Source organism: Ambystoma mexicanum, chromosome 1q (genome assembly GCF_040938575.1).
Source record: "Ambystoma mexicanum isolate Mex_15411 chromosome 1q, UKY_AmexF1_1, whole genome shotgun sequence".
Taxonomy (NCBI): domain Eukaryota; kingdom Metazoa; phylum Chordata; class Amphibia; order Caudata; family Ambystomatidae; genus Ambystoma; species Ambystoma mexicanum.
This window is the reverse complement of record NC_090922.1, coordinates 188,223,687-188,711,084: the sequence shown is the minus strand read 5'-3', so window position 1 is coordinate 188,711,084 and position 487,398 is coordinate 188,223,687. Positions and strand designations below refer to the sequence as shown.

Below are 487,398 nucleotides of genomic sequence, written 5' to 3'. Positions count from 1 at the left end.
ATCTTTGCACTACTGTCTGGATCTGGAAGAGGCAGCCTAACCGTGCTTTGGGTTAAACATGCACATTTCAGGAGCCTGCAGATTTATTTTTTATTCCTGTGCGGCTGGCAGTAAATTACAGAGGCTGCCTGGAATGTTCAAGTTGAATGTGAATGAGGAGGCAGAGCAAACTTGCTCTGTGGATTCCCACTGCCCTCCACCCCGCCCCACATCCAGCTGACTCTGGCAACATATAAAGTATTCATGCCTGGCACTCAAACCTGCGGGACTGTGTGCATAGTACCCGGTATCGTGTTACTCGATGCTGCAGTCCCCCCCCCCCTGTCTGTCTCGTGGCGGCCTGCAGCAGGGCACCCAAAGGGACCTTTCTGGACTGTGCAAGCATGCAAACCTGAGGTTCGTGGATTAATGAACTTTTTTTGCAGCATGCACGTGGGCTATGGGACTGGAGTAAGGGAGGCATGGCATCTGGCGTTGACTTGGGTGATGCATAGAGTAAAATGCCAATGTTGCTGCTGTAGTAGACGATTCTGCTCCTATAAGCACACGAGTGGGCTGACATGCAAGAATGGTGGGCACAGGCTCGATGCACATTGTAGGAATTGATGGGTGTGTTTTCCTTAATACATTCACACATCCACTGTTGTACAGAAGCTGGAGTAGAGGGGGCACGTTCATACTTTTTGGCAGCCACTGGGCTTTGCTTACTCCTGGCACCAGTTCTTCTCTTCACAAAACGGCTCTGTTGCCTACCTTTTTAAAATGGCAGCGAGGACGCAGCGCCAACCAGCAGAGATTTCTGACATGCTGTGCTTGTTATTCATATCTTGACACATTTCCAGTAGTAATCTACTATTCGGTTACTATTCGGCTACGCCCGAATAGTTTGGTCAACTATTCGGTATTCGGCCGAATAGTGAATTTACTATTCGGTAAACCCCTAGTCTCAACCAGAGTCTTTTGCTCACCATCCTTTCACAGGAGAGAAATTTCCACTACATATCAGTCTTTGTCCTGCATAAGGGCAGTCCAGCACCGAAATGCATGGCAATTCTCTTCTGAAGAAGAGTACCAACAGCAACCCCATACACGTGTTTTGTGCTAAATCATACATCAGTGAGGGAAACTTCCCACTAACAGGTGAGACTCTTGACACGCAGGGCTTCTCTGGGCTGTTGACACAGTTCCCTATACAAAAGAAATTGACATCAAAATAGGAGGAAAAGTGGTGCATGCACTTTTGTTGTATTCTGAGAGTTCCCCTATAAATCTATTGGGGCGAGACCTTTTGAGTAAACTGAACATGACTGTTTCTTTCACAGATGTAGGGATAGTGTGCGCTTCTCCGGGCATGTGTGTTATAAGAGCAATGGTAATAATACATGCGAGCGGAGGAGGGGCGGTGGTTCGTAGTATCCCTTTGGTCAGTGCTTCTCGAAGCAGTACCCCAAATTGGCAAGGCCTGTTGGTGGGTGCTGTCTGATTTCGTTTTCCGACCTATGGTGTCCCCAGAACTGGCAGCATGAACAATATTGTCCTTAGATTTGATGGGTCTGGTGGTGTCAGCAAAATGGAGTGTTGTAATTGGGACTGACTCAGGTGGATGCGAGTGGCGCACAGTGTTGTTTATTGACCCTACAATGCCTCTCAAAGAAGTGACAGATGCAGACTTGTTTGAAGACAGACCAGATGATGGTGAGATTGTTTTAGCAATTTCTATTCCTACTGATATCGTGGTGCAGTACCGAAAAGTGCAATTTCCCCTGATGGCTCTAGTAGCCCCACCCCCTTCTCAGAAACAGACTTCGAGCTGGTCCATGAGAGGCTCTGGACAATGAATGCCCAAGATGTTGGGCACTTGCAGGGAGTGACTACAGTTCGAATAACTCTGAAACCAGGTGCTGTGTTGCCCCGAGTAAGACAGTACCCCTTGTCGAGGGAGGCTGAGGAAGGGATATGGGACACTATTGTGGCCTTACTAAATCAGGGGATAATGGTACCATCTACTTAGCCATGCAACACAGCGATATACCTGATAAAGAAGGCAAAAGGAGGGAGTTGGAGAATGATTCCCGATTTGCATCCTCTTAATGACATCGAATAGGCAGAATTTCCATTGGTCCCAAACCCTGCAACAATACTTTGCAGAGAGCTGACTCACTTTACTTTGGTGAATCTCAAAGATGCCTTCTTTTCTGTTCCTCTAAACCCAGATACACAGTACCTCACTGCATTTACACATGGGGGGGATGCGCTTTGAACACATAAAATTGCCTCTGGGGTAGTAGTGAGAGTCACCCAGCATTTTCAACAGAATACTACATGCTGATTTAGGCAATATTCATCTGCCTAGCGCCATCATTCAATATGTTGATGACTTACTAGTGTGCAGTGTCAGCAAGCACCAGTTCAGGTAGGACTCCATAACACTCCTGCAACTTCTAGCATGCAAGGGAAGGTTGACAAGGCAAAATTTCAGTATTGCCTCCAGGAGGTGCTCTATTTGGGTCAGTTAATTTCTGTCAATGGTAAAAATAATTCCTGATTCCGCAGCCTCTGTGTGTGCCACCTCACAGCTCAAAACAATAAAGGAACTGCAAAAATTCCTGGGACTTTGCAATTATTGCAGGGCATGGATACTTGATTATGCAGCATACAAGAGACCACTGTTGCAGGACCTCAAGGGCGACAGCAAAATAACATGCACAGAAGAGATGTGTGCCAATTTCAGTGATCTCAAGGAGATCATTTCAACTGCACCAGTGTTAGCAACCCCAGACTACACGCAAGAGTTCTACCTATTCTCCCATTCTAATGGGCAACTGATGACTGTGGTTCTGTCGCAGAAAAGCTCCATGGGCCACAAGCCATTGATCTATTACATTGGTGTTTGAGATTCAATGATACAGGGTCAATTTGCCTTTGAGCAAGCACTTGCTGCAGCAGTGTTCACCATTGAGAAAAGCTCACCTATCGTTATGGGGTGCCTCGTAACGTTGTATTCTGAGCATGCAGTGTTTGCCATATTAGAACATTCTAAATCCACACTGACCACACACCGAGCGTCAGCATACAAGATCATTCTATCCAGTCCAAACATTCACATTGTATGATGTAAAACTGTTAACCCTGCCACTTTGCTATCTAAAATGTGTTCTGACGATGACTTGGCCAACCATGAATGTGTCACTTATGAGGGTGGGGAAGATGATATCCCTAAAGCACATGACAAACCACTTGAAGGGGGGGGGGTCCTCTTCGTTGATGGGTCCGCAACAATTGACCATGACACAGGCTTATGAGACACCCAGGCGGCAGTGGTCCGCCTAATAGATGGGGAATTCGAGACACTTGTGCAGAAGAGATTACCAATGCATGTCCCGGCTCGAGCAGCGGAGCTCTAGCGCTTAGCAAAGCACTACAAGCATCCCAAGGGTGTCAAGTGACCATTTACTCTGACTCAGCATATGTTGACACCACAGTACACACAGGTATTGTACGATGGAAGAGAAGGGGATTCAGGAGGGTGGACCGATCCACCGTGCAACAAGCTGCATTACTGAACAAGCTGATCTATGTACTCTACCAGCCATCGGTAGTGGTGGTCGTAAAATGCCCCACTCACACTAATAGCACAGACAAGTTCTCTCTCGGTAATGCAGATGCGACAGCGAAAACCGCATCATACCTCCCAGTGCCACAAGTGGTGGATTATCCCATTCTGACACCGAAAACAGAACAGTTGCCTACCTCATACAATGCCCTACCAATTGCATAATTGATCGAGCTACAGGGAGGGGCACCGCAGGAGGAAAAAGAGCTTTGGGTGAAAACTGGGTGTAAGCAGTCTCTAACAGATTTCTTAGAGACAGGAAATATCAGGGAAAGTGGTGATGCCCCATGAGGTATTACTAGTAACCTTCGACCAGTTACACCATCCATCACACGTTTCCAAACAGCACATCGTAGCAGACATTCAGGAAGAATGGTTCATCCCCAATCTACAAGAGAAATTGGCGCACTACGGGCTAAACGTACAGCACAGGCCTCACACTAAGGACTATCAGAGGCACCCTGCCCCACCCTACTAAGCCGTTCAGCAAACTACACATTGATTATGCAGACATGGGTGAAAGGTGTAATGGATCTCGTTACCTTATTGTGGTTGTTTGTCCCTTTTCATGATGGGTGGAGGCAGGGCCTTGTGCATATCCTGTTGGTTTTATTTGTTTATTTGTATGGTGCTGGCAGCCCATAGGCATCGGGGTGCAACATAAAGACAAGGAACAAACGTGGAGTTACATATCAGACAGGACACTTGGCACGCCAAGCAACAAGGAGGGAACAGGTGAGCCTTAGTAGAAGTTCCATGGTTACATTCATTTAAACATATGGGTTTTCAGACTCTTTCTGAACAATAAATGTTTAGGCTCAAGTCTAAGGTTTAATGGTAGACTGTTCCAGGTGAGGGCTGCACGAATTTGAAAGGCTTGACCTAAGAGGTTTGTTTTCTTGTGTGGTCTGACCACCATCTGTCCCAAATTTTCTGATGTAAGCGTCCATGCTGGTATATATCGGACAATCTTTGATTTTAGATATGCCGGTGCTTTTCCATACAGGCATTTGTGGACTAGTGTCATAGATTTAAAGAGGACTCTGTCTTCTACTTTGAGCCATTGTAGCTCCCTCCTAGCTTCAATGATGTGCTCAGTCCTAGATTTCTGTTTAATAATTCTCACTGCGCTATTCTGAATGAGTTAGTATCTGGCCAGCGATTGTTTACTGGCCCCAAGCAGGAGTGCATTGCCATAGTCCAGGCGTGATAGCATGATTGCTCTTGCAATGGTAGTGCAGTTGGCTTCATTGAGGAGGGGTTTAATTGCTCTCAGGAGTCTAAGATAATATGAGCAATTTTTGCTCACATGACGCCTGCACATCTGAGTTGACTGATGCCTCTAGAGTCATGCGCAGGGTCTTTTCGTCTTGCGTAGAGTCAAGCAGAGAGCCTTGCTCACTGCTTGGATCTGTGAATCTTTCCATCCACAGTTCTATGATGTTGTATAGATCTGACACTGATTTGCTGTCTTTAGTGTAATCCCCACTCAGCTCTATTACTAGCTGCATATCATCAATGTGATTTGTGAAATAGATCTTAATTTTGTCCAGGACTTCACATAGAAATCATAAGTACAGATTGAAAAGGAGCGGAAATAGACTTGTTCCTTCTGGAACTCCACAGAAGATATTGGACTCCTGGGAGAATTTGTCTCCCCAGTGTACTCTGGATTTTCAATCGGCGAGAAAAGATACTAGTCAGCCAATTGCCTCCTTGGAGCGTTTGGCTACTTTTTCAAGTGCCTGTTGGCGTAGTTTGTGATCTAGAAGATCAAAAGCTGCACTGCAGTAGAGTAGAATAAGTAATCCGGTCTTGCTTTTTTCAATGATGCCCAACATATGCGACTGCAGGTAGAGCATAGCCGTCTCCGTGCTATGTGCAGCACGAAACACTGATTGCTGACGATCAAGGATCTCATTGGCCTCTACAAATGCTTGAAATTGCGCTGTAGCGACCTTGTCCATTATTTTAAGGGTAAAATTACAATTCGTAATAGGTCTGAGGTTCCCTGGTTCTCGTTGGTTGAGGTTAGGCTTCTTTACCAGCGGGGTGACTGTCACCTTTACGATACATGCGCTGCCACATTTTTAGTGCACGAAGTGTTCCCTCAATGGGGTCTGTGCAATGTATTGAGGTCAGATAACAGCACACATTTTTTAAAAGGCCTCTTCAAAGAGATTTCAACATTACTGGGCTTCGGGCGTCGGATGTGCACCATTTAACACACCCAGGCCAACACGGTTGTAGAAAGTATAAACCGCCTGCTTAAATGCAAGCTGTCGAAACTGTGAACCACCTTTTAAAAGATCTGGGTCGACTGTCTCCCACTCGCATTATTCAGTTTGTGCACACATCACTGTAAAGACCACCACTGTGTACTAAAACCTGACCCAAAACTTTGGGCAGCAATTTTTCAGAGCAAATTTGATCACATTCTTGACACCATCAAAATTCCAACATCTTGGTGTAATGCCATAATAATTCCTGTTTATAAGAAGGGTGACCCCCATGATCCATCCAATTATTGCCCCATCGCCCTGATGGATGCAGCTGCTAAGGTCTTTGCTATTTTAATTCCTAAACATCTTGAATCCTTCATTTTTGCCCATGATATTTATTCTAAATATCAGGTGGGCTTTCGCAAAGCTATGGGCACTTCTTTGAATGCCTCTATTATTGCACACACATTGACTAAATCCAAAACTGCAAACTCTGGACCCATCTACATGGCTGCTTTAGACATGTCTTCAGCTTTTGATTGCGTAGTTTGAGAAATGTTATGGGGAAAAATGCTTCTGTTGGGCTTTCCTCGTACCTTGGTGCATCTTTTTGCAATGTTACACACAAAAACAACATTTCAATTACGCATCAACCAAGAGGGGGCTCTAACATCTCCTATCCCCATGGCCACAGGGGAAAATCAAAGGTGTAACCTTGCATCTACATTGTTTAACTTATACATCTGTGACCTTGACAAACTTTGGAACAATTAATCTATGTACGCAGTCAAACCCAGCAGGTTTCACTTGCACTGGATGGGCTTTGCTGATGACATTATTTTTTTCGATAGGACGCCATATGGTCTGCAGAACAAACTAAATCTCTTTTCCATCTATGCCACGAAACATAATGTTCAAGCTAATCTAGTCAAGTCAAAAATTATCATCTTCACTAATAGAAAAAAAATCAAAACATCTTTTCGGAAGCTCTGAGGTGTTATATTGCAGCGTGTGGACTCCCTGCGTTAACTGGGGTATACCCTTACAGACAGTAATTCTATAAAATCCTGGCTAGCCACACTTAATTCCAGGACCAGACCTTTCCTTTCTCAAATGAGGATCAGCCTTAAAAAAAAGTGCAATTTTTCCCTAACACCTGTCATTGATTTCTATTTGATGAAAGTTGAACCTATTTTATTATCTGGTTTGGACCCCTGCTTATTGAACTTAGATTCTATTCTCAACAGAATCCAAGGGAGGCTTTGGAAACAAACCCTTGGTTTGGCCCTAGCGGTTCCAAATTCAATTATACGCCATGAACTAGGGCTAACATCATTATCATGTAGGCTCAAATGGAGTAAGCATTCCAATCATGCAAAAATGTTAGTTCCCCCTCGCAATTCTTTATATCAAGATCTTACAACCTTCCTTCTCTTGTGAATTTTGAAACTGAAATTAAGCTTATCCCATTTTCCATCAGTGCCACCATTTAAGATCTTGCACTAGGTTTACCCAGTGTTAAAAAAAATAAAAAAAATCTGAATCTGATTGGATCACTACTATCGAGACTAATAGTAGTTATAAAACATATGTGGAATATGCTTCCTTTCGCAGAAATAGAGCCTCGAGATCTGCCTATGTATGTACATTTCCATGCGAAAAAGCACAGAGAATCTATCTACTTTTTAAATAAAATTAATTTCCCACACAGGAACGTATTCATCATTGGTCCAAACAAACTAGTGCATCAAAATACGGCAAATACCGATTTTATTTTAGCACCAGTGAGCAGGAAACTCTAAAACATCTGGTGTTACACTGCTCCCACTTCGGACAAGACAGAGTAAATTAATTTGGCATTTACTGCCCAAAACCAAATTCTCTCTCGAGACAGTCTATTTGGGCTGCATGTTTGTGTGGTGATAATACTTCATTGTTGGTAGCATATCATTGGATCTGAATACTATTGTACTGTCCTGACAATTATGTACAACTAGACTTGGCAGATGGTTCCATCTTATAATCTTTTAATTCTTTAATTTAGATGATTTCTTTTTATGCAAAAAAGCTGCTACTATTTTTTTGTTATTTTGATTTGTACTTGATGTATTGCATTAACAAAAATATATATACTTAATTTTAATGCCAACTGTTTCTTTTAAGACCCCTTGGCACATGTTATGTTTATTATATGTACTTCTGTTCTTTTTCTTATGTAATTTTGATATGATGTGTTGTAACACATTTGTAAAGGTTTTTTTGTTGTTGCTTAAACCAAACAAATAAAAAAAATTGAAATAAAAAAAAAGACCACCATTTATCACGCCACTAAGTGGTCACGGGATGCTGCATGCCAATGCCGCTCTCGCCTGTCAGGCAATCGTCAGATGCTCATAAAGCACCATCCATTTTAGGGGAGGAATTTAGCAGCTACCTGTCCTTCCTAGCAAAGGCAATACAATTTGTGTCCCAACAGAATGCGCCTCCCCGGACAGACAAAGCAACTGACACTGCAGAAGACAAGCCTGCAACGTCAGCCCCTCTGCAGCTCTTCGCTGGTGATCTCAGTTATGTCAGGAATGTTATTCACTGATGGAATCAGCCCAGGTATAAGGGTCCGTTTCGGGTTGTTTACGCCACTTCCCTTACTGGTAAGGTGAAAGAGTTACGCTACTGGGTGCACCTCTCTGATGTCCGAAAGGCACATATGCCCCAACCCGTACCAACAGATTGAACTAACCCTTGCCCCAATATCAAACTTCTGCCTAATGTGAAAAAAAGGGGGATTCAGGATCTAAATGTGACCAAAAAATGTTACACACACAACACTGTGGCCACAGACAGCAATGTTGATAATGAAATGAGAAGTGACAGCCCCATTTGTGATACTTTCGATCTCACCCAGTCCCTTGAAAATGTATATAGCATGAGTTTAACACGAAAGAAACGGCAACTTAGAAAATATAGAATGATAAGTACAATGGACTAGGCTTGGATACAACAGAAGATGTACATCATCCAGAATTCTCAAATAGCTGGTACAAAGATTCGCAAAACTAACATGGGTTGAAGCAATGGAAAAGCCTGTAACATTGCAGCAGCATGAAGCTCATGAACTATCGGATCGCACATGCGAACTGAAGCTGGCATACAAGAAGATGACTGGTTTGATAGACTTTTCGGTTGGGCATCATCTTGGATGTGGTCGATCATAAAGATGCTAGTGCCCATTATTGTGTTCGTATTGGTCCTTTTTTGAACGTGCACATTGGGAATATGATGTTGTGCCAAAGCAGTACCTAGCAGTGCCATGATGATGGTTTCAATTGAGGTTTCTAATGCACCTTGTGGTACAAAAGACAGTGCTGTCCAAACAGATGGCCCAAACAAGCCATACATGGTGCCGATAATTACAGCCTCCCGGTGCTATCACTACACCTCCACTGGACCCCAAGCATTATACTGAGCATTGGGTTGGTTTAGCAGGGGATGGGGGATGTATGACATGTACCCCTGAGGAGTATGCCCAATCTGGTCAGAGTTTGCATCATGTATGTAGAGCATGGGTTCCAAAGAAGGGGCCACCACCTTACGTAGAGCCTGAAAGGCAGGAGGTGGATTACTGGCGAGGGACACATAAGAATGGACTAATTGGGGAGTTTGTTAATGTAGAATTAATGAACAGGGGGAATGTTGGGAAGGGGACACAATCTTCCCACACCCCCAAGCACTTTAGGATAAGGCAAAGACCATCACAGATACTGTAACAGACCAGGGAATGGGGGGGTGCCCTTAGGGCTACGGCACAATTATATTATTGCATGTTTTGTAGGTGTAGTGCACATGCGGGAATAGCAGCCATCGTAGATATTAGCAGCCATATTGTGACACAAAGCTTAAACGTAGCGCAACAGTCAGCACTCCAGGCCTAGGCCCGGTACATGAGCAAGGGAATAGGTTGTATCCTACACACCGATGAGAAAGGGCAGAGCTGCACAGCCCAATTAAACCCTTCATTGTCCTAAAATGTTGCCAACCTTTGCGCCCTGGGAAGAATGTCCCCTACAAGGCCACCGGAGGAGGATTGAGTGTCTGTGAATGGTGCAATCCCATGAGAAGGAGGGCACGGGCCTCCAGCCCCCACCAGTCCCAATCATAGGTTATATCATCTCATTGCCCTGGCATTAGGACCCCTGAATTCCAACCTACCAGGTAACCACAGACCACTGACCATATACCTGTTGGATCCCCGATCAGAAAGCAGGGCACTCCTGCCTTCACACCTAGGTCATGTGATTTGTGCTGTGAGTTGCAGGGAGGGATGGAATTATATCCTAGAACGAGGGTGGGAGACCTTGGAGAAATGCCAGCCTGTCTGAGAGCAAGTGAAGCGTGCAAGTTAATATGACCTCAGCTTTCCCTCTGTGCCCATGACTGTTCGTACCAGGTGCAATTTTACATAGAAATAGATGTCTTTCTTAGTTAGCAATATAATTGTTATTTGGCCTCCTGCTGAGCAATGATGACTGCAACATCGCCCAAGTGATATGATATGGCATTTATAACACGCCTATACAAAAGTGTTTAAAGAAGAAGTGGAAGAAGATGGGCGGACGGGGCTGGGACCAATGGTCTGGCATCCCCTATGAAGCAGGTGAACTATGTGCAGGTGTCTCACCAACCAGCAGTTCAGGTTTCTACTATATGTAATTACGTCACTGATGATGCTATGTATCTTTATAATGTACTGCTCATGCAGATTGTGCCAGAACATTCCATGGCAGCAGAGTTCTTTGTTGGTGCTTTATCCTTTTGTGTGGAAATAAAACTTGTTATCCTTGCAAAAGGTGCATCTGGCCTTTTCCCTAGTGGGTTGTATTCTTTCTGGTGTGAGCGTCTGAGGGGCTTTCCTACACTTTCTCCCAACGTTGTTCTCCCTTCTGACTCCCTCTGGTCTTCTCACTCTCCTTTCTCTTCCTATCTTCTTCTCCCCTTTCCCGCCATCCTATCTCTCAGTCCCTCTCTCCTACTCTGTCCTTTTGGTCTTCACACCCATTCTCTCCCCTTTCTCCTACCCCCTCTCCTTACCTTTCACTGCACCACTCTCCTCATCTCTCACTATGTCCCTCTCCTTAACTTTGAGTACACCCCTCTCCTGCCCTCTCTCCACACCCCTCTTCTCCCCTCACTACAACCCTCTTCTCCCCATTGTCACCAGACCCCGCCTCTCTCTAGTACTAACACCCTTAGTCTCATACCCTATTCGGTGATATGGTGCCCTGCTCACCCTTCCAGGCATATAGTGCCCTGCTCAATTTGCTAACACACTCACTATTCTCACTCCCCTTCACTTCTCTCTTGCACCCTTCTCCCTGCTCCTCTCTCCTGCTATCCTTACTCTCTTCCAGGACCCACTCCTGCTCACTCCACCTACTACCTTCTCTCCCCTAATCCTATCTCCCCCCTTCCCTTACTTCTACCCTAACCTTCACAAAAGTTCTTTCACTCACTGCTACACTCTCTCAAACGGGTACCACTCGCTCTCACAAAGAAGGTGTCTGTGTCTCTCCTGTGCCCCTGCAGTCGCACCACACTCTGTTTGTTTTCTGTTGCCCCATCATTCACCTGGGATCCGTCTGGAGTTGTCAGGTCAGGTGTTGGGTGTCTCATTTATGTTCGACATGGACATTCCCACTACAGTCCCTGGCTGTGCTTGATTCTGGTCCCATGGCTCCAGTCCAGGTTTTCTTGGGTGTTCCCAGGTGCCTCATGTGAGGTGAGAAGAGGGGCGTAGTGAGCGGTGAGGAGAGTGATGCAGTGAAAGGTAAGGTGAGTAGTAGGAGAACGGCCATAGGTGAAGGGGAGAAAGAGAATGTGTGTGTGAAGACCTGAGGGGCAGAAGATGAGAGAGAGACAGACAGGAGAATGGTAACGGGAGAAGAAGAAAAGAACACTGGCCAGAAAAAGTGATGGGATGTGTTTTGTGACAGAGGGTAACACCAGTATCAACAGCCATGGCACGTGAAGGGTCTCAGGCCCCATCACATGGGGTGCTGTGTTCACTCACTGCCCCCTCTGACAGATAAAAGCAGACCTTCTTACCCACTCACCTTGTCTACTGCTGGAACTCCGTACCTGCATCCCAGAAAGGTCTGCTGCTCAAGGAAGGACAAAAGTTCTGCACCAACATATGTTGAATCTTTACTTAATGTTTTTCCTCCTTCCTCCTTCCTGGGTCTCCTCTTCTTCAGCAAGGCTCTTTTGTGGGTCTCACTCGACCATGACTGTAAAGGATCCGATTGTGAAACATTACCTCTCCAGATGACCAGAAGGAACCCTCTGTGGTGTCACTTTCCCATGATCCAGTGGTGACAACTATATTAAAGCTCCTGCTCAAGGGCTTCATCGTCCTGAAGATCCTGACTGTGCATGAATCGCCGAACCCAGAAGCGGGAGCCCCTTCTCGCAAGGACTCCAAAAACTCTCTGTGCTGAACCGACCAGAGAATCTTCATCCCGGGATATCAGGCAAGCAGACTAGTTCCAACTCCCCAGACTGGGAAGCTCCAGGGGCCTGTGCTTTCTTTGTTCCTGCAACAGCACCGTCAAACCTGGCTCACAGTCCTTCTTCCTTGGCTGGCTCCTCTTTGGTGTGAATTCTTCAACTTCTCTTCAATATTACTTCTTCATTATGGCCACTCCAAGCCAACCCCATCCTCGGAAGCTGGATTTGCTACCCAAGGATGACTTGGGAATCCAACATAGACCATTTGAGCCAACCACAGCCGAACCGCCTTTCAATTCCTCTGACTCAGTCTCTCTTCCTGGTGATCACAAAATCATGAAAAATCATCCTTCACAGCGGGCTTGCAGTGTGTCTTGCACTAGTGGGGCATGGCTGGTGATCGCCAAACATGCACAGTGACTGCCTCTGGAAACAACCGATTGCTGCAGAACTCCCTCATGATATTGCTCTCCTGGCTTGCCAGCGGTGCTGGCGAATCTTTACTTAATGTTTTTCCTCCTTCCTCCTTCCTGGGTCTCCTCTTCTTCAGCAAGGCTCTTTTGTGGGTCTCACTCGACCATGACTGTAAGTACTGCACTTTGACCTTGATGACACTTTTGCAGACTATAACTCTCTGCCACCAAAGACTGCACCGACTGTTCACATTACACTTCTTCCTTGGGCCCTCCTGAAAACTGCCGACCAAGATGGGAAAGCCTAGCTTACTTGCTACTAGATTTTTCTTTCTAGGAAAGACTCTTATTGAACTCTAAGGAACTCTTCTTGAAACTGTTTCTACTTAACTGGTCCATTAGGCATTTTTTTTTTATTTTACAAAGTTTACTTGTTTAGCGTGTTTTCTCTTTGCCCATTCTTATATAAAGATTATATTTTCATAGAAAATATAGTGTGTGGATATTCTCTCTTTGGGTATAAATAGAAAATGTGTACGGGACCTGTTAACTACCCAACTCTATCTCATGAGATGTAGGTCTAAACTGCTCTGGCATGACTGCCACTTGGAAGAGCCAGGTGAGCTTGAGGGAGCACAAGCAGTACCTGAGTCAGGAAGGTACTCATAAAGACCCTTACCACAGGGCTTCAGTAAAATCTCCCTAACAAGGGGTGCATAGCAGTGTGGATACTAGTTTCAGGAAACAAGAAACGCACAGTAGTGACTACATGTGAGAGACTTGGATACAAGGTATTACAAAAAGATATTCACATACGTTGAAAGTACTACCGTACAAAATGGGAGTCTTACTGTTGTGCCCGAACAAGCTCAAAGTTAAAACAAAAATAACTAAAAGAATGGTGTGTTGAAATGGGGCTTAGTTCAACTGGCATACAATCTGAGCTAGTAGAGGCCATTCCTCAATTCCCAAGACCAGTTCCCGGCAGAGGTGGAGGAATCCTCTTACTCTATCTATTCCCTTGCTCCCCAATCTCTGTTCCCCAGCCACGTCAGGGAGGAGTACCTCAAACAGCAGCAACTGGATTTGGATTACAAGAGAACCCAATGGAACAAGGCCTAGAAGAACAGGGATATCAAGTGGAAGAAATTTGAGTTGGATCACTTGAAGCTCAAGGTGGCCAGAGAACAGAAGGAAAGAGAAAGACTAGAACGGGAAACAGAAAATCATGGAGTTGGAGCTTCAGGCAATAAAGGCCACCAAAAGCACCCTTATCATCCACAGAGGTGATGGTAACATGGGAAACCCTTCTCTCTGAATTCTCAAGGTTTTTTTCTTAATGAAAACAAGGAGGTGAATGATGTCTTGTTGTGGTTGACGTTCTTTGAGAGAGTGTGTAGGGTGACTTGTTTGACTGATTCTGAGCAAGCCCAATGACTGATGGGCACACTACCTCAGAGTGCTTTAGCAGCACTGTTGGAGCTGGATGACACAGAGCAAGAGCGTTATGAATGTATGAAGATCAGATTCATTATGACATTTGGTAAGTTAAGACTCTCTCTCAATACCTTGAGACGTATTGCAAGTAGCAAAAGATAGTGTAGCCTGTTCCACTTGGTGATTGCTTCCCTTAAGGATTTGGATGATTCAATAAGAGGGTGCAAGGTGGACGCGCTTGATGTTGAAGGCATTTAATAATGCTTGAGTATATGTTTAATGCCTGTTCCCCAGTGCTATGCCCAGTGGTTGAAGTGTACCAAAAGAAGTAGTGGAACTATGTTCCATGCTGGCCTGCTCCAGCTCAGTATAAACCCCATCACCACACCCTTCCCAAGCGCAATCCAAACCCCCAAACCAGTCTGCTGTTTAAGGGAATGTTCAGTTTAGTGCACTGAATTGCACATTTCAATTTCTTCCTACACTTTTATTTAAAAACTTGGAACACCCTCCCGAAAGAAATACGCAATACGAAGGATCACCAAAAATTCAGAAAACGACTTAAAACCTGGCTTTTCACCTCAAAATCAGACGGGAACGACTAAGAATGACAAAGACACCACTGGAAACAGAACACACTGCAGCAAGCATACATGGAAGGAAGAAGCTAGGGAGGTACACTTGACAAGACCCACTCCTGAACAATAACCCCACTCTAGACATCACCCCAGGGACGAGCACTATAGCTGCATTACCTAATTAACTGGCACCCCAGGAGGCCCTAAAGCGGCTTCCTTGAGATGTGTGGGGGGGATCCCTGCACCAATGGGATGTGGGAGGCAAGGGTAGGTACACCCTTGGCAAGCTAAGAGAAAACCCTTCAACCATACCCATCTCCACCCAGGGAAGGGGGAGGCCTTCACCGCCTCATGACCGTAGACCGCTAGACAGTTAGAGAGGAAATCCACCACCATGCGCAGAACCCGGCCAATAAACAATTACAAATGCCCAGCACGTGTAGAGACGTTGAACACAGAAGTCTGAACCAACGAGGTAAGAAAAGCCCATTTTAACCGAAACCTAAAACCTCAAGTTCCACATGCACCTCTTAAACACTAAATACACGCAACGGACACAAGTGGATCCAGGCCTCAAACCTTACTACCCTGCTTGAGTATTATGGGACCTGCTCATAATTATGGTACAAAAGGAGGTCCCTTGAGTGACTCGGGGGCATGACCTGGGCACAATATGGCAAGATCAATTGCCTGGATATATTCAATCACAGTTCACAATGTTCAGTAGTGTGTAACTGTTTACTAATAAAGAAATATTAAAACAAAAATCGAATACAAATGGTGGCAATTCAATTGTTACAGCACAAAAGAAATTGATATTTCATTCCAAGAAACAAACTTGACCTATTGACACAATTTACACTACTTGTGCACATTTTGTATGTTTAGCAAATTTGATAAGCACATTTGAGTGCACAGAGATAACATAACATGGTAACATTCACAACTGAAGAATTCATAATAACAGATATCTCAGTGGGGAAGAGCTCTAGGCTGAGACAAGGTGGTATGGCTCAGCGTATCTCCTCCTATTTGCTACTTGCTTCGACGCGTTTTGGGCAAATATTCCTTTCATCAGGTAAGTGATATCTGTGGTTCTATTTGTCTTCTTTGGATTGGAAAGATAGTGTGTAAGTAACGATATGTCGATTGAATTCCTAGACGTACCCATCTACTCCAAGTCAGGAAAACTGCAAACCACAGTATATACCAAACCTACAGACAGGAACAGTCTGCTGGATGCAACAAGCTTTCACCCCAAAAGAACTATTGAAAGCATTCCACTCGGCCAAATTCTCAGATGCAGATGCATCATCTCCGATGACCAAGATTATTCCAGGAAAGCTGAACTACTCAATGAGAAATTCCAGAAATTAGGCTACAACTCTGACTCGGTATGAACATGTGCAGAAAAGATCAAAAATATCACAAGAACAGAGGCTCTACAACCCAAAGAGCGCTCAATCAACAGTGATCTAGTTTATGGCACCACATATTCACAACAAAGTGTCCAGATCAAGAAAATCATTAGAAAGAATTGGAGAACCGTATCACTTGATCTGACCCTAGCTAGATTGTTCCCTAATCCTCTATTTGCCCACAGCAAAAGGAAATCCTTACGGGATTACCTCATCAAAGCAGAGTTTGCGACCAAAAAAATGAAAAAAGATTTCAAAGGCACTTTACCTTGCAACAACTGCAATAACTGTCATAATGTGACTAAAATGCAATTCTGTTACACATCCCCACAAAGGCTACAACATTGCCCTTCACCATACACCCCTTTCTTTTTCAGATCCGCCAGAGTGCTAGTGGACCACTACGGTGGTGAAAGTGCGCAGCACAAATAATCTTTAACATTAAAATTAACATACCTCGACATGCGACACAAAGAATGTAATTTATGGCATTAAATACCCCTGCATACTGCATTACATAGGAATGACCACCAGGAAAGCTAAAACGTTCTGGGTAGAGCATACATTTAACATCAGACAGGCATCTGAAAGATGACTAGTGGCGCAGCACTTTAATCAGTCACTATACACCATCGAAAAAAATAAAGTTCCTTAATTCTTGAACATGTATGCCTACCCAGAAGTAGGGTGACCAGACGTCCGGGTTTTCCCGGGACAGTCCGGGGAAATCACCTGACGTCCCGGGGTCCCGGGAGTTTTTTTAGTTTATAAACCCTGTCTGGGGTTTTGACTACGGACCTTTTTTTGACGGGACCCAATTTCGAAATCCCAAAATCGGATCCCGGCGCAACTCTTCCTGTGCGAATGGGGGCATGAAATTCTTTTCATGGCCCCATTTCCTCCCCCTTTCCCTCCCTGGCGCTCTCCTCCAATGAGAGGATTGTGCATTTTAGCACACCCCTCCCGACCTCCCGCAACAGGCCAGCGACATAGAAGTTGGACTAAAGTTATATGTGCATTTACTTTAGTCCTACTTCTATTTCAATGGCCCGTCCGGGTTTTATTTGTTGAAAATCTGGTCACCCTACCCAGAAGGGGTGGCAATTTAAACAGACTAATGCAGCAAAGAGAGATCCACTGGATCGATCGGCTAGACTCGATGTCCCCATGAGGGATGAATTTAGATTGGGACTTAAATTGCTTTCTGTAATCCCACAACTAATTTGTAACTCAGAGCGCCGTCTTCTGAAAGTATGCGTGGCGCTGATAAGCAGGCCCATTTCTTGGCCCGGGGGCGAGGCGGGCAACTGCCCGAGGCGCAATTGCCCGGGGGAGCAATTGCCTCGGTCCCTGCCACTGGCTGAAGGGCTTCACATGTCTGGGTTTGTGGCGGCGATTGCTGAGGGCAGAGAGTTCGGCAGCGCTGTAGCAGGTGCTGGCGCTGCCTCTTCTGGCTGTAATGTCACGTAGTACATATCTACTACGTGACATAACGGAAGTCAGAGCAGCCTCCCAGCCCACCCCCTTCCTTGACTTTCGGGCCACTTGGGGTGGGGGCATAAAAAGGCACCTTTCGTGATGGCTGCCCACCTTTGCTGCTGGCTGTATCCTGTGCTGAGACGGCAGAAACATTTCTTTGCAGCTCTGATTTGTTTGTGTGCATGGTGCACTGCTTCATCAAAAAGAAGTTAGGTGCCATGTTTATTTTATTATGCTTTGTTCTTCTAAGTCCTTGATCCCTTAGTTTCTGTTTTCCCTGTTGGAGCCGTACTATGCATGATTGCTCTTGTGTGCGTGTACTGAGTGTGTGTTTGTGTGTCAGTGTGAAAGTATGAGATTGTGTGTTTTCACTGGTCCCCTTTTCCCACTGTGTGCCTCCACTGTGTCCCCTTGTCCCAATGTGTGCCCCCACTGTGTCCCAATGTGTGCCCCCACTGGTCCTCTGCCCCACTGGTCCCCTTTTCACACTGTGTGCCCCCACTGGTCCATGTTTCCCAATTGATTGATTGATATTTTATTTCTATAGCGCTCGTACACAAGTGCCCCCACTGGTCCACTGGTCCCCATGTCCCAATGTGTGCCCTCACTGGTCCCCATGTCCCAATGTGTGCCCCCACTGGTCCTTGTGTCCCACTGTGTCTCAATGTGTGCCCCCACTGGTCCCCGTGTCCCACTCTTGAGCCCCCACTGGTCCCCGTGTCCCAATGTGTGCCCCCACTGGTCCCCTGCCCCCACTGGTCCCTGTGTCCCACTGTTGTGCCCCCACTGGTCCCCATGTCCCAATGTGTGCCCCCACTGGTCCCCGTGTCCCACTGTGTCCCAATGTGTGCTCCCACTGGTCCCCATGTCCCAATGTGTGCCCCCACTGGTTCCCGTGTCCCACTGTGTCCCAATGTGTGCCCCCACTGGTCTCCGTGTCCCACTGTTGGACTCTTGGTCTTACAAATCTTCTCTGAGGATAGAACATGGTAGGCATATCCGACTGTCCTATTGTAGAGGTTAGTTCTACAAAGTTATTGAATCATGATGAATTAAAAAGTCAGTTTAATTCTAGTGTGGCTACATTCAAAAGCAGCGTTAACGAACTTGGTTCAATTCTAGTGTGGCTAAATTCAAAAGCAGTGGGTTTAATCCTAGTGTGGCTAATTTCAAAAGCAGCGTTAACCAATTCAGTTCAATTCTGGTGTGGCTAAATTAAAAAGCAAGGTTAACCAACTCAGTGCATTTCTAGTGCGGCTAAATTCAAAAGCAGTGTTATCCAACTCGGTTCAATTTTAGTGTGGCTGCATTCAAAAGCAGCTGGTTGCAATCCAAGTGTAGCTAAATTAAAAGCAGCGTTAACTAACTCAGTTCAATTCTAGTGTGGCTAAATTCAAAAGCCGCAGGTTGCAATCCTAGTATGGTTGAATTCAGGAGAAGCCTTAAACAATTTATACAGCAGAAAAACGCAAATGTGGTCCAACCCACGCAGAAGCATTATTCAAAATGGGGTGCACTACTTTTGGGACACACTGGTGGGTGAAATGCAAAACAAAAGTGGTGAGATTTAAAGTAACAAGGCCCTTGATGGAACACCTTCGGAAGCACTATGCAGCTGTGGTAAAATTCATTTCATTAGCAGTGTTATATTGAGTTTGGGAGTGGTGCGCGGTGGGAGTGGGGCGCGAGGGTGGGGGGCGCATTCCTAGTGTTTGCCCTGGGCACCAAATGGGCTAGAAACTGCCCTGCTGATAAGTCATGTGGCTTTTTTCTCGTAAGCGCCATAGCTTGACCGGTGCTTCTAATAATGAGACTCGGCGGGTGCCATTTTAGGAGTGTCATGCTTATTGGAACAACGTGTTGCTGCTGGATCTCTTTCCATCCGCGTTCATTTTTCGATGTATTACTGTAGTCATAAGGAGTTTATTATGCCGTGTCAGGGGTTCATTAAATTATGTGGGCACTTTGTTATTTAAATTGTTCCAAACGTAACCTGTCGGAGACTCGGAGTACTGGTTACAGTTGGATCTTATCAGTCAGGTTGAACTAGTTCCGACAGCCGTGCGAGACGTCGGGAACAACATCAACAATCTTAAATTGATACATATGATGAACGCTAGATTAAACATCCAGGTAGAACGTGTGATAGTAGTACATGGCAGCCGTGATGTATGTTCACTTAAAGCGTTCATCTGCTGATTTAATGCAATGTGAAAGGCCGCCCAACGCCGTGCATAAAACACACGCCATCTCCCGCGAGCCAGAGGAAAAAAGGACATCCAATACCTGAAATTAGGGTTCGCCTACATAAGACAAAAAGGTAAATGCCATCCCCTTTCTTGTCAACAAGTAGTTTTCACACAAAGAGGAAAGAGATAAATCAGTCTCCCTTCCTGCCTGCTTAGAATTTCAACATCACAGTTAACCTGATGGCCTCATGGAATGACGCTATTGAAAATTCAGTTATGCCCACCCAAGAAAATTGAAGGTTGGTGACCTAGGGTACAGCTCAGTTTGCAACAACACCCACAATGGAGATCAGTTTTTAATATATATTCTTCAATGTTGATTTTTCGTGTAGAGTCCTGGTTGTATGGCAACAAGTGATGGGAGAAGCCTGTAGCATTCCTATTTTCTAATACTTTTTTGTGTCCTGAAGACGGATTCAAGGGTGCACGGAAAAAGGAATAGATCTATCCACACATATGTGTGCTTATGTTGATCCAGAAACACAATACTGTGTTGACACCTAATAGAGAGTGCTATCCATGACTGCCACTGCTAATAGTCCTCTCACGTGTGCTACTAACAACACCTGAAACAAAACTGTTCTTGAGTAGCATAGACAGGTGATACCGCAATTTGTCTTTGTAATGGTTTGTAAAATGTGTCAAAATTGTTACTGACCCCCTGGCTCTGCTTAGCAATGTCTAGTAGTCCCACACTGAACTGATTATCAGTGCCCACGTCCATTGTGTATAAGAGTGGGGAAGCCTTCCGTGGAATTTGTTGTATTCTCAATACAATGTCCCTGCAACTGTCCTATTGGAGAAAGACATGTAATGTGTTGTAATGTAATTTGTCATTTATATAGCGCCTTTTCCTATTAGTATGACCTCAAAGTGCTGTATGTGAATGCCCTCGGAGGACCGAAGTCCAAGGTATGGGAAATTTGTCAGAGGAGTTTAGAATGTGAATGTGCATTTTAGCCAACACGAAGGTAGGTAGGAGTGGCCATGTTCCTGCAAGCTTCGCAAGTCGAGCTGGCATGTGAATGGGTGCTGTGAGGTAGTCTGGAGAGTATGCGAGTGCAGGAGACTCATTATATGTCCAGCTAGACCAAATTATTGTCATGGGGATAGCTGCATTCTTATGGCTGAGGTTTTGTGCGATGTGTCTTAAAGTAGTGTATGATAGCAGATGCGTACGGGTGGGTGGGTGTGCCTTCAGCTATCTTCCATAAGCACGAAATGTGATACGTACCCATGTGTCCTGGCTGGTTTCTCGGTATCTTATATGTTGTGAAAGTTCTGTCCTGTGATCTGCTGGAGTTTATTCTCTCTGTCACTCAGTTCATTTCATGGCAGGTTCATTGCTGCCCCGGCATAGCTGAGATATGCATCAGGAGTAGACCAGGGCTAGCCTGGGCACAGTTTCAACATCCTACCATGTATCAGGGTGCGACCAGCCCCAGCAGGGGTGCAGAAATGTACCCTACCACACATCAGTGGGCAGACCAGTTTGGGGGTTAGGGTTCAATTTAGCCATATTAACATACATTCAAGCGGTGTGGGGGCAGCCGGGAACACTTGCTCAGCAGTATTCCACTGTCAGAGACTGGCATACAAGCTTCCCCTGGAAGAGCCAGTAAACCGGCCCACCTCCATTATGTTAGCAGACACTACAAGCTAACCATGCTCTTCAAGGCTGCACGCAGGCACTACAAACTGACCAGGCTCTTCTATGCTGCAAGCAGGCACTACAAGCTCGCCAGTCTCTTCTATGGTGCAAGCAGGCACCACAAGCTCACCATGCTCTTCAAGGCTGCACGCAGGCACAACATGTTCACCATGCTCTTCTAGGCTGCTAGCAGGCACTACAAACTGACCAGGCTCTTCTAGGCTGCCAGCAAGCACTACAAGCTCACCAGTCCTCTAGGATGCTAGTAGGCACTAAAAGCTCACCAGTCTCTTCTATTGTTCAAGCAGGCACTGCAATCCCACCAGTCTCTTCTAGGGTGCAAGTAGGCACTAAAGCTCAACAGGCTCTTTTAGGGTGCTAGTAGGCAGTTACAATTCTAGTGTGGCTAAATTCAAAATCAGCGTGTTACAATTGTAGTGTGACTAAATTCAAAAGCAGCGTTAACCAATGTAGTTGAATTCTTGTGTTGCTACATTCAAAAGTAGTGTTAACCAACTCAGTTCAATTCTAGTGTGGCTATGTTCAAAAGCAGTGGGTTGCAATCCTAGTGTGGCTAAATTCAAAAGCAGCGTCATCTAAGTCAGTTTAATTCTAGTGTGGCTACATTCAAAAGCAGCATTATCCAAGTCAGTTGCTAAATTCAAAAGCAGCGTTAACGAACTTGGTTCGATTCTAGTGTGGCTAAATTCAAAAGCAGTGGGTTTAATCCTAGTGTGGCTAAATTCAAAAGCAGCGTTAACCAATTCAGTTCAATTCTGGTGTGGCTAAATTAAAAAGCACGGTTAACCAACTCAGTGCAATTCTAGTGCGGCTAAACTCAAAAGCAGTGTTATCCAACTCAGTACAATTTTAGTGTGGCTGCATTCAAAAGCAGCTGGTTGCAATCCAAGTATAGCTAAATTAAAAGCAACGTTAACCAATTCAGTTCAATTCTAGTGTGGCTTAATTCAAAAGCAGCAGGTTGCAATCCTAGTATGGCTGAATTCAGGAGAAGCCTTAAACAATTTATACAGCAGAAAAATGCAAATGTGGTCCAACCCACGCAGAAGCATTATTCAAAATGGGGTGCACTACTTTTGGGACATACTGGTGGGTGAAATGCAAAACAAAAGTGGTGAGATTTAAAGTAACAAGGCCCTTGTTGGAACACCTTCGGAAGCACTATGCAGCTGTGGTAAAATACAGTGGTGTTAAGATTCAATGAAGATGTCCCTTGCCTCGAAGTAGATGTAGATGGATAGCGAGGTGTCTGGCTGGGCTAGGGGTGACAGGCAAACAGGGATGGTTGGTACCTTGAGGAAGCCTGTTCTCTTCGCCGGCTGCCCGGGCAATGCTTAAGCTGTGCTTAAGAAATGGAGAGTGGGAGGAAGGAGGAAAAGAGCCGAAACAAACAAAGGACTATACCACAAAGGCAGTGCCCTCTAGAAGCAATCCAGCACAAAATACAGATTGGAAATCACATGAAAACACTGACAAATCCCTCCAAAAAGACACCAAACAGGCTGTAAATTGCTGACCAGGTGCTCGCTGTACAGGATGGCTATGTATTACTATCAGGAAGGCAGGCGAAAGCGGTAAGAAAGGACTAAAAAAAACAGAGCACAGGAACTAGACCACAAAGGCAGTGCCCTTTAGAAGCAATCCAACACAAAAGACGGACTGAAATCACACTAAAACAGATAAATCCCTTCAAAAGAACACAAAACAGGCTATAAACTCCTTACCAGGGGCTTGCCGTACAGGATGGCTATGGATTGCTATCAGGAAGGGGGAATCAGTAAGAAAGGACTCCAAATTCCACATGGGTGAACTTGTCATTGTGGACCCAGTTTCCCCCATTGCTACTACTTTGGTCATAGGATCATACACACAAGAGAGACAAGCTGACGAGCCTGTCCCTACACCACAACAGCATCAGTTCTCTAATATATTGCAGAGGCTAAGGTGAAAAGGAGAAACAGGTGGTCTTCACTTTGAAGAGCCAGTGCCTGATCCAGCGCATACAACAGGATTTATTCCGCCAGAGACAGACCCAGAGGACCCTGTTGTGGCAAGACTAATTGACCTTGGAAATCACCCAGAAATATAAATAATTTGAGCAGAAAGGGGTCGCACCAGGCAAGAAATATGCCTGGGTCAGCAAGAGTGTCCTACTCTACAAGACCTGAGAAAAACAGGCTGATTGCCAGCCTAACTAGGCTACCCCAGGGAAACACAAAATCTTCTGAGAGTGTTGGCTCTTTTACAGTGAGCCTGTTGAGCCTGATCACGGTGCCCACGAGAGGTTTGTGATGCCCAAGGCATACTGGCCTTCCTACTCAAGTTATCCCATAAGAATCCTCTGCCTAGATACCGTGAGGTGTTGAAAAAACATTGAAAGGTTGACACTTCATTTCTATTTGGCCAATATGGGGATTGAAATAGAGGTCTACTCTAAAATGTGTCACACCCGTTAAACTCCAGGCAAGGTCTGTTGCAAGTGCCAAGGGCCTTTTGCTCACTTCTAGTAGTTCGAGTACCCTTTGAGAGGGTGGGAATCGACGTAGTCTGTCCCCTACACTCTCTTCTACTTCCTCAGGAAGAAGATTTATTCTGGTTGTGGTAGACTATGACACCAGGTATTGTGGGCCTTTGCCTGCAAGAACTGTCATTGCTTTAGCAGTGGTCAGGGCTCTCCTGGGTTTTTTGACCAGGGTAGGATTCGCCAAAACGGTTGTCTCTAGCAGGGGATTAAACTTTGTCTAGGTACATGCTAGGTACATGCACGTTATGTGGCAGAAAAGTGTGGTACACTACAAATATTACACTGCTGATCATCCCCAGTCCAATGGTTTAGTTGAGAGATACAACAAAACCTTGTAGAGCATGATGGGTGTTCTACTAGAGCAACTGTAGAGGAAGTAGGATCCCCTCGTACCATGCTTTCTCTTTTCTGACCGATAGGTACTTAATGTGTTAGCTGGTTTCCGCCCCTTGGAATTGATTTTTCGGCCACCTTGTGTAGGGTCCCTTAGCGCCAGTCAAAGAAGGCTGGGATGCCTCACCCAGTCAAGACTTGCATGTGGTCAGACTTGGACTGGCCTATAGGGAAGTAGGCCCATGACCAAACCAAAAATGCAAAATGCTGGTGTGTGCTAGTTTTTTGGGTCAAACTGGGGCACTTTTTTTGGTCAATGTGGGCCAGTTTGATGATTACTTCATTATGCGCCTAATCGTTTTGACCAGTGTTGCTGAATAAATATGATTTAAAATGCACAAGTTGCATCACATTTTATCAACAGAAATCCCTGTTGGTTACTATTCAAACAGTGTCACAAAAGGAATGAATAGCCATTTGCCACTGTGGGACACTTTTTCATTGGTGCCCGAGACAATTTTATGGCCCAGTCCAACCCTGCATGTGGTGCACTATGTTCTGGGTTTCAGGAGAAGAAGGGCCAGGATGCTGGATGAAGCAAAGAAAAACCTGAAATAAGATTAGGCTCTGATGAATCATTGGTTCGATCTACAATAAAGAAAAGCAGTTCTTGTTATGATATCTACCAATCCTAGAACTTTGGAGGACATGCAGGGGCCCCCTACAAAATTGTTTTGCAACTTGCAAAAGTAAACTACCTGATTGATTTGGGGTTTCCCCAAAGAGGATTGCAGAGTCTTCCACAACAACAGATTAAAGCTATACGTCCGCAGAGAAGACATGGCTGCTTTATGTTTGGCATGTGACCATGAGGAACACAATAATGAGCCTCTCCCAGACATTCTCCAAAGCAATGCCAAAAGATGGCTGAGTGAAAGGAGTTACTCCATCTCAACAGTTTACTCCTCAGCAGCAGAAAGATTGTAGGGCTTTGCTCCAAACATTCTCCCTATTCTCACTGGAACAAGATCTTGCATCTGTGCTTCAACTTGATATAGACAGTGGGAATAATGTTGCTGTCGAAAACAGGAGCTATTGGATGCATGACAAAGTCAGACACCACATCAGACAGGGGTCGCCACAATGTTGGACTTTCTGGTAACTGAAGAAGAAACTAAAGAGTCATGGTCTATATGGACTGCAGAGTTCTCAATGCAGTCACAAAGATTGACTCAGAGACTTTATACAGAACTGATGATCTGGTAAAAAAGCTAGGTGCTGCCAATTTTGTTAGCGCCTTTCAGTTCACTTCAGGATACTGGCACATATGCTTACCAGACCATGCCAAAGAGAAAACAGAATGTTCTTCACCAGAATGAATGCTTGACACCTCCTGTGCAGACAGATAACACCTGGTGCAGAGGAGAATGTCTGATGGCACCTCCCTATCTCTGCAAGGAATGCCCCCTTAAATTGGATACATGTTGCATAGCTGCATGGAAATCCATCAATCTTTTGAGAACTGGGGAACCCCAAGACAAGGGGCGAGTGACATTGCTCTGTGGGAGATTTTGAAGACCGTTGTTAATAGCCCTCGCCATAATCTGACAATGGATATGGGCAACATTCACGTTTCTGGTTTCTGGGCTGACAAATCATGTCCTTGTTTTCGATGGATTAGCTCCTGCATAGAGTTTTCCAATTAAGTTGGCCAGATGTCTGTAACTTGGAGGGGCACAGAGATACTGCAAATATGAGGTTGCAGTGCTACTGAATTAACATCTTACCCATCTCCAACTCACAGCTTCCTTCCATTCACTGTCATCATGCTTCTCTTAATCTTCCTGCTGTTGAGGAGATGAGGAGAAGGTGCATCCAGCCTTGTGAGATCCTTTGGGGAATCCACACTCCACCTTGTATCATGCCAGCTCCTCATCCCATCCACCATGAAGAACCTTTTGCTGGGTTCCATCATCATTTGGAAACTGAAAGTATGGAGCCAGCTCAACACCAGGCCAGAGGGGCGAGCGTTGTGTGGATTCACTTCTGGGTGAACGAACCAGGGATTCTGACCACTGCCCCAATCGCCTGACACACGTCATTTATTCCCTTGACAGGTGTTTAATCCTAGCAGGACCCAACGCGTACAGCACATGAGCATGTTAGAGTGAGGTATGAGGCACTCAACCTTCCAAGCAACATACTAAGGTAAAGTGATCAGCTGGGGTTTCCATTTCTCTGGCAGCCTTTGTCTCTGAAGCTAAAGTTCATGCCTATCCTAAGCCTTAACACTCTGCTTGTAGTAATGAGGAAAGTCTCTAAACTGCTACCTCTTCTCATATGCCAGTTACCAGGTTCTTGCAGCACACAGTACTATTTAAAAGAGGGAGAGAAATACAGAGAGAAAAAGATTGACAGTGGCAAAGTGAAAAAGAGGAATGGCATCTGTCTTCATAGGCCCGTGGTAACGGTGTGGGAAGTAGACCAGCCTGTTTCCCTTGTTAGGACTTTTCATGCTCTCTGTAAGGAAGGCATGGTATCAAAAGTAAGACAGACACAAGTGACCACAGATCAAGGGTGTTTATTTAACTTCAAAAGGGTTTATAAAACGCCTATCTAATCCTAAATCTACAGATGGGAGCAAGCTACGACCAATAGGAATAATATTAACGCAGTCCTAGTGGTGTCTTGTCAAAATAAAAGTGCCTACACTAATACACCTATTGCCAATCCTTACCTCTAAATACAAATAGTCTCGGAAACAGTGTTACGAAAAAGAAAGAAGTGTTCACAGAATGATATGTCAGGATGTTCAGGCCGTTGGCCTCCCTTCCCCAAGTTTTTAGCACGGGACAAGGCAGTACACTCAAGCTTAGCACAGTCTCTGGCTTTCCTAGCACAAGGATACAGTTCAATCATTAGCATTAGGGCCTTCCGTGCCCAAGTCTCTTTACCTCTCAAAGTCTCTTCCTTCAGAGGGCCTGACAAAAACAAACAATATGTTATTTTCGTTTTAGGATTTCACAAATACTTAATTTCTCAAGCGTTTCACTATTCAGCTTGGATTAACCTCAGCTGGGCTCAGATCCCCTTTACACAATGCTCGTAGGATGTTCATGCATCCAATTTCTTGGGTGATTTACGGCTCACCCCATATGCCCCTCAGTCGGGCTCAGATCCTCTTTAACACAATGTTCAATTAGTCTCCCTCCACCAGGCTCGGACCAATTCCACTTTAACATTTTAACACAAACTTGAATTAACCAAAAGCTCTCTGCTGATCTCCCTCCGCCGGGCTCGGACCAACTTCATCTACTTTGTCATCAACTTTATTTATGTTTTTAACATTAAAGACACTTGTGCACAGGATTTAGCTTGACCCACTGCAGGACCACTTCAATTCATTATTCTTTCACTATTCTTTGTCACTCTTTCAGTTGTATACCTTGTATACCTTACAGAGACTTTCATATGAGCATGCACGCTGTGCTGGACCACTCTGTCTAAAATATTGTATCTTGGCTTCAAAGTTCAGTCACTCATTTGTTGTTCAATTTTATTTGCGTTGATGATCACATACGCTTCATACAATGTTTGCTTCAGCTTTCACTCACAATGTTGCTGCTTGCAACCTTAGCTTCAACACAGACCGTCTGGTATCAGTCTCCACAACTCACCAGCTTCACTGGCGCTGCTTTGTTGTAGGAGCCAAGGATGCGGGAGAGCCTATGGTACCTCCGACACACAATGCAGGATTCTTCAGCCTTGTTTCCTGGTCTCACGTTTTCTACTCTCGAAGGTTCATGAAAGTAACAGTTCCTCATTGAAAAGGTCAAAGGCACTTCCCTCCTTGTGATCCCCTTCGGTTTTGCTGTCTTTTGCCTTGTATTAAACTGCCATCTTGGAACTGCTACTTCCTTGTGTGCTTTGCCTTGCTCAGAGTGTACTCTTGTGTTCCGCCTTTTATCTGTGTGGGGAAGTGTAATGGGAGTCAGATGTATGTAATGGTCAGTAATTGCCTGACCCTGCATGACCATTGTATTGGGACAAGTCAGCTGTACGGCTCGGGTGTTGGGCCGTTTTCTCTCATAGCAAGCTGTTCATGAGAAAGTGTTTGTGCTGGAAAAGGTGGTCGGGGGGTTGAGTTTATAAGTATCCTACCTGGTAGGATGGGGGAAAGGTATTACAGGGAAGGGGATACCGCGTCTCACCATCCCACTTCCCAAAGACCCCTCACCCAGATCCTCCCACACTGGTCCACCCCCACAAACTGGATCCAAAAACAATGGCTGTGTCCTGGACACCTGGATGACAGATCCCCGGTGGCTAGCGGGTGAAACACCTTCTGGTTTCTCACATTTCCAATAGCTTCTAATGTTTTGTTGTGGATTGTAATGCCCTTATGTAATACTGGGCAATGCTGTGCCTTCCAGATGTGGCTTGAATGTTTGCAGCCCTCATGAACCTGCTGGCCATTCGACTTTCTACCTCATACTATACTGTTCCTATGTGCCCTACTCTTGAGTCTCCCCACTGGGATTTAATCCAAAGTGTCCTACTGTAGTTTTTCTCCTGTATGTCGCACTGTAATTCTGCCCCTCTGGGGTTTTCTTCCTGGTGTCTGTTGTGACTTTGTTCCCTGGTGCACAATGCAATTAGGGCCCTAGCGTGTTTTGCTCTCTGACGCCCAAATTAATTCACATGACTAACTTCGAGATATCACACCTCGACCTTGAAGCATGCAGAGTTGTTTGTTCCATGGAACTATCCCAGGACTCTGCCCTATCTAGAACCCCTACGCTGAACTCCCCTCAGGAGCTATTCTGGCACACTATGAATTCAGTACCCACTGCTGCAAGCGCTCTATGTTTTCCACTCTGCCATGCGTTCCCCTATTCTCATAAAGGACCAGCCACTGTGCACTGTCCACTGCTAGAGATACCAGCCCACTCCAAATTGCCTCAATAATACAGTTTCTCACAACTACCATATCGGAAGAGCACCACTACCTAGACATTGCTATGGATTCGGAAAATGTCTCTTGTTTACCCTATCACCCTTTCACTGTATTATCAATTCTCTCTATCACCACAGTTTACCAGTATCTACCAGTTTCTACCACCATTGTATTTGTAACAGATTGGCTTGGAACAATAGTTGTTTTTTTGGAGGACTCGCGCCCATGTCCATAAGGCAGGACTGAAAAATTATGTCTTGCAGGAATTGGAGCCATGGTCTTTGAACCCATGTGATGGTATAAACTTGTTGTGTCCGGTATGAACTAGAGATCGCTCAGAGAGCATGAATGAAGACATGATGGGATGGGTATGTATGCCCCTCAGCGGAACACATTTCAGGAGGACACATCATGTGGTAACCTGAAGTTGATATCAAAGAAGGACTAGATCTAAATTAAAGGATGTATTATGTTAACAAGAGGTGGGATATTCCTGCCGGAATGCCTAAAGAGAGTGTCTAGAATGTTCTTAGGTTTTGAGTCTGTCGGCTGACTAGTGACCTATAAAGGTTAGAGGAATGGGGGGCAGAATAGGTGAGAGCGGTAAGCTCACGACAGATGTAGGATAATGTGTTCTTGACTTGCAAGACAAACAATAAAGCTGTCTCTTCTTGTCATCACCCGAAACTAATGTGTGAGCCTGGTTTCTCTAAAATTGCAATGGCCACAATGGATGTATCTTACGATTTGCACATTATGCCCTCCACTAACCTCCCCACAATAACCTTCTCATCCTCTATGCTCAAACACATTACACACATATCAACTAAGCCACTTGAACAAGGCAATTGAATAACCCCAACATACTTAACAAAACAAAACGCTACACTGCTACACTCAATGTACATATCACAGTACTGCTCAATGCAACCTAGCACCAGTCGCATGCAAGGATGGGCGCAGGGCATCCTGTGGACATAGGTGCCTCTGTGCATTCGACACAGGACACATAGAAACATACCTGCATGCAGAGTTCAGGGTACTTCTGCTCTGCAAGCAGAAACAAAACAGCAAAGCTAACTTGCATTGTCACTTTCTCCCTATTAACCTAACCCACTCACCTCTACTTCAGATCTGCCAGAGCACTTGGAGGGAATGCAAATGGCAGCGGTGCATGATGTAAATGCCAATAACATAACATAACAGCTAACCCCTATTTCCTTGCAGAGACACTGGTAAGAAGACCCCAATGCAAGATCACTTGACATTATATTGTATCACCTCACATAATAATCACCATTCTCTCTCCTTGCCTTTCTTCATCCATAAATAAATATAAATTCAAGCCAGACTCCAAGGTCCCCTATCTTTACTCAGGCAGGACCTCTCTCCATGCTCTCCCTTCCACTTGATCACGCCATCAGACTTGCCTTTGTACAGTTCAACACAGCACTGGTTATCCCATTTGAGCTTCAATATTCAGCTGGCTCTCCATCCCAAAGCCCCCTCACCCATTGAACTCCCCAGCCCCACAGCAGCTCCCTCCCCTGCTCTTTTTGTTCCACACACACACATTCACTCTCTGCTTGGCACCACCACTGATCTAGAGTCTTCTAAATCTTCTCATTGTGTTGATTTCATATCCCGCCTCCATTCACATCATCACAAGCCGTCAATCAGCCTCTGGCCCATGGGTGCCCCCATAATCTTTGCTTTATGGCATCCTCATTTTCTGATGATGACTGCCTCCTCGTTATTCTTTAAAATTGCAATAAATATGAGACCTCTATCCATTTTGTTTATTTTTTTTTTATTTTAACTAGACAATTTTACAAAAATGAGACGATTCTTGCTTGGTTATGTTACATGTACGACTTCTTGGTTTTGTAATTAAGGGTTTTTGTTGAGGGCTTTTTCTTCTAAATCAAGGCTCTTCTTTCTCTGGTAGATTTGTTTGAATTTCGGCTGTGCGAAAATAAAGTACAGCCGAAATGTTCGAACACATCTACCACTCGTTACCATTGTAGCGAGGGGAGCTAGGGTGTCCCCCACACCCTTGTTCGTTACAATAGCTTCGGGGATTGTGGAGGTGTCCTCCGCTAAGTCAAAATAAAGTTTAAAAAAACAAACAAATGCAAAGGACCCATCGGCCCCGGTTCCCATGCACGTAAGTGAAGGGAACCAGTATGATAGAGGGATAGAGTAGTCGGCGGCACACAGCGAAGTGTGCTGCCAAAAGGTAGGCAGAGGTGTGGGGGGATGCGGGTTACCAGAAATGCTTGGGGGAGTGAACACCAAATGTCATTTTCGTTCAAATGACTTCCATGTTTTTCTCCCTCCTAACATTTCTCATTCAGTTAAATCAAGAACATTCCCTCCACACCACCCTCTTTTCACTATATCACTTGTTTGCTATGTGTCTTGCTGAGGTGACACACATCCTTGACTCATACAACCCAACATGTTCTCATATTGATCTTGCACCAGGTACTTGCTCTCACCTCTGTTCACTTTTCAACCCTTCTATTTCAGCTGGCATGTTCCCAGCCTGCTATAAAGTGGCCATAGACATACCCATCATGAAGAAAACTACTGTTTACACTAACACTCCCTTTCCCATTGCTCTATCTCCCTTCAGCTTCACCGCTCCAAAATCCATGAATGAGTTATTGTCAACCGCTTTGTTAACTGCTGGGTGATTACTGCTCTAGGTGACCCCTCTCCAGTCTGCCTTCCCAGACAGACACTCAAATGAGACATCTTTCACTCATGTTTCAAAGTGTCTCTCAACTACTCCCACCTTTCACCTCTCCTCTATCCCCTTTCTACTCTATCTCAATGCCGCCCTCTACACTATGGCTGAACCCTGCGTCCATCAAACTCTTTCCTTCTTGCCTTCATGGACTCCATACTGAAATAGGTGACATCACATCTCTCCAACCACTCCTTCATTTCTTGGAACTATAAAACCTCCTCTCCCCACACCTCCGCAACTAGCACCCCATAAAGATCCGTCCTCCTTCAACTTTGGTCTGTGCACCTCCTGCCTTGGTGAACTGATCTCATCCTTCAACTTTGCTGATGATACCGAAATCTTCTTTTCCTTTCCCATCTTCACCTCTGACATTTTTGAGAGTATCACCAGCTGTCTTCGCCATCTGACATTGGCTGTAACTACATTGTTTGATGCTAAACACATCCAAGACTAGTGTCATCTTTCTCAGGCCAGCAATTAGCCCCACTCTCCCATTCTCTAATGCCTTTCCTCCTGACCTCTTCACGCAATCAGCCAAGGCTCACAATCTTGGTTTCCTCTTTGAGAGTGATCTATTTTACGTCCCCACTGCCAAAGCCACTGTGGAAAGGATAAACATTTTAAATACCTGGAAGATCCTCCTGCACCTCACCCGCCATGCTGACAAAACTCTGACCTCCACCCTGGTTCTTAATAGACTAGACTACTTCCCTATCCAACTCATAGGTCTCCCTCTGTACTCTTTCGCCCTATCCCCCAAACAAAATCCACACCTTTGCCACATTCACCCACTTCAGACTACCATGATCTTCTCACACATGTGATAATGTTCCCTCTGGCCTCCGGATGTCAGCAGGGAGGTCAGAGGCGTACTGAGCACGCTGCGTGCAGTGAAATGCAGAGCGCTGATAAAAACAAAACTATACACAGTCAGCTCTTACTCTGCTCTGCCCGTTTCTTGTCATCACTGCTTTTATCCATTTCCTCTATCCTACGTCATGTGAGGCGGGCTCCCCCTCATTTACGTTACCTGGGCACGCGCAGACACCACATTCCTCCCAAACTTGTTTCTGTAGAATAAAGTCTGTCAAGTCACTTATGGCTGTCCATGAGTCTTTCTTGGACAGGACGGGTCTTGTCCTCTCTGGTTCTCTTTTGGTACACTCCATGCAGGACATACCCTTGCAGTCGGGAAGATGGGCGAGGATTCTTTCTTGGTCTCTTTCTTCTCTGTTTTCGCTTGTTTCTTCGTCGAAGTGAGGTGGTGTTGAGACCTCATTCTACACAGGCATGTTGTCATCCCTCTCGAGGTGTTACTCGGCTGGATTTGGAGGCTCAGTTCCTTCTTGTGCTTGTGGGGGTTGTTCTTTCCAAAGTGTTGGTGGTACCTTGCGGAATTGGGAAATGTTGCGTGCTACTACTTCCTGCCCTCGGGTGGCTGTTGCCAAGCTGTGGTCAGAGTTGAGCACTGTCCAGGGGTGCGACTCGTATGGCAAAATAATTTTCTTTGGTGGTGTCCAGTTCCTCACTAACACAGTGTTGCCAACCTGAAGCTCTCAGTGCTGTGCTCGACGAGCGTGGCTCTCCTTTTCATTCCGTTTCTCACGTGCAACTTCGATGAGTGGTGTGTTGGGCTCAGGGGCTACCCAGTTCGGGTGTAGTGGCAGCTCCACTTGAATGGGTACCCCAAACATCAGTGCAGCCGGACTGACATGTGTGGGGACTCTGCCTGTGCGATCTGAGAAATCGATACATCGCTGGGAGCCATGGTTTTTGTTGGTCTTTTGCAATCCTTATGGTCTTATTCAGTGACCCTATGAATCTTTTGGTGTCTCCGTTCGCTTGTGGCCAACATGGGGTAATCTTCTGATGGTATATGCTGAGGCTTTTCAAAAACTGCTGTAGCTTGCAGCTGGTAAAAGGGGCCCATTGTCGCTCTTAATTTTCCATGGTATCCCATGTCTGGAAAACACCTTTTCCAGAGCTATTACGACTGACACGGCGTCTGTGGACTTGATGTGTTCAAGCTCCGACTACCTGCTGAACTCGTCTATTAGGCCGAATAGGTAGCCTTCTCCGGCAAAGGTACAGAAGTCTATGCTAACTAACTCCCATCTTGTGTTGCTTCTGGGCACATATGCAATAGGTTCTGGCACCATTTGTCTCCTTGATGATTGTAACACCTCACCGGTCTCAACCAGCTTCAATTCCCTGTTTTGTATTTTTGGCATTCACACTCGGGACTTGAGATACGCTTGAGTCTTTATGATGCCCTGATGTTACTCGTGTGTCAACCGCAGGGCCCTTTCTTCTAGCTCCTCCGGTAGGACAATTCAGTGTCCCTTTAGCACAACCCCTTCTTCCAACATGGCCCGTTCATGTCTGATGCCGAACAAGGCCTGTAGTTTCTTTTGTGCTGCCGTAGTGCGATGGGCTACTGCCGACAAGACTGTTTCCAGTCTCCAGGCTGTATGATGTGTTTTGTGTACTGGAGACAGACATCTGCTTTGGGGTCTTTGGCTATTTCCGGTAGTGTCATTGCCTTGGGACAGGCACAGGCTACCATGTGGCACACTTGTTCCTCCATTTCTTTGGCATGTTCTTTCTCTTAAGGGATAGCAGGTGGTGGGTGGCAGTACATATAATATGCAGGGTTGTCTGTCCCCTCTCGATATATTACCTCAATGTTGAACGGTTGTAATTGCATCATCCACTTCGCTAAGCGTGCTGGAGGGTGTGGGGCTGAGCCTTTGAAGATTGATATTAGAGGTTTATGGTCTGCAAATATCTCTGCCGGTTGGTCTAGCAGGTACACCTGGAAGCAGGGGCACTCCCACAGAATGGCTAGTGCTTTCTTTTCTATGTGCACATATTTTGGTTCAGTCTTAGGGAGCACTCAGCTGGCAAAAGTGACTGGGAATAAAATGCCCTCCTGGTCGATTTGTGTCAACACAGCCCCTAGTCCCATGGGGCTTGCATCAACCAACAGTTCAGTGGCACAGTTGTTGTTGAAAATCACCATCCTGGTGGTGCTTGATAGGGAGTCCTTGTACTGCTGGAACTCTTGCTGGTGTTGTTCGGACCATTCCCACAGCGTTTCCTTCTGTGTAAGCTTCCTTAAGGGGGCCACGATGGTGGCTATGTCTGGGATGAATCTGGCACAGTATGTAGCCAATCCCATGAAGCTTCTGATCTCTGATGTCAACGTCGGGGCTTTGGCTTCCTTGATGTCAGTCACCTTGGCGGGGTCTGGCGATACTCCTTCTGCTTTGAAAACATAGCCAAAGAAGTTCAGTTTGCTCTTGCTGAATTTACACTTCTATGCATGTAAGGCGAGGTCAGACTCCTCTAAGCATTTTAGGACTGCCGCTAGTCGGTCGTGGTGTTCTTCTTTGGTTGCCCCATACACTAGGATGACGTCGCTGATGTTTGTGGTGCCTGTCAGGCATTCAGTACTTTCCAGATTTCGTTTTGGAAGACCTCAGCGGCTGAGGATATCCCAAAGTTCAGTCTTCGGTTTTGCCTGAGGCCCAGGTGAGATGAAAATGTTGTGATGTAGCGTGATTCTCGTGCCAGGCATATTTCATGATAGCCTGAGCGTAAGTCTAGCTTGTTGAAGATCTTCGCCCCTGTCAGATCGGAAACATCCAAAAAGCCAGAATGGGAGATTTGGCCTTATTTCGGCTGTTCAAAAATTCCGAACAGTCAAAAAGGTCAACCAAATCCCCCATTCGGTCCTAAGGGCTGCGAAGGCGTGTGCGCGCACCTTAGTTCACTATATTGAGAACAGGGCTTGTGGGGGTGTTCCTCTGCAGCCGATCCGAAAAAGTAAAAAAGAAAAGACAAAAAAGGAAAGGACCCCGTGGCACTGGTGAAAGGGAAAAGGCGTCGCAGGCACACATCGAGTCGGCTGCACACAGCAAAGTGTGCCGCCACAAGGTAAGTAGGGGGTGGGGTGGGGATGCGGGCCAAGTCGAAAATGTTCAGGATTTTCAGAAAAATTTACTTCTGTCTTTTCTCCCTCTGAAAAATTATCTTCGGTCTTTTCTCCGGCAAACATTTCTGTCACTGGCTTCTAACCCCAATCCGTCAGATCCACTATCAACTCATCGATTGCTGGGGTCACGTGTCATTTATGTCTGATAGCTACGTTGGGTAGCTGCAGGTCAATGCAGATCCTGACTGCGTTTGGTTGACATGGTTTTTGGGATACAACCATGGGTGATCCCCATGGCATCGATCCTGATGTCTTTTCCATTATTCCTTTGGTTCTCTGAATTTTCTAGTGCTTTTTCTACCAATTCGTGCGGCTGAAAAAGGACTCGGCAGTGTCTTACAGCTTTTGGTTCATTGTTGGATCAATGTGTAGTTTGACCGTTCTCCCTCAAAGACATCCTATGCCTTGGAACATCTTGTTGTGTTCTACTAGAAGGTTGTTGATGTCAGGTGTGTTGACATTGAATGTGAATTGTAGCAGCCTCAGCTTTTCAGCTGTACGACAGCTCAGAATTGTTTCCAACCCTGCGTCCACTACACAGATTCTGGCTGGGAATGTTGTACCATTGTGGGTTAGGTCTGAGCGGAATTAACCTGTCACTGGTAGTGGCTTTTTGCACCCGTATGCGAATGGCTGCACCTTCTTGTCTTGGAGTCGAGGCAGAGGTCCAATTTTCTTGAATCTCATTAGGGGCATGACATTCACTGTTGCCCTGGTATCGATCACAACTTTGGTTGGAGTCCCGTCAGCTAGGATGATGCGAGAGGGTCGTCTGGACTCCTTCCCTCCGGGTACCTTTTTCCATGGTTTGACGCCAGATATCATGTTAACATGTTCTACTTTTTTACTTTTTTATTCAATTGGACACATTGTCGCCTTTCTGGTGATGCTTCTTCTTCTGAGGCGTCATCAGTGTCACTGCTGCTGGGTGACCTTCTTGCGGTGGCGACGGTCCTCGCCTTGCCCCTCTCTTTATGTGTGGGTTTGGTGCCTCTAGTTGTTCGCTTCCCTTTTGAGGGGGTGCATTAGCCAATGGCAGCAAAATGATTCAGTCTCTTACACTTGCGGCAGGTGACCCCCTAACGCCAGGCAAGGTTTTCCTCAATGCCAGGGTCCTCCGCACCACTTGCACGAGTCCTGGCGTCTGTCTGAATGTCAGATTGGCGGGTCGTTTCCTATCTGGTCTCCCTCAGACTGCTGCTATTTCCTCCTCCCTTTGGAGATTGTCAAGTAGGAGCCGTTGTATGGCAGCTTCGATGACTGAAACCTGGTCATCAGTGCATTTTCATAGTCCGCCCATGGCTAGGATGCAATCTAGGGGAATGTTCTTTTCCAAGAGCACTGCCCTGTGACGTTTATCCGAGGAGATTCCATTGACAATCTGTGGGTGGACAGCGAACTCTTCATCTGGGAATTCATATCTCTGAAAGAAGAGACTTTGAAAGGCAAAGTCCTGTGCTGAAAACGTGGGGAAGGGAGGCCAATGCCCTGAACATCCTGACGTATCATTTTGTGAACACTTTTTTTGTAACATTGTTTCCCACACTAAATGTATTTAGAGGTACGGATTAGCAATAGGTTTATTAGTGTAGGCCCTTTTATTTTGACAAGACATCACTAGGACTGCATTATTATCTGATGGTTTTAGATTGCTCCCCTCTGTAGATTTAGGATTAGATGGGCGTTTATCAAACCCTTTTTGACGTTCAATAAACATCCTTGAACTGTGGTCACTTGTGTCTGTCTTACTGTTGATACCATGCCTTCCTTACATGTGGTGTCAGGTGTGGGATGTGATTCAATTGATAAAAATTGAGAATCCATGCTGATAATCTGTACCACCAGAAGGTGAAAAAAGAATTGTTGAACTCTTTGACTCTGACCGTGTATCCACTCTTAAAGAGCTTTTGCTCTCTCAGTTGCACATCCCAGCTGGCCAACAAGATGTGTTTTTTAAAACCCAGTTGTTATTAGATACACTCACACTCTCCCATTATAACATCCAACAGTGGGATCGAATAATATTAAAAACACGGCCAGCCCATACCTTCATTAGACCGATTACCCTAAATCCCTCTTGTCCCAAACTTTTTTTTTGGTATCAGTCCCTGGCCCATCAGTGTTGGAGACTAATCTAAGTCCTTCCCTTCGGCGGAATCAGACTCAGAAGGGTCAGACGACTTTGAAACTATATCCAAAGGAGTCGAGACCTGCTTCTTTTCTGATTCAGAAAAAACTACCAAAGAAACCCTTACCCCACAGGAGAAAATGGCCGACCTAGCCACTGTCATGGCCCTGTTTGCTACCTATCAAATTCAGGCTGAAGCTAGGCTTCATGAAAACCTGACGAAATTGTTTGAGTTACAAGCACGACCCTTGCTATTGCAAGGGATACTTCAACCATACCTTGAGTGCAAAAATCTAGCGAACTTCTTTCTGAATTTTGAACGATTAGCCGAGCAATTGCGGTGGGAAGAAAATCTAAACAAATGTTATTTAGGACCCATGTTGAAAGGTGAGCTACAGACCGCCTCCCAGATACTTAATCTTTTATATCCATAAAAGAAGGGCTATTGAAAAGAGTAGGCCAAACCTGTAACTTCTATCAGCAAAAATGGAGGGCCATTAGATTAAATCCTGGAGAAACCCCCTTGAAATGGGCGAACAAATTAAAAATACAATCGCTCTTTGGATAAATAATAAAACAATTGAAGAATTGGTAGAAATTATTACTTTAGAACAATTCACCAATTCTTTACCCCCCCTTTTTTTTTTTTACAAAAACAGTATTACAACTAAATCAGGCATGGCCATTGAAACTGCCCAAAAGCACTTGGATGCAGCCAGACACTTCCGCTCGGAACACTGAGGTGAGGAACGAAATATTACAAAACTACTCACCGACCCCAACCCCAGGTAGCAGATAAGGGAGGAGGGTCATATAAAATCAAGGAATGGACACCAAAGAAAAGGATGGAAGTTCAAAGACATGACCGTAGAAGTAGGGAAGAAAGTAAAAAGGAGGAACCTAAAGGAAGCAGACCAACCCCCCATCTGCTTTTCATGTAGATAAACGGGTCACTTGGCCAGAGACTGTGCGTAAAATGTAAAAGAAGAACGTATGGAAATAGGCTGTCTAAACGGGTAAGAATGGGAAGAACCTGAATAAGATCTAAAAACCTTCAGTATATGAACGCTACCCTAGTTAGAGTAACCTGTGTACACAGGGATAATAAAATATACCCCAAGATACTCGTGTACATTAACATCAGGGGCAAGTCATGTCTGATATCAGCCATCATTGCTGGGCTCCCCGAAGAAATCATTGTGGGATGGGATTTCTCTACATTCTCCACTCTTTTACAGGAATCCCCACCTTCCTGTAGGGAATTTTCACACCCAAGACTGTTGTAAAAGGGGGGGGAGTAGAGTTCCTAAATATCCCGCACACCCTTACCTTTCCTTTCACGCCACCAAACTTCTTATCACTTCTCTGATTTTCTCTCGTATTGATTATTGCTCTACCCTTCTACTTGGTCTTCCTGCCTCTTACTTGGCCCCACTCCATTCTGTCTTAAACTCAAATATTTGTCTGCTCTTTTCTCTCCCTCTTCGTTCCTCTATTTCTACCTCTCTCTCTCTACTCTCCATGGCTCTCCCTCCCTTTGGATCGCGCCTTGTCTATCGCTCCCTTTCTATCGTTTTTCAAGTGCACCCATGGTCTTGCCCTTCTCTAACATTCCTCACTTATATTGCTTTATTCTTCCAGTCATACATTCAGCTCTCAGAACTGTTTTCTGCTTTCTGTTCCCAAACCCCTTTGTGCCAGCCTCGTTTCCGTTCCTTCGTCCTACTCGCCCCTAAGCACTGGAACTCTCTTCCCCTCTCATTGCCTGTTCCTCTTCCTCTCTACATATTTTTCAGTCTAACCACAGATCTCATCTCTTATCTGCTCTTTCCAATAACTGAGCTACATTTTTTCACTACTTCTGTTTATTACTTAGAATGTAGTGCTTCCCTTGATTGTACTATTTTATTTTTAAAGTGTTCAGCACTTTGGCAAAAGCGCTTTATATATCAGATAAAATACAAATACGTTTCCTTTGCTGAAATCTGTGACCTGGCATGTGACAAAGTTGAATGGATTGGGGATATGCTAAACTGGCGTTTTACATTTTTTAACACAGCAGTATGTGGTATATGCAGAATTTATTTAAAACTGTATAACACATTTCTCCTCAGATTATTTTTGCACAAAAGAAACAAATAAACTACCCTTGCTGAAATCCTGGATGCAGAGTCACCATTCAACAAAAGGCAAATGTTGTACAATTTCCAGGCAGAGTGAGAAACCCATTTTTGTTTCTGCCAGCATTAAAAAAAAAGAGTTAAAAGAAAATGTGCATCTCTAATCCATGGGGTTTAAATTACAGTGGGAAAAAAAGAGTAAAGTTGAGAAGCACTTTGCAAAAATACACAATCATTTTTCTAAAGAAAGCTGTCTGGATCCTAAACAGTAGGTAAACTAAATGCTACAATGCAAATAGTGTGCCAGAGGAATCCATCAAAGTTGCTATTTGATGGAAAATAAATGTACTTTTGCAGATGGTGGAGTAGTAAAGGGTGCAGTGACTTCTGCTTAGCCTGTTGTAAGAGATTTTAAAAACTGTCCTGAATTTATGTTTTACACGTCAGGAGTGCAGTTGGGTGCAATCACTATGGCAAGGAGAGTATCTGCACTACCAGCCGATGTGCTTGCCAATCTGCCTTTTTCAGTCAAACCTTTGATCCGTCTGACAACACATGAGTGCTGTTGCTTTTTCAAACTAGACACCATGGATAGCATGCAGTGTCAGCGTCTCATTGAATGTCTTCATTGGTTTCCTACATTCTGCTGACAATTCTTAGGAGTTGGCTACTAATAAAAAAGAATTAAATAAATATGTTTTTGGTTTTTTTATATAAAGAAGAAATGAACCACCCAAATAAATCTCGGTGCAGATACTCATACTCGTAGCTTCCACCTATTGGCCCTTAACTACAAGTAGCTCTTGCTAACTTAAAGGTTGCAGACCCTTGCTCTAATTCAAAACAACACTTTAGTTAAACACAAAGTGCATAATTAATTCTACCATTTTGGATGAGTGCTGAGGTCTCACTATCATATGAAGCATGTAATGTAATGCTACCTGCGATGATCATCATAACTATATTGAAAACGTTCTATGAAACTTATCACGTTCGAAGAATACATTCAAAGGAAATGCCGTGAATTCCAGCAATCATCCGTCCAAAAAGAGAAGATACTTTTCAATTTATGAATCCAATAAACGTCTTTTTGTCGAAGTCTTTTTCTATATCCCTCCTCGTTGGTGTTTCATGAAATGTCTTGCCACAGGTCATTTGGCGTTGCTGTTTCGTAGGCCTCTTTTTGTATTCACCAATTCTGTCCTTGATAATCTAATAGTTTCTCCCACATACATTTTGCCACGCGTGCATTTTAGCAATACACTGCACATTTATTTATACACTGCAAACTGCAGGAAAGGATGGTATGATGTATCTCCTAATAACATTATTGCAATGTATGCGATTTAAACATGAACATGTGCCCAGTTTAGGGGCCTTTAAGTGGGTTTGATTGCCCCTTGTACGTTTCTTTGCCTTTTATAAGTAATTTTGGGAAACTGCAAATAGACTTTTTGTAAATCTGGTGAGGGATTGGCCAATATGTTCTTGTTTGATAAGCTTTTTGGCAACAGGCCCAAATGTTGTGTTAAATACTAGTTCTGTTGTAGAATTCAGACGTTGAGGTAATTTGTCCAAGCTGGTGGTTGGCCACAGGGTGGGGCAGCTTGAGCATATGGGCTTGGTATATGATGACAGCCAGCACTGGGTGGCTTTTGCAGTTGCACTTGTGAGATGATGGCACCTGCACATGTGAGGCTGCATCTTACATGTTATGTTAATAAACATTTGGGCTGTGTATGTCGCCAATGTAGTTACTATAACTTGCACCCGAGGAACTGAATGCCTTTACTGGGGCATTTGAGGCTGTGCTTGGCATATGAAGGCAGGAACAGGAAATGTGATGTTGTACGTTAAATATGGTGACTACTGTCATGCTACTGAAGCATTAACTAGCCTTGTGTGACATTTCCGGGGCATCTGAGTCTGCACTTGATATGAGGGAGATCATCTGAATTTGTCATGCTCTACCTTACATATTATGATATCGAGCATGTGATTATTTAGTGGACATTAGATGGTTGAAGGCTACATTTTGAAGTATTGTGGCTGCACCTGAGAATGTGGGTGGACCTGTGTTAAGCATATGATTAATACGCCTGAAATGTAATGATATAACTGTAATAACATATTTATTTATTGTTTATTTACTTATTGTGCATTTGCATGGCACTTAAACAGCAAATAAATTGCGTTTCAAAGCACCACAGGGCAACAGGGAGGGAACTTGGGAATGAAAAGCAATTAAAACAATGAATGATAGAGGCGGGCTTACTAGGCCTTGTGAGCATTCAGAACGTGCAAGTGCAGAGAGAGGAGAGGGGAAGAGAGAGTGGGGGTTAAGGGCTACATGTGCCCAGAGGGAAGTACTCGGGAGTGAGCAGCAGTAAGTGCCAAGTGGAGGAAGTGCTGGGGAGTGGTCAGCAGCTAATAAATAAGTGCAAGCCTGTGGTGGCAAAGGCATGTGGGTGCCAAGACAAGTGCTAGGAAGGGGCGGAGGCTGAAGGTGATTGGGTGTGGGAGGTGTGGGAAACCAAAGGGTCCCTCACTTGCTAGTCCCCGGGAATCTCTCTCCCAGGTGGCCAGGGCATGGCCATCACCTTTGGATCCTGACCCTGTGAGTGCACCGGTGTGGGAGGAACACCTGGGTGAGGGTTCTTACTCCGTGCTGTCCAACGTGGGGAGGAAAGCTGACTCAGCCATCTTGATCCTTTTTGTCATAATACTGACTTTCCTTTGCATACACATTCCCCTCTACACACATTTTGTATAATAGATAGGGCAGGCATTAGGTTTTTTGGTATAGGCCATTATGATTTGACATAGACTGACGAGGACTATGTTTTCGTTATTATTTGATGGTAGAGACTACTCCCATCATAGCTATAGGGCAAAGAAGGAGTTTTTCCGAGCCCAAAAAATGGAATAAAGGTTTTGAAAAGTTTTGCTCTTGTGTCAGTGTCATACTTTTGATACCATGCAGAGGCCAGGGCCCAAAAGGACACGTAAGGGCCCTGGTCCCTAATCTCAGCAACTGTGGTATTAGCAGAGGCGAGAGGAAGGGATGGAGGAGGTGAAAAGGAAAGTGTTAAGGAGCTTCTGGAATTTGAGGCGATCTGGCTCAAGACTAAGAGGAATGGGGTGCTATTCCATTGGGAGCCTGCTGAGGGAAGAGAACGGCCACCAGCTCTCTGTTTAGCAAAGCTCTTGACACACAGAGAGTTGGTGCCAGAGGAATGTGAAGATCTGGAGGGAGAGTATTTAGTAATAGCAAGTTCTGGATACCGTGGTCCCCAGCCCCAGACAGTCTTATGGATGATGCAGAGGGATTTGAATTTGATCCTTGCAGCAACTGGGAACCAGTGGAGAGTTTTTAGGGCTGGAGAGATGCGGTCCCTGGGCTTGAGGCCAAGGATAAGTCTTGCTGCCCTATTCTGGTTTAGCTGGAGGGGTCATAGCGAAGAGAAGGGTAGATTTAGGAAAAGACTATTGCAGTGGTCTAGCTGACAGAGAATCATAGCGCTAGAGACATTGAGCTTTTGGGGGAATGAGAGGAAAAGGATAATTCCTTTGAGGAGGTGGAGTTGAAAGTGGGCCTTCTTGGCAAGGCCCTGAATGTGAGGGAGGAAGGAAAGAGAGGCTTCAGATGAAGGAGAGGGGTAGAGCCAATTGAGGATGACCAAAGTGAGGGGTAGAAAGAGGGATTGGAAGTCCCAATAGGAAGGATCTCAGTCTTGCTGGCATTGAGGCTGAGATCAGTGGAAGTGCACCAGGACTGGATGGCAGATAGGCAGTCAGGAAGGATGGAAGAAGTAAGGAGAGGGTTAAGAGGGAAGTTTGAAGAAGAGCTGTGTGTCATCTGCGTAACACTGAAAGTTGGGTGAGAAGGTGAAAATGAGGTGTGCCAGTGGAACAAGGTAAGTGTTAAAGAGCCAGGGAGAGAGGTTGGAACCCTGGGGGACACCACAGGTGGAGAAAGAGGTAGAGGAAGAGAAAGAGCCCTGTATAACCAGGGACGGATTGTCACTGAGGAAAGAGTTCAGTCAGTTTAGTGCCCACCCCGAGATACCCAGGGTATCATGGAGCCGTTTTATGAGGATGGAGTGGTTGACCGTATCAAAAGCAGAGGAGAGATCAAGTAGAATGAGGACAGCTGGAGAGGTGGAATCTAGAGATGCAAGGAGTTCCTCACAGGTGTTTAGAAGAGCAGTTTCCGTGCCTCTGGATGCTCAGAATCCAGATTGATGGTCGTGGAGGCAAACAACAAGTTCAGTGTGCTGAGTAAGTTGGGTGAAGGCCAGCTTCTCCGGGAGTTTCATGAGGAAGGGGGTGATAGAAATGGGGGTGGGGGGTATTTGGCTGGACATGTGGCGTCTGCTGAAGATTTTTTCAGGAGGGGGCACACAAGGGAGTGCTTGAGGGAGGAGGGAAAAGATCCAGTAGCAAAAGAGTGGTTGCAGAAATCAGCAAGTCCAGGGGCCAGAGAGACAATGGTGTCCTTAATGGTTCTGGAGGAGCAGGGGGATGACTGTTTGGAGGAGACCTTAATGGAGCAGACCACTCTGATGACATCATAAGGTGTGACATGGGAGAAGGAAGAGAGAAAGGTAGAGGGAGGATGGAAGACCATAGGAGGCAAGTGGGTAGTGGGGGGGGAGGGGGAGAGGGACGCAAGGGTGCTCAGGATGTCCTGAATTTTTGTAGTAAAGTGTGTAGCCAATGCATTGCAGAGGGCCTGGGACGGAAGAGGTGAGCAGGAGACTGCTGAAGGGTAGGCTAGTTCCCTTCAGATTTTAAAGAGTTCAGCCATGTTGTTCGATGTGCCAGAGACATAGGCATGGATGTGGGCCTTTTTCTTGTCATGGATGGAGAGTCTGTATTGCTTTTGGAGCAGGCGACAGGCCAGTTTGTCAGAGGGTTAGCCTAAGGTCTGCCAATTCTGTTCCGCAGCTCTGCACTTGCGTTTCAAGGCTGCAAGTTCAGAGTCATACCAGGTGTTCCGCTTGGAGGCCGTTTTTAGGCGGATCCTCATGACTGGGGCAAGAATGTCCAGAGTGTTAGTGATGGCAAGATGGAGGTTGCTGAGAGCAGAGTCAGAGGCAGAGTCTGCAGTGAAGGGGAAGTGGGGGATGAAGGTCTATGCAAAGGCAGCAGATGACACTAGTTTCATCAGACAGATGTTCGTGAACGAGGTTGGCAGGGCTAGAGGAGGTGCAGTCAGAGGGCCGAGTGGACCCAGGTGAGAGGAGAGTATAGAGTGGTCTGACCAGGAGAGAGGGGTGATCAGTGGGGAGGAGAGTGAAAGATCAGAGTGGATGAAGGCATCAAGAGTGTGTCCAGTTCAGTGAGTCGGACCAGAAGGGGGAATGGAGAGGGAAAGCAAGGTGCAAAGGTCACGGAATAGAGTGGATGCTGTGATTGAGGAGTCCAGATTGATGTTGAAATCACCTATGAGAAGGAGTTTAGAGATGGTTGTGAGGAGAGAGGAGGAGAAATCAGCCCGTTCAGAGATGAACAAGGTGGTAGACCCAGGTGGCCTGTAGATAGTGGCCATGGTCAGAGAGGAGGTGGGAGAGATGACCAGCTTGCAAACCAGGCTCTGGAAGGAAGAGTAAGGCTAGTTGGGTATGAGAAAGGAAGGGACCCACTCAGGGAAAATCAGAGCAACCCCACCACCAGCACGGTTAGGGCGAGACTTGGAGATGATCTTATAGCCATTGGGGAGAAGGGAGTCAAAAGCAGTGACTGGGCTGCCATTGAACCACATCTCGGTAGAGCAAAGATATCGTGGTCAATGTCTTCAAGAAGGAAGGCAGATGTCAGCAGAGTGATGGCTAAATGGGCATTAAGTGTGGCTAGAGGTTTTAAAGGTTTAATGAACTAAGATAGTGCCAGTGTGATCAACATTAATGATACACCTGGATGATGCGAAACCCTCCAAGAGGACTTCCCGTTTGGTGCCACCATTAATGGGAGAGGATGTGAGAGGAGAGAGGGTAAAGATGAGATGAGCAGTCCATAGAGCTGGGGAGGGGACAGAGAAGAAGATATCAGTAAAGACCTGTCTGGAAGTTGCACTGACATATGTGTCTGTGATGGGAAGGCCAGGGTTAGTGGTGAGGATGTATTTTTATGCTTTTTTTCTTCCAGACCTCATGAGAGAGGGAGGATAGGTGATAGTGTAGCCGATAGAGAAGATAGGGGAGATGGTGAGGGCCAAAGGGGCTGCAGAGGATAGTTGAAGGAAAGAGAAGTGACTGTACAGCGCAGTCCTAGTCAAACTCACTGGCGGCTTAGTAGTTGCAAAAGGACACAAAATGCAATGCAAAATGGGGTACAAGGATGTTAAAAAAACACACACCAGGATTCGATTTTCAAAAAATGGACGCAAAATAGGGTGCGAGGATGTTAAAAAACAGACACCAGGATTCGAATTTCCAAAAAGGGACACAGAATGCAGTGATAGAAGGAGTAGATTAGGTAAGGCAAGGAAGGCAGAGTGATATAGGCGCATCTTGATTCAAAGTTGTTAGTGGAGGAGGCAGGGACAATATTCAGTCATCACTCACTGGTAAATCTGCAGAGTGCGCAGAGTTGCACAGGCTCAAGTTCATGGGGTGGCAGGCTGTACACCGGGAGGCTGATCCATACGTTGATAAGGGGGGAAAAGATTGGGGGCTCTCCTAGGCCCTGACAGGCACAGACAGGGCCTTAGATGAAGGGCCATTGGTGCTGGGGGCCGGCCTAGTTACCTGCCGGCTTCCAGTTGGCAGTTAATAGTGCATTGGGGTCAATCAGAGAGAAAGCGACATGGGGGTCATGGTAACTCTTGGAGGCACTCTGGTGCTGATGAAGAGGGTGGCCATGTTGGTGTTTGAAATCACTGCCCTGCACCGTAATGCTGCACGCTCTCTGCAGCCCTTCAGGCAGCCAGTGGCCGTGCAACGCGGCTTATGTGAAAAATGTACACAATGCCAACTGCTGAATGAGTGGTGCATAAATGCCTGCCCCCCAAGCCGAGGGTGCTAAGAAGTTGGGGAGAGGTCTGCACTGCAACCACAGTGTTCGCCGATGTGAAGAAGAAAGGAAATAAGCAATATTTTCCAGTCTGTGGCTATAGTGGCATAGGAAGGTGGTGCTCTTCCCTATCATAAGAACCTATCCATGGCCTATAAAGGCAGCACCTTATTTTAAACAAGATTGGTAATTAAAATAGTATGTCTAGTTTAGTAACTATTTGTTAGTTGGTCAGTCATAAGGTTACAGAGGCATTGCTAGAGTGGTGGTGGGGGGTGGGGCTATAGCCCCAGGTCTTTTGGTTGTATCCCTGCATTGAAGCTCAGGGACTACTACCAAAAGGCTAGTTAGCCCTGAGTCCCGACAGCCCAGACATTAGCATAGCCCAGGATATTTTCCAGTCCCAGCAACGACCCTACGTTTTTTGTTTGCATCTGCAACATCACTTCCTGTGATCTTCATCAGGGATAAAGGTCATGGGATGCCGCTTCATATGAAGAAAAGACTTCAGGTGATGTCATCAGGTGTCTGATGTCACTTCCGCTAACCCTGGAATTTTGGTGAAGTGGAATCTCTGCATAAGGAAACCACAGATGGGCTTCACGCATCAAAGCGCCACACCTTTATGACTCAAAGAGAGAAATTGGTGGGCGCTGAGAAAATCCACATGAACACGATTTGGGTGGACAGTCTCTGCAACTGCTTAATTCAGAAAGAGGCTGTAATTGTAAGATACCATTGCATGGTACTGTATGGAATGAAATGGAAAAAAACGAGGAAACAGCTGATGAAATTGTAAAAGATTAACAAAGAGTGAGAGTAGCCCTCGAAAATATAAATGAGTATCTATGCAATATCATCTCTAAAAAGCAGAGGCGTTTAAGTTCCAAATTTCAAAGCACAGAATAAATAAAACAGCAGTGCAAGCAATAACAAGAAAATTCAGAAATCACAACAAGACCTGCTTCTCACTATTTAATTAATGTGCATATGCACAAGCTGCTCCTCCACCCATCGGGTAGATTTGTGCACGTTTGTGCTGCCTAAAGTGTTGCCTCTTCCGGGCCCGCCATTTAGTGGCATTATTGACAAGACGCGATCCGCGTAAGTAAACCTAATACCATCAATGAATTTGCAATGTTGTTTTGAAAACTACATTCCCCAGCAGCCTCGTTTAGGGTGAGCATGCCCAGACGGTGTGTTGTCAGTTCCCTTTCTGGTCAGATGTTTGCAGCGTGACTGGGGTTGATGGCTCAGCATAGGAAGCACCTGACAGCAACTGACAACCCCAGACAAAAAGAGCACGACTATGGCGACTGTACCTGCACCAGAAACATCCCTCCGCTACCGGGATAGGGTCGCTATCGTCACCGGGGGCACTAAGGGCATCGGCGAAGCCATCGTCAGGCTATTTGGTGAGAAACGGGAGGTTTCTGTGCCTTTTACAACATTTTAACTTTAACTTTTATGAATCAAAGATATTTTCCCAGAAGATTTAATAACACGTCGAAACCGCAAGATAGTATGGCAGTCTTTAAAAGCGAGCTCGGTGGACAAATGTAGCTTGTTGTAGCTACCAGCAAGGTAGATCGGTTTGATAATGCACCTGTTGCAGAAAATTGACTTTTGCAGAAATCAGTAAGCAACATCAACTTGCCGATCACAAGTTCACATCTCAGCGGGGCAGCTCCTGTTCTTCAACCTTCCGAGGTCGACAAAATCAGCAGAGTGATTTGGTTTCTGTGGCTGCGTCTTTATATAAAAGTTCAGATTTAACCTACACTAAACGCAGGGAAGGGAATGGGGTTAGCTTTTAATTGATCAAGTCAAAGAAGTTTATTTTCTTGTAATAGTTAAAAATATTTATGTTTTTAAATGCATATATATAATGTATACATCAATTTTGTGACTAATGTTAACCAGTTAAAACCCGGAGTAATGATGGAACTGGAACACGAGGGAAGTGTTCTGAATCAAAGCTTGCATTTTCTGGTTCTGTTCCATTGTGGAGGGAGTCAAAAAAGCCCCACTGCTAGGTTTTCCATCAGCGCCAGACCCCACACAGCATACACTCAGAAATCGAGACAAAGAAATAAGGAGTCAGGCGCCAAAGAAAGACACTACAACTTTGTTTGGGATTTTGAAAAGGCTGCAGCTACAATTTATATATGTTGTGGTGGGGTAGGACCTTGCCCAGGTTAAGGCCTACCCACAGTCAATAAAGCACTCAGAGACAGTGGGCCTCATTACGGGTCCGGCGGTAACCGTGCCGGTGCTACTGGCAGGTTGCCGCTGGACCCGTAATGATTTACCTGCGTCTGACTTCCGAGAACACCGCGGGATTACAACCCCGGCGGTCCGGGAAGTCAGGCGCCGGCAAATCGTTAGTCCTTATTCCCATCGGAATGGGGCCCATGGAAGCACTAGCACGGTTGTTAACGGTGCCTGTGCTTCCGTGGCGGCTTGTCTACCGTGGCCGCTGTGCCCGGCAGGGTCAGTCCTGTCAGGCACAGTGGCTCCGGCAGCCAAACCTGTAATGTAACGGTTCGGAAACAGCGGTGCTGGTAAGCTTACCGGCACCGCTGTTTCCGGATAGGCACACTTATAATGAGGCCCAGTGTTACTGTGTCAAAGGGTCCCCGTGCTTGCTATCCGTGCAGCATGGGAGGCTTCCTTTTATTCCCTTCTGCCTCGTGACGTACTCTGCCAGGGACGCTTAAAGGGGCATGCACCACACTCCTCCTTTTTCATAAGTAACTTTGGTCCACAACAGGTGGTAGCCAGTAGTCCACAACAAGAACTCATTTATGATGAAAAACTGCATTCTAAATGACAACATGCGTCCCTCATGGGAGATTAACTTCAAAGTCTTTCAGGTTCTCTGGCTGCCCGCAGTGTTCTCTTGCAGGGTAGTGCCTTTCGCGCCCCAAGCCTTGATATGCTAGGCCATCTTCATCGCCGCTCGACATTGGTTCCTCTTTGTCAGATCTTTCACTTTTAAATCCTGGCCATCACTGGGAATCCATTCTCCGAGGACTGGACATCCATCCTTTCATCACTTTCTTCCCTTGTCGACCTCTCCATTCTTTGGCAGAAGCTGGTATTTCTTGTTACTGTGGCTTGACCATCTGAGGCAGTGACCATTGTTCCTTTTGTGTCCACCAGTTCCATCGAGGTAGGCTCATGGGGCAGGTACATTTTGCCTTTCGGGTGTCTGGTGTGTACAAGCACCTTGTCTCCTACTTCTAGATGTTGTTCTTGCAATCCCCTCATGATGTTTTCCTTCTCATTTGCTTTTCTTCTTCGTTTGAGCAGCAGCTCTTCATCAATTTATTCCAGGACTGTGGCTTGAATGGTCCGGTAACAGTACCCCTTGGGCATCGCTGGAAGAGGGCCTAAGCAGGTGGTACCCCGGTCGAGCAGTGCAGAGTGCAATATTCTGATAAAAACTGGTATGGGGCTCGTCGTTCGCATTCACCCTGTCCATGTGCAATGCAGAATACTTTGTTGAGGGTCCTCATCATTTTTTCTGTCTCAGCATTCGGTCTGGGCCATATTGGCAGTATCTTTTGGTTCTGTTTTCCCAGGCCTTGGAGATACTCTGAGAACCCTCTGCTCTGCAATGGCGGGCCATTGTCTGTGCAGATTTCATCAGGGAGCCCGTGGGTGGCAAACGCCTTTTCTAGAACTTGTACTACATCTTCAAGTGAGGTGGACCCTTCAAATTCCACTTTTGGATATCTCAACCATTGGTTTACTAGGACTATGAAGTGGGTATCTCGGCAAGTGGATCCAAAGTCCATGTGAACTGTTCCCCAGGGGATGAGGCTCCGGGCCATGGATTCTATGTAGGGTTCTCTCTGGTGGGGCAGTGCTGCTTGACACCACACACGAGTGTGTATGAATTCTTCCACTTTGTCCTCGAGACCTGGGAACCAGACCTTCATTCGGTGTCCGGCCTTGGTTTTGGCCACTCCTTGATGTCCTCTTTGTGCTAATTCCAGCACTCATGGCACTAGACTAGAGGGGTTCACAATCCTTGGCCCTCTCAGGACCAATCCATTGTCCATGAATGTTAGTTCGCTCTCTACACACCACATTTGCTCAAGCACTCTCTTTGCGTCCTGTGTGCGTATGTTTCCATTCCCCTCGTGTTCTGGCTGACTGTAACAGCCGTAAACACTTGTCGTTTTCTGATGCTTCCTGTATTTCCTGTAGAGACATTGATACGGGCGTTGCCGCCAACGTCAAGGTGTGCAGAAATTCCTCTGTCCCTTTCTCATCATTGTCTTCTTCTCGGTCCTTTGACTCTACAGGGTGCTGGAACAGGTAGTCTGCAGCGTTGGCATTCCCTGGGCAGTACACAAGGTCATGGTCATATTCCTATAAGGCGAGTAGCCACCTCTCGATCCTCGCTGCGGGTTTGGAAGATGAGCCAATCATGATCGGGAGAAGGTGCTGATGCTGGTTTATTACTGTCACCGATTTGCCATATACATAGAGGCGTAAATGTGTGCAGCCCCAGAGTACAGCTAACGCTTCACGCTCTATATGTAAGTATCTCTGTTCTATAGACGAGAGGGCTCTACTCACAAATGCGACAGCACTGACATTCCTTCACTCATCAGGCTGTGTAAGCACAGCCCCAAGATCAAATGGGCTGGCATACACAATGATTTCTGCCTTTCTATTCAGGTCAAAGAATGCCATGGCATCCTTTGCTGTGAGCGCATTCTTGATCTCCTCTAAGGTGCTTTGTTTCAGGGCGGTCTATTTCCAATTGCAGTCTTTTCTGGTGAGATTGCAAAATGGCTCAGACAGGGTGGCCAGGTTACATATGAATCGCCCGCAGTACGTGACCATACCAAGAAAGCTGCGTACCTCCGAAGCATTAGAAGGGGGTCCAACTGCCTGGATGTCTTTTACCTTTGTAGGATCGGGGGAAATTCCATTCTCTTGAAACACGAAGCCAAAGAATTTGCCCTTTTCTTGTAAGAACACGCATTTCCCCTCATACAGTGTAAGACCTAGCTGTTGGATATGTCCCAGTACCTTCCCCAGCCTTTCCTAATGTTCTTGATCTGAGCTGGAGTATACCAAGATGTCATCACTTATTTTGATCCCCCCCTTCAGCCCTGCCAGTGCACCGAGGATTGTGTTTTGAAACACCTCTGTGGCTGAAGAAATGCCAACATTGAGACACTTATATCTATACAGCCTGCGATGTGTGGTAAACATGGCGATGTAGTGGGAAAGCAGGGCCCAACACCAACTGGTGATAGCCTGATCTTAAGTCCAGCGTGGAGAAGAACTTAACACCTTATAGGTCTGCTAGAATGTCATTGAGCGTTGGGGTGATGTGCTGTTCCCTTTTAACGGCTCTATTTGGGAGGCACATATCCACACATATGTAAATGGAGTCTGGTTGTCTAGGTTTGCTGGCAATTACGATCGGGGAGATCCATGGAGTCGGTCCTTCTACCTCCTCAGTTATGTCCATGTTGATTAGGTTCTCAAGTTCTTTAATCTACTATTGCCCTTAGATGGAATGGCACTCACCTGTGCTTTAATGCTGTTGGTTGTACAGTTGGATCAATGTGTAGGCGAACTGGGTCAACTGTGAATTTTCCTATGCCTGTGAATACCTGTGCATGTTTGGTCAGTAGGGATTGAATGCCCTGAAATATACCTCAAATGCAAAGTCCACGATGTGTAGAACCTCTGCAGCGATGCACCCAAGTAATGTGACTTTGCTCACTTTGGTGACGAAGAATCGCTCCCTGATGGCGGTGTTCTCATGTCGAACGTGTGCAATGAAGACTCCTTCCCGCGGCAGTGGCCCCTTCGCCCCAAACGTATATATCCGTACCTGTGTCTCTTTTAGGGGTGGGGCATTCATCAGTCCGTGGTAATGTTCTTCTGCCGTGACGCTTACTGACGCCCCAGGGTCAATCAGCACAGGAATCTGAGAATTGCAGACGTGGATTGTACATTTTGGCTGGCATCATTTTGAGGCTCTTAGCTCAGATACGCTAGAGATGAACACGCCTCCTTCATCTGTCTCCTCCTCTGTGGGCTGCTCATCGTTCAGAGGGTGTCTGTTCCACTACTGCCACCTTTCATATTTGCCTCTGAGATGACTGTCTTGATCCCGCTTGTCGTTGCAAGTGTGTCGACGGTGCTGGTGCACGGCATACTCTGGCAAAATGGTTTGTTATGCCACATCTCCTGCATGTGTGACCTTTCGCCGGGCAATCGATGGAATGGGGCAGGTCATAGCGAGAGTTGGGGCACTGTGTTATTTCATTTTCATGCCCCTCGCTCTTGTTCCACAGAATACGTCTGTCTGTCTTGCGGAACTGTTGTCAACGTACAGCACAGGCTTCTTCCAGCTTAACCGACTTCATGGCGGCACACATCGAATCCGCTCTGACATCTGCCAATTCGTGGGAGCACACAAGTTCTAGGATTTAGATTAATGTAATGGCTGGTTCTTGCAGTATTTGCCACCTTAGCTTGAACATCCTTGGCTTAGTTGCTGACGCATTTCGTGTTCCTCATCTGGCGATGCACATGCCGTAGCCATCCGTCGCAGTCTGCAATGATAGGCGTTGAGGGATTCCCCATTTCTCTGCAAAGTGTTCGTCATAAGGGACCTCTTATAGTCAAGATTTGCCATGGGTGCAAAATATTCTTCTAGTGCAGTTTTGGCTGCATTAAATGTCCTGTCGACAGGTCGTAGAGTCTCGAAAATGTTGCAGATGGTAGGGCCAGCTGAATAGAGCATGACCGATTTCTTCGTATCATCATTGTCTGCCCCGTCCCAGCTAGTAACATACCAAGGCGGACCATTTGGGGCCTAGGGCTGATGGGGCTCCGGAGACGTCAAATTCTTGTAGGGGTCTGAGATACACTTGTGGGCATTGCACCCTGGCACCCACAGGGGTGCCTCCAGCATCGCCTGCCATCTTTGGTGTTTAAGTGCGATCGCACGGGAAAAAGCTCTTATTGGCTTGGTTGTGTTACCAGTCTCGTTCTACTACACACACCTGGGCCTCGGACGGCAGGGTGCACAAGCACTCTATGCAAGAGCTGCAACCCTTGTGTATTGAATGTGTATTCGATTTGTCTTTGGTTAGTGTCCTAGTGTGGGTCACCATTTGAAACTTGTCACCTTGCAACCAGGTGAAGGTCGCCCAAGCACTCCTGGTGGGAGCTGCGATGTTTGTAGGTTTCCATGTTGTTTTCATAGTATTAATGGAATTATTCCAATCAGAATGTGCCCCTAAATGCGTGGGCAGCTGCTGCTTATGAGTGCCTTTCTGGCGTGCATTGGATGTGGGGGCAGCTAAGATTGGGTATTGTACTTTCACATATCCAATGGAGAGAAAAAAGTTGTTTTTCTCTCTCCCCATGCACTGAGCCTGTGGGTCGCGTGGGAGGTTTGGGTGAGTAGATGTGCGATATCACACTGCCGGGGGCCCTGGGATGGTGAGGGCCGGGTGCTTGTGAGGGCCTGGCTGGTACTTACAGTTATCGTGCAGCCGTCGCTGAGCACCGATAGAGGGGCTCCAACGGCGAATGGCACGCGGTATGGGTGAATGCAATCGGTCCCCGAAGGAGCAACAGCGGGTTCACAGCCACATGGAGTTGATCCAACGCACCAACCGCCTCCTCGCAAATGTGGTGGGGTAGGACCTCGCCCAGGTTGAGGCCTAACCACCCTCCAAAAAAGCACATGGAGACAGTGTTACTGTGTGAACAGGTCCGCGTGCTTCTATCCGCGCAGCATGGTAGATTTTCTTTTTATTCCCTTCGGCCTTGTGACCTACTGCGTCACGGTTGCTTAAAGGGGCATACACCACATAGGCCAGAAATAGTCACTGTAAATCCCCTTTATGAAGCTGATCCCACAATAAATAACATCGCTAGTGCTATTCCATTCCCAGCCTGGCAAACCCATGCATGCAATCCCTCCCACACTAATGCCCAGACACTCAGAAGAGCACACACACTCACTGCGATACTAACATAAACATGCATATATATATATATATATATATATATATATATATATATATATATACACTCTCTCTCTCTCTCTCTCTCTCTCTCTCTCTCTCTCTCTCTCTCTCTCTCTCTCTCCCTCTCTCTCCCTCTCCCCCTCTCTCCCTCTCCCTCTCCCTCTCCCTCTCCATGAATTACATTCAACACGCGCACATACAGTACAAATGCAACTTATTACCTTTTCTTCCTGTTTCCAGTCCTGCCAGGCAGGAACAAACTCTGACAGCACTAATGGGCCCTGGAAGGATCTGAACACATGGGACACTCCAGCAAGTTGGTTGTTTAGCATACTGCGGATAACAACCTGCACGCCACGTGAACACCAGTCACTGAGGAGCTGTCTGAGAGTGGGTTTGGAGGTAACCTGCCCCACTGGCTCCTCCATTGCATACAAATGCAATGTATTGACCAGAACCCATAAACACAGCACAGGTTCTGTTATCGCTCCAAACTGGTTTGTTCATATTTTTTTCCCAGAATGAGCTACCGTCTGTTCTGGTGTGCTGTGGTGCTGAGATTGCTGGAATATGCACGCAGCATCTGCATAGTGTCAAAAAGGTATTCAGTAATACTCCCAAAATACAGGGTCGGACTGGGAACAAGAAAAAGTGGCCCACCCCTCGCCTCATGACCCTTGACCTCTGATGACATCACCAGAAGTGATGTCATTTGACCCCACCCCAAAGTGACATCGCGGGATGTGATGAAACACGACCTTTCACCCCTGGACGAAACAGGAAGCGCCATCAAATAGCATTGTTCCTAAGTACACTACGAAAAATAAGTTATGATTTCACTAATGTGATATACATTTTATACAAGAATGGATCACAAGAATGGATCACCATATGTATCATTAATATCTGTGTGTATAGATCCATATTGTCAAATTACTGTGAAGCCAAGCAGACGTCCAAGGCCAAATGATAATATGTTATTGTATAGGACTTACGCTTAAGCTCTTTTTTATAGAACAAATATGCATACAATATCACCCAACCTCTGTTGGTACTCATTTATTGACCTAAGAAGGATGAAAGGCTGAGATGGCCTTGCTGGGATTCAAACCTTCAGATCACACACACATCGCAGCAGTGAGCGCTCAACCCACAGAGCTATCATATCAGCTATAGTAAAATTAGTAATTATTCTGTAGTGGATACCATTTAACTGGTAACTGAGATTTAACAGCAGACCAGTTAAGTTCATCTGCAGGTCTGGTGCAAAGTTGGCCGCATGTCAAGCTTGCATGCATCTACTTTCAGGCTTCAGAGGTTGGCAAAATAGGGAAATCGGCGCACTCACAGAACATACCATACTCTGAGCACTTGTTACCTCATACATGCAAACAAACATCATGAACAGCATCTCAGGGAGATGGGAAAGATAGACACGCTACAACAAAGCATTAATTGTGGCACAATGAAGTCAATGACCACTTGATGTGCTATGGTCAAATATTTCTACACTGTACAGAAGCTTTTAGACACAAGGATTTTGTCAAGTGACCGAGGACACCGAGATGGAATGTCTTCTGATAATCGTAACAGAGACAACGGCAGGAAAAAAAACATGCTATCACTGCAACTTGCGAAAGGCAAAATACATAGTCCGAAGTGGTTGCTTAGTCTACTCTAAAATTGGTTGTTTATCACTAATACCACTAATACATATTTATCACAAATACAACAGCACATCCTCTCCAGGGGGCACTGTGCCCCTTGGAGTGGTGGCACGGTGACAGCTGGCGGTGGCAGCCCCGGCCCCTCAACTTTGAATGCTGCAGCAGCATGTGAATGATGCATGTATCATAATTTATGACGCACACATCATGCATGTAATCAATCATCAAAGCAATGTAACATGTGTTACCTTGCTTTGATGAATTATGCCGTTGCAGGTGTTTTTTGGAGAAAAAAAAGTGAAATGTTTTCCCAAATGTTTCTTTTTTTCCAAATCGGCCCAGGAATGGCCAGAAACCGTCCCCGACTCCCCAGGGACGATTTTGGCCGGGCCAAAATGCAGAGGGGCCAATCCGACCCTGCCAAAAGAATGAATATCCCTGTCCTCATTGCGACGCAAATATCTTCAATAATCTCCAGATACTCTTCATATCTCCATATCGTACACTCCACACAAAAATAATGTACAACCCCTGCCCTGTTCAAACCCTTGCCCACACATATGCTCGGTCTGGGGGTTAGAGTAGGACAGTACCCAGTCACAGAAAAGATGGGGAGTGTTTCATGGGAGCAACTGACAGTCCCATTGTTGTCCGTTTTGTGAATAGTTTTTGCAATTCTGGGTATTTCCTTTGCTTTTGCATACCTGCCACTATTACACGGACATGCCATTTTGTTTGCTTTTATTTCTGATTATCTTCAACAGAAAAGCAGAGGTCACATCTGTACCAGCGTTGGAACCATTGCAGTTATTTTTATTATTATTTTTTTTTTATTTTGGTAACACGCTTTATGAAGCAGTGCCACTTCGGAGGACAGAGTTGGGGATAGCGAGGCGGGCAGCTTGGGAACGATTGTATAGGGTGAGACTGTTTCTGCTATGAAGGAACTTAGGCTATCCAAAATACAATCAATGAATGTTCTTCCTGAAACAAGCAATCCGATTCGAGTCTGAGCTAGAGGAGTAAGGAATTTCAAAGGGGAGAGTCTTGATGGTGGAGAGATTCACCTCCCCAGGCATTTGTATGTTGGCTGCAGAGACCACATATAATACTAGAGGAGGAAGGCCATATATGCTAACAAACATCAATGTTAACTATAACAAAGGAAAACCTCTTTATTACAAAAACACGAATTCCCAACATTGTTAAACAAGCATTGGCAACGCCAACAGTTTGGGCTTTGCCGTCCTCGTCACGTGACTTACACGTAACGTTCGATGGTGCATACCTCCTATGTGCAGCTCAAAGAGTTACCATGTGGAGGAGTTTTGAGCAGACGGAGGCAGCAATGGGTGGGGATAGCCATAGGAATTAGCATGGGTAGGGGCAGGGAATGGGAGCGATTCAATAACTGAACATATGTGTATCCCTCCTCAAATGTCATCTCCATTATAAAGCATTACAGACACTCATTCAAAGCCCATATCTGAAGCTCTTTTCTTAAAGCTCTTATTTCACTGACAATAGTTTTGGCTTAAAGGTAGCGCTTTCAACGCCACCTAATAGCCCAAACGAAAAATAAAGGATGCATGTTCTGTATGTCCCATACCGTCTCATGAACATAATTAGTACTTCCAAGCGAAAAGTGTCTGCTGTACAGCCCACCACCCACACTGTGATTAAGTTGCTTGAGACGACTGGCTTCAGGAAATCTATGCAGGCTGTAAAATTCAGAAGTATACCTAATGTCTCCCTGAAGAAATCAACAGCTTTTATTTAAAACTAATGAACTCATTACATTGTAATTACATAGACTGTGCTATGCTTCCACTATTGACATTAACTTGAACGTTTTTTTCCCATTAATTTAGAGCAGATTTGCATTTGTGGCCTGTTTATTTTTTTTACACTGCTGATTTCACCTGGGGAAAAAAGAACCTAAATGGTCAGTCTGGCACAAATAATAAGATTTATGAAGGTCAGAGTATTGCGTTCAGATCTTCGTACGTTTTGTTAAAAAATGATAGTTTGGCAGCGTGTTTTTTTAGGAAGCTAAGCTACTTCCCTGTAATCACACATCTCGGACAAGATATGTAAATTGCAAGAGTGTTACTCAGCTAACTTCTAGAATATACATTGTGGTTAAACTGATAGGATTTAATAAGATGTTTGCTGGCGAAGCAACCGTTCAAAAGCATGGCATTATCTTGGTTGTCAGTATCTATGGCAGTAATTTTTGGACATGACGCCACTTTAAATATGCATATATTAGAAACCTCAATCATGGGCTGTAGCGAACTTCAATTCACAAAGTAGACAACTTTTATTTTTTTATTTATTGTGATTTTGTTTTAAAGTAAACTTTTCACAACCATTAAAATAATCAATGCAATGAAAAAAAGTAAAAATGCCAAGGAAAGAAAAAAGAAAAACAAAATTATATATAGGATAAAAAAGAAAGAAATACCTATTAAGAACAATTGCATACATCATGAACATCCTATAAATTACAGTTCAGGAAAAAATCGCTCCTCTGGTCTTTATTAATACAAAGATCTCCTGAAGAAATCTACACAATGCTAACATCATCTAAATGTTTTCTCCCCACATAAGGAAAGACCAAAACATGTCCCGCTGGAGTCTTATCCTTAAAAAAATTTGCGGTGTCGTTAATCAAAGTTGGACAAGCAGTAACCAAGTGTGTCAGTGTCTCTGGCATTTCCAGAGCTCCACATAAGCGACAATCACGCATTGGTTGTTTGTGGGTTTTACATGATCCTGTACGTTCCAGCGTGGGCATCTGGTTTAGGCAAAAGCAAAGGTACATATTCTGCATTTTGTTACAGGGACAACGTTGTAAGTACTTAGGTAATTCATCCTTTTTTAAAAGGAATTTCGCGTATTCTCTATGAGAGCTATACGTACTTAATTGGTCCATAGTTTCTGACCAGTCCTGTCTAAAGAATTTCTGCTTAGCACTGGCAGAACGTGATACCAGTTCATCACTTGAGTCAATCCGGTCTAAGAGATTTGTCATTTTGATCTTTAAGGCATCAGTGGTCGCTACCGATCCATCCCCCATGATTTTCTTCAGTTCAACATAAAATTTAACGGGGGGAAATTATCTTTGCATAGCAAGACAGCTGTCTTCACAAAAATCTTGCCTGCAAAGTAATTTGCCCCAATTCATGTCTAAGGATGGAATTAGGAACAGCCGAGGACAGACCAAAAATTTGCTTCCATATCTGTCCCTGTATCTTGTGAAGAAAAAGGCCTATGTTCATGTCGGACATATCCAACCCATACAGCAGGATCGGTTAGATGTTGGCCAAGTAGAATTGTATTAATGGTAAAATGGTACATTTACATAACTGGCCATAACGCCTCTTCAACTGGGAAACTAGAAGCTGGGCCTTACCGCTTACAGATTGTTTCCATCCGGTCATCGAATTGGTATTTGTCAGATTGTAGCCCAAGTATCTCATAGAAGACATGCTATCGATCTTTTGTTCGCCAATTTCTCAGTACATGTCCTGGTCCTTTTCCTAGTAGTAAAAATTATGATTTTATTTTTCTCCCTGTTGACCAATAAGTTATTAGCACAAGCATAATGAAAGAACAAGGTGAGCCTTCGCTGAAAAGACCAATGGCCGGCTTATCAAAGAAGACCAGGTCATCGGCAAAGGCAAGCCAGTGTAACTTCTAATTATCTGGGTTTGCCAGAAAAATGTTTCTGTTCTTCCAGAGAAGGTTGATGTCACTAACATAAGCATTGAAAAGATTTGGGGCCAAGACACCCCTTTTTAAATCCCACCGATGTAGTGAAGGGATTTAGACAAGAAAATCTTCCCTCTCCTTCAGCTTCCTGGTCGTACCAGAGTTCATACACGTTATCAGCTGAACTAGTTTAAGGGGCACATGGAGATGCTATAACTTATTCCATAGGGTAGATCTCTCAACCCGGTCAAAAGCACTAGTTAGCTCAATAGATGCCATATATAGAGATTCGTTTGAACCCTTCCTTACAGAGGCTTGCAAGTGCGCCAAGATGGTTGCATTCAGTGCCGTCCCCATTTGCTGTCTAAAACCCACTTGGAATGGAGAAATTGCACCTGATTTAGAGAAAATGGTGTTAAGATCTAATAACAGAAGTGAGCAAAATGTTTTGCTCTCCACATCCAGTAAAGCTATAGTCCTATAATGTGCTGGTTTACTTTGATTGCTTATATCAGAGGAGGTATGGAATAACATGCATCCTATATATGTTGGTAAACAAAGCCTTTAAAAGAGGAAGCCATAAATCCGGAGCTCTTTTGATGGTAACGGGGGCGGGGCCATCCGGCCCAGGTGCCCTGGAGGCCTTAGCTCTTGCTGTTGCCCAAAGAATATCCTCCTCTTCCCACGGGCAATCCCCTTGAGCTATATCCCCTGTTGACGCGCGATCTCCCAGAGTAACCCCTCTGGATAAGAATATTTATATGTAAGATTCTCCAACCAGGTCTCTTCTATAACAGGACATACCATTTTGGGCCTCACATTGGCAAATTTATTGTTGGTCTTGGCTCAAAAACCTGCTGTATCATTACCCATTAAACGCTTCAAGATAATCTGATTTTCCCTGCAACCATAGTGTACCTTTAAGAAATGGTTACCCTGCAAATATATAAACTGAGCTGCACATGGTGTCGCTGAGCTGGTGTAGTTGAAGGTCTGTCCCTGGCTGAGCAGCACGGAGGTTACAACTTCAGTTTGTTAAAAACGCATGACTATCTGCGCTTGTTAATAAGATAAATCTCAGGTTAGACAAATCCAAATGTTCGCGTGTATACGTGAGTCATTCATGGGAAAGCAAAATATCACTCCACCCGTGAATCCTACCTGCCAAAAAATGAAGATCCAATCGGGGGTATACGGAGGGGCAGAAATACGCAGGAAACAGGCCCACACTCAGTGAAGCATCCATTTAGGTTGTGCTTCTGAGAGGTTGGTAGGGCTGGAGCGTACAGTAAGTAGGTCTCCTGCTATGAAAGGAATTCTGTCCCAGCGGTGGAGGCGCTTCAGAGGCTCAGGTCTGTTAGTAAACACCTCAGTGCATATAGGAGCCATTTTCCCACTCCTTGCAGCTGTGTTGCCTAGGTGCAACTGACCAGGGATATGTGGAGACTTCTGAATTAGGAAGGATTCTTTGAGCAGCAATTGGAGTGCATAGGAGGGGTGTGGGCTACTTGACACAGTAAAATAAAACTTATCTCTGCTTCTGAAAAGTTACAGCGGGGCTGCCATGTTCCAAAGGATCATGACACTAATGCTCTTGCTATATGAAAATGGACGGTTTTATTCTACATATGCAATTCCTTCAGTAGAAACGTGTGTTTGCTTTCAGTCAGAAGTATATACTTTTTCATTCTATGCCATACAGGATTCAGTCAGTAAACGTTTGTTTTGTTTTTTCAGAACAAGTTTTATCCACATAAGTATTTAAATATGCAGAATTGTTTTCATTATTTAATATAATATTTTCAAGGCAAATTATATTTTCAGTAGTGATAACAACACTTAGATTATGATCAAATAGTGTCCTTTATTAGTATGTTTTCATTCTATAACATAGAGTTTTTCAGTCTGATATCGCGTATTCACCATGCAATATTATTTGTTTCCTTATATTATATACACATTTCCTCCTATGATATATGCAATTTACTAAGAGATATATATGCTTCATTGTATCATGTATACTTTTGAGCATTTTATGTTTTTTTTTTTGTAACAGAAATATAGGTTGAAAATGCTGAAGTATTTATTTATTTGTATTTGTAAAGCGCTCGCACGAGCAGCCCGCAGGCATCGAAGCGCTGTTGCAAAGATTGTCTTATATATGAACATATTTAGCTTAGTTACGCAAATATAAATAGCTCTTGGTTATATTGAGCTTGAAAAACAGTGTTGCCTTAGTTGCAAGTGGAAACATTGGTACAGGAGAATGCAATAGCTGGTAGTTAGAGAGAGCATCAGTCAGGCACGCTGATGGATGGCTCAGGTGAACAGCAGGGTTTTTATTAGTTTCCTGAATGCTACGTGAGATACAGTGTTCCTGGCGTGTGGAGGGAGGGCATTCCAGTGTGTTACTGCCAGAACTGGAAAGCTGTATCCTCTTGCTCACGCTCTCCTGGATTTATATCCTGTGAGCATAGGCTGTTCTGGTGGGTCTCGTGGGTTCTTGCTTAACAACCCTTTGCACCAAGTATTGGGGTGCCTGGTTGTGGAAGAATTTGTGTGTTATGGCCAGGGCTTTGAAGGCTACCCTCTCTTTGATGGGGAGCCAATGGACTTGTTTTCTTGTGTCGGAGATGTGTTCCCTTTTGGAGATGCCCGTGGCTGCCCTAAGGGCGTTAGTTTAGAGAGGTTTTTATTGGAAGTTTCTAGGAAGAGGGCATTACAATAGTCTAATCTTGATCTGATTATTGCTCTTGCAATGGTAAGGCAGTTAGGCTTTGAGAGGTATGGTCTTAGAGCATTGATGAGTTTGGAATGATATGCCGAAGTTGAGGCAATGGCATTGACCTGCCTGTTCATTGAGAGGTCCGAGTCGAGGTAGACTCTCAGGGTTTTTACAGTTTGCAGTACTGGGATGGAAGAGTGGTCAATAGGTCCCTAAAGGCTCCTCACACAAAAACACACACACACACACACACACACACACACACACACGACCGTGAACTGGATTAATATGAACATGTCCACAATTATGGAAAACGCATGTGTCGCATCTATTCTATCATGCGCACAGATAATATATAGTTCATCGCCAAAACGTACTCGAGCATTATTATCTGGTTTACTTTGGTGTGCGCAGAAAAGAAGAAAAACACACCAACACGTACTTATCTGGAATACAGGTGCTGAGTTATTCACCATCAGATATAAGCACTGGGACAACATCCTGAATTGAGTCTAATTCAAAAGCACACGACCACACGGGAATACAGAGGACAGAAACATTCAATTGCGGATATGGGACACGCATGTGCAGATTCAGACCAGTGTGATTACACAAACAAAACTCGATATTCGGGCATGCACAGGGTTTGTGGAAACCATGCTAACAAATACAAATATGGCGTATTGAAAATGTAACATCCTATTCAGAAAACCTACCAACTGAGATGACCTACTGAAATCCGGAACTATGACACCTACTCTGGACTTTGCACAGCTAAAAATAGGGGCAATTAGCCGAAAAGAATATTTTGAACAAGGTATAAAGTTTATCACTTATAAAAAGTGCACTCTGAATATCTTTTCATCCATACAAATGTGTGCAATTTGGGCTATGAAAACGATTACATTAAGCCTAGAAACAGTCAAAAAGACCCCCAATCACTCCCGTGATTGGGAGTCTTTTTACTATGTCTGCTTAATGTAATAGTAATTTGCACTCATGCTCCTACCCTGTAGTCAGCATGGCATCCCTACTGACACTTGATGTTCTCTATTTAGAACTTTAAACGTGGTGTAGATGGATAAGTAATAACTCAATGGATGGGATACCAATGGGCATACTGTGAAATGGGTGTCTTGTGAGTGGGTCATTCTGTCTTGCTCTTGTGCATTTGGCTTTTAAGGAACAATACTAGGCCTGACAAAGGTGTTCCTGTCACCTTGTGTGGCGCAAATGATCTCCCCGCAGTATGGAGGAAGGAGGAGTATGGACTAGGAGCGCATATCAAGTATCCTGTGCTTTGACTTTGATTAGGAATTCTAGGCTGTCAAATGTGTAATCCTCAAAAGTACAGCTATAATGAAGTACATAGTTTTGCTGTGCTAAACCTTTAACAAATAGAGCGTAAACCCTCAGTGGTTTAGTCATTGCAGCGTTCTTGCATGTGTTTCTAACTTTTTGTGGTGTCTCTTCCAACTCATTGTGCATTTTTCCAAGTGGATCCTCATTGGGGGAAGGTTGTTCATTATATAATTATGCAAGTTCTTAACCCAATCTCCGTGGTTTCTCATTACTCTGTGATTTCCTCATAGTCCTTGGCTCCAATACCCTCAAACCAACCCAACTGGACCTTACCCTTTGCACCCCACATGAGCTGGTCCCCCACTTTGGAAAGTCCTTAACGTGCTTGGTGGGCTTCTAAAGACTCTGGTTTCACATGCCCGTTCCTCTGGCATTCCACCTTTTCTGGACACCACAGGCATGTTTGTAATTTTGTATGGACAAACACATTATCTATGCTTCATTAATAACAGGTGGCCGTAGCAACGTTCTGTTCTCCCAGATAGAACAAAATGTTCACTATTGATTTCTTAAATTCATAATGCCGATGAGCAACGCTACACATTTTTCAACTCCTTACATATCTTCTGCTTCTTTTCTGTGGGGTTCTCATCGCACCTCTAATCCAGGGGTCTGCTCTCCCTGCTTAAAGGGTTCATAAGCATGAAGCATTTCATGTGGGTTTCTAACCTATGGTGGGTTCTATTCTATACCTCCTAGGGGTTTCCTCAATCAAGCTTTCCTGTGTGCTTCTCAGCTTTCTTGGCTTCTCCCTCTTGTGCTCTCACCTCGTCCTTGACCTTCTCTCTCCAGTACCCCAGAGTCGCCTCATTCAGATCCTGGCGTCTGAACTCAGGTAAGCTTTTACTAACTTTGGAATACTCTTACCTATCTGCTGAGGTTCATTGGACTTTTGGTTCTGATGTTCTTTCTTCAGTCCCCCAGTTTTTGTTTAGCCCTATTTAGGAATTGGAACCCGCCCACCTGTGCTGCCTTGTCAATGAGAATGGCCCCTTTTTGCTCTGTCCCGCCACCTTCGTTCTAAATGTTGCTCCCTTTCTGGTGATATAAACTTGGGTTTTGTGCTGTGATACAGTGGCATCTTTGCAGGAGAAAATCTCATTAAACACAATGCAGTAATGTCACCAAGGGACACTCCACACGTGTGTATTCATTCTGCACAGCACGTTTCCTCAAGGGTCCTGCGTCACCAAGAACAGAAGTCTTATATTCTGCAATATAATGATTCTCTGAGGATCTTTCTGGCCTGTGTCCTTCCCCACCCTTGCCAAGTGAATGTTGATTTCAGGGGTCAACATTTCAAGTAGCTATCTACATGCCAGTCATAAAAAAACACTAGCCACCTCAATTGTATACATACACACAGCCCACAGTTTCTTACTTGCCAAGAGTCAATTATCACTTGCCATCGGCTTGTGGAAAGTTCAGATTTTGCACCTTGTTATGTTTGTTTGTTTTGTAGTGGACCCAATTACAAAATGAATTGCTTCTTGGCACTCGGAATTCAAAATGTGGAGCAATGGTTACAGTGCCCCTTGGTTGTCCTGCCTGTCAAACATAGTATTGAATGCTACAGAGCTTCTGTTGAATATCACAATATGGTGCTGAGGCAGTAGTTGCACTTTATGGAATAAGTGCCGATACAAGACGGGGTGGAAAAGGGCAAGGAGATGGCGCATCAGCAGAATGGAGAAGGTGATAGGAGCGTGGGTTGTAGTGCTTACCCTTGAATGATGCAGGGAGTTCGGCAACAGTGGCAGGGGCAGAAGGTTGAGATGAGCTCTCTTGAAGTGGGGTTCAGAAAAAGGTGATATTGAGCGAGCCCCAGAATTACATGAGAAATAGACTGGTCCTCAGTGAGAATTGCTAGGTGTTCCAGAGTTATGGGTTGTAGGCATAAAAACAAAACCCTTTTTCTTCCCTGCTTTTGCATTTGAAGGCTTGCCACTTCTAGGAGTCTGGCATCATAATATCAGAGTGGTTGGGAAAGGGAGTATCAAGGGATTTTGTTCTGCAGGTAAGGTGTGTAGGGTTGTAACACTGATGCTATTGAAAACCAGACAGAGAATTCTGAATATTAGTCGCGGACCCACTTGTAGCCAGGGGAGACGCTTTGGTTGCTCCAGACCTCAAAATCATTTGAGCATCCACCACCAAATCAGTTAGGTGGTCAGCAGATCCTTCTTGCAGGTAAAAGTTTTCAAAACAATCCTTCCGTCTCTTCCTGTTCATGCCAGAGGAGAGCCACCCTGCATGTTCACTAATGCCCAGTCAATTTGTGCCTGGACTACAGAGAAACTCCATACCGGGTTTGACATTTACAATCTCCAAGACCTCCAGAAATCCCAGAATGCTGCGGACTGATCTTAGCACTTATTGAATCTGCTATCGGTATTCACTAGGGAAGGGGTCTGAAACATTTGGATTTCCAGATGTTTTTTGGGAATTTACCTCCCCTGATCCATCACCATTGGCTCTGCTGGCTAGGGATAATGGGAGTTGAAGTCTAAAACTTCTGCAGGGCCACATAATGAGCAACCATGCAGGCTCAAACTATTCTCTTTCTCCCCGAATTGTGCCCACAACCCCTGTAGTAGAATCGTACAATGTCATCATCAGTTTATCATTGCCACCCACCTCCGACACCTTCACCGCATTGCAGCCTAAATGTTGCCCTGGTCTTAATCTGTCCACAAAAAAGAAGTGATAACCAAATTCTTCACTCTGGTGTGTGGTTCGTAATGGACCCTAAAGGAGTCAATTTACTGCACATAACACAAAGCTTTCCCACACCCACTCTCCCAGCAAGAAAATAACCTTACTGGGGGTAGAAGAGGGTATTTGGTCATCACATTAGCATGGATTCTCAGGGAGAAAGTTTGAACTCATTAATCATGTTGGGAATGGAACTAAACATGGTATCCACAAGTGACTTGTGAGGCACTTGGACGGGTGAGTAAGGGACGGGTTTGCTCCAGTAGAACCCTGCCACATTTACATTGCTTCCATTCGCTCCTAGCACAATGTTGGCCTACGCTGTCCACTCACCTGTTAGTCTATGTGTTGAACTCTAAAGGACCGAGGAGGCAGAGAATGACACTGGGAAGTATAACAAAGTTAGCCTAGTTGTAAATCTTAGAACCATTGCGAGAGCGACCAGGGTATTGCGCTTGGAGGACTCGTGGAGGTGGTCCCTGTCTCGCATGAACTTTGAGCGCAGGTAATGTATTGCACTTAGATGGATTTTGGGGGTAGGCAGTGTAATGCACTTGGATGGATTTTGGGGGTGTGCAATGTGTTGCACTTAGGTGGATTTTGAGGGTGGGCAATGTGTTGCACTTAGATGGATTTTGGGGGCTTGGCAATGCGTTGTTCTTTTGGGGGTAACCATTGTATTGCACTTAGATGGATTTTGGCGGCGGGCAATTTATTTCACTTGGATGGATTTTGGGGGTAGGCAATGTACTGCACTTAGATTTATTTTGGGGATGGGCAATGTGTTGAACCCCATCATTAGAGAGGTGTTCATTGGTCGTGCTCTTAAATTTTTTATAGGTGTAAGTGTAGCCAAGGTTTTTTCCTCTGTGAATATCCATTAAGGTAGCAAACATGTTACACTTAGAAGACTTCGGCGGGTGGCCATTGTGCTGCACTCGGAATAATTCAGGAGGGCAACCTAGGTGCTGCTTTCAGAAGATTTGGGTGAGGGCAGTCATTGCATTGCACAGCGTGTAGACTTTGCACCAGAAGCTCTCCTGTGATAGCCAATGTAGAGCACTTGGAAGGGTTGTGCAGTTGACCAGGGTGCTGCCCTTTAGTCGAGTCCATGAGGGCGACCAAGTTATGGATTCCAGGGGATTGTAGAATGTGTTCCACTACAGGGAATGCAGGTGTTGGCAGAATGCTGCCTTTACGATTAAGTGGGGTCTTGAATGTAGCCACTTAATGATAGCATGAAGCATGCAGAATATATCCACCCTAATTTATCAAGTCACATGGCTTAGAATTGTGCCGAATGTACTAATTTTAGCTTTTCATTTGATTATAACCAATGCATTTTTCCTCTCACATTCTGCGCTTTTAGAATTAGCCAACGTCGTGGCCACACTCCCGCACGCACCTGCTTTCACGTACAACTCGAATGACACTTTGCACAACACATCTGCCTTAAGAATGTAACTACTTTTCATGACAATAATTGGAAATGTAGCTACGCACATAACTGACTATCCTTTCACCCCCCTATCTTAATCTTATTTCAATAGTGTACATCTCCCCACCCATACACATGCCAGTTAGGCATGGGTGGCTAGCAGGGACTCGCCCAAGCCCCCATAACCTTTAATAGCGATTATGCACACGCTCCTACTTGCACCTCCTAACTTTCCCATACTTTGGACTTCGGTGCCACCTTTCAACCTACAGCGCGTTGGGAGCATACCCATGTTGAAAGGCGCTATACAAATGCAAAATGAAATGAAACTAAATGAAGGAGAGAAAATGGCAAGTGAGCTCACAGGCATGCAACTGCTTACGTTTGTCGGGCTGTTTAGTGATAAACTTTTAACCGCCTGGTGGTGTCCACTTAGTACAGCACCCTGTTGCTTCCCTGCTTGGTTGGTGCTTTACAAATGTCATACATACATAAATGCATACATACATACATGCATGCATACAATTGAGAAGGTGCTCCTACAGAAATCTCCTCTTACACTCTGTTCCTGCTCATCAACAAGTTCAGGCAGTGCCGCGACAAAGCTGAGGTTGTGTTGTGATGACGTGCATCAAGGGAGGCGCGATTGGCAGGGCCTTGCAAGTGGACGCAGAGGGTGACGTACACGGGAAGAGGAGTTGCACAGGGTAGCAGAGTTACTTGCATGAGACACAATCATTCTAAACCCAAGCCACACTCCATGTGGAGGGCATATCTCTATTCGGGGAGTGCTGTGTCTCACTTTCCTTACTCTGCTTGACCGTCGAACACGACAGTTAATCGGTTTTGTAAAACACCATACAATCACACTCACTGTGTGTCTCTCACAGGGATAAACATGAAAAAGAGCTTAATGTGGGCACTAGTAGGTCGGGGAGGATGCTTTTGAGGCAACATGCTTCTCTTGGAAGCAGTACAAGGCCAAGCAGTACAGGTTTCAAACATGGTCCCATGCTTAGAGTCTGGACTCTGGCATGAAACACGATATAAAAGCCCCATTTTTAATGTGACTCATTAGTAAGCAAAGGCATTGCAAACAATTACAAGTTTTGAAATGTAGATTTATTTACAAAGTTCATAATGTGAAACACATCAAAAGAAAGGAAATGTAAATGTTAACACAATCATAGAAACATAGTAAATTGCTTTATTACCGGAGTTAAAATAGAGCAAAGATCTGCAACCTTTGGCACGTCACATGGTTTGGACTATAAGTCCGCTTAGACTTAGCCTGCATTATCAATGGTGAGGGATCATGGAAGTCGTAGTCCAAAGGTCTGGAGATCCCTGCAGTAGATCCTGGGCTCATCATTCAGCAAGGACTGAAATAGTCCAAAAGGTTTGGTTTTGTTTTAAGTAGGTCAATTGGTCAAACCAAACCTTTTGCTAAAGTTTTTTCTCCTTCCTTCCTTTCTCCCTCTGCTTAATATTGGCTGCCAATGCAATGATAAATTCTTTTTGTACCAAAATGGACATGTATCCTTCAATTTTAAACATGCCACCTCACCCCAACACCACTCACTGTACACTAATGGAATAATGTATGTCACAATTAGGTCACAATTGCTCACCTCACATGGTTTTGAATACGTATCAGTCTTGATAAAGACCCACGGGTCGAAACACGCGTCGGCTGACAAAAGGGGATGTCAGAGCCCCAGATGTACTATATGTATACCAACAAATTGAAGACAAACCTACCGCTTGCACAAATAAAAATGAGATTGTATCACAAAAACCAGTGTGAAAGATTAATCTCTTTAAAGTACAAAATCAAGATAGCCAGGAGAACACCCCCCGCCTTCTACTCAACAATTGGGGTTTTGGCTAAACCTCAAACAACTCCTGTGATCTTGCGACTCATGAATTCCACCCCAATGCACGAGGAACAATAGAGCTCAGCAAGGTTGATTCCAAATTCTAGAGCCAACCACATTTTTTTATTTTTTTTTAGTTATTCCAATGGATGCCCTGAAATTCCCGGTTATAGCTTAATTGCGATCCATGGACAAATACAGGAAAGAGCTAAATCACTAGTGCTAACCTCCTCAGGTGCATACCGAGTCCATCTCCTGTGAAGGCATCATGAAGTAAGACACAGACAACAAATTCAATTTTCTAAGTAAATGTTTTATTTTACTTCAATGTCCCGATGGAGTAAGGCCTAACTTGCTCTATGCTAAGGTGGGATTTCCCTACCTAAAAAAAACTAAGGTTACTCTGTGGGCCTCATTACAAGGGTGGCGCTCCCGTAATGAAGGGTGCCGGTACGGGACCGGCACCCTTCATTACGGGAGCACCTATTACGTGGTTCCCTTTGCGGGGCCCGGAACAGACGTCTGGTGAAACCAGACGTCCTTTCCGGGTCCCGCGAGGGGAAGAGGGAGCTAATAACGGGCCATTCGTAATGTGCCCGTTATTACCTCCCTCCCCATTCCCATTGAGCCCTATGGGGGCTCAAATGGGAATGGGGATGGGTTCCTGCAAGGAGAAATTACCGGGTCCTCAAATGTCGGAATGACCCGGTAATTCCTCATTGCAGGAACCCGGTATTGGAGCCCGGTATGGAGGCAGCCATGGCGCTAATAGCACCATGGCTACCTCCATACTCGTAATGAGGCCCTGTGACTGTAATTTCAACTGTGTCCAAACCCTATAATTGCCCTCACAACTAAATAGATACAATGTGTAGGGATGTCAGCAGCAAAAGAAATAGTGTTGAAAACAAAGTTCTGAGCTTCTTCCAGCTCCTGGCTTATTATCAGCTTCCCCTTACCCAAGTTCTGAACAGTTCCAAACAGGCCTCCGGGTTCCCTTCCCAAAGAGTTCAACACAGTTCACAACGTCCTGGGGTTCCCTTCCCCAAGAAGTCAGCTCTTCCAGCGTCAAAACAACAATCAGTTCAAATCACTTGGCTTTCAAAACAGTTCCAATTCAATTGCTTAATCATCCAGGCTTTTCAATAGTTCACAAAGATTGCTCTCTTTCTGTATTTCTCATTCCCAAGTAAGGTGGCAAAAAACAAGCTTCTTTTACATTTGCTTTCCTTGGCTCTTTTCAAGTGTGGTCACTTGGTCTAGGCGCAGTTGTCAAACCACATAGTCCACCCATTACGGGTCTGTGAAAACATCATGAAGCAAGACACAGACACAGACAACAGACTTAAAGTCCAAACAAAAGATATTTATTAACTTAAATGTCAGAATGATTGAAGGCCTAAGTTGCCCTATGCTAAGGTTGAATTTCCCTTCCTCAACAAAACAAAGGAAAGTCTGAGTCAAAGGTTGAACGTAATAGTCTGTTTGTGTCCAAAACCTATTCTTGCCCTCACAACTAGAACAAGCAAATGTGTACGGACGTCAAAGTCAAAATAAACACTGTTCAACATAAAGATCGGAGCTTCTTCCAGCTCACAGCTTCCTCTCAACTCTCCTGCCCCAAGTAGAAGAAAGTTCCCTGAAAATTAGCCTTGAAGTTTAACTTTCTCCTGTTCAAAGCAATATGTTTCAGAGTCACTCTTGGGGTTCCCTTCTCCAAGTTTCAAATACCACAATCCAAACAAAAGGGGGTCCTGATACTCCAATCCCAACACAACACATATAAACTTGCCACGCCTCAGGGTTCCCTTCCCCAAGCCTTCAGTGTCTCACCAGGTTCCTTGGCACTTGCTCCTGTGCACAAATTACCTATACTTGCTTTTCTTTATTGCTTTCGGAATTAAGGGTGTGCTCTTTGGACTCCTCTGGTTTCTCCTAAGCCATCTAGTGACTCTGCCACCATGTATCATAGGCACCTTTTCGATTGATAGCCTTGTCACGCTTTATTCACTCCTTAAGGTTCACTGTTTATGCTTTTATTATTGTGTAACAATCATTCAATGTTATTTCATTGCAGTTCAAAGTTTAATGCATTTTGTTGCTTAATCGTATTCAGCTTCAGGATTTGAGTTTGTTTGTTGTGCAACATGCATTCACTATTCAGCGTTTCACTGTTTCGCTTGAATGTTAAATGTCCCTTTTAGTTAGGTATTCAATACGCATTCACTTCTGATTTCATTTGTTGTGCAACATGCCTTATATTCAGCTTCATTCCATATTCAGAGTTTTACTGGTCACTTCAATGTTAAATTTTCTTTTTAGTTCAGTATTCAATATGATTTCATTTCAGAGTTCATTTGTTGTGTAACATACATTCAGCATTTTACTGGTCTGTTTTAATGTCAAACTTCCCTTGGTAGTAAATGTGTGTTGCTTTTTAGTACTTTTATTCCTTTGTTGAAGACTTTCGAAAACATTCCTTTAATGTTCGCAACCACTTCAACAAACTTAATTAGTTAACATGCTTGTTCCTTTAACAAGTCACGGCACCGGATATATGTGATTTGACCATGGCAGAATTGTTCGCTGCGGAATTGACCGTGGTCAATTTTGCCTCAAATACAATTTTGCTGCGGCCAAATCTGGCAAAACATTGGCCGTTCAGACCCCCAATACATCCCCACCCTCCCCCAGTTACTTTTCGCTTCTCTGCTTGCTTCTGACCGTGCAGTGCCAGTTCCATCCCTCTTATGTGGGACGGATCCAGCGCAGCAGGGTCCGCTTTTATTTTATTTATTTTTTCCCCTGTCCCCCGCCTCCAGTCCTCAGGAAGCGTGGGACACCCACACTACCCTCAAGGCAATCACTACTGAACATGGGGAGCGGGGTACACCCCCACAATTCCTGCTCCCCATGTTCGGTATTGATTGCCAAATTTGTTCAAATTAAATCGATCAAATGGTACTGACCGAATTCCGCCAGATTTCCCATGCAATCAATTTAATTCGAACAAATTGGGCAATACCACTGCACCACTCAGCTACATTGTACCAGTTTAGGTCCTCATTGACAATAGCGGTTCACTTCATGAGACTCCCGGTTGCAGTAACATAGGGTTTCTCACTCTGAAAAACTCACCAGCTCACTTTGAAGTCTTCTACTGTATCGCACAGGCCATAAAGTTGGCTCCTTATTTCCAGGCGGTTTTTCCCTGCCCCTGCGACACTCTCGCACTCTTGCTGTGCCACGGAAGAATGAGCAGTCCTTTAAATGGAAGGAAGGACGACCCCTCATCTGTTCTCCTTCCTTTGCCTAACCTCTGCACCACAGAGCTCCTGCTCAGAGTTCACACTCCCCGAGATCCTCAGCTGCTTTGGTCCTTGGTCTGCTTCTATGGCTGCAGCATGACTTGTCACGGCTCCCATCAGCGTCTCGCCTCTCTCTCCTCTCCTTCCTGCACACACCCCTTTTATACACCTGAGTTGTGTAAAGGGGATGCTGGTGTGAGTCCTTTCCATTCATTGCTGGCCTATAGTTGGGCTTCTTAGCAAGACATGCCCAGTCTTTGCAATGGTACTCCTCTGAGTCCCTCTTCCTCTTCTCAGTACCAAAGTGGTGCATGTTGGTGTGCATAACTCCTAGTCCCCTCTTCCTTGTACCAGTACTGTCAAGGGTCATGTGTGGAAAAAGAGGGGGGCTGGTTTATAATAGCCCATAGAGGTCTGGGGAGGGTTAGGTTTGTCATCAATGGGAAAAAGGGGATACCATGTCTCCCCCAAGGGTTCTCCACTCCCAATCCTCAAGGACCCTCCACCCAGGTAATCCTCCTCCGCTTCTCTGCCCCCAGGGTCAGGATCTAAGAACAATGGCCTTTCCCTGTCCACCTGCACAGAGGATCCATGAGGAGTAACAATGAGAATACCGTTGGGTTTCTTACAGTTCACGCAATCGATAACCCTTGGCACGTTGTTATGCTTCTGTATTCTTCATTTATTTGCCAGCACACGGTTACTCTCTCTGAACCTGTGTCTTTGACCAACCATTATTTCAGAGTCTCCTTGGCATTCTATTGGCTTTGTCACAACGTGTATCTCACACAACTCATTCCATGGTGTTCTCCGTTTTCCACCACCTTGCTCTCATGCTGTATTCAAATATGCTCAGCACATCTTTCTGTTAGTTCCGCATTCATTAATGCTTGTTACACTCTCAGAAGTACTTATAATACTTTGCAGCTCGTTCTCTATTCAGCAATGCGTGTTGCACTCTCAGAAGTACTTATAACACTTTGCAGCTTGTTGTCGTAAATCTCCCCCCGTCTCACCTGTGATCGGGATCTCCCTTGTTCGGCTGCAGGACTCTTCCTGTGGATGGTTCGGGTCTTGAATAGGCTCGCCCGAGCCTTGTCAGGTTGCAGGACGCGTTCAGAATTCCGGGAAGTTCGTGGTTCCAGGTTATCCAGGATTAGCGATGAACGAGTAAGTAGGGGGGAAATCCAGGAACAGGATAAAAGGCAAGGAAGGAAGTAAGAGGATCAAAGGAAACCAATGTAGAGAGAAGCACACGTCGGGTCACTACCGAAGATAGCGTTGAGACGCGCGGACCCGCAGGGGTGTGACCAATTTATAGTACGTGCCACGACGTGAAAGCTAGTGCGTAGCACGGAGCTTGGTACGGCCATGTTTTGAGGAACAAGGAGTACAAGCCCTTTGTGACAATGACCATGAGGTCCAGAAGGGGCAATTTCGCCGGGTCATGACAGCATGCCCCCTCCGAAGACTGGTTCCTCCAGGCTTGCCTGGGTGAATAAGATGGAATCTTCTGAGCAAACAAGGGGTCTTTAAATTAGAAACTGGTTCCCATGTTCTCTCGCTAGGGGGGTAGCCTTTCCACTCGACCAGATATTGTAGTCGACCCCTCCTATACCTGGAATCACATATCCTGGACACCTCATATTCCAACTGGTCGTCCACAACAACAGGTGTGGGTTTGAAGGGTTTTCGAGTAGAACTAACGTAGGGTTTCAACAGGGAAGTATGGAAGACTGGATGTATCTTCTTCCAGGAATCCGGGAGCTTAAGTCGGAAGGAGACAGGATTGATGATCTCCTTTATAGAAAATGGACCATAATAGAGAGGAGCTAATTTGTTTGGTCGTAGATGTCGAGGTAACATTTTCGAGGCTAACCAGACTTGATCGCCAACTGAGTCCGCATATCTTTTGGTTCGAGTCTGTGCCGGTTTTAACTGATCCTTTGCCTCTCTTTGTAAGTCGATCAGCTTCTGAATCCAAGAGTCAAGGGTAGGTACCGGAGTAGATTCTGGAAGAACTGATGGTAAAACAGACAGGTGATAACCTTGACTGCAATAGAAAGCGCTGATCTGGAGAGCTGAATAATCTGAGTTATTGTAGGAGAATTCGGCTAAAGGTATAAGGAGAGACCAATCGTCTTGAACCTTGGTGGCAAAACAACGAAGATATTGTTACAGGGTTTGATTTACTCGTTCCGTTGCCCCATTGGTTTGTGGATGATAGCCTGAAGAAAGGGCACGTTGGATTCCTAGAACACGACAGAGATGTTTCCAGAATTGTGAAATATACTGAGGTCCCCGATCCGAAATAATCTTGGAAGGAAGGCCATGAAGACGAAAAATATGTTCCAGGAAAATTCCAGCAAGTTCTGAGGAAGATGGTAGTTTATACAATGGTGTAAAATGAGCTAGATGAGTGAACAAGTCAATGGTTACCATGATGGTTGTATATCCTCGGGAAGGTGGTAATTCAACAATGAAGTCAGTGGCAATAACTTCCCAGGGTCTGGTTGGCAACGTAGGTTGTAGAAGCAGACCCGCCGGACTCTGATTATCGTATTTGTTCTGACTACAAATAGCACATGTCTTGATGTATTGAACTACACTGGACTTCATCCCTGGCCACCAGAACTGTCTTTGTATAAGACGGAAGGTGTTGGTTACTCCTCGATGGCCGGAGTGAAGAGTATCATGGCATAGATTCATTACCTTCTGTTGAAGTTCTTTTGTCGGAATGACCACTGAATTGTTCTTGAATAAATATCCTTCCTTGATTGTCAGACGCCAGGGACTTTTCTTCGATATGTCCTTCCAGAGTTCAGATAATTGAGTCTTTGCTCTGATTTCTTCCAGGAGATTGATCGCTTGAGCTACAAAGATTGTGGGTGGAAACATTTTAGGATAGATCTTATCCTCCAAGGGAACGTAGTCGGGACGCCGAGAAAGGGCATCGGCAATCAAGTTTTGCGATCCAGGAACATGTGAAATTTGAAATTGATATTGAGCAAAGAAGTAGGCCCATCGAGCTTGTCTACTGTTCCTGCACTCCATGGATTGTAGGACCTGAAGATTTCGATGATCAGTACGGACTTGAACTGGATATTTAGCACCCAGGAGTAAATGTCTCCATTCAGTGAAGGCATGACGAATAGCCAATAACTCCTTCTCCAGAACTGAGTAGTGTGTCTCGCTGGTGGTCAGGGTCCGTGAGAGATAAGCAATGGGATGTTCCAACTTATCATCGGATTCTTGTTTTAAAACTGCTCCTATGGCGTAATTGGAGGCATGAGTTTCCACTAGAAAAGGACGATTTATGTCAGGTTGGGCCAGGATGGGGGCCTGAGTGAATTCTTCTTTCAAGCGTTGGAATGCCTTGTCTTGTGGTATAGACCAGTTAAATGGAACATCTTTCTTCAGGAGATTAACAATGGGTTGAACAATCTCGGAAAAGGTGGGAATGAATTTCCGGTAGAAGTTGGCAAGCCCCAGGAAGGATTGTATTTGCTTAACAGATGTTGGGGCGGGCCAAGCCAGTATGGCCTTCACCTTTGAAGGGTCCATACTAATTCCTTCTGAACTAAGGACAAATCCCAGATAGTGAACTGATGTAACATGAAACAAACATTTTTCTGGTTTGGCTAAGAGTTGATTTTCACGGAGACGTTGAAGTACTGCTTTTACATGTTCTTCATGTTTCAAGGAGTCCTTGGAGAAGATCAATATGTCATCCAAGTAGACGATAACATTGAGAAATAACATGTCAGAGAACACCCTATCCATAAAATGCTGGAAGACTGCGGGAGCATTAGTCAGACCAAAGGGCATGACTAGGTATTCAAAGTGACCAAAGGGTGTTCTAAAGGCTGTTTTCCATTTGTCTCCTTCCCGGATACGGATCAAATGGTAAGCACCTCGGAGATCCACTTTCGTGAATATCACTGCACCTCTCACAGCTTCAAGGATATCCGAGATCAGGGGTAGTGGGTATCTGTCTTTCAGGGTGTATTGATTTAGGCCCCGATAGTACAGGCAAGGTCTAAGCTCTTTGGTATCCTTTTTTGGAACGAAGAACAATGAAGCACCAGCTGGTGATTTTGAAGGTTTTATGGTGCCGTTCTCAAGATTAGTGTCTAGGTATTCCCGGAGGGCTCTCTTTTCGGGTTCTGAAAGGATAAACATCCTGCCAAAGGGAATCACTGCTGAGGGTTCAGTATCTATGGCACAGTCTTCGGGTCTATGTGGAGGTAAGGCTTGAACAATGGCAGTAGAGAATACATCAGCATACCCTTGATAGATCTCTGGAACTTGTACAATATTGGAAACCATGAGTGGTGTCTCTGGATACCTTGGTAGACTTATAGGAGCTGTGACTGAGGTATCCAGGTTTAAACAATGGTTCATACAGAACTCCGAGCCCAGGAATAAGGATCCAGCCGTCCAGTTAATATATGGATTGTGCCTTTGTAACCAGGGCATGCCCAGAACCAAGGGGTAATGGGCTGATTTTATAATGCCAAACACAATTCTTTCTTGATGATGATTTATGGAAAGATGGATCTCCCTTGTTTGCAGATTTATTGGTCCTGAGGAAAGAGGTCTTCCGTCAATTGCTTCCACTGGCTGTGAAAAACGTCTTACTTCATATTGAATGTTATGACTTCTGACCCAATCTTGATCAATGAAGACTCCCATTGCTCCGCAATCCACCAAGGCCAGTATGGGGTAGACCTTGTCCTTGTATGGCGATAAAAAGGCCTGTAATATCACCAATTTGTTTTGTCCAGGAGAGTTCAAGGATGGAATTGATGTGGAGCAAACCTCGCTCTCCCGAAACCTTACTCCATTTAGGATCGGGAGCTGGCGTTTCCCGAGCGTCGGGGAGGAGCCAGAGGACACTCTTTAACTAGATGTTTATCTGAGGCAGAATACATGCATAAGCCTGTGTGTATCCTTCTTAACCTTTCCTGCGGGGAAATTGGTCCACGAAAGGCTCCAAGTTGCATGGGTTCAGAATCAGTGCTCGGATTCTTGGCAGATTCTGTCCGTGTAGTATTCTCTGGGGAGTTTCTTTGAATTGAGACTTTATTCTTTTTCTTTTTCGGCCTTTCTTTCTTGGATTCTGAAGTCTATTTGCATAGACAAGTCCAGGAGGGCCTGGAATGAACTAGGACGTGCCACCCTGGCTAACTCGTCCTTAATCTCTTCATTTAGACCTCTGCGAAACAAGGTAAAACTGGCTTCCAGGGGCCAGTCCGCCTCTTTGGCTAGCTGTTTGAATCTGGTAACATAGGTCAACATATCTTGGGATCCTTGTTGGAAGTCAAGTAACTTCTCTTGAGCACCGTGGACCAGCTCTGGACGTTCGAACATGGTCTTGAGTTCCGCGATGAACCCTTCATAATCATCCAGGAGAGCATCCCCTGAATTGAGTAAGGGAGTGGCCCATGTAAGGGCATTACCGGAAAGATGCGATATTATGAAGCCCACCTTAGCCCTAGGAGTTGAGAAATAGTAGGGCTTGAAGGTAAAATGTACCAAACAAGAATCCAGGAGTCCACGTAAGGTATTTGTTGAACCGTCGTATTTATCAACCACTCCTCCCAATAATACGCTGTCCTTGTTCGCAGAGTCACGTGACAAGACAAGTTGTCTTAGCGCCGCATTCTCGGCTTTTAAATTCTGCATCTCTGTGGAAAGTTCTTGCATTCCGCGCATCAGGTCCTGAATAGCATTCTCCATGGTAGAATCCGTATTGATCGTTTGGCGTCTCAAACTGTCGTAAATCTCCCCCCGTCTCACCTGTGATCGGGATCTCCCTTGTTCGGCCGCAGGACTCTTCCTGGGGATGGTTCGGGTCTTGAATAGGCTCGCCCGAGCCTCGTCAGGTTGCAGGACGCGTTCAGAGTTCCGGGAAGTTTCTGGTTCCAGGGTATCCAGGATTAGCGATGAACGAGTAAGTAGGGGGGAAATCCAGGAACAGGATAAAAGGCAAGGAAGGAAGTAAGAGGATCAAAGGAAACCAATGTAGAGAGAAGCACACGTCGGGACACTACCGAAGATAGCGTTGAGACGCGCTGACCCGCAGAGGCGTGACTAATTTATAGTACGTGCCACGACGTGAAAGCTAGTGCGTAGCACGGAGCTTGATACGGCCATGTTGGGAGGAACAAGGAGTACAAGCCCTTCGTGACAATGACCATGAGGTCCAGAAGGGGCAATTTCGCTGGGTCATGACACTTGTTCGGTATTCAAGAACCCTTACTTTGGTCTTCCATAGCCAGTATAATAGTTTTCAGTTCATTCAGCATACATAGGTGCCTGTTTCCAGCCCCCAGAGTACCTCAGTCTGAGTGTTCCCTTCTTTACACTCATTGGTATGCTGCCGCTCCTCCGGGTGTCTCGATTCTGCTTCTCTGCTTCTTTTTGCTCTGCCTTTTCCTCGCGGGAGCCACAGCGAGCAGCGCTGGTCCTCCTCAAATCTTGCTGCACGTACCTCCACTCTTCCTCAGCGGAAGCTACCATTTGGCTTGCAGCGATCGGGAGACTTCAGTGTGCCACATCTCCTGCTGTGGACATCAGTCAAGAGGGACAGCAGTCTTCTCGACCCTCTCACGGCTTGCTTTGGCCCCGGCATCTCTTTTGCACTCCCCCTCAGCACAGCTTCCCTTCAGCCTGTTCCTCTACAGCCTGCTCTGCGTATGCACACTGCATCCTTCTCTCCAGGGCGTTTCTCTCTCTCTGCTGGGCATCACCCATTTTATACACCTGAGATTTGTTAAATGGATGTATGTGAAAGTCCTTCACTTCAGTTGCCTGCCCATAGTTGAGCCTATTACCTGGACATGCCTGGCTATTACAATGGAACTCCTCCACAGCCCTCTTACTCGTCTCAGTACCAAAGTGGTGTGAATGAATGGAAGTGTGGTAAACACCCAGTTGTTTTTTCCTTGTTTTGGTAGTGATCGGATATTTCGCTGTTTTAACAAGATGAGGCTTGTGTGTGCATATCCGGCCCAAATGAGGAGGTGCCCGCCTAGTTGATCTCTTCCTCCTCCCAGCATAACAATGACATTTCTGATGGTCAGTTTGAAAGGAAGAAAGGGGGAAGGATTGACAGTAGCCTACAAAGGCTGTTTGGACCGAAGGTTCATTGTGAAAATTGAATGGGGAAACCATGTCTCACCCAAGGACGTCCTCTTCCCCACTCCCCAAGTCTCCTCCACCCAGATGATCCTCATTTGAATATCCACCTCCAGGTGCAGGATCCAAGAGTGATGTCCTTTCCCTGACCACCTGAGCAGAGGATGCTGGGGGAAAATAAGTGAAGACATCCTCAGGTTCCTCACACTCTGTATAGTAGCAGTGAAGCATGTGAGTTCTTGGTGAGCGGCTCCTTTAAGAAGGATCCTGCCCTTTGCTAGATAGATCATGAGGAGCCATGGGACAGCAGAAAAACAGCTGACGGACCGGGAAAGGAAGTTAAAAATCAGACCCATGGCACGTAATAAATGGATGAAGCTAATCCGGCTGTGGCGATTGTCACGATTTATTGGGCAGTCACTTTCAACTCAGGGAGTACCTTTCCCCACAAGCCAGGTGCTGCACAACAAAGCGCTTTGCAGATTCAACTTCAGTGAGGCCTCCGATCTATATAGTACCATTCGGCAAATACCCTCTTTACGACCAATGCGCTAGGAAGCAGCCTGTGTATAGTAAGACTATATATTTATTTATGTTTTTGCAAAGAATAATAGAAGAGTCACCAGCATTAGCCCCAACACTGTGGCACTACACAATATCACAATTTCAAATTACTTGCACCAATCGACTGACATATTTCTAATGGACTTTCAGTTACTACAACACACAGGTAAAATGTAGAGATGGGCAGTCATCACTTTACATCAGATTTCTTGCACTTGAACCCACAAAAACATGTACAACACACAGTGATTGCTTAGTTTGTTACCACACTCTTTTCTCCCAGCAATCCCCACCCTCCATGCATCAGGCAGATAGGACCCCTTTCCAGCAAAGGCAAGGTACAGTGAGTGGGAATACAGTAGGAACAAATCATTTTGGCTTTTTATTAGAAAGGCAGGGTTTGGGAAATAAACCCAATGGGAAAATCGTTTTGGCTTTTTATTGGAAAGGCAGGGTTTTAGGGTTATTTCTTTTTGGGTTTAAGGACACCTCCTTCTGTACAGAAGCCAGGGGCCTCAGAAAAATAGTCACCCGCATACTTATTGTCTATACCGGCTCCAACACACTGGGCATGAATTGTATTAGTTTCGAACTCTAACAACACTCATCCCATGATTTTTCTATATGGGAGTTAATTGATTTAACTTTAATTAAATGCACAAAGGGTCTACACAGTTTCACATCCTCCCCCACAATTTAATGGTAAGGATTAAGGCAGGCAGTTCCCGATACAATTCAATTTAAATGGAGAGGGTGGTTTTCTATGGGGGAATTAATTTGAGGTAAATTTAATAAAATATGCCAAGGGTCTACCCAGTTCCATCCACCTACCTGCTATGCAAGATGGAGATTAAGGCTGGCAGATTCCCCCCCATACTTTTGTTGGCATTTGGATTAATCATTTTACATGGGAGGCCTCAGTTATGTGGTGTCCAGGGAAACAGCAGGGCTCCTCTGAGGGTAGCACAGATCTGGTCAAAGGCTTTGGACAAGGATAGTCCACAGAACCCAGTCCTTCTCTGACTCCTCAAGTGGCAGGCCCAGTTAGCTTCTAGATTTCCCAGTCTCTGTCTCCCATGCATGGGTTAAGGCCTTCCAGGTAAACAGCTTTTATCCTGACAAGGTTTACCCTGATGGCCTTGGTAGCTCTCATTGACTCTCTGCTAGTTGTTCGGTGCAAGAGTCCAGAAGTAGACTACCTTGAGGAATAGAGTGGAAAAGTCAAAAGTCCCCCTCAGATTGAAAACTGATTGCTTATAGTGCTGGTGACACTCACATATTATCATAATTCCCACGATATGGATTGGCCAGCTCTCTCCCTCACCCTCCGACATTATGCCCACTGCCTGCTGATAGGACAAAGAGTTGGGAGGTGTGGTTGATGTAGGTTGATGGAGGAGAAAGATTCATCATCCCAAAATGACAGGTGGGTTTACCTTTTCAGTGTTCCTAAAAATTTCACAACATGGCAGCTACCTTAATTTTTCAGATAACTGCGGGCACATAGATATGTTTGAGTTCTATATTTTATGGCGAGTCGGAAGATACTAATCTTATTTCGGCACGTGCTTCCTGGGAGGAGCTATCATCTTTTGCGATTCGCTACTGCGCCACACTAGTGAAAAATCTGGCACTTCAAGATACGAACATTAATTTCCCACTCTATCACCTCACCAACTTTCCATTTCCTCAGAATTATGAGAAGGCCGGCATCATCATTTTCTTCATAACTCAAAGTGTATACATCACACAGAATTCATATTTGCGTGGTATCAACGGGCTTCTTATCCCCTTTTTAATATGAGTCTGGGGTGAGCTCGCTGTGACACACAATTCTCTTTTTATTAAGTAAAATGTAATCATATGTTAATCAGCCAAGGCTTCACATGTGCCCCTCAGTTTCAAAATAGCCCCCACCTATCCTTAAGTTTCTTTGCACTTCTGTCACATGACCAGGACATCTGCCTGGCCCATATTATTCACCCTCCCCTCCTTGGCTTCAAAAGACCCTCTACGGGGCAAATTGACATTTAATGGGGAGGTTGGATCATATTGGTATTTTCTACTTGCAACGTTATCTACAGTCTCCACAATTCTGATCTAATTATCTGTAATTCTTAGCATTTAAACTGAAAACCAGGCCTGCTTTTCCTGGTGGGCTTAGCTCAACGGTCTTGAGGTCAAAGTTTCAGAGGCGCAGACCTTTCAGTTCAGTGGGTAAAACAAGCTACATACATAATTCTAACAGAATAACATTTTAAATTCAAAAGATGTGTTCAACATGACCTTTTGCATCGCATCTGGTCCTGCTGTTTATAACTACAGTACAATATTTGAACAGATATAAGTTCACTTTTTGGTATTATTCACACATAGACCACAGTTACATAAGGAACAAGTGTTCAATTTTACACAAAACGAAATAGGCATTTCCATTTAAAGGTTGTCATTTTATATGATGAAAATAAGTATTTTTATTATGAACAAATGCAAAAGGCTTGGCTTCACTTTGGATTTCTGGATCACCGTCTTGTGCTGTATAGAAGTCATTGGCCCTCATTACAACTCTGGCGGTAGCCATGCCATTAAAAACAGCACGGCTGCCGCCGGAGTTGCATTTTTCCCAGCACCAGTGAATGGGAAAGAACCGGGCCATGCTGAGTTCAGTGGACCCGGTAATTGCCCATTTTTGGGTGCCGGCATCAAGGGCCACCATCCCCATTCAGCTCCGTAGGGCTGAATGGGGATGGGACTTCGGATGCACCGGCACCATTCAGAATGGTGCCGGTGCATCCGACGTGCTCTACTCGCGGGTGCCGTTACAACCGCCAGGAAAAACCTGGTGGGTGAAGCGGTTCCCACGAGCAGAGCCTGTAGTATGGCGGTCCGTGAAGTACGGTACCGGCATGCTTACCGGGACCGCACTTCCCAGACCGCAATGCTCGTAATGAGGGCCAATGTCGCATGCTGCTATCTGTCTCTTTAAGTTGAAATTGTAACTTTTCATATTTTAGGAAAAAAACTGCATCTCCAGCCACACATGTCTTATTTTTCCATTCACCGGGCACATTCAGTAATGTTAAGCTCTCAGGCAAATTTTTCTTCGCTTGAGTGCCTGTCCATTGTAACACAGTGGAAGGATGCTCATTTCTTTAATTTCACTAGTCCTTATGTCGGAAATCACTGTTTTGTACTGGCTTTTATATTTCAATGGGACTCTACATTAGCCAGCTTCACTCTCACAATAGGGGCCTGGAATGCCCTCCCAGTCTCTGTCACTCTGGGGCTGTATTTTCACCCCACACCATGGTAAGAAAAATGCCACCCAGAGGTATAAATGTGATCCTCCTGTTTCTGCCACAGCGAAATCTGTCATCCAATGGCCCCAGATGGAAGCTTTGGCTAATGCCGTTTAAAAGCTAAATAAAGGCCACCTAAGAGACAGACTCGGCAAGAAACTGGTCATTAATATTATTGATGGCAGTGGATGAAGTACAACACATCTTCCTCACACTTAACAACACGAGAGACGAAGATGACTTTGAGGCTGCGACAACTGAATTGAATGGATCTTTCTCTAAGCAAACCCGTGATGATTATGAGAGATTCATCGTGAGACAGGCCTCACAAAAGGTGAGAGTCCATAGACACATTCCATACATGCTTACTAGAACTTGTGAGCACGTATACCACCACAAATTCCGATGTAGAGGTGCAAGCCCAAATAATACAAGGGTGCCAATCAAACAAGTTAAGGCGACTGATACTGCGAGAACCAGTGCCGTTGTTGGCAAACATGACTAAATTGGGCCGAGCTCATGAACTGTTGAATGCCCATGCTAGGCACATGGAAATGGCACTGGGGAGGGGGAAGCCGTCATGCAAGAACAGACGTAGAGCAGGTTGCTTCTTGCAAGACAGCATGATCAGAGGGAGCAGGCAGGAGAGAAAAGAGAGGTCCATGTGATCGCTCTGGGGGAAGATTCCCTTATGAAGAAGTGTACCCGGTGCAACAGCAAATAAGCTCAAGGGGAAGAAGAGGAGTAGGGCCCCGAGCCATAGGTTAGAACTATCAAACGACCGTCAGAAGACGATAAGTCTGACACTGAAGAAGTACATCTGAAAACGATGAAAAATGTGAAATTCAAAAGATTAAAAAATCAAACATGTCAGGTGGAAATTATGGGCCTGAAAGCCAAAGCACAAATCTATATCGGCGTGTCTGTGAGTATGATATCTCAGCAACAGTTCAAGCAGCTGAAACCCCACACAAAACTGAAACCAACGAAAGCTAAGATATATGCCTGTGGCGGTGTGACACCAATACCTTTTGAAGGGTACATTTCGAGGTAATTTAGTCATGAACAGCACCTGATATGTGTCAAAATGTTTGTAACAGAAACTGAAAAAGTAACCCTAATCAGTTTTGATACGGCTGAAGTGGTGGGTATTAATAACGTTTTCGAGCAGTGTTAAGTTGTGTAAACTGGAAAGCATGTTAGAAAAATGTGAACCACTGTTCGAAGGGGTCATGTGCCTAAAAGTGAAGATTGTGAAACTCCACATTGTTAGATCAGTGCAACTGGTTGCTCTGCAAAAAAACAGGATACCCTTACACATCAGGTTGAGGTGGAATTAAAATGCATACAAGAACCAAGCAACGTTGAGAGGGTGAAGGGGCCAGCACTGGGGCTCTTCCACATTGTCGGCCACGAGAAAGGTGAACAAACCCAGCGAAGTTCGCATTTGTGTAGACATTCGGCTGCTGTACCGCTTGGTCAAGCGGGAAAGGCATATCAGGCGGACTGTGGATGATGTCATTGCGGACCTCAGTAAAGCACAATGGTTTTCAAAAATGTACCTGAAGCCTGGATATCAACTAACTTTGCTCTAACTAACTACATTCAGCACACATTTGGGCCTGGGAGATACAAAAGGCTCAGTTTCGGAATCTCCTCACTGGCAGATGTTTTCCAGTATGCTGTTAGAGATGTGGTAAGCGATCCCCCTGGGACTCTAAACATTAGTGATGTCATATAGATAGATCCTCAAAATGAGAACCAACCTCATGAACGGCTGAGGGCATTGTTACAGAGGGGACAGGAGAGTGACTTCACACCAAATAAGAATAAATGCACGTTTTTCCAAGACAAGATTGAGTTTTTTAACATATTTTTTCACCAAGGGAGTATGTGCAGATCCAAAGAAAGGGAAAAATATACAAATTGCTAATGCTCCCGGCAGTGTACATGAAATGTGTAGCTTTCTGGGAATGATCCCATACTGTGGCAGGTCTGTGCCCAACCTGGCCACGCTCACAGCACCACTATGAAAGCTTCTGAAGTGACTCGGAATGAGCATAGGGTAAGCAGCAGCAACTGGTCTTCCAGGACAAAAAAGAGGCTTTATCTGTGAGCACCACAGTGGAATATTTGGACCCTCCTAAGATCTCCAAGCTGTTGGTGGATGTGATCTCGCACAGAATAGGACCCTTGCTCATCCAAAAGCAGAAACAGCCAAGAAACCCCATTGCCTAGGTGCGCCAGGTATTAACCCCAATGGAACAAAGGTATTCTCATATTAAAAAGGAGGCGTTCGCCATATTATGGGGGTGTTGTCATTTCCATCCTTTCGTAATAATAATATATCCTAAGCTACTTCTGCCCATGTTCACAGGGACAGCACCCCATTCACACACCTAAAAATGGGCCATGCAGCTTCAATTATACTAATAAACCACTGGTACACAGACGCAAAAAAATAACCAAACCCGCTGACTAAGTATTCTTCCATCCACAGGATGCAACAGCAGAAGAGACAATAGCCAAGAGCACAGAAGCATATGTAGAACTCCTGATAGATGGAGCTAAACCTGTGCATCTGTCACTGGACAAAATTAAAGGGGCCACAGAGGCAGACTCCATTTTGCAGGAAGCAATACAGTCTCATCACTCAGTCCGGCGGAAGAATATTTTGGCTGAAAACCATCAATGACGCGCCCGAGACAAAACTGAATTACAGGCTCTTATGGATGTGCTCCAAGAACTGCCCATAATACCGGAGGGACTGGTGCTATGGGATTCTTGGCAAATCATATCACAATCCTTGTGAGAAAGGGTGGTATGACTGCCCCATGTGGACAAAGCTCTGGTTAAAGAGGAAGTCCAAGAATTTGTGAATGCCAAAGAACTTGGACAGAAGATAATCCTGCTCCCATACAGACAGCATTGTTGAGTACAGTTCCCTGGGAAGGAGTGAATGCTGTTATTTACATGTTACTCAGGGGGGGGGGGCACCTGCTAGTACTAAAGCAACATATTTATTTATTTATTTATTTATTTATGTACAGGAGGAACAATGCTCTTTTGATCACAAGAACATACAATAGATAGGAAATCAGATTTGACAGGAAGCAGTGAGCTTCTTACAATGGAGTGAGTTTAAGAGACATTCTGACCAGGTTATGGAGGGGACTAAATGTAACGACCAGGGACAATACATACGTGGACATATATATATCAAGGACAATCAACATTGGACATTTTTAAATGCAGGTTGGCGGTACAGCCAGCTTTGCTTGGGATGTAATCATGATGGTTGAAGTGCTAAAGTGGTTCAGTACTCCAAGTATCTGACAGTACAATTGGTGCCTGCACTCTGCACCAATGCCGTAATTTTAAAATTGGAAAAAATACTGTGCAAGCACTACAGAGAACATTGAGGACAGACAAAGTCCTCTGTTTCATGGGTGGGAATGGCAGACACACTGAGAAAACTGGGGAATGAGCCACTAAAAGATAACTCCCTGCTACCTTCAAGGCAACGAGAGGTAGAAAGATTCATGCAAACACTCAAACATCCTGCAAATGTCTAACCACCGTAATAGTCATCTTGAGCATGCACTTTCTCAATTCTTATGAGAATGCAGGCAAACTTTGCACTTTTCCAGTGGTATGGATGTTGTGGAGAATCCTGCGGATCCCCCACTAAAACCCTGCCTAAAGTCTCCTCCCAGGTGGCCACGAGAGGGCAGACGCTTCCTGATCCCATTTCTGGGGTAGGTGTACTGTGGGAGCATCAGCGGGGTGGGGACAATGCCCAGGGCAGTGGGGTGATTTCACAGGGTGAGACATAGTATGTCTTTTTGGAGAGGGATACTCTTGCCACTGGGTTAAAGGAGGAATTGGCCTATTGTCATTTTGATATATTTAGACCTCCTACTAAAGATGGAGCGGTAAACTCCCAGGGTGTAATCCAACAAAGTGTTGTATCCAAAGAACAGGTATTTTGTACCCCTAAACTCCCATATACTCCCCAATTACAAAAGTATACCAAAATGAATGAGGGAAATGTGACCTTTTCTATCCCATCTGCCTCTTAAAAGGTTAAACCCTACAATCCCTCTTCTAAAAACTTCAAGGGAGATGAAATCACTGTTAAAAATAGTAAAGGGCAAAGAAACCCGAATATCCTTAAAATGGACTACATGCCCCAGAATCCCTCAGGGACTGTGATGAAGAGAGGTATGAAGAGGCATGTATAGGTACAGAACATGGGGGCAGGCCTAACAGCCTTTGGCAGGGTCAGGAAATTAGTACTAAAGGCCTGCACCTGAAGCCAATTTACCCACCTTAGTGGCATTAAAGGCTGCAGAAGGAAGGAACAGTATAAATAAGCTGGAGCAGGAGATGGAAGGTCGGCAGCAGTAGCAAAAGAATAAGCAGAGCACGAGGTTGGCAGTTCACTAGGAAGTGTGACCACAGAAGGGACGCCATAGCAAAGGAAGAGCAGATTCCACCTGCAGGCTCTGAGTTGGTCCTGGGCTCACAAACCCTGTTTAGCCGTGGCTGCATTGGAAGAGACTGGGAGAAGCTGGCAGTCTTCCAAGGTGCGCCTAATTGCTGTGAATGCAGAGCTGAAGTTGTGTGTTTACCCGAGGCACGTGTGCAGAAGCAAGCTGAGGGAATCTGGAGAAAAGAAGGCTCTCCCATGTCGATGCTGGATCTGAGACACCTGTACTGCAGAGGGGTGTGGGTTCCAAGAGAGCCTGTAGCAGTTGTAGCAAAAGCAAGAAAGACGGGAAGTGGAAGCCGCCCACAACCGCTGTGACTTTGGAGCCGGTGAGTGAAGCTCTATACTCCAAATCACATAAAACTCCTTGCCGGTAACTGTAACCAGCTGAATTCACACTTGCATGCAAGTTAAAGTGATTGAAGTTGTTTGCAGTCGTAGGAAGTCTTTTACAATAGATAACATACAGATTCTTGTCTCCCTGTTGGTCAAAACACTAGGAGTTTACCTTGATACCACCCACTCCATGTCATGTCAAGTCAGCGCTATCGCCTCCTCAGCTGCATACTATACCAAATATCAACACAGCCAAACCATCTTTATCTACCGAAAACTGCCTCTCCATCGCCAGAGCCATAATAGGCACCAGACTGGACTACTGCAACATGCTCTTTGCTGGCACTACATCAAAAAACCTAAGTAAACTTCAAAACATATAAAATAACGCACTTCGAGCTGCTCGCAACATTCCCAAGAGACAACAAATATCTGCCGCCAGAAGCGAAGCACACTGGCTCCCCATCAAGGAACGCGCCCTAAATGGGCGTAGGAGACACATAAAATCTGGGGGGGACAGGGGACACCTTGGGGACTTTGCTTTCTTTATTTATTTATTGTGTTTTAGTCAAAAAACTCGACTTTTCACAACATTAAAATTAAAATAGCTGTACATATTAAATTGCAAATATCAACACTGTATAAAACAAGAGAAAAGAAGAAAAGAAAACAGAATAAAATGAAAGGATGCAGCAGCAAAGAACATGTCTTTATATGTTGCATTTCTGGATTTTTCATCTGACTATGAGCTCATGGTAAGAGAGAGGAAATAACAATTACTTCCAGTGGGCCACAGCATGGCACCAGCTCGTTAAGAGGCAGATCACCTGTAAGTGGATTCCTGCCAAATAAAGGAGTTGCAGCCTTTTCTACCAACTGCAAGTTGCTACTTTTTTTGTGTGGGCCTCCGGGGAGTGCTGGGTACAGCAAACAAGGAGGATGAGCGATCGCTTCCCACCCCCTTATAAGCACTCCCCAGGTCAGCGGCCTGATGCGTCGGACCCGGGGGATGCCTCGTAAGTGGGGTGTATGTGGACCCAGGGGGGTGGCCAAAGGGGCAGCCCGCTATGTGGGCTGCCCCTCTAGCGCTCCTGTGAGGGCCGGGCCAGCCTCTCACGATGAATCTGGTCCCTCTTATTCCATCTCATGCTGGCTTTAGAGCCTAGCCTTTCTTTGCCTTTGTTATTCTGAATGCAGAGCTGGACTCTGTTCCTTTCTCGTTTAAAATTTGCTGCAAAGCCTGATCTATTTGATTCTCTCATATGTTACTGGGACGGCAGAGCATGGGTCCTCTGCCCTGTTACACTATTCAAGGAGCCCCTCTGGCCATTCTTTGCCTCTCCCTTGTCTCACTGCTTACATGCTTAATACATACCTCCTTGCTTGAACACTCAACATATTCTCCCTAACACAGCAATGGCAGCTGCAGTCTGTCTTAACTGCTATTTCTTCCGTGTCTTGAATTGGCCTCTTATATCCGCTTTACTGTCTGCCGGGGAAAGGCATTTGCCAGTCACTGCCATAATGGTTCTACCTGGCCATAAGAGGGCAACAGCTAGCCAATATTGGAAGAACATGGGCATATTATGCCAGAGGCTGGCAACTGTCTTCCTAATGCCTACACAAGAGACACAATTCTTGCCTTTGTTTCTAACAGTAATTCAGTGGATGAAGAAACGCGAGAACACACATATTGCTTATAATTGAAGGGGATGATGTCACACTTGGTTAAGACATTTTGATCACACCAGGAGCTAATTTCCAGCTGCAATTAAGCGATTACCTTTTAGACTTCTGGCTATAAATAATGTTAGTATCACCTGGAAAGTACAGAGGTTGCTCAACAGGGTTCCTGGAGGACGAGGGGTACCCTACTCGTGGGCATGGATGATTGGAGGGAATTCTTGCCCTAGTTTGGAGCCTGGCCCTTACAGCCATGATGGGGGGAGGGGCCTATTACTTTTGGTTGTACGTACCCGTTGAGGGTGGGCAGACATTTCCTCCTGCTTTAGCCTACTAACAGCACTGCTTTGCAACTTTATCACACATACCTGTCAGATGGCATGTAACTCAATGCTACTAATGTTATCAGCCTCGGAAGTCTGGAATCCTTTGCCACATCAACTAGGGTACAAGGCTTGCCACCTGAGACTTACCCATGTCTGAGTCGGCATCTGTCGCCCTGTGGGGAAGACGCACACAGAAAGAGCAGGGTACGGTGCCCTTGTGGGATTTTCACACTTCTTCCTCGGGGTGGGCACAATTCACTCTGCAGAGAAAGTGGCACATTCTGGGCAACATTCTCCCACTTTGACAATGTCACCCAAAGAGCTAAATTGGCCATTTGAAATATCACTGTCGAATTATTATTGTGCAATCCACACTGATGTGTTTAAGCACCTATTTAATGTGAGATGGTAATTAAGGGCATTTGCCAACACACTCAAGAAGCACAGGACACCCTCTTACCAGCGACATGACATGCTCACTCATTCTGATCACGTGTTGGCATTTATCTGGGGTCAGGTTAAATGTATTTATGTATTTATTACAGGTGTAGCATCACGCAAAACCCACAAGCATCAAGGCGCAAAGTAAACTGCATGGAGTGGACCACTTCCATTGGCACAAGTTTGTACTTTTCCGCCACAAAATTGAAGATTTAGCATAAAATACAGGTGAAATCACATTGCTTTCCCACTCTGGATGAGTGTAAATACCTCGCACAATTAGCAATTGCTGGCGGAATTGACAATGGCTTCCTCTGGACTCCGCCTGCTTTTACCAGGTTTCATTTCCAAGGAGATCCCAGAGGAATCCCTTTCCTTATTTCCAGCATGAGAATCCATGCTGGCAGTAAGGCTGCATTTGTCTGGTGGAGTGGGAAATACAGGGGGTCCTGGTGTGTCCACTCGGCTCCCGAACTCCACCCAAAAAATGCACGAAAATCCGGCCAATTAGAAAAAGCGACAGTAATAGTGTTTTCCACTCCATTTGACCTGGAAAATGCTGTGGTGCATCGGAAGCTGAATGCATTCACTCCACATATTATCCCCCTGGAAGATTAAGGCAGGTGCTGAACACAGGTGTTACATATTCCTGTGCACAATCTGCATTTGGAGCATTAATTCACTGAGCTACCTTACAAATGTTATCTGTTCTGGGGCTTTACCGTCTTAACCCCTTAACTGCCATGGGTATTTCTGCCAAGGCCTTTTTTGGTGATTTCGGCATGTCGCCATTCAATCCCTTGTAACTTTTTTGTTACATAAGATATCTTGGCCAAATTTTGCCCCTTTTTTCCCCCAAATGTAGCCGGTTGTAACGTTTCGGACTTTGCCGGGGATTGTGGGTAATAAATTCTGGGGCAATTCGCGCAAGTCAGACCTCTGTGGATTCCCACGGGTGTCCTCTTTTTGGAAATGCATGGGGTTCCCTGTTTTCCTTGGTGGCTTCGACACCATAGGCCCAAATCTGTATGTTGTCCACATGAGCAAAATCTGCTCTGCCGAAAGGCTTGGGGTTATGAGTGGGTTAGCCTTTTCCCTTTGCACCCACTGCCCAGGTAGGTGCACCCACACATGTGAGGTACCATTTTCGTTGGGACACCTGTGGGAATGCAGGATGGTAGGACATGTGTAGTTGGCGGCGTGTTTCGGTGGGTGTCCAGAGTGAAATGTCTGAAAATTGTGTTTTTTTCCACCAAATTTTAGAGACATTTGCCTCTGCCCACCCACCGAAACATGCCGCCAACAACAGATGTCCTACCTTCCTGCGTTCCCACAGGTGTCCCAACGAAAACGGTACCTCATATGTATGGGTGCACCTATCTGGGCACAAAGGGAAAAGGCTAACCCACTGATAACCCCAATCTAGCAATCTGCCCCCAGGGAGGGCTACATGAGATGCCCCCTATCCATTTGGGGTGGGGGGAGATGGCCACCCCCTTTCCACTAATAACATCCATGGTGGTTCAGTGGCCACTCCACACCCACCCAAAACAAGTTATAATTTGTTTTATTTTTGTTTTTCCCGTTTCCTAGGGGCAGATCGGCACATGTGTGTGGCCATCTGCCCCCGGGGGGGCAAAACATACTGCCCCAGCCTTGGGGGCCAGATCTGCCAATATTTGCAGTGGCCTCTCCCCCCACCCCAAATGGATGGGTGGCATCTCATGCACCCCTTCCTAGGGGCAGAAATCTGCCCCCAGGGAGGGCTACATAAGGTGCCCCCATCCACTCAGGGTGGGGGGAGAGGACCACCTCCCTTTCAAACACAAAAAATCCTGGTGGTCTAGTGGGTCCCCCCGGTCCCTCCACCCCCACCCAAAACAAGATATTATATATTTTTTGTATTGCCCCTTCCCTAGGGGCGGATGGGCACATGTGTGTGGCCATCTGCCCCCGGGGGGGGGGCAAAACATACTGCCCCAGGCTTGGGGGGTGGCTCTGCCAATATTTGCAGTGGCCTCTCCCCCCACCCCAAATGGATGGGGGGCATCTCATGTACCACTTCCTAGGGGCAGAAATCTGCCCCCAGGGAGGGCTACATAAGATGCCCCCCATCCACTTAGGTTGGGGGGAGACGGCCCTCTTTCAAACACAAAAAAATCCTGGTGGTCTAGTAGGCCCCACCGGGCCCCCCACCTCAACCCAAAACAAGTTATAAAAATGTTTTTTTTTGTTTTTCCCCTTCTCTAGGGGAAAATGGGCACATGTGTGTGGCCATCTGCCCCCGGGGGGGTCAAAACGTACTGCCCCAATCTTGGGGGTGATTCTGACAATATTTACAGTGGCCTCTCCCCCACACCCCAAATGGATGGGGGGCATCTCATGTACCCCTTCCAAGGGGCAGAAATCTACATAAGGTGCCCCATCCACTTAGGGTGGGGGTAGAGGGCCACCCCCTTGCAAAAATCTCTGGTGGCTAGTGGCCCCACCTGCACCCACCCACACCCAAAACTACATTTAAAAAAATATATATATTTTTTTGTTTGCCCCCTTCCTTGGGGGCAGATGATCACCCATCTGCCCCCAGGGTATTGCCCCCATGCTTTGGGGGTCGGGGGGAGAGGGCTGCTTACATAGTAAGCAGCCCCTCCCCCCACTTCAAAAACAGGTCCCTGTACGACACACTAAACATATCCTGGTGGGGATAAATGACATTACATCCCCCCACTTACAATTGTGGGGGGGTTTTCCCCCCTGTCCCTCCCATGTCCTATGCCAATGGCGCCCTATTCAAAACTGTCGCCATCACCCACAAGTGCATCTTACACACAGCACCCCTACCTCTCCTCTAAAGTAGTGAGAATGAACAGGCTCTTCCAGACCCACGGGAACACCATATTCCCACTGACTCTTAATCCCCATGGTCAAACGAGCCAAAGCAGGGGGTGCCAGATTCGCTTCCATTGCTGCCAGACAAGGGAACTCCCTGCCACTCACCCCATGTCATGTACTACTGTAACTGCTTCTTGTACCTCTGTACCTCTATAACCAACCCACCTTCCGTGGCTTATATCTTCAATACTTCTGTATGTACTAAGTAGCCTACTTACCTCTGTAACTGCGCCATGGTGCCTGCTGGCTGTTTGTGTGCTATACAAATAAAATAAAATAATAGATAACAAAAGGAATTGTATCACGTGCCTATTCAGCATCAGCGAAAGTGCTCGCTTCTTTCTATTCCCATTGCTGCATGAAAATCCTTACCGGAAAGGTCGCATGTCTCCTATTAAGAGGAGAACGTTGTCGGTAATGGTTTAAGAAGTAGCTGCTGACTTTCCCAAAATGTTGCAAGAATATTTCACATCAAAGAAAGGTAGCGTATAAGACACTGTTTCTCGATCCACGTTAAAGCAAAAGGCTGCCTGAAATAAAATGGAACGCAAGTTTGTACGTTGGAGTTCATCATCCAAGATAGATTGCGTGTACCTACATTCATTTCTGAAGTGAAACCTGGCTCTTGTTACATTCAGAACAAATACTTAATAGCTGTAGAAGTTGCTGAAGTCCTGAGAAGAACAATCATTACCCAAGCCAGTAGACAGATCCTTTCTAACGTGAAACCAGCCCATTTAAGATTTGAACACCGAGGTTTTGAAGTTGTTGAAGCCATTATAAACTCAGAGTCCTCTGATGCCAGGGTGACCAGGTTATCCAGGGCTGGATGATTGACAGCACAGCTTTGTGGTAACTACTGGAGACCAGAAGGTGTACATAAAGCTGAGGAAGGGAGCTGGATGCTTGGTAAAAAGAAGTCATCAACAATATGTGAAGCTGAGACTGTTGAAGCTGAGAGATAGAAGCAGTCTAGAAGACAAGACAGATTTGTGTGCTAGCTTTAAGACAGACAGAAAAGGCAAAGAGGCTGCCCTTTCTTATGGTACAGGAATGAAGAGTTCCTTGCCTAGAGGTCGAAGAGTCTTGTCTATGTTGCCTAATATATATTCAAAGTATCAAGTTGCAGAAGCAGTAGAATTGTGGTTGTCTATAATTTTGTCAGAACATTTTTATTTGAATCTAGTTGAAGCAGTAGTAGACTGTGAGGCAAAGGAGCCTGCTTTCACCGGATCATTTGCAGAAGGGAGTTGCCAAGGAGAAAGCAACCCCCTTGGAAGAAGCATCCTGACAAATTGTATTCAAGATGCTGCAGAGGTTGCAAAAGAAGAGTTGTTGCTATAGCAGAAGTGGTATTTATTTTGGTTTGAACACTATACATTCTATCCTGGAAGGTGATTAGCCAGGATTACCATTGGTGCTGTTTTCTTTGTGGAACTTGGAAAGGGAATCTTTTCAACAACCGAAGAAGGAACTGTTACCAGTGGATTTTTGTTTGAGTGAACTTTTGTTTCTTTGGAACTTTTCAAGAACTGATTTAAGACTTCATTTTCCTTGGGGAAAAATTGGCTTTAGATATTCCTAGAGGGCGGGAGGGACATGATCTTCCCAGGACAAGCAGAAGTCATCAAAGACATTGGTTATTTGGTAATCTTTAATTTATGTTGTTTATGCTTTGTTTTGATTGTTCTGTTTAGAGTGAGGGCCAGTTGTGTGTATGCTAGGAGATTTCCCCTTAGATCCTAGACTAGGTAGGGAATCCCCAGGCAGAGTAGGCTTTGTAAGATTTTATTTGCATTTTTCTTTTGAAATAAAATGTCAAAAACTGAGAAAACTACAAAATGTGTCCACCTTGCATTACTGTCCCCTCACAATGTTCACCAATTCACATTCTTGGAGGTCCCCCTGTTGCCAGTACCATTCCAGGGCACCCCTGTTGGAGACCTTCAGTGCTCACAATGTCAGAAGTGGAACACTGGTGAGTGCAACATAATGAGCATGAGAGCAAAGCACACATGCAGATAGCAGACTGGGCCGTAATCAAATCCTGGTATCCCGGGGGAAATTTCCACACCCCTTTTTATGCAGCACCTTGTCGGGTGATAGCCTGCAACTGCACCATGGTAACCTTGCTACAAAGACAGGCCCCCCAATAACACTAAACATTTCACGGTTCAAAAGATTACATGGGCCTCCTGGCCAAGCCGAGGATGATACTGGACAGGACATACCCGAAGGTGATGATGATGTGAGTACTTGTGTGTCAGCGTCGGAACCCCCTCCGGTTCCCTGAGCATCAATTAAGGTCCAGCGACAGAACCTCTACCAGTAGTGATTTGTGGTATTCCTTATGGGGTAAACACCCAGCCTCCACTGTGGATACATGTGAGACTTGAGCAGTGTGTGACATATTTTCCCTTCTGGGATCCTGTTTTCTTTGTTATTGGGAGGATTGTGATGTTAGGATGAGTGGTCCCTTTAAGAAGGATCCCGCTCTCTGTTGGGCATATCATTACACTGCATACGTGCGCATATGCACAGCACTCAATAAAAGGAAGTCCCCATGTATGGGCTGTGCATTCCGGATCTGATTTCTGATCGCAAGAGTCGTCTCAGAGCTGCGCACCTTGCGAACTGTTCGTGCAGTGATCCCCAAATCCTAATGGTGTTGCTCCGAGCCTTGAGTGAGCCAACATAACAAAGAGCAGGGGCGCCACAAAACCTAAATTTTGGGGCAGGGTTGAGGGGGCTAACTGGTGATGGGATGGGCCACTTCAGAACCTGGGCGGGGCAAACTTGGAGGCTGTGCCACCTCTGTTCAATCCCAAAGGTTGTCTAGCGTGGGGCCCAAGTAAGTGCTATATGCCAGTGAGAATGACCAAGTGATTGGATTGAAAGATAACATACACATTTAGTTGTTTTGATCATTTTTATAGCTAAAGCACAGGCATCTGATCAGGCATCACCCTTTAAGCAAAAGCAATCACCAGAGGACCGGGCGGTAGTACAGTGTGCCACAAATCCAACTTCTACATGAGATACAAACCATACATTTCTGTTCATTTTACAATTATATGCCAGTGCAAAAACATTTTCATGCTGGCTCTGCCCATACATTTCCTTTCTGGCTGCACCAAAATATGCCAATATACCATATATGAACATAATCATGTTTGCTTTGGCCATAATGCCAGTAATGATACTATAAAAAACCTGGCCATACGGACTCGACTAATCTATGGCAGTATCCCCGCACAAGGACATACTTCTGGTGTCTTTGCCATTAAAAATGCCATATCACAATAAGAAAACATGTTCTAAGTGGCTGCACAATATAGGCCAGTCTAGATACTTAATAACACTTATCATGCTTACTTTACAAGAGATGCCCAGTAGAAAATGACAAGCCACAGAAAGAAATGGCTAGACTGACTGCACCAAAATGGCAGTCTAGCCACGTAATAACACGTCATGCGTACTTTATTATAGATTCCCAGTAAAAAAAAGTCAAGCTGTAGTAATAAACGACTAGACTGGCTGCACCAAATAGCTATTCTAGCCACATAACACATATCACACTTACTTTATCAAGGAGGCTCACTAAAATGGCACCTTTAGCAAAATCCCACCGTTCCCCACCTGTCACACACAGCATTATGCGCTGCAAGGCACAGGCGTTGTTCTATTTTCAGTGCCGCTGAATGATATGGTGTTCAGTGAATGTCCCAGTCCACCAAAGTGATCAGTGTCAAGCACTTTCTGACAGATAATAAGATGTCAACAATTTGATGCCATTAGTGTTATAATTGTGGTTGTCTGGGTGGTCACTAGCTAGCAATACTAGGTTAAATCAGTGAAGAAAGGGGCCAAAGCTCAGATTTAGAATTATAATTAATTAATCTTTTATAAGGTGCTTAATAATGGAGAGCAATTTCTAAGCACGAGACCGGGATTCGAACCTGTGTTGTTAAGCATTGTCTTGCTTCCAAGACAAACGTGTTGCCCTTGAGTTATCATCCCAGCCAGCATGCAATCCTACATCTAGGTTTATACGTTTTTTAAGACAATGGGATTGATTGGGGCCTGTGTTTTTTTTCCTGACCTTACCAATTGTAAGGGCCAGTTAAAGGACAAGGGTTCATCGGACCCAGAGGAAGCAAAAGATGGTGCAGGGAGGATAAAGAGGAGAGCTAATATAGTGTTGAGTATAAAAATACAGGGCCGAATGAAAACGCGGACTGAACTATGGCTACTTCGGATGTAAGCAGGCGTCAGCATTTATAATGCAGAGAAGGATCAAACTCTCAGATGTGTGCATTCTCTAATGCTAACTCCTGCATGTGGAAACCAAATGCAGAATACTACACATCTCATCATGAGGGCCCTGTTGTTTACTTTTTTTACACTGCCATGTCTTGAATACCAGTTCTCAAAACAGGGACCAACTTTACCCTATGACGCGAAGCAGTTATGAGGTCCAGGAATGTGTCGCCCTGCATCTTCCGTTACTTGTGGTAACGGTATCACACGGACCTGTCGAAATTGTTAAAACTCTTTATGGCTCACAAACTTTTAATTATAAAAACGAACACGCTGCGATGCTTACTTTCCTCCATAATAAGGGGAGACTATATGGCACTTGATGTAGAAGGGCTGCAATTTCCTATACGACGACTGTTCAAAACCAAAACAAGTTTTTATTCAAACATTATGGCACAGGCAGATTTATTAGAATGAACTGGATTGAAACATGTTTAACTTTTAATTCCAATTTCCATTTTGTTCAGTCGGAACCTCTTTCCCAAAGCCAACTTGCTTTAGAAGTAGGTGCCATTGCAGGCAAGTGCTTATTAGTGAAGGACCTGGATCTATTTACTAATAATCCCGGTTTTCTGGGTTGCATCGGATGGTAATGGCCTGGTGCACGAGTTAATGAGGGTCCCTGGGCCGTTAATGTGGTGTGTTGCTTTAAGATGCACACGTGACGGAGTGATGTAACTCTCAGAGCCCGGACGGAGAAAAGCTTGTACTGAGTAGTCTGTGGGGACGGGGGGCTTGCGGTGCACCAGGCCCTATGGGGCACACATTCCACATTGGCGACGAGGAGGTGCAGCTGTCGCATGGACGCCATGCGGCGGTGAATCCGAGCAGAGGCTCGTGCTGGCACCGTCACCGGCCGAGGAGTCGACTTGTGCGTCATGGTGAAGGCATCTCGTTCTACACGCTGGTGGAGAATGAGGCTCCCTAGTGGAGTGCTTGTGCGCCTTCCCGTTCAATTTTTGGTGCATCCACAGAGGCAGAGAACGTTTTTTCTCTTCTTCTCGGTTTTTCTTTTCCCCAATAAAAAACAAAGGTGGAGGATAGCCAAAGGTACCGGAACTTAGTTTTTCTTGCCCTTCACAACACTTTCTGACAAACATAACAGTGCAGATCAGAGGAAGGAGGAGGGAGTTTTCCCATTTGTGTTTCTCTTTTCTCTTCTGTGCATTCAATTTTTCAATCAGGTCGACTTCAGGTGGCTAGCTGTAAGGGGACACATGAGCCTTTTTGGGTTGCAGCCCCTCTCATAAAGGGGGTGCTTGTGCACCCACGTGTGAAGCTGGGTTGCGGCCTGTGTCAAAAGTAGAGGCCTACACACCAAACGCCCATCTCTGTTCACCGGAACTGTCAGCATGCAGGCAAATCAAGGAGGTGGGGCTGCTGGTGGTGTCGCCCAGGTGGGAGCGCCATGCCAGCAAGGTTTATTAGCCCCAATGCTGGAGTTTCATGTCTCAGAGGCACCGTCCAGTTTTGGACCGAGTTGGAATTTGTGGATCGACCGCTGTGGGATGTTTTTTAGGGGCACAGGGGAGACGGACGGACAACGGACGATGAAAGCAAAGTGGCGACCCTCATTTATGTGGCTGGTCCTGTAGTCTGTCAGATCTTCAAAACATTACAACCTATAGATGAGTATTACACTGCGGCAAAGAATATGCTGAGGGAGCATTCCATGCCACTTGCAAACATGGATTATGAGAGATTTGTGATGTGCAGTGCTAAGCAGAAGGACGATGAATCCCTCGACACGCTTCGTGGCCGGCTCAGACGCCTTTCGGGAACATGTACATGGGACGATGCGGAAGACATTATCCGCAACCAATTAATCCAATGGTGCGTGCCTGGAAAGTTACGTTTTCAAGAGCTATGAGAGTGGGCCTGACATTGGCCTGAATCCTTGAACTCGGAAGATTGTATGAGGTGGCAGGAACACGTGCCTCCAAGATGGACCCTGCAATAGGCATGATCAAGATCAATGAGGTATGCACAGTGGGACGAGGCCAAAGGTTGAGAGGGGCCCGACGGGCCATAGCACCGTCAAGAGAGAGAGGCGCAAAATCACCTCAGTCATGCCTCAAGTCTGGATATGACCTTCTGCACCCATCGGAGTGTCCGGGCATGTGGAAGGTGTGGGAATATTGACCACTATGCACAAATGTGTCGTGCACCGCTCCCAGTGGAAGGCCACAGAGGTCCTGTCAAGGCAGGATTTTTCAGACAGCAGCGCCCGCCGAATGTGGCCCTCGTAGACCAGGAAGAGGAGGGAATAAGTCAGGAGGTAGAAATGGTGGACGATGAGGAGAACATGTTCTTCATTTCCAGCATGAGTGTGTTGAGATGAAGGCCAGGAGGCAGCCAAAGTGCATGGTACGATTTGATGGTTCACTGGTTCCAGTCTTGGTGGACACAGGTGCTTCCGTCAATGTCATTGCAAAAATTCACTATGATGCTATGAGGGATTCCCCGGTGCTGAAGCACCCAAGGGCATGTATTTTCGCATACGGAGGAGATCACCAATCCCACTGATCGGTGCTTTTGTCTCCCAGGTGGACCATGGCTCCAGTACGATCAAGGCCAGGTTTTTTGTCACAGACATTAGTGGCAACACCCTGTTGAGTTGTGCCACAGCTGAGGCTCTTGGGATAGTGAGTTTCGCTTACAGTGTGTACGTCGAGGATGTACAGGCGATACTTGAGAAATGTGCAGATGTGTTCATCAGAATTGGACGGCTGGTGGGTGAACCAATTAGACTACATGTAGACAAAGCTATTCACCCAGTTGCCCTGAAACACCGGAGAGTTCCGTTTAACCTGAGAGAGCTTGTTGATAAGGAACTGGAGAATCTCATCAATCTTGACATCATTGAGAAGGTGGAAGGGCCAACGCCCTGGATGTCACCTATTGTCATTGCGAGGAAGCCTAACAACCAGACTCGGTCAGAATCTGTGTGGACATGAGTCTGCCGAACAAGGCAATAAAGAGGGAGAGGCATCTAACTCCCACAATTGACGACATCATCGCTGAGTTGCAAGGTGCCATGTTCTTCTCAAAGCTTGATCTAAGGGCCGGGTACCACCAGGTCGTGCTGCACCCCGAGTCCCGTGAAAAACCACCTTTAAGACTCACCAAGGGTTGTACAGATACAAGTGCTTCAACTTCAGTGTGTCTTCGGCTGCAGAGGTTTTTCAAAATATCACTAGGGGTTCTTTAGCTGACTTGGAGGGCATCATTGACATTAGCAATGACATTCTAGCGTTTGCAGGGTCGGAGGTTGAACACATGGCAAGGCTAGTCAAGACACTTGAACGCATCCAGTCACTAGGCCTCACGCTCCATAAAGAGAAATGCACATTTCTCAAGACAAGTATTGAATTCTTTGGCTTTGTGTTTAAGGAAGGAGGAGTGTTGGCTGATCCCCGAAAGGTAAAGGACATCGTGGATGCCAGGCCCCCGGAGACAGTTACAGAGGTACGTAGTTTCCTGGGGATGGTAATGTACTGCAGGAGATTCATTAGGAATCTAGCCACGTGGTCTGAGCCACTAAGGAGCCTGACGAGGAAAGATATTGTCTGGCAGTGGGGCCCACTGGAACAGGCTGCATTTGATGATGTGAAAATGGTCCTCGCGGCGGACGGCACAATGGCAGTCTTCAACTGATCCCTTCCATCGGAGATCGTGGTGGATGCTGCAAGTCCATTTGTCCTCGGGGCAGTCCTGACAAAGGTTTATGCCAAGGATGAGGTGAGGCCCATGGTGTTAGCCAACCGTGTCCTCTCCGATATGGAGCAAAGGTACTCTCAAATTGGGTGCAAGGCATTGGCAGTGCTCTGGGGGTGTAGGCATTTCCACCTGTATCTGCTGGGAAGGTCTGTTGCGGTGGTGACAGACCACAAGCCCCTGTTACCGTTCATGGCAGGTTAGACATCCAAGCCCCCAGCCAGGATTGAGCAGTGGATGTTGACCCTCCTGTAATATGGGGTCTCACTGGTGTACCGACCTGGTGTCAACAATGCAGCTGACTGCTTGTCGAGACATCCGCAGAAGGAGGTTGGTGGGGAGAACACAGCGGATGAAGCGGAGGAGCATGTGCAAGTGATCATTGAGTCTGCCACTCCAAACTCCATGCCCATTCAGGAGTTGGAAAAGGCGTCGTAGGAAGATGAGTGTTTTGACCACCTCCGAGGGGCCCTCCAAAAAGGGGAATGGGAGACCATACTGGAAGGCCTCAGCAAAAGAACCCAGGAGGCCCGTACTACATTGGAGCAGTTGTGGAGAGTACAGGATGAACTGGTTTTCGCAGAGTCGGGTCTGCTGTTAAGACGGGCCTGAATGGTGGTAACTGCAAGTAAGATGCAGCAGGTGATTGCGTTGGCCCATCAGGGACATCAATGGATGGCCAAAACAAAAGCCTGCCTGAGATTGAAAGTCTGGTTTCCAGATCTAGAAAAGAAGGTGGAGGAGTTAGTAACCGGCTGCATATGGTGTGAGGCATCTGCCCCGGCCCAAAGAGAGCCCACGATGAAGTCCATGCCCCGAGGTACACAGCCATGGGCGAAAGTACATGTGGACACACACCTTTTGGTTTGTTTGTTTGTTTGTTTATTAATTTGACAATATGCACCAAGCTCTTGGGCAGCTGGGCGCAGCAGTACAACGATTCTCAAAGCTTAGTTACATTGCCTGTCGCAGGCTTGTGCATACATGTGGATACAGTGTGTAGTACAGTAAGTGAAACAGTACAGACATTTGTCATATGTGGATACAAGTGATTACAATATGAATATTGTAGATGACGCAGTATAAACATTACCATTCGTGGAGCATGGAGAGATATAGTTAGATAGATACAAGAAGCCGGTCTGGCTTAACATTGCGTAAGTTAGTGAGTAGCTACGGCTGTAGTTATGGACAGGCAGGGCCGATGTGTGAGTTGCAGTAGTATTGTCAGGTTCAGTGGTTGTCAGGGTGCAGTAGTTAAGGGTCATTAGCCATTTGAGAGCATTAGTTCTGAATCTGACGTAAGGGAAGGGGCGTCTAAGGTCTGTTGGGAGTGTATTCCATGCTTGTGCAGCTTTGACAGGGAAGCTGGTTCCTCCAGCTGTGGTAAGTTTAAATCTAGGGACATCGAGCAAGAATTTGTTGACAGATCTCAAAGGTCGGATTGTGGATTTCCTGGTGATTTTTTCCGATAGGTAAGGAGGTGCTAAGTTGTTGAGACAATTGGATGTAATAGATATGGTTTTAAGGAGGATTCTGTCCTTTACTTTTAGCCAATGGGCCTCTTTCCGTAATTTAGAGATATGCTCTCTGTGTGGGATGTTCAACGCTGCTCTTAAGGCGTTGTTTTGCAATCTTTGGAGTTTGTCAGTGACATACTTGTTAGCTCCCGAATACAGGGCGTTGCAATTGTTGATCAATGGACAAGGTTCCCAGAAGGACAGTTCCTGGAATCTGTGGTGTATGACAATATGGCGGCGGCACTGGAAAAGGTATTTGCAACTCATTGTCTTTCCCTTAAGTGGTGTGCTCTGACAACGGGCTGCCATTTCAAGGGGAGAGTTTCGGCCAGCTCATGAAGGAGTATGGGAACCACCATTGGATGATAATGCTGATCTGGCCGAGAGCAAACAGCAAAGTGGAACACTTCATGAGGACCCTCAATAAGGTGTTCCGCATTACCCATGGCCCAGGGCAATGTCTCAAAAGGGCTCTCTATCAGTTCCTAAGGGAGTATCGGCAATCCCCGTCCCTACTGTTCAGCCTGGGTTGCGCCAGAGGAGGCCATGTTCAGGAGATGCCCGACAGGTCTGCTGCCAGACACCGGGGACTGAGACTGAGGATGACAGAGTGGCTGAGGAAAGAAGAGCCAGGAATGAAGGTGAGAATAACCGAAGAGGGCTCGAGCCACATCAGCTGGTGCTGGAAGATGAGGTGATAGTGAGACCCAGGCACCCACAGGGGAAGTTGTTGCTTCTGTATGAACCCAAACCCATGTACGTGGTGGCAGTAAAGGGATCAATGGTAACCACATCCTACAGAAATGCCACAGTCACAAAAAATGCAAGCTTCTTCAAGAGGGTCAGGGAGAGCAGGCAGCCAAGCATGTCTCCCAGAGGAGGTTGTGCCAAAGTCTGACGTAGGTGGAGGGACTGACCGTTGTCATATCTCCCTGGAGCAGGGGGAAGCAGGTGAGGAGAGGCTGAGCTGCAATGGGGCCGGCGGTATACACAACATGCTGTGAGGGGGAGACGTGCCCGTCTGAAATACTTGTGCTGAACACATGAAGTAGGCACTGGATGTTGCTCAGCGTGATTCAGTGTGCTGTGTTATTAATTTCCAATGTTATATGGTGGTAGAGTTCTTTACTGTTTTGTTGTTATGAAAATGGAGGAGTGTGGTGTGTTGCTTTAAGATGCACACGCAATGGAGTGACGTGTGCTAATAAACGGGGCGTTCCCGCCATGCGGCAGAGCACACACGTAGCCCGGACAGAAAAACAGCTTGTCCTGATTCTCTGTGGGGCCGGGGCGGCTTGCGGTGCGCTATGGCCCTACGGGGCACATTCCACAGTTATCGGCCAGGAAATGCATTGGCCGGTACACACCAGGGAACCAGTGATTATTGCCATTGCACCTCGGGTTTACGTCCCGAGGTGCTGATAGCAAATCATTTGTTTGAAACAAGGGGTTCTGGCAAGCACACAAACGGTTGTTTCAAACAAATACTCAGCAAATTGGCTGCCCTGGATATGGACATCGGTGCTCCTTGCAGAGCCCCCTTCTTCCATTTTCATAGTCCCCCAGAAGCATGTGAGGAGGGATTTGGAGGTGTCATAAAACTGTCAGATAAGTGGAATCCTGGGGGGAGCAGATGGGAAGTGGTAGGGAGTGCGAAGGAAGTTGGCAGATAGGTGCGAACTATAGCGAGCTTGCCCAGAAAGATGGCTTGGACGTTGAGATTCAACCCGTGTTCTGAGCCACCTGATTGGCTTCTGCACCCACCCTGGCTGCTAACTAGGTTTACATCGGCGGCAAAGAACGCCCTCCTCATAAGGTATCTTTATTGCAAAGCATAAGGACCACCCAAGGTGGCATATTCAGTATACACGAGGAAGTATAAAATAAGAGATATTTTAGAACTGTTGAGGCCTTGACATGTTTTTCATCAGTCTCTGTCACTGGGCTTTGCGTTTGAACCCACAGAAACTTTCAAAAATGGTAAAATAAATTGTTCTGGTTGCTCAGTGTGAGTGCCCAGGAAAGTAAACTTTCTAAAAATCGGAGGTTTGGCTTGATTGGGCAGAATCAGTTTTCATACGCGATGATCAATATCGATATACACCATTTCGTAGAACACATGTGCACAGCAAGCCCGAGCAAGCTTTGTTTCACTATCCTTTTTATTGTCTCACAGTTTGGGCGTTAGAGGACTGTAATGCTAAATGAATGTATGTGGTTACCCCTCATGAATGAAGATAATAATTCCCCCCCCCCAATCTTTTTTGCAGTGCGGCATGGAGCTAAGGTCGTCTTCTGCGCCAAGGGTAAGTGCCTTTTCCCGTTGCCTCCTTGTTACTCTTCTGTCTCCAGAACCTTCTTTGACTAGTCACTCTGGATATCCAGAAACGTGTCTACTTTTAGCAGTTTTTTCCTACATGAACCCTCTCCATATTCAAACATCTCCATTGCTCCCATTTGGGACAGTTCACTCTTCAGATAGTTTTCTTTTTTATATTGAATATAATTCTAAAGTTGTACATTTATCTTTTTGATATAGCTCAGACTGTTTATTAGCTATGTCAATTTTACCCATGAATGAAATGACCTGCAGAGATGTGAAAGGCTGGTGCAAGCGTCTTCCTCTTCCACAGTGTCTGCTGACTCCGCTGATGTATTTCTGAACTGTCTGATGGGCAGCTGGGGAAGACAGGCTTTCTTCTTCCTCTTTTCCACTATCACGCTATCAATCTTAAGAGGACTTTTATGTGTTTACACTCTCTCAAATAAATGCATCTTAATGGCTTTATGTATTTAAAAAGTCTCTCAAATAAGGTCATGTGCCTTGGATGATGTCTCAGTTAGAGAGAAAGCTGGGATATAGATGTGAACACTCCCGTGCTGCGCTCGATATTTGGTCTAATACTCTGGATATGTCTCTGTAAGGTCACAGGTGGGTAGAGGAGAACCCACACCTCTATTAGAGAAATCGTGGATAGTCCTGGTTACCTTGCAATTATTGTTTATTATTGGTTCTCATACATAAAGAGATTCTCACGGTGAGTGCAGTATTTTCAGTGAAATTATTTATATGTTATAGTGTAGACACATGGTCTGTTGGTGGTCAGCCGACACGTGTTTCGACCCTGAGTGGTCCTTATCAAGGCAGGATTGAGTGTTGGTGGGGCAGGGGATGCTGCCCCAGGATGTATCTCATAGGAGATGAGTATAGATATGTCTCCCCCAGACTTGGGTCTGTCATTGTCCAAAGCTGATGCTCTGAGCCATGGTGATCATGGACACACCACGGCTCAGAGCATCGCTAGGAGTAACAGCCGAAGTAAATCTCTTATATGTGATGTTAAGATGGATTTCTAAGATCTGGCCTGGTGGGCAGATTTTAGGAGGTCACCCTAGTTATAATGACCAGGACGCTCTGAGAGGCTAGCCAAACCCCAATCAAGTTAGGGTGCAGAGCAGTCGAGGCTTAGTCTCAGTAGAGTGTAAGTGGTGTTCCGGGCCCTCAATGAGTCCACACAGTATGGCACACAATAATTCAAATTTGACATCCAAGTATAAAAATAAAGTTATTTATTATAGGCATTATGAACACTCTATAAAATGAATCTAACAGGTGGTGTTATCGCACATCACTCTGAAACAAATATACACTGTAACCTTAGGTTAAAATATCCATCAGAAAATGTAATCGGCAACGCAGGTAAGTATTTTAGATGCAGTAAATGATGGGGTCCAGATTAGAAGACAAAATCCTAGCTTAAGAAGTCCAAACCATAAGTTGAAGGAGGCCTTGCACCCACAAGCCACAGTGTTTCTCACCAGAATGGTTTCTCTGTAGGAAAGATTCAACAAGCATGTGTTGATGATATTTTTTAAGTTCTTGTGTTTACTTTGTCACCTCAGACTGTGATTTTCCCATATGATTTAGTGGCTCGTCTGGGGGTCGCTGTGGGCTTGATCTTCCGTCATTTGTTCCAGTGACAGGTGCCCAGGAGTTGCCGGTTCGAGGATTGTTTTCGTTGAATTGAAATGCAAGATGCAACCCTTTTTGAAGAAGAAATGTAGAATCTACTGATGCAGACCCCTTCAGAACACTTCACAGATTGGAGGAAGGCGAGTCCCCGCGTCGTTCTCCAGACACAGGCGAGAATGGGCGTAGTTCCAGTTGCGGCCGCAGCAGCTGCTCCAGGACAAATTCCCTTGATAGTGAAAAGCTGTAATCTGGGGAGAAGGCTACTTCTAGCACAAACTGTCAAAATGTTGGGCTTCCATTTGGAATGGCAACGGTTCTGGAGGGGTAGCCCACGAGAGAGCTAGATTGTCCACGGGGCAGTCCAGTGGTACTTCCGAATGCTCTGAAGGGCTGGATACTCGAAAAGGCATTGACACTAGTTGGTACCACTAGTAGAAGGGCTGAGATCAGGCAGAGAAGCAGGGCTTCATTGAGCTGGCTACTGGAAAAGATGATGGGGCACTTCAGGAGCCATCTTCGGATCTTCAGCAGGATGCTCTTTTTCGAGGGATTCTTGGCTCCAACGTAGATGTGAAAAAAGATGTGAAAAAATGGCTGCAGTGGTCCTCCTTTTTTTCAGAGGCTGAGTTCAAGTTCAAGCCCACCAATAGTAAGGATCTGCACCATTCAAACTGCTAGTAGTTGTCCAGGCAGGGACAACTACTAGTTTCGCAGTCACCCCAGAAGCAGACTGCCTGGCATGAAGGATGTGAACTGGAACTAGACACTTTGTCTGTGGCACTCTTCCTTGGCCCCACACACAAACAAGCTGCCGCTTTGCCAGGCTAGTCCTTGGCCTTATAGGGACTTTCCTGACTTTAAAGGCCAGGAAGAAGGCCTAACTGCGATATGGTTGAAGAACAAGCAAACAATCTTGTGGCACAGGAATTTTAAGGCACTCGCCACGTTTAGTAGCCAAACGCGGTAAACACGAATGTACACACCAAAGATAATGTCAAAATTTAACTGATGTCACCAGCTTGTCTTTAGGCATATATAAAAGTAACCAAAAATCCTCTGTGTAAAAAGAGAGGGCGATTCAAATGTATCCCTGTTGCACTGCAATGTAAGATGCTGTGTGCAATGTTAAAAATGCAAGAATTCAAAAGGAAAACATAGGGGGTCACTCCGAGTTTGGAGGCTGCCATGGTGCTATTAGCACCATGGCTGCCTACAAACTCTGGTCCGGGTCCGAGTAGGCGGAATGGGGACTTACCGGGACATTCTGACCTATGCGGACCCGGTAAGTCCCCATGCCGAATACCATTCCCCATTCCCATTCGAGCCCCCATAGGGCTCAATGGGAATGGGAAAGGCGCTAATAATGGGCCTGCAAATAGCGGGCCCGTTATTTGCTCCCTGGTCCCCTAACGGGACCCGCTAAGGACGTCTGGTCTGACCAGATGTTTTCAGCGGGTCCTGCCAGGGAACCTCGGAATTGGGCGGTAAGGGGTTACCTGCACGGGCATCCTTACCGGTGCCGGTAACCCCTTACCGCCCACCTCGGAATGACCCCCATAGTTTATCTGGTCCTGATTGTCCGAAGGGCAGATCAGTTTCCCCATAACATGTAAACAAAAGGCAATAGGAGTGTAGCGGAAGGCTTCACTTCCTCTCACAAATTCGTGAGCACAAAGTATGGGGTTCCATATGAAACTATGAATGGAAAGTTGCAAAAAGAAACACTTTCCTAACAGGTGAGTACCACAGTGTAGAGAGACAACACAGTAATTAGCAGGATAGGGATACTCACAGCTGCAGCAGGAAGACAAAAGCCAAAATAACTCAAAAGTACTTCAGCAGGAAAGAGATATAAACAGGAAACTGGAAGCCAGTCCTCTTCTGAAAGTGAAGGAAGCAGCTGAGAAATCACAGGATGCTGACAAGGGGCTGGACGGGGGACTGCAAAAGGGCACCCCTAATGGGTAAACTCTGCCTTACCTTCCAACCTTAACTGTACACCCAGGGACAGAGTCCTCTAAGTGAGTTGTTTGATAAAGATACAGAAACGGTACCCTAACCTGGGCAAGGCCACATACTGTGGGTTACTTTCAGGTAACGTTTCCTTTCAGCAGTGCAGCTGCATTCCCTTGTCCAGAGAAAGCACCAGCCTCAGTTACACAAGTGTGAAATATGCAGAGCACTGACATGGCAGAGGCAGTAGGTACATTATTATTTTAATTAATAAAATGTACTCAAAGCCTTGTGCTCTGTATCTGTGAGCTCAGGTCTTTGCCTATTTTCCTCCTAGAGAGTCCTGGCCACACCGCTCTTAGGTCTACCTGCGAGTAACCAAGGGTTTTTCTTTCTAATCACATGCAACGCATTACTAGACTGTTCAGAAATTGTGCTGCCATCTGCATGTGCTGTGCGAAGTAAAGTCTCATGGCTGCACATTTCACATTCAAAGCCCTCAAGAGATACTTTTATTTGCAGAGCCTTTATCCAGTTGTCCCTCCAAACCAATCCTGTCTGTCCCTTCCTCTGAACTGCACTGAACAAGCTCTTGGTTGTGCATGGGGCTGGAGAAGCCATCTGTAAAAGTGAACTGTCCTGTCAGAAAGCCCACCCTCCCTAGGTGTAGATGCCACAGCTGTGCTGCTGCGGTCACTGTTAGAAAACATATCTCTAGAAGTAACTTTTTCTCCATAGTCCATTGTTAGGACAGTTTTTCTTCAGTCCAACTAAGGGCTTAGTAAAACCATTCAACTGAGACAGTACAAGACTCCACTCTTAGTATAAGGCCGTACCATCCTGAGTATATGGTAGCCTAGACAGAGCAGCTAGGCTTATCTTAGTAGGGAGAGAGGGTGGTAGAATCAGTACAAAGACATTGTAATACACATATGGTCCAAAGAAACACTGACACACTATGTCAAATATGTAAAAATAAATGGTTTATTTAAATACAAGTAGGCCCAGATAGATCTTTGGGGGAATAAGTACTATCACAGATCATATAAACACATCATAAAAAACACAACACTATGCTTGAAGGTACACAGACCAAACCATAGGACCTTATTTAGAATACCTAACAGTAGTTCTAGGAAAGTTAAACCAATAGTTACTTTTTGATTACTTTCAGTAATACAAGGGTAGTAGATCCTAGCAGTTGTACTGTGATGCTCAGCAAGAAATCCCTTAATAAACCAACTGGACAATATACTTTTCTGAATAGTCGAACACTTTTTCCAGGAATAGTAAAAACCTAGAACTCTGATTCAGGATAACACAGTTATGGAGCTTGGGGTGCAATATAAAATTGCACTTACTTTTCAGCTCAGTGGAACACAGTCTAAGATCAGTGAGAACCTTTAACACTAATTGAGGATTGCACCATGCATACTAAGCTTAGCTACACCTAAAGAACACTTTTCGAGAATTGCACACAGCTATTCTAGGCAGGTAAAACTTATATACTTTTAAAAGGAGCTATCGGCAACTTAGAGTAAGTATAACCTAAGGCAGACTTGTTCTGTACAGGCTAACAGCAATTCAGGGGAAGCAATTGGGGTCACTCATACATTTATATTCTAACAGGATAGTACAGTGGAACCAACAGCATTACCTTTGGGAAGAGGGGGACCCAATTCACAGGTGAGTAAATTAACCTTCGATTTACTTTCTCTCAGAATGGCGAGACAGTTTCTAAGGAAAGTAAGACTTTGAGTACTTTTATTCAGAATGGCACACAGCTATTCCAGGTAGGTAAAACCTATATATACTTTTCAGAATGGCAGAACATATCTAAGGAAAGTAATAACTTTACATAAACTTTTACAAGTGGCAGAACACTTTCAAGGTAAGTGAGAACTTGTGTAACTGTTCACTCTCAGAGCAACATTTACCAACTAACCCTTTTACAAGTAAGTAAGCTTTTCAACACTTTTTTTTACTTTTCAAGGCAGACCCCTTTAAGTATCCAGCCCTTCCCAATTCTATTACATGAGGTCTCTCAGATGCAGGTGCACGTGCCACATGAAAAACTTGTGTATAGGCGCATTAGAAATGCCACATCATATCATATCATGCAGAAGAGGTACTCTAGTGGTCTAGGAGCCAGCTGTAGGCAGGGTGAGATAGGGCTCAGTTGCAGGCGAAGTCAGAGCTCCCGAGGAAGACTGTTCAAACAAGTAAGTATTCTACTTTCAAAGTTAATTGAGGATCCAGGGACTTCAGAGAAGACACCCTATGGGGATTCCAGCAGTGGGGCTGGGTGAACTGGGCGAGATACCTCCAAATCAAAGAAAACACTCCGAAACTACACAGGAATCACAAGAGACTTAAGGTAAGTAAATACCCAAGCCACCACAGTACCTCAGCCCAGAAGAAGAGTTTGAGGCAGGAGGACTTCAGGATCTGTAGCCAATAACCCAGGCGCTGCATTCCTGGTCAAGAGGACAGAAGACAGGACCCTGGATGGGCTTTTTCAGCAGACAACCACACAGAAGGCTTCAGGCAAGGGTTTCTTCATGGCTTGATGCTGCTCTTTGGATTTGGTGTTGTTTCAACAACACAGAAGAAGACACAATATCGCAAGTCGGATTCTCATCATTTGCAAGTGCCAGCACTCTGGTGAGGGGACTTTTCAGACTCTCTGGAGGTCCAGCAGGATGCCCACAAAGTTTCAGCAACTGAAACAATGTATATTTATAGTGCGCAGAGCGTGAACAAAGAGGAGGCCCAGCGTAGTACTGGTCTCACTCCTTTAATGTTAACTGAGGCTTCTGGCCTCGAACGCCACTTCCCCAACTCGCCCCCACCCTAGCCCCGCCTCTAACATAACGAGGCTGAAGGTCACAATGTGACAAACGGGTTAGCAAAAGTAGGGTGGCATTACTCAAGTTAGGGTGGCTTGTGCTGTTGGAGTGTGTTCTAATTCGTAGTCAAAGACACTTTTGTTTTTTTTGTGATAAAACACTTATTGACGAACATTCAGGATGTAAAGATGCCCTTATGCGCAAACCTTTCGGCCCACATGATTACTGACATCTACAAAGCACACATTCCTTGCTTTGATAAATCCAGCCTCCATTGTTTTGGTTTCGCAAAAAATATCTATATTTGTTCGTGTCCGCCACCATACTATGTGAATCACTGAGACCTTTAATCAGTCAATGCTGGGGGTCAATTTATGGGATGAAGGGCGAGGACAGTTAATTAGGTGACGATACTGACAATTGATGATCCGATGAGAATAATATTGCACATTTTGAAATACCAGCGCATACCAGGGGAAATGGTTGCAGAGCTCTTTGATAGCCAGGTGTTACATTTACCAATCATTACCCACAATCCTGTGGTACAACCTGAGAAGGATAAAGGAAGGAGTCTGTCTGGCAAGGTTCAAACCCTGGTCCTTCCTTACCAGACACACGCTGCGCTCAAAGAAGTGGGCTATCCATCCATTCATAAGGAATGATAGGAGGTATGGTGTATGGTGGGGGGTTCACGTGATTTATCCAGTGCTGTATTGAGTTGCTTTTTCCCTTCAGAATACTTGGAGTAGGCATCCCACATTAGCTAACCAGTGCATGCACATGATAAATGACTGCTGGATTTCCGCGTGATGCCTCACTTCCTTTCACCTCTGTGCAATTGCCCCTTTCCTTGCAGAGGAAGCAGCCGGGGACCTGGAGGCAGAGCTGAGTCTGTCATTCCCAGGAAACAGCGTCTACGTCCGGTGCGACGTCACCAGTGAGGAAGATATAAAGGTGGGTGCTGTGAGCTGGTCTGCACACTTACAGTTGATGGTACAAATCCCCAGTGCAAGGCCATGGACGTAGTTTTAAGGGGGCGGGGGAGCAACAGTGTTTGTCTCCCCCCCCCCCCCCGAACTTTCGTGGCACACCATTTTGTCCCCTTGATCTGGCAGTGGCCCCTTAATTTAAGACACCCCTCCCCTACCACCAACATTTTCATTGAAGTTACTCCACTGGCAAGACCTTTCGGTTTAGGGAAGGCCAGGTAAATGATCAGTTGAATCAATGCCTTGTCTTGGCACCTGACGTTAGTTGTAGTTTTCTTTTTAACACAACAGTGCTGAATCCAGAATGGTGATTAGGACACCACGAGCCATTGGTATAAGCTCAAGTCTCTGAAACTCTGTGAGGGGGTGGGACTTCTTTGTAAGCAAGACCCCAATGTTCACCTTGCATGGTGTTAGGGGTTCGCGCTGCCAGGCTATATCTGTAAATCCCTTCAATCTTCCGTTCTGTGATTGTAAAGCTCTCCGTTCACCATTTCCACGGCTTCTTGGTGCTGCTCCATCTTGTGCAAAGGAAGGGAGGCAAGAGCCTTCTCGGGGCAGTTTATAGAGGCCTGGAAACCCCTCCGCCAGCCGTTCCCCAACCCTGTCCTTATTTCATGGGCCATGACTGTGAGGATCACAGCGCTCAAGAGTGTCACAGAATTTGGGTGTTGCATAATAAAACATAAATGCCTTTTGCACTGGCGCGCATATTATCAGAAAGAGGAAACTGGGGTGAAAGTTAGGACTAGGTACTGGTAGTCTTCAGTGTGCACCCCCTCGCCCTTATCAAGAGACAAATAGGGATGAGAAGACGGGTAACCAAACCAACCCAAAAGCATTGTGTCCACTCAATGTATTGATGCAAGAGCCATTTGAGTCTCTTACAGACATTTTGTTTTTTTTAAAATGTATGTACCAAACAGCAGCGGCTGTTGCCCCCGTACTTCAAGAGCTAACATTAAAAAAATGGCATAAAAACATTTGACTTTCCTAGGTGGTACCAGGCGCAATCTTCTTATGATCGAGGAGAAGCTAAGCTCTTGCGGGAATTAGGGGAGCTGCTTCATCACTCCTGGGCTTGCGCTGTATTAAAACAATTCCAGAAAGACTTTGGGGAATTAATGCAGAGGGCAAGGGAAAGGACTTTGCCTGGGATCCAGGCCTTGTCTTGTCTTGTTTGGCATATCAGTGGAGGAAAATTGATAACAACCTTACTTATTACAGCCAAATTGGTGATAGGGCCATTTTGGGGTACGAAAGAGGGGTACCTAAGAGTGGTATTTTGGCTTAGTAAAGTCGAGCAGGTCATGACCATGGTAAGACTCGCAACCGAAGTCCAGGGTTTGTCCTCGAACATTATTTACATTTGGCAACCCGTACTAGATTTTTGGGCTTTGGAAAATATGGCGCTCACATAGCCAGCCTGCCTTAGAGCTTTGTAAGTGTTTAACAATGAAATGAAAGTCTCTAGAGCCCCCAAGGGCACTGTGCTAGCTGTAGGTGGGGCTTGGAACAGTGACTGATCTTGGTTTGAAACCCATCAGTTGAGAGTCCTTACTTGGTGCCACAAGCTTCCTCTCCTTGTTGCTTCTTACTGCAGTCTGTGATCTGACCAGGAGAGCAGCACAGGTTTGGTGGCCTTTGGGCACAGTTTGGGGGAGGGTTTTATTTCTTGGAAACGTTTTGAAGCAATTTGAAGAGATCTTTTATGTTGCATGTGCTGCTGTCTAGCTGATTTAAAGCACAATGAAAACGTATTTGCCAAAATAAAATAGGTTACTTTAAATAAATCCATAACGGGGGACCCGAATAACATATTACAGGGTCAGACTGGGACAACAAATAGATCCAGGTAACCCAAAAAAGTGTCCCATATTTGTACATTTCAATTCCTCACTTTCTGTAAAAAAAAAAAAATGAAATAAATAACAACGACATTTGGGTACATCCTGGTGGAGCATTTTGAGTACATACATTTCTGTAAAATAGTAATTTTTTAAGCACTCTCAACTAGTAATATTGCTAAAAACTGCAAGTGGTGCAGTTCTGTAAATCATTAAATGGACGCACATTGGCTGGTTGACCCAGTGTTTTGGACATTATAATAATTGGTTATTTATAACGCGCTTAATACCGAAGAGGTTTCTAAGCGTGGACCCGGGATTAGAACCTGTGTTGCTCTGAGTCGTCTTGCTTTCAAGACGAGCGCAGGAGCACATTGCATGGAATGCTCCTGTTAATTTCTCCTAAAGGAGAAATTAAGTTCTGAGGTTACAAAGCCAACTTTTTATGTATTCAGAATGTAAACCGATTAAGTAACGCCTAGAAACACTTGTGTACAGGCTCGTTATAAATGACTTATCATATCATATCAAGTGAATGTATTCACTGGAAAAGATTTTGCATGTGTTTTGGTTCCAAACAGTAGCTGGACGAAATTCGGGCCACATTGAGCTATTCGGTCAGTTTGTGGGCAGTTCTGCAGAGGAATGCTTAGCCAACTATTTTCAGAGCTCTCAAGTTTCCCCATGGACACGTGCGAAAAGACCTTCATGTCCTGTTTGTGCTTGGAATTCTGAGGCCTCTAATTTTCTTAAATTTCAAATAGATAAGAAAAATACTACAAGTCCCAAATCCGAAGGGGAAAAAACAGGCCTGGAAGGCATGGCCTTCTCATGCATGGCCACGGGAAACTTGAGAGCTCTGTAGTGTGTATTCTACTGAATTGTTGTTTTCTTTTCTAACTTATGTTGCAAACTTGCTAAACACACTCCAGAAAATGTACATAGTGTTATTCAGCTATTTGGTTTCCATTCTTTTTTCCTGTCATTATTTTTTTTTATAATAAGACATTATAGACATAAAATAGGTTGTTACCACCCACAGAGTTACGTTAGTAAAATACCCAATTCGGATATTGGTTATATTTTTTATCCAAATCAGCATTACACAAATTCCTGCTTTAACCATTCAGCTTTGACTAATTAGTCATATAGTTTCATCCACAGCTGACATCTGTGAAATTTAGTAGTGACCAGATAACAATTAAAAGCTGAAATTCAGTAAACTTCCCTTGACTAGGATTGGGTGAAATACCCACCCACAGGTCTGTGGAAGCAAATGGCAGAATGGCCCATACTAATCTTTCGGAAAGTCATGCTTCCACGAAAGACCCAGAAACAAAGTATTATGCGGCACAAACTGGAATCCTCATGGAACACCATACCTAAAGAAAACTGGAACTAGCCTTCACATAAGCCCAAAGGAGAAGGCGCAGTCCTGTGAGAAAATAATCATGTGATCTTAGTAACCAATCACTGCGCAAATACACATGGAACATCTTAAGCCCCTAACACTTGTCCTCTTCTTTGATGTAAAGATACTCTGATTGTAGTTACTTTCATTTTCTTCACACCTAACGATGCACTTGAAACTGAGGGAACCTACTGTGGGCTCCCTGTTATCAATAGCCCGTCTTTGTCTTGTTCCTTGAAAAGGAACATGCAGAAACTCCCTTCAACGTTCAGGTGGGCAACTGTCACACGGTTTGTTTGAGGCGAAAAAAGGAATGACTCATGGTCTCCTGTGAACATGCTAGTGCCAATCTTGCACCATCTTCAGGGCTATGTGTTCACAAATCACATCAATATAATATACCAATTTTTCAAAATATATCACAATGAATATACATACCAGTATTGTAATTCCCAATTGACAATAAGGATATCTAACTAATGGTTCCCATTATGACTTGATCATTCAGTGAGAACTGTCTGTCCATGTGCAAGATGCTTCAGCACACAGTTCCAGAACTTTCAGCATGAACTTCAGCTTCACATTGCACCAACTTTTGTAAGACTCAGTGGCAGTTAACCCATGCCTGCCCCCTCTCCCCTTTTCTTTCATAACACTGTAGATTACAAAGGAGACATATTACCTCACCTCTGTGTCTGTAATAGAATCATTACTTTACCAAATGTTAATATAAAAATCTGCATTCCATGGCAAGACCGGAGGCTCATATTACGCCTGTTCAAACCTCACTACTAACGCAGTCACCTGGTCGATCGGTTTCAAGATCTTAAATACTGATTCCCTTTGTCAATGTGTAGACTTAAATAGAAATTTAACCTAGCACCTGAGGCAAATGCTTTCAAAGCCCTTGCCCCTCTCACTGAGTGAGCAATGAAGATCTGCTTGTCTATTTCTGCTTGTTCCATAGTTCACCTGACCCACTTTGCTAATGTAGCGTATATGAAACTGCCTTAGTGGTTTGGGAAGCCCTATCAACAGTTGTGGTTCCTCGGCTCGACCTAATGCTGATCAACAGCACCTCACAAGCTTTGGGGGCATCTGACGACCCAAAGCTTTGGTTGATCAGGAAAGGCCATGGCGATCCCTTCCTTTGTACACTTGGAAATGTGAAAGATGACACATTCTGCAGATGTGAAAGATGACCTCTCCTTGAGAAAAACTCTTGCTTGTTTAATCCAGGGCCTTTACCTCTGATACCATTTTATAAGATATAAGACAAGGGTGCACAGTCAGTTTGGCTGGCAAGACCTTTCTGGACAGAAGATCATTATCGGGCCAGTGCATAAATAGCCAAAGGACTTTGTTCGGTTCTATGTAATTATTTCGCTTTTAGCAGGTCGCCTTACAAAATGCAAAAAGCTAAAATATACCCTTGCCCTCCCACCCCAACCCTCTCTGCCCAGATGACTTCTAAATCTGGGGTTTCCATTGTAACGCTCACCTGACTCCCAGGGGGGCGCTGGCCTGGTTCGCGCTGCTGTGACCTCGTCTAAGGTGATGCGCAGGGTTCGGAAGACGGACTGGACCGGGCCCCAGATCTGGCTTGTCTGACTCGCAGAAGTATCCTTCTGTAGGTGAGAATAGGGGGTTAACTGTCTGCAGGGTAATGCAATCGGCCTCCCACTTACCCCTCTCACCCTCCTCAAAACCCTTCTGTGCTTTCCCGTAGCGTCTCACCTTAGGGTCTGGAAGGACGAGCTCTCCATCCTGCTTCTGATGCAGGGGTGCGTTGGTATCCAGTTACGTCACTGGATTTTCGGATGGGTGGGAACCAAACTTGCTTGGCTTCCAGGTAAGTTTTTCTATAAGTGGTTCCCCTTGTGTCCATGCATTAATGTTCTAATGCTAGTGTCTTTTTCCCCATAGGGGCCGGGGTACGGAATGCCGGGGAACAGGGACCGACCCGAGGTGAGCGGTGAAATCCTTGTGGAAATCAGGTAAGTCTTTAATGAGTGTTTTGGTAATGTCTTTTCATTCACTCATTAACGCTGATGTCTTTTTCCCCTTAGGGGCCGGCGTCCGAAAATGCCTGGATGCGGCGCGGACCCGAAATTAAAAGGGAATGACCCAACAGGTAAGTCTTGACATGGAGTTTTAGCTTCCCTTTTCCCTTCTTTCTCTCACCTTTGTTCTTGTCTTTTTCTCCCTAGGCGCGGGGGCGCGACTGCGAATCCGGATGGTCGCTGCTGAACATGGAGGCGCCCTGAAAAGGTGAGTAGAATGCGGCGCTGGAGCGATCGATGCGATGTGCTTTTAAAAATAAATGTCTTCCTTTTCAGGATTGTCGGCGAAATGTCTCTGGGATGCAGATTTAGCAGGTGAGGCCTTTTCCTTCTTCTGTTCTCTTGTTCCCTTCCTTTGCAGGTGATTCAGGATGCTGGCAGGTGTGGCTGAAGTCAAGATGCAGGAGCAGACACGGTGAGCGTCCAGCTGCTAGATGCAGAACAACGGGAAGCACGTGTGGCTGATCGGGTGTGGTTTAAATAGCCTTGTAAAAAGTTCCTAGAATGTGTCCTTCCTCCAATCAGGTATGTATCCTTCCCCGACCACGCCCGGGTGGTAAATGAGTCCCACAGGTAAAGTAGTTCCTTTCAGGCCTCAAGGAGGCCGGTGTTCTGCAGCATGGTTTGCATCAGGTAAGTGCACCCAAACACTTTCATAATGAGCCTGGCGCCTATGGCGCCAGGACTGATGTTTTCTATGAGCCTGGCGCCATAGGCGCCAGGACGCTGTCCAAAGGGCCCCTATAAGGGGTTGCTGGGACCTTCCCCGGGGACTTGATGCCCGCTTTCGGGGACGCAGGGCCTGAGCCGGCTCCCCGGGAGCGGGCATCGTGACAGCACTCCCCCCCAAGGCCCCTCCCAAGGTTGTTCCCTCCGGGGGTTTTGGTTTGTTTGGGAAGAGTCGGTGGAATTTCCTGACTAATCGAGGTGCATGCACATGGTCACTGGGTTCCCACGACCTCTCCTGAGGTCCGTACCCCTTCCAATCAATTAGGTAGAAAAGCTTTGACCTAAACATTTTTGAATCTAAAATGTTATTCACTTCGAATTCGGGTTCCCCATCTATTTGAATAGGTTCTGGAGGTTTGAGTAGTCAGGTTCCGGGGACCACTGGTTTCAGAAGTGACACATGAAAAACAGGGTGAATTTGCATATTAGCTGGTAAATCAAGTTTAACCGCTACTGGGTTAATTATTGCCGTAATAGAATAAGGTCCCAGATATTTTGGGTTAAAAGTTTGAGGCCCTTTGAGCGGTAAATGTCTGGTAGCTAACCACACTTGATCCCCAATCTGATACGGAGGTGCTTCACTCTGATGTAGGTCAGCATTCTCCTTGTATTTTCTCTTGGCTTGTTGTAAATGCGTGGTTGCCTCTTTGAAGGCTCGGGTAATGGTAGAATGCAGATGTTCTACTGCGGGCACTCCGAGGTTCTGAGGTGAGTCGAGGTTTGAGGTTCGAGGGTGATGTCCAAACAAGGTATAAAAAGGACTATGGCAGTTCCAGAGTGTACCGAATTATTATATGCGTATTCGGCTATCCAAAGAATGTCTTTCCAGTTGCTTTCAGATTGCTGTAACATACACCGTAAGTACTGCTCAAGGGTCTGATTTGTCCTCTCGGTCTGACCATCAGTCTGAGGGTGGTGACTGGTCGATAATCTTACGTCGATTTGTGCCATTTGACAACATTTGCGCCAGAAGTGGGAAATGAATTGGCTTCCCCGGTCAGAGATTAGTATACATGGGAATCCATGTAGCCGAACAATATTTTCGAGGAATTCTTTGGCTAGGACAGAAGCTGAAGGTAAACCTTTCAAAGGAATGAAGTGGGCCATTTTGGAAAACAAATCCACAATTACCAGAATGGTATTGTATCCCGAACAAGGAGGCAAGTCCATAATAAAATCCATTGAAAGGGTGTGCCAGGGTGCTGGCGGTATGTCTAGAGGTTGAAGGAGACCGGCTGGTTTTTTCTTTTGACCTTTATTTTGGGCGCAAACACCACAGGACATCACAAAAGATTTAACATCTTTTCGCCAAGAGGGCCACCAGAATTGTCGTTTCACCTTTTCCATTGTCTTGGCAATACCGGGGTGTCCCTCTATTAATGTATCATGATAACCTGAAATAACTAGTTCGTGTAAATCCTTGTGCGGCAGGAATAAGCGTCCTTGGTAATAAGGTAAACCATTATCTATGGTAAAGTCTGATCCCTTTTGTATCCAATCCTGTAGGACTGTAGGGTCCAGGTGTTGTTTCACTCTGACTTGAATGACTTGAAGCCTCTGTAACGAAGTCATGCCTAGAATTCTCTGTTCGGGAATTATTGGTACTGGTTCTGAGTTTGTATCAGATTCTCCCATTCCAATTCGGGATAAGGCGTCTTCTTTGCCGTTCTTGCAGCCAGGTCGATAGGTAATCACGAAATCAAATTCAGCGAAAAACAAAGCCCATCGGAGCTGCCGTGATGACTGAGCCTTGGCGGTTTTCAAATACTGTAAATTCCGGTGATCAGTGATCACCGTGATGATATGTCGAGCGCCAAGCAGGTAATGCCGCCAGGCTTTAAAAGCGGACTTTATAGCTAACAGTTCTTTGTCAGTGATTGCGTAATTAATCTCTGGTGCCGAGAATTTTCTGGACCAAAATGCTACGGGATGCAGTTGGTTGGTTTCAGGATCTCTTTGAGACAGAACTGCTCCCATGGCTAGGCTGGATGCGTCAGTTTCGACGACATACGGGAGATCTGGACGTGGGTGTTTCAATATAGGTGCGGAGGTAAACTTAGCTTTTAAATCCTGGAAGGCCTGCTCTGCTTCTTCAGACCATTCAAAACGTTTATTTTTCCTCAAGAGTGCAGTAATGGGTTGTACTATGCGTGAAAATTCCGGGATAAACCTGCGATAGAAATTGGCAAAGCCGAGCATGCTTTGAACCCCTTTTACAGAGCTAGGTGATGGCCATTTGAGGATGGCATCCACTTTTCTTGAGTCCATTCGGACTCCTTTGGGTGTCAGGATGAAACCGAGAAACTCAACTTCTTTGGTATGGAAAACACATTTCTCCAGTTTAGCAAATAGTTTGTGTTGGCGCAGTTTTTCCAGAACTGCCCTAACGTGTTTTCTGTGATCAGATTCCGAAGAGGAGTACACTAGAATGTCATCAATATAGACGACAACACAAACATCGATGAGTTCCCGAAGGACATCATTCATGAAGAATTGGAAGGCAGCAGGCGCATTGCACAACCCGAAAGGCATTACCTGGTATTCGAATAATCCATATTTTGTACGGAAGGTTGTTTTCCATTCGTCGCCTTCTTTTACTCGCACCAGATGATATGCCCCCCGGAGATCTAACTTGGTGTATATGCAAGCGTCCTTCACCTGGTCAAGGAGTTCAGGAATCAGAGGCAGAGGATAACGGTTTTTAACCGTTATCTGGTTCAATGCGCGGTAATCGATACAAGTTCTAAGGTCGCCTTCTTTTTTAGGCACGAAGAACAAAGCCGAGGATGCCGGGGACTTTGACGGGCGAATAAAACCATTGGCGAGGTATTGATCCAAATATTGTCTCAAATGCAGGTTCTCAGGTTCGGTAAGGGCATAAATCCTGCTACAAGGGGGTTGTGCACCGGGCACCAGATCGATTTGGCAATCATACGATCGGTGAGGAGGTAACGTGTTGGCCTGTTCCTTTTGGAAGACGTCCTGAAAGTCCTGGTATTCCGGAGGTAATTGCATGGAGGCAGAGGTTACAGATGCTAGATTAATCTTCAGGTTTTCTGGGTAGCATGTTTGTGCACAATCCGGGAAGGTTATTCTCTTAGCTCGCCAATCAATTCGAGGATTATGTGTCTCTAACCAAGGAATTCCAAGAATAACTTGAAACTGTGGAGCCTTGATTACATCAAACACAACTGCCTCCCGATGGCCGTCAGGACCAATAAGAGTCACCCCAGTAGTGGAATGTGTTACCGGTCCAGAGACAATTTCAGTTCCATCGACTGTGGTGATGACATCTTTGCTGGTTTTAGGACAGAGAGGGAGGTTAATCCTATAGGCCAATTCACGATCCACATAGTTTCCTATAGCCACACTATCGATGTATGCCTTTATTGCATGCAACCGCGCTTTTCTGGATCTACGAGAACCATTGGCACAATGAAATGCGAGGTCTGAGAGTTAGTTTTCAAGCTCGGCAAGCGGACCCCTATGCTTGTCGGGCTGAGTCGTTTCCCGAAACAGAGTCTTCATGGTTTTTATCAGCGGCTCCTACCGCTTTTCGGGGCGGTTTTGCCAGGCAATCTCGTAGAAAGTATCCAGAGTTCCCACAATAAAGACATAATTTTAACTGCCGCCTCCTTTCACGTTCCTTTTGAGTTAAGGGTTCTTTAACCCCTCCAATTTGCATAGGCTCAGAGACATCAACTCCCTTGGGGTTAGCGTGGGTCTTGACCAACACCCGGGTCTCAAACCTGGACCGATCTGTTTTTCTGTTTTGAAGTCTGTGATCCAATTGGACCACTAAGTCTATATATTCTGTGCATTCTTGGGGCGGATTTACAACTTGGGCCAAGACATCTTTAAGTTCTCCGCGTAGACCTCGATAAAATAATGTGACTCTTTTATCCTCTGGCCATCCCGTTTCCACAATTAGTCTATTAAAGGTTGCAATATAGGATAGGAGGTCCTGATTGCCCTGTCGCAGGGATAGAAGTTCGTCATCCAGAGCTTGCCCCTGAGAGTGTTGAGCAAATAACCTTTCCATGCTTGCTTGAAATCCTTGAAAATCACGGAGAATCGGGTTATCTTGTGTAACCAGTGGAACTGACCAATCGGCAGCGCAGCCGCTGAGATATGACAATACAAAGGCTACTTTGGTCTGATCATTAGGGAAGGCCCCAGGTCTGCATAGGAAGTGCAAACGACACTGATTCATGAATACGGCGAATCGTTTGGGGTCCCCAGCAAAGCGTTCAGGTGGGGCCAGCGGCATGTTTCCAGGTAGATTAATCTGCACAGGGTTACTGGGAACCGCAGGAGCGGGGTTCCCTCCGGAACAGGGTAGAGGAGTTTGTCCAGCTTGACCTTGCAAAAGCTGTCTGGCCGTCATTAGTTCTTTCCTTTGATATTATGAATTCCCTCTTGAGGGCATTAGTCTCTTGACGAGCGGCATGTACTTCGGCCCGTAATGCCCCCCAGTAATTGGGCCAACTGATCAGTCTCAGAAGTTTCCATAGCGCCTGGGTGGGAATTTGTAGGAAGGCTTCGCGTTCTGTAACGCTCACCTGACTCCCACGGGGGCGCTGGCCTGGTTCGCGCTGCTGTGACCTCGTCTAAGGTGATGCGCAGGGCTCGGAAGACGGACTGGACCGGGCCCCAGATCTGGCTTGTCTGACTCGCAGAGGTATCCTTCTGTAGGTGAGAATAGGGGGTTAACTGTCTGCGGGGTAATGCAATCGGCCTCCAACTTACCCCTCTCACCCTCCTCAAAACCCTTCTGTGCTTCCCCGTAGCGTCTCACCTTAGGGTCTGGAAGGACGAGCTCTCCATCCTGCTTCTGATGCAGGGGTGCGTTGGTATCCAGTTACATCACTGGATTTTCGGATGGGTGAGAACCAAACTTGCTTGGCTTCCAGGTAAGTTTTTCTATAAGTGGTTCCCCTTGTGTCCATGCATTAATGTTCTAATGCTAGTGTCTTTTTCCCCATAGGGGCCGGGGTACGGAATGCCGGGGAACAGGCATCGACCCGAGGTGAGCGGTGAAATCCTTGTGGAAATCAGGTAAGTCTTTAATGAGTGTTTTGGTAATGTCTTTTCATTCACTCATTAACGCTGATGTCTTTTTCCCCTTAGGGGCCGGGGTCCGAAAATGCCTGGATGCGGCGCGGACCCGAAATGAAAAGGGAATGACCCAACAGGTAAGTCTTGACATGGAGTTTTAGCTTCCCTTTTCCCTTCTTTCTCTCACCTTTGTTCTTGTCTTTTTCTCCCTAGGCGCGGGGGCGCGACTGCGAATCCGGATGGTCGCTGCTGAACATGGAGGCGCCCTGAAAAGGTGAGTAGAATGCGGCGCTGCAGCGATCGATGCGATGTGCTTTTAAAAATAAATGTCTTCCTTTTCAGGATTGTCGGCGAAATGTCTCTGGGATGCAGATTTAGCAGGTGAGGCCTTTTCCTTCTTCTGTTCTCTTGTTCCCTTCCTTTGCAGGTGATTCAGGATGCTGGTAGGTGTGGCAGAAGTCAAGATGCAGGAGCAGACACAGTGAGTGTCCAGCTGCTAGATGCAGAACAACGCGAAGCACGTGTGGCTGATCGGGTGTGGTTTAAATAGCCTTGGAAGAAGTTCCTAGAATGTGTCCTTCCTCCAATCAGGTATGTATCCTTCCCCGACCACGCCCGGGTGGTAAATGAGTCCCACAGGTAAAGTAGTTCCTTTCAGGCCTCAAGGAGGCCGGAGTTCTGCAGCATGGTCTGCATCAGGTAAGTGCACCCAAACACTTTCATAATGAGCCTGGCGCCTATGGCGCCAGGACTGACGTTTTCTATGAGCCTGGCGCCATAGGCGCCAGGACGCTGTCCAAAGGGCCCCTATAAGGGGTTGCTGGGACCTTCCCCGGGGACTTGATGCCCGCTTTCGGGGACGCAGGGCCTGAGCCGGCTCCCCGGGAGCGGGCATCGTGACATCCATCCCCTGAAATCTCCTTCCTCACCCGCCGCCGACTCCCTCCCCAACCCTGACATCCCGTTCCCAAAAACACAGACACGCACCACGTAACACATAAACACACGCAGACACACACAGCAACACTTACCTGTTCTCCCGTGCTTGTCAGCCCCTGCGCGCACTCGTGTGCGGAAAGGGGCATGACAGTTCAATTTAGAAAGACCGCTCTGTGCGCTAACCGAGCAGTCTTTCTAAATCGATCTTCTTTGAATTCGGGCTAGTGAAAACTATCTCTTCACTTAGTACCCTTTGTTCATATCCAAAGAAATTACTGTTTCATAACTGAAGGCTTTTACTAGCCGGATGACTTTCAGCAAAGTATTCATGAGGGGATGTTCACCTTCTGGTGCGTCATTTACTGTCACTTTTGTACTCAACTTCCAACTATGCTATCATTATCCCTATGATAGAAAAAACCCTTATCTTGGCCTCTCTTTTCATGATACTTTCCATCCTATCTGTTATCTTCCTTTTCTCTCAAATTTTCTTGATCAGGTGGTCTATGCCCAAGATTCAACTTAACTGGATCACCACTCGTTCCTTCCTCTCCATCAGTCTGGCTTGCATCGATTTAATTCCACAGAAATTGCCTTATTGTACATCACCAACTCATGCTAAACTCTCATCAAATCTTGACCTTCTTTGTCTTTCTGCAGTTTTTGATAATGTTGCTCACCCTAATCTTCTTTCTACTATTTCATCTTTAGGGCTTGTACTAAAATGGTTTCGTTTGTGTCTAATAGGTTGGAGTTACAGTCGCTATTGCCCCTCCGTTGGGGAGCGTACACGACCAGCTATGTACTCCGCTCGACAAGAGGGGGATTACTAGTCACACCTTGGGAACTGGGGGAGATTGGGGATGTGGAGAGTCAACAGGGAGAGGCTTCACCCGGCCCGAGGAAGGACCCAGAGTGGCTGGAAAATGCAGGCGGTACACAGTGGGTTCTCGACAGCTTTTCCAGCTACCTGATTGGCACAGCGCCCTTCCTCTGGTACAAATCTGTATTCTTGGCCAGTCACTTACCTTCGACTTGCACACTTTAATGCGGGGTACCCCAAAGCTCTGTTCCCTTAGACGTTCCTCTCTCTTTACACCATTCCTTTTTCATGTATCATTTCTTCTTTCAAACTTTCTTGCCAATTCTATGCTGATGTTGCTCAAATCTTTTTTCAGTCTCTTCTTTTTCTTATTCTCTTCATTCTACTCTCTGCTTTTGTTCTTGGCATTCTGTTTGGATGACTTCTCACTGTCTTCATCTTATCTCCTCCACAACTGAGATGCTATGTTTTGTTGCGTCCTCTATCCCTCCCCCTTTGCCTCCTCCGTCTCTTTCCTTTCCACCCTCTCTGCTTTTCTTTTTCTCTTTTATACGCTATCTTGCCATTATTTTTTATCCTATACTTTCTAATACTGCTCGCTCCTGGCATTTCCATCTGCATAATATATGCAAAGCTCATCATCTTCTCTCCATCAATACTGCTAAGCTTCTAATTTCTCTAATATTTTCTTATGTTTATTAACGTTCTGCGCTCCTGATCAGTCTTCCCACTTATCAGTTGGCTCTCTTTGTCCAATCTATAAATCACTGTATGCGTTCTCTTTGGAGTTTCTCCTCATGATTCTATAAATTCTTTCCTGGCTCCCCTGTGACACGCGTCTTCTTTTTCTCCTTCTTTGCATTGTGTTAAAGTGCCTCCACGGGCTCTCCCCTCCCTAGCTCTGTTCTCTTGTCGCCTTCTAAAGGCCTTCACGTTCTCTTTTTTTCCAAGTGAACGTTCTTCTAGTTGTCCGTAATCCTTCCCTTGCTCAGTCCCACTTTTGCTAGGCTTTCTCTTCTGGCTCCAACGCCCAGGAACCTCTTGCTTCCTACTTAGTTCCTGACTATCATTTTAAATTTTTCAGCCACCCAGGCTATTATTGAAGTCTATGTAAAAAGGACGAGTATGCTCGTCCTTGGGACTTAAAGGGTTAAACAACACTTTCGATCTTCTTCTTTGTTATCATTTTTAAGATTATTGTAACTACTGACATAATTTATTGTATTGTTGATTATCCACAGCTGTTGATTATGTTTGCCAAAGGCGCTCTATAAATTCAATTAAAAACTTGTATGTGCCCTGCTGAATTGCTGACGGATATATTCACTGTTTTGTATGATCTGCCTTCTTCAGCCAGTTTGGAGGGGAAGTTGGCTATTTCCATCACATCTGATATAATGGAATCTCAATTCCTCACCACCAGCTACTCAGCTGTTCCAAGCTCCCTTGTCTGCCTTAGCTGTGCCTTAAATCCATGAGATGTGGAGGAATCCACTAGAACCTTCAAATTCCTGGCTTTCCCAAACAATGCCAGAAACCATCCATGCGTTTCTGGTCAAGCACCCATCCAGCACCATCGGGTGAAGATTTCCAGCTGGATCTTGCAAACTGTGGTGAATCTGTGGCAGGAGGATAGGAGGCCTGGGAAGATCTCTAGGAGACTTGACAAACAAGCTTGCGTAGTCCATAATGGTGTGATCCTGACCAACCGGACCATCTGCCCCCTGACAATCCAGTGTATACATAATCATTAGAAATTTGGGTGAGACGCGTACTCTTTCCTTACTGCCCAGTGTTGAAAAAAGGGATCCAGTACTATAGCTACCGGATCCAGCCTCCACCTGAAGAAACTCTCCAGTTGATATTTGAGTCGAGGATGGAAGTTTTTTTTCTATTCAGCCTTTGCGCTTAAGTTTTGCAGCATCCCCACAGTTTTCTAATTAATGCAATTAATTTAAGGTACACATTTGTTAGTGTCTAAACATAGGTTGCACACACTTTATTTCATATATTTTTCATTCACGTATTCCACACAAATTAAATCACTTTGTGCTTATTTGATTTTTGTTTCACATGTATCACTATTACATAAATTCATTCACTACGTGTAATTATTTGTGACATAAGTTGTGACTTTTCTGGTGATTGGTGCGAAAATCCTTGGTTTATATAAAAATAACATTTGTGCCAACATTTCTCTGCACGTGCTGCTGTTTAGCCCTTACTTGGGCTTTCTCAAGGCACATTCTTTACTTATGTTGTGTGTCAATCTTGTGTTTACAAAAAACTTCAATCCTCTGTAACAGGCAAACCGACTGGTGAATATCGGTCCCTATTGAACCATGCAGCCACTGACCCCCAATTGATGTGGACAGGTCAGTTATAAAAAGTACCCAACTAAGCAAACCAGGGGTTGAGCACACAGACTGATATTACTCACCCAAAGCACAAAGATATTTGAGTCGAGGCAAAAACGATTTGCCAAACCCAGGAGATACTATCCTTGCACTGAAAGGGTGCTCTCTAGAGAGCAGGGCCACAAATCGTTGGCCAATTCCGCGAGAGTCTGGGATCTCATGCCTCCAAGGTGATTGAGATATTGTCCATCCTGAGCAGCACACAACATTTCAACACTTGCAGCATCATGGCCTTGATCGCAAAAGAGCCTGCTAACAGTTCCAGGCACTGTGTGTGAAACCTCAGTTCTTCTGGAGTCTGCATATTGCCTGTTATCAGGGAACCGCGCCGGGCTCCCTAGCCCATCCTGCAGCATCTTGACTATTATCACATGCAGGAGGTACCTAAATGTCACTCTCCTGTTTCAGTGTCCATATGATCCAGCCACTGATGCATCTCTGTCCTTATGTCACTGGATATTAGCGCAGACTGATCCTATCCCAGTCCTCTGTGCAAATGCTGAACCTGCAGCCTCTGCAGCATATGATAATGAAGAGTTCCTGGAAATTATTGAATGGAAGTTGCCAACAAGCTCACTCTCCTTGCTAGATTCCTGAGACATGTGCACTCCTTCAATATGATCGAAGTGACCTGTCTGCAAATCGTTTGCATCTTCTGCATTGGCAGACTAAGGGTTGCTGCCACTGTATGTACGCATAAGCTCAGAAACTCCATCTTCTGGGATGGTCCCAGCTCCAACTTTTCGCAGTTTATTCGGAAGCCTAGGCTCTGCAGAAACTCCATCACAGTACGGACTTGCGAGATCAGTAGGCATTTGTCCTGGAACATGAGAATCATGATGCCAGATACACAAGTTTCCTTTTGGCCTGTTTCCAAAGCTTGGCTACGACTTGTTTTGTGAAGCAACAGTGCCAAAGGAAAGGCTTCTGCACTTCCATCTTAGACCGGCCAAGGTAAACCTCAGGAAACGTCTGTCAGGGGGGAAAGATAGGGGCGGGTAGGTATGCATCCTTGAGGTCTAGTCAGGCTAGCCAGTTCCTTGTCTCGAACAGGTCTCTCAGGAGGTCCATACCATCTATTTTGAAGTGTCTGTATGCAATATATTTATTGAGACATTTCAAGTTCAACACTGGTCTCAATTTGTCTCTTCTTCTGACGAGGAACACATTGCAGAGGAAGCCATTCCACCCGGAATGAGCGGTCACTTTTGTGTCCTTTCTCGCTAGCTCTTGGGGGTCTTCATCCACAATCTGCACTAATCTTCTGAAAAATGATACTGAGGTGAAAGCTGCTGTTGTATTGGGTTCTGCAAACAATTCTAGCCATAACCGATGCACGGTCCATACCACCTATGCATCTCCTGTAATGTTGGTCCTAACAGCTAAGCATAGGTCTTACATCCTACCCAATGCAAGCTGTGCATCTGCCGTGCTCACCTGTTGGGCCTGGTATCTGCTTCTGTCTTCCTCTCCACCCCCTTTTTCTAGCACCACTTCCACGGAAAGGAAGGAAGGGTGCCCCTTGATTCCTGTAGAAGCCTCTGCAGCCTTCTTGGAAGCTTAGTTGATAAAGGTCATGGCTGGACAAGGAGCCTTGACCTCACCCAACCTTGTTGAATGCTTTATGGATGAAGACCCTCTTCATTGACTTCTGAGCTTTATCTATAGATGTATAAATACGTATCAACACATTTGCCATATCCTTCATGAAGGATTCTCCTAAAATGAAAAACACCTGTGATATTCTGTTTTATTTGTGTTTAAAACCTGTGCTCATGTTCCTATATCGTTTTTTTCACTGGTCGACCCGAGGACCTGGTTAAATCTTAGGGCCATCTGGCTGTCCTGGAAGGCACTCATCCTCAGATCAAAATATTCAGAATCTGACATTATAACAGAAGTAGTGGTGTTAATGCAGGGGTCGGCTGTCTGGATGACAGAAGTGCTATGGCGAGCTCTGGGGCTGGACTTAGGCCCCTACTTGGCCATTCATGGCAGTCTGAACTTCCTGGTTTATTTTGCAACCGATATTGTGGATTTAATTCTTCTTAGTTCAATCTTATTAACTGAATTCTGAGGAGATAAATAGCCCTTCCAATTACACCAGGCCTAGGAACTATGGTGCTGCATGAGCGCCCTCTGGTGGTCTGCTACTGTAACATACTGCTCAAAATAGGGATGAAGGAGGAGGGAGGACCTGTGCTGGTGGAGTAGTGTTATGCCTCTGTCACATCACTATTTTGTCTCAAGACTACTCCTACTCCCTTGGGTTTATTGCAAGTTTATTTTTTTCTGGTTTGTCACTTTTCTTGATACTTTGAGGGTGAGTTTGATTAGCATAATGCAAGCCTCCGGTTTTACCACATAATCTGCCATCAACTTCCATGGCATGAAATTTAGTGGGGAGGTGTGTGGGGACATCACGTGACGTGCGGGAGCGTGTTCTCGCGAGATCTCGAGAGAACGGGATCTCGCGAGCCCACGCTCCACGGGACAACGCTACCGCCAAGGTTGGCGCACCTGCAGCAGAGCTGGTCACGGAACTGCGCTGCTCCTGATCAGGAGCCAACAAGATCAGGCCCTGCAGAGCTTGGGATCACAGCTTCTAGGGCGTAAGTCCACAGCCACAGGAGGCTACATGGGGGCCCTAGAAGCTCTCAGCGTGCCGTCGTTGTGCACACCCTTCCCACAGTGAGTTAGGTGGGAAGCACTGAGAGTGAACTAAGCTGAACTGTGAGTAAATGCCTGCCCTCAGTTAAGGAAACCTAGGTTTCCACGTTTGTCTTACAATAAAGACATTTAGAACCCAAGTACAGCATCCTGTCATTTGTAAGGCCACAACATAATTGGCGACGAGGATATCTAAAGACCCACGGCCCACCATGCAAGGCGCCACACCGCCCCCTGCGTTTCTACCTTCGCCAGGGACCCCAGCAATTCCATGGACGCAGTGGGAGCCCCTCTTCTTCACCTATCTGGAGGCGGTGGCCGGCGCGCGATACGCCCCCATCAGGAAGAGAGCAATGCTGTTAAATGCATTGGGCGTTGAAGGTCAGCGCATTTTTGCCGGCTTGAAAGCAATACCTGTGGCCGACGACAACGAAGACGACGTCTACAAGGAAGCGACTCGTCGCATTGAGAAGAGGTTCACTAATAAGGAGAACGTGGTACTGCACATGTTAAGGTTCTACACCCGCAAACAGGAAGGGAACGAACCCGTGGACGACTACATCACCAGGATGAGGGAGCTGGCTGCTTTTTGCGCTTTTGGCGAAAACGCAGAACAAGTTATCTGCGACATGCTCGTCGTTCACACCAACTCTAGAAAAGTCGAGGACAAGTTCATCCAAGAGAAGGAGGTCACCCTTGACAAGGCCATCCAAATTGCCAGGGCGGAAGAAGAAACCTTCAGCAGACGCAAAGAGGCGGGATGTCACCTGCCCGTGCCGGAACTTGCGGCGTTACAATGGAGAGGGCGCAGAGACAAGCATCCCCGCGAGAGCCCCAGAGACAAAGGCCCCAGGCAGAAGGAAGTGCCGAAATGCTATAGATGCACCAGCACCAAGCACATGGTGAATGATCGCGACTGCCCCGCCAGGAATAAGGAGTGCTCCAAGTGCAGACGCATTGGTCACGTGGCCCCGGCATGTACGTGGCGGGAGAAAACCATTTCCCGCGTCAAGGGCGACTGTGCTTCAAGCGATGATGACGAACTACGGGACAGACCCATGGTCATCATGGTCAACGCCTCCCATGCCAGGAGGGAAAAGCCCCACTGCACCATTAAGGTGGACGGGATGGAAACACGTGTCATGGCAGATTCGGGATCTGACCTCACTATCCTTCCCATCGACACGTACAAGGAGATGATGGGACAAGCACAAGTAGGAATCAGGTCGACCAAACAATCACCGACGGTGTTTGGAGGTGGAACTGTCGCCCTCCTAGGCTACATCAGAGCCCGGATCGACTTCAAAGGAAGGTCTACCACCACCAAAGTGTACTTCTCATCCAAAGGCCCAGCCGTGCTGGGATGGGACGATCCACACAAACTCAGCATAAAACTAGATTCCAGCACTCCGGAACAGGTACTCATGGTCTCCTCAGGAGCAGCGCAAAATATCAAGGAGAATTTCCCGAGCTTGTTTTCCGAGAAACCTGGGAAAGTGAAAAACTTTGTCCACAAGATTCGCCTGAAACCCAACGCGGTCCCCGTGAAACACAAAGTCAGGGCGGTGCCTGCCACGGCGAGACCCGCGCTAGATGCCCACCTTCGGAAGATGGTCGGAGAAGGAACCATCGAGACTGTGGAATCCTCAGAGTGGCTGAGTCCAGTGGTGTTGATCAAAAAGAAATTCAGCAATGACCTCAGGATATGCATCGACCTGAGGAGCCTGAATCTAGAGGTAGTCACGGATAGCTTCCCGCTCCCCAGCATTAATGAAATTGTCCTCATAATGAAAGAGGCGGCAATCTTCTCGAAGCTGGACAGGCGTGACGCCTATCACCAGATTCCCCTACATAAATCTTCACGCCCCCTGACAGCGTTCATCACTCCTTTCGGCACCTTTCAATATACCCGCATGCCTTTTGGGTTGTCGTCGGCAGCGTCCGCATTCCAGAGGATGATGAATTCGCTACTCAAAGGACTCGCAAATGTCTCATTTTTCCAGGATGACATCCTTGTGTATGCCAAGGACAACGAGACCCATGACAAAGCACTCAGGGCAGTCCTGAGCAAGCTTCAAGAGGAGGGCATTCATCTACGCCACGAAAAATGCATTTTTGGAGTGAGCAAGGTAGAATACCTTGGGTACTGCATCTCATGTGAAGGGGTCAGCCCCAAGAAGAACCTCATGGAGGCCATAACAGATGCCCCGGCCCGGATGTCCAGTGAGGAACTACGCTCATTCCTGGGCTTAGCCGAATACTATGCTAAATTCGTCCCGAGATTCTCCGAGACCACGTCCCCCATGAGGGAGCTCCTGAAGAAAGGGGCAGCCTACTCCTGGGACCCAGAGCAACATGAAGCTTTCGAGGAAATCAAAAGGAGAATTGTAAACGCACCATGCCTCAAACCGTTCAACCCCGAATGGGACACCTGGATTAATACGGACGCCAGCGCATACGGGCTAGGGGCCACCCTGACCCAGAAAAAGGGTGACACTGAAAATATCGTGGCGTTTGCATCGAAAGCCCTATCATCGTCAGAGAAAAATTACTCCACCGTTGAAAAAGAAATGTTGGCATGTGCCTGGGCTGTCGACTACTTCAGATCTTATGTTTGGGGCACGAAATTCAGGCTGGTCACTAACCATAAACCCCTCATCCACATGTTGAGCTCGGGCGGCACTAGGACTGCCAGCCTGAGGCTGGCCAGGATCGCCGCCAAGCTTCAGGAATATACATATGAGATAGCCCATGTTGCGGGTTGGAGGAACGCACAAGCGGACTGTATGTCCAGGCTCCTGAACCAGAGCGCCCCTGGTACCACATTCTTGGAAGATGAATGTGTCATAGCCTCCATCAGCGACTTGAGGAACGACGAGTACATGGACCTGAGTCAGCACCACTGGCAGGAGGAGTTCGAGCAGGACGATGCCCTACGGCGCGTAGCAGCTTGGGTCCGTGACGGGTGGCCCGATGAAAGAGCGATCCCTGATGGCCTTCGCCCCAACTGGAAGGTGAACGAGGAAATCACCACCATGAACGGCCTCATTCTCAGAGGCGATCAAGTCATTCCGCCCAGCGGAATTCGCAAAGTGATACTGTGCAGAGCACACTCGGGCCATCTGGGATGCAACATGACCAGACGGAGGATACGCGAAGCATACTGGTGGCCAGGCATGGACCAGGACATACGACAAATGGTCGAAAGATGCCATGAATGCACTAACGGTGACAAGTGCCTAACAGTGAGGCAAGCCTCCATGCTGCCCACCGAAGTCCCCAAAGGAGTATGGCGCAAGCTAGGTTGCACTTCATTGGGCCCCTAGACAGCATGCCCCCGGAACACAAATACGGGATAGTCACGGTCGACTATTTCTCCAAATGGGTCGAAGTCGATTTCACTTCAGACATCACCACAAGCACAGTCATCGAAGCTCTCACTGCCATATTCCAGCGGTAAGGCCTCCCAGAAGAAATTGTCACGGACAACGGAGTCCAGCTGGTCTCTCGAGAAATGGAGACATTTCTCAAACTCCACAACATTCAACAGCGGAGAGCAAGTCTCTACCACCCACAAGCCAATGGCCTGGTTGAGCGGGCAAACTGTTTCATCAAAGGGGCGCTACAACTGACACATGCCTCGGGCCTAGACGTGTACAAGACAGTCAAGGAAGTTGTAGCAGCCCACCGCATCACCCCCAACGCCGTCACCGGTGTTTCACCATTCCATCTGCTGAGGGGGAGAAGGGCAGCATCCACACTGGTACCACCTTGGCTCCATCAAGTGAGGGCTGACGAAGACGTGGACATAGATGACATGGTCTTTCGCATGCAGCGCAACAAAGAAGCCATGAAGGCTCAAGGGGACTTGCGTCGAGACACCCACCACACAGCAGTTAGCAAAGGCGACCTGGTAAAGATACGCCTTCCCCACAAAGACACTGCGACTGGCTCCAGGTACAGCAGCCCCATAGAAGTCCTGGAGAAAGGGTCAAACCACATCTGCACCAGTGACGGAAGGAAATGGAATTTAGAAAGGGTGGCCATGTACCGCAGGAAAGGATCCATCGGACAGCCACAATGGGAAGCAAAAGAAAATCAAGACTGCCAGGAGACATCCGAAAACCCTCGCCTCTCAGAAAGTGATGCCTCCGAGTCACACTACGGCAACGAGTCATCAAGCCCCAACTCTCCTAATCCACCCAGGGAGTCACAGCAAAGAGCAAGACAAGGAGAACCCGAATCACCCGCAACCCCCGAAGAGTATTCCAGCAGTCCTGCCCCATGTCCAGACCTAAGCAGACCCCAGAGAGAGAGAAGAAAACCCAGCAAGTTTGCAGACTTTGTCATGGAATGACTTTCCATCCTTTTCCCAGCAAAGGAGGTGTGTGGGGACATCACGTGACGTACGGGAGCGTGTTCTCGCGAGATCTCGAGAGAACGGGATCTTGAGAGCCCACGCTCCACGGGACAACGCTCCCGCCAAGGTTGGCGCACCGGCAGCAGAGCTGGTCCCAGAACAGCGCTGCTCCTGATCAGGAGCCAACAAGCTCAGGCCCTGCAGAGCTTGGGACCACAGCTTCTAGGGCGTACGTCCACAACCACAGGAGGCTACATGGGGGCCCTAGAAGCTCTCAGCGTGCCGTCATTGTGCACACCCTTCCCACAGTGAGTTAGCTGGGAAGCACTGAGAGTGAACTAAGCTGAACTGTGAGTAAATGCCTGCCCTCAGTTAAGGCAACCTAGGTGTCCACATTTGTCTTACAATAAAGACATTTAGAACCCAAGTACAGCATCCCGTCGTTTGTAAGGCCACAACAAGGTGCCACACGTCACTTTGAATGGTCATAATCCACCTAATCGGAGATGAAGGGGGCTGGCATTGTTCGCAACATTTCGGTCATTGAGGAGGCTGGAATGTTCTGCACTATTCAGTTTGACCGAAATGCCCTTTACCCAAGCCAATTAGAGGTCGGAACTGTTTGATTATCTGCAATCGTGCAGGAGTAAGAGGTTGGCGAAATCAGAGAATTCTTCTCTGCTGTCAGAATTCTTCGGGGTGGGGTGGGGGGTAATTTGCCAATCATGCTTTTGCCTTTTAAATTTCTCCTATTCCTGACAGGCAAATTACTTCCCTTACTTTTTCTTTGTTACCCTACAATTCGAATTAGTACGTGGGACGTGCGTGTCAACCAATGATTTTACGCTCCACTTGATTTAGAACTGCTGATTCTGCCCAGCAAACACCAACCGTATCTATTCCATTTGATAGACTCGAATGCAGTCCTGGTTCAAAGTTTGCATTCTGTGGCCTGTATTCTCGCAGATTGCCACCCAGAAACCCAGGACTCGAAGTCCCAGAGTACCAAGTTAAAACCAAGACTGGACTCTCGTCCCTCGAAAGAAATTGATAATTCTGGCATGTATGCGCGGTTTTAAACCTGAGGCTCCTGCTGTGCTTCCGGTCCTTTTAAAAACAAATATCCTGCACTTTGTGCTTCTTTGCATGGGAGCTGTTTCAATGGAAATAGAAAGGAGCCACTTCAGTTTCAAAGGAGCTCCCTTTGATTTTCCAACGAAGTCATGTTGACGTGGATCTATCATTGTGGGGAACATGTTAGCACTCTAAGGAGCGAATCTTCCACAGGGGTGTAACGTTAATGGAAGGTGTAAAACCCTTGAGTAAGGCTTGTATGCATTCCACTGAAGTCACGCCCCATTTTCAATCATTTGTATGGCAGAGAGGAGGGGTCGAACACAACAAACTTGTGTTTCCGCCGCCTTCCTTCCTCTCCGCCATACAAATGCTCCAACATTTGCGCCGACATGCATTCATTTATTTATTTCATTTGTCGATAGCACCCAGATCTGGAGGTATCACATCGCTAGTACATAATGGTTTCAGAGATCTAATACAATCAGAGCATGGTCATGGAACTAATATTTGCAGCTTTTATGCATATTTGTTAAATAGTAAGGTTTTAGGTTGCCGCCTTTGGCCCTGCATATTTGCACTCTGCCGTGCAAATGACCAGAATTTGGTAGCTGGAACGTGGCTACATCTCTCTGCAATCGTACCAGGCCGTCAAATTATGAAATGATTTAAAACAAGCTCCCAAGTTTGTTGCGTTTGCAGTGCGTACTTGATTCCTAGAATGAAAACCAATCACTGGAAATCCATCCCATGCAGGTGTTTTTAATTCTTTAACCCACACATGCTGTCCATACTGGCTTTGCTTTTAGCAGGTTGGAAAGAGTTTTCCGAAGCAAGCACTTAATTTGTTGGGCTTTGCAGACCACAATGGTTATGATATGGTATGATATGATAAGCTATTTGTAACGCGCCTATGCACAAGTGTTTCAAGGTGCGACGAGGCAAGGAAGGGAGGACAGAGACAACGATCTTACTAGGCCAAGTGACATTGAGATTGCGCAAGTGCATTGGAGGGGGGAGGGGAAAAGTGCCAGGGGAAAGGGTGGGGGGCAGTGCTGTACATGGGATCAAAACAATAACAAGAAGTGTGGCCAGCAGGTGGCAGGTGCAAGGGTAAGTGCAGACAGCAGGTGTCCAAAAGTGCAGGTAGGGGGACTGTAGGGTTACAGATACAGATCCAAGTGCAAGGATTGCCGGGAGGCAGTGCGGGCGTGCAACTGGGCGTGTAGGGACCTTTGCCTGAAATCAAAGGGTTTCCAGGTGACCAGTGTAGTATCAGACTGGAAATCAGCAGGGGAGAGGAAGAGAGAAGGCAGAAGCAAAGAGGGAAGGTCTTGAGGTGCTTCCGGAACCAGAGATGGTTCTCCTTGAGTTTCAGGGAGGCAGGGAGGCTGTTCCAGAGGGAGGCCCCAGCCGAAGAATGAGATATACCACCAACTTGTGCTTGGAGAAGTGCATGACCCTGAGGGAGTGGAGGTGGAGGAGCGAAGAGCTCGAGTAGGAAGGTATTTACGAAGAGAGAGTTGGAGGTATTCAGGACCCAGGCCCCAGAAGGCCTTGTGGAAAATGCAGAGGGTCTTGAACTTAATCCTTGCAGCCACTGGGACCCAATGCAGAGATTTCAGTGCTGGAGAGATACGATCCCTGGGCTTGAGACCAATGACAAGTCCCGCAGTCCTGTTCTGGATGAGTTGCAGAGGGCGGAGAGTAGAAGCAGGCAGATTTCCAAAGAGGCTGTTGCAGTAGTCTAGCCTAGGGAGAACCAGAGCTCTAGAGACAGTGAGGTTCTGGGGGAAGGAGAGGAAAGGAAGAATACCTCTGAGGAGGTGCCGTTGATAGTTTGACTTCTTAGAGACGTCAGAGATGTGAGGAGAAATGGAGAGTGTGGAGTCGAAGATGACCCCGAGGTTCTTCACCTCACATGTGGGAGCAGAAAAATGGCAAAGGGAGGCCGGCCAGAGAGTGAGAGGAGATAAGGGTGCAAGTGTGCCGATGTGGAGAATCTCCGTCTTATTGGCATTAAGGCACAGATCGTTGGTGGCACACCACTCCTGGATAGCAGACAGTCAGAGATTAGAGAAGGAGAAGGTGGCAGAGGGGAGCCTGAAAATGAGCTGAGTGTCATCCGCATAGCACTGAAAGTTGGAGCAGAGAGCGGCAATGCGGTGGGCGAGAGGTGCCAGGTATTGGTTGAACAGCCAGAGAGAGAGGTTAGACCACTCGGAACCCCACAGGTAGAGAGTGAGATAGAGGAAAGGAAGGAACCAAGTTGGACCTGGAAGGGTCGATCAGAGAGGAACGAGGTCTGCCAGGCCAGGGCCTGATCAGTGATACCCAGGTCATCACAGAGACGATTGAGAAGGATGGCATTGTTGACCATGTCAAAGGCAGAAGAGAGATTGAGTAAGATGAGGACAGAGGGAAGGTTAGAATCAAGGTTATAGAGCGGGTCTTCACAGATGTTCAGGAGAGCAGTTTCCGTGCTTCTGGCTGCTCTGAAGCCAGACTGATGGTCATGGAGACAACCAACAGATTCAGTGTGAAGATTAAGCTGGGAGATGGCCAGCATTCCAGGAGTTTTCCCAGGAAAGGAGTAATGGAGATCGGGCGATAGTTAGCCGGGCAGGAGGGGGCGGCTGAGGGTTTCTTGAGAACAGGGTGCACAAGAGAGTGCTTCAGGGGGGAAGGGAAGGTTCCAGTGGCAAAGGAGTGGTTACAGAAGTCAGCCAGGGCAGGAACGAGGGTGTCAATGTGGTCCTTGATGGTTTTGGAAGAACAGGGAAGAACCTGTTTTGACAAGACTTTCATAGATCGGGCTTGTCTAGAAACCTCATCAGCAGAGAACAGAGGAAAGGAAGAGAAAGAGGGAGGAGATGTGGCCAGAGGGGGTGGAGGGGCGGAGGTAGAGGAGAGAGCAGAGGGAGGATGAGGAGACGACGAGAGGGTGGACAGGATGTCCTGGGTTTTAGTGATGAAATGAGAAGCCAGGGCCTCGCAGAGGGCCTGGGAGGGGACAGAAGAGGTAGAGACTGCAGCAGGATTGGCCAGTTCCTTGCAGATTTTAAAGAGTTTGGCCGAGTTGTTAGATGCTGCAGAGACGAGAGCTTGCATGTGGTCTCTCTTCTTAGTGCGGACAGAGAGCCCATATTGCCTTTGGAGCAGGCGGCAGGCCAGTTCGTCAAAGGATGTGCAGGAAGCTAGCCATTTCCTCTCAGCCACCCTGGACTTGCATTTAAGGTTGACGAGGTCAAAGTCATACCAGGAGTTGCACTTGGCTTTGGGTTTCAAGCAGATCCTCATGACAGGGGCAAGAACAATAAAGAGTATCAGAGATAGAAAAGTGGAGCATGGAAAGGGCTGTTTCAGGATGTGAGCTAGCCAGAGGAGGAGGAGGGGGAGAGCAAGTGGCAGCGAAAGCCTCTACTGCCACATGCCTCATTGGTCGGATTACAGAGACGGTAGGTGGCAGTGCTGGAGTTGGCTTGGCCTGAGGGGTAGAGAGAGAGAGATGGGAGGAAAGGAGAAAGTGATCACTCCAGGAGAGAGGAGTGGTGAGGGGGATATAGAGGGGGAGGTCCGAGGAGATCATAACATCCAGAGTGTGCCCTGCAGAGTGAGTCGGGCCAGAGGGGAGAATAGAAAGAGAGAGAGTTGCAGATGTCGTGAAAGAGTCCAGAGGAGGGGCAGGAAGCATCCAGGTGAATGTTCAAGTCTCCAAGAAGGAGAAGTTGAGTGATCGAGGCCAGGAGGGAGGAGGAGAGGTCCTCCTACTCAGAGAGGAAGGAGGTGATCTGACCAGGTGGCCAATAGATAGTAGCCACAGTAAGAGAGTGGCCAGGAGAGAGAGAGAGAGAGAGAGCCTGCAGACAAGGCATTCGAAAGAGGAGTAGGCCTGCATAGGAATGACAGAGTCAGGAATCCCCTCCGGTTCTTCTTCTTTCTGCCTCACAAAGCCATGCTAAATAAATGATCTGCTTTAAGGCTTTCTTTAATGCCCAAAGAGCATGTGAAGGACAAGGAGCAGAATTCCTCCAAAACATAATCTCACTCTACCAACCAATGCAAAGATCGTAAGAACCACATTCTTTTAGAAAGCACAAGACTTTGCAGAGAAAGACATCACCCTAAAGGACCAACTGAAATTCAGAAAGTCTAAAAACCTGTCTCTTCAATGATTAACAGAACAAATGTTTAACTTTCACCGATCAAGCAGTGAAAAAGGCACTTTTCAATAGTATGACTTTCATTTGCAGGCACAAATTAAGGGAACCCAATACTGGTCCCCGACCTGCATAGAACATATTGAGCTGCACTCCACAAATGAAACCTACTAGAAGACATCTCATTACATCAAGGCACTGCCCAAACTCTTAATAAAACACGTTCCAAGTCTCCCAGAATATGAGAACCACAACACAGGACATATTCACGCACCCACCACTAAAGCCATACACCTTTCACCATTACACAATTTACAGCAGGATCAATAATTTGAAAGCCCTATGTAAATTCAAAGAACACTCCCCACCTTTTGACTAACGTGCAATTTCACTCCAGCTTACTCACCGCACACAAACACAAACTAGTCACTTGCACATGGCTTTAAAGAAAAAAGAGAGATCGTCACCCCAGACTTCAAACATCACAAATGTACACCTCTAACTACAACTGACATATTCAGCCCCCGGTTAACACATGCCCACTCTAGGTCAGGGGCACCACTCTGGACACAAAGCCTTCGATGCATCCTACACTTCACACCGGAAAAGCTTACAAGCATGTAGAGCGGGCAACCTCTGATCTGCATCCTCAACACAAAGCACTGCATTCTTGCTTTTCCCTCTCCCCACAACAAACCAAACCCACCCACTCTTCCATACCTGCCAGAGCGCCTGGAGACCATGCAACTGGTAGTGATACAAATCCTAATATTGTGTCTTTCTTCCCTCTTCTGATCCACAGAGACTCATTGAGGTCACACTGGAGCGATATGGGCAGATCGACTGCCTTGTGAACAATGCCGGCTGGCGTAAGTACTGCCTATAAAATATACATAAGAAGTGGCGTTATGGTAATCCTTGCTTGAGAAAGATGTTTAAAATTCAGTGGAAAAACGTTACTTAAAGGGATGCAATGGTTAACCCTCTGTTAAAGAAACCTTACAAATTCAGTAAGAAGTTCATTGAAATGAGATTATGATTACAACGCAAAAAAGAAAATCGCAAAAATTCACCAGTTATGGTTATCAAAGCAGCCATAACTTGCACCCGACCAGGCACTGCTCATGACACGCTTGAAAATAATTCTTATGCTACTTCGCTTTTGTCTCTTAAAAATAAACCTAGGCAAAAGAGTTCTTGGGCCCTGTAGTATATCCATAGCTGTTTCTTTCCTTATGCCTTGTGGGAACTGTGGTCATGTGTATACCTTCTGTGATTTGTGTATGTAATGTTTTGAACATTGCATAGTGGGGGTGAGTTATGGTTGCTTTGCTAATCATAACTTGCTAATAGAATTGACTTTTAGCTATTGTATTGCAACAATGACATACCTTTAACTAAAGTTAAACTCAGACATCCACAGATCCCAATATTGTCATGGTGTGCAAAGGCCATGGCTAGTCTACGCAGGAACACTCAGTGCCCATGAGCTATGACCTGTTGCCATGACCAGTGGATACTGCCCCTAGGCCACATAGCCACTGAGCCGGGGGCATGGCCTTCGGCAATCTTAGTGTAGGATCCGTGGGTCTGTGTCCAAGGTTCGGTTGCCTGAGGCCCATGCATCGAGATTGGAGTCTAACGATCACATACCATAAAGCCATGTTTCTTCACCTATCCCATATCATATTTCGTATTTCCGAACCCTTCCCCCTTCCTTGCATAGGAACATACTCTGCATATCTACTAAAGCCATTTTTCTTATCCTTTTTGAACATGGGGCTCGTAAATGTTCTGTTGAATCTGCAGACTTTATTTCAAATAACATTGTACAGACAGCCAGATTCCACCGATCTGCAGAACCTCATAATCCTCCTACGGGTTGTAGTATGTCCCACAGTGTTATTATATGCCCCATACCATTATTACAAAGCTTGGAATCTGCTAACCAATGCATGTGTTTCATGGACCAAGATGACTTGTCTCTACACAATGGGCCTCATTCTGGGTTTGGAGCTAACCATGGAATAATTAGCTCCATGGTTGCCTCCGAAACCGTCCCAAATCCGGCATGGTGAATGGAGTAATTACCGGTCCATTCCAGGGTTGGAGGGACCGGTAATTCCCCATTCACCTTTTGCCCTTCCCCATTCCCATTTCTGCCCCATAGGACTCAATGGGAATGGGGAAGGAGGTAATTACGGCACCGTAAATTACGGTACCGTAATTACCTCCGAAGTACCTTTGCGGGTCCCGTACTTTACTCCTGCTAAAAGCAGGAGGTAAGGAAGGACCCGCATAGGTAGCTCGGAATACGGAGGTAAGGGATTACCGGCATCGGCACCCTTACCAGTGCCGGTAATTCCTTACCTCCATCCTCGGAATGACCCCCAATCTTTCTTTAACCTTTCAATTTCTGCATTAGGGCCATCCAAAACCGTGCATCAGTCTGTGAATTTGAATCAACCAATCAAACACAGCATTTGGTTCAGAAGATTAGGAATAGGTTCCAAAATATTGCAACATTTTCTGGCCCATTTAGGCAGTGTATTGGGGTTCCTTTTAACCAGCTCACTGTGTCCCAGCTCCCTAGTCGTGGATTGTCACATGAAGCATGCCCATGCAGATAATACAAGGAAGTTCCCTGAAGCTGTCATGGAAACCTATGCAACAGAAACATGTTTTGTTTAACAATGGTGTTAATAAGATTCATTTAGAGGGAAGCTCTGCACAAACTGCTTGGATCAGTACATTACCAGGCTTATCCCAATCGGAGCATGTATTGCCAAAAGAAGCACTGTATAACACCACATCAGCAGAAAAACATATGTATGCATAAGCAAATTCATATGTCGTGTTGAACGTAATTTGGCTGAGTACTGCGCTCCCCAACCTAGTATTTCGTAATCAATCTAATTATGTTGTATAGCTGTAACTGAATTTCTGCCTGTTCATTAGATCACAAGCAACCCACTAAGCAGAAGTTGTGCAAAAAACTGCCAACTTAAGTATTGCTTGTCTGGCGCCAATTTTCATGGCCATCCCTTTATCAGGACTGTAATGATTGGTCGATATGTTGGGTCAATTGTGGTGAATTTCTTGCGGACAATAAAGAAGGACATTTCTTCTGAGGCCAACATTTCTATGGTGCTGACAAATGGACAGCGCAATCTGAATAATTTTGTTGAATCTGAATGTGTGCAGCTGAATTTGGTTCAATCCTGTATCACCCTGATGATGGTGTTCTTCTAACACTCAACCAAGCAGTAGTGTTCCCATCTGTGTTGCCCCTACTGAGCCTATCCCTTTAATGGATGCCTCCATTTATGTTGTGCAGTGTTATTCTGATGCTCGCTGCTTTAACACTATGGGCGTCTTTTACAGTTTGGCAGTATTACTGAAGATCCCTCATAGTATTCAGTCTGAAATTTGGGAACAATCTTCCCGCAACCCTGAAAATAAAATATACTCTCAAGAGGTTCAAAGGAACATCTGGCTCCATGAGCTGAAGATCTAACTCAGATAGGCCCACATACATTAACAAAATAAACTTGCCTCTCCCCATACCTGACCCTGCCATACTTATATTTAATGATTAGCACTTCCACCCCACGGCCTCTCTGAACCATTGCCTGCAAACCTAGAATGTGCCTGCCTTTGGCCAGAGGAAATTTATCTGACTTGTCCCTCCATCTTCCTTTTCATGTTTGTTGTGATATGAATAACCTGCAAGCAACAGCATTTCTGTAACCAATCGTGCCTTAGCAAAAGCATCAACCACACTGTGTAACCCAACTGTCAGCTCATCTTTCTGATACCGCCTGTAACTAACCAAATTACTTCATCCCTTACTTCCTATTCCTTGTATATAGGTCACATCTTTGTATTGAACTCAATGTCCTTTTTTGTTTTTACCAGGTGCTTTGAAGTGTCACTCCTGCAAGTTAGTGCATTATAAAACTCATAAATAAATAACGTTGAGGAAACATAAAGGAGGATGCTGGAAGCTGTCTGGAGTTGTTTAACCGAAGTTGTGAGGAGGGGGTTCAGGGAGTTGTGAGTAGGGTGGTGGAAAGAACATCATAGAAGACATTGGCAACAGGTGAGAGTAGAGAGCTGCAAGGTGTTGTGAGCAGGAGAGCTAGGTGGAGGTCTGTTGGAATGTCAGTTGGAAGGCGGGGAGAATTACAATTAGGGAGGTGGTAGGAAGTCAAGAGAAATAAATCTTAGTGATTGGAGATGGAACCAAGGAGGTACAAGAGGAGGAACAAGAGAGTGCAGAATAGAATAGAAAGAGGCTCAGCTAGGAGCAAGACCATTGCAAATAATCAAGGAGGAAAACCAGCTCAGGCTTTCAGGGAACAGAGATTGGACCCCGGGACATGCTTCTCATTCCCTGTGGGAATGTCTGTAGTTTTGCCTCACCTTAATGAGTCCCAGGTTCAGTCCCCTGCGAAGCCTACCATGCAGGTGCATGAGGGCCTGGGACAGACCTCCTGAAACATTGGTGATGAGGAGAAGATGAACAGAATGGAAAGAACCATGAGTGACTGTAAACTTATTACTCTTAGTGAAGGGAGACTTGATAAAGATTTACTTAACTAAGAACTATTGAGCCCAAATACAAGCCATCCTATTGTCAGTGGACCTTGTTTCATGTTGCTTATCATCATTCATTTGACCCTAGTTAAATCATATTTTATCAATATCTCGCCATGCCTGCCTGTTCTTGATTCTACTTGGCTTTGTGGCAATGAACGCAAACATTCCTCAACTGAATTTGAATGTTATGATATGATATGGCATTTATAATGCACCTATACACAAGTGTTTAAGGCGCAAAGAGGCAAGGGAGGGGGAACAGAGGGAAGACGGAGACAACGATCTTACTAGGCCAGGTGACATTGTGATCGTGCAAGTGGAGGGGAGGGAGAAAGGGAAAGTGCGGGGGAAGGGAAGACTCCAGTGGCGAAGGAGTGGTTGCAGAAGTCTGCCAAAGCAGGAGCCATGGTGTCAATGTGGTCCTTGATGGTTTTAGAGGAACAGGGGAGAACCTGTTTTGAAGAGACTTTCATAGATTGGACTTGTCTAGAAACCTTGTCTGGGGAGAACAGGGGAAAGGCATTGAAGGGGGGAGGAGGGGTGGCCACAAAAGGGCCAGAGGAGGAGCGGGAGTAGAGATAGGAGGAGGAGTGGAAGAGAGAGGATAGGATGTCCTGAGTTTTACAGATGAAAGGAGAAGCCAGGGCCGTGCAGAGGGCTTGGGAGGGGACAGGAGAGGTAGAGACTGCAGCAGGATTGGCCAGCTCCTTGCAGAGTTCGGCCGAGTTGTTGGATTCTGCAGAGATGCGGGCTTGGATGAGGGCTCTCTTCTTGGTGCCGACAGAGAACCGGTATTGCCTTTGGAGCAGGCGGCAGGCCAGTTTGTCAAAGGATGTACAGGAAGCACACCATTTCCTCTCAGCCACCCTGCACTTGCGTTTAAGGGTAACGAGGTGTGAGTCGTACCAGGAGTTGCACTTGGCTTTGGGCTACAAGCGGATCCGCATGACAGGGGCAAGATCATCAAAAGTATCAGATATAGCAGAGTGGAGCATAGAAAGGGCTCTGTCAGGGTGTGAGTCAACCGAAGGAGGACGGGGGTGAGAAAGTGGCGTTGAAAGCCTCAACTGACATGCACTTCATAGGTCGACTAACCGAGAAGGTAGGTGGCAGTGCTGGAGTTGGCTTGGCCTGAGGGCTGGAGAGAGTGAGCTGGGAGGAAAGGAGAAAGTGATCACTCCAGGAGAGAGGAGTGGTCAGAGGGACAGAAAGGGGAAGGTCTGTAGAGATCAGAACATCCAGAGTGTGCCCTGCAGACTGAGTCGGGCCAGTGGGGAGGATAGAGGGTGAGAGAGGGTTGCAGAGGTTGCAAAAGAATCCAGTGGAAGGACAGGAAGCATCAAGGTGGATGTTAAAGTCTCCAAGAAGGAGGAGTTGAGTGGACGAGACCAGGAGGGAAGAGGAGAGGTCCTCCCACTCAGAGAGGAAGGAGGTGAGCTGAACAGGTGGCAGCTAAATGGTAGCCACAGTAAGGGAATGTCTAGGAGAGAGAGAGAGTCTGCAGATAAGGCATTCGAAAGAGGAGTAGTCCTGCATAGGAATGACAGAGGCAGGAATCCACTCAGGGAAGGTCAGGGCTACACCCCCTCTGGAATGACTCAATGCAACTCTTGAGATACTTTCTATATGTTTGCATCTCACCTCACTTGATAGCACTTTCCAAAACATTCAAAAAGTGCAGGGAGGGCAACCGCTCCAAAGTAAATAAAAATGATTTTATTATGCTCACTTTTATGTAAGACACCACTGGAGCATGACTACCTTCTCCCTAGTCTTTTTGCACGAAAAGAACACCATTAACAGTATGACCCTCCACAGGGGATGGCAGTGGTATCCAATGGCGGACCAACCTTTTAAAGGGTAGATCTGGCTCCAAAAGTCCAATACAAAAACCAAGTGAAGCAACTAAGGGGAGCCAATCACATCCCCACACCTACAGGAGTTGACCCTCATAGAAATCCCAACCACAAGGGAAAGGCCACAAGGCTATATAAGCTCAGAATCCTAGTAATGCTCTGTCAGAGCTGGCGATGTTTGTTTGAACAAAGTTGGAGAGCAAGGCATGCATTTGGCCGAAGAGTGGAAGCAAGAGGTAGATTGAGGTAACGGGTAGATAAGTCTGCAGCAGGTTGGTTGGAGAGCTCAGGATTGTAATTTGAGATTTCTCAGGTCAGATTATCTAAACATTGCCCTAATGCAAAAAATGGAGTAAATCAACTTGGAACCAATTTTGATGCTTGCAAATTGGGCATGGACCAAACAGGTTTTGCCTCAATCCATATTATGTTAAAAAGTTTTTGCTCAGCAAACATTAAGCAGACTGTTGTTTTAGCTACGTCTGTTGTGTAACATAAAATAGAAACATATTAAACACATTTTGTTTTATATTACACAGCAGAAATGGAACAAAAACAGTCAGATTCATTTTTGCCAAAGTTCAATTGTTTAGGTAATACGGATTGGAACAAAATTGGTTTGCTACTTTCTGTATTACCTAAGTAGCAAAATTAGTGATAAATGCATTTGCTCAATTGTTAGCGCTGGTGCAATTGTTGATAATGTAGCCCTAAAAGAAGGTTGGTTGGAGACATTGGGAAGAGGTTGGGTTTGAAACATCAGTAGGAGGTCGGCTTGAGAGACCATGTAGAGGAAGGTTTAGAAACATCAGGAGGAAGTTGGCTTAAGAGTCCAGGAGAAGGTTGCTTGGAAACATGAGGCTGGCTTTGACTACCAGGAGGAGGCTGGGGGAGAACCTCGGGAGAAAGTACAAGATACTATTGAGGCTATAGCTACCAGGATTAGGAAGTTGCAAGAGAGAACACTTGGCCCAGTGTATGGGGCTAGAGGTGTGTCACTGAGCTGAAAGGGTCAAACCCATGTTGGAGGAGGAACAGGCATATGGTGTGGTATTCATATGAAGTGTGATGGTACAGGATTTGAGAGGTTTTATTGCTTGAGAGGACAAATAATCCAACCCCAATTTATTGTGAGACAGGTTGAAAGACATGTTGTTTGTATTGCTGGTCAATTGCTTCTTTAAAATGCTATTTGTCAATGTTTTGTAAATATTTTGTTCCTGCTTTGTCCATATATCATAATCTTGGAAAATTGTTTGGCTTCACTTCAATCATTCAGTAACAGTGGTTTCAAATCTGACAGCTGTAAGTCGTTAAAATACATTTCCTTTAAGAAACTGTGCCTCTGCTGCCTGCCAATGCGCACTTCACTATTGCTTCTGCTAATTGCTTGCTCTTGTTTCTCTTCAGATCCTCCAGAGCAGACCATTGATGACACAAGTGCAGAGGACTTCCGCAACCTTTTGAACCTGAACCTCATTGGCTACTTCCTGGCTGCCAAAGTATGCAAGTATATTTTTGCAGAGCACAAGTCTTTTGGTAGAATAGCTGCAATGTGAGGAGAGTGATGAGGAGGTTTGTCTGTGAGCATGTTACAGTGGCTGCCACCTTGTAATGGATTTATCTACTAATTTGCATGAGCAAGTTGGCAGAGAACTTGGCAGGATGGTTTCTCTCGGCCTAGTGTTGCGGGGTGCGAGACACTAACCCACAGCAAGGCATGATGGATTCCTGCAAGCTTTCCTTTGCTAACCTAGTGGAAGCGATGTCTGAGCAGTGCAGGCCAACTCTTCGAAGGAAAACAGCGAGGTTCCAGATAAAACATAACACAAATTACATTCAATAAGGCACATAAGATGTTATGAATAACGCTACTTTTTCTTTTGTGAAGACAAGTGAAATGTTATGCAGGTTACAGGTCAGTAAACTATTTGGAAAGAGTCTTTCCATGTTTCAAGGTTGTCACCTTATCAGTTAGGGTAACCATCGATCTCAGAAGTTTTTCTGGTCCATTGTGGGTTTTGCTGTATTTGCCTGACTGGAGTTAGATCCTCAACCAAATTCTAATTGGCTGAGCAGGATACTTGTCTCAATGTTGCAGTACACCCCCATTGTTAACTATAAGCCCAAAGTTAAAGATAGGGCACAATCCTGATTGGCAGTCAGGCCAACAATATTTGTGACCGCTGGCTCTGTATGAAAACTTTCTAACTTTGCAAAGTCTGAGGTAATTTGTGGCAGCACGGTCTCCATTTAGGCAGTAATTGTTCAAATGGGCACTAGAAGCTTCTGCAGGCAATCGGGTCACTGAAGACAAACTGGAGAGGGTGCAACCCATATAAAATGACAACCTGCTGAAGCTAGGCTATGGGGCATCTATGCTGTTTGCCACTGGCATAGTTCCAGTACCTGGAAGATATAGTCAGTGGCCAGTAGTTTCGCTAATTTAATGAACAGTGGTCATGTATAGTGCAAAATATGCCATTTTGGTCTCCTCTTGTCGCATGGTTTTGATAAAAAAGGTGAATGATAGAGCATGTTAGTGGAAGGAGGGAGAGAGGCGGGTACAAATCCTGATATGTTGATAGGTGGAGGCCGGAAAAACCTGTTTTCTGTGTGGGGTATGGTTCGAAATGATTCTTGGTGAGGAAACTTTAGGTGTAAGTACATTTAGAGGGGTGCCTCGGGTGCTGGTAAAGTGGTTGTCGCACTGCCATCGATGGTCTGTCAAAAGGGTGGGTGGTCTGAAATAGATCACGTGCATGTTTAGTGAAAAAGTCAAAGTGGTTCATATTTATGTAGTGTAAGATGTGCCTGGCTCCACTGGAGTTACTGTGAGGTGGAGAGGGGTACTACCAGGAGATCAGCTGCTGTGTTTGTGTGTGTTTGTGTGAAGTGAGGATATCAATCAAGCCAAGGGGTCCTGCCTTTGTATTACATCTTAGAACAATACTTCACTCTCAAGTAGGATCAGGAGTTGGGTAAGTAGAAAACACACTACTTTATGTATAGTAGTTACAAGAATACAGTTACTCTCCAGTTTAGTTGTATCAAAGATGAGACACGCGCCATCCTTAGGCATCACACCTCAGCTTCAAATGACAGCAATGGAATCATGCATGCATCACACACATCCAACATTCTCTGACCCATCACTCATCCACATTTGCCAGCATTCTACTACCCTGCATGAAGGACCAATGAGATAACACAACACTGACTGATCCACAAATAGAACTTAAGCCCATACACCACACACCTCCCTTCCTACTTTAATATACTTCAAATACTCAGGAGCAGAAAAGCAACCCTCACATTTATAAGAGAGAGATCCTCAAAGATCACAGAAAACACTAGATAAGTGTTGTAAGGGAGACATAGTATCACAAGTATGACACTGACACAAGAGTTACAAGTTGCAAAACTGTGATAATTAGCAGAATTGGCATCAAACATTAATATGTACTTCAGAATGCACTAACCTGGCTCTGAGGCAGCAGTTCGAAGAAATGGAGAATCCTCCTAGTCACCCTATTCTTCCTTAATGCAGAATAGCCTGGGAGGGATAGGGTTCCCAGGAAAACTCTCTGGGGAAGAAAACCCTGGAGTCCTTGTTCTTGCTGGTTCTAAGCCCTTCTGTATGCTGGATTAAGTAGGTGGGCATCTTGGGGTAGTTACTACGGGCCTTTGTCTCAAAGGCACTGCAATACACAAAAGGGGAGAGTTAACAGAGGTTCTTTCACTGGGAACTAAGGAAAATGTCTGAGCAGAGAACGTATGAGTTACCCTTCGTAATGCTATGCTTGAATGAAAGGCAGATGTCACTGACACGTTAGTGTATCCGTCCAGGAAGGAAGAGCGGTCAGGAAGGCTTTCAGCCTGTAGTTCTGAGCAGGCTGTAGGTAAAAGGGGAGAAGGTAAGTGAATGGCAGAGTAAAGGGAGGAGGAAGGAACATCGACATGAAACCTACCGGGACGTGTTCTCTGTGGGTGTGCGGTATGCTCTGCTGGCGTGTGAGTGAAGGGGAGACTGCTGACCCCTGTGTGTGAAAGAAAGGTTGAAGAGCAATGCAGGAAAGAATGCTGTGTTAAAATGGGGCTAAACACTATGAGAGCATAGGGAATGCTTGTAGTGTTGCAAATACTTTGTGGCGCCATGTTGGAGGAACTCCAGCAGACAGAGCCAATCTGTTTCCATCTGTCCCACACGGACCATCTGCGTCTATGAGTCATGACAAAAACCTTTATTATCTTTTTGGGATTTGGAGAAACTCCTACTCGGCCCTATAGCTAAGATGGGAGTAGTCCCCTACCATCAAATAATAAAGAAAATACAGTCCTAGTCAGGTTATGTTAAATCAAAATGACCTATACCAACAAACCTAATGCCTGCCCTATCTCTTATACAAAAAGTGTGTAAAGGGGAATATGTATGCAAAGGAAAGTCAGTGTCATACTATAAAGAATCAATGTTGCTGAGTCAGCTCTCCTTCCCACGTTGGACAGCACGGATTAAGGTGCTGTCAGACGCCTGCCCCCCTGGCGCTTGTGGAACACATGGATGGCTTGCTGCCATTAGAGTACTCCATCACGTTTTCTTCCGTGCTCACGGTGCTGGTCTAGTTGTTTCTGTCTCTCTTTGTTTTCTTACTTAGCCACGCCTCTCTCTTACAACGTTGCATTGCAACCCTTTCACTTTCGCCTTTGGGTCTACACGCTCTTTTCCTCTCGCAATTCCTTGTGTCGCTTTCTGTATCTAAGCCCTTCTTGCTGTGATCCTTCTCTCGTCCTTTCGGACGGTTTGTATTTCTACTTTGCTTTTTCTTTCCGTCTCGGTTTCCACGCTGCGGTAGCTCCGTACCTCGGCTTTAACTTGCTGCCAAAGCGCAGCTTTCCTTTTTTTCACAGGTGCCATCCCGTTTCCTTTCCTTTGCCTCTTCCCTACCTTCAACTGACTTTTTCTTACCTGTTGTCTTTAACCCGCCTTTTTCCTTTTCTCTTCTCTGCTTCAGTCCTTTCTTCTGTCTGCCCCTTCACGGTCTCTTCCGTCCTTTTCCACCATCAGCCTTGCAGCCATTGCTCTGTTTACCTGCCTTGGGCTGCCCCTTGTATTGAACTCTATTAGGAAGGTGCTCCTCATTCCTGCTCTCCGTATTCCAGGACTCCATCCTTCCTGTCCTCCACTTACGTTTTTCACCCAAGAAACCACCAGATACCTTTGACGAACCTTTCCATCAAAGCGCCTCATTTGGACTGCATACATTGAGAGTTTTTTTTTAGGCCTTTTTGGCTTTTTCCTCTCTTACTGGCGTTCTTGGGAGGGGGTCCCCTACTCACCTTCACTAAAAAGGCAACAGGGTGGCTTCCACTCGAGGACGGCCATATCTCTTTTCCGTAAGAAACAAAAAGATAAACAGAAGAAGGGAAGACGACAGTACACTTCATCTAAAGGCACAGGTGAGTAGGAGGAGGAGGAGGGTGTACTCGAACTAAGGGAAGACTCAGAAGCAATAGCCAAACTTGACAGGCGCCCCTGTAAACAGGATGACACACTCTGGCTCAGGTTATCAAAACAAAGGCAGTGCAAAACGTGGATCGAGGCCCGCTTGGCCTTCCATGTTAAAGTCACTTATTCCAGCTTTCAAAAGTTCTTTCACAGCTCAACAAAAGTTCATGCAGGTCTCCCTCAGTCGGGCTTGGACCTCTCAAAGCAAAAAGTTTGACGTACGTCTCCCCTGGTCGGGCTCGGACCTTTCAACCAAAGGTACCTGATTCAACGTACATCTCCCTCAGCCGGGCTTGGACCTCGCAATCACAGCACTTGAAGGGGTTGCCTTCCCCAAGCTTTTATTCACATTCGTTAGGGGGTTCCCTTCCCCTAACCTATCACACTTCTGGTCTCCCTCAGTCAGGCTTGGACCTTTCATGGATGTCGAAGACTTTCGAATGTGTGAGGCTTTTACTATAGACCTCTGCAGGACCACCTCGACTTTCTCTTAAACTCTTGTGTTATTTGCCCCAGTGTCTCTTGGTCTTGGTAATTCATTATCATAATCACAAATGTTCATAGAAATCTTTCTTTTGGAGTAGTTCGTTCACTTGCTGCTGTATAACAAGATATCACATATTTCGCGGAGACTTTCGAGTGGGCTATTTCCTGTTGCCATACCACTCTGCTACTCTGTATCACTGGCTTCACAGTTATCGGTTATTTAAAGTTAACCACAGGTCTGCCTTCCTTAGCGTCCCATCAGCACGCGTGCATCCTTCAATCGTGAGATATACTGTTGCTAATTCAATCTTTCCTTTACACACACCGGCCTTTCATAACGTTAGCTAACTCACTGGCTTAGTGCATTCCTTTCTTGTCTTCACGGTTTTAATTCACGAGTCAAGGTTAATACCACAGGCTTGGCCTCGCCTCCCCAACTCTGTCGTTCACCCAGGAGGGTCACTGGTGTCCTTAAAACACAATGTAGTCTTCTTGTCTGGGATCTGGCCTTCTCCGTGTATCTTTCATGGCTCTTTGGAGGCTACAGCCTCCTGCAGGGATCTCATGGGTTTCCCTACCCTTTTCTCTCGTCCCTCAATCAGTTGTTCTGCTTCAGTGTGTTTGCCTTTGCCCCAGAAGATCTGCTCCTTCTCGCGTTCCTGACATGCATCGGTATTCCCTATGGAAGAATTGCAAATTACACAAATAATTCCTTTCTTCCCCCCTTCTAACATGGTAGCCCACAGGTCTAGTCTTTCTATTTAATTTCACCAGTCTAGTTGTTTTAAAGATGGCCGCCGTGTCTTCTCCCTTAAATATGCTCCTTGCTCCGCAGACCTTGCGTTACTTCAAAGTTGATTAAATGCTACACTGCTGAGTAAGTGCTTTCTACCTTCCTTCCTCTTCCTTCCCACCTTCCCTGTGACTTTCTCTCTCTGCCTTCTTTCACAGCCAGCTGAATATAGCATAGTTGTCTCCCGACACACATGCCAATGCATGCATAATTCTCGTTCCAATGCTCTTTCCTTTTCACGGCCTGTATGAACGTTATAGTAAGTGAGACATGCCGCTTGTTTAACAATATGCAACATTAACATTGGCCCGGCGCTGAGCTGAATCAACACTTTTCCTGTGCCACTTGTCTAACTCGTGTCAACATTAACATAGCAGTCAGGCACTATCAGCCTTCTTCATTCCAGGAGTACTTTACCTGCATACGCAACTCGTTCATCACCTGGTTTACTCCTCAACTCCTGCCTCTAATACACAACACGTTCATCTCCTTCCACTTTGCGCAACACATGCACCATTATTCGAGTTATAGTGTGCTGTGTATATTCCTATGGTAAGCAAGCCACAATGATATTCCTTCCTTTTACTAGTCAAGACCTATATACAATACTGATTCCCATTACCTCTGTTTTCAAGCATACGCATTTATTAAAACTCCTTTTTCTTTCTCTTTCTATCTATGTGGGTGCTGTGCTGGGAACAGATATGTCGTAGGAGACCTAATTCTTCCTGCAATGCGCTGAAAGGCAATCAAACCTCCACTGGAACCTTCTACCTTCCGTCACTGGACAGCAATCTTCTCATTCCCCACGGGGTTTCTTCCCCAGGAGGGTTTACCCAGCCTTACCCTTGTTCCTGTCTCCCCCTCTCAGGACCAAGGGTAGGGTCAGGAAGGCTCCCCATCATTTCTCAAATACCTTCAACAGGTAAGGGTTCCATGAACCAATCTCCATAATGTTCTACTAGTTGTAAGACAAGCATAAAGTCATAACAGTTCCATCTTGCTCAGAGTGTGTCTCTTTGTTCCGCCTTTTATCCATGTGGGGAGAGCTAATAGGTATCAGATGTATGTGATTAAAGTTACATGCCTGACTTTGCCTGACCCGATTAGTGGGACATGTCCAATGAGATATGTGTAACTTCTTTACTCTCAGTTGCCCTCTTCTTCAGCCCAGTGTTTGGGCAGAAGGGGGAGGGGGGTTGGGACATTGGAGAATCCTGTAAAATAGGATGGGTAATGGGTACGGGAAAGGGGGGCATACCGTGTCTCACCATAGGTTGCCTTACCCTCACTCCCCAAAGACCCCTTACCCAGGAGATCCTCCCACACTGGTCCACCCCCAGGGTCTGGATCCAAAGGCAATAGCTGTGCCCTGGCCACCTGAGAGAGAGATCTCTGGGGCCTAGCAGGTCAGACACCCTTTGGGTTCTCACAGTGTCCTAATGGCACACACCTCGGGTACCTTGCAAGGGCAGATGTCCGCAACATGTCCTGTGTGGCTCCAGCAGACAAAGCTCACAATAATCAGCAACCACAACAGATGTGAGCAGCACCAAAAAGCAGAAATAGTGTTCATACTTAACTCCAGGTGGGGTATGACAAACCTGCCCCTAAGCTTGGTTGGTTTGACGAATTGCGGGATTCTGTCACTTGTCCACAGGGGGGAACTTTTCCCTGTGAGGCTAGGGAGGGGTGCCCGATCCGCAATAACCTCCCTAAGGTTAGAGGTAAGCAGGATCTCACCGGTAGAGAGATCCCTCCATTGACAAGGGCTTCCATTCTGATGAGGAACTCTCTAAGCCACATAATATCCCACCTACAACTACCTCTACTGAAAGAAAATATGAAGAACAAATTAGGAATTGTTCTGGACACTCAAATCCTTTAATTGAGCCGATGAAGAAGAACTTGTACTATACTGAAATGGCGAAACTCATGGGAAACAGAGTATGAAGCAGAAAGAAAGTAAGGAGCTTGATGTTACACTGGAATAGTCCCAACTCAGCGTAAAAGAGAGAAACCCAGTGAGTTTCAAGACACCTTGCTGAGGAGTGCTGCACAAACTCAGTACATGATATCCCGGTAGGATATTTAGGAACTCTACCCCCCTTTTTTTACAACACCAACACTTTCTCACTTTCTCTTTGCAGTCCTATATACGCTAAAGATCGACTGACTGAGTTTGGAGACGGAAAGAGCTTCAATCACCTTAATTAATTCTGAGACATGTAGGGTAAATGAGCTGCAAGGATGGGCTATGACAGTCTTCTTCTCCTGTAACATTGCGGGTGCTATGGTTACGTTTTAGAGTCCTAATATTGGGCCTCATTACGAGGACGGTGGTATCCAGCCATAACACCGAATTTGCTGCATTATATCCAGGTGCCACTGGAACATTACAAGTCCCGGCGACCCAGGATATCAGGCAGCAGATTCGGGAAGTCCCATTCCCGTGGAGTCATATACGGGAATGGGTTCACGGAAGCACCAGCACCGTTGCCAAAGGTGCCGGTGGTTTTGGCACAACTCTCCTTTCCTGGGCCTTTGCACACGGCAGATCAGACCTGCCGGGCGCAGAGGCCCTGGAAAACAGAGTTGTAGTCAGCCGGTATGGAAAGGGTGCCGGTGCGTTGCTACCGGCACCCTTATTTCCGTACCGACAGACTTGTAATGAGGCCCATTGTGTCCTATTTAAAACAGTATGATGTCGTTCTATTGCAGGAAACATAGGCTGTAGATAGTCTATTTTAAGATGGGTTTGTGACCATCTTTACCCCCTCTAGCAAGAATCGCAGAGGGTGGATCTAATGATTTTTGTTAAGGTCGTGTTGGATTGTAGAATACAAATACTGGATACAAATTTAAACTGTCTTAAATTAATGAGTCTAACCCCGAACAAGGATTTCACCTTTTTAATTTTTAACCTCATAAATCAGATCAAAGTAGGTCGTTATCTGTTAAGAGGTATGTGGAGGACAAATGGAGTCATGTTATGGACTCTAATACTGCTGTCCTGCATGGGGGTGATTTCAATTTAAAGATGCGGAATGGGCTCCCATAGAAGATAAGGTACTGGGGATCCCGAATCCACAGATGCAGGACACCCGTACCTGTGCCAATGGGGCTCTCTTTTAATTGAATGGGGCATGAGGTCTGTAAATGGAAGAATGCAGCCATACATTCCCGGGGCAGTAACTTTTAGAAATCATGTGGGCTCTTCGACCATAGACTATTTTTGCATCACTGTCAGGCACTGGCATCTGATTAAATATTTTAAGGTGTTGGATGACCCCTCCAGTGATCATTTCCCTATTTGTTTGCGCATGTTTTGACCAATATCGAATATGTTTAATCTACTCGATCAAACTGAACTTAATCCCCTCTGTAAAAGAAGGATTAAATGGGCCAAGATTAATAATCCTAGAATTAATTTTGAGATCATAGGCCCACATTTGTCATTCATTTTGTCCATTCTCAAGGAAGGAATTGCTCCTTCGATTATGGCACATTGGTTCACAGAACCTAACCTTCCGAGCATTTTCAAACGTGATGTGGTGGGCAAGGTTCCTCGACCCAGAGACTGGTTTGATAAAGAATGTAAATTGGCCAAGAAGGTCCTTTTCTCAGGGTTAAAAGCGGGTGGACCCTTGAGATTAGAAATCATTCATGCAAGGGAAAAATAGAAGACAGCAATTGAAAAAAGGAAGCTGGAACTAGACCATCTGGCCTTGGAGGCACTTGTAGACGCAGCTGACAGCAGGACTCCAAAATGTTTTGGGAGTTTGCAGCTAGGGGCCCGACTCATAAAAGATCTCTGAAGGGAACCGAGAGGACGGTGGAAGGTAGGGCCTGGGTCAAACATTATGAAAACCTCTATCGAGGGCCCATAGAGGCAATTGATATCTTTGCATAAGAAACTGTTTTACAGTTTTCTCTGGAGGAGGTCACTCTCGCAAATTTCTAACGGAGGATAGCACAGGGCAACGTGCTTGTCTTGGAAGCAAGATCACGCAGAGCAATAGAGGTTTAAATCACGGATCCGTGCTTATAAACCGAACGCAGGGATGGTATTAGGCGCGTTATTAAAAAAATTAAATCAATAAACAGGCCCTTAATCGAGCCTCTCTGCAGACCTTTTTCAAGATCTTGTTTAAGTGTGGGCCCCACTAGTATCAGTCTGCTTTAATGCAATTGTGAAGTCTGCTGAGATACCTGCTTCGTGGAAAGATGCTTTCATATTTTCAAAAATGGAAATCTGCCTAGTCCTCTTTCCTATAGGCCCATTTCCTTACTGGACACTTCCTTTAAAATCTATGGAAGATTAGTGCTGGCACACTTGGAGGATTAGATTGTAAACGATTCGATACTTACCGACATTCAGCTGCGTTTCAAATCGGCAGTGGGCACTGATGATCAAATATTGAACTAGTATCTGCTAAAGGCCCACTCCCTGTACATTAAAAAGGAGCCTATATATTTGGCTTTCATGGACCTGAGCACCTCATTTGATAAAGTTAATCGGGGCAAATTGTGGAGGGTGCTCAGGTTCATGGATTGTTCGGCAAACATATTATCAGCGTTTCAACCTTTACATAGTGATAATAGGGTGTGTGTGCTCTATGGAGAGAGAGCCCAGTGCATGCCAAATTTTGATGGAACACAGTGAGTATACCAAGGATGTGTACTAGCCCTGGCTCTCTTCACCATGTATACCAGTAGTCTTGAGAAAGCGCCTGTAGAATCCAAAGCAGACTTCCCTAGACTAGGCAGTAGAGCCTTTTCCTGTTTTGACAAACACAGACAGAACACTGTCTTAATTGCCCGAACTCCCAAAGCTCTTCAAAAGCTGATGAGTCTAGAGTGCACGTTTTTGACGATCTAGGTATGCAGCTCTCTTCTTCTATGTCTGGTAAAGCACATATGTGACAAAGTATCGACATGCGCTAGTCCCTAGGGGGTGTTTCACCATTTATTTTCCAGGGCCAGCCGTTGCATAGGATCCTTCCGGTCTATACTTTGCATACTAAGGCGATGATAAATTACGGTGCCACGCGATGGGGCCACATAAATATCTCAGAACTTCAAGTACTTGAAAATATGTTTTTCTTTTTAAAGTTATTGGGTCTTCCTGGTTCTGCTGCAAACGTTGCAGTTCATGCTGAGTTAGGAATTTGCTTTTTGAAAGACCAATGGTGTCTCGCCCCCCCCCCCTTTCTCATTTGTAACGTATTTGGGACAATCCAAGGGCATACATTACACACTTCTTAATCACAGAGACCATAACAAGTACCAAGGACAAGTATGCCTGTCCTTTTTGTGCAGACTTTCATAACAGCCTGGTTAAAGAAAGATTTTTTTTTTTGAGGATTCCATGGTTTCATCATGTCAATCTAATTTGTCAAAAATGGATGCTTAGCACTTTTTGCACCGAGCATTTTGTTTTTTAATAACTGAACTTAACTTTTTTATGGGAAAAATTACATTGTATTTTACAGAATAGCATGAGCACAAGGAATTGATTTTGAATGCTAATCGGAAACATGCCATCAACCCCCATGTTGGCTCTTTACAATTGTACTTAACCCTACGTCATAATTCATTTGATCGCTGGTTGATCGCTAGAGTGGTTTTTTTTCGATTGTTTGAGGCTGAATGCTAACACTGCTAGGTGGTATGATTCCTCTGGAACTTATTGCGCCCTTTGTACAATGCAGACCGCGAAGATCTGTTACATTTTTTTTTTCTGCGCAGCTTATCTTTACATTCCAAATAGGACAGTCTTACCACTATTAAGACAATACCCTTTTTTCCAATGTCGCCTGGCTTTATATTTTTGTCTGATGACTGATTCCTGTTATGTTGTTTGGTCCTTTTTGGCATTTTAAAGGGTGCGATTAGAGCTAGGAAAATATTTGTAAGTCATTTGAATTAAGGTTTAACTTGGCTTACTGCTTTTTATTCTATGCGTTGTTTTAGTCAGTTTTGATGCGCCTATTGTGATGTTTTATCTTTATTCTGTAATGTTGATGGATTCTTTCATCCGAATAAACAATGTTGTTGATGATGATGAACAAGAGTTTATGGAAAGATTGAGAGTCATTGTTGGAACACTCATGCTCGTCCTGTTTAAGACAAAGTAACAAGTGTAAAGGAGAAGAGTGAGGATCATTACTGGAACTTGCATACTCGGCCCAGTCAAGAGATAATATTCAGAGTGAAACAAGCATGAGAGAACCAATATGGGAATGTGCAGTCTAGTCCCAAACAATATAAAAAGTGGACCTTAAATACAGAGAAAAGCTTAAATCTGAATACAGAGAAAGGATTAGAGTGATCTTTTGAGGAGGAAAGGGCAAGGATAAATAAATCAAAGCAACAACAGTATATAAAGAAGAGAACGAGTGGTGAAGGACAAAATAAGATTGAAACTTGGAGGAACCCAATATCAGAACGTTCTCATTTAATCAAAGAAGTTGCTTTGACGTATTTAAAATTATCCTGCTGAACTAATACTGGTGGAAAAAACTGCTCACAGGAGAAGCGAGTTGTTCTCCTGTGACTTTTTCGTTGTTCTAATAGTGGTAGCGTTAGAATAGGTTTGTTTGGACAGTGACGGATCTTCCTTTTGGACACACTGACAAGCACCTTACTTTTGTTGGGTAGGGAATACCTGTAGAATAGTGAAAGTTAGGAGTTTTCACTTTTCTTTTAATGAATATCACAGGGTGAGATTTAAGATCAGCGTCTGTGTCCTCCTTCTGACCCAACACATTGGTCTCCCGAGTAATGGCAAAAACAAGCTTATAATACCCAGCTCACACACCAGCTGCAAATGAAACACCAGAAACCAGATAAAGTAGAAGAGAAAGAATGCAGTGAACCAGGCGCTCAAAAGGTTCTCCATCAAAACACACACCCCATGTGTCACGGTCTCAAGGGCACATACTCACATTGATGGCCACCAACCTCAACCAAACACCTGATGCTTCCACACATGCAAACTGACAAATGTAACCCACTAAGTGTTATCAAATCGAGTACTAGCAAGGAAAAGTATCCACTCACTCAAACAATCAGAACAGCAGATTTGCTCTCAAATCAATGGGCATTCACAACACAAAAGCATCATGAGTGCTCAGCACATACCTAAGGTCAGTATTCCAAAACAACACACACAAAGCACCGGGACTTACTCATGGACTCATCAACATATACTCGCAAAACTAGATTTGCATGAACATTTGCAGAACAGATCATTAAAACCTCTCTCACAGGGCACAGCTCTTAGTATTGCTATGGAAATCTGCTAATGCAGCTAATTACTTTGTACTCTTAGGGAAATGGGCAATCAACGCTGCAACTTTTCCATAACATGTATAAGTTCCCCCAGAGCAGTTTCTTAAACATCAACACACACCTTACCTGAGGATGGATGGGATGGTTTTTAGGGGGCAGTTGGTGTCTGTTATACTCTCCAACACAGCATGGTGAGGGCTACTTGCAAAAGACCAACTCATGGTCTGTGTTATAGCTTTTAAAAGTACTTTCGTCTAAGGCAGGCTCAGGAGTCAGATACGTAGAAAATGCATTGCTTTATTCACAATAGTTACAGGAATCCAGTTACTCTTCAGTTTAATTGTATCACAGGGGGCACACCCACTGATCCGCTCTAGCTCAGTCTCAACATACATGCATGGAATCATACGCACACCACACCCATCCAACGTTCTATGAGCTGCCATTCATCCGCATTCACCGACATTCTATCATACATGGACGGCCAATGAGATAACACAGCATACCATATCCACACATAAAACTCAAGACCCGATACCAGACTGCTCTTATTTCTTTACTCTGGTGATAATGGGGGTGGGCGTGTGATAGTTCAGGTGTGTTCCACTTCTTCTTCCGAAGCCAAAGACATGATCATGGAAGTGTCTTGCTGTCCCCAATTCGTAGTGGAAGGTGTTTGGAAAATGCTGTTGCGCTAGAAGAGAGGACTTAAAGTTTAGTGTCTGTTGTAGAGGGCGCCTGGATGAAACTGACCCGATTAGGACGAGCCTCCGGAGCACGTTTATATTTTTCTGGTTGTCCTTGGACCAGCCTTGGCTGGTCCTCTAGTGATGTTCTTGTGTCCCGTGTTGCTGTTGCGGGCCTGTGCGTGGATATGTTCAGCCTTACGAGTCATTGTCATTATGCTCAATGGAAGGTCCTGGAGTCTTATGTCTATTGTAGAGGATGCATGTGAGAGACAGACCTGATTAGGTCCAAACACCAGAGTGCACATATTTGCACCATTTTCAACCAGGTTTTTATGTATTTCCCAAAGCCAATTGGTTTTTCAAGGGCCAGAGTCACCTGCATAAGGAGTTCCTTGGGTTGGTTGCCAAGACTGAGATCAAGGATCACCTTTGACAGTTCAGTTCCTGTAGAAGTGTGGCACTGTTACTAGAGCCATTTTGCTGGATTTGTGTGTGTTGACAGGCAGATATTAGGTTAACTTCACTGTGGTTACTGGACCCCTGATATGTAAGGCACAGTAGGCCATACACATTGAGCCATTGAGGTGTTCATAGTGCCTGGCTGGTACATTCTGATCTTTCCAGTCTCACAGCTCTGTTTTGGATTCTTTATTGCCAGAAGGTTGTATAGAAGACCCCGGTAAAGATAGTTGGTGCAATCAAATTGTTATGGATCTAGTGCCATAACCGCTAGGGTCCTGTGTGGGAGCATCAGGCATGGCATGATGTGTTTAAGAGATGTTTGATCCAAAAATAAAAACAGCTTCTGACTATTGCTTTAACTTGTGTTTTGAGGTTGAGAGATGTTCCATGAGAAAACCAATGCTAGTGTCTATAATGGCAATGGACAGGTTCCCATTTTTTCCAGACAAAAAATATGTGTTGGGTGTTTAAGGATCGAAATAAAGAATTCAGCAGCAGGAGCAAAAAGCAGCTCATGGCTATCAGGAACCACCTAGTCAGCAGGCGCTACTTCTGGAGAAATTAAGCTGTATCACACAGCTTGCCACAAATTTAACTTCCACACTGGTTACCTTCATATCTCTATCTGCAAGTCTTTTTGTGAGGATTACGTTCCTGGTGATGTGGAAAGCTACAGAGATATACAGGAGCATGGTGTGCTTGCTATATACTTTTTTACATTTTTTTATTGGTTAAAAACAACCTTTAACAACTACATAACATACAAAACTCCAAAAAGGAAATGGGTACATACAACAAAAAATAAAATAGTGAAAAAGAAAACGAGAGAAGAAAAGAGGAGAAAAACAAAAAAAACACTAAAAAGAAAGACATTGCACCAAACCAACAATTTATCTTTCCGTTTGCAAGTTAAATTACAAATCATTTGTGTTTTGAGATACTTTATGTTTGTGCAGATCTTAAATCTGTATGATTTATTTTGCTGATGTGAGTGGATTGAGTCGTTGAGTATTTGAGGACCCACCATGCTTTGTTATGAGGAGGACGAGCTATTGGGTACTGAGTTGGCCCGGCAGCTACCCGATGCAGTTGAGCACTGTCAGACGCATGCCAGAGACCACACCATGAGAACTATTGGTATTAAGGCGAAACCCCATCCACAGTTATTCAATGGAGGGCTGACGAACGGAGGAAGACCTGAGGACTGTGTGCTTCCAGTCAAAGCTTAAAAGAGAACTTGGGGCAGGAAGGATAGAATGTCATCTGCATGAAAAGGACCCTGAGTGAGGTGGGAGAATTACTAATTGAACCTAGGTGAACCATAGGCCATGGAGAGGTCTATGCTAATAGAATGTTTTGAACCATAGGATGTGGATCGCCCATGAGAATAAAGTGTTGTGAACTAGAGGAGGTTGCGAGGCCTACACGCATTGAGTGCTTTGATCCAGAGACTATGTTAAAGCCCATAAGAAATAAGAATGAGAGCATTCTTTTTGTAGCATAGGGTTAGCCAAGAGGCTAAAGGACTTGTTAAGAATAGGTTTCAACGTTTCTTTTGGCTACCCCCTTTGATGAATAAACCAAAGCCTTTCAGGAGGGGCAGGGACTTGAAAACCTAGATTAAGATTTTACGTTGCAAGTAGTCACCAGTCTAAGGTGCAGAGGGCCACTTTGTTTTTACCATCCTTGACACTATTCTACGGTCATACCTTATTATTTTTAGATAATTTTCCTAGCTCCAGTGGGGGTTTATCCAATCCAACCTTAAAAATATGTATGCCTAATAAAAGCCTGCTAAGGCCACCTCTCAACTTCCATTGATTCATTGCTCAGCCTTCCTACAGCTGCCACCCTTTCGCTAGGACTGCCACAGTCAAGCTTTCACAGGCTCCTTCCTGGGCTTTCACTTGAGGTAGATTCCTTAAGAAATCAAGACACCATTTAGGTATCTGTCCAGATCTGGTCCTGGCTCTTAAGACCTTGCCTTACCACAGCAGGAAAAAGGCATGATGGTATGTGTCAACATCCAGGTTTCATTTATTCAGAGGGAGCAAAGCTTTTCTCTGTTGCTCAGTCCTGGATTGGAACACAGTGGCTGCCACTAGAGCCCTCCCAGGCACTGTAGGCTGTTCCCCCCTGTACTACTCTGAATGTGTGTGGCCTGCCACAGGCTAGTGGAGCACACACTACTAACCGCCTGAGGTTAGGCACACAGACAACAAGAGTCCTTGGGCATACCATGAAAGGCTTTTGGCCTCTGGATGGGACATCTTAGAATAACCACTCAGATGAAGCCTTCCATTTGGACGTATCAGAGACAAAGGATGATAAACCAGCCATGAAAAAGCAACAAAACCTGGTGCCTCTTACCAGTGGTACAGTTAAGGTTTTTCAACCTCACACATGGCTTATTCAGATTAGTAACATAGGGGCTAATCGCCTACACCACTGTTTCCATGTTCTGATCAGCGAAACATTCCCAAAAATGCATTGCCATTCCTACGACTACTCCCATTCTGGTGCTTATCGTTAAGGTCCAGTCCTTGCAGGCTGAGTAACTTGGAATGTTCTACCTTAATGGTTGTAAGCCACCTTAAAGTTGTAGGGTCAGTTTGGTGGTGAGGTTAGCTCCTGTGCCAGGTAGGGTCTGAAAAGCCTTACAACCCAAACGTCACATACAACTCTTTTTCAACAGTGAACTCACTCTGCTGTCTTCCTTTAGGTGGGATGTTCTCTTCCTTTGTCCAATGTAACACGTGGAGCATTCAATAAGAGAATGTCCACCCAAACATTTTACTAATACTGCTTTATCTTCTGTGAAGGTAAGTAAAATGTGCGGGTTACAGGAAAGCAAACTATTCGAGAAAGTGTTTTCAGTGTTCCAAGCATGTGACACATCCATTAAGGATCACGTGCAATGGTCATTAGTAACCGGACATTTCAGGAGTTAGTTTTACATAGGAATAATTGGTAGAGATGGAGCAGCTTCTGAATGGCTGAGTGTAGTATTCAGTCTCTGCTGGGAAGACTAGCTATGAGCTTGTGCAGGGTTCCCATACACATGAGCACACCACGTAACATGGTGTGCGAGCGGTATGGAACACAGATGGCGAGTTGAACAGAAACAGAATTGCAGAGCTAGAGTACGGTGGGGCTCATATCCACTCCTCCTTATGTCTCTTACCCAAGTATTTAGTTATAAATAAAACCCTCCTTTAACCCATTATCAGTGCTCGCCCATCTGTACATACTACAAAGTGGCAACGAGGATTTCGCTTTGAGCCCCACGCATCCGCTTAACTAACCGTGGTGACTGAGTTGCTGTTTCAATGCCGCTCCGCTATGCTCCCACAAGCAGCGGCCATCGAACTCGGGTATTTCATCCGACGTGATATTGCGCAGTGGCATAAGATATTCAATGATACAAAGAGCCAGTCACTTCACAGCGATTACGATTCCGGCCTCCCCATACTGACTGAATCTCGCACATGCACGTAAGTTGATCGCTCTGTTGTGTTTCAGCCGACTAAGTCACTGTTTACAATTAAAGGGGAAACATTCAATTATATACAACTGCGCATGCGCACAACCATCAAGGGAAAGGAGTGCCTAATCTTGAAGGCATTGATGTTGTAAGTCACGGTTTACGATTAAAGGGGAAACATTCAATTATATACAACTGCGCATGCGCGCGACCATCAAGGGAAAGGAGTGCCTAATCTTGAAGGCATTGATGTTGTAGCAACGTTCTGCAAACTATCCACTATTGCTGCTGCAAGACAGGTCTAACCTGCTTTGTCTTGACTAATCACATAAGGAATCAGCACAATATTGGCGCAACATTGTAATCACAACCACATTTATTTCCAATAAAGGAAAATAAACAGTATATATGTTCTATGATATATTTGTCCTCAGCAACATGTCTTTCTGCAGTGTACCTCTACCCATGTTTTTCCTACCTGAAGTTGGTGAACCTGCAATACCGTGGAGGAGATGGATCAGATTGTTCGAGCATTATGCTGGTGTTGTCTGTGGCCAGAATTGCAGTGTGGAGAAAAGAAAATCATTATTGTTACACTGTCTAGGCCCAGCCGGCCGGGAGAAGTTTGCAGACTTGCTGGAACTCCCTGCTAATGAGGACATTGACTCCCTGCTAATGAGGACATTGACCTAAATGAATATGAACGCATCGTCAAGAAGATAAGCAAACATTATGAAAAAAAGCTCAGTACCATTCTAGAACGGTACAAATTTGGAAAAAGAGTGCATGAGGAAGGAGAAAGTGTGGAGCAATACTTAACGAGTTTAAGGAAATTGGCGAGAACGTGTAACTTTAATAAGCAACTCGACGAACGACTGGGGGACCAGTTCATGCTAGAGTGCAGCAGTGCCAAAGTGAGGGAGAAATTGTGGTCTGAGGATGATCCACCATTAGATACCGCCCTACGAGTAGCAAAGGAGGTAGAGAGTTGGAAAGTAGAGTTAAAACAATTGAAGTCAAATCTGACATTATCAAACCAATTGCTGCACCATTGAATGCAACCAATATAAATGAATTAATTGCTCAACTGAGTGGCACGTTAACGAAACAAAGAATATCTGGGAGAATACGCAGGCCATCGTGGAGCGAAAATAAGAAGAACAGAGCATCTTTTAGGGGACAAACTGTAAGCAACCCAAGAAGGAGAAGTCCAGACAGGCAGAGGAGCAGCCCAAGGAGAAGAAACCAGGGCAGGTGTTTTAGGTGTGATGGTGTTAACCATTGGGCAGATGACCCGGATTGTCCTGCTTTGAAAATAATCTGTAGTAAATGCAAAGGAAAGGGGCATTATTACAGGTGCTGCAGAATCCGAAATACATCCACAAACTGGATAGGAGATGGCAATCACAGTGAAGAGGAAGGTCAAGAATGTGTTTTCATGATAGTAGATGATGAGAATGAAGACGAAATAGAGAGTCCCAAGGCAACAGTGTGCATAGATGGAATAGACATGCATATGATGATAGATTCAGGCGCCAAATATATCCTCATACCGCAAAACCTGTGGGACAAAGGCAAGCATGAGTATTTACAGAAAGCTCATATCAACCCCAGAGCATATGGAGGAGTAAAGATTGACATAGTTGGTTAGTTTTGGTGTGAAAACAGAAATAAAATATCGAGGCTGAGTACCCCAAAAGGAAATACACCGAACACGGGTTACAAAGGAACATACAAAGTACTTTATTCTCTACTGAATTCAATTACAAAAACAGTGCAAAGTCAGATAGCTATCGGCCCTCAGTACAACACAACAAACTCCAGTGAGAGACGCTGTACATTAGAATGCATTCGCTTTTTATACATTTTGTGGGCACCATGTCCAGCCTCACTTCGGGTTAATATTCTAATGTATACATCACCAATTCTAGGGTTCGTGCCGAGTCTCAAATAACCGCATATAACTGGTTTGTCTTTAATACATGTAACAACAAGCATATACATTAACTGTGTATTCTAAAGTTTCGCATGCAGGCCTTTTTAAACATAAATACAATGTATAAGACAGATGTTCTTCGTTCAGTATGTAAACACATTATCTCAATACATGCTTGTGGATTAGTTTCATCGCACGAGTGATCCCTTTACACATAGGTCAACGAAGGACGAGGTCTCAGTTCATGACCTCAACAAGTGGCTTGCAGGCAGATTACACATTAGCTATGTACAGAGGTCAAGACGGCCATGTTGTATTTTGCAATGACATCGTCCACCATTTTAGCTCACAGGGTGACTTTTCCACAACAAATCCTAAAATGGCGGTTTGACCTAAAATGGCCGCTTACATAGATTAAAGGTCAGGACCTTGCAACACAGATTTCTCTTGCAAGCGACTTTCGAGCAGCTTGGCATAGGCCAATATTAAATATATTTTTACAATAGGAGGCACAATATACTTTCTATTCCGACAAACCCTCCTTTTGGCCTATGCCAAGTGCTAAAACTACTTTGGGTCTCCTTGCAAATAACTCCATGCATCATTATCCAAGTACCCTGAATCACTATCTGAAATATCTATTGCCATTAGGTCTTTTGCTAAAATATCCTTTAACACATATTCTTTGGAAGTCTTATCTGAGGCATACACCTTATGTCCTATCGAATCTATCGCTTGTGCGCAACATCCCCCTAGCATCGAACACATACCAGGCAGACACTGAATACAGCAACAAAGAAACAACAGAATTCCCAAAATAATTAATAAGACCGAAAGTACCTTCCAAACCCAAGATCGCAAGAAGTCCCAGAACAAAGCGGCAAGATCCCAATTTCCCTCGGCAACATGCACTTCGGAACTAAGGACGTGCAGATTCTGTATTGCCTTGAAGATAGTTGGGGAGGAATCCGGTACGAAAACACAGCAAGCGGACCCCACTAATTTACATACTCCACCACGTTCAGCCAGAATTACATCTAATGCCATCCGGTTCTGGAGTGCTACTAATCTTATTGCTTTCTGCTCTAATGTCATGTTGTAGAGTATATCCGTGGTTCGGTTGATGGTTCTCTCCAGTATTCTCGCTAGTCTCCTGATATCTTCTGAATTCGGTATCTGCCCCCAAAATGGCACAACTGATTTAGCTATATCTCCCAATACTTGTGCTGGGGTGTCACCATTCTCGTCCCGCCGTGGCCGACCCTTTGAAATTTCTATAGTACTTGCTATGAACACCCCAGGTAACAGATCCCTAAATAACAAGTTCCCTGCCAATCTCTGGGCAACCATGGAAACGCTACATTACCGCAAACGAAATAGACAGGTTCGCCTACATACAAAGGTCTGTCTTCCCCAGTTAAATTTGCAACGTTGGCAGAATCTTTAAAATCTCCGATTGACCGAGTGCCATTCCTCTGTATGCAGAAAGAAACTGAATCAGGGCTATGGTTAACAGTGTAGTAAGGAGGCATGGCATCCTTATTGCCTATCGGAGCCATTTTAAAGGAAATCAAAGATTGGAAAGGACGAGACAGTTTATCAGAAGGCCTAATAGAAGCAACATTCGGTTTACTCCTATTTGCAAAAAGGGAGCATCCCAGGGGGGGGAGTCAAAACACGTTTCTCAAAACTATTCAAATTGGTGCCATCAAAGTTCCCTGAGACGCTATCATTCCATCTGCCAAAGAACAGTGCTCTAAGAGAAGCATAGCAGGCAGTTGTCAACGGTAAAGGATGAATATACCAACCTAGCCCCTTATCCCCGTGTTGCGGTAAATGCGAACAGACCCAGCAATTGGATTTATTAAAAATGGCATGTGTAGCATTCATGATAAGTAGTAGTGTGTTATTATGGTACCTTTGTCTGTGTTGGGAATCCCGAGGGGATAAAATGTGCAAATGTACAAAGGGAGTAGGAACAATGGGTGCATTTTCAGTAGGCAACAAAAGTTCTAAGGAATGAGTTTCCTCAAGGTACCATAATCCTAAGGCAGCGACTATAAGAAACCTAAATATCATTACAAAAATACAGCAATACGTTTTCGGGGCCCAGGCATTTTGTCCATTGTCCCGGTTGGTCACCCCCTTATTTACAAGTCCAATACGAGTGGCGGTGGTAGCAGGCATTGCAGTCTTCAGATGGAAACCCCAATGTTCGTTGCTGGCGACCCCCCGGTCGAGCGATTTCTTAGTCCTTCCACAACCCTAGCCAACAGAATCCCCTTTCTCAAATTTGGGCAAAAGCAAGCCCTCAATGACTCTTTTCCTTCCTTGAATGCACAGCCAAACCGTGCCGTATGTCTATCAGATGCACAGCAGAACTGTGCCGTATGTCTATTTTCTCGAACGTAAGTGGAACCTGGCTGTTCCTGGTACTGATTAACTGGAAACAATGTGTCGTCACTTCCCGTTGGAAGCAACGCGTCAGAGGCGAGTGAGGAGGCTGAATTTGAAACAGCCGTTTCCGGGTGCAAAATTTGCGCAGAGTGTAGAGACAAAATGGCAGCTTCCCCAAGCCTCCTGGGCTTGGAGATATTCTCCGACACACTCTCAGTGCTGTTTACTGCTTTGGGATCATCAGTTGCAGTATCAGCGAGGGGTTCTGCTTCTTCTGTAGCATGTGGCACAGGGTGAGGAAGTTTCTTGTTTGTTTGTTTATTTATTTATATTGCACACCGGACCCTGAGGTAGCAGGGCGCATATGATAAGAGGGCTTACAGCTTGGTTACAGAAGTTACAAGTTTGCAGAACATGGTAAAACACTTTTCTTGACTCCACAGGGTCATGGTACATGAACAAACGGTATGCAGATGCCAAGATATCGTATAGCTGACATTTACATACTAGCAAATCTCTAACAGGAACGATACAAGCGGTCGGTACGTGGGCAGAATGCGGGTCACATAACATTTTCAGTGAGCCATTTTATTGTATTTTTTCTGAATTTGTTGAAAGTTTGGTCAGATCTAAGTGCGTGGGGTAGGGAATTCCACAATTGAGCTGCCCTAACTGGGATGCTGGACCCTCCAATAGTGGTCAGTTTGAATCTAGGCACAAGAAGGCAGTTGGGGCTAGCTATTCTTGTTGGTCTAATGGAGTTTTTTCTAGTAAATCGTTCTGTTAGGTAGCGGGGGGCTGCTTTGTTTAAGCATTTGTGGATGAGGGAGGCAGATTTGAGGTTGATTTTCTCTTGGGTAGAGAGCCATTTATGCTCCCGTCTTATTTCAGAAATATGTGTTCTTCTGGGAATATTTAGGGCCGCTGTAAGTGCATTGTTTTGGAGCACCTGTATTCTGTTGATGATTTGTTTGGTTGCCCCTATGTAAAGGGAGTTACAATAATCTAACTTTGATAGGAAAAGGGCTCTGGATAAAATTAGGTAGCTGTCATCTGATAGGAATTGTTTCCCGGCTTGTATTAATTTACAAGTATAGGCCGTGGAAGAGGCCAGTGAATTTACCTGTTTGGTAAGGGATAAGGTCGAGTCGAGATAGAAACCTAAGGTTTTTACTTCTCTGGCGACCTTGATAATGTTCCCATCGATGGTAAATGCTGAGTAGTTTGGGTTGAGTTTAGAGATGCGAGCTGCGGTGCACAGGATGATGAGCTCCGTTTTGTCATCGTTCAGGCATAGGCCGTGGTTGGCCATCCATGCCTGAACGATGCTATAGACTGTGTTCACCAAAGCCAGATCTTCCCCATAATCCCCGGTAAGAGGTAGGAGAATCTGGGTATCGTCTGCGTAAACAATGTGTGACGCGTGGATCCAGTTCTTTCGCCCAGCTACCTGCACCGCTGTCTGGGTGACCAACAGGACCTGGAATGGCCCACGCCAGCAAGGCGCGAGGCAGGAGGTGCGCTCAAATGATCTGACGAGCACCCAGCTCGCCGGTCCTATGCCGTGGCCCGGGCCCTCGTATCGCACAGGTAAGGTCTCTCGTACCTGGTGGTAAATCAAATACAGGTTTTTAGTCAATTGGCTACAATAATCTGAAAGTAGTACATTTTCAACATTCTTCAAATTTCGACATTTTAGAAGATTCCAGATATTGGCAGGTCTCCCCATTACCACCTCAAATGGAGAGAGCCCAGTCTTAGTTTGAGGGGTTGTACGCATGGCTAGTAACACGATCGGTAAGGCGTCCGGCCATTTTGATTTGGTGCCGGCACACGTCTTAGCGAGCTTGTTCTTGATGATACCGTTGTGTCTTTCTACTAGTCCGGCGCTCTGAGGATGTCTGGCCGAATGGAACCGTTTGTCAATTCGTAACGCTGTACATATCTGTAGGATTACAGCGGCGACAAAATGTGGACCATTGTCCGACCAGATAACTCTCGGCAAACCGAACCAGGGAAAGTACTCCTTTAACATGGTTTTCGCAGTGGTCATGGCTGTAGCATCTTTAACAGGGAAAGCCTCAACCCACTTACTAAAGGCACAAATGACCACAAGGACATATTTTAGATTGTTGCATCGTTCCATTTCAATAAAATCAAAGTGGATTACTTCGAATGGGACAGAGGGTGGCCCAAAACTTCCCCTTGGGGTTGCTGTCCCCTTTCCCACATTATGTTGTAGGCAAATCATACAGTTCTGGACGTAATGCTGAGCAATTTTTGAAATTTTGACGTTTACCCAAACTTTTTCTAACATTTTCGTCATCTGCTGGGCACACACAAGCGTAGGACCGTGTGCCATTACAACCATCATCATCACATAAGCATCACGAAGTAGCCATTTTCCATCAACCGTGTCCACCCAACACCCTGTTACGCTCACCCGGTTCCCACAGGGGTGTCGAGCGGAACTGGACAGCCACGGTCTCCACCAACGTGATGCGTAGTGCAGAGATGACTGACTGGACTGGCCCACCTAGCTTCATCTGCTTGACCCGTAGAAGTAGTCTCCTAAAGGCGGAGAAAGGGAATTAGCCACCCGTGTATTTGAGTAATAGCCCCCTCACTGCGTCCCCATTTATCACCTCTGATATTCCCGTTCACAAAGCTCACCTTATAGTTTTGAATGATGAGTTCTCCATTCTGCGAGGAACGCAGGGGCACGTTGATGGCCAGTTACTTCACTGGCTTGAGGATATTGGAAGAGTTCTAGACAAATCTTGGCTCCAAACCTCCTGTTGAAGGACCGTAAGTATATAGTTCTTAAGAGTTCAAAAATGTCTGAATAATCACTCTTGTCCAATTCCTTTGTTTATCTTGCAGCTTAGACCCAAAAGAAGACAGTCTTGTGGCAGCTGAAAGTGTTCAGGTAAGAGTCTGTGTTATTCCACACTGTCCGTTAAATGATGCCAAGGTTTAACTCGCTGCTTTCTCTTTTCTTACAGGTGCGGCGTAAGAAGATTTGGCGTTCTGGTGAATAATACCTCCGGCGGTAAAATCAGGTAAGTATATGGTGGCAAGAGATTTTCCCTGTTTGTTCCCTCGGCTCACCTCGTTATTTTCTTGTCCCCCTTAGGTGCTGGAATGCTGCAACATAATGATGGAGACTGCGCCGGATCGTAGAGATGCTGCGAGGAACGGTGAGTATGGCCCGGCGCTGCTGCTGCCGATGCGACGTGTTTAAAATAAAGTCTGTTTCTGGTTCAAAGGTGCAATGAATCCGGAATCAGGTAAGAAACCCAATAATGTTCTTGTTCTAACCTTTCTTCTTATTTCCCTTCTTTCTAGGCGCTCGCTCTGGACTCGTGGCGGGCGTGGCAAGAGGCTGAATGCTGACTGCAGGCACGGTGAGCGTAACACTGCAGGATGCAGAATAACGCAAAGCGTGTGCTGCTCTTCGGGCGTGGTTTAAATAGCCCCCAAAGTAGTCCCAGGTAAGTATTCCTCCACAACCACATTTGAGTAACAAATTAGTTCCTAGGTAAAGTAGTCCCTCCAAGCCTCACATGGGCTTGGATCTCTTGCAGCATGGTCTGCATCAGGTAAGTTTTAACATATGAGCCTGGCACTTATGGCACCAGGAATGATGCCCCATATGAGCCTGGCGCCATAGACGCCAGGACTGTACCCATATAGCTGGGCTTTCTCTGGGTAACATGATGCCTGCTTCTGGGGTTGATGGACTTGGTCTGGGTGCCCGGGGGTAGGCATCGTGACAGCACTCCCCCCCAAAGGCCCCTCCTAAAGTCGTTCTTCCCCTTGGTCTTGGTTTGTCTGGGAAATTCCAGTGGAATCTTTTCACTAACCGAGGTGCATGAGCGTGGTCACTAGGTTCCCATGACCTTTCTTGTGGTCCATAACCTTTCCAGTCGATTAAATAAAAAAGGTTTGACTTAACCATTTTGGAGTCCAGGATACTTTTAACTTCAAATTCGGGTTCCCCGTCTATAAGGATGGGGTCAGGGGTCTTGGTTAGTCTTGTTCCAGGTTGTACTGGCTTCAGAAGTGACACATGGAAGACAGGGTGAATTTGCATATTAGCATGTAATTCCAATTTGAGGGCCACCGGGTTGATAATGGCCTTAATAGAGTAAGGTCCCAAATATTTAGGGTTAAAGGTCTGCGTTCCCTTTAGAGGTATGTGTTTTGTGGCCAACCAAACTTGATCCCCAATCTGGTATTGTGGAGCATCACTTCTATGCTGATCAGCATTTTTCTTGTATTTTTCTTTCGCTTGTTTCAAATGTTCAGTTGCTTCCTTAAAGGCTTGTGTAATAGTAGCATGCAGATGGTTCACTGCGGGCATTTCTAAGTGTTGAGGTGAGTCAAGTTCTGAGGTTCGAGGATGGTGCCCGTATATGGTATAAAAGGGGCTTTGTCCAGTTCCAGAATGTACAGAGTTATGGAATGCGTATTCGGCAATCCATAGAATGTCCTTCCAATTAACTTCAGTCTGGTGTATCATACAACACAGGTACTGTTCAAGAGTCTGGTTGGTCCTCTCCGTTTGACCATCGGTCTGGGGGTGGTGACTGGTTGATAAACTCACGTTGATTTGTGCCAATTGACAACATTTCTTACAAAAATGTGAAATGAATTGACTACCTCGGTCAGAGACCAATACGGAAGGAAATCCGTGTATTCGAACAATGTTTTCGAGGAACTCCTTGGCCAGAATTGAAGCAGAAGGTAATCCCTTTAAATAAATAAAGTGGGCCATCTTGGAAAAAAGATCCACAATAACTAGAATGGTGTTAAATCCTTTACATAGAGGTAGATCTGTAATAAAGTCTAACGATAAGGTGTGCCATGGTGTAGGCGGAATATCCAAAGGTTGTAAAAGTCCAGCTGGTTTTTTCTTCTGACTTTTGTTTTGGGCGCAAATGCCACAGGACATTACAAATGACCTTACATCTTTTCGCCAGGTGGGCCACCAGAATTGTCTCTTAATTTTAGCTTCGGTCTTTGCGATACCTGAGTGCCCTTCCATCAGGGTGTCATGATAATTGGAGATGACTAGTTCTTGTAGTTCCTTCTGTGGCAGAAATAGTCGCCCTTGATAATAAGGTAGGTCAGTGATGACCGAGTAGTCCGGGCCTTTCTTTACCCAGTCCTGCAGGGCTGTTGGATCGAAGAGTTGGTGGATCTTTACCTGAATATCCTCTAGTGTCTGTAAAGTAGTTATGCCAAGAATTCTTTGTTCTGAAATTATAGGTACCGGTTCTGGGGTCACATATGCTTCTCCCATCCCTATTCGGGATAAGTGCCTTGCCATTTTTACAGCCTGGTCGATAAGTGATCCCAAAATCAAACTCGGCAAAGAACAATGCCCATCGAATTTGGCGTGACGATTGGGCCTTGGCTGTTTTTAAATACTGCAAGTTCCGGTGATCGGTGATTACAGTAATGGTATGCCTGGCACCGAGAACATGGTGCCGCCAAGCCTTGAAGGCGGATTTGATGGCTAATAACTCTTTATCGGTAACTGCATAGTTTAACTCGGGTGCTGAGAACTTTCTAGACCAAAATGCTACTGGGTGAAGTTGACCAGCTTCCGGATCCTTCTGGGACAGGACAGCTCCCATGGCTAAACTGGATGCATCAGTTTCAACTATGTATGGAAGTTCAGGGCGTGAATGCTTTAATACAGGTGCAGACGTGAATTTCGCTTTCAACTCTTGGAAGGCATTTTCAGCTTCTTCGGTCCACAAGAAGCGTTTGTTTTTTCGCAAGAGTGCTGTGATAGGGTGTACAACATGTGAGAAATCCGGAATGAATCTGCGGTAGGAATTAGAAAATCCGAGCATGCTTTGTACTCCTTTAACTGAACTGGGTGATGGCCACTTGAGAATTGCATCCACCTTTCGAGAGTCCATTCAGACTCCTTTTGGAGTTAGGATAAATCCAAGGAATTGAACTCCGTAGCATGAAAAACGCATTTTTCTAATTTTGCATATAACTTGTGCTGGCATAGTTTCTCAAGGACTGCATGATCGTGCTTCACATGGTCTGATTCTGAAGAGGAGTACACTAGAATATCGTCTATGTATACGACAACACAGACATCAATGAGTTCACGAAGGACATCGTTCATAAAATACTGGAAGGCTGTTGGTGCATTGCACAACCCGAAAGGCATCACCCGGTATTCGAATAACCCGTACTTAGTGTCGAAAAGCAGTCTTCCATTCGTCGCCTTTCTTTACACGTACCAGATGATATGCCCCTCGGAGATCTAATTTAGTGTAGATGCAAGCATTCTTTACTTGGTCTAGTAATTTGGGGATCAAAGGCAATGGGTATCAGTTCTTAACCGTGATCTGATTCAATGCGCGGTAGTCTATGCACTGCAGAGAGGTAGATTCATCCTAGAAGCCAATTCGTGGTCCACATAGTTTCCTATGGCCCTGCTATCAATGTATGCCCTTACTGTGTGCATACGTGATGGCTGCCTTGGATCTATAAGGACCATTGGTATGATGAAGTGCGAGGTCTGAGTATCCTTCTTCAAGCTCGGCAAGCGGACCTCTACGCTTGTCGGGCGTGGCTGTTTCCCGAGTCAGACTCCATATGGCTTTTATCAGCAACTCCTACCACTTTCTTGGGTGGTTTTACAGGGCAAGCCGTAGAAAAAGTCCCGAAGTTCCACAGTATAGACACAATTGCATTTGCCGTCTCCTTTCTCTTTCCTTCTGAGTCAAGGGTCCTTTAACCCTTCCGATTTGCATAGGTTCTGAGGCATCTGTTCCTTTGGGGGTTGCATTGGGTTTAACCAACACCCGGTTCTCGAACTTGGCTCGTCAGCCTTTCTGTTCTGAAGTCTGTGATCTAACTAGACCACTAAGTCTATATATTCAGCACAGTCTTGTGGTGGGTCCACAACTTGAGCCAAAACATCGTTGAGTTCTCCTCGAAGTCCTCGATGAAATAACGTAATCCGTTTTACCTCGGGCCATCCAGTTTCCACCACCAACCTATTGAAGGTTGCGATGTAGGTTAGAAGGTCCTGGTTACCCTGTCGTAGGGACAAAAGTTCATTATCCAGGGCCTGTCCTTGGGAGTGCCGGGCAAATAGTCTTTCCATGCTCATTTGAAAACCCTGAAAATCCCGAAGAATAGGGTCATCCTGATTGACTAGTGGGATTGACCAATCCGCTGCACTGCCGCTGAGATATGATAATACAAAGGCTACTTTGGCTTGGTCATTTGGAAAGGCTCCAGGTCTTCATAAAAAGTGCAAGCGGCATTGGTTCATAAACACGGAAAACTTTTTCGGGTCCCCAGCAAAACGTTCCGGCGGAGCTAAAGAAATGCTCCCTGGTAGAACCACTTGCACAGGATTGCTCTATGAAACAGAAGTTGAATTCCCCCTGAGTCCAGGTAATGGTGTTTGCCCAGCTTGGTTTTGCAGTAATTGTCTAGCAAGATCATCAGTGCATTCCTTAGAAACAATCAGCACTCTCCTGAGGGTATTAGTTTCTTGGCGAGCGGCATGTACTTCAGCCCTAAATTCCCCTAATAATTGGGCCAGTTGGTCAGTTTCTGAGGTCTCCATGACACCCGGGTGAGGATTTGTAGGAAGGCTTTGCGTTCTGTTACGCTCACCTGGTTCCCACAGGGGTGTCGAGCGGAACTGGACAGCCACGGTCTCCACCAATGTGATGCGTAGTGCAGAGATGACTGACTGGACTGGCCCACCAAGCTTCGTCTGCTTTACCCGTAGAAGTAGTCTCCTAAAGGCGAGGAAAGGGAATTAGCCACCCGTGGATTTGAGTAATAGCCCCCTCACTGCGTCCCCATTTATCACCTCTGATATTCCCATTCACAAAGCTCACCTTATAGTTTTGAATGATGAGTTCTCCATCCTGCGAGGAACGCAGGGGCGCGTTGATGGCCAGTTACTTCACTGGCTTGAGGATATTGGAAGAATTCTAGACAAATCTTGGCTCCAAACCTCCTGGCGAAGGACCTTAAGTATATAGTTTTTAAGAGTTAAAAAATATCTGAATAATCACTCTTGTCCAATTCCTTTTTTTATCTTGCAGCTTAGACCCAAAAGAAGATAGTCTTGTGGCAGCTGAAAGCGTTCAGGTAAGAGTCTGTGCTATTCCACACTGTCCGTTAAATGATGCCAAGGTTTAACTCGCTGCTTTCTCTTTTCTTACAGGTGCGACGTAAGAAGATTTGGCATGCTGTTGAATAATACCTCTGGCGGTAAAATCAGGTAAGTATATGGTGGCAAGAGATTGTCCTTGTTTGTTCCCTCAGCTCACCTTATTTTCTTGTCCCCCTTAGGTGCTGGAATGCGGCAACATAATGATGGAGACTGCGCCGGATCATAGAAATGCTGCGAGGAATGGTGAGTATGGCGCGGAGCTGCTGCTGGCGATGCAACGTGTTTAAAATAGTCTGTTTCTGGTTCAAAGGTGCGATGAATCCGGAATCAGGTAAGAAACCCAATAATGTTCTTGTTCTAACCTTTCTTCCTCTTTCCCTTCTTTCTAGGCGCTCTGGACTCGAGGCAGGCGTGGCAAGAGGCTGGATGCTGACTGCAGGCACTGTGAGCGTTACGCTGCAGGATGCAGAATAACACGAAGCATGTGCTGCTCTTCGGGCGTGGTTTAAATAGCCTCCAAAGTAGTCCCAGGTAAGTATTCCTCCACAACCACACCCGAGTAACAAAATAGTTCCTAGGTAAAATAGTCCCTCCAAGCCCCACATGGGCTTGGATCTCTTGCAGCATGGTCTGCATCAGGTAAGTTTTAACATATGAGCCTGGCCCCTATGGTGCCAGGACTGATGCCCCATTTGAGCCTGACGCCATAGACGCCAGGACTGTACCCATATAGCCCCTAACAGGGGTTGCTGGGCTTTCTCTGGGTAACATGATGCCTGCTTCCGGGGTTGATGGACTTGGTCTGGATGCCCGGGGGTGACACACATCCATCATCATCAAGTTTTCCCAAGCCCTCAGCCCACCTCTTGGATTCTTCTAATGTGGCATCGGCTTGGATATCCCGTACAGACCCAACGCCCTCATCCATTACATAGGCATTTTCAGTCTCCCTTGAAACATATAGCTCCGTAAAGAGATCAGTGGCAGTTTCTCTAGCTATTTGATCAGCTAAAACATTCCCTTTTCCAATATTATCTACAATCTTTCGATGTGATGCACATTTCATAACTGCTAACTGAGAGTAGTTACACTATTAGGGAGCCATGTTGAATCTTGGTGCCATGCGAGGTTAGGAACCCTCTTTCCGACCAAAGTCTCCCAAAGTTGTGAACCACCCCAAAGGCATACTGACTGCCAGTATATATATTTAATACAAGCCCTTCGGAAAGTTCACAAGCTCGGGTTAATGCTATATTCTCTGTGGCCTGCGCAGAATTATGCGTAATTCTCTTAGTTTCCACAACCGTGCTCAATGTAGTGATTGCATAAGCGGCTGTGGATGTACCATCCGGATGTTTAAAGCAGGAGCCGTCTCAAAACAGCTCTCCTTGCGGATTATCCAAAGGGGTATCTTTCAAATCAATCCTGCCCTTTGTTTCTTGTTCGGTCGTAGTATCTTGCGGAAAAGGTAGGAGTTCAGCCGGATTAAGGACACAACACCTCCTAATTTGAAGGTGAGGGGCAAACAAGATCAATTCATATCTCGTCAACCGTGCGAAAGTGAGGTGTTGCGTTTGAGTTCGGTTCAATAGAACATCTATAGAGTGAGGCACCATCAGAGTCACATCATGGCCTAGGACCATTCCCTCACTCTGTTTTACAGACACGGCAGCAGCAGTGACAGCGCGCAAACATCTTGGCAAAGCGCATGCTACAGGATCAAGGGCGGAGGAATAGTAACCGCACGGCCTATTCTTCCCTCCATGCTCCTGCGTTAATACAGCCAAAGCGCATCCATCACATTCATGCACAAACAATACAAAGGCCTTTTCATAGTTTGGTGTGCCCAAAATTGGTGCAGAGCATAATGCAGTCTTAAGCAAGTCAAACGATTGCTGGTGTTCCGAGGTCCATGGCAACGGCGAAGAAATGCCCTTCTTCGTCAAGGCCAGCATCGATGTTATCACTAGTGAAAAATTTGGGATCCACAACGTACAGTAAGAAGCCATACTTATCAAGGCCCTAACTTCCTTCTGCGTATTTGGGACAGACATACCAGAAATGTGTTTTATTCTTTCAGGTGTCAATCTGCTTCCCTCCTTTGACAGGAGATAGCCTAAATAGGCGACCTCCTGACAGCAATATTGAAATGTTTTAAGCAAAGCTTTGTGACCATGCTTAGCTAGATGAATAAGTAATAACACAGTGTCCTCCTTACAGGCACTCTGAGTCAGTAGCCAGAAGCAAATCGTCAACATACTGAAGCAAAGTACAGGTAGAGGGTAATTCAAGGGTATCAAGTTGTTCTTTCAAAGCCCTACTATAAATACTAGGACTCTCTGTGTACCCTTGAGGTGCACGAGTAAATGTAAACGAGCGTCCCCCTAAGGTGAACGCGAACAAATATCTACTATCCTTGTGTATAGGAATACTAAAGAACGCATTCTTTAAGTCCACAACACTAAAGTAAGTAGCTGTAGCTGGAATCATGGTTAGGATTGTTGTCACATCAGGCACAATTGGAAATTGCGGTGCCACAACTTTATTAATGGCACGTAAATTAATTATAAAACGGAATGGGATTACATTATCGCCTTTCTTGCACACGGATAAAATCGGACTATTACACAAACTTCCTGAAATGTCTTCAATCACACCGCGATGCACAAAATCGGAAACAATAAATTTCAAAGCTTGCTCGCCCTCAACCGAATTCTTATACTGGGGAATGCGTGGCAGCTAAATTCCATGTTTCAAAACTATCTTAACAGGCTCAATCTGTAAAACACCAACATCATTGTCGTCGACAGCCCACAAGCTCTCTGGTACATCAATGAATTCTGGAGGCAAATGTCTAGTCAAAAATTGCGAGGCAGAAGATTGCTCTGGTGAAATTGTCAAGCACACTCCATCAGAAGAACAATAAATCACTGCATTTAATTCTTTTAACAAATTCAACCCCAGCAAGTTCTCCCCGCAATCCGAGGTCAACAGAAAAGGACACTGGTCCGTAAAAGGACCCAAAGAAATAGGTACCGGCATAGAAACCGGACAAACAACTGGTGTACCGGAAAACCCTACAGAAACATTGGTTTGCCCTGACAGTGGAATGTTTGGAACCCGTGAATGATCAATGGAACACTTCTGTGCTCCAGTGTCTATCAAAAACGGATGTTTCCTATTTCCCACCATCATTTCAACGTAGGGACCTTTCTGATTGACGGGAATAGGTGTAGGTTCCAAACCCTGCTTCGGGCAATCCTAACGAAACAGAATATTATCAAAAGGAAGCTCTTCAGATAAATATGCAGCGGAAGGATGATCAAATATATTCCTAGTGTCCACACTCGGAGTCTGATTGTCCTGTGAAAAAGGTTGTTGAGGGTCCTGTGTAAACTGACCTCTACCAGGTCCCCCTACGCCCGGGCGAAATCTGGATCTCCTACCCACATTACCAAATGTATTATTCGACCTCTGTTGAAGGACGGGGCATTGTGCTCGCCAATGACCCTCTCCACGACAATAAGCACATTGATTAATATTCAAGAACCCAAGGGCACATTCCCCTGCGGGACATACTGACCTCTAATCTGAGTGTTACCCCCTCTGGGGCCCCTAACAATTTGCTGCAATAGCACCTTAGTTTTTAAATCGCCTTTCCATTTTTCAATCCTATCTTTTTCATTATTGACACGGTTCTCATAGTACTGAGCCATGTGCAGTACTCCTGATTGTGATTTCGCCTGCCAAGCGCTCTCAGAAGACATAATCTGTGACTGGATGTCAGGCAGTAATCCACATACAAATTTGTCCACAAATAATCTTTTCCCAGACTCTGTGCCTAAGTCTTGTCCACTGAAATCTGAGAATACATGTTAGAACCGATTAAAGTACTCGGTAGCACCTTCAGACTTTCCTTGGACACAGGCCGTAAGCTTGTCCCAAATAATTCTTTTTTCGGGAATTATGGTTTTTAATTTAGCAATGATTCTATCAGGCAGAGTTAATATCACCTGTTGTGGTCTTTCGCCAGCTGGCCTTTCCCCATCGAGTCTAGTTATATTCGTCCACGTATCTCCCAACCCGGGTACATCGTCAACAGTTCTAACTTGTTTCCATAAATCTACGGGCAGGAGTACAGGAAACAACAAATCAATGTCGCCTAAGGTGAACACTGAGGATTGCAAAACAGATTCCATCTCTTTATAGAACCCTGTCGGAATTTTCCTAATATCAGGAATAGACTGTCTAATGGTGTTCACTTCCTGTCGTGAAAACGGGACGTGAACAAACTGTGATACATAATGTGCGGGAATGTTCACAGCGACTATACCCTGTACAGCATCGGCCGAAACCTCAACCTTCGGGACACATGTCAGAGGAACCTCTCTCATAGGCAACTGAGATGTAGGCAACTCCGAACGCTTACTAAGCAACAGAGCCAAGTCGAGCACTAAAGCAGTCGACGTGTCAAGTGAAAAAGCTCTCTTATAAATGTTCAATAACTATGTGGGACAACTAACCTTCCTTTTTACACATTCATCCTGCAGGTACTCTACCATTATCTGTATCACTTTCCTCTGCATTACAAATTCGCTTTTACTCCGATATCGGTTTTACGACACGGAAGGAACCGTTTCTGTACATACATATTTTCCTCTTTATCATCCTCATTCTGTATCCTTTCTAACTCCTTTCTATACCCACATAACCTCTCGACATGCTCATTTACCTTCTCCACAGTGTCTCTGGAAAGTGCTAAAGTATTCAGATCTCTTAACCCTTGCGGAACATCCGCATTATTTAATCTTCCCCACATCATACATAACTGAATCCCTAAACCTTCAATAAAAACATTTTTCTCAGGAAAATGATCCGTATTAAAAAGTGTGGAAAAAACGCTAGCTTGATCATCCTTCTCCATACAATGCTTAGACCATGCAATTAACTCACGTTTCTTTTCCGGTGGTACAGTACTGCGAGTGACAACCTTTGACCCTGCACCACGATCGATTACAAGCGGCTCAGGACCACTTGGAAGAGAGGGAGCAGGCAAATTCGATGGAGGTACTGTAACTGGTGCGATAAAAAGAGGCAGAGGAGCAGGTGGAGGGACAAAAACCAGAAGAGTAGGAACTACAGGTTGAGTAGGAAGAGCAGGAATAACAGCAGGAAGAGGTACAGCAGCGGGAAGAGGAACATACGGAGGTGGCGCAGAGGCACCAGGCCTTCGTTCATTTAATATTTTATCAATAAACTCATCAGAAACATGAAGATCTTTGGACGGATAGATTTTCTGAATACCAAGTGAGAAAGCCCTTTCCATATTTTTAGCCGACTGTTTATCCTGGTCATATAACAACGCTTTTTCTGCATTAGTTTTATGACAGCGCGCATGTTTCTCTCTACTCTTAAGCTGTTGTAACGCTTCTTTTTTCCAATTCTGCAAAACATCAAATGCTGCAGGTTTAGCCTTTTTCTTTAGCAAGACTGACTCCAAATATTCAATGCAAGGGATCTCAAAACTACCATTGATTGGCCACTGAAGTTCGGAGGCATGTCTGGTTTGTCTGTGCCAAATATCATTAAATACTATACTTCCAATGTCATGCTTACAGTACATAGTACATGCTGGCGACCCCTCCTGTGGTGCCGGACGGCTAAATTCCAATGATTGTCTATCACTGCGGAATAATGCCCTAAAGCAGGTAGACAATTTCCCAGGTATATCTCAAATTCTTGGTGTTACCTGGTCAATAATTGTGTCTGCAGATACAATGCACCAAAATTCAAATTGTCTGGGTTGAATTAAGAATCGGGTCACGACTCACCTGACCAAACCTAAGGAGGACCGATCGGTACTTCTAAGAATCTTTCCTAACTAATCTTACCTCGTGTATGGTGATTTCGGCAAACCTGCCCGCCTCGATAAGTGGACCCTCGTCAAGATGCCGTCTCAGACCACAGGCTAATCGTCCAGGGATCGGGTCGTGCAGCGCTGGTGAGGTGTTGCGTCTCATCCAGGGGCCCCTTTCTTTTTGTCACACCGTTCGATCCCGGTCCGATAGCGTGCGTCAACCTTCAACAATCCGGCATCAACCTTGAGGGTCCCTATTCGGGCGCCAACTGTGAAAACAGAAATAAAACATCGAGACTGAGTACTCCAAAAGGAAATACACCGAACACGGGTTACAAAGGAACATACAAAGTACTTTATTCTCTACTGAATTCAATTACAAAAACAGTGAAAAGTCAGATAGCTATCGGCCCTCAGTACAACACAACGAACTCCAGCGTGGCTCAGTGTGTTCAGTGAGAGACGCTGTACATTAGAATGCATTCGCTTTTTATACATTTTGTGGGCACTATGACCAGCCCCACTTCGGGTTAATATTCTACTTCATACATCACCAATTCTAGGGTTCGTGCCGAGTCTCAAATAACTGCATATACCTGGTTTGTCTTTAATACATGTAACAACAAGCGTATGCATTAACTGTGTATTCTAAAGTTCTGCATGCAAGCCTTTTTAAACATAAATACAATGTAGTAAGACAGATGTTCTTCGTTCAGTATGTAAACACATTATCTCAATACATGCTCGTGGATTAGTTTCATCCCACGAGTGATCCCTTTACACATAGGTCAACGAAGGACGAGGTCTCAGTTCATGACCTCAACAAGTGGCCTGCAGGCAGATTACACATTAACTATGTACAGAGGTCAAGACGGCCATGTTGTGTTTTGCAATGACATCGTCCACCATTTTAGCTCACAGGGTGACTTTTCCACAACAAATCCTATAATGGCAGTTTGACCTAAAATGGCGGCTTACATAGATTAAAGGTCAGGACCTTCCAACACAGATTTCTCTTGCAAGCGACTTTAGAGCAGCTTGGCGTAGGCCAATATTAAATATATTTTTACAATAGGAGGCACAATATACTTTCTATTCCGACATTGGAGCACACTAAAATTCAAGGACAGAAAGGCAAATGGGAAAGTATATGTCACAAATGCAGGAAGGACACCTCTACTAAGTTGGACACATCAGAGCAAACTCAAGGTGAAGTTAGACCCTAATGCCAGTGAGTCCGTGTTGTCAGTGGAGGATGATGGAATACATTTAAGCGAGATGAATAAAGTGATGAGAGAAGTATTTCGAGAAGAAATCGGATGCCTCTGTGGTTTCGTTCATGAGATCAAAATGAAGTCCGTTCATGTTTGTCACAATCACACTTTGTAAGGGAAGAGAGTTTGACACTCCCTCCAGAACCACAGAAGCCGAATGAATCGACCCCTCCCACTGTGGTTGGCACAGGACACCACATGGCAGCCAATGGGGGGAAGAGGGATTAGGGAGAGGTTGTGGATGGGGTGGGGGAATTAGGAACATCGAAAATAGGGTAAGGAAACACCTAGTTTGGATGGGACTTGGGAAGCACAGGATAAAACCTACACTAGAGAAACCTATCAGGCATTTCCATTAACTTAATACCTGCGTGCCTCAACACCCACACACACACGCCTGATTTGAAAACCTCCTCATAAACCTGTCTCCTGTTCCTTCATGGTTAGACACACTTGGATACTTGTACAACCTTAACATTGACACATGGATAACATATTAGCATAAGTGAGATGAAACAAACAAATGGGAAGTTTCCCAACATGGTAAGAAGCACACATGGCCTCTTAGGCAAGCTTAAGCAAAATGTAACAGAACACAAAACATATTCAATAGCAGAAGCTAGTTAGCAGTACTATATCAGCCCATAAACACTTGTGACTCTCCCACACATAACTTCCAGATACGAGGATTCAGTGTCCTCTTCGTGCTAACTGCCACTTTGCAGTAGCCCTTTTAAAGTTCATGTGTTACTCCTGGCCAAAAGTCCCAAACAAGCACATAAACCATAGACGTAATTAAATGCCCCCTGGCAGCCTCATAAGGGCTTTCTGGTTTTATGACTCAGACCGTAGCAAACCAGACTTCATTCCAGCCCCACCCATACTTATCTTAAGTCCGGGAGCCCCACGGGACTACCCGGACGGAGAATGTGCTGCCAAATGGAGGACGCGGTGAAGTTTCTGTCTTCCTGTTCCAAAGTCAGCTCTGTCCCCAGTCTGTCAGCATAATAGTGCTGGAAACACACCAAGAACTGCTTCTTCATTTGACCGTAAGAACGCTGAACTCCCAAAATAAGCCGCACCTGCATAATGCTGTTGCCGACTAATAAGCTGTCCCTAATCACAGGCAGCTGGCAACGCGCGCGATGCAGGACTACAGATGCACGCGAAGGCTGCTCGAAAATGTAGTCTTTGCTTCCCGCAGCTCCCAAGGCACTTTATCATGCGAAATGCAACACCCCACGTCTGCCCCAACCTCCATTCCTGACAATGTTCCTATAGCACAGAAATTACGGGGGATTCCTCTATCGATGAGAGATGAGGTAACGAAAGAAATAAAGACCTTGGAGGATCAAAGGATCATAGAGAGCATTGATGCCAGTGAATGGGTTTCGCCACTGGTTGTACTTAGAAAAAAGTCTGGTAAGCTCATAATATGTGTAGACATGCGAGAGTTGAATAAATGTGTAGTTCTGGACAGACACCCGCTTCCAAACATTCAAGAAATTGTCTCCACGATAGATCCATCGAGATTTTTTCTACGTTAGATTTAACATCAGCATACCATCAGGTAAAACTGCACAATAATTCCAGAAAACTAATGGCGTTTATTACACCTGATGGACTATATCAATATAAAACAATGCCTTTCGGATTAGTATCTGCCGCGTCTGTGTTTCTGAAAATCATGCACAGACTTTTTGAAGGAGACCAAGGCATTATATTTATTGATTCAATTTATTTTATTTATTTCATTTGTTACACCCCCAGACCCTGGGGTATCACAGTGTGGTTACAGACATCTTAGTAATTAGGCTTACAATAGAGCAGTATAAAATGCTTCCAGGATGACATTTTGATATATGCAGATGAGCAGAAATTACATAATGAGAGTTTGTGGTATGTCTGCAGGAAATTGTATTAGGCGGGAATGACTTTAAGCAAGGACAAGTGCAACATAAACAGTTCAGAGATTGAATATCTTGGCCACACAATTTCAGCGAAAGGCATACAACCCAAGAAACAGTTGGCTAATGCCATAAAGTGTATGCATAGACCAAATTCCAAAGAAGAGGTTCGAACTTTCATTGGAATGGCAGAATATTATTCAAAATGTATACGTGATTTTGCATTCCACACCGTTCCGCTGCGTGAACTTCTTAAGAGGAAAAGCTTTGAGTGAAGCAAAGAGTGCGAAGAAGAATTTGAGTTCATCAAGTCTGCGTTGGCCAAGGCCCCAGCATAATTTTTTTTTAGGAGTGATAGAAGAACTGTCATTACCAGGGATGCCAGCAATCTGGGCCTTGGAGCAGTAGTTACTCAGGAAGTTGATGGGAAAGAAGTTTTAATTGCCTTTGCGTCAAGATTGCTGAAGGGAGCTGAGAAATCATATGCTGCCATAGAAAAGGGGACTCTAGCCATTAAATGGGCAGCAGAGAAATGTAGAAGTTTCATCTGGGGTGTAGATGTGGAGTTTCGCACAGATCACAAACCACTAGTTCACATTATCATGAACAAAGGGTTGGATAAAGTCTCGAATCGAATTAGAAGATGGGTAATACTGTTGCAAGAATTCAATTGTACAGTACGGTATGTACCAGGAGTCAAAAATACTGCTGCTGATTGTTTGTCCCATCTTACCAGTGTTTCTGAAGAGGATGATGGCAATGAAAATAAATCAGAAGTGGTTCTAAGTGTAGAAGCAGCAGCCATACCACAAAGCGAATGGGAGGAAACGGAGGCACAAGATTTTTCGATGGCACGACTAAAACAACTTATTGGGAATCAGTGACCTTTGAAGAAGGTGACGTTTGAAGAATTTTGTCTCATGGACTACTGGAAGGTTGCAGACGAACTTAATGTGCAAAAAGGCATGACCATGAGAGGTAACAGAATAATTCCACCAGCCGGAGTACATCAGAGATTGATTGATCTCGGTCATGAAGGTCACCAAGGGATAGTGAAGACAAAGCAGAGGATACGGAATGACTTTTGGTGGCCAGGATGTGACCTTCAAATTGAGAGTTCGACTTGTAAATGTATATTTTGCAACAAGAGTGATAAAGTGTGCATGAGTACACAGAAATTCCTGGAAAGCCATGGGATGATTTAGGTATGGATGTTTTGGGCCCAATATGCAGCAATGGGAAACAACAGTTCTGTTTGGTTGTAATTGATTTATTAACCAGGTGGGTAGAGGTACTGATTAGGCCTTGCATTACTGCAAAGACTGTTACTGATTTTATTTCTGAGATTTGTGAAAGGGAAGGTTTTCCAAAGAGTATTATGACTGATAATGGCACTCAGTTTTGCTCCAGAGAAATGGAAAATTTCTGTATGAAAAATTCCATCGAGCATAAAAGGAGTGCCATTTATCACCCTCAGATAAATGGGGTAGTTGAGCGTTTTAATAAAATACTCAAAGAAGCTATTCGATGGGCATGGTCAAATGGGTTGGATTGGGAGAAAGCGGTGAGAGAAAACATTGTTGCACACCGTTTCACTCCACACTGTTCAATGGGTTCATCTCCATTTGAGTTGAGCAGAGGACGGAAAGTGAACACCAAATTGGTACCGTCTTGGATGGGGAAAGAAACCAATGTGGAGAATAATTTTGGGTTTGTGGTTGAGAACATTAGGAACACCCAGTTAAATAACAAGTCTGCCCATGACAGGTTGTTATCTGAAGGGGGCAAGGATATAACTCTGACAGTGGGGGAGTTGGTGAGAATTAAACTTCCACCTGCTCTAAGAAATGGACCATGTAAGTGCTCCAAACCTGTCTGAGTAGTTGAAGTGTTTAAGTATGCAGTTAGGGTAGAAGATGGACGGGTCTGGAATATGGAGAGAGTGTGTGTGGTGAAGACTGTTAGTGGAAAGCATGGTGATGGTGACAAAGATGCTGTTGAGGGGATGAGTGCATGTGATGTTAATGATGAAGGATGTGTGAGGTTAGTGGTGAAAAAGAGAGGAAAGGAAGTGTTGAAGTTTTCCTTGCCAAGTGTTACCACATGAGAGATAGGTGGGCAAACCCTCTTTTTTATAAGGGGGCTTGACTCGAGAGGGTAACAAGTACAATGGAACAGAAAATGAGTCAAAGCTACCCTAACCAAAGGCGTGACATAGGGTCACCGGGTTTGCAGTGGAGCTGGAAGGCTGCTAGCTCAATAGACAAAAAACCCCTGAAGAGGTAAAAGTAACAAAAGCAGGGTTTTTTATTTTACACTAACAAAGAAACAAAAACAATTTTTACAAACTGCGCCGTGGCGCTGAAGGTATGCATGATGAGCACATTAGAGTATGCATATTTGTGGGTTAGTAAGCAGAGTGAAAAACAGAGTTTTCTACATGTATTGTTTTAAATGATAAAACATTTAGCATTGTCCACGTTCTGCGCCAGTCAAGATGGGGAAGAGTTAGTCGCAGACCCCGGTACATGGAAGATTCTGTGTATAGACTGAGAGTTGTTGTTTGTGATAGTATTATCGCAAAGGAGGGAAGATGTGTAGTATTCAGTCCCTGGTGGGAAGACTGGCTGTGAGCTCGTGCAGGGTTCCCATACGCGTGAGCACACCACGTAACATGGTGTGCGAGCGTTATGGAACTCAGACGGCGAGTTGAACAGAAACAGAACTGCAGAGCTGGAGTCTGGTGGGGCTCACATCCACTCCTCCTTATGTTTCTTACCCAAGTATTTAGTTCTAAATAAAACCCTCCTTTAACCCATTATACGTGCTCGCCTATCTGTACATACTACACTGAGCAAGACACAATTGTGATGCTGTGATACACGCATGTTATTTATTGCTCCAACGTTAACGAGATGGTTTAATGCTACAGGCTTGTGTTTGTAGGCAAGCTAACACAGTTGGTTATGACTATTAGTTGTGGAAACTTTCTTTTTTTTGCAAAGTCACATCTGCTTTGGCCGACGTAGTCGAGTAGTGGCGACTCCTGTAGCAACAAACACATTCTGCCAGCAAGCAGGGGGACTGAAGACCCACTGCAGGACTAGCTGACTCAGAGAACTGTTATGATCCAAAGGTTTTATTCTGTAGGCATTTCAGATTGTCGGGCTTGTCAGGAGATTGGCGTATTGTGCCCCCACCCAGGGTATCCATGAATGGAGAAGCGAACAGGATGGGAAAGTGATATGATATGATGAGATATGATAATATATGATATGATATGATATGATATGATAGTTTATTTATATAGCGCCTATACACAATGTGTTTCAAAGCGCTTCAAGGTAAGGAAGGGAACAAGGGAAAATACAATGACATTCTTACAGGCCATGAGCAGCAAGGATGTGAAATTAACTATCGTACTCGACCTGACGACATTTCAGATAGTGCAAGAGCTAAGACATAGATAAGGAATAGAGGGGGAGAGTGGGAAGGAAATGGAAACAGACAGACGTCTACCGTACTAGGCCTAACAACATTTCTGGTAGAGCCGGAGAAAAACGAAAGGTGAGGGAGAGGGGTGAACAAAGGTAGGGGAGTAACAAAACAAGCGACCATCATACTATGCCTGACGACATTTCAGATAGTGCTGGAGGGGGAGTGGGGAAGAAAAAACCAGTAAGGGGAGGGAGGAGGAGACATACGAGGTTGCTATCATTCTAGGTCCAGGGACAATTCTGATAGAGTAAGTGCATAGAAGAAAGTAAGGGGAGGAGATGGAAAAAGGGAGAAGGGAAAGGAGGAGAGAACAGAGAGTTAGCAGTAAAAAGAGTGGCGAAGCAAGAGGGGAGAGTGAATACAATTGCAGAAATCACTAGTAACACATAATGTTGCAAGCCAGGATACAAGATGAAGATGGGAACAGCATGATTCAGGGCCACCATGAGTACAAGATGCAAAGGAAGTCCAGCATGAGAGTTGAGAAAGGGTGACGCACCGTGAATGAATGAAGTCCATAAAAGTCAAATCCAGCATTGGCCACAAGACGGAGATGGTGAAACCAGAATTTATCAGGACAGATTCCTGCAGAAGTAGGCTTGAGGTGGGTGAGTGGGGAGCAGGCTAGAAGAATCAAGAAAACAGGCAACACCTGTGTGCGAGAAAGTGCATGAAATGCAACAGATGTACAAATAGGGAGATTTGGAAAAGGAATGTTTTGTGATAGCTTGGGTGTGTCTGGATCTATTACAATGGAACAAAGAATGGGATTGCAGGACGGTATGTGTTAATCATGCCTGGAATCAAAAGGATAGTCTATGTGAAGCAGTTTAGAGGAATAATAGAAAGTTAATAAAACAGTGTGTTTGGCTGCGTGATGGGCTTGGGATATGCTCCAACCGCACAGTTAAATCATGGTGGCGTTTTGACCCAGGATTACTGTTGAATGATTCCACAGGGCAAACTCCCAAAGAGTAATTTGGGATTGACAAGCCATGGACCAGATGTATAGAATGTGAAATAAATGTGAATGTTTTGGGAGGAAACAACTAGTATTACGGGCTTCTATCGATAGGTGGACACATTCTGGAAAATGTTCTAAGCCTGGCACTCAGAAAGAGAGGCCATTCTTTTATATTCTGATAATATATTGTCCGGGAGTACAGTCGGTGCACAGCTCAGGGTTCCTGTGCAGGGTGCTGTATGTGTTACATGTTTGTTGCCGTAAGGCTATGACACGCTAGTTGGTTGTACAGTTCTTGATGCCACAGTAAGGCCACTTCACATGATGGAGGATCAGAAACAACTGCTGAGGCTATGGTATGGTGCTGCATGTGTTTGCCTCTGTTACCGGGGATATATAGTTGGTGCGCGTGGGTTGCAGTTCCGGAAACACTCAAGAGTCCTAGGAGTCCCAATGATACTTTCAAGGTTCCTGGTAGTTTCTTGGCTTTCCCTTCTGTAACCCGCCCAACCTCTCCTTGCCACATCACATGGAATGTGAGGATGATATTGCAGAGTTGTCCCCAGTTACAGATACACAGTAGATCATACAGAAAGTAGCATGTCAGACACAGCAGAAGTGGCACAGGATATTTAAAGTACATTTTAAACCCCAACAGGATTTGAATCTTGCATGAATCGTCTGTTTTTTAATATGCTATCTTGAGATGAATTTGAAGATCAGCACTTACTCTTGTCCAGTCCATTAGTGCTTACAAAACACCCAGCTGTGTAACCCTGGACATCCTGAGATGATGCAGATAGCCGGACATGGCAGAAGAGCACGCATTTTTGTTAGTTTTTTAATGTATGTGCCTGGGTGTTTTATATGGGCAGAGATCCACATAGTAGTGCAGGTGTACACACAGTATTGAGCACTGTTCAGAGCATCCAATCCAAATGGCAGTAGACAAGTCAGTGATTGCCAGGGTTTCACTCGCATCATCTCTGATGCCACCCAGCACCCATTGCTGGGAAACACCTAGTTGCTGATATCTTCCTATTTGCAATATTCTTGATTTGCTGTTTGGATGGCATTCATTATTCTCATTTACAAATTGGGCATTTTCTGGTAAGGAATATCTGGTGGTCGAGTGAAGGGACCGACGTGGATCTGGAACAGTAAATAGCCTTAGCCTAAGGTTGATAGGACTTTTTGCGCACTGAGAATGCCAAATAGCACCAATACATCGCGGCCACCCTTGATTAGTATTAAGGTTGTGCTAATCAAGGTTACATGATTTAAATAATCTGGAAATTCAGTGATTGATTGATTGTTTATTTATTATGCTCTTAAACACAAGTGTTTCAAAGCAGAACCATGCAAGGGAGGGGACGACATAGGGAAAGACAGACAAACAATCTTACTAGGCATGGTACATTCAGATTTTGAAGGTGAACATAAAGGGCAGTGCGTGGTGAGGGGGGTAGTTGGGACCAAGTGCACCCAGTCCCATCAGAACATTGGTTAAGTGCAGAGAAATACCACTGTCATGGGTCGTAACCGAAGTGCAGTATTGCTGCGGCAAGTGCAAGGCCCAGAGGCCAGTACAGGAGACTGGTGAGGAGTGCTCGGGACCTGTGAGGCTCTGGAGGTACACCATGCAGCCATTCAGTGAACTGAGCAGAAGTAGAAGGGAGAGTGCAAGAGAGCCGAAAGAGGTTGTTAGCAGGGGAGAGGGAGAGGGAAGGAGGAGGAGGTGAAGAGGAAGGTCTCGAGGGATATCCAGAACTTAAGGAGATCCGGTTCAAGACGGAGAGAGGCAGGGAGGCTGTTCCTGTCATGCCTGCGCCATGGGCGCACACATTGGCAACCATCATGGACTATTTGTTATTCATTTATCTTCAGAATACTCTTGGAACAACCCCTTTTCACACTTTGGTCCTTAATTCCCATTTGCGTGACTTTGGTGCTTTCTTATTTAACTCAACTAACTACATGTACCACAATGCACCTTGCTACAGCTATCAATTTCTGGCCATTCCCATTCGTCAGCATTGGAACCACAATCCCCAGAAGCCCTAGGGATCAGGGCTGCTTCCACCATCTCAGGACCAGAGAGGGAGGAGTCAGATTGTATTCAGGTGTGCTGCTCCAGGTGCTGCCAATTAGCCTGCCTCAGTACAGGGCAGGGCGGTATTTAAGCAGCTGCCTGCAGGGGCTCAGTCTCTTGCATCAAGAGTCTCCCAGCCCCTTTTTTGCCTTGAGCCACGATTTGTATGCTGTTCCTGCTTTTGATCCAGTGCCCTTTCTGGGCTCCCTGCCTTGCAGCCTGCTTCACTCCGCTGCCTACAGCCCTTGTCCTCTGGGCTCCCTGCCTTGCAGCCTGCTTCCCTCCGCTGCCTACATCCCTTGTCCTCTGGGCTCCCTGCCTTGCAGCCTGCTTCACTCCGCTGCCTACAGCCCTTGTCCTCCTGGCTCCCTGCCTTGCAGCCTGCTTCCCTCTGCTGCCTACAGCCCTTGTCCTCTGGGCTCCCTGCCTTGCAGTCTGCTTCCCTCCACTGCCTACAGCCCTTCTCCTCTGGGCTCCCTGCCTTGCAGCCTGCTTCACTCCGCTGCCTACAGCCCTTGTCCTCTGGTCTCCCTGTCTTGCAGCCCTGCTCCTTTGGGCTCGATCCTTGCTGCCCTGCTCTTCTGAACTATGTCTGCCGCCTACTACCTCTCTCTGCCCTGTTCCTCTGAGCTCCCTCCCTTGCAGCCTATTACAGTCCTCTACAGTCCACAACAGTTTACCTGCACCTTGTGCCATCCGTTACTGCAGCCCTGCTTCCCTGTTTGCAGCCCCCCTGTTTCCTGGCTGCTTCTCCCTTGCTCTCTTCCTTGTTTGCTACCCCCTGTTCTAGATCCCTGTCCTTCTCTTCCTTGAGTCCTCTGTCCTTCGCTTAGGTTACCCATTTCAGTTAAACTGCCTTTCTTTCATTTCCTTCTGCTAGATTGCTCATTGACTTCCTTTTCCCTGGATATTTCTCTTCTTGTCTTCTCTTATGTCTTATGTAGATCCCTTTGTACAGAGTATGACTGTTGGTTTCCGGCAGGCAACCTCTGCCCCTTCCCTTGTCCCGTTTTCAGTGTAACAGACACCCACAGCTGTTGTTCCCAGCTATGAGCATACAGCGTGGGCCTCTGTAATAGCAATCTGTGCAGAAGGCTGGAGTTTCCTAAGGTCCGTGGAACACTCTTTCCCATTTCTGCATACACCCCGAGAGGGAATCCAGTTTGTTTGTACCTTTGTATTTCCTGCTACAGTTGCCTACTCTTCTTTCTTGTTGAGCTTCCTACTGTGTGTGTGCTTATTTGTCACCTTACATCAGCACAGCCACCCAAACTCTATCTGTGGCCCTGTGCCACTCTTGACAGAGTGCTATACCTGACAGTTCCAGTGGGAGGCACCTGCAGTGGATAGGGATATCCCACCAAGTCTCTGCTTGGCGAAGCGGCTCACCCGCAGAGAGTTGGAGGAAGACGAGCGGAGGGCTCGGGACGGTGAGTATTTATTAAGAGAACGTTGCAGATAGAAAGGGCCCAGGCCCCAGAAAGCCTTGTGGACAATGCAAAGGGTCTTGAACGTAATCCTTGCAGCCACGGGGAGCCAGTTAAGGGATTTCAGCACCAGAGAGATGCAGTCCCTGGGCTGAGGCCACGGATAAGTCTTGCGGTTCAGTTCTGGATGAGTTGAAGAGGGCGGAGGGTAGAAGAGGGAAGATTGGTGAAAGAGGCTGTTGCAGTAGTCCAGCCTAGAGCAGACACAGGCTCTGGAGACGGTTAGCCTCTGGGGGAAGGTGAGAAAATGTAGAATACCTCTGAGAAGGTGCAGCTGGTAGTGGGACTTTTTTGAGATGTCCACGATATGAGACGAGAAGGAGAGAGTGGATTCTAAGATGACCTGTGGATGTTTTGCCTCGCTGGTAGTTGAAGGTGCAGGGCCAAGGAAGGCTGGCTAGGGAGTACGAGGGAAGGCAGGAGCAGGGGTCCCGATGGATCAATCTTGCTGGCATTGAGGCAGAGGTCGTTTGCAGTACACCACAACTGAACTGCGAACAAACAGTCAGGTGTGAGTGGGAGAGAGGAGGAGGCCGAGGGTACCTTGAAGGAGGGTTGGGTGTCATCTGTGTAACACTGAAAGTTGGAGGTGAAGGTGGCTATCATACGGGCCGGTGGGGGGGCATATAGCCATGGAAAACCCAGGGGGATAGGTTAGATCCCTGAGGGACACCACGCGTAGAGAGAGAGAGAGTGATAGGGGAGAGTAAGGACCCCAATTCCGCCTGGGATGGGCGGTCGGGAGAAAGGAGGTTATGAGATATGATAGGTTATTTATAACGCGCTTTATACCCAGAGGTTTCTAAGCACGGACCCGGGATCGAGCCTTTGCTGCTCTGTGTCGTCTTGCTTCCAAGGCGAGCACGTTGCCCTTGACCTATCCTCCCGAGACAAGAGGGGAGTAAGAGGGAAGGCAGGAGCAGGGGTTAGCCATGCAAGGGCCTGATCAATGACGCCCAGCCAGGGTATCATGGAGACGTGCAATCAGTGTTGTGGTGCACTGTATCGAAGGTAGAGTAGAGGTCGAGTAGAATGAGGACAGAGGGAGAGTTAGAATCAAGAATTGAGAGCAGATCTTCACGGGTGTTCAGAAGAGCAGTTTCCATGCCTCTGGCTGCTCTAAAGCCAGACTGGTGGTCATGGAAGCAGACAACAGATTCAGTATGGAGGGTAAGCTGAGAAATAGCCACCTTCTCAAGGAGTTTGTCCAGGAAAGGAGTGAAAGAGATCGGGCGATAGATTGCCGGAATGGAAGGGTCAGCAGAAGGTTTTTTGAGGAGAGGGTGCACAAAGGAGTGCTTAAGAGCACTGAGGAAAATACGAGTGGCGAAGGAGAGGTTGCAGTGGTCGGCCAAGGCTAGAGCAAGAGAGTCAAGGTTGTCCTTGATGGTTTTGGAGGGACAAGGGTCCACTTGTATGGAGGAGGCTTTCATAGACCGGATTTGTCTAGTGACCGCCTCAGGTGTAACAGGGGAGAGGGAAGAGCCAAGAAGGGGAGGGGTGGGGGAGGCCAAGGGTGGTACAAGAGATGTTGGTGCATGGGGTGGTGAGGAAGAGAGAGGGGATAGGATATCCTGTGTTTTTTAGGTGAAATGTGCTCCCAGGGCTGAGCAAAAGGCCTGGGTGGGTGCAAAGGTGCACAAGGCTGTGATTGGGTTGGCAAGTTCCTTGCAGACTTTGAAAAGTCTGGCTGTGTTGTTGGATGCAGCAGAGTTGCAGCCTTGAATAAAGACTCTTTTCTTGGATCGGATGCAGAGTCTATACTGCCTTTGTAGGAGGCGGCAGGCCAATTTGTCAGAGGGTGTGCCCGAAGAATCCCATTTCCATTCAGCTGCCCTACATTTGCGTTTAAGGGCAGCCAGTTCGGAGTCGTGCCAAGAGTTGCACTTTTTGTTAGGCTTCAGTCGAACACTCATGACAGGGGCAAGAATATCAAGAGTGTTGAAAACAGAGAGGTTAAAGTTAGAGAGGGCTGTGTCAGGCTGGGAATCAGCCACAGGAGTTGAAGAAGCAGAGTAAGTGGAGACAAAGGCAGCTACTGACACCCTTTTCATGGGTCGAGTGACATTGTAGATGGGAGGCAGTGCCCGACTTATCGATGCAAGCGGGAAGAGAGCCTCAAATGAGAAGAGAGGAGGGAGTGATCAGTCCAGGAGTGAGGAGTAGTGAGAGGGATAGATAGAGGGATGTCAGTAGAGATGAGAGCATCCAGGGTGTGGCTAGCAATGTGCATTGGGCCGGAGGGTAAGATGGACAGACAGAGAGAGTCGCAAAGATTGCGGAAGGGTCCTCAGAAATCAGGTGCGTGGAGATGGATGTTGAGATCGCCCAGTAGGATTAGTTGGGAAGAGGAGGAGAGGAGGTAAGTTCTCACATTCTGAAAGGAAGAGGGAGGGCTGACCAGGTGGCCGATAGGTGGCCACCAGGAGTGAAGAGCTAGGAGAGAGGGAGAGCCTGCAGACCAGGCACTCAAATGATGAGTAGGCCTTAGTGGGAATGATAGACACAGGTATCCACTCAGGGAAGATCATTGCTTCTCCCCCCACCTGGTCTGTTTGGGCTAGTCAGAGAGAGTATCTTGTAGCCTTCACAGAGAAGTGTATCAAAACTTGTGACTGTGCTATCCTTGAACCAGGTTTCAGTGAGGACAAGAACATCAAGATCCAGGAGTTCAAGGAGGTTGCAGATGTCAGAGGAGTGTTTGACAGCTGTGAAAGACTTACGGGGGGAGCAGGGGACAGTGTTCCCCCCCATAAGTGGTGAGAGTGCCTGAGGGACAGAGGTAGAAGGGGGCAGAAGGGTCAAGGGGGCCTGTGGGAGAGGGGCCATAGGGGGGCAAGATACAGTGTTAGTGAGTGGCAGGTTTACCAAAGAGGAGGAGGCTGGCGAGGTTGTCACTATGTGGGGTGATGGCAGGAGGGCTGTGACGAGGAAATAAGGGTGGTTAGGCAAGGGAGCAAGGGTGAGCACAGCTGGTAAGGGCTCCAGGGATGCCGAAAGTGCTGATGTAGAAGGAGAAGGCAGGTTGATAAGGCGGAGGAGGAGCCTAGCAAAGAGTAGAAGGTTGAGTTGAGGACCCTGTACCATGATGGTACCATTGCAGGAGACATTAATGATGACCCTGAGGTGGGGAGGAGGGCAAGGAGAACCTCCCAGCTGGTGCCACCATTAATGGGTGAGGAAGAGACCGTAGAGATAAGAGGATCATATGGAGAGTCCATAGGTCGGGTGAGGGAACAAAAAAGAGGATGTCGGTGAGTCTCTCTGGCAGAGGCAGTGACATAGGTGTCTGCAATAGGAAGGCGTGGGTTAGAGCCTAATATGTCTTTCTTGAGTTTCTTCCTGCTGGACCTAGTAAGGGGTGAAGGATAAGTGATAGAGAAGCAGTTAGAGAAAATAAGAGAGATAGAGAGCACCATAGTAAACTGGTGAGAGTGAGGTACACTTAACCAGGCTGAGGCAACAGGGGCGCAGGGAGAGAGCTGGATATGGGAGCAGGTAAAAGAGAATAACACAATATGAGATGCCGAGGGTGAGGGAACAGTTAGTAGACTAGACAGAGCCAGAGAGGCTGGGCATTGTCAGTGCATTTTCATGAACAGCAGGTTGTGCACACAGTTAGGTTCAATTTAAAACCACAGCCAGGTAATCAGAATGTGCACACCGCTAAATTCAACTCTAGGCAGTAGCAGGACAGTCAGGGTGTGCACACAGCATAAAATGAATCTAAACAGCAGAAAGATCTAGGATGAGCACACGGCTAAATTCAACTTTAGGCAGTAGCAGGACAATCAGGGTGTGCACACGGCTGCAAAACGATTTTCACTTTTCCTTTTGGGCAACAGGTATATAAGCCGGATAGTACAGGATGTAGCAGTGTAGATAAAAAACAGGCGTAAAAGGGAGTAAAAGATTTGTGCTTTGGAGCAAGGGAGAAGAAAGTGTCTTCTGAGGATAGTTAATTGGGATAGTCATGAGAGGCTCGAAGTCGGAGGGTGATGACAGGCAGCATGTGAAAGGTCACACTTACGTGATTGCTGCGTGGGGGAGACCACATAGCCCGAGAGCAGCAGGATAGGGTTCCCAGAGGCCAAGGTCATGATGAAGGTTGGTAGGAGTGGTGAGCCCCAAACGCCTAGCCAGGATCGAGCAGGAACAGACAGGGCCTTACTTTGAGGGTCTTGATAGTGGGGGCCGACTAACGCCTGCTGGTGCCTCCTGGTTGGTGTAATAGGCCACGGTCTGCCCAATCAGGGGAAGGCAGCAGGCACCACGGCAACAAGCACAACACACTGCAGTGGCCATCTTCCACATAGCAATGATTTGTAGCAGTAGAAAACCCACCCACACACAGCCACACTTAGAAGTCCGGCGGAATCAATTCAGGTTAACGTGCAAATGCTGCAAACATTAGAATGCAGAAGATCAAAAGCTTCCACAGCCCATCAGGGCTTACCTTCTTATGTGCGATGTAGAGCGCTGCTCCCCAGCTGCCAGGATGATGTGGGGGGTGAGAGGTGGGTGATAGCAGTACCCAGAGCTGGCGACCAGCCTTCTCTGCTGATGAGGAGGTACAGGAACATACAGGGCCTTACTGTGAGGGCCTTCATAGTGGGGGCTGGCTAACACCTGTGGTTGCCTCCTTGTTGGTGAATGGCCACGGTCTGTCCAATCAGAGGAAGGCAACAAGCACAATGCATGCTGTGGGGATGGCCATTTTAAAAGTACTTTTCAATTTGATTTTCTTTTTCTTTTTTCTTCCACATAGCAATGATTTGTAGCAGTAGAAAACCCACCCACACACAGCCACACTTAGCGAATATTAGAATGAAGAAGACCAAAAGCTTCCAAAGCCCATCAGGGCTTACCTTCTTATGCGAGATGTAGAACGCTGCTCCCCAGCTTCCAGGATGGTGGTGGGCGGGGGGTGATAGCAGCACCCAGAGCTGACGACCACCTTAAGAGAATCATGTCCGCTTTCCTATGGCCATGACGCATCCATTCATGACGAATGCATACGCCCTCACTGACAGTGGTGTCATGGATTTTTGGTTTTGAAGGCAGCATTTAATGCTTGTCTATATGTTTTGATGACTTATGGATGATGTGTGCTTATGTGGACGTGGGAGTCTTAGGACTGCCAAATAGATATGGGGATCATGGGTATATTGAATTTTTAAATCTATGTTTGCTGCTTTTATAGATGTTGGATTCTCATATGGGTGTTTGTTGGCATATGGATATTGGGTGTTCCCATGATTGTTGGGTACTCTCATGGCGATTTGGAGCATTTATGCATGCAAAGTCTTCATATCCTCGGTTCTGCTGTTTGCCTTTTTTTCTCTCCTGGCACAGTGCCCATATTCATCCGCTTATATGGTGTCTCTTCCAGTATGCCTTGCCCCACTTGCGGAAGACTAAAGGGAATGTCGTTAACATCTCCAGCCTTGTGGGACTCATCGGCCAAAACAATGCCATTCCATATGTTGCCACCAAGGTAGGGGGAGAGATTGGCACGAAAATGGGATGTATACTTTCCTGCATTTTGTCTTTCTTTTTTTAAAGTTACTTTTGTAAACAAAAGGACAAGTCATATTCACAATAGTATTTTCCTCAAATATTCTTAAAATGTTTTCATTGATTTTAATGTTTAATTTTAGCCATTCCAAACTCAATAATATGTTGTCTTTTTCCATTGATAATCACAGGGAGTTTTAATCTGAGCCAGTCACATTTACACTGTGCTTTTTGATGTATGCTTTCTATATGGAATGGTTATAGGCTTTCACCCCACCCTTAACCCATTTAGGATGGTATGGTTCTTGTACTTTCCATGTTCTGAAAATAGAATGTCTTGCAAAAGTAGTTATTATAAAGGCAAAAACATTTTTGCCTGAAATCACAAACCCTAAAAGCATAAGAGAGATGACAAACCTTAAGAAAGCTGCGAGAATGCGTACACTAATGACACGTAGCTGTAACGGGTACCAGAGTTCCATCTTTTTTCTTAGCTCGAAGGTTGAAACAAATTTGTGTGTAAATAACAAAACTGACAGGGTTAAAGAAGATTCAAAGTTTCTTTAAACAGTGACGTACTAAAAGCATTCACTCAATTGATTGATGATGAACATGGAATTGAAATGCAGTGTTCACACAATTTTGGATCGTCCATTTTATACAATCTTCTAGTAGGGGGTGTGTACCAATCAGGTTGTGATTGAGCTGACCAAAGGAATGGTGTGGGTGATAGGCATCCAGAGTAAGAAGAGGATTCAGGAACTTGTGTAGCAGACCCCAACATCACAAGCATAAAGTATAGTCATACATATTGTCACAAGGCCCAGTGGGATACACCACAAGCCAGACACAACTGTATTGTCTTGACGGTTCTTTAGTAGGGGTATCTTACAGAGGTAAATCAAATTAACTCTCTTAGGTTCAAGAATGTGCACAAAATAACTCAACCTGTGTCAGGATAGTAGTTCACTAGGAAGTGGTCAGATTTTGGGGTTAACTCATCTGCAAGTCTCTCTCGGGGAGGTTCAGAAGTGTTCAAAGGGAAAGTTCTTCGGTTTTTGTTAAGCCTGTCTCCTGGCTCCTTCCGGGTTACTTAACGTAATGAAGCAGATGCAGTAAATGGGTGCAGGTTCAGCAACCAAACATAAAGAACTCCAAACAAAAGCATCTCATGATTTCTCTCTCTGTCCCCGTCAGTCTCAGGTTTCCAGCAAAGTCCTTGCCTCTTTTATTCATGGCTTTCTTGGTGATGTTCTTGTGCAGCTGGGGGAAGCCTCCTCCTTCTCAGTATCAAGTATGAAATGGAACATGATGGTAGTTCTATAGTGGGAGCAAGAAAAGGGGGTTTGAGCAGGCACCGCTATGTTTGTTTACACTTCGTATAACTGTTTGTTTATTTAAACATGCGGTTAATGGCGTCACCAAGTGAACCAGTATACACTATACTGGGGTAAAGGAAAAACTGTAGTAATGTCTGATGAGAAAAAACTTCCATCAGACCTTGGGTCGACAATTGTAGTGAAAACTACTGATAAATGTTGAGTTTATATCATGAAGATAAACAAATCATAAATAGCTGTATGATTAGGATACCATCCAGAAAAAGATATCCCATACAGCTCCTTTTGTCAGTGACTTTTTTAATTAGCAAAATTCGTTCATTTAGGAGAAGCAGAAAGAATATGCCAATGCATTTCGGACCCACACTTGGTCCTTCATCAGGGCGAATTCTATAGTACAAAAAAGAAACATAAGCAAGAAAGATAAACAATGTAAAGTACTCACACAAACCCATCGTGTTGAAATCAAGATGTTCCCGTACTAAATAGAGTAAATCGGGATAGTTATTAAATACCTGCAGATGTATCCGTCCTTGCACTGTTCATCAGTGATATTTTCATTATCATAAAACAAAATAGCGCCTTTGCCTCTAGAGTTGATATGTATCCAGCAGTATCATGTTAATTACCGCATAAAGTCTCACAGAGACTAATCAAAAGGAACTTCCCGTCTGTAAAACATTAAAACAGAGCCATGTAGGCAAAATAATTTGCTAGCTGCCCAGCTTAGATTTGTGTAAGTTATAATATTTCATTTCACATCATTACAGTTGAAATGCACATATCGCGCATACCTGATCGTGCGTGTTGGTGTATGCAAAACTCGTATGGGAATGTGTGCTACTATTCCTGTTTCATGTGCTGCCTATATGAAGCCATCCACCGCTCCGTTACATTTTCAATCCAACAGTCCTATCTGAAAAAGCATACAATTCGTGTGATACTTAATTATCTGCATATGAGGCTAGCTACACGGAAATATGATCTAGTTCGTGTTCTTCTTACCTCATAGAGTGTTATGCTTTCCTTTGTTGTAATTGATAACAGCGGTTATCATTCTCAGTGGGGCTTTTCCAACGGATTTTATCGACTCAAATACGTATGTAACTGTTCCCTGTACGAGACCAGGGCATTTTTGTACCCGCCTGCCGGATATAGAAAACTCAGTTTCAGTAATGACGCCCGATTCCTTGCTGTGAGTGACAATGTGAACATAATTATACATATAACGACGACGTACCTCAAGTCACTATAATAGTTTAAAGAGTGCAACTCGCCGCAGTCTTTATTCAGCCGTGGACTGTTGAGGGTGAGCACGAACGTTGCCATGGAAACTTTCTTGTACTAGACGCTACATGATCACGTAACCTTACGTTTGTGTCGCTGGTTGTCATAGTGACAAGACTCCATTAGTGTGCTGACATTACGTTTGTGATACCGGTTGCCGTAGCGGCAAGCCTCCATTAGTGTACGGCGGTTCTCTCTTTCTAAAAGCACTAAACCTGTGTCAATGTGTGCTCAAGCACTAGAAAGCATTCACGCAAGTTAAACTAACTCCGTTAACGGATACACCCTTGCATCCAAAAAAATATCTAGGACAATAAATTGAAGAGACTAAAGAGATACAGGCCGGTTTGTGGCCAATGAAAAGCTTAATCCAATAGTTAAAAAAAGTGAAAGCACCGGACATTAGTCTCACTGCTACATGAGATTAGATGATGATCAAAATATTACTGAGGAGATGCCAACCGTCATGATGTGTGTATGCAATATCTGTGTAGTTGTAAATGCCACCGACTTGCTGTCGGCCCAAGAGTGACTTGTTCAAAAAAGATCAAATAAGCAGATAATCGACATCTTACACACCCTACATTATCAGCTTATATGGGTAGTATATCTCAACCATTATTATCTGTGTAGTTGTAAATGCCACCGACTTGCTGTCGGCCCAAGAGTGTCTTGTTCAAAAAAGATAAAATAAACAGATAATTGACATCTTACACGCCCTACATTATCACCTTATACGGGTAGTATAACTCAACCATCATTGTTTAAATGCAAAGTGACTATGTTTAACAGATTATCAGCAATGTAAATTCAGTGCTGATCCATAAGTAGGCACAGTGACTTGTTTTTTTTTTGGAATATCAACCATCTGTGTCCTGCGCTAAAAGCAACGTGGCTGCTGGTCAGTGGAGTAACGGAGTGAATTTCCCCCTACTCCGGTAAGTACAAGAAGGTTTTGGGGCTCAGAGAGACCCACACTCCACTTGAGGTTGAGCGCCACAAAGGTAAATGACAGACACACACAAGTGTCGCCGAAACACGTGTCTCATATAGGGCACTTACCTTATTCAAATACACCTCACAAAAATTGCAACAAACTTGTGTGTTTGTCATTTACCTTTGTGGCGCTCAACCTCAAGTGGAGTGTGGGTCTCTCTGAGCCCCAAAACCTTCTCATCCATAAGTAACTAGATCACACAAAAGAGCATTAGGTAGTATACATCTTACCAGTGCTTCATTGTTCACTCTTACAGGAGCAATAATATATCAACATGCTGATGTCGCTCTCATGTCTCTACTCCACTCATGGCATTTAATCTGGCATGACTCCAGCCAGCAGAACTACATTGTGAACATACTTACTGCAATAATAGCATTTGTAGTTGGACCATCATGTTAACTGGGACAAAGCAAAACGAATTAATAATGTCTTTCATATGAAGCAATGCAGATTCAATTCTTCATTCAACCCCCGAGGCGAAAGCCGTGTCCAGTCTTTCCAATGTGCTTCACGTTGTTCTAATCTTTTTTTTTTTTTGAAAATATTTTTATTTTATTTTGAAGTCAAACACACTACAACTGTTTCAAAGCATAGCATAGTTCAACACATTTTCATTAGAACTCCCCAACTCTCCCCCCCCCCCTTAAACTAGAGCCTGTTCTCACGTGTCATTTACAGGAGCATCATTGGGTAGCACAGTACTTGGACAGTCATCATCCGGGTCCTCTGTACCGTTGTTACCCTGATGAGAGTTTGCCATAGAGGCCACCAATTGCCGCCAGGCCAGCAAGGGCCCTACTTCCTCCTCGCCCCCCCACCCAGTGACCGCTTCAAACCAGACTACAGATTCAGCTTCCGCCCACCTCAAGAGGTCCGCCCACCATAGCTCCACCCTAGGTCTGTGGGCTGCCTTCCAGCCCATGGCAATCCTGCGCTTGGCCAAAACACAAGCCAGGTCCTTCATCTTGCTTATGTGTTTTGAATGTCGGGGTCTAGGAAAAAGCCCAAGCATGCATGACCAGGCCGATTCCACATCCAGCACCACCCCCCCACCAGCCAGCTTCGTCTTAACCTCGTCCCAAAATCTGTGCACTTCCGGGCAAGCCCAGAACATGTGTAGCAGTCCCGCATTCACCTCCCCACACCTGGGGTATAGCTGCGTAGCTGGTCCGCCAAACTTTGCAATCTTCCTGGGAGTTAAATAAGCCCTGTGGGTATCATACAATTGAAGCTGTTGGAATCTCGCGTTCCGGGACACCTTTTTATGGTACCTCTGGGCCCATTCCCATTGCCCGTCTGTCATGGGTCCTCCCACCTCTTCCTCCCAATCTTGTCTCAATTGAAGCAACTCTTTCCCTGCCCTTACTCGCAGGAGCTCGTATATCCTCGATATTTCGTGCCCGCCCTCCGATACATCATACATAGTTTCCAGGGAGGCGTCAGGGTCTTCCGCTAGCACTGTCTCGGGCCATCTTTCTCTAGTCTTTTTCACAAGCCTAGTGTAGGTTATATATTGGCCACCATGTAGCCCTGTCTCTTCCTGCAACCTCTGAAAGTCCAATGCCTCCCCTTCCTGCCATATGTCCCCAAGAGTGGCCAGGCCTACCTGTTCCCAGTATCTACGGACCGATTCAAGTAGTTGAGAGTCGCTCCCGCACAGCGCTGCCAAAGGGGCCTGCTGGGAGTACGGCTCCGAATCCCCCCCCAATCTTCCATGTCCTGTGCCAGATCTCCCAGCCCAGCCTCAGTAGCCGCCCCCTGCCCACCAGTTTGTCTCTGCACAACCACACCACTTCCATCAGAAAGTATGGGGCTGAGTCTCCACGCAGAAGCCTAGCTTCTGCCGAGTCTTCAGCCGAAAGCCACCTAGCCAGGTACTGCAGCTGCCCCGCCAGGCAGCTGCAGTACCTGGCTCAAAATTAGGCAGGCCTATCCCACCCCTGTCACATGGGTTCTGGAGCTTCCACAGAGCAACCCTATTCCTAGAGCTGCCCCACACGAAACCCCTACACACGCTGTGAAGTTTCGCGAATAGGCTCCTAGGTATAAAAAACGGGACATTCAAGAAAAAGTGCAAGAGTCTAGGCAGGACCACCATCTTGAGCAAGGCCGCCCTCCCCATCATGGTCAGGGGCAATCTAGACCAAAATACCATGCTGTTCTTGATTCCCTCTATTGCCTTTTCCGTGTTATGCTTGTGTTCTGCCACGACCTTGTGGTAAATATTTATTCCCAAATACCTAAACGTCACGGGCTGCCATGGTATTGGCAGGACGGGCAGCCTCTGTACCGGGACATTCCTGTATCTGCCCAAAGGAAACAAACTAGACTTTCTATGGTTCACCGATATGCCCGAAAGGGTGGCGTACCGTTCTATTACCTCCAGCACATACTGCAGGTTTTCTTCTGGATAACGCAAATAAAGGACCATATCATCCGCATATAGTGATATCAGGTGCCCTCCACTGACAGTGCTTATGCCCACCTCCCCATATTGTTGTCGCAGGCATATTGCCAGCGGCTCTAATGCCAGTATATATAGCATGGGTGACCAGGGGCATCCCTGTCGGGTCCCCCTGCAAAGTTGCCATGTATCTGAGATTGTGGACCCTGTCTTGACTCTCGCCATCGGGGTGCTGTAAAACAACTGGACCCATCTGAGGTATCCAGGTCCCACTCCGTACCCCTTCAGGGCCGCTTTCAGCCAGGGCCATCGTACCGAGTCGAAGGCCTTGACCGCGTCTAATGACACTATAGCCAACTTGCCCGTGTCATCCTCAGTTTAGTCAATGAAATGGTGTAGCCTCCTGTGGTTATCGGTGATGTTCCTGCCTGGAACATATTCCGTCTGATCTGGGTGTATCAGTTTCCCAATCACCTTCTTCAGTCTGTTGGCCAGCACAGCCGTAAGTATTTTGCTGTCCTGGTTAAGCATGGACAACGGTCTGTAAGACCCGCACTCCACGGCTGTCTTGCCTGGTTTCAGGAGTGGGATGATCACAGCCTTGCGGAGGGGCAATGGGAGTTCCCCCTGCTCATAGGCCTTGTTGAAAGGGGCAAGCAGTGGCTGAAGCAACTCTTGCTTGTATGTTTTGTAGAACTCACTAGGCAGCCCATCCGAACCAGGCGCCTTGCAAGTGGGCAAATTCTGAATCACTACCTCCAGCTCATCTGAGGTGATGGGTGCGTCTAACTCCGCGCGTTCTAGGTCATCCAGGGTGGGCAGTTCTATGTCCTCCAATGTGTCCAGTATGTCTTGACACATATCCTCCCCTGTGTCCTCATACAAGTGTCTATAAAACTTAAGGAACTCCTCATTTACCTCTTTCTGAGTGTTGCATATGCAACCTCTCTCATCCTTGATTTCACTGATCACCGAGCGGGGGGGTCTCACTCTTATACAGCCAGGCCAGCAGTCTGCCCGGCTTGTCGCCCCCTGCGTGTATCCTCTCCGTATATTTCCTGTAATTGAGTCTGCATAGCCTATCCCAGAGTGCGCTGCAGGACAACTGTAGCTCCTTTACTTTGGTTCTGTTATCAAGAGCGGTGCTCTCGCAACGCGTGAGATCTTCTTGCTCCCTTTCCGCCTCTTGAAGTTCCCTTTCAATACCCCCCTGTAGCCCCTTAGCTTGGGAAATGGCTACCCCGCGCACCACCACCTTAAACGCTTCCCACAGTGTGCCCACAGAGCTGACGCTTCCCGTGTTTATATCAAAGTATTCTTCGATGGCATCCCTCAGGCCCTCCCGAAACCCCTCGTCCTGCAGAGCCTCGGTCCTGAGTCTCCATGTAGGGATCCGCGGTCTCGGGGGCTGGTGTCTCCAGTCCACCACCAAGGGCGAGTGGTCAGATAGTACTCGGGCCTTGTATTCCGCTCCCTCTATGTCTCTCACTATCTCGGCTGTCAAAAACATGTAGTCCAACCTTGTGTGCAAGTAATGTGGTGCCGCGAAGTGTGAATACTGCCTATCCATTGGATGCAGCCTTCTCCACGCATCCTCTAGGCCTAGGTCTTTCAGCAAGGTACCCAGCGCTTTGGCCGCCGGTGCCGTTTTCCCTACCCTGTCCTTGGACCTGTCCATTCTGGGATTCACGGTACAGTTAAAGTCCCCCCCCACACTACCGTGACCCCTGCAAGGGGGCCAAGTTTACTGTAGAGGGTCCTAAACTAAGCCGCTGTGTCGTTATTGGGGGCATACAAATTTATTGTATGCACTTCCCTGTTTTCCAGGAGGCACCATTCTACCTTCCGGTCCACCGTAGAATCAAGCACCCGAAACGGCACATGAGGCACCACCCAAGTAATGACCCCTCTGGCGTACGCCGAGTACGCCGCCCCCACAACGTTGCCCTTCCATTTTCTCCTGACCACCTCCAGCCTTTCCCTAGTAAGGTGGGTCTCCTGCAGCAGGGCTATGTCTACACACATCCTCTTTAAGTACAGCATCACTTTATTACGTTTCAGGTAGCTGTTAAGGCCCCGTACATTCCAGGTCACAATTCTGAGATTACCCGATGCCATCTGGTCGGACTATTCCCATCCCTTCCCATAATGCTCCCCGTGCTGGTTCGTTTCCTGGCTCTCTCCCTTCTATTCACAAACAACACCCCCTGACCCCCCAAACTTCACACCACTGCACACAACTCCCCCCCAACCCTCTCCCCGCCAACCCCCAACAATAGCCCAGCTCCATCCCTGGATCTCAGGCCTACCCACTTCTGGACCTGTCTCGTATCCGAGGACAAGGACCCCGCAGGGTGTCACCTATCTAACAGTGACCTAACTAAGTGTACTACTATTGGGTACAGAGGGTGCTCCCCAGGAGCTCCCAGTCATCTATTTAGGAGAAGTGCATTCAACAGGACCCGCCGGCAGATACCACGACTTCCTCCCCACAAGCACAATATCGTACTATATTCCAGTCCCAATGTCGTAACTATGGCCTCACGGGTGCCTCTGCAGTGTGCTACTTATCTCCAGCCGCTTTTGTCTGGGCATCCGATTCCTGAGGTCGACCCTGCATATCCAGCCACTCCATCGCTTCGGTCGGCGTCTCAAAGAAGAGGGATCTATTCTTATAAAACACCTTTAACCTAGCGGGGTAGAGCAACATGTAGCAATGGCCTGCTTCTCTAAGCCTCCTTTTCACAGTTCCAAAGTTCATTCGACTCCGCTGTACGAGCAGCGTATAGTCCGGATACGCCATTATTTTCGCTGACCCCCTTTCTATCGTTTCTCCTTTTCGGAAAAATTCGAGGATCTTTTCACGGTCATGATAGTTCAAGATCTTCGCGACCAACGGCCGCGGGGGGGCTCCTGGGGCTGGTCCCCCGATCAGGGCCCTATGCGCCCTTTCAACCGCGAACCCCTGGGTCAGCTCCCCACCTGTAATCTCCTGCAAGAGCATGGTTTCAACGTATTCCGTGGGGTTCGATCCTTCCATTCCCTCCGGGACACCCACTATGCGAATGTTGTTGCGCCTGGCGCACCCCTCTGCCTGCTCTGCTCTGTCCACCAGATTGCCCACTCGTTGCACGAGGGCATGAAGCTCCTTAGCATGTGCATTGCACGCCTCGGTGGTCGGGGCCAACTCCTTCTCCAGTTCCTCAGTGCGCTCCGCGATCGTTCGCACGTCCTGACGCAACAGGTCCACCTCTTCTCGGACCGCTCTGATCTTAAGGTCTAGGCCCTCCTGCAGCTCTTTCATGTCCAGGCCCAACTTCGTCTCCCAAGCCACCTTCAAGTCAGCAATCACTGGCAGCACCTCCTGGATAGTACCCGGTGGGTCCGTCGCCGCCTCAGGGGCTTCTTTGCTCTTGCCCCCTTCCGCGCCCGGGGGCGACCTAGCGTAGGCCTCCATCGTGGGCTGCTTGATCCGGGGTCGCACCATCTTGGAGGACATCCTGCTGTGTCGGTTGGGCACACGTGCCCAGCTGTGTTTCCGGCGCCGCGACCCCTTCACAGCAAGGCTCCGCTAAACTCGGGTTCGCTCTGCTGGCACGCCACGAACCAGGGCCTCCTCAGTGGGAGCCCGCACTTATGTTCTTGCCACCGGCCAGAGACGCATGCGACGTGTCCCTCTGGTTGGGCTCGCCCCCGCTCCGGCCGGCTTTGTCTTCCTCAGCTCCACGGACCATTTATGGCCCTTTGTCCACGGGCGGCCCTCTTGGGTGCTGCCCTTCCACTGCGCGACCGCCACCTTCTTCGAAGTCTAGTTCTGTGGATATGCAGTCTCGCTGGCAGGGAGGGCACTCACCATGTGCCCCCCACTTTCATGCACCCTTGGATGCACCGTGGGCTCGAAAGTCCGCCGAAAACCATCACTTCTTCCCAGGATCAAAATCGGATCATCGGGAGCTCCTCCAAGGAGCGTCCTCTCACGTAGCCATCAAGCCACGCCCCCCCACGTTGTTCTAATCTTTTAGTAGCGCTGGTTCTGATATTCGCCATTTGTACTACTTCAAGGATTTGGAATCGCATTTCTGCAATCTGATGTTTGGCTTGATTGAAATGTCTGGCAACTGGTGAGTGTTGATTGTTAGTCCTGACATTCGATTTGTGTTCATTCCATCTCACACGTGCTTTTCTGCCAATCTGTCCGATTTAGAGTAGACCACATGGGCACTTGATACAATATATAACACCTTCTGACATGCAAGTAGAGTAGTCCTTGATTTTTATCTTCTCTCCAGTTCTGGGGTGTGTAACTGTGTTCCATTTTATGATATTATTGCAGTTGCTGCACGACATACATGGAAAAGTGCCATGTTTTTTTTACATGAATTTCTTGTTCATTTTGGGTTTAGTTTTAACCAACAGGTCCCTCAAGTTGCTGCTCAGTTGATTGGCAAAAACTGGTCTTTCTTGAAAGAAATTCTGAAATGTATCATCACTAGTCAACATCGGCCAGTGTTTAAGAATTATCTTTTTGATTTTGGATGACTGCACACTATATTTACTGACAAAGACCAGTGGATTCTCTTTGCTGTTTGATTCTTCGTCTTTAATAAATGGATTCTTTCTTGTGTGTCAGCCTTTTCAACGGCACGGAGAAGTTCTTCTTCTTTAAAACCTCTTGCTTTAAACTTGTTGAGCAGTTCTATAGTGGGGTCACACTAAAGCACGCCTTAACCTAAGGCTCAGAGCCTCAGAAAGCCAAGGGACCACCCTAATTTCTTTACATGGTCCTCTCTAGGCCTCCCACCACCTCCCTCTCCTGGGACCTCCTTCTTTATCCTCCCAATCCAAATTCCCTATTCCTCTCTTCCCTCCTTGCTGTTCCACCATAAGCCCATACCTAGAAGTGTCTTTCCGAAAGTCTAACCCTAATCCTTCTTCTGTTCTCACTCCTGATGTACCTTCTTGTTGTTCTACCGCATGCTTGTTCTTCCACTCACCTAACTCACAAGCCCCGTAAATGTGGAATATGTAGTTCCCTTATTCTCCTTCTTTCCAACTCTTTACCTAGCTCTTCTCTTTGCCTCTTCCTCACCTCTCCTTTTCACCATCTCCACCTCAAATACCTCTCTCATAGACCACTCAAGTGCCTTTTTCTTCGCTACCTCTTGCTTGGCTCTTGCCACCATCTTCCTCGCTTCTTATCACCTCCTCCTCGACTTCTGTCTCTTCTCTGGGGATCCTCTCATCCCTTCCCCCTAAACATCTCTTGCCACCTTCTCCTTGACTTCTCTCACCACCTTCTCTGTGACTCCTCTTGTCCCCTTTTCATTAGCCTCTCTTACCGCTCCCTTCTTAACTCTTCCCCCTGCTTAAATCCTTTTATTTCCTCTAGCGTTGTCTACATTTAGTGCCAAGTTTGCTACTCATCCTCTATCGCTCCTTGACCTCCTGGGTTACTCGCTCCCCAGGCTCATGCGTCTTTCCCTTCCACAGTTTCCTACGTCTCTTTCCCCAACCTACAGGGCCTTTCATTCCCCAGTCCAGCAGGTCTGTCTTTCCCTAGTAGCCTGGGTCTTGCTCTCCTCAATAACCTGGATATAACTCTTGCTACACCTGTGTCTCCTTTCCAACCTCATTCCTTACCCTAACCTACTGGGTCCTTCAATTCCCAGGCTCCTGCCTCCTGCTCCTTAGGCTCTCATCTCCAGATGTCCCTAAATTAACTTTCTCCAAATTCTAACACTTTTCCTCCAAAAGCCCCACCTTTCCTAGGACACCGTCTCTGCCTTACAGCATCCACCTTGCCTACGGGGGCTCAAGTGTGTAGGTTTGGTGTGACAAATTTATGATTGGTGGTGCTCTGTGCCTGCGTGGGTCCTTCCCTGCTTGTCACACCCAAAACTTGCCCCTAATGAGGGGTCTACCAGCATTAGAATCCTTTGATGTGTTTGAGTCCATGCTAACTCCTTAGCATAGGCAATTCTCATGGCCCAGGGTTGCTCTTGGCCATGCCACATACTTGTCTGTGGACCGAATCATCTTTACATCAGTCGCTTATCTTAGAGTGAGAGTTTGTGCGAATGTGATTGATAGGTTCTTTAATTGTGAGGAGGATTGCACACTCCTTGCTGGTTCTCAGTTACTCATTTTAACTGACGTGCACAGGTGTCCCACCACGAGTGTGGGCTCACTGATGCCTGCTCTTTCTCTACTTGCTCGCTGCAGTTTGGTGACAGGCTCTACAATGGTTAATTGAGATGGGTTTGATGTCCCCACTCTCGTACCTGCCTTCTCCTCTCTTCTCCCTATCCTTTCTCACACTTCTATCCCTTCTGTGCCACCTCAAATTGTGTTCTACCTCTCCTCCCTGCCCCACATTTCTCTTATCATTTCTCCACTCTCTCTTACCACCCACTATCTCCCTGTCCATTTTTCCTCTATCCTCGATCCTCTCCTCCCTTGACGCATATCAGCACACTGCTTAAATGTAGGTGGGGCGCCTGCGGGTCTAGACTCTTCTCCAACAGCAACCAAACAAACGCACACATTGCCCCAGCAAACTCAGGCTAGTAAGAGACCAGGAATGCCTGATTGGCTCCAAACCTGACAAGCACCAGCCCCATTACAAATCAGGACTGGAAGGATCTGTGGGGGGCTGGTAGGTTCCCATCCTCCTTCCAGGGCTGTCCTCTCTAATAAACACCATAACTGGGACCTATGCTAGGTTGCGCTCAACTCACTGATAACTCAGAGATACGCCACAACATACAGGCACAAACTAGGTAGCCCCCATCCCTGGAAAATGCTCACATACATTATCGCACTTCTTTGAAAAGATGGGAATCCAACAGAAGTGGCAGCCCCATGGCTGACGCTACCAGACAGGGATCACACAGATGCACACACCTAAACTAAGAGGGACTGGAAGGTGATGGTTCCGGACTCCTTTGAATTATCATCAACTCCCCTCACTCCAGGTAGACTGTTTGTGTTATAATATCATGGGAATATATGCTTCCGTGCTCTGTAAAAGTGGGAGTTGGGTTTATCTAGTGGAGACAGGAAAATGTATGATAGTTTTGCTGTTGTTCAAAAGTACTGAGGTATTGTGTGTGGGTCTGTTCTAGGTGATTTGTGTTTAAAGTACTTGAGGTACCTGTATCCAGAGGCGCCCCTAGCACTAGAATACAATGGTTGGGACTGTGAATCTATAAGTTGGTTGGAGTGCTGTAGTGTGCTTATGTTTAATGCATGTTGGCAATGGGTATTCAAATTGCTCTGTGTGTGTCGGGCTGGGATTTAATGGGTATGCTTCTGTTTTGGAATGTCGAAATTGAGCGTGGTAGTTTGGGAAATTATCTGTGTATGTCTTAATGGGCATATATAGAATCCATCTGATGCCAACATCCTGGTAGTCGTGCACCTCTGGTAGGGCCATTGTGTGTACACGTATTTAGTAATCAAAAAATAGTCCATAGGTGCCCCTCTGCGACCTATTGACCTGTTCAGATGGGAAATATCCATTTGCATATTAGTCTTTGTCCCGCCCATATGGGCAGTCCAGCACCGAAATGCTATGGCAATTTCCTTCTGAACAAGAGTAACAACAGCAACCCCATACACGTGTTTCACCCTAGTTGGGCCTCATCAGTGAGGTGGTGCTGTGCCTCTCTGAGCACAGTGAGCAAGGGGTCCACGTCTGGGTGACCCTAGGAAACCTAGGGTGACTAAACCTAAGTCCCTTATACAATCAAAAAATAGTCCATAGGCGCCCCTCTGCTAGAACGAACACGGCCCATTGACCTGTTCTTTGGGAAGTTACCCACTCGAGAGTCTGCAGCCACACTGCAACTCACTGTACCTTTCAAGTATTTAGTAACACTGGGGTGAGCTGGTATCGCTGACCATGGGTAGCGTTCAGTGTCTAGTGTTGAATCAGAGGGGGAAAACCTCTAATATCAGGAAGCAGTAACTACCCGGTGAAGGTGTAGTGAGATGTCAGAGGGTGATACATTGGAGTAGCCAGTGGTGGGAAAATCGCAGCAGAAGAGATAACGGCTGCAAACATCCAGGAGTAGACGGCAGTGGGGGGCATTTGAGGGAGCCTTCTATGGGCAAATGGGGACGACATCTAAGGCGGACAACAATGGTATTAATTGCCGGCAGAGTAAGGCAGTAGTGGTCCTAACCTCAGATTAGTCAGCAAAGGAAATGTGAACAGTATAATGTGGAAAATCTCCCATGGTAGTTTGAGCTTGAAGCAAGCCATGGGCATCTACAAGATGGCTTAAAGTGGGCACCTAAGAATGAGGCAGCACCGTAGCACCTCCAACTAAACTACAGAGATATTGGGGGTCATTACGAGGTAGGCGGTAAGGGCTTAACAGTGCCGGTAAAGGTGCCGGAGCTGTCAACCCCTTACCGCCCCATTACGAGTCTGCTTGCGAGACCCGCTAGCAGACGAGGATGCTAACAACGGGCCTGTTATTAACGGGCCCGTTGTTAGCATCATCCCCATTCCCATTGAGCCCCATGGGGGCTCAATGGGGATGTAGCGGGTCCGGGTTCCTTGAATGAGGCATTACCGGGCCCTCCAAGGTTGGAATGGCCAAGTAATTCCTCATTCAAGGAACCTGGACCTGGTTCCCGGTAAGGGGGTAGCCATACCGCTAATAGCGGCATGGTTACCTCCTACCTCGTAATGACCCCCATTGTCTTTGGACCTCTTTTGGTCCCTGGGTCAAGTAGAGTGGGTTATCACCTGGGTCTACCTACTGTAGTGGTTTTTCTAAGGACATACCTCTTGTAACCAGCCCCCAGCTTGTCGCTGTGGCAAGCATCTATTAAAGTGTTGCTGTGATGATGATGCCATAGCTTGCAGTCCAGCTGGCGGAAACACGGTGTGGAGTGTGGTCCATTGAGGGTTCTTTGTTCTGTTAACCATAGTCATTTGACTGGAAATGTTCGAGGGAGAAAGAAAAAACCATTTGAACAAAAATGACTTGGTTTTCACTCCGCTGACACCCTACTGCCCCAAGCCCCTTACTTACCATCATATTCTTTAGTTCTCTGTGCTCAGAATACACAAGAACACACCTACGTGTGCCATAAGTGTGCTGAATGTGGGTGAATCAGTGCCCCCACAGACTGTCCCACATCAAGATCTGCACACTCACTCACACTTCCATCCTAGCCAGACTGGGAAGACATTAGAGGTGGTTTCACAGGCTACCTTGCATCACAAGGGAGAGCTCCTACCAGAAGACTGAGATGGGATCAACAAACAACTTAAATCATATTAAAAGACAAGAACAGTCTATTAGATTGGAAATAACTAAGGATACATGGTTAGGAGGCAATAAACAGAAAGTTACGAGGCAACATGAGTTAGTCTGTAAGATATGTAGTCCTAAACCTGTCCCTACCCTTTGGGGTTCCACCTTCATGCAGTTTAAAAAAGAGGCACTCGTAATCCTAGGGGGATTGGGTGTTCCCGCATTTCTTTCTTGTCCTTGGCATCAGGATGCTTCTTGTTTGCTTCTTGGCTTAGGTTCCCTGGCCTTTACACCACCAAAGCGTTTCATCGTCAAGACATATGCTTGCACTTTAGACTCATATGGATTCCCTCAAGGATTCTCTTAGGCCTGGGATTGTTGGACATAACCCGTGGCCCTGCAGGGTGGACATTTATGATCTCTCCTCTCCGGCATCTGAGAACCTTTCATAGCTACTTGGTCATGCAATACTTTTGTTCCTTGCTGCTGCCCTCCTTTTGAGTTTCTGCATTGTTCCGCTCTTCTTCCATTTCTGAATGATTCCCTACACCTCAGCATCATGTCACACTCTCCATCCTAAACCCTTCACCAGTGTCTCCTCCACCTTAATTCCCTACCCCATTTTTATCTCCTTCTTGCCTCCTGTTCTTGTCACCTTCTCCTCAAGCCCTGACCTATCCTGTTTATGTTTATGTAGTGCTGGAGACAAGGCCCACAGGCAGGGGAGCACTAACAAGACAAACCACAAATAACACAGATCAGTAATCCTAATCGTTAAGAGGAAGCAGGCTGCAAGGAGAAAGTCAGTGGAACAGATCTGTCTTTAGAACACGTCTTCTACAGTCTCATTCCATCTCTTCCACCTCTGCTCTTCCAACTCCTTCTTTCTCCTTATCCTTCCCGTGCAAATCTTTCTTTCTACCCCTCTTCTCTTCTTCAGCTCCTTGTCTCCACCCCTCCTCCCATCGCTCAGCGACACTCAGTTGGTGGTGACACCCAGTACCCACAGGCTCTCCAGCATCTTTCCCCAGTTTTAGGCATGGGACTTTATCACACTCCCCATGTTTAACAATGCACACCCTTGTCTTTTGATAAAATCTCCTGATTTCTCAATGAGGCTGACTAGCCTAGCCAATTACATGTCAGGCTTAAGTGACAGTTGAATCTGTACATGCCCCATTCTTTCCGAAGAACACTAGCCTTTTGGTCAATAAAGCAATTTACATGTAGACCAGTCTACTCTGTCAACACAGCACCTCGTGGGCTTACTTGACACTGGCATGCTGACCCATATCAGGCCTGCTGCTTGGCATCACGTGCACATTTCGGGAGCCCAGAATCTCTGTATCATCTTTCTTTGGAATCTATAGTCTTCAAGGTTCAGGTAGGTGAGATGTTCTGCTGGGTGACTGAGGGGCAGGTTCTGTTGGGTTTCTGGGCAGCAGCTACTGATGTTGGTCTAAGCCAGAGGCTGGGGCGTCTAAGAGGCAACTTGTGGTATCTGAGTGACACGTTTAAGTGGCGTGACAGATTTGAATAGGTGTCTGAATAGGAAGATGACATTTGAGCAACAGTTTTGATTCTATGTGACAAGATCTTGTTCTTCCTGGGTGACCACTGCCAGTGGGTGGGTGGCAGATTTGGGTTGATGACTGGGCAAATGTTTTGTTGGGTCTATTTGGTGACAGGTTTGGTTATGTCTCTGAGCCACAGCGTTCTTGTCGGTTTGAGTGGCAGATCCATGTGTTTGTTTGGGTTGGTTCCTGGACTGTAGATTCAGTAGGGTGTTTTGTGTCAGAATCTGGTGGGTGTCTTCTAGTGTAAGCGTTTGCAAGCAGAGCAATGCCTTTGAATGCATGCATTGAGGGAAATGAATCTCAGTTGGGATATCAATTTCTTGCATTGTCTATGTCTGGTAAATCTTTTCCTGCTCTGAGGCATTGACTGAGGACGTTTCCTCTGTCAGCACCTGTAGTACTATGAACAAAGTGCACAATGATTAACCCAAAAACAGGAACCATACGTGTTAAGTAGGGACGCACTTTGAGAGAGGGTAGAAGGATCTGACAGGGACGCAAGGAGACAGCAAAACGCGCTTTTATCCCTCATACACCCCATTATTTGCAGGTAGATCTGTCCTGCTCCCTCTCTTGCTTTCTCTCCCTCTGGCTCGCTCGATTTCCAAGTAATACATTTCATGTGGAATCCAGCTAGAAAGAGAGAGTTTCAAGGAGAGCTGCTTAGATCAGTGGGTACAAACACAACCATTTCCCTTTGTAGTCTTTTCTGGGACACATTAGTGTTTGAGTGAGGAGCCCTCTCCATTTCAGGGTGCCAGAGCAGCTGACGTAGGAGAGCCCGGGAATGAGATAGTCTCAGGGTCCCCAAAGCCAATCGAGCTGCTGAGTTTTGCAGGATCTGCAGATGGTTGACCAAAAGAGATGGTTGGCCCAAGTAGTTCCCATTGCAATAATCCAAAGACTCCATGATGGAGGAGTTCACTACCTTGGCAGGCAATTCAGGAGGAAGAAAAGGCAAAATCCTCTTCAGGACCTTCAGCTTAACAAAACCATTGTGACAGACGGAAGAATTTGAGCTTCCCAATAGCCACATGGGAGAAGTTTAACCTCCAGGCTCTTGACTGATTCAGCTTGAGTAAGACAAGGCTCTAGAGAGGCTGGCCAATAGTCATTGCTACAATTTGACTTAGAATTGAGAGAACCCACAAGAAGAATCTCTGGTTTGTTCCCATTCAGCTTTAACCAGTTCCTCGTCATCCACTCACAATAGAGGACAAACCGTTTTGTAGTTTGGAGGGAGGATCAGTCATGGGAGAATTAAGATGTAAGAGAACCTGTGTATCCTCTGCATAGGTATATAAATGCACTCCATGTTCCGCTATCAAATCGGCTAATGGTTGCAGATGCAGGTTAAAGAGAAGGGGGAAAAGAACAGAACCCTTGGGAACACCACAAGTCCATGCCACCGGAGCAGATTTGAACGGAGGAAGAGACACCATTTGATAGCGGTCAGATAGCAAAGAAGCTAATCACATGAACGGGCACTCAGAGATACCAGCTTTTTCCAAATAACACAGTAGAGCCCCATGGTCTAGAGTATCAAAGGCTGCGGAGAGGTCAAGGAGAAGCAAAACTCCCACCTGGCCGAGGTCTTGAATCAGTGCAAGATCATCCAAAATGAAGATCATGTATGACTCTAAAATGGAATTGGAAAGGATGAAGAAGGTTGTGGTATTCAAGAAAATTTGAAAGCTGCTAAGTAACAATAGCCTCCATCAATTTCCTAAAAATCGGCAAGAGAGGAATAGGGCGATAGTTCACTACCAAAGAAGTGTTCAGATGAGACTTTTTCAAAAGTGGAGAGACTACTGCGTGCTTAAGGATAGGAATCTCACCAGTAGTTAAAGAATGGTGAAGTGCTGCTGTGAACAGAGGGATCGCATCAGCAGAAGGAGCATGAATAACATGGAGAGGCATTGGGTGCATAGGGGCTGCTAATCTGAGCTTGGATAGAGAAGCAATGTCTACTTGAATTTCCCACAAGAGGGGACTGCACAATTTGCCAGAATTTAGATGACCGGGGATACTAGTCTGGATAGACTGTCGAATAGCCTGAATCTTTTCAGTGAAAAAGGTGCTAATGTCATCACATCAGGCTTGAGTGTATAGCCTCAACATCATTACAGGAAGTGATCTTTGAACCAGATATGGTTTAGAAAGCAAGCATTCAAAATATGAGTTAGCATATTGAAGTTATAATTTCTGCAGTTTTCCATTACTTTGTTGTGGCTTTTTTTGAACCAGTTGTTAAAGCAAAATGTATGAAGTTGTTTTCATTGGACAATTGGAGCATATGCAAAATGAACATAAATATAGCATCTTACATTTTGAGTACTTGTTAAAATGGGGCAAATTGCACTTCTTTCAAGGTATTTCTACCAGCAATACTATCGTAACACTTCAAAATATTTTCCAAAGGGAAAGGCTGGTTTCATTCATGTATTGCAAATAGTGGGGTGTAGCGTGCATCAAATGGCATGGTAGACTGTGTTCTGTGAGGGGTCCGAAAAGTGAGGCGGACAACTTTTGGATGATTTATCACATTTTGCCATTTTATTAAATTATAGGTTTAATCAAACGCCTCACTATCCTTACACTGATGAGGATTTCCCTGCCTAACAAAACTAAAGGAAAACACTAACACAGGATACCTGGCCCTCAAACTTAAACATAAAATACACAAAAGATATATGGCAATTCACAGTGACATCAATAATGATATTAACAGTCTATCTTGGTAACCTGGGTGAACTCCCCCTTGCCCAAGTTTCAAGTTAACGTCAGTTCCAATGTTCAACAAAAATAAACAAGGAAATCCAAATTGGTAATAAAGTCTTAGTTCAGTTCTTGGTTCCTTCAATGTGTCAAAAGAAAAGTTTATTAACCAAAGTTCAAGCAGTAGAAAAATGTCTCTTCTTGCTTGAATAATGACTTACCACTTCATTCAATAGCATCAGTGTTATTTCCGCCCAAGATGGTTTGCCACAATTCATACAGGTCAAAGACAAACAAACAGTTCTTTGTTATGCTCTGAACAGACACAATCTCTGGAAAGGTAAATGAAATGGAGCTTCCAATAAGGGTAATAATGACAACGTCTGTCTTTGTCAGGATGAGTTCGCAGCATTTCTACTTCAACCTCAACTACTCCTTTATTAGGTTAACTTCGGCAAGATTTCACCATGTGGGTTTACTCGCTTGTCCTATAGTGTTCCATGTTCAACTGTGCTCATGAAGTTTTAAATCCACTGAAAACCAAAATATTACCACAGTTTCAACAGTCTGCTTTTTTGTGACTTTGAACAACTTTGTATGTAAGACAAGATTCACTTTAGTGCACTTCAACACCTTCAAGTAAGCAAGGCGCTCTTCCTCTGAATAGCCTCTGTGTTCCTCTTGTTCTCTTGTGTACTCCTCCCTTTCAGCCTATCTACACCTGACACACTCTCCTGGTCCCCTTCTTATTCCTCCTCCCGCATGCTGATCCTGCTTAGGGCCGGCCTGTTACCACTGGTACCATCCCAGGTTGTATGACTATTCCCTTCACCTCTCCCCTCTCTATTTCTGCTGCTACCTCCTTTACATTAATTCAGAGTTCAACTCCTGCTGGTACCACCACCTCCTCTTTATCGCGGTGACCTCCTGATCTAACTGCAACATCCACTATTCCTCCTTCACCTGCTGATGTTGCCTCCTCTTCTATTATGCTTCCACCTTCATGTACCTCCTCCTTCTCTATGCCAAATGCAACTGCCTTAATGCTGTTCTCAGCACCTATTACCAGCTGTTGTTACCACCTCCTCCTGAGTACTGCCTTAACTACCTGTTGTCAACACCACCTCTTTAATACTGCTTTTACTGCCTGTTATTTCTACCTCCTGCAGAAATCTACGTGTTGTACCACCTTCTCGAATATACCATCTGTACCTCCTCTTGTCACCACCTCCCTGATAACGACTTTACCACCTATTGTTAATACTGTGAGGAATCGGGAATGAAACTCAGACACAAGTTAGTCATGTTTTTGGTTTGAGACTTTTATGAAAATAAAAGGGTTTGGAAAAGGCATCTCTGACCCTGCTCTAAGAGGTATTTTCCTATCTAAAACCAAACCTAAGGATCTGTCTGTATCAGGATGTCAACATAAAAACTGTCCTTGTGTCCAAAAGTTCTATTCTGACCTTCACACTATAAACTAAACTATAAGGTGAAAAGGGAAATGTCTTTAATCGTAAGTGCTTGGAAAAAAAGTTCATAAACGAAGAATAAATTGTTCCAACTTAAAAGTTCTCCGAGGATAAAGAGTCCTTGTTCAAAGGGTGACTTCCTTCCTCTGGATTTTTCTTCAAAAGGTCCTTGTTCCAGAGGACGATTCCTTTCCCGTGAATATTTGTTTAACACAAAAGTTCCTTAAGCACAAGCGATCCTTGTTCCAGAGGATGATCTTGTTCGCCTGGATTTCTTCTTCTACACAAAGGTTCCTCAGGAATACAGGGTCCACAAGTTCAATATAATACACACAGCTGTTTGGGTTTATAAGTCTCTGTCTTTCAGTATTCCTAGTATCTCTTCCTACCAGTAAGTCCTCCTTATCTTTCTATGAACACAGTTCTGATATTTCTTCTCAGGACGTCTGTTAGCCACACTCTTATAATCGCTTGGTATACTCGCCTGGCAGGATTTCTCATACTCCCGCACTTGTAATTGCCTGGTATACTTTCCTGCCAGAACATCTTGTTTTCCTATACTTGTAATTGCCTGGTATACTTTCCTGCCAGGACTTCTTGTATTCGCACACACACTTGTGATTGCCAGGAATTCTTGTATTCATGTACTTGTAATTGCTTGGTAAACTCTTCTGCCAAGCCTTCCTGTATTCACACACACCTGTGATTGTTTGGTAAACTCTCCTGCCAGTGCTTCTTGTATTCATGTACTTGTAATTGCCTGGTATAATATCCTGCCCGAGCTTTTTGCATTCACACACTTGTAATTACCCAGTGCACTCTCCTGCCAGGGCTTCTTATAGTGACAAAATGTTTCTCTCCACTTCCAAAGTTGCACGTTCCCTTTGTTGTTTAATATATCCTCTTGATCTATTATATGATTGAGTTTCCCCATCTATTTTCATTCCATACATTCACATACTGATAGGGGTCTTGTTTGCCATTCACTTTCTTGCTTCATAATTAGTCTCTTTATTTCTCACTTTCATTCTGTTTACTATTATTCTTGTTTGGTGTGCCCACCGATATGACTCGGGGTAGCCACTATCCTTGGGCTGACTCAAAAGCTCCTGCTGGCGTTCAGACCCGTTTGCAGTCAACCGGAAAAGGTGCACTGCCTTCTTTCCTCACGTGACTGCTTTCTCTTTGTTCTGTTTTCTCTCGAAGGTTCGTTTCAGCATGCCTGCCCCACTTAAGGCTCTGGTTGGTAAGGCACTGCTTTCCATGGTCAGCAAATGACCAGGAGTCTTCCCCTGGCATTTCCCCAGCATATCCTGACCTTGCAGCATCTCCCTTCTTCCTGGATGGTGAGCCGCGCGGCTCCACCACATCGGTCTGTGCTTCTCTGAATCGCGAACCTTCTGGAGAGGTGAAACGCTTTCTTCAAAACAGCAGCAGCCTCTACCACTTTGCTGCCCTTCTTTACATTTCCCGGGCACAGGTGATTTCGGAAAACAACTAGCCTGCTCATTGGGCCTGTTGCTTCTTCTACTCTGCAGTGCTCTTTCCCTCTTGCTCGTCCCAGTATTCGGGTGATTCTGGGAAAATAAGTCCATTGTTGATGGTTGATTAAAAAGGCTTGGATGATCAGTTTCAATTGTTTCAAATAGTAAATCGGTTCTAAATGATGTACATTTGAGGGAGTCTTGTTATTTCCACAAAGTAGACAAGAGTTGGAAGTTTGATCGATATGATTTTGGGAAAGGTTTTCCTTATTCTTCCTAGGGGGAGGTGTAGACGTATGGCAATAGGCCATGAAGGTGTTGGGTATGCGAGGATTGTCTTCAAGGGCAAATGGGGGATAGCATGTCTCATCCAATGAAGCCATGACATCTCCCCGGAGGTTGTCTCCTCCCATGTGATCCTCCGTCGTATAGCTGCCCCGAGGGTTAGGATCAGGAAGCGACTGCCGTCCCCAGGCCACATGGGAGGTCACCTCTGTGAGATCTATGATGACTCCATTGGATTCATCACACTATCTTCTACTGAACACATCTTGTACCACCTATTGTTACCTCCTCCATTATACTACCTCTGCTGTCTACGGTTACCACTTCCTCAGATATACCCCCTTTACCTCTTAGTGTCATAACCTCTTAAAATATATCACTATTACCTGCTATTGTTACCACCTCCTCCAAAACACCACCTTTACCTCCTGATGTTACCTCCTCCAATATACCACCTTCCCCCTCCAAGCCCTCACTTACCAGTTTCTTCCCAGGCTATTCCTCAGTCTTCCTAAGCTTGACACCCTCCGATTGTCTCTGTTCCCTAACCACTTCCATACTCCACCCTCCTGCTCCAACAACCCACACAAACGGGAGTATCTGGGGTTTATAGGGCGTTGTTGCCTCCACCTGGGTTAGGCTCTTTGTCAGTGTCTACACGTGTGTGTTCTGGTATTGGGGCATGGCTGGAATTGGTTTCTGCTCTTGGTTTCCTCTAGGCCTGTTGTTTCCTTATTTTTGGTTTCTTGGCCGTCGCAACCATTGCCATCCCTCTATTGGTGCTTAGGACTGCCCCAGAATAATACAGCCCCCTGCTTTCCCAGTCTGTTCATCTGCAATGTCTTGTATTTGTTTGATAGTGATACCTGCTGTCAGAGAATTGTGCACCGCCTACATTGTTTCCCTTGCGGATATTCTAGGCCTTGGAAATGTTTACTAAGCCTTTAAAGTACCTTTCTTTCTAGCGCAGGAGATTTTACACATGCACCAGATTCTATACCTTCCCACAGTTTTGAAACAGCCTTCCTTTCCAATGCGAGGTGTTCAAATTAACAGTAGCAAGAGCCTTAAGAGTTTTTAGGAGAGAACTCGGCTTGTGACTAGCAACGCATGCGTGGTTTCTCCCTCTAGGTGCCTGTTTGTCTAAACGGGCTTTCGGATATGCTCAATAGTGAGGGACTCCAAAGCAGTCCTGTCTGTTAACTATCCCTTGCCGCATGAATGGGACCAAGGAAGGAAAGTTGCCAGGCGTCCCCTTATGTCACCCCTGGGCCCATCATCCGCTGTTCCCCTGAGTCACCCCCTTGACTGTCCCCAGAACAAGGCTGGTGACTTTGTTACACATACTATTTACTATTGCTCAATTCCACTGGTCCATATGCTCCTCCTGCTAGGGGGACCCGTAGTCTGATCTGAGGTTCACATAAGCATAGACTTAGCTCCCATCGGTCCATTTAGAGAATGATTGCCAACATTTTGAGGTTTGCAATACATTTCTGAAATTGACCACCATAGCACACCCGATAATGTGCTCCACATACCTAAAGGGTTGGCTTGAGCACATCTGGAGTCCATCTTACATCCAACAGCTGACTTTACTTCCAGCTTTATTAGTGTCAGAAATTTTGCCTTTGCGCGTAATCTCACTTACTGTTCAAAAGCTATCAGAAATGGTCCTACTCTGAGGAACCCGACCGTTCTTGTGCATTTCGTGTATCAGTCGGAACCTTTGAACTTCTCTTCCTCTCGCCTGTTCCCTTTCCTTTCTCCTCTTTCATTGCCAAAAAAGCACTGGTTTCCTATGGTGTGGCCCAATACATCACTTTTGGACAAGCTTCGGCATTGTTAGTCCTCAATGGTGGTGATGGGTGCATTATAGAAGTAGTGATTAAGCATTATTTCTACTTTTATGATAAGTCTTTAAACACAAATGCTGTTCTTTTTAAATATTTAGGTCATTTGAATTCAGATAATTTTGCTTTTGTTTATCCATTTTCAAGATAACTGCTTAGATGAAGAAAAGAGGCTGTTCACCCTAGAAGAAAGTGCACATTTAATGTGGTAGGTCTGCATTTTTGGTGGCTGAGATCACCCATCCATCAACAAAGGCTACTCGCACACCTCTTTGGCAACTAGCTCTTCCCTAAAGAATTCTGGCAGAGGATAACTGCGGTTACTCTGCAGACATGTTCTACATATGTGTGTATTTCTGGGAGGGCTTACAAGTCATTCTTTCATGTTATAGAATGTGTAAAGCTGCTTCAATTCATAATGGAAGGGAGTCCTTTCTATTTCCCGGAAGGCATGTATTCTTCTGGGAATGTTCTGTCTGCTTTCCAGCTGTCTCTTCCGTTTCCTTTAAAAGTATGCTGATGGGTAGCTCTTTTGGAAATGAATTACCTTATCAAGAGCTGAACGAAATGCAAAGGACTCTGCTTGCTCTTTAAAAGTCTCAAGCATTCTTTTAAACATTCATGTTTTGTCACATAATGCACCCAACCAAGTTTGATTCCTACCAATCGTTTATTCTTTTATTGAATTGTCTTTCCAGGGTGCCATCACTTCCATGACCAAAGCTATGGCAGTGGACGAGAGCAAGTATGGCGTCCGGGTGAATGGGTATGCTTTCTACTGGTCACGCGCTCGTGAACACATCACGAGTACACTTGCACATTCTCTGTGTTTCTGCCCCATGAGTTGCAGGGCCATGGGCCTACTTTTTGTTAAGATGTGCACTCCCGCAGGCACGCTATGCAACCCAATCCTGGGTTTGAGGCAGACAGGCAGTGTGGCTCCACCACCTAATATTTTTGTAATTGTGTTTTCTATTTCTATTGTATTTATATATACATTGAGTGTAGCATGCTTGTTGTGAGTCATTGTTCCGTCCACGTCCCAATGACGTGTGGCAGCAAGATCACTTATGTTAAATGATATTTGTGTTGAGCGCATCCTCCAGCAATATGGCCTGCAGTTTTGTGCGCTTGCCTGTGTGCACTGAAGGCCAGAGCCTACAAGCGCGCATGCAAGAGTCTGTGTGTGTGGACCGTGTCCTAACTAAATGGTTGTAGATGTGCGTGAGCGTTACTGCGTGCAGGGGATGGTGTGATTTTGGATATCAGGAGAAAGATTGATCGGTGTGTGCGTGGGGGGATGAATCTGGAGTTGGCGTGGGTCCCAAGTCACAGCGGCATTTTGGGTAATGAGTTGGTGGATCGGGCGGCGGGTGAGGGTATGAGAAGGGAAGCGGTTGATGTGAGGTTGCCTTTGAGTGTGGACGAGGTGAAGGCTGTGATGGTGAGACGGGTCATGGATGAGTTGCAGGAGAGGTGGGTGAGTGGGGTGAAGGGCAGGTGGATGTTTGGTGTTTGTGGGAAAGTGTCGAAGAAGGTAGATGCGGGAAGTCTGGAATGGAGAAGGGGGGAGGAGGTGATGCTGAATCGATTGAGAATAGGGCATGTGGGGCTGAAAGATTGTTTGTTCCGAGTGGGGAAGCGAGAGTCGAGGGACTGTGCGGTTTGTGGGGTGCCTGAGACAGTGGGACATTTTCTACTTGATGTGAGAGACATGTTGCAGAAAGAGAATTGATGAGAGTTCGGATGTCTGCGGCTGGGTGTGGCTGAGTTGAGTGGGAAGGCTTTTTTGGGAGGTGACGGAGTGAGAGGCAGTAGGAGGGGCAGTGTGTTGTTGGATTTTGTGAGGCAGACGGGGAGGTGGGAGGAACTGTGAGTTTATGTAAGTTAAATAATGATTGATGGGTTAGGTGCACATCATCCATTAGGATGGGGAAGCGCCTGCGTGGGTCCACCCACGCTTTCGATAATTTAAAGAAAAGAAAGAAAGATCATGGCGCTGCATTCTTTTAGCTGCAGAGAATGGTACAGGTGTATAGTTGTTAGGTGTCTGAGAGATTATGCTGGCTGATTTTTTTAAATGTAGTTTTAATTTTTAAGGATCAGCAAACACTGTACAGGCATGTACAATATAACAACATGACAAAATCAAGGCTAAAAAAAAAAGCCCATTTACAATCGGCCCACAGGGTAATATTAAAAATACAGGCCGGTCGCAAACGCAAACAGATCTAGGGCCTGAAAAACAGAACTCACAAATGTATATATTTTTTAAATTAGAAAGATTCAGTCTTGTCCCCAACATAAGGGGACGAGATTTACAAATCGAGAATGCTTCTCTGTCGAAGTAGGAGTCGGTAATGCCTTTTTAAATTTAGGAACGTTCAGCTTTAGCTGAAACCTTTGTACCTGCAAGAGAGTATACGCCTTGCAGACAGATCACTGGGACAGCCTGCGGGAATCGCCTGGCAAGCTTTGTCACATTGAACCCAAGAAGCAAGACAGGTGCGACTCCTGTAACTCGGAAGTGAAGTGGGTCCCCTGTATGACCTTGAGACCAGTCTATCAGCAGTATGAAGCACTGACCTCAAAAAAGCATGGTCGGATTTTGATAAATGAACCAAAAACAAGTTACCTGTATCCAGCTGGGAACCATCTAAAGCTTGGACTAAGGAACATAAATCAGCCGAGAGGGAACATCTCGGATTAAAACAAATAGGTCAACTAAAAGGTAGAAGACCAGACACGTTTCAGTCCATGGGTGTGTGTGTGGACAGATGGGAATCTCCCGAAACAAAGTAATTGCATTGAGGAAGAAATACGGGGAGGGATACAATTGGTTGCCAACGCATGCACCCAGAAATTATCGGGAAGCGCAGAAGACGCATTAAAAACAAGCCAGGCCTTCAATATATTTAATTTCTAAAAATGTCAGCCATCCAACGTTAAATGCTTGAAGCGACAGCTTCCACTTGCAGATGCCATTAACCTCGGGTACCTGCATGTGCTACTGAGCGTCCTCAGCTAACCATCTTCCCGGATCTCGCTGCTTCTGGCTAGAGCGTCCAGCAGCTGTATAGCAATCGTAAGCCAAACCGTGATTAGCGCAAACCTTGCTTTCCTCCAGCAACGACACAGCATGGCTGCATCAGACCCAAACTTCATTTGTGTGTCTATCGTGCAAGACACACAAGCTTATACTGGGAAGTAAAGGGCACCCGGCTGTAAAGTGCCCTGTTTGCTCACCATTGGTTAATGTTCCTGCGGAGCCCGCATACGGGTTTTGTGCCGCTGGCAGGGAATACGGAGCACTGTGGTCACTCGGTAGCAACAGTGTCCCCTTCATTAATGAAAATCGAATTCAAAATGGTGGGCCAGCCTATTGAAGGCTTGGTATCACTGAAAAGTGCCAAAGTGGACAAACGTGATCCAATAAAAGGTAGCCAGTTGCCGATCCTCACTCATTTTCACTTATAGGGGCAGACCATCAGAGGGAGCCCAGCCACAAGGCAGGGGTCACAGTGCTTGACAAACTCAGAGACTCAGTCGGGTATGGTGGATGATTCGAGTAGTAGATGGCAGCAGGAGTTTGGAGAAGGTTAAGAGCGAGGATATAGGTTCACAGGGGGAGATAATTCTTCTGGGTGGATGGGTTAAAGTAAGACGAGGTTTGGAGTCCTCTAGAGAAGGTTTGGTTGAAGCAGAAAGAGCTTAGTTTGAGTCATCTAGAGGAGGATTTACAGCAGAATGAGGTTAGTTGGAGGGGGGGGGGAATGAGGTTGAGACAGAAAGAAGTGTGTTGGAAGAATCAGGTGGAGGTTGAAAGAGAACAGAATTACTGGAGGCTAGCAAAGGCATAACAAGAAAGGTTAGGAAGGCATGATAGGATACCCTTGGTCCAAAGGGGACAGGCTCACAGTGGGAGAAGGAATGGGAATGCGACATCAATGAGGAGCAGGCCCTTAACAGAAGAAGAGATGTGCGTTGTGAGTAAGAGTCAGGGCCCAAATGGGGGGAGGCGACAGGGACCCTCTTAAGCCAGCTCAGATAATCCAAGCAAAGCGAGCCTGTGGCCTCCTTAAAAAAGACAAAAAGCCATGGAGACAGACCCAGAGAATACCAACAAAGAATGATTCAGGAACCCTGTAAAGCCAGAGCTAACAACCAAGAAGAAGAGGTTCAGAGAGGAGCAGCAGAGGAGGGTAATGGCTTAAACCAGCACTTACAACCAGGAGAAAAGACCCTGAAAAGCACAGTGAAGAGGGGTCCATGAAACCCTTCAAGCTTGAATTGTGATCTCGGGGTAACACCCCGAGATGAAGGGCAGTGAAGGGTGTCAGAAACGCCCTGTCCCCCTTTAAGCCCAAACCTCTGCCGGCATTTGGGTCGACCCAGAGGGACCCCAGCACATGAAGAGACTAGTTTACTTTTATTTGGTTTGAAATTCCAGTTAACATTTATTGCTTTGGTGAAACGGAGTTATACTCCCCAAATACAGAGTAGTTTTAATTGCATGTGTGCCTTGACCTCATCATTGACCCCTGTCATTGACGTGACGGAGATCAGGAGGTTCAAACCAACGTATTGATAATGTATTTAAAATATTTGTGCTAGTTCCATACGTTTGCCTTAATAAGGTAATTGCACTAATAAAACCGATATTTTTCAGGCTAGTGAGATTGGGGATAGGTGCTTCAGCAGGGAGCTTAATTGTCCTCTCTGCAGCATTTATGGATTAGCCCTTTTGGTTGAAGAGGAGTTAAACGGATTGCCAAAAAGGAAAACCACAAAATTATGCAAAACATTGCAAGTATAGGAAATAGGTTTCATGGATGGAAGAGGCTCTCATTGGATAACCGATTAAATTCAATCCATGACTGGTTGGTGTTAAGCTAAAGCTGTAGTAGCGACACATTAGACAAACATAATATTATTCTGCAAACGGGAGATTTTATCAGAAAAATTAAGAATGAATTCAAAAGAAAACACTATTTTATGCAGATTCGGAGCTAAATTCGACTGCTGAGATTAAGGTGCAGATTTTGAAAGAAAAATGGCAACATGGTCTGTGACAAGGTCACCTTTTCATTGGCCATTGAGGTGGACTGCGGATGTTTGGGGATAGTGGGTGACACCCACTTCCTGATGAGGCACCAGAGGCGGTAGGAGGAGGAGACCCCCCCTCCCCAAACTTCACCTCAGCTTGTCTTCGATTTAGCCCAAGTCATAGGGCATGTCTGAAGTAAAGAAAGCATCTCAGGACTGTCAAAAGGAAATCTACTTCATGGGTGGGGAGTTCGGGGCTGAATCCCTAATTCCGGAACCCAGCCTTCGTTCAGCAGAGAGGAAACCCTGTCACTTTCCATTTCAAAATCTGTGTTTTTCATACACAGTACCAACAAATGAGTTTCTGTCTTGTTTGCCGCCTGATGCCAAATCCAGGCACAGAGCGGGAGTCTGGAATGGACGAACGCAGAGTGTGCAAGCTCCGCCTGGAACCTCAACCGGAGCCAATAAGAAACGATACAGCAGGCACCAGAGTTATATTGGGGGGAACTTGTGCTTTTCACAGATCGGCTAGCAGAAAGGAGAGAAACTTCCTAGAGTGAGAGTGTGGGAACGCTAACTCTCGGGGTCCACTTGCTGCCATGCTGCATTTGCAATCTAATTGTCCACATGGTGTATGACTCAAGACCTCAGTCTCCCTCTTCCATTCAGAGAATTCACCTCCGTCTCTGTTTTGATGCAGGCAGAGAGGCAAGGATTTCTGCATATGTTTCCCTTTCTTTTGCATGAGCAAAGACGAATCAGACTCTGTAGGGGCCCGCACTAATAATAGCCACCCTCCGTTTTCATGGTGGCTGCCATTAAAGATGGGCCCTTTGTTAGAATGTATTTCTAAACTATGGCCTAGTGGTGGGATGTTTAGAAGGCCACCCTTGTTGAAAAACAGGGATTACTCCTGGGAGCTTAAGCCGTAACCACTCAATACAACGTGGATCAGGAGAGGTGACTGTGGTCTGGGGTCTACAATGAGTCCACACATTGAAACACCAAGGATTATACTTAGATAGTTATAAAAAAAAATGCTGTTTATTATAGGCCAACAACAACACATGAAAAGTGAATAATTGGCAGGTAAAGTATCACAGAACACTATCGACTATAGAATATATATACAGTCACATTAGTCAGCGCACATAAATCTTTTACTTCCCCAGTACCTGCAAAGGAAGAAGGTGAGTAATTTAGTTGGCACCAACACTCTTCAGAAATTACAATCCTCACTTTAGAAGTACAGCCCTAAAATGAATGGGGCCTTATGCCCAAAGTTCAACGTGTGCGTAAAAGCGCAGAGAAATGCGTAAAGTTCACAAAGTTCCAGTACTTTTTGGAGACTGAAAAAAGTTAGGCAAAGTGTTCTGAAGATGTGAGGTAGGATTTAAAAGTTAGGTAGGTATCAGTTATTGCTAATTAAACTGTTCCCAGCTTTCAGATGGCTTTAGACAGCAAGCATTACACAAGCCAAATAATGACAAAATGTGCTGTGAGAAACCTGAAGGTGTCTCACTCACTAGTACCTGGGGATCTGTCATCCAGGTGGCCAGGACACGGCCATCGTTTTTGGATCCAATTCCTGGGGGTGGGCCAGAGTGGGAGAATCACCTGAATGAGCGGTCTTTGGGGTGTGAAAGTGGGTCACTGGAGTGCGAGACCCTGTATCCCTTTCCCTGTAACACCTATACCCCATCCTATCAGGTAGGATACTTTGGAGCTTAACCCCCGCCCCCTTTTCCAACACAAACACTTTCTCACAGACAGCTCATTGTGCGAGAAGATGGACTAGCACCGAGCCATATACTTGACGTGTCCCAATACAATGGTCAGGCAGGCTCAGGCATTTACTGATCATTACACACACCAGACTTCCATTACACTGCCACTAACGGATAAAAGGCGGAGCATGAAAGCACACTCTGAGCAAGGCAAAGCACACGAGGAAGCAGCAGTTCCAAGATGGCAGTTTAATACAAGGCGAAAGACGGCCAAGACCGAAGAGGATTGCAAGACGGGAAGTGCCCTTACCCTTATCACTGAAAGACCATATCTTTCATGAGCCTTTGAGAAATGGAAACGTAAGACCTGGAATCAAAGCTGAAGTTTCCTGAATTGTGTGTCGGAGGTACCAGGGGCTCTGCCACATCGATAGTCAAGGCGGGGAGAATTGTTTGCCGCTGTGGTAATTTCCTTGGCTCCTACAACAAAATAGCGCCTGTGAAGTCAGCACAGCCGGTGAGTTGGGAAGACTGATACCAGACCGGTCTGTGTGGAAACCAAGGTTGCAAGTGGCAACATTGTATAAAGAAGATTGAAGAGAACGGTGTATGAAGTATATGTGGCAAACGACGCGAATATAATAAAAACAGCAGATGAGTGAAGGAACTTTGAAGCTAAGATCCGACACCGTAGACAGAGTGGTCCGGCGCCACATGGGTGCTTATTCAAAAGTCTCTGTTAGGTATCCAACTGAAAGGTGGTAAACAATAAAAGAAAAGGATTTGTGAAATCAAAGTGGTCCTGCAACGGGTCAAGCCAAACCCCATGCGCATTCGAAAGTCTTCGATACTTGATGTAAAATTCATATTGGTACGAGCCCGGCTCAGGGAGATTAACTGTGTTAAAGGGTCCTGAGCCCGGCTGAGAGGGATCCGGGGTGAACCGTAAGTCACCCGAAAAAGAATATCCTACGAACATTGTATTAAAGGGATCTGAGCCCAGATGAGGGAGATCCAAAGGGACAAACATTGTGCTAAAGGGATCTGAGCCCAGATGAGGAGCATCCGGGTGAATAGTGAATCATCTAAAGTGAATACTTGTGAAAATCTAAAGAGAAAAAGGACTTGTTTATTTGGTCGCATCAGGCCCTCTAAAGGAAGAGACTTTGAGAAGCAGAGAGACTTGAGCACAGACGGTCCTGATGCTAATGATTGAACTGTATCCTCGTGCTAAAGAAGCCAAAGACTGTGCTACGCTCGAGTAAACCGGCTTGTCCCATGCTAGAAACGTGGGGAAGGGAGGCCAACGGCCTGAACATACTGACATATAATTAGGTGAATACTTCATTCTTTTTCGTACCACTATTTCCCACACTATTTGTCTTTAGAGGTAAGGATTGGCAATATGTTTATTAGTATAGGCCCTTTTAATTTGACAAGACACCACAAGGACTGCGTTGTTATTATTTGATGGTGGTAGCTTGCTCCCATCTGTAGATTTGGGATTAGACAGGTGTTTTTGAAACGCTTTTTGAAGTTCAATAAACACACTTGAACTGTAGTCACTTGTGTTTTTTACTGTTGATACCATGCCTCCTAACTGTACCCCCAAAGTTAGAAAACTCTTTGCATGAAATAAGGCCACCAGTAAGTATGCTCACTACTCACTGCCCCCTTACTTGGGTTTTGGTCCAGACTTGGCAGGTCCATAGGTGGTCACCAGAAGTGAGTTTTCCCGCATTCCTTTTGGTTCCAAGATGCCCAGACGCTGCGGTTGTAGACCCAGTTCCGGCTGGTCACAGGACCTGCTGCACTCGGGTCTGGGGGAAGAATGCAGAAGACACAACTGCAGCACATCACAGGACACTGGAATTGACACAGCAAACTAGTCTTTGGCGACCGTCACCATTGCACAGCAAAGAAAAGGGATTCGGCTATTGTGGTTTGCCACAGCCTTCTATATCGTGACCAGAAAGGTGCTGGTAAGACGAAACTCTGCACAAGAGCATCTTGTTGCATATGCTGGCGATCCCCCAAAGCCCTAGTAGAAACATTGGATGACGGCACTTCTATCGCGGTAGCCCAAAGTCGAGCTGGAAAGCCCACTGAATGGCCCAGAGACACCTCCGCACAGGCTCACTTGCAAGGTTACCTGGAGATGTCGGGGGTGGTTGATCCCACCACTCCAAAGGGTTGAAGCACCAGTGAAGGCCTTCGGAGATCAGTCACCAAGTACGACTTCTCTTGGACAGCAGCAGTATTTCGTTGACACGCCTCGTCAAGTGCATTTTAGGAGCGTCCTTCGTCTGCTCGGCTTCTCAGGATACTTGGCGCCTTCTTCAGACCTACTGGAATGGCTCCAGGGCTCCTCTTATTATCCAAAGTCGGTTGAGTGATCAGACTCAGCACTCAAATGGCAAGATCTGACCCACACATGCACACCAGCAGTGGTCCAGTCAGGGATCACTTTGGGTCTCGTGCACTCGTGCACACCAGACTTTCTGGAACCAGATTGTGGGTTAGGCCCAGGCAGCACCAACCCACTTCCTGGCTCCTCCCACACATGCCAAGCACTAGCCTGTGAAACCTTTGTGTTTCCTGGGCAAGAGTATGACCATATAAGGATTTTCCTGATGTGAAAGGGCAGGAAGAAAGCAAAAACACAAGATGGCCAAGGTGCAAATGAAAACCTTGTGGCACCGCCATGTAAGGACACTAGCCACAGCTGGTAGCCAAACGGGGTAAACGCAGTGAGGCTAACCAAAAATATAGTAAAAAGTAACTGCTGCCATCCGTTTGTCTTTTAGCTCATCTTAGGTAACCAAAAAATACCTTGCGTGTAGTCTAGGGTCACACAAAAAGAAACCCCATTGCACTGCATTGAAAGATGCATTGTGCAGTGATAAAAGGTTACCCAAACAGAAGACTAAGGGAAACATAGTTTCCCAGTACTGACAGTCTGAAGGACTGTAAGAAGTCTGGGTAGGGTGCACAACAAAAGCAAAACGTTTAGAAGTCCATAGATTATGGAGGAAAGGTTGCTTCTAGAAAAAAACTTTCCTAAAACCCTGATTTGCCAAAATATAATCTGTGTATATGGCAGGTGGAGGTGTTCACAACACTGCTTGATCAGTTACATACACATGTATAGCACGCAACCTTCTGCTTGCCCTTTGACTGACTATTTTTCTGCAACTGTGTGGTTGTTAATGGTCCTATTTTTGTTTCGTTTTGTGGATGGTGAAAAATGATGATCTGTCAATTGTTGTAGGGTGATAAATAAATGTCTTGGTTTGAAGATCATTGCAGGTGCAAATTAATGACACTGTTCTATTACTATGTATACTTTGCTTTGGTCTTACAGTATTTCTCCTGGGAACATTTGGACACCTCTGTGGGAGGAGCTATCGAGCGCATCACCCAATCCTGAGAGTATGATCAAGGGAGGGCGGGATGCACAGGTAAGTCTACAGTACTGTGCTGTTAGCCATTAGCAGCCCCCTGCAACACTTAACAGTTTACCCAGGGGTGCCTGAAAGGAGGAGAGGCATTGGTTATATTTGCTTTCAGGTCCTGTCGACTCACCGCCCCCCACACTCCACAGGGAGCCGTGTTCTTCCTGTAGAATCCACTATCTCTAGGTACTATTGAGGGTTTTCCCGTTTGGTTTCTGCCAGAAACAATCTGAAGAAGTCACTCGCTTTGTGCCCAGGTTTCTGTACCTGGAGACCTCTTTTATCCCTCCCCTTTGCTCACGGTACCTCCATAACATTTCTTGAACTGGGAGAGGGGGAAGAGTAAGATTCCAGCTAAAGACATTCTGTTACAGCCTTCAGATTTAGTGGGCTTTGGGTGTGACAGCAATGTTATCTATGTGAGAGTGCATGAATGGGCCATTGGAGGATGGGGCAGCACCCCACCATCTTCCAGGTGCCAGTGAGGCAATGTCCAGGTGTAACACAGCCCCCCTCAGCAATAGACATTGGGCCTCATTACAAGTACTCCGGTCCGGAATTAACACTGCCGGTAAAACCATACCGGCACCGTTTGCATGTCCGCGCAATCATGACCCGCGGCCCCGGTAATAGCACCACCCTAAACCGCCACCGCGGAAATAGGGTTCCCCTTAATTCCGCCTGCACGGAAACCCCTCCGTTACCGGCAACACGAAACACCGTGAGCATCACAACTAGCGCGGACACGGAAATACTGTGAAAAAAATGGCGGAAATACCGTGATCACGGTGGCGGAACCGCCGCCACCGCGAACATGGCGTTATACACTGCCGGCTGAACTGAATCAGGGCACAGGTGCACCAAATCAGCCCAGCTGGACCTAGCAGGCCACTGGGAGCCTACAAAAGGGCCACACCCAGCCCAACACAACACAGAACCATGCAGGCAGCAGGGCTAGTAGCACTGGGACTGGGCCTACTCAACCAACAGGCAGTACTGCACATGGTGGCAGCAATGGCGCAGAGGAGGAGGCGTAGGCGGAGGAGGCGCAGGCGGCAACCAGCCAACCCTGCAGCTATGGCAAACCCCATTGCCCAGCCAGCCCGACCCCGCCGCCAGCCACCAATACCACGCATCAGGGCCTCACCCTGGAACCTCACCCCAGGACAGATCCACACCCTATACCGGCTGGACCGTGCAACAATCATGCACATCACCGCCATGATTGAGGACAACATCAGCAGCCTAATTGACACCCCCACCGCCACCCCCCCCTCTTGAAGGTTGTCTCAGTTCTGCATTTCCTTGGCACTGGCACCTATCAACACACGGTTGGTGAGCTGCACGGCATATCACAACCGTGTTTCTCAAAAGTCCTGGTACAGGTACTGGATGCCCTGTTGCGCCATGTGTCGGAACACATAGCCCTACCCCGCACCCTCCCCGAGGTCATTGCCACCAAGTTGGCCTTCCATGCCATGGCAGGCATGCCAAATTGCATAGGCGCAGTTGACTGCACCCACGTCGAGCTGACAGTACCACATGCAATTGAGGCGGTGTTCCGCAATAGGAAACAGTATCACTCTTTGAATGTCCAGATGGTTTGTGATGCCATGCAACTGATTACACACTGCTGCGCACATTTCCCAGGCTCATCACATGACTCAATGGTACTGCGGAATTCCACGTTGCCACGGTACATGGAACGCTATGCCGGACAAAGCACATGGCTATTGGGTGAGTACAGCTGACGATGCTACAACCCTGTCGGAGTGGTGTGTGTGTGTCCAGGCAATGAGCATTGTGAGTGTGCCGCTGTGACCGCACATGCATCACCCCCCTTCCATCTACCAAATACACAGCGGATGCCAAACATCATGAAGGAAGACATGACAGGGCACCACAATGTGCCCGTGCACACGCTGCCACAGCCAATCCCGTCACTGTCCCATGAACCCTGTGCCACTGCAGACACCCACCCTCAATTGAAACACTGCCCCAAAAAGCACGAGAGGCGTGCAAATGATACGACGAGTATTTACTACTTCCGTACAGTGGAGTCACTCTGCCATGTGTGGACAGCACTGCACCATGACATGCACACAATCAAATGTCACCCGCAGGGCACAGCAAACATGCAAGTTAATGTGTAGGCCCATATGCAGTCAGCGACATTCCTCGTGATGGCCAAAACATACCTCCAGACACTGCATGGTTCATATGCATGAATGAATGATGATACAAGAATGCACAGCAGCAGATGAGGACATGATGCCACAAACACTGACATGTTCCCCCATCTACATCCCATGTAGGTGATGCGGGATATGCACTCACGCCATGGTTGATGACACCTGTACGGAGACCAAGGAACAGGCATGAAGAGGCATACAATAGGGCACATATCCGCACACGTGGAATGATTGAGAGGACATTTGGACTGCTGAAGGCCCGTTTCCGCTGTCTGAGCAGATCTGGCGGATCACTGCTGTACAGCCCAGTGAAGACGGGCAAAATCACGCTGGTATGTGCCATGCTGCACAACATATGCCTGCGCAGGAACATCCCAATGCCACCAGACGCAGATGAGGAAGATGGGGATGGGGATGGGGATGGAGATGGGGATGGGGATGGGGATGGGGATGGAGATGGGGATGGAGATGGAGATGGGGATGGCATGGCACCGCCTCCCCCTGGGGGTGCACATGATGGCCAGAGAGCACGGGATGCCCTGATTCGCATTTACTTTTGAGTCACAGCACATTCACAGTAATGCACAAACATGGTGACGACAATGAATTAATAGTTGCACTGCAAAATAAATGATCAATGTCCACACATGTATGTCTTGATTTGAAATGGTGATGTATTGATGTAATCACAACAGGGAAGAAGGTGCATTGGTTAGGGAAGCTGTACACCCGGGGCCACCCACCACCCAAACGTGCCCACCCCCACCCAGAGCCCATTGTCCAAGCCCCCAAAACTACCTACCCCACCACCCAAACGTGTCCACCCCTCTCACACCCTTGTAGTCCACATGTGTCCTGCACTGCCCCACACACATGCCATCACTTCCGTGTGCGCTTCTGTGCAACCTTGCCCAAGGGACCCGTTAGCCTACTCGAGCGCCTCCTTGGACTGGCAGTAGTGGAGCTGGATGGGGTGGTAGTGTTTGATTGGCCAGAATCAGGGATTGAGGGCATCCGTGCCAGATTTGCCTGTTGGCCAACCAACATGGCCTCCACAAGCCTGGAGGTGTGGTCATTGCCCTCCCGCACATGGCGTGCAAGGGTCACTATGGTGCTCGCAAAGCGTCCTATGGACCTCGACAGGCGACGCACTGAGGCGCTGTAGCTCTCCCTCTGCAGCCTGGATTCCTCTAGCTGCCTCTCCACCAGCTGGGTGAGGGTAGCCTGCTGGTCCTCCATCCGCTGCATGCGGGCATTCAGTTCGGCCATGGATGGGGTGGGCGACCTCATGGGACTCCCCAGTGAAGTGGGGCTGAACCCCAGCTCATGGAAGGAGCCCAGGTCTTCCAATGTGGGCATCTCCCCCTGTGGCCCCGTTTCCGAGTGCTCTTGCGGGGCACTGTTATCACTGCAGGCCGCCCCCTCTGCAGTGCTGCTGCCTTCGGTGTTGTGTTGGGTGGCCATGATAGGTTCCTGTGGCACCTGTCTGGACTCAGCCAGTGTGGAGATGGTGGGGATGTTGGTGGTGGTGTGCTGCACATCTGTTGTGGCTGGTAATGTGGCCAGTGGTGCAGAACTGCCGGCAGCATCCTCCTGTGTGGTGGCGGTGGCTAGTGTACTTGCCGATGCTGATTGGCTGGCCTGTTGTGCAGTATCACTGTCACTTGAAACGGCTGTGGGGACACAAAGGGCATGCAATTAGTGTTGTTGTGGTGGCAGATGGGTGCATCACATGCGTCATTAAGATTGTACATTGAATAGTGTTAGTCACATGCATCTGATTGCTGGTGTCTGCATTCAGTGATATTGGTTGCCATACGGATCATAATGGGTCCTTTGGCCCACACATGCACTGCCTGGGGGGGGATTGTTAATGGGTCCTTTGGCCCACACATGCACTGCCTGTGGGGGGGGGATTGTTAATGGGTCCTTTGGCCCAGTACTCACAACTGCATATTTACATGTGGCATTCATGTTTGGGCACTTACCGGCATCTGCAGGTGGGCTCACTCCTGCCTCAGCCTGCCCAATCCCATGGATTCCCTCTAGGTGGAGGACGCTGCTGCAACGCTCCTCCCATGCTTGCAGCCTCAGTGGGGAAGGGGGTCCTCCGCCTGTCCCACTGCTGCGTTGGCGGTGCGTGGAAATGAGGTTGCGTACCCTCAGCCTCAGGTCGTCCCAACGCTTGTGGCAGTCCTTCACGCTCCTCACTGCCACGCCCACAGCGGTGCACTTGCGTGCAGCTTCGGCCCACACCTCCTTCCTCCGCTGCTGTGTGGCACGCCGTTGGTCGGCGCTGAACAGCATCTCAGCATTGTCCACAATGTGCTCCACCAAGACGGTTAGCTCCGCCTCGCTGAAGCGCTGTTTGCGCTGCCTCTGAGCAGGAATCCTGGCAGACATGCTTGTGGTCCCTTTTGGCTTCTCAGAGTCAGGATTGTGCTTGTGCTGGCTCTGGATGGCAATGGATTGTGCTTTTATATGATGGCCGCCTCTCTGTTTCCTGTTTTGGCGATCATGGTATTTCCGGTTCCGTGTCCGTGGCGGCGGAGGCGGAAACGGGTTTTGCGCCACTTGTGGCTTCGTTATTTCCATTTCCGTGGGGTATTCCGTGACGGCGGTAACAACGTTTCCGAGTCCGTGTGGTGCGCGCGACCGACAGCGTGTAATCGGGCTGTTTTTCCGCACCCTTGCGGACACGGAAACGTTTTTACCGCCATCACGGATTTTGCACGGTCCCGGACTGGCAGGTTGTAATGAGGCCCATTGTCTCTACTGTGGTTATGAAATGGTGCGTGCTTGCAGAACCAACCCAATTGCACATGCACATTACAGTTTATTTTTCTGTTTATCGAGTATGGACTTCAAATGTTGGGCACAAATGATGGCACTAAAATTGAAGCACCACTACAACGCAGAATAACCTTCACCCTGCCCCGGTCCCATCTGTCTCACAGGTTGAGGGTGAGACCAGAATGGAGGTGATTGGGCTGGTCTTCCTGCCTTGCAGAGGAGGGGAGTATCTCAGCACTGTAGCCATGAGCGACTGTAACATGCAGACTGCCAGTGGTTTATGCATATATGTGTGTGTGGGGGGGGAGGGTGTGTGTGTGTGTGTGTGTGTGTGTGTGTGTGTGTGTGTGTGTGTGTGTGTGTGTATATTGTGTGGGTATTAAAGTATTTCTGGTGTTATGAAGGAACCATAGCACTGAGAATAAGCTTGAAGCAAACTGGAATCATTGAGATTAACACTTGGGCAGAACTGGAGCTCTTTGAGCGACATTTAGGCAGAACGTGAGCACGGATTGCCAAAATGGAGCATAGCCATGACAGGGAGAGCAGCATGGGGCAGAATTAGCACAGGGAGAGCAGCATGGAGCAGAACTGGGGCCGAGGAAGTGACATTGGAGCATAGCCTGAGCTCTTACAATGAGTGGTTGTGTGTGTGGCACAAGTGTGTCTGTTGTGACAAATCCAGGTAACTCTTCAAGGCAGCGCCACCCGCTTTGGGACTAGGGACGTGAGCCCATCAAGCGTTTGACCCCCCTAGGGGACAGCGCAAGATTGATCCCATTGGGGGTACCCCTGCTCCCCTTTTGAGGACAGGAGATTCCCCGATAAGGATATCAGTTCAGTCATCCTCCCTATTCTCATGACCCCAATGTCTTTGTTGGCTATATGGGACTTAAAGTGTGTCATAACTTAAAACTTCCTGTAAGAATGGCTGTATGGTTTCTGACCCTCTGTGTGTACAGTATTCACCTGGAATGAGGCACTGCTGAAAAATCCAACCCCCTTACAGAGGGGGAGATAAAGAACCAATCAGCATTGGAGACAGGGAGAAGAGAAACCAGTGGAGCCCGAGAAGCGCCAGGACCTCCTGGGGGGTGTGGCCAGATGAGGAAGAGTTTATGATAGCCATGGGGGAGGCGACCACGGCCGAGCCTGTGGGAACGCTCACGGTCCTGCAGCAGAAGGAGCCGGAAGCACATGTCCCAGAGGAGCAATGCAGAGCACCTGCCACCTAAGAGGTGGACAACGGGTGTACCGAGACGCAGGCACCCAGACCCTGCCATAAGCCCACGGGATGACAGGGCAAGAGCCACCCGGCAGGCAACACAAGAGAGAAGCTGCAAACGTGGTGCTGCTGCTGTCCAACTCCCTACTCTCCCAAGGAGCACCTTACAGGGAACATGTGGTGGCTTCACGGGACCAGGAGAGGGCAGACGATATCCAAAGAGACCCCAAGGTGGAGTGAGAGACACAAAACCCCAAGGCAGGGTGAAGGACCAGAGATCCCAGGGTGGGGTGAGAAAAACCAAACCCCAAGGCGGAGTAAAGGAAACTAAAGTCCAAATGGGACAAGAGACCCGAGACACTAAGGCAGGGTGACCGAAACCAGACCCCCAAGGTGGGGTGACCAAAACCAGACCCCAAAGTGGGGTGAAAGACACCGAAACCTAAGATGGGATCAAGACCAAGAACGGCCTGGCAGGGAAAAACACCAAGAACCTTCTTGGGAAAGATTACAAGGAAAGCAGTTGTGGTGGGCGACCTAGGCCAGACGTTCCCACGTGAGAGGAAGTACAAGAAACAATAATTGTACTGAGTTGAATACTACAGACAAGTAGAAGTTGAAGAGCCACTCAGCCTATGTATCGGGGCGTGGAGCACCTATTGAGAACGAGGCACCAGGGTGGGGCCCAGAAGCCAACCACCATTCATTTTCTTGGGTGCAAGGCCAAAGTGCACCTTTGTTGAGTTTGTTTCTTTTATAGTGGTACAGTCAGAATTCAGGTAAGCATTGCATTATGGAGGACTTTCTTGTTTTGTAAAGGGAATCCTGACAAGCACCCTTTTATACTTTCTATATAGAACAATGCCAAGGATCCTAGGTTTTGGGATAAAGAAACATTCAGTCATAATGCCACCTTGTCTGGCTCCCAATTCTGATCTATCAGAATGTTCTTATGGGACTGGGGCAGATTTTGATCAGTGAGTGATGTCAGGGTAGGCCATGAGAACTCAAAGTGACATTATGGTACAACTTGTGTGCGGAGCGACATTGGGGCATAACTGGGACAGGGAGAGGAACAGTGGGCCGACCTGGGGGCAGGAAAGTGACATTGCACAGATCTGAGTTGGGTAGAGTCACACAGGGCGGAACTCTGGCAATAAACATCATGTAAATGTGTTTTACAGTGGCAATGTTGACACACATTGTTTAGACGACCCCATGAATTGTGATGGGCATAAGAAGTATAAAATGTATTGTACAATGCTAATACCGACATATATTGTTGAGCCTCAGGATTTTCTTTGGGAACAACCTGCAAGAAAAGGAGGATTGGGGGGATGAGGGGGACGATGAGAAGATAGTTGCAGGTCTCGTGATTTTCTTTGAGCACACGCAGGGTGAAAATATGTTTTACAATGGCAGTGTTGGTATGTGTGGTTCAGCCGGGGGCCTTCTGATTTTCTTTGTCCATAAGGAGCTTGAATATGTGTTTTACACTGGTAATGCTGGCACATAGTGTTGCAAAATGGCATCATGATTTTCTTTGGGCACAGCCAGCATGAAAAGGTGTTGGGAGTTACACTTCTGTATTAGCGTGTGACCTGCATCTTTTGGAGTATTTAAGGTTTTTCTCTACAGAGCCTGTACTAATCCTGCCTTTTTTTACCCAATTTCCCCTCATATAAAAAGACACCATTTGGATGCTTTATTTAAGAACATTTCTCAGTGGGGAAACACGTTTCAAAGTTGGTTTGGCATCCCTCACTGCAGTGGCTTGGGCCACTTTGTGCCACACTACTCTAGCAATTTGCCAGTCACCACTGTCGTGAATTGAATGCAAGTATCAGAATGCTGGTGCATATTGGAGTGTTTGGTGCATGAGGAATGAGTGCACACATGCAGAACGGTTGGGAGGAATGGTCAGTGCCCACGGTCACAGGATCAAACTATGGACCCTTGAAGCAAGTAGCGGGCTCACTGATTCCGAAGAGCGAAGTGAGTGGAGGACCCAAGCTTTCCCTTCCTAATTCAGTCCTCCTTTCTTTAAATTACATTTGTGCCTCCCCGCACCTTGCACTGTTCTCCATCCCAAAACCTTCGCCCACAGCCTCACTGTGACCTCATGTGTGACCGATTGGCCAGGCCAGGTGTCATCTGATCAGCAGGCCTAGGCCCTCGGAACATGCAAGGTGCTTACTGCTGCTGGAGAGCAAGGCGAGTGGAGGAACCCAGCTGCCCCCCTACTCGTTCAAGACTATTTGTGACAGCTACATTTTGATTTTATATTCCAGTTCAGCCACCTGTGCCGGCAGCTCTCCCTCCCAAGCCCTTGCCCACAGATGCCCTGTGAATCACGTGGCCAATTGGGCAGGGCATATGTCACATGATCCTCCTCTTCTTTACAAACTTCTACCCCTGCATAGTGGAAAAAGGGCAAGGCCTGTTTGCTTATTTGATTTGCAGTGTCTCCCACACCCTGTCCAGCCACATTCCTTCACCCAGATCCAGGTCTCTCTACCACTAGGTAAGGCGTGTCACCTTGCAACAATTTTCTCCCAATGTATTTTAAGCCCTTCTCCGATTTTGCCCCCATTCTCCCACTCCAATTTTGATCCCTGGTATCTCACTGTAACTTGTGCCCTTCTGTATGTTTTTCTCCCAGGCGTCCCACCTTAATCTGGGTTCCATGATACCCAACATAATGATTGCATCCTGGCTGCCCAAAGTAATTTGCCCGACTGGCACCTAGATATTGTACCTTGATCTCACCTCATGCCGACTCATTCTCAGGAAGCCCACCAGGAATTGACCTTCGTTTAATCCCTAATTGAAACACCCTTCTGCAATTTTCTAGCCCACGATTCCACTTGGTACCCACGGTTGTATGCATCCCTTTGTTCTTCCCTCCTCCCTGTACTCTGACTATCAACCAGGACCAGTTCCTGCACACTGACCAGTCCCAGGGGAGCCAGCCCACACCTGGGTGCATCAGGACATCCTCTGACAAGTTCCTTACCCAAAGGACACTACTACTGAGATGTCGTCCAAGGGACTCCCTAACCGAGACATTGCCATTGCCACACCACTGGATGCTCTTAGTGGGCCACTGGGCCTTCCTCTAACTCCACCACCCTAACATTCTCAGCTTCTATGCATAAACACACAGTATGTTGTGGCAAAGTCCCCTGCCTTTGGTTGGGGCTAGTCAATGAGGTGGTCCCTGTGGCCTGTGACCCCCACACGCAGCATGGTGCTGGACCCAGAGGAGGTACTGTGACCATTCACTACATGTTGTCACTTCTCCCTGAGGGAGAGTCCCTTTCCATGAGGCCAGGGAGGTGGGCTTCGACCCGATAGTCCCCCTGGGGGTGGTATAATGCGGAGGATCCCATGCGGAGGGTCTCCCTCCCTGGGGAGAAGAAGGGCCTTCTATGGTATCACCTTTATGAGAACATCAGACCCCCACCTGCTCTAGACTCTCGTTCTTCTGCTAACCTATTTGGAGACAGTAGACCTATGTACTATTATAAGGCAGACTATCTCAAGGTTCTGGAAAGTACTGAGATGAAGAAGAACATCAGGAACATAAGTAACCCAAGTACTGGGAGGAGGTGGGATACAAGAACAGTGAGGAGCAATACCAAGAATTAACTGCAGCAGTATAGACTTAAGTGGAGTCTTGGTTCCTCCTATGCCACAAAAACTAAAGATGGATTGCCTATTGGGGAGACACAGCCAACCAAGATGAGAGACTGTGAAGCCCAGGAAGCATAAAGGAGATGCAGAGAAGGCCAGGACGGAGCCAATAGTAGTCGGCTTCCGGAGTCAAGAGAACAACCCGGCTCCTTTGCCTGCGGGCATCCAGATGGTACCGTGAGGCTGGCAGATGGTGACGCAAACGCAGGTGTCAGCGTCCATACTGTTGGTCCAAGGGCTGGGCAGGAGATCCACAAGCTGAAGGCACCGAGACACTCACGCAGCACATGGAGTAGGAGAGACACCCCAGGAAGAATTGGACGTGCATCCTGTGGCCAGACAACGTAAGGGAAAAGCGTGGGGAACGGTAGGGGTTGGAAGCTAGAGGAGGCCTAAACCCAGTGTGGCCATAACGAGCAGGACTATCCTTAGGAATAGGGAACGATTGTTTTTCTCTTGTTTTATTATTCAATACAAGTCTTTAGCCCCAAACATGCCACCTTTGTGTCAGAGTCCTTCTTCTGTACCCTTGCAGTACATAGGGGATCCTCTGGATCCCATGCCACCTCATCCCAGGTCAGTGACAGCAATGCCACTTACCCCATTGCTCCAATTGGCCTGTTTTTTTTCAGGAGTACTCCTGTCAGTCAGTTGAATCGCCCAAAACCATAGAAAGCCCTCAATTGATGACCACCGCCGGGGACACCCTGCTGTGGGATGACTTTTACTTGCACTTAGGGTCGTGGTGGTGGAAGCAGACCACTTAAGTTGCTTTAATAACAATTCACATTGCTTTCATTTCAATTTTTAGAATGACATTTCTTCTTAATGTAAGGATTATGCTTAAGCTCCTTAAAGCCTCTTGGTAACCTTGCTTCATTTCCCAGATGCAGGATCTTAATATTTGAAAGTCTTTCACACAGTGTCTTGTTAACACGTCATTACTTTGCCTTCATCCCCCATAATGCAAAATCTTCCTCCTCTCACAGTCGTTATTGGACACTGTGATGGAGTCACCTATGGGGGACCTGAAGAGGTGGACTGGGGGCATCTGAGTGGCACGGAAACCCACCACTTACATGATGCGGCCACTAGAGGCTGTACATTGGTACCCGCCCCCGAATTCCCCTGTCATCCATCACATGCCCCCTTGACATGCCCTGGACAGTAATCCCATGGAGAAAGGATATATATAACGTCTCTCCCTGGGAAATGTGCCTTCGGAGAACTAAGGGGAAAATGCCCGGGGACGTGGAGAAATGCTTAGGCGTGCACCAATCACCTTAAGCTAATGACGAAAAAAGCGGCACAAGCCCACCAATCTGTGTTCCCTCGTTGAAACAACTGTGTCTGATGAAATAGAAGTGACCAGACTCTGGGGGAATCGGGACAGCCTTCCAGAGTGTCGGTGTGAGAGCGGCGAGTGGAGCCAGAGAAGCAGAACGAGAGAGCAGGAGTTGGTCCAGCCAAGGAGGCCTCGCTTTGTGGGAGCTGCTGTACAGGAAGTGGCTAGGCCAATTAGTCCACATTCTAAGAGAGATCAAGATAAAAGGAGAGCACGGTGTAAAGGCCCTGCTGGGGGCCTTGCCTCGGAAGCTGTCAGGAGATGGAGAGTACTGAAGAGGGAGAGACTTACCTGATGGGAGGCGCTATCCTATTACAGAACCAGGCGGTTGCTGGAACACCACCAGAGCCTAAGAGACATTTTGACCTTGAGAGTTGGATCAGTGCCTGTAGCAGGCTCATGCACAGGGGACTGTTACTGCCTTGGTGCTAGAATGATCGCAGCCTTACAAAAGCCCAGGGGAGGGAAGAAATTCCTACCCAGAGACGTCTAAGGCATGAGGGGTAAATGCTACAAGGGTTTACCTCAATATAGCATGTACCAAAGACCCCTAATGAAAGAGGGGAAACACCATAAGGTATTGCCCTTCCGACAGTGCATCACAGGTCAACAAATGAAGGAAGTAGACCCACTCAGAATTAAATGAAGGTTTTAATCCTTGCCAGAGAATCTCAAGGAACCAAGGAATAGAATTTATCATTAATCAAATTCGGTGCAACTGGACTACGTGGTGTTGTCTGCACAAAGATTCCGCACAAGTGCAATTTTTAATTCATCCAATATATACTAAAACATGGTTTGCATTCGTGTGTTTCTGCAACCCTTCACTGGGAACGTTGTGCCAAATGGAACCAGAGCAGAACAATCTCCCACGGTTGATTGTACATAAACAGCTAAGCACAGAAGCTAATCAACATTATTACATAAATCAAACCACTTACTTCTGAATTATGCTGTGCACCCCCATAAACATTTCTCTGAAAGGAAAGCCACAAAAGACAGCTCAGAGGGAATTGCATGATTTTACTTGAACAAGCTCTATGCATCCTTGCAGCATATGCACCCAGAAAGAACAGACTGTGCTGCACAGCATTGTGACACCATAGTAAAACCTACATTAAACAATGTAAGCCCAAGTACAGATGCGTAATAAAAGGGGCAACCCACTTAACCAAACATGAACATCATAAGCATACCCTGAAGATGAATAAACTAATGTAATTCAGATCATGCAATTACACAATTCCTCAGTCCAAAAGTGACATGCCAAGGTGTAATCGCATTCGGGTCACAAGCGACGTGTGCCAGAAAAAAACGAAAACACAAGAGTTCTCGTATTTTCAGTCACGACTGTGTACCGCTTGAATAATCTTGACGGGTAGTTAAGGCTCCGTGTTTTACGTCTTTCAGATGGTTACACACAGATACAGATGGAAATCCTTCTGCTTACTTTCAGTGCGTATTTGTAAAAATGGAAAAGGGCGGGAACGTATCTCTGTTAGTCTAGTCAGTTCCCAAAGGTGCCAATCGTGTGGGCAAGGCCTGTGCAAGAAACACAATGGAGAGGATACAAAAAGGTCATATTTTCTTTGGAGATGTTTAATTGGTTGCGGGGTTATTTCTCAGTGCAACAAGAGCAGGGGCGCCCCTTTGTTTTGAATGTAAGACTGGATCATGGCTAGGTGTGCATGAACCCCAGCCCTGCGAGTATCCAATTAAAGGCATTGAAACCCTTCATTTTACATTTCAATGCATGTCGAAAAATACTAGCTGCAGCTTATTTTTTGCAGATGAATTGTCCCCCCAAAAATATGGATAACCGAACGTTTCAAAAAAGAAATAAAATGAAACCGGGAGCCTTACTTATATATAGCCTTGTGTGCGGTTTACACACCTTATTAAATCTCATTGGAGCATTTTTCAGATTGGCCAGGAGATGTCAGTGTTGTGCAAGTTTCTTCCTTGTTTACAAAAAGGGACTTTGAAAATTGGAAATGTAATTACATGTACTTTAGGCATTCAACCATCAAGCACACACTGTTTATTAGTACACACACATCTGGAACGTGCACGGGCCTCAACCGCTCACACTGTATTGACGTAATCAAATGCAATTAATTCATACACCCAACCACGGGGAAGAAAGTCCATCTGACGCAGTATGACGCTTGCACAAGTTCTTTTTCCGTGTGCATCAAATCCCACGCTGTTGTGCATTGAAATATATAGAGGAAACAGCAAGAACTGTGAGGGAAAGACTCAATGAACATTAAATGGACATTTGTGCAAAATCTAACAAATCTGGACCTTCTAGGCACTTTGACGTTTGAAAATCATACCAATGACCAGCTGCGATTTGGAATTCTGGATCTGGTTCCGAAATATTGAAGATGCAAGAACTCTTTTGGGTCTGGTATTTCTAGGCACAATTACCCCGTGGCCTCAATCAGATGACACCTTGGAATGTCCTTTTTTGCCTGAGGAATTGTGTTTTTATATTTTCTAAACTGGATTGATGCAGTGTACCACGGCGTATTCATTTTAACATTATGTTGATCATGTTTGCTTTTGGTTTAAAGGGTTGCTTCCTTCAATGGCCAGATTTATTTGGTGTACATTGTTTAAGTTTAGCAATGGCTTTGACACCACGGGTATCACAATGCTGATGCTGTGAAGTATATTGTGTTTGTCATGTTGGTGATATATTCAGCAAGGAGTCGCACAGCTTGTTCAGGTGAAACCTTTCGGCTCCATTCGAGCTGCCCGTTGTGGCATTCCTTTCCAGGAAATGAGTATGTGGGTGCCCGACATGATTCACAAGTAAGCGCTTTGATTTATAAATGCTGGTTATTTCATGTGCTTGGCTGTTTGTGACATCTATCATTGTATAATTAGTGTAAAGTGTTTATTGTTCTCCTCTTTTTGAAGACGCCACTTGTGAGTTGGGAAGAATATGCGCACACAAAAAACCGATGTGGTAACTATTGGGTGAATGAAGAATGACGTGTGTGTGGAATCTTCGTGCAGACAGGGCCACATAGTCCAGCTGTGCCCAATTAGAGGACACCCCAAGTCTACAGAGACCCAGAGTATTGGAAATCGTGGGGGGCACCAGCCAAGGCCAAGTAAAGAAGTGCACTGGAACGCTTTAAACCTCCCTCAGACTGTGGGTGGCGTGAAGAACTCCTTCCTGGGTGCAGATGGCTCAGAATTGTAGGGGTTATAATAGGGACTGGACTTTCAACCTCAGGGCCTGTTGTTCAAGACCCATTTTCCCTTACTTATAGTTTCTCATTTACCCTAACACAGCTTCTCCAAGAATATCCCCTTTTGTATTTGTGTTGGTATACCCTTCATGTCTGCGGCATCTTTTACTCCTCTGACAGAGCCGTCTCTCAGATTCTCACCCGACTTCCCACTGCTGCTTCCAGGCCTTAGGAACCTCTCGACAACCTGAGCTGTCGGGTACAGTTTTATACCTGGTGCATCTAGAAAACTACCAAAGTCAGGCCGCCTCCTGCTCACAGCACTCTCTGGGCCATCTCGGCCTGGCTTGTGCGGCTACAGCCCTTTTGCTGCCTCGCCATGTCTCCACAGCATCTCCAACCCTGCTGTGTCTGTCCCTTCTCGCACCTTTCCTGACTTTACCCCTCTGGAGGTAGTCCAACGGCTTATTGTTACTGGTCTCATGGGTCTCTGGCTCCTCTTTCTCTGTTTCTGAACTCTGATCACGTGCTCTAAGGAGGCAAGGTTATATTGCCATTTCTCTTTGGAACTGTTTGGTCAGAGGTCGGTCTTTTGGTCTCCTGGTTCACCAAGAGTGAATGGCTGTGTTTTTGATTCCGCCATGGTATTCATGCCCAAGATTTGTATTCGAGTCGCTAGATGGTGACACTTCGCCACATGCGTTATATGGTTTGGATTATTTCTGTTGGACCTAACGCCGCTCAAAGGCTAGTTCAGAACACCAAGGCCCTGATTAACAAAGATTTGCATTGAAGCAAGCATAGCAGATTTGCCTCTGCTCCCTCATACCAAGTCTAAAACTGGAGCAACATGTGAGGTGCTTGGAGCATCTCAGAAATAACCTAGAGCACATACATATGTTTGTAAATCACATTTGCATGTGTGCATCTCGTAAACGCTCCGGGCTTCTCCAGATGTCCTCCAGTTTTATGCATTGTGAATCGATAAAATGCTGCACGTGCAAATCACAGATGATCAAAGACTTCTGCAAATTTGTTCCGGTGCAAATCTTTGTGAATTAGACCGTACGTATTTATTTTAACAGTGAGGATAAGGGAGTGAGGCGCTTGGATTCTTTGCCCACTTTGCAGAGGATAGTTTTTCACTGATATTTCAACCGCTTCATTTGGCTTTGGCTTTAGCTCCAACGGCACACCTCTCACCTTGGGCCAACCTTCTTTCAGCCTTTTCCTTACTTCAATAAAAAGGCAAGGCCCAGAAAACAAGCCTTCCCTGCCTATGCCCTAAGACTATGGGACCTCCTCCCCGTCAGCATCAGACTCGCCGCCACGCTCCTACAATTCAGAAAAGAACTCAAGCCGCACCTCTTCAAGGAATGACTCCGCCTCAGCACCTAGGCCATCACGTCGCACTTCGCGCCACCTGACATGCTAGATGCCACCCCCCCTCTCATCCCAACCACCCAGCACAGCTGTACCCCTCCTCTGTGCCCCTCCGTATCCCACCCCTGTGGTATATCGGTTCTGGTTTTATCTCCGAAAAGCGCTCAGTTTTGCATCTGTATTGGTGTACACCTCTGTAAAGCGCTCTGTTGCTTCTCAAAAGCAGGTCTGAGCTCAACAAATACAATAATAATAATAATTTACTTGAGTTAATTTTGTGCTCTGTCCAGCCATTCCTTTTTGCCACTAAATGGATATGTTGCCTCTGCAGCATCATTTAATATGACTAGACAGATGTCTTCCCCTTCACTTCCAGATTCCTTGTCGTTCTCTAAGGCTGTGGTCTTCAAACTTTTCCATGCTCTGCCTCTCCCCTCCAGAGTAAATGTCGGTCATGCCGGACCCCCACAAAGTACCAAACAGCTAGTAAGTGCCATCAACATGAATTATCTTCTATTATCATGATGACCCAAATGGCACAGTAGAGTCATAAGATTACTAAATGTTGACAATTGTGCTGTACTGCATTTTCTCACATCAAATGGCAGGCGATTGAACTGCAACAGGACATGTTTGTGGGAGGTTCATGTAGCTAGGTGCTGCGACTATACCTGGCATGTACTTGGACATTTGAGAGCCTCCTGAAGCACCCCCACAGCCCGCAAATAAAACCAGCAAAGGGGCTGCCTCAGGCATATCAGAGAACCGACCATGCCATTGTGCTGCCATTTCCCGCGTGCCTTCTGTGCCGGACTGTGGGCTGGGTTTTTCCTGGATTCAAATGTTTGGGATTCGATCACAGGCCGTGAGGACCAACAGTGAGACACTTAGACACAAGAACACTTGAGTCTGATCAAATGAATGTTACATTTCATGTTAGGACTGTACTCTGCAGGAAATATTTAAATACAGCTTTTTAGGTATACAAGATGTGCACTTTTTAGTTTGCGCTTTTAGGTAAAACTTGCGCCACCTATTACCCGAAACTATTGCAGTAAAGTACAGCTAGGAAGAAAAGGCATATGAGGAGGGATCCAAAGCTTGTAGGTGTTGTTTGGTTATTTCCCCACCCATTAAATCCCCATGGCCATTCCAACAAAGTTCCTGCCCCTCCTCACCCAAAACACCTCCTCATGGCAACTCTGTAATCTCGCTGTTAGGCAAAGTTTGAATGCAGTACGCTCTGGGAGCAATACAAGCCACTATGACTACAGGTATAGGCAACGCAACCTTTGGTATAAGCTTGTAATACATAGTTTTGGTAGCGTTTTGAACAGCTAGGTTTATCTCAAGAGGGGAAATATGAGCTGTAGTGGAGTTACACAAAGATTCACAGTTACAGGTATTCAAATAAACTCTTACACCCAAGGTTTCTTGCACAAACAATTATTAATCTATTTACCAGCCAGTTATAAAGCCTTCTTTAGAAGGGACCAATATACTAGTAACACACAAATACACTTCAATACTGTACACTCTGAGTTTCTGAATCGGACAAGACCCTTTTGGGATGGCCCACAGACACAACCTACACCCATAGGTGACTTCAATAACAAGGCTGCTGGGGACATTAATATTTTACTGTTGGTGTTCAGAACACTCTGAAAAGTTGGTAAAAGGCAGAGGTTATTAGAACACAAGAGATCACCAAAATTCTTAAGCAAGGCAAATACTTTCAGATCCTCTTAGAAGAGTCATACAATTCAATAGGCTAAGCCAAAGTCAATAGATAGAAGTCTTTGTATAGGATGCAGCACCTCAGGTAAGTAAATGGAAAAGTATTTGCACAAGTTCTTAGGAGTCTTTGATAAAAAGAAGAATCAAATGTAGGGCCACAAGCTGATTAGACTTGTGAGTTGCAGAAGTTACAAACGCTTCCACAGTAAGAGGTAAGTTCTCTTAGACTTGTTTTACAGTACCTTGGTAAAGAAGAAAAGATGCAGCTGATGACTTCTGTTCCTGTGCAGCTCTGCATATCTCACTGTTCCTGGGCCTCAGTCGTGGGTACAAGAGGGAGGACGTCTGGGGACTCCTGCAATGCACTGGGACTGTCAAAACATGCAACCGGCAAACTTCACTTTCAGTGGCTGTTTCGCGTTTCAGCTTCTTGCGGCTACCCCAAATAGCAACAACGTGGTTCCTGGCTGTCAAGGTGGACTTTCCTTGCTTCTGGAGTCCTGCACTCTGTTGAGGGGGCTCAGCCTTGGTCAGTCCTTCTTCGTTGGAGTCCGGAGGATCTTCCAAAAGCTTTAGGCCAGCTTAAAAGCAACGCACACAATCTGGTGTTCCTCTCCCTGGCTATTCGGTTTCCTGCAGAAACTCTGAGGAAATTCAACCAGCTCGGAGATGGAGGTCCAGGTGGATTACTTTGGAGTTGATTGGTCCCACCAACTCAAAGGGAGAAGTCGTCCTTGCATGGGCTTCTCTGTCGATGTGAACTTGGCAAATTGGCACTGCAGCAGGGCTTCACCGAGCAAACCAATAGTCCAGGAGTTGTAGCAGGCGTCCTCGCCAAGCTCTTCTTCGATTCCTTTGTCCAGTGGTCGAATCTGCCTTCCAAGCCAAAAGACTTGCCTTTTATTCAGTTCTCTCCAATTCATTCCAGCCTAGCTGTCACTCACCAAGCAGGGTGGCTGTCCTTGCCGGACAGTCAGCCAGCCAGTCACCAGAGAGTGCATTTGTGTCTCCTAGGAGACTAAGCACAGGGAGATTTGCGCTCCTCCCTCACTTCCTGCCTACGCCAGACACTCTGGAGCCATAGGCGGGTTTCACTCAGAAACCCCGCCACAGGCGAAATGAACAAAACACTTAAGAAACCCTCCCCCCAATACAGCACCTTCAACATTGACAATACCACTATTACTGCGTCATCATCAGTAAAAACCCTAGGTGTATACCTCAACTCCTCCCTGACTATGACACACGTGTCAGTGCTATAGCGTCCTCTGCTACACTCACCACCAAAGATCATCAATGAAGTCAAGCCATTCCTGTCAATCAAAAGCCACCTATCAATTGCCAGAGCCACAGTAGGCACCAAGCTCGACTACTGCAATTCACTCTTCCTTGGCACATCAGCCAAAAACCTCAATAAGCTCCAAGTAACACAAAACAATGCCCTTAGAGCAGCACTGAGCATTCCCAAAAGGGAACATATCTCCCAGGCCAGGAAAGACGCGCACTGGCTACCCATTGGAGAACGCATCCTCGTTAAAACAATGGCCACCACACACAAGTGCCTGTCACTTAATGCCCCTCCTTACCTTTCGGAAAGGATCATCCCCAACCCCTCACCCAGACCCACCAGAACACATCTCTCTAAACAGATCTATGTCCCCTCCTTCAAAAGGGCAAATGCAGGAGGCTCCAGCTTCCAACACCTAGCCCCCAAGAACTGGAATGTCGTCCCCACTGCACTCAGAAATGAAGAATCGTATGTCTTCAGCAAATTGCTAAAAACCAAATTGTTCAATTACGATTTTCACTGGCACATGATGCTGTTCCTCTGTAACAAAGAACACGCACATCTTCCTCCTCTGTATATAATGTATTTGTATGTTTCTGTATTGTTTTAATCACCTATGTATGTACTAAGCAAACATTCTGTAACAGCGCCACGATGCCCCAGGGCCGCTGTGGGCTATATAAATTCAAATAAATTTAAAAAAAATAAACAACGAGACCAAACCTGGTTTGGCGCACAGAGAAACTCTCTAGAAGAACCTTTTCACAAAGACATGGCGATAAAAGAAGACCGGGGCCATTTTTATCAAAGATGGCTCTGCGCCATTTTGAAAAGATGGCTCCCGAGGTTGCTTTACCTGAGCCGCGAACGGTCGTGGTAAATGCAAACCACAGTAGTTCAAAACGAAGCCACTGCCACCAGCCATTCAGTGAGGCAAGGATAACATAAAATATGTTGCATAAGAAGCTAGACAAAGGGGATACCAGGTAACCCATCCAGCACTCTATTGTAAGATAGTGTGTGCTGGGTCTAGAAATGTACAATGCTAAGTAAAGTCAATTTCACTTTACTGCTCTGGGAAACAGTTCTTTATCCCAGAGAAGGTATTTAAACCTTGGGAAATCTGGAAGATTTCCCTTTGTCACTGCACTGAAGGTGCTTTGGGACATAATTGTAAAAGATTATGTCTATGGAGTTTGTTAGACTCGATAACCAAAAGAAACACAGTGTAGAAAATCACATTAAAATACATGAGAGAGTGGGGAAAAGGGTCGCAATCTCTCCAGGTTCAAAAAACCAAGTCCTCAAAATCCAGCAAAGTTGCTGCGGGTCTCTAAGGTGGAGGGAATCAGCACATTTCTGAGAATTCCACCTAACACTCGCCCCCCCCCCACCCCTCAGACTAAGGGACAGGAAGATTTAAACCACCCCTGGATGATCTCCTTACTCCAATCGGTCATAGTCTGGTGTGCAATACAAATGAATAAACTAAACTAAACTAAACTTTCTGGAGAGATCATGAGCATTTTGGTGATTACACCCTGACCTGTGTTCAATGGTAAAATCAAACCCCTGTGGGCTGATTGACCATCTTAACAATTTTGGACCCCCCTCGCCGCCCTTCATCTGCATTAACCATCTCAAGGGTTGATGGTCTGTTTGAATCACAAAAGTAGATCCATACAAGTATGGTCTAAACGTTGTCAAAGACCACACAATGGCAAAACATTCTCTTTCTATGGTTGCCCACCTTGTTTCAGGATCCTTCAGCTTCCTACTGATGAAGCAGATGGGGTGTTCCTTGCCTTTCTCGTCCAGCTGACTCAGCACTACACCTATACCTGTATTGGAAGCATCTGTCTGTACAATAAAAGATTGACTGTAGTCAGGAGCTATTAAGACTGGAGCTTGACAAAGGGCTTGCTTAAGTTCTTCAAATGCCTTAGTGCACTCCTCATTCCACCTGAACTTCTTAGGGAATTTGGGTGAGGAGATCACATTTAAGGGAGAAGCTATGGTCCCATAGTTTTCAATGAAGTTCCTATAATAACCTGTGAGACCTAAAAAGGCTCTCATTTGGGTTTGAGTAGTAGGGGTGGCCCAGCCTTGTACAGCCTGTACTTTGCTAGGCAATGGCCTTATTTCACCTCCTCTTACCTGATGTCCAAAGTAGACCATTTTACTCTGACCAATTTGACATTTACTTGCCTTTATGGTCAGATTGGCCTGCTCAAGAGCCTGCAGTACATATCCTCTGTGGTCAAAATGCTCTTTCCAAGTAGGGCTGAACACTGCAATGTCATCCAAGTATACCATGCAGAAGTCCTCCATCCCATTCAGAACATGATTCACCATCCTTTGGAATGTAGCAGGTGCATTCTTTAATCCAAAAGGCATAACCTTAAACTCCTGCAGGCCTCCAGGGGTTGAAAATGCAGTTTTCTCCTTGGCATGATCTGTCAGAGCTATGTGCCAATAGCCTGAGGTTAGGTCAAATGTACTGAGGTACTTGGCTGAACCAAGTTTGTCCACCAGCTCATCTGTCCTAGCTAAAGGATGGGCATCAGTCATGGTGACTGCATTAAGGGCTCTATAGTCCACACAGACTCTCAACTCTTTGGATCCTGCCTTTGGTACTAGCACAACTGGACTAGATCAAGGACTTGTAGATGGCTCTATTAACCCAAGATCAAGCATCTTGTTGACCTCTTCCTTTATATGGGTTCTTACATGGTCTGACATTATGTAACCTCTGCTTTTAACAGGTAAACAATCACCAGTGAGAATCTCATGCTGGCCCCAAGGGGTCAAGCCTGGTGAGAGTGAAAACAGAGGGCCAAACTGATTTAACAGAGTTTTGCAATCCTCTTGCTGATCCAGTGTCAGATCAGAAGAGAAATCTACTCCTTCTGTCTTTCCATTTAAAGGTTGTCCCCTGAGGAGCTCAGGTAGAGGTTCACTCTCCTTCTCCTGATCAGAGGCTAGAAGAAAAACTCCCAGGTCTGGTCTAGAGACATATGTCTTTAGTCGGTTGGTGTGAAAGACCTTGGCGGCCTCCTTAGGATTGCCTAAGTCCACCAAATAATTTACCTCTCCAAGTTTTCCCACAACCTTGAAGGGTCCAATCCATTTGTCCTGTAAGGCCCTCTGCCTTGTAGGTACCATAACTAGAACTAGCTGGTCTTGAGTAAACTCAACCATGTTGGCCTTCTGGTCATGCCAATGCTTCACCATAGCCTAACCTGCTTTCAAGTTCTCTGAAGCTTCTGTCATCATGTGTGTCATTCTCCTTCTGAGACCTAACACATAGTCAGTGACTCTGAATAGCTTGTCGGAAGAAGCACTCTCCAACCCCTCCTTGATTAGGGCCAATGGACCTCTAGCCGGATGACCATAGAGAAGCTCAAAGCGACTGAATCCAACCCCTTCCTGAGGGACTTCTCTATAAGCAAAGAGAAGGCATGGCAGTAGAAGGTCCCACTTTCTTCTAAGGGGTTCTTCTAAAGCACCTATCCTGCTCTTCATAGTTCTGTTAAACCTCCCTACCAATCCATTAGTCTGCGGATGGTAGGCTGTTGAGAACTTGCAGGACACTCCACAGTTTTTCTACATGGCCTGCATGTAGTGGGACATAAAATGTGATCCCCTGTCAAAGAAAACCTACTCTGGTAAAAATGCCAAGTAGGGCCTTAGCCGCGGCTTGAGCTCTGACAGTCCTCATAGGTATAGCTTCAGTATACCTGGTAGCAGGGTCTACCAGAACCAATATAAATCAGTTGCCTGAGGATGTTGGCGGGCCTAAGGGACCAACAATGTCAATTCCTACCCTCTCAAAAGGGACTCCCACCACTGGGAGGGGCACCAAAATAGTGCCACATTCTTGGCTCCACTCTTGCCAGATGTCTGACAAGTGTGACAGCTTCTACAGAATTTATCTACATCAGACCCCAACTTAGGCCAGTAGAAGTAGAGAGAAATCCTTTCTTGGGTCTTCTTAAAACTTAAGTGACCAGCTAAAGGAATCTCATGAACTAACTGTAGAAACTGATGTCTCACCTCCTGGGGCACTACAAGTCTTCTGTAGTCTCCTGGGGTAGACTCTCTAGGTTCACTGTAGAGGAGGCCATCCTCCCAGTACAACTTGTGCTTCCCTGGCTCTTGCCCTTCCAGCTGCGAAGTTGCCTGTTGGCAAAGTCCTTCAAGAGTAGGACACCCTCTTAGACCTCTGCTGAAGTCAGCCCTACAGGGGCCACCTCCTGCCAGTAAGCACTGCAGCTCAGGATGGTCTTTAGGATCCAGATCTCCAACAGGGGGGAAGGTCTTCTTCCAGCTCTGAGTCCTCAGTAGCTGACTCAACCTCTCCTGGTTGGATCTCACACTCAGCCCCAGCTGGTGGATTAGTCACAGGTGTGACTTTGGACTATCCTCTTGGGGATGTCCTGGTTTGATGCACATGAGTGCTATCTTTCTTGTTTCCTGAGACCTTGGGTTTCCCCTTTGTCTCTTCCTGTGGAGTGGGTGTTATAGGTTCCTCTGTAACAACCCACTGAGTCATTTAATGTGAGCTCTCTGGCCTTCCTATTCTGCTCCTGCTTCCTTTTACTGGGAGGCCTGGGGTTGCTTGATACAATACCAAGAGCTTTTAAGTCATTCCCCAGCAGGACTCTCCCAGGCACCCCACTTTGTACACCAACAGGTATTCTTACAGTCACATTGTTGCACTGGATGGGAGCTGGTAGTATTGGAACCATCTGGATAGGGCCTCCAGCAAGCTTAGTGAGACCCTTGGGTCCCTTGGCAACATCTGCTGGCCTGAAAAAGACTTCATCCATCACTGTGATGCTGGCCCCAGTGTCTCTAATGGCAGTGGTCTCCTGACCATTTACAAGTACACTGTCCTTGTAGTATTATTTTGTGTTATCTGGTATAGAGTTATACACATCTACATTCTGCTGTTCCCACAGACCATGGGACACTAAAGAAACACTGGCAAAGACTCCAATGGGGTCTTCAGCCAATAGTTGAAAGTTGCCACTTGCCATATGTACTTCTCCCTCAGGGATGAACGCTAAGGAGGCAGTGTTGATCCCTGAGGGGTTACCCTTGCATTTGGGATCCCCTTTCACATGGTCAATCGACCCACAAGCATAACATTTTCCAAATGTTTTGACAAATGGGGGCTTCTGCTGGCCTCCCTCTGGTTTGGCACCAGAGGATTCATAGGCTGACCTGGTTTCCCATGTGGCTTTCCCTTCTTATGTTTGTGGCCCTCTTTTGAATTGGAGGTTTTAGAATTCTCTTCGTCATCTTTCTTGTGCTGCTTCCCCTCATCCTTTATATGAGTGGCCCTGTTGGCAACCGACAAGTCAGCAGCTTTTGCTAGCTTCTTGGGATCAATCTCTTTAGAGTCAGCCAAGTGCTGTCTCAGCTCAGGAGTGCAGGCATCAAAAATAGATTCCAACAAAAACAGACTTATCATTCCTTCAAAAGAGTTCACTCTGTAACCCTTAACCCAACCATCTAAATGTTCCAAACATTCACAAACCCAGGTAGCCCAAGGGGTACCATCAGTCTTTGAGGGTCCTACACCTCTTAAGGTACTGGGAAGGGGTTTTCCCAAATATATCTATCAAAGCTAGCTTCACATGTTCATACTCCAATCTTTCAAGTTCCCCCACCTCCATTACAGCATCATTTGCAACGTGGGGGAGCCTAGACAAAAGCCAAGGAATCAACTGATTCCCTGTGAAATCCTGAACCCCAGTTATATTCAAAAGCACCCAACCAATCGAAAATATCAAGTTTCACCTCATACATACTCACTGTTCTTTAGGCATGCAAGGTCTCTTAGGACTGGAAGACCTAGAAGACTCTGGGATAGAAACATTTTCCAGAGACAATTTCTTAATTTCAAGAGCATGTTGTAATTCCATTTCCCTTAGTTTGAGATCCTGATGTTTTTTTCAGCTTGGACTTGCAATCTTTTAAACTCTAACTCAAGTCTCATTTCTTCCAGAGAGACACATTCTGGACTTAGTACTGGACCTGGTAGGGTTCCTGTGGCTAAAGGTTGAGGCATAAGGGCCTGTTGAGGTAAAGAGGGGCTCTTTCCTGAGAGTCCTCTAACTCTTCTGACTCTTCAACAATATTAGAATTAGACTCTGAATCATTATCATCCTCATCATTTTCCACATTTCCTGGGATAGTAGGTGTGACAGACCTACTACCCAGACTTTGATTATTCAACAATCTTGCAATTAGTTCATTTTTCTTTCCTTTAACAGGGAGAGACCTGACTTTACACATTTCTTTCAGTTGCTTTATTATCAAAAGGATCAGGGCTTCCTGTCTGAAGTTATCCATATCTGGCATGTTACAATTGCTTTTCTAGTGGATCTTAGCCGTGTGAAGATTTTTAGTTGAACAAGAATAAAGCAAACTCTCAATGTAACAACTCTACAATATATCCTCACCGTCTGCCACCAGTGTTAGGCAAAGTTTGAATGCAGTACCCTCTGGGAACACTATAAGCAACTATGACAACAGGTATAGGAAACCCAACCTTTGGTATAAACTTGTACTACACAGCTTTGGTGGCGTTTTGAGCAGCCAGGCTCATCTCAAGATGGGAAATATGAGCTGTAGCGGAGTTACACAAAGATTCACAGTTACAGGTATTCAATAAACTCTTGCACCCAAGGTTTCTTGCACAAATAATTATTAATTTATCAGTCAGTTATAAAGCCTTCTTTAGAAGGGAACAATATACTAGTAACACACAAATACACTTCAATACTGTACACTCTGAGTTTCTGAATCAGACAAGACCCTTTGGGATGGCCCACAGACACAACCTACACCCACAGGTGACTTCAATAACAAGGGTGCTGGGGACATTAAAATCGTACTGTTGGCATTCAGAACACTCTTAAAATTTGGATAAATGCAAAGGTTATTAGAACACAAGAGATCACCAATATTCTTAAGCAGGGCAAATACTTTCAGATCCTCTTAGAAGAGTCATACAATTCAGTAGGCTAAGCCAAAGTCAATAGGCAAAAGTCTTTGTATAGGAAGCAACACTTCAGGTAAGTAAATGGAAAAGTCTTTGCACAGGTTCTTAGGGGTCTTTGATAAAAAGAAGAATCAAAGGTAGGGCCACAAGCTGATTAGACTTGTGAGTTGCAGAAGTTACAAGCACTTCCACAGTAAGAGGTAAATTCTCTTAGACTTGTTTTACAGTACCTTGGTAAAGAAGAAAAGATGCAGCTGTTGACTTCTGTTCCTGTGCAGCTCTGCAGATCTCACTGTTCGTGGGCCTCAGTCGTGGGGACAAGAGGGAGGACGTCGGGGAACTGCTGCAATGCAGTGGGACTGTCAAAACTTGCAACCGGCAAACTTCACTTTCAGTGGCTGTTTAGCATTTCAGCTTCTTGCGGCTACCGCAAATAGCAACAACGCAGTTCCTGGCTGCCAAGGTGGACTTTCCTTGCTCCTCTTGAGTGGGCTCAGGCTTGGTCAGTCCTGCTTCGTGGGAGTGCAGAGGATCTTCCAAAAGCTTTAGTCCGGCTGAAAAGCAACGCACACAATCTGGTGTTCCTCTCCCTGGCTATTCGGTTTCCTGCAGCAACTCTGAGGAAATTCAACCAGCTCCAAGATGGATTTCCAGGTGGCTTACTTTGGAGTTGATTGGTCGCACCAACTCAAAGGGAGAAGTCGTCCTTGCAGGGGCTTCTCTGTCGATGTGAACTTGAGAAGTTGGCACTGCAGCAGGGCTTCACCGGGCAAACCAACGGTCCAGGAGTTTTAGCAGGCGTCCTCTTCAAGCTCTTCTGTTACTTCGTCCAGTCGTCGACTCTGCCTTCCAAGCCAAAAGACTCACCTTTTATTCAGTTCTCTCCCATTCATTCCAGCCTAGCTGTCACTCACCCAGCAGAGTGGCTGTCCTTGCCGGACAGTGAGCCAGCCAATCACCACAAAGTGCATTTGGGTCTCCTAGGAGACTAAGCACAGGGAGTTTCGGGCACCTCCCTCACTTCCTGCCTACTCCAGACACTCTGGAGCCAAAGGCGGGTTTCACTCAGAAACCCTACCAAAGGCAAAATGAACAGAGACCAAACCTGGTTTGGTGCGCAGAGAAACTCTCTAGAAGGACCTTTCCACAAAGACATGGTGAAAAAAGAAGACCAGGGGCCATTTTATCAAAGATGGCTCTGCGCCATTTTGAAAAATATGGCTCACGTGGTTGCTTTACCGGAGCCGCGAATGGTCGCAGTAAATGCAAACCACGGTAGTTCAAAACCAAACCAATGCCACCAGACATTCAGTGAGGAAAGGGTAACCTAACATATGTTGCATAAGAAGCTAGACAAAGGGGATACTAGGCAACCCATCCAGCACTCTATTGTGTGCTGGGTCTAGAAAGTTACAATGCTAAGTAAAGTTCACTTTACTGCTCTGGGAAACAGTAGTTTATCCCAGAGAAGGTATTTAAACCTTGGGAAATCTGGAAGACTTCCCTTTGTCACTGCACTGAAGGTGCTTTGGGACATAATTGTAAAAGATTATGTCTTGTTAGACTCCACAACCAAAAGAAACACAGTGTAGAAAATCACATTAAAATACATTAGACAGTGGGGAAAAAGGGTCTCACTCTCTCCAGGTTAAAAAAATTAAGTCCTCAAAATCCAGCAAAGTTGCTGGGGGTCTGTAAGGTGGAGGGAATTAGCACATTTCTGAGAATTCTTCCTAACAGTCGCTTCACTCATGCCTTACCATTAAACTTTGCTCTCGAAGTGCCTGCCAGTGTTTTTCCAAAGCAGTCTTCTGAGATTTAATTACTTAATTAGTTTAGTTTATTCATTTATATTGTGCACCAGACCCGAAGGTATGAGGGCGCAGGAGCAGTAAGGTTATTCTCAGCTTGGTTACAATGTTGTACAGAGGGTTTACAGTATATGCATAGGTTAATACAGTTGCGATAGATACAGTGATATGCAGTTTACAAAATATACATAATTACATGGAAGGTCAGTTATTGGTTGTTGTTCTTTAGCCACTGAATGTAGTTGCGTCTAAAGCAGGGGTATGTTTGGGGAGTCCTTAGAGCGAATGGGAGGGAGTTCCAGTGTTGGGCTGCTTTCACCTGGAAGCTGTTCCCGCCCATTTTGAATCTGTTAAACCTGGGAACTGTAAGCAAGTTAGCATTGGATGTTCTGGTGGGCCTGTTAGGGGAGTATCTTTTTATTCTGTCAGCTAACTAGCGGGGGGTTGCATTATTGAGGCATTTGTGTGTTAAGGAGGCTACTTTGAGCCAGATTTTGTAGGTGGTGGTGAGCCAGTTATGAGATCTCCTGATGTTGGAGATGTGAGCTCTCTTGGGAATGCTAAGCGCTGCTCTAAGGGCATTATTTTGCAAGGTCTGGATTTTGTTAGTAATCTGTTTGTTGGCTCCAACATAAAGGGCGTTACAGTAGTCGAGTTTGGATAAAACAAGGGCTCTGGCTAGGGTAATGCAGTTCTGTGTGGATAGGAAAGGTTTGGCTGCTCTTATAAGATTACATGTGTAGGCAGTGGAAGAGGCCATAGATCTAATCTGTTTGTGGAAGGAGAGAGCGGAGTCTAGGTAGGTAACTAGGGTTTTCACTACTTTTGCTACCTTGATGGGGTTACCGTATATAGTGAAGTTTGAGTAGTTGTTGTCCAGTTTGTTTAGATTAGGGGTGGATCCAAGGATGATAAGTTCAGTCTTGTCATCATTCAGGCATAGAATGTGGGAGGCCATCCATGCCTGGATGATGAGGTACACCCTGTTCACCAAGGCCAAATCTGTGTGTAGTCTCCCGTCAGCAGGATGAGGATCTGGGTGTCATCAGCATAATTAGTGTAGGTGACACCCAGACCATCAAGATCATCAAACAGGGGCTTCGTGAACACGTTGTACAGGGTGGGGGAGACACATGATCCCTGGGGGACCCCACATTTGATGGGTATGGGGTCAGCGGAAGCTGAGGTGGAGAAGACAGGCAGGGATCTGTTACTCAGGAATGACTCAATCCAGTCGATGGCTTCTTGGGAGAAGTGGGCAGCCGAGTTTAGGTGGTCACAAGGAATTTTGTGATCAACTAGGTCGAATGCTGCAGAGAGGTCTAGAAGAAGCAGTAAAGCTGTTTTCCCATTGTCTCTCAGAGTGTCAATTTGGTCCTTAAGGTCAATGAGAGCTGTCTCTGTCCCATGTTGGGGTCTAAAGCCTGATTGCCGGGTTCCTAGGAGTTGGTTTTGCTCAAGGTATTTTTGTATTTGTTAATAGGCTGTCTTGTCTAATATTTTGAGCAGGAAGGGGACGGTGGTAATGGGTCTGTAATTAGTGGGAATCGTCGGGTCAAGGGTGGGTTTTTTGAGTAGGGGGAGGACCCAGGATTCTTTAAGGTTATTGGGGATGGTACCTGAAGAGAAGGAGGCATTGATAAGTTTGGTGATGAACGGTGAGAGGTCTCTAGCTGTGTCTTTGATGATTTGGGGGGCAAATGTCACCTTGACAGTTTGATGGTTTGAGGCTGAGAATGATTTTTTCCACTTCTAACGTGGAGACTTTGGAAAAGCTGAAGCGGGAAAGTGGATTAGGTGTCGTGTTCTGGGGCATGGGGAGGGGAGTTGGATGTGTGGGGGTGTTACTGCAGTTGGTAGACTTAGTTAGGGATTCTTTCTTGTTAGAGATTTTGATTTGAAGGCCTGCTACTTTATTGGACACAGCATTTTGGACACTAGTGCACCATTGTTTATCTTTCACACATGTGTCTGGGACTAGGATGGGTGTTTCCAGCTCTTTGATAATGGTGAAGAGTTCCTTAGTGTTGGATTTGGCTTGTGATATTCTCTGATTGTATGATTCCTGTTTAGCAGTGATGATTTCCTTTTTGTAAGTGGAGACTATTTTGTTGAGGGTCTGCTTGTTGATGTCTGTTGGAGATTGTCTCCAAGCTTGTTCTTTTATGCGTTTCTCAGATCTGAGGGCTTTTAGATGAGTAGAGAACCATGTGTTCAAATGTTTTTTTCGGTTTACACTTTCTCAGTTTTAGGGGTGTGATAAGGGTCTAGTGCTGGGCGCATGCTATTGTTGTAGCTTTCTACGAGATGGTGGGGGTTGGAGGTAGCTGGGAGTTGGTTCAAGATTGGGAGAATACGAGGGATGAGGTTTTCAGCTGTGATGTTTTTCTTGCTTCTCGTAGGGATAGCAGTGGCTAGTAGGTTATTAGTAATGGGGCTAGCAGCTTTCAGGTTGAAGGCGAGGAGATGGTGGTCGGATCATGGTTGGGGGGTGTTAGCTGTGATGGAGGCCACGCAGTTGTGGTCAGCTACCCAGTCCAGGGTTCTTCCTTTGTTGTGAGTGGGGAAGGACACTCTTTGGGTGAAGCCTAGTTGTAGCAGGGCATTGTTGATGAGGGTCGCCTGTGGGTCTTAAGGGTCTTTGAGGCCCAAGTTGAAGTCTCATAGGAGGAGGCTCTGGGAGGTGTTTTTTAGGTTATTAGTGATGGTGGTGGTGAGGTCTTCCTCGAAAGAACCAAGCGGGCCAGGGGGTCTGTAGAGTAAGTGGATGGTTATAGTTTGGGAGTTGGCGGTAGGAAGTTTGGCTGTGAGGGATTCGCATGATGGGTAGTGATTGGTGGTGTCGAGTCTGATGTTGAGGTGTGTTTTGGCAATTAAAGCGAGGCCTCCACCTCTGGATTCTGTTCTGTCTGCTCGGAGGATAGTATAGTCGTCGGGGACGGCTAGCGAAAGAGCAGGTCCAGCGGCTGCATGGAGCCAAGACTCGGTAATCGCTAGGAAGTCTAGTTCTTCTGCTAGAATGAGGTCTGCTGCGTCTGTGGCATGGGCTACTAGTGATCGTGCGTTAATTAAGGCGCCTCGTATGAGAGGGGTGGTAGGTTTGGTATGGGTAGTTGTAGTGGTTAAGTTGTGAACCTTGTGCTGAGTGTTAGTTTGGCCGTGCTTGGGTGTGTCCAAGGGGCGGTTGTTGGAGGGGATCGAAAGCATGTGTAGGGTCCGGTTGGACAATTTAGACTATTTAGAGTCTCTGGATCGAGGTTCATATATTTTGGGTAGTCTGGCACATAATTTGGAGTTTCTGGCGGTGAGGCTGCATGGTATCGAGAGGTGCATCGTAGGAGGGGAGGTGGTGCCTGTGGAGGCAGAGCTAGAGGTAAGGCTGGGGTGGCTGGACAGGAGGATGAGGTGGAGAATTGCTCTCAGCAGTGCTGATGAGATGCCTGGTAGGTACATTCTGTAGGTATAGGTGGGAGTCAGATGGTAAGGCAAGTAACTGCTAGGTGCATCTTGGGTGGCCGGGGTAGTTATTCAGCCGGAGTAGTTGGTAAGGAGTGGGATCACTGGGTACAAGTAACATGGCAGCTGAGATTGTCTAGGATCAACAATCACAGGAGGGAGATACACTGGCTCCCCATCAAGGAAAGGGTGATCTTCAAAACTCTGGCCCTTAGACACAAGTGCCTTCACGATCAAGCACCTCCCTATCTGACACCAACCGCATCACTGTTCCACACACACACAGAGTGCGTTCAGGAGGCACCAGCTTCCCCACTATGGCGGCTACCCTTTGGAACAACCTCCCAGCTCAGATGAGGTCAACCGACTCACACACGGCTTTCCGCAAGGCCTTAAAAACCAAGCTCTTCATCTAAAGAGCCTGTCACTCTAGGTATGCATTATTACTGTATTCACCATGTATAGGTGACTATATACCTAGACAAGATTAGTGACCAACTGTAACAATCAATCTGTATCATATGTAACCATGCAAATGTGCATAAGCAAATGTATTTAAACAGACCTTTGGGGCCGCTTACTGTAACCCTCAAGCAAGCCTTCTTAAAAACTCCTTATAGCGCCTCGTCGCCTGTCGGCTGTAGTGCGCTCTACAAATGCTAAAATAAAATAAAAAAAATAAATACAGAGATGGGCTAAAAGCACTGTGCAGGCAAATGATAAACAGTATGGCAACAGGGTCTGCCTAGATTTGGAGAATGCAGATTGGGCTAAAAACACTATGCAAGCAAAGGATAATATGACATCAATGACTACCTAGGTTTGCCATTCAAAGACTGGACTAGGTACAGTATTATCATAGAGTGGAGGAAGTAATTACTTGAAAGTAGGCGAGCACCCGCATGTATACCGTGAGGTAGAGCAAACAGAGTTCAGTAGGTGATGACAAAGTTGTTAGTGTCGCTTGGAGACAGGGGTAGCAATGGTAGTCAGACAGTGATGGTATAGTGGCGGCTGGTATGGAGATGCAGTGTTACCTTTGCTGTGGTCTGGTGAGAGGGCCAGGGGGGCTGGCAAACGGCAGACATGGCGAAAACAGGCGATGGCCTTGTCTCCGTGGGCCTTGGAGGGAGTGGGCTGGCTTTGCCTACCGGCGACCAATGGGGAATGAAGTAGGCCGAGTAGCCAATCGGCAGACTGCTGGTGGCCAGGTTAGGCAAGGGGGGCTGCAGGCATGTCGCGGTCGGCCATCTTGGAACTCCTAGGTACCTCGTGTACCTTAGTGGCGGTGAGGGGCTCACTTTGCTATTTTAGCCGTAATTGTGCAGATACGGGGGTTTCCTTTTGCAGGCTAATCCCATGCTAATCTAGAGCCTTTTAATACACCCCACCAGTGCCTCTGGCTGTTTTTACCCACTCTAGGGTAGGGAAGAGGGGCCCTGTGAGCCCAGCCCTGCCCCCACCCAGTGTACAAACGGCACCGATGGGAGAGGGCCGGGCCTGCCTGCTGCCATCCTCCGCCCTCATACTGCCAGGACCCCCAGCCCGACTCCCTACACAGTCGCAAACCTCCCACACCCCCACAGGAGCGGGTCTCACCCACCTCACTCCCTCACAGGAGCAATACACCCTCCATTCCTGCCCACCACAGGGGCCCGAAACCAGTTTACCTGCATAGCTCTCAACCTTTCATGGCCCTTTGGTGGGTGAAAACACCCGATTTGACTTTTGGCGGGTGAGAGCCCATTGATTCCTATGGGCGTGTAGGGGGGCTTGACGGGTGAGAGAGCTCCCTAAGTGGCGGGTGACACCCGCCAAAAGCGTGTGAGTTGAGAGGTATGTACCTGGTTCCAATGCCTTGCCCGCTCCACTGCTCCCCTCTACTAGATGGAAACACGCACACCTGGGATAGGTCAGTGAGCGTGCTTCCAGGGTGTTTATTTCCTGGGTCAACCAAGCCCACTGACCCAAAGCCTGGCTTTGGTCACAATGAGCGTGTACGGCTCTATGGATGGACAAGAATGCATCCCAGGCCACTTTTTCCCCCTAATATCACGCCGTGGTTCTGATTCCACCCCCACCCTGCCTTCTCCCCCTGACATCAGGCAGTGCCCCCCCCCCCCCCAACCCCACCACAGTTTGAAAACTATTGCTTTAATGTTAATCTAGATAGTGTATTAAGGTACATGTTTCAGGCAAGACTGCAGTGCTCTTCAAACTGTGGGCTGCCCCCCCTCCCCCAGGGTGCCGCGATAGATGTCTGGGGGGGACAAGGGGGTGGAGGGGTGTCAGACTCTTAAAAAAGGTATTCATATCACTGTTTTTAATGTAAAATATAAGCAGATTTCCAACTGATTATATGTCTATAAAAGCAGTCACCTTAATCCTTTTATTTAAAGAGCCTGAGGACCCCCGGGACATTCCTTGGGCCCCCTCGTAGTTGGGAGGGAGCCCCAGAAACAATATATTTACTCAAGTGCGGCACTTGGTATGAAACGCGTGAATAGCACTGGGCAAGAGGCATGGGCGTAATTTTAGTGGGGGACAGGGGTGTTTGTCCCCCCCCCAACTTTCATGGAACACCATTTTGTCCCCATTCATTTGGCTGTGGCACCTTTTCTTCAGATGTCATGTGCCCCCCCAACATTTTCAGCAAAGTTACTCCACTGGTTAGAGGATAGGACTGGGGAGCCATGGTGGTTGAGGAACACCACCTGCTATGCAAAGTAGGTCCAATGAGGTCAATGTCGGACCCCTTAGGTTCTCCAGGCCTTGCCAAGCCTCTAGTGTCTGAACAGTTCTTTAGCTACATGAGCCCCACAAGTACTAATCATGAAGTTGCTGCCAGCCATACTGAGAGACATGATGTCTAATGCAAGAAGAGCCGACCTTCTTGAAGTACCAGCTGACACATGACAGAAAAGGACTGGACGTGGCAAGGAGGCAAGTGCTCTTGCACAATAACTCTCTCAAACGAGGTGGCTTACAGACTGCTGTGCCCTCCAGGAGTGCTGCAGTGGGTCACTGCCCGCCGGACTATATGAAATCCTGGTCTTAATTTGAGCAGACAAACTGCATTATTGCTTCCTGGCCCGGTGGCTTTTTCATGGAAGCTTACAGAAGGCAGCTCGGCGTGAGAACGCACAGCCTTACTCAGAATAGAGAGGCAAACATTGGAGCTTCAACAGAGGGCTGAGGAAGTGAAACAAAGGTTATCCCTCACATTGAACGCTGAGATGGCTGGCATAGTCTAGAAGGAAGACACTCAATCACAGGACTCGCATGGCAAGGAACCTGCGCTGAGGATAAGGCAGACTAAAAAGGCTCATGAGATTTGCAAAGGTGTGGGATCACGAGGCATAGAGGGAATGAGGGAGCGTGGCAGTGCAGCGAGGAAGTTATAGGCAGAGAGGAGATGTTGGAGAAGGAAATGAAGGTGGCATGAATGAGGAGGTGGTGTACAATAGAAAAGAGGAGTGTAGTTAAAAGTCAAACATGGTCACAGGTGCTATCAAGAGGAAGAGTAAAGAACCACAGAGGAGACCGAGGTGAAGAGGGTAAAACGAGGTATAAGGGGGAGGTGAAGACAACCACTAATAAAGCAGAGGAGGGTCGAGAGAACTTGAGAGGTGGTTACACGAAACCTATTTATGCAGAGATGGGGAGGAGTTGAGGAGCAAAAAGCTAAAGGGGGAGCAGAGAAGCAAAACATGGCGAGGTAGCGAGGCGTGAAGGAGGAAAGCAATGCGTTTGGAGGCAAAGGAGTTGATTAGAGACAAGTAAGAAAGAATGCTAAGCGGGGGGGTGCTGAAGTCAGGGGGCAAAAAATTAACACAGTGATTAAGGGCCATGCGTTGGGGAGACTGGCAGCGTCTGTAACCAGGACCAATGGGAATACGCCTAACAATCCCACAGCCGATCACAATTTTTGTTTGCATCTAAGACTCTTCATCAGATGACCCAGCGAACCAGTGATGGTGGCATTGTCTCCACATCTGGAGAAGGAAGACCCCCTGAGACTTTCTATGAAAGCCAAGCATCCATCCTCAAGAGTCCAGAAAGAAGTGCTGTGAATGACTTTTTGATCACGAGTTGGTGCAGACTAAGGGAGTGTAGGACGTCCTCCGGAAAGCCTACTTTCTCTGTTACTTTGAGTTTCCTCCTACCTCCCTCCAGTTGACCGTTATCCCGTTGGATTTTGGCTGCGGAATAAAGACCCTGGAGGCCTTGGTTTCGAGATGCGTGTTGATCCTTTGGCCGTAGAGATAGACTTCTCTTTTGTTGCAGCATCGTCAAATGAGTCTTATTGTGTAAGTGTACTTACCTTATGAAGCCTCAATGTTGGCAAGCCACGAAGAAACTCTGTTTGCCCCACCTGCTGTCAAGATGTTCACCCGTGCTTTGAGTTTTGCTTCTAGCATAAAGCAGACGATCCATGATATAGGTGTGTTATAAATGCCATATCATATCATAGTCACATTGATTTCAAAATATTGTACAACAGAAGAAAATATGTACAAATGTCTGCAATTTGGGGCACTTATTCTTATTTGCAATAAAACAAGAATGTATTTCTTACATAGTGCTACACAGCCAGAGGTCTCAGAGCGCTGAAATAACAGAAGACATTATTATCCCACAGAGTGGAACTCCTACAATACCATGGTTATGGTTATAGGTAGCTTCTAAACTTTTCATTCATAGCCTCCTGATTGTGCCTCCAGAATGAAAACTATCTCTCACAATCACAGTTCCTTCGTACAAATGATGCTTGGCATCTCGGGTCATTGATGCCGTGAGCTCTGCATCTCAGAAATTGACATGGATTTGTTGATCAGGCTAATTATACAAAGATAGGTAAACACTTAACGTAAGATTTAAAAATAGCTAATGTGTTTTTTTGTTAAGACACAGAATCACCATAACCTGGCTGGCCGGATACCGGGTCTGCCCCACAAGAAGGGTCTTGGGCTCATCTTTCATACCCACCTGTACATTGTTTCTCGCAATCCCAGCCTTCCTGTGCACCTTAGGCCATAGGTTGTCCAGCCCATGTCGGACTTGGAAGGTAATAGGCTTGTCAGGGTCCCTGGGGCAAACCTATGGAACGATTTAAAGCGTACATCCTCTGTTGCACTGTGCAATATTGGCTGTTGTTGCTCATATGTGGTCAGCTGTCACTGCTTTCAGTGTCTGTTTTCTTGTGGGGCTACTGGCACATCTCAATCTTGGAAGTGTGTAATGCAGGTGTGTTCAACGGGAGCTTTTGATTAGACAGTTCAACGGGTAGAGCGGGATACCAACACCTGTCCCCCCCCTAGATATTGTTATCCAGACCCATATATGTGGATGGAACTGGGGGTAAACCTGAGAGACATCGATCAACACCTGATATGTGATGTAGGACACAGAGTCGGTATGTCCCATAGGCTCCCTAGTCTATCACTAGTCTTGGTTGTTCCCTCAGCACTGCTGGCCCTAACACCCAGTGGCAGACATCTCACGGGGAGTCTAGATATTTACTGAGTCCTGCTGGTCTTAATGCTGCTTGTGGTGTGCAAAGTTGGTATCTCATGGGGAGCACGGCCCGGTTTTGAAACGGATCACGAAGCTCTCAAAGCCATCATAGTGGGCGTTCACAAACCTTCTCATCCGAAGAGGAGTGCCTAGTCCACAGCAAAGCAACAGTCAATTAACTCTGTTCGTCAGTGGTGTTTGTACAGCACAGACCCTGACATTTCAGACAACTAAACCTTCATCTGAATATTGAATACCTGAATCTCAAGGTTAAACCCCAATGGTAGCGGCTGCCCATGTACTTAGTCTAAGGTGGCAGTAATGGGTGCATTATCACGTCGGCTTGCAGAGCAAGTGAAGTAGACCAGCAGCCAAGGGATGACACCTGTTAGATCTGTAGCACCCACACCCCAAGCATCTTCCCACCTTTTGCTCACCTGAATGCCTTTGAACAATCAAAGCATCCTCACTTTGAAAAAGGGATAAAAGGAGAGCAGACGGACGAGTGGTGTGGGAGTCTGAAGTATGGATAGCGAGGTGGAGACGGGAACAGTGAGAAAAAAAGGAATTGTTCTGGGACGAGAGGGATGGACTTGGAGCGATCATTCAAGAAACCCTGACTACATTTTTTGCGATTCACTAATCCCACCTGGTGGCCTCAATTGAACCAATTCCCTTATTTTCTGCTGTTCATAATAAATGATGTTTGGCATCGGATTAACTGCTGGTCCAAGGTCCGTGGCAGTACACACCTCTGTCATCACCCGGGACAACATGGAAGCCCCCAGGAAATGGATTATTCCTGTAAGCACTCATCAAAACTTCAGGATCCACATCTGCCTCTCCCTCTGTTTCTCCTTACCTCCTCCCTCTCCATAAATCATGTGCCCTGAGGCCATTTACATGACATTGAAAGCAAAGGATAATAGGTCGACTACCCCTACCTCGAGTCCCTGAGTTGCACAAGGTTAGATCCAAGATAATCTCATATAATTTTAAGATTATTGATACCACACGTGATGTTCAAAAATATATTTTCTTTTTATTGTTCGGACAAAACATGCCTAGCGTTAAAAAAGGCTTTGTAACGCCTAAAGCTATAAAAGCGAACTGTGCTAATCACTTACAATCTAACTGGTGTTAACACACCAGCCCTTTCAGAATGCCAAAGTACATAGGGAAAGGAAGGAAAGGAAAACGGGAAAAACAGTATACATTACTGCAAACATGAAAACATATAATCACACAGAAGGGTCAAACATATTAGACCCTCCTAACTATAATGTATGCCTCAAAGGTTTTGTGACCAGAGCGGGTGATCTAATTCTGTAATTCATTTACTAACCACTCTGTTGTAATATATCTATGTTGATGTAGGGTATCTGGGAGTTACTTAATGCACACCAACTACCCTTTCACAGATTTGTTGAGATGAGAGATAGGAAACAATTAGCAAGTCGACATATGTTTCGGCCTTTTTGACTCATATGGTACTCTCTCTTGGTGCCGTTCGTTCTGATATTACTGATGGACGTCTTCAGGACAAAGAAAGTTGTGTATTCGGTAATTAATACTTTCCCATTGCTGTAACATCTAAAAAGTGAAATACATAAAAAGTGTATTTTACTAAGGGCATTTTAAAATAATAATTCGCATAACAATGACATCACAGGAAAATACAAAACATACATTGTTGGCACTCTTGAAGTATTCTAAAATACACAACCCATCAAACAGCACAACATGGAAAGATGTTCAAATGTAAAAAATTTATAATTCTGGATGGTAAGTTAACATCAAATTCAATTACCTGACTTCACAGAGGGTAATCACAAAGAGCTGGTAGGCAGCGTTTGCCACTGCTCTGTAACAGCAGCCCCAGCAGTACATATGTATTCCTGCAGTGCAAGCTTAACACTGAATGACATGGAGACTGATACCCCCCTCAGTCTGACAGGCAGCTGCTGTGTGATGGTGGTACGCTCTGCCACTTGCCTTTACTGGTTGTTCACCTAAGGGTTGTCCCGGCAAGAGTGCAAGACAGAGTCACGTAGCTGTCAGGTCAGTGGATTGGTCTGCGCACAATCAAAGTAATCACCTACCAGCCCACTGTACAGACAGACTAATTAATGTGTTGCATGCTTTGTCCTGCAGCCTGCCTTAGAGTCACATTAATTCCCTGCCACTGTAAAAAGCAGTAGGGTTGGTTACCCAAATCTGTAGGCGGTAGGACTTCTCAAAAAGCAGTAGCCTACTGCCTAAATACGTAGGGTTGGCAAGTATGTGAATTTGAGATCTGAGGTATGTGTGCGCATTGGCTACGCAAGGTGTGCTCTGTCTGGTCATATGAGTGTTTTAAAGGATGTGATGACGTAATGCGAAGCAGAGAGTCCAGGCTCAACGACTTTTGCATGTGTGGTAGTGTAGCTGACAGTTACATCAGATGGCCGGGTTGTTCAGATTTTCCCTCTCTTTGCACCCACACAGCTCTTGGGCCGGATGGGCACGCCCGAGGAGTGTGCACAAGCCACACTGTACCTGGCAGCGGAAGGGACCTTCTGCACCGGAATTGACTTGCTGTTGAGCGGCGGCGCCGAGCTGAACTACGCCTGCAAGAACCAGACAGTGTCGCGCAGCAGCATCTACCATTGACCTGGTAGACGTATTCCTGGGACCTCAGGAGCCAGCAGGAAGCAACGCAAACTGCATGTCGAGGACCTGCACACGTAGAGTTAACTAATCAGCAGACATTTCATAGAAGCCTACCAGACTCTGCTGCTTTGGAATCAAGCATACATTTCATGTAGTCACCTTTTTTGGTGTCCCTTTCTTTTGTTGGACAAACATGAACTTTTAGTTTGCTGTCTCCTCTAAGTGAGTTTGCCTGAAAGCAGCTCTCCCTGGATGTGCCTTTTTTCTGTTTCTGTGGGTTCAAAGGCCGCGTGGCCCTCATTTTGGAGTGAGGAGCAGCTTCGGGGCAATAACTGCTTACAGTTTAATTCAGCCATTTTGTACTGTTATGCCTACAATTTTCTATCTTTTTGTTGCAGGGATTCAGAGCTTGAATTTAAAAGGAGCCAGTTACATGCATAAAAGGGACTTGCCCAACTTGGGTACCATTTGGTCAGTCACTGTAATCCAAAGAGCACTGTTAAAAACAATGTTTTCTGCTATAGTATTTGACAAAGAAAAGTGCATTTTAATAAATAAATTTGCAAAGCGCTTCACCAGCGGGTGAAATTAGCAATGTCCGTCTTTGCTGCTGCCTTTCCAAAGTTGGGACTTTGCATAATGGAGGGGCAACAATGATACATTTCTTGTGGAATGCAAATCCTGCAGCTAGACCATTATCTAATATTTCCCCTCACGGGTCTCATTTGAGTTTAGTCCAGGGAGCCCCACACTGAGTGTTTATACGGGGATTCAGCCCTTGAGTTCAAGAGATCACCACCCTCCCCCCCAGCCCCGGACTCGTAGTGCTCCAGGATTGCTTCAATCACTCTGTGAGTTGGGTTGGCCACCCGTCCCTACTAGAGAGCATGAGTACACTTGTCCCATCAGGGCACAGCAAGGAGATCTGCAAGCATTGTAATATTCTCTCCATTCGAGGGTCCGATTGGGCCACGTTGTTCTTGCGTTAGGGGGCATTCCATGCTAACTAGGGTCTTACTCTAAATGTTTATTATTTCACTACCTCCCAACATCCTCCATTAAGCCTCTCTGTCTCTTCATCCAGGCAGCGGATATCGGCATGACTCGATGGAGGTGCCCTCTGTGGATGTATTGGGGTAAGGTCAGGACTGCATGGGAAGACTGCACTTCTGTGGACTTGCTACTTTCTATTGTTTTGCCTGGCATGTAGGAAGTGCTCTGTCTGCCATGCAGCCAGCCTCTCTGTGTGGGTGGCTAGTGGAGCATACTGCCAGATTGTGGTTTGCTAAGTTCAGGTTTCCCTACTAGGAAGGCCCTGTAGGTGGGTTGGATCTTGGGACATTTCCCTATGCCCTGGGCTGTAGCGGAGACTCCTGTGCAGGTGGCAGTTCACTGTATTGGCTCGGCTCGAGTCTTGCCATCTACACATGCTTGCGTGTTGCATGTGTGTGCGTATGTGTGCTATGTGTAGGTTACAGGAGTCCCTTGAGGTATTAAGGATCTGGAAGTGATGCAGCTGTTGCAGATGATATGGCTGTGGAGGGTGATTCCGCTGCGTAGGGTGATGCAGAGGCTTTGTTTTTGACCTGCTGTAAACTAGGAGTAAAGTCCTAAAAAAAAAGTGGGGGGACTCATTAACATACGCTGTAGGATGTGACATCACCAGCAATTAATATGCAGATTTTATTCAATTGGCTTTGCATAACCATACAAATTGCAGAGGACAAATGGGCATTTGCGTTTCATAAAATTAACTTACACAAATAACCAAGAGAGTATATTTTCTTCTAATAGGGTTTTAAAATTTTAAAAAGTGTGCATGTTTTAAACCCCAATAATCAATGCCAATGTTTTGCTGGAGGGTGCAGTCCCAAAATGGGAAATTTCACATTTAGTTTTTAAATTGTTTGCTGTTTTTCACCAGGTTATATGGTGTAATGGTGAAGTGTCCCACTTGTGAACCTAGCGACCACTATTTGAATCCCAGGTCATGTTTAAAATCATAATTTTGAAAAAGACAGTGTCTTGTTTTACACATGCCTCTAAAATACCCTAGGAGACATTGTTGGCCCTCTGAAAAAAGTGGGGGAGAGTGCCATCAACCCGAGCATTCCCTTGATGCAAGCCATGCCTGTGTTGTGGGCACTGGGTGATCACACCAGGCCGCTCAATAAGGACAGCAGACGTCCTTGGTGGTTAGCGGGGAGTGACTGCCGGCGGGCGGGACGACCTCCCCCTTTTATTCACAGTGGTGTATGGGGACACCTGACATGGCGCCGCACGCACCATAACATCCCCTTCCACCCCCTTCATCACTGTCTACTCCATCACATAGTCTCAGCCTTTCCGGAAGCTGGCCCCCCCCACCTGCTGGGGATATCTCGGTGGGCTGGATGCCACGTGGCCTGCAGGGTCTGCATCGGGTGTATAGCTGCTTCACCCATCTCTGCCACCTGGTGGCTCTCAGTCACGGTCTGCGGCCGGGTGTTGGCTCTCCTCGCTCTCGGAGGCGCCTCTCGTTGGCGTGCCCTTGATGCACCAAAACCAGCTGCAGTTGCTTGTGAGGGATGAGCCCTCGCGGGTCTCCATGATCATAGTTCCTTGGCGAGCAGCCACTGTCCAGAGAACTGGGTCATGCGGAAGGCAGAGCTTGTGCATGGGGTTCCTGGCCCTGGCTAGCACCTGATCGCCAACATCCAGTGGCTGTTCCACAAGGCCAAGGCAGACCGACTCTCTGGCGTTCAAGTGCTCCTTTCACACACTCACCAGGGTTGGCTCAACTATGCCTGGCGACCGACCCTCATTTTCCGGGATTGTGGACCTGATTTTACGTCAGAACAGTGCTTCGGCCGGGGACACGGCTGTGGTTCAGTGTAGCGTTGCGCGGTAGGCCAGGAGGAACTCTGTGAGGTCGGGCTCCAGTGCTTGACCTCTCTCCAGGGCAATGCAGAAAGCTTTGTTAAGTGTCCTCATAAACCTCTTGCCGTCGCCATTGGGCAGGGGCCAGCACAACGTAATTCGGTGGTGTTCCACGCCATAGGCCGCTTTGAAATGGGGACCCGTTGTCCAACCGGACTGACTCCGGGAATCTGAATGTGACAAACGTCTCCTTGAGTATCGGTATGGCTGCTCTGGCAGCCGTGGAATCCACAAACTGCACTACAGGATACCTTGAAAATTCGTCCAATAACACAAGAAGTATTGCGATTGCAGCACAGTCCCAAAATCTATGCTGAGGGCTTTCCACAGAGCATCTGCCTGTAGCTGGAGGAACAAGCGTTCTAGCCTGATCGGGGGCTTGGGCGACGTCCCTCCTAGAATGGGCACCAGGGGCTTGTGATCTGTGACAACGGTAACTGGATGCCCGTAGATGTACAGATGAAAGTTGCTGCACCCCCAGAGGATGGCCAGTGCCTCCTACTCGATTTGGGAATATCTGTGCTGGGTATCAGTGAGTGCCTTGAGTGCGACACCTGTAGGAGCACCACCCATAGCCTCACTAGGCTTTCATCCACCATTATTTCTGATTGCTTTGTGGGATCAAAGTATGCCATCGTGGTATCCATGGTGAGGGCCTCTTTCGTGGCATTGGATGCCCCTTGTTCTGCCTTGCCCCAGTTCCAGTCCTGGTCCTTCTTAGTCAGGATGTGGAGGGGTTCCAAGAGGGTGGCGAGATTCGGGATGAATCTCCTGCAAAAATGTATCATACCAAGATAGCTGTGGACTTTCTAGGGTGATTTCGAGACGTGGGCTCTTTGGATGTCCTCCACCTTCTTGGGGTCAGCTGACAGCCCCCCATCGTGAAAAACAAAACCAAAGAATACCACGCAGGGCTCCATGAACTTGCATTTCCTCCGGATAAGGGTAAGTCCGAGCTGGGATAATCTCTCTAGCACTGCTGTGAGCCTGGCCATGTGTTCCTTTGGGGATGTTGAGTACACTAGCACCTCGCCACCCACGTTAAGGATGCCCGAGAGCCCTGCCGACACCCCCCTTATGGCGTGGTAGAAGTCTTCCGCTGCAGACAACACCCCGATGTTTAGCCAGCGGTACCAGAACAGGCCGATGTGTGAGGAGAACGTCATGATGGCTCAGGAGTCTGCATGCAAGGGGACTTGGTTGTAACCGGCCTTGAGATACCACGTTGAAAATAGCTGTGCTCCTCTGAGGTCAGCCAGGACGTCGTCTAGCGTGGGCGTAGGATGCCTCTCCCGCCTGATCGCATGGTTTGGTAGCCACCTACCCACACAAATCCTCACCTCTTCTGGGCACTTGGGCCTGGCCGCTAGCCCAGGTGGTTTGGTAGCCACCTCCCTCACCGCCGAGTGTCAAATCCGACAATGCGGAAGAGGAACAGGGCCTATACCCATTAAGAGAATTAAAAGCAGCAGAAGGTTAATCAAACCCTACATACAAACCACCCCCATATGTTCAAACCGAACTATTAAAAGAGACAGAAAAAGCTACTCATAGCCCAGACTATAACTAAGATGGGCTAAAGAGCGCAAAAAATGAACTCGCAAGTATAGCATCTGATGAATGGATAGCTGCACAAATATTGAAACTAAAAGGGGCCACAACGGGGGAGGCGGAAGGTACCATGCAAGCAATAAAAAGCCTTGAGGTAGGACACTGGTGTACCAGAGGTGCAACAAGGGGAGAGGAGAATAAGGGGGAGCAGCCCCAACACAGCGTGTCCATGGGAGCGCAGCAGCGTATGGCAAAGGAACCTCAGTCACAAGGACAGGGCAAGAGAGATCATCTGACACCATTACAAGGGGGACAAGATAGTGGACCAGGGAGGGAAGATACAGAAATGGAATGGCGAGAAGGAGTAGCCAGTAAAAGAGAAGAACTAGAAAGGATGTTGGAGGAGGAGAAGGAGATAGAAATGGCGCTGTGGAGGAAGAAAATATTATTGCAGGAATCATGCAAATACGAGGAGAAGCGGTTGAAGCAATTGAGATTAGAACGATGGGCGAAAGAGCAAGGTAGAAAGGATGACGAAGCGCGGGCGATGGAAGAGGTAAGTGATCAGGTTAAGATGGAATTAGCCAGGGAAAGAAGAGAGGGAGGTGAACAACAAAGGGAAAGAGAAAACACAGGTGAGTGTAAGGGGGAACAGAGCGGACACGGTGCAGCACGTTTATGAGTGAGGGAAGAGGAAGATATATGTAAATTAACAGAGCTCGACCTCAATGTACTACATGACCCGGCCCTAGTAACGCGAAAATTGAATTTCTCTACTAGCTTTTTGTAGTTCAGACGATGCTCACAGTGACTTAGAAAAGGAAGGGCATATCAAACTCTACCTCACGAGGACAAATGGGGGGACTTCCTGGGAGTGCAAAATATATGGACAGAGGAGCAAGTCACACGATAGATCGGCACAAGACACGGCAGGGGAGGGGACCTCACAAACACCGTACAGTTATAGGCTCAGGGATATTCCTGGGCATAAGAGGGATGGGGTAGCCATAACACAGTCACTGGGACACTCATGTTCCAGAGGGCGAGGGGCAAGAATGCGTACAGCCCCATTGCAGGTGAGTACAATAGAACCCATAGACATGAGAACAGAGGTAGAAGACAAAAGAGGGCACATACAGATAAGACAATATAGGTGAACGCCTGAAGAAAGGGCCACATATTCACGAATACCGCTACTAGAAAGGGAAGGAACTTGACTGCAGTATGTGCCTGGAGCACACGGACCAGGAAAATATAAAATGTGGGGTACCCTCCGAGAGGAGGGGCGGGGAAATGGATATATGAGATGGAGAAACTAACAGCAGGGCACCGGGATGTCAAGGGATTATTGGTCTCTATACTGGGTGATGCTGCTGATGACATTTGGAAGAGGGCGGGGTTCCCCGGGGTGACTATCCAGAATACAGCACATGCGGGGCACCCTTCGCAAACTTCAGGGCAGCACTATGGCAGGCATTGTGGACGCAATTCCCAGACACTTCAGACATAGGGGCAATAGCACCATGTAAAATGCGTTACAATGAAGATCCAGTTGATTCAGGAGATTCAACAGCTCTGGCACCTCGCAACTCGAGAGCTGTGGGACAAAACAATAGAAATATTTTATCACATTTTGGTGCTGGGGTTACCGGAACCAGTACAGAAAAACTTTAAAAAAATTGGTGGGGATGGAAGCGGAAGCCTGGCCAGAAATACAATTTACTATAGTACACTATTGCAGATTATGGCAAAAAAAAACAGAAGCAAAAGGCGGAAGAGAGAAAGGCAGATGAAGAAAAGTTAGTACAGAAGAAATTGTCCAAGTGTGCATTAGAAGGAGCACTAATACCGAGCCCTGGTCCACACAGGCAAATAGCGAATTCTCAAACTCAGCATCAACCACAACAGTCACACAACACAGTACCGATGTATGCACCGCCCATGGGAGGAGGGTACATGGGTAGGGGAGGATACCCACCAAGTTTCAGAGTTAAGGGAGGCCCTCAGAGAGGACGGGGGGTTTGGACCCCTATCACACCAATATGTAGGAGGGTTCCGGGGCTATACACAGCAAATACAAAACGGACCCGGAGGAGGACAAGGGGGATTTCCCTGGCAGACAAGGGAGCCCCCACAGTGCTGGATGTGCGGGCAACTAGGACACATCTCCTGAGTGAGCAGGAACAGGGGAATCCATCAAGAATGGGGGGAGCCAGGGTACCAGGAGGGACAGGGCAATTACAACATACCAGAGACGCTACAACATGGACAACCACAGAACATACAGCAGCAAACACAGACTCAACACCAAAACGTGGCCCTGACAACAGCGCCACCATAGATGATAGTACCCTAAGGAATAGCTCAGACACAACAACTAGTACAAGCACATGCTCATTCTCCAGAACCCATGGATACGACAACAACAGTACCAGTTCAAAAGATGGGAGGGATCACTATAATAGGGAACAACCCCTACACAGGAGGCAGATTATCCTTATTTCCCCAATGGGACAGCCCACAGATGAACTAGTTGTGTCCCATCCTGCCGGTTACAGCTAATCCTGCGGAGGTACCTCGTATAAGGGTGATGATAGGTGACAAAACCTTTTCCTTTCTTGTTGACACTGGGGCAACCAGATCGTACATACGGGAAGGGACTTTTGCTATGTCAGGCATCTCTTTCAATCTAACAGTTTAGGGCATCTTAACTACCATATAATATGTTTGCAAGAAACCTGGCTAGCGCTGCAACCAGTCTGTGACAGTTACATCTCTCTTATGAATCCAGCCATACAGCGCACTAAATGAAGACCCTCGGCAGGTTTATTAACACACATTAAGGTAGACGCAAACTATGGAATTATTGAGACTACTAACCTCAATCCTTGGACACAATTCACAATCCTGCATATCAGTCTTGGTATTTTACAAAACGAGAGAACAATATGCCTCGGTCCAGGTTAAAAATGCTAGGAATTTTTAACTTATACTGGAATCTGGTTGCAATAAATAATGAGAGATTTATTGACAATGTTTTTTCAGTGATTGAACTTGCAGTTGTGAAACACCCTTTGATTGAATTCATCATTTGTGGAGACTTAAACCTCCATCTGATTACGCAAGAAGGACTTAGAAATGACTATGGTAATTTACCACCAAGAACACAAAGATGATCAAAAGAAATGGAACATAGACATCTTTCTCCCTGTTAGCCCAAACAATCAGAATGGTGTCCAGATGCCCACTTGGTCACATGGAAATTCTATGGCAACTCTAGATTACATATCTATTTCACAAGGAATAAATGAGCTTTTACAAAAAACAGAGAACATGCAGCTTGCCTATAGTGACCATCATATGATCTCCATCGAATGTGCTTCGTCGAGTCTAAAAAAAAATAAACTCAATTTACCATCGATAGAAGTCAATACAAAACTCAGTAAGTTACCTTTGACTGATCTACAAGTGCGCCAGCTCCCAGACTTATTCCAAAGGACCATTCGCGAGGGGCAAGATAAATTGAACTATGAGTGGCTCTTGATCCCTTTTCTATGCATCGCAAATCATGAGGCCAAAGAAAGAATACAACATCTCCATTGCTTAACTCCTCAAGTTAAGGAGAGGAAGAAAGAATTACGCCAACATTTCAGAGTCCTTGCTAAAGCTGATGAAATTAGAAAAACAGAAATACAAAAATTGGATGAAATCAACGCGCCTCATAGCTAAACAACAAGACGCTGAACACATGTTTTGGGCTCTAAAGAATAGAAATTCTAGAGATCTTTGGACCCTGCATAATCAGTGAACAAATCACCAATCAAAATGGATCCTATATGTCACTGAATCACTCTGGAAACAATATTTCACAGAGCTATATAAAGAAAGATCTAAAGACAGCGATCAATTGTGAAATATCAAAACAATGAAATGGGAACTGGAATATGAACTAGATATTCTGCCCTTGATTAAGAACCTGAATACATATCGAGCCCCCGGTCCGGACGGCCTATCCAACGATGTAATCAAATGAAATCCTCAGCACTGGACCAAGATATGCTTGCAATTATTCCATCTGATAGCAACAACAAATGAAATACCAAAGACTTGGCAACTTGCAAACATACATGAAGCAGAACGAACTGAAAATCAACATACAAAAAACTAAAATCATGTACCTGACGAAGGTGTTGTCCAACTCAACTAAAACCTCTACATAGTTTTTAGATAATAAAAAAACAGGTTCAAGTGAAGACGATGAAATATCTTGGTGTGTGGATTAACCAATCACTAACAGAATCTGACTAGATAGTCCATTTAAAATCAAAAGCACATTCCCTGGCAAGACAGGGACTATTCATACATCGGAAATATGGCAAATTCTCCATGAAACCTGTAAAATAAAATTATTCAGGAAGAAAGTGGTAGCCACCTTGTCTTACGGCATTACCACGTTCCTATCCCATGCCGCGTATTCATTATGAGCTCGCAACTCAGTCTCTCCAATCAATAATGACCTGGAAGCAATTCGACTTATATAGGAAAATCCTCTGTGAGGATCAAATTCCAGCTATTGACATATTGAGACGTAAAGAGCATTCCAGCAATGACTGAATGAATGGAAATGTGACATGGACAAAAAATTACGAGTAGCAGAAATTACAACTGAAATGCTGATTCAATGCCCGCAGCATGCCAAAAAACACATACTCACTAATGACTGGATATCTACCCTATATCTTAAAGCACAATATCAAATGAACCTACACAGCGACTGTGAGAGCAGACCAATAAATAAATTACCAAACTACCTGATACTCTTTCCAGATCAACTGATCTGAGGTGGTTTTTTGAAATTGCGTCTGAATCTACTCCTAACAAGGGAATTACCAATAAAAACAAAACACATTCCGTAAACTATAGCATTTTGTCAATTTTATAATCAACCTGAGACATTAAGAGTCACTTCTTCATATAATAATATGTTCAACACCAGGGATACACATGCTCACAATGAGACAACTTGTCCAGGCATATTGTGGCAAAAAGCTACAGAGGGGGAGCTAACGACCCCGAATGATAACAATACAGCACAGACATGGCCCTCACATGGCTGCCAGAGATTGCAGGGAAGGTATGGAGGAGACCAGGTGAGTACCTATTCATATCAGAAACACCATCAGATGAGGAAGAAGGACTGGCAGTACCGTAGACATTGAAGGCATTCTAGTGCGACAGGATTGGATTGCAGTGCATGCAGTAGATGACCAAGGGAGAGCATGGAGGGCAATAATTGCAGCAGCAGAATGATGCAGGCTAACCCAGGTAACAGATGAAGAACTGTTCACAGAAGATGAAAGTGAGACAGAAACAATATTAGAAATGAGTATTAATTTCTGGCTACGCATCACATACCAGGAGGTGGCCCAGAGAATGGCGATGGCGCTAGAGGCACTGCCTCCATTCATGGAGAAGGACTTGGCAAAAGTACCTAAAGACTTGTGGACTACAAGTCCCTATGATGTGGGCTATATACGAAGTATAGTAGGAGTGAAAATAAAGCTGAAACCTGGGGCGATACTACCCAGAGATAAGCAATACCCCCTAACAAAGGAAGCAGGTGAGACATATATGAGACAATTAATGCACTCATTGAAAGAGGCATCCTCGTACCATCATAGTCTCCATGCAACATAGCAGTGTACCTCGTGCGCAAGGCGGACGGGGGGTCATGGTGTTTTATTCAAGCTCTCTGCTCACTTAATGAGATTGTAGAGGCAGCAAACTCTGCAATGATTTTGTGCTGGTTACCAGCAGAAGCCGCCTGCTTCACTATAATCGATCTCAAAAATGCATTTTTCTCAATACCATTGCACCCAGATCTGACCAGCTTTATGTACCGTAACTGGAAGTGGAAACACACTCGGCTGCCGCAAGGTTATTGTGAATCACCTTCCATCTTCAACAGAGTAATACAGATGGACCTAGCAAATATTCAAACAGCCAGTACCGTCCTACAGTATGTAGACAACATCCTGATCTGTAGTGAAACAGAAAGAGAGTGCAGAGAGGACTCAGTACACATACATACGGTGCTAGCAGACAAAGGGTAAAAGGTAGACAAAGCCAAGCTTCAGTACTGCTAGAAGGAACTGATGTACATTGGGCAGATAATATCTAAAGACGGGAGACACATTGCACCAAAAAGAGCACAGAATTCAAAATGCTCCCCAGCCTAAAACAATATGGGAACTGCAGCAGTTCCTTGGATTATGCAACTATTGTCGAGCATGGGTTTTCAACTATATTTCCTATACATGCCCACTCTTGACAGCCCTCAAAGAAGTGCAGGGAGATATTAAAATAATTCTTCTTGTTTTCTCATTCCAATGGCCTAGTGATGAAGGCAGTTCTGACCCAAAAAACAAGCTTAGGCCACAAACCAATTGCGTATTACAGTGCACATCCAGACCCAGTAATGAAGGGACACTTACCGTGCGAACAACATTTAGCTGCCGCAGCATTCACGGTAGAAAAAGATAATCAATTACCATGGAATGCGCAACAACACTTTACGTGGAGCATGCCCTCTCTGCAATACTGCACAAACCCAAAAGCACCTTAACAACCCAAAGAGCAACAGCGTGTGAAATACTTTTATCAAGACCAGCATTGAAAATAGTGAGATGTAAAAATGTTAATCCTGCACAATTCATAGCAGAAGTCCAACAGCCAAATGAATGGGCTCATGACTGCACGCAAAGTATTGAGTTTTTCAAGGTAGAGGTGGATGCACTTGAGGGGGGAGAGGTGCTCTACATTGATGGGTCCTTGACAATTGATCAGACAGATGGAGTAAGGAGAACTGGAGCAGCAGCAGTAAAACTCAGAGTTGACTGGACAAGTGAGGTAGTGTATAGTGTCCTCTTACCATCCCATTATTCAGCGCAAGCCGCAGAATTAATCGTGTTAATATTAGCACTACAGAACAGCGTGGGGAAACAAATAACAATATATTCGGATAGTGCCTATGTCACTTCCACAGTACATTCTGGCCTCGCAAGGTGGCTCAGAAGGGGATTCCGAAGAGCAGATGGAACCCCCGTACAGCATGTCCTACTTCTAGGAGAATTAATAAATGTAATAAAATACCCAGAGGAAGAAGCATTGGTAAAATGCCAGGCATATACAAATGGAGAAGACCGAGTGTCAAGGGGAAATGAAGCAGCAGATTATCAAGCAAAACACACCTCATATTTTGGGCAATAGTGGGATCTGAAGGAGGAGCAACAATAAAGGGGAGGGATGAGACAGATGTTATTAAAGAATAGATACACTCACCTACCAGAAACACAGGTAACCTAGGGATGAGAAGGGGTTATGGGTAAAGAGGGGATGTTCAATGTCCCCCACAGATGCCCTATGGCGACAAAACTAAACAGGGAAAGTGGTCATGCCAGGCTCACTCCTAGGAACAGCATTACAACAACTACACTATCCTGCACACACAGGGAAGGAAGTCATTGCAGCACGCATCAGAGAATCATGGTTTTTCCCTGATCTAGATATGCATGTAGCAAACTTTGTTAGCAATTGTCTGACGTGCCAACAGTTTACTGTGGGCCATACCTTAAGAGTAATAACAGGAACCATACCCAGACCCCTAGGACCATTCTTACATCTCCACATTGATTACGTGGACATGATCCAGGTATGCCAAGGGTACCGGTATATGATTGTGGTGGTCTGTCCCTTCTCTCGGTGGATGGAGGCAGGGCCATGCTCCCATGCCAATGCCCTCCGAGCAGCAACATTTCTAGTAACAGAAGTATTTCCCAGATGGGGCGTGTGTGAGGTACTGCAGTCTGATAACGGACCTCACTTCGTCAATGAACTGTTCCAGCATGTTACCACCCTGCTAGGAGTAAAAGAACATAAATTTGCATGTGTTTACCACCCACAAGCCAATGGGATGTGCGAACGCCTCAACAGCCTCCTGAAAGAATGCATAGCAAAGACACAACAGGGCACAAAAAAGGATTCCACTAGTTAACATTGCAGCAAAAATGGCTGTTTACACAAATAATCGCAGCAAAAAGGCTGTGGTTTTGCCGCTCCCATCCATGTAAAGGATGCAGGGGACATGGTCACAACCCCCAGACATAATTATACCATTTAAGGTGAGCGGGGGACATCCCCGCTCACGTTAAATGGTATAATGGGGTACACCTTTACCGGGTCAAACCAAAGCATTTTTGCTGCGATATTTTGTAAAGGCAATATTTTTGCCGTGATTTTATTACTGCATACCCAAAAAAGATCTGGCTTCATTGTTTACCCCTTGCCCTGTTTGAACTACGAAATAAACCAGGGTCCGACCACCATTTAACGGCCCATGAGGTGGTGACCGGATGCAGAATGCACCTCCCATTAGCACCCCCTACAAGAGCCCCGAAAGATTGTAATAATATTGCAGACATTTTGGGACAAGAGATGCACGATTATGTGACTTTACTTGCTTCTAGGATTTCTTTTATTTCTCACCAAATGCAGCAGACAAAGAAGAAACCAGAGGATGACACACAAGCTCCTATAACACAGACACGCCAGGAGAAACACCAATCCAGGTTGGAGATCGAGTTCTCCTGAGAAATTTTGTTAGTCGTTGGAATGCACACCAGTTCACTGGTCCCCGCACAGTAGAGGACATCACAGATTGGACAGTGAAACTCCAAGGGTAATTAGCATAGAGTAACCTACATGACATTAAACTCTATAAGCCACTATCAATAGCACCCCAATGTGAGGCCACAGAAGCTGGCAATACTAACATTGAATCAGAAAATCAAAATCCCCAAGACCCTAACGCCCGCACCCAACTGGGCATTCTATGCTCAAACTTTCCCAAGTGACTGAGCCCCCTACAGCTGTACTGGTGCAAATTAATAATTGATAAACACTGCCGGATCACAGGTCCCATCCCTCCTCCCCTCACCCTGTCCCGTCACAACATCCTCAAGTGGTTGTATAATATGAAATGATCGATTAGTATTATGTTCTAACTTGTCATACCGGACGCACAGTCAGTCTTCGCCGCCGGGTACGAGTAACACTGTCTTAACATTCTCTTTTCTTACATACGCACGGTTCTGCAACTGTTGATTGTTAATGTATAAATAGTAGGAGTAAATATAGGGGTACAAGTAACCCAGATATTGCCTTCTATTGAGCACCCTGAAGCACTCTTCCATCAATTTGTCCATGCTATAAGAAGACCTACACATTTCAGACCCCGACCATCACAAATATATTATTATGCATTTCTTCAATATCTATTGCAAACGTACCCACAACTTGAACAAGGTTCCTACCCCATTTACCCACAGTTCGACACCGTTCTATACAGAAAATATGGGAAAAGATGCCTGCATGTGCTCTCAATGATTATTTAGTACGCAGAGCTTGAATTTTACTTACAAATTGTAACAATAACGCATTTTTACGCGATTTGCAGGCGGGCAACTTTATCATCTCATCGGCTACAGCTACGGTGTAAGTAAGGACTAAACATGACAGTAATAAAAACAGCATTGATTATTGTGTCATTATTATTCTCTATTGGTCTATTGATAACTGCCCTGCTGCAGTTCTTTTCTGCTTTGCATGTCTCTGCTCTACCCTCTACTAATTCCCCAACCCAAGCTGCACAGCGCACAGTGTCGGGTGGTACAGGCGATACTGCTGAAAAGGTAAGGAGAGGTAAGCGCAGTGTTGCTACTGACATGAAAGCGGTAGAGACATACCTTACAGACACTGCACGCATAACCAATGACATTTGATACAAACACATGTCTAAAATAGGGAAAGACACAACTGATGAGAGCTGTTATGTCTGTTCGTCAATCCCCTATGCCATGAGCACCCCCAGAACCTTTGTAGCACCTGAAATACCTGCGGCAACAGCACAATGCCTTATGTACCTAGCCATGTTCCAAACTAGGGGAAGATTTCAAGGGAAAACAGCCACCCTAAAATGGATGTCCAAAGCAACATTTCCGTACGAAGACAACTATATCAAGACGCTGCACATGATGAATAACTACTGGCAGCAAGCTGAAAGCCTGCAATACATTACAGAAGGACCAGAGAAAGGAGAAACGAAAACTATAGTGCTAAACTATCTAACATGTAACTGTAGAGCAAGAGATATAGGAGGAGAACCAGGGTGCTGAGAAAGACCACAGATATTAATCTACGACCAAGTATACACAACTGAAGGATGAGTGGATGGAGTGGTAGGAAGCAAAGCAGTAACACTCGCAAAGGCAGCAGTGAACAAGGTACAGGAGGAAAATGAAAAATGCCTCAAAGAATGGGACAAGAGCACCAAACTAGTGACATAGGTGGACAATGAAGCAGGTCCCATTTCAATAATTCCGTTAACAACGCCAGTACTCTGCTTCCAGAATAATGGCGAAGATGAAGTAGGAGAACACGATACAGACAATACCAGAAATGGGGATATGGACAATTGTCTTAATAGACCATTATTGGGCCTGCGGGACAAAGGCATATGACAAGTTGCCCCCAAACTCGGATGGGATATGCTCACTTGCACATGTTAAAATGCACTCCCTAGTAGTGGCACAAAAAAATCTGCAACTAGGAGAGTTCCCGAAAATTAAATACAATACGAGGAAAAAGAGATCAATAGCACTCAACTTTGACAGCCCAGAAGACGATGACAATGCTAAAATGCTCAATGGGGTAAAAAGAGAATGAAACTACCTGTGACGGTCTGAAGAAGCATTGGATGAAGTACCAGACTCCCATAGACTATTCAGCCCATAGACTATTCAGCAGAGCACAGATATTCTTCACAGCATTCATCCCCGGAGTACAGGCATATGCCAATGCAAAATGGTTGCAGATCACCAGGTGGGAACTCATGCTCACTATCAACTCAACAGTGAAGGGATTCAGTGCAATAAAAGAAGAGTTCTGATCAATAATGTTAGTGATACTACAGAACAGATATGTCTTGGATCTCCTTACGGCTATGGAAGGAGGGGTTTGTGCAAAAATAAGATGTTCGTGTTGCACATTCATTCCCGCCAACGATGAAGATAACGGAACATTATCAGACGCGGTGGCCCAATTGTCCCACCTGCATGCAAAGATGAAAGCAGAAGCCCAAGGAACATGGAAAGACAAAAGCTGGTTTGCATATCTCTGGTCCTGGATGCCCTTCTGGCTGACAGATAGTATGAAGGTACTAGCTGAAGCATTGATACTAGGAGTGGCATCACTGTTCGGGATAAAGATGTGTGTTGCAAGATGCAAGCACACGGCAGCAGAAGTAGTTGGGATACAACTACTGATGGAACTAGAAAATGGAGAACAAACGGACGACATCATCAGGGAAAGAGAGATGCTGAGGAAGCAGATTGCAGTGTCAGATATCGTTCCACCTGGAATGAAGGCGGAAACCCCCAAAATCTGAAGAAGTACATCAGGACATTGGTATACTGTAAGCCTGAAGGAAGATGCGTCTAAATGTCTTGGTCATTTGGAGATAATGTCAACTACTATGGGCATCTGGCTGGAATATCGAAAGTATGGCACCTGGTGGATGAAGGAGAAGATAATGGTGATGTGGTTGACAAGTCGGCCAGAGGGGGGACTGAAGAGGGGAAAGCGGGACATGCTTCCAAGCCTGAAAGACCCTCCAGCAAGAAGAAACACCTGAGACAATATGGCCACTGATCATATGAACTTACACCCCTTCCTGCTACTCCCACAATGGAAAACTACCACGGAAGATACCCAGCAGACCCTATAATCCTGCTGTAGTGCGGATCCTACCCAGGCTGAATGAAGAGACTCAAAACAGAGTTGGGTACGACTATATGGACCGAATTGACTAAACACTGAGAAGCCACGTTACTTGTCATTAGAGAGCTCACAACGACTCAGCCATGTTAGACATGAAGTATACGTGCCATCCACACATCGCAGACACGCACACTCACCCAACTACACGAAGAATAAGGATATGCAGCCCTATAGTTAGAGGACTGTGACATATACATACTGTCTGCATGTTTATTATTTTCACATTAGGCCTGCTACAGCACAGCAGTAATGCAAGAAGCAAGAAGAGTTTGTGTATAAGCTTGCTGATGCTCATATGCAAATAACCCCATGTTATGACAGGAGCACTCAAGGGACCTGACAGCCATAACGCACTAATTTATAGATGCATTAGAACATATGTACAGCCAAAGCCAGACCATGGCCCACTAACTCGAGTAGCCCACGATCGGCCTAGACGCGGGACCCAAAGCCTCACAGGATCATGCACAGCAATCCTGTGGCGACAGCAGCGAAGCCACTGCCAAGTTCGTAATGTTGCAAGTGGCATTCCTTCTTCTGAACTGTAGCCACCAGCCACAGGAAAAGTGAGCTCTCTGACAAAATGCAGAAAAAATTGAAAATCCTAGGCTCGCAACTAAGGTCTCCAGGCAAGTGATCAGACCATCGTGAGGAGCTGCTAAAAGTACAGCCTGTGAAGGGCCACCTGTCTCCCTGTCCAGACCATAACTGCAACAATAGTTACAGTTACAGTGTAACACTGCGTTGGGAACTGGAGCGTGCTCAGCATGGCTATGGGCTACACACCGTATGCACCTTACTGATACGCAAGTATACAAAGTATTGTTCACAGGTGTTCACGGCCTGAGAGCAGAATTAGTCCCATGATCGGGGGCTCGGGGTTTATCCAATCAGGGCAAAGAACCTTCGGGGTGGATGATAAGGGTCGCCAACCAATCATAGGGTCCAGTCATTGTAACTAATTTGAAGTAACAATTTTATGGGAACAGCTATGCATACCACCTGACACTGTTCTGGCCAAATCCTTCCATATGTCTCTATAGGGGACCTACTACTCGACAGCCTATCCCGAGTTAGGATAGGTTTTTGAGACGGTTCACAGTGATGAGGCCAATCACTACATCACATTGTCACAAAACGGGCCTGCGAGCCAGGGTCCGTTGAGAGCTTCGTGGATGCACTTACATGTATGTGAACCCTGTGGCGTGTTTTGTACAATAAACCAAACTTATCCTTGCCTCTTGTGTGGACCTGGAGTTCTTGATTAGGACTGAGGGAAGCAGTTAGGCCTTCCACAGACTCGCTCATGGGGGCCCCCAAAGCGGCTCGGCCGGACCTGGGGGTCCACCCCTAACAACCTCTGTTTGAGAAGCTTGTGCATCATCACATTCAAAGCAATGGATCAACTATCATGCAGATGACATAAGCGAGACAGTATTTACAAATGTCCCATTCACCCATATGCACTATGATCCAACTTTCATGTGCACGATTTTATTCTCTGGGTCCACATGCAATGTCCATCCCGAGGCTTTCCTGGATGTTTTCATGTCAGGAGAAGGGCATCGGATCAAGAATGACTGCCTATGCATTATTCTCCCACCGGATGAGTCATGCAGTGTGTGTCGGAATCCCGCCATGTAGATGGACACACTTCATATCCCTGAAAAGGGAAGATACGAGTGTGATGTACATGACAAATACAAAGGTGACGCCAACATATTCTGTCTGTGCACCCACTATGATCCGTGGAACAGAGACTGTGTTGTGTCGCAACAGTAGCAATTCAGGTGCCATACATTAAAGGTCTATCTATGTGCTTGCAGATGCTGATAGGGCTGAGCCTTCAATCCCTGAACCCCATTCAGCTGACGGTGTTACTTCAACTCGCTCGCGCCCAGAAATACATGTGTACAGGCACGTTATAAATGCTATATCATATCACCAAACCAGCCCAGTGTGACCATTTCTACCAGGCAGTCATGACCCTGCAGGAGCAGTGACACAAAGTTACCCACAACACCCACAGGAGGTAGGCCTTTATCTTGGCATCAAAGAGATGTAACCATTAAGAAGGCACTGGCGGGGTGGGTAGCGCAATGTGTGCTGCTGGATGTCTCTCCACCTAGCTTCTGCCACCAATGACAGAAGTAACATGCACGTGGCCCATGCTCAGCAGCACTCAGCCGACATGCATCAGGTCAAGGCTAGGAGGTAACATGAAGCAGAAACTGATGCACAAAACATCACATTCATGCAGTCCGAAATATTGACTACACTGGACGTTGCATTTGCACAATGGAAGATAACACGATTGATGACCTGCTATCACCACATGGTCAAATACGAGTGCATACCATGGCTCTTGAAATGCAGCATTACACATTGGAATTGTGCCATTTGGGACGGGGGCTGCCAGCCTCTGTAAGTTCAGAGCTGGGGGGGCTGTTGGCATGCACAGCTAGTAACTCTACAAGCAGGACAGCAGAATAGCCTGCAATGACTGGGTGGCCCCAGGGAAATCTATCTGCATCAATGATGTTGAGCGGTCCAGTTGGATGACAATGGGTTAGAGCGAAAGGTCACATTGCCACACAACAGCAGAGAGGTGTTTTGTCAAGGGTAGCACTGTCAGCAGTGGCTACCAAAAATATGACTGTTAAAGTGTTGGGCGTTGCGGGGTAAGGGGGTTAGGAGGATGACTTTCATGCAGGGGATGGTGGTGTTGTGGATTAAAGAAGGGGGTCGAATATCTTTTAGGCAGAACATTATGATGGTAATGGGTTTGGGCAGGAAGACATAGCTGTTTCATTTGTTGCGAGGGAGGCCTCAGCCTTATTGTTCATTGCCCTCACAAGTAAAGGTGTCCAGGTGCAAAGAGGTGGCATTTCATAATTGCCATGTGCATTTCCTCCATGCGGGATGCGCTGTTTATGTCAAACATCCTGTTTTCAGTCTGAGATGGGTGTGGACTGCAGCATATGGTCATGGTGGACAGACAAGGCTGGCTGATGTGCAACATAATCAAGCGGCAGTGGTGCCTCGTCCAGAAAGGGTAATGGGGCGGTAACTTGCTACCAATTACAGAGGAACCAGGGATGGCAGGTGCAGTGTCACTAGCTGCAGTAAGCAGTCTAGAGAGAGCTCCTGAGCTGGAATGGGTTGTGGGGACATCTGGTGTCCCTTTTGCATGGTTTACCCCAGCCCCCGCATCCCCAATGGTTCAGCAGAGGTGCTTTCCTTTACTAGTCTTGCATCACCCATTTGGCGTGCTGGCTACAGCTATTACATGCCTCCTTTTATTTAAGTGGTTTTCCTGCACGCCCCCACTCGTCAGTTCCTCCTTGGGTGCCCTGTATGCTGGAGCACCTGCAGGACACAACACTTAGGGAATGGTCTTAATTGATACCTCTCCCTACTACCTCCTGCCTCAAGAGTCCTGGCTTTGGCAGTATGGAGTGCTGCTGAGGCATGATGGATAGGTGCGTTACAAAATGTGTGTGTGTGCATGTCTGTGTGTACGAGCATGTGGATATGTATATTTGTGCACGTGTGTATGGGAGGGTTTGTATTTGTGCATGGCTAGTGGAAGCTTGGGGTTGACTGTGTGCAGTGCATGTGTGTGTGCGCTTGTGAATGTATTTGGATGTGTGTGCACATGTATGTGTCGGAATGCAAGGTGTGTGATCTGGCAGGGGTTAAGTGTGTGGAGTAGGGGAGAAAACAAGTTGCAGATGTTTGAGGGGATGGCAAATGGGGAGAAACTAGAATCTCGATTCATGGAGCAAACGTGCGCTGAAAATCCCAGCGCAAGCAGGCGCAAGGTAGCGCAAGCGTGAGAAACGCAGTGCACGCGCACATGTGCGATGCAAGGAAGACGCTGCGCGTGTTTCCCGCTGTTCGTGCGCCCAATCCAGCCATGGCGCACTCAGGCATGCACGGCGTGCGCTGCGCGCACAGCAAAAGCACACATAGCGCGGCGCACACAACCAATGTGGGCGGAACAGTGGGCGTAACACGCGGAATGGGGAATAACGCGAGAAAAAGAAGGCGTAACTGGGGAAGTACTGCAGGGAACTACACGGAACGCCCACACGCACGCGAACAACCCGTATTCATGGATTTGAATATGGGAAACCCGCGCACGGCAAAAGACGCACACAGGCGTCAACGCGTCCGCCACACGAAGGCAGGTGGAAGCGTCCCCGCGCACAGTATAAAAGTGCGCGCAAACAACAAACACGTATATACAGCTACGATGAATGCCCCATTTGTCGCAGCACTGATCGTGGGACACCGCAGGAGGAGGAGAATAGCCAGGGCACGCATTTTCGCACCACGGACAAGCCTTTTTGGGATGCCTGACGAACAGGTCTATGGCAGGTATAGGTTTCCACCCCACATCATCCTAGACCTGGTCAGGGAGTGGGAAGATGACCTTACATCCCCCACCCTTTGCTCCCAAGCATTGAGCCCCTTGGAGAAGCTGCTCAATGTCCTGCATTTTTTGGCCACTGGGTCATTTCAGCGGACTACTGCCATAGTGGGGGGGAGTCTCACAGGCCACGCAGTCACGCTGCCTACACCAGGTCTTGGCAATCATGACAGTGCGCCCCTCAGTCCGCAGGCACATATACATGCCCAGAACACCCGCAGAAAGGCAGGCCGTTGTCCTGGATTTTTCAGGGTGGCACACTTCCCCAAAGTGCTCGGTGCCATAGATTGCACCCATGTGGCCCTACGTCCACCTAGGGCCACTGAGCACATCTACCGAAACCGCAAGCACTGGCATTCCATTATTGTACAGGTGGTATGCGATGCAAAGGGAATCATAACCTCTGTCTATGCAAACTACCCTGGCTCCACCCAAGACAGTTTCATATACAGAATGTCCGCCCTGAGCCGGGCCCCGGAAGCTGGGCAGCTTGGCGACACATGGCTCCTAGGTGAGTACAAATGCCCTTGCACATGCATGCATGTCACACACACACACACACAAATAAACAAACCCCAATAATCACAACCATTTACACCTCCCCAGGGGACAGTGCCTACCCTCTGAGCAACCACATGATGACGCCAATCCGGAACCCCACCACACCACCCCAGGTAAGATACAACGCCGCCCATATTGGAGCGCACATTCGGAGTGCTCAAGTCACGTTTCCGCTCCCTTGACCGCTCTGGCGGGCATCTACTCTATGCACCCCCAGTAGTGTGCAGGATCATTGTGGCAGCATGTGTCCTGCACAATGTTGCAACACGGCAGGGCGTCCCGGTGGACATGGTGGTGCCCCCACATCCCCAACCACAGGCACAGGCGCTGCCCATGGGAGGGGACAGGGCACGTGGCGAGGAAGCCCGGACCCAGCCTGTGGCCACATTTTTCACCTAAACTCCCACCCCTGCGGAGTGCACACAGGCCTGGCACATACCAGGTGACAATCGATGATGACAAAGAGACAGTCAACTGTCACAACCCTACCACCCTGAGATAGTTGCCATGGAAGTGCCACATTGTCTGCATCCCTAGCTACTTAAACACAAGCTATCCTGTGTGACCAAAAGGCACACATATGGCATGACATGATATGGCCTATACACAAGTATTTCAAGGTGCGATGAGGCAGGGAGGGGGGAACAAGGGAAGACAGACAACGGTACTACTAGGCCAGGTTTCAGGGGTAGGGGGAAGGGAAAAGTGCAAGGGGAAGGGGAGGGAGGGAGGGGAGTGCAGTACAGGGTAAGTAGACCAAAAAACAAATACATAGGCCAGCTGGTGGCAACTGCAAAGGTAAGTGCAGACAAGTGCTGGGAAGGGGGGGCTGTAGGGATAGAGAGACAGTACCGCAGTGCAGGGCTTGCCAGGGAGGCAGTGCAAGTGGAGAGTGGCTGGGCCAGGGACCGAGGTCGGTGAGAGTGGCCCAGTTGCAGATCCAGTGCAGTGCCAGTGAAGAATTTTGCAAGGGAGAGGCAGAGAGAAATCAGAAGCAAAGAGGAAGGTCTTGAGGTGCTTCCCGAACCGGAGATGGTTCCCCTCAAGTTCCAGTGAGGCAGGAAGGCTGTTCCAGAAGGAGGGCCCTGCCGCGGAGAGAGATCTACCCCCAGCTAGTTGCTTTGAGAAGCGGATGACCCTGACATGCAAGGTGTGCATCACACACACCTGCAAAACAGGCCATGGCCATCACTGTTATGTCACTCAAACCCTCCCAAACCACAACATGACATGGCAAGCAATACCCATACACCAACACAGTAACAATAAGGTAAACATTGCCATGTCCAAAATGTACAGTGGCATCAGACAATGATGCCTGACCTGGAATCAGATGAAATGACTGACCAACAACCTCCCACCCAAAATAAGTCATTTCCAAAATCATTACAAGAGTTGTAGACGTAACATAACAATGAATGCCTGTCTACATGCACATTGTGCATTGCAAAATCAACACTGCAGCTTCTGTGTGCTGTGTCCTACTCCTGCAACACACTGCTCAGCACACAGCACAGTGAACAGCCATTGTGTGTGATGCACACCCTGAGCATCACATCTAAGCGACAGACCACATCAAAAAGCAAATTAGGCATGTACAGGATCCATAATTGGTCACAGAACATGTGCTGCAGGGACACAGTGGGCACCAGAAGGCAAACAGTGTACACGTGGATATGCAAGGGTGGTAGTACATGTAGTGCATCAGAGTGCAAGTGTGTGGGTCAGCAAGGACATGCACTCAACATATGCATGTCTAATCAAGTGACCATCAGTGTTCTCTACACATCACATGTGAACATTCACCATGTGTACACCCCAGCATGTCAAACCATAACTATCCCCTCGCACCTGAAAGGTAAACACAACACATGAACAGGCATTGATCAGCAGAACACAACATGTACATAGGATACCACCATTACAATGTCAGGGTTCCCATCACACTGCAGGGCAAGGCAACTATCAACAACAACCCCCCCCCTCCCTCACAAATGACCATGACCCACTGAACAACTGCACCTGGGTCATGGAGCCTTCAACCCTCAATTCCACCTGGCCACAGGATCACCTTTACCCTTCGTCACCATCTCCCACCTTGTGTGTAAAAAGGTGCCTGCACCCTCAGAATCCACACTCATTTCCAAAATCACAAAATCTAGGGCATAAAAACGAACCAGAACACCCTCCAGTAGATGACTTGACGTAGCAGTACCTCACAAAGGCCAAGTCCTACCACAATGATGCAACAACCAAGGTAGCACAGTAAAACAATGTCACAACAGGATGTGAACCATGTGTGGTACATAACATAGGATGATGCACCATGAACGAATGTGTACTCTCACAGGTCCTGTGTACAGGTGCGGAGTGTCACGAAACAACCACCCCCACCGTGTCCCGGGTGCCTGCAAGGTCAAACTCACACAGGCCCCTGAGACCCTGGTGGGGAAGGAGGTTCAGGGATATGCAGTCGGGACAGGTGTTGGAGCACTGGATAACTGGAATGAGTGGCAGGAGAGGGGAGGAGGAATGACACATGAAAGTAGGGAATGCACGAAAATGTACTACCTGCATGAACACATACACAATCCAAACAAACTTGGACATCATTGTCATGGCCTTCTGTAGTCCAGGCTTAGGAGTGGCACGAACCAACCACCCCCACTAGGGTTTTGGCGCCTGCAAGTTTGGGGCTTACACAGGCATCCGCAACTCCGGCGGGGAAAGAGGGTTAGGGAACGTTGCTTGGATAGGTACGGGAAGCAGGAACACCGGGTAGAGGGTACAGTGTTCAAAATTGCATAGGATTCCGGGTGATTAGGGGGAAAAAACATACCAAATTGAATTACACATACATCCATGCATTAGTGCACCCCCCAGCAAGCCTATGCAGAGCAGTTTGAAAGAAAACCAACAAGACACTTAGCTCTGGTTTTGAGTGCTGGCCTCCTGCCTGCGCACTCTCAGGTCCGGTTACAGGAGCACTGCAATGCTGCAAAGAGAGCCACAGTCAACAACCTGTATGTGCCAATTACACAAAAACACACCACCAAACATGCCCCATAGCAACAAACTACTCTACAAACAGACAATCTGGTGTAGATGCTTCGTACCCATATATAACATTACCCCTGTGATGGGTCATACACAGTCAATGCAGTAAGTCAGCCGCCGGTGGGTGCGTGGCAAATGGAACACCAATGTGTCACAATTCACACAACATGCAATTTTCCCTAGGTAAGCAGACATACCCATATAGCAAGCCATGACTTCAGAGCAAGTTGTGTACCACCATGACCGAAACAAAGTTGGCAGTGCATTTATCATAATGTACATGGAAATGAAATGCACTGCACCCGAGTATGTCCCTTGCTCTATGTCCCTGTGAGCTGCCCCTTTCCATGTCTCGGAAGGCTACATGGTTGATACAAGTGCCTCGATGGACCTTGGTGTACCGGAGGGTATGTGCCACTGCCCCTGCAGGTGTCCCAGACAACCTTACAATCAACAGCCATCAGTCCACCAACACATCTGAGCTGCATTGTGTGCTTCAACACCAATATTCGTCCAAGCTCACCCTCAGTGCTGTGATTAAGCCTGCATGTGCAACTCGCCTGGTGCAAGCTTTGCTGTGTTGTGGCCCCCCTGTGCTGCTCACCTTGCCTGGAGTTCCTTGGAACACGTCAGCAGTTCTAGGATGTAGGTCTGCAATCCCTGTGCCTCTGCTTGTGCACACATGTGTACAAACGTGTCCAGAATTCCGTCATCCAATGGGCCATGTCTGCTGGCAATGGTGCTCTGGAGGCTCATCCCCCTGCAGAAAGGGCATGAAACACATGATTAATGCTTCAAAGTCATCTGTGTGTGTCTCTTCAGGCATCTCATTACTTGACCATGTCAGAGAGTCACATCATAAATCACACCATCAGTCCGTCTTTCACATCCAAAGTGTGGAACACTATCTACAGCATGAATTGCAACAAGCACGTGTACAGTAAAGATAAGAAACATACTACACAATGCATAGCAATTAATGTACACATTAATCATGAAACGCCCCATCTAGCAAAAGCTGAACAGTGGACAATAACACCAAAATCATCCCCACTAGGGGTGTAAACACAAGTCACACAGCACCAGACATGCCACAGATACAACAGTCCAAAGCCCTTGTGTAAAAGGTTGTGACACCGAACCATCCTTGCGAGCCCATGGATAAGGGAGGCAGGAGTGGCATATGTGAGTCAAGGACCCCAAGCAGCAAACACATACACAACACAAGCCTGAAGGGCCCAGCTGGAACAGACAGTGGATGCCTTCAAAAGCCACAAATCACCGCACCGTCACATGAAAGCACAATAGACAAGCAATTTTAAACTATATTAACTAATTACACTAACTATGGAAAACCTACATTCCCTAATTAAACTATCAAACAGAAACTTAATTAACTAAACTAAAAGAAAAATCAAAAATGGCCACATACGACCCGGGGGGGAGGGGATGCACCCAGGAGGGGGGGAGGTACAGGGTGCTGCTCAACATCCACATGCGATGATGCTGAGCCAAAAAAAAAAACCTCCATGGGCTCAACGCCTGCACAGCCCGACCTATGTGGGAGATAGATGGTCGTCCGAGTCTGGCTCATCCTGTAAAGGAGGACGTGGCACAGTAGCCTGGCCACGCCTAGCCGCAGCTTACCCCTCGTCGGCAGCAAGTCTGCCGGACGGGTGAGCCTGGTTCTGTGTGGCGATGTGATGTAGGTCTGCATGCAGAACCTCACGTGATACACGTGCTTCCTCTTGCAAGGTAGCACATGTAACACGGAGTTCCTCCTGCAAGGCCTGGCTGGACAACCGCTGCACCTCCCGGCAAGCTTGTAGCTCAGCCGAGATGGTACGCTCAAGCTGTGCAAACCTCTCCTCTGCCTGCTGCCTCTGGGACATCATAAGGACACCCAGAGTGGATCTGAGGGAAGCATACTCCTCCCTCAGGGCATCCATGTGCGCCTCTGCGTGAGCAGCAATTGCTTGACGCAGAGACGACATTTCAGCCTGGCGTGCCCTGTCTGAGGCCGCCATGCCCAGCCTGAGCGAGCGGGCGGTGGACCGTGCCGCCTGCTGCTGGAGAAGCACCTGCCTAGCAGGGGGGAGCACAGATCGGGCCACACGCTCCATGCTCTCAGCGATGTTCTCCATTGCTGCCACCCTGTCGTTCTGAATTGGCAGTCATGTCTTGCTCCCACTCAGTATACTGCGGTTGCGCGCGGCGACCGTGTTGCCGGGCTTGACCCCTGCGGGACCCAAGGACCGGGGGTCCTCGCTGTGTTAGCACCACCCGCGGCTGCACGACTACATGCCCCCGTCGACGTGATGTCCCAGGCACATCAGTGACTGGTGTGGAGGGTGACCCTGCGTCCCGATCCACCACGGGCGGAGGAACCAAGACTGTCTGATCCCTCAGTGCAGGTGTCGCAGACAGAGGAGTGTCCACATCAGAATCACTCACCCCTGACACATGGACTTGATGCTCATCCAACTCAACATGGACGTCAGAGTCGTCATCAAGGCTGGACTCATAGGCAGCCAGAGACAAGATGGACTGTAGCACTTGGGGGTTTTCGTGGCCTACCACCCCACGACCCCCACTAGTGGCGGGTTGATGTAGTGGTAACAACCCTGTGTCTGGCATGACAACACCATCCTCCGCCTCCATTGCGTCATCACCTGAAAAATAGAGAGAAAAAAGGTCACTACACATGTCAGAAGCACACAACACACACACGCCGACAGCAAACGCATCAGGCAGACATGTGACACACAACATATAACCTGGCATGCATGCTGGGTCAACTTTGAATTGCTTCTGTAATCAGACCTGTTGAAAGGTGGCAGTTTCCATGGAAGTGGGTCTATGCAGTGCAGAAAATGTGTACGCCACTCACTACCTACATGTACAAGGACTCCATGGTGTGTGCCAGGAAATGTGAAGGCAGTGCAATGTCAAATTCAGACATCACGTGCCTTGTGCATTCAATGTGTGCCATATCTAGAAGCCAAGCACCCCTCCACCCCAGTACCAAAGCAGGGATGCCTAGCATGGTATCAAAAGGCTGACCATACACCTGTGTATTGACAGGCAGTGTTGACTGGCATCAACAGCTTAATGTGATTCAAGTGACAACACTGCAAATGATGCTGGGACAGTAAGCAGGACACATGATGAAAACTCTGGTTTCCGCCCATGTGTGAAGAAGGCACAACAACAGTTGGACAGAGTCATTGGCCATTGAACAGGCTGAGGCCTGTGAGCCACACAGATTGTCAGACCCTAAACATGTGTGCAACGCAGGACTGAGCCACAGTTGACATGGGAAGGCTGATGAGATGGCAGGCAATGTATGTAACCAAGGACTTGTATTACAGTAATCATCCAGTCAAGGACACAAATAGGCATGCGTGCAATGCACATGGAGCATGATGGGCACTCATGTCCCTGTGGGACATCTGACCTATGCACAGTACAAGTGAGATACCCTGCATCTAGTACTAAGGCTGTACCACACGGCATATGTTTGGCAGATTCTACGCTGGAAGTGCATCTACACAGGATGCATGAACAAGAAAGTACACATTGGCAAGATTGAAGAACACCAGTGCAAAGGTGGAACTGGGGTGCAGAGTGACGGAGGAGGGGCAAGGGAGCATGCCTACATGGAGTCCCCGCATGCAGGCAGAGGAGACATGCATGACGGAAGCATTGCATTACTTACACATCAGAACCATCTACACGTCACATGTAGTGGCAATCATGCACAACACATCCCACAAGTGAAACACACACATCCTCAACAAACACGCATCAACACTCACTGGACTGGGCATCAAAGTCCAGTATCTCTCCCGCTCCTTCGACCAATTCAGGTGGTATGAACTCCGCAACGAGTGCCTCATGCGGAGTGAGCTCTTCCTCCTCTGGTGCAGGCCCACCGCCAGTCACCAGAGTCAAGTTGTAATTAGAGGCACGCTTAGCCTTAGTGCTGCATTTGATGTCATTCCAACGCTTTTTGCACTCTTGCGCCGTGTGCACCTCATGGCCGAATGAACTGACATGTTCCGCAACATGCTTCCAGTGGGTGTCACTTTGGACAGCCGTAGTCTGACTATTGGCACCCACTAGCATGTCACGGCTGTGGCCCCGCACGTAGTCCACGAGGAAGTCCAGTTCCTGCTTGCAGAAAGGCTTCTTCCTCGACGTGCAGGAGGTCGTGGCTGTGTGTGGGGTCCCAGCCTGTGCTGCAGGTGCAACCTTCCTCCTCTTGGACTGTGGCGCAGACCCTGGCTGGCTAATGCCGCCCTGACCAGTATGGCCAATGGGTTTGGTGAATTGAGCCAAGGGAGTGGCAGGTGGAGGGATGACCAAAGGCCTGACTTGTGTCAGTGGCAGCTGGGTGCCCACTAATGGACCCAGCGCAGCAACATTAGCTGTGGCAGGGTCATTGACCGCAACGGTCCTGGTTGGCAGACTCACAACCGGGGTGCTGTTGGGTGCATCTGCCCCTGCACTTGCCAACACCCGGCTGTTCGGGGCAGCAGATGACATGACTGCCCCAGGGACAAGTGTCTTGGTCTGAGCAGCCCGGCCTGCCCCTATGGTTTCCCTCCTGGCCTGTTGGAGATCTACCAAGGGCTCATCAAGTGCCAACGCAGCCTGCGCTGGCAGACCCTGAGCCTGGGTGGCGGTGTCGACAGCTGCACCTGCAGCTACCACTACCCTTGGGCCCATGGCAGTCGATGCAACGGACTGCTGGGTCACACGGGCGCCAGTGCCAGATGCAGAAGCTGCATCCCCCGGAACCACAGGGGGTGGTGGCATGACTGCACCGACACATGGCACAACATTGTGCTCAAGTGGTGCACCCCTGCCTCTTCCCCCTCTGTGGCCGCCCTGGACACCCTGGAGTCCCCCTACTCCCTGGTCACCACGGCCACGTCCCCGACCACGCCCGCCACGAGGAGGACGCCCAGCTGAGGCGCCCCTCACCTTTGGTGGCCTCCCAACCATGGTACAGATGTAGTAGTGCCGGCACAGATGGAGTGGTGCCAATGGGAGGTGTACACCACAATTGACCTGGGCAATTGGGGTGAAAGGGGTGGGAAGCAAGATGTTAACAGCCCACCTGCACCTGCAAGGCTGTATGTGACCCCGGTGATGTAGTGACGGGTCACGCAACGCTCAGGCACCCCAAAACTGCAGTAAAACCGTGCACGCAACCCTGCAGCCTACGTGCGTGGATTCAACCTCCCGCAGTACGCGGTGGCACCCAGTAACACGAATAAAGCGTACGCGTGGGACACGCAGGCTACTATGACATCAAAAATGGGTGCGATACACAGGGGCACCCGCAGTGGGAAAAAGAGCGTGTCCGACTCACCGTCTGACTAGCGCGATGCAGAAAAACACGCGTAGCCAATACCCCCGCCAAAAGAAGAGATACGTCCTTGACAGCTGTGAAGTTGTGATGGCGCGCGAAACAACAGGAAGCAGCAACACACGTCGGTCTCCACGAAAGGCACGTGCAGCGAACTGCTGGGCCCGCTCACCTTTAACCCGTGCTGAGGGAAACGCCTGCGCGCATCACGTTACTGACGCGCATGGGCCCTTTCCTCGGATTACACGCGGACGTGCAGTTTTTCACGCGCGCTGAAATGCCCATGCACGCCTGTGCACGTCACGTCACAGGGGCGCTTGAGGGGCCTTCTGTCCAATGAAATTGCGTATGCGTGCAGACGCGCTTACGGGCTAAGGGCCTTTCCTCGAATTACACGCTGACGTGCAGAATTTTCACGTGCCAAATCACTCCGTAACAAGCTGGCCACGAGTAAGCACACGGAAGACCACGCTCATGCCCAGAAGGTCGAATTACTGTCCCCCAGAGCCCCGAGCACCCTCCCACCTGCCATCTGCTGCTGCCTGACTGCTGCCCACGTGCCCTGCCATTTGCTGCCTGCACATCAGCCAGGGGTGCTGTTGCTGTGACCACCCCTGCTGGAACCGAAGACTCCTGACTGGGATTCCATCGCTCCACAGCCCAGCCCCAGGACCCAGTTGCCCACCCACTCCTGCCTCTGGGGTTGTCATGTCGGGCACTGCAACATCTGGCACCACTGACAACCCCCGGCCAGAGAGGCAGAGGGGCACCAGCTTCAGTGCCAGGTAGGTTGGTGTCCTGGTGGAGCAAGTCCTAGGGCAGTATGATGCCCTCTTCAGAAGTTCCCGCGCCGACAAGGAAGGACGGACTCGGATCTGGACTGACATCGTGACTGCCATCAACGCGGAGGGGGTGGCAGTCCGCGACTTACAACATGTCAAGAAGCGCTGGGAGGACTTCAGGTCCAGAACCCTGAACAAGGCCCAGCGCCTCTTGAAGGCAGCGGATGCTAAGGGGCGCCGGGGCCACTTGTCGGAAGATCAGATGAGGGTCCTGGAACGCATATCCCCAGCGCTCCACGTCCAGGTCCTTGAGAGGCAGACCCGTCTGGAGTTGAGCGGTAAGTGTACATGCATCATGATTGTGAGCTGTGCATGTGGTGATGTTTCAGTAGTGTGCAGGTTGCACATCTGTTTGTATGGGGTCGAGTATGGGTGGGGGTGTAGAGGGCCGTGAGGCTAACACATGCGAGGGCTGTAATGTGTGAGACATGGATGGTGCTTGTGTGTGTAGGCTTGCATGCCAAATGCAGTTGTGTGGGCACACATGTTTGGATGAATGTGTATGTAAGTAGACATGTTCATGATGTCACGCATGTATGTTGTTTTCAGCTGCATGTATCAGCACTGTGTACATGTGCATTTGTGTGTATTTGACAAGGGTGCAACAGTGATGCAACATGGATGCATGTGACAGCGGGATGTCGAAGCCTGATTGGCAGATGTGACATGGATGCCCATCTGAACACTGCGACACTTGGCAGAGGTGTACACATGCATGCAAGTGTGGTCGTGTGTGTACATGTGTAGTGCACTTCCTGTGTTGCATGTGATGTCTGGCTCAGCTTTGCCTGCTCATGCTGTTGTATGTGTATGGATGGTGCTGGCAGTTGCAATATGGCTGTGGTATGGCTCATGTGTGCGAGTTGAAATGACATGTGTGTTGGGGATTGTGATGGCATGTCTGAGGTTTGCCAATGCCACTCATGTACAACTGTCATGTGTGTATGTGTCCATTGTACAGTGCCCTGATGCCTGTGTTTTATTTCTCCCTGTCTGCAGCGTCAACTGATGAAGAGGGCGGAGAAGGTGCTGTGGAGCACCGTGGCGGGGATCCCACCGCCAGCCGGAGACGCAAGGCTCGGCTCCCCTCCCATGTTGTGATCTCGTCAGGGAGTGAGGAGTCCGGTGCCGCGTCCCAGGCCGCAGCTGCCGGGGGGAGGTCCAAGAGGCGGAGGTTGGAATTGGACTCCTCGGCAGCAGAAGGGGCAGCTGGGACCCCACAGGGCCCAACGGGGAAGATGGCACGGAGTCATCCAGGTTGGTGGGGGGTTTGGTGGAGGAGGAGGCCGTGCAAGCAACAGAGACGGGGTCTGGAGGTGGGGATCCCACTGGTGATAGTGGTGCAGTTCAGGACCAGGGACAGGAGGCAGCACAGGCCGCCGCGGAGGTGCCTGTGTGCAATCCTGTCCCTGATCCTGTCCCTGCATCATCTTGCACCAGCAGGGATGCCTACGTCCAGACCCGTTTTCAGGCAGGGGATGAGCTCACGACAACTGGCCTTCCGCTGCCTGCGGACGTGGCTATCCGGGTCCGGGTTGAGCCTGTCCTGACTGGTGTGGCGTTGCATCAACGGGCCATGCAAGGTGACCTGCAGTCTTTTCATGAGGAGACTGCACGTCATCTCGAATGGCTCGTTGACCGCATCGGCCTACTGGGACAGGTCACCCAGGCTGGATTCCTCCGTTTGATGGGGCTTGCTGCGACCCCCTCCTCAACTGAACCCCCTATGCGCCAGTCGTCCTCCGTGCCATCTTCCCACCCATCAGTCACCTGGGTGCCCTGTGGAGCTGCCTCTAACGGTGCGGCCAGGCTGGTGGAGGAAGCATCCCTGCCACAGTCGGGAGTCGGACGTCCAGCAGGGGTGGCCACATCAACGACTGCACCCCAGCCGGCGGAGGATGTGCAGGCAGCAGGAGGCAGTGCACAGGCAGAGGCACAGCAGCAGCAGCAACGTGGTGGGAGCCATGAAGGCTCTGGGCCTTCAACATTGGAGGGGCAGGAAGACCCAGGACAGAAAGTGTCTTCCGTGTGGCAGCGGTTGGGCCACGCCATAGATGCGGAGTGGCAGCGGGCGGAAGAGGCACGGCTCACGATGGTCAGGGTGGAGAACTCCATGCGGAGGGCCCTGAGGCGGGCCGAGTGCCTCGAGGAAATCCGCAGGGGGTTGGAGGTGGACACGTCGACGGCCCTGCAGACCCTCGGGGCCATGGAGGAGGACCGCCACTGGGACATTAAGCAGGAGTTTAATGATGCCCTGGCCCGGGACATCCAAAAGTGAGCCGTCAGACTAGCCCGCTGCCCTTGTACATAGTTATGTAGTTAGTGTTAGGTTTCCTTTGTTTTTGAATTTTTTTGGACCTTTTGGACAATGGGCCACATTTTTGTATATAGTTTTTTTTTTATTAGTTAGTGTTGTTAGATATGTTTCATTTCTTTTGTTGGGATAATGGACCCTGGCTTGTTCATCTGTACATAGTTCACTGTTGGATTTTCTTTTTCTTTTACAATTTACCCATGGAGCAATGGCTTTCAATTATAATTTTCCATTGGATTTTCTTTTGTGGACTGTGACTTTGGACACCATTCCTTTGGATTATGATTTTTGGTTTTGCTTTTTTTCACGGACATGCTTCTTTTCATTTTTTTACATTCCCATTTCTGTTTGTTTATTTTTGATTCAATTTATGTTTCCTTTAATACATATTTTTTGATCAAACTTCAATGTGTTGTATCATCTCATTGGTTTCATGCATATCATGATATGGGTTTTGAGATTCACTGACACCCATTGGGTGTATGCGAGGGACATGTGTTTGTTTCCAAACTTGCAATTGGTGTTCTATCATGTTATTGCCATTTCTAAGTGGGTGGATGCAATACTCGGGTGGGTGTTTTGCATTTGGAGGCTGACCATAGGGACCAGGGATCTAGATTGTGATGACATGTTGGCTGGGGAACATGAGTTGGGGCCTGCTGGCCGGTGCCCCACAGTGCTGGGGGGTGGGGGTGCAGGGGAACATGAGCTGGACATGAGTGGGGGCCTGCTGGCAGGTGCCCCACAGTGCTGGGGGGTGGGGGTGCAGGGGAACATGAGTTGGACATGAGTGGGGGCCTGCTGGCAGGTGCCCCACAGTGCTGGGGAGTGGGGGTGCAGGGGAACATGAGTTGGACATGAGTGGGGGCCTGCTGGCAGGTGCCCCACAGTGCTGGGGGGTGGGGGTGCAGGGGAACATGAGTTGGACATGAGTGGGGGCCTGGTGGAGGCTGCCCCTGCACTGCTGGGGGTTGGGGGTGGTGGGAGACATGGGTGGGGGCCTGGTGAAGGCTGCCCCTGCACTGCTGGGGGGTGGGGGTGGTGGGAGACATGGGTGGGGGCCTGGTGGAGGCTGCCCCTAAACTGCTGGGGTTGGGGGTGGTGGTAGACATGGGTGGGGGCCTGGTGGAGGCTGCCCCTGCACTGCTGGGGGGTGGGGGTGATAGGGGACATGAGTGGGGGCCTGGTGGAGGCTGCCCCTGGTGGCTGGGGGGTGGGGCTGGTAGGAGACATGGGTGGGGGCCTGGTGGAGGGTGCACCACAGTGCTGGGGGGTGGGGGTGCAGGGGAACATGAGTTGGGGCCTGCTGGCAGGTCCCCTACAGTGCTGGGGGTGGGGGTGATGGGAGACATGAGTGGGGGCCTGGTGGAGGCTGCCCCTGGTGGCTGGTGGGTGGGGGTGATGGGAGACATGGGTGGGGGCCTGGTGGAGGCTGCCCATGCACTGCTGGGGGGTGGGGGTGATAGGGGACATGAGTGGGGGCCTGGTGGAGGCTGCCCCTGCACTGCTGGGGGGTGGGGGTGGTGGGAGACATGGGTGGGGCCCTGGTGGAGGCTGCCCCTGGTGGAGGGGGCTGGGGGTGATGGGAGACATAGGTGGGGGTCTGGTGGAGGCTGCCCCTGCACTGCTGGGGGGTGGGGGTGATGGGAGACATGAGTGGGGGCCTGGTGGAGGCTGCCCCTGCACTGCTGGGGGGTGGGGGTGGTGGTAGACATGGGTGGGGGCCTGGTGGAGGCTGCCCCTGCACTGCTGGGGGGTGGGGTTACAGGGGACATGAGTGGGGGCCTGGTGGAGGCTGCCCCTGGTGGCTGGGGGTGCAGGGGGACATGCGTTAGTGGGCAGTAGTGCAAGATGACATGTGGGTTGGCTGGGGGGCATGGCCATGGTGGATGGGGTGCCTGCAGGACATGTACAGGGTAGGCCCCTGTGGTGTGGGCCACCTGCAGGGGCCGTGGAGGGTGTAGAGGGAACACCTGGGAGGACCCACACGTGCAATTCACGTGTGGTGCTCCCCGTGCACCCCTGTAATACACGTACCCTGATGGAATTGCGTGTGATACTTTCCGCGCACCCCTGAAATACACGTACCCTGCTGATTTTGCGTGTGATACTTCCCGTGCACCCCTGGAATACACATACCCTGCTGTTTTTGCGTGTGATACTTCCCGCGCACCCTTGGAATACACGTACCCTGATGGAATCGCGTGTGATACTTTCCGCGCACCCCTGGAATACACGTACTCTGCTGATGTCGCGTGTGAAGCTTCCCGTGCACCCCGAAATACACGTAGCCAGGACATTCGCGTGTCAAACTTCCCGAGCACCCCGGATATACACGTACCCTGCTGATATTGCGTGTTGAACTTCCCGCGCACCCCAAGATACACGTAGCCAGGACATTCGCGTGTGGAACTTCCAGCGCACCCCTGGAATACACGTACCCTGCTGATATCGCCTGTGAAACTTCCCGCGCACCCCGAAATACACGTAGCCAGGTGTGAGGATGTGAGGCTGGAGCGGGACACACGGACAAGGGAGCCCGCTATGCCGCGGGCGGGCGCGACGCTGGGGGCGGACGCCGAGAAGGTCTCCCTGTTGACGGGAGAGCCTTGTCGGCGTCCCGCGACAGTGCCGGCATTACAGCCGCGGCGCCGCGGGTGCTCACAGCCGCAGCGCCGCGTGTGCCCGCGAGGACCGGGTTCACTGGCGCTGCGGCTGGGAGACCCGCGAACGGAGTGCACTTCGGCGGCCTCCGGCGGCGAGCGGCGGCGAGGCTCGGGAACTAGAGGGCCCGACCCGTGCCGACCGCTCGACGTCGGAGGTGCGCCGGACAGATGGGTAGGAACCCATAAGGGGGAACCAACCAGAACCCCCTCCTTACCTGATGCAGGGCAGACGCCAACCGGCAGCATGGGGCCTCAGTCAGTGCGGGCCTCCGGGAGGCAGTCCTCGAGGGAGACACCATATTGGGTGGGCGGGGCCAATGAAGGGGGAGTGGCTGACAACAGGGAGGGGAAGCCAGAACCAGGCAGCCAGACTAAAGGAGGAGGTGGGGAGGAGGCAACGCTTTTTATAGAGGGTGGGTGTCTAGAGTCCCCACCAATCGAACAGGGGGGGAGGGAAGTTAGTCCCGATTGGTCCTTTTTCCCTTCAAACACCAGGTATAAAAGGGACTGGCCTAATGGCGTTTTTGTTGCTTTTTGCAGGGAGAAGGAGAGGAGAGTGAGAGCAACTGGTGGGCCTATCCGGGTCCGTGAGAGTAGGAGAAACTTAAAGAGAAGTGGAATTCCTGGTGCCTTTCCCTCACAGTGAAGTAACTGTGGGGTCAACCTGGAGTCCAACTACCGTGGTTAAGACATTGTGCAATAAAGGTCTACAAAGCTCCACTTTGGCTACTGTCCTGATTTCCACAAGTGGCGTAGTCGGCAGGATCAGGAGAACGCGATGGAGAAAATAATACAGACACTATCAGAAGGGCAACAACAGTTACAACAGCTCTTCCAACTGCAGGCCCAGCAGGCGGCCGCTGATCGCCAAGCCTTTCAGCAGGCAATACAATTGCAAGGTACCCTGCAGTCCACTTCTCAGGACAAACACCAAGAGACGATAAAACACCTGACGGATGCTGTCACCGGCACCCGAAACCTGCCCATGGTCCCTTCCGCAGTGTTGCAAAAATTCAAGGAAGGCGAAGACCCGGCTTTCTTTTTCACCACCTTCGAAAGAATCGCCCGAAACGCTCAGTGGCCGGTGGACCGCTGGGGCCAGTATGTTGCCCCCCTTTTGTCCGGCATCATGCAAGGAGCCTACCAGGCCGTTAACCCAAACGGAACCACGCCGTACGCTGAAATCAAAAAGGCAGTATTGGACCGGTTAGGACTTGATGAAGAGGCCTACAGAATGAGGCTGCGCGACACTAAACTCAAGCCGGGGGAGAACCCCCGACAACTCTTCTACCGGGTTAAAGATCTCACCGAGAAATGGTTACAAGTACCGGGAACAGGCCTCCAAGATGTCTTAGATAAAGTCACCCTCGAGCAGTTCATTGAGGCCCTACCCCCTCCGATGCAAAGATGGGTCCGACAACATCACAGGCCCACCTTATCTGAGGCGGTGGACATAGCGTCGGCCTACCAAAAGGCAGGGGGAGCGGGTAAACCCCTTGGAGGCGGATCTCCCATTCGCAATCCGATGACACCGTTGGAACCCCTCCCAACCAAGAGCCTGCGAGGAGGGCTTCCCAAATGGAGAGCAACGGAAGGACGCCCTTCTGGATCCGAGGAGAAAAGGAGCGGTCCCGACCCACGATCTATCCAGTTGTCCACGGGATATCGACAACCGCAATGTTATGACTGTGGCGAGTGGGGCCATATAGCCCGGTTTTGTCCCCGGAAGAGAGGCACCGAGCCGATGGAGATCGGATTCATGAGGACCGAGCAACGACCAAGGTGCCAAGGTCTCTACGAGATGGACGTCCGGGTAGACGGGAACCAAGCCAGGGCCCTACTCGACAGTGGAAGTCGACAGACGGCGGTACTACCAACTGTAAGTGATTCTCCTTACCTCGCCAATGTTAGTATCCCCATTCGATGTATACATGGGGATGTGAGGACCTACCCCATGAAATCCATAACAGTAGAAGTGGGTCCTAATATTACAGAGATGAAAGCTGCCGTCCTCCCCTCCTTACCCGCCCCAGTGGTGATTGGGACCGATCTACCCCACTTCCACCAGACTATCAAAGCCCTAGAGCAGGGATGGTGGGAAGAAGCACCCTTTGCCAGGGAGCCCATCCCCCCGAACACCCAGGGACGAGAGAGACCCACTATGAAAAGAAGGGAAGCTCGCCTTGCTCAGTGCGCATCCATGTATGCCACCCAACGGATAGCCTGGAACCCAGAGGACCATGAGGATTCCATCCGGGGAGAAACCCTGACGGACCCTACCTTAACGTTGGCCCGGGAAAGAGCCATCACTAATGGGGACCCAGACCTGACCAAGGGAGCCGGTTTTACATCTAGACAGGGCCTACTCTATCGGGTGTTCCAGGAAGAGGGAGGTGCACGGAGGGAACAACTACTCCTGCCCAAAACACACAGGGGCATTGTCCTCCAGTTGGCACATAATCACCCTTGCGGCGGCCACATGGCCTCCCTAAAGACACAGCAAAACATTCTAAAACGCTTCTACTGGCCGGGGGTCTATGGGGAGGTGGCGAAATTCTGTAAGGAATGCAAAATCTGCCAGTTGACGAGTGGGGAAAAGCCAGCCAAAGCGCCGCTGCAGCGGATGCCATTGATCACCATACCCTTTCAAAGAATAGGCATAGATCTGGTAGGCCCGCTAGAGCCTGTCAGTCGTGGATATCGATACCTGCTGGTCATTGTGGACTATGCCACCCGGTACCCTGAGGCCTTCCCCCTAAAGGGGACGTCGGCTAACCAGATATGTGACCAGCTCATCCCCTACTTCGCACGTGTGGGCCTACCCACCGAAATCCTCACCGATCAGGGTACAAACTTCATGTCAGCTGTCATGCGACAAGTCTGTGAAAGACTACAGATCAGAAGGCTGCGTACCTCAGTCTACCACCCCCAAACGGATGGGCTAGTGGAGAGGTACAACCAAACAATAAAGAAAATGATGAAGAGGGTAACAGGCCCGGAGGGAAAGGACTGGGATAGAGTCATACCCCTGATCCTAATGGTATTAAGGGACACACCCCAGTCCTCAACAGGATTCTCCCCATTCGAGCTGCTGTTTGGAAGACAGCCTAGAACAATCCTAGATCTGGTTAAAGAGGATTGGGAAAACACTAAGGAAACATCCCTCACCGAGTACGCTGAAGACCTTAAAAACCATCTGTCTACTTTAAGGGGACTAGCGGAATCCCATCTGAGTATAGCCCAAGACCGACAGGAGAAGACATACAACAAGGGCTGTCGCCTAAGAAAGCTAGAACCAGGGGATAAGGTACTGGTGTTACTACCCACCAGTACGAACAAAATGTTGGCTCGGTGGAGAGGTCCCTATGTGGTGAAGGACGTGGTGGGACCAGTGAATTACCGGATACACCAACCTGACCGAAGCCCATCATATAAGGTTTACCATATAAACCTACTAAAGAAATGGACCGAGCCTGCACCGGTCAATATTCTGGCCACCCAAGATGCGGGGTTGTTACACGCAACCGGCCAATTGAACGAGGTGCAATGGGGTGAAACACTCACTGAACACATGAAGAACGAGATACGGGAGACACTCAAACCATACCGCAACACCTTCTCCCATTTACCTGGAAGGACCAACCTAATGGAGCATCATATCGATACCCTAAACGGACAGACAGTCCGGCTGAGACCCTACAGGATCCCGGAGGCCCGAAGGTTGATCATTCAGAAAGAAATCGAAGAGATGATTAGGTTGGACATCATTGAACCCTCAACCAGTGCGTGGTGTTCTCCAATCGTACTCGTACCCAAGCCAGACGGGGCTGTACGATTTTGTATGGACTTTAGGCAACTCAACCTGATATCCCAATACGAAGCCTATCCCATGGCCAGGATGGATGAACTGCTGGAAAGGCTGGGTGCTGCCCGTTACCTCAGTACCTTGGACCTCACCAAGGGATACTGGCAGATCCCACTACGGGAATCTGACAAAGAAAAAACCGCATTTGCTACACCCCAGGGACTCTTTCAGTATAAAGTGCTACCATTCGGATTACATGGGGCTCCGGCCACCTTTCAGAGGCTGATGGACGTCCTCTTACAGCCCCACGACCGATACGCTGCGGCCTACCTAGACGACATTGTGATATACAGCGCATCATGGAATGACCATTTAACCCACCTACGCAAGGTGGTCGGCACCCTGGCCCTGGCCGGACTCCACATCAACCCAGTGAAATCGGTACTAGGGACCCAGGAAACCAAGTACCTCGGACATATAGTCGGTGGTGGCGTAATTCGACCACAGGTGTCCAAAATCGAGGCTATTCAGGGGATCCCGGTACCAACTAACAGAAAACAAATTAGGGCCTTCTTGGGGTTTATAGGGTACTATAGACGCTTCATTCCCGGTTTTTCTTCCCTGGCTGCGCCACTGACCGAGGCGTTGAAAAACGGGGGTTCCCCAGACCTGTCAACCAATCACGCAGCCATACTGGCCGTTGAGGGTCTGAAGCACTGTATATCATCCCACCCGGTGTTGGTATGCCCGGACTTCCGGAAGCATTTTTTTCTACAGACGGATGCCTCTGGCATGGGGTTGGGGCGGTCCTGACGCAGGAGGTAGACGGGTTCCTGCGACCGATCTGTTTTGTCAGTCGGAAGCTCCTTCCGCATGAGTTGGCGTATTCCACTATCGAAAAGGAATGTCTAGCCATTAAATGGGCGGTGGATTCATTGCAATACTACCTACTGGGGAGGAAGTTCACGTTATATACCGACCATGCTCCGCTACAGTGGTTGGCGAGACACAAGGACACCAACCAACGAGTTCTACGATGGTTCCTGTCCCTCCAGCCCTTCGACTTCGTTACCTTGCATAGACCTGCCGGCTTTCAGCTGGTAGCGGATTACTTATCCAGAAGTCCGATCCGGCCCGACCGGCCTGGATCCGTGGTGGGGGTATGTGAGGATGTGAGGCTGGAGCGGGACACACGGACAAGGGAGCCCGCTATGCCGCGGGCGGGCGCGACGCTGGGGGCGGACGCCGAGAAGGTCTCCCTGTTGACGGGAGAGCCTTGTCGGCGTCCCGCGACAGTGCCGGCATTACAGCCGCGGCGCCGCGGGTGCTCACAGCCGCAGCGCCGCGTGTGCCCGCGAGGACCGGGTTCACTGGCGCTGCGGCTGGGAGACCCGCGAACGGAGTGCACTTCGGCGGCCTCCGGCGGCGAGCGGCGGCGAGGCTCGGGAACTAGAGGGCCCGACCCGTGCCGACCGCTCGACGTCGGAGGTGCGCCGGACAGATGGGTAGGAACCCATAAGGGGGAACCAACCAGAACCCCCTCCTTACCTGATGCAGGGCAGACGCCAACCGGCAGCATGGGGCCTCAGTCAGTGCGGGCCTCCGGGAGGCAGTCCTCGAGGGAGACACCATATTGGGTGGGCGGGGCCAATGAAGGGGGAGTGGCTGACAACAGGGAGGGGAAGCCAGAACCAGGCAGCCAGACTAAAGGAGGAGGTGGGGAGGAGGCAACGCTTTTTATAGAGGGTGGGTGTCTAGAGTCCCCACCAATCGAACAGGGGGGGAGGGAAGTTAGTCCCGATTGGTCCTTTTTCCCTTCAAACACCAGGTATAAAAGGGACTGGCCTAATGGCGTTTTTGTTGCTTTTTGCAGGGAGAAGGAGAGGAGAGTGAGAGCAACTGGTGGGCCTATCCGGGTCCGTGAGAGTAGGAGAAACTTAAAGAGAAGAGGAATTCCTGGTGCCTTTCCCTCACAGTGAAGTAACTGTGGGGTCAACCTGGAGTCCAACTACCGTGGTTAAGACATTGTGCAATAAAGGTCTACAAAGCTCCACTTTGGCTACTGTCCTGATTTCCACACCAGGACATTTGCGTGTGGAACTTCCCGCGCACCCCTGATATACACGTACCCTGCTGAATTCACGTGTGAAACTTCCCGCGCACCCCTGATATACACGTACCCTGATGGAATCGCGTGCGGAACTTCCAGCGCACCCCTGAAATACACGTACCCAGCTGAAATGACGTGAGGTACTTCCCGCGCACCCCAGTGATACACGTAGCCCGCTTGCCATGCTGGTACAGGGTTAGCGCAGCCCTTTGCGCTGGATTGTGGATTTTGATGGCTTTTCCCTGCGCGAGAGGCGTTCTTGGGGGCGTAATTGGCGCTGCTGCAGGGTCGCTGCGCCACTGCGCCACGGCTGGTTTTGGTAGTTGGAATCCATGAATATGCTGTGCGCGGAAATGGATTTTAGCGCACGCGGCTGGCGCAGGGATTCGCACGCGCACACTGTGCGCCAGCCGCGTGCGCCACTTGTGCGCTAAATTGTATGAATTACCCCCTTGGTGTAGGAAATGAGACAATGAGTTACAAAATAATGCTGGTATGAGTTTGCCAGTATGCAAACATGTTCTTACAGTGACAATGTTGCCAATGTTGCCAATATCCAGCCTAGACAACTTGCCTGTTTTATTACATTGGCAATACTGTCATTATTGGGCAGCGGCAACTTCAGTGTGTTCTTACAGTGTCCGTACTGACTTCATTTCACATAGCTAATGTGACTGTTCTTACAGTGGCAAAAGTGGCAAATGTTGGCCCAGCCCGCATGAAAACATCTTATTACATTGGCAATATTGGCATGATCAGGCACGGACAGCATGCATATATTTTAACAGTGACAAGGTAACATAGGAAAAACGGTATGTGTTACCCAAATGCTAATAAAGTCTTTTTTTTAATGTACCATTTTCACCCATTATTTTAAAAATGTTCAGGGGAGTAGAACCTCCCAAACCACCTTGGTTAGCTTGGGCTTCCTCGCTACACTCAATCACACTCATGGCTGAGAAAAAGTTACACCACTTCCATTAAAGTATTCATCTGTCAATACTGTTGAGAGGTTCTTCAAAGAACACGCCCTCCTCACAGCTATGTTGTGCAGCACGGTTGATGTCAAGCCCAGATGCAGAGTCATAATGAAGAGTGCCGTCAGAAGAGGTTGGACCTCTAAAAAGTGACTCCAATCTCCCAAAGGTGGGCTTCGTGGTGCTGAGTGTCAGACTGTGGACCCTGCGACACTTCCTTTTCTGTTCCCTCTATGCATTGACGATGGGTGTCATGAGGTATGGGCTCGCTGGGTCACAGGGTGATGCACGTGTTGATCATGGACTAGTGAACATTTTGGCATGTGGAACCGCATTGTCTGTTTGCACATCATTCAAATGTGTGAGCAAGGAGTCGCCATCTTGTTTTGCTTACAGATGTGCTGAGCCAGGCAGCCGCATGCTTGCAATGGCGAGGATGCTGCCTTCATTACTTGTGACTTGTGTGCTGATGGAACATGTGCTTCGATTCATGTACACGTGTAGGTTCACATATGGGGCATGTGGCGGCGTATTTGTGAAATCAGTGCTGCATATGATATTGGACATGACATGCACTGCGAAGAAGGCCTTGCTGGTGTAGCGTTGTTTTGTTGATGCCACATGTGTTGCGTTGATATGTGTTCCATCTTTTGGGATCTTATTGATAATGCAACTTTGCAAAGATAGCGTCCTCGCTGAAAGATGCACACTCAATGTGCTGCTGTGCACTGCACTGGATCATTGACCTAGATGAGAAGGGAGTCTGGGAGTTATTTGAGAGGAGGCACCGTGTCATCCTTTTGCGTTTGGATGTTAAAGCCCTCCTGGATTACTCCTAAGTAGAAGTGGTAAACTCTCCAAAAAGGGATCCATTGCATGTTGCCTGTCACGGGAGCTATGTGCAATATGTTTCAGGTCACTTTTGGGAGAGTGGACCAGGATCCTTGAACCTCCACTTCTCCCTTTGACCACCATTATCCACCAGGAGCTCCCCAAGAAAGGTATAAACGCGTTGACGCCATTTTCTGTGCCCACCGCAAAAGTGCTGGAAATAGAAAAAGGTTTAGCGAGCCTCAGAGCCACACTGAGGCCTGATAGGCCCCAATATGGTAAACTGGATTGTCATAGGGCCCTGTGAGTGATGGCAGTAGTGTGCACTCCCGCTCAGGCCCCATTTGTTTTTCCTGCGTGAACTCAAACTTTTACAGCTGAATCTCCGTAAATGTATCAACAGTGCGTGTGACTTGAACCACTCGAAAGTTGTGTGGTTTTGGTTTTGACCGAACTAGTTCACTCATCCTTATTCCTCGTTTCTCAAGGATGACATCTGGTTTAAGTTGTTTCAGTTAGAATCCTCATTCCAAACATGGCTCCCCTTTTCCTAGGTATCCTGTTGCTGTTCCTCTATCTCCTGGCTGCCTGCACGCATGGGGACTTGCCTCTCAGTGCCCAGTGTGGACATACTGTGGTTCCAATCCTTTAATCAGCTGGCACTGCGCCAGCTGCCCCACATTTGTTCAAGTCTTTATTTCAGGCAATGTTTAAGATCAGCTCTTACGTATTTGTTGAATGACAAGGGCAGTGGTATATATATATATATATATATATATATTTTTTTTTTTTTTTAAATGTATTGTTTTATTTTTTTACCTGTGGCAGTATTTTACCAATATTGTTATTTTATGCAGGGGAGAGATACTATTGTGTTATTTGTAGCCCAATTCTAGTGGTATTTTGGCATCTGGAGCGGGTGATAATGTATTACTGGTTGTAGTTATCACTAACCAATTATTTAGCCATCACCATCCACTCCAGAATGAGGTGCAACATAACTGCTGTTAAAGTGCATACGGGTTTGAACACATTTGTCTCTAGGGTCAACCCATGAAACAAGAAGAGAATCACGTGGACACAGTTCTGTTATAAAAAATGAGCCTGCAGACATTTCTTGGCATACAAAGATAGCTGGAAGATGCTTGCACGTGAAAGCCCACATAGGTACTCTTGAATTTAACAGCCACATGGAGGTCTTTACCCAGAGGTAGATGAAATGTGGGACAAACTACTGCATATGTTTATTTTTCTCGGGCCTAAGGTGTTGAAGACTATGCTAACATTTTAGGTTGCTCTTTTGACAGTATTAGAGTTAGATTTACTATAAAACGAGGAAAACAATGTTCTACATTCGGTTACAGCCAGTAAAAGTCTGTTACACTGCACTAATACGTGGCTTATTTTTTAAGCAACTATAAAAGCCGAAACTAATGCACTGGCATACAGCTCGGGAGCAGTGGAGTAACTTTGCTGAAAATGTTGGGGGGACATGACATCTGAAGAAAAGGTGCCCCAGCCAAATGAATCGGGACAAAATGGTGTGCCATGAAAGTTGGATGGACAAACACCCCGTCTCCCCCTAAAATTACGCCCATGCTGGGGAGAGATGGCATATGAGGATGGACACAATGCCTGCAGGTGTTGTTTGGTTATTTCCCCACCCGTTGACTGACCAAGACTATTCCTTTCCTTAAGGCAATTCCTACCCACTTCCTTCCCCTCTCCGCCCAAAACACGCCTTCCTGGGATCTCTTTCAGGTAATTTTTTCAAGCCTTAAAATGAAACATTGCACTTGAAGGGCCTTCCAGGGCTTTTTAAGAGCAGTCTTCTGAGAGCTAACAGTTTAATTGGTGCTATTAGCAAGCTACTGGTGTAATACAAATGACTTAACCAGGTCTGCCTTAGGCACTTGATTTATAAGCAGTATGAATTTGGGAGTCCTGTTAAAAACAAGCTTTAGCAAACCCACATTTTCGGCTTGTTTATATGTATTAGTCATTTGCCAGGTACTGCTATTATATGCCCAGGTACGTGCACCATTTTCAAGCTGCTACCATTACTGGACAGTACCATTTCAGCAATATCTAGAAATACCTTTCCCAGATCAACACAAGAGCCAAAACTGTTGGCATTGCCAATGCATGTTTTGTAATAAATTTCATTTTTAGATTGGTGCAAAAAACGATTGGTAATGTTTGTGCCGTGGCCGGAGGCACATATGGTATCAGATATAAAAGGCTTGAACACATACATTGCTGCTAAGCAGTAAAGCCATATACTGCCGAAAAATCTGTCTGCCAGAGATCTATGGATGGTTAGACATGGTACTGCAGGGAATTGGCACCAGTAATGAGCAGCTAGCATGCTGGTAATCTTCATGTATTACCCCATTCTTTGTTGCAGTGCTACCTAGGAAGTAAAACACACAAAAACTTCGAGGTAAACCGGGTATCGGAAGTGCTTGGGCAACTGGTGAATGATGCAACTATTTGAGACAAGTGAGCTAGCTGCCGCACCAGAGTGAGACTAGTAGGTACCTCAAGCCTACTACCACGTAGTATTAAAGAGAAAGTAGCTCCACATAAGAGATGTGCTGTTAGCGTAGAAGTTTAAGTAAGAGCAATACAATGATACATGAACAGTGTTACAATTGCAGAAACTGGAAGACAAGGTAATTGGTGTTGAAAATGATGTATTTTATCCTGATTGGATATGTTGAATATAGTCTGCCGACACGTGTTTCGACCCACACCAGGTCTTTCTCAAGGCAACACAATGCATTGAACAAACATAAAGCAAAAAACATCAAACATAGCATATGGGAGAATTTTAAAAAAGGATTTAACAGGGGAACCAAAAATGTGCATATATGTGCATATGTAGTAAGTCAAACAGATTAAAAAAAGAAACAGGGATTCAATGTTGTGGCATTGGTCACAGGAAGGGGAACAGAAACAAGGTTCCAGACAGAGAAGGAGAGACACAATAAAAATTAAACCCATAATGAGCGTAAATGTCCAGTACATTACCAGAGTAAGTGAAAAATATACGTTGTTAGGCCAGGAACCGGTTGTTGGAGAACAAAAAGATCAAAGAGAGCATATTTTTCATTAGCAATCTCAAAAGGGTTAAGTAAAGGACACAACTCACACAGTGTTACATAGATGTGACCATGTCCCTTAAAAGAGAGCGTGAGTTCACTGAACAATGTTAAATAACCACCTCCAAGGTGAAAGGAAAGCCTTATATCTGGTAACAATATTCCATACCATGACCAGTAAATCACACAGTGCATGTATATTAATGTAGAATGAACAGCCATTTCCTGATAGGCAAATGGAATATTGTTTGTAGGGAAGCATGATGTCCAAACATCACTTCCTGTCCAAAAAAAATAGGTAGGCTCTCGGTGCTTCAGGAGGACTGGGACTGTAGCAGATGCCAACTCCAAAAAAACAAAACAAAAAACAGAACTTCCTTGGGCAACAAGGGAGCACTAAGGTAATACCTGACCAGCTGATCTGCTGCATTCTCCACACTACTCCTGCGATAAGGACTGTTGCCAGCAAGAGTCAATAGGCCTCTACCTGTCACCTGACCCTACTAAATTTTACAATGAACCCTTGGAGGTTGATATACGCCATTGTGGAGGAGATGTCTGTCCTTATTTACACAGCGTAATCTTTTGTCAGACATGAAAAGGCTTAGAGCGTGATTATCATCGCTGCCAGCTCCCTTGCAGTGGGAGGAGTGACCTGCCATCGTTGGATCCCACTTCTCCTGATGTGCCATTGTCTCCCAATGGTTCCCCCTAACCCAATGTTGCTTGCAGTGGTGGTAACCTTTGCCTCGTAGGGCTGTCACAACCACACACCCTTCTTGAAAATTAACGTTAGGAACATGCACCGGAGTCTGGATGTTGTAATGGCGATAAGTGTTTTCATCCCGGCCACTTTACACATTAGCATTTTAACCGTGCAGTTTTCACTGCGGCCGTTTTTGACGAATAAAAAAAAAAAAATATATATATATATATATATATATATATATATATATATATATATATATATATATATATATGTGTGTGTGTTGTTTATATGTGTGTGTTGTGCATTTGGAGTAGGGGATTTTTGGTTGTCGGTGGCAGGGAGAGGACGTGGGGTTGTGTTAGATAGGAGTTTGGTGGAAACGCCCATTTAAAAATAAAAACAGGCAACAACATCCATGGAGACAATTACACGGTTAAAAAGCCAACGTGCAAAGTGGCCGCAATGAAAACGCGTGGAACCAGAGTAATCTCTTGCCGTCCTATGTGGCCAGAATCCAGTGCCTGTATATGTGTGAAATCACAAAACCATACATTATGGCCGAGATTCTCCTCATCAGCACACCCACTCCCTCCTTTCCTGTCACTCTCTGGGCGGCCTCTCTTGGCCCTCTCCCTGCTCCCACCTGTGAGGCTAAAAACCTTGGGGTCATCTTCGACTCCACACTCTCCTTCTCTCCTCACATCTCTGACGTCTCTAAGAAGTCATACTACCATCTGCACCTCCTCAGAGGTATTCTTCACCTCCTCTCCTTCCCCCAGAAGCTCACTGTCTCCAGAGCTCTGGTTCTTTCTAGGCTGGATTATTGCAACAACCTCTTTGGTAGCTGACAGTCCCGAGGTGCTTTAGTACCGACACAAGCTTGACAAGTGGGGGCACAGCAGTGCTGATGGCTATACGGCTACCTTTGTCAGCCTGGATTGTGTCCAGCAACTGGGTGATGGTTGCCCTGTCCAGCCTGTACTCGGTTACCAGCTACCCATCAGTCAGGGCCCAGGGTATTGGCCAGGCCCTGGGGATGGCTGCCTGCCTTGCTGGTCTCCTCCTCCTTCTCCTCATACCCACCACCCCCTGTGCACCCCGGGCCCTGGGCTGGGTGGCAGGCCTCTGTAGCTCCTGGCACAGCAAGTAGTTGTCATCATCAAGGCTCCCGGCTCCAAACGGCAACATGATGTTGGGAAGGGTGTGTTGTGCATGGGTGGGTCTTTTGTAGGCCTCTGGTGTGCATTGTTTTCACCTGGGACCTTGTGGCTGTCTCCAACCTGCTCCTGCTGCTACAATGGTGTTGGGTGGGTGTGTTGTGCATGAGTGGGTCTTTTGTAGGCCTCTGGTGTGCATTGTTTTCACCTGGGACCTTGTTGCTGTCTCCTGTGTTCTTTTACCTCCAGCATTTGGCTAGGGGTATTTTTGGCAGTTTTAACGCCGGTTTTCTGGCGCTAATAGCGCCAACACCAGACTTGTGATGGCTCTGTGATAGCGCGATTGGGTGCCAGCTCTATTACAGCCGGCGCTGTTACAGCCGGCTGTACTACTGCCGGCTGTAATAACGCTGGCACGATGTACAGGTGTGACCCAGTGGAGCGGTATTGGCAGCGCTAATTCCGTTTCCGCCGGATTTTACGGGTTACCGCCCAACTCGTGATGAGGCCATATGTCTTTTCTTTAGCCTAACCTGAATGTAATAAATGTATTCTAATTTCAATCTCAGTTCAATCTTCACCAAGTCTTTTGTTTAAACTCCTTATGGTTCTGTAGTTAAGCTCTTTCCTTTTTTTCTACGTTCCTAAATACCTTGCAGCTTTATTCTTAAAGGATAGTTCCGGGACTTTTTTTTTATTGTCCCTACGGTTCGGCCATGCGTTTTTAAGCATAAATCGGTAGATCGTAGAAAACTTTCCTATGGACCTTACCCGACTTTTCGTCCATTAACGCACTCGAAATCAGCCGCCATTTTGTGATAATCCTATCATTTCCCCCCATCGCCCTGGCTCACCTGCGTTTGCGGCACTAAATCAAATCCCCCGCCCCTGAAACAGACTTTATCAAAACATTCATATTCCCTGCCTCTCTCTGTGACGTTTCTGTGCTGCGTAGGCAAACGCGCCCAGGCGTCTTCTACGCGACTCCACACAGAACCCGGAAACCAACACAGATCAGCTCACAACACAGCGCGCCACAATTCGGAATATGAAACTGTACTTTAAAATCAAACAGCAATACAGTACATTTGGTAAAGTACATTTATTGGACATCAAATGTTTAGAGAATATTCAGCGATTTGCATTTTTCTTTGCTCTCGATCCAAAATAGTTTATCTTGAGGCAAGCGATGTTCGTGTGCGGTACACAGGGTGTTGGTTTACGATAAAATAAGCTCTTTGGTCGCACTGATAGTCGCATCGCTGTTCCAACAACGAGGCACTAGGCCACCACAACGGTATGTATGTTGCATCTAGCCATTAGTACTGCGTAAGGGCATACTTGTACTTGGCGATCGTCCCATAAAATGGTCAGGGTGGTAACGTTGTTCACGCGGAGAAGCAACTGGCGGCTGTAAAAGCCATCCGCCGGTGTCTGGTACTCGTGACACAGACAATAATGAAGGATGTACCTGTTTTAAAAACATAAAAAATGAAATTAGTCTCACCATCAGATCTTTATTAAAATTATTCATTTTATATATTAGGTCGGGAAATTATTTCATAGCTAGGACAGTGCAACTGGGTATTATACGTCATTTACAGTAACCCACCCCCTCTCCTCCGCCTTTTTCAGACCCGCCTGAGCGCCAGTGGACCACTTCGTCACTGATATGATATAATATGGCATTTGCAGGGCCAGCTGGTGGCGAGTGCAAGGTAAGTGCAGAACAAGTGCTGGGAAGGGGGGGCTGTAGGATACTGAGACAGTCCCCCAGTGCAGGGGTTGACAGGGAGGCAGTGCAGGTGGAGAGTGGAAGGGCCCAGGACCGAGGTCGCAGACAGTGGACCAGTTGTAGCAGGGGAGAGGGAGAGAGAAAGCAGAAGCAAAGAGGAAGGTTTTGAGGTGCTTCCGTAAAAGGAGATGGTTCTCCTCAAGATAGTGCGCGGTACAAAACAATATGCCACATAGAACGAACAAGTACAACTTAACCCGTCTTTAAAGCTACTGTATAGTAATTAAATTGCGGTATAAACTCATCTAAAGAGTTACTTACATTATATTTGCATTTTCCATTGTGTCTGTGCGTAGGGCAGCCCCGAAATACCACTCCTTCTATGCCGACGTTATTTCTTCGAATGAACGAACATTAAATGGCTTTCGTTTCTGAAATTTTATTCATTATCGTTTCTTACGTTATTGCACCACACCCCCAAAAAGAAGTCTTTCGGGATGGTCCCGGCCTGTCAAGGTCAAATAACAATAGAACCTTATACTGAGTCGTGGGCCATTCCGGCACCCGAGCAAAAAATCAAAGCAGCTGACCTTCACTTTGAACGAGCACACATTCCTAGTTAGCTACATTCAGTGTAAGGCCATCTCACAGGACTTGAAATTTACACTCCATCTTTGCATTTTGTCTGCGTGCTTTGCAGCCCCAGAGAACCATAAATACGGAGACATTCTATATTTTTTGAAAAATGATTTATATTACTGTTTGGTTTAATTTAATGCGCAAATGAACAAGGTTGGATAGACACATTGCATGTACACTGAGCAATCACTTTTATTTACACAATACATAGCTACACATATTCAATGGGCCTGCGACATGAGGAGACTCGAGAGCTAAGTCACAGGTGACACCCGGGTGGTTCGCACTACTGCACGGTGAAGGGAGGGGCAAGGGTGGAGAGACACATTGCATGTACACTGAGCAATCACTTTTATTTACACAATACATAGCTACACATATTCAATGGGCCTGCGACATGAGGAGACTCGAGAGAACAGACAATCAAATTACAATCATTTAAACCGTGATGTGTATTTCTCAATGAGCTCTGCTTTAGGTGGACATGGAACAGAGGCAATGTTGGGTGGCAATGCAGTTGTCCCCTGCACAGGTTCGTTCACAACTCCATGTATGTGCCTATCTAGGACATCAACAATAAGTCTCTCTATAAACTCATATTGCATATCCTCAAACGCTGGTTTGATCACCCATTGTTTACTTCTTTTAGTGAAGGCCTTATTGTAGCGAAGCGTCCCTAAAGTTCCGGTCGTCCTACTTTGTTGACGGCCAACATTATGGTTATGTGCCAAGACCGCTAGAAGAGTCCGATTTATCATGCCCTCCATGCCAAAATGCAATCGTTTTGGCCTATACTTTAGGCACATATTGTGGAACACCTCCAAATCTCCTGTGTGGCAGAATTCCGTGAGTCCCCTCAAATCTCTTGTTATAGTTTTATCAAATACAATCTTTTCAATGGCTTTGTGAGTGGGTGATGAAGGAATCAACCACTTCTTCTTACGTGCCTCCTCTGTGGACAAATGGCCATGTTCACAATTGTGGAAATGTTGGTTTGTGGTCCAGCGGTGAACGTTGCTACAGTGTAGCATTACTGACCGCCATTTTTCCAGTAGAATTTCCAAAGACCCTTCACATGTTTTTGAGCTCCACCAAAGATGGTTGCTGATTGACTTGGACCACTGTGAAATACCTTGCATATCTTTTTTTTTTACCTGCAGCCGACATTTTTTTATTGATTGTTTTTGCAAGATGCCATACGTCAAATTGGTGATTTATATTTTTGTACTCTTCTCTCATTGTCTTGGCAATTGAAACGTGTCTGTCCGTGGCTATCAGGTCGATCACCATTCCCCGCGATTGTAGTTCTTGCAATGATGCTACAAAGCAAACTTTCTCCATGGCCACTGAGGATGTACTTTGTGACACCTGCACGACCACCGAACTCACAATTTTCTTACTTTCCATGTCCTGAAAGTGGTAGGTGCAGTACTTGGCTGAAAATCCTGGGCTGTCGCACTGTCCATCACCGGCTAGCCTGAACCGTTTGCCTGCAAATGTACTTTCAATAGACATTTTTTCCATTCTCCAAGCTTCGCTAATGGCTGGAAATAGATAATCGGTTTGGTATTTGTAGAACTGAGTTTTCGCAATGAAATGGATTCCCACAAACTGAAAGAAATACTCTAACTTTTTAAAACTTGAACCACTAAAAAGTGCGGCCGCTGCACAAAGTAGATTGCCTGCTGGCAGTTGCCCCAGCATGGGTTGTGCAGACCATGAGAACAGATGATATTGTGTACAGGTGGCATGTATTTTAAGGTTAGTGCCTCGAATGGCACGAGTCACATTAATCAATGGCTCCCCACATACTTCCCCACCAACCGAATGCCCACATTTCATCATAACAATAATATCAATCAAACAACTATCGAATACAATGAATTTGGCCTCTTTCCTTATACTGTCACTCTGCATCCCAGCTGGTTCGGCCTGTAACGTTGAGGACATGTCACTCACATTAAAGGTACAATCTCTGATATCGTCTTCCGCTATGTTCAGTGATATTGATGGTGTTTCATTGTCGTCCATTTCATTCTCTTCCATTGCAACATCTGTTCCTTCTCCGGCGATGGGAGAATAAAACAATTTCTTCAACTTTCCCGCGTTCTTATTTTTTGCGGGTGTGGATTCTGTGAATTGATCTCCGACTGCATCCGAACTACCAGGAGGACATTCACTATCAATGGCTGGTGGTGGTATAGCTCCGTTGTCAATCACTTCATATTCTTCCCATTGGCACGATGCATCTCCAGTCTCAAGTCTCTGCCAAAAGGTTTGACAAGCAACATCTCTCGTTCGCTTCACTGTCTGTGTAGATCTAGTTCGTACACCCACTCGCAACTAGAGGACAGATTGGTTAAAGGGATGTTCAGTTTAAACACAACTTACAGTATTGAACTATTAACAGTGAAAAACAACATAATATAGTGACCAGGACACTAACCTTCTTTTGCTTTCTTTTCTTTGAAACTTTCTTGCCTTGAACGTCAACATCTGGACGCTGTTGCTCCGACTCGTGTCTGCATGTCTCCACTTCCTCTTGCGCTGCAACGACTATATTTTCATGATAAGCACATCCATCACGCACTGACGCTCCATCGACTCCCTGAAACATAGAACTTTCATTACTATGTATAATAATATTGAAAACACAAAATGTACTTGGGGACCAATACCCACGTACATCTCAATAGCAAAACGCGAATGAACGCATTGTGTAGAACATTCAAACGACAATTATTCACGCATTGTTGATCTAGTTAGATGGAACTGTCAAGATCCATACCTCGGGCTCCACATAGAGTTCCATTGATGATATTATTGAAGATGACGCTTCAGCAACTCCCTGAAACACAGTAATTGCATTAGTACGGTTTTCTATTTTGTTAAAAAGAACATAAACTTTGTGCAGGCGTCAACGGCTCATCTAAATAGACCTGCACAAATGATCGGTTGTCTAAAATAAATAATGGATATCTAAATATGATTCGATTTGCTCGATCGTTGGAAGTGTCACCACCCAGAGATCTGCATCAACTACTAGGGGTGATGTTCTTGTAGAAGAAGCTCCGTCATCTCCCTGAAACATAGTACTTGCGTTAATAAAGAAGGAAGTATAGCGGATGTAATCACGTCATATGATCTCGCTCGATCGAACTGTCAGTATCCATACCTCGAAATGCATAAGAACATCAAGGGACGCTGTAACTGCGCTGCACACTTCTGCAAGCTGTTGCGCCGACCCGTAACTGCATGCTCCCCCTTCTTCTTGGACTAATGCTCCATCGACTCCCTGAAACATAGGACTTTCATTAGTAATGAACACAATATTGAAAAAAGAAGACACATAGGAGGGCGACGACAGAAAGACATATCAATGGCTAAAAACGAAAGAAACATTGTGTGTAACAATCACGCTACAAGAATGCAAGATCTGATGATCTCCATCGATGGAACTGTCCGGAAACGTACCTCGAGCATCTGAGTGACATCAACGGTTGTCGTCAATGCGTTGGACTCCTCAGCATCTCCCTGAAAGACAGTACTTGCTTTATTTTGGATAACAATAATTATAACTGAAAACAAAGCCTAGAGGACGAGTACTAGGCTGTACCAATAGGTAAAATAATTACACGATAAATTAAAACTATTGATTTACATGCCTAAAACAAGTCAGTGGCAGAATAGCTAAGTAAGATTACCCGATAGGTGCTTAAAGTGGCTGATGACTGCAATAACGACACGGATGGAGAATCTTCCGCCTTCATATTGAGTGGATACATAAATGGGGAAATTATTGTTAGCTAATGCTACACACTACCGCTAGGCTGAGAGCTAAATCCGTAAACTTGACTCACCAGTGGAGGGATGTGGACGAATAGAGTGGGAATAGCGGTTGAGAGCAATTTTCGCGTCGCTCACTGTGTTTTCTTCTTTATTAGCAATGATGTGGAGTACATGTCTGAGCTAAAGTGCCTGCTGCAGATGCGGTATCGATCACCCCTCTTGTCCGCAAAGACTTCTAGGACTCTACTTTCAAGCTCAGACGGTGGATATCCGCAATATCGGACCCATTCTCTTATCTGATCTATTGTCTTAGGAAAAACATGCATTATAGTACCTTCAGATTTATTATGGGTCTTCGAAGGGCAACCGCCAACGGAACAGGCAGGCATTGTGGAAAGTTCTGAAAAGTAAAGATCAACAATTCTAAATGAATACCAATGTGTTAAAAAATTAAATGACACATAAAAGGTCCAATACAAGGTTCGTTTTGGTTCTTGGAACTACATGGCCTTACCTTGACGAACAAACAGTTAGATGCAGGGATCAGAGTAGTTTCTTGTCGTAGAACAGGGAGCAGTTCACAGGTTGCAAACTGACGAGTTTGCTCGAAGTGGTCACGGAAGTTCACAGAGACGAAGAGCAGATAACCAGCACCTTCACGGGTTGACTAGCAAAGCGCAAAGAAGTTCTCATTAGAAATATGAAGTGGGTTATAAAGAATTCGAAACAGGGGTGTGTTTGTGAATGAATGACGTGTATATGTCGTGGCATTATGCGGTTTGCAGGGGGGCGTCCAGCGTGAGGGGGGATGCTTGGCAGGAGACACGGGGTCTGGAGGTAGACATGGGAACAACAACTCATGCTCTATTGACCCCTTTGAAGTGTACATGGTCTTTGGCACCTCTTGGCCTTTATCGCTCCCTGACAGATCCGTTTGCCAGTTCAAGTACCCCGGTGCGAACTGCCTTTGATAGGGCGGGGGGTGGATTGGGGCGGTGGTCGTGCAGACAAGACACAGGAAGACTTGTGAATGGAGATACACTTATGTGGATTGAAGGTGGGCGGCCAGCGTGAGGGAGGATGCTTGGCAGGAGACACGGGGTCTGGAGGAAGACATGGGAACAACAACCCATGCTCTATAGACCCCTTTGAAGTGTACATGGTCTTTGGCACCTCTTGGCCTTTATCGCTCCCTGATAGATCCGTTTGCCAGTTCAAGTACCCCGGTGCGAACTGCCTTTGATAGGGCGGGGGGTGTATTGGGGCGGTGGTCGTGCAGACAAGACACAGGAAGACAACCATTGTTAAAATATATGTTGGGTTTTATTTTAGATCTTAATTTCAATTGAACATAAATAATAAACATTACACATTGTAAAGTTCCGGTTGCAGCACATCCAGGGAAAATCCGCGGTATAGTCCACTGTCACTGGGGAAATGTTGTCTAATGGCAAGTACAGCACAGGCAGGTATTACTCTCTGAACGCGGTGTCCGAGCCTCCCGTGAAGCCACCAAGTGAAGCAACGATAGGCCACCAGCCTGTACCACCTGCGAAAAAGAAAGAAGCAAACTGTATTAAAATGACAAAACTTTCTTATCAATGTCGATTCAGGTAAAAAATGTCATTCTGCTTTGAAAAAAATTCTATCTAGAAAATGCACAATATGGAACCAATTTACATGCGTTCGAATGATATGTAGATGTAATTTTATATGTGGGAGACGACCATGAAATAGTAGTGGCATCATTGACATCACAACCAGAGTATACTTACTCGTTACTGGGATTACGCGGACGAACAGTGCCGCGAAGTTCGTGCATAAGCACCATCATCATCCTCAACACGGTCCGTGAGAGGCAGGCTTCCCTGAACTCTGGCAGCTCGGTGATGCATTGCGGACTTGGCTCGCCTTCCAAAATGTAGGCCAAGCACCCGGAATTTTCACGGCAGCAGCAGTTCTCCTCCTCAGTTGGCATTAGCTCGCACCGATTGCACGTGCACCAGGTGGAGACGCCGTCCATGCGACATGGTCCAGGCTCTTCATCCGTTGACTGGTCCTCCCAACTGCCGTCCGAATCCCCATCGTTTTCGCGTGCTTGCCTTTCCAGTAGTTCCTCCTCGGTGAACTCGGGCTCGTACATATACGGCATTATTGTAGCCATTGTGTGGTAAAGAAAGTAAAATAATTTACCGAGATGGTACAGGTGTTCACAAGGCCTAGAAGCGGCGAAGGTAGCTGACCAGAGCACTGAAACGAGTCACAGAATACTCAAAGTAACACAGAGAGAGGAATGGAATCGAAAATCTGCTGCTGTGTGTTGTGAAACGGTGTGTTTATACTTATTGAGGAAAGAGGCGTCCTGCCATTTCCATGGCGACACATCATTAGCTGAGGCACAGCGATTGTTGACACGAAACATGCTTTGGCGTTGGGAAATGGGCGGTACGCGTCTGCTGATGTCTGTTTCAGGGGCGGGGGATTTGATTTAGTGCCGCAAACGCAGGTGAGCCAGGGCGATGGGGGGAAATGATAGGATTATCACAAAATGGCGGCTGATTTCGAGTGCGTTAATGGACGAAAAGTCGGGTAAGGTCCATAGGAAAGTTTTCTACGATCTACCGATTTATGCTTAAAAACGCATGGCCGAACCGTAGGGACAATAAAAAAAAGTCCCGGAACTATCCTTTAAGCTTTTTAAAATGATGTACTTCCTATTTATTCTCAACTAAGCACTACGTGAGTAACGCAAGTCATATCATGTTAATTGCAGATGCCGCGCTAAAAGTCAACAACTAGTAAATCCAGTCACTGCGTTAGGAAATAAATGTTAACTGTGTGTGCCGTGCACAAAGGTAAACAAACCAGAAAGCACAGTTGCTGCGCTATACATTACAGGCATACAACTGAGCGCGATGTCAGTAACAAATGACTAAACAGTTGCCGCGCTAGACAATGAATTCCAACAGCGTGAGCCGAGCTGAAAGTAAACAAAATTAAAATACAATCGCAACACCCAGAAGGCGGAAAAGCTCACCTCAAGTTCAGCGTCACCTGCTTGATCCCGACACGAAACTGCCAAATGGAACTCTGTACCCAACGCACAGTTCAACTGAAACAGGAACGCGATCACACAGGAAACAGCCTTCAAAAGAAAGGTAACGTTAGACAAGCAGGCAATAATAACAATGAAGTGATCTACGTTACAGAGCTTGGCTGCCTCCTGACAACTAGGTCCTGCTCGCATGCGTAGGCAATGAAGTACTAATTTCCCTGGAACTAAATGCGCGAAGATACTTCCTATTATCCTAGGAGAAAACTGATATGAAATACATTTGAAAAGCTATTTACTTCCATTTAAAGCTTTTTCTTTAAAACAAATGGATTATTTAATCTGAAAAGTTCATCATTTATCTGAATTGTGAAGAGGTAACAGATCTTCCTGTTCTTGAATAAGACTTCTTCTTAATCAAGTTGAAAACAGTTTTCCTTGCTTCTTCTGAAACTCCAGGCCTAAAACTCAGGATAACCAAACAGGACTGTGGAGATAGTGGGGTCTGGACAGGTACAAGCCCACTTATAGGCACGGACGAGGAGCGAACAGTGCCTCCCGGCACGGCTGCGCCACTCTCGCCCAGCCCGAGGCGAACGACAACACCAGCCGCGGCAGACAGCTGGGCGTGTGACGCCCGCGCCATGGCTGCGGCGAGCAGCAGGGAGAGGACCGCCCTCACACTCCGTAAGAGACATACATGCCCCATACCCTGTCCGCCGGACCGGCAGCGGAGGGGGAGCGGTCCATCATCCCCTGCCCTGGAAACAGCCCTCAGCCCAGGGACCCTTACCTTATGTGTCGCACCTGCAAACACAGCCTACACTGCCTACGCCGCTCCAGCAGTGAGACTGCCTGGAAGGGGGCAGGGCCAGAGGTACGCCGAGACTGGGAGGGGAAGAACTCACGGCAGCCCGTGGCACATCAGGAACGGGGCAGGGAGAGGGAGGGAGCGGCTGGGGCATAGTTGCCCAGAGGAATGCTGGGAAGGTTCCATCCATGAACTTACTGCAGCTTGGGAGGAGGTGGGGACGGCAACTCCTTTTATCAGGAGTGACTCCTGTAGACAGCAGCCTATCAGTAGGGGAGAGACTTGGCCAGAGGCTGATTGGTGGGGACATAAGCCAATGGCAAGGTATAAAAGGGATAATGTGGACTGTCCTGTGTTGTTATTTTCCAGAATCCCAGAGTGGAGAGAGGAAGTGAATGGTGGGCCTATCTGGGCTCGAGTGGCTAAAAGGAGCCTCTTGAGAAACAGCTTATCCCCAAGACTTTGAGGTAGTGAAAAAACTACCATCAGCCCTTATTATAGTTTGTTAAAGAAAACAGGACATTCTGAACCTTGAAGAAATAAAGTATCTTTTGAAGCATCAACACCGTCTCCTGTCCTGGTTCTTACAAGTGAGAAGTCGGCAGGATATCGACAACGCAATGGAAACCCTCATAAAAACATTATCGGAGGGTCAGCAGCAATTGCAGCAGCTGCTACAAATGCAGTCCCAACAAGCCGTTGCCGACTGACAGGCTTTCCAACAGGCGATCCAGTTACAAGGATCCCTGCAGACGGCTTCCCAGGACAAACAACATGAGACCATCCTTCGACTGACGGATGCGGTAGCGAGTTCCCGTAACCAACTACTGGTTCCCTCTGCTATCCTACAAAAGTTCAAAGAGGGAGAAGATCCTGCCTTCTTCATCCGGATTTGAACGGATAGCCCAGAACGCACAGTGCAACGATGGGGACAGTATGTGGCTCCCTTATTATCAGGGATAATGCAAGGGGTCTACCAGGCCGTAAAACCCAATGGGAACACACCTTATGCGGAAGTAAAGAAAGCAGTTTTGGATAGACTGGGCCTGGATGAAGAAGCCTACCGTGTACAACTGAGGGACACCAAACTAAAGCCCGGAGAAAGCCCACGTCAGTTGTTTAATAGAGTCAAGGACCTTGTGGAAAAATGGCTTTAACCTCCTAACCCAGCCACCCAAGACAAAATGGATAAAGTTACTCTGGAACAGTTTGTGGAGGCCCTGCCTCCCCTCATGCAGAGATGGGTCCTCCAGCATCATAGACCCTCACTAGCAGAGGCTGTGGACATTGCGTCCGCCTACCAAAAGGCTGGGGTGAACAGGCCATTTGTAACAAAATCACCTGCCAGAACCATGGTACCCATCAACGATCCACAGCCAAATAAAGGAGCCTGAGCCATGATACCTAGGTGGAGAATCCCTTAGGAACCCATACACAGACCAGAGAAGGAGAGAAGAACCGGGGCCGAAGGGAAAACCACTATTACAACCACCGGGCTCCGCCAGCCACAGTGCTATGATTGCGGCAACTGGGGTCATATCGCCAGATTTTGCCCGAAGAGAAGAGGGACGGAACCCATGGAGATCGGGTACATGAAAGCAGACACAAGAGCGCCCTTTTTGGGACCATATACTATGGACATCCGGGTAGATGGGTTTCCGGTTCGAGCATTAATAGACAGCAGAAGCAGACAGACTGCCATATCGCCAACTGTAAGTAAAAACCCCTACTTACCTAATATACGGGTGCCTATTTGTTGTACACAGGGGGATGTAAGATCATATCATATGAAAAACATACAGGTGGAAATAGGCCATGATAGGGCTAATCTGCGAGTGCCGTCCTGCCCTCCATACCAGCTCCAGTTATAGGGACGGATCTACCCCTCTTCCATCAAACAATGAAGGCCATGGATCCCGATTGGTGGTCCGAACCCCCTTTTTCCCAAGACTCGGTAGAACCAGATACTAAGGGCCCGAAGATATCCGTGAGCAAGAGAAGAGAGAACAGGCTAGCATACTGCCTTTCCATATATGCCACACAAAGAGTTGAATGGAACCCGGAGGAGCATGAAGACTGCATTCGGAGAGAAATTTTGGTAGACCCCACCCTTAAGGTAGCCAGAGAAAGGGCTTTCCAAGAACCAAACCCTGACCTGAATCAGGGTCCTGGGTTTGTCTCCTGAGACAATCTACTATACAGGGCCTATAAAGCAGAAAATGGGATAAAAAGGGAACAGCTTCTTCTACCCAAGACCCATCGAATGGTTATCCTACAGTTAGCACATAATCATCCATGTTGAGGCCATATGGCCTTGCTGAAAATGCAACAAAACATATTGAAAAGGTTCTATTGGCCAGGAATCTATGGAGATGTTGCCAAATTCTGCAAAGAATGTCCGACTTGCCAGCTGACAAGTGGAGAAAAACCTGCAAAGGCACCTCTGCAACGCATGCCCCTCATCACTATTCCTTTCCAATGCATCGGTAGGGACTTGGTGGAACCACTGGAACCGGCTAGCAGGGGATATAAGTACCTTTTAGTCATCGTGGACAATGCTACAAGGTACCCGGAAGCCTTCCCGTTAAAGGGGACATCAGCGAGGCAAATATGTGACCAACTTATCCCATTCTTTGCTTGGGTAGGATTACCCACCGACGTCCTCACGGACCAAGGTACTCATTTTATGTCAACCGTCATGCACCAGGTCTGTAACAGATTAGGGATAAAGCAACTCCGCACCTCAGTATATCACCCACCAACCAATGGGTTGGTGGAGAGGTACAATAAAACCATCAAGAAAATGGTAAAAAGAGTCACAGGACCAGAAGGACGGGACTGGGATCAGGTGTTGCCTCTAATACTCATGGTACTGAGGGACACACCTCAATCCTCAACTGGGTTCTCCCCTTTCAAACTGCTCTTCGGGAGACAACCCAGAACAGTGTTGGACATGGTGAAGGAAGACTGGGAAAACTCCCAGGAAACCTCAATAACGGAGTATTGTGAAACCCTAAAAACTCACCTGTCTGCCCTAATGGCCATAGCAGAAGCTAATCTAGGGCAAGCCCAAGCCAACCAAGAGCGAGCATATAATAAAGGAAGTTGTATGAGGAGCTTCCAACCAGGGGAACAAGTGCTAATATTGTTACCCACTAAACCCAACAAGCTACTAGCCAGTTGGAAAGGACCATACGAGGTAAAGGAGGCCCTATGACCAGTCAACTTCAAAATCCACCAACCAGACCAAACCCCCTCTACCAAGGTATACCACATCAACCTCCTTAAAAAATCGACGGAACCTACACCCATGGCTGTATTAGTTCCTGGTGGGATAGTAGGTGAGGAATTTCAGTCTAGGGATGAATCCCTGGGAGGGGTAATTTGGGGAGAGACCCTAAAAGACAAGATGAAGAAAGAGATATCGGAAACCCTGAAGGAACACAAGCAAACCTTCTCCTCCTTACCCGGAAGAACACAGCTGATGGAGCACTGTATCGAAACAACATCAGGACAGACGGTCCGCCTACGTCCATATAGAATCCCGGAAGCACGATGAAAAAGTGATCAAAGAGGAGTTAAGGGAAATGTTACGTTTGGACATCATTGAACCTTCCACTAGCGCCTGGTGTTCCCCTATAGGCCTGGTACCAAAACCAGATGGATCGGTCCAGTTTTATATGGACTACAGACAGCTGAATTCCATTTCAGAATATGAGGCATACCCCATGCCTAGGACGGATGAACTTCCAGAGAGGCTGGGATCAGCCCAATACCTCAGTACATTGGACCTGGCCAAGGGATATTGGCAGATCCCGCTAAGAATGGCAGATAGAGAGAAAACCGCCTTTTCTACACCCCAAGGTTTGTTCCACTTCAAAGTGTTACCTTTTGGATTACACGGAGCACTGGCCACATTTCAGCATTTAATGGATATACTTCTCCAACAGCACGAAAGCTACGCAGCAGCATACCTGGACAACATTGTGATATACAGTGGAACATGGGAGGAACACAAATCCCATTTAGAAGGGGTGATCGGAACCTTAATATGCTCCGGCCTGCACATCAATCCAAAGAAATCCGTGCTCGGTGCTCAAGAGACGAAGTACTTAGGTCACCTGGTTGGGAAGGGGACTATACGTCCTCACGTCTCCAAGCTTGAAGCTATATGGAACATCCCGACACCGACCACCAGGAAGCAGATAAAAGCCTTCTTGGGCTTCGTCAGCTATTACCGGCGCTTCATACCCGAATTCTCTACACTAGCAGCCCCTTTGACTGATGCCTTGAGAGCCGGTGAATCACCTGATCCCTCCTCCAGCGGGGCGGCCCTACAAGCCATCGACAACCTCAAACACTGCATTATGTCGTTCCCAGTGCTACTGTGCCCAGACTTCACCAAACACTTCTTTCTGCAGACAGACACCTCTGGACAAGGACTAGGTGCAGTCCTCTCATAAGAATCTATGGGAATCCTCCACCCGATCTGTTTCATTAGCCGCAAGCTCCTGTGTCACGAGGCGGTTTATTCGACGATTGAGAAGGAATGCTTGGCAATCAAGTGGGTAGTGTATTCCCTGCGTTATTACCTATTGGGAAGAAAGTTCACGTTGTACACCAGTCACGCGCCCCTGCAATGGCTGGCTAGGCATAAGGACTCCAATCAGAGGGTGCTGTGTTGGTTTTTGTCATTGCAACCCTTTGACTTTATTACCCTTCACTGTCAGGCTGGCTTCCAGTTAGTGGCTGATTACCTGTCCCGATGCTCGACTCTGACCAATCGGCCTGGGTCTGTGGTGGGGGTATGTGGAGATAGTGGGGTCCGGACAGGTACAAGCCCTCTTACACGCACTGACGAGGAGCGGACAATGCCCAGCCCGAGGTGAATGACAACACCAGCCGCGGCAATGACAGCTGGGCGTGTGACGCCAGGTGCCACGGCCGCAGCGAGCAGCAGGGAGAGGACCGCCCTTACACTCTGCTGCCGTCCAGCAGCAGACGAGAGACATACATGCCCCATACTCTGTCCGCCGGACCGGCAGCGGAGGGGGATAGGTCCATCATCCCCTGGAAAACAGCCCCAGCCCAGGGACCCCTACCTTATGTGCCGCACCTGCAAACACGACCTACACGGCCTATGCCGCTCCAGCGGTGAGACAGCCTGGAAGGGGGCGGGGCTGGAGGCATGGCGAGACTGGGAGGGGAAGAGCTCACGGCAGCCCGTGGCACGTCAGGAATGGGGCAGGAAGTGGGAGGGAGCTGCAGAGGCATAGTTGCCCAGAGGAATACTGGGAAGGTTCCATCCATGAATTTTCTGCAGATGGGGAGGAGGTGGGGACGGCAACTCCTTTTATCAGGAGTGACTCCTGTAGGCAGCAGCCTATCAGTAGGGGAAAGACTTGGCCAGAGGCTGATTGGTGGGGACATAAGGCAATGGCAAGGTATAAAAGGGATAACATGGACTCTCCTGTGTTGTTATTTTCCAGAATCCCAGAGAGGAGAGAGGAAGTGAATGGTGGGCCTATCCGGGCTCCAGTGACTAAAAGAGAAACAGCTTATCCCCAAGACTTTGAGGTAGTGAAGAAACTACCATCAGCCCTTATTATAGTTTGTTAAAGTTAACAGGACATTCTGAACCTTAAATAAATAAAGTATCATTTGAAGCATCAAGACCATCTCCTGTCCTGGTTCTTACAAGGACCTATCTCCTTGGCAATTCCAAATGAACGGCAGTTGAGAATTTTCTGCATAGCTCTTTGTCAAACCTTCCACCAATCAGGACTCCAGGTTTCTTCCACCATTTTGGCTAGGGATAACCTCTGCTTGGCTTGGGATAACCTCTGCACTCTGGAATGAGTATGTTAAAACCCAACCTAACATGGATTAAAAAACAAGAAGAAATGTATAACATCCAAATTAACAGATGAGTGTCAAGAAAGAAATATTATTGGCCACTACTGCCCGGAAACCTGACACTCTCAAACTATAAGGCCCTTCGTTATGTGGCCCTCTATAATTGGTTGGTATGCTCGTGCCAGTCTGGAACATTTGGCTCACTAGCAGCACGTAAGCTCATACCCCATGTGGCAGGAGGTGGACTTGACTTTACCTCCCCACCCAATTATCCCAACATCTCTCATCACCCATGCCGTCTGCCATCAAGATTGTCTTTGAACTTGGCCTTTCAATGTATTCTCATCTCTGAGAATATAAGGGAGTGCGGGCACACGCTTATCATAGTTCTGGAACTGTATGCCCAACTCTATTTTCATCTTTGGTTCACGTGACAGGAGACTGCTCTTCTGCACATTTTGCAGCATTTCATTGTCTTAAATGAATAAAACTTGGCACTCATGATGTTCTTTCTTTGCACCTTAACAAGGGATGATTCAGCGTCTCATGTTCACAGCCTTCAAGAATAGATAACCAGTCTTGGCTGCTTCATCCTTGACACCAGGCCAGGCAGCCCTTCCAGCCCAACATCTCTCATCACCCATGCCGCCTGCCATCAAGATTGTCTTTGAACTTGGCCTTGCAATGTATACTCGTCTCTGAGAATATAAGGGAGTGCGGGCACATGCTTATCATAGTTCTGGAACTGTATGCCAAACTCTATTTTCATCTTTGGTTCACATGACAGGAGACCGCAATTCGGCACATTTTGCAGCTTTTCATTGTCTGAAATGAATAAAACTTGGCACTCATGGTGTTCTTATTTGTACCTTAACAAAGGATGATTCAGCGTCTCACGTTCACAGCCTTCAAGAATAGATAACCAGTCTTGGCTGCTTCATCCTTGACACCAGGCCAGGCAGCCCTTCCAGGCCTTTCCACGATCTCTGCTACTTTTCTGCTGTGACACAGCTTTCAGCCCTTCTCTCCATGGGTTTGAACTTACTAAATTTGTGACACTGATGTCCAGCTTCTCTATAATGGCGGCTCCTCCTGCAGTCTATTCAATACGTATAGCCAGCTTCTGAGATTACTTGATCTACATGCGTTGCTGCATCTGTACAGTTATCCAACGATTTGCATTTTCTGCAGTGCTCTTCACACATGCAATCTTTGTTTCGCATATGAAAGTTTACTTGATTCTTTACTTCATCATCAGTTTCTATAAGGTCCATACACTCTCTTCTTCAGCCAGTCTTCTCTGTGCATCATGCTCATTTCTTGTGATGTCACCAACTGCTTCTCTTGCTCTTTTCATATTTCTTCAGCAACTTCCTCCATGAGATTGTCATGCCTTCGGGGGCTACATTTAATAGGGTTTTCTTAGTGGATACCTTCTCTCAAAAATTTGCAGCGCAATAGTCATAACTTCCGGTGTCAAACATGGCGCAAATTCAGGCTGCCAGCATACAAGTAGTAGGGGGGCGGTACTTCCTGCAGATGCTTTCGGCGGCTCCTCTACAACAGTTACATATCCAATATAAAGGACTTTTAGCATTTCAAGATTGGCCACCATTGTATGTGAGACACGTACCAAGAGGTGAAGAGGTAGTGATGCCTGCCTTTTCAAAAGAAGTGAGTGGGGAACTAGTGCAAGAATATGCACAACACTGGGCAGCGCTGGCAGCAGTGCAGCTGTTTAAAAATCACATAGGGCGTGATCTGGAATTTCCAGCGCATGTGATTCCAGTACTGAAATCACCACCACATAGGCAGTATCCAGTCAAGCCACAAGCAGTTGCCCACATACAAACCATAGTGGACCAACTAATGAACCAGGGGGTATTTATAAAGCAAGCAAGCCCACATAACAGTCTGGTGTGCCCCTGTTTTAAAACCTGATGGTTCTTATCATTTCATTGTAGATTTTATAATTTTGAATGCACATTTTGAGGACGAGGCAGTCCAAAACCAAAACAGTTCTGGACTTCTAGCCAATTTACACAGATGCAAATATAAAACAAACCTTGATCTAGCCAATGGGTATTTCACACAGCCTTTAACTGTAGAAAGCCAGAAATACCATGCATTCACTTTTAAGGGAACGCATTTCCACTTCACTAGAATAATGCAGGGGTATAAGAATTCACCAAGCACATTCTCAAGTAGAATACAGAGTTTGCTCGCAGACATTCCTAACTGTTGGCAATATGTAGATGATGTTTTCATCACCCATGAGAATCCCAATGAACACTTGAAACAAGTAGATGTAGTCATTCACACATTGGCTGCAGAAGGGTACCTGATTAACTTTAAAAAAATGGAGAATAGCTCATTGTGAAGTTACCTTCTTAGGCTTCACTCTATCAGATGAGGACAGAGGCTTGTCAGCAGATTTTCTTTAGAAGAGTGCCAGGATACGGTCGCCTAACAGACATAGACAATTGCAGGCAATTTTAGGGCTTTTGAATTTCAGCAGATCTTATGTGTCTAACTTTGCTGAGCTAGTGAAACCATTGTATGCCTTGATAAAAACCGAATTTCAAAGCAGCTCATTGTATGCCAGAGCACACTCACATTCTGCACCATGTGTACTCATAAATGACTCAAACTGGTCCTTTGCAAGACAGAAATACAGAAAAAAGATATTGCTTTCACATACAAGATTTGCACCTGAGGAAAATATTCTGTCTTCAGATCAGATGATCATTAAGAAGGAACGGCCATTGGTGGCAAATAGAACTATACACATAATGTAACGCTCACCTGATTCCCGTAGAGGTGCCGGTCTTGACTGGGCGTATACCGTATCTTCAAAGGTGATGTGTAACACACGGCTGGCTCTTTGGACTGGACCTCTGTGCACTGTATGTCTGGCTTGAAGGGTAAGATGTCTGCAGATAGAAAATATGGGATTAAGGAACTGGGTTATTGAATGTCTCTCTCTTCTTCCCTTTCTCTTCTCCTGTAGAACCCCAAAGGTTAACGCTCTCACCTTAGGTAAGTGAACGCCGTGCTCTCCATCTGCCTCGGGGCTGGGTGTTGTAACCAGTTTCTTCACTGGATAAGGGGAGCAGGCCTCTTGACTTCAGAGGACTGCTGTCCGTCGTTTTCTGCACGAACGGTAAGTTTCGAGTAATTCTAATGTCTTTAAAGTCTTTAGTAATGATGTCTCTTGTTTTGCAGGGTTCCGGTGATGGCGGATGACGGGCTGAAGTGAGTTGAAGATGGAGCCCGTGTGATGAATAGAAGCGCCCGGAAGCACGTAAGTAAGCGCTTGTTGCCTGCTTCACGATGCGCTCTAACTGTCTTTTTATTTTGCAGGTACAATTTCGGAGCGGCTGCAGGGTGCCGGAATACCCACTGGGTTAGATGTGGAAAGGAGTAATGGCACGTGAGTATTAAAGTTCCCCAATGTCTTTAAACGCACCTTGTTTTGTCTTTCAGATGCGGGATGCAGCGCCGAAGGCCTCCGGAGCGTGCGAAGAGTTGGTAAGCTTTTGTCTTTCAGATGCCGGAATGCAGTGTGAAGACCTCCGGAGCGCACGAAGAGTAGGTAAGCCTTTGTCTTTCAGATGCCGGAATGCAGCGCGAGGCGTTGGTGACAGCCGATGGACCAGGTAAGTGAAGAGCTGTCACTGAAGACCGTAAAGCTAACCTGTTCTTTCTTGTCTTTATAGGTGTTGCTGAAGACTGGATTCAGGATGGTAAGCCTTTTTCCTTAGGCCCAGGATCAGATGCAGAAGACACGATGAGTGTTCTGCTGCAGAGGATGCAGAATAATGCAAAGCAAGATTCATCCATCGGGTGTGGTTTAAATAGCCTCCTGTAGTGCTTAGGTCCCTCCTTCCACAGCCACGCATAGGTAAGAAAAGAGTTCCTGCTATCCAGAAGAGTTCCAGTGTTCTGAATCTAGGGAGTGGCTCCTGCCCCACCCAACAGGAAAAGTAGTTCCAAACAGAAGAGGATCAGAGGCTCAACTGGCAGGCAAGTAAGCAGCATGGTCTGCTGCAGGTAACTCCACCCAAGCATTATGAGCCCGGCGCTTCCAGCGCTGGGACTGGGCATATTTATGAGCCTGGTGCCACTGGCGCCAGGACTGGGTCCAAAAGGTCCCAATTGGGACTGGTTGGCACTCGGAACCTGGGTTATGGATCTGCTTCCAAGGGAGTTGGGAAAACCCTGACCTTTTGGAAGCAGAGATCATGACAGTACCCCCCTCAAGGCCCCTCCCAAACCGGGCTTCTCCGGGGGTTTTGGCTTGTCAGGAAATGTTCGGGGAAATCTTTTGATTAGGCGAGGAGCGTGGACATATTCAGCAGGTTCCCAGGATCTCTCTTGGGGGTCGTAGCCTTTCCAGTCAATTAGGTAAAATAGTTTAGATTTGGAGATCTTGGAGTCCAGAATGCTTTTGACTTCAAACTCGAGTTCTCCATCAACTAGGATAGGTTTTGGAGATTTAGTTAGTCGGGTTTGAGGTTGCACGGGTTTTAATAGAGAGACGTGGAAGACCGGATGTATCTTCATGTGCGGGGGCAAGTCCAACTTGACCGCTACTGGGTTTACTATGGTAGTGATGGAATAGGGACCAAGGTATCTTGGGTTGAAGGTGCGTGGCCCTTTTAGAGGTAGATATTTGGTGGATAACCAGACTTGATCCCCTACTTGATATTGAGGGGCTTCCTTCCGATGTTGATCTGCTCCTTTCTTGTATTGTTCTTTAGCCCTTTGAAGGTGAGAAACAGCTTCCTTAAAGGCTTGGGTGATTGTAGAATGCAGGTAGTCTACTGCTGGTGTTTCAAGATCTTGGAGGGGATCCAACTCCGAGGTTCGAGGGTGACTGCCGTACAAAAGAAAAAACGGGGTTTTCCCAGTTCCCGAATGGACAGAGTTATTGTAGGCATATTCGGCTATCCAAAGGATGTCTTTCCAAGTTTTTTCAGTTTGTTGCAGCATGCAGCGTAAATACTGTTCCAGAGTTTGATTGGTCCTCTCGGTTTGTCCGTCGGTCTGAGGGTGGTGACTGGTCGATAGTCTCACATCAATTTGAGCCGACCGACAGCAACTTTGCCAAAAATGAGAAATAAATTGACTACCTCGATCCGAAATTAGAACCGAAGGAAAACCGTGCAGTCGGACGATGTTTTCGAGAAATTCTCGGGCCAGAGTTGCTGCTGTTGGCAAGCCTTTGAGCGGAATGAAATGCGCCATCTTGGAGAATAAGTCCACGATTACTAGAATCGTATTGTATCCGGAGCATGGAGGTAGATCGGTGATGAAGTCCATAGAAAGCGTATGCCAAGGGCGAGGTGGGATGTCAATAGGGCGTAAGAGGCCTGCAGGTCTTTCCTTTTGACTCTTGTTCTGGGCGCATACTCCACAGGACATTATAAAGTCTCTGATATCTTTTTTCCGAGACGGCCACCAGAAGTAGCGCTTGATCTTTTCTGAGGTCTTGGCCATACCGGGATGTCCTTCCATTAAAGAATCGTGATAACAAGAGATTACTTTTTTCTGTAAATCTGTGCTGGGTAGGTATAATCGTTCTTGGAAATACAATAAGTTGTCCTTTACTGCAAAGTCCTTTCCCTGCAGATGCCAATTCTGTATGTCTGCTGGAGTTACAAGTTGCCTGGCTTTATCCTTAACTTCCTCTATGGATTCTGTGGCGATTACACCCAGAATTCTTTGTTCGGGAATGATTGGTACAGGTTTAGGGTTGATCAAGTGTTCTTCCAAACCCATCCGAGAAAGGGCATCAGCTTTACCGTTCTTTGTACCAGGTCGATAGGTAATTATGAAGTCAAACTCGGCAAAGAATAATGCCCAACGGAGTTGTCTAGAGGATTGGGCTTTAGCGGTTTTCAAATATTGCAGGTTTCGGTGATCCGTAATCACAGTAACGGTGTGTCGGGCCCCCAGCAGATAATGCCGCCAATCCTCAAAGGCAGACTTGATAGCCAGAAGTTCCTTGTCAGTAATCGTGTAATTGATTTCAGGAGGCGAGAATTTGCGGGACCAAAATGCCACGGGATGCAACTGATTGGTTACCGGGTCCTTTTGTGATAGAACTGCCCCCATGGCAAGGCTTGAAGCATCAGTTTCCACGATGTAGGGGAGTTCGGGGCGAGGGTGTTTTAAGATTGGTGCAGAGATAAATTTAGTCTTCAAATCCTGGAAAGCTTGTTCCGCCTCGGTAGACCATTCAAAACGTTTGTTTTTCTTTAACAAGGCAGTGATGGGCTGGACTATTCGAGAGAATTCGGTGATAAACCTGCGGTAAAAGTTAGCGAAGCCTAACATGCTTTGCAAACCTTTTACGGAGGATGGTGATGGCCATTTGAGAACTGCATCGACCTTCTTTGAATCCATACGCACTCCGCCAGGTGATAATATGAATCCCAAGAATTCAACTTCAGTCACGTTGAAAACACATTTTTCCAACTTAGCGAAAAGTTTGTGTTGACGCAATCTTTCGAGGACCATTTTCACGTGTTTCCGATGTTCAGATTCCGATGAAGAATAAACGAGGATGTCGTCAATGTAAACAACAACACACACATCTATGAGCTCTCTGAGGACATCGTTCATAAAATATTGAAAGGCGGCCGGGGCATTGCAAAGTCCGAAGGGCATGACCTGATATTCAAATAGCCCATACTTGGTGCGGAAGGCCGTCTTCCATTCATCGCCCTCTTTTACTCGTACCAAGTGGTAAGCTCCTCTAAGATCCAGCTTTGTATATATGCATGCTTTTCTGACTTGGTCCAGGAGTTCAGGGATAAAAGGTAACGGATATCTATTCTTAACAGTGATCTGGTTCAGGGAGCGATAATCTATACAAGTTCTAAGGTCTCCTTCCTTTTTTGGAACGAAGAACAAAGCTGAAGAAGCAGGGGACTTGGAAGGACGAATAAACCCATTTGCCAGGTATTGATCCAGGTATTGTCGAAGGTGAAGGTTCTCAGGCTCGGTGAGGGCATAAATTCTACTACAAGGAGGAGTAGATCCAGGTATCAGGTCTATCTGGCAGTCATAAGACCTATGAGGAGGTAGAGAGTTAGCCTGATCCTTCCGGAAAGCATCTTGGTATTCTAGGTATTCGGGAGGTAATTGGGGAGTCTCTGAAGAAATTGCTGCCAGTGCAACACCAGGTGGAGGGTGACAAGTAGAGACACATTCTGGAAACTGGACCGTTCTTGCTCGCCAATCGATCAGAGGATTGTGTTTCTCTAACCAAGGTATTCCTAGAATAATCTGAAACTGAGGGGCCTTGATCACATCGAACACAATCTTCTCATGGTGTCCATCTTGACTTACTAGCGTCACCTCTTGAGTGGTATGCGTTACTGGCCCGGAGGCTATCTCCGTACCATCCACCGTAGTAATGACGTCCTTTACAGCCTTGGGACAAAGAGTTAGATTCATCCTCAAAACCATTTCATGATCCACATAATTGCCGATGGCACCGCTGTCGACGTAAGCTTCAATTGCATGTAATCGATCCGGATTATCAGGGCTAATGAGGACCATAGGTATCACGAAATGCGAGGTCACGGAACTGGTTTTCACGCTCGGCAAGAGGACCTCTATTCTTGTCGGGCGAGGTCGTTTCCCTGCTCAGAGTTTGTAACTTTGGTAACTGCAGCTCCTGCTGCCTTCTTGGCAGGTTTCACCGGACAGTCTCGAAGAAAGTGCCCTGAGTTTCCGCAATAGAGGCATAATTGCAACTGTTTTCTCCTTTCCCGCTCCTTTTGTGTTAGAGGACCTTTCAGACCCCCTATTTGCATGGGTTCCCCGGAGTCTACTCCTTTGGAAGGAGTTGGCGGTTTGGAAAATACTCGAGCATCAAACTTGGAACGATCGGCCTTCCTGTTCTGCAGCCTGTGATCTATTTGAACGACTAAGTCTATATAGTCCGAACAATCTTGTGGGGGATTCACTACTTGGGCTAACACATCTTTGAGCTCTCCACGTAGACCTCTATAAAACAGCGTAATCCTTTTGTCCTCAGGCCATTGAGTTTCCACTATCAGTCTGTTGAAAGACGCAATATAAGCCAAAAGATCTTGATTACCTTGTCGCAACGAAAGAAGCTCATTGTCCAAGGCCTGCCCCTGTGAATGTCTTGCGAACAGTTTTTCCATACTGAGCTGAAAAGCTTGAAAATCATGGAGGACTGGATCATCTTGATTTACTAGAGGGATCGACCAATCTGCCGCATTGCCACTAAGGTACGAAAGAACGAAAGCTACTTTAGCTTGACCAGTTGGAAAGGCTGCTGGCCGGCATAAGAAATGCAACCGGCACTGATTGATAAATACTGCAAACCTCTTTGGGTCACCAGAAAATCGTTCGGGCGGAGCCAAAGGTACATTCCCAGGTAGGTTGATCTGCACTGGATTCATAGAGGATGTAGAAGGAAGATTTCCCCCAGATGCGGGTAACAGGGTCTGTCCGGCTTGTGACTGTAGCATTTGTCTAGCGAGATCATCTGTTCGCTCCTTGGAAATAATCAGTTCCCTTCTTAGAGCGTTCGTTTCCTGACGGGCTGCATGCACTTCTGCTCTTAGTTCCCCAAGTAACTGGGCTAGCTGGTCGGTATCCGAGGTTTCCATAGCGCCTGGACGGGAGTTTTGTGGTAGGCTTTGCGTTCTGTAACGCTCACCTGATTCCCGTAGAGGCGCCGGTCTTGACTGGGCGTATACCGTATCTTCAAAGGTGATGTGTAACACACGGCTGGCTCTTTGGACTGGACCTCTGTGCACTGTATGTCTGACTTGAAGGGTAAGATGTCTGCAGATAGAAAATATGGGATTAAGGAACTGGGTTATTGAATGTCTCTCTCTTCTTCCCTTTCTCTTCTCCTGTAGAACCCCAAAGTTTAACGCTCTCACCTTAGGTAAGTGAACGCCGTGCTCTCCATCTGCCTCGGGGCAGGGTGCTGTAACCAGTTTCTTCACTGGATAAGGGGAGCAGGCCTCTTGACTTCAGAGGACTGCTGTCCGTCGTTTTCTGCACGAACAGTAAGTTTCGAGTAATTCTAATGTCTTTAAAGTCTTTAGTAATGATGTCTCTTGTTTTGCAGGGTTCCGGCGATGGCGGATGACGGGCTGAAGTGAGTTGAAGATGGAGCCCGTGTGATGAATAGAAGCGCCTGGAAGCACGTAAGTAAGCGCTTGTTGCCTGCTTCACGATGCGCTCTAACTGTCTTTTTATTTTGCAGGTACAAGTTCGGAGCGGCTGCAGGGTGCCGGAATACCCACTGGGTTAGATGTGGAAAGGACGTAAGTAAGCGCTTGTTGGCTGCTTCACGATGCGCTCTAACTGTCTTTTTATTTTGCAGGTACAAGTTCGGAGCGGCTGCAGGGTGCCGGAATACCCACTGGGTTAGATATGGAAAGGAGTAATGGCACGTGAGTATTAAAGTTCCCCAATGTCTTTAAACGCACCTTGTTTTGTCTTTCAGATGCGGGATGCAGCGCCGAAGGCCTCCGGAGCGTGCAAAGAGTTGGTAAGCTTTTGTCTTTCAGATGCCGGAATGCAGTGTGAAGACCTCCGGAGCGCACGAAGAGTAGGTAAGCCTTTGTCTTTCAGATGCCGGAATGCAGCGCGAGGCATTGGTGACAGCCGATGGACCAGGTAAGTGAAGAGCTGTCACTGAAGACCGTAAAGATAACCTGTTCTTTCTTGTCTTTATAGGTGTTGCTGAAGACTGGATTCAGGATGGTAAGCCTTTTTCCTTAGGCCCAGGATCAGATGCAGAAGACACGATGAGCGTTCTGCTGCAGAGGATGCAGAATAATGCAAAGCAAGATTCATCCATCGGGTGTGGTTTAAATAGCCTCCTGTAGTGCTTAGGTCCCTCCTTCCACAGCCACGCATAGGTAAGAAAAGAGTTCCTGCTATCCAGAAGAGTTCCAGTGTTCTGAATCTAGGGAGTGGCTCCTGCCCCACCCAACAGGAAAAGTAGTTCCAAACAGAAGAGGATCAGAGGCTCAACTGGCAGGCAAGTAAGCAGCATGGTCTGCTGCAGGTAACTCCACCCAAGCATTATGAGCCCGGCGCTTCCAGCGCTGGGACTGGGCATATTTATGAGCCTGGTGCCACTGGCGCCAGGACTGGGTCCAAAAGGTCCCAATTGGGACTGGTTGGCACTCGGAACCTGGGTTATGGATCTGCTTCCAAGGGAGTTGGGAAAACCCTGACCTTTTGGAAGCAGAGATCATGACACATAAATACACCTTTAGCTAAACTTGAGGCTGCCACGAAAGCTAGCGTGTCCAATGCAAAGGCTTTACATAGTATATGGATTCAATGGTCAGCATCTCAACATGCCCCACATATAAAGTATCATTATAAAGCAGAGTTGCAAAGAATGAGTGGATTGACTTGGACAATGGATACAGAGCCAGATGCCTCACTGCCTGACATTTCATTGTTTGATTTTCCAAATAATTTACTGTGATGGCTCTGCCAATCCAGCTATTGAGACACGTTCCAAATATGCTGCTGCATGTGCAGCAGTGGTAGGACATTTTACACATGAAGAAGCATTTATACACACTGATATTGCAACAAAGCATCTGGGAGGAATGTCTGTCCACACTGCTGAATTGCATGTATTGTTGCTTGCATTGCAGCAAGCTGACTCAGGGAAGACCACACTAGTAGTCTCAGATTCAGATTACATTGTAAGGGCTTATAACACTGATTTGCATTGGTGGATACAAAATGACTTCAGAGACATTAGGCATAAAACTATTGCTTCCAGACCACTCTGGAAACAAGTTTGGAACCTTAAACAGACTTACCCTTTGCAAAGGGTGATGTACACAAGAGCACATACCAAAGGGCACATTCATAGCATTGGCAATGCACTGGCAGACAAATATGCCAAAGAGCACACAGTGATAAAAATGATGGCAGCCATAACTCGCTCAGCAACTACAATGGATAAGGAAATAAAAGAAGCTTTTTTAGGTATTATACCTAGGTCAAAAGGTTTCCCAAGTAATTACATTTATGACATTGAGAATAATAAAGCAATAGTCTCAATTTCTATGAAAAAAGGGGATCCTATTAAAAAATGAATCCCTAATAGAGCAGACAGGAAAAAACTGATTGCAGCCACACATGCTGGACTTGCATCTACCCATTTTGGGGTTAGTGCAACTGCACAGCTACTCCTTGACTGGTATTGGTGGCCAGGACTATGGCAAGAGGTTAAAGTAGACATAGCGAACTGTGACACATGTCTGAAGACAACTGTGGACCACAGCTGGCTTGATTATGATAGCCAATTCACTATTGCTCTAGCCTAGGTTCAAGGTGACTACTACAGTTTGCCTAAGTTTGAAGTTAGCATTCTTATTTGCAATATTGGCCCACTTGTAATGCCTCTGCATGTTGCATGTTTAGCATGTTAAAACATTGGGCATCATTACACGGTAGGCGGTAGGGATTTAACGTTACTGGTAATGGAATACCGGTAACGTTAAATCCCCAAGCGAATTATGACCCGGCTCACCGCTATTAGCGGCACCGCTAAGTACGGTGCCACTAATAGCGGGCAGTCCGCGTGCGCGCGACCCTCCATCCCGTAAATAACGCCATGCTGCTAATAGCACAGCATCACAAGGCAAGCGGACATTCCAATAGCGGCATGGTAAAGCCCCCAAATCCCCTTACCGCCATGGCGCTTATACCGGCATCGCGAACCACCCGTTAAGAGAACTGAGCAGTGTTCCCACCTGCCACAGGTGGACACAATCAGCACAGGTGGAGGCAATGGAGACTGTGGCAGCACAAAAGGAGCACACCACACCCCTTCACACACCAAGATGGTCCCAATACTAGTAGCATTACATGGACTGGAGGACATGATTGCAGCGCAGCAGCAACAACAACAGGCAGCACAGAGGAGATGTAGGAGGAGGGGGAGGAGGGCAAGACAGGCACAGCAAGCACCACCACGGCACCTAATCATACCACAGAGGCACCCACCAATCCCCAGGATCAGAGCCAGTCCATTTAACCTAACCCCTTAGCAGATACACACCGTGTACCGTCTGGACCGGGTTACCATCACCAGCATCGTGGACATGATACACAACGACATTGTGAGCCTCATAGACATCTACTCAAGGTGGTGACTGTGCTCCACTTCCTGGCCACAGGCACCTACCAGCATACAGTGGGGCAGATGCATGGCATCTCACAACCAGTATTCTCACGCACGCTGAAACAGGTACTCGATGCCCTCCTGAAGCATGCACCTGAACACATATTCATGCCACGGAGAGCGCAGGAGATTGCAAACACCAAAGTTGGGTTCTATTCACTGGCAGGCATCCCAAGTTGCACCTGGGCCATCGACTGTACCCATGTGGAATTGGTGGTCCCACATCACAATGAAGTAGTCTACCGAAACAGGAAGCAATTCCACTCCATCAATGTCCAAATGGTACGTGACGCCAACAAGATAATCACACATTGCTGTGCCCGATTTCCCGGATCAACCCATGATTCATGCAGGTATAAGCTACAAAACATAGATGACAATCCAGGTCTAGAAATATTAAACATCCATCCACATCCACATTGCACAACATTCCACGCCACAAAATACACAAATGTCATACATGCTCTCAAGATAGTCATACGGAATTAGCCCAGCACAACATCAATAATGCAATGTGCCCTTGAATGCATGCAAAGGGATCACCCCTAGCCATAGCATTGCACCACGCACCTATAGCACCACTGAGGTGATGCCTCTCAGCATGGCAACATCAATGTTGGAATGGCAGTACACCAGCAGTGTGGTACCAAATCTGCCTGGGCCCAGGGACACCTAAGACCTGGCCTCACCCAGGACATGTCAATTACTGTTGGAGGCATTAATGGGGCATGTCTACTTGCAGGGTCGAGCTCACCTTTGCACATTGCAGTCACACAGACCATCTGCATGTATGCTGTTAATTGTTTACTTCAATCACAATGCAAAGTCAATTTGTGTGATATGAACAGGCTGCTCTTTAGGTGAACAGTAACAGGACCCCATTCGTCCCCCCATACAGGTGATGCCGGCTATCCCATGAAGAGGTGGCTCCTCACCCCTGTACAGAACCCACAGAACAGGCACGAAGAGGCATACAATCGTGCACCTACCCATACCCGCATTGTGATCGAGCAGACTTTTGGCCTTTTGAAGACACGGTTTAGGTGCATTAGCAGGTCTGGTGGCGCTCTCCTGTATGGCCATGAGAAGGTGGCCAAGATCACCATGGCATGTGTCATGCTGCACAATATGTGTATCAGACGGAATGTGCCACTGCCCCCTGATGTTGAAATAGAAGCACCTGATGAGGATGATGATGGTGAGGAGGACGGAGGTGAACGGGATGCAGGTCATGAAAGAGGGGATGGCCAGGAGGGACGTGCTGTGAGACAGCATCTGATCAACCAAATATTCTGAGTAACATGGTTTCGTACTGTCACATGGATATGGGTAGTAATGCACTGGTGTCTGTTTGTTTGGAAGCGCACAATGGACCCTGTCGTCAATAAAGTACACATACACAATGAAGAAGTCCAAGCCTGTGTTTTGATCAAACACCAGTGTATTAAGGAATGTAAAGAAGAAAATGTGCATGTCCCCAAACATCCCACCACCCTTCCCCCCACCCCACAACAGTCCCATAATACCCTTCCCCCACCTCCCACAACAGTCCCATAACACCCTTCCACCCACCCACAACAACAGTCCCATAACACCCTTCCCCCTACCCCCACAACAGTCCCATAACACCCTTTCCCCCACCCCCCACAACAGTCCCATAACACCCTTCCACCCACCCCCACAACAGTCCCATAACACCCTTCCACCCACCCCCCACAACAGTTCCTCATGTGTCTGCCACAATGTTTCCGTCCAGCCATGCACACAGAAGCTTGACCATGCACTCCCTATTGGCCATTGTCAACACCAGCATTGGGAGGCTGCCTAGACGTGCGCCTGGTGGTGCGTGACGAGCGGCGGAGGGGGCTTGTCTGCCTCGAACTGGCGGATGAGGAAGTGGCTGACTGTCCTGGTGGTGGTGGTAGGAAGTGGCGGTCCATTGCGTCCGCTATCCGTGTGAGGACCTCCCTAAGTCGGACAATCTCCCCACACAGCCTGTCTGTACAGGCCTCCATCCCCTCCCTGGAGAGCCTTGCTGTCTCCTTAATCTCCGCCCTGAGACGGGCAGCCTCCTCCACATGCTGCCCAACCAGCACAGTTATTTCCTGTTGCCGTTGGCTGATGCTGGCCAGGTCGAGGGCAGTGTTGGGTTCTAGTTGCGTGGCTGCTGTGCCCTCTGATGCAACCAGGCCAACAGATGAAGCCACCGGGGGGCTACTAAAAGCTCCCATGTTGTCCTCGCCAGTGACATTAGACCCAGGTGTCTGCTGTGGTGATTGCTCAGCGGTTCCAGGGGGGGTTGGGGTGTGCATCTCCATGTGGAAATCGGTTGTATCCTCCACATCTGATAGTGGTGCAGTGGCTGCCGCCTATCCTGCGGAATTAGCTACAGCTGAGGGTGGGCCCTCCGTGGCTGGGATCAGTGGTGGTGGTGGGTTAACCTCCGGAGGTGGGGCAGTTGTTGGTGGTGTAGCAACTTGTGTCTTGGCAGTGGCGCTCCACCGATGTTTGACACTCTGCATCTGGACCCTTCGACCTTTGCCCCTTGATGTTGTGGGGGTGTCCTCTGTGTCCTGTGCCCTTGTTTTCTTACTTGCAGGGGGTGCCTGAGATGCATTGCCAGCATCCTCACTGTCTTTATGTGAGCCTGTCGGGGACAAGAAGGAGGATGGCATTGGTTACGGTTCTATGTACTTAATGCAGTATACATCAATAATGCAGTTGTGGGCATTTGGACTTCATTGTTAAGGATGCAGGTGATGTGCCAGTTCAGTGGCTCATCCATGCATGGTTGTGTGTGGCACTTGTCTCTGGTGATGTGTGCATGTGTGTGTATTTGGGTCTGACACTGACATGGCCAGGGTTGGATGCATGTGTGGATGTTTGGCCATCCATGAGGTGATTCTGGGCTCACATTTGGGGGGACCAGTAGATTCACATTGCATGCTTTCATGTGTACACTCACCTCCATCTGAAGTGGTTGCCACGCCATGCTCCATCGTCCCGACTCCCTCTATGCATTCCACTCCAATGAGGTTGGCGCAGGTCTCCTCCACTTCTTTCAGTTTTATGGGCGAACCAGATCCACCTGCTGTGGCAATATTGTGGTTTTCTGCAAGGATGCTTCTCACCCGGAGTCTGAGATCATCCCACCTCTTTCTGCTCTCACGCACATTGCGGGTGGTGGTGCCCACAGCACTGACTTTCAAGGCGACCTCAGCCCAGATTGCCTTCTTTTTGATGAGTGTCTCCCGCCGCATGTCGGTGGCAAAGACCACGGCGGCATTGTCAGCTAGGGTCTGGGTGAGCATTAATAGCTCCTCTCTGGTAAATATTTCCTTCTGCTGCCGGTCAGTGTTTTTTTTTACAGCCTTAGGCATGTCGAGGGTGTCCCTGTGGATTTCCTACTGCAAACTACTCAGAACCGGTCCAGTGGATTGTGTTTTTAAAGATGGCCGCCGTGCTCTTTCCCGTTCCTGTGCGATGACACTGTTTCCGGTTCCGCAATTTAACGGTCACCGCTAATAGCGGTGACCGCTATTTGCATGCAGCGTGAGGGCGGAGGTGCTATCTGCACGTTCGTCGAAGACGGTAAGAGACTTTTTGGGGACTTTAGCGGCATGGCGGTAGGGTCATTACCGGCATGGCGCTATGCTCGTGTCCGTATACTCATAATGGTACGCTATTAGTGCCCTCTTGCGAGGGCGGACACGTTAAGAGCTCCATGCCGGTAATTTGAAATCTTTAGCGCACAACGTGTAATGAGGCCCATTGCCATGTCACCTTAAGAGACTCTATAAGCAATATTGGCAGCCTTGAGGCTGCAGCTCACTACATCTAATTGCTAATATATGCTTATGCCTGCCTGCTACACCAAGCCTAGGCTCTAGAACTCTAGCCCACTATGCACACGCCAACTTACATCATTTGTTCTATTAGCATCCTATTCCTGCTCTATTTTCAAGGGTGCCCTGCCACACCGAGCATACACGCTCCATCCAGCATGTCCATAATGTCACCAAACAGTTCCCGCACTATGGGATCTTCAAGCCACCCCACACTTAGCCCACATTCAAGCACCCCGTGTACCTTAGAGGCTAGAAACTTCAAACTCAGATCCCAACTGAGCAAACTGTTTGAACCCTTCGCCAGATCACTTCCCTGCCCTAGCAATAAAAATATCACTTCGACTAGTCAGAAGACTTCCAATACTAACCACAACCTGCACAAACCACGCCTACAGGCCACAACCAAGCATCATATATTGCACAAATCTAAGAAAATTATCACAACTCCTAGTCTAGCCACTACCATTACACCTGCCCTATCTCATAAAGCAGCCCTACTGAACGTAAGATCTCTTGTGGCCCATGCCACAGACATGTACAACTTGATTCTGGCAGACAACCTGGACTTTCTCGCTATCACTGAGACTTGGCTGCACGAAGCGGCAGGACCTTTACTCTCACTAGCAATCCCAGACGGATATAATATACTTAGACAAGACAGAGAAAAAACACGGGGCGGAGGTATTGCCATCATCTACAAATCTAGCTTAGCTATGAGATTAGCCCCAATTTACTCTACCCAATCCTGCAAAGTCCTCACAGACAAACTCCTACTAGTCAACTCTCAGACTTTGACCATCCATCTTATCTATAGACCCCCTGGACCGATCGGATCCTTTGAGGAGGGTCTCTACACTCTTCTCTTCACCAATCTCAAAACCACCTCTCAATTATTAGCCCTGGGCCACTTTAACTTGGGCTTCAATTACCCCTTAGACAAACAAGCTACAACCATTGCCAATATCCTAACTGAACTAGGTATATGCCAAAAAATTACTCAACCCACACATAATAAAGGGAGAATCCTTGATTGGGTGGCAGAATACAACTGCTCAGCTAATATCATCACTATTTCGCCGCAACCCTGGACTGACCACTTCCTCTTATCATTCACACTATCAACCACCAGATACCTCACCTCAGTCACACCTATGGTCCCTCCCTGCCCCACTAGGAACAAAAAAAGTATCACAGCGGACAAAGTGATTCCTGCCATCCTCCTCACTCTCAACTGGCTGGAGGATGACCTAGATCCAGAAAACTTTGTCAAGGAGTATAACAAAATAATGCTAACCTCACTTGATATGATCGCTCCCTTGAAACTCAGACCTAGCAAACCCAAAACTCATCTAAATAAATGGTTCACTCCCCAACTAAAAGACCTACGTCTCCTTAAAAGAAGCTGTGAATCTGCCTGGAGATTAGTCCCATCAGCAGACAAAAAAAATATACTTTCAGAAATGTCCTCACACTACAAAAAAGAAATTTACAGAACTGGCCACCAGTGGGCGCACGGATGAGCCCTGCTTCTGTGTGAGCTCCGATGCCGTGGGTCCTTGAGACGACTTAAGCCCCCGTCTCACGACCCCCCCCCGCACAATGAAGTAAGGAGCAGTTATACGAAGACCCCCCCGACACCCAGGAAAAAACGCGGACGAAATCGACCAGGGGAACGCGGAGAAAGCACCATCCGAACAAACGTGTTCTACAGCACGTGTAAAGTGAAAGTGAAACCCTGCTGACTAATACGGCTGCCAAACAGTGAATCCCACGGGACGGCCTAGGTACAGACAAGAGGCCCGCAAAGTGCTTCCCTCAACCTCTCCTTCCTCCCCCTTCTCTTCTGAACGCCTGGGGAGGCAACGCCGTGTGCCTGCGGCAGAGGCGGAGACCACAGAGGGAGTCCCCGGCAGGTCCTCCCGAACTGCTTGTCACCGGAGACCCGGAGAGGCCCGCGGGCGAACGAAGGTGAGGAGCCTCCCCCTGCACCCACGGAGCGGGGAAGTCTGCTAAGCAGCCCCTCCACGCGCTGCCCGCGCAACACTCTACGGGCGAACGCCGCACTCCCCCTACTCGCGACCCCCCCAGGGGAGGTCCACCGCCGCAAGAAGACCGCTAGTCACCGCGGTCAGGAGAGGGCGGAAGTACCCATCCACCACCGCATACTGGGCTCCCCGGACCACAAGCCCACTAAAGCCCCCTTCAGAGGCGCGCCCTGAGCGCCTCCGCTAAGGAGACCGGCACCCACCGGACTGAACGCGGCCTCAGACCGCGAGCCACATTAGAGCAGAACTGGGAGGGTGGCTGATGCTCTACCGGGCCGAATTGACCCGGAATTACGAATCACAGCAGCAGGGGATGGAGTGAAAAGAGCAAGTCCACTCTACAGGGCAGTGTACGGCTGAAAAGTGCAGACCAGTGAGACTGCTGGGGAAGTGCACCCCCAATCCTGCAACATTCTCCGCAGACTACCAAGTGAATCTCCCCGGCACTTCGCTAATCTGATAAGGAATATCCGGGCCGCCTTGTCTACGTGATACTACAATATACTGCCGTATAGAGGGTAAGGCCATCGAGTCGGGGGCGTGTGCCCCCTCTACACACAAGGTCCACAGGCAGAGAAACTCTTGGAAGCCTGGGAAGACCCACATAGCAGTGGAGGGGCAACCTGCCCCCCAAATACCTTGAATGAATTCAGGTGCGCCCCTGCTAGTCCCACACCATAACAAGCAGCACCAACATCGAGACCTGTGAGGGGTCCTTCTCCAAACTTTGGTGACGTCATCGGACCCAAATCAGCAGCGCTGTCCGGACGGTGGAGGATGAAGTGAAGCATTCAGGCACCTTCTCAGTCATACTACACCGCTGTAGAGATCTGAACATTCGGTTTTCCTTGATTCCACACACCTGCATCGCCGTGCGGAGGGTAAAGCCCCCGATTCAGGGGCGTGTGCCTCCTCTGCAATATGCTACTCAAATAACCCAAGCAACACCACAGTATTTCGGGAGACCAATGGACATAAAGGGTAAACTAGCTACATACACCTACGTCCCGACCCCTACCGAGAATCTGGACTCTACCATGGCGAATCAAGGCCCCTCGGTGAGTGAGTCCGCGGCTACCAAGGGGGACATCGCTGCTCTCCTGGGAGAAATTAAAAATATGGGTGCCAGTATCGGCTCCAAAATTGACAAAATCACCCAACGACTGGACACCATGGAGGAAAGGCTGGAAGGGGTTGAGAATAACCAAGCGTCCATAGATACCCTGGAGGTACAATTAGACCAGCGGATGACCGAATTGGAGCAACGTGAAGAGAGCTTCAAACTTAAGCTTGACGACTTGGAAAACCGGGAGAGACGGAACAACCTGAGAATCTTCGGGATTCCGGAACGAGAAGGGGAAACGGAGAGCGATCTGAAGAACACATTGCATGACATCATCAAATTCTTACTTGCTGATGATGAGGTTGATGAACCAAAGACAGAGAGAATACATAGAGCCGGAGGACCCCCAGGTGGACCTAGATCAGTTCCTAGCTCGATTTCACCGCTTCCAGGACAAGACAAGGATCCTAGAGAAAGCAAGAAGCAGTGACTCAATTACCCTCCAAGGATCCCAAATCACGATATATCAAGATCTATCCTCTATGACCTTGGCACTCCGACGCATGTGTGCCCCCCCTAACCAAACATCTGAATGAAAATAATATAAGATACAGATGGGGATATCCCTTCTCTCTGTTCTTTGAATATAACGGGAGCAAAATCAAGCTGAGTTCGGAAAAGGAGATCAAGGCGTGTATTTCAGATCTCCTTGGTCCAAATACGGAAGAAAATGGTCGAGAGGACCCACGTCGAGAAGAAAGAGGGTGGCGTGTACAGGGGCCCAGAAGGAAACGAGTCAAGGGTTCAAGAAAATATCGGAGAGGTAATAACCCTCCAGGGGCGGAGAAATGATGAATCGCAACACTGGTAAGATGACATACATTTTAATACATATGTTCAAGACCCAAACTGCCTAAGGATGTATGGGCTCTAAAGAGACTTGGGCCACGTAAACGGGGAATGGGGGGAATTAGGGGCTCAGTCAAGACTATGATGCTATAGTGATCTTGGGGACGTGCAGTAACGGTCCCCAAGGGTGGTTCGATGCCAGATCTGTGTCTTCACCTGGGTCTGCACGAACGCCGTCAATTTGGGAGGGGTTGGGGGTGGGGAGGGCTGGGTGGACAAGAAATGCATAGAATATGATGCACCAGCGGCAACACAAAAGACTGCTTAAGAATATGTGAGTCTCTAGGTAAGATACATTTACTCAATGCGGGTTACAAATCTACTATTGACATACTTTGAAAATGGCACCGGTTGAAGAGCAGAAGGGCAGGGAGTCCCTTAGGATAGGAACGCTTAATGTGAAAGGCCTCAATTCACCAACCAAGAGATCATTGGTGGCAAGGGAATTCCGTAGATCTCAAATTGACATCCTCCTTCTACAAGAGACGAAGTTAGCCAAGGGAGAAGAGAGGGGGATACTAGGGAAAAGAGGGGGAAAAGAATTCTGGGGCTCAGGCCCGCTCAGGAAAGGAGGGGTTGGAATCTTGATTAAAAATGGAATCAACCTTGAAGTGGAAAAGACTTGGTCTGATGTGAGTGGGCGTGCCCTCCTGATATCCGGGACAATCGCAAAGGTTAGAGTAACAGTGGCAGTAATATACTCTCCCAACACAGGGCAATCCAAGTTTCTAGAGAGGACAATACCCAAAATAATGTTAGAAGCATCTGGCCAGGTTGTTCTCGGAGGGGATTTTAATCTGTGGGCAGACCCGATCAAAGACTGGGAACCAGGCAACCCCGAGATAAGAAACCAACCGAGAAGTGATTACACAGGACTCTCCGACATAATGGAGATATATGATTTGCAAGATGTATGGAGGATTAAACACCCGCATGAAAGGGGTTACACATTTTATTCTAATCCGCACAAAACTTTTACCCGGATCGACTATTTGTACCTCACCAATGACCTCCTTGAATCCACGACGTTGTCAGAAATCATTCCGATAACGTGGTCAGACCACGATATGGTCCTGTCAGACATAAGATGGGCAGACCTGCCGGTTCCAGGAGGGAAGTGGCGCTGTAATGAAGGCCTGTGAAAGATGCAGTATTTAAGACTGAAATGGCGACTGAAATTGAGGAATACCTTAAACTAAACAACAATGGGGAAGTCTCCAAACAAATAGTATGGGACGCGGGTAAGGCCACTTGGAGAGGTATTCTGATATGTGAAGGGTCTACCAAGAAAAGGGAAAGGAAGATCATCGAGCACAGGCTTAGGTCTGAAATATGCAAACTTGAAAGCGAGAACAGGGGACACCTGGGAACAAATCATGACAACATTAGTACAGCGCAACACAAAAGGGAAGAACTGAGACTATTGGAACACGAACAAATTGTGCGCAAACTTCGATTTCTCAAACAGAAATTCTATGAGAAAGGGGACAAAGCTGATGCACTACTGGCAGCTAGATTAAGAAAACAAAGGGCGGAGCGAACAGTGAAAGAGATAACCGAAGAAAATCCCACGACCCCCCCACCCTCTAAACCATACCAGAGACTTTTGCCAACTTCTACGAGCGATTGTATACCTCGGAAGTGACCCCAGGCCAATCAGACACAGATCACTATCTCTCCCTGATGGACATGCCCAAAATCTCGTACTCTGAAACTGACCTATTAGAATCCCCGATATCTGAACCCGAGGTCCGAGAAGCAATCAAAAGACTCACTGTAGGCAAATCTCCTGGAGAGGACGGGTACACTGCTGGGTTTTATAAAACCTTCCACGCTCAACTTATACCATTCCTTACCGAGCTTTTCAATGAGATACTAGAGACAGGGACAGCCCCCGACTCCTTCACAAAGGCCCTCATAACTGTGATTCCGAAAGAGGGAAGGAACCCCAAATACTGTAGCTCATATTGCCCAATTTCTTTACTTAACCTAGATGCCAAAATCTATACTAGGGTACTAGCTGCTCGGCTGGAAGTACTAATCCCTCACCTCATACACAATGATGAAGTCGGATTTATATTGGTTAGGCAAGGGGCAGATACCATGCGCAAAACTCTCCATCTCATCCACTCATCACCAGAGCTATCAGGAAACCCTGCCCTATTGTCGATAGATGCAGAAAAAGCCTTCGATAGAGTGGAGTGGGGATTTCTGAGGGCGGTTCTTTGCAAAGTGGGGATAGGGCCGAGATTTAGGAAGGGAATACAGGCAGTATACACATCCCCCAAAGGGTCTATCTCGGTCAACGGGGAATACTCCAGGTGGTTCGAACTAGGAAGAGATACTAGACAGGGATGTCCCCTCTCCGCAATTCTCTTCGCGCTCTCCCTGGAACCGCTAGCCCAAAATATACGAGCCGACTCCAGAATAGAAGGCATGCGATTGGGGACTAGAGAATATAAGCTAGCACTTTATGCTGACGACATACTTTTACACATTACAAACCCCTCTGTATCCGTCCCGCACGCTCTCCAACTATTAGAGGAATATGGCCAACTCTCTGGGTTTAAAGTAAACAAGTCTAAATCAATATTGTTCCCTTTACAGGGTACGCAAGAAGAAAACGGAACTAGGTATTCTCCCCTAGGCCTTAGACTTTAACACTCTGTGCTTAAATACTTAGGCATCCAGATCACTAAAAACCTAACGTATTTATATGAGGCTAACTTCCCCCCGCTCCTCCGCAGTTTTTCGGCTGACCTACAAAGATGGGACAAGCTTACAATTTCGTGGTTAGGGCGGATTAACGCCATTAAAATGGTATGCCTCCCCCGATTTCTGCACCCTTTCCAGATGTTACCTATCGAATTACCAAATGAGTTCTTCGTAGAGGCCAAAAGGCTTATGTTGAGATTTCTCTGGCAGGGGAAGAAGGCCAGGATCGGGTTTGATACCTTGACGCTTCCTAAGGACAGAGGAGGAGTGGGTCTTCCCGACCTGCGAGGATATTATAAAGCCTCACAATTACGTGTCCTTATCCCTCACTTGCGCGACCACAATCACCTCCAGTGGATCCACATGGACAACCATTATTTCTCTCCAGCCACAGTGTCAGAATGGTTATGGACCCCCCGTAAGAGAATCCAGCGGAAAATCAAGGGCCATCCAATATTGAGTACTATATGGACAATCTGACAACTAGGCAAAGGAATGAACAAGATTACCACCTGGCCGTCTCCACGGAGCCACCTATGGTCCCCTGGTATGAACGACCAAATACCCGACGTAGGTAGATTCCAACCCTGGTACGAGGCGGGCCTCGAAAGAGTAGGGCAACTCCAGAGAAAAGACAACTTCATATCTCTTCCGGACTTAACTGAAGCCCTAGGGATAGGCCCACTATCCACCTTCCAATACATTCAGATTAAAGGAGTCCTCACAAAACCTACCTGGAAGGAAAAGCTCCAGAGAGAACTCACCCCGTTCGAACAAATCTTGGACTCAAAGTCTGGATTTAAGGGTCTGATATCCTTAATGTATAGGGAACTTATCGAAGCAGGTGCTGGGTCCACGGAACGCCTCAGGAGCCGATGGGGGAGGGACCTGGGGGAGGAGATAGACCCGGACCAATGGGAATTGATGTGTAAAGCTGCATCCAAAACATCCTTATCCACCCAATATAAATCACATGCCATTAAACTCTTACATCAATGGCAATACGATCCACTCAAGTTGTCCCGGATGTTCCAGACACTGAGCCCAAGATGCTGGCGAGAATGTGGAGAGACAGCCGACTACTGGCACATGTGGTGGAGCTGCCCACACATAAAGGTATTCTGGGAGGAAGTCCTGACATGGATCAAAGACATAGATGGCATACAAAGAGATGCTGATCCACGTCTGATTCTCTTTGGACTGGAGAGAGATGAGGATGGATGGACCAGACTCAGAGGTCTTGCCCCACAGTTACTCCTCGCAGCCCGAGCGCTGCTGGTAACAAAATGGAAATCCAAAACAGTCCCAAGTAAGAAAGAATGGGTCTGCCTATCAACCAACATCTACACAATGGAGACGATCACTGCTTCTTTGCACAACAAAGCGTCCCAATGCGAGACCTTATGGTCAGACTTCCGAAGTAAACATCTTTCAGAGATGACGGACTCCCAACCAGGGGATGACACTGGACCCTGAGTAAAAACAAAAATCTTACAGCCCTCATTGAGAAATGGTGTTGATCCCAGAACTGTAGAGGACCACATGATAAGTGGGTAGAACTCTATCCACTGTGATCATACTGATAGAGAAAAGTGATGTCGCAAAGATGTCTGCCCAGTTAGGGGGAGGGAGGTGGGAGGGTACGGGTTATGTTATTTTGCCTGTTACAACCAAGGAACAGACTTGAATATAGCAACGATTTATTGAATGATGAGATTATAATGCTGTTTCTCCAATGTAACCATATGCTAACAGTGATGTAACAAGTGAAATGCTTCAACTGCTCTTTTTTTTGTTTTTTTTTTTGTTGTTGTTTCAAAACCAATAAAACCAAATAAAAAAAATTTAAAAAAAAGAATTTTACTCGGCCAAACGTAACTCTTATAACAAACGCATTACCAGCGCAAAGTCTAGCACAGAGGAATTGCTCACCATATTAAAGGAGTTAGAGTCTCCCATCCCTCCCTTGACTCCTGCACCAAGGACAAAACCTGGTGTTCAGATATACAACATGCCCTCTCCAAAAAAGTATCTAGCCTTCAAAATAAAATCGCACAAAAAAAAGCATCTCTAAATCACCTCGCACACATCAACAACATTACCCCTGATATCCTGGCCACTGAAACTCCTTCTACGCCTTTTGACCGATTCAATTTCACCAAAACATCTATCCTTGAGGTTGAGAAAGTCATCCTCTCGCTCAAACCCTCCAACTGTCAGGGTGACCTCTGCCCAGCCCAGTTCATAAAGGGTGCGGCAAGAGAACTTGCCCCTTTTATATCTAACCGTATTAATGCCTCCTTCTGGCATTGTCCCATCCAACCGCAAACAGTCGTGGGTTCTCCCACTACTAAAAAACAAACTTTAGATCCGCTTATACCCACCAACTACCGCCCCATTACCACAGTCCCTTTCTTATTAAAAATACTTGACAAAATCGCTTATCTCCAAATCCAAAAATACTTGGAACTCCACAAAATCTTAGGAGCACGGCAATTAGGATTCCGTCCACAACACGGTACTGAAACTGCCCTTATCGATTTGAAAGCTCAGGTTGATGAGTTAAGAGACAAAGGCAAAACAGCCCTACTCCTACTTCTCGACCTCTCAGACGCCTTCGACCTGGTTGATCACAAGGTCTTATGTAGACACCTGGACTCTGCTGCCCATTTCTCTAGAGAGGCCTTACTATGGATCGAGTCCTTTCTGAGTGATAGGACGATGAGGGGTTTCTTGCCGTCAGCAGCAACAGACCCCATTCCCATCACTTGTGGGGTGCCCCAAGGTTCTTACGTATCCCCCACTTTATACAACATCTTCACCAAGCCCCTTTTTTCGACGATCTGGACCATCTCCAGCAAGGTATCACCTACACCAAGACAAGGATTTGGCCTTGGTGAACAGGGTGTATATCATCATCCAGGCATGGATGGCTACCCATGGTCTATGCCTGAATGATGATAAAATGGAGCTCATCATCCTGGGTACCCACTCTAATCGGAAGAAACTAGGCCAGGCGTACTCATCATTTATAATCGATGGGAACCTCATTAAGGTGGCCAAGGAGGTTAAGACCCTTGGCTTCTACCTCGATTCCGCCCTCTCCTTCAACAAACAGGTGAACACCAAGGCCTCCATCATGGCTTATACATGTAAGCTCATCAGAACGGGAAAACCCTTCCTATATGATGAAAACTGCATCACCTTGGCCAGAGCCCTTATTCTATCCAGGCTCGATTATTGTAACGCTTTATACATTGGCGCCAATAAATCTATAACCCAGAAGATATAAATTATTCAAAACAATGCCTTAAGAGCTGCACTTGGAGTACCTAAAAGATCACACATTTCTGTGATAAGACGACAAAACAACTGGCTCTCTATCTACAACAGAATTCAGCATAAAACTGCATTCCTCACACACAAAGCTCTAAAATATGCTGCCCCCAGCTACCTCATAAACAGATTCCAGAGGAGAATTTCCACCAGACCTATGAGATCTGTCAATTCCAACTCCCTCACCATACCCAGATTTAGGCTATCCACGGTGGATGGATGCAGTTTCCTGGTTAAAGCGGGCCAACTTTGGAACTCACTAACACGGTCCATCAGAGAAGACCAACCTTATCTGAACTTAAGACTAAGATACATCAACTTGCTCAAAACCAATGATATCTAATGCCTGCTGCTGTGTGACTACTAACATGACCTTGCATCCTTGTATATATTTTTGCTCCGTTTTACCCTAATTGCCTATATCTTGTAACACTATGTCCCCACCTTGTAGATATCCTTATACATTTGCCTGTTTACTTGTACTCGTGCTATTATTTGTAACATATTAACTAAGCTTTGCATTTTCCTGTAACTGCTGCGGCCTGATGCCCGAGGGTCTGGTGCGCATTATAAATGAATATACTAAACTAAACTAAACAGCAAAAGACCTAAAGAGGCTCCTTTAAGAAAGGCAACCGCACCTTTTGACATTCAACATCTGGATCATATAGGCCCACTACCAGCAATAAATAAGTAGAAATATTGTCTTGTAATAGTGGATTCTTGCACTAGGTTCACCTGGATGATTCCCCAAAAGAGAGTAAACTGCAAATCAGTCATACATGCACTCCGGGTTGAAATAGCCATGACAGCAACTCAAACGCTCCATGCTAATAATGGTCCAGTTTTTGCAGGGCAGGCCCTGAGAAAGGCATTGGAGGCTCGGGGATCAGAGCTGCATTTTTCTAAACCCGTATTATCCAGGGATTAAATGGGCTGATAGGAAGGGCAAACCAGTCAATAATGTTGTGCCTGACTAAATGCATTCTTTTAGTGGGGGGTAAGTGGGTAGTCCATGTGCATCAAGTTAGCAGAAGCTTAAATAATTTACCACACCAGTCTCTATGCAACAGTAAGACGCCACTTGAACTGTTGTTTGGGAGTAAAATGTTTATGTCTGCTCTGCACACTCTCCACAGCCCCCTCTCTAGGCAAGAGCAACTGCTGGTGACAATGCTACTTAGGGAATCCCTCCAGCTGGAAGCTGCTGAGGCCAGTCCTGAGACCACTCTCAAAGCAGGAGATTGAGGCCTGGAGAAGATCCATGATAAGACTTTGTTTGGCCCGTCCTACAGACCAGCAGTGCAAGTAATCAGAGTAAAAGTTTCCAGAACTGCTGTCATGTCTTCAATACCACCCAAGAGAGGTACTGGGCAAGTTTCGGTGGATCATCTGAAACCTGCTCCAGATGGTTACCACAATGTTTCCATGCAACCCTCCTCTTCCAGGTGAGGAGCCTGCAGAAGAGGAAGAGATGGAAATCTGACAAATGATGATGATTGGCGTTCAAGATGAGGAAGAATATGCCACTCTTGACTACTTTTGGACAGACTTTCTGAAACAATATTATATAATGCTGGCAGTATATTTCCTCCTACTGTTGCCAAGCCTCACTGTGTTTCTTATTTCACTGACTTCAGGGCATTTATTTAGCAAGGTCTCCACTCCACCTGCAAGCAAAGAAGTTGTTCCAAAGCGTTTAAGTTCTTTACACTTGTTAGAGAAAAGAGAGCTCCAAGAGCCAGGAACTCTAGCCTCAATACAAATATTTCCTCTAACCTTGGGTCATGTGTGGATGTCATTGTTTAAGACATTTAAGGGCCCAGCCAAGCAGCTGCAAGTTCACGCTTTTTCTGTGATTGATGAATCCAGACTGTTTGCACCCAGAATCCTGTGTTCAGAACTATAGAGAACTGTTAAGAACGAGGCTCCAGACATTTACGCAAAATGTCTCATTTGATGTTTTATGATGTTGAGGATCTCCATGAGAGGGGTCCCATGTGTGTTATGTGCGATATTACAATGCTGTTTTACTTGTCAAGCATGCGCCGTTCCAGTGGCCCAAATACACTTTCTGGGAACACTGTGCAGTGCCTTTTCAAACCAATAGTCCTGAAGTCCAAGCACAGTTCCCATACATTTCACTGGGACCATACCAAGCAGCGGATTACATGTTTGAAAATCAGTATAAATTCCCCTGAGAGTCACATAATGCACAACACAAGTATGTTGCAGATTCAGGCGTTTTTGACAGAGAATATTTTTCAAACTTGACTTAACAAATATGGCATCAAACTGTCCCTCTATGGGCTACTTGGGGTCAACAGATATGGCAAATCAAAGGTGTTCACACGTAAGACATTGCATGTAGATTCCCGCATTTGATGTATTTTTTAAAATTATATGCAGTTCCAGACCTCTTGCAGTAATAGGTACTTGAGTGTCGACCCAGAATCGAAGAGGGAAGAAGGTGAGTTCTGGATTGTGTCCTATAGAGAAGAAAATGAACGCAATGGCACAAAGCGTATTACTTATGCATCAGTGAGACCTGTGTTATGGGCGTTTCAAGCAAATGAAAGCAATAAAATAAAAGCACAAACCAGTGTGGGTCCATATAGGGCTTGGAATTCCCAGAACACCTACCTGACACAAGCTATGTCCATAGGTAAGCTATGCCAAGGAATGCTTCTGTAGTATCACCTGAGTGAGGTGATACAATCTCTAGATAACTTAATAAAAGAAGAGAATTGGACAGCTCTCATGCAGTCAGCTACTGGTCTGAGATGCACACAGAGTGGATGGGTCAGGAGAGCAGCTTCCTGCACCACATCTGACCCTAGAGTACCTTGTGAGGTGGGTCAGGCGTCAATAACAGGTAAAACGTACACTTGGTCACAAGCAATAATGCAAATCCTGCAGACTGAAAGTGAGGCAGTGTGACTAGGATTTCTTGCATCATATTCTAATGATCAAGTGCTAGAGCAGGGCTTCTATGCGCTAAGAGATGTCATTACAGATGTACTGGGATTGGTTCAAAATGATCTATCTATGATTAGAAGCGATCAAGAAGCCACAGTAAGTCTTTCTGTGGTAACAGATTTTCTGCACACTCTTAGAAGAGGGGTCCCAGATTGGAATGTAATTTCATGGCCAGAACAACTAAATGCACTTAACTTGTCCAAGGTTACAGTACGCCAGGCGTTGCCAGGCCCTACGTTCTTGTTGCTTAGTATACTTACAAAGAGTTCTGCAGCATCATCTGCCTGGGCCCCAGGCTTGACTAATTGTATTTTGCATGGTTTGTTAGTTAGTTAGTTTGTTTGTTTGTTTGTTTATAGGGTGCCCTAAACCCTTAGGTAGCTGGGTGCACAGCATAACAGGAATACTTATAGCTTGGTTACAGTTTGCTTAGATACAGGTATATACAAGTGCATGGATAATTTACAGTCACAGTTACATAGTTAACAACTGAGAGGAAAGACATTAGAGCAAACACTTGTGGCCCTGGGTCTAGTGATCATTGTGGTGTAGCCAGATACAGGTGTTGCGCCTAAAGCTCTCATAGGACTGCTCCCTTTTTAGCTCAACTGGTAAGGCATTCCATTACTGAGCTGCTTTTACAGGGAAGCTGTTTCCTCTGGTGTCCTGTAATCAGAATCTGGGTATTTGGAGACAGTAGGAGTTGGCTGTTCTAGTTGGTCGTGCAGATGATTTTCTGGATATTCTTTCCTTCAGGTATGGGGGTGCTGAAGTATTTAAGCATTTGAAGGTTAAAGTAACAATTTTGAAGAGGATCCGATCACTGATTTTTAGCCAGTTGTGATTTCTTCTGGCGTTGGATATATGCTCTCTGGTAGGGAGGTTCAGGGCCATTCTGAGCACATTGTTTTGCAATGTTTGAAGTTTGTTAATGATGTATTGGTTAGCTCCTGCATACAGTGCATTTCAGTAATTAGATAGGATGAGGGCATTGGCTAAAATAATACAGCTAGCTAGTGAGAGGAAGGGTCTGCATGCTTTAATAAGTTTGCCAGTGTAGGCGGTGGATGAGGCCAGGGAGTCTACTTGTTTTTTTAGGGAGAGTTAAATATTCCCCTTCAGACGACACCTTTCACGGTATGTCAGGCACTGCATTCCTGGGGTACTGTGCACTTGTTTAATGACACCTGGATCAGGGAAGACTATGTTGTGCCATATTCACATGCATGTGTGTCACCTTCAAGTCCCGAAATGACACTGAACACATTACATGAATGCAGAGGCTCTGCGTGCATGCTGCGCCAGTAAATTCCTGTGACAGTAACACTAAATGCACACTTTAAGTTGCACCAATTGCATTTTTTCACAGTAAAGTACACAGATTATCTGATGGCTCACATCTGGTGCAATTCAATGAGTCCTATCGTCATGTTTCAATGGGGGTTCCAACTGTGGTTACTGTGAGTACACAAGTTAAGTGCTGTGGGTTTATTATGAATCCACCTAGGCCATCCCAATTGAGATTCCTACACTGGTCAAGTTCCAAATTAAGACAATTAGAATATCCAAAATTGAGCTTGCATATGGCACAACTGCAAAACATGCATCTAAAAGTGTGCAGCAGTGAAGAGTCTTATATTGAGGCACACTGTGCAGTTGTCAAACAGATTGCATCTCTACTAGCCTCAGAAGATACAATGGAAGAGGCCATGTACTCTTCAATTGACAGCTCACAGTTGACTGGGCTCAATACTGGTTTTTCTGTGGTTGCAAAAGCTCTTCGAAAAAGGGCTGACCACACTGGACAGGTTCATTAAAACACTGACTTAATCGCCAAGTGCTTGGGGTTGTGGACTGCTGCTAATATTTGGAACCTGTCTTTTGTGTTGCTGTAGAAACTGAATCATGAATGGTCGCAACATGAAGAGCCTTGAAGCAACTCGTTTTTGGTTCAGAGATGAGCTATACAGACACCTTGGGTGCCAGCAATGTGTTCAATTTCAAAAACATTTCATTTTCTCATTTATCAGGAGGAAGTCGATGGTATCAGCAATTGCCAGATGCAGGGTGTGTGTCAAGGAATCACTTCTTGCAAGAACATGGGGATCAAAGTCTTATCATCCAGACTTGCATTGTGGCATCCAGGCTGGCTAAAATGTTGTCCGTGCACAGAGACGTGTGTGGCATCCAGAGATTCTTCCCTGGAGTATTCTACTGTGATTTCATTGAAACCCCCCGGAAGCCACTCCTCACCATGGGGGGCATGTCAAGGAAAAGGAAACGCTCAGAGAAAGACGAAAGCGACGACTATGTCCAGATGTCTCCCATGAGACCAACAACCGAGCAAAGGAAACAGCTGAGCCTCCAATCGCAAAGCCTGATTCAAGCCAGACACAAGATGAAAAATGCCTACTCTCAAACCCTGAATGCCAGGGAGCTTACCAGAGGCGTTGCTGGGGGGGGGGGATAAGGGGGCTATAGCCCCTGATCTTTTGGTTGTAGCCCCAGATAGAATCTCAGGAGCTACAACCAAAAGGCTAGCTAGCCCCCAGTCCTGACAGTTCCGACATCTGCAAAGCCCCTGGTCTTTTCCAGACCTAGCAACACCCCTGGAGCCTACACAGGTGAGGCAAGTGATGGATACCTCTGGTTCCAGTGGTTCCAGAAGTGCATGGCATAATGAGCCAATGCCCATGTCCTTGCAGACATCGGACATGCACATCTTTTTTCCTTCACCACTTTGCTTCCTGACGCACATCAAACGAAGGTTAGCAGAAAACCCTGAATTCAGAAAGCCTGAAATTCTGCGAATACCGCCACTGCTGGCATCCCAATCAGGGTCCACACAACTGAAAATATACTGCATTATACCTCAAGGTACAAGCTTGTGCACACTGCATATGTACATATTGGATGACCTCCACTTGCATATCACTGTGGGTAACAAAGGCACTCACATATTGGTCTATTTCAAAGAACTCTGATTTAAACCATGGAAGGTTTACACGTGTGATCACATGCTCAAGATCGCACAATCTAAGGCACATTGTATCAGAAGGTCAGGAGCCAAGCTGTGCTGGTTGTTAATTGCTAATGGATTCTCAAAGAATGCCTTGTCTTACCTTGAAACTGTTGCCAGTAAGGAGTTTGAATTAACCTAAATACCTCACATTAAATACATACATTCATTCATGCATCCTAAACTAGGTCCAGTTACAATATATTGGACTTATCCTGAATACCTCACTGTTAGATACATTTTTTCATTTATGCTTGTGTTGGCAATAATCGCTAACTGTTTTTGAAGTGTGATGCAGTCATTTATTTAGATTTGTTGTAGCACCTACAATATGTGTCTAGGCGCTTATATATTTATCAAGCAACTCATTTACTTTTGCATGCAGTAATTAATACTCACCAGTGCAAGGATGTGTATGCTTTATTTTTGCCACCAATACAGGCAACCTGTTTTTGCAAATGTAGCTCCTATAAGGTTTAATAATGGCTTCACAGTGCTACAAATCCTTTATCTATGACAAACTGTCTTCTGGGGTGATATGGAAACAGGTCTAAGTTAAATCATCTCTTCACATATCATGTGGCCTGTAGCCAGTGAAACAATGACAAATGTAGATGACAGCTGTTTTCACATCATGCAGACATGCAGCCATTGATAGCCGAAGAATGGTCCACAACCATACAGCACACGCTTTAGACACAAAGCTAGTGTGCACGCTTGCTGGACGAATATATCTTGGCCTAAGCAAAGTCCAGGAAGTGGTGCTTTCCTGTTCTGGCAGTGTTGACTTCACACCATTGAGTGTTACATCTGATAAGGATTCAAGGACAGGAAATAGGCAGACATGAATAGAAGTGTGGTCAAGGCTAAAAAGTAACAAGTGACAGAACTGTCTCTTCGCTAAGCCAACACCCATGGAATGCAGTGGAAGCAGTCACTGAACGAGTAAAAAACTCTCACTAACAGGTGCTAAACCCCACTTAATGGAGTTGTACACAGGAGACCGTACTCAACAAGCACAGGGACACGCTGACCTCTAGGCCTTACTCTTCCAGATAGCAGATATGACGCACACACACAATCATGTTTGTAAGCACACAAACATAGGCAGGCCTGTCTTTTAGCGCTGAGACACAGCCTCGGGTGAATGTTGGAATGAAACGACTGATGATCACATGTCTATTTTCACAGCCTCAAATGAGGTGGAGATAAGAGGTTCATGGTTACGCCTAAATCGTAGGCAATTAAGTCCGTTTTGGGATATTCAGAGCTCTCTCTCATTTTTTCTTTGGGGCCACCAAACATTTCTGAACTTCGGGGGGGGGGTTAGGATGCATTTAAAGCCCTTTTTCGGGCTTCCAACATTTTCTAGCTTTGTGGGAGCCTATGATGCCTTTTAAGGCCTTTTTTGGGCCGGCAATGTTTTCTGGTCTTTTGTGGGTCTAGGATGCATTGTTCAGGCTGAAAACGTTTTCATTACTTTCAGGGTTCTAGGGTGCATGGTATGGCCTTATTCAGGCTGCCAAAGGTTTTGGGCTATTAAGAGCTCTCAGTCACTTTTTTCTGGCCACCAGACTTTTCTGAACTTTGCTGGGATAGGATGCATTTAAAGCCCTTTTTCAAGCTTCCAACGTTTTCAATATTTTTGTGAGTCTATTATGCATTTTGAGGTCTTTTGGGGTTCTAGAATGAGTTTTTCGGGCTGAAAAACATTTCCTCACTTTCAGGGGTATAGGATGCATATTAAGGCCTTATTCAGGCTGACAAAGATTTTGGGACACATTTTTTGTTAACTTTAGGGGGTTTAGGATGCATTTAAATCCATTTTACATGCAGATTCCAAAGTTTTCAAGATTTTAAGGCGCCTATGATGCACTTTAAGGCCTTTTTGGGCTGCCAAAGCTTTCTGGACTTTCAGGGTTCTAGGACGTGTTTTTCAGGCTGAAACACATTTCATGACTTTCAGGGGTCTAGAATGCATGTTAAGGCCTTGTTCAGCCTGCCAAATGTTTTGGGACATTCAGAGCTCTCAGTCACTTTTTTCTGGCCACCCCAATCCTTTCTGAACATTGGGGGGTGTAGGATGCATTTAAAGCCCTTTTTTGGGCTTCCAAAGTTTTCTAAATTTTCAGGAGCCTATGATGCACGTTAAGGCATTTTTTCGACCAGCCAATGTTTTTTGGACTTTCGGGGTTCTAGGACATGTTTTTTAGGCCAAAAACCTTTTTGTGACTTTCAGGCATTTAGGATACACGATAAGGCCTTATTCAGGCTGACAAAGGTTTTGGGACACTTAGAGCTCTCTGTCACTTTTTTCCAGCCACCAAACTTTTTGGAACTTTGGGGTGTATAGGATACATTTAAAGCCCTTTTTTCAGGCTTCCAAATTTTTCTAGATTTTCATGATCCTATGATGCACTTTAAGGCCTTTTTGGTCCACCAAAGTTTTCTGCACGTTTGGGGGTCTAGGATGCGTTGCTAAGGCTGAAAACCTTTTTGTGACTTTCAGGGTTCTAGGATACATGTTAAGGCCTTATTCAGGCTGACAAAGGTTTTGGGACATTCAGAACTCTCTGTCACTTATTTCAGGCCACCAAACTTTTCAGAACTTTGGGGGGTCTAGGATGCATTAAAAGATCTTTTTCGGGGCTTCCAAAGTTTTCTAAATTTTCGTGAGCCTATGATGCATTTTAAGGCCTTTTTGGGCCACCAAAGTTTTCTGCATGTTTGGGGGGGTCTAGGATGCGTTGTACAGGCTGAAAAACGTTTCATGACTTTCAGGCCTCTGGCATGCATCTTAAGGCCTTATTCAGGCTGCCGAAGGTTTTGGGACATTCGGAGCTCTCAGTCACTTTTTACTGGCCACCAAACCTTTCTAAAATTTGGGGGGTCTAGGATGCATTTAAAGCCATTGTTTGGGTTACCAACGTTTTCGATATTTTTGGAGCCTATGATGCATTTTCAGGCCTTTTTTGAGCTGTCAATGTTTTCTGGACTGTTGGGGTTCTACAACGTGTTTTTGAGGCTGAAAAGTCTTTCCTGACTTTCAGGGGTCTAGGATGCATATTAAGGCCTTATTCAGGCTGCCAAAGGTTTTGGGACATTCAGAGCTCTCCGTCACTTTTTTCGACCACCACATTTTTCTCAACTTTGGGGGGTTTAGGATGCATTTAAATCCCTTTTACAGGCTTCCAAAGTTTTCTAGATTTTCACAAGCTTGTGATGCATTTTAAGGCCTTTTTTGGGCTTCCAAGGTTTTCTGGACTTTTGGAGTTCTAGGATGTGTTTTTTAGGCTCAAAACATTTCATGACTTTCAGGGGTCTAGGATGCATTTTAAGGCCTTATTCGGGCTGCTTAGGTTTTGGGACATTCAGAGCTTGCAGTCACTTTTTTCTGGGCATCAAAACTTTCTGAACTTTGGGGGCTCTAGGATGCATTTAAAGCCCTTTTTTGGGCTTCCAAAGTTTTCTAGGTTTTCAGGAGCCTATGATGCATTTTAAGACCTTTTTTGGACACCAATTCTTTCTGGACTTTTGGGGGGTCTAAGATGCATTTAAAGCCCTTTTTCGGGTTTTACCACTCCTCATGTACCACTCCCTCCCTTCAATAGGTATTTGTCAGCATCGGGTCGCGGCTTGGCCACATAAAGTGCCCCAGTAAACAAGCATCAAGATCTAGGGATACCTACAGTTTACCTCCTTCTTCATTGAGGCATAATGATGTTGGTTCACATGTTCCGTTTTCCCACTTGGTCAAAAAACCTTCTGTTTACGCCTGCTCCCAGGTCCGTGGGCGAGCTAGTTGTGGGTTCCCATGGCAACTGGTGACTACAAGGTCAAACCAGCCTCAAGTAAACACCTCACCTGCACAGCACCTGTGCTATTGCCAAACCCAGCGCACAGACTAGCGACTTCCACCACTGGCACTTTTCCACGTTAGGCGTCCTCGTTTCGCCGGGATAGGTGGATGTTTGGAACTAGAGACTGAACCATCTACCGTCTTAAATGTCCTTGTGCCATTGTGGTTAGTGGTGGTTTGGCAAAGACACAGTGTGTATGCTCTGGATTCCCCACCTGTCCTTGTCACATGGTAAGTTGTACTCCTCTCATTTCATACTGTTCCTTTTTTAGTCCACTCCCTTTTACAGTACTGTGTCCTATTTTTTGTAGGGAGTTCTTGACACCATAACAGCCATACGTGTCCGGTTCCATAAAGACTAGCAACATTAATCTAAGGGGCCCTTTCAACGGTTCCATTTGTTAATATCCCTGCAAAAATATCGCAATACAAAAATATCACCATATTTTTGCGGCGATATTGACCCATGGACCCTGCGGAGGACACCCCCGCAACCCTTGCTCCCACAAAATATCCTCCCCAAAAATATTGCCTATGGCGAGACAAACGGCCATATGTATGGCGATATGTTTGGTGGGGATATTTTGTAGGGATACCCTTTCAACACATACAGGTTAGCCTTCGTAACTTTTCATCCTGATACAGTATTCTATCTGTATAGCTATTGATTGTTCTCTGTTCCCTTACAGTTCCTGTGTTTCCAGCAGTGTTCCATCTCCCAGTTAATAGATCCCTCTGCTTGTTTGTATCATTCAGAGGGTTACATTGACAGGGAGAATTCTTCGCCTACACTACGAGGGCAAATACCAGGTTTTTGACAGTATTATGGTTTGTCACGTAGGGTGACATCATAGATGATGCATATTGCGGTAAAAGACCTCTGTATAATCAAGTTTGTGTGTGAGTGTGCAAGCATCAGTCTGACGTCTGCCAGTTTGCCCTGTTTTATTAAAATTGAAAATAAAGTAGTTTTTTGCCATACACCTTGAGTCTGTCCGGTTATTTGTTCTGAGGTCTTTATTGGTAATTCCATCTAGCGCAAGAGACGCTTCAAGGTGCTAGAGCACACTACCCTCACTAACCAACTCTGTCCTCTTTCTTGCAGATCGACGTGAGCGCCTGGAGACTACACCTGGGTGGTAGCGGTGTGCGGTATAAGTCAGCATAACATCTGGAAATATTTGAAAAGAAGTACATACAGAGGGCCTACTAGCACTTATATCTTTGCTAATCCTACCTATCTGGGTTTGTATTTAGCAGAACTACCGACTGATGGCCTCTCTAGAACCTATATTGAAACAATATGATTTGGGCCAGATCTGGCTGTCATTGTCTAACAGACAGCGCCAATAAGCAATTGCAGACCCAACAAGACACATGGAGGACCTAAGCCTAACAGCCCCGACCCCGAAAGGGAGATACCATCACCCAACAGGCACTGAAAGCTCACCATAAAAAGGGTCCCCCTCGAATCCACACGCTCAAACACAACAATATGCTAACTATTTCCTCTGCACCAACAAACAATATAATGCAGCTATACCCCTCGATTAATTCAGCCTAGCTGCACACATACTTATGCACTTCCATGATCACGTCAACAGTCTTTAGAATGCAGCTATACCCCATGAAACTAGGCCTAGGGGCACACCTAATCCAAGTCACAAACCACACTGCCGCCAGAATGCAGCTATCCACGTCCAGTTGGCCTTGCTGCACACATTCTACTGATCTCACACAACCACTGCACCACGCCAAGTACTAGAATGCAGCTAAACACCACTTAATCTTGTAAGGGATCTCAATCAGGCACACACCCAGGTCTCGCCTAGCATGTAGTGCGCAAATGAACCCCTTATTTTATTTTTGTCTATAAATTCAATATTCTGAATGATATACCACTCATATCACACCCTTCTCAAATACCCCCAGGTCACACTGAACCAGAAACCAGGCTAGTTTGTAAAGGTAAAGATGTATTTATTTATTTATTTTAATACTCAAATCACACATAAGTTTAATATATATATAAATGTGGGCAGCAATCACCCAAAGGGTGACAATACAATTCAGAATATAAGCAAAGCAATTGAATTCACTTATAAGGAGGCAAAATAGAAACACAGAAAAAAAAGAACAGTTTTGGTTTGTGCACAGATAGCGTTTAGGTTACTATTTCTCCCTGCACATTTTTGTTTAAATACAAAGGAGCAATCCTACACCAATGTGAGTAATCAGCAGGTATTCAGGAGTAAAATACAAGGGGCCTCATTACGACCCTGGCGTTAAGGGTTTAACGGCGCCGTAAAAGGCTGCGGCGCCGTTAAACCCTTAACGCCTCATTACGAGTTCCCTTTGCGGGACCCGACCTTAACGCCTGCTTTTAGCAGGCGTTAAAATAGGGTGCCGCAAAGGGACCTTGGTGCTAAGTACGGTGCCGCAATTTGCGGCACCGTACTTAGCGCCTTCCCCATTCCCATTGAGCCCCATGGGGCAAAAATGGGAATGGGGAAGGGCCCATGGTGAATGGGGAATTACCGCCCCCCCAACCTTGGAATGGGGCGGTAATTCCGCCATTCACCATGGCGGACCCCGGCATGGACCATGGTGCTAATAGCTCCATGGTTTAGCGCCGGGGTCGTAATGAGGCCCAAGGTCTAAAGTTTATAGGCAATCCTCCCTCCCAAACAAGAGTGAAAACCTTATTTTGGCAAATAACACTTTGAAAATGACAGATGAAAATGGCTTTGTAAAGTAATGCAAAAGGGTGCAAAATGCTTAAATGGAGACAGGTTCTAAAGAGAGCAACACTAATCAGGTCCTAACATACATGAGCTATGATATAAAGAACAACACACACTTCAGGTCAGGATGGGATGGAAACATCACTTTGATATGGAGAATGACACGTGTAAACTTGGGAATTTTGCAAATTTGCGGCAAACATTTACTACGCGATATTGAAGAAAAACAGGTCGAATATACTGTTAAATACAATCCGGTTTGTAGCTAAGGATTTTAGGTATCAGTGATAGTTAAAATTTCGTTTCTATCTTTAAAACTGAAGGAGTTATAGAGGTTTTAGTGAGAAGCGTTTTTGCAAAATAGGCGCGAAAATGAAAACAGAAATGCGCTTTTGAAAATGACAGATGGGTTTGATCACACTATATTATGACTATGAAAAAGAGAATGCCACATAGGGATCTTACAGTCACCAGTGATCAGCGTAACCCGTCACGTTGTCGATACTCTACTTCATCCTGGGATTTACTTTAGTTATTCAAAATCACTAGGGAGTTATGGTTTTGGAACACAGGTGAGACAATCAGTACAAGAAGGATTCTAACAATACTGGAGTTCTGAATTAAAGAATGGGATGGGTTAAGATAGGGATAATACAATGCAGATATACTATGGGTCACTGTTCTTCCTGTTAATACTTACAGAAGAAGTTATTAAATTGGAAGTTATTAAATTGGACCGTCAGCTCTGGTCAATGAATTGGATCTGGTCTACCGGCAGCAGGGCACCTCTAGCGGGATTGGATCAGCAAGGCGGTTCTGGTCAATTTGGACTGAACCTCAGACTGGATTTGGATGGGCCCCTTCTGGTTACTGGACACGGTAGATAGCAGGATGCAAGTTTTCAGCGGGCAAGCCTTAACGAATCAGAATGAAATCCCTTCAAGTTTGGGATGTTTGCAATTGAGTCATGCTAGTAATAATTTTGCAATGCTAGAGTCTGGATTCTCTAAAGAAATCTGGATCTTTCAAAGAATTCTGGAGTCAGCTACAAGATGAGGAGTTCTGCAATAAGGTGCTGCACGGACATCTGTATGGGTTCTGGAAGCAGTCTGTTCTGGAAGCAGTGTGTTCCTATGTGTAGTGAAACTCCTATATTTATCCATTGCAAATTTTATGGCATGGGCAGAACTTCAAAACACACCCCCATGGCTGTGAGTGGCTACAGGCATTTGATTTGTTTTGGTTGGCAGCCTGAACAGAGCTGTCATTTTATGACAGGATTTAGGAACTCCCACCTGGATTTTTACCCAAAACATACTTTTGCACAAATGTACATTTCTACCATTATGTACCCTCATAAAATTGGACACATATACTTTATATTCGATTGTCTACATTTACATTCACTTCCCATCTTTGTGAGATCTGTATTGGTCATTCTATGAGTTTTTATCAATTTTATCCATAACACTTTGGATTAATCATTTCACATTTGATAAATCTCTGGGCGCTTATCAGTGGATCGTGTACATACAATTGTAAGTTTGCAACATTAATAGTTTTGCCACAATCAGACATTTTTCATAATTTTGGTTTCTTAAATGGTATGAGTTTCCTCAATGTCTTCAAATCATAAGGCTGAAATTAGTTTAATGTCTACCAATTTTCAGATTTATCCCTCTGTAGGTTGCTCGGTTAAAGAGTTTTAAACTTTAATCAAAAATAATGATTTCACACCAAAGTCCTCCTGTGTAACCTTCCCTTTTCAGGCAGCAGCTGTCCAGTCCTTTGAAGTTCACTGAGAAACCTCCTCCACATCCTGCCCCTCCTTGCAGAGGTCAATGCTCAGTCTGTCCTTTGTTCTTTGGTCAGCCAGCAGACAAATGTCTACTGTGGGCCCATTGTGTGCTTGCTGGCATTATGCGGGAATCATTAACAGCCATTAGCCTTCCTGTTCTCAAGGAAGTGTCAAGCAGAGTTGCCAGTTTTCCCAGGCCAGGCTGTCAGATCAGAATTAAATAGTGGATTGGTCCCAGACTGGGCTCTTTGACATGAAAGTCTTTTCATTTCAAATATAAAATATAAGCACAGTTTATAAAGGATTTAAACATTTTAAAAGAATTAGCCCTTCACAAACATGCTTGAAATAGTGGATTTTGCAATTTGTCAGGAAAAAGAAAATACATTTAAACTGGGTTTGACAGCCAATTTCCTTAGGCAGCTGTCAGGCAGTGATGCCTGGTTTTTCATGATTCGACGTTCCAGTCCCTTCTGGGCTACGTGGTCCATAAAACACTGCTACATGCCCTCCAAGGTACACCCAACATGGCCTACGCTAGAGCATCACTATCGCTCTAGTGTTTCCAGCTGCTCGCCAGATCCTTGAAAAGAGACACGCCCCCGCGGCGCTGCGCGTCTCAACGCTAACTTCCGAACTTCGGCAAGTGTGTTGTAATTTGCTTGCGCTTAGTACTTCCTCCTTCCAGGATTTATTATAGCCCCAATTCCTCGCTGCCCTCTAGCGCTCACCCTTCCCAGGTCCTCGTCGCACTTAGCGCTATTCCTTTCAGCTTAGTTCCCATCCTGGTTCCTTCCTGGTTTCCCCCTCTCCTGAGACTCTGCATAACAATCCTTCCTCCCTGGAGCTGAACGCTACTCTACTCGGTCGAATCCACCTGCACGCGGGCGACAGAGGATACGCGACCGTGTCTCTACAAGACCCGAGCTGTTCGGAACAAAGAAAAACCTCTGACCAAGTCATCGAAAGATAAACAGGTGAGACACCAGGCAAAGTGTGACAGTTTGAGACGCCAAGGACTTCATATTTATTCTACTATGGAAGCAGCCATCCAGGACCTCATGAGGGGTATGCAAGAGCTGACAACTGAAGTTCAAAATTTAAAAGCTGAAAATGCAGCATTAAAACAACTTGTTCTATCCAGGGATTTCGGTCTTCCAGGAAAGTGCCATAGTAGGCGGAATCGTGGACAAATATAATGGAACCACCAAAACACTGCATTCCTTCCTTGACTCATGTTTGGTGCACTTTACCTTTAAACTCTACTATTTCTCAACACCCAGGGCCAAGGTAGGATTTATAATCTCCCAACTTTCAGGAAACGCCTTGTCCTGGGCAACGCCCTCAGTAAACGCTGGGGCCCCACTCCTGGACAATTATGAAGGATTTGTGCATGCCTTTAAAACTAGGTTTGATCGACCAGAACAGGTGTACAATGCCAAGAGAAATTATTGGAGTTTCAACAAGGTTCTCAGGATATGTTGTCATATGTCACCCGTTTCCAAAAATTGGCCAAGGAGGCTGACTGGGCTCCGGAAGTAGGTTTCACTCTATTTCGGCATGGATTGAATGACGAGATCAAGGATGAACTCACCCGAGTAGCCAGCCCTAGTTCCTTCCAGGCTTTACTGGATTTATCCTTGCAGTTAGATTTCCGCATCCAGGAAAGGAAGGTGGAAAGGAAAAGGACCCGTTCCTTGTCGGCAAGGGCTCCCTTCGATTGTTCCAGTACGAAGGAGACAGTGGGCCTCATTACGATTTCGGCAGTAGCCATGCCGCTATTGGCGGCATGGCTGCCGCCGAAATCGGGTCCGGGTCGGGGTTCCCAGAATGGGGAATTACCGGGCCATTCCGAGTTTGGAGGGCCCGGTAATTCCTCCCTCCAGGAACCCGGGCCCGGACCTTCCCCATTCCCATCTGAGCCCCCATAGGGATCAATGGGAATGGGAGAGGGTGCAAACAACGGGCCGATTACGAGCGGCCTGTTGTTTGCTCCCTCTTCCCCTCGCGGGACCTGGTAAGGATGCCTGGTTTGACCAGGCGTTACTTACCAGGTCTGGCGAGGGGAGATTGTAATGAGACAATGCCTCTTTTAGCGGAGCCCGTTAACTCGTTCCGCCTCAGTCGTAATGAGGCCCAGTGTCTAACTCCCCACCGGATCCCGAGCCAATGCAACTTGGCTCCATACGGGGACCCATTTCTTCCGAAGAAAGAACTCGAAGAATCAATACCGGACTCTGCATGTATTGTGCATATGACAAACACCTTGTAAGAAATTGCCCCCTAGCTCCGCCTGGGCGTTTGGGAAATGCCAGCTCGTGATCTTGAATGGAGCCCAGCTTCGGGAGAAAGATTCGAGCTCCAAGTCTTCTCCAAGCAAACTCAGTCAACCCACTAATAGTTTGGTGATTCTTCAGGTTTCCTTGTCAATCACAAATAAAGAAAGCCTTCCTGTCCTGGCCCTGGTAGACTGCAGAGCAATGGGCATATTCCTTGACCATGATTGGGCACTGAAACACCATATCCCTCGAAAGGCAAAAGACATCATACAGGCAGTAGAAGGGATCGATGGAAAACCGATATCTTCAGAGCCCATAACTCAACAAACCACGGAACGGCTATTAACTATAAACAATCATCAAGAGATGTTACACTTCGACATTATAAAGGCTGCTCATTACCGGATGGTGCTCGGCATGCCTTGGCTTCAAAGGCACAATCCTTTCATCAATTGGGCTGCAGATTCCTTGTTCCTAGGATCAGAATATTGTCTTTCACATTGCCTGTTCCAGGGGACACAATCCCCTTCCTCGGAAAGTCAGGAGCCTAAGAAGTCGTCCATTAGTGTGTCTAATGTCACCCAGGTACCTGAGCCTTACCAACAATTCTCAGATGTATTCTCATCAGATATTGTTCAAGCATTACCTCCCCATCAACCTGAAGATTGTGCCATTGAAACCGATGATTCTGCAGTCATACCATTTGGAAGAATGTTCATTCTTTCGGAACCTGAGAAGAGAGCCCTACGTGAATACTTGGACACTAATCTTTCCAACGGCACTATTCGCCCATCGAAATCCCCTGCAGGGGCATCCTTATTCTTTGTGCCACAGAAAGATACCAAGGAACTTCGACCCTGCCTGGACTACCGAGGTCTCAATCAATGTACACGAAAGGACCGATACCCACTGCCGCTCATTTCTGACATCCTGGAAGCAGTTCGCAGAGCTGTCATTTTCACCAAACTTGATCTTCGGGGTGCATACTATCTGATCTGCATAAGAGAAGGGGATGAGTGGAAAACTACCTTCAGAACACCCTTCGGCCATTTCGAGTACTTGGTGATGCCATTCGGGTTGTTTAATGCCCCAGCAGTGTTTCAACACTTCATGGACAGAGTATTCTCAGACATGCTGTTCCTCTTTGTGATCATCTATCTGGACGACATCCTGATCTATTCCAAGAATCTCGCTATACATCAGGAACACGTGTCTCGAGTGTTACAACATTTACGGGAGAATAACCTACTCGCCAAACCAGAAAAATGCATTTTCCACATCCCTACTGTCCGTTATCTGGGTTTTGTCCTAGGTCCTCAAGGAATTGAAATGGACCCTGCCAAGTCGACTCTTTCCTCTCTTGGCCCACTCCCACATCAATGAAACAAATACAATCCTTCCTGGGACTTGCAAACTTCTATCAGAAATTCATTCCTACTTTTTCTGCTATTGTACAGCCCATAATTGCACTACTAAAGAAAGAAGTACCCTTCAACTGGACGAAAGACCAAGAATCTGCCTTCCTCGAGTTAAAACAAAGGTTTACACAAGGACCCATCCTGGCTCAACCTGATATTAACAAACCCTTCCTCGTGGAGATTGACGCCTCAGACTAGCAATAGGGGCTGTCTTAAAACAAGAATCTTAAGATAAGGAGGAACACCCCATATCTTATCTGTCTCGTACTCTAAACTCCAGTGAAACTCATTACTCTGTGTTGGAAAAGAAATTGCTTGCCATCCGTCAGGCTTTTACCGAGTGGCGTCATCTGCTCTTGGGTGCAAAATATCCAATCCAAGTCCGGACCGATTACTGGAATTTACAGGTTCTTCAGTCCTTGGAGTGTAGAAATAGTCGTCAAGCTCGCTGGGCCTTCTTTTTTGCTCAGTATCAGTTCCAGAAACACCATGTCCCAGGAGTAACCAACGTTATCGCTGATGCCCTGTCCAGACGGCCTGACTACGAACCTGAGCAACCCTGTGCCCTTCGTAAGATGTTTCCTAATTCCGTTGCTGTTGCCCAGGCCAGTTCTTTATTGGATAAGATCTGCTCAGAAACCCCTCCTTCGGACCTATGGAAGGAATACCTTAAGACAAACAGATGGGTGCTCTCGGCTAAAGATGGTTTCCTTTTTAAGGATAAGAATCTAGCGATACCTACACAAGAACTATGAACAAAGATAATTAACCTCTGTCATGATACCTTCCATTCAGGATATCGGGGATTTGCAGCAACCCCTAGGCTCATTCAGAGGAATTTTTGGTGGCCCAGAATGGTCGAAGATGTTGAGATGTACATCCAAACTTGCGCTGTATGTAGTCAAAATAAGTATGACAACAAGAAACCAGCCGGACTTCTGTATCAACCGGCCTTACCGGATAGACCTTGGGCGACAATTGCTACTGACTTCATCATGGAACTACCCCCATCCAAGGGCTTCACAACTATAATGGTTACCATCGACCTGTTTTCCCATATGGCCCATTTTACTCCCTTGGAAAAGCTACCCTCAGCGCCAGAGATGGCAGGGATTTTCGTAAGCCATATCTTCAGACTTCATGGTCTTCCTTCTAAAATAATTTCTGATCGGGGTCCGCAGTTCATCTCACAGTTCTGGAAGTATCTGTGTAAGATGCTGGGCATTCAACGTGCCTTGTCTCAAACCAATGGGATTACAGAACGAGTCAACCAAACACTCAAGCAATATTTACGATGTTTTGCCTCCAAAGTACAGGATGATTGGGCCGTCCTGATTCCCGTGGTCGAATTTGCCTACAACAATTCCGACCATGCTGCCATCAAGACCAGTCCATCATTTTGTTCCCAGGGGTTTCATCCATCTGTCTTACCAACAGTTCTGCCGCATTCCACCCCGGTTCCGTCAGTCCATTCCTGGATTGAGCATTTGGTTACAGTGCACCAGGATGTGAAAAGACGTTTGGAAAAAGACAGGATGGATGTTAAACGACATGCTGATGACAGGAGAAGACCCGGTCCAGAATATGCCATCGGCGATAAGGTCTGACTTTCCTCCAGACTCTTGCCTCGACATCTAAGGCCCAACAAATTGGCTCCACGATTCTATGGGCCTTTTTTGATAAAAGAAATCATCAACCCCGTAGCCTTTAGGTTACAAATACCTCCTGGAAAAGACTACATCCAGTTTTTCATACTTCCTTGGTGAAACCTTATTCACAAACCACAAGGACCTCTCCTCGCCCAACCCCTGTGCTCAACGATGAACAAGAAGAATTTAAAGTTTCCAGGATTTGCGACTCCAGATATAGAAGGGGTCGTCTACAGTATTTGGTGGAATGAAAGGGATACTTGGGAACCTATATCCCATATGAATGCCCCTGGCCTGCTACAACGGTTCCACTTGACACATCCGGGCAAACCAGGGGGATCGCATTTAAGAAGGGGGCATGCTGTCATGATTCAATGTTCCAGTCCCTTCTGGGCTACGTGGTCCATAAGACACTGCTACATGCCCTCCAAGGTACACCCAACATGGCCGACGCTAGAGCATCACTACCGCTCTAGTGTTTCCAGGTGCTCGCCAGATCCTTGAAAAGAGACAAGCCCCCGCGGCACTGAGCGTCTCAACGCTAACTTCCCGAACCTCGGCAAGTGTGTTGTAATTTGCTCGCGCTTAGTACTTCCTCTTTCCAGGATTTATTCTAGCCCCAATTCCTCGCTGCCCTCTAACGCTCACCCTTCCCAGGGTCTCGTCGCCCTAAGCGCTATTCCTTTCCGCCTAGCTCCCGTCCTGGTTTCTCCCTCTCCCAGGACTCTGCATAACAATCCTTCCTCCCTGGAGCTGAACGCTGCTCTACTCGGTCGAATCCACCTGCATGTTGGCGACGGCGGATACGCGACCGTGTCTCTACAAGACCCGAGATGTTCGGAACAAAGAAAAACCTCTGACCAAGTCATCGAAAGAGTCAGGTGAGATACCAGGCAAAGTGTGACAGGATTCCTCTGACTGCCTGGGGAATCCATGCTTTCAGCACACTTTCCTTTCCATAATTCTCTGGGAAAGTGACATCATTTTTAAGGGCATTTTCGGATTAGGCCCTTCTGTGGCCTTGTTTCAGGTGATAGATGACAGATGACAGATGACAGCAGTGATTACTGCTTTTACACCACTTTACCTGTGTATGTGGCAGGGTGTGCAGCTCTTTTGGTGGTTTATGAACTCTGCACAATTTTGCATATTTAGTGCGCACAGGGGTTATTGCCTGCAATTATGGCAGTTTTCTTTCCCCATTGGGTGCAGTGTGGCGCATTGGCATGGATAAAAATACTCCACATTCCCCCCCCCCCCCGACTCCATTGTGACATCCAGTCGTAGGGGAGTTGGGCAAGTGGTATTATTTTTCTTTCGGTCCATGTGAAAAAAATCTGGTTGCTTCTCCCATCAGCGATAGATGCAACCTGCTCTTCTTGCTGGTTCTGGTTGGGAGTGTGGAGTGACACTCCGGGCTCTTGGTTCTTTTTCCTTTCTGGTACCCGAGGAGTCCTCCTTGGTGATTAGGTGGTTTTTAATTCCAATGCTAGAAAACAGAACATAGCATGGTTATGGAAATGTCCCCACTACTACTCCCCAAGGGTGTAGTGGGGCAGATGCATGCATTGAATACAATTCACAATATTCCCCGCCTATGTTTAATACTGGTCTTAATACTCTTTCTTTGCACGTCCTCCATGAACATTTAATAATTCTTTTTATGTCAACCGGATTTTCCCCTTCTGGGTTTCCGGTCGGCTCTTCTATTTGCCGCAAAGTATGCCTGGGATGGCAACTCTTTAGCTGGTTTATGTGGACCCACTTGTCTTCCCTCAGCAAGTTACCTCTGGGAAGGTGGATTCTGTAGGTGAGGCCTGGGATGGTGACCTCTCCTCCATTTCTGAAATTCCCTTTCCTACCGTAGCACTAGTGCTGACCGGAAGGCTTCCTTTAGGTCTGCCAGGACCCTGAGATTTACTGTCCAGTGGGTTGAGGAGTGTCATGTCCACGAGTACGATCGGTCCACGACCATATGCGTGTAGCCCTTTAAGAACGCAGCAGCCAGGTGCCTGGAAGTTGGCATGGCAACGCTGGCGCCCCGTCCTTCCCTGTTCCTGATACCGTCAACGTTGAGTAGCACGTAACGTCGTCACATGATCTGTATTTAAGCACCTCCCACTTGTTGCCCAGTGCTTCTGATTTGTATAAGTGGCGTTACGAAAGTTGCTTGTTTATTCCTTGCTTCCTTGCCCTTGTTTCCCCCTCCTTACTTCTGGAACTCTTGTGCCTTGACCCGCACTGTTTATTGGATTTTCATCTTGGATTGCCCCTTGCTACGTGCCTGCCAGATGTGTGTTATGACCAAGGAAAGCTAACGGAACTGCCTTGTCTCTGCCCCTCTTGTTGTGTCTCTCTTCACGTTCACGGCCGTTTCTGAATGGTGCTTTTTCTTCATCTGCTGAACTTGGAATGTTATGAACTTCGGATACCTGGGATTTTGGGATTTTGTTGGAACAGTGATTTTTGTACACGGACTAGAGACTGCCTCAGTGTACTTAGGCGTCCTCGTGCCGTCGGGTTAGGGTGTGCTTCTTTTTCCTCTGGAAACCGGACCTGTCCCATCTTGTCTCTCTGCTTGGAACTTCCAAAGACTGCACAGACTTTAATATGGTAAGCCCGTAAGGGGTTTCTTGTTCTTGATTTAACCTGGATAAGGGGAGGGGGCTAGATATGGATTGACTAAGACAGCATTAGTACTACCATTTACGCATCTAGTCTAACTGTATACTATTGCAAACTACGTTTTGGTTCCGAAAGAGTGGTTATCCTGCATATGCACATTGTGATTAAACCTCGCACTTCGCTTGTAGGTTCACTGTGTTTCCTGTCCTACGTATCTCGTCTTGCCTTCTCGACACCGGCTTCTACGACATTGATCCTGTGGAAGCGGTCTCCTAGTGCGACACCTGGGTCTCATCTGGTATCCTTTCTTTCCTCTGATTTGCTGCTCTGGTTGTCTGATTACAGTACCAGAGGGGTACATCAGGTGGAAGAACTCGTCCACTACAATATGTGGGCAACTCGGACCCTGACAAGGAGGTCACTGCTCATATAAAAGGCGGAAGGAACACCTTGCACAACCCAACAAGTATGTACTATGCTTTTGCCATCCCAAGAAATTTTGATCATGCAACTGCTAAGCAGAGGATGTTAGGAGCGGGGCATTTCCAGGCCCCATACCCATTGCTGCACTGACTCTACGGCGGGTAGGGTCTGGTCTTTTGGGAGTTTTTTTAATAATACTTTGCTGATGAAGCTTTCTTCGCTATTCAAGTCAACTCGGGCGAGGACAGACTCCTTCCCGTCATTTAACTGAATCGGGAAGAAGAGCTGTTCACCCTTTTTCAGAATGCCAGCTAAGTTTTGTGCTGATTTGATATCAATTTTGGCTATGGACTTGGGATTTTCAGATTGTACATTAGTATAAAATTTCAATGTATGTCCTACCGGGGTGGAATGCCACTTGAGACTGGAAGGGAGGTTGATTTGCAGAAATGGAGAGGAGTTCTCATCACCAGTTGGTTGTCCCACAGCTATGACGGTGACGTCGGGTATATTATTGTTTTGCAAGCAGAACCTGATTTGGTCCGGTTTTTCAACCATGTGGCATGTGCCATTTAGACTAACTTGGTTGACGCTTTGTTTTAATTTAATTGGCCTGTGAGTCTGGGTCCAGAGTACCTTTTTCACACAATCTATTAGGGGAGACAGGCTGCGGAGGATGCCATTCCCTAATAGACAGGGGGGTTCCCTCTGGCACCACAACTAGGACCCGGTGCTTCATTTTGTGTTGCCCAATTTTAATTTCCAGCTCTGCAGACCCTTCAACAGGAATTTTCTTCCCGTCAAAGTTCTGGAGCTGTCCAGGAAGAGGGGAGAGAGGAATTTGGTATCTTTCCCCGCTTCCTGAATTTAGCTGCTCAACAGCAAAGTTGCTTGGGATCCAGTGTCCACCAGTGCTGGAATTGCACATTGCCCTTGCACTTTGATGGAGGCATAGAATCTACCTTCCTTTTCCTACAAGGGGCAAAGGTAATGGGTGTTCTTGGTAAGCTGATGGTTAATTGACTTATTTCTGACTCTGACACTGGGGTAGTTGGGTCAAGAGACGGTGTTGGGGTTGAGGAATCTGGCAAAGAATTTTGACACACCGCTATTTGCGGAGTTTCGGGCTCCCTTTGTTCCAGTTCTGGGCTGCCCTCCCTTTCTGGAGGCAGTCAACAGAAGTGGTTGGTGAGGTTTGGGGTTCCTCTTGTGCTGGTTCTGGGCTGCCCCCCTTCTAGGAGGCGGTCCCCAGTATGAAGTTGGGTAGTTTGGGAATATGAGCAAGCAATTTCAGTGATTTGAGGAGTCCCGGGCTCCTCCTTTTCTGATTTGGGGCTGTCCCCCCTTTTGGAAACAGTCCCCAGAATGGCTTTGGGGAGCTAGGGAATCTTCTTTCTCTGGTTCTGGGCCGCCCCCCGCCATTTTGCAGGCAGTCCCCAGAATAGGTTTGGGCCTGATCCTATGTGGGAGCTTGGGGATCTGCAAAAAGAATGGGACAGTTGGATATTCAAGGAGTTTTGGGCTCTCCTGGTTCTGATTCTGGGCTGCCCCCCCCCTTTTTGGAGGCAGTTACCAGAATTGGTTTGGGCAAGGTAATTTTTCTGGCTGGTCATTCTGGGGTTCAATGATGGGGGGTTTTAACTCAGTCCCCACATCTACCTAGTCTTGATTAGGATCTCCTGGGACCCACTTTTCTTTGGGAGGAGTTCCCGGATCCCTGAAGGAGAATATCCTTTTCCCAGAATCCTCTGAGGACCCCTCTCCTTCAAATTGGAAGACTCTAACCTCCTCCACAAAATTGATCTTTTTAGGCCCTTTATTTCTCCTACCCGCCCTCTGTTCCTTACGTTGTAAACTTTCGGGGGCAGGAGATTCTGGTTCTGGTTCCTAGGTTTTCAGGGGCTTTTCACAAGTGGGGAAGGAAGCTTCCTCTAAGGCTTTGCACCCCCCTCTTCCCCTTGTGCCTCCTCCTTTGGAACCGGTAGATTGTCTGGGTGCTCTCCCCGTCATTGCTCTGGAGTACCAGACCCTTGATTTGAGGGGTTCTGGGCCGCCATGTACATCTGAGGGTTCTGCTGAGCCCTCAACATGCGACCCAGATCATGTGACAAGTTCTGGACCTGGCGCTCCAGTTGGGACACCCGTTCTGACTGGTACGGGGATCTCTGGTCCATTGTAGGTTGATCACAGGAAGGGTAACAGTCCCTTCTCCCATAGTACCCTTGGTTGGGATAGTTCTGGTACCCCTCCACCCTTGGCCTCCCCTCTCTCGGATTGGGCTGTCTGGGCTCAGGAAAGTGGGGAAAGAAAGAAGGGTTGTTTTGGGGGTTAATATTTGACGGGTACCGGGGAAAGAAGCTCAACCCGGCATTTGGGGAATTACTGCCCTCCTGGGGAAAGTTAGGAGGGAAGTTTCCTGGGTTGGCAGCTATCTGGTTGGATTCCCCCCTCCACCCCCTTGGGCTGTGGGAGTCCACACATAGCCCAGGATGGGTCTGTTGCCCTTGTAACGGGGGCTTATATAATCAGGGGAGTTAGGAGTCCCATTTGTGGGGTTACCTCCCTGACTACCTGTTTGGGATTGGCCCGAGGGCCTTCTGGGTCTTGGTTAGAAGGATTTTGCACAGGAAAATGTTTAAGCCCCCCATCTCCAGATCTAAAATGGGGGCAACCTTCACCTCCGCCACCTTAGCAGCAGCAGGGGTGTTGGCTGGTTTGGGGCTTTTATTGGTATTTATATTCTCTACTGGTTTCTGCACTTCATAAATGCGAGTTGCCTGTTCAATGACCCAGTCTAGTGATCTCTTCTCATGAAAGTCCCTCACCAGCTGGGTCATGATGTATTTAGGGAGTGCATGAAAGAAAGTATTAATGAACTCCCTACTGTCTGTGCGCACCCTCCTGGTGGTCTGCGCAAAGGCACGTTTTAATTCTTGTACAAATTCTTGTGGGGCCTGGTCTTGCCCACATTGCAGATTGTGGGCCACCTTGCGGGCCTCTTGAGGGTTCCTATGTATAAAGAAATGCTTTAAGATGGCCGCCATATAGGTGGACCATCTAGAGTGGTCAGCCCCGCAAAGAAGCTGAAGTATTCAGGGGAAAATGTCCACTTCACATATTACATGTAATTCTGGCTATCTTTCAAATGGAAAGTATCTATCATTTGCTCATACAACTCGAGGTGCTCCCAAACTGAATACTTGGCATTTTTATGATAGGGAGTTATGACAATCCTAATGGCCTTGATTTGTTTCAGGGGATCATTCAGTAGGGCCCTCTTAATTTTGTTGGCCTTTTTAGTCTTGGTCCCCCTTGTCCACTCATCCTCTGACTCAGAGGCCCTGCTACAGCAGGTGGCTATCTGATCCTCTAGGCTCTCCCTGATTCTGCGAGTTTGGGAATGGCATGCAGAATGTGGGGGCCTAGTTTCTTGAGACCTGTGGCGCTCAGAAGAGTCTTCTGACTCTCCCTTGCTCCCAGGATTGGCTGAGTACCCCCCGCCCCACTGCCTGAGCTGGGAAGAGGTCTTTAAGATACTCTTTGTGGGCCTAGTTTCATGGAATTCCCCACCAAATTTGACAGACTGATCCTTTGGTAGGCGGTATATTTGAGGAACCAATTCTCTGATTCTCCCCTCACTGGAGTCTTCCTGATCAGAGAGGCTAACCCTAACATTTGGGAATCTGTACAGCGATGTCCGCCCATCCATTTCTGGGAGGCGCTGATCTGTCAGTCCCATGTTGCTAGTTCTACTGAAGTCTACCATCCCGTGGCCCTTGGTTTTTATGAGCAGTAGACATGAGGTCGGTAGAGTCCATGGTACTAAAGGGGGGTTGAAGTCCTAATGACAGGGGTCCCGAAGTTATGCTCAGGGGTGTCTCTGTCCCTTCCTGCCTCATCTCTTTCAGCCCCTATTCCCTGGTGACATGCCAAAATCGGACTCTTTTGCTCCTCTATTAAGGCCTTACCGGTCTCAATAATTTGCTCTTGCATGGCTATCTGTTTGTGGAGCCTATCATTCTTTTCACAGAGAGTCTCATTGTCTCTCTGTGCTTCCACCCTGGATTGGAAATACTGGGGCAATTTTTGCTGCTGGAGACTCACCTCCTGAGTTTGGTCATTATTGGTCTGAGTGTTCTATGCCAGAGCGCCCTCCACCCGCCTGGTGTGCTCTAGTAGCTTCTCATGCTCAGTTTTAACTTCACTAAACTCCTGAAGGGCTAGCTTTCTTTCCTCTAACTTAGTTTTTAATTGGCTCACTTCCTGGCCTAAGGCGTCTGTCAGGAATCTGATTTGGGGTAGAGGACGGTGCTTCTTGTTTCCCAAGAGGCGATAAACTACATTTACCATCAGGCGTTTGGATGCGTGTAGTTCCTCTTTCGCGCGGTACGCCAGCTGCTCATTAGCAGTAACTGTTGAAAACTCACCGCCGCCCGTGCCTCGGTGCAGGTAATTACAGATTATCAGCACGGGCGGCGGCAGCTGAAGAAGCAAGAGCATGCGGGAACGTTTTGGACGCCGAAGGACTTTTGGAGCTTTCCCCGGGCCGCGACAGTGATTAGCAGCCTGAACAGGAGAAAAGCAGTTGCGGGCCGCCGCGGTGAATCAGGCTCCTTCACAAGTGTTGCGCATCTAACTTCAGGGTCCGGATGTCCTCATGAGGCATCCGGACCATCAGTTAAGTTTTCTACAACATCGTTCATGTCTTGGTGTTAGAGTATGCTTATTTTCGCTTGTTGATTTATGATACGAACACGGCGGTGAGACACGCCATGTGTAAGGAAACACGCTATGAATCTCAGAACTGACCAGACATTGCCCTGGGAAAATAGGAGACTATCCTTTAAAGCGCACTTGTTTTGGAATCATTCTTTAGGGGCCACACATCACAAGGGCATGTGTTTTGTGTATTTGTTCTAAACCCTTGTTTGTTGCTTCATTGTGCCCAGCGGGCCATGCGTCTTGTATCTTCATGAAAAGGGACAACCCTTTGTTTGTGCCATTTTGCTTGTATGCAACCCTATGTGTTTTCAAGAAGTATAAGTCCCAAGGCACATGTTATGTTATGTTCAAGTTCTATGTTCAAGTTTATAATCCTATGTTTTGTGGTGTGCAAAGTGGAGTTTTATAGGGCCACTAATGAGGTACACTACTGTGGGTATGCAGCAGGTTCATTACATGTATAGGAGGTCAGGCTAGGTGTTCAGGAAGTAGAGGTACAGGTATAGGAGTATTGCGTATATTGTACGTACTTGCTTGTTTATGTTCCCTTCCTTTCCTTTGTCACTCCATCCCCTTTCCCTAAACTCCATCTTCCCCCCATTGGCTGCCAGGTGGCTACCTGTGATATCATTTTCAGGCGCCCGTGCCAACCATGGTGGGAGGGGTCAATCTATTTGGCTTCTGTGGTTCGGAAGAGGGGATTGAGACTCCTATTCCCTTATAAGCTTGACAGAATTACCTGCCCCCAATTTCGGGGTAATTGAACCACCCAGGCCAAATGGATACGAATCCTCCCTCTTTAGCGGATGTGCTAAAAGCACTACAAGACATACAAGTAGAGTTGGTGCAGGCTATACAGGAATCCAGTATATTGAAAGCTCAGGTACAGGGTTTAGTCGCACAAGGCACCCCACTGGATGGGGCTGGAACCTCTACTGGAGGGCAAACTGGTAGAGCCACGTCTACCGTGATTGTGCAGTCCCCTAGTAGTGTGCCATTAGCCGCACCAGAACGGTTCACAGGAGACCCTTAGAAATATACGACCTTTTTATCACAGTGCCGACTTCATTTTTGTGTAAACCTAAGGCTTTTGAGACAGTACAGGCTAGAACAGCATTTGTTATTTCCTATTTAAATGGAGATGTGGCAGCATGGGCAATGCCTAGGGTGCAAAAGGATGATCCTTTATTATATAATTGGGATGCTTTTCTAGTGGAGTTTGGAAGATTGTTTGATCGCCGGGAAGTTTCCTTGGCTCAAGACAAAAAATTGTTAGCTTTAAGACAAGGAACACGCGACTTGGTTTCATATGTTACCCAATTTTATAGGTTAGTGATTGAAACAGATTGGCCTGAGAATAAACAGACTGTGTTGTTTTACCAAGGGCTCAAAGAGGAATTGAAGGATGCTATAGCTCAAGTAGAACCTCAACCTAGTACATGTATGGCCATGATTGATTTAGCACTAAGATTGGATCATCGTATTGGAGAGCGCAGGGGAGAGAAGAAAAGACCAGAAGTGTTGCCCTTTGCCAGGTTGGATCGGGGTAAGGGAAACAGGAATACAGAAGGTGAACCTATGCAGATTGTTGGAATAAGGGGGCCATTGTCTGTTGCAGAGAAGGAGCAACGTAAGGCTAATAACTTGTGCCTTTATTGTGGACAACCAGGACATTTTATTAGGACCTGCCCGAATACTCCCAAGAAGGGAGCAGGTGTGAATAGGAACAAGGTTGAGGCGGGAAAAGGATTGGGCCGGCCTTAGGGGGAACTCAGGCGACAGGCCCAGAAACAACTAGGTTCCCCAATTGGAGTGCAAATACGACAGGGAAAAGAAATTCACATTTGTACATTCTGGTGACTTTATTTTTTGCCTGTACTAAACAGCTAGTATCTGCAATGGTGGATTCTGGCGCCACCGGTAATTTCATTGACATTGGATTGGCAAAAAGGTTGTGTTTACCGTTAAGGGAAAAATCTCAGGTTGAGGGGGTGCAATCGGTGGATGGATCACCATTAGTTTCAGGGCCCATTTGTCAACAAACTAAGCGCATTCTAATGAGGTGTGAGTATGGACATATAGAGGAAATTGTATTTGATTTAATAGCGGCACCTCAGTTCGGACTCATTTTGGGCATGCCTTGGTTACTTAAGCACAATCCCAGGATTGATTGGATTAAGCGGGAGGTGGTATTTGCAGGAGTGAAATGTGAGGGTCACATGGAGGAGGTGAGACCTGCATTATATTTGGCAGATTAAGTGGCAGAACCACAAATGGTGGGAGCAATGGCTGTGAGTATCCCGAATCAGTACCAAGATTTAGCTAAAGTATTTGACAAAGGTGGATCAGACAGGTTACCACCCCATAGATCCTGTGATTGTGTGATTGATTTGTAACCAGGGGCTAAGTTACTTTGTAGTAGAATCTACGCTTTGACTGAAACAGAAAACCAGCATTTACGAGAATATCTGGATGACATGCTAAATAAGGGATTTATTAGACATTCCACCTCACCTGTTTCATCCCCTTTATTCCTTGTCCCAAAGAAAGAGGGAACTCTTAGTACATGTATTGATTATAGAGCATTGAATAAGGTGACAGTGAAAAACAGGTACCCCTTGCCTTTGATTTCAGTGTTAGTGGACCAAGTAAAAACAGCAGTGGTTTACACCAAATTAGATTTGAGAGGGGCTTACCATTTAATCCGTGTTAAAGAGGGGGATGAGTGGAAGACAGCCTTCAGGACTAAGTTTGGTTTATTTGAATACCTTGTGATGCCTTTTGGTTTATGCAATACTCCTGCAGCGTTTCAATACTTTATGCAGGAGGTGTTGAGTGAGTTTCTAGATCAGTTTTTTCATAGTATATATTGATGACATTTTGATCTATTCATCTTCTGAAGAGCAACATATAGGTCATGTGAGAGCAGTGTTGAAAAAATTACAAGACTATCAGTTGTATGTAAAACTAGAAAAATGTGCCTTTCATACCACTCAAGTGGAATTCCTTGGTTTTATTTTGACTCCATCTGGTATTGTGATGGACAAGAAGAAAGTGCATGCAGTTACGGAATGGGCAGCGCCTCAATGCATCAAGGATATCCAGTCCTTTTTGGGTTTTGCAAATTTTTATAGGCGCTTTATTTCAAATTTTTCACAAATTGTTACACCCATTACCAAATTATTAAGGAAGGCCACTAAATTTGATTGGAACTCTGAGGCAGAAGTAGCTTTTCAAGAGTTAAAGAAAGCATTTACGTCAGCTCCGGTACTGAGACACCCTAATCCAGAGAAACGTTTCCAAGTGGAAACTGATGCTTCCAATGTGCCTGTTGGAGCAGTATTGTCTCAGAAGGATGAAGAAGGAGTGTGGCATCCAGTAGCTTTCTACTCTCGTAAGCTTACTAGCTGTGAACAAAATTATTCAATCACCGATAAAGAGTTATTGGCAATTAGAGCAGCATTTTTGGAGTGGCGACATTATTTGCTAGGGGCCAAATATCAGGTTACAGTGGTCACTGATCATAAGAACTTGCCGTACTTCAAGACAGCTCATACATTGAGTCCAAAGCAGTTAGGATGGTCACAGTACTTCAATGAGTTTAATTTTGTAGTCACTTTTAGACCAGGAAAAAATAATGGAAAAGCTGACGCTCTATCTAGGCAGCAAAATTTAGAAAGCAGTGTAACCGAAGTTAAGACTATCATTCCCGCGAACAAGGTAGTAGGAGCAGTAATGACTCAGTTACTGAGACAAGTAAAACAAGAAATGAAAGGAAAGGTCAAATTGAAATGGGGAGAGACGAATCCTGCAGAAACATTCCACAATGGTCTTCCCTACTATGCAGGGAAATAGTTTTTACCGACGCTCGCTTTGCAAAAGAAGGCGATGCATTGTTGTCATAATTCACCTTTGGCAAGACATTCAGGAAGTAAAAAGACACAAGGTTTGTTGGAGAAATATTTTTGGTGGCCAGGATTAAGACAGGATTCTATTAAATACATTCAAGAGTGTGAAACATGTGTACGCAGTAAGTCAGATCATAATAAGAAAGCAGGGTTACTCCAGCCCCTACCTACTCTGGAGAAGGTTTGGACACATATATCCATGGATTTCATTACTGATTTACCTCCGGATGATCAGTATGATACCATCTGGGTGGTGGTGGATTGTCTATCTAAACAAGCCCATTTCGTACCTTGTAAAGGTATTCCGGGAGCAGGGAAATTGGCCGAATTGTTTTTGCAACATGTGGTCAGATTACATGGTCTACCTCAGAGGATTGTATCCGATAGAGGTCCTCAATTTACTTCCAAATTTTGGCGTGATTTTTGTAAAATGTTAGGAATGGAGTGTGCTTTGTCCACTAGTTATCACCCACAAACGGATGGACAAACAGAGAGAGTCAATCAGACGCTTGAACAATATTTACGCTGTTATTTAAGTGATGGTCGTGAATTTTGGGTACAGTCTTTATGGTTGGCTGAGTTCACTTATAATAACACTGAACACGCCTCTTTGGGTATGTCTCCAAATGTATGTTTGTATGGTCAAGCACAGAATATGTTACCAGAACATTTACCTGATATGGAGAATATTCCTATGCTTCAGGATAGAAAGAGGTTACTTCTACACCTCAGACAGAAAGCACGAGCCAATTTAGATCAGGCTAAGGAACAGCATAAAAGATATGCAGACAGGAATAGGAGAGAGGCTCCTCAGTATAAAGTGGGGGATAAGGTCTGGCTTGCGACACACAATTTGCCTTTGAAAGGACCCCGTAAATTTGCCCCTAAGTTTATTGGACCCTACGAAATTGTGAAATGTATATCTACGGTGGCCTGCAAATTAAAGTTGCCTCAAACTTTAAAGATACATCCAGTGTTCGATGTGTCTTTGCTTAAACCCGCAGCTCCGGGGACGAGAGTGCAGAGACCACCAGCAAGTATCAAGGATGGGCAGACAGAATATGAAGTAAAGAAGATACTGGACTCAAGACACAGACAGAATCAATTATGGTATCTCATCCAGTGGGTAGGATATGGCCCAGAGGATTGTTCATGGGAACCGGCAAGTGCAGTTCATGCAACTAGATTGGTGCGACAGTTTCATTTGCAGCATCCAGAGAAGGCAACACTTGGAAGGGACCCTGAGAGAGGAGGTACTGTCAGGAATCTGATTTTGGGTAGAGGACGTCGCTTCTTGTTTCCCAAGAGGCGATAAACTACATTTTCCATCAGACGTTTGGATGTGTGTAGTTCCTATTTCGTGCGGTGCGCCAGCTGCTCATTAGCAGTAACAGTTGAAAACTTGCTGCCGCAAGGGTGGCGGCAGCTGAAGAAGCAAGAGCATGCGGGAACGTTTTGGATGCTGAAGGACTTTTGGAGCTTTCCCCGGGCCGCGACAGTGATTAGCAGCCTGAACAGGAGAAAAGCAGTTGCGGGCCGCGGTGGTGAATCAGGCTCCTTCCCAAGTGTTGGGCATCGAACTTTAGGGTCCGGATGTCCTCGTGAGGCATCCAGACCATCAGTTAAGTTTTCTACAACATTGTTCATGTCTTGGTGTTAGAGTATGCTTATTTTCGCTTGTTGATTTATGATACGAACACGGCGGTGAGACACGCCATGTGTAAGGAAACACGCTATGAATCTCAGAACTGACCAGACATTGCCCTGGGAAAATAGGAGACTATCCTTTAAAGCGCACTTGTTTTGGAATCATTCTCTAGGGGCCACACATCACAAGGGCATGTGTTTTGTGTATTTGTTCTAAACCCTTGTTTGTTGCTTCATTGTACCCAGCGGGCCATGAATCTTGTATCTTCATGAAAAGGGACAACCCATGTTTGTGCCATTTTGCTTGTATGCAACCCTATGTGTTTTCAAGAAGTATACGTCCCAAGGCACATGTTATGTTATGTTCAAGTTCTATGTTCAAGTTTATAATCCTATGTTTTGTGGTGTGCAAAGTGGAGTCTTATAGGGCCACTAATGAGGTACACTACTGTGGGTATGTAGCAGGTTCATTACATGTATAGGAGGTCAGGCTAGGTGTTCAGGAAGTAGAGGTACAGGTATAGGAGTATTGCATATATTGTATGTACTTGCTTGTTTATGTTCCCTTCCTTTCCTTTGTCACTCCATCCCCTTTCCCTAAACTCCATCTTCCCCCCATTGGCTGCCACGTGGCTACCTGTGATATCATTTTCAGACGCCCGTGCCAACCACGGTGGGAGGGGTCAATCTATTTGGCTTCTGTGGTTCGGAAGAGGGGATTGAGACCCCTATTCCCTTATAAGCTTGACAGAGTCCCTCTCCTGACTTAAAGTGCCTCTCTCTGCAGCCAGGTCGTCCCTCTGTTTTTTAAATGCACTAGATTTTTGGCACTCCTCATCAAATTCTGCTTGAGATTCTAAATCTTTAAGAATTAATTTATTGTTTTCCTCTTTCAATTTGTCTATCTGGTCCTGTATGATGACCACCTGTTCTGCACAGACTCTATTAAAAGTTAATTGTTTCTCCAGCTTTTGTTGACTCTGTTGTAAAGAATCAAGTCTTTCCTGACATTCTTTTTGCAGTATCTGTACTTGGGTATTTTGTTCTGCATTCTCTTGCTGCAAGAGAGCCAGATCTTCTTTTAGTTTGGTGATATACTGCCTAGCCTCTGTTTCTGATTATTGGCTCTTCTGGAGCTTTTGCTCTGCAGAGTCCAGATTAGTTTTGATTTTCTGCAGTGTTTCCCCTTGCCTCTTTGCCAGATCTATGTTGTCTGCATGCTTTTCCTCTATGATTCCTATGTGGAGGTATAGGTAGGGCGCTATTTTGGCAATTTTGCACTGCTCCTCTTTTATTTTTGGGGCCATATACAGTTCGCTAAGTGCTTGATGTAATGGACCCTTGTCCTGCCATGTATTTAGGTCTATTGCAGTGACTTGTTCTTTTATTTCCTGCAGCCATACCTGTTCATCCTGTTCTGGCCACTCACCCCTCACAAGCAGTTTGTGCGGGAAGTGTTCCCTAGCAATATTCATTTCCACTGGGGGCGCCATCTCAGAAATATCAATTTCCTTATGGCTTATTTCAGGGTTAATTTACTTTTTCAAGCAGGCCTGAATTTCTTTGAGTATTTCTATTGAGGGGTGCTTGTACAGTGTAGCACAGTACGCCAACCCAGCAATGTGTCTGTACCCTGCAGGCTAGTATGCTGTGTTAGACTGTCACTGGTGGTATTTCAATTCAGAATCGCGGCACGAGCCCCCAAAGCTGTAAGGGATCTCAATCAGGCACACACCCAGGTCTCGCCTAGCATGTAGTGCGCAAATGAAACCCTTATTTTATTTTTGTCTATAAGTTCAATATTCTGAATGATATACCACTCATACCACACCCTTCTCAAAATACCCCCCCAGGTCACACTGAACCAGGAACCAGGCTAGTTTGTAAAGGGTAAACATGTATTTATTTATTTTAATATTCAAATCACACATACGTTTAATATATATATATATGTGGGGCAGCAATCACCCAAAGGGTGGAAATACAATTCAGAATATAAGCAAAGCAATTGAATTCACTTATAAGGAGGCAACATAGAAACACAGAAAAAAAAGAACTGTTTTGTTTTGTGCACAGATAGCATTTAGGTTACTATTTCCCCCTGCAAATTTTTGTTTAAATACAAAGGAGCAATCCTACACCAATGTGAGTAATCAGCGGGTATTCAGGAGTAAAAGACATGGGCCCTCATTACGACCCTTGCGGAAATCGACCGACCGGACCGCCATAGCGTAAATAGCGTTTCCGCCATTGCACGACGGAGCAAAGTGCGGCTCATTCCGATCCATCGGGCACGAGCACCACGCCATGGCGGAAGTGCAAAGTCCGCGATGGCGGAAATGTCCCCAAAACACCCCTCACCGCCGTCGTACGGCGACCTAGGTGCAATACCGCCACCGGACATAGCGGTCACCGCAAAGAGCGGCAATCGGAAAATACGGTGACCGTAAATATACGGAAACGGAAGCAAAAACATGGTCCCGGAACGGGAAACAGCACGCCGTACACCTATAAAAGCAGAACATTCACACAACCATTAAAAATACAACCCTGAGAGACATCCCAACCCGACATCCACCCTAGTGAAACCAAAACAATGGGAAAAGTAGCGATAAAAGCGTGCAACCGCAAGCGGCAGGTCCACTTCTCACGTGAGGAACTCACGGTGCTCACAGAGACCCTCCAGGAGAATGCTGCCGTCGTCTTCTCGACGCAAATGACCAGGACGGCACTTGCGAACAAGAAGGCCATATGGGCCCTGGTGGCACAGCGGGTAAGTACGGTGGGGACCGCACCCCGCAACCCACAGCAATGCAGAAAGCGATGGGACGACCTGCGTATCCGCGTCCGTAGCATACTTTCTGCCAACCGAAACATTGCCACAGCTACCGGGGGAGGATCGGAATCACCCATCAAGCTGACCCCCTGGGAAGAAATCTGTGCCTCCACCATTGGAATGGAGACCATACAGGGAGTCGGAGGGATGGAGAAAGGAGTGCAGACATCCGAAGAATCAGGTAGGTGGCCCAAATAAAACTATGCTAAAACCACAATGTCCAATCATGTGAAGTACCATGTGTCCACATAGTGCAACAGAAACACATGTCCAGGAGAACGTCCACTTACATTGGCCTGATAGCGGACATTAAAAGTCAAATTAAATAAATAAATAATTAAAATTCCTAAATACACCCTCTACACGTGCAGCAGGCACCCCCTAACTGCAGGCTGCAATACAACTGCACCCTCAATCCACACAAAAATGAAACTATCTCCAAGGCCCTGACCCAAATCACCCTCAGGTACCACCCCAATGCATGTGATACATTGCCATTCCAATTTCCACAGACCCATTATTAACGCTCGCCCTCCTTTACTCCACCACAGGGTCCGATTCAAACGATGAGCTCCAGGACACCCCTACCAGCACACCTGCAAAGAGGGCCAAGACCAACGGCCAAAGACCCTCCACCTCAGCTGCACGCATCAAGACACGGCTGCAGCACAAATCAAGTGGCAGCACACAGGAGGGGACTCCAACAGGCACCCCAGCAGCCAGCATAGCCACAACACCACCACCACCACAGGCCCCCCCAATGGATGCCACAGAAGGCACTGCTTCTGGTGGCAGCAGCACCATAGGTGACACTGCATTAATGGCAGCATGCTCCGACACAGAAAACGGTGATGTCGATGTACGATCCATCCATGACCTGTCTCAATCCCCCTGTTTGTTTCATCCCGTACAACATGAGGATACCACGCAGGGGCACTCACAAGACGACGACTGGCCATCCCCCACAAGCCCTGTGTCAAGGCAACATGAGGTGATCAGCCCCTCTGTGACACCACCGCAAATGGCCATGGCCCAGCAGAGGCAACAGTCCCTCGACCAGGTGATCGAGCAACAGCAGCAACTGGCCACGCTCCTCAAGGACCATGCTGATGAATGTGGGGGTACCAAGGCAGCCATAGAAACATGTACAGAGACACTAAGGGCAGAAATGGAGAGAAGCACCGAGAGCCTGAGAGAACAAATGGAGAGAAGCACCGAGAGCCTGAGAGTACAAATGGAGAGAAGCACCGAGAGCCTGAGGGGGGAACTGCATCCGACGTCCAAAGACGTATGTGCTGAACTTGCCGCTGTGCGCCGTGTGCTCACTGAGCTCTCACAAACCCTTAGGGACATGCATGGACGTGAGCAGGCAGAGACATCATCCGTTGCAAGTTCCGTCCAGGGCAGCCCCCAACGTAGATCTGGGAGGAACCTGCACTCCACAGGCAGGGGTGCCCCTGATACCCGGAGAGGGGGCTTGCAATAGCGTCTGCCCACTGACAATGAGCATCCTTGGACACTGGTGTTCGGGGGGGAGGTAGGAGGGTGGAGGGGGTGTGTTGGGCTTACTTGGGTGGCGGGTCGATGGGGTGTGTAACACAATTTCACATATGCTATAAACATTTCACAATCATCCAATGAGATGCGTGGACATTGATCTTTGTGTACGAGGCCATCATAGGCGTACAGTCCATATTGTGCATGTTCCAGACACACACAGTGCCACAACTCCCGTGTCCATGTATCAACCACCAGGCGTGAGTGCTAGAAGCATGAATCTATGATAATCTGACGAATTTCACGGCCCTCCTGTGCCTCGCGGACTCCTTCAGGTTCTGCCACATCCCCACCCACATCATGACCATATTCTGGTGCTTGCAGTTCTGCGTCAGGGGGCATGGGCACATTTCTACGTAGGCACATGTTGTGTAGCATGACACATGCCATGACCATTTTAGCAACCTTCTCATGGCGGTACAGGAGTGCCCCGCCAGACCTGCTGAGGCAGCGGAAACGAGCCTTCAGTAGGCCGAATGCCTGTTCTATAACTACACGGGTACGTGAGTGGGCATGGTTGTAGTCCTCCTCATGCTGGTCCTGTGGGTTCCGGAGTGGTGTAAGGAGCCATCTCTTCAGTGGATACCCGGCATCACCTGTATGTGGACAATAAAGGATGTTTGAGGAATGACATTGCTACGTAAGCACCCCCCCCTTCCTGGCAGGTCATTGCCGCATCACATACCCCACATTATCATGCATGAAATGAGACTCACCGAGTAGCCAGGATCTGTTCCCTGCATGTCGCTCCATGTAGCGTGGTATTGTAGAGTTCCGTAAGACCATGGAATCATGGGTTGATCCAGGAAATCGGGCACAACAATGTGTCATGATCCCGTTTTAGTCACACACCATTTGTACATTAAGAGAATTATATTGTTTTCGGGTGCGGTACTGGGCCTCCATGGCATGTGGGACAACCAATTCCACATGGGTGCAGTCGATGGCACCAATGCAACCCGGTATGCCGGCAAGTGCATGGAATCCCACTTTTGTGTTGGTAATTTCCTGCTCCGAGCGTGGTAGAGAGATGTAGTCGTCTGCGTGCTTCAGGAGGGCATCGAGCACTTGCAATAGTGTCCGTGAGAACAGTGGCTGTGATATGCCATGCAACTGTCCGACTGTGTGCTGGTAGGTGCCTGTGGCCAGGAAGTGGAGTACAGACACCACCTTCAATAGGGGTGGGATGGCGGTTGGGCTATCTATCATGCTGACAAGGTCAGCGTGTGTCATGTCCACAATGGCGGTTATGGTGTCCCGGTCCAAACGGTAGAGGGTGTGGATCTGCTCATCAGTGAGGTTGAACGGATGTGCTCGGAGGCGTGGGATTGCGGCCTGCCTGCGTGGTGGTAGTGGCTGTGCTGATGGGCCTTGCTGGCCCTGCCTTGCCCTCCTCCTCCTCCTGCGTCTCCTCTGTGCGGCCGGTTGTTGTAGTAGTTGGTGTTCGTCTTATTCTTGAAGTTGGAGTACTTGCAGTGCTATCAGGTCCCCCAGGGCCAACATCGCAAGTCCTGCCGGCAGCATTTTGGAGTGGGTGTGGTTGTGGGAGGGGGTTGGGTGTGCAATTTATGTGTTTCCAAGCTGTATAGCCTCCACCTGTGGTGATTCATTCCACCTGTGCAAGCTGCAATCCCCTTTGGGCGAGCACGTCCCGCACACAACGCTGCAAATCGACGCATGGCATCTTGCTATTACAATCATGTATTTCATCCCGATGGCTGTGAGATATCGCATCATATGTTAATTCTGCTATGCTCCCATTGTTTCACATACTATATTCGCTGCCGGGAACAAACTTGTGAAGGGTCAGTGGAATGTAGTACTCGATTAACGGTGGACCCTCATGCAACACTGCACCGAGGTTCACCGACGGGCGGGGCGTCCCATTTGTGAGTGAAGGCAGTTGCCATTTTCACACACAGCCGCACTAGATGGATTAATTTGTGATTTCAAGCGGCCACAGATGCCTTTTCGACGTGATGTTGCAAATGAGGAATTCGAAGGACGGCGCTTTCGGTTTTCAGCTAGCGGCGAGGAGATGCCCACAGGTCTGACTGCGAATATAACGTTCTATTGTTCAATGTCCTTGGGACAGGGGCCATGGCGAGGATGCAATGATTGATATGAATAGTATGGGATGCGCAATAGCGAAGTGGGCGATAAGGCCGGACGTTCCCAATTTCATGTTGCTTCACAACACTGGAATTACGGGCTGGAGGAACAGTGGATTTTGCAGGCTGCATTACGCACAGACTCAATGGAAGTTTCACATGTCATGTGAGTATGGAAGCAGGCGTTTGTGATAGTGTTTTCACCTCGATATAGATAGTTATGATTCGCTAGTGGTTTTTGGTTGGTGATGATCCTTTGGAGTGGGCTAGCATGCATATGGCTGTGGATTTGGTGTGATCATTGAAGTGAGTTATTCAAATGTAGTTCTGATGGCCATTCTATTCTTTTTCATTTCGTTTGGGTGACAGGTATCTCCTCCCCTTTTGCCACTGCCATCTGTATGCCACTCCTGCAGATGGATTTTACTCCCGACACCTGCTGCTTCGTGTTAATCAGTGGAGCAGCATTACGATCTTATGGGACGATCGCCAATGGGCCACATGCCCTTACGCAGTACTATTGGCTAGGAGCAACATTTCGGCCTTTCAGCTGGACTAGTGCCTCCCTATTGGGACAGCCCTGCGGGTCGAGGCGCTTCCATGTTGCCTTTTCGTACGAGAATGTAGCCCCTGTGTGCCATGAGGGTACAGGGCGTCACACAAGTAGTAGCTGGTCATTTCTTGCGGATGCAGGCCACAATGGTGAAATGTATTTTGGAGTTCATGGCCTGATGGCTGTATGGGCTTGGTGAATTTGTTGTGCATTAAATTCCTATTCTGATATGAACCGTGTAGCGTTCTTCTTTGCAGGTGATGTGTCATATTCCTATTTGGGGAGCGATGTATTGTGAAGAGATCTGCATTGGGTTCCAGCTTCGGAGTATAGTTGCGTGGTACTGTGCTGGGCGCGTTTGCCTACGAAGCCCAGTGAGGTCAGGGATGTGGGCTGCCAATGTGACTGTTTTGGTGATGTGATGCTCAGGGGCGGGGGAATGGCTTTTGTGTAACAGATGCCGGTCAGCCAGTTGGATTGGTGGTATGATGTGATTATCAGAATATGGCTGGTCACAGGTGCCTGTGTTTGCGTGCGTTTCTTGGAGGGAGACTGAGGTCATGTCCATTTGTGTGGCTTCTGTATTCGTGCCATCTGTGCCCTGCAGCTTCCATTGGCCCCTCTTGAGATTCATTTGTTCGTTGGCAGGCATGGATGACTTGTACATTTCACTGGTTGCATTGTGTGGCTTCATTGCACCTACGGGGAGTTGTACAATGTGGCCAGGGAGCGGTGTACAAGCACTCAGTAGGGCCGTTTACGGCTGGTTCGCGATGCCGTACTTCTTACCATGGCGGAATGGTACTTTCCGCCGTGCTTGATGGCGTTAGGTGCATGTCCGCTGGGGTCAGAATTCGCGTACCGTTGCGCCATGGTGGTAATTGCGGTTTGGCATGGCGCGCGCGCGCGTACTTGGTGCAGTTTGCGTTGGCGTTCACTGCGGTGTCGCTAATGGCATCGTACTTTGCGGTTACGGGTCATAATCGCACCGAGCGCTATTCGATGGCGGTATTGCATTTCCGCCATCGTTTTTCGATTTCCGCAAGGGTCGTAATGAGGGCCCTGGTCTAAAGTTTATAGGCAATCCTCCCTCCCAAACAAGAGTGAAAACCTTATTTTGGCAAATGACACTTTGAAAATAACAGATGAAAATGGCTTTGTAAAGTAATGCAAAAGGGTGCAAAATGCTTAAATGGAGACAAGTTCTAAAGAGAGCAACACTAACTAATCAGGTACTAAAATACACAAGCTATGATATAAACATTAACACACACTTCAGGTCGGGCTGGGATGGAAACAGCACTTTAAAATGGGGAATGACACATGTAAACTTGGGAATTTTGCACATTTGCGGCAAACTTTTACTTGCGATATTGAAGAAAAACAGACCAAAGTCCTCCTGTGTAACCTCCCCTTTTCAGGCAGCAGCTATCCAGTTGTTTGAAGTTCACTGAGAAAGCTCCTCCAGATCCTGCCCTTCCTTGCAGAGGTCAATGCTCAGTCTGTCATTTGTTCTTTGGTCAGCCAGCAGACGAATGTCTACTGCGGCCCCATTGTGTGCTTGCTGGCATTATGCGGGAACCATTAACAGCCATTAGCCTTCCTGTTCTCAAGAAAGTGTCAAGCGGAGATGTCAGTTTTCGCAAGCCAGGCTGTCAGATAAGAATGAAATAGTGGATTGGTCCCAGACTGGACTCTTTGACTTTAAAGTCTTTTCATTTCAAATATAAAATATAAGCACAGTTTATAAAGGATTTAAACATTTTAAAAGAATTAGCCCTTCACAAACATGCTTGAAATAGTGGATTTTGCAATTTTTCAGGGAAAAGAAAATACATTTACACTGGGTTTGACAGACAATTTCCTTAGGCAGCTGTCAGGCAGTGATGTCTGGATTCCTCTGACTGCCTGGGGAATCCATGGTTTCAGCACACTTTCCTTTCCATAATTCTCTGGGAAAGTGACAGAATTTTTAAGGGCATTTTCAGATTAGGCCCTTCTGTGGCTTTGTTTCAGGTGATAGATGACAGATGACAGCAGTGATTCCTGCTTTTACACGACTTTGCCTGTGTATGCGGAAGGGCGTGCAGCTCTTTTGGTGGTTTATGAACTATGCGCAATTTTGAAAATTTAGTGCGCACAGGGGTTAGTGCCTCCACTTTTGGCAGTTTTCTTTCCCCATTGGCAAAAGGGTGCAGAGTGGCGCATTGACGTGGATAAAAAACTCCACAATCTGCCCTGGCTGCACACATAACGAGTGCACCCAAGCACTTTCTTTACTACACTACTACTGAGCTGCGTAAAGAAGGCATGGCATCAAAGTAAGACAGACACACGTGACCACAGTTCAAGGGTGTTTATTTAACTTTATCAAGGGTGTGATAAATGCCTATCTAGACCTAAATCTAAGATGGGAGCAAGCTACGACCATCAAATAATAATAACGCAGCCCTAGTGGAGTTTTGTCAAAATAAAAAGGGCCCATCCTAAAAAAACATATTGCCAATCATTACCGCTAATTTACAAATTGTGTGGGGACATGTGCATGAAAAAGAAAGAAGTGTTCACAAAATGATAAGTCAGGATGTTCAGGCTGTTGGCCTCCCTTCCTCATGTTTTCAGCATGCGACAAAGCGGTTCACTCAAGCATAGCACACTCTTGGGCTTCTGTGGCATGAGGACACAGTTCCATTACCAACATCAGGGCCTTCTATTCCCAAGTCTCTTAGGTAGTCAAAGTCTCTTGTCTCAGAAGGCCCGATGTACCAAGCAGACGAAAAGTTCCTTTACAAATACACAAGTCAGGTTAATCACTCTTCACCCTGGATCCCCCTCAGCCGGGCTCAGATCCTTCTGTCCAATGCTTACAGAATATCTTCACTCAGGCAACTCAGGGTTCACTCTGGATCCCCCTTTTCCGGGTTCAGGTCCCTTTTTCCCCTGTTAGTCTCCCTCAGCCGGGCACAGACCAATGTCAGTAATGTCTTTCTTTGATGATTCAAGGTTCACCCCTCATAACCCTCCGTTGGGCTCAGATCCACTTTTTACAATCAGTCTATCTCAGCTGGGCTCAGACCAATTACAGTTCACCTTGGCTATCGAAAACTTTCGAATGTGCACGGGTTTGGCTTGACCCGATGCAGGACCACTTCGATTTCACAGCTTGACGATTGCACTCTCATCAGAAAGCGGGGTTCCCTTCCCCTAGCTTTATCTCTGCATCCCTCGTCGGGTTCACACTTGCCTTCTTGTAATCACAGTTCACAATGTTTACATTCTCTGTTAGATACCTAAAAGAGACTTTCGAATGAGCACCCAAGTGGTGCCGGACCACTCTGAACCGTATCTACTTTGGTTTCTACAGTTCAGTCACTGCGACTCATCGGCTGTGCTGTCTTTACTAGTGCTGCTTTATTTGACAAAGTACAAAATGAAGGCTTCCTTCAGCTGGGCTTGAGCCTTCTCTCATGCAGCACAGTTTACATCAAAGGCTTCCCTCAGTCTGGTTCAGGCTTCCTTTCACGATTCACAGCTCACCAAGAAGGCTTCCCTCAGCCGGGCTCGAGCCTCCTTTCAAAATTCTCAATCCGGATGAAAAAGGTCTACGGACTCCTATTCCTAGAATGCACTGAGCTAATTTCGCTCCCACTTCACAGCTCCCCAAAATGGCATTTTCTGGCATTGGGAGCTGCAGGAGCAAAAAGCGGATGTTGTTCTTGGGGCATGGTCTCTTCTGCTGGCCCTCAGAGACCTGGGCTTGCCTGATTGGCCCAGGGGAGGAGTCTTGCTGTGGGTACCGCAAGGCAACCCCAGGTGCCCCTGGTCTTGCCTTCGGGAGGTATAGCTCTCTCTCCACAGTGCCGTCTCCCCTGAATTCACAGGGCCAGTATCAGGGAAATGTCATCCTCCTCCAGGTCTCCTGGGGTCACTACAGCTCTATTGGTCTTCCTCCGGCTTCTTGCACCTTCCAGCATCCCCAACTCGCTCAAAGTGTGCTTTTCTGCTCCACCTTTATACTGCTGGGGAGAGGTAATTAGATTCAGGTGCGCATAGTTATAAAGGGAGGCCTGACTTTGCCTGGCCTCATTACTGGGACAGTCTGCTGTCAAAAGGAATGAGTCTGTTTTCTGTGCTTGAATGTGTTTTCTGTCAGTAATCTTTATCCTCCAGATCCCTCTCTTGTTTACAGGAAAAGGGGGGGATTTTGAAAGTTAGTAAATCTTGCACAGTTGGATGGGGAGGAAGTTTGAAAGGAAAGGGGGATACCGTGTCTCATCATCGGGTGCCCTTACCCTACTTCCCGAGGACCCCTTATCCATGTGATCCTGCCGCACTTGTCCACCCCCAGGAACTGGATCCAACAGCGATGGCCGTGACCTGGCCACCTGGATGACAGACCCCCAGGGATCAGTACATGATACACCCTCTGGTTTTTCACACCTGGACTACAGTCCCCGAGGGCATTCAACCCACAGTGTTTTGGAATCATACCAATGGTAAAAGGTGCTATACAAATGCCCAATAACATAACATAACATAACACTATCTGCGTGTAGGCTGAAAAGAGATAACTCTAAAAAAAAACACTGAAAAAGATGAACAGAGATGATGCAACAGACTGGACAAAAAACCACTCTGAGCGTAGTTCCAGGGGTATTATGTAAGGTATTATCATAAAAAGGATATATTGTAGAAAACACCGGAGTGATCATGACTTAACCAGTCTCTAGGGTCAAAGTGCACTGAGGGGGCAGTTCAGAGTCAACAGTACCTGGATTCAGTTCTTGATGGGATTACACAGTCAGACCTGTGGTGGAACCTAGGTGGGCCTGCTTTCATATCTTGCATCCCGGTGTACGCTGCACTGCATTGTATTCCTGTTTAGAAATGTAATCTAGATGGGTGTTGTAAGGAAGGCATGGTATCAAATTAAGACAGGCACAAGTGATCACAGTTCAAGGGTGTTTATTAAACTGTAAAAATGGGTTAGATAAACCCCCAATCTAAACCTAATTCTAAGATCGGAGCGAGCTACTGTCATAGTGTAGTCTTGCCTTGTCACTGGCCTGGAGTGTTTGCTATCAGAATGTTGGTGCATGAATGCAGCTCAGGGGAATGTTGAGTGGATCTTTGTGTGACTCTTCTGAGCGTGTCAGTTGGGGGCCTGAGCTGGGATGATAGGATGGCCAGTGGGTCTACTCCTCTGATAGTACTGTTAATACCCATCCATGTTCCTGTCCTGTCCATACATGATTGTAAATACTACAAGAGTAACTGGAATATGTACATACTGTACATACTGTATAACGAAGCCTTAACTGGACCAATCTAGACTCCGAGCAGGTCTGTGTGTGAGTGCTAGGTGCTGAAGACTACAGAGAGGCTTTATAACAGCTATGCCCATCAAACAATAATAATACAGTCCTAGTGGAGTCACAAATAAAAAGGGCCTATACTAAAAAAAAACGATTGTCAATCCTTACCCCTATGCTACAAAATAGTGTGGGAAAATGTTCACAAGAAAAGAAAGTGTCACAAAATTATAATTCAGGATGCTAAGGCAGGGTCTCCCTTCCCCACATTTTTAGCACGAAACAAGGCGGAACTCTTGAGCACTGCACACTCCTGGGTTTCTCCGGCACAAGCTTACAGTTCCTTTCCACAATATGAGGGCCTTTTGTACCCAGGTCTCCTTCATGCAAAGTCTCTTGATTCAGAGGGCCTGGTATGCTATAAACAACAAAAAGTTCCTTCTGGTAGTTTTCACGTCGGGCGATTACGCTGTTCCGCTGGATCCCCCTCAGCCGGGCGCCGATCCTTCTCTTCAACGTTAGCCTCCCTCAATCAGGCTCAGACCAACCACTCAGTGTGGACATCCCTCAGTCGGGTTCATGCTTGACATCACAATGTTCACGGGTATCTCAGTATTTACCCCAAATCGCAGGCATCCCTCAGTCGGGTTCACGTTTGCCAATTATCACAGTTCACTTAGTTTTCATAACATGACGAAGAGTTTCAATTGTACAAGGGGTTTGGCTTGACCCTCTCATGACCACTTTGACACCTCACGCTGGCCTCCCCTAAGGCCTCTTGGTACTTGTAGTTTCTGTAATCTTAGTTCATTAACTTCTCTTTGTTCAGGAGAGGGGTACCTGCTAGAGTCCTTCGAATGAGCACCCATTGTGCCGGACCACTCTATTTCTGGTACCAATTTCACCCACAAAATATCTGTCTATTATCTTCTTTCTTCAGATACAATGTTGCGACTGCAACCTTGAGCCTAACACAGTCCGTTCCACTATCAGTTTCATCCGACTCACCGGCTGTGCTGAACTCGTTAGCGTTTCTTTTGCCACTGGACCCAAGGACGGTACCACGATGGCAACCGCATCTCCGTGCCCTGGCGATCAGTGCCGGAGGGTTTCATGTACCACTGACATCTGTCACACCACTCGACAGCTGTGACTCCTGGTCTTATGTTTCCTTTCTCTGAGAATTCGCAGGCCTGGGTTGAAATGGGCACGGGCAGTTCCTTCTTGGTCGTCCATTCAGATCTCCCCGCCTTTCTCCTCTGTTTGAACTGCTGTCCCGGAATGGCTGCTTCCTCATGCATTCGGCCTTGCTCAAAGTGTGCTCTCGTGCTCCCCATTTTATCCCTGTGGGGAAGGGGAAGGGCAGTCAGGTTTGTGTAGTTATCGGCAATTGCCTGACTCTACATGACCCTTGTGTTGGGACATGTGTTGGGACATGGCAGGTAAACGGCTCTGGTGTTAGTATGTTGTCTTTCACGGTGTGAGAAAGTGTTCAAGTTGGAAAAGGGGGTGTAGAGTTACTGCGTATCCTATGGGGTAGGTTGCGGAAAAGGTATCATAAGGAAGGGGATACCACGTCTCACCCTTCAGTGTCCCACATCTACTCTGTGAATACCCCACATCCAGGTGATCCTCCCACACTGGTCCACCCACAGGAACTGGATCCAATAGTGATGGCCATGTCCTGGCCACTTGGATGACAGTTCCTCAGGGACTAGCGGGTGTGACACCTTCAGGTTTCTCACATACCCTTCCACCATGCGAAGTAGCCGTATCTGTTTCACAGGGGAACCGGGAAATGAAATCTACATTCCCCTGTTCTTTACCTTTTTGGTGTTCCACCATGAAACAGTAGGGGTACAGGTCTAGAAACCATCACATGACACAAGAGTTGGAGTCTTTGCGTTGGCAAATCCAATTTAGGGGCGAATGGTCAGTGACAAGTGTGAACTTCTTTCCTAAGAGGTAGTATCTAAGGTGGATATAATAATTCCAGCATGAAGTAATTTCTTTCACGTGGGAAAAGCTTGCAACTGGTAAACAAGATGGGATGTTCTAATCCATTGCAAACTTGAGATAGGACTGCTCCTAACCCTGTGAGGGAGGTGTTCATTTGCAATATGAAATCTTTAGAGAAATATACTACCTTTAGGATCGGGTTCTGGCACAGGGTTTGATTTAAAGTGTTATAACATATATCATCTCCTTCAGTCCAATGAAGCTTCCAGGGTTCAGCATTCTTGAGTTTATCTGTCAGCCTAGCTGTTTTGTCTGAAAAGTTTGAGATAAGTCGAAAGTAATATCTGATTAACCCTAGAAAGGACCTAAGATCGCTTTTAGTTTTGGGGGTAGGTGTGTCTAGGACGGCTTTCACTTTCTCATGTTGAGGTTGTACATCCCCATTTCCTACAAAGAAGCTGAGGTAATTCATGGCTGATTGGGCAAGTCTGCATTTAGATGGGTTAGCAGTTAGGCCGCCCTCTCTGAGGACTTTCATAGTAGTATAAAGGTGGAACTGATCGTCCTCCCAGGTTTTACTATAAATAACAATATCGTCAATATATGCTCCACAGAAATCGGAATAGGGTTGTAGTATTTGATCCATGAGGCATTGGAAAGTAGCTGGCGTGCCGTGTAAGCCAAAAAGGAGGACTTTGAATTGAAACAGTCCTAGGGGCATAGATATACTGGGACTTGCCAGTACCCTTTTGTTAAATCTAGGGTGGATACAAAAGTGGCTTCTGCAAGTTGATCAATTAGGTCATTGATGCGTGGCATGGGATAGGCATTGAAATCCTAAATTGCATTAACTTGACGGAAATCTATGCAAAACCTCCAGAAATGGTCAGGTTTAGTGACCACCATGATAGGGGAGGACCATGGGCTCAAAGAAGGCTTGATAATATTTACCTTCAACATTGTATTTACTTTCTCAATCACTATCTGTTTACGGGCAATGAAGGCAAGTCCCTGTTTACGCTCACGCCAGAAAGAATACAACCCTCTAGGGAAGAAGGCCAAGAGATTGCTTGCAAGGATAACAAGGTTTAATTGGACAGAATACAAAGGTATCAGCAAAGAACTCTGCTGCTCGAGAACGTTCTAGTCAAACGTAGTACAAGTTCAAAAGGCAATAAATTGTCATCACTATACGGTAAAAACTAGCATTGCTAGTTGGTGAGACCCTATAATTGCATCTGCTCCATAGAGGATGCCAGGCTACGATTGGTTCTCTTTTCTGCCGTCTATCTGTTCCCATGTTGGTCAGCTGGGCTCATCTCTCCAAGGAGTGAAGGTCAGGATTTGCGTAAGTTAAACTTGCAAAGCTGCTACGATACACTAAGACTAGTATTACATCATTGTGGCATTCACCTGGGAGGCTTGGGGACTGGTGCGAGGGGGAAGGGAGGATTGACAAAATACAGTCATGCTGACCCACGCATTCTGTGTTTTGTTGATATCGCACCCCTCATACCCAAGGCTTCCACCCTCGTTTTGGTCTGTAATTTATCCTTCCCTGCAGCTTGTGCTACAAAGGATGTATTTAAGTGGAGAGGTGAATTGGTCTCAGATCTATTATGAACATTGATTTTATGGCTGGGGGCTGGGGTCACTCACTATCACCAAGGATTCCAAAATTGGTGCACTCCTAATGTGTTAAGCTATTGAAGGTAGTAAATAAAGGTCTCAATTAAATTTAAGGTGCGGGGGGGGGGGGTACTGAGATCCTGGCACAAGACCTCCACAAATAACAAACAAAGAAGGAGAAGATTCAAGCTTTGGACCCTCCCGTCCCCTGCACACTATTATGTGTTGGCTAAACCAACTACTATGGCATAAAGATAATAATATCAGTGAGTAAATAAAGATAATCAAACATAACACATTTTGTAAAACACATAAGTATATATATTTTGTTTTAGATTACAAATTAGATACAAAGACACAAGCAATCACAATGTTATTACAGAAAGGAAACAAATTGAAGAAATGTTGCCAGTAGTCTGCTTTCAATTGGCGACGCGTTTCGAGGATGGGCTCCTCTTCTTCTTAGGCCCAAACAGACTATAAACAAATATATATATATTACAAAAAACAGAATTTGTCAAAGTGTGTTGTACAGTTATACCTTAAAAGTTATGAAATCTCTAAACAACAGAAAAAAAGCTATCTCTGAGGTTTCAAAATACACAGTGTAAATGTATTGACATCCACATCAGTTTGTGTTGCATAAAGTTTAAATAACCATAGTTGTTCTGAAAAACCAATAGAATTAATTCATACTTCGCAAATGAGTGCCCCTAGAAAGGGGCTTACCGCTTGAGTGAGCAGATATCCAGTGTGGCCCACTGCCCGCCATCCTGAATAACCAGTGAGAAGTAAAACAGAAACAGATAGTCAAGATTACCTGATAGTGTAAAGGTTGAATGATGTAAGAGCAATATCTATCGCCCCAAAGAATAGAAGTGGTAGTGCATATCACAAATGCAGAAGGCTGCTTCAAAGTATGAGTGCTGGCGACCAATCGAGTAATGCCCAGAATGGGCAAATCAATAGGAGATAGCTCAATCTGAAAAATATAGAGATAGATAGGACACTGGTATCAAGGATGGTGTAAAACGTAATAATAGCGTAGCAAATATGCCGTGTGATATCAAATGCTAGCTAATTAGATAGTGTACATCAAAATAGCCAAATCGTCCCAAACAAGGGGAGAAAAATTGTCTCTAAACAGGTACAAAACAAGTCTATGAGATGGATGAACCAACAAGGTGCGCATGACTTACACTGTTCTCGTGTTGTATGCGAGTCCAGTTAGAGGTGCAGTTTCTAGCTAGTCGCCAGTGAATGTGGGCGATGGTCCACATTGCACGTAGTTTACCCAAAGCGAATTTATTCAGATTAGAGGGATCTAAAAATACAGACAGTAGGCGAAAATGTAAATAATGTGTAAATATAAATGAATAAAGACAGAATATATCACGGAAAAAAGGAAAATAATGAACGTACCTAAATAGTAGAAGAAAATGAGATCTAACGTGTCAAACAGTCATCCAGGAATGGAGCCAGGAAAACCATGATTATGTGCGTGCCGAGGTTATTACTGCAAGCGGATACAGTCACAGATCGATTTCCAAACATCCATGCTAAAGGAAGGTAACAGAAATTGAATTAAAAAAAAGGTAATAGGTATGTTGCTAGGTGGAGAGTCCATAGCATCCTGATCGTTATATTCCAAATGCGATAGTTCTTACCTGTAGGATCGAGACTGCCGTTCTGAACTTGCGCGGAGGCATCAGCGACCGTTACCATGGTAACATCGTCCGCCATTTTAAAGAAGGTAGTGCGATACACGTGTATCATATGATCCAATGAGGATGTTCGCACTGGTGAAACTGAAAGAAGGACAAACCGTGTACATCAAGGAGTAATTTAGTGGCCATGATTGAAAGTGTTTTAACAAAGTAAACAAACATATATACATCGTGATGAAGCAGGAGAGCGAAATTAATAGAGAAGCAACAAAGTTAACCACAAGGTTACCGTGCAGGATAGTAAACTGAAATAAACGGAACTCCTAAAAATATAAAAATTAGAAATACAAACAGTAATGAGTGAGTAATCTAGATCTGGAAATTGATCTAAACATGACAGATACGGAAATGTCAAATTAAGATCAGACACATAGGTAGTCTAAAGGAAAAGGGACCGTAAAGACGGTCTATATTCGGATATGGCGGCCACTGGTGTCGCAAGGTCCATCATCACACAAGCTTATTGGTAATGAAGTTTTGTGGGTGATAAAAAAACAGGCGAATTTGCCTTACACAGTATCTGAACTGGTATGAAGAATTTTTTTTTTTAAATAGATAAACTTTATTTTACAATGCGTCTTTGAAACATGATTTAAATAGGTACCAGAAATGATAATTCCAACAATATATTTTTGGCCATATATTTTTTGATGGGTCCAAATGGACGCAAACGTGAATCAATTCATATAGTCTAGTAAGTTATACAAAGGGGTGAACAATTCACACAATTAGTGATATTGCATATCGAGAGATGCTAAAACATGTATGGTTAAGTACTATGGAGTATCCAGAGTAAAATCACAGTAAAGGTTTAGAAACGATGAGGTGTTACATATTCAGAACCTGATTCCAATCATAATAAAATGGGTACCTTATAGGAAACAATTGAATGAGTGTTCTTCGTTAAGACCTTTGGGATGTACAGTGTCCAAATAGTTGATCCAGAATAATTCTCTCCTAAGGAGCATGGAGTGGTAATCACCCCTCTTTGGGTTTTTTTACAACCTCAAGAATCTGGAATCTCATCTGAGCAATTGTGTGATGTTCAGAGTTAAAATGTCTTGCGACTGGTGATCGTTGGCTATTACATTGTATGTTTGATTTATGTTCTGACCAACATTCCTTGGCTGGTCTAGTAGTTTGACCCACATAAGGTTTACCACAAGGGCACTTGATCGTATAGATAACCCCTGATGTCAAGCAGGTGGAGTAATCATGTATTTTAATTTTCTTACCTGTTTGGGGATGGGAAAGCATGTTCCCCCTGGTGATGTTATTGCAGTGTGTACAATTAAGACACGGGTAAGTACCATTTTTCTGAGTGGTCAAAAAATGCTGGTTTTCTTTAAGCGGTCTTTCTGCTTTAATTAGTTTATCCCTCAGATTTTTACCTCTTTTAAAACACATCATTGGTGCCTTAGGAAACAATCTCAAAAGTGATGAATCATTTTGTAATATTGCCCAATGTTTCTTGATGCTTTTGCTGATTTGGAAACTCTGGCGGGAAAAAATTTAGATATGAATAGTAGAGGGATATCTTTATCCCGAGACTTAGGTTTCAATAAATCTGATCTTGTCACGTTCAGTGATCTAGTCTTTGCCTCATTCAGTACTGTGTCTGGGTAGCCTCTTTGTTTAAATTTTTCAATAAGTGTGGATCACTCAGTGTCAAGTCCTTCCGGTTCTGAAATGATTCTTTTAAGCCTCAGGATCTGGCTGTATGGAAGACTTTGTAGCATGGCCTTCGGGTGGAAACTTGAAAAATGTAATAGATTGTTAGCATCTGTAGATTTGTGGTAAATATTAGTCGTGATATTGCCATTTTCAATCTTCAGGTCAACAGCTAGGAAATGGAGAGATGGATTGCCAATTTCCATAGTAAACTTAATTCTTGAGTGGACCGAATTAAGGTATGTAAAAAATTATTTAAGTTCATCATGGGTTCCACACCAAATTTCAAAGATGTCATCAATGAAACGTTTCCAAATCAATATGTATGATGACCATTTAGGATGGTCTAGTACAAAGTCACTTTCAAATTTAAACATAAAGGTGTTAACATACATGGGAGCCATGGAAGACCCCATGGAGGTTCCCGAAGTTTGTAAATAGTATTTAACCAAAAAGCGGAAATAACTATTGTATAGTATGATGTTCAATAGTTCAATGATAAATTCAGCTTCACCTCTGAGATTTATTGTATTCAGAAGTAGCCATTCAACCGCTTCAATACCTTCGCCATGAGGTATGGAGGTATACAGGCTACAGACATCTAGACTGAATAAGATGCAGTCTGCGCTAATAGCCGTGATTTCCTTCAAACAGTTAAGAAAGTCGGTGGTGTCCTTCAAGTAGGTGGATGTAGCTTGGACAAGTGGTTGGAGTAATATGTCAACATATACAGACAGGGGGTCAAAAATACTCTCGGTGCCCGCCACAATAGGTCTTAATGGTGGGTTTAGTCGATCTTTATGGAACTTTGGCAATCCATAAAAGACAGGAGTAATGGGGTATTTGTTGATCAGGTATTCAAATGTTTTATCGCTAATCCATTCATTTAGTTTGGCTTTCTCTAAGGTTTTAATGATTAGAGATTTAATCTTGAGGATTGGGTCATTATCCAGTTTCATGTATGTACCTTCATCACACAGTAGGTCAAGACATTTTTTTATTGTAGAATGGAGTATCCATTACAACGATAGCCCCTCCCTTATCAGCAGGCTTAATGGTTAAGGATTCATCCTTGGCCAAGCTCTCAATATGATCAAGCTGACTGTTTTTAATGTTCAATGGTGAGTTTTTTCTGTAATTAATTCTGTTCAAATCTTGTAGAACATTTTTCTCAAAGAGATTTAACACTCAATTTTGGATATGGGGGTCAAAAGAACTTTTCGGACGCATTTCCAATGGGTCATCACTTGACTGATGAGATTCCATTATAGGTTGTGCATCAAAGAAAATGTTCAATCTAATTTTCCTTAAGAGACGATGTAAACAAACTTTCTCATCAAAGAATGAAGTGTTGAAGGTTGGGACAAAGGACAGGCCTTTGTTCAGTACATTCAATTGACCACTAGAATGTCTTATTAGAGATGTTCACTACCAAATTAACATAGTCTATTTGTTCTTTTTTCTGGGCTGTTTTTTTGCTGCCTCTCCTGGCCTTTCTCTTGTGCCTAAAAAAAAACCCTGTGTTAGATGGTACACTAGCTGTTTGTGGTGTTGAGTTATTGTTTTGAGAAAAATCTTCAGTTTGTGGAGCCGAACTAGGCTGCTGTGGAACTCGATTCTGTATAGGTTACCCTATACTACTATCACTGCTGTTACCTGAATTTGCTGACCCGTTCTGTCTTGGTCTATCATGGCATGCAGGGGTTCTTGGACTGGGTCAGTGGTGTGGACTATTACTCTTAGGTCTGCTGAGGACTCTGCTGTGATGAATGGGCGCAGCGAGGAGCCTGGTGCTGGCTCATGGCCTTGCTGGGCACATTCCTCTCAGTGATACTAAGTAATGGCAACAATGAAGGGGCAAGTGGAAGCTTCCATGAGAACTGGCGGTGCGGGCTCATCCCGTCTTAATGCTCTGGGCCTATTTGAGTACCTCCACTGAGCTAAAATTGTGTTGTGCGGCCATGCAGGACTATGAATCCACCATAACTACAAAATGGCATTCCTTTCTACGTGTGCACTCAATCTATGCATCTGTCATTCCCGCTACATTATAACCATGCTGCGTTTTTTAGCACAGTTCATTCCCCCCCAACACATCACATGGCTACCTATGGGATTTGCATCACTCTAAAGTGCCTAGGGTGGTGGGATAGACTCATTTCCATCCCAACATTCCCCACTTTTGTTACATCTACTGTAACAAATTCTTCCCTGTATTTGCACTCATTTTCTCTTTTCACCTCAGCCTCATAGGGGGGTGTACACTTTATCGGCATCCAGGCCCTACAGTCATGCCGTAAGCTATCTCCTGCTTGTGCATACTCTTCGGGTGTACATGTCATGTAAAAGCAGCCCCCATACCTTGACAGCCGAGTCAACCCATACTTCCTTGTAATTTTCGGGGTCAGGCAGAGGGACAATGGTTGTATGAGAAAGTCAACTTCATCTACTTAGGGAATGGGCACCATGTGGGGAATGGGATGATCAGTTTTCACTTCTAATTCCTTTGTATTACGAGGTACTTTTGGAACGCCAATTGAGACCATCATCATTGTGCTATTAGGCACTGCTTTGGCAAAACACCGGAGACCCAAACTGGCACGTGCAGAAAATGACCAAGACAAACACGATGATGGGCACCAGCATCTTCACCAATGTTCTGAGTCAGGATGGGGCCCAACTAAAAGCAAGTGAAAACCAATCTTCCTCCTGGATGCCAGCTTCCTTTTACCTTTTGGTCCCTAGATCATGCACTGCAGTGATAACTTGTGACAATGTCCTATTTTCAGCATCTTCAGAAAGTGCGAACGTGCAACATGATCTACCAATCTTTTTTGCACACACCACCTTCCATTGCTGTCAGCATATCGAGTACATATCGGTTTTTATCATTATCAGCCTGAGGGCACGCAGCTCGACCCTTATAACGTTGATCCCTTGCTCGGTCTATTTAGCCAACTGACCACTCCCAACGCACGATCTGGAGTCATTTGGCATTGGTTCGTGCTTTTACCCCGGGTAGCAATATGGATGCGAAAAATGTCTCTGCTGAGTTAAGCAATTTATATTCCTCTGGTATTTGTTCAAGCAGTTCTGATGAATCTTTTGATAGGTACTTCGATGCTCTTCTTCTCCTTCGCAGCTGACCATACGGTTCTTTCTCAGGGAGGATGCGAAAGTCTGGTGGTGACAACGTGTGCTGTGCCGCGATGATTGGATGCACTCTGGGTGCTTCATAGGGCAGTGGCCCCACTTTCAAGTGTTCTTCTGGGACTACTAACAGGGCTGAGTGTTGCGCAGCGAGTGAGGGCGGGATGTGCAAGTACGCTTGTTGGCCACGCACCCAGTAGTAGTCCATCAGCGCTGCGGTGCCCTTCTTTAGGCCTGGAATCAACACTGTTCTGTTGCACCATTTGTTTGAGCCGACAAAGACAGTTCCTTCACTGAAAAAGCACACTTCATAAGTCTTTTCTAAGCACTTTCACCGGCTTCTCCATGGTGACAATCCATGTCAATTTCGTTACGTATTCTGTCCATATTTGTGGGCATGTTTGTTCTGCGAGGGCCATAGTTTTTTCTGGAAAGCCTAAAAGTCCTTCAGCTCTACAAGTGAGGGTCGTTTCTTGCCACTTGTTGTTAACGTATTTAGCTCCTTCGATCACCAAGTAATGCTGTTTTAGATAGTTAGTGTTTGTTAGACTGGTTTTGCATTTCTGGGCTTCTGAATCGACAAGTTATAGATGGACGTTGCGTGCCTGGAAAGTGCCTCTTAGCCTACATAGCACAAGAGGAATTAGGCATTGTGCGTCTATAATTGGTACTTCTTGTGGTACTAGAACCTTAGGTGCCCCTGATGCGTGAGCTATTAAGGAGCACACATAGCAACTGCTATTAGTTGTTCACCTTCCCACTGCACTAATGTCGGAGTACCAACTGTTGGAGTCGTCGGGATGACGAATATCTTCAGCCGCATCCAGACATAGGCCATGGTACGCATCATATTTGAGTCTGCGTGCTTGTCTTTTCATTTTGTTCTACCGTGCTATGTGACTTTTTGTCAATCTACTTCTACTGTTCATGATATTTACACTATTATTTACACTACACAGAAGGTTTTTAACATTTGGAAGCAAAAACATTTTGCTCGTACACACAGTCATACAGGTATTGCTGTCATTTGTTAGAGTTGTATTATGCATATATATGGTTGTATTTTCTCGTTCAGTTAAACTAAAGGATACGCTTTCATTCAGGCTTTCTTTCAGGTTCAGGCTTGGGCTTTATTCAGTTAAATTAAAAGGTGTACTTTCATTCAAGTTCCAGTTCCCCCTCCACACTCTCTTTTAGATGGCTCGCCCAGATAAAAGATGACCCCCAATATATACCTAACAGAAATAGGAGGGAAGAAAACAAAATGGCCGTGAAATGAAGGCTGCACTGGTAAGAATACATTCTGGTACTGATAATCCCATTATTTTATTTTTTTTACTTTTATTTTACTTGCACAGATTTTCCACATTACATTGCTTTCAGTTGCATTACTTGTTGTTACAGTTGTACAGATGTGTGCATAGTTGGCGTTTACTATACATACATTGTAACACTTCTTGGCTGTCCTCACTTATGCTTTTATTGTCTGAATCCACCCCAGATATCTTTCAGGCGGCATGTCATCGATAGTAAGCTCGAGTATATCTCTTCGTTATCATTTACCCAAGCCATATCCCTCACCCATTCTTCCATTCCAGGAGGATCCCTGCTCTCCCAGCATAGTAGTATTGCACTCTTTGCTAAATACAGGCCTAGGTTTAAAAGCCTGAGCCGGATTGGGTTCATTTTGCTCACAAAGCCAAACACACATGACCCTGGTTCCCAGTCTAGAGGCTGGTCCAGCATTCTTTCCAGTGCTTTGCACACATCCGCCCAGTACTTAGCAAGCATTCTGCAAGACCACAACATGTGAAATATGCCTGCTCTCTTTGCTTCCACATCTCAGGCACTTCCCTGTCACTGTAGCATACATGTTCTTGAGGCGGGCTGGGGTGAGATTAACTATTTTCATTATTTTGTAATGAATTAGTCGGTACCTGGAGTTAAAAGATATATTTTTTGTTAGTCTGCATAATTGTGTCCAATGCGTGTCAGTAAGGGTAATCCCCAGATCCTTTTCCCACTCCCCTTTAACATCTGGTGCCAGAACCTTCTTGGTTGACAGTGTGATTTTGTACAGTACAAAGGCTGATTTCTTTACTGTGCTGGAAGAGAGTACATATCCCAAGCTCGGGTGCAATGGAGGCTCCTCTGGGAAACCATTCCACATGTTTGCTACTGCCGAACGCAATCTGAGATATTGTAATTTCTGCAGCGGGGTATCGCCTATAATTGCTTTTATATCATCCCAGCTAATGAAATGGCTCTCGCAGAATAGGTCTCTAAAGTGATCTATGGCCCTTTCATGCCACTGTGTGGCCAGTTTCACATCTTGTGAAGGGGAAGGTAGGATGAGCCCTATATAGGCATGGCTGGATTATACATCACAGTATTTCTGGGGTGGCCAATCAACCTGGACCACACCCGGCACGTAACCAGGGTAGGGTACATTTGGTTGTCGCTCCTTGTCTTCCGTTCCGCAAGCTCATGAGGAAGACAAGCAGGGTCTTTCCCTTGTGTCTCCAATGTCACATGTGATGCTGCAGGAACCCCTTCTGCCCAGAACACTGCGTAATAAGCCTGCGCTGAGAGAAACTACAGTTCAAAGTTGGGGGCCGCCAGTCCCCCTTGCTCATATGGCATTGTAAGCCGCGTCCAGCTCGCTCGTGCCTGCCCCTTCCATATAAACGATGAGTATGCCCCTTGTATCTTTGTAAGGAGGGATCTCGCTGGCCACAATGGTACTGTGCTAAACAGGTAGAATAGTTTGGGGAGTATAATCATTTTAATAAATGCTAGTCGGTCCAATAGAAATCGTAAGATGATTCCAACGGTTAAGTTTAGCGCAGAGTGCGTCCTCAAGTTCATCGTAGTTCAGGACGCGCTAGTTGTGCTGTGCATGCTATTTCTACACCCAGATATTTCACCCGTTGGGGTGCCCATTTGAGTCCGTGCAGTTCTACCGGTTTTTCAGTCACATCTGTTAGCGGGAATATCTCAGATTTAGCAATGTTCAATCTAAGGCCCGAGTACTCTCCACATTCTCGAACAACTTTTAATATTTTTTGCAAGTATCTCTTGGGGCCCCTCACATACAGCATGATATCATCCGTGTATAGGGTTGTATGTGTGATGCTGGAAATGCATTACAGGGACAGGGCCTCCATGTCCTTGTCCTGTAGTCCTTTTATCATGTATGCTCTGTGTTATATTCTGCACAGGAGTCCATGTGGGACTCCTGGCAGTGCAGCTCTTCCTCTTTTGGTTTGGTGAACAGACCCTTGGGAAACCCTTATGGTACCCCTGGGTGGGGGGGGTACAACCTTGTACCCCTAGTGTATGTTTTTGGGCACCTGTGTGTGGCCCACAGAGCAGGGTATGGGCTGGTGGCAGCTCCATGCTGAATTAGACAGGTGCTCTGTGAATCCTCCATTTTGGGATACCTAGGCCCTCCCATTGGAATCAGTTGATTCCTGATAGAAGACAAGATGTCCCCTGTGGCCTCTTGCTTTCTATAGCCTGTTACCTTGTTTTCCCAAAGTCCTGGGAAACCCAGACCTTCCCCTGACTGGCTGTTGGGTGGAACTTCCATATATGGTTATATGGGGAAGTCCAGGCCAGACTGGCTGGAGCCTTCCCAATGACTGTATGTAGTGGGTACATCCTTGGGGAGGGGGTGGGGGAGCTGGGTGAATGGAGTGTGTGACCAATATGCATTTCATGTTATGGGTGTCTGGTTTCTGGTATCTGACACAAATGCTGAGAAAGCCCTGCCCGAAACTGGTATGAATGCAGTGTGGAGTGCTGAATGGCTGGGTACTTGTCCCAATCCACATTCCTTGTGAGTCAGGTACCCAAGTCCTAGGGGAGACCCAAGGCAAGACGGAAGAGTAAGAAGGCAACCTCTGTGAAGGGGGCTCTTAATCTTCCTGCTGCTTCAGCAGCACCCACTGGGATCCATGCTCCGTACGGGCTGGGTCCAGTGGTAAACCCAGACTCAAGTCCTGAGGGAGAAGAGCCAGAAGACCCCCCTGCAGGAGAGGGGCTCAACCCAGAGGATCACCCCGACCTTCAATGCCTGCTGGCTGAAGGAGGGACCTCTAGGGGCGATTCTGTAAGGGACAGAGAGAGTGCCACTCTCTCGAGGGTCTGAGGAAACAGGCACAGGCCCATGCTCTAGGTAAAGTGCCTAGGTCTTTCTGGATTTATTGGGAGGGTGAGCTGCTTTGTAGTGAGCCCACTAAGCCTGAACCTGGTGCCCTCAAGAGGTTGGTGGTACCCCAGGTTTACAGGCCCTTCCTACTGCAGTTGGCGCATGAGGTGCCCTTAGCTGGTCATCTTGGGACCAAGAAGACAAAGCAGAGACTCTCTGCACATTTCTACTGGCTCCAGATGGGAGTAGAAGTGGAGTCCCAATGCAGTCCTGCCCCACTTGTCAGTTGTCTGGCAGGACTGGAGGCAGTGTCATTACCCCACTGCCAGTGCCAGTGCTTGGTACACCATTTGAGAGGGTGGGCATCGACATTTTCGGTCCCCTTGACCCTCCCACTTCAGGTGGACATCTGTTCATCCTGGTCTTGGTAGATCATGCCACCAGGTACCCTGAGGCTATACCCCTTCGGACTGTTACTGCCAAGGTGGCTGCCAGGGCTCTCCTGGGTATTTTTACCAGGGTTGGATTCGCTAAGGGGGTTGTCTCTGACAGAGGATCCAACTTCATGTCTAGTTACATTAAAACGATGTGGAAAGAGTGCAGAGTATTCTACAAGTTCTCCACCTCCTACCACCTCCAGACCAATGGTCTGGTTGAGAGATTTAATAAAACTCTCAAGGGCATGCAGGGTGCTTTGGAAGAGACCCTAAGGAGGACATGGGATCTCCTCCTCCCATGCCTGCTGTTCGCTTACAGAGAGGTACCTCAAGAGGGTGTTGATTTCAGTCCCTTTGAGTTGCTCTTTGGACATCCCGTGAGGGAGCCTCCAGGTCATACCAAGCAAGTGGGGGACTATGTGTTAGGCCTCAGACGGAGGATGACCAGATGATGGGCAAAGTGACAGCGAATCTTAAGGCCAGGAATTGAACAAATACTGGTATGACCTTAAAGCATCACAAGTGGACTGGACTCCAGGACAGGAGATCCTTGTGATGGAGCCTACCACGCCTCGAGCTCTGGCAGATAAGTGGACTGGACCCTTCAGGATCATTTTCAAGATGGGAGAAGTCAATTATCTGGTTGACATGGGAGTCCCTGGGGTAGCCCCTCAGGTATTGCACGTCAAAAGGCTCAAGCCTTTCCATAGGCGAGCAGAAGTCTCATGCCTCTTGCTAGCTTCAGAGCAAGAAGAGGATCAGAGTGAGACCCTTCCTGATTTGCTGCATAGCAACCCCCATGATGGCTCAGTGGAGGGAGTGCAACTCTCTCCAGATCTGACACCAGAGCAGCAGAGGGCTTGCAGGGCTTTGCTCTGGCAGTATGTCCCTCTGTTCTCACTGACACCAGGCCTCACCCCATGATGCATGCACAAAATTGACACTGGTGACAGTGTACCTGTCAAAAGCAGGTGCTATCGAATGTCAGACGCTGTGAAGAACCACATCCAGGCTGAGGTCGCCAAGATGTTGGATCTGGGTGTTATTGAACCCTCAACCAGTCCCTGGTCCAGTTCAGTGGTCCTTGTCCCCAAGAAAGGTTCCCATGCAGGTACCAGAGATTGGCGGTTCTGTGTGTACTACAGAGGGGTCAATGCCGTCACCAAAACTGACACGCACCCATTGCCCTGGGCTGATGAGCTCATGGACACCATAGGTGCTGCCAAATTTGTGAGCACCTTTGACCTTACCTCAGGCTATTGGCAAATAGCTCTGATGGAACATGCCAAGGAAAAGACGGCATTCTCTAGGGACTCTGAGAGACTCTACCAGTTTATAGTCATGCCTTTTGGGTTGAAGAATGTACCTGCCACCTTCCAAGGATTAGTCAACCATGCGCTCAGTGGGCTGGAGGCCTTTTGTGTGGCCTACTTAGACAACATTGCTGTCTACAGTGCCACCCGGGAAGAGCATTTGACTAATTTAGACAAGGTGATGCAGGCCTTGAAAAGGCTAACCTCACTATCAAGGCCACCAAGTTCCAGATAGATCAGGGGAAAGTCACGTATCTTGGTCATGAGGTAGGAGGGGGTCGAATCCAACCTCTCTCCAGTAAGGTACAGGATGTACATGACTGGGAGACTCCCGCTACTCAAACCCAGGTGAGAGCCTTTTTGGGCATCACTGGGTATTAACGCAATTTCATTGCAGACTATGGAACAATAGCTGTCCCTCTGACAGCTCTGACTTTGCCCAAACAACTGTGAAAGGTTAATTGAACAGAAGACTGCCAGAGGGCCTTTGTTGGCTTGAAGGAAAGTCTGTGTAGGGCACCTTTTTTGTGTGCCTGACTACAGCAAACCCTTCATTGTTCAAACTGAGGCCTGCGACACCGGAATTGGAACTGTCTTGTCCCAGTTAAATAACAAAGGGAGAGAACATCCCATCATATTCATCAGTAGACAACTCAAGGGTAGAGAACTTAGGTGGGCTACTGTTGAAAAGGAATGTTTTAGCATCATTTGGAGCCTTAGGCATTTTAGACCCTACCTTACGGGGTCTACCTTCAAGGTCCAAACAAACCATACGCCCTTAAAATGGCTTATGCCAATGAAGGGTGAAAACCCGAAACTGCTCAGGTGGTCCATTAGTCTGCAAGGGCCAGACTTCATCATTGAGCATGGGCCAGGGAAAAGTCATGATAATGTGGATGGCCTTCCCAGAAGTATGTTGACTGTCTGGATGAGGGTGTCAATCTCATGGGAGATAAGACCACCCTAACCTCAGTCTGGGGGGAGACTGTGATGCTGGAAATGCATTGGAGGGACAGGGTCTCCATGTCCATGTCTTGTAATCCTTTTATCATGTGTGTTCTGTGTTATTTTCTGCACAGGAGTCCATGTGGGACTGCTGGCGGTGCAGCTCTTACTCTTTTTGTTTTGGTGAACAGACCCTTGGGATACCCTTATGGCACCCCTGGGTGGGGAGTACAACCTTCTACCCCTAGTGTTTGTTTTTGGGCACCTGTGTGTGTCCCAGAGAGCAGGGTATGTATGGGCTGGTGGCTACTCCATGCTGAATTTGCCAGGTGCTCTGATTTTCCTCCATTTTGGGATACCCCGTCCCTGCCATTGGAATCAGTTGATTCCTGATAGAAGACAAGATGGCCCATGTGGCCTCTTGCTTTCTATTGCCTGTTACCTTGTTTTCCCAAAGTCCTGGGAAGCCCTGACTCTGTCCCTTCCCCTGCTTGGCTGTTGGGTGGATGTTCCATATATGGTATTGTGGGGAGGTCCAGGCCAGACTGGCTGGAGACTTCCCAATGACTGTATGTTGTGGATACATCCTTGGGGGTGGGGGGGGCACCTGGGTGAATGGAGTGTTTGACCGATATGCATTTCATGTTATGGGTGCCTGGTTTCTGGTATGTGACACAAAGACTGAGACAGCCCTGCCCAAAACTGGTATGAATGCAGTGTGGAGTGCTGAATGGCTGTGCACTTGTCCCAATCCACATTTCTTGTTGTGAGTGTCTGGATGGAGAAGAATGGCATGAATGCACTGTGAGTCTGATTGGCTGCCTGCCTGAATGCCCTTCAGAATGACTGGTGGCCTGAGTTTGACCCAGCAGAGTGAATGAGAGACCAAACAGTATATCTGGGGACGTCTCACTGATGGAAATTGTTCAGAAGCTGAAGTCGAAACTTGATGCTTGATCTCGAAGCCGAGCCGGAAGAAGAAGGTTTACTGCTGTTTTCCTTTGACACAATCTGAAAGCTGCCGTGCCTTCGAGGACTGATCCAAGAGAGGACCTGGCTAGAAGACCTCTCCCTGACCATCATGCACAAGCTAACCTTCACCAAGGCTCCCTGGGAGTCAGTCATTGAAAGGCTGCCTACCGGGGACAGGGACCGCCTAGGAATCTGAAGTGAAGCGAGCGCCACTGTCGACCGAGGTTCGCAGATACGCTGTAACCTCGTCGACCAGAGCCACAACGCTCTATTGCCTAAGACACTTTGAAATCAAGGACTCCCTTACTCATCACCGTCGACCGTTTTGTCCTGTCGGAAAAAGTCAAGGTTGCAGCTGAAGCGAGGAGAATCCGCTGGTGGGTTTCCCGCAACCCGAAGTCCTCAAAGAAAGCCAGCAGTGGTTTAGTCCCGATCGCTGACGCCAAACGCAGACAACCAGACGCCCTTGCGGCGCCTACGTTCTTCATTGACTCTTTGCGGCAACAAACTATTCTTCGTTGAGGTGCACCGCATGCCTCATTGTCGCAAGACGTCCACGACCGATCGACGACGAGCACCGCAAGGACCGAAGCTGCTGCCTCAATGCCATTGTTCACCTTTTTCTTCATGGAACCCAGACGATTCGTGGCTCCTGCCTTAAAGGGAGTTCACTCAAGAAGGATCCGTCGACGACCCGATGTCGAACCCTGATAAACCAGGTACATTGGGGTAGTAGAACATTTCTAGAAGGAAATAAGACCCTGCTAAACAATATATGGACTCGGCTTGTCAATACTTTATTTACAGGATGCCCAGGTGAGGGGATCCTCACACAGAAATGTGTCTAGGTAACGAGCCAAGTATTCTGCCAATTTTTTAACCAACTTGTTTTCCTCACAAGTCTATGGTTGATACCTCTTGCTATTGATTTGTGTGCCATTTGAAACTGTCAGCAGTTGGTGCATTTTAATGGAATCAAGAGTGAATTGTAGTACCACATAGATATTGTACATATTTATCATTATAGTATTTCCTGAGCACAAAGTGTGTTATTGTGTGTGTATATAACTTGAACCTTATTTATATAAAGAACTGTGTTATCACTAACATAGTGTGTGGATGTTCCTTTGTGGGAGCTGGGGGACTACACTGTACTTAAGAACCAGCCCGCATCACCTCCTCAGAGCTTAAACCTTGATTGCTCGTCCATAGCTACCTTATAGAGAATATTGGCTGGGCTGCTCTGTGCTTCTACTCTGCCATTTAGAGGGCAGGAGTACAGATAACCTCCATCCAGTCTTTACAATAAGCTTTACTCTTCCTGCTATTGTTATACCGGCCCGACTGTGCAGTGCCCTCAGTAGGTCAGCCAATGGCTCAATCACTAAGGCTAATAGCAGTGGGGGCAGTAGGCAGCCTTGTCTTACACACCCTCCCATACAGCTGTGTATAAAGTATACAGATCCACTTTATGAAGTTTGGGCCAAACCAGTAATTTCTTAGGACTCTAAATAAAAAGGGCCAATACAGGGTGTCAAAGGCTTTTTACATATCTAAAGCAATTGCGGCCCCTTTGGTGTCTCTCGGGATCTTCGCTAATATGTTATAGCACCGCCGCATGTTAGACGCCTGGGGTCTGCCGTGTACAAATCCTGCTTGCTCCTCGTGCACCATATATGGCATCAGGGGGTTCAGTCGGGTGGCCAGTATCTTCGCAAATATCTTTGCATCCGTATTTATGAGGGACAACGGGCGATATGAACCACAATCCTCAGGTGGCTTCCCCGGCTTGAGCAGCAGGGTTATGACCGCCTCGCGCATTGCGTCTGGCGACCTGCCAGTTTCCAACGCTTTGGCCCACAGTGAGTGGAGAGTTGGAGCTAAGACCTCTATAAACTCCTTATAAAATTCTGCGGCCAGCCCATCCGAGCCAGGAGCTTTCCCACCCGGGAGGGGCTTTATGCTTTCCTTTATCTCAGGCAATGTCAGGGGTGTATCCAGAGCATCTCGAGTTTCCCCAGACAGAAGAGTTGTGGGTATCTTTGCTAGACAACTGTTGATTTCACTGTCTGTGGCTGTGCTTTGGGGGGAATATAATTTGGCATAACAGTTGTAGAAGACCTCGCTGATTTCCTCCTGTTTCGTGACCACAACTTTGTCCCTCCTGATTATGCATGGGATACTCATGCTCCCACTCACCCCGTGTACTACCTGTGCTAACAGCTTACCCGGTCTTTCTTGTTCCCCGTATCTCCGTGCAGCAGCAGGCCTGTCAAAGTAGGGCAGTTCCCTGTCTGCCACTGCCCGGAATTCATCTAGTTGCATTTTAATGCCAGCAGCCGTCTGCGCTGTCGGGTGGTCGCGTATTGCGACTGAAGGTTGGCTAATGCTTTCTCCCTCCTCCCAAGTTCCCTTCGTATATCTCGGAGAACTCCCAGCTCTGTGTATATGGCGATACCCTTGATGTACACCTTGAATGCCTGCCATACAATTGCCTGTCTAGTGACAGACCCGTCATTGTTTTCAAAGAATTCGATGACGTGTTGTGAAAGGCTGGTTCTGTATACTGGGTCTGTCAACGTGGCCGCCTTGAAACTCCCTGGTGTCTTTTGTGGGGCACCTTGAGGGATATCCATCAACAGTCACACTGGTGAATGATCTGACAGTGTCCTGGGCAGTATTTTAGTCTCTGTGCCCTCTGGGATACCAGCCATAGATCTATCCTAGAGTGCATATCGTGAACCGATTAATAAAAGGTGTAAGCCCTTTGTGACCCATGCAGTGATTGCCAGGCGTCCTTCAGACCCAGATCAATAATATGTGTACATATTATGCAAACTGCTCCAGTTAGGGATCTAGGGGTGGTAGATGTTCTGTCTAGGTCTACATCTAATATGGTGTTGAAGTCCCCTCCACATATGATTTGGGCAGTCGGGTATTTACCGCATTTCGGAATAATACTCTGGGTCGTCAATGTTAGGAGCGTATATATTGATCAGTAGTACCTCGGTGCTGCCCAATTTGCCACGTACAACCACATATCTGCCACCTGGGTCACTTTCGGTCACATAATGGGTAAATGGTAGCGATCTATGTACCAGTATCATAACTCCCCAGGCTCTAGTGGAGTAGGATGTGTAGAATCTGTGTTCTCCCATGGGGCGAGTTTACCTGCTTGATGTTCTAATAAATGTGTTTCCTGTAGATATAGTATCCATGCTCCTAGTCTGTTGACATACGCCATTACTTTCCTCATCTTCACCGGCATTCCAAGGCCCCTCACATTCCAGCTCAGTTGTTTTATCCCTGTCAACCCCTTATCAGCCATCTTCATTCATAAGTACTCGCTTCACTTCCACACTCCAGAATCTTCTATCAACATTGCAGTAACATATTGCTATCTGTCTGTGCTTTTTTTAACTTTATCTCCCCAACTCCCTCTCTCCCTCTTTCTCCTCTCCTCCCCCTCCCTCATAGTTCCCCGAACTTCAACTATGCATGACCCCTTACTTATCCCCCAAACCCTCTCCCTCACCCCATTCACTAAACTATGCACTCCTATGGGGGGAGGTGGTGCTTCACGTCCAGGTTCTAACAGGTTCTAACATCAGTATCATATCACTTATAGCTTTCGATCTTATAGTAACATTACCAGGACACATAATGGAGTACGCCGGTCTGTAACGTGGTAGCAGCCCGACAGGGGATCTCGAACTAATCGGCGGTAGTGCCCGATGAATGCCTCATGCTTCACAGGCCTGGATCAAGTCTCTAGTTCAGTGCAGAGCAGCCTGTTCCGCCATCCCGAGCGGGGACCGCTACTCATTCCCGTCGTCGACCCTCAGCGATTGCTTTCGTGCAGTGGAATGTTCATTTCAACAAAGGTGACTGCTTCTTCCAGAAATGTAAAATAGTAGGTTTTATTTTTGTATTGCATATGCAACCTGGCCGGATACAGCATTGCGTAGGGTAACATACGTTCTCTCAGCATATTCTTCACTCCCGTGATTGTTCGTCTTTCCTGCTGAACTGCCAGAGTGTAGTCTGGGAATATGCGGATCACACTGGATCCTATCTTCAGTTCTTGATTGTCCCTAGCAGCCCTTAACACCAGGTCCCTGTCCCTGTATTTCGCAGTTTTGTTGATTCCTGCTAGGTATCTTTTGCTGGTATAGCTCTTCCGCATGAGCAGGGATCTGGGCAAGCATGGCTTGTGCGGATTCGCACCTGACGAATGTCTTTGTGAGCTGGGACAACCTTTCAGCCACTCTGCTTCTTTGCGTGCATGGCAGCCAATTGTTCAACCCTGCTGATTCCCAGCCTATTCTACTCACCGTGATATGTTGGGCTGGTTCTTAATGCTGTGTTTCTTCTTGTGGCTTGCCCTCGAAATGTAACTAGAGCGCAATTGCGCGTGTCATAGACGTTCCATTTGCAATGTCCAATAGCTTGCTACCAGTGCTCGCTGTGAGGTGTTACCCACCCTGGGGGTTCTGCAGTGCTCACATATGATAGATCTAATGTTTATGTCCATAGGTGAGTGTCCACAGGGGACTGGAGGGGAGATGTGGTATTACCCATTGCGCCCACTTTGGTTCATATTGTGTTTCCTCCCAACACACAGGCTTGCATATGCCCAGTTCTGTTCCCGAGCCCCTCTCGTGACCTTGTGTGTCTAGGCCCACACCCGCGCTGGATGCTGTATATGTGGTGCACCGCCGGTGTTCCCACATGGATAATGCTGGGTCAGGGCTCTCGCCTTGTTTATAGAGTTGGGGGTATCGTCTATCCAGCCACCCAGGGGGAGAGTTGGTGGTGTTATGCTTGCACCCACACACATGGGTGCGGGTTGCCTCTCCCCTCTGTTCCAGTTTACCGTTTCTTCGGTGTCCGTTAGTGCTGTAGATGCTCTGCTTCCTTGAGGAGGGACCGGTGGAAGATGTTTTGCCCCCAGTTGCTTTGTGCCCTTGGGATCTTCAGATCCTGGGCAGACAGCCACCATCATGTTCGGCGTGGATCCTGCCGCCGTGTAGCCCGGTGGGTCTCTCTATTGTTCTATGCCTCAGCTGCAATCCGTGGTTGCCTTCTGCAGTGCGGGAGACCAGAACAGTCTCCCCACCTTCTCTGCTCGGCTCCAGCCGCCATGAAGGTCGCTGCGCCTGGATCAGGAAAGTAAGTCATCCTGGTGCTGGATGTAAGGCTCTGGTCTGGATCTCCTGGACTCAGCCAGGATGATTACGGAGCTCCACAGCAGGAGGAGTCTGCCAGGGCGCAGCATTTCTTGCTCGGGAGGTCATCCCTGGCGAGCGTCAAAGTACGGTCATAACTCTGGTTTCACCGGGCCATTCTTCAGGGTTTTTTAAATAAGAGTGCACAGGACCCTCATACGCCTTCTTGTGCAGTTTGAACACAAACCGGGTGGTATTCAGCAAGCTTTACGCCCCGGACCAGGGCATACCACTGGAGCTCACACACAGGGCTGCATCCAGCTACGTGCGCAACAGCACCCCTCTGCTAATCCCATTTCTATCATTAGGCAATGAACAGTTTGATGCTGAAGTCTTCATCTTTACAACACCTGTAATGGGAATGAGAATGGGTAAAGCAAGGGTAGGGTGGGTACGTGGAGGGGTGTGGAAGGTAAGGATGCACTGGGGAGGGAGCCAGACAGAGAAAAAGAGAGAGACAGAGAGAGAGAGAGTGAGATAGAGAGAGATTTAATTTACATAGCTCACGCCTTTAGCAGCAATGCATGTTTGTATATCTCATGTACATGCACTCATAATATCAGCATTTGAGCTAAGTAAGATGAGGGAAACCCGTTGTATTAGGTTTCAGTGGTTGGGGTGGAATTGGTTGGAGCCCTGCGAATGTCTGAGAGGTGTATCCAATATCGGAGCCCTTTAACCTTCACTGCGAGAGGGGCAGAAAACACAAACTGGTAAAGCCCATGGTCCCAGGGATTGTTCCATGTTTTTACAAAACTTCTGACATGTACCAGCTCCCCCGGCAACAATGTTTGGGTGGTGCCTGGGTCAGTCAGTCAAACTGTGTGTCTTCTGGGTGCAGCGTTGCCATCTGTTGTGACACGCACTTGATCGCACGTGTTAGGTGCGTCAAATATTGTTTGAATTTCTCCCCCAGGATGGTTGCAGCTCTATGGCCGTCTGATGCACTACTCACATCGGAGATGGGCATCTGCATGCGTCTGCCAGTCACTATTTCATGGGGGGAGAGGTGGTGGTCCTTGCTGGGCTGAGTGCGTAAATTGGACAGGGCCAGTGGTAGGCAGTATACCCAGGTCTTTTTAAGGGAGTTACACAATTCAGGAGCCTGCTCTTCAGGAGGCCATCCACAACACCATTCACTTGGGGGTGATAAATGGAACACATGCAGTCTTTGATTCCCAGAAGTGCTGTGATTTCTTTAAAGAGTTCATTGAAAAAATGGGTGCCGTTGTCAGATCTCAGAATGTCGCATACCCACCATCGGGGAATACCTCATGTACGAAATATTTTCCAGCATATTTGGCATCCGAGTGGGCACATGAACCTGCCTCAACCGATCTTGAGATTGGGCACACCACCACAATAAGGTATCGCGCTCCCCCATGTCTGCATAGTCAATATGCAGCTCACTAAATAGCCCGATGGGGTGGGGCAGTGTGCCTCGCAATGTTCAGAGTGTCATCCCTGTACTAAACACTTGACAGGTGGTGCACTGGACGACCATTGTTGAGTGGTGTTCCTGGAGATTAGGTATAAACCAGTATTCCTGCATGTCTGCTTCAATGAACTGTTTGGAGCAGTGAGAAGGGTAGTGCAGTTAAAGCAGTTTGTTTGAGCAGTTAAAAGCCGTGTGTAGTAGTTCCACGGGCATCACTACTTTCCCAGTGCATTGCTGCCTCCTTAAGAGGTCAGTTGGACACTGCACGCACCCACGTTTGAATATTTTGCTCTTCTTCTGGTGCCCAACGCTGAAGCTCAATTATCTGCGCTACGGGCAGGGCTGTGTATGGGTCTGTCTCTGGCCTTGTGGTGACTGCTGCAATAACATACGACCTCATTACGAGTTTGGAGGTAGCTATGCCGTTTTTAGTGGCATGGCTACCCCCCAAACTCGGGTCCGGGTCCCTCAAAAGGGGACTTACCGGCCATTCTGACCTTGGAGGGCCCAGTAATTCCCCTTCACAGGACCCGGACCCGGTACGTCCCCATTCCCATTTGAGCCCGCATAGGGCTCAATGGGAATGGGGAGGATGCTAACAATGGGCCCGTTAATAACAGGCCCGTTGTTAGCATCCTGGTCTGCTAGCAGGTCCCGCTCTGCACGTCTGGTCTGGTCAGGCATACAGAGCGGGACCCGCTTCAGAACTCGTAATGTTGCAGCCCGGAATGAACACTGCCGGTCCCTTACCAAATGAAGCCCACTGAGCAGGCGTGGGTACTGGGAGATATGCTGCAGCATTTGATGCATTCAGCTGCATTCCCCAATGAGATTCTGTCCGTGTTGTTGGTGTGTGCGGCGCATTTCATGACCGCCACTACAGATGGTTCTGCAATGGCGAAAAGGAGTGTATTAAGCAGGGCTGCATGTTGCACAGGTGAGCCATCTGCCCGCCTGAAGCCCCTCCTTCTCCAGCGTGAAAGACCTGCGTGCACCATTGTGGTGACAAATGCAGTCAGAGTAAATGGTGAAATAACACCCTTTGGACACCCGAAGTGCCTCAATAAGTGCTACGAGTTCTGCTGCTTAGGAAGATTAATGCATGGTCAATTTTTTCATTACTAGGTCTAATAGTGATCTGACTCTAGGCGCACCACGATGCCCCAACATGTCGCTGCCCCTTGTCCTGGTCAATGGTCGCTAATCCGTCAATAAAAAGTACCTCACCTTCCTCTAAAGCGCTGTCTTTGGCTTTGGTGATATCGTCTTCCTCGCCCTCATAAGTTGTAGAGTCATGCCATTGCAAGTCTTCGTCACTGCACGGTTCTGTGAGAAACGTGGCCGGATTCAATGTTTTACACCTCACAACGTGGATATGTGGGCGTGATAGAATAATCTTGTAAAATGATGCCCGCTTGGTGGTGAGAGTGGACTTGGAACATTCTATGATAGCAAACACTGAGTGTTCCACATACAAAGTCACTGAGCACCCAATCACGATTGTTGAGCTTTTTCTCAATGGCAAAGGCAGCTGCTGCGAGAGCTTGTTAATATGCAACCTGTCCCAGCATTACTGAATCTAGGGTGCCGCTGTAGTAGGCCAGTGGCTTGTGGCCCATTGTGCTCTTTTGTGTTAGTACAGCTGTCATAAGTGTGCCCTTCGAATGTGAGAATATGTAAATCTCCTGCATGTAATCTGGGGTGGCAAGGGCGGGGGATGTCGATTTCACTTCCTTAAGATGACTGAACTCTGAATCATGGTTGCGGTCCATTCTATTCTACTGTTCTCTTTTTGTGCTTCCTTGAGGCCCTGTAAGAGTGGCATTGTGTATGCTGCATTATGAAGAATCCACCCCCTGCAGTAGTAGCATAACCCAAAGAATTTCAGCATGTCTTTCACCGTAATCGGCTTTGGAGTGGCGCACTGTTGCTGCCCTGTCAGGGATAATTATTTTCCTGTCTGCAGAAATGAGTTGTCCCAGGTAGAGTACCTCCTGCTGGCAATACTGGAGCATAGCCTTGTCTACCTTGTCCCCTTACGTGCTAAAATTTGCAACAGTGCAATGGAGTGTCTGCTGCAGTTCTGTTCAATGTCACTGCATACTAATAAATAATCTATGTATTGAATTATTATGCTGGGCACCTGGATGTTACTTATGTCTTCGTGCAGAATTCTGTTAAATATGCTGGGGCTCTTGCAGTACCGTTGGGGCAAACGACTGTGTTCATAGTGCTTTCTGCCAAGGGTAAATGCTGTGAGGTACTGTGAGTCTGGGTGCAGGGGTACCAAAAAGATGGCATTCTTCAAATTGACCACTGTAAAATGAGTCGCTTCCTTGGGGATACGGCACAAAATTGAAGCCGGGTTGGGGACAAGTGGAAATTCTTTCAACAATACGTCATTGAGGGGCGGAGATCCTGAATCATCCTCCAACTGCTCGCTGATGCCTTTTTAATGGTGTACATGGCTGTGTTGCATGGTGAGGTGGAGGGTACTATGATCCCTTGGTGTAGTAAGGCCGGTATCGTTTCTCTGATCCCCTCTTCTGCCTCCCTGGACAATGGCCATTGTTTCACCCGGGGTAATACTGCCCTGGATTTTAGTGTGATTGTAACTGAGGTCACTTCTTTTAGCATCTCTACATCATGTGGGTTGGTTGTCCATAAGTATATGGGAACCTGTTGTATGTCTGCAATGGGAATGGTGTGACAACAGCCATGAGGGGGCTTTGGACTCTTCGGTACTGTGCCATAATCTCACAGGGTATGCACATTTCAATTACGATCTCCCCGTCATTGTTGTTATCCTCAAAAAGTTTGTCATCTGTCAATTCTTTGAGGGGCATAGTAGGATCAATGCACAGGACGGTGCGCCACTGGCATCCTTGAGGGTCAGATCCTAGGACTACAATCATTTTGCCCAACATCAGCAGACCCTCTAGGTCCGGGGACAGTATTGTGCCTGCAACTAGCTCTGGGGACAACATAGGCCAAGAAATGAAATCAGTGGGTACTCTCTGGCAAGTTCTGATGATCTGGGGCACGGCTTGTGCTAGCACTGTAATGCCATAAATAGTCAACAGGTAATTTCTCAGAGTCGGCAGACTCAGTTTCGAAATCCCCCTCGTCCTCCTCACCTGAAGAACTTGGCACAGGTGATGGAATCTTCTTCCCTCTCCTTGTCGGAAGCTCCTTTGTTTTGTAAAGGTATGGCCTGCCATGGAAGGAAGCCACCGTGACCATAAGAGTGAGCAAACCAGTGTCCTCTCTACCGGAACAGCCAAAGACTAGGGGAAAAAGCCTTGCGGCCTAAAAAACCCTGATGATCCCAAAGTCTCAGAATGATGGTAGGTATGGTAAGGAGAGTAGACTGGCTGCAGGTTCCCCGATAAAATCTTGGAGACAGGTAAGGCCAGAAGCAATAAGAGGGGAATGCCTTGGGAAGCAGCAAGCGAGACCAAAAGAGACAATGAGTATCCACCCAAGGAAGGGTGAAGAGAACGGGAAGAAGAGCGGAAAACAGACGAGAGGTTGAGCGGCCCACCGGAGAAAAGGTAAGCAACAAGAAGGCAGAAAACCTCAGAGGGAGAGCAGGTATCACTAAGAGAAAAACAACCAGCAGCAAGGTGAGAAAGGAGGAGAAAGAAAAGCAGCGAGCAAAGGGACGCTTCGGAGAAAAGGGAGAGAGAGGAAACCGCGGGCGATCGAGACCGCCGCTGGGGAAAAAACACAGCAAGAAGACAGAGTCAAGGACCCAAGGAAGGCTGCGGAGCACCGCAAAAGCGTAAAACAGCGTATCGAACTCAAAGAGAAAAACCAAGAATGTTGCAACGGCAGCCATGTTGGCAAAAGACTAGACAGCGTACGAGTACACAGAACAAGGCGTGATGGCACATTCAATGGAGACGCTGCTTCCAGTAGTTCCACAACCGCCAACCCCCTGGAACCGTGACATAAATGAACATTTCAGGGTTGACAGGGATGCCTCGTACCACTACATCACGTGCCATGGCATGTTTCACAAGCATTGCCCTCATGGAACACATGCCAGGTGTCGGGCAGATGATACCGCTGCCTGTGAATGAGATCCCCATGTTCAGCTTCCTTAGTAGATCCCTACCAAGCAAGTTGACAGGAGAGCTCTCTGACTATAAAATGGGACCATTACGACTTTCCCTCCCACCTTTACATCTAATTACTTTGTGTATGGAACTGTTAAAACAGCATCAGAGAATCCCTGCGTGTTGAGAGGGTTGCCTGATAATGGGAAGTCACCTTCACTGATACACGACTGCTCGGCTCCTGAGTTCACCATACAGATGAATTGTTTGTTCTCTATCTTTGCCCCTACCAACGGTTCCTCTTCTGGATTTAGGGTTATTGACAGGACTGTACATACAAGTTCTCTCTGTGGGCTGTCCTAGTCAGGGTATGTGTCTATTCCAGGGAACGAGAAAGGGTTTGCCCCTGTCACTGTAGTGCCTTGAAACCGGGCCACTGTGCCATTAGGTACGCTGCTGAAGGAGTTCCTGTTCTCCGCTTCCTGTATGTAGGGCAGGGTTGATCATACTGGACTGCCTGCTGCAAGTGTTGTGATTGGAAGGGGGTGGAAATCTGCGCAGGTAGCTGTGTGCAAGCCTAGTGGATCTCATAGGGTATTGAGGTCATTCTGTGAGGTGGCCCCTGTGAATTTCCTTGGGGTGGAGGGCCATAATTCTGCTGATTGTAGTTGTATCCCACACCCTGCCCACTCCAACATTCTCTCGAGAAGTGCCCCCACCTCCTGCCTGTCCAGCACAGCCCTGTGCCCCCTCCTCTTGGCCCCAGACCCCCAAACCCACCCCCCCTTGACCCTCGAAACCCACCTCGCCCTCGTTGCAGTCCTCCTTGCCACTGTGGTCCAGAGAATTACAGGTTGCCGCCCCACTGTCCCTGTCCTCCTTCTACCCACACTACCACTATTCATGCATTTGCCGTGTTAGGGGCATACCCTCCCTCCTCTGCTTGTGCCGGCGCTGGCCCTGTCACCACCACAACTACTTTGACTAACTTATTTTGGACCAGTTTCACTTCCTCAGCCTGTCGCCTTTGAATCGTTTCTTTCTCACGTTCTTTTATTCTTCTACAATGGTGAACTACATTGCTTTGAATTTCGACCCATACTTTTCTTCTATTCCTGCTATTTTGTCGAGTGCCTTCTGCACTTCTTTGGGTAGGCCCTGTTTCAGTATAAAATAGAAAAAGGGGGTCGATTGGTCCCAGGCGTTGCCCGTTTCTACCCTCCACATCTCTTTGATCCTGAGAATAAACTGAGTAGAGTCTTCATCATCCGCCATAGTAAACTGCATGATCGATTGTAAATCTCGAGTGTCTGGGAATGCCCGCCGCAGCGCATGCCATACCCTGGCCCTAACCTTGTTGAATGAGGCTCCATCATGGGCATCATTGCTCAGTGTTACTCCTGAGTACTCCGCGTTCACCCATACATTTTCAACTTGGTCCCCAACTGCGGCTACTAACAATATTTTAATATCCCCTATTGCTAAAAGCACCCCCGCTGTGTTCTTCTCAAAAGCATATATCCATTTTCCTTCCCCTGCCGTGAGTGGTGGGAGTGCCTTAAGGAGGTTATTCTTGTCCATCTGTGCCCATTGTACGCAGTGAGGCCTCCCTGCTCCATTGTGTATCAGTGGCATTTGCATTTTCATCTTGCTTTTTCCGCCTTTAGTCCCACTTCCCTTTTTTCTTTCTAATGCTATCCTGCCAAAACTCTCCCTCAATCTTCCATCCCACAAACTTTCTAACCTCAGTGTGCGCTGGGGCGCTTGCTCCGTATGCCCTCCCTATCGACCTTGGTCTCGTCAAATTCACTCCAGTCGTCCTCCTCTCTGTGACCCTACATTCTCATAGCCCAAGCTGTCTGTCTCTCCGTCATGCTCTACATGAACGGTTCTTAAGGGTGCATTGTCTATTCTGAATAAGAAGTCTCCCGACTTCCACTCATTCGCACTGGTTGCACCGGTGCCCCCATAGGTGGCACAGGTCTATCTGCCTTTGTTATATCACATTCTGCCCTTAGCCTTGCTAACTCTGTCTGTGTCGATGCCAGTGCTATATCTAGGTCTCTTGCGCTCACCGCGGTGTGGGCAGCAGCCTCCGGAGGTGAGACATAAGGGGGAGGCGGGCCGTGGCTGGTGCTGCTACTATCGGGCTTGCTGATACATATGTTGGATTAGTGTACCCTTCCACTGGGCGAGTTGCTACTGAATATATTCCTTTTTCCCCTCCACGTTCTGCCCCTTTTCTCCTGAGCCTGCCTCTTTACTACTGCCGTATGTCACCCCTTCCCCTTTTGCATCCTCTGTATCCTCAAACATTTTTGAGAGGTTCAATACTTCCCTCCTATTCTGCAACGGTCTCCCCTTATATTTTGCTATCAGGAAGGTAGACATATGTTCCAACACGCTTCTGTCGAAAAAAAAAAACTGCTCTGGCCAGGAGTGGGGCATTCCCCCTCCTCTAGTCTCAGTCACCTACTGGTTGTGATACTTCTTAATCTTTTCACAATATAAGGACAGTGCCTTGCATATGTGTTCTAGGGGCGTTTCTATCCCCATAGTCGCCTCTACCGTATGTCTGGTAGTGGGGCTATGCCTATGCTGCTCTGCCACAGTTATACAATAACTCGTTCAAGGAATATACAGTTCAGTTTCATCAACAATGCAACTTAATCTCATCAAGAAAAACCCCAATACAAAATCATCAGCTCAATTCCTTCCACATCTCAACTCCCATTTAGAGCTCTTTAAATGCACCCACACCTCACGCGCCCCTCATATTCCCACACACACCACCTACACGCCACTCCTGGGCCACCTTCCTACACCATGAAATACACCCCAAAAAAACTAAAATAACAAGCTAAAATAACAACCACTACTATTTCAGAGCTCTCTAATTATACAGAGCTCCTATATTTATCTTTGTCTTTTTCCTCATTGCTTAAACAATGCGTGTGGTGCTACCTTCCCGCTTACTTGGGGAGGTTCCCTCTCTTCTGTTTTCCTTTTCCTTAATATCCTTAAAAAATTAATTTAAAAAAAAACAAATCAACACACTTCACAGGCATGCCACACTCTCAATTTCAGTCACCGCCTGTTCACACTGCTCCATACATCCAACCCCACTTTGTTATCCCTTGCAGGCTATACTCACATGTGCATGTTCACCCGCACTCCTCCATTTATGGGGTTCCACCAACGGCCTGCACCTCTCCTTGGGGCCACACCCTGCTCCAAAGAGCAGGCAGGATTCTGCAAAGACTGCTCCTGCAGGGCCAGGGCCACTCGTAGGTGCGCTTTTTGGGGCTGGTCACTCTAGGTGGGCATTGCCCTTCTGGAGAGGCCGCCTGGACACCTCCACAGATACTGGGGGCGCTGGAATCACGTCAGCAGGATCGCCAAATGAAGGCAAGTCCCTGTTTACGCTCACGCCAGAAAGAATACAACCCTATAGGGAAAAAGGCCAAGAGATTGCTTGCAAGGATAACAAGGTTTAATTGTACAGAGTACAAAGGTATCAGCAAAGAACTCTGCTGCTCGAAAATGTTCTGGTCAAACTTAGTACAAGCAGAAGCTTAAAAGGCTATACATCGTCATCACTATACGGTAAAAACTAGCGTTGCTGGTTGGTGAGACCCTATACATGGGCCTGCTCCATAGGAGATGCCAGGCTAAGATTGGTTCTCTTTTCAGCCATCTGTCTGTTCCCACGTGGGTCAGCTGGGCTCATCTCTCCAAGGAGTGAAGGTCAGGCTTCTCATAAGTTACAGTTTCAAAGCTGCTATGATACACTAAGACTACTACTACATCATTGTGGCATGCACCTGGGAGGCTTAGGGACTGGTGCCAAGGGCGAGGGAGGAAGGAAGAAATACAGTCATGCTGACCCACGCATTCTGTGCTTTGTTGATATCGGACCCCTCGCACCCAAGGCTTCCAGACTCATTTTGATCTGAGATGAAGTGGTCTCATATCTTTTATAGCCATTGGTTTTATGGCTGGGGCCTGGGGTCAATCACTATCATGGCATGCAGGGGTTCTTGGACTGGGTCAGTGGTGTGGACCATTACTCTTGGTAGGCTGGGTGGGGGTTAGAGGTCTGCTGAGGGCTTGTCTGTGATGAATGGATGCTGCGAGGAGCCTGGTGCTGTCTCATGACCTTGCAGGGCACATTCCTCTCAACCATACTAAGTAATGGCACACAATGAAGGGACAATCAAAAGCTTCCATGAGAACTGGCTGTGGGGGCTAATCCCGTCTTAATGCTCTGGGCCTATTTGAGTCCCTCCACTGAGCTAAAGTTGTGCTGCACAGCCATGCAGGACTATGCGTCTACCATAACTACAAAATGGCATTCCTTTCTACTTGCGCGCTGAATCTATGCATCTATCATTCCCGCTACATTATAACCGCGCTGAGTATCTTAGTACAATTCCTTCTCCCCTACCACATCAAATGGCTACCTATGGGATTTGCCTCACTCTAAAGCGCTTAGGGGGGTGGGATGGACTAATTTCCATCCCAACAGCTTCCAGGAGTTTATACAGTTTTAAATTAACCACTTTGTCCTTAGGTGTACTAGTATAGTGGTATGTGCCTTTTACGCTTCCTGGTTTTTCTGAAAATACATCAGGGAAATGATGTAACTACATCTTTTAGATTGTCTTGTTGTTGAATAAATAGCTCTGGAGGAATCAATTCAAAGCTGTCTATTTCTTCTGGAACCAAACCATACAGTACCTTGGCATGACGGGCTCTCTTTCCACTCTTTTAGGAGATTTACACAATATAAATGGACTTTCTATTTCCTGTCCAGTTGGGCTACTTTATAAGTACATGGTTCCCGTTCATTCTAATATTTCATAGGGCCCATGCCACTTAGAGACAACCATGTTTTCTGAGGTGGGTAGGAGGACCAGTACTTTTTGTCCTATGGAGAACGATCTTAAGCCCACCTTCCTGTTGTAAATGGATTTGGTTTGCTTTGGGCTTTTTCCATATGAGTGCAGACTAGATCTCGAACAAATCTCATATGCTCTTGCATTCTAGTAGCGGTTTGCAAGTTGGAAATGGGTGCCTCTTCTCGTTCTTCCCAGGATTCCCTGAGCATTTCCAGGACATCTCTAGGCTCTCTACCATAAAGCAATACAAAATGAGAGAAACCTGTAGATGCATGAGGGGTTTTCCTTACTGAAAACAGTGACCATGGGATCATTCGGTCCCAGTCCTTCCCATCCTGGTCTACCAATTTTCATAGGATTAATTTCAGAGTCTTATTGAATCTTTCTACAAAGCCATTGGTTTGGGGATGGTACACAGAAGTTTATAAGGTGGTAAATGAAGTAGCTCTTTGACTTCTGGCATAAACTTGCTGACAAAATTTGAACATTGATTAGTTAGTATTTCCTTGTGAAAGCCAACCCTGGAAAAATTACAGTAGGAAGTGTTTAAGGATTTGCTGTGTGGTATTATTTTGTATTGGGAATGCTTTGGGGTATCTGGTTGCATAGTCGACAATCACGAGGACATATTTGTTGTTAAGTCTGGATGTTTCTAGTGGTCCAATGATTTCCATCCCAATTCTTTAAAAAGGGACTTCTATGATTGGTAAAGTATTCAGAGGGGCAAGTAATGGGATGTACATGCTGTTTTTTGGATACATGGTGTCTTTACTAAGCCTTCTGTAGATGTTTCTCTTCTAGATAGCAACCCCTGCCTTAAGAAGAAAAATGCATCACGACTCTCATTGCGTTCAGTTATTTTACTGTACAATTAACAATTTCCTTTCATATAGATCAACTCAAATTGATTATCACAATTATTCTTTATTTTATTTTATAAAATACATAAGAACATCTAAAGACAATGGGCCTCATTACGAGAATCCCGCTAAAAACGGGCCTATTACCGGCATGGAGTAAGTAGCGGGTCTGTGCTCGTATGATGCCGCTAATAGCAGCTGATTATGAGTGCGCCAGTACGCGTGAACCCCCATGCCGGTAATGGCCATACCGGCATCACGGGACCCGCCGATACCACCTCCGCCTAGGAGGCACCCCTTAATACCGACCCGGTAATAACATCATGCTAATACCGGGCTCATAATACCGGACCCAAAAGTAACGCCATCGCGTCGGAACGGGAAATGCGCCAGCGACCCATCTTTAAAAACACAATCCATTGCAATCCTCCCAAACCGCTAGTGTTGCACAGGAGAGACCAGGGCTTTTCCAAACAACATGTCTAAGGCAACCCGAAAATCCAACCCCCGCCTGCGCAAAAAGCATTTCTCTGATGAGGAACTTAACATGTTGGCGGACACCCTTGCTGCCCATACTGATGAGATTAACACCCATAACCTCAAAAGGGAGGCGCAGCAGAGGAAGAAGGAGATATGGGAGGAGGTAGCTCGCAAGGTGTCTGCAGTCGGCACCACCCCACGGACAGTAAAAGACTGCAAGAAAAGGTGGGATGACCTCCGCCTTAGGGTCCACAACATCCTGGCCAGCAATCGGAGGGAGGCCATGGCCACAGGCGGGGGTGCCCACTCCCCGATCAAACTAATGCACTGGGAGGAGACTTGCAGTGCTACCATCCAGATGGAGTCTATCGAGGGCTTCGGGGAGATGGAGATGGGTGCCGCAACATCTGGAGATGGAGGTGGGTGACCCTGCAGACCCCAGTAGGGCAAACCATGAAGTAGCACAAGTGATCTGGAATAGAGCTTAGGCAAGGCAATGCATGTCCCAACACACACACACATCAACATATCCATGTCCAGATGGAGGCCCAAACCCTGCCACACTGAAATGCATGCTGAGTGCCAATCCCATTACCAACAGACAGCCAACACACAGGGACCATTCCCATGTAATACATCACACAAACCCCAATACAACGGCATGCCACCTGGCATGCAGCATTTCCGAATTGAGACGTCACAGTTAATGCCAAAATGTCCTCCTTCAAACTACCCTCTGTGACACACTTGTAAGATATGAATGCATGATAAATGAAAATCTCCACATCACCATCTAATGCATCTTGCATGTAACACCATCACTGATGCCCTGCATCTCTTCTCCCTCCACAGGCACGATGGAGGAAGATCCAGCCACAAGGCCATCCAAGTCCCGGGCCAAACCGCCTGCCACTGGCAAAACCACTTCCGGGGCTGCCTCGCGGCCCACACCACCAGCCAGGGCGAGTGCACAGGCCATGCACATGAGGGCCCCACAGCTACGCATGTGACTGGAACCACAGAGCTGGCAACAACAGCGGAAGGGGAGGCCCGTGGCACCCATTCTGCTGCAACAAGTTCTGTGGGTGAGTCAGCAGCCACAGCCCCACTGAGCGACACTGACATAGGAGCGGAGGAGTATGAGGACCAAGAAGGCTTAATCCATGTGCCATGCCCACAAACCCCAAGCCCCCGTCAACCCCCCAACCCCACACTCAGGCCACACTCTCCAGCCCCATTGCGGATCCTGCACTAAACAGTTCCGACCTCTGCACCACCCCGAAGCCAGCCCTGCAATTGCACGCCCAGCCGCAGCACCGTCAACTTCAGCTGCTCCCACTGACTTTGAGGCACGGCTATCAAGGGTGGAGGCAAGGCAGAACTCCATGCTGGAACTTGTTCACCAATATGTGGCTGACGGAGAGAACACAAGGCGAGAGATTGCGCAGGCCATTGCAGGGAACACTGCCGCCATAAATGCCTCCGCGATGATGCGTGACAGTCTGGGGGCTGTCACGCAGGTCCTGACTGCAATACTGCATTTTGAAAGGAGAAGTGCCTTTTCACATGAGAAGAACGTTGGTTTTTTAAGTCTGTTTGATCTGACCTGACCTGCACTGCGAGCTGCGACGGGGCTCTTGCAGGAGCAGGCATCCCAAGGCTGCTTGGAAGTGAGGCTTGTGCGCATCACGTGACCTATCACGTGCTCTACCTCACCTTCAAAAACCACGGATATCCACCCTTGCGCCGCTAAGCCTGGGGGAGTTAAGCCCACCGGCTGTTGTGCGGCTGTTTGGCGGATGGTGGCACTTAATATTTCTGCTTAAGATATACAGTCCGTCACCGAGTCCAGTTAGCCCAGTGTGTCCCTGTTTTATTCCGAGGAGCTGCAGCTACAGCTATTTCTAAAAGCTTGGTCCAGTGCTCCAGCACTCTTTCTCTTTCTTTGCCTTTATAAAGACATCTTCCGCACGGAGTCTGGCACTGAGTCCAGTTTGCCAAAGTGAGCTGGGTGAACTTGAATATTAGTATGGGCGTGACCCCAAAAGTCCCTTCCACTGCCATTTCAGCGGCAGCCGGCCCACAGACTCGTCATAAGACACTGCAACAACGGAGAATGTTAAACCCGTGGACTGCCGCAGGGCAAAAGAATTTGGCATGTTCCGCTGCCGCCACTAAGGTAAGCAAAGAAGCATGCCTGGCCCCTCAATCTACAATGCCCTCGGCCCCGCTTCCCCAGACTATTGCCCAAGTTCATCAGGTGGCCCTTGCTGGTCCTCCCCTTCTTTGCAGCTCAATACAGTCTGAATCCCTTTATGCAATGAACAATCTTTTACCGGTGGCTATTCCGTTAAACCCGATGGTGTTGCTATCTTTGGAGAATTTGGCTCCGGCCTCGATTGTAGATCCTTCGGTGGTGGATTCATCCCTAGCCAAGTCTACTGTCTCGCCGGACATTTACTTTTCGCCATTTGACTTGACGGACGCCGAAATAATGAGCGCGTCCCTGGCTGCTCCAGAAAGCTCCACTCAAGTTCTGCATATTTCCACTGCCCCTTTAGATGCATGCCCTAAGGCAGGCTTGGAAGGCTCTGCTGGCTGTACTGCATAAAGGGCCTCAGATCTTACTGTGGATCTGACTCGCTCACCCCTTTCTGCTGGTGCCTTACAGCCTGTTCCTGTATCCGAAACGCTTATGCTATCAACGTCATTACAAGATGTCAGGCAGCCTTTGACTTCCACAAACAGTCTGCCTCTTTTAATAAAAACGACTTGTAATGTCATCTGTCCACCTCAGAACTTCACGGCAATTTTATCAACAGAGAACGCTAATTTAAATCCAGGAAAAAAAGGCACTCTACAACATGATTGCGCCCATACTACAGCTGTCCTTTTTGGTTTAACATCGTCTTCACAAATCCCGCAGCAACAGGACAAACAAACTAAGGATCTATATAAGACGCCCATTTCCAGCAACCTAGAGTCTCGATTGGCCGTAAATAAATACAATGTTCCGGCAAATCTGAAGACGCCTTTAAAGCGACCTTTACATGCCAAAGACTCAGCAAGCACCTCAAGTCCGGCGTCTGAATGCCCACTGACGCCTGCATCTAAATCGAGTTTATCGGTTGCGGCAGCTATTCAAATTCATAATAATGTGCTGGCAGCATCTTCGCAGGCTATGATACCTTTTGTAAAACTCTATGAATCTTTAAATGAAACAATTCGCGAGCAAGGCGCGATGATTCTCAATCTTTTTACAAAAATGGAGCAAATTGAGTCTGCTACCTTATTTACAAGACGCCACATTCAAGTTGAAACTGACTGTAATTTGCAACGGTATTCACGCTTGTGTGATGATGTGGCTAGTCAACTAAAGAGCCACGACCAAATGTTAACAGGTGCTCTGGCCGAATTTAAGGATCTGGCTGTAAACCACTCTCAAGTGGGCAACATAGATAAGTGTGAAAAAGTCAAAGTGCCCACAGCCTCTATTTCAGATGTGCCCGCGAGCGAATTACTTTTACATACAGCTTCATTGACGAACGCATCTAAGCATGTGCAAAATGGTTGCATTGCTGATTTCTCAAGCGCCAAGACTAGTCTTCAAGTCGCTACAGACGCCTCTATACACCCCCCACCAGCCCCACAAACTCAGGATATATTAGTTCCTCTGGTCGCTGACAAAACAGTGTCCTTAATTGAAGGGATTCACTCCACCCATGTAATGCCTTTAAAAGACACAACAAGAAATCCTTTCTCCTCCTTTGGAATTTTCTCTGGACCTGCTAAAACAGGTGCCGTGGGACTACTAAAAAAAACAGCTGGAAAGGTGCAGTCAGATAAATCACAATCATCTGGTCAAAAAGGAAGGGCGACCAATAAAGGCAGGCACTTGAATCCAACGGCTCGCTCCACATCAAAAAGCTTTATAAGAAACCTCACTACCCCGCCTCGTGTGGGCTCGTTCAAACGAAATTTGGGGCCTGATAAATGCTCGTCGAAAGCTGCAAATCACAATAAAGAGCAAGACACGAAAACAGGTACTAAACGACGCCGAATAATTTCAGATGACGACATAGTAAACTCGTCGGCGACTCTTTCCTCACCGGATCTTTGTGACCTTTCGACGTATTCCATTTCTGAAGAAGAAGACGGCCCACAGACCTTGAGTGAAGTGACCAGTTCACTTTCACGTCTTCCTTCACGTGGTTCTCAAGTAAGGAAAGGCTTTCTGCTGCCAAATGTCAAAGTACCTCAAGCATCTGCTTTAGTGAGTACCAAAGCGGTCTCTTCAAAATTGAAGATGGCGTGCAATCTTTCAAACAATTTTGCTGCAAAAAAGGTTGTAGAGGTGTCCCAAGTACGCAATCTCTTGAGCTCAGCTGTCCTGCAGGGCCCAAGAAGGTTGTCTAAAGACAAACAAGCCTACAACTCGAAAACCCTTTCTCAAAATTAGCTACGACCGAGCATCCGGATTGCTCTCTGTTCAGTTATTTCCTGGAACACCCGCGGCTTTCATCATCTGTTCAATAGGTTTGAAGTAATCCTTGACAATGTATTCGCAATCTGTCTGCAGGAGACATGGCTTCTCGAAGCGCCGAGGAGGGATGGCTTCGCAATAACAGTTAACCCAGCCATCAAAAACCAACAAGGTCGCCCAAGTGCGGGCCTTTTAACTATGGTTCGGTTATCTCAAAACTGGTCTACCCCGACTTGCATTAATCCAAATTCTTACGTGCAAGGCTCAATAATGCATTCTTTGAGTGATACCGCGCAGTCAATTTCGACCCTTCTTATCATAAACTGTTATTGGAACTCGGCGAAAATAAGTGATAAAGTGTTCGTTGACTCTGTTTGTCTGTTGATGGACGATGCGTCCTTGAAATTTAATCACTTGACAATCATCTGCTGCGGCGACCTCAATTGCTCTTGGTTTGACTATAATCAGAAAACTCAAAGCTATAATCGTATCGCCGAAGGCAAACTTGGCGCAAAGGAACGAAGATGGTCAAACGCAATGAAAATGCGAGATTGTGTGCTGCTGAACGGTGCAGTCAGAGGTGATATTCCTGCACAACCAACGTGGCACCGTGAGTCTAGCCACAGTATCATCGATTATTTTTGGGTTTCAAGCCACTTCGAGACTAAGGATACAACCTTATATGCTCGAAAAATGCCTGACAGTGGCCACATGCTTCTAACACGTGGATGTTCCTTGGCCAATCCGCACTCAACTTTAAGATACATTGTTCCGGTTGAGACAAATTCTAGTGGAAATCGTCTCCGGATTAGTGCCAACCAGATTGGTTCCTTAACAGAAAGGCTGATTTCCACTCCACATGGGGTTGATTACTTTCCCTTACTATCATTACATGTCACCGATTCCAATGCCCATGGGTTACAGCAGAAATGCCACAAACATCTATTCAGTAAGGTAATGCAAGATAAGAAGAAAGAATTACGAAGAGACCTGCGACAACTAAAAAGAAAATTCCCCTCATCCCAGGCCATTGCAGTCGCAATAAAGACAAGAAGAGCTATTTATCGGAATTGGACAAGATAACATAGAGCGATCATTACACAAGACCGAGCTGAATTAATGATGAAGTTATTAATAACCAAGAACACACGCGACATTTGGCACATCCTGAATATGGGCTACGTAAATAACCTAAACTCAACTCAAAATACCATCGGGGGAGATACTTGGCATAAGCATTTCTTTCAAGTTTTTAATGGACCTGGGAACGAGACTGCCATGTATCATGGGACGTAGAAATTTCACAGCCTGAAATTATTCGAGCTATCTCGCAACTCAAAAATTCCAGAGCTGCCAGCCCAGATCTCATCAGCAACATGATGCTCAAGAAAAATGCCCCGACGTGGGCTCTCTTCATTGATCACCTCTTCAAGAAAATTGCGAATCTCTCCACCCTTCCTGAGTCTTGGTTATCAGCGATTGTAGTCCCAATTCACAAGAAAGGTTCTTGGGATAATCCAAATAACTACCGGCCTATTGCCCTTTTAGACTCGATTGGGAAAGTCTTCGGCGCAAATTTAAGATCGAAACTTGTGAGTTGGGCCAATCAAGCAGGAATTCAGGATGCACGGCAAACTGGTTTTTCTAAAGGCGTAGGTGTGGATGCCAATCTTGCCTTACTCTCGCTGTTGAAATTGGAAACTCTAAAATCCAACTCGAAACTTCACCTTGCTTTCATTGATATGAAGCAGGCGTTCGATGGAATAAACCGCGAGCGTCTTTGGTCAAAATTATTGAAGTGGACCTGTCCAGCTGCTATCCTTAATCCTATAATAGCACTCCACTCAAATACCTCTATTTGAGTACGTTTAAATAAATACGGCGATCTATCATCACGCATCCCAACAACTCGTGGTGTCAAACAAGGGTGTCCCCTGGCCGTCGACCTCTTCAAATTATTTTTGGCAGACTTACCACTCTTTCTTACCCAGGTCCATTGTTTTCCACCCAAAATAAATCATGTGCATGTAAGTCACATCGCCTATGCTGATGATCTAGTCTTGATTGACAAAACACAGATTGGTCTCCAACGTTTACTTCTTTGCCTCAACGACTATCTGTCAACCAATGACCTATCTATTAACTCAGAAAAAACGAAAATCGTTTCTATTGGGTCAGTTAAAAGCAAAAAAGATAGAGCGTTTATTTGGGCAGTTGGTGGCAATTCTCTTTCTTCCGTCAATTCCATTCGATATTTAGGAGTGGAATGTAATAATTCCATTTTTGAATTTCAATGGATTCAAGATCTAAAACTGAAAACTTCAAGACTTGCCCTTCAAGCAGCAAAACTGAACAGAAACTTCCGGAAATTCTCACTTAAACCGATGTTAATATTTTATCTGCAAAAGGTAGTGCCCATTCTAACGTTTGGCGCCGAAGCAAGTTGGAATATAAAGGAGTCAACATGGGACCAACTTGAAGGCCGCTTTTGGAAACGGGCACTCAACCTTCCACGCTGTCTTTCAATGGCTGTAATTCGCTACGAATTATCATTGAACTCCCTTTACAGCCATGTTATCTGGAAGTCCATTTCTCTTATGCGTAAGATGTCCTGCTCGCGCGAAGCCTCACCTTATTATATATTCAACCATATGCAAGTCGCATCTAACCCTAGCCTGTTAGCTCAATGGCAGATAAAAGTACAAGCCTGGGTTAATGCGGCAGATATATGTAATTTTGATCTAATTTCTCGGCCCAAACATGCAAAAAGGAAGTTTGAGGCGTGGGCTTGGATAGTCAATTTAGAAAAGCGAAATCAAATGGCCTCAACAAGCTCGCTAGGCTACGTGCAAAAAAAATTAAATGTCCAGGCTTCTTACCTGACCCAATGCTATACCAGCTACTACCATGAGAAATTTCTGAGATTTCGTCTTAATATTCTAAATTCTAAGGAAATTTTATGGCGCCGTAAAGATCCATCTATAGCTGATAATTACTGTCGATTCTGCTTTGCCTGTGTTGAATCCTTGAAACATCTAATCTTGGACTGCCAAGCAACTAATGACTTGCGTCTTTTACATCTTGGTCAGTTCACACCTTTAGACGATGACATGGAGTCGTGGTGGCATTTGATTTCCTCTGGCAACAACGTCAAACACGTCTGCGCTATTGTGAACTATTTGAATGCGCTATTGAAATTTCCTTTTTAATGGCTGTCGCTATTATTATGCTGAGAAGGACTAATGTACCTGTTTAGTATGCCTCTAATTACTTAATGTACGCATGTTTGGGGTTGATGAGCTTAAGGCTGCCCCACTTAGAGAGGTGGCAGGTTGTGTGGATTGGAATACCTCGATCTTTTGGAGTGGATTGAAGCTTAGATAGATGGAGCCACGAAGATTTGGAGTCTTCTTTATATTCTTTGAAACAAAAGTTTTTTTTTGTGTGTGTTTTGTACAAAAGAAAGTGTAGTTTTTCAACAAAAAAAAAAAAAATACTGCAACACATGCAGTAGCAACAACCGGCGCCAGCCGTGCCAATCACTACATCATCCACCCCATCCACCACAGCTGCATCCTCGGCACTCGCCTGCCCAGTGCGACTGACAAGGCGGAGTGCGAGGCAGTCAGAAATGCTGCCTCGGACATAAAGAAAGCACGAAAATAGTGTGGGTCAACAATGGGAGTGGGGGAGATGGTGTCGGTGGTGTATAGGTGAATAAGGGGGTGTTCATTGGGGGGTATGGGGAGTTCATTGGGGGGTATGGGGAGTTCATTGGGGGTATGGGGAGTTCATTGGGGTTATGGGGAGTTTTGGTGTGTTGGGCGGATGGGGAAGGGCTGAGGCACTTTTCTGTAGTTTACATTAATACACCCGTTGTGTAAAATTCATTTAATGCCTTGACATTGTTCATTTCGTATGTATTCATTTTATTCATGACAGTGCACAGTGCCCAACTCCCCACATACCCTGTGTGCATGTCCACATGGACCCAGTGCTCGGTGTAGCAATGACACATATCCATCAACATCCCTGAGGTTCAGAAGTATTCGTCAATCAGTGATTGGCATACAGCACGGCCATCTTGTGCTTCACGCACTGGCAGGGGTGCTGCTTCTCCTCCGTCTTCATCCTCATCATCCTCACCTGGTGCATGCATGTCAATGTCAGGTGGCAGTGGTACATTTCTCCGGACGCACATGTTGTGCAGCATGACACAGGCCATGGTGATTTTTGCCACCTTCTCAGGCCTATAAAGGAGTGCTCCACCAGACCTGCTTAGGCAGCGGAACCGCGCCTTCAACAGGCCAAAGGTCTGCTCAATCACGACACGGGTACGGGTATGAACCCGATTGCACTCCTCTTCATGGCTGTTCTGTGGGTTCCGCACAGGGGTAAGCAGCCACGGCTTCAAGGGATATCCTCCATCACCTGCATGGGAGTACAAAGAGGTCTGTGTGAGTCACTCTGAGCTGTCACCTTCAGGATTCACAGCCATGGCTGCAGCTATTTGCTGTTGATATGCACATGTCCCTTTACGTATGCACAAAGATTATTTAGATGCATTGTGTACTGCAATATGGTGTGCTAGTCTGGATGGCATTGAACAGATGATGCAGGGTGATTACTTGCATGCTGATGAGGATGTACTGTTGATGCAGAACGATGTCTTGCCTCCCATGATTGCAGTGTATATTACTCTGTGCATGATCACACTAGCCACATTGGCACAGTTGCAAGCATGTTTGGTCATGCATTGCTTGACATTCCCATGGTGGCCTGGTTGTGTGTCTTACATGTTGTCATTGATATACGGCATTGGTCCAATGTGTGGCAGTGATGTGTCATGTTCGGGTTGGGATGTTCAGGTCAGAAGTGTTTAGCTCTGAGTGAATTGTCCACTCACCGCCTATTCCCACCCTGATGGCGTATGCATCCCCCCACCTCACAACACCGATGCACTGCCATGGGCCAGTCAGGCAACTCACCAAGCAGCCAGGCACGTCGTACAGTATGTCGCTCCATGTGACGGGGTAGCGTGGAGTTACGCAGCACCATGGCATCATGTGTAGATCTGGGATATCGGGCGCAACAATGTGTGATGATCTTGCTGGAGTCACATACCATCTGCACATTGATGTAGTGGTATTGCTTGCGATTGCGGTACACAGCCTCTTTGGCATGAGGGACTACCAATTCGACATGGGTGCAGTCGAGGGCACCGACGCAATTGGGCATGCCTGCCAGTGCATGGAAGCCTACTTTGGTGTCGGCAATTTCCTGGCCAGTCCGTGGTAGGGATATGTGGGTGCTAGCGTGCTTCAGGAGGGCATCCAGCACTTGGGTCAGCATGCGTGAAAAGAGTGGTTATGATATGCCATGCAGCTGGCCCACTGTGTGCTGGCAGGTGCCTGTGGCCAGGAAGTGGAGCACAGACACCACCTTTAGTAGCGAGGGGATGGCAGTGCGTATTTCAATGAGGCTGACAATGTCGTCATGTATCATGTCCACAATGGTGGTTATGGTGTCCCGGTCCAACCGGTACAGGGTGTGGATCTGCTCAGGGGTTAGATTGAGTGGACTGGGTCTGATGCAAGGGATTGGTGGCTGCCTACGAGGTACTACTGGCTGCACTGGTGGTAATTGCTGGGCCTGTCTCACCCTCCTTCTCATCCTGCGTCTCCTCTGTGCTGCCTGTGCCTGTGGTTGTTATTGTAGTTGGTGTTGTTGCAGTAGTTGTAGCAGTATAGGTATGTCCTCTAGCCCCATGATTGCAACAGCTAGTGGCATCATTTTGGTGTGGGAAAGGGTGTGGTGTGTGGGTGTACTCTTTTTATACTGGGACAGGCTCCATTGACTCCACCTGTGGTGATTGTGTGCACCTGTGGCAGTTGCCTTCACTGCAGATTGCTGTTTACGGGTGATCTGCAATGCCTGTAGGGCCGCCTTCGTGCAGGCCCTATTTACCGCCTTCGGGATGCCGGTAAGTGCATGCCCACGTAACTTGTGATGTCCTCCTATTACCGGCATCCCAGTATTTCCTCCGCAAAGGGGCGCGTGTACTCACGCAACCCGGTATGGAGGGGCACGGTACGGGCGGTGGCGGTATTGGTGGGTTGTCGGGTCGTAATGGCGCGGACCCGTTAACGATGCCGGTAATACCATTCCGCCTTCCTATTTTCATTACCTCCATTCTCGTAATGAGGCCCAATATGCAAAATGTCATGTCATTTGAAAATACATGGGTCAATCAGTAATATAACAATACATTTTGATCATACCAACACACACAACATCTGTAATCTAGCATTCTGACTCATCCATATCAACCTCATTCATTCCCAATGAACTCCATACATACTGTGTCAGAAAACGTGATAAGAACAATTATTCAAGAAAGTGGGTCACACGGTTCGACCTTAAATGCAAAATGCTATTTTATAACCATAAATGCACCAACAATTTACTATCATTGCATGTATCCCTCTATGGTTTTGATACAGTAGGTCTCCACAAACTTTGTATAACTGTCCAAATTGTTATCCTAAATGAATTTGAACCAATATAAACTCGACTCGAGTGTCGGCTGGGTATTCCGCATGGTTTTCCTACCGCAGCCATCCTCAGGACATATAAAAAATCAATTTGTGATCACATTTGTGTGTGTTGACAGTTTGATAGGAGCCTATCTGCCTTGTCTGTGTTTCCTAATTCCTGGATTTTCAGCTATCAATAGGTGACATCCCATCCGTTCCAGTTTGCGGAATTCTATAGCAACAAACCAGAATATGGTTTCAATGTGGCGGTCTCCCAGTTGGTGAGTTTCTGTTCCTTGGCCACGTCTCTTTCTATGAGGTGTCAGCTGCAAGTTAATCTCTTCTATTGTTTGGCAGTGCTGGTAACGAAGGTTCAATTCACATTCCTTCCCATATTTAAGTCGCAGTGTCTTTTCATCTACACAAGATGATACCGGTATCCGTAAGAGTAGTTCTCTTTTCTAGTACATCCCATCAGTGACACGCCACCACATTTCAGTCCACCTACTCCCAAGGAGCAAACCTACGACCGCAAAATGCATATGAGTGCAGACTAGATCTCGAACAAGTCTCATATGTTCTTGCATTCGGGTAGCGGTTTGCGAAATGGGAATGGCCTCCTTTTCTTGTTCTTCCGAGGTTTTCTGGGGCACGTCCAGGACATCTCTGGGTTCTCTGCCATAAAGTAATTCAAAAGGGGAGAATCCTGCAGAGGCCTGTAGGGTTTTCCTCACTGCAAATAGTGCCCACGGGATCATTCAGTTCCAGTATTTCCTGTCCTTGTCTACCAATGTTCGCAGGATTAATTTTAGGGTCTTGTTCAATCTTTCTACCAAGCCATCGATTTGGGGATGGGACACAGAAGTTCATAAGGTGATAATATGTTGTAGCTCTTTGACCTCTGCCATGAGCTTGTTCATAAAATGTGAACCCTGATCGGTCAATATTTCCTTGGGAAAGCCAACCCTGGAAAAATACAGTAGAAATAATGTCCATCACGATTTTTGAAAAAGAGACTTCTATGATTGGTAATGGATTCAAAGGGGCAGGCAATGGGACGTATGTGCTGGTTTTTTGACATATTTCACACGTCTGGATAAAGGTCTTTATATCAGCGTGGATACCTGGCCAGTAAAACTTCCCACTGATGTGTGCTTGGGTTTTGAATTTTCATAAGTGGCCCCCGGTAAGATGGGAATGCAAAATCTCTAGTACCTTGCAGTGGGTCTTGGGGATCACCAACTGTGTTTTTATTAATCCTTCGGTCAATGTCTCCCGCCTATACAACAATCCCTGCTTTAAGAAGAAAAAGGGGCTCCCTTTTTCTATACCTTCTCCTTCCGGATTAGCCTGTAGAAAGGCTTCAGCGGGATCGTTTCGCTTGGGCAAAGGCTAGTTCGTGATAGATGGTGAGCTCTTCTCCCTTCTTTTCTTCGATTTTAGAAGGTTTATCAGCTTCCCCAAAGCCTAATGCACCTCTTTCTGTTTGGTTTGGTTCACTTTCTTTAAACTGAGGGAACAGTGACCTTTCAAAAATTCCTTGAGCAATTTGATCCTCACAATATACTTCAAATGGGATTATGCCATGATTCTGTAGGAGAACCTTTACGTCCCCTCGGATGTCGGGGTCGATGATGCCTGCTAAAATGTCTATACCGAACTTCCATGCTATGTCAGATTTGGTGGCTAACCTGATGTAACACCCCGGAGGGGATATCAAAACCAGATTGGTAGGAATCATTACTCCCTTCCCTACTGCTATAAATATCGAAAACTATCAATACTTTTGTGGCAACAGAGGGGTTAGAAACTCGATGACTCCGTTTTTGAAATAGTAGGGTTCCCCAATTTGTTTCAATTGAGTCACATCCCATATATAAGGAACTCATGGTGGCAACAGTAAAGACAGACACAAGTGATCACAGTTCAAGGGTATTTATTAAACTGTGTAAATGGGTGAGGAAAACACCTATTCTGAACCTAAATCTAAGATGGGAGCAAGCTACGACCTTCAAATAATAATAAGGCAGTCGTAATGGCATCTTGTTAAATAAAAGGGCCTATGCTAAGAAAGACCTATTGCCAAACCGTACCACTAAGTTACAAAAGAGTGTGGGGTAATGTTCCCCAGAAAAGAAAGAAGTGTACACAAAATGAAAAGTCAGGACAAGGTGGGACTCTTGAGCGCAGCACACTCCTGGACCTCTCCAGCACGAGGTTCACAATTCCTGGACCTTCAGTGGCCAAGTCTCTTTTCTACAAAGTCTCTTGCCTTAGAAGGCCTGCTGGACCAAAACAACAAACAAAAGTTCCTTCAATGATCTTGCATGTTGGGCTCCTCCCCCCTGGGATCTCCCTCCGCCGGGCTCTGATCTTTCTTGCAAAGTTGGCCTCCATCCGTCGGGTTCACTATGGCCTTTCACTCTTAATATCAACACAATGTTCTCGGTGTATCATGCATCACCCCGATTCGCAGGCATCCCTCAACCGGGTTCACATTTGCCAATTTCACAGTTCATTTTGCTTTCTCACGGTGCACGATTCACTTCACTTAGCTTTTCCCTAGGCATCCCTCAATCGGGTTCACATAGCCATCTTTAACACAGTTCATGAGTTTTGATTTGTTGCATCTCATCAGAAAGCGTGGTTTCCCTTTCCCCAGCTTTCTATTGGCAATGGGTCATAGACTTTTGATTGTACAAGGGATTTGACGTGACCCTTGTAGGGCCACTCTGACACCTCAAGCTGCTCTCCCCTATGACCTTCTGGTACTTGTAGTTTCAACACAAACATGGGGCCTGCCAGAGAATGAGTCCTTAGAATGAGCACTCCTGCGGCATCTGACCACTCTGCAGCTGGCCCTTCTCTGGGCTTTCCCAAAAGTTCAAACACACACAAGAACTTTGCTCAACACAGTTCGATTTGCTATCAGCTTTTCTCCGACTCACCGGCTGTGCTGAACCCGTTGGCTCGTCTTGCTTCTGGAGTCAAGGACAGCACCACGGTAGCAAGTGTGCCTCCCCGCCTGCATTATCGAAGTGGGAGGCGGCCGTGCACCGTTGACATCTGCTACACCACACGCCAGCTGTAAATCCCGGTCCAACGATTCCTTTCACAGAGGCTTTGCGGGTCTGGGTTGAAAAGGGCAAGGGCACTTCCCTCCTTGTCATCCTTTCGGGTCTCGCCGTCTTTCTTCTCCGTTTGAGCTGCCAGTCTGGAAGAGCTGCTGCCTTGTGCGGTTAACCCCTTTCGTAGTGTGCTCTGGTGCTTTGCCTTTTATCCCTGTGGTAAGGCAAAGGGCTGTCAGGTGTGTGTGGTTATTGTCAATTGCCTGACTCTGCCTGACCCTGGTGTTGGGACATGTCAGGTAAATGGCTCTGGTGTAAGTCCGTTGTCTGTCACTGTGTAAGAATGTGTTCGTGTCGGAAAAGGGGAGAAGAGCTTTTAAATACCCTAAAGGGTAGGATGGGGAAAAGGTGTATAAAGGAAGGGGGTACCATGTCTCAACCTTCGGTGTCACACTTCCACTCCCTGAAGACCCCTCATGCAAGTGATCCGTCCTCACTGCTCCACCCCCATGAACTGGATCCAATAGCGATGGCCTTGTCCTGGCCACCTGGATGACAGATCTCCGGGGACTAGCGGGTGAGACACCTTCAGGTTTCTCACAGAAGGCATAGTATCAAACAGTGAAGACAGACACAAGTGATCACAGTTCAAGGGTGTTTATTGAACTTCAATGGGTTGGAAAAACACCTAGCTAAACCTAAATCTAAGGATGGGACAAGCTACGACCATCAAATAATAATAACGCAGTCCTAGTGCAGTCTGTGAAAATAAAAGGGTCTATAATAATAAACTTATTGCCAATCCTTACTTCTAAATACAAAACGGTGTGGGATAACAATGTACACAAAAGAAAAGTGTTCAAGAAATGATATGTCAGGATAGTTCAGCAGTTAGCTTCCCTTGCCCATGTTTTCAGCACGGGGCAAGTCGGCATGTGCGGGCTTTGCACACACTCCAGCTTCTTGGCCACGTGATAACAGTTCAACACATAGGCATCAGGGCCTTCCGCCAAAGTCTCTCTCGCAATGACAGTCTCTTAATGCAGAGGGCCTGATGCAGCCAACAAAACACAAAAGTTCCTTTCGTTTGTCAAGGTTTCACTTTCACAAGTTCAGGACTGGTCTCCCTCCTTCAGGCTCAGACCACGTGTCTCCCTTGTCCAGGCTCAGATGCCTTTTCTACAATGTTCACAACTTGGTCTCCTTTGTTCAGACTCAGACCATGGATCCCCCCTCTTCCAGGCTCAGATCCTCCTTTGATACCAGAATCGAAGACTTGCGAAAATACGATGGGTTTTGCTTAAACCGTCGCAGGACCACTTTGATAAACTTCACCCAATTTACATTTTGCATCGATCTTCTGCTTTTGTTTCCTTTCATCAAGAGACTGTACAAAGACCTTCGACAGAGCACATTCACAGTGCCAGACAACTCTGTCAGTGCCATTCTATCTTTTCTTATAATGTTCAAATATTGACCAGCAATTTAGCTTCACTCGTGTCGTTCATCATACGTGCTTAACAATGTTTCTTCCAGCGCTCCATTTACAATGTTGCTGCTTGCAACATTGACTGCAGCACAGACCGGCCTCGCCAACTCACCGGCTGTGTTGTTCTTTGTCACTTCTTTGTTCTTGGAGCCAAGGACGATACCACGGTGTCTGCTGATTCTCCCCGCCTTGGCCAATCACTTGGGAGACCCTCAGTATCTACGACACACAATGCAGAGTTCTTTAGCCTTGTTTCCTGGTCTTACGATTTCTGTCTTGAAGGTTTCTTGAAAGTAACGGCTTCCCATCAACGAGGTCGCGGGTGGTGCCCCTCTCACAAACCTCTTATGCCTGGCCATCTTTCTCCCCTTGTTCAACTGCCATCTTGAAACTGCTGTAACTTTGTGTGTTTTGCCTCGTTCAGAGTGTGCTCTTGTGCTCTGCCTTTTATCCATGTGGGGAAGTATGATAGAAGTCAGGTATGAGTGATTGTCTGACCTCACCTGACCATAGTATTGGGACATGTCAGGTACACGGCTCAGGTGTGAGTCTGTTTTCTCCCACAGCGGGCTGTCCGGGGGGGGCTGAGTTTCTAAACATCCCATTGAATAGGATGGGATACAAGGGTTATAGGGAACAGTGAGATACTGCATCTTACCATCCAGTGTCCCACTCCCTGAGGACCCCTGATCCAGATGATCCTCCCGCACTGGTCCACCCCCAAGATCTGGATCCAAAAGCAATGGATGTGTCCTGGCCACCTGGATGATATGTCCCCGCGACTAGCGGGTGAGACACCTTCTGGTTTCTCACATAGCCTTCCCCTATGCCATGTGGATAGGGTTGGTCTTTTCCTAGGTGCTGTAAGTTAAGAACCATGGAGAGAGCAAGGAAAAGATATATCCAGGTACTCTCGCATATTCCCTGAGTTTCGTTTCCTTTGGTCTAGTAGAGGCAGGGTGTTTGGGTTTTTCTCCCAAAGATATCCTACAAACTGAGATCGAGGTGGTCATTATGTTATTAGATCATTTGGATGTCCAAAAGGTACCTCCTGGCTAATGGTAGGCTCTTGAAATTTGGTTTTTGTCCACTCCCACACCCGAAAGGTTTGGGAGCAATAGTCAGGTTGCCAACAAGCCTGGTGTACAAACTCGCTAGGGGAATTTAGGAGATCTTGTAAGAGAGTAGAAAATCCAGGAAAGTCTCTTCCCACAATGAGTTCTTCGGGGAGTCCAGGAATAATGGCGGCTGACACCAGCCGTGATTCTCCCCTGATGTTAATGTACGCAGGTATCTTGGGATAGATTTCATTATCTCCATGTACACATGTGACTCTAACTAGACTATCATTTTCTAGGTCTGCTGTTGTCACCAAATCATCCCTTATAGCGGTCTGTTTGCTGCCTGAATCAATTTGCATCTTTACTGGCCTTCCATTTACAAGGGTCATAGACAGATGCTGAAGGTTTCTAGATCGGTTTTTGTTTCTTCCAACTCTTCTCCTCTGGGACACCCTATTTCAATTGAATCTTGTTTTAGATTTTTAGGGCAATGTGGAGCCAGATGACCTGTCTCTTTACACAAAAACAAATAGGGGGTGATGGTTTAATCCCTTTATATTCTTCTCTTCAGCTTTCCTCTCTACCTTTGAGATCTGGTCTTCTGATTTCGATTCTTTCTTTTGGGGTCCATTCTTTGGTTTTAGGGAGCCCTCTATCTGGTACATGGGTTTGAGAATGGTATGTGGGATTGTGATCCTTCCGTTCATCACCTCTGTGTACAGAGTGAACATGTTTTGTTGCATCTGAATGATTTTGGGCAGTTTCAATAGCTATAACTAGGATAGGTTGGTTTAGCTGTAATACTGCTTTCTTTAAAAAAGTAGGTAGAGAATTGGGGAATTGCTCCAGAATGATCCATTGGACCAACTCTTCCACGGTCTTGTTGTTGATCCAGAGGGCTACTCTGTTCTTAATGCGTTCCCCCAATTCGAGGAGAGTTTCCCTGGGGATTAATCTAATAGCCCTCAGGTTCTGTCGATAGAAGTTACAGGTTTGGCCTACTCTCTTAAGAAGTCCCGCTTTCATGGATATAAAGGTAGCACCCTGGGTCAGGCTAAGTAGCTGGTAGGCGGTCTGTAAAGTGTCACCTTTCAATAGGGGTCCTAAATTTAAAAAAAGATTTTCTTCACACCCCAATTGCTCAGCTAATCACTCATAATTCAAAAAGAAATTCCCTAGATCTTCGCCTCCCTGATAAGGTTGTAGTATCCCTTGAGGTAGAATGGGTTTGGCTTGTAACTCAACCAATTTTGTACAATTTTCTTGAATACGGGTTTCAGCCTGGATTTGAATGGCGGCCAGTTGGGCCATGACATCTTCAAGGTCAGCTATATCTTTCTGGGGAGTAAGGGTTCCCTCTGTGACACTTTCTGGATCGGAAAAAAAGGGTCTCAGCCTCCAAAAGGGTTTTAAAGCCGTCTGGTTCTTCGGAACTGGATCCTGATGGAGGAGAAGATCTGCGTGGGTGGAACTTTAAACCTGATGGGCCAGAAGCTGAAACAAATCTGGTACCAATGTCACGACCACTGGGCGCTGGCGGCTGTGGAAGAGGTGGAAGCTGGGCCGCCATTAGATTGTGCCGTCACGTCTTTTCCCTGACAGCACCAACGTTCTAGTCTTTTTCAACATGGCTGCCACCTATGCATATTTACTTCCACACGCTAGGCGGCTCGGCCCGTTGCAACTTCGGATTTCCCTCTGTTGCTCTCGCTCCTCTATAGTTTTCTCCTTGGAGATGCTCCGCCCGCTCTGTTCTTTTTCTTTCCCTGCCCTTGCTCTCTTTTTCCCTTTCTCGCCATTCTGCCTCCCTGCCTTACCTGTTTTCCTTCCCCGGTTTGGTACCGGACGGTTCCTTTTCCTTGCTGTTATCGCCCTGCTCCATCTCTGCATACGGAGCTTGCCTCTCTTATTATTCTCTCATGTTCATCTCGCTTTGGATCGCCTGGTTTGTGCTTGACCGAGTTGTTCCTGTTTCCGGTTTTCTGCCTGCTCCAGTACTCCGGAGGGGTTTTTACGCCGTTTGGCTTTTCCCCTCAATCCGTTGTTAGTCCGTCGCGGAGGGGGGTCACCGTGCCTCCTGTGTGGAGCCGCGGTGGCTTCCTTTCGAGGTCGACCTTACCTTCTAAAGAAGAAAGGGCTTCCCACTCTGCACGTCAGAAGAAAGAAGTTAAATTACTCTTCGAGTTCAGGTGAGGAGGAAAGGGAACAGGGGGACGAGTTGAGTTCTACTGATGAGGAAGATATACCGATCTACCTGATAAAGGGGTGAGTCCGCCAGCCCAGCTTCATAGCTTGCAACGCCAAAGTATTGAGATGGCAACCCCACAACAACTCCAGGAACTCGTCGCAGCGGTACAGAGTTTGAGTCAGGAGGTACAGACTTTGAAGACAGACAATGCCGCCCTTCAACAAAGGGTTGCTGCTCGAGAACAGCTCACAGATGATCTCCCCCCCGTACCTTTGGTATCAGGCAAATTTGATGGCACCGAAAGGAAAGTAAAGGAATTCCTAGATGCCTGTAATATTCACTTTGCTTTCCGAAGAGGCACCTTTTCCACAGACCATACCAAGGTAGGGTTCATGATTATCCATATGACGGGTAATGTCTTAGCATGGGCCACCCCTTTGGTATCTCGATCTGACCCGGTGTTACAGGATTATACAGCCTTCAAGGACCTTCTCAAACAGACTTTCTTCCATACGGAAACAGTCTTTGTAGCCAGCGAAGACCTCCTTGACGTGCATCAAGGTAATTCAGACCTGCTTTCCTATCTGTCCTCTTTCAAAAGAATAGCAGCTGAGGCTGGTTGGCAGGAAGAAGCGCAGTATACCATATTCCAGAGAGGTTTGCAAGAGGACTTAAAGGACGAACTAGCCAGAATTCCCCGCCCAGATTCTTTCTCCGATCTCATCAAGGCGGTAATCAGGATAGATTATCACATGACCGAAAGAAAGAACGAGAAGAAGAAAGCTTGTCCTCCCGGATCCTTTCTTGAAACCCACCCTTCGACCTCCTCACCTGTTGCTCGCCCGCCTTCCAGAGACAAACCGATGCAGATTGGTACCACCCGAGCTCCTTTGACAGCAGAAGAAAAGAAGAGAAGGCGAGAAGGCAGTCTGTGTCTCTATTGTGGTTCGGCCACTCACCTTCTGAGAGACTGTCCTGACGTACCCCCGAGAGGCCGGGAAACGAGCGTCCTCGGTAGTCGGTGGGACAGACTATCGAGGGGCGTCAGTCGGTTCCTATGCTACGCTTTCAGTGACCCCTGCCAAGACCTCCGAAGACCATCGATGGATGGTAATTGCCGTCCAACTCCAGTTCAGAGGACAGGAGGTAGAGACAAAAGCCTTGCTCGACTGTGGAGCTGCCGGAAATTTCCTAGACACTTTGTGGGCAGACAAGGTGGGTCTTCTCCGAGTTCCAAAGAAGGAAGACCAGAAGGTAGAAGGGGTAGACGGTACTCCTTTATGCTCCGGGCTCATTACCCACACCACTGACGAAGTACAAGTATCTATCCAACAACATTCTAAGTCTTTGAAGTTCGATATCATCAGGGCCGCCCATTTTCCTGTTATATTGGGGATTGGTTGGCTCCGCAAACACAACCCAACAATAAATTGGACAGACAACCTACTGAGTTTTCACTCTTCCTTTTGTCAAGAAAAGTGTTTGCCGGGACCGGTGTTTGAGAAAGTCAAGACGATATGTGCTACTGAGAGTAGCTCCATCCACAATATACCCAGGATAGTCGAGGAATTTGCTGATATTTTCAAGGAACAGCAACCTTCGGTACTCCCTCCTCATCGGCCGGAAGATTGTAGTATTGACCTCATACCTCAGGCCTTGGTCCCTTTTGGAAAAATGTACCCCCTTTCCATGTCTGAAAAGGAAGTTCTCCGGAGCTACTTGGATGACAATCTTGCCAACGGATTGATCCGACCATCAAGATCCCCAGCAGGTGCTTCCTTATTTTTCATACCCAAGAGAGACTCCAAGGAGTTGAGACCTTGTATTGATTACAGGGGTCTAAATCAAGTCACGATCAAGGTCAGATACCCTATGCCTATAATCTCGGAGATACTTGAAGCCGTTCAGGATCAGTATTGTTTACTAAACTCGATCTTCGGAACGCATACCATTTGCGCGGGTTAAATCCGGCGACGAATGGAAGACTGCTTTCCAAACTCCCTACAGGCTTTTTGAGTACCGAGTGATGCCATTTGGACTGGTAAATGCCCCCTCTATATTCCAGAGGTTTATGGATCGCATATTTTCCAATCTGTTGGGGATCAACACAGTAGTATACCTTGATGATATCCTGATATATTCCCGGAAGAAGGAAGAGCATTCTTCCCAGGTATTGGAGGTGTTACACCGACTCCGATTACATCACCTATTGGTCAAACCAGAGAAATGTGCGTTCGCCCAATCATCCATGCCTTACTTGGGTTTTATACTCTCTGAAGAGGGGATAACCATGGATCCCAAGAAGGTTGAATCCATTCTCTCATGGCCATCTCCTTCATCAGTCAAGGACATCCAGAGGTTTTTAGGTCTGGCAAACCTTTACCGGAAATTCATCCCTGGGTTTTCGAGGCTCACCCTGCCCATCACTTCTCTACTTAAGAAATCCTCTAAACCCTTTCTTTGGAACAAAGAGGCTGAAGACAGTTTTGTCAGTCTCAAAGAAAGATTCTGAACGGCTCCTATTCTTCGGCAACCAGACCAACTGAAACCTTTCATTATGAAGACCGACGCTTCTGCTGCTGCAGTAGGGGCTGTTCTCCTGCAAATCAACCACGGCATGGAAGATCCAATAGCCTATTTTTCTAAGACCTTGACAACCAGTCAACAAAATGATTCTGTCATCGAGAAAGAGCTACTGGCTATGAAATTGGCTTGTCTGGAATGGAGACACTTACTCCAAGGAAGTGTGCACCCATTTCAGATTTGCACCGATCACAAAAATCTGCAGATCTTGAGGCAACATAAAGGCTACAACACCCGACAAGCCAGGTGGGCACACTTTTTTGCTCAATTTCATTTCACCATCACGTATATTCCGGGCTCTCAAAACCAAGTCGCTGACGCGTTGTCCCGAAGAAACCAAGTTAACAAGCCATATCAGAAAGAACTCATGTTTCCCCGTACTAAGATCGTCCTGGTGGTGTCATCTTTTCTAGAAGAGGTTAGGGGGGCTTATACTCCTTTAGAAGGACCCGCTCCCAGTCTAGAAAAATTACCTGACGAGGAAAAGGATGGACTATATTTCAATCAAGGAAGACTAATCCTACCTACACACAACCTCCAGGTACAAGCTCTTCGGTGGTGTCACGACTCAAATGTTGCGGGTCATCGAGGTCTATGCGGTACGCTCGAATTGCTCTAAAGAACCTTCTTTTGGCCCAATATGAGGGCAGACACTCAGCTTACATTCAAACATGTTTGACTTGTTTACGTAACAAGAATTCCACCCAGAAACCGTTAGGGTTACTTCAACCCAACCCGATCCCTCCAGGTCCTTGGATTAACATTTCTACGGACTTCATCGTCGACTTACCTGAATCCCAAGGTTGTACGTGCATCATGGTAACTGTCGATACCTATTCCAAATTGGCGCATTTCTCCCCATTGTCCGGCATACCTTCTGCTTCGGTCACTGCTGAAGTCTTTCTTAAGCATATATTCAGATTGCATGGCCTCCCTCAAAAGACCGTATCCGATCGTGGCAGCCAGTACACCTCTACGTTTTGGTCAGCTTTGTGCAAATTGTTGGGGATTGAGAGGGCTCTTTCTTCTGGATTCCATCCTCAGACTAATGGCCAAACTGAGAGGCTGAACGGAACCCTTGAACAATATCTGAGGTGTTTCATAAATCAGTCACAAGACAATTGGGTTTCTCTTCTCCCAGCTGCTGAATTCACGTACAACAATTCGATTCATGCTTCTTTAGGTATGAGTCCTTTTTATTGTACTTACGGATACCACCCCAGATCTATTATACCCACTTTCTGGAAAGATACCTCTATCCCATCGATTGAATCCGGTTTGGCGCAGCTGGGAGAAGCTCACATATCCGCCAAACAGAGTCTTCAAAGGGCAAGCATTCAATACAAAGAGCAAGCAGATCGCCACCGGAGGCAGGTGCCGACTTGGGAAAAAGGTTCAAAGGTTATGTTGTCTACCAAGTTTCTACCCCGTTGGGTCAGACCTTCCAAGTTGTCCCCCCGGTATATAGGACCTTTCGACATCCTGTCCAAAATCAACCCAGTAGCTTACCGCCTGAAGTTACCTAAATTGCTCAGTCGTGTTCACCCGACTTTTCACTCCTCACAACTCCGCTCCTATGTGGCTGATGAGAGAAGGCAGAGAGCTCCCAGGCTTCACATTCCACCCGACCCTAACTCTGAAGAATACGAAGTCTCCCACATCAGGGATTCCCGTTACCATAGGGGTCGCCTGGAATATCTTATTCATTGGAAAGGCTTCCCTTTGTCCGAGGATTCCTGGGAACCCCGATCTTATGTTAACGCACCCCGTTTGTTACGCCGGTTCCACAACCTGCATCCCGGCAAGCCCGGGGGGTGTCGCCCTAGAGGGGGGCATACTGTCACGACCACTGGGCGCTGGCGGCTGTGGAAGAGGTGGAAGCTGGGCCGCCATTAGATTGTGCCGTCACGTCTTTTCCCTGACAGCACCAACGTTCTAGTCTTTTTCAACATGGCCGCCGCCTATGCGTATTTACTTCCACACGCTAGGCGGCTCGGTGCGTTGCAACTTCGGATTTCCCTCTGTTGCTCTCGCTCCTCTATAGTTTTCTCCTTGGCGGTGCTCCGCCCGCTCTGTTCTTTTTCTTTCCCTGCCCTTGCTCTCTTTGTCCCTTTCTCGCCATTCTGCCTCCCTGCCTTACCTGTTTTCCTTCCCCGGTTTGGTACCGGACGGTTCCTTTTCCTTGCTGTTATCGCCCTGCTCCATCTCTGCATATGGAGCTTACCTCTCTTATTACTCTCTCATACTCACCTCGCTTCGGATCGCCTGGTTTGTGCTTCACCAAGTTGTTCCTGTTTCCGGTTTTCTGCTTGCTCCAGTACTCCGGAGGGGTTTTTAAGCCGTTTGGCTTTTCCCCTCAATCCGTTGTTAGTCCGCCGCAGAGGGGGGTCACCGTGCCTCCTGTGTGGAGCCGCGGTGGCTTCCTTTCGAGGCCGACCTTACCTTCTAAAGAAGAAAGGGCTTCCCGCTCTGCACGTCAGAAGAAAGAAGTTAAATTACTCTTCGAGTTCAGGTGAGGAGGAAAGGGAACAGGGGGACGAGTTGAGTTCTACTGATGAGGAAGACATTACTGATCTACCTGATAAAGGGGTGAGTCCGCCAGCCCAGCTTGATAACCAAAGGAAAAAGGTTTGGGGAAAGGTGGATTCAGGGCACTCAATCCCATTATTGGATATTATAGTGAGAGAGCAGAAGGGTATCAAACAATACCAGGATTTTGAAAAACAAATCTTGTTGGTCAATTGGAATTTGAAGCTGGGGTACAAGGTCTCTTTTTTGGTAAATATTCTACCAGACTCAAGGAGTTCAATAATCCTATTTTCTCCTTCTGGTGGTATGACGATTATTAGCATGAGTTTTCAATTTTTGTCGGTTGAATCATATCCCATTCCTGACACCACATGTGAGGAAGGCATGGCATCAAACAGTGAAGACAGACACAAGTGATCACAGTTCAAGGCTGTTTGTTGAACTTCAATGGGTTGGAAAAATGCCTATCTAAACCTAAATCTAAGAATGGGAGCAAGCTATGACCATCAAATAATAATAACGCAGTCATAGTGGAGTCTGTCAAGATAAAAGGGTTTATATTAATAAACCTATTGCCAATCCTTACTTCTAAATTCAAAATGTTTTGGGATAACAAGGTACGCAAAAGAAAAGTGTTCAAGAAATGATATGTAGGCATAGTTGAGCTTCCCTTCACCAAGATTTCAGCACGGGGCAAGGTGGCACGTGCAGACTTTGCACACACTCTAGTTTCTTGGCCACGAGCTAACAGTTGAACACATAGGCATCAGGGCCTTCCGCCAAAGTCTCTCTCGCAATGACAGTCTCTTAATGCTAAGGGCCTGATGCATCAAACAAAACAAAAGTTCCTTTCCTTTGTCAAGGTTTCACTTTCACAAGTTCAAGACTGGTCTCCCGCCTTCGTGCTAGGACCATGGGCCCCCTTCATCTGGGCTGAGACTCCTTTTCTACAATGTTCACAACTTGGTCTCCCTTGCTTGGGCTCGGACCATGGATCCCCCTCGTCTGGCTCAGATCCCCCTTTGATACGAGAATCGAAGACTTTCCAATGTGCAATGTGTTTTGCTTAAATCATCGCAGGACCACTTCGATTTACTTCACACAATTTCCACTTTGCATTGATCTTCTGCTTTCGTTTCCTTTCGCCAAGATACCATACAGAGACCTTCGACTGAGCACATTCACAGTGCCGGATCACTCTGTCAACAATATTGTATCTTTTCTTCTGTTCAAATATTCACCAGCAATTTAGCTTCACTCGCATCTTTCATCACAGGCGTTTACCAATGTTTCTTCCAGTGCTCACTTTACAATGTTGCCGCTTGCAAGTTTGACTTCAACACAGACCGGTCTCCCCAACTTACAGGTTGTGTTGTTCTCCGTTGCTTCTTTGTTTTTGGTGCCGAGAACGATACCACAGCATGTGCTGATCCTCTCCGCCTTGGTCAGTCACATGGGCGGACCCTCGGTATCTCCGACACACAATGCAGGATTCTTTAGCCTTGTTTCCTGGTCTTACGTTTTCTGCCTTGAAGGTTTCTTGAAAGTAACGGCTTCCCGTCAAAGAGGTCAAGGGTGTTGCCCCTCTCAAAAACCTCTCGTGCCTGCCCCTCTTTCTCCCCTCGTTCAACTGACAACTCGAAACTGCTGTATCCTTTTTTGCCTAGCTCAGAGTGTGTTCTCGTGCTCCGCCTTTTATCTGTGTGGGCAAGTGTCATGGAAGTCAGGTGTGAGTGATTGTCAATGATTGCCTGACCTCGCCTGACCATAGTATTGGGACAGGACATGTTCACGGCTTGGGTGTGAGTCTGTTTTCTCCCAGAGCGGGCTGTCCATGAGAAAGTATTTGTGCAGGAAAAGGCAAGGGTTTCAGTTTCTACATATCCCATCGGATAGGATGGGATAAAGGTGTTATAGGGAACAGAGGGATACCATGTCTTACCATTCGGGTGTCCTACTCCCCGAGAACCCCTCACCCAGGTGATCCTCCCGCACTGGTCCACCCCCAGGAACTGGATCCAAAAGTGATGGCCGTGTCCTGGCCACCTGGATGACAAGTCCATGGGGACTAGTGGGTGAGACACCTTCTGGTTTCTCACACTCACCCATGAGCATCCCCGCACCTATCCCATTCCCTCTCCACTCTGCACTTGCACGTTCTGAACACTCACAAGTCATAGTAGGTTCGTCTCCCCCCACCCCACTGAATTTTTTTTTTTAATGTATTTTAATTGTTTCTCATCCCTTGTCCCCTCCCTGTGGCCCTGTAGGCACTTTGAAACAGTATTTACTTCCTGTATATGCGCCTAACAAGCGAACAATAAATAAATAAATAAACATTGATGCAAGCTGATCAGGATCAGTTTGGACATATAGGATTATGGAGGCCCCGGCAGCATGCAGGCATCGAGTAGGGGCGAATGCAGGTGCTGTATGCAGTAGAATGGCAGCTCTTCAAAGATTCAGGTTGGGCAGTCCCAGGAACGCTTTGCAGTTGGGCCATGCCGAGTCAGGCTTTAGCCACAGGGTGGGGTCGATGAGTAACACCTAAGTGGTTTGAGATGCCAGGCAACGGTTGTCGAAGTGGGGATCTTAGGTGCGTTGATGTGTGATCAATGAGTCAACAATTCATGGGCTAGCTGGGCCAAGCCATGGTTGTAACCCCCGGTTAGAATCGCCAAGCGACTCCCCAGTGATTCGCTTCAGGTCCCAGCACTGAGCAGTCGCCTCAGGCCTACGAGGTGATGAGCTTTGGCTGGGACAAGATGCTGGTGGAAGTGAAGGCAAGAGCTTGATGGGTGAAGGAGCGCAGCGGCCAGCTCCGGCGACTTCCCTGTCCCTGCAGGTCCAGTGAACATGCAGCAACTGGTTTGGTGTGGTAGAACAAGGAGCTTCGGCTTGTGTGGTCTTCCGGCTGCTCTGAGACCCACTCAGGGGAACTCTGGGACAGGAGTTTTCCATTCAGGGTCTACTCTCCCAGCTTTAGACGATTTCGGTGTAGAGTGGCAGGTCCCCGTCCACAACAAATATTACTCCTGATGTGCTATTGGAGTGGTAGAGGAGAGATATTTCTTCTGCCCTGAACGGCTCTTTCTTCACTTGAGGCTGTGAGCTTTGGAAATTGCAACGTTCACAAAGAAGTCCAGTAAGTTCTTCTCAGGTGTAGTTTCAGAGCAGGAGTCCCAGCAGGAGCAACAACCTCTGCTTCCGCTTTCCCTCTTACACTCTGACCGCCCACCCTGGGCCCTCTACCTGGCACCTTCCTGCAAGGCAAAAAACCTTGGTGTCATCTTCCACTCCACCCTCTCCTCTCCCCACATCTCTGACATCCCTAAGAAGTCCCACTAACAGCTGCATCTCCTCAGAGGTATTCTTTCTTTCCTCACTTTCCCCAGAAGCTCACTGTCTCCAGAGCCCTGGTTCTATCTAGGCTGGACTACTGCAACAGCCTCTTTCTATATCTGCCTGCCTCTACTCTTCGCCTTTTGCAACTAATCCAGAACAGGACTGTGAGACTTGTCCTTGGCCTCAAGCCCAGGGATCATATCTCTCCAGTCCTGAAATCTCTCCACTGGCTCCTGGTAGCTGCAAGGGTCAAGTTCAAGACCCTCTGCATTGTCTGCAAGGCTTTCTGGGGCCGGGGACCACACTACCTCCAACTCTCTCTTCCTAAGCATCTGTCATGATTCCTTCCCCTCATGTCCCCAGCCCTCCAAGATGTCAGGCTGGAGCCAGGCCACGATCACCTACATGGCCCTCAAGGGCCTCACCATCTCTCCAAAGACCCACTTGGAGTCAGACGTGGCGCTTGTGGCACCAGACTCACTCACTCCCATAGGATAACATTGGGGATTGGACTTGTAATGCTTTGATGGGGACAAGATGGATGCCCCCACATATTTCGGTTCCCAGAACTGCATGTGCAGTCTAGTCTGTTGGGTGTGGTTCAGCCCAGAGACACCTGGGATACCCAGAGTCTATTTAAGCCATGCCCATGCTGAGAAACATGCTTGTGTTTTCTGCACCTGCAGCGTGACACTCACCGTGTTCGGATTGGTCTCCAGTAGGCCTGGATTTTTCTTCTGCGCTCAGCTCCTGCAAGAACAAGAACACCGTTAGGAACAGCCTTACCTTGCGGCGCTTCTGCACATCATTCATCACTTTTCCTGTTCTGCGGGCGTCTTCGGCGGTGTCATTCCCATCCCGGCACGCCGCTTCCTAAGGAAAAGGGAAAAGAACAGAAAAAAGGCATTAGTAAGCATTCAGCAAATCTTTGCTTATTTTTAAAGACTGTACGAGCTTCAAACACTTACCTGAATCCCAGCCGCTCTGGGGGAACTCTGTCTCCGGAACTTCTCATCCATCTGCAAGAAGGAAAAGACACTCCAGGTTAGCGTGGAAACATCTAGAAGCGCCGCATACCGCGTTTACTCACCGCATTTCTTCTTCATAACCGGCATCCACGCTCAAAATGTTGCGGCACCTAAAAGACACAGAAAAAGAACTCCGTTCAATACAAATGTGAAAGGGTCGCATCGCGCATCGCGCTCTCACTCACCTTCAGCGCTGCTCATCTCAGCAGCACGTCGCCATCCCCGGACGCCGGCCATCATCTAAGGAGGGAAAGGAACAAAGTTAGAGAACTGTTCAAAAGACTCATTATACTTACCTGTCGGACTCTTGCCAGTGAAGTAACTATGCAGCAACGAGCCTGCATCAATCAACGTGCCCCTGCGCTGAAAGCAGGATGGAGAGCACACTTTCCAAGAAAACAAGGCGAGCTGTGGATCAAAGGGAAGGGTTGGACCCCGAGGAAGAAGGGGTTCAAGCACACAGAGACAATAGGGAGTTAAACTCTACCAATCTTGTGTTTCAGGCCCAGTCACCAGTCGAGTAGACTCCAGGGAAGGGTGTGAGGTCATAAGAGGTCAGAACAGGCTGAGTGACGTCCCCGCGGATACCATGTGAGCGTTACAGAACACAAAGCCTCACATCAAAATCCACCTGGGCGTCATGGAAACATCAGAAACTGACCAGTTAGCCCACATGTTGGGGCAGCTACGTTCCGAAGTACATGCAGCCAGGCAGGAGAGCAACACCCTAAGGAGAGAACTGATAGTGGCCAAAGAACACACTGATGATTTAAGCCGGCAACTTCTCCAGCCACAAGCAGGGCATGCACCATTGCCGGGAAGCGTGCACTCGATGCCAGCACCATCAGCCAATCCCGTTCAGATAACCCTTCCTGGGGCAGTTCCCTTGGCCCTGCCCGAACGATTTACGGGGGATCCCAAGAGGTTTGCAATGTTCATGAACAAGTGCCGCCTGCACTTCCTTTGTAGACCAGGGGCCTTTCCGAATGACCAATCACGGGTCGCTTTTGTGCTATCCTACCTGAGTGGTAGTGCCGCGGACTGGTCTGTACCCTTTGTGGCCCAAGACGATCCTTTGCTGCATGACTTCAGGGGCTTTCAGCAGGAGATGGAAAAGCTGTTCGCCCGTCGTACTCATGGGCAGGCATTAGACAACGAACTTCTGTCCCTATGCCAAGGGAATCAAGACCTATTAACATACGTAGCCACGTTCAATAGACTTGTAGTTGAAGCAGAATGGCCAGTGGAGAAGAGAACCATGTTATTTCATCAGGGGTTGCAGGGGGAGCTCAAGGATGTTCTCGCACAAGTAGTGAACCCCCCAAAAGACTGCTTAGAATTCATTGACCTTGTTGTTCAACTGGATCATAGGTTGCAGGACCGAAGAGCAGATCGAACCAGACAGGACCCTCGCCCTATGTATGTGCGTTCAAAGGACAATATTGCCCGCATAACAGAAGGTTCAGGAGAACCAATGCAAATCTGGGGGGTCAGATCCCCCTTGACTAAAGCGGAAAGGGATAAAAGGAGACAGCAGCAGTTATGTCTGTACTGTGGAAGGTCAGGTCATTTCCTTAAAGAGTGCCCTGTGAAGCCACCGAGGAGGACGGTAGGGGCCACGGACAAGGAAGACACCATCAAGGAATTGGAAAACTCCCCAGCCCAGCAGGTGTAGGGGTCCACTTGTCGAGCGAAGAAAGGGAACTACAGACCTCCCATTTTGCACTATCTGTGGTCTTGATCAATCACCAACAACCATTTCGGATGCACGCAGTAAGAGTGTACATTGACAGTGGAGCCGTTGGGAATTACATCGACCAGGATCTTGTGGCAAAGATGGGGCTTCCGTTACGCCCTAAATCAACCACCGGCACTGTTGCCACTGTCGACGGCACGGAAATAGCTTCTGGTCCAGTATCCCAATGCACTGCAGCTTTAACCCTTCTGTGCCAGGATGGACACCAAGAATCTATCGTTTTCGACTTCATTAAGGCACCACAGTTCCGGTTGATTTTGGGAATGCCATGGTTGGTAGCTCACAATCCTCGAATCGATTGGCGAGCAAAAGAATTGGCCTTTCCCGAGACTTGCGCCCACACATATTATCGCCAAGAGAAACAGCCAATAGACACCAGAACCTCCACGCTTGCGACTGTGGCAATCGGCACCCTACCAAGTGAATACCAGGACTTTCAAGATGTCTTTCAGACAGAACAGGCTAATACCCTGCCACCGCATAGACCATATGATTGCCAAATCGACTTGATACCGGCGTACAAATCCCTTGTGGGCGAATTTACGCACTCACAGAAACAGAAAACCAGCACCTGAAGGCCTATCTTGACCAATACCTGGCCAACGGGTTCATCCGTCCCTTGAAGTCTCCAGCAGCCAGTCCTCTATTCTCTGTACCGAAAAAGGAGGAGGACTTGAGAACAAGCATCGACTATCGCGCACTGAACCAGATTACCGTAAAAAAATGCTACCCCCTGCCATTGATCCCTGAATTGCTTGATCAAATCAAAGATGCCCAAATCTACACAAAACTAGACCTGAGGGGGGGCATATCACCTTGTTCGCATAAAACAGGGGGACGAATGGAAAAATGCTTTTCGCACCACATACAGCTTGTACGAATATCAAGTAATGCCCTTTGACCTTTGCAACGCGCCTGCAGCATTTCAATACTTCATGAACGATGTCCTACGGGAATTGATTGATGTCTGTGCTCTAGTGTACATCGACGATATTCTAGTATATTCCGCATCAAAGCAGGACCACGTTCAACACGTCCGATTCGTATTGGAGAAACTCTGTCAACACCAGCTCTACGCCAAGCTCGAAAAGAGCTCATTCCACGTCTCCGAGGTGGAATTCCTGGGCTTTATTCTCAACCCGAATGGAATCCGAATGGATGTACACAAGGTAGATGCTATCCTGAACTGGCCATCCCCAAATTCATTCAAGGGGGTTCAAAGTATGCTGGGTTTTGCAAACTTATACCGCCGGTTCATCCCAGGATTTTCGCAAATCGTGCATCCCATCACGTCATTGCTAAGGAAAAGCAACAAAAAGGTCCAGTGGACAACAGAAGCCGAGGAAGCTTTCCAGGAACTCAAAGCAAGATTCACATCTGCCCCAATCTTACGCCACCCTCGCCCTGATCTCCCATACCTGGTGGAAACGGATGCCTCAAGCATGGCTATGGGAGCCGTCCTCTCACAAAAGGACCCCGAAACGGGCTAGTTACACCCTGTTGCCTTCTGGTCGCGTAAATTCACACCCCCTGAACTCAATTACGCTACCACAGACAAAGAACTCCTGGCCATTAAGTCAGCCTTTAAGGCATGGTGGTACTACCTCTTGGGCGCCAGACACACAATCACTGTAATAACTGACCACCGGAACCTCCAGTACCTAAAAACGGCAAAGGCCCAATCCTCACAACAACTACGTTGGGCTCTTTTTTTTGCTGAATATGACTACGTGATTACATTTTGACCAGGGGTGAAAAACGGGAAGGCCAATGCCCTTTCCCGTATGGGGGTGGAAGAGCAAGGGTATCAGACCCTTGACCCAATAGCAATCATCCCGAGTGACAAGCACCTAGGAATCACAGCAACCATAACTCTAAAAGAATTACTTGAAGAAATCCAAAACCTGATGAGTCCCGAGCAATTACAAGCGTGGAGTGCACAGGGAGAACATTACATGATAAAAGATCAGTTGCCCTACTTCAGGAATCGTTTATTCTTACCAAACCAAGAACTACGAGAACAAGTCATGTCCGGTTATCATGATTCCTTGATCGAGGGCCACCCCGGAATCGCTAAAACCCTAGCTAAGGTAAAACGAAATTATTGGTGGCCCACGTGGCGTAAAGTCATTATCCAATTCATCCTATCTTGTGGAGTGTGTGCTCAAAACAAGTCATCCAAGCAGAAACCGGCTGGGCTATTACAACCATTGGAAATCCCACCAGCACCCTGGCACACGTTGCCCCTCGATTTTATTACTGACTTACCACTTAGTTAAGGGTTTAACACTATTCTTGTGGTCGTGGGCCTATTTTCAAAAATGGCACATTTCATTCCTCTTAAGGGGCTCCCAAATGCTTCCACTCTGGCAAAGGTATTTCTTGAAAGCATCGTACGGCTCCATGGGTTTCCTTCAGTTTTAGTCTCAGACCGAGGTACTCAATTCGTATCTAACTTCTGGAGAAAATGATGCTCTATGGCCCAGATCGACATCTGGCTATCCACCAGTCACCATCCCCAAACGGATGGTCAAACTGAGAGGACAAATCAGACGCTCGAGCAGTATCTGCATTGCATGTTATACCAAGCTGAAGGAAGCTGGTTCGACCTATTATGGATAGCTGAATATGCTTATAATAATTCCCTACACACCAGCACTGGGCAGACACCCTTTTATACCATGTATGGCAGGCAGCCACATACTTCTAAGTTGGACGTTCCTACAACCCTGGAAATGCCAGCAGTCAAAAACTTGCACATGACCATTTCTCAAACCTTTAAAAGGGCAGCTGAACACCTACTTCAAGCTAAGAATTGCCAAAAGAAGTTTGCTGATCAACACCGAGCAAAGGCCCCCAACTACCAAGTGGGAGACAAAGTCTGGCTGGCATCTAAACACGTGACCATTAAAGGAACCCGAACTTTCCGTCCAAGATACCTGGGTCCATTCACCGTCACCTCTGTGATAAATCCTGTGGCGGTCAGACTAGCTTTGCCGTCAAACATGCAGATTCATCCTGTGTTCCACGTGTCTCTCCTTAAACCTGTTCAACCTGGGACCCGGGCAGCAACACCACCGCAGCCAGTAGTAGTCGCCGGGGAGCCAGAATTCGAAGTCAAGGACATCCTGGATTCAAAGTACTTCAGATCTAAATTATACTACTTAGTAGACTGGAAGGGGTATGGTCCACAAGACAGGACATGGGAGCCTTGTGAGTACATCCATGCACCTCGCTTGCTTAGACGATTTCATCAAAACCATCCAAACAAACCAGGACCAGACAGAAGAGCCACCTTGAGAGGGGCCTTGGGGGGGAGTGCTGCCATTATTCCTGCCCCTCATGTCCCCAGCCTTCCAAGATGTCAGGCTGGAGCCAGGCCACGATCACCTACATGGCCCTCAAGGGCCTCTCCATCCCTCCAAAGACCCACTTGGAGTCAGACTTGGCGCTTGTGGCACCAGACTCACTCACTCCCATAGGATAACATTGGGGATTGGACTTGTAGTGCTTTGATGGGGACAAGATGGATGCCCCCACATATTTCGGTTCCCAGAACTGCATGTGCAGTCTAGTCTTTTGAGTGTGGTTCATCCCAGAGACACCTGGGGTACCCAGAGACTATTTAAGCCACGCCCAGGCTGAGAAACATGCTTTGTGTTTTCTGCACCTGCAGTGTGACACTCACCGTGTTCGGATCGGTCTCCAGTAGGCCTGCATTTTTCTTCTGCGCTCAGCTCCTGGAAAAACAAGAACACCGTTAGGAACAGCCTTACCTTGCGGCGCTTTTGCACATCATTCATCGCTTCTTCTGTTCTGCGGGCATCTTCGGCGGTGTCATTCCCATCCCGGCACGCCGCTTCCTAAGGAAAAGGGAAAAGAACAGAAAAAAGGCATTAGTAAGCATTCACCAAATCTTTGCTTATTTTTAAAGACTGTACGAGCTTCAAACACTTACCTGAATCCCAGCCGCTCTGGGGGAGCTCTGTCTCCAGAACTTCTCATCCATCTGCAAGAAGGAAAAGACACTCCAGGTTAGCGTGGAAACATGTAGAGGCGCCGCATACTGCGTTTACTCACTGCATTTCTTCTTCATAACCGGCATCCACGCTGAAAACGTTGCGGCACCTAAAAGACACAGAAAAAGAACTGCGTTCAATACAAATACGAAAGGGTCGCATCGCGCATCGCGCTCTCACTCACCTTCAGCGCTACTCATCTCAGCAGCACGTCGCCATCCCCAGACGCCGCCCATCATCTAAGGAAGGAAAGGAACGAAGTTAGAGAACTGTTCAAAAGACTCATTATACTTAGCTGTCGGACTCTTGCCAGTGAAGTAACTAGGCAGCAACGAGCCCGCATCAATCAACGCGCCCCTGCGCTGAAAGCAGGACGGAGAGGACACTTTTCAAGAAAACAAGGTGAGCTGTGGATCAAAGGGAAGGGTTGGACCCCGGGTAAGAAGGGGTTCACGCACACAGAGACAATAGGGAGTTAAATTCTACCAATCCTGTGTTTCAGGCCCAGTCTCCAGTCGAGTAGACTCCAGGGAAGGGTTTGAGGTCGTAAGAGGTCAGAACAGGCTAAGTGACGTCCCCGTGGATACCAGGTGAGCGTTTCAGCATCTTCCTTCTCGAGCCCTCCGCTCATCCACCTCCAACTCTCTGAGCGTCAGACACTTCCCCAGGCAGAGAGTGGGGGTAGATCTCTGTCTTTGGCTCGGGCCTCCCACTGGAACAGCCTCCCTGCCTTCCTCAAACTTGAGCTGGACCACCTAAGGTTCCGGAAGCAACTCAAGACCATCCTCTTTACTTCTGCTTTCTCTGTCTCTCCCCTGCTGATGCTCCTGTCTGCTGCGCCGACTGGTTACCTGGCCACCCTCTGAACCTCACAGGCACCAGGCTCCTGCACGACCACTAGCCCCTGCACTGCCTCCGGGCCTCCCACGCACTTAGTGACTGTATCTGCAACCCTACAGTTCCCTGCCTCTCTGCACTTACTTGAGCCTTCACCCGGCAGCACTTACTGCACTTTTTGCCACTGCACTCTCCCCTCCTCCCCTTGGCACTTCTGCTCTTCCTTCCCCCTCACACTAGCACAATCTGAATGACACAAGGCCTAGTAAGATTGCTTGTTTTGTCCTCCCTTTATATCCCCTTCCTTGTCTTGTCGCGCCTGGAAACATTTGTGTACAGGCGCCTTATACATTACTTATATCATATAATCCCCTGAAGGGGTGGAAGACCCCTTCTTTTAAGGGCAAAGGTCCTCAAGTGATTGGACTAACACTAGCCTGCCTTTGTGGTCCAATCCCTGCTCTTCAACTGAGTGAACTTTGCTCTTCTGATGTCACACCCAAAGTCTTTTACTCCAGGCAAAGTGGAGGGGACAGGAAAGTGAGAGGCACAGAAGAAATCAAGATTGTAGAAACCTCCTTCCTTTGACCACAGCCCTCCTGCCTATCATGATCCCGCCTGTTCCTTTCTCACCGAGAAGGTCTTTAGACATGCAGCATCCTGGTGTGAGGCTACTCCTTTTGAACGGGTGTGCTCTCTTGATGCCCAGGCTCAGGACAGTCTATGTGGCTGTCTCTGGCAGAAGGTGTTACCTGCCCTCACAAAGAAATCAAAGAGGAGGACCAGTCCTCCAGGTTCTCATCCTGCCATTTGGTTGGCTACACCCATCTGACCACAATACATATCACCTTCCACAGCAGAGCTGACTCACAGGAGCTGACACATGTGCGATATCAATTGGAATGTGGCGGTCATGATAATAAATAGCATCATGCCCTATGCCTAAACATAGGCATAGCATTTATTTAGAGTTTACCCTGCCACCAGCATGGGTGACTTATGATAATAATTCTACTTTTGGGTACAGAGGTGCATATCTTAAATGCTGCATTTGTGTTGCAGAGACTTCGATGTCCCTGCTGTTGTCAAGTGGACATCTGGTTACCTTGGAATCTGCTCTGTGTCACGAGTAGATCAGGTGCTGCAGATCAGGCTACTGATGTGGCATGGCACGAGTGCACAATGCTTTTGGCATGGAGTCGACAGAAAAGGGGAATCTGTTTGGCAGATTACCCCTTTTTGAGATTGAATTACCCTCATCATTCTATTTGTTAATACAAATAAAACAAAACCGGGCCTTGCACCCTTGCCAGACGGCAACTCCTCAAAGTGACAGCCACACATACGTGTACGTGTTAATAAAGAGGGGGACTCCAAATGCAAAGGCACTAGTCCTGCACAGAACAACCAATGGATCTGGATAATTTGTTTAATCGCAGAAGAACCACGTGCTGCATCACTGGACTTCCCTCACTGCTACAGGGCACCCTGAGAAGCAGGGTTCTCAAAGCACTGCTAGATAACTCGGCAGACCTTGAAAATTCCTAAAAACCCAGATAGTCCTGTACGGGCGATTTCCTTTGTTTACATACTTAGCCTAAGAGAAATGCACTCACCTCATGGAGACAGAATTAAATATTTACCAGTGATTTCTGTAAAATGGTGCGTGGCACCATAAGCACACTTCATATTTGATACAATGCTGCCACCCAAAGGCCAGCCGTGCACAGACAAACTTGCATTTGCCATTTACTGCAAAAAAAAGTTTGTTTGCATTAATTGGCAAATATACCTTTAAACATCCCCATACTTATCAGCACGGTTGAGTATCATGCAAAATGGTATTCGCCCTTCTTAAAATCTCCTCGCCAATGCGAGTGGGCTAGTGGATTTTGAATGCCCTTCTCCGGGAATGGTCAGTTTCCCCTAAGACTATTCCATGCAAAGGTAAATAACATCTTCATCTGCATCTTCAATTGTAACATAGTCCCTACAGCCATGAGTCACGTTTTAAAAGAAGGGGGTTTTGATGGAGCACTGAATAAAAGGGGATGTTATTTTATGTTAATTTGCTTATAAAGCACAAAAGCCCTCAGGCATCCAGGCGCTAAAACAGAAAAAGAAACTACAGAGAAGAAACTATCAAAGGTTCTTTCAAAAAAACAATAAACTAAAAAATTGGGGGAGTGTCCCAGACACAGCAGTAGGACGGGACGGCAATGTATCAATAACAATAAGATCCAGGGTGCTGGTTAAATAATTCAAAAAAATGTTTTTTTAAAGATTTTTGATTTAGATATAAAGTGTATCAAATAATGATATCACTGAGAAACAAATTGGTGGCTGTGTCAAACCTTAAAAGCAATCAAGACAATATTGGAAATGGAAAAAGAAGGAAAAGAAACATTTATTTTGATAATTGTGTTACAACAAAATTAATTTCCTACCCACAAAACCGGTCTGAATTTGCCAAATGATTGGATTTATTTTCGAAAACAGCCAGACAGCCAGGTATGCCATTTGCTCCTTTGCCATATGGCATCTTGAATTAATTGAATTAATTTATAAATAATGCACCCTTTCCAATTACGGAGACCTGAATTGCCCATAATTATTTTCCATAGTGTCTGATTTTACTGCCGCACCATCTGCGAGGCTGACCCGCGGTTGAGATCATCTCTGGCCTATTTTCCATATGCTCTGCTCTGGTTTTTTTTATCGGTAAGCACCGCATTTGGTCACTTTAATTCATTACAGTCAAACTCTGTGGTATTCTTTGCCGTATGGCTAAAACTTACTTTGTAAGCAATCTCGACAAAATTTAGCATTTGTATTTATAAAGAGCTGATGTCTTTTTCCAACATAAAAGATATGTTTGTCTGCTTCCCCACAGGGTACAGTTGTTGTTGTTTCTTTCGTCTTCAGGAAGGCAAAACTTGGGAACCAATTGCCAGACAGGTGGCTCATTTGCCGAAACGTGTTTTATATGTCTATGATTTCTTTGCCTAAACAAAAAAGTCTCAAAGAACATTTGATGTGAAAGACACCTGCACGTTGGCAGACCTGTTTTAAGTTAACAATTTGACAAAATTCACCACAATCAGTGTGGAGATATATATGAGTCTTTTGTTTTTTGTTGTTTTGTTTTTCAAATCAAACAAAATCAAACAGGATTTATTTATTTATTTATTTTGTCTTGGTAATGCTCTATGTTTTTCTGTTTAAATACCTTGTCATATTATTGTTTAATTCCAGACTAAGTGTCATAAGTTTCTTTAATGTATTTTTTATTGATTCTTCGGTTGAACTGGGACTTTTTGTAACACAATTATCAAAAGAAATGTTTCTTTTCCTTCGTTTTCCATTTCCAATATTGTCCTGATTGCTTTTAAGGTTTGACACAGCCACCAATTTGTTTCTCAGTGATATCATTATTTGATACAATTTATATCTAAATCAAAAATCTTTAAAAAAAACATTTTTTTGAATTATTTCCCCAGCAGCCTGGATCTTATTGTTATTGATTCTTTCAAATAAACAGCCTAGTCTTCAGCAGCTTCCTAAAAATAGAGTGATTTTCTTCCTTCGGAGTGATTCAAGAAGCTCGTTCCAAGCCTGTGCCACCTGAACAGGGAAGTAACGACCATTTCCCCAGGCTCTTTTAAATCGTTTGACCTTCAGAGTGCATGCATTTGCTAAGCGAAGATTCCTACTGGGATGATAGATCTATACTTTCTCTTTTAGATATTGGGGAACTGTCCCAAAAATACACTTATGTCCCAGTGTCAGCAACTTGAAAAGAACTCTGGCTCCCACCGGGAGCCAATGAAGCTCTTTCTGGGCCACTGTCACTGGTTCTCTGTGTGCCATATGATGAACTATACGCACTGCTTCATTTTGTACTTTCTGCAATTTCTGTATTGCATCCTTACTGGCACCCCCTAACAGGGAGTTACAGTAATCAAGTTGTTGTAATATAATAGCACGTGCCAGTTTTGCCCGGTTTTCCTTTGTGACCATAGGGCTGTTTGGCTGTAGGGATTGGTGGTTCTTATGAGAAATGCAGTCCTAAAAAGATAACTTACTTGCTCCTGCTGTTAAGTTGCATGCAAAATACATGATTCTGTAAAACTTAGTATTTTTCGTCAAGTAACTAACACAATCATTATTTTGGATGTGTGTCCCATGGAAGTCAATGAATTTGAATACGTTTTCGGAGGGTGAGGAAATTCCCCACACCCCCATTGGCACACCTGCTCCCTCCTTTCCTCTCTGCCTTAATGCCAGCAACACGGAGATTCTCCTCATCGACACAAATGCTCCCTCCTTTCCGGCACTCTCTAGTCGGCCTCTCTTGGCTCTCCTCCTGCTCCCACCTGTGAGGCTAACAATCTCAGGGTCATCTTCGACTACACAATTTCCTTCTCTCCTCAAATCTCTGACGTCTCTAGGAAGTGACACTACCAGCTGCACCTCCTCAGAGCTATTCTTCATTTCCTCTCTTTCCTGCAGAAGCTCACTGTCTCCAGAGCTCTGGTTCTCTCTAGGCTGGACTATTGCAACAGCCTCTTTCTAAATTTGCCGGCATCTACTCTCTGCCCTCTGCAACTCATCCAAAACAGGACTGCGATACTTGTCCTGGCCTCAAGCCCACGGATCGTATCTCTCCAAGACTGAAATCTCTGCACTGGTTCCCAGTGGTGGTGAGGATTAAATTCAAAACCCGCTGCATTGTCCACAAGGACTTCTGGGCCCTGGGGCCTGAATACCTTCAACTCTCTCCTCCTAAATATCTTCCTTGTCGAGCTCTTCGCTCATCCGCCTCCAACTCCCTCAGGGTCAGTCACTTCTCAAAGCAACGAGTTGGTGGTAGATCTCTTTCATCTGCTGGGGACTCCTTCTGGAACAGCCTCCTCCCTGCCTCTCTGAAACTTGAGGAGAACCATCTCTGGTTCCGGAAAGACCTC

General features: G+C 46.7%; 2 protein-coding genes across 4 annotated transcripts; one reads left to right on the top strand and one right to left on the bottom strand.

The window, feature by feature from the left end:
* The first annotated feature begins 48,552 nt into the window (after positions 1-48,552).
* On the top strand, positions 48,553-277,406 carry HSD17B14 (hydroxysteroid 17-beta dehydrogenase 14). 3 transcript variants are annotated; one of them, XM_069637058.1, is made up of 10 exons: positions 48,618-48,831; positions 107,253-107,288; positions 114,614-114,711; positions 143,100-143,166; positions 150,166-150,257; positions 202,452-202,556; positions 227,967-228,034; positions 237,409-237,505; positions 239,150-239,236; positions 276,651-277,406. In XM_069637058.1, the coding sequence occupies exons 1-10, from the start codon at positions 48,726-48,728 to the stop codon at positions 276,813-276,815; spliced, it is 921 nt and encodes a 306-aa protein (XP_069493159.1). In that variant the 5' UTR covers positions 48,618-48,725; the 3' UTR covers positions 276,816-277,406. The 3 variants fall into 3 exon arrangements, with proteins under 3 accessions (XP_069493176.1, XP_069493166.1, XP_069493159.1); XM_069637075.1 differs by lacking the exon at positions 239,150-239,236 and having other exon boundaries at positions 48,553-48,831; XM_069637065.1 differs by lacking the exon at positions 107,253-107,288 and having other exon boundaries at positions 48,617-48,831.
* A 182,485-nt stretch (positions 277,407-459,891) lies between these two features.
* On the bottom strand, positions 459,892-460,269 carry LOC138554069 (uncharacterized). The gene has a single exon (XM_069642577.1). The coding sequence runs from the start codon at positions 460,267-460,269 to the stop codon at positions 459,892-459,894; it is 378 nt and encodes a 125-aa protein (XP_069498678.1).
* Positions 460,270-487,398: the final 27,129 nt, after the last annotated feature.

Coding starts and splice junctions, on each gene's coding strand:
- HSD17B14 (XM_069637058.1), top strand. CDS start 48,726: ATGGCGACTGTACCTGCACCAGAAACATCCCTCCGCTACCGGGATAGG. Junction 107,289..114,613: donor GGTCGTCTTCTGCGCCAAGG/GTAAGTGCCTTT, acceptor CTTTCCTTGCAG/AGGAAGCAGCCGGGGACCTG. Junction 143,167..150,165: donor TGTGAACAATGCCGGCTGGC/GTAAGTACTGCC, acceptor GTTTCTCTTCAG/ATCCTCCAGAGCAGACCATT.
- LOC138554069 (XM_069642577.1), bottom strand. CDS start 460,269: ATGATTCCTACCAATCTGGTTTTGATATCCCCTCCGGGGTGTTACATC.